At 44.3% G+C, this 541,142-nt stretch overlaps 47 protein-coding genes, 1 long non-coding RNA gene and 2 other non-coding genes across 88 annotated transcripts; 25 read left to right on the top strand and 25 right to left on the bottom strand.

Moving 5' to 3' along the window:
- Positions 1 to 2,192: 2,192 nt before the first annotated feature.
- On the top strand, positions 2,193 to 6,074 carry camk2n1a (calcium/calmodulin-dependent protein kinase II inhibitor 1a). Its single transcript, XM_052088223.1, has 2 exons — positions 2,193 to 2,594; positions 3,254 to 6,074. Exons 1-2 carry the CDS (start codon positions 2,426 to 2,428, stop codon positions 3,322 to 3,324), a joined length of 240 nt encoding a protein of 79 aa, XP_051944183.1. The 5' UTR covers positions 2,193 to 2,425; the 3' UTR covers positions 3,325 to 6,074.
- A 45,898-nt stretch (positions 6,075 to 51,972) lies between these two features.
- crsp7 (cofactor required for Sp1 transcriptional activation, subunit 7) lies at positions 51,973 to 58,203 on the bottom strand. Of its 2 annotated transcripts, XM_052088171.1 has the most exons (4): positions 57,910 to 58,203; positions 57,627 to 57,811; positions 56,622 to 56,696; positions 51,973 to 54,987 (listed from the first exon to the last, which is right to left on the bottom strand). In XM_052088171.1, the coding sequence occupies exons 2-4, from the start codon at positions 57,696 to 57,698 to the stop codon at positions 53,329 to 53,331; spliced, it is 1,806 nt and encodes a 601-aa protein (XP_051944131.1). In that variant the 5' UTR covers positions 57,699 to 57,811; positions 57,910 to 58,203; the 3' UTR covers positions 51,973 to 53,328. The 2 variants fall into 2 exon arrangements, with proteins under 2 accessions (XP_051944131.1, XP_051944130.1); XM_052088170.1 differs by having other exon boundaries at positions 57,627 to 58,203.
- A 906-nt stretch (positions 58,204 to 59,109) lies between these two features.
- On the top strand, positions 59,110 to 66,725 carry cnn2 (calponin 2). Its single transcript, XM_052088871.1, has 8 exons — positions 59,110 to 59,207; positions 59,867 to 60,254; positions 63,080 to 63,201; positions 63,278 to 63,344; positions 63,991 to 64,128; positions 64,235 to 64,351; positions 65,158 to 65,304; positions 65,440 to 66,725. The coding sequence occupies exons 1-8, from the start codon at positions 59,110 to 59,112 to the stop codon at positions 65,737 to 65,739; spliced, it is 1,377 nt and encodes a 458-aa protein (XP_051944831.1). The 3' UTR covers positions 65,740 to 66,725.
- Positions 66,726 to 67,271: 546 nt separating this feature from the next.
- Positions 67,272 to 68,719, top strand: LOC127616558 (myosin regulatory light chain 2, smooth muscle minor isoform-like). The gene is made up of 3 exons (XM_052088220.1): positions 67,272 to 67,648; positions 67,713 to 67,874; positions 68,260 to 68,719. The coding sequence occupies exons 1-3, from the start codon at positions 67,465 to 67,467 to the stop codon at positions 68,430 to 68,432; spliced, it is 519 nt and encodes a 172-aa protein (XP_051944180.1). The 5' UTR covers positions 67,272 to 67,464; the 3' UTR covers positions 68,433 to 68,719.
- bag1 (BCL2 associated athanogene 1) lies at positions 68,038 to 71,674 on the bottom strand. Of its 2 annotated transcripts, none has more exons than XM_052088217.1 (7): positions 71,531 to 71,674; positions 70,877 to 71,005; positions 70,726 to 70,808; positions 70,533 to 70,646; positions 70,131 to 70,238; positions 69,663 to 69,725; positions 68,038 to 69,578 (listed from the first exon to the last, which is right to left on the bottom strand). In XM_052088217.1, exons 1-7 carry the CDS (start codon positions 71,565 to 71,567, stop codon positions 69,474 to 69,476), a joined length of 639 nt encoding a protein of 212 aa, XP_051944177.1. In that variant the 5' UTR covers positions 71,568 to 71,674; the 3' UTR covers positions 68,038 to 69,473. The 2 variants fall into 2 exon arrangements, with proteins under 2 accessions (XP_051944177.1, XP_051944178.1); XM_052088218.1 differs by having other exon boundaries at positions 68,038 to 69,563; positions 71,531 to 71,654.
- Positions 71,675 to 71,881: 207 nt separating this feature from the next.
- On the top strand, positions 71,882 to 71,974 carry trnar-ucu (transfer RNA arginine (anticodon UCU)). The gene is made up of 2 exons: positions 71,882 to 71,918; positions 71,939 to 71,974. It is a non-coding gene; the product is annotated as a tRNA-Arg (tRNA).
- Positions 71,975 to 72,991: 1,017 nt separating this feature from the next.
- On the bottom strand, positions 72,992 to 75,273 carry chmp5a (charged multivesicular body protein 5a). The gene is made up of 8 exons (XM_052088224.1): positions 75,088 to 75,273; positions 74,682 to 74,786; positions 74,549 to 74,595; positions 74,138 to 74,231; positions 73,972 to 74,043; positions 73,772 to 73,880; positions 73,399 to 73,514; positions 72,992 to 73,310 (listed from the first exon to the last, which is right to left on the bottom strand). The coding sequence occupies exons 1-8, from the start codon at positions 75,154 to 75,156 to the stop codon at positions 73,260 to 73,262; spliced, it is 663 nt and encodes a 220-aa protein (XP_051944184.1). The 5' UTR covers positions 75,157 to 75,273; the 3' UTR covers positions 72,992 to 73,259.
- A 2,155-nt stretch (positions 75,274 to 77,428) lies between these two features.
- oprk1 (opioid receptor, kappa 1) lies at positions 77,429 to 80,369 on the bottom strand. The gene is made up of 4 exons (XM_052088204.1): positions 79,780 to 80,369; positions 79,372 to 79,659; positions 78,412 to 78,764; positions 77,429 to 78,211 (listed from the first exon to the last, which is right to left on the bottom strand). Exons 1-4 carry the CDS (start codon positions 79,788 to 79,790, stop codon positions 77,679 to 77,681), a joined length of 1,185 nt encoding a protein of 394 aa, XP_051944164.1. The 5' UTR covers positions 79,791 to 80,369; the 3' UTR covers positions 77,429 to 77,678.
- Positions 80,370 to 84,063: 3,694 nt separating this feature from the next.
- atp6v1h (ATPase H+ transporting V1 subunit H) lies at positions 84,064 to 97,002 on the bottom strand. Of its 2 annotated transcripts, XM_052088177.1 has the most exons (14): positions 96,870 to 97,002; positions 95,981 to 96,141; positions 95,546 to 95,645; positions 95,381 to 95,470; positions 94,767 to 94,880; positions 92,935 to 93,039; positions 92,058 to 92,117; positions 91,065 to 91,162; positions 90,387 to 90,579; positions 87,691 to 87,869; positions 87,390 to 87,515; positions 86,251 to 86,352; positions 86,064 to 86,177; positions 84,064 to 84,335 (listed from the first exon to the last, which is right to left on the bottom strand). In XM_052088177.1, exons 2-14 carry the CDS (start codon positions 96,082 to 96,084, stop codon positions 84,266 to 84,268), a joined length of 1,455 nt encoding a protein of 484 aa, XP_051944137.1. In that variant the 5' UTR covers positions 96,085 to 96,141; positions 96,870 to 97,002; the 3' UTR covers positions 84,064 to 84,265. The 2 variants fall into 2 exon arrangements, with proteins under 2 accessions (XP_051944137.1, XP_051944138.1); XM_052088178.1 differs by lacking the exon at positions 92,058 to 92,117 and having other exon boundaries at positions 96,870 to 97,001.
- Positions 97,003 to 97,150: 148 nt separating this feature from the next.
- On the top strand, positions 97,151 to 106,240 carry rgs20 (regulator of G protein signaling 20). 2 transcript variants are annotated; one of them, XM_052088215.1, is made up of 5 exons: positions 97,151 to 97,515; positions 102,412 to 102,578; positions 102,780 to 102,854; positions 102,924 to 103,158; positions 103,372 to 106,240. In XM_052088215.1, exons 1-5 carry the CDS (start codon positions 97,327 to 97,329, stop codon positions 103,558 to 103,560), a joined length of 855 nt encoding a protein of 284 aa, XP_051944175.1. In that variant the 5' UTR covers positions 97,151 to 97,326; the 3' UTR covers positions 103,561 to 106,240. The 2 variants fall into 2 exon arrangements, with proteins under 2 accessions (XP_051944175.1, XP_051944176.1); XM_052088216.1 differs by lacking the exon at positions 97,151 to 97,515 and adding an exon at positions 100,518 to 100,674.
- A 996-nt stretch (positions 106,241 to 107,236) lies between these two features.
- tcea1 (transcription elongation factor A (SII), 1) lies at positions 107,237 to 111,987 on the bottom strand. Of its 2 annotated transcripts, none has more exons than XM_052088214.1 (10): positions 111,749 to 111,987; positions 111,303 to 111,365; positions 110,522 to 110,627; positions 110,201 to 110,297; positions 109,962 to 110,107; positions 109,463 to 109,519; positions 109,220 to 109,374; positions 108,635 to 108,781; positions 108,464 to 108,535; positions 107,237 to 107,796 (listed from the first exon to the last, which is right to left on the bottom strand). In XM_052088214.1, the coding sequence occupies exons 1-10, from the start codon at positions 111,821 to 111,823 to the stop codon at positions 107,788 to 107,790; spliced, it is 927 nt and encodes a 308-aa protein (XP_051944174.1). In that variant the 5' UTR covers positions 111,824 to 111,987; the 3' UTR covers positions 107,237 to 107,787. The 2 variants fall into 2 exon arrangements, with proteins under 2 accessions (XP_051944174.1, XP_051944173.1); XM_052088213.1 differs by having other exon boundaries at positions 109,962 to 110,110; positions 111,749 to 111,986.
- Positions 111,988 to 112,849: 862 nt separating this feature from the next.
- Positions 112,850 to 123,548, top strand: LOC127616565 (oxygen-regulated protein 1). Its single transcript, XM_052088226.1, has 5 exons — positions 112,850 to 112,955; positions 113,558 to 114,235; positions 114,491 to 114,662; positions 114,839 to 120,158; positions 120,747 to 123,548. The coding sequence occupies exons 2-5, from the start codon at positions 113,567 to 113,569 to the stop codon at positions 120,817 to 120,819; spliced, it is 6,234 nt and encodes a 2,077-aa protein (XP_051944186.1). The 5' UTR covers positions 112,850 to 112,955; positions 113,558 to 113,566; the 3' UTR covers positions 120,820 to 123,548.
- A 1,476-nt stretch (positions 123,549 to 125,024) lies between these two features.
- viml (vimentin like) lies at positions 125,025 to 130,842 on the top strand. Its single transcript, XM_052088180.1, has 9 exons — positions 125,025 to 125,631; positions 126,798 to 126,858; positions 128,189 to 128,284; positions 128,425 to 128,589; positions 129,115 to 129,240; positions 129,312 to 129,532; positions 130,212 to 130,255; positions 130,326 to 130,411; positions 130,485 to 130,842. Exons 1-9 carry the CDS (start codon positions 125,084 to 125,086, stop codon positions 130,524 to 130,526), a joined length of 1,389 nt encoding a protein of 462 aa, XP_051944140.1. The 5' UTR covers positions 125,025 to 125,083; the 3' UTR covers positions 130,527 to 130,842.
- A 1,105-nt stretch (positions 130,843 to 131,947) lies between these two features.
- On the top strand, positions 131,948 to 196,253 carry pde1cb (phosphodiesterase 1C, calmodulin-dependent b). 7 transcript variants are annotated; one of them, XM_052088159.1, is made up of 19 exons: positions 131,948 to 132,206; positions 142,355 to 142,405; positions 143,246 to 143,405; positions 157,039 to 157,065; positions 176,218 to 176,331; positions 177,986 to 178,168; positions 178,838 to 178,904; positions 179,061 to 179,177; positions 179,686 to 179,826; positions 182,261 to 182,361; positions 183,925 to 184,053; positions 185,075 to 185,176; positions 186,469 to 186,589; positions 188,499 to 188,580; positions 188,767 to 188,887; positions 190,332 to 190,507; positions 191,995 to 192,204; positions 192,385 to 192,447; positions 192,724 to 196,253. In XM_052088159.1, the coding sequence occupies exons 1-19, from the start codon at positions 131,963 to 131,965 to the stop codon at positions 192,747 to 192,749; spliced, it is 2,235 nt and encodes a 744-aa protein (XP_051944119.1). In that variant the 5' UTR covers positions 131,948 to 131,962; the 3' UTR covers positions 192,750 to 196,253. The 7 variants fall into 7 exon arrangements, with proteins under 7 accessions (XP_051944119.1, XP_051944120.1, XP_051944118.1 ...); XM_052088160.1 differs by having other exon boundaries at positions 192,730 to 196,253; XM_052088158.1 differs by lacking the exon at positions 192,724 to 196,253 and having other exon boundaries at positions 192,385 to 192,652.
- An 803-nt stretch (positions 196,254 to 197,056) lies between these two features.
- Positions 197,057 to 205,231, top strand: neurod6b (neuronal differentiation 6b). 2 transcript variants are annotated; one of them, XM_052088208.1, is made up of 3 exons: positions 197,057 to 197,900; positions 199,370 to 199,453; positions 202,933 to 205,231. In XM_052088208.1, exon 3 carries the CDS (start codon positions 203,399 to 203,401, stop codon positions 204,422 to 204,424), a length of 1,026 nt encoding a protein of 341 aa, XP_051944168.1. In that variant the 5' UTR covers positions 197,057 to 197,900; positions 199,370 to 199,453; positions 202,933 to 203,398; the 3' UTR covers positions 204,425 to 205,231. The 2 variants fall into 2 exon arrangements, with proteins under 2 accessions (XP_051944168.1, XP_051944169.1); XM_052088209.1 differs by lacking the exon at positions 197,057 to 197,900 and having other exon boundaries at positions 198,595 to 199,453.
- Positions 205,232 to 218,512: 13,281 nt separating this feature from the next.
- On the bottom strand, positions 218,513 to 233,086 carry wls (Wnt ligand secretion mediator). The gene is made up of 12 exons (XM_052088176.1): positions 232,814 to 233,086; positions 229,126 to 229,398; positions 225,002 to 225,126; positions 224,722 to 224,883; positions 224,431 to 224,567; positions 222,668 to 222,836; positions 222,480 to 222,577; positions 222,106 to 222,169; positions 221,261 to 221,404; positions 221,090 to 221,173; positions 220,822 to 220,990; positions 218,513 to 219,305 (listed from the first exon to the last, which is right to left on the bottom strand). The coding sequence occupies exons 1-12, from the start codon at positions 232,917 to 232,919 to the stop codon at positions 219,196 to 219,198; spliced, it is 1,641 nt and encodes a 546-aa protein (XP_051944136.1). The 5' UTR covers positions 232,920 to 233,086; the 3' UTR covers positions 218,513 to 219,195.
- An 844-nt stretch (positions 233,087 to 233,930) lies between these two features.
- scinlb (scinderin like b) lies at positions 233,931 to 247,778 on the bottom strand. The gene is made up of 17 exons (XM_052088165.1): positions 247,639 to 247,778; positions 245,387 to 245,574; positions 242,817 to 242,971; positions 241,114 to 241,275; positions 240,642 to 240,791; positions 239,589 to 239,678; positions 239,376 to 239,508; positions 239,129 to 239,217; positions 238,735 to 238,950; positions 238,274 to 238,395; positions 238,080 to 238,170; positions 237,190 to 237,360; positions 236,934 to 237,108; positions 236,090 to 236,205; positions 235,936 to 236,013; positions 235,776 to 235,836; positions 233,931 to 234,532 (listed from the first exon to the last, which is right to left on the bottom strand). The coding sequence occupies exons 2-17, from the start codon at positions 245,565 to 245,567 to the stop codon at positions 234,372 to 234,374; spliced, it is 2,151 nt and encodes a 716-aa protein (XP_051944125.1). The 5' UTR covers positions 245,568 to 245,574; positions 247,639 to 247,778; the 3' UTR covers positions 233,931 to 234,371.
- ccdc18 (coiled-coil domain containing 18) lies at positions 247,701 to 265,116 on the bottom strand. 5 transcript variants are annotated; one of them, XM_052088147.1, is made up of 24 exons: positions 264,627 to 265,115; positions 264,188 to 264,341; positions 263,739 to 263,848; positions 263,438 to 263,566; positions 262,795 to 262,891; positions 262,200 to 262,321; positions 261,838 to 262,126; positions 261,585 to 261,672; positions 261,133 to 261,350; positions 260,886 to 260,996; positions 259,935 to 260,066; positions 259,550 to 259,663; positions 259,386 to 259,463; positions 258,744 to 258,860; positions 257,913 to 258,080; positions 257,021 to 257,163; positions 256,411 to 256,574; positions 255,516 to 255,729; positions 254,408 to 254,507; positions 254,187 to 254,318; positions 253,822 to 253,935; positions 253,584 to 253,721; positions 251,723 to 252,320; positions 247,701 to 247,856 (listed from the first exon to the last, which is right to left on the bottom strand). In XM_052088147.1, the coding sequence occupies exons 2-23, from the start codon at positions 264,317 to 264,319 to the stop codon at positions 251,736 to 251,738; spliced, it is 3,495 nt and encodes a 1,164-aa protein (XP_051944107.1). In that variant the 5' UTR covers positions 264,320 to 264,341; positions 264,627 to 265,115; the 3' UTR covers positions 247,701 to 247,856; positions 251,723 to 251,735. The 5 variants fall into 5 exon arrangements, 4 of the variants coding, with proteins under 4 accessions (XP_051944107.1, XP_051944108.1, XP_051944109.1 ...); XM_052088149.1 differs by lacking the exon at positions 247,701 to 247,856 and adding an exon at positions 247,880 to 249,279; XR_007967127.1 differs by lacking the exon at positions 247,701 to 247,856 and adding an exon at positions 251,076 to 251,149 and having other exon boundaries at positions 251,526 to 252,320.
- Positions 265,117 to 265,569: 453 nt separating this feature from the next.
- Positions 265,570 to 273,570, bottom strand: mtf2 (metal response element binding transcription factor 2). Of its 2 annotated transcripts, XM_052088173.1 has the most exons (16): positions 273,510 to 273,570; positions 273,344 to 273,427; positions 272,168 to 272,354; positions 271,538 to 271,619; positions 271,219 to 271,329; positions 271,050 to 271,150; positions 270,157 to 270,275; positions 269,953 to 270,048; positions 269,534 to 269,602; positions 268,968 to 269,091; positions 268,485 to 268,552; positions 268,230 to 268,391; positions 267,833 to 267,932; positions 267,627 to 267,685; positions 267,380 to 267,481; positions 265,570 to 267,223 (listed from the first exon to the last, which is right to left on the bottom strand). In XM_052088173.1, the coding sequence occupies exons 2-16, from the start codon at positions 273,346 to 273,348 to the stop codon at positions 266,848 to 266,850; spliced, it is 1,761 nt and encodes a 586-aa protein (XP_051944133.1). In that variant the 5' UTR covers positions 273,349 to 273,427; positions 273,510 to 273,570; the 3' UTR covers positions 265,570 to 266,847. The 2 variants fall into 2 exon arrangements, with proteins under 2 accessions (XP_051944133.1, XP_051944132.1); XM_052088172.1 differs by lacking the exon at positions 273,344 to 273,427 and having other exon boundaries at positions 270,157 to 270,272; positions 272,168 to 272,317; positions 273,510 to 273,542.
- Positions 273,571 to 274,297: 727 nt separating this feature from the next.
- On the top strand, positions 274,298 to 281,130 carry dipk1aa (divergent protein kinase domain 1Aa). Its single transcript, XM_052088181.1, has 6 exons — positions 274,298 to 274,818; positions 277,869 to 278,003; positions 278,311 to 278,418; positions 278,874 to 279,050; positions 279,182 to 279,313; positions 279,496 to 281,130. Exons 1-6 carry the CDS (start codon positions 274,765 to 274,767, stop codon positions 280,174 to 280,176), a joined length of 1,287 nt encoding a protein of 428 aa, XP_051944141.1. The 5' UTR covers positions 274,298 to 274,764; the 3' UTR covers positions 280,177 to 281,130.
- Positions 281,131 to 281,663: 533 nt separating this feature from the next.
- Positions 281,664 to 284,486, bottom strand: rpl5a (ribosomal protein L5a; the record flags this gene model as incomplete). The annotated part of the gene is made up of 7 exons (XM_052088222.1): positions 281,664 to 281,820; positions 282,001 to 282,092; positions 282,369 to 282,546; positions 283,047 to 283,249; positions 283,405 to 283,539; positions 283,613 to 283,728; positions 284,387 to 284,486. Coding segments are annotated over 7 exons (927 nt in total), but the record flags the coding sequence as incomplete, so codon positions are not given.
- A 3,613-nt stretch (positions 284,487 to 288,099) lies between these two features.
- Positions 288,100 to 290,737, bottom strand: LOC127616567 (uncharacterized). Its single transcript, XR_007967131.1, has 3 exons — positions 290,649 to 290,737; positions 290,428 to 290,530; positions 288,100 to 288,588 (listed from the first exon to the last, which is right to left on the bottom strand). It is a non-coding gene; the product is annotated as an uncharacterized LOC127616567 (long non-coding RNA).
- gfi1aa (growth factor independent 1A transcription repressor a) lies at positions 290,343 to 295,305 on the top strand. Of its 2 annotated transcripts, XM_052088199.1 has the most exons (6): positions 290,345 to 290,549; positions 290,654 to 290,830; positions 292,650 to 293,017; positions 293,419 to 293,556; positions 293,672 to 293,837; positions 294,914 to 295,305. In XM_052088199.1, the coding sequence occupies exons 1-6, from the start codon at positions 290,438 to 290,440 to the stop codon at positions 295,090 to 295,092; spliced, it is 1,140 nt and encodes a 379-aa protein (XP_051944159.1). In that variant the 5' UTR covers positions 290,345 to 290,437; the 3' UTR covers positions 295,093 to 295,305. The 2 variants fall into 2 exon arrangements, with proteins under 2 accessions (XP_051944158.1, XP_051944159.1); XM_052088198.1 differs by having other exon boundaries at positions 290,343 to 290,549; positions 293,419 to 293,837.
- On the bottom strand, positions 294,914 to 303,701 carry rpap2 (RNA polymerase II associated protein 2). 4 transcript variants are annotated; one of them, XR_007967129.1, is made up of 13 exons: positions 303,602 to 303,701; positions 303,487 to 303,532; positions 302,958 to 303,072; positions 302,736 to 302,834; positions 302,592 to 302,657; positions 302,403 to 302,491; positions 301,928 to 301,963; positions 300,491 to 301,406; positions 299,863 to 299,960; positions 299,665 to 299,745; positions 298,736 to 298,804; positions 296,410 to 296,623; positions 294,914 to 295,053 (listed from the first exon to the last, which is right to left on the bottom strand). XR_007967129.1 is itself a non-coding variant. In XM_052088166.1 (12 exons), the coding sequence occupies exons 1-12, from the start codon at positions 303,684 to 303,686 to the stop codon at positions 296,479 to 296,481; spliced, it is 1,845 nt and encodes a 614-aa protein (XP_051944126.1). In that variant the 5' UTR covers positions 303,687 to 303,701; the 3' UTR covers positions 296,398 to 296,478. The 4 variants fall into 4 exon arrangements, 3 of the variants coding, with proteins under 3 accessions (XP_051944126.1, XP_051944127.1, XP_051944128.1); XM_052088166.1 differs by lacking the exon at positions 294,914 to 295,053 and having other exon boundaries at positions 296,398 to 296,623; XM_052088167.1 differs by lacking the exon at positions 294,914 to 295,053 and having other exon boundaries at positions 296,398 to 296,623; positions 302,958 to 303,069; positions 303,602 to 303,693.
- glmna (glomulin, FKBP associated protein a) lies at positions 303,689 to 309,371 on the top strand. The gene is made up of 19 exons (XM_052088169.1): positions 303,689 to 303,761; positions 303,984 to 304,066; positions 304,354 to 304,479; positions 304,762 to 304,875; positions 304,944 to 305,052; positions 305,216 to 305,510; positions 305,599 to 305,698; positions 306,073 to 306,254; positions 306,780 to 306,833; positions 307,037 to 307,067; positions 307,218 to 307,307; positions 307,405 to 307,446; positions 307,658 to 307,731; positions 307,974 to 308,058; positions 308,142 to 308,251; positions 308,459 to 308,522; positions 308,822 to 308,957; positions 309,020 to 309,090; positions 309,171 to 309,371. Exons 2-19 carry the CDS (start codon positions 304,028 to 304,030, stop codon positions 309,258 to 309,260), a joined length of 1,812 nt encoding a protein of 603 aa, XP_051944129.1. The 5' UTR covers positions 303,689 to 303,761; positions 303,984 to 304,027; the 3' UTR covers positions 309,261 to 309,371.
- Positions 309,372 to 309,436: 65 nt separating this feature from the next.
- cdc7 (cell division cycle 7 homolog (S. cerevisiae)) lies at positions 309,437 to 314,024 on the bottom strand. 2 transcript variants are annotated; one of them, XM_052088175.1, is made up of 12 exons: positions 313,633 to 314,024; positions 313,480 to 313,558; positions 313,105 to 313,191; positions 312,838 to 312,973; positions 312,633 to 312,726; positions 312,383 to 312,525; positions 312,230 to 312,293; positions 311,398 to 311,496; positions 311,036 to 311,199; positions 310,868 to 310,950; positions 310,244 to 310,393; positions 309,437 to 310,173 (listed from the first exon to the last, which is right to left on the bottom strand). In XM_052088175.1, exons 2-12 carry the CDS (start codon positions 313,556 to 313,558, stop codon positions 309,812 to 309,814), a joined length of 1,461 nt encoding a protein of 486 aa, XP_051944135.1. In that variant the 5' UTR covers positions 313,633 to 314,024; the 3' UTR covers positions 309,437 to 309,811. The 2 variants fall into 2 exon arrangements, with proteins under 2 accessions (XP_051944135.1, XP_051944134.1); XM_052088174.1 differs by having other exon boundaries at positions 311,993 to 312,293.
- Positions 314,025 to 314,163: 139 nt separating this feature from the next.
- On the bottom strand, positions 314,164 to 325,819 carry hfm1 (helicase for meiosis 1). The gene is made up of 40 exons (XM_052088225.1): positions 325,684 to 325,819; positions 325,493 to 325,608; positions 325,095 to 325,329; positions 324,272 to 324,600; positions 323,694 to 323,735; positions 323,298 to 323,368; positions 323,096 to 323,228; positions 322,792 to 322,943; positions 322,629 to 322,706; positions 322,317 to 322,472; positions 322,033 to 322,233; positions 321,853 to 321,941; positions 321,715 to 321,758; positions 321,479 to 321,580; positions 321,192 to 321,337; positions 320,993 to 321,087; positions 320,778 to 320,911; positions 320,632 to 320,679; positions 320,166 to 320,246; positions 319,953 to 320,044; positions 319,731 to 319,837; positions 319,416 to 319,463; positions 319,214 to 319,311; positions 318,995 to 319,129; positions 318,832 to 318,917; positions 317,720 to 317,803; positions 317,433 to 317,590; positions 317,247 to 317,350; positions 316,970 to 317,155; positions 316,829 to 316,894; positions 316,599 to 316,723; positions 316,370 to 316,449; positions 316,189 to 316,286; positions 316,030 to 316,107; positions 315,886 to 315,923; positions 315,636 to 315,819; positions 315,497 to 315,542; positions 315,148 to 315,220; positions 314,623 to 314,750; positions 314,164 to 314,511 (listed from the first exon to the last, which is right to left on the bottom strand). The coding sequence occupies exons 1-40, from the start codon at positions 325,761 to 325,763 to the stop codon at positions 314,457 to 314,459; spliced, it is 4,401 nt and encodes a 1,466-aa protein (XP_051944185.1). The 5' UTR covers positions 325,764 to 325,819; the 3' UTR covers positions 314,164 to 314,456.
- Positions 325,820 to 327,568: 1,749 nt separating this feature from the next.
- On the top strand, positions 327,569 to 336,285 carry znf644a (zinc finger protein 644a). Its single transcript, XM_052088151.1, has 6 exons — positions 327,569 to 327,891; positions 329,679 to 332,094; positions 333,225 to 333,800; positions 334,149 to 334,274; positions 334,709 to 334,811; positions 335,425 to 336,285. Exons 2-6 carry the CDS (start codon positions 329,682 to 329,684, stop codon positions 335,627 to 335,629), a joined length of 3,423 nt encoding a protein of 1,140 aa, XP_051944111.1. The 5' UTR covers positions 327,569 to 327,891; positions 329,679 to 329,681; the 3' UTR covers positions 335,630 to 336,285.
- Positions 335,663 to 341,498, bottom strand: LOC127616537 (DBIRD complex subunit ZNF326-like). The gene is made up of 11 exons (XM_052088179.1): positions 341,312 to 341,498; positions 340,890 to 341,017; positions 340,279 to 340,372; positions 338,994 to 339,474; positions 338,670 to 338,742; positions 338,309 to 338,375; positions 337,786 to 337,933; positions 337,124 to 337,184; positions 336,789 to 336,919; positions 336,607 to 336,696; positions 335,663 to 336,478 (listed from the first exon to the last, which is right to left on the bottom strand). The coding sequence occupies exons 1-11, from the start codon at positions 341,413 to 341,415 to the stop codon at positions 336,458 to 336,460; spliced, it is 1,398 nt and encodes a 465-aa protein (XP_051944139.1). The 5' UTR covers positions 341,416 to 341,498; the 3' UTR covers positions 335,663 to 336,457.
- A 1,577-nt stretch (positions 341,499 to 343,075) lies between these two features.
- lrrc8da (leucine rich repeat containing 8 VRAC subunit Da) lies at positions 343,076 to 347,494 on the bottom strand. Of its 3 annotated transcripts, none has more exons than XM_052088155.1 (2): positions 347,232 to 347,494; positions 343,076 to 346,083 (listed from the first exon to the last, which is right to left on the bottom strand). In XM_052088155.1, exon 2 carries the CDS (start codon positions 346,079 to 346,081, stop codon positions 343,574 to 343,576), a length of 2,508 nt encoding a protein of 835 aa, XP_051944115.1. In that variant the 5' UTR covers positions 346,082 to 346,083; positions 347,232 to 347,494; the 3' UTR covers positions 343,076 to 343,573. The 3 variants fall into 3 exon arrangements, with proteins under 3 accessions (XP_051944115.1, XP_051944116.1, XP_051944117.1); XM_052088156.1 differs by lacking the exon at positions 347,232 to 347,494 and adding an exon at positions 347,055 to 347,212; XM_052088157.1 differs by lacking the exon at positions 347,232 to 347,494 and adding an exon at positions 346,331 to 346,492.
- A 24-nt stretch (positions 347,495 to 347,518) lies between these two features.
- gtf2b (general transcription factor IIB) lies at positions 347,519 to 351,781 on the top strand. 2 transcript variants are annotated; one of them, XM_052088211.1, is made up of 7 exons: positions 347,519 to 347,641; positions 349,197 to 349,309; positions 349,755 to 349,888; positions 350,114 to 350,260; positions 350,405 to 350,534; positions 350,862 to 351,143; positions 351,326 to 351,781. In XM_052088211.1, exons 1-7 carry the CDS (start codon positions 347,592 to 347,594, stop codon positions 351,457 to 351,459), a joined length of 990 nt encoding a protein of 329 aa, XP_051944171.1. In that variant the 5' UTR covers positions 347,519 to 347,591; the 3' UTR covers positions 351,460 to 351,781. The 2 variants fall into 2 exon arrangements, with proteins under 2 accessions (XP_051944171.1, XP_051944172.1); XM_052088212.1 differs by lacking the exon at positions 347,519 to 347,641 and adding an exon at positions 348,256 to 348,380.
- A 1,950-nt stretch (positions 351,782 to 353,731) lies between these two features.
- Positions 353,732 to 373,478, bottom strand: pkn2a (protein kinase N2a). 3 transcript variants are annotated; one of them, XM_052088153.1, is made up of 23 exons: positions 373,101 to 373,478; positions 366,845 to 367,009; positions 366,458 to 366,593; positions 362,718 to 362,872; positions 360,299 to 360,428; positions 360,058 to 360,203; positions 359,662 to 359,875; positions 358,552 to 358,737; positions 358,139 to 358,248; positions 357,911 to 358,054; positions 357,729 to 357,804; positions 357,442 to 357,598; positions 357,217 to 357,346; positions 356,963 to 357,120; positions 356,461 to 356,536; positions 356,229 to 356,320; positions 355,959 to 356,135; positions 355,734 to 355,796; positions 355,543 to 355,619; positions 355,144 to 355,286; positions 354,951 to 355,058; positions 354,526 to 354,606; positions 353,732 to 354,322 (listed from the first exon to the last, which is right to left on the bottom strand). In XM_052088153.1, the coding sequence occupies exons 1-23, from the start codon at positions 373,119 to 373,121 to the stop codon at positions 354,119 to 354,121; spliced, it is 2,949 nt and encodes a 982-aa protein (XP_051944113.1). In that variant the 5' UTR covers positions 373,122 to 373,478; the 3' UTR covers positions 353,732 to 354,118. The 3 variants fall into 3 exon arrangements, with proteins under 3 accessions (XP_051944113.1, XP_051944112.1, XP_051944114.1); XM_052088152.1 differs by lacking the exon at positions 373,101 to 373,478 and adding an exon at positions 368,988 to 369,153; XM_052088154.1 differs by lacking the exons at positions 366,458 to 366,593; positions 366,845 to 367,009; positions 373,101 to 373,478 and adding an exon at positions 364,743 to 364,910.
- Positions 373,479 to 377,100: 3,622 nt separating this feature from the next.
- On the bottom strand, positions 377,101 to 401,023 carry hs2st1a (heparan sulfate 2-O-sulfotransferase 1a). Its single transcript, XM_052088206.1, has 7 exons — positions 400,573 to 401,023; positions 383,788 to 384,041; positions 383,517 to 383,602; positions 382,795 to 382,933; positions 382,615 to 382,712; positions 381,154 to 381,311; positions 377,101 to 379,077 (listed from the first exon to the last, which is right to left on the bottom strand). Exons 1-7 carry the CDS (start codon positions 400,694 to 400,696, stop codon positions 378,854 to 378,856), a joined length of 1,083 nt encoding a protein of 360 aa, XP_051944166.1. The 5' UTR covers positions 400,697 to 401,023; the 3' UTR covers positions 377,101 to 378,853.
- Positions 401,024 to 402,493: 1,470 nt separating this feature from the next.
- selenof (selenoprotein F) lies at positions 402,494 to 407,116 on the top strand. Its single transcript, XM_052088221.1, has 5 exons — positions 402,494 to 402,618; positions 403,352 to 403,519; positions 405,269 to 405,332; positions 406,137 to 406,186; positions 406,366 to 407,116. Exons 1-5 carry the CDS (start codon positions 402,571 to 402,573, stop codon positions 406,495 to 406,497), a joined length of 462 nt encoding a protein of 153 aa, XP_051944181.1. The 5' UTR covers positions 402,494 to 402,570; the 3' UTR covers positions 406,498 to 407,116.
- Positions 407,117 to 407,801: 685 nt separating this feature from the next.
- LOC127616568 (transcription factor Sox-14) lies at positions 407,802 to 409,392 on the bottom strand. The gene has a single exon (XM_052088227.1). The coding sequence runs from the start codon at positions 408,986 to 408,988 to the stop codon at positions 408,320 to 408,322; it is 669 nt and encodes a 222-aa protein (XP_051944187.1). The 5' UTR covers positions 408,989 to 409,392; the 3' UTR covers positions 407,802 to 408,319.
- A 4,619-nt stretch (positions 409,393 to 414,011) lies between these two features.
- On the bottom strand, positions 414,012 to 414,083 carry trnap-ugg (transfer RNA proline (anticodon UGG)). Its single transcript has one exon. It is a non-coding gene; the product is annotated as a tRNA-Pro (tRNA).
- Positions 414,084 to 414,422: 339 nt separating this feature from the next.
- Positions 414,423 to 422,249, top strand: septin2 (septin 2). 2 transcript variants are annotated; one of them, XM_052087097.1, is made up of 13 exons: positions 414,423 to 414,591; positions 415,573 to 415,614; positions 416,324 to 416,438; positions 417,162 to 417,248; positions 417,335 to 417,458; positions 417,679 to 417,813; positions 417,940 to 418,057; positions 418,475 to 418,576; positions 418,692 to 418,837; positions 418,991 to 419,113; positions 421,006 to 421,066; positions 421,269 to 421,355; positions 421,455 to 422,249. In XM_052087097.1, exons 2-12 carry the CDS (start codon positions 415,591 to 415,593, stop codon positions 421,344 to 421,346), a joined length of 1,113 nt encoding a protein of 370 aa, XP_051943057.1. In that variant the 5' UTR covers positions 414,423 to 414,591; positions 415,573 to 415,590; the 3' UTR covers positions 421,347 to 421,355; positions 421,455 to 422,249. The 2 variants fall into 2 exon arrangements, with proteins under 2 accessions (XP_051943057.1, XP_051943058.1); XM_052087098.1 differs by having other exon boundaries at positions 418,991 to 419,074.
- Positions 422,250 to 422,517: 268 nt separating this feature from the next.
- Positions 422,518 to 426,627, bottom strand: stk25b (serine/threonine kinase 25b). 2 transcript variants are annotated; one of them, XM_052087099.1, is made up of 11 exons: positions 426,180 to 426,627; positions 425,423 to 425,656; positions 425,289 to 425,345; positions 425,088 to 425,196; positions 424,697 to 424,854; positions 424,250 to 424,435; positions 423,719 to 423,864; positions 423,421 to 423,526; positions 423,260 to 423,331; positions 422,673 to 422,809; positions 422,518 to 422,599 (listed from the first exon to the last, which is right to left on the bottom strand). In XM_052087099.1, the coding sequence occupies exons 1-11, from the start codon at positions 426,207 to 426,209 to the stop codon at positions 422,560 to 422,562; spliced, it is 1,275 nt and encodes a 424-aa protein (XP_051943059.1). In that variant the 5' UTR covers positions 426,210 to 426,627; the 3' UTR covers positions 422,518 to 422,559. The 2 variants fall into 2 exon arrangements, with proteins under 2 accessions (XP_051943059.1, XP_051943060.1); XM_052087100.1 differs by having other exon boundaries at positions 425,423 to 425,653; positions 426,180 to 426,626.
- A 580-nt stretch (positions 426,628 to 427,207) lies between these two features.
- On the top strand, positions 427,208 to 431,347 carry LOC127615845 (mitochondrial fission factor homolog A-like). The gene is made up of 7 exons (XM_052087168.1): positions 427,208 to 427,375; positions 428,163 to 428,384; positions 428,520 to 428,695; positions 429,107 to 429,192; positions 429,305 to 429,475; positions 429,872 to 429,947; positions 430,159 to 431,347. The coding sequence occupies exons 2-7, from the start codon at positions 428,168 to 428,170 to the stop codon at positions 430,288 to 430,290; spliced, it is 858 nt and encodes a 285-aa protein (XP_051943128.1). The 5' UTR covers positions 427,208 to 427,375; positions 428,163 to 428,167; the 3' UTR covers positions 430,291 to 431,347.
- Positions 431,348 to 431,653: 306 nt separating this feature from the next.
- Positions 431,654 to 435,771, top strand: zgc:110269 (probable flap endonuclease 1 homolog). Its single transcript, XM_052087169.1, has 11 exons — positions 431,654 to 431,804; positions 432,152 to 432,218; positions 432,350 to 432,452; positions 432,714 to 432,768; positions 433,254 to 433,315; positions 433,411 to 433,547; positions 433,824 to 433,884; positions 434,159 to 434,290; positions 434,372 to 434,517; positions 434,601 to 434,745; positions 435,125 to 435,771. The coding sequence occupies exons 1-11, from the start codon at positions 431,723 to 431,725 to the stop codon at positions 435,179 to 435,181; spliced, it is 1,047 nt and encodes a 348-aa protein (XP_051943129.1). The 5' UTR covers positions 431,654 to 431,722; the 3' UTR covers positions 435,182 to 435,771.
- Positions 435,772 to 436,145: 374 nt separating this feature from the next.
- Positions 436,146 to 445,129, top strand: agfg1b (ArfGAP with FG repeats 1b). Of its 4 annotated transcripts, none has more exons than XM_052087144.1 (12): positions 436,146 to 436,452; positions 438,721 to 438,814; positions 439,089 to 439,204; positions 439,844 to 439,982; positions 440,081 to 440,237; positions 440,344 to 440,454; positions 440,835 to 440,973; positions 441,563 to 441,642; positions 442,113 to 442,205; positions 442,716 to 442,877; positions 444,167 to 444,261; positions 444,473 to 445,129. In XM_052087144.1, exons 1-12 carry the CDS (start codon positions 436,286 to 436,288, stop codon positions 444,518 to 444,520), a joined length of 1,401 nt encoding a protein of 466 aa, XP_051943104.1. In that variant the 5' UTR covers positions 436,146 to 436,285; the 3' UTR covers positions 444,521 to 445,129. The 4 variants fall into 4 exon arrangements, with proteins under 4 accessions (XP_051943104.1, XP_051943105.1, XP_051943107.1 ...); XM_052087145.1 differs by having other exon boundaries at positions 440,347 to 440,454; XM_052087147.1 differs by lacking the exon at positions 442,716 to 442,877.
- Positions 445,130 to 445,617: 488 nt separating this feature from the next.
- fbxo36b (F-box protein 36b) lies at positions 445,618 to 447,536 on the top strand. The gene is made up of 4 exons (XM_052087148.1): positions 445,618 to 445,879; positions 446,316 to 446,424; positions 446,675 to 446,847; positions 447,159 to 447,536. Exons 1-4 carry the CDS (start codon positions 445,784 to 445,786, stop codon positions 447,417 to 447,419), a joined length of 639 nt encoding a protein of 212 aa, XP_051943108.1. The 5' UTR covers positions 445,618 to 445,783; the 3' UTR covers positions 447,420 to 447,536.
- Positions 447,537 to 447,703: 167 nt separating this feature from the next.
- grk7a (G protein-coupled receptor kinase 7a) lies at positions 447,704 to 455,214 on the top strand. Its single transcript, XM_052087143.1, has 4 exons — positions 447,704 to 449,784; positions 450,878 to 451,333; positions 452,853 to 453,133; positions 454,794 to 455,214. Exons 1-4 carry the CDS (start codon positions 449,188 to 449,190, stop codon positions 455,131 to 455,133), a joined length of 1,674 nt encoding a protein of 557 aa, XP_051943103.1. The 5' UTR covers positions 447,704 to 449,187; the 3' UTR covers positions 455,134 to 455,214.
- A 3,415-nt stretch (positions 455,215 to 458,629) lies between these two features.
- atp1b3a (ATPase Na+/K+ transporting subunit beta 3a) lies at positions 458,630 to 466,728 on the bottom strand. Its single transcript, XM_052087335.1, has 7 exons — positions 466,167 to 466,728; positions 464,094 to 464,222; positions 463,767 to 463,865; positions 463,292 to 463,482; positions 462,645 to 462,695; positions 462,039 to 462,125; positions 458,630 to 461,394 (listed from the first exon to the last, which is right to left on the bottom strand). Exons 1-7 carry the CDS (start codon positions 466,537 to 466,539, stop codon positions 461,227 to 461,229), a joined length of 1,098 nt encoding a protein of 365 aa, XP_051943295.1. The 5' UTR covers positions 466,540 to 466,728; the 3' UTR covers positions 458,630 to 461,226.
- A 2,351-nt stretch (positions 466,729 to 469,079) lies between these two features.
- Positions 469,080 to 476,209, bottom strand: gk5 (glycerol kinase 5). Of its 4 annotated transcripts, XM_052046152.1 has the most exons (17): positions 476,116 to 476,209; positions 475,554 to 475,843; positions 475,381 to 475,474; positions 475,224 to 475,299; positions 475,036 to 475,129; positions 474,509 to 474,640; positions 474,204 to 474,279; positions 474,003 to 474,064; positions 473,848 to 473,921; positions 473,492 to 473,552; positions 473,233 to 473,359; positions 473,048 to 473,152; positions 472,011 to 472,105; positions 471,519 to 471,622; positions 471,368 to 471,427; positions 471,008 to 471,141; positions 469,080 to 470,596 (listed from the first exon to the last, which is right to left on the bottom strand). In XM_052046152.1, the coding sequence occupies exons 2-17, from the start codon at positions 475,704 to 475,706 to the stop codon at positions 470,439 to 470,441; spliced, it is 1,605 nt and encodes a 534-aa protein (XP_051902112.1). In that variant the 5' UTR covers positions 475,707 to 475,843; positions 476,116 to 476,209; the 3' UTR covers positions 469,080 to 470,438. The 4 variants fall into 4 exon arrangements, 3 of the variants coding, with proteins under 3 accessions (XP_051902112.1, XP_051902113.1, XP_051902111.1); XM_052046153.1 differs by having other exon boundaries at positions 475,036 to 475,126; positions 475,554 to 476,138; XM_052046151.1 differs by having other exon boundaries at positions 475,554 to 476,136.
- On the top strand, positions 474,597 to 479,908 carry LOC127587674 (nucleolin-like). 2 transcript variants are annotated; one of them, XM_052046154.1, is made up of 12 exons: positions 474,597 to 474,652; positions 476,778 to 476,844; positions 477,031 to 477,102; positions 477,177 to 477,300; positions 477,386 to 477,549; positions 477,727 to 477,853; positions 477,963 to 478,120; positions 478,400 to 478,526; positions 478,761 to 478,894; positions 479,138 to 479,264; positions 479,344 to 479,515; positions 479,610 to 479,908. In XM_052046154.1, the coding sequence occupies exons 1-11, from the start codon at positions 474,632 to 474,634 to the stop codon at positions 479,504 to 479,506; spliced, it is 1,284 nt and encodes a 427-aa protein (XP_051902114.1). In that variant the 5' UTR covers positions 474,597 to 474,631; the 3' UTR covers positions 479,507 to 479,515; positions 479,610 to 479,908. The 2 variants fall into 2 exon arrangements, with proteins under 2 accessions (XP_051902114.1, XP_051902115.1); XM_052046155.1 differs by lacking the exon at positions 474,597 to 474,652 and adding an exon at positions 476,141 to 476,232.
- A 1,528-nt stretch (positions 479,909 to 481,436) lies between these two features.
- Positions 481,437 to 500,443, top strand: LOC127587675 (polyamine-transporting ATPase 13A3-like). 2 transcript variants are annotated; one of them, XM_052046156.1, is made up of 32 exons: positions 481,437 to 481,632; positions 482,720 to 482,783; positions 482,935 to 483,108; positions 485,421 to 485,612; positions 485,721 to 485,791; positions 488,906 to 488,989; positions 489,814 to 489,883; positions 489,980 to 490,114; positions 490,197 to 490,269; positions 490,855 to 490,986; positions 491,074 to 491,241; positions 491,702 to 491,859; positions 492,221 to 492,409; positions 492,857 to 492,918; positions 493,175 to 493,313; positions 494,284 to 494,361; positions 494,459 to 494,609; positions 494,695 to 494,815; positions 495,242 to 495,366; positions 495,465 to 495,622; positions 495,764 to 495,877; positions 495,960 to 496,039; positions 496,133 to 496,175; positions 496,290 to 496,399; positions 496,572 to 496,668; positions 497,914 to 497,986; positions 498,106 to 498,277; positions 498,364 to 498,545; positions 498,952 to 499,040; positions 499,394 to 499,474; positions 499,700 to 499,789; positions 500,003 to 500,443. In XM_052046156.1, exons 1-32 carry the CDS (start codon positions 481,529 to 481,531, stop codon positions 500,183 to 500,185), a joined length of 3,762 nt encoding a protein of 1,253 aa, XP_051902116.1. In that variant the 5' UTR covers positions 481,437 to 481,528; the 3' UTR covers positions 500,186 to 500,443. The 2 variants fall into 2 exon arrangements, with proteins under 2 accessions (XP_051902116.1, XP_051902117.1); XM_052046157.1 differs by lacking the exons at positions 481,437 to 481,632; positions 482,720 to 482,783; positions 482,935 to 483,108 and adding an exon at positions 483,966 to 484,015.
- Positions 500,444 to 506,533: 6,090 nt separating this feature from the next.
- On the top strand, positions 506,534 to 508,666 carry LOC127587665 (transcription factor HES-1-like). Its single transcript, XM_052046146.1, has 4 exons — positions 506,534 to 506,819; positions 506,906 to 507,001; positions 507,068 to 507,155; positions 507,862 to 508,666. The coding sequence occupies exons 1-4, from the start codon at positions 506,727 to 506,729 to the stop codon at positions 508,290 to 508,292; spliced, it is 708 nt and encodes a 235-aa protein (XP_051902106.1). The 5' UTR covers positions 506,534 to 506,726; the 3' UTR covers positions 508,293 to 508,666.
- A 7,188-nt stretch (positions 508,667 to 515,854) lies between these two features.
- On the bottom strand, positions 515,855 to 517,733 carry zgc:153913 (carboxypeptidase N subunit 2). Its single transcript, XM_052087162.1, has one exon. The coding sequence runs from the start codon at positions 517,731 to 517,733 to the stop codon at positions 516,162 to 516,164; it is 1,572 nt and encodes a 523-aa protein (XP_051943122.1). The 3' UTR covers positions 515,855 to 516,161.
- Positions 517,734 to 519,308: 1,575 nt separating this feature from the next.
- Positions 519,309 to 522,144, top strand: cldn1 (claudin 1). 2 transcript variants are annotated; one of them, XR_007966969.1, is made up of 5 exons: positions 519,309 to 519,703; positions 520,398 to 520,562; positions 521,113 to 521,197; positions 521,288 to 521,587; positions 521,632 to 522,144. XR_007966969.1 is itself a non-coding variant. In XM_052087163.1 (4 exons), the coding sequence occupies exons 1-4, from the start codon at positions 519,481 to 519,483 to the stop codon at positions 521,448 to 521,450; spliced, it is 636 nt and encodes a 211-aa protein (XP_051943123.1). In that variant the 5' UTR covers positions 519,309 to 519,480; the 3' UTR covers positions 521,451 to 522,144. The 2 variants fall into 2 exon arrangements, 1 of the variants encoding a protein (XP_051943123.1); XM_052087163.1 differs by having other exon boundaries at positions 521,288 to 522,144.
- Positions 522,145 to 541,142: the final 18,998 nt, after the last annotated feature.

The following is a 541,142-nucleotide window of genomic DNA, read 5'->3' on the forward strand; positions in this document are numbered from 1 at the left end:
GGATGTTTGACAGCATCAGCAGACGCTTTGACAGAGTTGCCGCGTGCCTCTAGAGAAAGACAGCGAGAGAGAGAGAAAAGGAGCGAGAGAGAGAGAGGCTTGCCTGCCAGTCTGATGCCAATTGCCGGTGTCAGCCATGTGGTGAGGGCGTGCGATGAGACGTGGGATGAGGTGACCTACTTTAAACACAAAACACTTGTCAACAAACCGAGACGGCATTGGCCTCCCTCTAAGCCTTCACACTGGGCTTCATTTAGAAGAACATTGTAGAATTATTGAAGTGCCTTCTGAACGCAAATGCTCCTGCTGCAAAGGAAATCACAGGCATGACTACAATAGTCAATAGTCAATAGTCCCGCCCCCCCACATCCCAAAACTCCTCCATCATCCAACCCTGCAATGTAAGCCTATATAATGGCACATACTCTCAGGATTGAACTTGGCTCACCCTCTTGGCTTGTTATTGCTGTTTTTTTTTCCTCAGCCTTTAGAACAGAAACGTTCGTGTGTATGTGTGTGTGTGTGTGTGTGTGCGCGCGCTAACAACTCAATAGCATCAATAGAAAGGGGGGGAGACTTGGGTAGTGACTCAGCATGTCGGTGATTCATTTGTAATTGGAGGCAATGATTCGAGAGCACATACACACACACACACACACGCACACACACACGCACACACACACACACATTCTTGTTCCTTGTCAGAGTTGTGCACTGCTGATTGAGTGAGGTGGATCATTACGTGTACTGCTTGCCAGAGTGGAAGCAGAGAAACTGGGGAGTAAATCACAGAGACTCTGACCGAGTCCAATCAAAATGGAACTGACGTAGGTTTTTGTTTTCCACAGCAGCAAAGGTACACAGGTGAGCAAGGATGCCCGTGGCACCAAGCAGGTCAACATCTCCCCTGCTCTCCTATGCACGACACGCGTCTCATATCGATGACATCATCACACCCGTCCCTTGTTTGAACCCGGCATGAATCAAGTGCTGGTTGGCAGCTGGAGGCTGGGGGGGTTTGCTGTCCAAGTGGAGGCAATAGTGGGCCATCTCTGAGAGATATGAAGCAATCCCAAGATGCCGTGCCGTCGGGGGTGGGGGCTATCTGCAGCATTGCCGTATAGGCATGACATCAGGGCTAGCAAACTGGACGGTGTTGAAGTGATATGATCTTCCAGCATCTTATTTCAGAAGCAAGCGGTGTTTGAATTGCCTGAAACTGACACTGAAAACACCGAACCAGTCCAACAAGTACCTGTACTATGGAAAATGAGAAAGGAAGGGTTAGTATATGCTTCTTGACAGATCAGTTATAAGTCCCAAAATGGATTTGGTAAGTTTGTAATTTTGTACAATTCAAGAAGAAAGTCAGACCAAAACGTTCTTCATTATTTTTCAATGATCCGGTTGAATTCCACATAATTGCAGCTCGGCATCCGTCGATTCACCCATTTGCTGATCCCCCCCGCCCCCTATCCATCCATCCATCCATTACCAAGCTGCTTATTTTCACGGCGGTCACGGGCGTGCTGGAACCTATCCCAGCCGTCTTCGGGCAGTAAGTGTTCATTTCCTCATGAAAAGCAGATTACGAGGCTGGAACGGATTAGTGGCATTTCCATTTATTTCAATGGGGAACAAAGATTTGAGATACAAGTCTTTCGGGTTACATGGTCAAGAAACAAATTCAAATGTGTATCTCAGGACACCTGTGATTGGCTGGAAACCGATTCAGGGTGTCCCCCGCCTACTGCCCGGAGACAGCTGGGATAGGCTCCAGCACCCCCCGCGACCCTAGTGAGGATCAAGCGGTTCGGAAGATGAATGAATGAATCCCAGGACACGCCTGTATTTCCCCTGGAGTCTAACTGCAATAGGCTCTGGCCTACGTGCAACCCTAACATGGGCAAGCAGTATAGAAAATGGATGGATGGATGGATGGATGGATGGATGGATGGATGGATGAAATAATGAGCAAAGATGCATTCGCATTGATTTGTTTTGACACAGCAAAGCCTCAACAGAACTGCTTGAAATCCTCCTTCATTTCCTTCTGCAGTTCCATTTCTCGCCTGTTGAAGGCACTGTTGCACCACCACAACCCAGACTCACGCGCACACTCTCGCACGAACACACACAAACCTGGTTGGATGAGTTCACAGCTCCGCCTGGGTTTCCTTTATGATCCCGGGATCTTCCTCCTCTCTCACTAGACATCAGCCAGCAACGGAGGAGAGCGCACGCACGCACTCCACGTCCACGCATCTTCCAACTGCAGCTGCAAACGAACCTCGGGTCTTCCATCAGGACTTCCACCCCAGCCCCAAAACAAACAAACAAAAAAACAATAGATCATCCCTGCCACGACGGGATCTAAGGCTTGCAAAAGAGGACAACGCGAAGCTACTTGTTGCCGCCAGCCAACATGTCCGAAGTGCTGCCATACAACGAGGGGAAAATGAGCGGCTACGGGGCGGACAGCGAGGTCAGCCAAATGTCCTTTAGCTGCGGACTGCAGGACACAAGCGCCTTTTTCGCCGGCTCGCAGGGCAAGAGACCCCCGAAGCTCGGCCAGATCGGCAGAGCCAAGCGAGGTAAACGGGCATCAGGTTGCTTTTTTTTGTCGTCTTATATGCGGTTCACATGCGATCTTGGAAAGCATTATAAATATTTGACCGATTTACTATTTGTCAGATGAATTACAAATACAAAAATGTGTTTACATTTTAAACACAACTGGCCATTCTTTTATTTTTTTGTTACGATCTTTAAATGCGATTTTGTGATGCATTCAGGAACAAACATCATGTGTGGTTTTTTAAAATTATTTTAACGTGGCCATTTGATTATCATACAATACCAGCGACCTCGTATTCGGGAACATGAGACCATCTTTTTTTTTTTTTAATGTTGTCACGTGATTGTTTATCATACTGTTTCCATGCGATCTCGTGATGCATTCAAGTTCCGGGAAATTTTGTCTTTAAATGTCACTTGGGCTGTTTGTCAGATTCCTCACACGTGATCTCGTGATGCATTTAAAGACCAGCCTAGTGGATTTATTGCGTGGCTAATTTTTTTTTTTCATACTTATGCCTGTGATGCAGTCAACATTAAACTGGGGGAGTCCCATTGCAGTTGTTTTTAAGATTCCCTTCCCCATTTTCTTGAAACGTCTTGGAATCAATCATGATAAGAATTAAAAAAATAAAAAGATATAGCAAATAAAATGCAGTTTCTTCCCCCTCCACAGTGGTGATCGAAGACGACCGAATAGACGAGGTCCTCAAGGGGATGACAGACAAGTCGTCACCCGGCGTTTAAAGAACCCACCCTCCCCACCCATTGAGCGATGCCTTGCAGATTCTTTTCATTTTGATCACCCGATTTGAAGCACTTGTCGGCTGTGCATGTTCGAGGATTGCAGATGGAGAAGAAGAAGAACGACGGCGACACAACGCATTGAGGATGACGACGATAGGGATGAAACGCCGCGGAGGAAAAAGCGAGCTCAAGAGGAGGATGGAAGAGGAAGAGAGGAAAGATTCGTCGTGGGATATTGCTGGCAATCCTCCCAAACCGAGTATCGCTTTTTGTTTTCTTTTTCGAGAAGAAGAAAAATCCCCCCCGCCTCCCCTACCCCCACCAACACCGCCGCCCCTCCCCCCGGCAGATACCGAGACGTCTGCTGCGGGGTCTCGACAGGCGCTGACTTTTATTTTGAAAGGTGATGGATGAACTTGTCATTAAAACAAACACCACCACCACCCGTCGCTATGTCCTTGCCAACCCCCCCACCCCCCCGCCCCCCACCCACTCCCCGCGCCAGACGCAAGCAAAAACAAGCGTCGGAATGAAACTCGACGTTGTACAGTAGGCTCAGCTTGCAGATCGATTAGCACCGCCCCCCCCGCCGCCCCCACCCCTCACACTTCCTTGTCGATGGTGCATTCAGGGGAGCTGTCCTTTCAGCACCGCTCCAATGCATTCCTGTTGCTGCTCTAACTGCTTTGGTAGCCCCGCACCTCCTCCCCACTTTTATTTTTCCCCAACAGACCAACAAAACTTTCAAGTCTCCTTCTTATTTAAAGGAGACCAGATTGTATGTAAAAAAAAAAAAAAACATTTATCCGAGGATGGTGCAATTTTTTCTGGAGTGGAACGCCAATTGTTTTTTTTGGGGGGCGGCGGGTTTTCTTTGTGGCTTTAGCCCCCCCAGTGGTTAAAGTGGCAGGTTCATGTAGCTGCACCTGCGCATATCTTTGACGAAAATATAAACGCAACACTTGTTGAGGAAGTTGTTTTTTTTTTCTTTTTTATGCGCTCAATCGAAAGATGTAAGACTTATTCTATGAACGCCAAAAAAAAAAAAAAAAAAAGGCTGATCGCTCTCAAAAATTGTTCGCAAAGATGTTTAAATTTAGTGAGCACTTCTCTTTTAATCCGGTCAAGATTCTAATGAGATGCAGAGTTTTATTCAATTGGATTGGACGATTTAGGCAAAAAAAAAAAAGAAGCGCTTGCTCACAGATTTTGACCATTTGAAAAAAACGCGCCTTTCGTATGTGTAGAAAAAGTCTCGGATGTTTCGGTTCGACTCCTGAAAAATGGAAGCAAAAACGAAATATTGCATTGCTATTTTTTATTTTTTTTCAGCATATTTATGATTGCTAATTATTTGCATTTGATTATGGAACAAACACGAACCAAATTGTAGGGAGAATGAAGTCAATATCTAAAACGATACGCAGAACACGTATTCGTTCGTTACAGTGGTACCTCGAGGAACAAGTGCGGCGTTTTTTACAAATGCTTCACGTTACAAAGCCATCGCTCGGTCTCTCCCCAACGTCTCGCTTTGTCTCACGGCAAAGTGATGAGATGATATCAGCATAAGTGAGGAACAAGGTCTATTTTCATATCCACACACCAAGACAAAAGATTATCTGAGATCATCATTTTTTTTTCCTTTTTCTAACGGACTGTTAATGCCTCCGCATGTGGGCAAGGAGAGCCACTTGAAGGAACTGGGCAGTCAAACACAGAAATGCAAAATGAGCTCCCAAGGACCGGAAAACCTGACGTCAGCTCACAAGGCCCCGCCCCTTAAAAGCACACTTCCAATAATACGACAGTACTTGGTGTAAATGACACTTAACGTTCTCTTGTGTTATTTTCGACATTACGGCGCCCTATTTTGTATCAATGGCATTTTAATTGCATACAGTAGCTGAAAATTAATTTGATAAATGAATAATTTGAGTTACAGGCTTGCTCACTGAACGCATTCTACTTGTAAGTCAAGGTGCCACTGTAACTTTGGATATTTTTTCATTTTGCAATTAATGCTGTTTTACGTCATGCATGAATTCTCACTCCGGTGCCAACGCAGGTGCCACCACGCTTAGCCCCGCCCCCGCAACCCCCACACCACCCCGGCACGCTTGTTTTTAAACAGAAAGGTCATATTTGTATTTTTATATCTAAATATTTGTTATTTAAATGATATGCTCGTATATGGTCTTACAGTTCATCAACAACAACAACAACAACATAAAGTTTCTACTCGAGAGAGGACGCAGGGAACGAGACGCCGTTCATTTTTGCTCGACAGCTCTTATCGGAGCTCGGAGGTTTTTTTAAAGACTAACTGAATGTGTCTGGGTTTTTGCACACATCGATGTTCAACTATTAGTAAGAAATTGTATACTGTGACTTGAGCTACGTTGATGAATTTGTTAGAAAATGGCAGTTTTAGAGTATATTGCACTGTTTACGAGTAGGATCAAATAACGTCGTTATTTGACCCATTTTGAACATTTCCGTTTATTTTGGTGTTTTTGTTCTTTTTTTTTTTAAAGTTGGTTTATTTTGTACTATCATTTTGAAGAAACTGGATATGGTTTGTTGTGCATGAATCCTTCATATTTTCAATATCGGAAAATCATTTTATGAAGCAAAAAATTAAAAAATAAATCTACAAAAATGTCATGACATTCTAAGAATGAGTCATTGTATATTATGATGCCATTTTCACTGTATTTGGTGAACTAATAAATGGTGAAAGAATGAAATAGGATTGCGTCTGCTTGTTTTTCTTCCCGCAATATCAAATCCTATTTCAGTGGCCAGCCAGATGCATTTCGGCAATCGCACGAGAAGGCAGAAGCAGCTACGGTGGAAATAAAAAGTCTACACACCCCTGTGCATTGATACATCTTTTCAAGTAAAATGATCAACGCAGCTAATTGGGTTGCAAAAGTCTGCACACCCACCTATACCTGGGATTTGACTGTTTTCAGACTGAAATGGTTGCAAAAGTCTGCACACCCACCTATACCTGGCATTTGACTGTTTTCAGACTGAGCTGATCACTTCAAATAGCCCACACCAGGCACCATTTAAAGTGGCTCAGATTAACCCAGAATAAAGTTCTGATGTTCTGCTAGGCTTTCCTTGCCATTTTCTTTTTTTTTTTTTAGACTGACTGCTATATGGAACTGTTCATAATTCCCTCCACCTCTTCTATGGGCTCAGTTTCAGATAAGGGAAAACAACCCCAAAGCATGCTTCACTATGAATGTGGTCTTTTGACAGCGTCGGAAAAAATAAGAATGTTTAATTCATGTTTGTCCTACTACAGAAACAAACAAACAAATCAAACAAATTTTGAAAAAGCTCCAGGGAGCCACTCGGGCGGCTAAAAAGCCGCAAGTTGCCAACTGGGCAACTGCCAACCGCTGTCTTATAAAGTGTTGAAATGTGTTTATAGCATGTAGGAGCGGTACAGTTATTTAAAAAAAAAAGAGATGGCCACTTTATGTTGACTTCCACCTATTGTAGGTCTTGGATGTTTGCTGTACACCATTTCAGTGATTCATCAGCCGAGCATTGCCCCTTCTGGAAATGTTAAGCGTCACTGTAGTCCGCGGGGGTCATGCCTCCAATATACACAAAAGCCTTTTCTCAGTTCTTGGCTGGAAGTGAGCGCAAGCTTTGATCTGATTCCACTTTAACCCCCCCCCCCACACACACACACACACACACACACACTGGCCGAGCGGCCTTCCATTAATATTCCTCCGCCCAGTTACATAAGAACGGCATACAGTATATTATGCCATTATGCTGCCCCGAGGGAGAGACGGGGCAGCTATGCGGCAATGTTTTGCTGCCAGTCCCCACAGCATCTAATGGCTTCCCATTTTGCGATCCGCTTCATGTTATCTACTTTCCTCGAGCAACCTACTTCAAGGCCCGTGAGAACATTTGCAAACCTCCAGGGCTGATTCTTGTGTAGTTGTGGGCACATTTAAATAGGATTTAAGTTAACATTGTACAGGTCATTCTCCTGGATCACAGACGGCAAGCTTGTCACTAATAATAGTCTGCTTCTTAGATTTGTCGTTTAAACAAACCATAATAACACCAAAAACATGATAAAAAAAGGGTGGGGGGGGGCAGACACAGTCAGCGAAGGATGAAAACAGAAAATGTATCCAATTCTCTTATTATGTCTAAGTGGCTCCTTATCTGTTGTACCAGAAAAAAAAGAAAAGTTTACATTTAAACCCAGTAAGGAAAGAAATGAACTCACAGATTAAAAAAAAAAAGGGAGCTGGAGCTATCGTCTGATTTTTGGACTGGTCGCCAGCCTGGTTATTATTGTTCATGAAAAGTAGTAAAATAAGTATATGGGTAAATCAAAATGAAAAAATAAACCCCACACATTTGTTCCCGGAGTAAAATAAAAACAAGAGTGATTTAAAAAAAATACTTCAACTACAGTTTTTACACAGTTTAAACGAGACATGTGACAGAGGAGGGTTAAAAACACTTTTGGGTGGAGCGTGCGATGGTTTCGTTTGACTGGTGTGAGTGCTCACACACGCGCACGTTAACGGAGGCACTCAGGCCAATCAATCGGGAGAGAAGAGGGGGGCAGCCGAGTGAGAAGAAGAGCGATGGAGTGAGCGAGGCATCGAGTTTGCGGTAGATTAGTGCTGTCGCTACCGCCCTTGGCCTGCAGAGCATGAAGGACAATTGGCAAAGTGGGGGGGTATTCAGTTTTTTCTTATTATATTCATTTTATATATACTGTACATAGGTCGTGTGGGAGGTCATAATTTCATTCGATTTACTTCTGCAGTCTCATTTTAACCGTGTGCATAATTGTTTGTTTAGTATTTTTAAATTCCTCGTTTTATATTGGTTGAGTCTTTTTTTTCTTTTTCTAAAAAAAAAAACTTAACTCAACTCACGGGTTTTATATTCTTTATCCTCTGCGAGGAGCTGAGACAACTTGAGAGGAACTGGCCATTCATTTGGCGCAAAAGGGTGACAAAAATTCTTTAATTCTTTTTAACTATTATTTAATGAGGTCATTTCCGTCTTGTTTTTTTGTATTATTATATTCTGTTTGCAAAAGTGTCCACACCCTCATGTACTGTAACTGGAATGTGGTTGTGTTTAGAATGAACATTCAAACTCACACTTGCCAGGAGTTAAAGAGCCTCTGATTTATCACAAATAATTTTCAAATGTTCTAGTAGGTTTGTTCTATCTTTATTACAAAAATTTTCATTATGTTGATTTTGACCAAAAAGTTCAATTTCGGGTTCTATCCGAAATCAGCTTTTTTTTTTTTTTTTTTCAGCCTGGTATCGGTCCACAGCCCAGTGGTTGGGGATCACTTCTTAAAATAAAGTGCACAAGGCCTACTCTGCCATTACATAATGCAAGTCCGGTCAAGTTAAACGTCTCTCAACCGCCCTCTGTCATTGCGCATCAGTCCTCCCATCCCATCCCAAAGTTTCAAAACTGTATGTACGGATATGCGGAGGGAACGACGAAATCTAGATGAGGGATAAAAGCAAGAGGAATCGCAGAGCATGTAACACTACAACTGCAGAATAAATATTCACCCCCCCCCCTCCCTCCAGGAGCAGTGACTTACATAATCCCCCCACACCCCCTCCTGGCAGTCCTGCCTGCCTTAATAGAGTCAAGCTGATTTTCAACCTTCAACGGCTTTGTGCCCATTTGTAACCATGGAAACCAGACAGTAGCCAAACTTTTCAGTGAACTCTTTGCAAAAAAAAAAAAATCTTTGAACTTTTTTGCTTGCAAAGGCTTGTTACTGGGGTGCTACCCTTAAATGTCCAGCGTTTGTGTCCTTGAGAACATTTTGGAAAACCTTAGAGCTCGTTTTGTCATCTAGTGGAAGAGAATTTGATTGTTTGCGATAAATAAATTAACACACACTGTTTTGTATGGCTAAATAATTTTGGGGGGTAAAAATAATTAACATTAACACTTCCTGCGGTGTGCCAATGTGTTAGGGTTGAGATTAGTATTAGCATGAAGCTAGCAGACTTACATGCTGAACCATGTGGGTGTTTTGAATACACATGGTGAAATTCTCTTTGTTTGATGTTTACTTTGACAGTAATAATTTGGAAGTTGTTCACCATCTGCCAAACTGCAAAAGCAGTTTTGGTGACAAATAGGCCCTCCCACTGTCATGTCAAACCCAGGGAAGAAAACAATACTTTAAGAGATATGATATGATGGTCCTTTTATTGTTGTGTTCAGTCAATACATATTGGAGCGATTGCACGTTCCTCCACAAACTTCAACAACTGTTCATATCATCTTGAAAGGAGAGGAGAGCCGCATGAAAAATCACAGCCCGGTTTTAAAAATAGCCCGTAATTACATCTCGGTTGGGAATTAAAAATAAATGATTTCTCCTTTATTAATGCGCACCCGAGTCACCACACATCCTGTCCGTCTGTCTGCACTTTGTCTAAATACCGAAGCCGCCCCTGGAGATTTATCTCTCAAGCGCTCACAACTATTCTTGTGTTTGCATGTGTGCACGCGAGCCCGTAGGCTAGCATCAGAGGGGGGGGGGGGGGGGTGACAGGTGTGTCAGCCGCAGCATTCCTCCATATGCAGCGCTTCTCTGGAAGGCTGACAGACCATGGCCGAAGCTCTGACATATTAATAGACTTTTGACAGGGCCTTTACATGCAGGACGACTCTCTGCCTTCATGTACACCGACGAGACATTCTGGTCCGTCTTGCAAATTGCGTAACAGTCATGTTTAAGACAAAGTGCAGCGAAGGGCAAAACGAACAAATGCTGCAAAAGGCAAGGAACGAGAAAAACGTAAATTGCTTGTCAACTCAAAGGACTGGAGAATCCAATGCACAAGAATACAATCATAACACACAACAAGAAAATACTTATATGAAAAATATTGGGAACTAACATGGTGAAAAGCTATGAGGGGGGAAAAAAATGTCAAGAACGTCTAGAAAATGTAAGCACTTGGGAGTCGCGAGCAAGGGTTAAAAATCCGACAGCCAGTTGTCGGTGTGGCGTGGCTTTTTAAGGCAGCTCGGTAACGAGAGGATGGTGAGTGTCAGGTGAGGCTCACGAGGATCATGAAAAGTTTTTGCGACCATGAAAACAAGACAGCACCGCAGAAAATAACGTTTGCAAAGGCGCCGGTGCTTGTACAGCTCATTTCCAGTCACAACATGATAATTCAGCTTTTTCCGATGCATTTAATTTTTCCCCGCAATTGGCAATCGAAAATGAAAAGAAAGAAACACGGATTCGTGTGCGTGGCCTCAGCACTCATCTCATAGGAGCACGCTGGCCCCGCCCCCCTACTCCGTCCTGGCCGGCACCAAGGGAGCAGACGAGCACGTGAATGCTTTCCACTCACATGATTTATCTGCACCGTGATGTAGCCTGAATATGAATTATTTACGCATCACTGTGGCAGGGGGAAAAAAAAGTGCGGGGGGAGGATGTCAAATGAACGATGTCATGCACAAAAAAGGGACAGGGCCAGTTGGAAGGGGGGTGGGGGCATAGCGTTATGTCAACTAGAATTGACTGCACACATTTATTAGCTACATTCCTTGCCAAAAGCGTAAGAACAGTGGCACTACTTCCTTTGTTGGTGTAGACGGGGGGGGGGGGCAAATACTATTTTCAGGTATTTGCATGATCACATTATTTGTAACAAAAGATTTTTTGAAACTAAACTATTGGAACATGTAAAATTACAATAGATTTAGTTTTGAGGGGTGGGATGGGGGGGGGGGGGTTGTTGCTCCCTGAAGTCTCCTGTTTATCAGGCAAAATGTCTTATGTCATCAGCGGCTGGAAGCACGTCGACACCGAAGTACAGCAAACAAACGATTGGAGCGGTTATGACGGTGTGTCAATTGACACACTGACACATGAGCACACCCCTGTTTTGTTCTCACATTCGGCAAGCTAAAAACAACGAAAATGTGCCCGGCGATGAGTACATTGAGTCATATTTTCACGCAACTTTGTTTCTGTGTACTGCCACTTTTCCACCCACACTTGAACAACCTAAGAAAGTGTGTGTGTGTGTGTGTGTGTGTGTGTGTGTGTGTGTGTGTGTTTTTTTTTAACCAAAGATCAAATATATGTGATGCTCTCATTCTGCGGCAAAAATGAGGCACTAAAGAGGGCCCCAAAAAAAAAAATCTCACTAGGACATTATCCACATGAATGAGCCCAATCTACGGGATGGATTTGACACGCACAACTTGCTTTGCCGAGACTGGCACATGCGACATTGTGGCCTTTCGTCAATTATTCAGCAAGGTGGTGGAAGCTTGTGTGCGGGTGTGCTGACCTGTCTTAGTGCACTGCAACGTGGGTAAGATGAGATCCTCATTAAAAATGACCCAGGAGGATTCCTTTGGTCATCCCACTGCCGTGTGACAACATTGAAATAAGGCAATTTGGGGAGTTCAAAATGTGCGGCGACAGGTCACGAGTGTTAATTTCATAAACCGGTGCTTCTCAAAAGTGGATTTAAAAAAATGTAGCAAAGTATAGTTTTTAAGATGAAGATGAAGATATCCTGGGCGGCCCGGTAGTCCAGTGGTTAGCACGTGGGCTTCACAGTGCAGAGGTACCGGGTTCGATTCCAGCTCCGGCCTCCCTGTGTGGAGTTTGCATGTTCTCCCCGGGCCTGCGTGGGTTTTCTCCGGGTGCTCCGGTTTCCTCCCACGTTCCAAAAATGTGTGTGGCAGGCTGATTGAACACTCTAAATTGTCCCGAGGTGTGAGTGTGAGCGTGGATGGTTGTTCGTCTCTGTGTGCCCTGCGATTGGCTGGCAACCGATTCAGGGTGTCCCCCCCGCCTACTGCCCCAAGACAGCTGGGATAGGCTCCGGCACCCCCCGCGACCCTAGTGAGGATCAAGCGGCTCGGACGATGAATGAATGAATGAATGAATGAAGGAATGCATGAATGAATGAATGAATGAATGAATGAATGAATGAAGATATCCTTGATTTGTCCCACAGCAGCAAGATTGTGGGTAGAAAGAAGAAAAAAACAACCAAACACCGTTCAATGAAGTGCAATAAAATACAAAATGGATAAGTCGCAGTGCTATTTACAATTGTTTTTCACATCATTTTATTATTATTATTATTATTATAATTATTTGATTTGATTTGATTTTTATTCAGCAGTCGCTAGTTTTACTGTCAGTACTGCCTTTTTTTTTGGCAACCCAAGCATTCTAAAATGTTGCTCCTCATGACCTTCAAACCTGCAATTTGACCTTGAAATTTCTTCAAACTGGATTTCCAATTGAACCGGGATCTAAAGAACAAAGCGAGACCACTTTACCAGTTTTCAATGTCCCGCTGCTAATCTAACGGCAAATATGGCGTTCTGCTCGGCTCCTGGATTTGTAAATCTGACTCTGCCTCACCGAAAACCTCACCACATATCACGCCTGCGGGTGCACGCTTGTTTATATTTGACTTACTTTCCTCAAACGTGTGACGCAGTGTGACCAGGTGGGGGGGGGGGGGGGGTGAGGACAACAATGGGGGACTATCTCTGGACAGCAGACCCGCACGGCCCACAGCAGACTGCGCTTTCGAGATACCGCGACGCCATAGAAAACACACGCAGTGAGTCGTAAGGCTTTTTGTCTTTGCACTTGAGAGTGCGCGCGGGCACACGCGTGCACAAAAGCGCAGAGGTAGACGCCATCGGAGGAGGTGCAGGTGTTATTTGGGTCAAAGTCTCACACGTCGTATTTCATAAATCTGCCTCCCGTCTTTTTCGGACTTGTTTACTGGTCAAACGTAACACGCCGGCCGCCCACCTCCCCTGAAGGAGCGCGCGCCGGGCATTAGCCGACTCGCTTTCTGTTTCACCTCGCTCGTAGCCCGCGGCCAGGCATGTGCATGGCGGAAACGTGCTGAAGAGGGAGGGGGGGAAGAAAAAAAAAAGGGAGGAGGTGACGGTGGGGGGTGGGGGGGGGGTCTCTGCGAACCAAGCTTATCTCTTCTTCGGCTCTTCCCTTCAGGGCTCGCTCCGGCTCGCTTTGTTTTCTCTTCACTGCAAAACTGCATAGATGAGGCCTCCTCGCCCCCCCCCCCCCCTGCCCCCCCGAAGATGATTTCTTTGGTGCGAGAGCGCACGTGTGAATTTTGTGAGTAAGTGTCTCAGACATGTCCTGAAGTGAAATTGGAATTCATGCGCACAAAGTGTAACAAGCATACATAATCCTGATCACGCTGATCCGCTGGGAGATTTAGACACGTTGACACAGTGATGGATAACTGGGGGGGGTTGAGAGGGGGGGTTGTTGGATTCCCGCTCGCCTTCTCCTGTCACACTTCATCTCGACTGCCCACCCACTGCACGAATCAATTATACATCTAAAACTTTCCCTCCTTTTTTTTTTTTTCTCCTCAACATCACGTCAGCCTTTGCCTTGCCGGCAACGAACGGGCGATGGAGAGCTGATCACAATATAAATACAGTTTACTGCCTATACTTATAAATAAAATGTATTATTATTATTATTATTATACTTTTCTGATCTGACCTCAAGTTATATGACGAAGTCTCTTTTGGCTGAAGATGACAAAGGAAAGCGGCAAAATACTGTCTGCCGATCGAATATACCCCAAAAGAATCCTCATTTTCTTACATTAGCTGGGCCACAACGAGGGCATCGTCATACGTGCGTCTGGCGCACAAAGTTCAAGTCAAGATCGCGTCTTTCTTAACTTTAATCTTAACTAAAGTTTCAAGTGGCGGACCGGTAGTCCAGTGGTTAGCACGTCGGCTTCACAGTGCAGAGGTACCGGGTTCGATTCCAGCTCCGGCCTCCCTGTGTGGAGTTTGCATGTTCTCCCCGGGCCTGCGTGGGTTTTCTCCGGGTGCTCCGGTTTCCTCCCACATTCCAAAAATATGCATGGCAGGCTGATTGGACGCTCTAAATTGTCACTAGGTGTGAGTGTGAGCGTGGATGGTTATTCGTCTATGTGTGCCCTGCGATTGGCTGGCAACCGATTCAGGGTGTCCCCCGCCTACTGCCCGGAGACGGCTGGGATGGGCTCCTGCACCCCCCGCGACCCTAGTGAGGATCAACCGGCTCGGAAGATGAATGAATGAATGAATAAAGTTTCAAGTTGTAAAATCAGCGATTTGAACTAACTGCAGTCCAAGCCATACCCCTCCAGTCCCCCAACTCTGCAAATGCACATGCGGCGAAGACTCTCTGTTCCAACCCAGGCTAAACTTAACTCCTCTCCGATATACAAAGATGTGCTTCTCTCTTTGAAGATGTACCACTTTGATGTATTTGCTCGACACTAACTACTGCATTTTGTGGCCAGGTGCATGGCCAGCACAAAAATTCACAACTAGCGGGAGGGTTTTTCAGTGGACACCGTTGAATAAACTGCACAAAAACCCCCCCATCAGACTTGATCGGGGATTTATTTTCATTGCAGAATCATTAACCATTTGACCAAAATGTTATAGCTTATTTGAAATCGAAGCGACATTGTATATATTTTGTGCCGTGTTGAGCTCCCGATGACAGTTCTGAATATGTAACACACATGCGTCTCGTGATCACGTTGCGCAACGCTAAGACGCTAACCCTCCGCGGCACCAGCGATCGCCCGTGACTTCTCCAGAGTGCAAGTTGTGTGGGCTCGTCGGCAGCACACCGTGGAGGCGCACAACAACATCCAGTCTTTCAAGTTGCCGCATCCCTCTCCCACCACGCGTTTCCATAGAGACAACGCCCCCCCCCCCGACCACCACAACTCCCACACACACACAAAAATACAAGTTTGGCGCCGGTCACGATAATGTATGTAGGTCAGAACAAGGGAGCGCTCCAAACAGTAACCACGGGCAGCAGAAGAGTGGAAGTCTCGCCTTCGTTAGCTCGGAAAGTTTTATTAACAAGCCGAGTTGAAATCTTTACAGTGGGGGAGAAGCGGTGTCAAAAAAAAAAAAAAAAGTGTGCCGTCGCAGCCTAATTGCTGTGTAGGCTTCAGGTGGGTACCGAAGAGGGTAAAGGGGTTTGTGTTTGAGGTCACGAAACGTCGCTCAGAATCGGGGCGAGGCCGTGCTTTTTTTTTCAAGGTAAACAAAACTGAAAGCTTTGCCTGGGTAGGATCCGTCGAAATGAAAAACGGGGAAGGCGTGGCTTCAGGCCATTCTCTCTCTTCCCCCCCCACCCTCAAAATACATCAAAATACCCCCCATTGCTCCGTCACACTCAAGCAGAACGCTTATGGCGATCGGACACGCCAAGATGAAAAGGGTAGAAGGGTTTTTTTCATTTTATCAAAAATAACCGGCTTTTATCTGTGTTCCTTTGGTTATCTCCACCCCCCCCCCCCCCCCTTACCCTCCCCCAAATTGCTGAAGTACTTTTCACACAGAGACACACTTCCAAAACATCCACCCTCTCCCGACTGGCAGGCCGCACATAACCTTCCTCGTCAATTATTGCCGAATCCATTTCAATTCAGAAGCGTTTTCTATTCCCGGATGCCGAAAAGATGATGCGCAACTTGGAAAGGTTGGAGGTGTTTGCAGTGGGGAGTCAGCAAAAGTTGTAATTAATCATCTCATCGGGTGTTTGGAGCCACTGAAGGATCCCCAGCACACAAAAAGTGGAGCGGAATGTGAGCCAAGCTTGGTACAGTGACACGTTTGGCACAGTTTTGCATCAGCATTTTCTGCTCCTCTTTGTGTGTGCGCGTGTGCGACGATATGACCTTCCATTGCCACAAACACTTATTACATATATGTACGTATATGTAATTATCTAATTCGGTCTTAGTGTCGCAAAATGTGGGCGTGATTAGTTTATTAACACATTTCAAATCCAGCCTCAAAACACATCTGTTTCGACAAGCCTATGCATTCATTCATTCATTCATTCATATTCCGAGCCGCTTGATCCTCACTAGGGTCGCGGGGGGTGCTGGAGTCTATCCCAGCTGTCTTCGGGCAATAGGCGGGGGACACCCTGAATCGGTTGCCAGCCAATCGCAGGGCACACAGAAACAAACAACCATTCACGCTCACACTCACACCTAGGGACAATTTAGAGTGTTCAATCAGCCTGCCACGCATGTTTTTGGAATGTGGGAGGAAACCGGAGCACCCGGAGAAAACCCACGCAGGCCCGGGGAGAACATGCAAACTCCACACAGGGAGGCCGGAGCTGGAATCGAACCCGGTACCTCTGCACTGTGAAGCCGACGTGCTAACCACTGGACTACCGGGCCGCCTTATTATTATTATTATTATTATTATTATTATTATTATTGTTGTGATGTCGCGTATGGTGGCCCAGTGGTTAGTGCGTCGACTTCACAGCGCAGGTCTATTGAGCCCACTGTACCGAAAAGAAAAAAAAAATAATAACAATGATAGGATAGCGATGACGGTGGAGCCACTCAAGGAGTAGAGTTTAGAATTGTTCTGCCAAAAAGACACCCGTGATGTTGCAAAAACCTCGCCTGCAGTCAAGCGGTGAGTCACACTCAATCTCAAAGCATCCAAAGATTAACTCCGGCTGTTTGTTTTTTCGAGGCTTCATTTTGGAAACTCAAACAAAGCACACGCGTGTTGCCTAAGACGTCAGCGTCCTTAACAAAGCTCGCTTCATCAAACTCAGCCTTGGGGGACCTCGAAATTGATTGAAATTGCAGGAGGAGGGGGGGGTGTGGGGACACCTTGGTTGCACGAAATCTGAATCAGATTTAGGGTAAAGAGCAGAAATGTTTGGTTCGTACGCGGTGAACGCGGTTTGATGCGACTTTGGCGAATGTACTTTTACGCTTGCGAGAGAGGTCGGCCCGGTAGTCCAGTGGTTAGCACGTGGGCTTCACAGTGCAGAGGTACCGGGTTCGGTTCCAGCTCCAGCCTCCCTGTGTGGAGTTTGCATGTTCTCCCCGGGCCTGCGTGGGTTTTCTCCGGGTGCTCCGGTTTCCTCCCACATTCCAAAAACATGCATGGCAAGCTGATTGGACGCTCTAAATTGTCCCTAGGTGTGAGTGTGGGTGTGGATGGTTGTTCGTCTCTGTGTGCTCTGCGATTGGCTGGCAACTGATTCAGGGTGTCCCCCGCCTACTGCCCGAAGACAGCTGGGATAGGCTCCAGCACCCCCCGCGACCCTAGTGAGGATCAAGCGGTTCGGAAAATGGATGGATGGATGGGCTTGCGAGAGAAGCTGTCGTCGAAACCCTTCTGCAGACTTCTCCAGATCGGTTTCCATAACAACCTGCTAAAAGACATTGAAAAAAAACAACAAATCGCTTATCGAGGTTTAATAGTCCGCTCTGATCTGCGCTCCATTGATAAACATTGACATAACGCACATCTGCAACCTCTTCTAAATACTTGAGCTTTGTCTAAATCGCTTTGCATGCATGTGTGTGTTCCCCGTGCGGCGATGAAAGACGGGAAGAGACCAATTAGTGTCAATCTTTCTGCTGGACAGAACACACTGCAGACATTTAGGCCTGAGTGAAGGTTCGATACAGTCAGGAACCAGCAGTCATGTTGTTTACACCAGAGGTCAAGCAAGGACGTATCCTGGTGAATACGACTTTTTAAAATCAACTGAGCCAACCTCGATTTGTTCATTTGTCTAAATGTTTTTCATCCAGCTTCAAAATAAAGATGTCCTCGGCGCAACTTCGACTAAGAACCGTCGCCTCAATTCCGAAACTGCTCATGCTCCCCCGCCTGCCCCCTCGCCAGACGCTGAAAAATGTCAGAGCTGTACACTCCATGGCTACAAATGAACCACATTCCCCCCCTTTTTTTTCTGACAGCGCAGTGTCTGAGGGGTAGCAGCTGATGTTTACGACACAAGCCTGTGATGCTATATTTTACACCCCCCCCACCCCCACCAAAAAAAAAAAAATGGAGGCATGCAACCCAAGGAGGGAAGGCAGATTGCATTCACTCAGCCTCACTGCTGAGTGAGTGATACGCTGGAGTCTGCCCTTGTCCTTGGCTGCAGTGCAGCAGATGGTGACAGAGCGGGTGAGGAAAGACTCCATGATGGCTTTGTTACAAAAAAAAAAAAAAACGCACTATCATTGTGACTAGTTGGTGGAACCGTCGCACAAAGTAGATCCTCTCTGTTGATAGGGGCCCGAATACTGAAGTTGATTAAGGTCAGGGGTCTCAAGTTCTTTTCGTACCAATCTCATCCAAGCATGCCTTAATGGACCTCGCGTTGCCAACTGGGAATGCACTTTCCGAAATTGCTCCCAAGAGGTTGAGAAAAGGATTTGGCAAAATACAGAATACACGTTCAGAGGGGAGTTGACGAAAATAGATTGCGTTGGGGATGTCTGCCTTTATTTTAATTGCAAGCACAAGTGTTCTCTTTTAACTCATTCGGTAGCAGCCAATTCTGGAGCGAGTCTGAAAAGACGTGTAGAAACGTCTTTGGGAGGGAATGAGTTAAAAGCAGACTGCGATGCCCTTTTTTTTTTTTTAATCGCTGACATCAAACTCCCATGCAAGTCAGACTTCTATGGAGGGAAATGTCTAGCACCTTCAACAGTATTTCTCCAATCTCACAGGGGAACAAAGGCCCATCACACTGCATGAACAATAGAAACAAAAAAAAAAGAAACCAAAAGCACCAGCAGCATCTAAATAAAGAACATGGGAAAACAAAACCTCGCTCGCTCTCTTCTGTTCTTTTTTTTTTTTTTGATATCTGTGGCCCATCCAGTTAAATCACCGTGGTCAACAATCAAAGACCCACTGCTGGGAGCTGCATTGTCCAACCCAGAACTGTCACAAGCAATATAGCAATCACTCAATAAATACGTCACTTGGGTTCAAAAAGAGCCAGATGCTATTTTGGAGTTAGTTTTCCACGATGCCAGTCCTGGGACAAAAGAGACGTGCTGTGCTACAATACAAAGTAAGTCAGCTCACCTCCGTTTCACTCCCCTGTAGTGGGGGGGGAACAAAGTAGAAATACTTTGTTATTGTACTCGAGTAGACATTCGGGTATCTGAAAATAACAACCACCATGTTTTGTCTTAGTGAAGTCAGTTTAGCTGAATGCTAACAATGCCATCGACAGGCTAACAAGTAGCATTGCATGCTACATGCTAGAAAATTCAACTTGTTCTTTTTTTTTCTTTTTTTTTTTTTTGGAATTATTACCATGTTGCAGTGCAGCAGTGTGTTCCAGGTCAAATGGGCGCGCTTAAAGTGTTTGGTTTTTCTCAATATGTGTCCCAGATTTGGATCGACAGAGGAGCATTTAGAGTACTCGAGTTCTAACCGAGCTGAACAAATTGGACTTCCCCCCCTCCCTCAGTCCCTCACGGTGCACGTGAAGAGCTTTGTTATCTTTTCTCCATTCCTAGATTGAAGGCAACAGAAAAAGAACTTTTATCTCCAGCGTGCCGTTATTTCGAGCGAAGAATCCGGCCGGCCCAAGGCAACAGAAAGTTTCAGCTCGTGAGAAAATAAATCGCCATATTAAGAGGGGTGAAAGACTCATTTCCCTCAGAGGACATTTATAACGGTGAAAATCATATACAGTAAATGTACCATGTAATCAGACTTCATCATTAGTTGCTGCTCCAATTAAATATTACAGTGGACAACTTTAGCTTTAGCTTTTAGCTTCTTTTTTGAAGTGTGAAAAGATCCCAAACTTGGGGTATTGTCTTTCTTTTGACGCAATCTTTCCCCCCGGTTTGCACTTACTGCTAATCTGCAAGTCGGCAAAATCTAAACTAAAAATCGGTGATTGTGAACGGGCGAAAAGTGGACTGAGATATGGCGAGCGTAAAGTGCAATTTACGGACAGACTTTCTGCCAAAGTGAAATAAACACGCCAACTGAGCAAAAATAAATATTCATTCATTCATTCATCTTCCGAGCCACTTGATCCTCACTAGGGTCGCGGGGGGTGCTGGAGCCTATCCCAGCTGTCTTGGGGCAGTAGGCGGGGGACACCCTGAATCGGTTGCCAGCCAATCGCAGGGCACACAGAAACGAACAACCATTCGCACACACACTCACACCTAGGGACAATTTAGAGCGTCCAATCAGCCTGCCATGCATGTTTTTGGAATGTGGGAGGAAACCGGAGCACCCGGAGAAAACCCACGCAGGCCCAGGGAGAACATGCAAACTCCACACAGGGAGGCTGGAGCTGGAATCGAACCCGGTACCTCCGCACTGTGAAGCCGACGTGCTAACCACTGGACTACCGGGCCGCCCCCAAAATAAATACATAAATAAATAAATATTTTTTAAAATCATGTAGACAAATTTGCTTTAGTGGACCACCCAAAAATTATGCGCGGGTCGGGTGCCTTATACGATTTGTAGCGTATACGTGTCATCCAATTAATCAATTTAAATGTTCAAAGTCAACCTTAAACTGTTTTACGACAGGTTGACAGCTGAAAGTGGGAAAGCTTGATATTATCATGACTTCGCTCATTAAACGCAAAATAAAATGTGACGTATAATCGAAATCTTCACCTCGGAAAACATAGCGACTCAAAACAGAAAAAAAAAAAAAGAAAAGAAACTTTCCCTCCTTAAACACCTTCCGTCTGCATTAAGGAGACAGGATACTGTCATCCAGTTTCCATGGTTACCGTTGCTATGGAAACAGGGCCTTGGAAGAGACTCGGCGGAGAAGCGCGGCGAGGAGAGCGCGGGGGGGGGCAAGGAAAATGGAAACCACGGAAGCTCGTTCATGCTTAACCCCTCGGTCATATCAAGCGGTAACGCACTTCCTTGTATGACGGGCTGAAGGATACGTTTTGAGACGGATTCTTTGTCGCACGGGCGTCAAAACGAGGAGATGCACGAGCTCCCGAACATTTGAGTGAAGGAGGGAGTCGCCTCATTGGCATGCGTCTCACTCGTCTGGTTTGCCATGTACAGCAAACATTACATAACTGCCACCAAGGCTGTCCCAACAGCAAACATTGAGGATGTCTGCGTGTGTGTGTGTGTGCGTGTGTGTGTTTTCTGCAATATAAAGAGACCACATTATGAAGAGAAAAATTAAACATTTTAAAAATTAAAAAAAAAATTTTTTTTAAGTTGTCACAAAAGCAAATAATATTAGCATCCAAGTCCCGCTTTCCACAAAGCGCTCGTTCGATCCGCTTTTTTGGTCAGAAATGCATCTTTTTTTGGTGAAAGCAAAACAGATGCGCTCCTGCTGACAACTCCAAACTCAATTGGGCTTGAAATTCTAGCGACGAGTTGGAAGTTTTCTTTCACAGAAGAGCGAGGCCATAAATTGACGTCATCTTCCAAAGTAAAAATGTCAGCCCGACATTTGTACAAGGACAGAATCGGAACACAACGCCTCTTTTTAGAGCTCAAGGAAGCGACTTGATGGCACATCATGAGTCCAATTGAACACCTAAGACCAAAGTGATTTTTTTTTTTTTTAATTTAATCGCTAAAGATGCAAAACCTGCTGATGACTGCATATTTGACACCTTTTCTTGGACTCTGTATTTATACCAAGCATATTTTCCCTTATGAGGACCAAAGTGTCTGTGTGTGTGTGTGTGTGTGCGAGAGAAGCGTTCTCCTGCCAACGCCTGCTGCCGACAGCTGCTGGATGCTACGCCGCTGGTAGGTGTCACTTAAATAAACAACGAGCTTGTCAAGAAGTAGTTGTTATGATGCCAAAGCCGCCTGACCAACTGAATCAACAAACCTGTGAACAAATTAACATGATCATTGGAATCGGATTAGTGGTTCGTAACCTGGGTTGGATCAAACCCGAGGGGTTCGGTGAACCAGTGTCAGGGTTTCGACAGAGCCGTGGAGGTTAAGACACATCCGACTCAAGATGTCAATTAGTCATGACGCGCCCGCTTGGCCATCACTGGCTGCGGATGATCACATTACATCGCTTGGAATGTGGGAGGAAACCGGAGTACCCGGAGAAAAGCCGCGCAGGCACGGGGGGAGACATGCAAACTTCACACAGGAAGGTCGGAGCCAGGATTGAACCCATGACCTTTGCCCTGTGAGGTTGACTCACTAACCACTGGACCACCGGGCCGCCGATATTACATCATACAGTTAAAAAAAAAAAAAAAATCCCAATTTTGGCGAGCGGTGACTCCTCAAATGTCAGGCGAGTTTTCACTGCCGGATAAATGACATCACTGTCGACACGTGTGGCGTCGTGACACTCGACGGCACGCGATGACGTGCGTCGTTATCGATTTGATTTGTGTTCTCGTATGCTTGTGAGAAGCACGTTTGCTTCGTTAATGCCCGCCTCGGCAACCGGCGGCCCAGATGTTCCGCGGTGGAATCCCCGCGCAGCTGTCCGCATGCGTTTGCGAGGCGGGATGTGCCACGCGGCGCACTGCCAGGTGGATGAAGATTATTAGAGGAGAGCGGGGCGGTCGACAGAAGGCAGCGGAATATGAAAAGATGACGGATTTACCCCCCCCCCCGGTGAACGAGATGGAATCGAAGAGACGATCGGGGGGGATGTGAGCTAGATGAGGAGAATAAGTGCGGACGGATGCGCGCGCACGCTCCTCGGGATGGTGTGCGGCAGAGAAGGCTTGACGGCAGATTATTGAGCACTTTTTCAAGGAGGTTCATCTAGTCGGGAGACATAAAAACACATCGGCGGCTTTGCCGCTCGGCCTCGATGGAGTGGAGGTGAAGAAGAATACCATCACGTGGCCTCGCGTCCATTAGGATTTGGAATACACGGCGGGAATGGGTTAGCAATGCAAATTCATTCATTCATTTTCCGGGACACCCTGAACCGGTCGCCAGCCAATCGCAGGGCACACACAGACGAACAACCATCCAACGCTCACACTCACACAATTTCGAGCCTTCAATCAGCCTGTCACGCATGTTTTTGGAATGTGGGAGGAAACCGGAATACCCGGAGAAAACCCACGCAGGGAGGCCGGAGCTGGAACCGAACCCGGTGCCTCTAGACTGTGAGGTGGATGGGCTAACCACTGGACCACCCGCAATGCAAATTATGAGACGAATTAAAAGTAATCCAATCAGTTTGCGGTTCATGACGGTCACATGATCCGTTTGTACCCGCGTATCAGGAAACGGGTCTATTTCCGGCGAGAGGGGAGATCCTCCGGGGTCCAAATCAGCGGCCCCCTCCTTGCCCCCTCCACGCCTTCGGGTAGCAAATTGCTGTCAGCGAGGCTGGCTGCCATTAGCTCCAAGCGGGGAAGGTCATTTTGGTCACTTGATATGGATTCGCCTTTGTCTTGTCTGGATCCAAACCAACATTCACCTCAAGCAGTTTGACGTTTTTTGGGTTTTTTTGCTCTCAGACTTCCCTTTCAGATGCAAAGTGTATTTCATTCCAAGCCGCGATCGGAAATGAGAAGTTCACCGAGACTACCTCTGCGTTACCGTTCTAGACTGACTGACTCCACATAATCTTGAAATTGTTGGAATTAAACATAAGCTAAAAATGGCAAAGGCCGCTGTAAAATCCATTCATTCATTCATCTTCCGAGCCGCTTGATCCTCACTAGGGTCGCGGGGGGTGCTGGAGCCTACCCCAGCTGTCTTCGGGCAGTAGGCGGGGGACACTCTGAATCGGTTGCCAGCCAATCGCAGGGCACACAGAAACGAACAACCATCCGCACTCACACTCACACCTAGGGACAATTTAGAGTGTTCAATCAGCCTGCCACGCATGTTTTCGGAATGTGGGAGGAAACCGGAGCACCCGGAGAAAACCCACGCAGGCCCGGGGAGAACATGCAAACTCCACACAGGGAGGCCGGAGCTGGAATCGAACCCGGTACCTCTGCACTGTGAAGCCGACGTGCTAACCACTGGACTACCGGGCCGCCCCGCTGTGAAATCCAAATAAGAAATCCGAATTTACCTCCAAAAAATCATCAGGCAGTCACAATACAAAAGCGAAGAAATAATTCCAGCTCTGTGGTTGCCCGTTATGTCAGAGTGATGTTTTTCATTAAATTGGATAAGGGAGTTTTCCATGCAACCGAATGCTGCCGCCGCACTCGGGAGTAATTATCCCCCCCACCCCCACCCCCCCCACCCCCAAGTCTGGCATTAAAGCCAAAAGAAGACCAACAAAACATGAACAAATAGATGCAAGCGCTACTCGAATGCCAGCCATTTTTTTTCCGACCTCCTTCTATTGAGATGAGGGCTACTGCGATAATATTGTACCGATTATCGAAACTATTAATTTATTCGTCATCTACAGAAAAAAAAACATTAAACACAATTGCATGTATTATTTTTATTCACTCGGGTTACCGGCGTCGCATTCCACTGTAGCGTGTGCGGCATTAATAGGTGGCACATATTCTGGTGAGTGACGTGGGTGTCAGCAAATGCCAATGGCTGTTCAATAAAATGATTAAATATGCATAATATGGTGCGCACGGTACTTGACCACTTGCGGCAGCAACAATACGTTCTCACAATATTAATTATTATATATATTATTATTACTTGTTACAACGAACTTTGAACAAGGCACTTGCACTAGAGAATATGTGAACATTTACCCGCTTTGCCATCCTAATATTTCGCACAGGCAGCAGATTTATGGACAGTGTATTTTCCCCCCCCCCATAATAAAAACAGCTCTTTTGTTTCATATTAAAAAAAATATCAGACCGGCCTGCTGAGTTATTTACTTTACTTCCAAGTTATTGCGGTCGAAAGCTCCTTTGAGCTATAAGCACATATGCCCCGCCCTCCTTGCCCCCACCACACACACACACACACACTAATACACCATCTTACCATATTGTAATCTCTGTAAAAACATTTTGTTGCCTGTGTTGCGAAAAGAAAATCTCCTAGCACTGTTGCTCCCATCACTGGCTGTGGCTGTCCTTGCCAACCTTATTTGTGTGTGTGTGCATGTTTTTAATGATAAGCTTTGTCTTGCAACACAAAGCAAAAAAAAAAAAGAGGAAAAACTGAAACTGAATTGGATCAAGCACCGGTCCGTAACTTGAAAAACTGTTTTCCAAAACCTTCTCCTACAGTATTTGCTTTGCTTCAAAACTGATTAAACACTCCAAATTGTCCCGAAGCGTGAGTGTGAGCGCGGATGTGTGCCCTGCGACTGGCTGTCAACCGGCTCAGGGTGCCCCCCCCCCCCCCACCTATGGCCCAAAGACAGCCGGGATAGGCTCCAGCACACCTTGCGACCCTTGTGAGGATAAAGAAGATCACAATATGGATGGATGGATTTTAATCACATTATAGAAAAAGATCAATCCTGAAAAGACTGAGAACTACCCGGTTCTGAATTGTGGCTGTTTCATGATTCCACTTTCCTGATTTGTTTGGGTGTGGCAAAAAATGGCACCCAGTGACGCGTTATACTGGAGCATCAGTGGCCCCACCGCCACTATGCAAGAACTTGAGCACCTTAGTAGCTAATCAATACAGTTGGTGACTTGGTTATAATTACAGGCCCATTTCTACCATTAGAGCGTGCAGTTAGCGAGAGACGCCTACACCCCCGAAAATGTCCATCATGGTCCTGGACACTCCGAAAATGTCCATCATGGTCCTGGAGTGGATTGTGTCACAGATTCCACTGTCCCCACGAAAAAATGGAATCAATTGAGTTTCTCACTTTTTGCAATGATGACTTCATCGCATCGCATAGTCATCTATAAAATGATTTTAATAAGCGCAATCTTTAGATTTGTTCGAAGCGTGTATGCATTTTTTGGAGCCAGTGTGCAAATCCAAATACATAAAAAAAAAAAAAAATGAAAAAAAAGAAAAAGATGCTGTGCCAGTATGAACATATTGCTCATGCAGTCTTTCATCCCTCCCTTGGATGCGGGCGCATGCGCAGAGACAAGTGCAATAATCCACGCTCTCGCCGGCTCACGTGTGCTCCACTGCTCTACTTTCCCCTTGCTGGAGCTCTGGGAGGGAAAGGCTGCTTGTGCAAAGCTCACACCCACACACACACACACACACACACACACACACACACACACAGACACAAATTATGACACGGTCACGCACTCATACACACTCTCAGAGAGTGCGCACATGTAGGTTGGAGATGCGCAGTGCGTGTATGAGCAGCCACACATGTAGAAAAAAAATAAATAAGTAACGCACGACACGACAAAGGCGCCGATGTAAAAATAGACTTTTGCCGTTAATATTAATTACGCTTTAACCGATTCCCAGACTTCGCCCCAGGGGATTTCTGGGAAAATGCTGCAGCGTTAGCTGTCTTTCTTTTACCTCCCGAATTAGGCCGAATTAGTCAAAATGCATCAACGTTGTGTTTGTAGCAACAAACAACCAAAAGATCTTTAAGCATTATGTACAAAATAGTATGCTATGAAAGCAAATGGAATATTCTGTGTGATTTAAAAAAAAATTCAATTATTATTATTATTATTATTACAAGATATATTTAGAAGACAGCGCGAGGCAAGCAGTGAAAGCAAACGTGTGAAACTCGACTCAAAGAGAATTAAGTGGATTGAGGTAATCCACTTTATCCGAGTACAAAAGGTTCAAACAGCAATGAAACAGGGCCAGCTTGTCTATCCATCCTTGGAAAAATGAAAAAAATATACGAGGTGTGTCAGAAAGGCTCCAGGGCTGGTGTCGTGTCAAACAAATACCAACTCCAATCAAGTCGGAACATTCTAAAAAACCTCAATTAAAAAAAACAAAACAGAATACAATGATCTGCAAATCCTTTTCAAACAGCATTTCAGTGACTAAACGAGCATGAAAAGGTATTTATCGTTCAAATTAATGAATAGCTTCACCCATTTTGATGTGGATGCCTGTAACACGTTCCAAAACTGTGTTACATTACCGCTCCTTTTAACGACACTCAGTATGCGTTTGGGAGCTAAGAACACAAATTGTTGAATTATTTTTGTTTTTCCCATTCTTGCCGGATGACGTCACCTGCTCAATAGAGTCTCCAATTTCCTATATTAATGCGCGACACTTTTTCAACCGGAGACGGGTCTGGACTGCTGGCACTTTGTTAACCGCAGGTATCAGGTCAATAGGGAAGAATCTCGCAAAGGTGACTTCACAAATGAGTTGAAATACTTTCACGAAACATCCTGACATCGTGCGACTGGGTGTGCATGTAATAAAAATGTTCCCGTGGGCCCACGTCCAAGCTTTCAAGGACTGTCCACTGCACAACCCCCACAGACAATCGATCAATGTCAATGAACGCCTTTCTACCCTGTCTCTCTCTCTCTCTCTCTCTCTCTCTATGCATTACACTGGCTGAAGATGATGTCATGACACCATTATGTCTTGTGGGTGACAACACTGTACTTAACAAGACAAAAATTGACCCTTGATGGTGTTTGACAAAAGTATTGGGCCAAAGACATTGGACCTAAGTCGCTGTTCTATTTTATCCCAGAGATGTTTAGGAGCCAGCAAGTATTTTTATTTTTTATTTTTTTCTGTATCCAATCAGAACTCAGTCTCAATGTGTTGCCATGTCAAAATAACATGATCACACTCTTCAGACTCAGTAGTTCTGCAAATTAAATTTTAACTACGGTATCGATGACTGATCTGATTTCAAATTTGTTCTCACTCTCTCAATGGCATCAACATTACATTTGCATTATGTAAATGAATGAGTTCGGGTTTTGTTTTGTTTTTGTCATGTTATTAGAAGGCGGTCCGGTAGTGCAGTGGTTAGGGCGTCGACCTCACAGTGCAGACGTACCGGGTTCGATCCCGGCTCCGGCCTTCCTGTGTGGAGTTTGCATGTTCTCCCCGTGGCTGCGTGGATTTTGTCCGACAGGCTGATTGAACACTCTAAATTGGATGTTTGTCTCTGTGTGCCCTACGATTGGTTGGCAACCTGTTCAGGGTGTCCCTCGCCTACTGCCCGAAGACAGCTGGGATAGGCTCCAGCGCGCCCCCCCCCCCCCCCCCCGCGACCCTTGTGAGGATAAAGTGGATCGGAAAATGACTGAATGAATGTTATTCGAACGAAAGTAAAGATTTTTAACTGCTGCAGTTGATGTACGTGGCGCGCACGTTTGCTATTCTACAATCTTTTGTGGTTTTCAGAATTGCAATCGCAATGGTATTAAGTGTTGAATTCGGGTTGCGTAAATCCACGCAGAAAATGCCACGACTGAACCCAACCACCCGCTGAAATTGTTAAGATGCGGAATGAAATGGCTACGGCCGGCCCTTTGAAAATGACGTTTATAAAGACAAAGTGAATGGCTCAATGCCGACGGGCAATCGGACTGAATGACTCACATTCATTTCATAATGAAGAGGGCTCGTATCCTCGCATGATTCAGCATCCTTGCTCACGTCTGCCATCATCTCACTGTACACTCTGAGCGATGCGAAAGACCAAATTTTGGGCATGCGCCATCAAAGACTCCTTTAAGGGCAATTAAAGTCTCCTCGCAAACTGCCCACATGATCTCAAGGTCTCGTTTTTTTGGGTCCTTTTCAAGCACCGCCCCCCCCCTACCCCCTTCCCAAAAAGAAAAGCAATTAAAAGTGTTGATGATATCCAATGATAGTTTCCATAGCAACAGGAAGAGTGATTCACAGTCAGCCTGTGAGATAAATTTCACACCTCGGCGTGCCAACGCCGCTAACGTGAGCTCCTATTTGCGTGTGCACGTTAGCGACCGAGCTAAAAGCGAGTATGCTTTGTCCTTCACAAGATTTTCAGCTCAGGAAAGGAAATGCGGAATGTTGCTCTTATCTATTCTCGAGCGTGAGATGCAAATCTGCTTTTGGGACCAGAGAGTGCTTCTGTTTGCAAAAAATGTTAAAAGCAGGTTTTAAATTAAAGCGGGCTCCCACTTAACTTCCCTCTCACATTAACGAGCTGCTCGTTAGGCTGCTGTCTCCTTCGTTTTCGCTCCGTTTTTGAGCCGTCACACGTTTTGTTCCTGATGTTGAGACTCCCTCCTTTTTCTTTCTAACTCCCTTCACCACTCAGGGAGATTTTCCTCCCCTGTTGGGTGCCCTCCTCCACTTCCTCCCACTTCTCTCAGATCTGTGTCAGTTCTTTTTATTAAAAATAAATAAATAAATAAATAATGCTTGAACACGGCCTCAGCATTGCCGCAAAAACACACTGGAATCGTGACTGCGGCGCACATAAAGCGAGAGCGCGGCATCTTACCGACATCATCGTGCATCTCATTGACGAGAGCAGGTGAGAGCGGACAAAAGTGGAAATGAGGAGTTCAAAAAGAAGTGTAAAAAAAAAAAGAAGACGGGGAGAAGCGGGTGTCGACGAGAAAGGAGGAAGTTGACTCTCTTGCAAATTGCTCTTCACGTCTTTTGAAAGGGGAGTCAAATCCTCCCCATGTGTCATCCCATTGAAACTCCATGCATGAGTGTTCACGGAAACACGCGATCCGTACAATGACTTTGTGGATCAATAAGCTGCAGCATTAAAATGTTCCAATAATTCTTCTAAAAAAAAATGTTGTATACAAATAAATAGTTGGAGTCAATGCTTATATTTTGTTGAGCTGAATGGAACATTCCCAACATTCAGTCTGGCAGTCATTCTGAAAGTGACTCCTTGCGCCACATCCACAGATCTGCAGACTAATTCAATGTGTGAATGTGAAATGGGAGTGTTGTGAAAAAAAAAATAATAATAATGAAAATATATGACCATATTTTCTTCAAGAAATTAGTCAAATAGGATGTACACAAAACATGCAAATTCCACATAGGAAAGCCAAAGCCGGAATCGAACCCCGCACCTCTGCGTTGCGAGGCAGACGTGCTAACCGATCGCGCGCCGTGCCGCCCCTATGAAAGCGCTTATAAAATATTCAAGCAAAAATGCAGCACCACGCTTTCAGTATAACTGGCAAGAAGGTCATCATCCACTCGATTTATTCACTATGAATAAATATTAGCTGAACTTCTCCCCAGTAGAAGCCTCCAATAAAATGATTCACTCCATTTTGACCTTTTTTTGCACTGTTGCTTTTACTGCAATTACATATTCAGGCACCGTACTTGAATCAGCCGAATGCAAGTGAACTTTCACACTTTCAGTTCAAACTAACACAGCGACGCGGCGGCGAGTCACTCCTGCCCATTCGCAGCACGCGGGTCAACGAGCGCGTTTTGGCCCATGCCGGCGTTCCCCTGTTATTGTGTCAAGGTCAAGCGTGGGGAAACACGGCGTTTGCCGCAGAGATTAGAGGTGCTCGGCGTCACGCGAGTCATCCGAGTGGATGTGAAGGGCCACTAACGGTGATTTTGACGCTGAGAGCCACTCACGCATCAATTTCATCGCTGTGCTGCAGTGAAGTCACAGTGTGGCGCCTCAGGTTTTGGACTGCGTGCATAAACTGCTTTTTTCTGAGTCGTGGAAAGACTTTAGCGGAGCATTTGTAGCATAAGAACACATTTGTCCAATACTGAGGATAGCAAGGGAATTAATTGGGGAAGGAAATAGTGTTTAAATTGGAATATTTTAATCTAAAGTAAATGAACTCATATTAAAAAAAAGTGGACTCGTAACCATGCCAGGGGTCACCGCTCAAAGATCGAAGGCTCTATTTTTGTGACCGGGGGGAAATCCAGCACAGCGTGTGGTAAGATAAGATAAGATAAGATAAGATATCCTTTATTCGTCCCACACTGGGGAAATTTACAGCCTCCAGCAGCAAGAATGTATGTAGAAAAAAAAAACAACAAACATCTTTCAATTAAATACAATATGAACACAAATGGATAAATCGCAGTACTATTTACAATTTTCCGTCACATCATTTAATTATTATTATTATTATGATTGTTATTTTTATTCATCAGCCTGACAGCAGTCGGTAGGAACGAGCGTCGGTATCTCTCCTTCTTGCAGCGCGGGTGTAACAGTCTCTGGCTGAAGGAGCTACCAAGTGCTGTCAGGGCGGGCTGGAGGGGGTGGGAGGGACTGGCCATCATAGCTTTTAGCTTAGTTGGCATCCTTCTGTGTATAACTGCACAGAGGCAGGTTAGACCCGATGCTGGTAATTTCGCAGGTGAGTACAGGGCGGCGGATCTGTGAGAGGAAGGGCTGCGCCAGTGTGGGAGTGGTGACAGTCAAATTCAATCACGGTCAATCAAAGCGGCTCCTTGTATTCTCTTTAAATGTAGCACGTTCCCCTCCACATACTTGTGCCACCTAGTGGAATGATTAAAAAAAAAATTCCATGAGAGCTTGACACCCTCTGTTCACTTCTAGCTATGAATCGCATACGGCGTATTAGACAAGCTGTGGTGCAGATAAAGGCACATAAGGATGATTCAAATGCTGCATATGTTTGTTTTTTTTCCGTGTGACGCATGATTAAAACAGCTCGCAAGCACAACTGCTCCGGTGGACGTGACGGGCGCAAGGGCACTATTTGATCGTGTGTGGTGGGCACAAGCTGCTTGATTGGTGTCATGATATTTGGAGGGACCTTGGCGAGGAGGAAGATGCAGCAAGGCACATTTAAGATTGGATGACTCACAGAAAGCGGAGGAAGGAGAGGTGGAGAGGGAAGAGTAGGAGGAGGAGGAGGAGGAAGAAAAGGCCGACGGGCAAGAGGAGGACGACATATTGTACATGATATTTATGCTATGAATGCTACTGGATATGTTCATCTTCTATCCCGGAATGTTTTGTTTCAAATCTTGATCTCTGACGAGCGCGAGCTTTTGGTGGGACAAAATATACATCACCAGAAAAATACATCAAATTCAATGTCACGCATCAATACTGTTGCTGGAAATCGCACTTCAACGGCCACGGCCCCACAAAATCATTTTTTTGTGGTCTCTCTTTTTTGTCAATTTTTTCCTACTTCAGGTCTAAGAAGAGATCTTTACAATTTTTTTTGGGGGGGGGGGGGGTTTGGGGGAGGCTCTGCCCTTTCCTAATCAGGGTGTCCGTGTTTGTAGACCAGTCCAGTTTGTCGTTGAGAAGAACACCAAGGTACTTGTAGGAGGTCACAAATCCTTTTGATTTCGTTTTCTCCAGTGTACCCTGCAAGTATTTTTGGGGGTGAATATATTTTGTTCAGTCCATTCCGCTCCTCAGCAGGTCCTCAGCCTACCATCATGCAAAACGTGACATCAAAAAAAAAAGTTTTGAATTCAATAAAAAGCTCCAATGAATGAGATCACTTTTTTTGCAACATGTTAGAACTCCGTTCGATGAGCCCATTGAGCCACCCACCCCCCTCCTCCACCCTCCCCCGCCACACAGCAGCTCGATAGCCCATCTATGGTCAGTAGGTGGGTGGGGAACCCCTGCAAGCGAACCAGTCATGTGAAATATCAAAGCTGCTATCTCTCAGGTCAGCCCAAGCCAACCGCAGTGGAAACTCCATGATGTCAGAGGCGCACTGGGTTTTTATGCCTGTCCCAAGATTGCTTTAGGTCCATAGTAGAGGGGAGAGCGAGGAGGGCCGGGGGCTGATGAAAGATGATGTTCACATGCAACGAAGCTGCAAGGTGTGGACTTGCCCTCTGCTAAACTGATGCAACCAGTGCGAATGTCAACAATTACACGATTAAGTTCCTCAGTTTGTATGCATGTTAATTGGTGAAGGTAAAACCGCACCTATCGACGCGGGTAATCAGGTTTTTTTTTTTTTTACAACAAAAACATGGTGTGATTGTCATGGAAGAAGATTGCGTCATAGAGAGAAAACGGGCGACAATAAAGGAGAGTGTAGATAGTTTGAGAGGGTATTGGCAATGATCAATCAGCCCGTTAACAGACTGCGGCCATGCATTTTGCCACCACACCACAAGTATTAGTGAAAAGTATGAATATTTGATGGTGTATTTTTACCAAGGCTGTTTTTTGGCAACACAAGTAAATTGTATTTTTATTCATTTCTATTAGAGAATGGGGCGTGATGAACCACCTAAATGACACATGAGTCAAAGTAGTGTAGTGAAAAGAATAAGCAAATTGAGGATAAAGGGAAAAACAATGTCAAAATAAACAAATTATGGGGGTTTTTTTGTTGTTTTGTTTTTATTTTAATCAAGAAATGGGACAACTGAAAGACACAAAAGAAAGTTGGAGTAAAAAGCAGAGTTGACTGCATTGTGCTTTTAGTGCGGGCGTTTGATCCTCCAACAGCAACCCCCCAAATCTCTCGTTTTAAACTTTTTCAAGGTATTTCAGATGCTCCAGACAGGTTGCGTCAGCGACGAGGTCACATGAAATTCTCTCAAAAGCATCCAAATGGATTTCTGCTCCTTCAAAACGCAACCTCACTTACACAACCAGGTATGCAAGATAATCAGAGACTGAATAATTGAGTGGGCCCTGTGACAGCAACTGCCTGAGTGTGTGTGTGTGTGTGTGTGTGTGCCTTTGAGGGTATATTTGGAAGGACTCCATTGTATGAATCACCCTCAAGATTGCAGACAAGAACATCATCGTGAAGCTTTTTAGGCAAAGTGGGTAAACTGTTGAGAGGTGAGAGTGAGAATGGGAGACAAATGTGTGTGTGCGTGTGTGTGTGTGTGCACGGAATCTGAAATCAACACAGCGCCGATCAATAAGCTTCTGGCAGAGTTGAGGCTCAATACTGGAGTCAAATGCACCGTGTTGGTTTCCAATCCAAAGGAGATTTCGAATGCGCTGACGGGAAGGCCAATCTAAAAATGAAATGTTAGCGTGACATGGTCATTACTACTCTATTACGAGTTAAAATGGAAAAATATATGAAGTTAGTCTCTACTTTGCATAACAGCTTTCACTCTGGGTAGACTGAGGCCACCGCACCACGTCGGCCAGGGACGCGGGGCTGGTCGATCTCGTTTTGGTGGAGTGAAAAATCGAATGGGGTAGATGGCAGCAGGAGGAGACAGTGACAGGGACAGTTGGGGCCTGTAGGGGGAGCCGTGGCCGGGGGACGTGCTGTGAAGTGGTAGAGTAGAGAAAGAAGAAGATGCGGGTGTGTGATTTGTCAAATTCTGCGGAGTGATGAACAGCGCGTTTGATGTTCGCTGCCGAGGTTCTGCTGCCCGGCTTGTTGGGGTGAAAATAGTCCCGCCCTTCGGAGGGATGGATTTCACCAGAATACATTTAAATTGTCGATGAGGCCCAAGCTGTGCATCCTGCAGGGGGTAAGTGGTTTTTAGCCATAGATCATTTCTCACTCATGTACTTTTGACAGGTCCTACTGACAGTTTTATTCATTCATTCATTCATCTTCCTAACCGCTTGATCCTCACTAGGGTCGCGGGGGGTGCTGGAGCCTATCCCAGCTGTCTCCGGGCAGTAGGCGGGGGACACCCTGAATCGGTTGCCAGCCAATCGCAGGGCACACAGAAACGAACAACCATTCGCACTCACACTCACACCTAGGGACAATTTAGAGTGTTCAATCAGCCTGCCACGGGGAGGGAGGAAACCGGAGCACCCGGAGAAAACCCACGCAGGCCTGGGGAGAACATGCAAACTCCACACAGGGAGGCCGGAGCTGGAATCGAACCCGGTACCTCTGCACTGTGAAGCCGACGTGCTAACCACTGGACTACCGGGCTGCCCCTGACAGTTTTAACAAACATGTAAAAAGGACTTAAAAAAATAATAATAATAATTAAAAAAACCTTTCACACTCCACGTTCAATTTCCTCCATAGTCATCGCAGAACTTATGCTCATCCCGATTACCCTTTGAGGTTACACAATGTACACAAGGTACGATGCATACCATTTGCTTACACGGTTGTGTCAACAGCTTCCTCTTTGTCTCGCTGTCCTATTCATGACAAGCACGCGGAGTCTATGACAGAGTTACCCACCGTGTATTTTTCCATCAAACCTTTTCCAACAAAGGCCGCGTGCCGCCGCAGTCTCCGTCTAACTCAGGCTTTTTTTTCCTTTTTTTCTTTTTTTTTTTTTTGAGTGGCAGTGTTTTCATCTAACAGTCAATCAATGAGGCAGCAGCCCGGGAAGGGCATGATTCAGCAAGAAACTGATTGTATCAACGTGTCCTTCATTTAAATCTGTGATTAATTTCGGAATATAGCCTTCTTGCTTCAATGACGGACTATATGAGGCCACGCGTTTGCGCATATGAGGTAACACCGTTGAAATGAGCGAAAGGAAAAGACGCAGGCAAGTAAAACAACTGATCTGCATTTTTTTACTATCGCCGCAATCGATGACCGTCGATCACGGATGACAATGAAGACAAAATTAAGGAGAGAATCTGGAGTCGAAAATTTGATCCAGACGTTGGTTTTGCTTAACGCCCGTCCTGTTTGTCCTTCAGGCTGCCAGCCACTAAAAATGTCACCGGCTTTCCTGTCTGACCTCGGCGTGATCATCCAGTTTAACGGATGTGGGGGGTAGGGGGGTGTTCTCGCTCTGGGAGCTTTCTGGGCGATCAAGCATATTGATCTGTACAAGAGGAAAAGATCTCGACTCTGCGCGGTGACATTGACACGGCCTGAACATCACAGCCAAGCAGCAAACTCATTCATTCATTCATTCATCTTCCGAACCGTTTGATCCTCACTAGGGTCGCGGGGGGGTGCTGGAGCCTATCCCAGCTGTCTTTGGGCAGTAGGCGGGGGACACCCTGAATCGGTTGCCAGCCAATCGCAGGGCACACAGAGACGAACAACCAACCAAGTTCACACTCACACCTCGGGACAATTTAGAGTGTTCAATCAGCCTGCCACGCATGTTTTTGGAATGTGGGGGGAAACCGGAGCACCCGGAGAAAACCCACGCAGGCCCAGGGAGAACATGCAAACTCCACACAGGGAGGCCGGAGCTGGAATCGAACCCGGTACCTCCGCACTGTGAAGCCGACGTGCTAACCACTGGACTACCGGGCCGCCTCGCAGCAAACTAAAAAAAAATATATATATTCACATGCCTTGAACCCGCATATTATTGGACTGCTGTCGTTAGCATAGCAAAAATGTCTGGTAGGTATACGACGCTTCATAATAGCTCGGGGGCACTGCAAATGGCGTGAGCGCGGCGGCATCTTCCCGTAAGGCTTGGCCCTGCTTGCCTTTAAACCGGAAACGCTTGTGGCTCAACGAAGTAACGATAAACCTAAAAAGTCCAACAATTCTAGAGGAGCGTTTTGTTTCATAAGTAGCTTTTTCCTTTAGCAAGACTTTTATAAAAGATCTCGACGAGGCCTCGCCGCTCGCATTATGTAATGCGGTACGAGAGGCCAACAGGCATAACGACTGCGCTCAGGACAAGACTGATTCCGCTGGCATTCAACCTGCACCTCAATTTGAACCAGACGCGGGAGCTGTTTTGCATTACTCAGTAAATTGCCTTTGCAACGACCAGCTCATCAAAATAAACTCGCGGATGACATAACAGTTAAGTGGGTATATGCAGACACGAGGTAAACAGGCGAGGGGCATTCTCTCAAACTGAAAAACCTACCGGTGTTTTCTCACTTGGTTCAAAAGCACTTTTCCACTAAGTACGGTTTGATTCCATTTGAAAAAATATGCTTTTTTTTGTACTATTCCACTTTTCACTAAACTTTCATTGGATCTAGTCTCAGTTTTATATAAGCCATGCTTGAATAGGGCGGAGCTTCACCAACGTTGGCATCCGTCGATTAGTTGGCAGAATTGTCACTTCCGTATTGCAATGAAATCCAACAATAAAATGGAAGTGTACGTTTTTTTAATCATTTATCGCTCAATGCTTTTAGATGTATAATCAAACTACTCGTGTGACTCTGCAGGCACTTGATTTACGTACATAAGCGTGCAATCAGGACGATACACCTGTGACACATCCACAGCTGCCATCACACACACCAAACTTCCGCATTGTGTGCGTTTCCCTACCCATTTGTGTATTAGGACACTCCCTCAGACACAGGTGTCAAACTTAAGGCCCGGGGGCCAGATCTGGCCCTATAATACAATAAAAAGACGCAGACGATATTCGGAGAATATATTGGAATATGTTCGTTCACTCTCCTTGTGCACAAGTTCAAAGACAACTCTGCTTGCCTCGTAGTCTCTCTTGTGTTTTAAAGTTTGTCCGATCGCCCGATAGACTTGACAGGAAGTAAAACAAAAGCTAACCATTTCCAAAATGAACTGAAGAAGATTTAAGGTTTAGTAACTGATGCGAAGTGAACTGAACCGAACCGTGCCCACTTGGTGGGAATGTGGCTTGACAAAAGCCTTTGAGCATGATCTCCCACGTTGGTTCACAAATCCGCACATTAGCCTCGCATTGGCAAAATCGGCGTCAAATCTTGCTACGCGCCTCTTTGTTGCGACGATTTGATACACGAATGGCCATTTTGGAAGTGGCACAAACCGGCAGGTGGTCCAAAACGGTACAGCGAGTCTACGCTGACATGATCCTGTGGTTTTGCAGCCTGCGCCAGTGAGCGGCTAACAGCAGCGGAGCTGCTCGTAAAGAAGTGAGTCAGCCTCTGAGACAGGGTGGCGAGATGAGGACGGTGATTAACGTGGCGTGCTTTTATTTCCCTCCACTGGTCCCGCTTGCAATATCGCCGATGCCTATTTCAAATATTTGATGAACTAGAATGAATGCGCACAACTAAGCCTGACTGACTCACGCGCAGGCATAATATGACAACAATCTTCGTCATAGGACACACGCTAGGTACAACAAACACAGAAGGCGGCAAAACGAGAAATGACAGAAAGGAACTCAAACCTTCTGTTTATGATTGAAGTAATTAGCAGGCGGTTGGAGTTGCTGTTTTAACCTTGCGAAATTTCATGTCATGAAGTAGTGATGTCATGGCATCGTTTCAAAGCACTCACTAGTGCTGTAACTGTTCCAGCGCACAAATACACAATCAGCTGTGGTTGTTCCATTTATCAATATGTCTGTAACTCGGGATTATTAAGTCACTTTATGATCTTTAAAATTTGAGTTGTTGTTTGTTTTTTTTTTTAATCCAATCTTTTTCAGGCGATACCTATCAGCTGAGAATGATCGGATTTTGAGGCAGTTGGATCGGTACAATTTTACCCTACAAAAAAAATAATAATAAGAACTGGTTTCAAGCAGGCGGCCCGGTAGTCCAGTGGTTAGCACGTGGGCTTCACAGTGCAGAGGTACCGGGTTCGATTCCAGCTCCGGCCTCCCTGTGTGGAGTTTGTATGTTCTCCCCGGACCTGCGTGGGTTTTCTCCGGGTGCTCCGGTTTCCTCCCACATTCCAAAAACATGCGTGGCAGGCTGATTGGACGCTCTAAATTGTCCCTAGTTGTGAGTGTGACTGCGAATGGTTGTTCGTTTCTGTGTGCCCTGCGATTGGCTGGCAACCGATTCAGGGTGTACCCCGCCTACTGCCCGGAGACGGCTGGGATGGGCTCCAGCACCCCCCGCGACCCTAGTGAGGATCAAGCGGTACGGAAGATGAATGAATGAATGGTTTCAAGCAATTCTGAAGGTGAGTTAAGAGGACAGTGCGCAAAGCGTGTTCCTGAATGAACTACAGGTGATGCGTGGATAGTGGAATGTTGCCCCTTCTTCGGGGCTGCGAAAGGCCACCGGCCATCTGTAGTTGTCACTCGACTGGGTTACGCAAAAATAATGCCTCAATACTGTCTTGAGGCCATACCGCTGGAGCACAAAATCATTTGGGGACATTCCCAAAACTCATCCCGCCCCTAAACCTATTTAGTTTGAGTAAACTAGTGCTGGGAATGGCATTAGGAATAAGATTAAGACTTTTAATACGGATGGCAGTCTGTGAGGGAGGCGCAGCTCAGAAAAATGAAGAATATAATGCTCAGTGGGGGGGAGGGGGAGTCTGCTGCCAAAAAAAAAAGTGGTTACATCATCACAGGTCAACGAGGCAAAGTGTAATCATGACAGAGATGATCAAGTTGGGGATGTGAGGAAGACTCGGGGGGGGGGTTCCAGATGTCTGCTCCTGAAGATGAGAATGCATTTGGCAGGCTTTTTATGCTTGCACAGAGAGAACGTGAAAGGGGAAAAGGATCTAATTGTACGAATTTAAATATTGCAGGTTGCGATGACAATGAAGTGTTGCATTGTGCCACACGACGACTGTTAGGACAGATGACAAGATAAAGTTTCCTCTTCCCAGCACCATTTACCGCCACTGCACCCTCTCCCTTAGGTACAGTAGATTGCATAACCTGCACCACACTTTTCCGGAAAGGAGGGGCACGACGGATGGAGAGGAAACGACAGGAGGTGGAAAACAGGAAATGCAGTTAAAGAACGTAGAACAGGGCACGGGGTGGGGGGGGGGGGGGAGAAAAGATATTGATATTTGGATGCAATGACCCAATCGGTGGCAGAACGAGCTAGCGGTCGGTGATTTCTGTCACAAAACACAGACAATCTGTAACAGCAGCTTTGCTCTGATTTAAGACGCATACTTTCCGGTCCACCTCAAAGGTGCCAAGCATCTTGTGGCGCGATATGGTACTACACCTGAGATGTTTTAAATTAGGACTTGCTTACTATGCGCTGTAAAAACCTACAACATACAAAATGGCTTCATTGAGGGAGGCACAATGTTGCCGAAAAGTTTTTTTTAAAACATACAAATGCAACAATGCATATTTGAAAAAAAAAAAAAAAAACAGCATGCTCGTCAGCGCCTCATGGCATCAGATAATTATGCAAGCGAGCACCCATCAGCCTTCACGTCGCTTCGTGCAAGAGCAAAACTATTAACAGGAAATGCATTTAGCATCCCAAAACAATGCACAGTAGTCAAATGTTGACCGGGATGCTCTCGAGCCGGGAGCCGCGTCTTGTTAAGAGGAGGGCGTGCGGGGAGCAATTTGTGCGCGAGTGTGGGTTTGTGTGCGTGTAGGATTTAATCTGTATCAGAACACGAGCTTTGGAAAGACTCCCAATAACAGGATTTGTGAAAATCTGTAGTTAAAATGTTTGCTCCCAATCCTTTGGGTTTTTTTCATGCCACCTTTTTGTCCTCACTGGATCTAAACCTGCTAAAATATAGTTGATGAGCTCCAGGGGGACAAAGTGTATTTTACGGGCCATAAGGTGCACTTAAAATCCTTCCATTGTTTCAAAAATTATAATGCGGTGCGCCCTTTTGCTGTGGATGGATGACGACTTTTCTGTTTGTTAGCTTTAGTCAAATCTCTTCCTCTTACGTTTGCGTTGTCATTTGCGGACTATTTCCAGATTTTGTGTCGAAGAATTATGGGAAATGTAGTCCTACTAGTCTCGTGCTGAGCTTTTCTTGGCTGCGCCTTTCCAATCTTAAAATGTGAAATACTGTCATATCATTGCGGTCCGTGGAACCGAGAATGAAACGTTAAAGTTAAATTATGTCCTATTTACTTTCACCTTCATATTTGGGGAAAAAAACGCCCCCCCCCGCAAAAAAAAAACAAAGACTTGCTTAAACTGGATATATATGCCGTGTTTTCTATGCTATTACTAATTTGTTATATTTATTCTACAAAAATATTGCTAATGCTATATTTTATATCAAACTGTGTACAATTCTTTTCTGAAACATTTATTTTGTGCAATGAAACACTTTGGGGGTTTTTTTTGGTCACCACCCCCCCTCAATTTTGCTGCTGTAGACTGCAAATGTCCCCAGTGTGGGACAAATAAAGGTTATCTTATCTTATCTTAACATACAGAGCTTGTCTCTCAATGGAAGTGTATCACTTCGACGTACTAACTTGACATGAATTACTGCGCAGTACTACTAGCGTCCTATTAAGACGGAGCTTTTATTGAGTACTACACATACAGTGTTGAGTGTCTTGCACCAACATGGCATGTCAGTCGTTCCCACTCAACACGGGTACAAGAGCATACTGTTAACAGTAAAATAATCCCTTAAAGCTGTTTTTAAATTAACATTGTCTTGAGAGCGGGTTGTCATGACAACAGGCAGAGGATCAGACTCCGGCAAAGGCAGCTCGGGTTCATCTCTCGGCGCTCTTAAACAACTTCAACGTGATTTAATACTGCAGGAATGCGAAGGAATGTCATAGAAAATGGAGTTGCCAAAAAATCCAGAACTCAAACTCACATACCGCTGCCACCGGTATCACTTTCATTAGGATGAAAGCATTTTTTTTACAGAGGCACACTCACGCTGACGTTTGTACTCTCCAAGATGCCACCATGGCACCACCGGGGGGAGGTTGCTCGGTTTTCGACAGAATTACATTCCTATGATGTGACCAAATCTGAAGATGCGCTAGTTTTTACGCCTCTCTGTGAAAATAGAGCCCATAGAGTCACTTCTCCTCTTTATTAGGCTCACCTCTTAAAAATCTGTGCGCCGACGCATATGTAAGGTGTCGCAATTGAACAGTTTGTGCCCCAGATTTAATCAAGTAGCTTTGTTATTCATTTGCACGCTGTGTAGAAGCGAGGAACGGCCACGCCACCTCCTCCCTCATAATAACCTTGTTATTACCGTAAGGCAATGAGTCAGTGATGGCGTACGTGTATGTGTGTGTGTGTGTGCGTCGGTGTGTTATGTCCCCACAATTCACCTGCGCCAAGCCTCCGAGCAAGGGCATATAGTGTCATTGAGAGACAAACCGCGTGCTAGGAAAACAACAGCCGTACGGCAAACCCAAAACCTCAGAAATACACAAACGTCACCGCAGGTCGGAAGAAGCTTGATAATAATCGTCCCCGAAGAAAGAAACTCCCACTGCGACACCAGACACCCAGTGACACACAAACACACGGGCACTTTCGCGCCGTGCTCTGTTTATCAGGGCCGAGCCCATCCATCATCTGAAGCTGGTTGCCAAGGTAACCCTGTTATTATTCCAAGCACGCAGCTCGCACAGGAAACCAAATGTGTGTGTGTGTGTGTACTTTGCCTGTGAGCCAGTTGGGAATCTCCCCTACCTGACTAACACACACACACACACACACACACACACACACACACATACATACACACAGACACACACACAGCTCTAAAAGGGACAATTCCATTAAGGTGTGGCTGTTCAAATTCTCCGTACCCCTTCAATTTCCCGCCACCCTTCAATGCATTTCATTCACGCCAGAAACCCCCCCCCCCCACCCCGTTATTCCGACAACACCCCATCCGCTCCCTCCCTCCATCTCTTATTTTTCATTCATATCCTGCAGCCCGCATACTCATTCACAAACACCACCACAACTTACAACGGCAAAAAAGCGGCGTGGAAGGAGGTGGCGGGAGGTGTCGCCCCCTCCTGACTGCAACACACCCCGAAAAGCCAAAATATCCAATTGGGAGGCACGGAATCGTTAGGGGAGGAATTGGGGCCTAATTTGAATTGATGATGGGACTCAAATTTGAAGCCCTTTTTGTCTTTACTTCAATCGGACATTCTTTGGGTCATCACCACCGCCGCCATTAATTCAACAAGTTCGGTTTCATATTTACAAAGTGGTTTGGTTTCGGTCAGGAGAGAACCAGAAACTTGGATCGTGTCCATTTAAACAGTAACAAGCCAAGAAAATATAAGATGCGCTTTCTAAATGATGACTTGGATTAAAGTATAAGAAATGACACGACAGCGGCCATCTTTGAATTTAGCATGAAGATCCTTTGCCATATAAACAGTTCCAATAGAAGCGTAACAAAATGCAGACTGAAATCAACTGACCGACAGTATTTGTGGGAAACAAAGTTTAACCATTAGTCCAAGTGTCAGTTTTACCGCCGGATGATCAAACGGAGATGATTACGTGATCTCGAAACATTACAGCCAAGCAGCAGCTGCAGTAAAAAGAGTCGCCCTAAACAATGTCATAAACGCCTCGGCTCCGGTTATTGCCGCTCGACGCTGGCAGCTGTTTCCCCAAGTACACTGCTCCACATTTTTTTTTTAAAGGCGAAGGCGTAATCAGAATAGTGCGACTCAAAAGTCAGTCGCACTTCCGGCATGTCCGCTTAGGAAGCAATAATCATTGCCAATCATTTTCACAAACAACAGGAAAGGAAGGAGATTGCCGTCTTATTTCGACATTCGTGATGGCAGGAGACGGTAGGTGCAGCTTACGTACAGCACAAAGTGAAGAGTGTTGAAGGGATACCAAGGCACAGGAATTGACACCAGACCGATGGGAACAAGCCAAAATCGGGGTCTGGCCACTGTGCAACCACATTGGCATTTGCCAGAGAACACCAGAAGTGGCAGATCGGCGACTGGCGCGTTGTTGTCACAGATGGGAGCCAGAACAAACCGAGGGAATGATTTAGTTTAGATCCCAAGTCGCGGGCACTAAATCGCCTGTTGTTGGGCAACGGGTGTAAAAAAATGGCTGCAAAACTAAACAGTCGATACAAGAGAAGAGGTAACGGGTCGGAATGTTTCTCACAAACATGAGCACGGTTCATTTTTTCCTCCGTTTATGGTGAGTTCACGTGTATATTACTCTTCGGACAAGTCATGAGTTCTCCTGGGATGACCGAAGGCCGTTTTATTAGGGAATTGCAGGCCAAGGCTTGTCGTCACTATGAAACGTAAAACAGCTCATATTTCTTATTTCAAAGAGAGTTTTGAGACATTTGAGAGAGCACTACAAGTGTAAAACAAAGTTTGAAGTGTTTGTGGGCGAGGCAAACAAGCATAACAAAATCCGTCGATTCGATTATTTTTGATATCGCAGGACTCCTTCTTGTGACTTGCTCCAAGTCAGCCCTTCGATCGTTCAGAAGTTCTGAAATTTTAGAAAATCAAGCATCAATAGTCCAAAAAAAATTTTTTTTTTAATCTCATGAACTAATTTCAGCTAATTATTCATTCATTCATTCATCTTCCTAACCGCTTGATCCTCACTAGGGTCGCGGGGGGTGCTGGAGCCTATCCCAGCTGTCTCCGGGCAGTAGGCGGGGGACACCCTGAATCGGTTGCCAGCCAATCGCAGGGCACACAGAAACGAACAACCATTCGGACCCACACTCACACCTAGGGACAATTTAGAGTGTTCAATCAGCCTGCCACGCATGTTTTTGGAATGTGGGAGGAAACCGGAGCACCCGGAGAAAACCCACGCAGGCCCGGGGAGAACATGCAAACTCCACACAGGGAGGCCGGAGCTGGAATCGAACCCGGTACCTCTGCACTGTGAAGCCCACGTGCTAACCACTGGACTACCGGGCCGCCCTTCAGCTAATTATGTTATGCTAATTAATGCTAATTTCAGGTCAGGTCAAAAAGCAGGTTTCAATACAAAGTTCCCACAAAACCAACGAAGAGTGCTGGAGTCAAAACCTCCAGGGAGCTTTTATGCAAGTACACGATGACGAAAGGAGGGAAGAATTTTCCGAGGTGTTAAATTTCTGCTGGTATGTTGTCATGTTCTTCATCAAATGCACGGTAGTCAAGAGACCCACATAGACACGCTTACAACAGATGGCCGTGTGATCTTTGGCGAATAAACGCTGCTTACATCACCCCGTAGGACATGAAGGAACCTAAGAAGAAGCGGCGGGCCAAAGAAGTCAGGGGCTACGCTTAAAACAGGAAGCAAGATATTTACACCATTTGCGCACATGCGCAGGTAAGCCTTCTGCCTGGTAGTGACGCATCTCTGCGCTTTGTACTGATTAGAAAATTAGAATGCAGGGAGGCAGCCTTACGCACATGAAGGAGGACACTGACAAAACAGTGGCGGACGGCAGAGCCATTACGTCGTTAGCCTCGGAGGAGCGAGACTCCAACGCTGACCACTGCGAGACCACGTGCGGTGTGGGGTTCATTACGTCAGATCTTAAAGAAGGAGCTGTGATTGTGTGGCAGGCAGCAACAGGGTTTTTGTGTACGTGTGACACACACACACACACACACACATAGGTCAGGTGGAGGGTCGCAGAAACGTTTGATGTGGCGACACAAACACCCACAGGCTTAGCATGCAGCTGGCCCGGATCGTAATGACCATTGTTACGCAAAAATATGCCGTGTTATTATTATTATTATTATTATTAAAAAGTAGATGATGAACATGTTAGGTACGTTAGGTCAAAACTCACTTGTATTCTTTGGCGTTCGACACTGCATGATTTAGATTTGTTCTTGATTTTACTGTCTGGTGCTTTCTACCGCCTTTATTACCGATTTGTCTTACTGTTTATTGTGAGGGCGGCCCGGTAGTCCAGTGGTTAGCACGTCGGCTTCACAGTGTAGAGGTACCGGGTTCGATTCCAGCTCCGGCCTCCCTGTGTGGAGTTTGCATGTTCTCCCCGGGCCTGCGTGGGTTTTCTCCAGGTGCTCCGGTTTCCTCCCACATTCCAAAAACATGCGTGGCAGGCTTATTGGACGCTCTAAATTGTCCCTAGGTGTGAGTGTGAGTGGTTGTTCGTTTCTGTGTGCCCTGCGATTGGCTGGCAACCGATTCAGGGTGTCCCCCGCCTACTGCCCGAAGACGGCTGGGATAGGCTCCAGCACCCCCCACGACCCTAGTGAGGATTAAGTGGTTCAAAAAATGGATGGATGGATGGATGTTTATTGTGCATGTTAAATCGCTAATTGGCTTGACTTGACTTGACTGTCGTATTTCTATTAAGTCTACACAGAAGTGGCAAAAGTAGTCACGTACTCGGTATTTAAGTAAAAGTACAGATGCTAAAAAAATGAGACTTCAGTAAAAGGAGAATCCTGATTCAAGTGCAGTGCTGAAGCAAAAGTTAGACAGACTTTGAAGTCCTGAAAACTAATTGAATTTTTTAAAAAAATGAAAATCAAAACCCGAACGAAACGCATCAAACTACAGTATTGTAAACCCGGTCAGAACACACCGGACGGACCGTGTCAAAAATTTACGCTAGCATAGCAACAAAGTCGTTGACAAATTCAACTCAACTCAACCGTATTTATAAAACACTTTCCAACAGCCATCGCTGCACACAAAGCGCTGTCTGTACATGGAGCAACTAACAGATACAACAGTAAAGCAACAAATCAGTAACAACGACGGTAGAGAGCACCAAACAGTATAATCAAGATCAGAATTTGGGTCATGCTGAGAAATTCAAGTCAATATTTGTCTGAAAAACATTTTTAGGCTCTAAATGAACAACAGTAAGTGTGGCAATAAACTGACCTCCATTTCAGATGGCAACAAAGATCTGATTGCTTACTTCCCTTCCTAAAAAGTCTTGTGAATGTTTCATCTTTTTTGTTGTTGTTGTTGTTTTATTCAACTCATCATAAACACCCCTGCAATTTGCCCTCCCCTTCCTTCCCCCTGCCAAGTCATATCGTGGTTCCCCTACTCTGGTGACACTAATTCATTGTGTCGTCTTCTTCGACCCAGTGCTCTCTCTCCAGATTTACGGCCTCGACAAGCGAGACTAGCCGTGAAATGCATGCGGGCCGGGCTGGCACTTATCCAACTTAGCGTGATGATATTTGAGTGCAGTTTAAGAGGCTCCTCATGTTAGCGAGACACGTGAGCGCATCTTTACAGTAGGATTCCCCATATAGCTGCTGAGGTGGACGGGCTGGAGAAGGAGCCCGCAAACACGTGCCCCGGTGACAGGAGCGTGTGATTTCACCATTTGCCCTCTGAGAGGAGAGCTCTCAGGAGATGAAAATAAAGGCTCACTCTTTGTTCTAATGAGTGGTGTACCGTGATGTTGCCTGCCGCAGTGCATTGCGGATATATCAGCATCCAAGCCCACTCACGGCTCTGCTGTAGGTGAGTCTCAGATGAACATATCCGAGTTCTCATTTGAATTCAATTCCAATTTGGAAGCACTAAAAAAAAAATTATATATATATATATATATATATATATATATATATATATATATATATATATATATATTTGGCCCTGGCATTTTGGCGGGCTAAGACCACAAACCTTGCCTTTGAAAAGCGGTGTGTAGACTTTTTCAATGTAGAGAGACCTTGAAAAAAATGTTTGCCACATGTTGAACATTATTAACCACACACTTATTAACATATTGTCAGGATATTTTAACACAAAGAACTGCAGGGAGATAAAAGAGATACCGTCTGTTAGTGTGTCTGTGTCTTTAAGAGGCGGGGCCTGGTGAGGTGGCATTGCCAGCGGTCAACAAGATTTCTTATGTGAGTGCGTTCATTGTGTTTGCGTGTTTGACTGATCTCCCGCTATTTGCCTTTGACTAAATTTCCTTGATTGATTCAAATGAGAAATTAATATATGTATATTTTTCTGTACATTTTACTGCAAAGGAAGACACCAATGAAATTTTCTGAACATCCGTTTCTAAAGCAAGTATTGTATTGAGCAGAATGATGTCGGGAGGATTTGCGACATCGCGGAGGTCTGCGTAGCCGTAGCTCAATTTAACTGACATCGTGTTGCCCTTCTTCAGTCAGCAAACATTTGAGATTGAAGCAACAGCGCCTCTCCTGGAGACAGACAAGTAGTGCTCTCAATTTGAACGAAATCGTTTCCAAGGCACTTCAGCAATCAATTCCACTCTTACACATCACAAGATGACCGCAGATGGACTCTATGCAGGTTTGTGAGATAATGTCCGTGCAGGCGTCGCACTCCAACGTGTTTCTGGAAAGGAACCGCTGCACCTGTGCGGCGGAAGAGAACCTGCCGCAAAGTTTCATGGAAATCGGTTGTGTTTTTTGCGTAAACCCACTAAGGCGCTCGTTTACAAACATGTTATATGTCCTACAGACATTTGTGACGGGTGAAGAGCAAGCAAATGCCCCTTTTCATTTCACCACAGCACATGCAGAAACAAAAGTTGCCATTACTAAATACAATCATGGACCATCACAGTCCCCTATGCTTGTGTTGAGGTATGACAGGCAAATAACAAAGGAGTTTTAAATTAATCCATCAACTGTAGAGTATGTCGTTATGTTGAAGCCAACATTTTAGTACGTGAGCTTGAAAACTTTTATCTTTGAATACAATAAAAGTGTGAGAAGCTACGCTTTTCATAATCCACCAACGAACTCGATGGAAGAAAAATGTTTCAAATGTCTTTTGGGAGCTTGTTTTTCAGAGTCGGAAAGTGGCTGGAGTTCTTTTTTAGGGAAACACTGACACCTTGTGGCCAAATGCACAAGACACATGGAATAAGATAAGACAAACCTTTATTCAAACCTTTATTTGTCCCACATTGGGTAAATTTGTCTACAGCAGCAATGGGGGTGGGTAAAGCAAAGTAGAATATTTCAACCAACCGACCTCACGCGATCGACCCGCTACCGTACGTGCACGCATACACATACGCACGCCATGATGAGCAACAGAACATGAAGAAAACGGACAAATAAAAGAGCTTGTGAGTTTGTAAAAAGGAATCAGCGCCTACCTTAATCGAGACCTGACGCAGCGGCATGGGACGCACTTTGGCAGCGTCTTCGGTGCAACAACGTCACTCTCGTAGCTCACGTGTACCGTTTTAAAATGCTTCTCTTGGCGCTCCAAATTCCCATTTTTTTTGCCAGTGCCATCGGTAAACTGTACATCAAAAAACTTTGAATGAGAATAATAAATATAAAAAAGATATGAGGCAACAGTTATGATCGCAAGTTTCAATTGCAGACAGCTGATCGCTAACAACTTCCGGTGATGCAGGTCACGAGTCGCCATAGGTTAAAGGTTACCTGCTTTGTTATATTATTTTAGTTTTTAAACGTTTTTTTTTGTGAACGTGACACTGGGAGGATGCTTAAGGTGCAGTCTGCACTAACACAAAAATATATAATATAGAGAGTGAGTACTTTCGCCACCTTCGAAGGTGTCACATTCCTTTTCTTTATTGACACTTCTATTTCGACACAGAATGTCACCACTTCGGCCACCAATGAAGAAGTAGAATTATATCTTATTTACACAAGTATGTGTACTTGAGTGTTTTTTGCCACCACTGACAGAAGTCAAATCCGCACTTGTACTCCTCTCAATCCGTCGCTCTCCATATCTCTCTAGTTCATACTCTATACTTGTTCTTAAGTGGAATATGAATGCCCCGCCCACTCATTTAATTTGAGTCTCCTTATGCACACACGTATATGTACTTCTACTCAAGTACAGAGTGTGAGTACTTTTTTTTAACCATCTCTGAAGCAGTCGAATCGTCGGCACTTCTACCTACCCGCACTACAAAAGTGTCCTTTTTCTTCACGCAAGTATTTGTACTTCTTCCTATGGACAGAGTGTGAAGGCTTTTTCTACCCGCCCCCATGAAGGGGTTAAAAGAGGTACTTTACTTTTGATTGGAGTCTCTTTTTACACAAGTAGCGGTACTGTACTTCAGAATGTGAGTATGTTGGCGTCGTCGGAAGAGTCGAAGTAGGACTACTACTACTTTCGCTCCCGTCTTTGGCATCGACTTCATATCAATTCACCCGTTTTTCAACTTGTGTGCTATTTTGCTTTGTTTCCCGAACCCTAACCCCAGACGACTAGAGCCTTTTAACTTATTTATTTTTGATCAGCGCGTTGCACAATTGCACATCCGGCTGTCAGTGGTGTTGCGGCCACGGTCACCGATGTAGAGGATTGAGTGGTGCCTCACTAATATTGGCAATGTCAGGATGTTTCTGCACACGCGCAGCCGCTGGTGACGTCATCCAGGTGTGCGTGCGCAGGGCTGACTCAGAGTAAACACCTGACGGGAAAGTCATGAGGGGGTGTCTGCGAGAAGCAGATGTCACCTCATTGACTAATAGAAGAGAGTGACACGCGAGCAACTTTATATTCAGACTGTTGACATTTTGGAGGTGCTGAAAGCAGTTGGTAGACGTCAGCTTTAAAAAAAAAACACTCCTCGTGCCACTGGACTCGACTAGTAGTTGTCCAACTATTGTGCCAGAGTTATCCTACTTGTGTAGAGAAATGCAATACAGTTGTGAAAACAAAAAAACTTTTCTACAAGTGCACCAATGAGCACATGAGCAATACCTAAAAATGACACACCAAAGCATTGGAAAATTCTACTCAATTCAAATTAAAACTCTTCACAAAGAAGTGACATCCGATTCTACTAGTTAACAGAAAGTGGTTCATTTGTAGGACGAGTAGCACACGGTTGTCAACTTCTTCTGTTGTGGTTTCATGGACTTGTTAGAAATGTCAATAGAGGAGTGAACAGGTTTACTAGGTCAAAGGTGGCACTAGTAGTGCTAAAAGACACAATAGTTCCGTTATCCATCGTCCAAATTGATTATCCTCACAAAGCTAGCGCACTGAAGTATGTACACCAAGCGTGTACTGGGACGTAGACCTTTGGTGGCATAAAGGATCAAAGAGCCATATTAGGAGTTTAGCTTTAGGTCACACTCCAAGGCCAACAGCGGCACTAGTAATGGAGGATTAAAAAAAAAAACACTCTCTTCGTGCCATGAACTCTCTTACGAGTGGTGAGCATATTTCATCTGTGCCTTTATGTTACACATACGGCACATTTGGCAATAAGGTTGTACTTGATACTTTGACACAAGCAAATGGAGCTGGATGCCGGCCATCAAATATTGCAACGGTTTTCCATACGTCCAAACGGAGCAAGAGCACCCCCTTGTGGACGAGTTCACAACACATTTCAGAATACTTCCAACATTCAACGTTGCTCCTTCAATCGCATGCCCGTAAATTGGCAGAATCCTACGGACACACAATCAAACGGCCGAGATGAAGAATTAGATCATTTTATTTGTCAAACAATTGAGAGATGTTAAACACTGAACAAAGACGCCCCAGTCAAAACTACAGAAAACATTCTGAACATTATCAATCTGGTGGAGCACTTTTATTGCCAGCTGTGGGTGTGCACTTCTTCTGCCTTCTGCGTTTGCAGCCTCACAAAAAAATCTGTGTAACCGCCCCCCCCCCAAAAAAAATAACCCAAAACGGTGCATATACCAGCTTCACCCTGATCACAGGATTCAGAGCTCTCTTGACAAATAACCCGGCTGCGAGGTCAGGCCTTCGCAAGCGGAAGCAAATGCAGATTTTCAATTGACCAAAGGCACATTTGGTAGGGAAGAGTGAGCAAGTGCACCCGCCAAAGCGACGTGTGCAGGGATGATGGTGAAGGATGAGTGTAAAGGGAACACCAAAGCAAAAATGCTCCGCCTCTGGGCTCTCTCGCCATCGACATTTTGTTTGGCTTGACAATTGACAAAATGCTTCAGGGAGTTGAAGTTACAATCTCAAAATCGGAAGAAACCACCGGTACCCGTTTCGGGATGCATTGATTAAAGCCTATCTGGGGGGCGGGCGGGGGGGAATTTAAAAAAAAAGGTTATGAGCTCCCTATAAATACAGCGGTGCCTTGAGATCCTCCTTCCCTGTTGCAATAAATGGAAATAGTTTTAATCTGTTGCAGGACCACGATAGAGCCCCCCCCCCCCATCATCCAATTTTTTTGAATGTGTATTTTAGTTAAGGGGGAAAAATAGCTCCCTATAAAATTGTACTTAAACATACAATAATGACAAATGTCAAGATTGAATCTGTTTTTGTCACAGCTTCTGCTCGAGTTCTACGGTCATCGTGCTACTTCTTGTTGTGTGAGCCTGGACGCGACATACACACATTTGGCTGCTACGTCAAACGAGTTGTTCTTCATGGGGGGGGGGGGGGGGGGGGGTAAAGACTATGCATCTACGTGCATTGGGTTAACATGTCAGATTTCAAAGGTTAGGCTATGTGGTTGCCTTCAACGCATGTATTTTTTTTTCAATTATGAGAGTAAACTGGTTGAAGACTTTTCTAAAAACAAATGAATAATTCTATCGGCCGAACTGCAGCTGGTTGTGAAGTGAGTCAAGTTCACAGCCACCATGTAGCGCTTGTAACAACTTTGCACTGAAAGCCAAAAAAAAAAAATCTATTTTAAAAAGGGGCATACTCGTCGAAAACCGTGTCACACGCATTTCAAGGCACCACCGTACCTAAACTCGGAGCGATTCCGTAACCCGCAACATACAGTACTAACTTTGTGTCATTTCGGCATTTGTAGGTTCAGTAAAAAATCGGCAGTAGTTTGAACTTACAAACTTGAAAGCAAATTTCCAAAACACACTTATTTTCTGGTGTCGGAGACAACGCAGTAATGTGAAGAAGTATGGAATGTGTCGCCCAAAGAAAGCGATGATCAATTTAGACGCAAATAAGAAAAAAAAAGGAAACAAAAGAAAAGTTCTTGCAACATGGTGGGAGTGACAACACTGCGACAGAAAAACAAACAAACAAAAACAAAAAGGGGGGCACAGGGGGGTATGGAAGAAAAGCAGGATGTTTGGAAACATCACAAAGGAAGTCCTGTAAAATGTACAAGCCGAAATAAATAGATGTGTACATGACAAGAACTCTATAATTTACTCTTTTATAATTCACATAAAGCTCGTGGTAACCGCCAGTACTTGGGACGAGAGACGGGGTTCATATTCTTGAACATAGTAGTAGATCGACGCCGATACGACAGGCCTGAACGGGACAGCTCAACACCAGCCCACCCTCATATTGAACCTTAGATGGCAGAAGTCAAAAAAGGTCAAGGGGAAGAAAAAAAAAAAACAAAAAAAAACAAAAAACAGGAGCAGTAACAACCCTGTGAGCCTCAAATCTCGGTGGCGTTTCCTGCTACTCGGCCTCATTTTGCCCTCTTGTCCGTCTTCTGCGCTCGTAGCCGCAATTTCGGGGGGGCCTCCACCTTTTACTGTGGCTTTCAGCTTGAAAAATAAACACAAAAGCAGCCCTTGGTATCACAAACTCAAACATTCTTTTTAATTTAATTTCTCATCTTTTTTTTTCTTTTTGGTACCAAAATCTCAATCACAGATAGAGGAGGCGGCACGGGAGAGATGAGGGAGCTGAGCAGGTCTGGACTTGGCCAAACAAGATACTACATGATCTCGTCTACGTCGTTGGGAGATGGGCACGGGGGGGGGGACAAAACAAAAAGAAACAAACGAGGCGCTGAAAAAGAGCCCTCAGTCGAGGCAAACGTACGGCAGGATATTCAGCTTGCTTTCGTCCCCGTGAGGGTCCAACGATATGCACTCTGTCCAGTCATACCAGGCGTCGTTGGTGTCCAAACAGCCATTGACCCCGGGCCAGTGCCGGTTGTGTATCCTGTCCAGGTCCTCGGCCTCCACGTCCCGGCCGACGCCCGGCAACTCCGCCGCCGGGCTATCGGCCCGCAAGACGTGCATTTGCCTCGACTCCTTCACTTGCCGCTCTTCCCTTTTCAGATACTGGGCCATGAAAAAGTGGGCGCTCGGGGCCTGCACCCCGGACGAGGTGAGCATGTTGCTCTGAAGGTTCAAGTAGGACTGGATGATTTCGTTTCGGGACAGCTCCTTCCAGTTTGTCTGGTGAAAAGGGTTGGGGGCCTGGGCCGGGGCGGGGGCCGGGGCGGGCCCCGCCGCCATGGCCGCGGCCTGCGGCGCAGCGACCTGAGTTCTGCGCCTGGGCTCGGGAGCGGGGGCTTCCTCCGACTGAGAAGGCTCTTTGTGGATGAGGGGCTTGATCTGACGCGTGACGGGGTCGAACGTCAGCCTGCGTTCTTTTAACCGGACCGGCTTAGTGGGGTCCTCGATTTTCTGGCCGTCCAAGTTGACAGAGTAGTCTCGAGAGCGGTATTTCCTCCTCTTATGCTCCGAGGCCGAAGTCAGCGAGCCGTCCGCGTCCTCCCAGGCGGCTGCGGCTTCGGGCCAGTGGAATTCCGAGTTGTGTTGCGGGCGAGGGGGCGCGGGCGAGAGCGAGGGGGATTCCAGTTTGGCGGCCGAGTCTTGCGGCGGGCAACGGGGGGGCACCTCCGGTGAGCTCGCCCAGTGCGCCGAGGACCTCTGGGAAGAGTGAGCGCCTTGAGCCGAGGGGGACGGGGGCCGGGTCAGAGGCGAGGGCGAATCGCCGGACGAAGGGCTGGGGAGCGACGCGGGCGTTTGTGCGTGTGCCGCGGAGCGCTTGCCGGCGGCGTCCTGCTTTGCGCTCCTCGGACTGGTGGAAAGGCCCCGGGGGCTTCTGGCGGGATAGGGCCCGCCGCCCACCCCGCCGTCGTCCGCCCTGGCCTGCTGCTGCATGACGGCGACCTTGATTAAAGACGAAGTGCTCGGGAGTTTGGCCAAAGCGGGCGAGCTGGGCCGAGGCTTGACGGCATTGACGGGAATCCGACCCATTTTCTCATTGTCGAGGTGCTCTAGCCGAGATCGGTCGGGAGACGGGACGACCTCCTGGTCCGGCGGGGGGTCCGGGCTGCCCGCGATCCCGTTGCTGGGCGGCGGGGACGCGCAGTTGTCGTAGGGAGGCAACTTGGACATTTTCTCCGGCAGGTGCACGCCGCCGTCTCTGGGCTCCGCCCGGCGCTTGCGGCCGCCCGATTTTTCGGCCTTGGGCGAGTACGTGTTGTGAACGTCGTTTCGGACTTTCAACTCGGGGGCTCCCTTCGCCGGCGCAGAGATGTCGGGCGGCGAGGCTTCCGTCCTGCAGGGGTGAGAGCTGCCATTGGTGGAGCCGGGAGCGCAGGCGACGGCGGGCCCGGGTTCGATCAGCTTTTGCCAGTTTCGCAACAGCTTCTTGGCCCGCTTGGCGAGGTCTTCGTCCTTGGTCTTCTTCCGTACATCGTTGATCAGCTTTCCGAGTCTGGTTTCCTATTGCAAATGGGCGTTAGGGAGGCATCTGAACTCGTAATGACCACATTTGCACTACTTTCCTCACTTCGGTTCGGGGCGGCTGATTTTGCGCTTAAGAATCGCGTTGCGTCAGTCGGAACAAGGCAAGCTAACGAGCACTGTAAGAACAGACATCTCATGCATATTAGCCGTTGACTCTTCTCCATTTTTTTTTCTTTCCCTGCCCACCTACGATGCCGCGAGGTGGCACCAAAGCCTGGTCTCGATATGAATCGGCGCCAAAGTAAGCAAGCGCTGGTTTAGCCTGGGTTGTTACGGAGAGTCTCGGCCACGTGTGCTTGCGCAGCCATATTACGCGATTAAGATATCCTTTATTTGTCCCACACTGGGGAAATTTACAGCCTCCAGCAGCAAGAATGTGGGTAGAAAGAAGAAAAAACAAACACCGTTCAATTAATACGTGATAGGAAAACAAGTCATTCGTAATGCGGTGACTTTAAAGGGCTGACATTCTACCATGATTCCAAATATCTACATTTTTGGGATCACGGTTAATGGGATATTTACCGTGAGAGTCTCAGTTTTGAGTGGGCCTTCACTCGTCTCTCGCTTATCTACTCGCAAGTGTGCGGACACTGTCGTCTCCTTCCCCCGCTTTTGCAGTTTGAAGTGTCGCAAACAAACAAGATCGCCGTCCGAGCCAGGCTGGAACGTGTGGCTGAAAACTGTAGCGGGAGCTAAGTGTGTCATAGCAGCCAGTAACCGTCTTCTTTCTTGTTTTTTCACTTTTCCAAATAAGGACCCGGCAAAAAAAAAGGGTCAAATTGGGGCCATTTGATTGGAATATTTCACCTTTAATACACGCCAAAGAAAAAGTGAAAGAAACTGGTCATTCGAAAGATTCAATAAACTCTGTGGCCGATCATAGCGGTGGATAGAGATGATAGATTTGGATTCTTTGTTTTTTTTTTTTTACCCCATCGATTCTGATTTACCCACTGTTCCGCTGGACATGTTTATGTACAAAACGTTCCCTTTCTCTGTTGGTCAAAAAGGGGTGACTTTAAGCCAACCTTTGTTCTTCTCCTGATGACTAAGAAACAGAAAAGGGTAGAAAAAAACATTCTTCCTAGTAGAGTCTCTTCTCTTTTGGTCCTTCAAAAGTGAAAAAAAAAACTCTCACTAAAAAGGCTGATTGGGATTTCTGCTTTGAAAATATCTGGCAGGGAATTTGGTTAATCGAGGCTTTGATCCACAATTGGGGGGGGGGGGTGTTTCAAGCACTCACTGGATTTCAGTGTCCGAAGCACCCACAAATAGCCGGCAGGGGTGACTGCATTACTTCTAAACACCTGGCTGTTGGCCTCGGGTAAGTAGACACATTTTGTTCAGAAGCAACAGGCGGCGAAAGGACGCAAGAGAACATTAGTATGTCCGTTTGTGACATTTCTAGCAGGGTATCAGCAGGACCGGTGAGCAACTACCAGTAGTTGTAAGTGACTATTGATGGAACCGGACCGACTTGGAACGGCATTCGAACCCCGAAGTGCGTGGTCCTACTTGTGGAAAAGTGTTCATCGCATGCCATTACGATTCGGCACTGTGCAGTCGAAAACGAGCATTTGCATTGAAAAAGTGTGCATTTCTCTCACCTCAAGTGCTTCTTTGGTGATAGGATACTTCTCAAGACAGGTAATCACCTCAAGTACAACCACCATGTTGCATATCTGCAATCAAAACAATGAGCATTCGTTACTTTTCAAAAACGGTGTGAATTAGCACACGTGTAGAATCGAATGCCATTTATTTTAGATAGGCGCTAGGTGGACAGACAGGCTGAATTTCGGGGGAAACTAATTTTACGGTAATAGCAGGGTGTGTAACGGGACAAGTTAGCAACGACCAATGGACATTACCTTCAAAGTAATAATAGGGTCGTTGAAAAGTACTCAGCAATGTGTCAACCGAGAGAAGGGGTAAAAAAACTTGACTGAGGCAAACATGAAGGCGAACTAGCGTGTATAGCAAGAGGCAGTTCGTCGTTTGTTAAAACGAAAGGAGACGTCGATGTTTTGAGAAAGCCAAAGCCAACCGGCGTGTGCGAAGATTTACCTGCGTTAACGTTAGCCGAGCGTGCTTAATGCTACCAAGTGGAGTCGGAACAGTCGCTCTTGTCTTGCTAGCGTCCCCGAGCTACGAGTTCGCTAGCCGCAGCCGACGCTTGTTTAACGGGGAAACGCGAGCGTCTTGCGGTCGGCAGCCAAACTTTTGCCAGGTCAATGTTTTGGACGATGTTTCCGAAACGTTTGGGTGCACCGAGGGTGCGTCTATTCGTGTTATTCCGCCGTGACGCTAAAAATGCTACTTCCGAGCTTTGGCGTTAGGGCTAGCATGCTAACGGACTCGGAGGGTCTAAGCAGGCGAGGGGTACAGAGCCAGCCACTGTTGCTAAATTAGCTTCCGAGCTGTCAATTCGTCCCTTCCGTTTCGGACACATTCGCCATTGCCGGTGCCAACCGACGACGGCGAGCCGCGCTGCTTTTCGAGCAAATGGCCACGAACTGCCGACGTGAGAGAGTTGGGAGCGTGTGCCGGATTGGCATGTAAACATGCTAACGTTAGCAGCCTCCTGCGATAGCCGTTTTAGCTCGACTCACATTGCTCTGACTGTCGATGGCCTGCAGCAGCCGGTCCCTCATCTGCTGCGGGGTTGCCGAGACCGTTGTCATTGCCCGGAGGATGGAGGGAGGAATCCTCCAAAATGGCAACCGACAGACAATCGTGACTCAAACGCCGCCGCGGTGACTCAACGGACGTCCGCGCAGCATTTTTTCTCTGTCGCCTGGAAGGTAGACAAGTCAGTCTCCCCCTCGCCGGTTGGGATCATGTATGTGCTGCGCTGTGCTGTGTGGAGCACGGGAGGATTGCTGCCTGCCTTGCCTTTCTCGGCGTGGTGGTGACTGGCGAGACTCGCTACCAGCTGCGGGAGCTCTCGACGGCCTCGCGGTGCATGCTGGGCGCTCGCTTTCTCGCTCGCTCGTTCTCACGCACGCTCTGACGTCCGCGCCGCCGACGCCGAGGAAGCATCCGCACCACGCGTGCCCCCTCGTTCCCCGGGCCTGCCTCCTTTGTGCGCCGCGCTATCCGGCCCCTCTTGCCCCACACCCCCATGTGGCTCAAGTACACGTTAAGCGGACGTCCCGAACAAGAGACGTCCCGTGGCAAGACAACCGAGTTCAAGTCGAAGCACCGATCGGACTCCTCCAGAGGTGGCATTCGTGCTCAACACTGTCCATAATGAGGCACCTTCTGGAATCTAGTGAATGAGCATTTGATTGTGCTGCCTGTCACTCTTTGTGATGCTATATTCCTGGAACCACCTATTAAATCGTTTAGGATGAATCGAATACAATAAATCAATGAACTCTATGTAACTGCAAAATTATGGATACAATTTACACTTATATAGCATTAATCTCGCCCAACACTCAGAACACAAGCAGGAACAAACCCAAGGGATTTTTGTATCGTTGTGCCTTTTAACCATCGTACTGAAAAATGTCTGGCGACGCCGCTGCCCCCGGATACGTTTTTGTAAGGCATACATAACTACCGCCTCCATCACGTCTTTTTTCCAAATTCTGTGTGTGAAGTTATCAAAACAGTCCTTCTACTCTTACTCGTCTTTTTTCTTTCTTCACGCAAGTATGTGCGTCTAGTTTGTAAATTTCCCCAGTGTGGGACGAATGAAGGATATCTTATCTTTATCTTAGTTTATACTTGTACAAAAGTAGAGTGGAAGTGTTTTGCCACCTGTGCTCGTGTCTTGTGAAGAAATATTCATGTCGCCACCTGTACTTTGGGAATTTCGGATGTGGCGCCGACATTACGTCAGCTCGGTAGCTTGATGTGCCTTTATAACAACAGTGAGTCAAGAACATGCGACAAAGTGGGTCTACTGAAGTCCAACTTTCTGGGAAGCTAAGCAGTGAGGCTGCCCAGGGCAACCGAGTCCGACCCTTCAGGAATTCGGGAAGTTTCCTTCCATATATGGACTTTTTCATATCAATCGGCACCGAACGAACGAAAGAAGGGGGAGGAGTTTGGGATCGATTGACGAAGAGTGCGCGCTAAGGCAAGATGCGTACACCTTCTGCACGTGTCTACTTCATCGGCCTATTGTTCGGTGGCAAGTCCACGGAGCAGCAGGCTTTGACCGTTGTCATTATGAAGAAATAGTCCTCTTTCGCTGTCATCAGGCTTCATCGGATTGCGGATTTTCCTACTTCATCGTAGTACTTTGCTTCTTTGTTTATTTTTCTCCCCCGGACAGTTACTCCACAGCAAGTACAAGCAAGGAGGAAAGAGTGTACAAGACGGAGAATGTCCAAAATATGCGATCATTTCACATTTAATCAAAGAAGCGGAAGTCCAAAATGTCTCACACAAAGTATAACTGTCTCAAATTACAAACGGTAACAAAATACAGTCAAAAACCAAACGACATATCTCGATGGCTTACTGATGGCCTCAACTGATGATGTTAACAGCCAGGACCGCCTCTAAACCTACAAACACATTCAACGTCTCAGACACTGCAGTGTAGAACATCAGAATGGTGATGCAAAATAAACAAAAACATGACCTCCACCTCAAATATATTTGGATGTTACTTGCATTACCATCTCTCTCTCTTTATAAAGATAAAGACAGATAGATAGAGCTAAATTTGCTCTTGACCAGTTTGCGCAGCAGCGACTACCATGCACACATTAGCATTGATTTGAATTAAATCAGAGTAAAACAAAAAATAAAAATAAATTTTGCAAGAAAATCCGTTTATTAGTTTAAAAAACTACCAACAGCAATTTTAAATGTTTTTTTGTGCGTGTTTCAGTATCTTGGAGCCAAACAGCCAAATACATGACATAACATCGATTATTAACTATTTTTCTTGTAAACAAAAATCATCAAATCAACGGTCCGGTTTTGTAGAACGGTGGTGCCTTCAGAGTCCTTTAGAAAAGCCACAAAGTGTAAAAGCATGGCGGGAACTCTCTTGTCTCTCCAAGTCTTACTCTTTGGACGAAGCCCTGAGAGCTTTCCAATTGGCGGCCGTCAAAGAGAAAAGGAAGCATTTCGTCCAGCCTCCGGACGCGGCCAAGTTATTTTCCTTACTTTTCAACTCGCCAACGGGTCATTTTCAACCGATTGACTCACAAAATCTCACAATGAGCTTCAACAGAGGTCCTTCTTACGGCTTAACCGCGGAAGTCAGAAACAAGGTACGTGAAGTTGTTGTTTGGCTGTCAAAACGAAATCGATGCAAGTCTCCTGAAAGTTTTTTTTTTTTGCATCTTTTTGCGCTCTTCTGGGGACCCACGGCTGCGCAGCCTCCATTTTGATGCGCCACTTTAGCTGAGGTGGATGGCAAGCTAAAGTCGCCACAGCACCCCAAACTATTGGTAGATTTATAAAAAAACAATAATAAACCAATTAAAAAAAACATCAAGTTACTTGCTAAAATCGATGTATGTATGTTGCAATAATGTTTCGGTGAGTTTGAAAATGCCGCAACCATAAAAACAGTACTCTTAAAAAAATCTAAACAAGTCGCACAAGAGTTTGTACAAAGCAGATTTTGGGCGTTGTCGCTCTCTCACTCTCTCGCGCGCAAAGAAGTGTCCGTGTGGCAGATTTCAAATCACTCTCGAATATTTTCGAGCCTATGCACAAATTTGCACGTCCGCATTGCGACTCACATTATGAGCGCATCATGCGATTCGGCCATTAGACCGATTATAGTTTTCTTGTCATTAAGAGTTCATGGAAAGTTCTACCGTTTAACATTTAAAAGTCCAGCTCTTTACTTTTCTTGAGGAGCATTTTATTGATCATTTTACGACTACTTTATCGTGATTATTAATTTGTTTGCTCGGCGATTGCATTTCAATGAGGACCTAGTGTGGAATGTGTCTCCCAAATGACCTCGCCTGTTGGAAACGTCTGGAGAAAAATAGTGCGTTCATGTGGAGAAAGTGTGCTAAACCCGCCCCCGACCCCCACCCCGAGCATCCGGATCCACTTAAAATACCAAAGTCGATCCCGGAGATAGCCACCCCGTGAGACGTTCTTCTTGAATAGTACCAATAATATGCACTTGCCATTTGAGATCGAGAGATCGAAGCCTAATATACAGTCAGAGGGAGAAAAAAAGGTGCCTAAAGTCATGCGTGTTTGTAACGTACAGTGATTATTGAACACATAAATGCACAAAAAAAACATCGCAAGCATAATCTTGTGTCTATGTTGGATACGCGCCTTTATGAGGCCAGGCCTGGACTGTGTGAGCGTCGGAACCTGAGCTGTGGCTGACAGCAGCTACTGCTTTCGAGAACTCTTTGTGTTGATAAACCCCCAACCCCCGTTCAATAAATTACCCCCGACGCCCCCCCCCCAAAAAGGGCATTGTGGACTCTGGTTCTCCTTTTTCACATTTGCGAGCATCACTGTCAGTAAATACAGTTGTACCTTGATTTAGCAGTGCCCCAACGTATGATTGACCCTGTTCAAAGGCACACCCAACACATGAATGCTGCAGGAGAACATTTCTAAAGCCTCTCTCTCTCTCTCTCTCTCTCTCTGTTTTTATACATTAAAATCACACAAATTCAAATTTTTTTTGGGAGGAGGCGGGTGTAATGGATTAATGGCAATTTCAATCATTTTAACTCTGCTCCTTAAACTGCCAATTAAGTGCTTCTAGTTTGATGCTTGATCCATCCAGAAGAGGAAATCCACTGACAGCCGCCGTTGCGTGCATTGTTGACAGAATGTCGGAGAAAAAATGCATGTTTTGTCCTCCCCAAATATGCACAAAGTGGGAAGACCTTTATAAAGTGTGCTCGCAACCTTGAAGGGAGGAGGCCTGTCGCTGCTGACTTTGGTATTTCCTGCCATCGGTGAGGTGAGCTAGCAGTGGCGCTTGTAAAATGTCAGCACTTTGACTCCTCCTCCTCCTCCCTCTCGGCCCTTCTTTTTGTTCAAGCCACTCTTGACAAGTTTCCAAGAGCATCCGATTGCTCTTAGGAGCCCTGCGTTGGTCGCATTCCTCACATTCCGCATTGGCTCTGGAAATGGCATCGGGATCTGGAGGGGGCCCCTTGACGATACCGTAGCCAATGTTGGGTTTTCTTGTCAGGGCCCCACTCTCTCGTTTCCTTTGGGTCTCCGAGAGAGATCGACAGATTGCGTTATTGTCCTTCGCGTCAGAGGTGGGGATGGGCAGACGAATAGGATGACCGGCTCAGCGTCGCCAATGCTTCCCATGAATGGTTCTCTTGTGTCCTCGCGACAAGTTTCGATTTGACTTTGGGGGGGCGGGGGGGGGGGGGGGGGGGTTTAGCTGTTTTGTAAACAGGATATCCTTTCGTGTGTGTGTTCGGTCAAGGTCACATTTTTTTGCCCTTTTTTTAGGGCCTCACAAGTCAACTTCTCCATGTAGCAGAATGCAGTTTTCAAATTGCAAAGGCTGTCTTTGTCTCAAAGTCTTATCGTAAACTCCTCGTTTGATTTATTTGATCATACGAATAGCCCGTCAACCCCAAACTACTTCTTCTCCTTTCGGCTCGTCTCCTTTTCACGGGTCGCCACGGCGAGTCATTCATTTGCAGCTTTCTCTGTTCTCTTCATCCTCTACTCTGACTCCAACTACCTGCATGTCTTCCCTCACTGCATCCATGAATCTCCTGTCAAAGCCAAATGCTTATGGATAATACATCTGCGATATTTATTTGTGATACGGATTCGTTTATTGATTGTTTGTTTGAAAAAAACATGGGAAGAGGACTATAAGGAAAGAATTGCAGATTAAATCACAATTGGGTCGCAAATTGTGACCGTGAAACACAATCCGCAGTCATAATTTTGAATTTCACAGACATAAACCGGAACTTTTGTGTATCAAATGCATCTTCATGAGCTTGCCCTTGCCTTTGAATCAACACGGTGACAAGAACTATTTGAAATCAAGAGGGGAAGGGGGAGGGGGGGAGGTCACTAGGTAAGGATTTGCAATGGCCTCTTGAACCCGTCCGTCTTTCTTGGACAGATTGCAATGAAATACGACCTCCAGAAGGAGGAGGAGCTAAGGATCTGGATCGAGGATCTGACCGGCGCCTCCATCGGCCCCGACTTCCAGAACGGCCTCAAAAGTGGAGTCATCCTGTGCCAGTAAGCCGAGATGACTAAACCTCCCTTGCCCGCGGTCTTCTGCCACGCTTCTAAATACATTTCTGTTCTCGCTCAGGCTGATTAACAAACTGCGACCCGGGTCTGTGAAAACAATCAACCACTCGTCGCTCAACTGGCACCAGGTGAGTGGCCGCGTGATGAATTTTCGTATTCGTGAGGGTGTGGAGATGTTAACTCATTCGCTCCCAAAGACGTTTTTAAACGTCTTTTTCAGACCTGGTCTAGAATTGGGCTGGTACTCATTCATTCATTCATCTTCCGAGCCGCTTGATCCTCACTAGGGTCGCGGGGGGTGCTGGAGCCTATCCCAGCTGTCTTGGGGCAGTAGGCGGGGGACACCCTGAATCGGTTGCCAGCCAATCGCAGAGCACACAGAAACGAACAACCATTTGCGCTCACACTCACTCCTAGGGACTATTTAGAGTGTTCAATCAGCCTGCCACGCATGTTTTTGGAATGTGGGAGGAAACCGGAGCACCCGGAGAAAACCCACGCAGGCCCGGGGAGAACATGCAAACTCCACACAGGGAGGCCGGAGCTGGAATCGAACCCGGTACCTCTGCACTGTGAAGCCGACGTGCTTGGGCTGGTACTCAATGAGTTAATTGCATTAATGACCTCACTGCATCTTGCGGTGGTGCTGAGATTAAATTTAGGACTGCTTTTGAGGACTCCCCAAAAATGGGCTCCGACGGCCGGCCCATGTTGCCGAGAGAAGCAGATTGCACAGTCGGCGCTCACCTTCATCCTTTCCTTTTGACTCTCCAGCTGGAGAACTTGACCAACTTCATCGCGGCGATCAAAGCCTACGGCATGAAGCCCCACGACACCTTTGAGGCCAACGACCTTTTCGAGAATGGCAACAAGACGCAGTTGCAGACCACGCTGCTGGCGTTGGCCAGCATGGTAAGTGTCGCCGCTTTGCCAGCGGCGAGAATGCCGAGTGATTCCCAACGCGGCTGACGTCATAACCCGCCGAGTGATGCCCTGCGACCTTGTCGTCTTTGTGTAGGCCAAGACCAACGGCGCCCAGTCACGGGTGGACATTGGCGTGAAATATGCAGACAAGCAGAAGCGGACGTTCGACGAGGAGAAGCTGAAGGCTGGGCAGTGTGTTATCGGCCTCCAGGTACGCTTCATTTTGTCTTGGAAGACCCTGACTGGTCGCCTATACTAACTCATTTCATGCCGAAATGTAAAAATACGTTTGCAAAATTTAGTGCAAGAATGTATCAATATGTTGTTGGTGTTTGTTAGGTTTTTTTTTTTTTTCATTCATTCATTTTCCGAGCCGCTTGATCCTCACTAGGGTCGCGGGGGGTGCTGGAGCCAATCCCAGCTGTCTTGGGGCAGTAGGCGGGGGACACCCTGAATCGGTTGCCAGCCAATCGCAGGGCACACAGAGACGAACAACCATTCGCACTCACACTCACACTTAGGGACAATTTAGAGTGTTCAATCAGCCTGCCACGCATGTTTTTGGAATGCGGGAGGAAACCGGAGCACCCGGAGAAAACCCACGCAGGCCCGGGGAGAACATGCAAACTCCACACAGGGAGGCCGGAGCTGGAATCGAACCCGGTACCTCTGCACTGTGAAGCCAACGTGCTAACCACTGGACTACCGGGCTGCCCCGGTTGTTTTTTTAAATTTTTATTAAATAAATAAAAAATGAATAAAGGGCCTCGTGCCGCTCACCAGTCAGTGCGCTTTGTCCTTTCAAGTCGCCGGGACAACCTTTCGCCGAATGCGTTCGTCTGTTTCCCCGATGCCGTCGGGTCATGTTGACGTGTCGCTGAGCGGAGGCATTTCACACTTCGACGCCAGTGGCCTAGATCAAGAAATAAACACGGATGCATTCCTTTGTGGCGAATGAGGATTTAAAAAAAAAAAAAAGTTTTTTGAATTGAGGATTTTGCCGTTTGCTCTTTGTAGATGGGGACCAACAAGTGTGCCAGCCAGGCGGGTATGAACGCGTACGGCACCAGGAGGCATTTGTATGACCCCAAATGTCCAATGCTGCCCCCGAGGGACAACACCACCATCAGTCTGCAAATGGGGACCAACAAGGGGGCAAGCCAGGTATGGGAGGGGAATCATCCCACCACCATCGTAAATGACCGAGAATGTCCACAAGTGTGGCAGAATTTCACACTTGAAGGGAAAAAAAAAGTACTGGTGTGCTTGAGGGGACTTACCACTGCATTTTTCTTTTAGGCCGGGATGACCGCGCCAGGGACGAGGCGCGCCATCTATGACCAGAAACTGGGCACGGACAAGTGTGACAACAGTACCATGTCCCTCCAGATGGGCTACAGCCAGGGAGCCAATCAGAGCGGCCAGAACTTTGGCCTGGGCCGGCAGATCTACGACGCCAAGTACTGTACCAAGGGCGGCGAGGTCGCAGAGGAAACTAATGGCGCCAGCGGAGCCTACATCCCAGACTACCAAGATGAGGGTTATCAGGGTTACCAAGAGGAGGAGCAGGCGTACAGGGAGGATGGGACGGATTACTAGAGGAAGACGCCGGCCGATGAGGTGTGCCCTGCGGAGAGAAAAAGAAGAAAAAAAAACACTTGAGGCAGATGTTTTTAGTTTTATATCCCAAGGATGCTGCGTCTTCCCGGTGTCACCCATGTCCTTATAGTCGAGTTTCTCTTACCCCGTGTATGTTACACATATCAAAAATGAACTGTATTTGTGTGATTTATTATTATTTTTAATCTGGAGAGAGGCTACAAAAGCTTTAGATGCTGTTTTGTATCCCTGGGAGTTATTGTTGTTGGTGTGCCAAATTTCCTTTTCTCCAGTGCTTCATATCACATGTTAAGGACAGCGTATTTTTCTTGGAAATCGGTACCTTCGATTCAAACACCCACACATCCAAATTGAATTGCAGCGAATTTGACAGAGTAGCCGACAAATCATAGCTTTTGCTCACACAGTTTGCCTTTTCTTGTGTTATACGTATTACAGTACAGTCAACCTTCGCATCGACTGCATAACCAGTCCAACTTGTTTGACAGAAGAAGGAGGCGGAGAGTTGACATTAATCAATCCCTGTTTTGAACAGTCCAAGTATGAATACTGGAAATTTTGTATCAAGTGAATCATTCCTTTTACATTGTTTATCGTGTAAACCAATTGCTCAATTCTGTTTTATTTATACAATATTTTGTGATTTTTTTTTTCTTCTTTCCAACAATGACTCGAATTACATTTATAGTACCATGTTTGTTTGATATTTAACTCTGGCGTTTATTGCTGCCGATGGAAAAACAAATTGACCCATAAATTTAACCTGCTAATTTATGAAGTACACCTCGGGGTGGGGCCGGGGAACAGCTAATTGGCTTTTAATGTCTTAGTTAATCTGAGAAAATATGAGCATCGTAGTCTCTGTTGCGGTATTATGCTGCCTTTTAGTTTTGTCTACATGTACAGAATAAAGTAGCAAGTGTAGTTGTTTTTGATGATGTATTGTAATAAATATGTATTCATTATCTGGTGTAGTTGTGTTGCGGTGTCCCTGCAGATACTATGTCGCACTCTTCTATAATGCTCGTCCTTTGTGCAATCTCATGAAACCGATACAGAATGAGGGGAAGTTTGCAGGTTTCTCAGGGGTGACTAGCAAGACATTTTTGGTTCTTCTTTTTGCACCTTACATTTCATGCTGTCCCACTTTTACGACAATCAGATGATTGTTTTCAGTCTTGACCGTTGACGAGATACACCGTTGAAATGTCCACCGTGTGCCAGATGTCATAGATAAGAACTCGGAGCTCTGGAACCAGACTGACATAAACCTCTGACGGCGGAATCTCAATCTGTGTGGACGCTGAGCGTCGACCGCGTCTCGAGAGTTCCCTGCTTTTGGTTGCCCAATGTATTCAAACGAGACAAGTCATTGGTTAAATGCTGCTTTTGTCCCGCCCATTGGACGCTCAACGTATCAGGGAGTCTCTCTCCAGTGGGCGTGCAGAAGCTCAGTTTTTCTTCATTATGATTGGATGATCTCGCTGAGGCTGAATCCTTATTGATTGGCAGCGAATGAGCCAATGATCTTATTATGGTGAAGGCATCCTTTCGGTTTTTTGGAAAAGGAACGGAGAGTAGAACTCACGTATAAATAAACGGACACATCTTATGATGTAGGCCGAAATCGAGCTTCCCCTCCGTGACAGATCGGTGATATTTTGCGTTCCAGGAGGAGGCGGAGGGGACTTTAGAGTCGCCAACATGTCGAGCAAAAGGGCCAAGGGCAAGAACACTAAGAAGCGCCCTCAGCGCGCCACCTCCAATGTGTTTGCAATGTTCGACCAGTCCCAGATCCAGGAGTTCAAGGAGGCCTTCAACATGATTGACCAAAACAGGGACGGCTTCATCGACAAGGAGGACCTGCACGACATGTTGGCCTCACTAGGTAGACCGGCGACACAAAAACAACAGGACTCTCTGACCAGTTACCAGTTGTTGTTTTTCTTCAGGTAAAACCCCCACTGATGACTACCTGGAGGCCATGATGAACGAAGCCCCGGGTCCGATCAACTTCACCATGTTCCTCACCATGTTCGGGGAGAAACTGAACGGCACCGACCCCGAGGACGTCATCCGAAATGCCTTTGCCTGCTTTGACGAGGAAGGCACCGGTGAGTGCCTTTTGAAGCCACGTGTCGAATGCTCTGACCGTGCTGCCCCCCCAAAAAATTGGTACTGGACAGATCTGTTATTTTTTTTTAGTTTCTACTTCTTGGATCTTTGTTTCTCAGTTTATATGTTCGGGCCGCCCACCAGAAATCCCGACAAGGAGAATTAGATGAGACAGCCTTTATTATAGTCCCAATGTACATTAAAATTACCCACTTCATTTGTTCAGGTACAAATCTGATGTTCAGAAAATATCTTTTTGTCAGTGTACAATAAAATGTGAAATGTTGCCAGAATTTTAAGAAGGAAGTACAGTTTATGGACTATTGTACTGCCGTTACAATACATGACCGAGTGTAACAAGTGTGTGTCTTGTGGCGACGGCAGGAATGATCCAGGACGAACAGCTCCGTGAGCTGTTGACCACCATGGGCGACAGGTTCACGGACGAGGAAGTGGATGAGCTCTTCCGGGAGGCGCCCATCGACAAGAAGGGCAACTTCAACTACATGGCGTTCACGCGTATCCTCAAGCACGGCGCCAAGGACAAGGACAATTAGCCCCCGGACCCGCCCCACCGCCGCAGGAGTTGCAAATTATCGTCGTGTGTTTTGTGTAGCCCGCCGTAAGGCTTTCATGTAGCTGCTTCCTGCTCATTTGCACATCACTAAGAACATGTGTTCAAGTATTAAAAACTTGAACTTATGTCATGTATCTGTTAAAGACGGTGCATGCGTTACTGTGACTGATGATCATTACTTCACGATCACCTCTTGATACAGTTGGCATATAGCCAACAGAAGCGGAACATTGCCACATCGAAACAAACCACTGGTTATTTATTACTTTTTTTTGTCTTAAACTGCCAGCATTCCATCTTGACTAAGACAAAAAATTCATTGTTTGGTTCAGGTTTAGACAGTCACCCTCATAAAACGTCAGTTTTCAGTTGCATTTGCATTTTTTCCCCAAACTGCTTCAACATTTGAATTTTATCTTGTTAAAAAACGATATACTCACTTCAACAAGTTAATGACTAATCTAAAAGTAAAAGGACGGACTCATTTTGTTTCAGCAAACTGTTGCCCCTTTCAAACAAATCTGCAGTGAAATGTTTTTAAGTCATTTCAGTTTAAAAAAAAAGTTGAATGCTGCAAAAAAAAAAAAAAAATGCTGTTTTAAGTGACATAACTCAATACAAGAGTAAAATAGGGACAATTTGAACTGAAATGAAGTAAAACTATGAGTGATTCCATGAATTGTCCAGATAGGAAATATTCAAAATATGTTCCATTAAAAAAAAAAAAAAAGGAAAACAGGGAAATGGATCGAATAGAAATAGCAGAATTGTGATTGCATTTTAAGTCTTCAAAATAAAATGCAAAATAAAACTAAAATGACTGAACTCCTTTCTTTTGTTGTCTTTCTGTGAGATTCTTTTAGGCAAGATTCCAACTCATACAAGCGTTAACCATCAATTCAGAGCTTTTAAATGTGTTTTAATCAAAAAACACCACAATAGTAATAAATAGAGATAACGCAGGTGCTTTCTGTACACAGCACAGTAGTTGCTCACAGAGCAATAACAACGGTATGCGTCTTCAATCTGCCAGGGCCAGATTTTTAGACTGGATCTTTGTCAGGTGGTCTGATATGCAAGCCTCCATCTTGTCACACTGGGCCAAGAAGTCCTGATGCGAGGACATCTTGTGAGCAACACCGTTTTTTGGGGGGGGTTTATTTGCCAGAGTTTCATTGAATGGCAGAGGAAATGTGAGTCAAGCACTTACCTGCACCATCTTCACAAGGCCCTTTTTCTTGTGCCGGCAGTCATTGAAGTTGTCCGGGACTTTCTGAGGGCAAAGGCACACATTTTAATCACTTTATTACACAATCTGAAAACCGAGCATCAAACAAGTTATTTTATATTCTTCATCTTGAATAGTACTGTTTTGCAGTTTATGTATTACACTGCCCCCTTGTGGCCAATATGTACGCACCAGAATATGAGCAGCACAGTGAGCATGATGAACAAACTGTCTGATTTAAAAAAAAAAAAACCACAAAAATTGGGTTGTACTTCATGGGGAGCTGTAACAGATTAATGGTATTTATCTTCATTTCACTACGGAAAGAAAATTTGAGATACAAGTGTTTTTAGTTATGACTGTGGCCCGAAATAAACTCTCATACCAAGGCAACACTGTACTACTGTTTTGTTTTGTTTTGTTTTCCATGGATTAAATTAAGGTGATTACCAGAGCATCGATCTGCTCCAGGATCTTCATAAACTGTTCGGCTGCGACTTTCACTCGATGGTCAAGTTTGCCCAGAGCGTCAGCCTGAAGATCTTTGGCCAGGAAGCCCTGTTAAAAAATGTCACAAAGTATTTTATACAATCTTTTAGACGCGAGATCGGATCAACTGAAAATCACGTGACTGACGACACGCACACTACACTACATTTTATGCGAAAAAAAAGTACATTAGAGAAATGAAAGTTAGTTATGAATCCATCGCAAAAACACATTTTTTCCCCTCAGTCGTATTTCAGGGTTTTGTCTTTATTTTGAGCAGAATATTCATACTCCTTGGTGTTTTTATGCTGACTTTGACATGAACAGAGCAAGAGGTATGGAGGAAAAGATAAACTAACGTACATTCTTCAGTCCAGTCAACTCCCCGTCAACCTTCTCCAACTTTTTTGCCATCTGCTCCACTGATTTTTCGATGTCTTTCAGCTTCTTTAGCTCAGCTTCCTCCTCTGGACTGTTCTGTTGGCAGAGTCCGCCTTCATACACGGTAATACACAGACACACACACACACACATATTCAAAGTTTTAAAGCCTCACCCTCTTTCCAATCATCATGAGCTTGCATCCGTCACTTATCCCGTAGCTGGACAGTGTCTGTTCCATGTCTTTCAGCGACTTCCCTGTAATGTCAGCAGAATTGCAATGAGGGAAACAATCGCACCGACAGCCGTCCAAAAACGACTCTTACCCTTGAAGATTAGCTTCTGAGAGGCTTGAGGGACTCCGGTGAGCTGTGTGAGACAATCTGACAGGTCTTTGACAGTGGGACTCTTGCCCTCCTCCTGAGTGGTCACCTTGATATTGTGCTTCGTAGAACCTGGAATTGGGAATTATCAGGAATAACAAACGTCGATCCTTACATCAATTTGTATAGCGTTTGTCCATATTAACACTTATAGCCTTAAAAAAACAATATATTTGGGTAAAAAACACTAGCCACAACTTCAGAACTGTGAGGCAGACGTGACAATCACGAGTCGACCGTGGTGCCAGTGAGCCACACACTTTGCCTAAGCTGAATCCAATGAATGACAAACACAAAGCAGCATGTGATACTTTTTGAAACAAATCACTGTTGAAATGTACGCCCCTGAGTAAGCATACACTGCAATTAACACAGCAAAGCAGCCCACTTGAATATGGTGGTCACTGCTCTAAAACATCGAGTAAAGCAGAATAACATTCACGCTTCGCTACATGGCTTGTTATGCTCTTCTGTTTAACCCCGATAGCAAGCACGCTAGCAAGCCATTTATTTCCGCCGACTGTAATTCACTTACGACATAAAACATAGCAAATGTTATTCGAATATATTCTGATAATTACAAGGTTATAATATTACCGTAAGCGACGAACACGCTGATAGCTTGCGCCGACATGTTTAAATATTGCCGTTTACATTAATCGTGGCATGAATAACTATGCTAAAAGCGAATGGCAAGTTAACTGTTTCCGGGTAAAACCAGAAGCAGTTCATTTGACTGAACTAACGACAGAGTGATTTTATTTGAACAATACTTGAAAATGTATTTCCGAAATGGTGTTCCTATGAACAATCCCATATTACAATAAAAAAATAAAATTGAATTAAATAATTCAATTGCATTCAAAAACACAATCCCAGAGCTAGTTGACCCATGCAAACGTTCTTTTATTTTTAAGCTGATTGAAATTAATTTCATTACGTGATAGTGGCTCTGTGGCGCAATGGATAGCGCATTGGACTTCTAGCAAATTCACGGTGGTAGTGATTCAAAGGTTGTGGGTTCGAGTCCCACCAGAGTCGGTTTTGGTAAACAGTTCCATTGTTAGTTCCCCGAAGGCTTCGGTCGGTTCACTTTTTGTTCAATGGGGAATGTACGTGTAAACTTTATTCATTCATTCATCTTCCGTACCGCTTGATCCTCACTAGGGTCGCGGGGGGTTCTGGAGCCCATCCCAGCCGTCTCCGGGTAGTAGGCGGGGGACACCCTGAATCGGTTGCCAGCCAATCGCAGGGCACACATAGACGAATAACCATCCACGCTCACACTCACACCTAGGGACAATTTAGAGTGTTCAATCAGCCTGCCATGCATATTTTTGGAATGTGGGAGGAAACCGGAGCACCCGGAGAAAACCCACCCAGGCCCGGGGAGAACATGCAAACTCCACACAGGGAGGCCGGAGCTGGAATCGAACCCGGTACCTCTGCACTGTGAAGCCGACGTGCTAACCACTGGACTACCGGGCCGCCACGTGTAAACTTTACTTTGATTAAAACTGATTTTAGATACATTTAAAATGTTATACAGTACTTCGACGAACTATTTTGTAAACTTGTATTATTCATAAATAGAATTAAACAAAACCTAACACAAACACACACACACACACACACACAGAATAACTTTACTAACCAATTTAATAAAAGAAAAACTGCACATTTATAAACAGTACTTACTAACACTGTTTTTATAATAAATATACCGATTACTTAATAAAATACACTTACAATATGGACTATATGTCACTGTATTTCTATTTTATCATTCAACTTCGTACGAACCAGTTGCAGAATCATATTGAGATATATAGAAATGGATACGTGTATTTTAACAAACCACGGATAGAAGGCAATAAATCAGGGATGTCCAAAGTCGGTCCTCAGGGGCCGCCGTCCTGCCTGTTTTCCAGCTCTCCCAGGAGCAACACACCTGATTCAAATCATCAGGATCGTTCTAATGCTGCTTCAGAGCTGGCTGATGAGCTGATTTTGGTAATTTCTCCTCTAACTGAAAGAAGTGACACAGATGAGCTCTAATAACCAACAAATCAACATTTAATTCAAACATTCAATCTGCAGACACTCTCAATGCCCCTCACAAATCACACAAACAATACAGTACTGAAAAATCAACACCTTCAATAACTTCTGAGCTTCCGATGAAATGATGAATGGAATTAAAAACAAGTACCGTATGTTATAGTCGTAGTCACCAATCACATGTACTCCTGTTCATCTACAGTACATTAAAAAATAAGTAATAAATATTGTTATAAGTGGTTTCAGTCAAAGTGCAGCTGACACGTTAAGTGGCGGGAATCTGCGGGAGGCCAAACTCGTCCACCAAAACGCCGTCCTGCAAATGGAAGAAAGATATGAGTATCATTTGACAAAAAAAAACTGAAATAATCTAAAAATGAATAGCAGACATTTGGTGTCCCGACCTTGTCTGTCTTGCTTTCTCCAGGCATGCCCTCAGGGATAGAGGGAGCGGCCGACGCATCGTCCAGGTAAGAAGTGTCTTCGTCTAGCAGGAGCTCATCACCGAGTGCGTCCAGCTCTGACAGCCCGCAAAAGCAACAGAATGTCCTTCACGACTTTCACACCAAATCTCCCGCGTCTACAGTGATTTTCCTCGCATCATCTTCCACGGAAATAACACAAGTATAGATGTTGTTTTTTCTTCACATAAAATAAAAAAAATATCCATTTTGACAAAACACGTCGAGTCATAAATTTACATTCAAAACCTTCAACGTTCGAACGTAAAATGGGTTGTCACACTGCACAAGTTGCTGAGCTGCTGCTTGAGCATACCTGCTTCCAAGTCATCCTCGTCAATATCGGGAGTGCCGTAGCTACGACTCATGGCCTCCTGAACCTCGTTGGCATCCTCCATCAGGTCCTCCAGTTGGTCCTGCAGGTCCTGAAAGATGATGTAGGCAGACATAAGATATGAATATTGGTAAATATGTGGGTAGAAAGAAGAAAGAAGAAAAAAAAACACTTTGACATACATCAATCTGATCCACTTTGACTTCCTTGTAGGCCCTTTTCATTTCCTTGGCGCTAATCTTCATGGCGTCCACCTAGCCAAAGAACAACAAGGGCGATGTCCTCGTTTGCGAGGAAGGAAGAGCAAAGATTGCACAGCACAAATGCACAGAAGGCAGCATATGTTACAGTCGACTTGGTGTCCTTCAGCGTCTGCAGGGTGTAGTTGGCCTGCTCCATGTTGAAAGACTGCTGAGCCAGCTGCTCTCGCTGACCCTCGTACCTGTGTGACAGCAAATAATAAGTACCGCGGTAAAAGTTGGACTGGAAACTCTCCATGCGGCTCGGTCGGTGCTGCCGTTTTGGTTCTCAGTGAGTTGTGAATTGTCAGAATTAAACGAATGGTCTTTCTTTAAAATTGTCTGTCATTGGTGTACTAGAAATGGTAAGTATCAAAAGTAGGAGTGTGATTTGGTATCAGTGAGTACTTACGAGTTGCGTTCTATACTGATATCCTTCTGGTCTCAGGAATTTATTTAAGGGCTATGTTCTCATTTTAAAGTGTCTGAGTGTGAAAGTGTACTTTCTGTGTGTACTCACATCTTCTTCTGTTTCAGCACTCGCATGGCCTTCTGTTTCACCATGTTCTACAAAAACCAAAAAAAATGAAATAACGAAGACCGACCACGTCTGGTGAATTTAGTTCTGATTGATTTCGTTTAGTATTTTTCACCTTGGAGGGCCCATCCTTCAGCTTTTTCATCTGCTCCTTGTACTTAAAAAGCTCTGCGTCCAGCATGCTGATCTTCTTCTCGATAGACTCACCCCTGGCGTCCACCTGGAACGTCATTTAACGTTAATTTACCCCCTCTCGCCCATAATTTTATGGCTAGTGGGACGCCTTGATTTAGACAAAAATGGCTCCCTCACATTGAGCTACTGATTATCTTTGGTCTTAATATAAAGGTGGCCAGAGTATGTTAAAAACAACCCAAACAACACATAAATAACAATGTTTTTCGATGTTGATTACAACCGAATACAATAAACAATTACAAATAGCATGGCGAGTTGTCTCCAGACGAGAAAAATAACGGAAAGTATAACAATAAACAATAAACATGTCTGGTACTACTCACATTGCCGATACACTGTGACAGATCTGGGGCAGGCGCTCTTGGTTTACTTCGCCCGAATAGTCTGTTCATTGTTTTTACGTGGGGGAAGGTTAATTTTACTTCCAAAAGACAATATTGCCCGTTAAACGGGAAAAGGATTTCTCCATTGAAGACACCCGGAAGTGAAAGGCGGGGATGAAAGGTTGCGATTGGTTCGTGTAAGGACAGCCAGCCAATGAGCGTTTAGGTACGTCTTGGTACTGCAGCCTATTGTCCCTTTGCTTCTGTTCCCATTCGCTTTGTTTGACATCATAACAGCTGAAATGACATTCTTCTTTGCTGTTGGTGTATTTTCTTCAGACGAATATCATAAAGTTGCATTTAAAAATATATATTTGTATCTTATTACGTGAAATAATTACTCATGCACACGTGTATTTCATATATTCTAGAGCTGAACTATGCACCAAAGTAAATAACAATTTAGCCGGCTGTTGGAGGAATTATATCTGGTGACAGTGAACCCTGAAGCAGCACGGCAGGGCGATGGCCCTGGCTGTCACCCTCGAGAATTATTCTACCTCCATGCTCATACATCTCAGGGGGGTGCCATTTGGGCCAATAGCGCCCTCTGATGTTGAAATAAATTGACGCGAAATTGCCATCACGGATCACCTATTTTCTGAGTTTGGTAACGTGACGTCCGCAACGCGAGCTCGAGGACAGTTGCTTCACCTGATCTTTTTTTATTCTGAGAACACAATAAATTATGAAAACAAATATTAAAATTTCCCCAAATTCATTTGGAAGGTATTAATTCATTGTGTAATTAATAAAATGTGAATTAAAAATAAAGTACTAATCTTACATTTTGAAAATGTTCTCGGTAAAAAAAAAATGTTTTACTCTGTTTTACAGGCAATGTCAAAGGGGCTTTGGTGAACTTTTGTATTTGGTTTAGGATTAATTAAGCACGTGTCATCATTATCTTCGTCATTGACTGAAGCGCATCCTGACAGTTTCCTCCACAAGGCCAAATGACAGGGAGGGGTGAAAAAGTGTGTGAAAAGTGCTTTTCAGTCTGTAGCGTCGTCATGGAAACGATGCGTCTCTGTCTCTCAGGTGAAGAGCAGCGTTGCTCGGTTATTGACGGTGAACAAGCCGCGCGGTTAAAAGTCCACTTGGCGACCACGAAATGGGTGAAACAGTCACGAGGCGCAAATTTATTGTTGCATATATGGCACAGTCACACATTGATACAGCAAAGAACAAAGAGTTTAATATAATAAAATACACAATCACAATTCATATTTTAATGTCACAATATGCCATATGAAGGATCAATTCTTTTCTTTTACGATACAAATTGATGGGAGCATATTGATCTGGTCCTAGAAGCTCATATACAGCATGCATGAGACCATCCAGCAGTCATTTAAGTGCTTTAATGCAGACTCCTTCCATTTGTTTCATGCCCACCCTAACAATGCTCATAGCTCAAATTCTCTTTGCCCCCCCCCCCCCCTTTTACAAGTAACAGAGTGGTGAATCTGTTGCAAAATTGACATGTATGAATAAAACAATGCCTCATTTTGCTCTTAGCGCCGTTTTCGGAATCACTTCTGTGTTTGACTGATTGTGTTCCTGATTACTCTTTTTTGTTTTGCAACCCTTACCAGTATACTTTTTTTTTAAATCGGCCTTGTACACATGAATTCTGCCCAGCAACAAAGAAAAAATATATTTTGTATTTCCTCAAATTGTGTACTAAAACAAGACATTTACTGAGAGGATGCCCTTATATTTACACACAAAAATAATACTGATACCACAATCTAGCATAAATGTCTTTTTTTTCCAGCCACGTCTGCTTTGCAGGTGCTGTGTATTGCAGGAAAGAAAATCGACTGGGACGCACGATTCTGCCCAGGGTCAGAGTGAAGCTAATTACAGCCACCATGTTATTTTTCACAAGGTGAAATGGGGAGACACAAGTGATTAACTGAGGTGTTAAATCAACGGTGGTCAAAACGGTGTTTTCGTCTATGTTACAACCAAGCCGCCGTGGTGACATCACAATTGGTAGACCACCATGGTTGATCATCACAAACAGACTGCCGGATTACATTACAAGTCGAACACTGCGGTGACATCATCACTATGGTGACCAAGGTGAGATTGAAGTTGCGGACCACCATGGTGGCATGACAAGTGGACCATGACAAGTGAACCATCTTAGTGACATCACAAGTTCACCGATCACCATAGGTGATCACTAGTGTGTCATGTCATCACAGAGGGACCGCTGCGGTGACATCACAATTGGTGATCCACCATGGCCACGCCGCCACCGAGGTGACTTCACAAGTGGACCACTGGTGACATCACCGGTAGTGGACCACCATGGTGACATCACAAGCAGACCACAATGTGCCTACACAGGTTGTGGACCCCCAGGATGAGGTTCAGAAATGTCATTTATGCTGCATGTCGTACGTAAGCATATTTGACAATGAAGATGACCTTGACCTTCAGACAGCGGTGGTGACTTGCGTCAAGCACAATTCGTTGGAGTCCTCGAGTCCCAGCACAGAGGACCTGTCCACGGCTAGTCATACTGGCCTGGGCTGCCTGGGGTCTCCGCGGTTGCCCGGGGGACACGAGTGGTCCCTCAGAGTGCTCCTGACCCGGCTCACCCCCTGGCAATCCCTCCGGGAGCCGGGGCAGCAAAAGTCTCGGAAGCATCTCTTGAAGTTCTCGTCCAGGAATGCGTAGAGGATGGGGTTGAGACTGCTGTTGGTGTAGCCCAGCGCTACGCAGAAGAAGTAAGCGGCCATGACGGGCGTGGTCTCGGGCACGTGTGGCGACAGGGCCTTGACCAGGATGAAAATGTGGATGGGGGTCCAGCACACCACAAAGACAGCCACCACCACCAGAACCAGGCGGGCGATACGCCGCAAGTTGCGGTCCTTCTCGCGTGAGCCGGACAACAGGCGGACGCTCTTGAGGCGTAGGATCATCAGCGTGTAGCACACGCTGATGATGACGACGGGCACCACAAAGGCAAAGATGAACACGCAGATCTTCATCAGCGTGTCCCAGTAAATGTACGGCTCGGGGAACTGGAGAGCGCATTCTGTTGTCCCTGGTGGTCAGAAACAACAATATGAGTAGTTCCACATTTTGGAGATACCGTTCGTGTCCCTGCCCTAACCAGCCGGTCAAATGTGGATCCTCAAACTTAAGCCGATGCATTTCCAAACCAGTGTCGTATCTGCACATTTTCAGAAATACAAGTCCCAGCCCAATTCTCCAGTGAAAACAACAGCAACTTTGCAGACCTACCATTGTTGGTCTTGGTGCCACCCAGAATCATAGCAGGCATGCCGGCGGTGGACGACAGCACCCAGATGAGCACATTGATGACTTTGGCTTTGACAGGTGTGCGGAAGTCGAGGGCCTTGACAGGGTGGCACACGGCCACGTAACGGTCCACGCTCATCATGGTGAGCGTGAAGATGCTGGTGAACATGTTGTAGTAGTCAATTGAGATGAACACCTTGCACGCCACCTCACCAAAAGGCCACGAGCTGAGCAGGAAATCGGTGCTCTGGAAGGGTATGGTGGTGGTCACCAGTGCGTCCGCCACCGCTAGGTTCAGGATGTAGATGTTGGTGGCTGTCTTCATCTTTGTGTACCTGATGCGCACGTAAAGTAAACATACAATACTCGTACCGATTGCACTTTGTTGTTGTCGATCACCCTTTTTTTTCTTGTTAAGTGTGTGTGTGTGGCAATTGTTGCCTTCATAAATTGAAATTGTGCCCCCCCCCCCCCCCCCCGTGACCATTTTGACTCTTAGTATAATAGTTTTGGATTCATGAAATGGGTCATGTTTTGTTTCATTTGACTCTTTGATTAACGTTGTCCTAATAAATCCCATTGAATTCCAATTTATGTTTTTGCTGCTATGAATGAAAAGGACATTTTGTTTTGTATAACACCACAATAACCACACGTGGCCTGACCGACAACGAAAACTGCATGGGCCTTTGATTTATTGTGAAGAATTCTTTGCGAACTTTTGGCGTTTGCACTTGAGCTCATCTGGTCTCCATTCTTAATCTGATAAAACGTTACAAGACTGCCACCCAGCGGTGATGATGAAATGACACCCTATCCACTCGCCTTCTTTTTGGATCTCCGAATTTGATGTCCAGCAATTCAAGTTTTCAAGAAAGCAGCAAGACTTTCATGATAACATTTTCTCATCCATTAAAACGTATAATTCTAAAATGAACTGACCTGATGATGACGTACATGACGAGGCAGTTGCCCACCAGGCCCACCACGAACACTAGCGAGTACACGGCCACGATGACCGGGTGAATGGGCGACATAGGCTCGGTGTCGTCGGCTTCCCCCTCCCACGTCCCGTTTAAGGCGTCCAAGGACAAGGAGGAGGCGGCGGAAGTCGCCCAGGTGCACCCCCCAGCCGCCGGCTCTCCCTCCCCGTCCCAGGGACACATGCCCTCGGGCCCTCCTCCTCGGTGGATGTGCACCACGCTGGTATCCATGCGTTCTTGATCGCTGCTATTAAGACAAACAAACAAACAAACACGCAGCCACCATGGCATTTATCGATGTTTACCACAATAAAAGCATCACAAGCTTAAAAAAAAATTGCAATCGAACATGAGCAAAAATATTCACCTGCAACCCATTTCTATGCGAATTCATTTGGAGGTGTGTCGCGTGTCGTTTATTGCATATTGACAAATTCACGACCTTGATCAGCAGAAAATGATTCGTTTTAAAGACTTTTTTTGACAGTATAGAAAGAAATTGCATGAGTTTTAAAGATGGTGTAAAAATGATCTCCGGTGTAATTTGATCGGACAGAGACCAAAGCCTTTTTCAAGACATGTTTGTGACATACAACATATTTTGAGCGACTAAAAGCAAAAATACCGGGGTATATTGCCATTCCTGCGAATAAAGAAGGGCGTTAAAATGCAAAATACAAGAAATACAACGAATTTGATAAACATTACGATATTAAAGCCGTTATGGTGGAAAATGTGCGCTCAACTGTTCGGCAACAAAAGGTACAAACGCTTATTGGAGACATTTGCGGCAATTCAAACAGCATGGATGTCGTAATTCTGCAATGATATCCGCGTCTAAGAAAATCCTGGAGTGAGACCCCTGATGAGAATCTATGCAACAACAAAAAACGAGCATTTCATCCACTTTGGCGACAAAAAAGCAAAATCTACTGAACAGGCACGACACCACAGTGACACACAGCATCAACACGAGCTTACCTTAATTGTCCCAGCTTCCTAAAAAGTTGATACAAATACCACAAAGCTGACAAAGAGTGATTGAAAACGCAAATGAAACGATTCGCAATAATGTTTGACGCTTATTATTACTGTGGAGAAGGAGAAGAAACAGATGGAGTGAGCGTGGTTCATTGTGCAGCTTGCTTAAGCGCTGACGCTCCGATGACGTCATCGCCGGCTTGACAACCAACCCACCTTTTATTAATATATTCTTACTTTTATAAACTGTTGCATATCAAGCCAGCGTATTACCGCCACATCAGGAAACATCTTATATCACGTTATGAGGTGATAAATGTGAACTTTTAATGCCGTAGGTTTCAATGTTTTCACATGCCAAGTTTCACGTTTTGACGTGGTAAGATTCACGCCGGAACGTGATAAATTTGGCGTCTGCATTCACCTTGACGAAATGAAGCAATTCTTTCCGGCTCGGGTCACTGGTGAGAATCCCTAACTTGTTTTTAACATCTTAAATCTTGTCAAACATTTGGCCTCGCTCTTTCTTTTTTTAACAGTAGACTTTAGAGCAGCGGTGTCCAAAGTCGGTCCTCGCGGGCCGCTGTCCTGCCTGTTTTCCAGCTTTCCCAGGAGCAACACACCCGATTCAAATAATCAGGATTGTTCTAATGCTGCTTCGGAGCTGGCTGATGAGCTGATCATATGAATCAGGTGTGTTGCAGCCCAGAGAGATGGAAAACAGACAGGACAGCGGCCCTCCAGGACCGCTAGACATGCCTACTTTAGAGTGTTATAGTTTTATGTGTCTCACTGTGCTATTTTAGATAGCTGCCTTGGGATTATGGCTGAAAACTGTACCCAATATTGTGCAAAGTGAATTTGCTTCCGACATTTTTTGCCCGCAGGCCACACAAACATAGTAAAGCACAATAAGCAATGAACAAAACCCTGACACGGCCATATAACAAAAGAATGATGTTGAGACTGTTAACTTGGTACAATTTCTGCCACCTTGTAACAGCAGCAATCCTGTAAAGAAGAAAATAGCCAATAAGACTTGTTTTCTTCTTGCCAATGGGATGTTGATAATAAGCATTGATGAAATCAAACCTACCATTATCAGCTGTAGCTGTGTTAATGACACTTGGAAGAAAAAAAACCGTGTGTCGATATTTTGTTTGTTTTCCTTTTAGGGATATGGTTAAAACCAGAACTACATTGCTGTTATGACGAGTTAGCTAGTGGCTAATGTCAGCTATATTTTAGAAGTAGCTCGCATATTGTTCTTTGTTTTTGTTTCATTCACATGGGTAAAAGTAGCAATAGACGCTGCAGCTAAAATGATTAGCAGTAATGCTAGCGGCTTATATCAGTAAACTAATATTCTTATATTCAGCCAAGTGCTATAAAAAGATTCCACTGAGAAATAAAGGAGAGAAATAAAGAGTTTGTTCATCATGTTCACTTGCCGTATGTAGAAAAGCCAGTCGATGCTCGCGGCTGGCATTATCATCTTATCATCGTAGTCCAAGACTGGCAGTGTGCCATTTTGTCACTGAAATGAAAATATAATCAAAAGAACTTTGTCCTCTATTAAAATGTTCACACGCAGAATGTACATTATGAACGCTTGCTGACAAGCACGAGTTGACTAAATAGACCCAAGTGACGATAAATGGCTCAGAAAATGGATAGATGGATATATTATGTAACAGTTTTAGATATTATTTTATTGTATATGTTTAAATAATTATATATATACTATATATATATACACTGTGTATATTACAAGACATTTTTATTCTGATTTTTTTTTCACTTTATGAAATAATTTCTGGAACCTGTGTTCTCCCCCCTCAACCTCACCTTGCATTCACCCAACATAAAGCACACAAAACAAACATCCAAATAAACACTGCCTCGAATGTGTTAGGCTTCCCGAATGCATTATGAACTGTACCGGAGGAAGCGGACAGAGCCGAGACAACGTGGGGACTTTGACTGAAAATAATAAAACATATAACTGCTTTCATGTGACCCTGACCATCGAAGGTTGGTACCATTAGAATAAAGCTACACTGGATGGGCACACCATCTGTTTGAGGGGCCAGAGTTCACCACTGTAAATAGCACTCGAAGAGCAGAGCGGCAGCCAGAATCTATGATTCTCTTGAACAATATTGACACTCTCTCAGTGTGTGCGCGCGTAGGCGCGCCTTTCACACCTCAACGCATCAAGGAAGAGCGCTGGCACAGGGAGCTGCTCGTCATTCTTTTTTTTTGTGTGTGGTTATGATTGTATGATATTAAATTATTGTCAGTTTTATGTGTTGTGTTGTATTACGGTTAATATTTTTATGGGTAGTGTCAAATGCTTTATTACAGCTGCATCTGTTGTGAAAGCGTTATAGAGATGTATTGTATTGGTTAATGCCGAATACTGCTAAGATGGCCAACGCAATGACAGGCATGCACTTGTAAACATGGCCGACGGAAAAAAAAAGCCAATACGCAAATTGACACCATTCAATTTGAATACAGGTTGTACGTGATTTGGAAATCATATTCTGTTTTTATTTATATTTAAAGCAATGTCCTGAACTTCATTAGAATTGGTTTTGTGCATTGGTACCTCAAGATACGACTTTAATTCGTTCCGTGAACACGCTTGTAACTAAAAGCATAATTGTATGAAGTCACACTAATCTGTTTACCTATTTGTATACATGTGTTGTTCCGCCATTTGTGTCCAAATGCCGCTTGCTTTAAGGATTGTAAAACTGCGACTATCGATGAAAAAGGTCAACAACTATCATGTAATTATTGAGAATATAAAGATTGAAGCTTCCAATGTTCTTACCTGCCTGCCGTGAAGTCCCCGTTATTTTTTTCAGAAATGAAACGCGTGAGACTTTGAGACCTCCTCCCTGGTGACCTTCAAAATACAAGCCTATATTTGATTATTATATTGGCTTTCCACATACACTTGGCTCACATCTCGTCATCCTTGTCATTCAACACCAACGCTAACCTTTCCAAAATACATTTCTTTATTTTTCTCTTTTTATTACGACATGAGAAACAACTTTTTTGCATTTGAAGTGACATTTTAAAGTGAGACTTTTAATCAATCCTGGGCAAGAGGAAATGGGCCTCCGTCTTTGGGTGTGCGTAATTAAACTCCTGTTACTTTTCCTCAGCATCACTCTTCTTGACAGTTTTGTGACTTCCCATCCAGAGATGGGCATTGGCATTGATCGGGGTTTGTTTTGATTTCCAATCATGTTAACTGACTATCTGGAGACCCTCATGGCAGTATCCGCAGCACACATTTGTTTCGGTTAGTTTGGATTTGGGACAGATTGACTAGCCACAGAGTTTGGATTTGTTTTTTTCCCCCCGGGACAAAAAGACGATGTGTACAATCGCATCGCTTTACCCAAGCCTGCATTCATGCGGATTAGTTTAGATTTTCACGAAATTCAAAGCGACTTTGGACATATTGCTCAGGTCTTTGCATTATATATCGTAGCGGAAAGAGAACTTCACAACCTCCGTCGTGCTCCACACTCGAAATGCAGTTAAACCTAAGCTGACTGGGAAATTCATTCACCTTAAAAGGTAGCACGTCCTGTCGCCGTAGCAACAGCTCAAGTGCGGACAATGGAAGAGCCGAAGCACACAGAAGCGGCGTCCTTCATGGCCTTTATTGAGGGGGAAAAACAAAAAAATCTGACATCTATAACAGGTAAGACTGAACGTTTTATACATTTAATTACAGATATCGCACAACACGACACAAGAGGCTAATTAGGAATGATGCCTTGCTTCATCTTGTGAGTCATTAAATAGAGAACACACACCCGCACGCACACACACACAAGGACAATTCAGCTTCGAGCCGCCACAGCCGGAGCTTGTTGCTGGTCGCCGGACTGCAGCTGCCTGCCGAGGTACTCCCTGAGAAACAAAGCCATCCAACTAATTAGCAATCAGCATCAGAATTAACGCGGCAACTGAATTTCATTCGCCTCATGTGCCAGCAAGAAAGGGGTAGCTGAGTACGGCACGGTTAATAAGTTGACGAGTTGAGCTCGACATTTAACGCACAGTTCAGCCAAACCAACAAAAATGTTTTTTTTAATGCATATTTCCATTATTTCCCAATGGGAAACATTTTGGACATCATACATTGCCCAACAGTCAATCCTTCAAAGGCCTGCTATTTGAACGTATTCGATTTGATACCCCATCTGCCAGTCACCAGGTGTCGAATTTTATGCAATTTTTTAGAGCCGACTTCCTTTTGCTCTTTTCTTCCCGGCGAGTAACATTTGCATGAGTGGCTCGACGACATTCACCTAGCCGCCACTAGAAATATCAAATGTCTCGAGCGACCCTCAAGAAAGCCGAGGTTGGGGGAATGTCTCTGCTCTGGAAGATCTGGCATTTATCCGCCTCCATCCCACCTCTTGCTATGCTTCTGATACTTCCTGAGACCAAGGGGGAAATGACCGACTTACCCCAGCAAATGACAAGTCCTGTATGCACCTCCACGCTATACGGCTTTTCAATGGCATACAGTGGATATGAAAAATTATTTGAACAATGACCGGTCTATTTTTTTGGCGTACGACTGTTGGTTGATTTTGATAAACCCCAAATAAAGCTCTGATGTTCTAATAGGCTTTTCCTGACTAACTATTTTTTGAATCTCTCGCTAAAATATTTCTTTTTTTTTTTTTGTCTGTGCCATTTTCGATGTAATCTATTTGTCAGGGGTGTGGGGGATTTAAAAAAATGAATTATTCACACCTAGCTTTTTTGTTGGTGTTAACCACATGACAGTTATCTACACACGGGCATAGGGCACCATATTTTTTCTTTGTTTGTATTACAGCATTACTTATTCTTGTACTAACATGAAATAAGTCAAAATATACGTGGACCGAGGCATTTTTTTAAAAAAGTCTTTCGACTCCCTTTTGTAAAGTGTGCTCGACGATGACTGTTGATGTGCTTTCTCTCCTCTTCTGTCCTTGGGGTTTTTTTATGCTTTCTATAATAACACCTTTGACGTTATATTGATACGTTCAATAAGAATTTTTTTTCCAAGACACGTCACCCAGAGAAAGTGGGTCTCTCCGAGACTTTGAAAAGAAGAGCTTCAGGACACAGACAGATTGTCACAATAGACGCTAAAGTCCTGAATCTCAAAACAAACCAAACCTCCAGAAAGAAAAGACAGCTTAAGTCTTAAATCTTAGATATTGGTACGCTTGGCAAGCGGATCGATTTTGCATGGTGTGAGGCGACGCCACTATGTGTCTGATGATAGTAATCCGCAAATAAAGTGAATCGCCCATCCATTGTTTTTTTTTCCCTGTTCAACGATTGGAGGCACTGCTACAATTTTCAATGTAGAATCTCCTGCTCACACCATGGTGGGGTGACAACAATAGTAGCCGGTATTCAATAAAAGGTGTTATGACACCTTTTACTTTTGTAAAAGGTGCAATGCAGCCCAGCCACAAAAATTGAATCGCGACACAGCGAAGGTACGAGCGTTGTGCACTCACACGACACGGGCCAGATTGACCAGTCTTTTGGTGTCAAGAAGGCGTAAATCCGGCATAGATTGCCTGGTGTGAATCTGCCCTGAATGGCTGTCAGTATGTTCGTTCGTACCAGTTATGGACCATGAGCTTCTGCACGGCCAGCAGGGCATTGTAGCGCACAAGCTGGTCCTCGTGGTGCATGTGATTCATCACTAGCTGCTTCCCGCCAAGCTGCTCAATCACCCTGAAAGGCAAGAGGGGAAAAAAAAAAAGGTGAGGACACAGGACGGGAAGGAAGGCTAAAGTCAACGTCTTACCGTTTGCCGCGCGGGTAGTGGCGCACGTACTCGCCCACATCATGGGCCGCCACCGCTATGACTTGAGGATCATCGGACACTTCCAGGAGCCTGGTTAAGATCCTGAAGGGGGAGAACAAGTACTTAACATTTTGCCACTCACCGATACCGGGTATGGATATTTGGAAATCCCACCATGCCTTGCAAACTTGATGAAAAAAATTATTTTGATAAAGTATTGTTCAAAAACCCAATTTTACTGAACGAGGAATACATTTCACTCAACAAGAATAATTAATTTCTTCTTATTTTGAGATTACTGCTGTAACGATTTCTTCTATTTTACGTTTGACGCTCACCCTTTTTTTTGCAGTGCTTTCTTTATTACAGCCGCAGTTGGTTTTTCAAAGTTAAAAATAAAATCAAGTTGAGTAGATGCAGGTAACACACATTTTATTACTGGTATTGTGTGTCCAAGTATCGGGAGTATTTTTACTAGTACGATTACAGTTGTATGATACCGGCGCACTCCTATTCCGACCTTTTTACCCCCCTCCCCGATCTGAGGATGCCAGAGGGAGAGACTAGCCGCAGGTGCTCATTCAGAGAAGGGAAACATTAGGAAGCCAAAACAAGAACAATGCAAATGGATGTTTTTATGACTCATATGAGAGTTTTTCCATACAAATGCAGAAACACATAAAAGAAAAAAGAGTAAAGATGGTTTTAACAGATGAGCACCATGTGTTTTATTTGTTTGGAAAGCAGCACTGGACTGGGTTCAATTTTCTCGCTTGTACCAAGCAAGAGTCCATTAAAATTTGGTCAAAATCTGGATGAAGCCGCGTCGAGTGGTATGAAATCTTCTTCCACTCCATTAAGCAGGAAGTAGCCTGCCAACTAAAAAACAGGTCTCGAACATACACGACATCGAATTTTTTTTAAAAAACACTTTCTTTAGAGCAGGCACGCAAATGTCAGCTGGAATAGGCTCAAGATCATCCGCAACGCCGCTGAGGACATGCACTACAGAAAATGGATGCATGGAAAGACAAAACACTCTTTGGCTAATTGTAGATAAGAGCAGCTATTTGCAGAAATGGGCTACTTGTGTTTCAAACAATCGCAGGTGGAAACAAAACGAAACCCTTTGTCCTTACTTGAGCAGCTCATAATTCTTCTCATTGAGGCGAACGGCATTCTCCCGCCAGAACTTCTCAGACTTGTGCACCGGGCTCCATTCCAGGCGTCCTGATTTGAGTTCGGAGCTGTACTCGTCAAACGAGCTGTTTACATAAAATGGCAGAAGTATAGCAGAAGTGGGAGTTCTCACTTATGTCAGTCAAGTCTGAACCTTCACGTTGCCAAAAAGTCCCAAATTACAGTGGCAAAACTCCAGCAAGTCCCCACTAAATTCTATCCTGACTTGGGTAAAGCAAAGTATAAGTCAAGTTATGATACCTGAGATCCTGCACGCTTTCCCCGAGTCTCTCCAGCAGAAACTTGATGTCCTCCGTGATATCCTCGTCATCGTACTTCTGCTGCTCGAGGTTCTCCAGCTGCTTCAGCACTTTACACTGGATCATAGCCAGCGCGTACTCCTGGCGGGTCTCCCTCTCCGACGACTTCTCCAGGAGATTCTGCCGGTGGACAAAAGCCACGGGAATGAATAGATGCGCAGGCCACTGATGCATTATGGGTGAATTGGTAGCAATCAACACATGGAAACATTCACAAAGTCCGTACGTACATACTTATAACTTACACTAACAACGCACCAGAAAAAAACTAAACAGGTAACTATGTTGCTCATCAAAATGGCAGCGATTAAAGCATGTCAGCGGGCTGTTAGCCATCATTGCAAAAAAATATAATCCTGAAATATTTCACTCTGTGTGGTGAATATATATAACCGTATTTTCCACACTAAAAGGCGCACCGGATTATGAGGTGCACCTTCAATGAATGGCCTATTTTGTCTTTTTTTTCACACGTTGGGTGCACCGTGTTATAAGATGCAATCTACAATGCATCCACTAGATGGAGCGATGCGCAAGGAAACACCAAAAGAACGATCAGATGTTAGTAAAACTTATTTCATCAAACAGCGACACAGTTCACTTAACCAATGACAAGTTATAACATTGACTCGTTAACGTTGAACTCTCTTGCCGCTGCTCTATTTCCGTGTTCAACTGCGTATCGCCTTAAATTTGAACTGTGTTGTCAGCATGTCTCGAGCCAGGAGCCATTTTGGGGTCAAAATATTACCGTAATAGCCATACACAAGGCGCATCGGATTTTAAGGAGTTGTTATAATTGTTGACTCACTGGTGGTATGAAAACTGGCTTCGATAGAGGAACTGGATAGAACGGGATCCTTTCTACTGACTGAATACGATACAATACAGAACTGGAATGAATGCGGTGACCAGACATCAGGACAGTTTTTGCCCGTACATGATGATGGGCCTTGCGGTCTCAGTCGGCTCATCCGCTAATGAGGACATTTGGGAGAATCAGCGATACATGCAGAGGAGCATTTGGATGGGAAGAATTCAGAGAGCCCTGCGGTCTCTCCAACCCCCACACCCCCAAAAAATATATTTTTGTAAGGGAGAGACACAATGAGCCATCCTTCTGTTCACAACACACTGAGAAGAACATCTGCTCGGTCTCCATTTGCCGCCCGCCTTCGCTTTTAATGAGCCGCGGTACGTCAATCATAATGCAAACATCCCTCGGTGTCTCTCTTGCAGATACATCGCTGAAAAGGAATCGAAGGTGTGATGGAAGTGCTGCTGCTTGTGTCATTGAGTGTTCACATCCAGCCATCAAATGCGGTTCGGCTGCAACTCCGTCACGTAATCATGCGCTATTCATACCCGGCTTTTGTGCCCCCGCGACAGGGTCGTCTGGACAAAGCTCGCAAATAAGCACAGCCTTTCCCATTCTGAAAAATTCAAAATGCAAGTCTTTCTTATTTAGCCTGTGATTTGATTTAGCGGGCAGTCAACTTGCAGCATACAGATTTTTGAGCAGCCTTGTGATGCGGTGGACAGGGATTAATGAGAGAAAAAAAATCACATGATTTGGAAGCAAACAACCTGTTGGGAGAATCCTCGGAATGAGGCAGGACTGCCAATGAGGTGAAAGAAGAGAGATGCTATTTTAAAGCAGCCTCGGTGTTGGGGTCCGTTTAGCCCTTAGGCTTTATAACAGCGCTCATCACCAAAAGAAAACCATAACGACATTGAAGCGTGGTGCTTGGCGGCTGCACGCTTTGGGGCTGTTTGACTTCAGCTGCAGCTGGTGGCTTCGACAAGGTGGAAGGAATGAGGAGTCATTATTAATGCAAAACCTTCAGGATTTTGATCGGGGGCTTGGAGTCCGATGTTTTGCTCTTCGCTTTGGGTCATTATCCTGCGGCAAAACCCACTGCTGTGCTGCCGTTTTGATTAGCAACAGAGTTCAAATGCAATCAGCGCTCTAATGTTCATGTGTAGCGGGGTCTACAAACTTAGCTTTTCTGAATGGAAAAATTATATTTTCATTATTGGAAGAAATCGCGTAGGTCATGTGGAATTTCTGCCCCCCCACCCCCCCCAAAATAGGCACTAGGGTTCAAATTAGCCCTACTTGAAATTATTATGTGTAATGAGTTGTTTTTGAGATCCAAGGCCATTGATGGACTTGAGTAATATACACTACAATATATTGCATGTGGAAAGTAAGTGATTATGCATGCCATTGATTTTTTGTGTGTGTGTGTGTGTTGTTTAATGGTTGCATGCTTGGAGGGCAGAGCACAGCGGGTAGTCGAACCATTTGACATGAATATATTTTGTCTTTTGCTAACTTTAGGGTATTTTTGCTCCCCAAAAACGGTTCGTCGTGAAATATTCATGGCCCATATGGAGCAATGACCGCAGGCAGTTGACCGAGCGGCGTGGCCACATAGATCGTATTTATGTATCTTTTATGCACTGGAATTTCTTTTATCGCCTTCCTCTGTTGTTTAATCGAATCATTTCAATCTGCCTCCCCAGAGGCGATAAAGCACGAGACCCAATTACAAGTTAAAAGTGCTGCGTGAGACTTGAGGAATACTTTGTCACACTTTATGGCGATAAAAAGTTGTGGATTGCCACACATACCCTGAAGGCGGCGAGAATGATCCGGGTGACCTTCTCCTTGACAGATTCCTGGAGGATGTCGGAGAGCGCGGGCACCACATTGTAGCGCCGCAGCTGCTCGCACAGCTGCGGGCTAAAGGCCAGGAGCCACACGCAGAAGATCATCTGGTACTGGAGCTGGAAGCCGCACTTGTTGCTCAACACGGCCGTTATACTGGAGAGAGAGAGAGAGAGAGAGAGAGAGAGAGAGGCGGAGGGGGATGAGCAACAAAAACAAATGCTGATGAGCCTTTTCTAATGGCCGAGGTCCGCGGCACTGCGCCCACCATGCTGCCGCGCCCATTACGCCTAATGATGGAGCGGGAACACGTTGTGCAGACAGGCCACATGGATTCGGACGCAAATGCAAATGAAACAGCGGGACAGCTGGCGCTCTTCGCGACAAAACTGAACTGGGATCAAGTGAATTTGCCACAGTAGGACTAAAATAAAGCTGTAGAAACATTTTAAGCAATTTGTAATGTCCATCGTCACCATTCTAGCCGTCACTCATCGAGGAAGTGTTTCTTTTTGCATTTTACGATGGTTAACTTCTTTTTGCACTTGCATAACAGTTAAGAATATCATAGCATCGGAGGAAAAAAAGCTGCCAATACAATCAAATAAAGGTTTTATGATGTCAAAGTGGGCATCGCTCACCAGTTAACCCCGTCGGCCTCCACCCAGGCAAACCTGTACTCGTTGACCCTCAGCATCAGCTGAAGGCAGCCGGCCACGCACTGGACATACTGAGAGCTCTGCAGAGAACAGAACAAACAGCAAACGTTTACCCGGGTTCTACATCAGGTGTCTACTCCGGGTGAATCGAGGAAGAGCTTTTTTTGTTGTTAGAAAGTCAATATAGGTTGAGAGAAGCAAAAGGGGAAAAAAAGAGCACAGCGGAACCTCCACAAGTTAAACATTTGAATGCTCATGAGACTGCATCCCTGGATTCATCCGTTTTTTTTTTTTTTTTTACTCTGCTTATTTTTGAGGTTCCGCTGTACAAAAACTTCCACCACCGGCATCATGCAGTCTGTCAGTGTACTGTACATCCTTAACACATGCATGAACACGCGGCAGAGAGGAAGCATGGACCAAGAGTCCCGTCACACCTGAGCGAGAATCACATCAATAAAGATTAGAAGAGGAAAAGGAAGACGCTCCTGTTAATTGGGTGAATAAAAGCAAAACCAGTCCAGCCAGGAGACGAGGAGGACACAAGGATGGCGGAGTGGACGGCGCCCGGCTGTAAAACATTGGTTAAGAGACACATCCTGCGTGTGTTTCACAGAAGGCACTACTGGGGGGTGGGGGTGAGGTTGGGGGTTGCGGTACAGTCATCGGCAGAAAAAAATCAACTGATGGATGCTGCTGCCGCTGCCACGCTAAGTGCTACTCCAATTCAAAATGTCATGCGCGTTGACGTGACTTTTTACAGCATGCGCCGTTAAAAGCAACCAGCAGCAGCAAACATCATGCAGGCGACATAGAGGACCCCCAGCCGGGTTGCCGTAGACTGAGAGTCAACGCCCCTGCAATCTGGAATCGTTGATGGAGAGAGCGAGACCGTGGGATGGCAAAGAGGTGAAAGTGCCGAGGCGTGAGGAAGGCTGATTTTTTTTTAATTCGATGCACCTCGCTCATACTCACTTCACTGGGGGAAATGGTTCCTGCTCCCGAGATTGTGTCCGGACCTGTACCGTGTAGGTTCTAAGAGATAAACAAAATCAACAAAAAAAGAAGCAATCGGTGGCATGGAGCCGAGTGTGCTGCTGAAAGCAGAAGTGAGAAGTAAATTATAAACGAGCTTAAAAAGGTCAACAGCCAATGCCGAGTAACATCCTGCTTCGTCGGATTGTGAGGGGAAAGTACAATTCCTATGAGGACACACGCTCTGACAGGAACAGATACAGCAGACAGCAATCATGGAAAAGACACAAAATGACTTTATGTGGATCATATGCACCCCCACCCCCAAGTCAAAGTATGTTATAAATTCTGTTAAATACAGCCAACGCTGTGGAGAAGATGACGAAAAAGACATTTTCCAATGCAGCCAATCGCAGCGCACGCCTAGGCGAATAACCATCCAGATATACGATGTGTAATTCTTCTTGTATTATTTTTGATTTGAAAGCCAACTCAACTCTGAGTGGCAATAAACAGTGTGAAGCCTCTTTTTGGAAAAAAAAAAAGTTCACTATTTGCCAAAATGCTCATTGTCCTAATGTGAGATGAGTCCCTGCTAGCCAATACGGTGCTTGTAGCTCATGTCCGTACTCAGATCAAAAGCAAAATTAATTCCAAAATAATTTCATTCATGCAATGCGTATCACTGGACTCGTCACCTGTGCAGATTCCGATCAAATTGTTTGTTTGTTTTTCATTCCGTGATTAAATGAAGTGATATTGACCTCTAACCACGTTAAATTCATTTTGGAAAATGTCACGTTTTAAGCAGACAATATGATGAGCACTTGTACAATACGATGGGATCCAACATTTTTCGTGATTTCAGTTCTCGGACCTGTGAGCTCAGCTGGCTTTTGATCCAGTTGAAATAGTAGTTCAGGTCACTCCCTTCCATCAGGTCCCGGCCCCAAGCGGCCAACTTGGCGATGATCCTCGCTGCCTGGGTGATCAGAGAGAGAAGACAAATGTACACTACATGGAAAAACTACCTACAATCAAGTTTTGTTGGTTGGTTGAGGGGTCCCAATAATTTTGACCACATGTGCAAATTAGCACAACATTGGCCGAATTGGCAATGGTAGATTTGCGGTTGCAGGATACATTGCACTTAACTTAGAACACTCTCTCACAAATTCTTTCCTACTTGGCGTGCTGCATCGCACGCCATTTCTGCAGGGAGTGCCGTGTGCGTGCGGCTGCACTAAAATGAGTCTGTGGGGGGGAAAAAAAAATATCCCCGCCAAGCTTCGAAATAAAGACTGTGCTTGGACCTTTCTCTGTAATCAAATTATTCAAGCCATTCCATTAGATGTTGCAGCGCTAGATCAATACAGAGTTAATGTCATCTACATACAGATTGGCTCAGAACAGACTTGAAACACATTAAATTCGCATCGGCTACAAATCTTAGGTGAAAGCACTTCCGTGACAGAATAGACAATTAAAGAGGGTCTAATTTATTCGACATTTCATCGCGTTCTTAATTATGACGCAAGTGATGCTTTTCTCGGGTTTTGGCAACTAGTGCATGCAAATGGGAACAAAGCATCATCTTCAAGTCGTCAAATGTCTGAGAATAATTTCACATTTTTCAACAAACCTCCCCATGATTATGGTATGTTTTCTTCCCAAAATAGAAGAAACGTGTTTTTGGTTAAAATGCACTGCTCCAAGTCTTGCATCCATTGAACTTGTGATATTTTTTGGGACAGCTTGTGCTTGAATTTCTTTCCAGGATCTCAGAATAGCCTCCAAGAGCTGCTGTTTCACAACCTCATTGATCTTTTGCTACTGCCTCCTACCCTCAAAGCCATTTACTGAAGGATGCTAGAAAGGTTCCTCAGTAGGGTTGATCATCAGGCGGTCATGGGGGGGCCACACACAAGTGCCTCTTCTTGTATGCCCATAGCAGCCCATTGGTGCTTTCCTGCTGCATTGTCATGCGATAGAGTAACTTTGTTTTCCCAGTTCTGTTCTTAAAGGGCCGGTGTCATTTTATTTGAAGCTTTCTGCGGTTAACTCTCGGCGAATGGAACTCGGCCTATTGAGATGTTCAGGTGGTTCAATTGGAATTGCTTTTGATTTCAGCCAATGCCATCTTGTGGTGCGAAAGATTCAACAAATGACTCTTCTCGGTTCTTCACAACCTATAAATCATAATTTGCGATGAGTCGCACTCAAGTCAACCCTGCCCAACTGGACTCCAGGAAGAATTGTGACGGTGTCTGCCAAAACCAATGGAGATAACTAGTCAATGACATGAAATCTGATATGCATCATCTCCTAAAACGTACGTGAAGCAACAGGCTACGGTGTCGGCATTTCATGGGACTCCAGCACATCCAGTTTCAATCATTAAAGCGTGTGCGGGATGGTGTTTCTAATGACTGTATGCCGTGGGCGTCTTATCAGCGCAGGCTGTGATCTCGCGGGGTGGTCCTTGGCCATTTCGAAAGGTTGCCAGGGTAACATCACATTAATGGCCTGTTTTTGACAAGAGGTTGTGTTTAGTGAGGAATTATTAATGGCCGGATGATTAGGAAGGCTCAACGGTTTGATTTGGGGCGGTGGTTAAAGGTTAATTTGCCGCAAATGGCTGATAAAGACGTTTCCGGATGAAAGCTGGCCTAGCAGGCTCTTATTATCGAAGATAAACGACGAACTCACCATGTGGACGGTGAAGAGGTCCTGGCGATTCAGCATGGGGAGAAAATAGGACCAGGCCGTGTTCTTTGTCTTCTTTGCATAGTCGAAGAAGATGCTTACCCTCTGATGATTCTCCTGCGCCACATTCAAGATTTTTATTAGCACCCATTCAATCTAGTCTGTAGTTAATGTTGAGAAGTATTTGGACAAATACGCTACTTCAATTGGATTCATATCACTGATATCGTCCTCAGTTTGATATCTTGAATGCTGATATCGCCACTGAGATACGATAACGATATATCGTCCAGCCATATCTGCCATATGAGTAGAAACAGTGCTTAACGTTTACCACACTTTATGTTCAAATTAAATGTATACAAAAAAGTTTTAAATTATTCACAGAATACCCCATAATAACAATGTAAAAATGTTTTTTTTGTGTAACTTTAAAAATTCCATGTAGCTAAGCATTCATAGTCTTATGTTTTCATGATGAATATTGAGGAAAATAATGAATTTATTCCATTTCAAAATAAGACGGTTGCATAACAGGATGTGGGGGGGAATGAGTCACTATAAATATTTTACGGATGAGATTGTTGAAATATTTTGTCCCTAGGTGCTCACAACACCTGCAGAGTGTCATCAATGAGGGTCAAGATGTACTGGACGGTCTGCTCTTTGGAGATGTGCGCCATCAAGTTCAGAAACGTCTTTGCACACTGTAAGGGAATAAAAAATAAAATTAAAATAACGATACAGCACATGTGTGTCTTAAGTCGAGCAAACCCATATACCTGATGTCCTTCATTGGTCAGGATGACCTGCTTTTCCTCAGAGTTGGCCACCTCAAACTTCTTGATGAACTCACAGTCCTCTGCAGAGATCATTTGACTTCTAAAAAAAAAAGGGAGAAGTTGTCAAACATGGGAAGTTAGACAGACGAAAAGTGCAGCGGAACCTCCAAAGTCTCTGACACTTGAACACAAATGTTTGTCTGGGAAAATAATGCAAATTGACAATTATAGTATAAATGGATAGAGATATAATTGCATTTGACTTCGGATAATCTATTCTATTGTAGGATACGCGACAGACTGAAACTTGTGCCGGGGGCCAATATTCGTGTGGTTGTCCGTCGCAATTCCTATAATAACAGAAAGAGTCTGTGCGCCTCAAGACTGTGACTTTTTTGACCATTTATTGTACCCGTGTCAATGTGTGTGACTTACTGCAGATACGACTGCCAGTTGACCAGATTAGCGCGAACCTCCGCTGCCTTGGCAGCAATGATGTTCGTGGGGACGGCGGCGTCCACGGCTCCGCGGATGTCCATCCTCAGCGGCTGCTAGATGCACTTTTTTGTCGAGACAAAATATGAGGTAGACACCACCTGGATGGAAATGCCAAGGCAACACATATGAAGGCCTTTTTTTAAAAACTATTTTACTCTTCTGTAGGGTAAAACAATGCAGATTCTGAAAACACCAGTATGTAAAAACACACAACTAATTTGGTTGGGGATTCACAAAAGAAAAAGTCTTCCATTTCTCAATGAGCACATATAATCGCTTGGAAAGCCTTACCGTACTTAGAGGTTAGCTACTGTCAAGACTTTTCCCCAATACAGTATAGTTACTATGCCTTTAGTACTACGTTAGAGTAGGGTAGTAAAAGAGTACATGTTCCGACTTACGTACAGTACAGTATCTTTTTCGTCACCGCGTCGTAGGCCGAGTACCACTTGTTCAGTGTCTCGTGTTAATGACCTCCTCATCGTATGTTATCGTTCGATGAGAGCCGCGCAGAAATTCAAATTAGCAAACATAAGAAAGCTAAAATACTAGTGTCAACGTTCGACGTAGTTTGCCTTTACTTATTAAAGAACCAGATAAACGATATTCCATAAAGGAAAAGAACTGTGAAAATGGGTTATTAGCATACCGGCGAGGCAGTTAGCAAAACAAGCGAAGAATGCTAACCCCTAACATTCTCGTGCCAGGCCAGCCTCATTTGCGATACCAACAATAAAGTGAGCACTCGGTGACATAATACAATATAATGATGCAAAATATAATTCGAATCTTATCGGTTAAAAAAAAAGAAAGATGCATCACTTACCCGACGAGCTCCTTTGCTCAGCTGACAGCGGTGACGTCAGATTGAATCACATGACTGGCAACTGCGAGTAGTCACGTGCGCAGCGGCAGAAGGACATACGATGAAAAAACGATTTTGTGTCGTTGTTGTTTTTAATTGCCTTCATAATTGATCTTAAAAATACGTTTTAGTATGAGATAGTTTTTTTATTTGAAGGATAAAACTGAGACTATCGTACCGTGACGTAATCAAGTGTCACGTGAATCTCACTCGTCTTCCTCCTGCGTTAATCTGTCCCTAAGGACATAACATTGTCCTAATCCCCATCTGCGCTCATTTCCCCCACAAACACTTTCCTTCATTCAACCTCTCTTCCATCATCGCTCTGCACAGCAGTAGGCATCACGGCCTCAGACATGCCACGGGCAATGTGGATTTCCTATGATGACAAGAGGCGCGGGGGCCTCGCTCCGGGAGAATGCCGCGCCCTAGAGGGGCCGAGTGTTGGGAGTTCAGGCCCACGTCGGCACTGAGGGAGGTCAGACGTCGCCGCGCCCTCATGTGGCATCGTATACAGAGACTAACCCGGGCGTGCCGTCGAGGCATTGGCTGCGCCGTCACCTACAATGAACACGACCATGATGAGCAGGATATGGTGTGCCTTGAGGTACGCACCCATGACGCGCGACCGGCCTACTCCCTTACCTACCTACCTTCCCCCAACAACCTACAACCAACAACAACCCCAACAAACCCATGCCAACCAACAATATATACCTTGCTCCTTCAATACCCTCTTACCATCAACCCACTCACCTTACCGTCCTATCTGCCTACCTGTCTACATTCCAACTTACCACACCTACCCATCTACCCAACCACCACTTCATTCCTATAATACCTCCCCACCTACAGACAACATACAATACATAATTATCTACCCAACTGCCTATAATAATATACCTATACCTACAATTAATATCCATCAATATCTACCTAACAATTTATCTACCTATACTGTCGGTCCCTAGCTTCATATTTATCTACTCACCCACTTTCAACCAATGTATTGACATTTTTACCCAATTTACCTATGATGTAATTAATTTATAGCTATCTGCGATTGGCTGGCAAACAGTTCAGGTGTCCCTGTTCTGTCAGTACCTTAGCGGTAGCCTGGCTGGCAACTGTGGCTTCCCATCAAATGTCTATTTGTGGCGACTAAAGCACGTCTGACTGGAGGCTTAGGAAGATTAAACGAGAAATGTGTTGTGTCTCCAGATAGCTGATGTCATTTCCACAACATGAGGCACACCTGCGCAATCGAATGGCAACACTGCACTGTATGGGCCATTTCGCTGGTGAATATGGAACACCAAAACATCCAAAGTTCGTGCTGTGATGGCTCCTCACTCATTCATATCACAAATCATATTTCCTCATTGAAACCAATGAATATGCCACTAATCCGTTGCAGCAGTTTAGTTATGAAGGAAGTGTCACATTTACAGTACTGACAAGTTCAATTATATGCAAGTAAAATGGCAACAAGAATTTCACTGCATCATACCCTCTCAAACTGAGCCCTACCATATTGAATCGAATCGTAATCCCACCAAATCATATTGCACCGTGTCGTGAAGATATGTACCAGATCAAGATGCACACTCCAAGTGAGTCATTTGACTTTATTATCATCTCATTCGGCTTTGCAATACAGCGGTAGTCCTCTTTACTCTTGTACACTTCCCATCACTGCCTGATTCAAGCTGCCGTGACCTTCTTCCTGTGACACGCCAGTGCTAATCACTCACTGCCCAACTTCACCATCAAAAAATATATACAGTACATCATTCATTTTCTATAAGCCCCCCTCCCCCCAAACCTGGCAATCCTACTATCATCACACACTCGCCGGTTTTCATTATTCTACACTCGGACCCAAATCCGCTCCAACACACACACACACACACACACATAGGAGTCCAAGAGTATGGTGCACGGTCACGTGGCCAGTTTGTCGTCCGGCGTTGCGTAACACCGTGAAGGGTCAAGTGTTAAATGAAGTGCTTTCGAGCAGGTCACATGTTTACGTTTCTGGGGGCCCAGATGCAACTACTGCATCTTGGCGGAAGGACTTTTGAGTTTTTACAGCAGCAGCAATTTGGTCGACATGCTTCTAACATCATTCCAAACATCATTTCAACTATTCTGTGCATTAAAAAAGGAATTATAGACACAGCAGTTGAGTGCCATCTGGTGCTTATGTACAGCAAAACAACAAGTCCAGCTGCAATTATAAAGTACTGTACTAACCAGTGTTCCAGTCTGTCACAGTGTTGTACAATACAGTAGATTCAGGGAGGGGAGGGGGAAATTTTTTACTATTTCCACACTAAATTCATGTAAATTGATAGATTTTATTGTATTTTATGACCATTGGTGTGTAACAGCTGCTCCGAGACTTGCATAGACACGCTTGTATGATTGTAAATTTTGGGATAAATTATGAAAATTGAATGATATCAAAATAAAGGTATATCTTTGTATTTATGTATGTTTTTATTTTTACGGTAGGGGTACACGTATGTATAAAATACCTTTAATAATTTATTTTAAAAAATATATTCATGAAGTAGATGGTTTATAAATACCAATGTTTATTTAAAATCTAATAATATCTTATAAATATTTGGCACTGCATCAAAAACCCACATGGGCTCAGGAACATTTCAGAAAATGAATAGTTATTTGTGAATAAGAATAACGTTTATCAGTTTGAACATTAAATGTCTTTAGTATATTCAATCGAATGTAGGTTTACATTATTTGCAAATCCTTGTTTTCTATTTTTAGGTTTCCCATCCCGTTCGAGTAAAAATACGCTGGAAAAGGTGTTTTAAGAGAGAACGATATTTAAACAAACAAATCAATAAATAATAGAGATGTACTCCGAACGACTCTAAATGGGAGACATCGTTGCTGTACTTAATGTTACCTCTAGATGTCAGTGTTGCCCCTGCTTCGTCTCGGCTGTCAAAGGGCTTTGAGATTTGTACGTCACAACACGCACGCGCGCCCATTTCCCCCCCGAAGACTAATATAGTCAAATTTTAATATACTACAATTACAAGCAAATTGACAACAATTTCGATTAAATATATTTTTTTCGTATATAATCTTACAATTAAATATACACTGCAATAATATATGTAGAATATTGAAATGATCATGACGTTGACACGTATATAATTTACAACACGGTCATATTTTCATTATTAATATTTTGATATTTTATAAAACATACATTTTGTAACGTATAGAAATATAATAATTGCATGTTTGCATTTAAATTGTAGTTGTTATTTGAATTAATTTGTTTCAGTATGTATTTTATTGCTTTGCTCTATAGAATTAGTTTTTTTTAAGTCTATTAATCTATTATCTGTTAAGTTTTTTTCCTCAAGGGTTTTAACAAAGGAAAAACACGAATAAAGCAAAAAAAATCCCCCAAATGTATATCTATTTATAAGCTGAATAAAAGAGAACACATATAATTGTGCAGGGAGTCAAGTTAAGTTCACCAACGTACGAGCTGACGTCCACTTTCTGAAACAGAGCTTTCGGCTGATCCAAGTCGAGAGAGAATGCGCATGCGCAGTGACTCGCAGCAGCCGGTCCGGGAGGAGGTGGAGGTGGCGAGGAGAGGGGGGCGGGGGGCAAAAGAAGAAGCGCTTTGCCATCGGATGTAATCAAGAGCGGCGTGTCCTTTTCTACATATTATCTGCTTTTTAACCGCTTGTCGCTGTGCATACATGGTGGAATTGTAAGTATGGCCCGTCCCGTGTGTGTGTGTGTGTGTGCGTGCGTGCGTGCACTAAGAATGGAATGGAGGATGCTGGATTGAAGAAGAGTGCGGAGGAGGGGGGGTATTAACCCCCCCCCCCCCCCCCTCCGCTTTTTTTTGCGGGGATTTGCGATTTAGAAAAGAATCATTTGCTTGCAATAATCAAACCAGAGTGCAGTGTGGTGGATACCCCCGCCAACCACCCCCTCCTCTTTTTCCCTCCTCTCCACCATTCAATCGGTTTTGGAGATCTGCACGCATACATTTTTTTCAAACAGAGAAAAGACGAAATCTTGTATCATCAGTTGCGTCAAAATACATACATCTATCTTTTCCGACAATCGATTCAACACCACCCCTCCCCGCCCCCCCCTGTGTCAGGTACGGTGTCTGTGTGTGTGTGTGTTACATAAATGATATGACAGGATTTGTTAGTACTGTCTGACCTGCTGATGACACCTTTTGTTGGTACATTAGGACCTTACACTGCATGCATCTGCTAACACACACACACACACACACACATTAAAAATATTAACATCATTATTGATAAGATACAGTGGCGAGACACGAGTGCTGCAAGGTAGTAGCGAACCCCCTTCATCATAATCAAATATGTAACAATTCATCAAAAAAAAGAGTCTGCCAGCTTGTTGATGCCGCTGCCAGTTGAAGTTTACTGACTCATAAACAAAGAAAAACATACTTTGCATAAACAAACACATAGTCGAGCCTTTCAGGCTGCTTGCTTCATGGCTTCACGCCAACGGTAATTAGCATTTACGTTGAGTGCTATAACAATTCAAGCAACGGATTGAACAGAAACGCTGCGATTGGCTGGCAACCGGTTCACGGTGTCCCCCGCCTACTGCCCGAAGACAGCTGGGTTAGGCTCCGGCACTTCCCGCAACCCTTTTGATGATAAAGTGGATCAGACAATGCACTGAACACAAACGATGCAGTAAAACACGTACAAATGATGTAAAAGTACTTACATTTATTCTTTATCATCTGCGTAGATTGAAAATTATTCGTGCTGTACTGATGAGCTGAGAGAATTTGAAATGTCTCAATGAAGAGTGGTGGCACGGATGTCGACTGGTTAGGAAATCCGTCTCACAGTGTAGAGGTGCGGGGTGCAATTCCGGCCCCGGCCTTCTTGTGTAGAGTTTGCATGTTCTCCCCGTGCCTCCGTGGGTTTTCTCCGGGTACTCCGGTTCCCTCCCACTTTCCCAAAACATGAACTTCAAATACAATATTGGTATTTTTCATTTTTTTCAGTTCATGTACAAAGAAACATGACATGTTTCTGCTTTTGGTTTTCCTCTAGGGAATCGATAAAGTTAAAAAAATATATGTCCGTAAAAATGCAATTTTGTAAATTATTATGCAATACAAACATTTAATAATTTTGATTTCTTACAGGTAAGCTTTTGTTTCCATTTTTCCTGTTGCTGATTTATTGAAATAATGTAATAAATACATATACATACAATTATCTACTTTTACTTGCATGTGATATACTGTACATAACATGCATCAATTTTTATTGATTGATTTACTTTTTTTTAATCGAAAGTGCAAGTGAAAAGCCGTTCAGCTTTTTTTTCAGCTCTTCTGTGTCCTCCACTCTTTTGCGACACGAGCCAAAAGTCAAGACTAAAAATGTCAATAATTGTGCTTCCCATAAAACGTCCTACGGTCCCCTCCCCGCAGCCCATGGGATCAGAGCCGATGGAGATGCGAAAGAGGCAGATGTCGGTGCAGCAGGAGTCGGCAGCGGGGGGGACTGCACCGGCCCACCTGGGCCAGCCGGGCCAGGCCAACCCGCGGGGGTCCAACGCCTGCTGCTTCTGTTGGTGCTGCTGCTGTAGCTGCTCCTGGTAGGCTCCTGACCCCCCCCACCCCCGGTTCCAGCCTCCCTGTGTGGAGTTTGCATGTTATCCCTGTGTGGGTTTTCTCCGGGTACTCCGGTTTCCTCCCACATTCCAAAAACATGCATGGCAGGCTGAGTCTAAATTCTTTTCCATTCGAAAAATGTATGGATGGACGTCACGTCATACTTACATGTCTGTTGTTCTCAGGAACGAGGACAGAGACGAGAGAAACCGGAAAGCATCGTACGACGTCAAGGAAGAGACCGCGGACTGTGAAGATTGGTGGGTGGAAAGTCATCTCGTTGTTTGTCAACCGTGAAAGCGGCATCTTGATTTTGGGTTTTGCTGCAGTCCAAAGCCCACGCTGGAGGAGGTGCACTCTTGGGCCGAGTCCTTTGACAAGCTCATGAGCTGCCCGGCCGGACGCAATTCCTTCCGTCAGTTCCTGCGCACCGAGTTTAGCGAGGAGAACATGCTCTTCTGGCTCGCCTGCCAAGAATTCGCCAAGGAGAGCAACAAGGGCTCCGTGGAGGAGAAGGCCCGCGTCATCTACGAGGACTACATCTCCATCCTCTCCCCGAAAGAGGTCCACCTACCTGCCACACTTTATCGTATGACTGATATCTGCGCAATGTAAAATTATGAACATGAGCAGGTTCCTGACCTTGTTGCTATTAGCGCCATGAAAGACATCATCATCATGACCTCATCATCTCCCACATCTTAATGTCGTATCGATCTAATCATATTGCCACAGCTACGGCACCCTCACAATTAAATGTTTTTTTCTCACACTCAGGTGAGCTTGGACTCCCGGGTGCGTGAATCCATCAACCGGAACATGCAGGAGCCCACCTCGCACACCTTTGATGATGCCCAGCTGCAGATCTACACACTCATGCAAAGAGACTCGTACCCGCGATACATGAACTCCTCGGCATACAAAAACTTGCTCAACGCTCTGTCCGAGCAGTCGCCCGAATCATAAAAAAAAAAAAAAGACCTGTGATCCACTACCCTCTTTTTTTCGATGTGTAACCCCCCCCACCCCCGCCCTCTCTCTTGTGTCCAGTGCAGGATTTACGCCGACCAAGCGGGCAGCCTCAACACTCGGGGACACTCAGGTCTCAGCATCTCGCGAGGGCTCCACAACACAAGTACTGCTCACACTCCAACATAGCGACACAACATTCCAAAGGAACTTCTCTTACTTTGACTCCTTTCTTTTCAAAGAACTAATCTATTTTAGTTGACAATTTTAAAAATGGTTTATGCTCAATGGACAGGAAGGGGTAAATTATTCCTACTTGACAATATATATATCTATATATATATCTATATATAGATATATATACACACATTCTGAAGTATATATTATTTTAATAATCGATCTGTCTGTCAATTATTTTGTGTGTGTGAATATGTAAATAGTACAAATGGAAATATGGGTATTTTCTGTGGAGATATTGAACTGCGTGACAAGAATCAAGTTCAAAGGCAATGGCAACACACGAGCTCCACCTTGCAGGGAACTTCCTCAGTGGGGGCTGGGGGGGGGTGGGGATGGAGTGTGTAGCAGCCTTTGACCTTGGTTTCACCTTGCTTTTTATTTATTTTATTTTTAATAATCTAGTCTAACGCTTGGGTTTGTGTGACTTGGCAACTCCTTTTGTGTGACGTTAGTAATTGTGACTTTTTTTTCCTACTGTGTTTACTCGCCCGAAGTCTTATTTTGGAATACAATTTAGATTAGGTTGAGAATATAAAATATTGATGATTATTTTAGGCAGCTTATTTACGATGAAATATCAAACAGTGTTTTATCAAACAGTGTTATCACTAAATAACATTGAGGACAGTGTTAGTTATGCGAACTAGAAAATGATATGAAGACATTTCTTTAGCATCTCAAAAGTTTTAAATGTACAACTCATCTGACATTGAAGGAGTATTTATTTCATTATCTTCCAATGAATTTGGAGAAACAAGCTTTGTTGTAACTTACAAAATACACTAACAAAAGCAACTATTTCTAGTCAGACGCTATGCTAAGCTAGCATCCCAATTTGGACTGCGAGACAAAAGCATAAAAGCGACCTTTGGCACATCACACTTCACTTTTTGGATTTATATCACATCATAATTGTAATCTAATTTGATGTTGCAGATGTTTCACGATTTTGCGGGTTTTCAGAGTGATTATTTACACACCAAACGTTTCTAGCTAGACGCTATGCTAAGCTAGCATCCCAATTTGGACTGCAAGACAAAAGCATAAAGGCAACCTTTGCCACATCACACTTCACTTTTTGGCTTTATATCACATCATTATAATTTTCGCTGTGATTATTTATCCAAACTATTTCTGCAGAGCAATAAGCGTGAGTCAGGAGGAAAGCGTGTGTAAAACGGAGATGTCCAAAGTTTGGGGAAAATGTCACACTACTAAAAGAAGCTCAAGTGCAACGTGCCGATTGTGACAGTCTTGAGTTCCATAACTGCACGTGTGCGCGAGAGTAAACTTCTTTGGACAATTAGGCAAGAAGTCTCAAATTGTGGTGATATGCGTTTTATTGTAGAGTAAGAATAAAATGTAGATATAAAATCTAAACAAGTTTTTGGGTTAACGATGTTCCTTTTTAGCCAAAATAGGAAGAACCTGTTTTTTCAGATTTTTTTTTTTTGGAGATGCATTTTTGCAGGAGAGTGACAATCTGATCATTTATGCCAAATTACTTGAGTTTCTTAAAACTCCACATAAATTTTGGGGGGAAAAATATAGAGAAAATGTTTTTTCGCATTCAAAAAAAGTCACAAAATGAACATGATTTTTGAGAGTGTACTTTTTCTTAAATGATTTATTATATTTCCAACTGCTTGTGAACAATGTAAGACTGCATTGAACGACTGTTGACCTAATCAGACGGCAGTCGTACAGTGAAGATTTGATACGATTGCTAGTCGTGGGTTGGCATTCACGGCAAGCATCCTTTTGTCGCTACGATCGGAGTTGCCAAGTGTCTGATGCTTTTGTGTGTTCCCTTTTTGACTTTTGTTGCTTTCACGACCGTGTTGCTCGAAAGGATGGGCAGGGGTGGGTTGGGCGGTATGGGAAGTGCCTTGACATTCCGTTTGGGCGACATCTTTCTCGCGGGCAAACTCTCGCCATAAAGGTGCTTTTGTTTTATTTGTTGGACCCAAGCACAACAGCCAGTTGAGCGGAACAATGTCCCCCGCATCGGTCGATCCACGATGTGTTTCCGATGTTTTTTTTGTTTTGTTGTTGTGGCGACTGCCAAACAAGATGTGGGTGTGTGGGTGTGTGTGTGTGTGTGAGGGGGGGGGGGGGGGGTTCCAACCCAGCTGGCTGATCGACGTCTTTGCCGAGTGCAGATCCACCTCAAACGCACCAAATTGCGGTTTTGGCGCGACGCCTATTAATTATAGTTTTTTTTCCTTCTGTTTACGATATATGAAATGTGTTCATTTTTGCGCAGAGTTTACTGAGAGAAAAAGATGACCTTTTTAAATAATTAAAAAAACAAAACAAAAATGTCAACGTTTACAGTGTATGGTTTTAGTTTTCAGGTTTTATGCTATTCTCCAAGAACATGATACCTTGTGGGCATTTTGATTGAGACAAAATAAAGCACAATGATTTTAAAACACTCTCGGAATGTTTCTTTTGTAAAATGTTTTCTTAGTCTGGTGAAAAATCAATTGATCAGTCACACGATATATCTTTCTGACTATTGATTATTTACATTTAGAAACAAATGTGAGTGCAGTGCCTGGTACTGTTTAGTCTCAACTAGTTTGCTGTTTGAAGAGGAGTTACATCTTTTGTTTTTTTTTTTTTTGATCACGTACAAAGAACCAGGAGTTGAGAACATTGACTATCCCATATTTTAAAAACAAAGAAAAGTGATTTATTGGTGCTTTCACTGCCTCGTCGTTTACGTTCGCTATCCTCAGCTGCAACAGTTCGTTTACAAACTGTTAATAGTCCTGCGGCTATGATGATGCCACGACATTGCCGCAAAACCTTTGCTTCGTGATTAGATACCGCTAAGGGCCAGCAGGGGGCATGTTTGCACAGTCTCTGCAGCATCGACTTTCTCATGGAAGATGAACTCAACTCAACTTGATTTCGCGGGACGGAAGGTCAAGATGCTACAGCCACACTCTGACATGACTCTTTTGAGCAGCATTAGAGCCTCGGGGTATGGTTAATAAAAATATAAAATACACTGGGGGATGAATTGATGGTTAATGTACCTCATGATTTATTCAAGTGCGTGCTTCTCACCCCAAATTGAGTTGTTGTGGTGCCTCGACTCGGTTTTCAGAATATTCTGAGCTATATTCTGAGTATTCTTAAAATTAATTCAAAAGAAAACAGCATAAATTCTCCACCCTCATGTATTTATGATACAAGGACGGCATTGCTTCAATGTGGAGGTCAGAACTTTAAGAGTGATCATTTGTGACCGCTTTAAAATCCCCCCCCGCACCCCTCCCCAAAAAAAGACGAAATCTAACCTAGCATCCAAACAATTGAACTACATCCATATACACTCCTTGGTGTTGCTGTTTTGCATTGTTCGAAATAAAAATGATCAGTTCACATTTCATAAAACAAAACTTGTAAATCAAGTCACTCGTATTTTAAGGCACAATTGTATTCATAATTGCTCAATATAATCCGGATTCAGTTTCATGTGATGCACTTGAATTCATCAAAATTGTCATCAAACCATAGGTTGTTTGTTTTATAATCAAATGGACTACACTTTATTGGGAAATTAAATAAACAATGCAGTGTTGTTGTGGAGGGAAAGCATAACAACACTGTCCAGCGTGTTAAATCTACATATATAAAAAAAAATGCTGATAAAAGAACGAGTCAAGCTTGATTGCATACATCTAAGTGGGGAAATGACTATTCACAATAGTAAAAGATTGCCTTTTGACGGTGCTGGGAGGCAGAGAGGGTAGGGCTTACAATTAGCTCAAACTATGAACAGAAGAGTTTAGTCCATTCCAAAGCCAAGTGGCATTCTTTACACAGTGTTTGGTGTACCGTCTGTACACCACATGATAAAAAAAGGAAAAGAAAAAAAAATATTAAACGCTCCAATTTGCGGCCCATTGACATGATCTGGTCCGGGAATTTTGCTACTCAGCCAAGCGCCAAAGGAAGATGCCTGCACACTCAACAGAACTAAGACAAACACATCGAAAAAGTCCATATCAATGCAGCTGAAAATTTTCACGCACAAAATGAAACAAGACATCCAAAAAAAACCTCACATTTGTGTCAACAAATAATTTTTGGCATTATTTAAATAAATAAAAAATATGATAAATAAAGGATTAATTGGCAATACAAATCATACCAATAAATAAGAACAACAAAAATATCCATAAATATGCCAAAAATCATTAAATGTGTTTTTCTATGTATACCAACTTCTTCAGAGATAGGTATGAAATAACAATTATGCGGGGTACTTGTGGACCAAATATTGGGCCTACTTTGTGCATTTTCCCCGTCTTCTGATCAAAGTACCGGTAAGTAAAAACTCGATCAAATATTTTTGACAAATTACCCTTTACGACTATCCTGTGGCGTGGGGGTGCGTTAAGAGTGATTCCCGCCACACGCCTATCTGTTTGGAAACTGATTGGGGGTTGACAATCCGAAATGTGAAACTTGTGCGAGGCCAGCGGGACCTCTGTAGATTGTTGTCGAGTCTGACAGGTGCCGTATGCGTTGTAAGCAAAAGTGGAGCGGCCATGCCACGCTACAGCTAAGCTAATAGCTAACAGCGGGGATTAAAAACAAAAACAATTATCGTGCATCCCTTGTGTCTAATAAAGCAACATACCTTCCATCTATTTCCGCACTGATTGCAGAAGACAAACGTGGTCATGGGCTCATCCGCACTGCGAGTTTGAACCTGCGGAAAATGCAAACGGGAGCAGTTGAACCGTGACCAGACGAAACGAGTCGCAGCGGCAAAAGCGGAGCGAAACCTATCATGCTGATGCCAAGGTACCTGTGTGTAGGTGCAGCATTTGCCTTTGCATTTGCCACAGGTGAAGAGATCCGTCTGCGTGCCCCCCGTGGTGGCCATCTGGTGGTCTCTGACTGCCTCTTTGGTCAAGTTCTTCCTCATTTCTTTCAGCTCGTCACTGGCCATTTCCTGCGCGGAGGAGGAACAACAACATGAATGCATCGAACAGCCGAAGTGAGCTGGAAAATACACAAGGGGAGATGCGGAATCAGCGTAAAAATAAATAAATAAAAATTCAAGAAGTGTGCCTGCATCTGATTAAAACAATTAGCAAAAATGTGTTGAGCAGTGTCATTTATACATGCGGTCGGTGCCTTTAAGTCGAATTTATTTCGGGACCGTGCTTGCAAATCAAAGCATTGAAATCATCTGTCCCCAATGAAATTAATGGAAAGGCCATTAATTGGTTGTGGCCCCCTTTCCAGAAAATAAAAAGTATGACCAAGGAAAAATTGCACTCAGATTGCACAAAGAGTTTAAAATGAGTGGCGCTGTATGACAAATACGGAAAACACTTTCACACACTGATCTGAGAACAATTCGGATCAATTTGGGTGGTGAATGCACCTCTGCGGTCATCTTGGCCATGCGCTCGGGGGTGACGCTTCCGCACAGCACCGTCCTCCTCAAATTGGGATTCTTCATGTCCTTAAGGTTGGAGATTCGGCTGCGCACGCGATTCTTGTACTTCATGTCCGTGTTCTTAAACTCTTGGAATATGCGTGAGGAGCGGCGGTCAAGGAAACACAACTCTGGATTGGCTTACATTTTTTGTTTTAAAGACACTTTTTTTTTCACGGCAAAGGATATATTCCTCAATCTGCGCCCCAAGCTCATCGCAGTCGGCACCGATGGCGATGTAGTCGTCTATAAGGGAAGGCAGAAGTGACAGTTTGAATGGAATCAACAGAGGAATCTCCAACTACGAGTACCACTGCAACTACAACCGCTGCGGGTACGACTACCACTGTTAGAGCTACTAACGGAACTCTGCACGGCAGCTCGTGGCGTATTTCCAGCAGAAAATATGGAGGCGTATGAGCATCCGTTTTTCGTTTTTTCCAAGTGACCGGGGTGCCATCTGGAGCAAAAATAACTCCCTTCTTTAAAATTGTACATAGGTCCATTCTATAGCATGGAGCCGGTGCTGAAATTGTGACTTTTTAAAGACGGAGGAATCCCCCGTCTATGGTGTGCCGGCCATTATGGTCAGCTTTTTATTTACAACACCAATGAGTCAGTACTACAACACGCACACACGCGCCACCACTACTACAAATGGTAATGGCAGTAACACTAATCTTGATACCTCCAGCCTGGAGAGCGTTGGACAGCATTTCTCGGCACTTGATCCGTATGGAGTCAGCGGTGCCGGGAGCACGAGGGAAGGTGTTGATTAACGAATTGCTGGAGACGTCGGCATGCTCGCTCTTGCCGCTGGAGTTACTGCTGGAGCTGCTAACGTAAAGCAACAGAGCAACGTCAATACGAACGCGCGAGGAAAGAAAACAAGCAGATAATAGGACTCAAGAGAGGACAGTTTGTTACCTTTCTTCCTTTGCCTCCGGACTTCCCTGCGAGGGAGATACGGGGCCCGTATCTTTCCTTTTGTCGTCTGAAGACTTGTCTCCACTGGCAGGCTCATCTGCAAATACCAAGACGGACAAATAACTTTACAACAGGTGCGTAATGAAAGATTCCAATAGAAATCAGACAGCCAGAGATTGAATTCAAGGAGGTAAATTCTCACGATGATGCAAAGAAAGGTGCGGATCACTATCGTGGTACTGCAATGACTTCCAAGCAGCCGATCCAGCATAAAAACAGCACGGGCCAAGGAGGTTGTTTTATAAACGGATGTTTACTTACCCAAAAGCTTCTTCCATGATTTAATCAAAGACTTGGCAAGGGATGTCACCTCCTCATCGGTACTCTGCTTTCGGATGGCGTTGACGGACATTCCAATTCTGGTCGACTGTGATGGAAAACCCACAGATTTTATAGATATACAGTATATGAGTTGTTTTTAAGGATACATAATTTGCATTTACAACGGTGCTTTGTGATAGGAGTTTCGTTGTCATGCTCACAACTCAAAAGACTCAGACTTCAAATCATTTTCCCCCCATGGAAATGAGTGCAAATTTCATTATTTGGTTCCAGGTTACCCCAAAAACAACCCCAAATTATTACTTGAGCTGAACTTGTTTACTGCTGATTATTCCAGAAAAAAAGGTAGTCAAAAACGCGTATATAATGAATTAAGGACAGCACGGTGGATGACTGGTTAGCACGTGTTGTTCATCATTTGCGTTCAAATATTTAAGACTTGGAAACTTCTAAATCAGCGATTACCACTTCTAATTGTTGGCACTGCAATGGAGTATTATTATCATCTTTTATATGATTGCATAAATCATAAAAATCTTCAGAGAATGTCGTGTGATTGTTGTAAACACGTACAACAGTGTTTTTGTCTGGTGTTTAGTTTGACAGTAAACTTAAGATGCCTCTTTTGGAAGAATTGTTCACTATTTACCCAACTGGTGCTGAGTACAAGATTTCTGGCGATTTTGAAAAACTCGCAGGTCGGCTCACTCGAATCTCAAGGCACCACCCCCTTGCACTACTTTGCGCTTTTTCAGGTTACCTGAAGTAGTTCCAGGGTCATCGGGACGCTGCGTAGCTCCTTGAGCAGGTCCAGAGCACCAGACTGTGAGGCAAAAACACAAGACAACTATTAAATACCCAGTCACACATGTAGATATGCCACCCAGCTCCATTTGTCAACATTGCACCCCGTTGTGGGGGTTCGGTGACGGTTTGAGCGCCGTTGTTGTTGCTAGCGGCTAACAGCTAGCCTGTAGTTTAGCATTAAAACATAACAGGTACATTAGCTCTACCGAGGCGTCTTTTCGTCATCGTTAGACGCTGAACGTTCAGCGAAAGGGTCCAACAGTGGCGAACAAGTAACCGGCGAGGATCGTTTTGTTGAAAGAGAGCCACTTTTTTTCTTTCAAGCTAACCGTTTCCATCAGCGTCCGTTTAGCCTGGCTGGCATTCATTCACATCCCATTGCATTGCAACGCCGCTCACCCCGTTTTTCTTCTGCGCCATTTTGTCCATTTTCTTGGCGATTCTAATAATCTCCTCCTCCTCCCGCTTGCCCATGGCGACAGGGAAGCCGAAAACGAAGCGCGCTGATAGAAGGCAGTGGAAAGACAAAGAAGGAAAAGGCAATCCCAGATGGGGAGCACGCCACTCCGATGAAAGCAGCGGCGCTCGAGCGGCGAGGCGGCGGATCCCCGAGCCTCCGCTGTGTAGCAGACCTGACTAATCGATGCCCCATGGACGAAGAGGCAGATAATCGAGACGGATAAACAAACCAACGACGGCTTTTCTCAGTTTTGGTATAGTTACTCTTTTTTTTGCGAGAGGTGGGGAGGGGGTAATATTTACAGTTGAGGCGTTTGATTAATGTTGTAGATTATTTGTAATATTTTAAAATCAACTAAATCATGGAAAACAGCACTCCTTATATTTTATAAATACTCTAATGGTTTAGCGGTGTGGCTATCATTATCTATCATTACTTATCCAGCACTTTCACAACAGTTGCAGCTGTAACAAAGCGCTTTAGACAACATTTGACGTTGTTTGAGAACCACTGTGCCATAGTATCAATTAACTATGAAAGAAATTTTACTTATAAATGTCGGTAACCCATTCATCAGGTGGTTTTATCCCATGCTCTGACTTTTTTTCTACCTCTAGCTAGTGCGCAAAATCTTCCAGCTAATCCCTATTAGGCCTGCGAAATCTCTAATCTGATTATGCAGCCTACTTGTCAATGGTAACTGTTCAAGTCACCTCTGCTGTCTCCTGCTCAAGAGAGTGAGTTCCTGAATAGCATTGTTTGAGCTGAGAATAATGTTCACATCGCAAATTGCCCGTATTAACTTTACGATAGCTTTTTGTGGCCAGTGAGTCCAAAGATGAGATTTCTTTAATTTTATCGTGCTACATAATTGGGTCACTAAACCATCCCACCCCTGCCAAAACAAGTATACAGTACATGTCAGACAATTTCTTTTGACATAATGCTATGCTTCGTGTTACCTTATGCTGAGCAAAGATTAAGCAAATTGGTCGCTGTGCTGACAGTCTTAAAATACCCTTCACGCGCGCGCACCCCCCCATACACACACACACACACACACACACACACACACACACGGCTGAGAGGCTTTCTCTGAAGCTCTGACAAGGACTAATATTCACTCTTTCAAATGTGAGAAATAAGGTAAAATCTTTGCATTTATACCCGTGGTCATGTCAGTAGATGTCCTTTAGTACCCGAAGGCCTCTTTTGTACCACTTACCTTTTATTTGGTCTTTATTTGTTTGTTTCTTTTGAGGGTTGTTGAATTGGTCGAGGTAGCGGAGGTGGTTTTCATTTCCAAGTCAGATGGGGTTGGCTTTAAAACACTACAGAGCAGTACTTCTCGCTTTTCACACCAAGTTCCACCTCCAAAAGTGAGAAGTTTCATTCCTAAAAAGTAAATATGAGGTTTCACAGTGCAGAGTTTCCTGAGTACTCCGTTTCCTCGCACATTCCAAAAACATGCTTGGTCGATTGATTGAATGCTCTAAATTGTCCATAGGTGGTATTGTGAGCGCAAATGGTCTATCTATCTATCTATCTATCTATCTATCTATCTATCTATCTATCTATCTATCTATCTATCTATCTATCTATCTATCTATCTATCTATCTATCTATCTATCTATCTATCTATCTATCTATCTATCTATCTATCTATCTATCTATCTATCTATCTATCTATCTATCTATCTATCTATCTTATAATTTAAAATATCCCTTACTTTGTGTCTTCTCCACAGTCACTCACCATGAGCAACACACCCATCCAGGAGAAGCCCATCCAGGCAGGCTCTCCAGCCAGCGGGCCTATGCAATCCTCCCAATCAGTACAGCCGATGTTCGACCCCTCAGTGCCAAAGCGTTTATGCTTCTACAAAAGTGGCGATCATACGTTCGGCGGGCACCGCGTGGTTATCAATGCCCGCACCTTTAAGACCTTTGATGCCCTCCTGGATGCCCTTTCCAAAAAAGTGCCTCTTCCCTTTGGCGTGCGGACTATCACCACACCCCGAGGAACCCACCTGGTGAAGGGATTAGACGATTTACAAGATGGGGGATCCTACCTGTGCTCCGACCAGAAGCGAGTCAAGCCGGTTAATTTGGAGGAGGTAAACCGGCGGCAGGTGCCCTGGAACATGCCCAGAGCCTCCAGTGTGGGCCGGCGCAGGCGCCAGGGACTCCAGTTTGCTTCCCTCGGGAGAGCTGACGATAGCAGCGGCAGGCGAGTGAAAGTGTCGGAACGAGTGGTCGTCAGGACGCCGAGGAGGCTGGTGGTCATCAAGAACAAGGATCCCGACGTGAGACGCACAATTGTGCTGCAGAAAAGGACAGCACCCACGTTTGATGCATTGCTGGACTACCTCTCACAGATTCTGCAATTTCCAGTGCTCAAACTCTACTCTATTGACGGAAGAAGAGTGAGTACTTGACTAATTTAGATCTTGATGTTTGACGGGAGTAATTAAGGCCCGACAACGAGACGGGTCTTTTGAGCTTGAAAACTCACCAATTTTTTAAACTAAATTTGACCTTCTTGATGCGATTGAATGAACACGGTTCAACAGAAAAAGACTCCTACCCTAACTTGTTGATTTTAGTGGAGTCACTATTATTGACTTGTCACAACAGAGGCTGTTGTTGCTCATGTTGTAAAATATCTCCTTGTCTTGCAGATTGGAGGTCTCGCTGCTCTAATCTTGTGCTCTGGATTCCTAGTGGCAGGGGGCAATGAGCCTTTTAGGCTCGACAACCACAGTTTCCAAAGGACAAACCAGACGGTCCAGGCAATGTCCATGGAAACAGGACATCCATCCATGCTGCAGCATCAAACCTGTAAGGGTTCAGGTCGGGCAAGTTGGTCATTAAAAAAATAAAAAAAGAGCTGACATTAAGGCCGCAGCACTGTTGTGCAGTCACAGTTGTCCTCACAACCAAGTCTTACTGTGTATCTTGTTTAGACAAAGTAGAAGTACCTTACTACCTGAGTAATAATGATCTTTCCCATCCTTCTGTCCCTGAAGACAACCACAAATCAGCCTCCAGTGGAAGATGCTCCAGGAATTTTTCGTCGTCATCCGAGCAGTATATCATCAACCAGATTAACAAGTCTCGGACAGGAAGTGCAAACAGTCACACTAGATCGCCTGAATTCAACCCGACTTGCATGGAGACGTGCGGATCCGCCACAGCGGCCGGCCAGCGCAACGCTTGCCTTTTACCTCAGGACGACGACATTGAGAAATCCTTCCGGGTGAACCGAGACGGCAGCATGACCGTCGAGATGAAAGTGCGTCTTACCATCAAAGAGGAGGAAATGCTCCACTGGACCACCACAGTCAGCCGCTCCAGCCTTAGTAGGAGGAGTCTTGGTGCCTCAGTCGCCGAGTCAGGCAAAGGCTCACCTGACTCAAACATCTACGTCGCCAAAGGAACCTCTGACTTATGTAAAGATGTGGCAAAAAAGGCCAACCAGCCTCTAGCAACTGAAGCAAAGCTCAGCTTTAATAACGTGGGAGAAGCAAGAAATAGGTTAAGATGCGCCCAAACCCCAGGCTCTCATCGTGTAATGAAGGAGGCCTCTTTTGAAACAGTGAAGATGCTGACAGAATCTAGGGTCCAAGGGAGCACCCTTGACCACTATTCATATTTGGAGAGGACTACTGAAGGAGACACAATGGAGGGATACTGCAGGATCAGACACAGCAGCAGCAGCAGCAGCCAACCCGTCCCAAAGCCTCGGAAAACTATTCGGAAAGGCAATACCACTTCCCTCCTGAAATCCTCAGGAGTAGCCGAGGTCCTCAAGATCGAAAATGATGGTACGGAAGTTCGGGAGACTGTGATGCGTATTTATGAGAGACAGGGCAGCTCCAACAATTGCCTTGCAAATGATGGCGCAGATGATACACCTTTGCATCGTTCCCCTCCGGAACCACAAAGCCACCAATCCACAGCCTCGGGGCCTTGTTCATCCAGCAATGACATTGATTTTAGCTTGCAGCAGCCTACTGCTGACTCACTCCAAAGACAGAAAGAGGAGATTTTGTCTTTGTCGTCAGAGCCAGTGTCTCCAGCACTCCAGGTGGCAAACAGACCACCTTCAGTGCCTCAGAATGTCGCCAAAATAGATAAAAACTCGCCAACTCCACTCCAGAAAAAGAGAAAGCCAAAAAAAAATTCCCAGTCAAGGTTAATGGATAAAAAGTATCAACAATCATCAGCAGACAAACACAATAGCGACACTCATGCCGGAAAAAAAAGCCTCAGTTCGACAGAAAGTACACACCGAAGGCTGGGTGAAGAAATGCACACGAACACTTCAGCGAGACATGGACGAGAATCAGAAACATTAGTTAGAACCTCAATCAGGGAAAAAAATAGGAATAAAGCAGCTTCTAAATATAACCACAATGTAAATACCCCATCTGTCAGGCCTCCCATGAAGAAGAATGTGTCCGATCTTTTAAAACTCCAACAATATTCAAGAAAAAAGACAAGCAGCAAGCACATAACCATGATTGACAACAAGCTGTCATCCACAGAGTTGGCTCAACAAAGTCTTTCAAAGATTTCCCTCAACCGGTCCCCCGCTGAAATCCAACAATACGTTGAGAACTGGTTGGAGGAGGTCATTCCAGATCCCGTGGTGTACATGGTCACCTCAGATGAACCACAACCACCGACAAAGGTTGTATTTCAGATTGGTTGTGAGTCAGAAACTGAGGAAAAGACTGAAACAAAGGAAATAGTAGATTACTGTCAGACTCCCTCTGATAGTTTGAGGATGACAGCTTCTTGTCTCTCGGTCCCCCTCACGGCCAAAGAAGAGACACCGACAAATGTTTCCATGGCAAAGGTTGAACCCACCCACCAGCAAAGTTGTGTATGGTCAAAAAACTCATCGGAATCAAACAATGAATCAGCTTCATCTCAAATACACATTTTAAGCCCCAAAGCAAAGCTAAAACCGGTCTTGCAGGAAATTTGTTCGTCAATTCACTCAATACAAATGACATCTGACCAATCAAGTAGTCCTCTTGATTTTTCATACCATGTGGCTTCGGTGTTTGGCTCTTCTTGTAAAAGCGTCCTCTCGTTTTTGTCGGTGATGGCTCTGAGAGATAGTCTAACGAGCGACAGCACAGATTCAATGAATGACTCTGAAGCCATGCTCCTCTTGAAGTTCCTGCAGAACATTTCTGCCGTCGAGGACCAGGACGAGCAACGGGCGAGTCTGATTGATTTGCACAGTGGAGCGTCTCCCCAGCTCATGAAGTGCTGGATGGATTTCCAAACCTGGAGGGAAAAGCTGGAGACGGAATCACTCACTCCGAAATTTCAAGGCACCCAAGAATCAATTAGGGTTCAGGGTGTAATTGTTGACCAGCTAATGAAGGAGTTTAATATGCCGTATGACCTCAGAAGGGAGATTTCCTCAGCACTTCAACAGGCTCCTGGAGAAGAGTGCACTGTTCTCGAGCCTGACAAAAACTACTTGGAATCAGCAGATGTGGAGCAGGTTGTGCAGGACCCAGACTTAAAACAATTCTCTGATAATGTTTGCATTCATGAAAGCACAAATGATAATCGCTCATCATGGGCTGGAGGGACGGAAGAAGAACCTCCAAAGGAAACAGGCTGCGAAAGTAAAGAACCAAACGTGTCATTGGTAAACACAGGGGAAATCCAAGTTCGAGAAGAAAAGGAGGAGTCAAAGGAACCTTTGGGTGAAGGGGAGATGAAACAGAAAGGAAGTGAGGAGGGCACGGAGGAAGAAGCAGTGTTGAAAGAAGAGGGGGAAGAAGAGGAACTTGGCAAAGAAGGGACAAAGAACAAGGAAAGTGAGGAAAAAAGCAAAGTAATTGAAGAAGCAGGTCATAAAAAGATAGATGAACGCCAAGAAGCAAGACAAGATGGAGCAGAGGCAGATTTGAGTAAAGGTAATGAGGAAGATGTGGTCGAAGAAGATGAGGACAATGAGATAGAGAAAATCACTACGGAGAAGTCTCATCATGAAGATGTCACGGAGGAAGGAGCAAGAGAACTTGTTGAGAGGAACGAAGAAATTGACAAAGATGGGGAGGAGAATCATATAGAAGAGGAAAAGAAAGACAAAGATGACGCTGATGAAAATGTGGAAAAGGAAGCAACAGAGGTCTTGAGTTTTGACAACAAGGAGGGTAATGCAGACATGCCTGAACTTACTACAGACAAGCAACAAGTAGGTCTTGAAGAACAGTCAGAGAAGCTGGAAGAGAATAAGGAGGGCACTCGAGAAATTAATCCAGAAGAATCTGTAGATCAAGTGGAGATGGTTGGCGGGATAAAGGATGAACCAGAAAGTGATTACAACTTAGGATGTTACCAAAAACCAAATCCAGTGGTAGAAGTTACAGCAAATGAACTCGATGAGGGCCTTAAAGCCTTGGCCAAGGATAAGGAGAGTGAGGATGACTTGGGATGCTCCCTGAGAGCAAATACAGGGGTAGAGGATACAGCAAGTCCCCATGAAGAAGGAAGTGAAGAAATTGAAGAAGTGCACGAAAAGGGGGGTGATAGTGAAGAAAAGGACCAAGATAAAATTGTGGAAAATATGCAAATAGAAGGAACAGACGTCTTGAGCGAAATGAGCAATGAGGAAGGTGTTCATACCATCCCTGAACCTGCTTTGCACACGAAACAAGTAAATCTAACTGACCAGACAGGGAAGCTTGAGGAGGAGGAGGAGGGCACTTATCCGAAGGAACAATCTGGAGAGAAGGTGGAGGAGCCAAAGGAGACACCAACTGAAACAAAGAGTGAAAATGGCTTGGGGTTTCAAGAACCCAAACCAGAGGTTGAGGGTTCATCAAGTGCACCCAGTGAGAGTTTTGAAGAAGTGGTCAACGAGAAAGATGTGGCTGTGGAGGATGAAGATCAGGAAAAGGATGACATTGAGGACAATATGGAAGGGGAAAGTACAGAGGTCTTAAGTGAGGACAACAACGTAAAGGGTTATGGTGATGATGCAGTTGTACCCGAACCTACTGCAGATGCGGAACAAGAAAATCTAACAGAACAGATAGAGAAGCTGGATGAGGAGGACACCTGTCCTGAGAAAGAGTCTGGAGAAGAAGACCTTACAGCCAGTATTCCTGACGAGACCTTAGGTACAAACCCGCAGAAGGAGTCAGATGAGAAAGACAATTTAAACACGAGCCATGGCACCGAATCACCACTGGAGTATTTGTCTGATGAGCGCTTTGAGGAGAACAAGGCTCATGAAAACAAGGCAGAGATCCACCCTCCCGATCGAAGGAACACCCTCAGCCACCCGGTGGAAATATCACAAGAACTCCTGGACTTTGTAAACTCTGCACTCCAGTCTTCCTCGCTTATATTTGCGTATGACGATCACGGCAACATTAGAGTAGAAGCGGATCGTGCTCAAATCACAGAAATTCAGACTACCCTCCACCCAGCGATCCAAAGAGATTGCACATATGGTTCGAAATGCCTCCAGAGCCCGATCACCTCAGACTTATCAGACTACAGACCAGAAAGTTTCGAAAGCGGTCCATATCAAAGCCAAGAATCTGAGGCTATCACTTCAGAGAACAGCGAAGATGCTTCTGAGAGCTTCCCAGAAGGCTTGACTGAAAGAACTAATCCGGAGTCGGCTACCTCCCAAATATCGAAAAGTCATTCCGAAGGTGGGAGTTTCTCTTCAAGTGATTCCCTTACAAAAGGATCAAGAGAGGTTTTATCTTGCTGCAAAAAGGGTGACAATGACCAATCCTCTCCGACAGAACAGAATCCGGAACCCGGTAATGGCATTTTGATTGACCGAGGTCGATGGTTACTCAAGGAAAACCATTTGATAAGGAATTCACCGCCAATCTCTGAGGGCATGTACAACGATTTGGACACTACCTCTGAAGACATGGGGAACTCCAGTGAGGAGTCCCAGACTCACAACATAAGACAGGACACGCTACTTGCAGCTATATCCTCATCTGATCTAGAAGAACTGGCCAAGCCTCAACCTCCAAGGTGCAGCTACTTCACCATGCCACACGGAAGCGACTCGGACCCATTCCTGGATGACACTAGCAACCAAAGTCGGAGCAAAGACACACACTGTGCGAAAGGAAGAGGCTTCAGGGTGTCGCCTGTGACTGACACCTCCAAAACGTTAGCCAACAGAAATTGCAGCCTTTCATCTTTTGCATCGGTGGAGTTTAAAATAACGGACAGAAAAGTGCACCCTGAAGGAGGAGAGTCCACGGCCGGGGTGGAAGCACGAGGGATCCCTGGTGACCGGAACCAGTCACAAGACTCCGCAGATGCAATGAATGTCAGGTGCGGACAGTATTGTGAAATTCTCTAACTGGTATAAGTTAGCGAGGTACACACATACGCATTTTTAACATTGTAGCTGGATTTTAAAATGTAAGGATTTGCGAGTGTAAATTTTTACCGGTCAAACAAACATTTATGTTGGCTAACCCTGAGCATTTTGGGAAGGAATCATTCATTCATAGGATAATGTTCCAGAGCCGTCCGACAAAATTACACCGACATTGATCGCAAGAAGGAAAAAATGTTCTCGAACATCTGTGTGGATCCCGCTTGACCTGTAATTCTTTCTCATCAATGACTAAATGAAAGTACCTCACATTTTATGTTCTTTCAATTGATTTTCTGCCAATACAAGAGGTGTTATAGTTTGCTCATTTCATTTCATGTACTGTACGATACTGCCTTTCCCCCCCGCCCCCCAATGCACAATATCGTGAACAGTGGTTTATCAGACCATTTTCAACCATTTTTAAAGGGACTGAATTGTGACAAAATGCTGCACAAATCTGTAAATAAGTCAATAAAATATTTTTCTAATTGTACAGACTGAAATTTCTCAATTTGAACAGACCATATTTTTTTTCCCAGATCAGAATACAAGATGAGTTATTGTAGAAGTATAGTCTCCAGCAAATCCCGCGACACTGGGGAGGATAAGTAGTTTGAAGAATGGATGGATTGAATGACTACTGCCTTCAGCAACCTTTGAGGACTCATGACTTTCACAAGGTTAGTCGCTAGCGGAGATGTGACTTTTATTTGTCTCTATTCCTCTTCATGAAAAACACTTTGCAGAAAAGTGAAAACATCTCGATGTAGAAGGGAAAATTTATTTCAACATTTTTTTTCCTATATCATCCATTCCGCCATGCTGCCATAATAGAAAACTAGAGCATTGGCCAAAGACAAAAATATTTGAATAATTGGAGAAATATGGAAAAATTCTACCCCAAATGATAAAATTATACACAAAATATTACGCAAAAAACAGTCATTTCCGATGAAAAATACACAAGCATTTACTATGCAGTGTTGAAACTATTGAAAAAAAATACCGGTACACGAATACTGTACTCGAAAAAAATACTGGACAAAAATTCACCGTGAGCCAGAACCTCAAGACAGTGAGCCAACTGAAACCACCACAACCACGCTGCCCTGAAAACATTTATTTGAATTGTCGCAGTATTTAGTGTCTTCACACTTAACTGAAGGGCAGGGTGGGGGTGTCATCTGCAGTTGTCACCGGCTCAGGGTGGATGATGCTCCCTGATGCTGTCAGACACGTGCAATTGACATTTAACATGAGCACCAATTGGGAAGGTTAACCCATTTGCCGCTAGCGCTAATGCTTGCGCCTCCCTCACACACACCCATACTCACAAAAAAAAAGGAGGGGGGGTGGCGTTGATTATAAAGTGACCCTTTTGGATTCTTTCCAAGGTTTTAGTCTGTCACTATGGTGATTTAGAGAAAAGCCCTCATTCATCTTTTGTTGTGGAATGAACACTTGGAGGGAAAAAAACCTTCACTTTCCTGTATAAAGATGAAAAAGAGGAATTTCTTGCCATAATTGTCCGTACATCACAAAAGCAAACCGTGTGGAGTGGCATGGCTCTTGGATTTACACCCTTTTAGATCCTCACTTTTCGATCCCCCCTTCTCTTTCAATGTCCAGTTTCAACAATGTTGAGGGTGATCGCTATGACAACCCGGCAGACGGGTGGGTGCTGATTTCCCGTCATGGGAGATGAAACAAAGAGCGGCTTTTTGCAAGGCCCAAGGACTGCGGTTTTGAAGTCACATCGTGGAAGGGAAGTCCAATGTGACATTTCTTGCACATCTTATCAGGTGGTAACATAGCCGAGCCGAACAATGATGTTAAGTTTAACATTTGACTATCCAATGGGATTTTCAAAAGATACTGACGTCACTGGATTACTTGATCGAGTTATTATGTAAAAGCGCCTTTGCTGGATTCCGTGTGAAAGACAAAGATGCGTTAAAACCGTTCTGTCCGTTTTGCAGGATCTCTGTGTGAAAGATGCCTGCTAAAACGAAAAGGCTATGCTCCAGTGAATGAAAGGAACAAAAGTGGCACTCAATTGAGCACAGACCTCCCAATAGGCTGAGCTACAGCATACGCACTGGCATCAGCTCTGTTTTGACTGAAGTTGTTTTGCAACGTCATGCATTATTCAATGCAAATGAGAGGAAAATGACATAAAGAAAAAAAAATATCCATCCATCCATTCATCCATCCATCATCTACCGCTTATCCGGGGCCGGGTCGCGGGGGCAACAGCTTTAGCAGGGAAGCCCAGACTTCCCTCTCCCTAGCTACTTCTTCCAGCTCTCCCCGGGGGATCCCGAGTCGTTCCCAGGCAAGCTGGGTGACATAGTCTCTCCAGCGTGTCTTGGGTCTTCCTCGGGGTCTCCTCCCGGTGGGACATGACCGGAACACCTCACCGGGGAGGCGCTCAGGGGGCATCCGAATCTGATGCCCAAGCCACCTCATCTGGCTCCTCTCGATGTGGAGGATAAGCGGCTCGACTCTGAGCCCCTCCCGGATGACTGAGCTTCTCACCTTATCTCTAAGGGAGAGCCCGGACACCCTGCGGAGAAAACTCATTTCATTAAAAAAAAAAATATCTTCAGCAAATTCTTATTTTTGGGGAACATAAAACCAATCAAAAACCAAATCCGGGTGTGTAATGGACGAGGTTTTGGAGTGTCAATCACTCCTGTCAAGAACTTGAGTGCAAATGAGAGGACAGCCCACAGAGATAAGTCATTCCAAGGGGTGTGTATATTAATTCTAGAGTGGCCACATGCCTGACAACTAAATCTCCTCAGCAAGTGTCTCAGGAGACCTGCCGGTGAATCAACACGCTGTTGCATTATCATGATGATTTTTTTTTTCAAACAAGCAATACCAAAAACCCAATTCCTGGCACTAGTGGGACAGATTCTTAATTAGGCGATGATTGAACAGTTCACAAAAACAATCTCCTTGGCAGAGGTGAACCCGTGATTCAGTCCCGTGCGGAATGAAAACAATTTGGCCCAAACAGTGACAACGGCAAATATCGGCGGGGGCCCGACAAACAATAATTAGCGCCGACTGTCTGCATTCTGCTCGCTGACAAGTCAGCAATACACAATCCCTGCCTGGCTGCTTCATAAAGAGGCCTGGGAGCAGGAATTTTTACATCAACACCCCCCCCCCCCACCACACACGTCCCCTCACTCCCTCCCTGCTTCCAAGTGGGTTGATCATGTGGATGTCCACTGTCACTTCCAGTGAAGGGGCTCCACTGTTTACTCACTTTGAGGCCCTTAGGCGGCAAATTTTGACTTCAGCGTTGTTATATCCACTCAAATACTAACACCGATGGCGGCCCAGTAGCCCAGTGGTTAGCACGTCGGCTTCACAGTGCAGAGGTACCGGGTTCGATTCCAGCTCCGGCCTCCCTGTGTGGAGTTTGCATGTTCTCCCCGGGCCTGCGTGGGTTTTCTCCGGGTGCTCCGGTTTCCTCCCACATTCCAAAAACATGCGTGGCAGGCTGATTGAACACTCTAAATTGTCCCTAGGTGTGAGTGTGAGTGTGAATGGTTGTTCGTTTCTGTGTGCCCTGCGATTGGCTGGCAACCGATTCAGGGTGTCCCCCGCCTACTGCCCGAAGACAGCTGGGATAGGCTCCAGCACCTCCCGCGACCCTAGTGAGGATCAAGCGGCTCGGAAGATGAATGAATGAAAAAAAAAATAAACATGAATGTGCAGACAAAACGACTTGTACGCCCCAGATCACCTTTGATAACTGCGCATTCCAAAACTCATTCATAACCCCCCCCCCCCACACTTTAATTAATCCGGGAGGCTGTTTTCATGCTTCGGTGCTGCTGTTTGGGTTAGCAACAGCGATAAAATAGCAAACCACATAGGTGAACAATAGCATTTCCAGTAGGAACGGAGGGATCTGTTTTTCCAAAACTAGGTTATTATTCTTAGAACAAAAACTAAAATTGAAAAAAAAACTTTTCGTTCAGGAAATTTTTAAAAACTGCAAGTGCTTTCCAAAAAAACTGGGGTCTGTACTGTGGTCAGAAACAGGTGAACTTGTTTGACAATATGTGTGTGTATGTTGAGCACATTTGGCAAACCATTCATCAGTGCAATCCTTTGCAAAACATTATTTTGGGCAAGACTGTGTTGACATTATTCCTCTTTCCTAATGTCACTATAGGAGAAGTGAATCTTATGAACGAGCAGTTACTTTATTGCGAGACAGTATTCTTCTTTGCACATCGCCAGCAAAAACAACCTTCGTTAGTATAAGAATGGATGAATGAATAAAATATGTCATTATTCCCTCGTTGGTCTTAGCCCCGAGGGTGAACATCTCCAGCGAAGCCGTTTTATGGAATGCAACATCGTTAACGATAACATTAGGCAGGCCGCACTTCCGTCTAACCATTCACAATGATTTGAAGGTGCTTGTGGAACATTTGAGTCATCCAATTGTTCCTTTCTTCCTTTGCACAAATTTAAAGTCCAGTAAGTGAGGGACTCTAGCTCACAGACATTGCCCGAAGGCAAAAAATGTGAAAAGGTTGCTTGAAAAAAGCGTTTGTGCGCCCAACAAACACGATGAAGCTCAACAAAATTCCCCTTTGACTGGGATTAGATTTGTTCGTTTTGAATGCAAGATGAATAATTGAGGGTGGACCTCCATAAAGACCCGGAATGGAAAATGGGGCGGATGGCGGGGGGGTGAGTGCTTGGACCTAAGACCTGATTGGACGCTTCCACTTGTCGCTCCAAACACGCAGCTCATTTGCATAAGGACGAGACTATAATTAAGCAGGCGCGAGTCCGGTGACGTTGTCCGGTCTTGCGAGCGGCACAGATCCCAACTTGCGCCATGTCTAGTTTCAGAGCAGCAACTCCTCAGTCCTCCTATAGGAAGATGTTCGGCGGGGATAGAACCGTGAGAAGCAGCTACTCCACCCGTCAATATTCCGCTCCCATGCGCACCACCCGGGTGTTGTCGTTCGGGGCGCCCGGGGGCGCCGGCGGCGGCGTCGTTTACGCCACCAAGACGCAGCGTCTGCGCAGCAGCAACGCCGCGGCCATGCCCCGGCTCGCCTCGGAGCAGCTGGACTTCTCGCTGTCCGACGCCATCAACAGCGAGTTCATCGCCAACCGCACCAGCGAGAAGGCGCAGATGCAGTCGCTCAACGACCGCTTCGCCAGCTACATCGAGAAGGTGCGCTTCCTGGAGCAACAGAATAAAATCCTGCTGGCCGAGCTGGAGCAGCTCCGCGGCAAGGGCACGTCGCGTGTCGGCGACCTGTACGAGGATCAGATGCGGGAGCTGAGGCGCCAGGTGGACCAGCTGAGCAACGAGAAGGCCCGGGTGGAGGTGCACCGGGACAACCTGGCCGATGACATCGGGAGGCTCAGAGACAAGTAGGCTCACTCGCACGGTCACTTCATTAGGTACACCACCAAAACTCCAGCTGGTGGGGGGTTGGGGGGTGTGCTGCGTGGTTCGGAAACTTTTTAAACCTCAAATACTTTCGTTTGTGTTCTTCGCGCTTCCTTCCAAGTTACCAAAACAAGTATGTAATGGGCATTATAAGACGCTAAATTGTACTTTTGGGTGTGAATTTGAGTGCGAAAAGTTCTTTTGTTGTTTACATGTGCCCTGCAGTTGGTTGGCGACCAGTCCAGGGTGTATAACCTGCTTCTTGCCCAATCAACTGACCCTAGTGAGGGTCAGTGGGACACAAAATGGATAAATGAATGAACATTTTCACAATGAACTATCGGGAAAAAATGGACCTTCATAATGATTCACTTAAGTTATTTAAAAATTGCACATTAACAAATGTTTTAATGTATGGACCTTAGAGTTAAACTTTAACAATTGTATTGCACTCGATTTAAAAACGACTTCAAGAGGACTCTTAACACGATGCAGTTTGAACATTTAAATCATTGCTTCTGCGCGTACCGCTAGAGGGAGCTCGTGTAACATGAGCATTACACATACCATACTTGGACAAGCACTGCCAAAGTCTTAAAAAAAAGACTCAAAAACGCTTCAATCGTTCAAACTTGTGCAACTCAATGAAAATGTATTCGTATTTCGTAGGTCCGAACACAACACCCCAAAACCCTTGCAGTGCCACCCCCTGGAGAGTGACCAAAAAAACTCCAGTTTGATCAGTTTCGCTGATCAACATAACGAGTTGCAAACTCAGTCACAGACCGAACACGTATGTCAAGTTACTACTGTAATCTGAAATATTGATGATCTTGTTACACTGTACTCACACATTTTAAAATACAGTCGCATAGGAGGCCCAAGTGTTCGTCAAAAAAGGAAGCAGAGGATTTTTATTTGCAGATGAAAATGTCTGTGGCATTTTTAGTTTTGCCGGTTATTTTTTTAAGTGAAGTCAAGACATTAAAGAAATCCAAGTTACTGGTATTTTCTCACCGAAGAAGCCAAAACACGTATTTCAACAAAACATTGTGATGGCGTTACATTTTGCAGGTGTTCATAATGAAGTCTCCAGAGGCTTGAACATGTTCAAACTCCTTGCCAAATGTATTGTCTGTCATGTCAGGTTGCAGGATGAGATGTCCCTGAGGGAAGAGGCCGAGGCAAACATGCAGAGCTTCCGACAGGTAATAGTATGACCCCAACCATTGCACTCCTCGTTTTGAGTAAAAATTGATACACAAGTGTAATGTTGAGCCGTTCAACTTTCAAGGTTCCACTGTAAGGTGATTTAAAACCGATGCTGTCATACTAAATGGTCACGAGTCTCCCATTCGTCTCTATGACTGTTCCCTTTCTCCCCAGCGAGACAGGAATGCGCCCCCGTGGTGGCACAACAGCGGATTGTAGCCATGATCCCAAACGGCCGGAGAGCAGGGCCCGCTAGGACAAGACAGGGTTGTATGCTTGGTTGGTTGGCTGGCACTAATGTGCTCAATCAGGCCTGCCAGGAGAGGAGATCTTTTTAAGTCTGACTGGTCACGCTGAATGAGACTTAAACAACAACAGTGTGAGCGCAATGTGGTTATCAGAGCGAGAGGGCAAGCCACCGTGAGATATGTCCGCCGAGCAACGGAATCCGTTACGTGGATGGTGATTAATGTCAAGTCAATGGCATCATGCCGATGAGTCATGCGAGTAGCAGCGACGATATTAGTTAGCAACTGTTTCAAACCAGCTGTGTGTAGACACTGCAGTCTATACACTGTTTTATAAGAATGGCAGGAAGGAACTCGGTGTGTCATGCCAACAATGAGGCATTCGCCGCCTGCTCGCTGGCCCGCTCAGTCAGGCAGACATTCACCATCCTAGCCCCCCCCCCCCCCCCCGACCCCCCCCGGCCCGTTTGGGATACCCGGGCTAAATAGCGCGCTTTGTTTGTAGCATTAGCGCCGAGCAAAGCCGCTTCATTTGCTGATACCTCATTTGACGACCTGCCAAAATGCGGAGGACAAAAGCTTGGCAGTGTGACGTCACCAGGAGAACTACAAAACAAATAATATAATACATATACATACAATATAATACAAATGAATAATTGTTCAAATATGTGCTGTGTTAAAAAAGTTCAAGCCGGTGTAAAATGATGCAGAATTTGAACATTGAATTCAGTGATTCTGTCCTGTACCACAAGAGGGAGCCCGTGCACCACTACTGATAGCGCATTTTGAGAATCATTGGAGAAGAACGTCAGACAAGGCTAAACTGGCACGTTTGCCGTTTGACCTTGACAGCCAAGTTTGATCACTCGCCATCAAAAGCAAAGGAACTCTTACAAAACTCAATTTCGGGAAGTCAGAGCTGGATCAAACATGTGTGTGATGAAAGTTACTACAATTAGGAGGAGGAGCTAAAAGAGGTTGGAAAGCGTCCGGCGGTGTCAGCAAAGATGCAAGATATAATTCATGTTACCTGAAAGCACACTTATGAGGTCAGCTTGTGGGTATCATGGTGCAGGATGTGGACAACGCTGCCCTCGCCAGACTGGACCTAGAGAGGAAGGTGGAATCTCTCCAGGATGAAATTGACTTCCTCAAGAAGCTGCATGATGAGGTAAGCCTCTTTTTTGCGTGGCAACTGAGGATATACTGCCCACGTACTCTCAAGGGATCTCTTTTTTTTATCCGCTGAGCAATACAGGAATAGAAATTATGTGACATGAGCACATACTGGTTCCATGGCTTGCTTGACAGGAAATGCTGGAGCTGCAGAACCAGATCCACATGCAGCAGCACGTGCAGGTTGACATGGAAGTGGCCAAGCCGGACCTGACTGCCGCCCTGAGGGACGTCCGTTTGCAGTATGAGAACCTGGCCTCCAAAAACATCCAGGAGTCTGAGGATTGGTACAAGTCCAAGGTTAGGATTTTAGATCACATGGCTGGAATGCATTCCCGCACAAAAAGCAGCCTCCTCCTCAGTGTTTATTTAATATTTGTTGTCGTTTTTCATTGTTGCACATCTCACACTAAAACAGTCAGAAATGGCGCAATTTTGCAAGAGCAACGTTGTGTACAATGTAGTCCCTCCTTCGCTCTACCATGGTTCACTTTTCATGGCTTCACTTCTTCGCGGCTAGTTTGATCATATTTACATGGCTAATTTGTCGCGATGTCACAGGATTTTCTGCCCAATATTTTTGCACACGGACTCTTACTGCAGAGCAATACGTGGAAGCCAGGAGGAAAATGTGCATACAAGGCAAAGAATGTCCAAAGTTTTGGATCAGGTGGTATCAACTGCAGGTTTTACCCAAAAGTTAGCTTCTACTGCCCCCTTTGGAAACAAGGGAGTACTGCAGTTTAAAGTGCTCTCACTCTCTCACAAAGACCAAAAACCACCTTTCATTGTTTCCTCTCTTTGTCCTGGCTCATTTCCTCTTAGTTTGCCGATCTCACTGAAGCGGCCGCCCGCAACAACGACGCTCTGAGGCTGGCCAAGCAGGAGGCCAACGACTATCGACGCCAGATTCAGGCTCTTACCTGTGAGGTGGATGCCCTCAAGGGAACCGTGAGTAGCCCGTCTGTCGTGATCTTCAAGCTTACGATGGAAGCTCCGACGCTCGCTCGCTTTCTCCCCAGAATGAGTCGCTTGAGCGGCAGATGCGAGAGATGGAGGACAACTTCTCGGCGGAGTCGACGGGCTATCAGGAATCGATGGCGCGGCTGGAGGACGACATTCACAACATGAAGGATGAGATGGCTCGCCACCTGCGGGAGTACCAGGACCTCCTCAACGTCAAAATGGCCCTGGACATCGAGATCGCCACCTACAGGAAGCTACTGGAAGGAGAGGAAAACAGGTGACCATGTTGAATTCACTGTATTGTGTTTTATTTTTTTTTGTTGTAGTTGTGCATATTTCATTTGGTATTTTGGGGCAAATATTTGAGTTTTTTTCTTATATCTCTCATTTAAAATAAAATAAATATTTTTGGCTTTTTTTTCAAATGTTTTGATATTTTTTTCCTCATAGTTTTTGTATATTTTGTAATATTTAAAGTTGCAATTTCCCACCCTTGGATTAAGTAACGAAGGTCGTATGGTGTCGGTGTCATATTTTTGTCTTTGTCTATAAATCTTATTTTCAAAGCATTTGAATAATTTTCATTTTTTTGTTTTGGTTTGTGCATGTTTCTGTACAACGGTATATCATTGCCCCTTTTTCAAATATTTGTGTATTTATTTCAAATAATTTTCCGGTCTTCCAATATCTGAATACATTTCAGCTAGAATGCAGGTATTTTGCGTGTAAAGTTGTATTAGTTTATCACATTTTTAATAATGTTGTTGGATTTCCTGTCAAATCTTTTCAAATTTTCCCCTAAAACTTTGGCAATATTTTAAAAATGTTTCGAGTATTTGTTTTTGTTTGGTCAAACACTTTCATATGGTATTTTTTTTCAAAGATTTTTGTATTTTAGGTTGAATACAGTGGTGCAATCGCTTGTGTATTCATACCGGCGTTTACCTCATTTACAGAATCTCCACCCCAATGCCGAACTTGTCGTCCCTCAACCTGAGAGGTCGGTTTACCCTGACACCTTTTTTCCACCATTCACATCGCTTCGATAATTAACATTGCATTCTTTACAGAAACCATGATCGATTACAAACCTCAAGTGGAAACCACAACCACCAAGAAGGTTCTCATCAAGACCATCGAGACCAGAGACGGTCAGGTACAAAACGCACGTTCTTCGTAATGACGTTGGATTGACGATTTACATGTACTCTTAACGTGTCTCCGTTAAGGTGATCAACGAGTCAACCCAGAACCACGATGACATGGAGTAATAAGGCCACACACAAACGATACGCTGTTCACTGGCTCTGCACTCAATGACACACTTAGCTTTGAAAAGTGCCTTTTATATGTCATGATTTGGTGAGCGAGTTAGTTTGAAACAATTTGTTGAGCTTCCATTTCTCTTCTCTTTTTTTGGGGTCTCCGACACAATAATTAACAATAAAAATAGCATTCCTGGACACACATAGTCATACGAAGCATCTCACTTGTAGTCAACCTTTTGCTAGATTCAGTTTGTACACAACCAAATGCTAAACCCGTCACCGTTGCCTTATATTCAGCAATAAACTAATAAGACTGTGAGCGAGGTGTGATGCTTCGGGGCCCGGGGGTGCACTTTCATTGTCAAATGCTAATAATGAATGAACTCATCATCGAACGCACTCACGTTTTTCCCTAAGCAACTGTTCCTAATGGTTTCCTTCCTCATTAACACCTGTATCGTCCCCACAGTGTCAAGTCAAAATGTGTTAAACCACTAAATGATGAAGACTGCACGAAACATGTGAAAGTCTGCTGAAATGTTAAACGAGCATTATAATGATTTCATGATTGAGGTTGGTTGGTCTTACAGTAGTGATTCCCAACCAGTGTGTCGTGAGAGCTCATTAGTAGTGTTGTGGAAATTATCCAGTGTCACTTATTTGGATGAAAAGAGGAAATACATTGGTGCCTTGAGATACAAGTTAAATCCCAACCAGGCCCACTTGAAAATTGTGTTGTGTATGGGTCATCCAAACGTGCCCAAATTTAGCCCAAAAATAGTCATCGACAACTAGGTTGTGTTCTACCCCATTCAATGTGGAAAAAAAATCAAATTATTTAGCTCCCTGTGATATTTTATTCATACATCTTTATTTATATAGCGCTTTTTGTACTTTTTCAATGATTTTGTCCATTTATAATATGTATTTTTAATCTCGATTTTCTTTCTCGGTATCGGCGAGACTGGTTTTATATCTGCGTGAATACAAATCTCAATTGAAGGCGAGCTAAGTCTCGCGATGTCTTCCCGAAAACGAGACTTGTCCTAATCAATAAACGCCAGTCTCCCACAACCCCACCTGTGGTCAAATAAAGTCGTGTTTAAGAATTGTCGCGTTCATGTAAACAATAACAGTAACCACCGCCGGATTAAAATGGCTCGCTTCCGGAGCGGGGTGCCCCCTTGAGAGCGGGGTTCGTTGACGGGGCAACTTTCTCCGCGAGTGACGCGTATGCGGTGGAAAAGCACACCGAAGGAGGCACCGTCATGACCCGAATGAACTCTCTTGAGCCTTGTTTGAAATAACGCTTCGCCGCCATTGAAGGAAAAACATCCCACGCCGGGGGGTTGAAATAATAATCTCAGGTGAAGACTTGGACCCCAAGTGTTTTAGCTAAAAGCGGGCATTCCCCCTCCCCACCACCTCCCTCCCCGGCGATGGGCTCCGTGACTTCCGCCCTGACGAGGACACGCCACGCGCTGGTCAAAGTGGGCTCGGAGCCGGAGAGTCACGACCCGGAGAGGAGCCACTCGGCGCCTGAGTCTGCCAGGAAAAGGAGTCACAAGTCGCACAGCCAAGTCGCTCGGAACACTTCCCGGCAGTTGCTCGCGGAGGTCCTGAGCCGGCAGGACTCGGACGGAGCCAAGAAGTCAGCCGAGGTCCACCCGAACAAATCGAGCGGTGAGTACTTGGGACCGCGTCCACCTGTTGCCCTCGAAAGCCCGACTCGAGATCCATCGCTCTCGAGCGGAGGAAGGCAAAGTCTTCATACTCATCATAATATTTTTATATGTTAGGCTTAATTCACAATTCATCAATTGCGTCATTGAATTTAAAATTTAGATGCCAGATTACTTTATTCACGTTTTATTTGATACATAATGTTTGATGTACAGTGGTTCCTTGAGATACGAGTTTAATTTGTTACTTGAGCGCGTGCGCACACACACACTGATCTTATTAGTCTTTAAAGTTCTTTTCTTTTCTCTTCTTCCTTCTTTATATCACACCGACAATCAGGTGTTTATTTTGTCCTAATTTGTGTGGTTCAAATTTGGGTAATCTCACACAAAGAATCTGTGCCATATTTTGTTGATTTTGATCACAAAATCTCCTGTTATCATGCGGTCTCCTCAAAATAAAGAAAAGTAGTAACGTATGGGCGCAAGTTACACAAGTGTTTGACTGACTTCTTTGGAATTGGATAGTATGTGAACCCAAATTAAAGGATGAGCCTTCTGGTATATTTCAATTTTAAATTGAATTGAAACATTTGTTTCCAAAGCTTCTAATAATGCTTCAATCAATTCCACACCGTTCAATGATGTGATGGGTAGGAAAAACAATAGTATTTATAAAAGGTTAAGTTCATTGTTTTTTTCTGTCTTTTTAAAAAAGTATATGGAAGAGATCGCAGTGGAGTCCTGGTCGCCTCACAGAGTTTGGATACCGTTCAAGATTTTGTCCTTAGCTCTGTCGGCGAGTGCTTGCTCCTGCAGGGTTCAGTTGGTTTTTCTTTTGTATGTACTGGATAGTATATCATGTAATCAGACTGGTCCTTGACCTGCTTGTTGTGTAAATTAACTTGATATAACATCTGTTGTGGATTGCCATTATGCAAATAAAATGGATTTGACCCATATTTGGAAATCTGATAACCATCCCTTGTGCTGTTCACCTCAAAGGCCGGTATGTAGCCCACGTTATGTGTTTTGGACTGTGCTGAATTGCACAATGACATCATCTTTTCATTTGCAAAGACCGCTGAGATGATTTTAAAAAGGGCCAGCATTCTCTCTCTCTCTCTCTCTCTCTCTCTCTCAAGGAGGAAATAATGCTCGAGTACGCAGCACTTCCATGTTTTTGTTGGCTACTCATCAGTTGAAGGTCATGCAGAGGTTTGTCTTCAAGCGAAAGCATCACAATTACTGAATGCCAAAACTGTTATCATGGAAACAGGAAAAGGAGCCTCGGGGAGGGGGGGGGGGGGAGGGGGTGCAAGGCCAAAGGCTCCTTTGCACTCCAATTGTCACTTAGTGAAAAAGAAAAGACATTCTTTCTATACATTACACATTTTGCAGGGGCATTCTGTTCCTCCAGCACACAGCTGTTGTGTTATTTCCTGGATATCTGGTTGCGTGCTTGCATCTGGGGATGAGAGCGAGTGGTCACATCAGAGGTATTATTTTGCATATTCTCCTTGAAAGTAGCGCTTCACTGGATGAATATCCCGCTCCTTTGAAGGCCAACCTCAATACATTCAACATATCTCCACTTGCGCTCGCCGCAGCTGTGTCCCTGAGACTTATTCAAGTCCAATGCCATTTGTGAAAAATGCTGCCCATTACAGGCGCAGAAAACACAAGCGCATTTTTATTCATTTCAGTAGGAAAAAATTATTTGAGACGCGAGTGTTTTCAGGGTAGGGACTGTCCTCCGAGACAAGTTTCTCCTATGGGAGACCTAATAAAAAGTCCAATCAAATCAAATCAGTGACAAGCATCATTACGGGACACACTCGTCTCTCAAAGCACCGCTGTGTGACAACATGTGTCCGTTCAATTGAAAATGATCTTCTCTTATTGATCCCTTCAACTTCTCCTCCACACTCTTAGGACCACCGCTCCTTGTTTACAACCCACTTGCTCGATTGCCGCTACCTCAAATGCACTTAAGGCCTCGAAGGGAAGACCTTTCCCCCGTATGATTCCAAAAATATAGTCTCTGCAGCGGCGTTTCCATGACTGTGTCAGAACATAGTTTACCCTCCTGACTTTGCCCTCCCCTCAGACCGGTGAGGCTTGCGTGCTGAGGTGTCTTCTTCCTGACTCTGTGTCAGACAGTCCCTGTAGTCTCTTAATCTTAATGGGGAAAGATGATTTGAAATTTATTTCGTAACTAGAGGCAATATTTTCCCATTGAGGCGTTTTGTAACTTGAAAATTTCACAGGAAGAGGCGTTCGCAAGTAGAGGTACTACTGTATGGTAAATCATGTCACAGCCTCATACATTTGTTTTGCTTCCTGAATAAATTATATCTCGGCCTATAGCAGGGAAATGACTTTGATGATGACGTATTGTATTTAGTCTGCAAGGACTTTAAAGATTGATATGGTCAAAGTCAAGTTGACACCGTGCCGAAATTGTGGTGCGGGACTTAATTGGCTCTGTGTGAGCTCAAAACAAATGATTTCAACAGGTATACTGCAGTCTCCTTATGTAGAGTCCCAGGGGTGTTTTGTTGTAAATGAAAAAAAAAAACGCACTTGAATGGTTTGACGGAAAATCGAACATCACTGAGCAAGTCAGGCGTGGTAATAACACAAACAAAATTGTCAATGCGCCACGACATTGGTACCTGTCCAGCTGAAAAACACCCCCCTCCCCCTTCCAGAAGTCTGGAAAAAGCATTTTTGATTTCTGACTGGATTTAAATACTGTCCAATAAGTGGACACTGTGCTCCCAAAATGCCCTCAGAGGGGTAAAAAGCAGTGCAGGAGATGGAAGAAACCCATGGAGCAGCCCGCCCTCTAGTGGCCAGATCCGGTGATAGTTCCTTCAGGGGTTGATCAAGACCAAAAGCAACCATGAATGGTTACAGTAAGAAGTGGCAATCACCTCAAATGAAACGATGAAGCTCCCTTGATTCCGTTATTAAAAAAAATAAATCTTTTGAACACCGTTTTTTGGACGTCGCATTCCTACTGTTGTTGGTTAAAAATATCAAAATGTGCAGTTTGTGGTGGAAGCCTTTCTGGGGAAATGCTTCTGCTCATTAGCCAGACGGTTTTAGTGTCATCCAAACGTGACGGATTAAGTCCGCTGGGAAGGAAATGTGCCATGCTGTGGCAGACTCCCATTTCTAATCCACGTGTTTTATTTTGTGTGTGTGTGTGTGTGTGTTTTGGCCCAACGCTACTGGCCGACTGTGTCTACAGTGTGTCTGACCAACCCCCCTACGCACCCTTAAAATAAATAAATAATCACGAGCCATGCTTGACAATTGCAGTTCCCTTAGGTTCCCAACATTACTTTTTTTTTTTTAAGTACCTCCTTAATGAGCATTTAGCATGGGAAAAGGAAGGTTGACGCTCTCTCTGTGTCTTAATTACCAGACTCTTTCACTGTGATGACAGCGGCTTGTGACCAAAAAGGCCCCGTATCAGTCCACGGTTTTGCAGAAACATCTAATGAGCTTGTTTTTGCTGTTTGATTGTATTTTTGTCCTATTGTAAACACAATCGCTTAAAAAAAAACTACCAGTCAACTTCTGGATGAACTCACATGTTTGTACTTGGGACTCCAATAATGTTTTTTGAGTAACAACAACAATAAACCAGCCTTAGACGTGAGTTAATACATTTTAAAAGAGACAAATAACATTTGTTTGTGTTTTCCGAATGTTATAAAAAAACAAATAACAATAAATAAATGAAATAATCTACACAAACTGCTCACTATGTACTGTCAAGTGCGAGGAAAATACACAAAAACTACCAGCTAGGGGATATATGTCATATTAAAGAAAAATGACCATACATAGCTTTAATAAACAAGATATGGTGTATGAGAGAACAGCACGTGTATAATAACTTGGGATTTATAGCTTTGTCTGATATTGACACTTGGTTGAGCTGAAACGTTAAAGTGGGACTGTAGATATGGTAATAGAGCCACCCCCCCCCCCCAAAAAAAAATCAATTCTCAAATGCTGTTTACATGTAAATTTTACACAGATCAGTTTTGCTGACAGAAATTTCTTTTTAGGATTTTTCTTCACCCCAAAATGACATTTGGTGTTTGTCCTCGTCTCTTAAGATTTTATTTTGGTAAATGGTATTTCACAAAAACTGAAGGGTTTAGAAATTACATAACTTGTTTCATCTATGCCAACAAAAAAAAAAAAAACAGCAGGCAAGAAGAAAAATAAATAAATCAAAAGCTAAAACAGGCAGGTGTGTGTTTGTGTGTTTGCGCTAACAATTTCGATATGGACTGAATGTGTTTTGTCACAGTCGTTCTGCTCATTGCCGCTGATGTCACAGAGGGGACGTATCAACACTGTCTGTTCTGTACAAACACACAGTCTAATAAGTGCCGTGTCCCCCACGAACCCCTTGTCACTGTCCGAGTGTAATACATGAGCTGTGGCTGGAAGGTCCCGCCGTTGCCTAGAAACAGCAACGTTGCCCTCTCCGTAATGACCCTTGCAAAAAAAAAAGATCTTAACAAGGATTCGGCAGATGTACAGCAGCAGGCTCTGAGCAACTTGCGCACAGCATGCTTTTCAAAACCTGGACCGAGGAATTAAAGACAATTAATGGGTCGAACTGCATGGTAGTAGATTAGCTATTATTTGGGTGACCCTTGCATCGATAGAGCATTTTTTTTTCAGATTAACGTACTGTAGAAGTTCTAAAGTTTTATTTCATTGTCGTTGTCAGCGCAATATCGCCCGGATGGGTTTTGCGATTGTGTAAATGTAGGTGAGCTTAACATTCGGTGAACCCGAGAATATTTTCTCACATCTTGGTTGCTAAGGAACTATGTTAAAGTGCGGGGAGGAGCTTTATTTAAAAAAAAAAATCACTTCGCCACACACTGGGGCGTCCAAGCTTTTTCTGGGTGAGCATCAGTGACTTGCAGAGTTTAACATTTCACAATTACAGTTAATTATCATGGGAAACAACAAGGTGTAGTTTATTGTTCCTTATCGGGGAAAGTGAAGCCTTGCTGCTGTATTTGTATGATACATGCCTGCATAGTCACAGTTCAGATTTACTACACATCTTGCAGTTGACTAAAGCATGATGGAAAAATAAAAAAAATAAAAAGAGAGAGAGACACACACACAGTCTCTCAGTTGAGTGCATTATGCAATGCCCTCTGCAACTTCCAAAATGCATTGCATAATGCCAAATGCATAGGATTGGGAATATGCACACTGTCTACAATACACTCGAGCGTAGGCATCATCTTTACTTTACAACTTTATTGTTCCCCTCTGACATGTGTTATTGTTGTTTAATGGTGGCTTATCACTCACACGACAGCACGCACGGCTTCTACGCGGATGCTCCTTTCTCACAGAGAGCCCTGCCAAATTTCCCCTAAAAGAACACCCATCGTTGACGCGGGTTCCTCGGTTTTTCAACAAGGTTCCGTTCTTGTAGAATGCTCGGGATCATTACAGTAGTCAATTCAGGACTGCAGAAAATGGAAAAACAACCAAATGAAAAAGAGGACGAGGTGGGGTGGAAGTCTTGTACAAAGAAATTTTCAATACTACTGTCACGTCCCGTGTTTGCCAGCAGGGGGCGGGCTTGCTGCCCGCCGTTTACACACCTGTCACCCATTTGGGAGTAATTGCTCAGCCTTTATTTGGACGCTCTGGCAGTCTACTCACTGCCGGAGAATTCCACGCCGCGCCAATATTCTCTCGCTCAAATTACTATTTGGATTATTTGTTGCCTCTTAGCCTTGTGGCTGTTATTACGCGCCATTGTTCCTATTACGTACAAAATTTATGTAATCGTCTAATCAGACCTTCCTTGCCATTTGTTTTCCGCAAGCGTTTTCTGTTGTTCCCTTTATTCTATCCCCGATCCTTATTTTGACCAGCGTTTTTTGTTATTCTCCCTGTCGGGTATTTTGTGTTCGTCATTAAAGACTCCTTTTGTTCTCTGACAAAATCTCTTTTGTGTCTGCTATTTCGGGGATCCGCCTTTCAGTTATTTTGTTGTGCACGAAGCAATAATTCCATCGCTTCGGGCACAACGTGACAACTATATTGCGTGGATCACACTTGAAAATAGATTCTTGAAATCAAATAAAAAGGACTTTGGAGAATGACTCTTAAAGGCGTCTTTTCCGCATAACAGATCAATCTTTTTGTTTTTTATTTTTATTCCACACTTTTCTGTTTGCGTGGGAGACCGAGTGCTGTTTTGGTTAGCGACAAATGGACTCGGTGGCTCAGTCTTATCAATCAACGAAAGCTTCTTTGAACGGAGGTCATTATTTCATGACGTTTCTTGATATTTAGGGAGGTGTTTATCTCAAGTGGATGATGCACCGGATGACACCCAACGTATAATTGAGAGACCGCAATGTCATACAAGTTCTCAGTTGAAGCAAATCATTTGCTTTTAGGGCCCATACTAAATGACGACATATATTTGGAACCTTGAAACGTGAATTCCTTAATATGAAGTGACATTAAAGACATATGGCATGACTTATACCTTCTGCTATTAGCATCTCGGCTGAAAGAAAAAGTGCAAAGATGACACGGATTCGGCAGGGAAACGAAAGAGGGCGGGGAAAAAAAATTCTGGAGCTAAATGTCAGACGGCGTTAATAAGGAGAGCATTATATTCTTTGGCGATTCAGTGTGTATGTGTGTGCACGTGTGCGCACTTTATTTAAAGCAAAGCTAGTTCAAACAAACACAAAAAAGGACGAAATTTTCCAGATAGTAGTCGAAAAGTAATAAAGGAAGCGCCGTCCTTGCTCCGATGAGAATTAATTGGGAGGGGGCTGGCCTTTTGTGTACCCTTACAAATACTGTATAACCATTGAAGCGGGAAGACTGTGTATTCCACAAAACGGAGCTTTTGCGCGTGCACGTCTGCTCATAATGGGCTTCGCCTCTCTGTGCCTGGATAAATAAAGCGTCTACAAAATGAAAAGGCAGGTTCCATTGATTCAGTCACTCGCCGGGACTCCGTGCACATAATCAGTCCTGTTCTGTTTGCCATGACATTTAACGTGTGACATCACTTGATACGATCTTTTTAAATTGTGTTTTTTTTTTTTTTTGTGGACATTTTTAGCCAGCAAAACAAGAATATATTTTGACAGAAGTTTGTCATGCCAACTCTGAGCCTACGACACAGATAATTCTCCCCTAGTAGGAAGAGTCATGTGCTTTAAAATATCTCTAGAGATGTCCTACCCCCTCATCCGCCCACTATACACCTACCGTACCTCTTAGGGCGGGAGGAGAGAGAGAGAGAGAGAGATAAGTTGAAATGAGCTTGTTGAGATGTGAGGAAACGTAGAGAGAGAGAGAGGGAGGAAAATAAAGTCAGGGTGGGCTGGTGGAAATGGAGAGGAAGGTCTATGCCTGAAAAGGTGGTCACTGTCAGAGTTCCCGAGTGCAGTCCGCCGACTGTTTTTTTTTCTTTTTTTTTAGTTCGTAGTTTTTTATACTTCATGAACTGAGGGGCGGGGGGAAATACTTAACAACTGAGAGCCGCCTGATGCGATGGAGGCAAACTCCAAGAAGCATCGCTTCCGAAAGGGTCGCAGCGCCACTTTCAGCATCGACGGCTTCAACATCACCATCGGTAAGACTTTACGTGCATGTCACATCCGAGACCGGCCGCTCAACTCGGCGCATTACTCCAGTCGGCTTAAGTCGATGCTTGACGCTGCGCCGCGAGCCCTCCATGGAAACGAGTGAGCTTTCAAACTGCCGCTGACGTCACCTGGGATTCATGCTATTGTCCTGACAACCCCAGTGTGGATGAACTTATGTGCTTGGGGGGGGGGGGGGGGGAGAGAATAGCGGGAAACAAACAAAACTGCTGCGATTAAATATGTTCCAGGACTGGTGTTAGTAAATTATTGTTGTTGGGTTTGTTGTTTTTTTTTTTTACTATGCGTTTTTCCATTCAACCAGAACGTCTACAAAAAGATCCTGTGGCCTTTAAAAATTATTCGGGTAACAAGTACGCCAATTATTCCCATACAGAGTGAGAGGAGGAGGATTGTTATTATTTTTTTTTTCTCAAGAAGCCATAAACACACCGCCGAGCGTTTATGGTCTTGTGAAAATGGACTTTCTGTTGACATTGGAGTAGATCTCAAAATCCGCTCTTGTCACATGTGGCCTGTATTTCAATTCTGCGCTCTCGGAAAAAGCATGGGCAGTTGCCATGGCAACCCAGGAGAATCACAATCGATGGCTTCGCAGAGTCGGGGTTCTCTGTGCACGCGGTTCGCCAATCACCTCCTCTGAAGCGTGACGGCGAAGCACCGCTCGCTCGTTGCCCCTCACGTCCAGTTACGGTGTTAAATGTGGAGTCTCGCCACTGATGTTTGGACTCCCAACTGTGGCGCTTGGTCGCGAGTCGAGCTTGTTAGCGTCCCAGTGCCTCTGTTGATGATACACTGCCATGTAAACACATTTGGCCGTCACCGCTGGCACATCGCTGTAAAGAAAAACAGTTTTTTTTGTTTTGTGTGTTTCTGAGAATCATTTTTAATCTTTTACTTTTATGGGAGGGGGCGGGGCTTAAGACCATGTCACTTTTCTTTTTCACGTCTGAATATAACGAGTAGCGCTGGGTATGTACGTGCCCGTTTTTAACGTGTTCAAGTCCTCGAGAAGAGTTGTGTTAACTTCCCTGCTGAATTTGAACAAAAATACAAATTGCCAAGTACCGTATACAAAATGAGTTTTCCAAATCATGTCCACTCAACTGTCGGCGGTCAATCAAATAGCTCTCCGATGACCTGGAAAAACAAATGCGAAATTTTCTAGCATCTTTATTATACCTCGAGCTATGAAAATTGATCAAATGCAGAGTCACTCGAGATTTGAATCACTGTTAGTAGCAAGAGGGAAGAAGCTGCTGGAATGTCTGCAGGTTTTGGTGCGCATGGTTCGATAGCACTTAACCCGAAGGGAGAAGCTGGAAGAGGTGGTGGGCAGGATGTTGGAGGGTCCAGTAGAATGTTCCATGCCCTTGTCTTGGTTCTTGCGGTGTCTTCTAGTGTGGGTGTTGAGTCTTGAACTGACCTAGCATCGATGTTTTTAAGCACGTGGGAAGGAACCAGTAGTACGCAGAGAACATGAAAATTCTTATTCGAACCCAGATCCTCTCGACTGTGTAGAATATTATGGCTGATTCCACACATACACGTCTTTAAATTTTTATTTTTTATTTTTTAAACTATTTACCTTCAAGGGCGGCCCGGTAGTCCAGTGGTTAGCACGTGGGCTTCACAGTGCAGAGGTACCGGGTTCGATTCCAGCTCCGGCCTCCCTGTGTGGAGTTTGCATGTTCTCCCCGGGCCTGCGTGGGTTTTCTCCGGGTGCTCCGGTTTCCTCCCACATTCCGAAAATATGCTTGGCAGGCTGATTGAACACTCTAAATTGTCCCTAGGTGTGAGTGTGAGTGTGAATGGTTGTTTGTTTCTGTGTGCCCTGCGATTGGCCGGCAACCGATTCAGGGTGTCCCCCGCCTACTGCCCAAAGACAGCTGGGATAGGCTCCAGCACCCCCCGCGACCCTAATGAGGATCAAGCGACTCGGAAGATGTATGAATGAATGAATCATTTCTCTTAGGATCATGACACCCCCCCCCCAAAAAAAAAAAAACACATCCCACTGCCCCCCTTGCCCTCAAAATGTTATACTCCTGTTCCAAAACACGCTGAAATTGCCTGGAGATATGTTGTGATGAACCTGCCACTTCAGGTGCGTGTTGTCTTTGTACAAAGCTTGGCTGGCTCACTTTCCAGCGAGCCACATCACCATGGAAACGTAAGCTTCTGGCTTAAGATGTTCCGCAATGGGTTAAAATGTGGAAGAAAAAAAAAAAGAGAGAACATTGTCGGGTAGCTAATTAGTTTTCCTCAATAACCTTTCGCGATACGATCATTTAAACCAAAGTAAATGACACGGTCACTGCAATATTGCACAACTTTGTCAGTTTTCTGACACATTTCATTATTTTCTTCCTTTTTTTTTTTTTTTTCGTGCTCCCAAATGAGTTCTCGCAATTGGCGTCATCATTTTTGTTTTTCTTCTTTCCAGTGGCAAACGAAGATGGAGAAAGCTCGAGTCGACCGCAGGCCAGTTTTGCACGTAAGTGTATGAACTGAACGCTCATTCATAAGCTGTCCACTACTGGGGGAGGTGAAAACATCAATATGCTCAATCATGTGCAATCGATATACTTGAGCTAACAAGAGTGGAGCACATGTGTGTGCACATACTTTGGAACACACATGTATGTGTGTTCCAAATAGGTCACTTTTTCAGGAAGTTCAGAATAGAAATCAATTAGGCAGCCATTGCCTAATTGATACAACACAAAAGTGTTGTATCTCCCTATTTGTCCATTTTGGTAATAATGTAACCAGCATTAGAAATGTAAAGAGTAATGTTGCACAATGGTGGATATGTCAATCTCCTTTTGACTATGCCAAATTGTTATTTCTGAAATATGGGCTCGCTGCGCCCTTTTTTTTTTTTTTTTTTGCTATGCTCGGTCACATGTTATGTTGGAGATAGGCAAACATTTTCATCATCATGTCGGTATTTTTGTATCGCGGTGTGCCGTGAGATTTGTCTTGCATAAAATTGTGGCCTCGACCCATTCAAGGTTGTGAAACACTGCCACAAACGGGCATTTTCCATTTGAGATTTATGCTTTCAAATGCAGTTAGTATAAAGACACACCATTCAAAATGAACAGATTTCCCATCCAAATTAGTTTTATGTTAAATACATGTCATTGTGGGACAAAATTGATGGAATCTAATGGGGTTTTTCTTTTTGTCACTTTTGGCCGTGATACATCACACACCCACACGATGGCAGCATTAGAATGAGACTCCTATCCCCCTCAATGGACTGAGCTTGGGTGCCACTCACCAGTAAACAAATTAAGCCCACATCATGCATCTGTTGTCGGAATTGCAGGCTCCAAGTCTCAAAGTGCTTTATGGAACGCCATCACAGCAGGAATGGGCATCAAAGAGCAAAAGCCCCCCAAGAATGACCCCCGGACTCCTGAGGAGATTCTGGCAGATGAGCTCCCCCTGACGGACGAGGCGGACGCCACTGAGAAGACTGCAATCAGGTTTGATGCTTCCTGGATCTTTTGAGTGTGAGGCCCGCCATACTGATCAGGGTCTTGACACGCTTATTCCAAGTACACATCCATCAATTTTCCGTTTTGTATGGCACGTGTCCTTATTAATGTTAGGGCAAGAAGCGGGGTACACCTCGGACTCCTCACCAACCAATCAAAAGGGCACATGCTGTATTCATTCACATGTATGGACAATTTGGTGTGTTCAATTAACCTAGCATGACTGTTTTTGGGATGGAAGCTGGAGCCCCCGCGGAAAACCCTCGCAAGCTAGGCTAAACATACAAAGCCAACATACGCTACCAGGAGACTTTTAAGATAACAAGAAAAATGTATTCATTCAGTGGGCCGGCCCTTCATCGTCCTTTTGTGCTGTCGGCTGCAGAGCGCACTCCACTCCAATTTCCGAATGTAGCTGTTTACTCTGCACTCCCTGGGCTGGGCTCTGTTTTTCGAAGCACTTATGAATAACTCGACATCGCATTTGAACAATGCTCTGAGTTTCCAAACAGCTCTGAGTGAACCCCCGGAAGAAAAATGGCGAGAAAATCTGCAAAATAGCAAGGTTATAGATGAAAATCTCCGATGGGATGAAGCCGTGTTAACTGAACCGCAAATAACAAGGGAGCGCCTTACATTGACATATCAGTTGAATACAAAGATCGGATTCTGGCAAAATCGGATTGATTTTTAAAATCCCTGCCTGAACAGTTTATGAGAGTCAGTTACGTAATTCACTTGAGCAAACTTCCGATGGGAAATCGACTCTGAAGGGTTCCACTGTGTATTTTTTTTAGCAGTGCGCTGCTCCCTTATGTCAGTCATGTGACACTTGAGCACATTCACCCGAGTGATAATAGATACAGGAGAAGCGTACTTAGCGACTGTTTGGCTCTCATTTGCATCGGGTCAATGCACCGTGGTCACCGTGTGCGCATTCGGTAAGTTTTCAATGCTGCTTGGCATTCTGTGCTCATTTTGTGTCTTTATTTTTTTGAATTGATGTGCCACCATTTGCAGAAGAACTTTGCTCGCTATATAAAGATAAGCAATCTGACATTTAATCCTTGCTGCACACTCGCGCACGTACCCGCTCACGCGACTGTGCTAATTGCTATGTATGGACGCTGACCTCGAGGGATGCGTCCGAGATTGATTCCACCTTGATAACAAGGACTTCAAGCGACCATTAACATAATGCCTTGTCACTTTTGCTATATTGAACTTCTTTTATCTGTCTGATTCCAATTAACCTTGATGGCTCCGGAGACGAAATTGCCGCAGGTGGCGCCACGCGGGTGTTTCCAGGCGCACGCTCGAAATGCATTTTGATGATTGTATGCGACATTTGAATTGGAGATGAGGTCATTTTGTCTCTTACCCTTTCCGGTGCCTCTGTTTGTGTTTGCTCTCTCAAAATACAGAGGCCAATAATCGATGTCTCTGTGACACAAATACTCATTTCACTGAAAAAATATATATATATTTTTTTTATTATTTTGTTTCTGAGACTGAGAATTGCTCTTGTCTGATTTTAACTCCCCGTACCTCCAAAACTTGTGAACATGGCCTCTTCTATCTCAAGGCTCCAGTGGAGTAGGGAGTGATTAAATAAGCACAGTATTTTTATTTTTTTTCAGTAATCCAGACATGTCCAAAGTCCGGCCCGCGGGCCGGGCCCTCGGCCCCCGTCATAAAATCAGTGCCGTCTGGCCCGCAGGTTGGGCGCAATGGAACATGTGTTGCATTGACTGAGGTCTTGTAGACTGGTGAGTGAGGTTTCATAGAGTACTGCTTCCCTCTAGTGGCTAAATGAGTAATAGCATTCACTAAATGAGTAATAGCATTTAGACACTAGAGGACATCACTCACGAGTTAACAAGACATCACTCCGTGTTTATATTGACTGATATGTCATATTTCAAATTCCTGTTTCAAATGAACCAAAATAAATTCTTAAGATTGTTGAAATTAAAATAAAAATGGAAATGTGAAACGGACTGGCTTACTAAAATTTGTTGAACAATATTGTTGTTCAATGTAAAGAATGTCAGCCAAGGTCGGCCCCCCGACATTTTACCACATAAAATCTGGCCCCCTTGGCAAAAAGTTCGGACACCCCTGCAGTAATCCATAAAGCGAAGTCACTGCCGTGTCACCTCCGAGGCCCGACTTGTTTGTTTTCCTCTGGGTGCGACGAGAATGAGTTTTTATGCAAGGCGGGAGTGTTGGCATAAACCGCAGCTGTCAGGACAGAAGTATTAGCCTTTGACTTCCCCTTGAATTGAACAAAGTTCAAGGAGGGCTCGGAGGTGCGTATTGCACATATGAAAAACTGCTCACGTTGCGCGAACGGCTGAAAATGAGTTCGTTCGTCCTCGCCGCATGTTCAAGTGCATCAATGACCTGATGCATATTGTCACCGTGAACAATATGGAGCCATTGGTGTCTTCGTACTGGCTGACTCATCTGCCCAACAGGTGTCATTGCTCCTCTTGCCTTTTTATCTTTTTAAGAGCAGGGCAATGACTCAGTGGCCTTTTGCCGCCGATGGTGAAAACGGCAGCGTTTGTCAATGGCGTTGGCGTATGTACTGTACCGCGAGTGACCCGCAGTTTTGCACACGGTATCATTCCTCAGCTTGTAACGACTGTGGGAGGCATTTAAAATGTCGCTGTTGGATTCCGAAATGATAGCTTTGCTGCGTTGTCATTGGGTGGGTAAAAGGCAACCCTACATGAATAAGCATTTTATAAAATGAGTTTGTAGTTGAGTGCCCGCCTACTTGCACTTCGGCACCTGCAGATTTGTTTTTTCCTTATTTTTTTTTCCAACTCAATATTTTAAAAATAGTTTTATATTGATTTTTTTCCCCCCGACACACACATTTTTTCCATAGTACAGTATGACTTGTATATATTTAAGTTAGAGCTCCCGTTTCCTCATGTTGACGGCAACAGAGAAGTTCTACTTGGATTCCTTATTTCCACTTCTACTGACTGACAAGTTTTTCTTACTTTCTTTCAACTTTGTAGTTTAAAACGACTTCCCTTAACTAGAATCCTGCATCCCTTTGTGGCCTCTTGGCTTGTTATGGAGAAAAATGGCAACATGTACTTATGCACTTTACATTTGGACATATGATGGTAGTGCAGTGTTATTCATCTTCCGTACCGCTTGATCCTCACCAGGGTCGCGGGGGGTGCTGGAGCCCATCCCAGCCGTCTCCGGGCAGTAGGCGGGGGACACCCTGAATCGGTTGCCAGCCAATCGCAGGGCACACAGAGACGAACAACCATCCACGCTCACACTCACACCTCGGGACAATTTAGAGTGTTCAATCAGCCTGCCACGCATATTTTTGGAATGTGGGAGGAAACCGGAGCACCCGGAGAAAACCCACGCAGGCCCGGGGAGAACATGCAAACTCCACACAGGGAGGCCGGAGCTGGAATCGAACCCGGTACCTCTGCACTGTGAAGCCGACTTGCTAACCACTGGACTACCGGGCCGCCTTAGTGCAGTGTTATTGTATTTTTATTTTTTTTTGTGGTTATGAAAAAGAAAAGCATTTCTACGCCTGCCATTTTGGTCTTTCTCACAGTGAACCAAATCATGAGCTTAACACTGAGATACATAATCAAGCTCTCGCCGTGCCGTGACATTCATTTTTCACCATCCTGGCCAACTTCATTCCATTCATGACCTCGTCCATCCTAGTTTCAGTTCATGTTTAGCTAGCTTTATACACACAGAAAGGTTTGCAACGTCTCGTTCCAATTTGATTTCGACAACATCCAGTCTAGGGAGCAGACATCAGATTGAGTCAATTTGACATCATCATCAACATCCAATTCAAAGCATCGCGCCGTTGCAGACTTGAAATTCACACGGCCGCGCGTTTGACTTTCAAAGCCTCGCATGGCTTCTGCGGTCAGTGCTGTGATTTATCCGCCTGCTAATTGGACCCCGCTCAGCGCAGTTGATTAAAGCGGCCACCTCTGTGGCGCCCTCCCCTCCCCCCCCCGTTTCGTGGAACGGCCCCTCCTCTGTCTACCGCCGCTTTCATCGCAAGCCCATACGAAGCGGCTAATGAGCCTCCGCTGATGTGCGTGAGCGAGAGTGACCCGAGAGTGCTCGGACATCGACCGAACGCGGCGTCGCCTCGCAGTCGTGACGTTGTAACTGCTCGCCTGAGGCCGCATCATTTTGGCTTTGGCTTTTAATACATTTGCGCCGCATTAACGGGGCCGCGTCGCCGTGCCGAGGTTGCCGAAACGCCACGCTTGCTATTGTGTTGCGCGTATTACATAAATGTCATCAATGTTATTGGAAAAAGGCTTTTAACCTTTGCTTAAATCAATATGTTTGTCCCTTTTCAAGTAGCCCCTAAAGCCCTGCTAATTACATTTTGCTAACAGATTGAAAGTACACGGCAGTCGAGCCTTTTTAAATGTTTTTTTTCCCCAGACACCTCAGTTGGTAAACACGCCGTACGCAAACACATTGGTTAGACGTCGACGGTAGTCTGTACGATAATTTTACTTTTGGATTTGTTCTCAAATGTAAAGGAAGCGTAAATCGCGTGAGAAACTGAGAATCCAATGATAAGTTTGTGGATTTGATTTACTTTCTTGTCCCAAGTCCCAACTTTTGTTTTTGCTCCTGTCAACGGCACTCGGGCAGCCAACATCCCTGGAAAGGAGGAGGCACGACAGGTGAAGGTGTAATCCCGCCGGGAGCTTTGTCACTTTTACATGTTTGAGTTACACGCCAGCCCGCCGCTTGCCAAAGTCTTGACCCTGAAGTGAACTCCGGGAAACAGAAAATGGCCACGCGTCACCGCACCAGGGACAGCGTTAAGTGTTGACGACAGATAGATACGCCAGGAGGGGGGGGGGGGGGGGGGGGGTCCTGGCTCAAAACCGACTACAATCTTGGCAAATATCAACTGTTGCCGTTTACAGGTACAGCGATAGAGAAAATCACACGACCTCCATTTAACCTTTAAAAAATGTTTCAAATGAAGTCACATATCCGTTTGTCCTCATGGGGGGGGGGCAAACTTGATTCAAAACGGACAGATTTGTGCAGTAAACGTTTTGTTATTCTATTTGTTATTATTATTTTGTATATACATCACAGGCAATTTGTTTCTCGCCTGAAGTGTGATTTGCTTGCATTGTTGCGACTGTAATTTGTCAATAGGAATGAAATCTGCAGGGGATCACGGTACTTGTTCGGACCCTCTCGCAATCGATGTTTCGTCTTCTGACGAATGAATGCCAGCTTTTTGCCAGTTGAACGTTGCTTTGAGACACGAGAGATTCGACGCAGGTCGTTTTCAAGACGAGAGCCGTCATCCGGCTAATTGTTTTTGCTATCGCGAGCGTGAACTTGGAGTATACTCCTCTTGCAGGAGTCGGCAATTTGCGTTGCATTTTTATGGATGGAAAAGCCTGATAATCGTGAAGTTTTATTGGCTTGGACTGAAAAGGTCTCAAGGAACATTGAACAGGAACTTGTCCGTTTGTTATGGCCCGCTGGCGGTTTTAGTTTTCACGATCATTTCGCAAATAAATTCTTTTGAATGCGTTCTTTTGAAATGGATCATACAGTAGCTCGATGCTCATACAACCTTGGACTCCCCCCCCCCCCACATCCAATGCATAAAGAGAAGTGCCGCCTTGATGGGAAATGACGTTTTATGATGGATCGCGATACCAAAGTGTGACTATTACTGGCGCCCGCGATTGCTATTTCGATGCGTAGATATCCTTATCGACTTGCTTGGAAATCTTAATGAGATCTGAATTTTTTATGTACCTCCAAATGGCCGCCGTTGTTAATGACGTGATTGCGTTACGAAAGCTCGAAGGCGCCCGGTCGTGCTGCGACCAGAATAGCTTTAGCCCGAGAGTGCAGTGGTCACGATGACGAGCAAATCTTAGCCCGGTAGGCATTTTCAGCCTTTTGTCGTTGTCTTTTGAGCATTTAATTTTCGGACATCTTGATTGTTGAGTCTTTTTTTTTGTAACCGGTTACTGTGAAAGTTATTTAACTCTGAAGGTGAAAACAAATCGTGTGATAATAACTCACTTGGATATTATGCCACATGGCGTCCTTCAAGGCCAGAGTTTGATTTATCTGGCAATGTGAGTGCTTCACGTATACTTTAGTTCAGTTCAGTCTCCCTGTGACAGTCTCATTTTTAACGTTAAGTTCCTTGAGAATATTTAATGTTATGGTCGAAGCCACAGGCAGAAATGTAACAACAAAAACAACTTGTTAGCAAGGTTTGAATGTAGCCTCATTTCACCCTCTTGCCCAAGCAAACGGCGCCATGTTAAAACTGTTTAACTCCCCATTGTGGCCGAACCGGGAAGTCTATTTATTAAGTAATTATTATTACCAAACATTTGTGAATGTTGCTGTTTTTCGAAAAGAAGAACATTCTACACTTGCTCATGTTTACTTGTCATGGTTATAGTGCATTTAAAAAAAAAAAAAAAAGCTCGATATCCCAACCTTTTCGTGAGTAGTGTATTTGTGGAAATCCGTTTTATCAGATGCCAACGTCAGTGCGCTATGTGACGCAAACAGTTGGAAGTCGCACTTCTGCCATCACAGCTCGCCCTCAATTCAGAGAGCTGACCTTCCGGGACCTTCCGAGCTTTTTTTTCGACATACCCGTTGTCATATTTACATATCCCCGTGACCTTGCGATCCAGTTCCCGGGTGTGCAGACTCGCAAACGGCAGACGGTGAAATGGACGCTTTCCCCTCTCTCTGACCCGCAGTCTCCCGCCGGCTGCTGCGGGTCCCCCGGCAGGACGTCATAGTTTCGCAAAAAGCCCCGATGAAGAGTGCATTTAGGCAAGAGAAAAAAAATAAAATAAGACGGCAGAGCAGACACCGGCGCACCTTTTGAAGAGAACATCGGCAGGCTTCTTGATGCCCGACTGAACCTCTTGCACCAGAGCCATCACCGCAGATGAAAGGAAAGAGACGCGTTTGAGGTGGGGCTCCGGCTTTATCCAGGCATCGTGCATCAAGTAATTGAAAGGCCGCAGAGTGTGGCGGGGGCTGAGGAAGCGCTTGAGTCATTCTTGCAAGTTTCGGAAAAAAGGAACGGAGCTTTTTCTGTACTTCTCATCTGGTTTGTTGACAGAGACAAGAAGAAAATATACTCGTCTCGTCTTTTTTTTTTTTCCTCGCATCGGAAATATTCATTCATTCATTCATCTTCCGAGCCGCTTGATCCTCACTAGGGTCGCGGGGGGTGCTGGAGCCTATCCCAGCTGTCTTCGGGCAGTAGGCGGGGGACACCCTGAATCGGTTGCCAGCCAATCACAGGGCACACAGAAACGAACAACCCCGCTCACACTCACACCTAGGGACAATTTAGAGCGTTCAATCAGCCTGCCACGCATGTTTTTGGAATGTGGGAGGAAACCGGAGCACCCGGAGAAAACCCACGCAGTCCCGGGGAGAACATGCAAACTCCACACAGGGGGGCCGAAGCTGGAATCGAACCCGGTACCTCTGCACTGTGAAGCCGTCGTGCTAACCACTGGACTACCGGGCCGCCCGAAATCTCATTTAATTGTAAAAATATTTGCCTCATGTTACGTGTCAAACGACTGCGTTGGGGGGGGGGGGGTTGCCCATGTGGCCGTGCGGAGATGCTCTCATTGCATCAGCGTAATCTCGGTCAATTCGGTGTCAACGGCGCTGTCCGAATGCTATTTAATCCGGCTCGGCTCTTCGTTTCATATTCAACGTTGCAAATGTGTTACTCAAAAGATGTTTTTGTTTGTTTGGTTGTTTTTTTGGTACATTTTGTATAGTTCCAATATCTGTGCGGCCGAAGGACTGAAATGTTTTCATATCTTCCTTTGACTGTGAGTTGTTGTTGTTATCATCCTGTGAACATTTTCATCGTAATCCCGCTCATTCGTACCGTCATCCGCTCTTCTCTCATCCCCCCCCCTCCCCCTCCCTCCTCGCTTGCCAGCGGATGAAACGCGCAACACGGTTTCTCATCCTCAGCCTTGACTCCTCCCTCTTTGACTGCCGCCGTTCCTCCTCTCCCTCCCCCCGGTTATGTGTGTGAAGAGCTCGTCAGTAAGTGTGCATTAATCCCGGATTGCGCTGCCCTGCCGTCTGCGTCCCGTCGTTGCTGAGCGAGCATGGCACGGCTCCAGGACCCCCGCGCTCAGGCGGGAGACCGCGACTGAGCCTCCCCCAGACAGTTGGGGAAAGGCGCGCGACTGCCACGGCTTTTAGAACTCTCTCACAGAATTGAGCAAGAGGTGACGGAAGAGATTAAAAAAAGGGGGTGGGGGGGTCGGTGGAGGGGGGGGGGGGACGGAACCATGCCGGCCGCCGGCGCATCACGGCTGAGGGCGCCAGTGTGAAAGAAGAAAGAGGCGACCTCGGGTCACACTTTGCTCATCTCGCTCGTCTCTCGCGCGTGAGGGATTAAAGTTTTTTTTCTTCTTCTCCGTTTATCTACCGTCGGCACGGGTGTCGTCACTCGTGCGTGCGTGCATGTGTGTGTCATGGAGTCTCCTACCAAAGAGATTGAGGAGTTTGAAAGCACGGCCCTTCAGTACCTGCAGCCGGAACAAATTGAGAAGATTTGGCTCCGGCTCAGAGGATTGTAAGTACAACCACTTTTTACTCTTGTCAACAAGTGTGCGTGTGCGTGTGTGTGTATGTCTGTTACGTTTGAATAATACCAGACGGAGCTCACGAGTCATAGCAAACAATTGTGATGAATAATGGTGTGTGTTTAGGGTGACGCGCCATAGGTAGGTTGGGGAGCACGTCGGGATTTTGGAAAAAGCTCGGAGGCGTTGACGTTGTGTTTTTATCGCTGGTCTGCGACGCTTAAACCTGCAGGAGGTTGAGCGATCCGCAGATCTCGGCTAGTCTCCTAAACCCTGAATCGCAATAAAAAATCCTCCGTTCCATTGCACGCACTCATCATTCTACCTCTGAAGCCAGGCAATTCGTGGCATACCCTCTGAAAAAAAGGAAGAAAAATGGTTGACGCCTTATTGACATAGCGGCCAAGTATCGGGAATTCCCCGCCATCAAGCTAGGCTTTTTTTACGCAACCACCCCGCGTTGAGGCTTCCCGCAAACATATACCGTCTTTTCACCACCATACGGCGCACCGTATTAAAAAGCGTAGTGTCCGTTACGGGTGCGATTTCAAGATGTAACGCGTACACGAGACGCGTTGTATAGTTGGGGGGCGGGCATAGTAAAACGTATGCTAGTTGAAAAAAAAAAACGTAGCAAAACGCTAGCATATGGTTTTTACAAAGGCAGCGGAGGCCATGTAAATTAGATGCGTGATAAGCGTCAATATGTAAATTAGATGCGTGATATGCGTCAATTTCTGCTGTTGTACTTTGTTGAAGTATTTAGTCATGAAAATATGTAAATTAGTTGCGTGATAAGCGTCAATATGTAAATTAGATGCGTGATAAGCGGCAATTTCTGCTGTTATACTTTGTTGAAGTATTTAGTCATGAAAATATGTAAATTAGATGCGTGATAAGCGTCAATTTCTGCTGTTGTACTTTGTTGAAGTATTTAGTCATGAAAATATGTAAATTAGATGCGTGATAAGCGTCAATATGTAAATTAGATGCGTGATAAGCGTCAATTTCTGCTGTTGTACTTTGTTGAAGTATTTAGTCATGAAAATATGTAAATTAGATGCGTGATAAGCGTCAATTTCTGCTGAGCCGAAACTCGAGACGGTTGTTCTGGCATTGCGGAATGCGCCATCTCTGTTAGGACTGCCAGACTGCTTCTGAATGAGATAAAGGCCAAAGGGCACACGTAGCGAGCGTCGGATGTTCAGCTTGAAATCTTTAAATTTCTGCAATTCCCTCACGGACAATTGTCATCCAAACTTGGGAGCCGCAAAATCTTTCCTTTGTTTGTTTGTTTGTTTATTGAACATAAAACATATACAGTAATAATTTGACAGAAAATAAGGTAGATAAAAAAGTAAAAAGAAAGAAATCAGTCTTCATTCAACACAGTTATGGATGAAGTAAAAAACTTATCTAGTCCCACCCCGTTATGTGTTTATATCTACTAAATCATTTTTATATCAGAAAAGAAAAAGTAAGAAGAAGTCTCCATTAAGGCTCATACTTTACCCTTAATCGTGATATTTTTACAACTTTTGGTTGTTCCATCTTGGTGCCTTTGCCACAAAATGGCAACAAAGACAAAATCCGGTTTTAAGAGGCAGGGTGACATGGCGCTCATGGCGGTCCGCTTTCCTGTTGAGCAGAATCGGGATCGTCAGCCGCTCTTCTCCTGTTGCGCAATGGTGACGCAGGAAGTATGAGTGACTGCCTGCTGGCTTTGCCCTCCTCTCCTTTCTGTGCCATTTTCTCCTTTGATGACACATAAAAGCAGAGACCTCAGAGCGTTGACGTTTTTACAAGATATTTTAAAACCCATCCCCGTTTGCCAACCAATCGACACCTTTCCCGGCTCCCGGAACTCGCCGGCGTTCTCTACCGCCCAAGATGAAGTGGCAATTAGCTTTTAATGCGCGCGAGTTCTCGTCATTGTGACCCACAAACGGGGAATGTTACGCTTTTGTCATGCTACCGTGGCCTTGTCCTCAAGAGTTATCACGCTATCATTAAGGTTGCTTGCTTTTGCTCTTTTATTGCCATTCTGTGGTCAATTCCTTATTTCCTTTCAGCGACCTCTTCCGGCCGCTAGCACGTTGAGTTTTCTTGGCCGACTTCCGTTTCGTCGCCGTCCTAAATTTTGCCATTACGGCTTTCGGGCCTGTCCAGATGTTTGACGCTGGATGGTCGGCCCCGATGATGATCCGCCAGACATCACGATAGTCGATTGTCTGACGTAAGGGCGCTCCAGATGGTGACGAGGCGTTATTGTTGAAACCACATAAACCAAGACAAGAGTCTAGAAGAAGACCAGCGCCGAGAGGCACAGCCTGACAATTTGCTATTTTTGGTTACGGCTGATCTTAATATAGTTTCCCCAATGTTTGAGTCTGACACAAGTACGACTTCAATGATAATTGATTCAGAGCCCAAAGTGGTCTTAAAGGAGACATATTGTCCCCTAAGTATCCCTATAAGTAGCTTTTTGTCAAAATATGGCACACTATATATATATATTCATTCATTCATTCATCTTCCAAGCCGCTTGATCCTCACTAGGGTCGCGGGGGGTGCTGGAGCCTATCCCAGCTGTCTTCGGGCAGTAGGCGGGGGACACCCTGAATCGGTTGCCAGCCAATCACAGGGCACACAGAAACGAACAACCATTCGCACTCACACTCACACCTAGGGACAATTTAGAGCGTCCAATCAGCCTGCCACGCATGTTTTTGGAATGTGGGAGGAAACCGGAGCACCCGGAGAAAACCCACGCAGGCCCGGGGAGAACATGCAAACTCCACACAGGGAGGCCGGAGCTGGAATCGAACCCGGTACCTCTCCACTGTGAAGCCGACGTGCTAACCACTGGACTACCGGGCTATATATATATTTTTTTTTTACTCTGGCACTCAACTGAGCTGTTTTGAGTTGTCCGTCCTATCTCAACGCTTTTAAAATTCTCTCATAGTGTTCTATCATACGCTGGCCCCTCAACTACGGGGGGGCCAGTGCCAAGTATAGCTTTCACGACAAGGACGACCAAGGGCAGAGCCTACGGGGTTACGACAATTTATTACTCGAACGCAATTGCGTTGTCAGCTGTGTAGGAACTGCTTGATCACCAAGCTGCCGTATTACCGGTACATTCCGTCCGTGCCTGGGGCGAATGCAGCCAACACATTCCCAAATACATGAAATTGAATCGAACAAGATTCTCACACGGGCGCCGCTTTTGGCCATAAATCACCGTCGGACACTCGTACGCTGACTCGCTGACGTCACTCACTATCCCACTAAGCTCCGCCTCCTAAAGGCACATGTACACTTACACTAAAGTACTGAGAGTACTTTTTATAAGGTTGGAATTGTTTTCTTTCTTTCTTCAAATACGTTGACATTGTGTTTAACAAGTGTGTCTTAAGTTAAAATGTAAATTGAAAAGAAGTTGCACACCAATGGCATGAGGGTATCCTCCACAAGAAACGCACTGTTCAACTGCGCCAGCAATCCAAAGGTCAACGTGACTCCTTTAAATCCAAGGCTCATGTCAACAATTGTGGTCGTGTGGCTGTTTTGTCATGTCTCCATGGCGACGCAATGACATTTACTGTATGCACCGTAAGCTGCCATACAATAACGTGATTGGTACGCCTGTCATGACACCGACTGTCCCAGAGGGCGCTCCAATCACCCGTAGCAGGTTGGCTTCCGCCATTTTTTTTCTCCACAGTCAATTACAGCGTCCCAAGAGAGCACGTTGCGCTTTACTACTCGTCTACACCCCCCCGCCCCCCACCCCGATCGACAAATAGCTCCTTTATGCTTCTGCATTGGTTCCAATGGATTTCATCCATCAATAAATTAATTTCGACGTCTGCCACGGATCGACCTCGCAGTCGCCTCCCCTGAATTAAAGAAAATGAACGGGTTATTTAATCACTTCATCAAGAGTTCATCGCGAAGATAGAGGCGACTTTTGCTCTCGGTGGAAGCGGATGACGGCGTCAAATAATATATGACCAAAACATACTCATGACTTAAGATGAAATGTGCAAGTCCAGTCATTGGTGGGATTTCAACCCACATTTTGAAACCCGATGAGAAGGTCAAAGGCCGGGATGGTCATTTTTATTTCTTCCCGCTTACCCGTCGTCTTCCCCTTCTTTGAGTATCATTTAACCTCTGTCACAACTCAAACAGGCTTTGCCACCATAAACACGACACGGACCTGCGGTTTTAATCGCTGGACGCAGGCCAGATAAGAGACCTTTTTTTTTTTTTTCCCTGTGGAGTTCCTCAGCTCCAGAATGAAGCGCTACCTTGAAGGATTGAGAAACAAATCACACTAAGTGCCGTCAATTGTGCCCGAGCAGCATTTCGATTCAAGCCCACGTTTTTTTTTTTGGACTGAAGTGGGGACCCCAACCCCCCACCCCCCACCCTCCCCTCCACCCCTGCACTCGCCGATGACAAGTGCCTTAAGTGTGTGTTCAGCTTTTAGAGGCACCGCTGTAGGCACCTGGCGAAGGCGTGGGTGTTTGTTTTCGGGGCCAAATGTTAGCGTGAGTGATAGTAGGTGTGTGTGGGCTCCCCGTTGTATAAAAGTAGGCAAGATGTCAGAGGGTAGGAATGGATGTGCGTACGCGTTTGTGTGAGCGAATGCTCATGTTTTATTCATGCCATTCTCCTAATTTATCTGCCTAAGTAATTGCACTGTCGTTGAGTTTACTGCGTCTGCTTGACAAGCTTGATGCTATTTCGGTGATATCGATAAATTACTCTCAATAAATGTCACGCGGAATTGCTTTTTGTATTCTTAGCGTTAACCCCCATTTGAAGTCTGTTGATTATTGCATTGTCATATCAATATTTTTTGAATATACTTGAATAGTTAGAAGTACGTCTCGGTCAATCCAAATCTAATTTGTTGTTTATATCTCTGGCAGGCGCAAGTACAAGAAGACGTCCCAGAGGTAAGACTCGACGACGGAGCATTGGAATATCCCATCATCGCATTCCAGATGATTTGCCCTCCAACACTTTGTTACCAAGGAATGTCGGGGACCACCAAGGAAAATAGCAGAAAATATACGACTATAGATGCAACGTTACAGGCATCAAGTCATTATTTTAGATTTGAATAAAATTGTGGGCGGCCCGGTAGTCCAGTGGTTAGCACGTGGGCTTCACAGTGCAGAGGTACCGGGTTCGATTCCAGCTCCGGCCTCCCTGTGTGGAGTTTGCATGTTCTCCCCGGGCCTGCGTGGGTTTTATCCGGGTGCTCCGGTTTCCTCCCACATTCCAAAAATATGCGTGGCAGGCTGATTGGACGCTCTAAATTGTCCCCAAGTGTGAGTGTGAGTGTAAATAGTTGTTCGTTTCTGTGTGCCCTGCGATTGGCTGGCAACCGATTCAGGGTGTCCCCCGCCTACTGCCCGAAGACAGCTGGGATAGGCTCCAGCACCCCCCGCGACCCTAGTGAGGATCAAGCGGCTCGGAAGATGAATGAATGAATGAATAAAATTGTAGTGTCGGCCCGAAGAATAAAAAACCTTGTCATCCGCCCTATTTTCTTTCGCTTAATGGGAGTTGAGTGACGGGGGCAGCAGCTTCAGCAGGGAAGGCCACACTTCCCTCTCTCGTATTTCTGGCGGATCCCGAAACGTTCCCAGGCCGGCCCGAAAAGGCTCTCCGGCCCTGTCCCTGGGGTAGCCCCAGGGCCTCCCTATTGGTGGATGTGCCCCGAACACACCACCAGGGAGCATCTTAAACAGACAATCGAGCCACCTCATCTGGGTCCTGTGTAACTGAGGGAAAGAAATGTGTGGGGGGGGGGGGTGTCCCTATTCCATAGCACTCTATGATTGCAACAACAAGTGCAGTTCGAATAAAAAAGGGCCACGACATTTTAACCTGCTTACTGCGTGGCGGATGCTCTCTCCACAGATTGAGTATTCGCGCCGGGCTGTTTACCCGAATCAAATATATACGATCACACTTGTATGAATGCCGAATCGCTTTGTCTTAACCTACCCCCTTGTCTCCATTCAACACCCCCCTCGTGATGGATGGCTCCTCGTCGGGCAGACATTCAAGAGAGACCGTATTTATCGAACAACCTCACCCATCCGTGACAAATAACTCTCATGCCACATTATCGACACCGGGATGAAACCATCATTTATTTGCCCCCCCTGTTGGACATGCCCGGGGGACGGGGGGGGGAATCGGGGCCCTCTATTAACTTGACTTAAAATGCATTGTGTTACAAGCACAATTGTGAAGGCTTTAATGAATGAGCGGATAATGATATGTAAGTGTTATTTATCAGGGCTGTCTTTTTTTATTGATGACCAACGTGCCATCGGTGGCCATCTTTCTTTTATTTTCGCTCGGGAACACAACTTCAAAGCATACACGCAGTTGTTGGGAAATTCGGAGGTTTCGGCATTACGCTTAAAAGCGTTTTTCCACTCATTTCAGTGGAGAACGATGATTCCAAATACGAATGTTTGCCATCGCATGTGGAGTTACCAACGTTTATTGTACGTCGCATAACCATCCGACTGATATTCCGTTGTTGTTTTGCTCCCGTTCCAAATTGAATCTGCTGCCGGCTGCCGTCTGTGGAGTGCGTTGGCACAAAACGCATTAAGCGAGTAAAACGGGGACATCGCAAGCAAGCCCATAAAGCTGAGCTGCAAACAAACCGAGGTTTGCGAGGCAGGGCAACGCTCGGATTTCGAGGCGAGCCGCGGGATCGCTGGCGCCGTTAAGAGTAATTGAGCGACGCGGCACTGTTCGGCACGGTCGTGCGGTCTCACTCTCTCTCTTGGTGGCGGCGGGGGGGGGGGGGGGGGTCGAGTTCCTGTGTGGAGGAGCGGCGTGATTGACAGCTCCGCATGTGTCCGTGTAATTACGGCCGGGCTAATTGGCGGAGAGGAACACTGGGAGCTTTGTCATTACTGACACACCAGGAAAGCCTCTCATGCAGACGTAGAAAGAGAAAGAGAGAAGGAGAAGAGAGCACTTCTCGCAGCGATGGAAAGAAAGAGATGATGATTTGTGCGGGGTTCTATGTGGGTTGGGCGTTGGTGGAACAGAAATTGTTTATCGGTTGCTATTTTGGATCGCATTTGATCTCATGGTCACCGTTATTGTCATACGGGTTTGTGATTTAACGGTTTTCAAAGCCTACGGTAATTTGGGCAATGCAGACCATGGCAGTCGAGTACAGTACATTGTTCATTCGTTCATTCATTCATTCATCTTCCGAGCCGCTTGATCCTCACTAGGGTCGCGGGGGGTGCTGGAGCCTATCCCAGCTGTCTCCGGGCAGTAGGCGGGGGACACCCTGAATCGGTTGCCAGCCAATCGCAGGGCACACCGAAATGAACAACCATTCGCACTCACACTCACACCTAGGGACAATTTAGAGCGTCCAATCAGCCTGCCATGCATGTTTTTGGAATGCGGGAGGAAACCGGAGCACCCGGAGAAAACCCACGCAGACCTGGGGAGAACATGCAAACTCCACACAGGGAGGCCGGAGCTGGAATTGAACCCGGTACCTCTGCACTGTGAAGCAGACGTGCTAACCACTGGACTACCGGGCCGCCTTATTATTATTATTATTTTTATTTATGTTTTTGCCCTTTATGAATCTCGACGAGGCTATTGAGACTGTCAGATCTACAGTAGGTCCCGCTTTCTCATTGAGGCCGCTTTTATCCGGTCTGAAGGAAATCAAGACTTAATGGCACAAAATGTCTTGACCTCTCGCTCAACGTAGGGCAAGCCCCCTGGCTGCCCATCTTTAAAACTCATCCGATAACTCATTTTTATTCTTTGGCTTTTGACAGTGCATGAGACTTGATTTTTTTTTTTTATGTTCATGGGGCTGAATAGAAGCGGCCTTTCTATCGACTCTTTACGGAAACGCTTCGCCGTTAACCGGTGTTGATCGTTAAAAAGTTTCTGCAGTAAAAGAAACAAAAGGGATAAAACAAATACAACCCCAAAAGTACTTTAAAATGCAGTCTGTCTTTACGTGATCGAAGACGTCCATGAACAAGCTGAAACGGGTCGTCAAATCGAACAAATGACTGATGGTTAAAAGGTTTTATTTTATTTTATTTTATTTTTTTTAATTGCCCTTTCAGATTTTATATTGGTGATAGTCTGGAGGAAAAATGTTGCTCTCTATTCACCAGTTTGCCAGAGTTAACCTTTTTCAAGATATTTCCCCACCGGTCGACTTTGTGAATGGTTTTCTTTGAATGCTGCACACCGAATGACACGCTCGGTATGCTTTCAATAAAAGTGTTTTGACAGTACAGCCATGTTAGCTTGCAACTTGTGAGAGGGGTTTTGTATCTGCTCAGCCAGCCTCCACTGGGCTGCCAATGTCATTTCACAGTGGTGACAACATTTTTATTATTTTTTTTTTAAACAGAGGCAGTCGTGACTCTGCTCTCTGGCATTTCCAGTCAGCCTCACTCCATCTTTGTAATTATGACTACGCGGGCAGCGATCTATTGAGACGTGGAGGTGTGCGTTTCAGGGGTCTGATTTTGTCTTTGACATTTGAGCCGACGCAATTGCGTCCGTGTCAAGTGGCGTCGTAACAAATGAAGTCAAGCGCCTTTCAAACAAAGTCAGATTGCAAGCCATGTTTTCATTTTGATAGATTTATATACATTTATATAATGTAGTCTGATTCCCAACCTCGATTGAGCCACGGCAAAATATTTTCCATTGGAAACAATCTCATAACAAATCACACATGAAAGTTTAAATTGGCCATTGCAATGTGTTATTACCAATCCAAAAAATACTCACACCCACTTTCTCTCTCTCGCCGTGGCAAATGTTTACACTGGATGACTAACATTTGTTTACTTATAATTAAAGACCACATGATTATTTTTAGAGAGAGAAAGCGATTGTGTCATCAGCTACGAGTATTAATTGTAATTTTCCCGATGTATTTGTGATACCGTTAAGGTAGATAAGAAAAGATTTCGGATCCAACACTGATCCTTGGAGGACACCGCATTTTTTTTGGTCAATTATTGGCAGTACCTAGACGCCGGCTTCGAAATGGTTGCCTGTTCTGCACAATGTGAAGAAAAACCTTTAAAAAAAAGGAACTTTTATTTCACCATGGAGCATTTCGCTTTTCAGCATGCGATTAGTATATAAATAGCAACAAGAGGCCACAATGAATAAATCAAGACGTTGACAGAGACGAGTGACGGGAGAGCAGGAAAGCAAGTCACTGGGGAGAATTGAACTCTGGCTTAATGTCAGTAATCAGGCAGAAAATCTTGCAGGCATTGGCTGCCTTCAAGAGCAGCCCATTAGATGCTATTACCCAATGGCTCTTGTGTCTCCTCGCCATTCGTCAGTCACCGCAGCTCCAGAGGCTATTTACTGGAGAGCATTCATGAACACTGCCATGCTGTCTTGATTTCATTCTCTCGTTGGAATTAGCTGGCAGCACCGGCCGATGCGGCAATTGTCGTAAAGCAAATAAGCGCTTGCCGTCAATTACTTGTGTTATAGACGATGTTACGCGCTATTAACTAATGAGAGAATTCACATGATGCGTATGTTTTTTTTTTAATTGAAATATATTCCGCCTCTGCCCAACGGCTGGATGATGTACCTTGCGTTACGTTTAATTTCTTCCGTGATCATGCTCATAACTGCAAATACTCGTATCCCAAATCATGTTTTCCCATTGAAGCGATGGTAATATCCCTAATCCGTTCCAGCATTAACCTAAAAACACCAAAATTTGTTGTAATGTGTCTTTTAGTGAAGAGAAATGGCACCCCAGCATATTGTACTTTCTGAAATACACAAACTAATGCAATAATTACATGTTTAAATTGAATATTTCAAAATAAACCAAACCAATCTTTGTCATGCCTACATCAGTTGGATGGCCATTACCCGGATTCGATCTGGTGTTCCCATAGACTGTTTTTTAATAGCTGCCATTTTAATTTAGATTTTTGAAAGCAAGGTCCCCCAATCAGGACAAGTTAGCAACTGCATCCTTGGAAAATGTGATACTGTGATGCCACGTTTTAGGCCATTGGAAATTATTATAAAATATTAAAGACACCAGTGTGTCATTTATTCTCTTGTTCTATAAATTGCATGTGAGGCGCAAAGGAAACCCAGTTAAGGAAGACCTCAAGACCTCAATTTCAGCCATGAGTGACATTGTCCTTTCTGCAATTGTGCTAATAAATAATGGAAGTGTTTGGGTCTTGCACTGAGTCCACATTATTTTTCTATTTTATTTTTAGCCCACGCGTAATAGTCTTACTGCGGTAAAGGCTTTGATCCTTTTTTTTTCCCCGTTTGGACTCCTGAATGCTTTTTTGCGGCGAAAAAAACGTGTTTTCCCATGGCTCACAGGACTGATTAGAACTCCTGGCTGTTGTTTCTTTTGTCACCTTTGTCTTTCTCCATTTATTTCTTCCTCCTGTTACCACGTCCCCGATCCTCTCCCCTACCACCTGATGATTACTGGGGTAATTGCCCTGTTCACACCAATCTCGGAGCTCCTGCTAATTATGTCGTTCCCCCTCCCTTAGTCCCCATTTATCCTCCTCCCCTTCATTTTATTTTCCTGTATTTTCACACTGCATACTAGGTAGGTGAAAAAAGTGGCTGTGCCACAGAAAGCAAGGATTCTGGCTGGGAGTCAGTTGTGATATGTGACCTATCAGAATCAGAATCATCTTTATTGGCCAAGTATGTAGAACACACAAGGAATTTGTCTGCGGTATAACACGCTGCACTAGTATCATCGTAAACAACAAAATCATTGAACCATTTTAGAGTAACCGGTAGTTTTGTAGTACCATTTTGTGGTGCAAGAAGAGTGACTACGTCAGTGACTGTTTAAGGAGTTAATGGCTAGAGGGAAGAAGCTGTTTAAGTGTCTGCTGGATTTGGTGCGCATGGATCTGTAGCGTCTGCCTGAGGGGAGTGGCTGAAAAAGGTGGTGGGCAGGGTGCGGGGGATCCAGGAGGATTTTCCGTGCCCTAGTCTTGATTCTTGCAGTGTGCAAGTCCTCAAGAGTGGGTAGGGCGGTGCCAACGATTTTTTCTGCCGTCCTAACTGTCCGTTGAAGTCGGATTTTGTCCTTTTTTGTGGCGGCCCCAAACCAAACCGTGATGGAAGAACACAGGATTGATTCGATGACTGCCGTGTAGAACTGTCGTAGCACCTCCTGTGGCAGGCCATGCTTCCTCAGCAGCCTCAGGAAGTACATCCGCTGCCGGGCCCTTTTCGGGATGGAGATGGTGTTGACTTCCCACTTCATGTCCTGGGAGACTGTGATTCCCAGGAACTTGAAGGTCTCGACGGTTCCTGGGAATCACAGTCAGGAGGTCTTGCCATCACTCATAATCTCATTTTTCATTCCAATATAATGATACGATGCATCGCAATATCAATATGTCCTACCTCTGACATGGATGTTGAACCGCAACACTATTGATACTTGATGTTGGTGTATCAATACTGTTCCGGTAAGAGATAACAAATTAATACATTTTCATATCAATGTTTTGTCCCACCCCAACTCGGCGAGATGGTGTGAAATGACATCACACGTTGAAATAAAGATATTTTGTTTCAGAGGTCATTTGGACAGCAACAGAGTGGATACCGAACGTATCATAGCGATACTGTGCCATTAGCGATAATGATACCATTCATATATTCGCGGCTGGTGTCGCAATTTAGCACCCAAAGAGTGCACCGTCTTCCCACGCTCCAGTGCGTCTCCAAGTATGCACAAGTATTTGCAATCCCTCCCGCTGCTGATTGCTTGCACGCTGATCATTTTCCCCTCTTTAGCCAGCCTCAGAAAGCATTATCAAGCCTAATGTATGCCGCCGTTCCCGTGATTGATTCTGAGGCTTTCATGTGTTCATCCCCGAGTTTAAGCTATGCCCGGCGATAATAAAACATCACAGGCCCGTGCTTGGTGCCGGTCCAGCTCTCTGAGCTTCCCCTTCCTGTCGCCCGCAGCAGATAATATTGCAGATTTATAGTGGAGATTGTCTCCTTAATCTGGTTGTTTATATCCGCCAACCCCTGCTTCTCCATCCCTTTACCACTGCAGGTCCCCGCTAGCTCTTTGTCCACAGTTGATTACCCCTGGAACACATGCAGATAGATGCAGGTGAAGGAATTAGGGTCAGAAGGATGAGTTTTTATTTGAGCAAAACCAAGAAATACCCGTTACAGATATAGTATTGGGGTGCTTGCAGTTGTGTGTGTGAGTGAGATGCCCGGCGGCCATCTGCTTGCATGTGTGTTTCCATTCAGCTATTTGTCAGCTCACCTCATTCATCTCCAGCTTGCCCAGTGCTTTCAGTCCTAGTCGGAGTCGCAGCTCCACATACAGTGTATTCAAATAGCTCGGCTTCTGTGCCTTCAAAATTGGATGAATGCATGCAAGAAGAACGCAGGAGGACTCTCTGATGCATTTTCAAGTGACGGGGGGGAAAAAAAGGAAACTCACAGTCAGAAGACTTAGAATGGCTGCTTTATTCCTTGGTTTTATGTTCATCAAAAGCAAATAAGTGACACTCTTATTTATACATTTGCTGGGCTTCCTTACAAAAAAATGACCTCTCATTTCATCGATTTTTAAGTGTCAAGGTTATTTTTTTGGCAAGTGGAGGTCATGTTCTTTATTCCCTGACAAGACACTGTGCCCACCACCCCAACAAACCCTAATTTCACTCCCAACCATAATCTCATCCTAATTTAACACCTCACATTGTAACCCAAACCCATAAAATCCTATTGGACCATCTACCTTCACCCTCACCTTAAACCTAAAAACACAACCATATGCCCCAGATACTCCATCCATCCATCCATTTTCTGGACCGCTTAATCCTCACTAGGGTTGCGGGGGGTGCTGGAGCCTATCCCAGCCGTCTTCGGGCAGTAGGCGGGGGACACCCTGGATCAGTTGCCAGCCAATCGCAGGGCACACAGAGACGAACAACCATCCACGCTCACATTCACACCTAGGGACAATTTAGAGCGTCCCATCAGCCTACCTTGCATGTTTTTTGGAATGTGGGAGGAAACCGTAGCCTCCGGAGAAAACCCACGCAGGCCCGGGGAGAACATGCAAACTCCACACAGGGAGGCCGGAGCTGGAATCGAACCCGGTACCTCTGCACTGTGAAGCCGACGTGCTAACCACTGGACTACCGGGCCGCCGCCCCAGAAAAAAAAGCCACTAACCCATTGAGGGGCCAACAATTGCGACTGATGCGCATATATTCTTTATCCTCTATGAAGAATGACGAACATTAGCCAAGTCCTGAGGACAGTATATCTATATGGTATTGCCCTGAGTGGCCAAAGCCCGCAGACCAGAATGAGCAGCCCAATGAGCATTGTAGGAGAAAGTTTTATGGTTCCATTCATGGTGGCAGGCTGCCTTTTTGAGCGAGTTGTTCTGGCCATGTAGCACAATAGCTTTGGTCAACTCTCCCGCCAACGCTTCACCTCTCCCAATCGCACGACGACGTTAAGTTGGAGAGGACGTCGTCAGCGTTCTCAACGGCGCTCTCGTCCCTTGTGCACGTTCCTGAAGAGCGTAATGAAGCGGTACGGGGACATACATGCAACATTTACTTTGGAGAACTCTCTCGGGATCACCCCGTTATGAGTTTGCCTATCTAGCTCGTGTTGTGAGGAACGTTCCTCTACTTTGCAACGAAGCAATCGTATTCAGTAGGATGGAAATATCTTGGCGGAGAACGTGACAAATGGGGGCCCACTTGGCTCCGGCTCATTAGCTGAGTTTAATTTAGTGGCAATTTTGCAATTTCTGCAGTTAATTTATCTTTCTTTCCCCCCCCCGAATATGTGAAGCGCCGAACAATAGCTCTTCTTCGCGCTCTAACTAACGCTCATTTTCATTAGCAGCATTAACTGAATTGTTGATGATAATGAAAAATGATTGCAGATTATTCTTCCAACCACGAGATACTCCTGTACGATAAAGTACAGACTAACTGCAGCAGTAACAAAAATAAGTTGGATGCGTCGTAACACGTTAGGTTTTCTCAATTTGATTGAAGTAACTTTTTGGATGAATTGCACTTGTTTTTAGGCAGCATTTTTTTTTTATCCATCCATCCATCCATCCATCCATCATCTACCGCTTATCCGGGGCCTGGTCGCGGGGGCAACAGCTTTAGCAGGGAAGCCCAGACTTCCCTCTCCCTAGCTACTTCTTCCAGCTCTCCCCGGGGGATCCCGAGTCGTTCCCAGGCAAGCTGGGTGACATAGTCTCTCCAGCGTGTCCTGGGTCTTCCTCGGGGTCTCCTCCCGGTGGGACATGACCGGAACACCTCACCGGGGAGGCGCTCAGGAGGCATCCGAATCAGATGCCCAAGCCACCTCATCTGGCTCCTCTCGATTTTTTTTTTTTTTTTTTTATATGATTTTTTTTTCAGAGCAAACACTGCTTTTACTCTATAACTGTCGGCTCCATTCCGCTCACTGTATTTATTATAATTCATCTAGTTTATAATTGTTTGCCAATCTGTTGTTTTTGATTTGACAGACTCGTGCACTGTGACATGAACGTTTAAAGACAGCAGCACGCCTCTTTTCAGCTTTTATTGATTTATCGGTGTGCACGTGCGTGTTCATGCATGCGGCAGCTGCGTTTTGGCTCTTTTGCGTCTCACTCCGTTGGTTTTGCCACCTGAATCATCTTCATCACCCGAATCATGTCCTTTCGAATGGCTACAATCTGCTATCGCTGTTGCTCAGCCTAAGAGGATCGGCTTCAACTGTATACATGCTCGTGTGCTGATGCAGCTGCTGTCTTATCATTGGCCGTTCTCCACTACCTGGATCGCTGTTGTGGTTATCCGGTCGACTCACAAAACGCTGATCTTTTATTGCATCTCCAGGATCAGTATCGACGCGGTAATCTCATCGATTCCGCCGGTTTTATCTCACCGGTCCACAAATGTGGTTATCTTTAAGTAGCCGTTCAGTTTAGGCGGTCATTTGTTCCCTAACCTTGGCATATCAGGAGGTTTCCAGGCCTGTCTATAGAGACATGTCGCGACTTAGCGGCTCCAGTTACAACATAGATGATGTTTGATTGACATCTATGGACAATTTCGAGTGTTCAGTCTTTCCTGCCATGCATGTTTTTTGGAATGTGGGAGGAAACCGCAGTACCCGGAGAAAACCCACGCAGGTACGGGGAGAACATACAAATTCCGCACCGGACGCACCTCTGCACTGTGAAGTCAACGTGCTAACCAGTTGACTAGCGTGCCGCCCCTAATGGTATAAGTAGTAAGAAAAAAAAAAAAATCTCTCGGCTGCCATTGTTTTTGATCTCGCTCATCTCATTGAATCACAACGTCCTTTACTGTCGTTAGGATTTTCAAGTGCGCCATCATTTTACTCAGTGGGGTTTTTTTTTTTAGCTTTGCCACAGTTGGAGCTTGACATGCCCTAATTTGCCTGACAGATTGTGATGGCAGGGAGAGAGAGGGGGGAAGAAAAAAAAAACGTTGAAATCATTATTACAGCATCAGAGTTTGGCAGTGACGACACCTGTTGTTGGCACCCAGTGCGACGCTTGCAAATCAAACGTCCTGGAGCTACAAATGACATGGCCTTATGAAACGATATTTGGAATGGACTAAATGATCTTATCAAAATCATTACCGTTTGTCTTGTTCCACTTGGACCACGTTTGCGACCACGCTGCATTTTTGACTGGAGGAGCATCCGTTTTCAAGCTAATAAAGTGGCTTGTCCTCAACTACAAGTGACCTGACGAGTTCTTTGATACACAAGCTGCCAATTATCAGCTTTGTGTTTGAACCACTGCGATATACCACCGGGTGACATTTTGGTTTTGTCAGCGCTCACATCATGACACCTCTTTGACTTTGGACAACTGCCTGCCTCCTCGCCCCCCGTTCCACCTGCCCTTCTTGGACTTGATTCACAAAATCATTCATTCATTCATTCATCTTCCGAGCCGCTTGATAAGATAAGATAAGATATCCTTTATGATCCTCACTAGGGTCGCGGGGGGTGCTGAAGCCTATCCCAGCTGTCTGCGGGCAGTAGGCGGGGGACACCCTGAATTGGTTGCCAGCCAATCACAGGGCACACAGAGACGAACAACCATTCGCACTCACACTCACACCTCGGGACAATTTAGAGCGTCCAATCAGCCTGCCATGCATGTTTTTGGAATGTGGGAGGAAACCGCAGCACCCGGAGAAAACCCACGCAGGCCCGGGGGAGAACATGCAAACTCCACACAGGGAGGCCGGAACTGGAATCGAACCCGGTACCTCTGCACTGTGAAGCCGATGTGCTAACCACTGGACTACCGGGCCGCCTTCACAAAATCATTTCACCTGTTATTCCCAAGGCTCTGCTCATTGTGGACTGCTGATTTTGAGAGTCTCAGGCCTTGAACCTCCTGAGAAGTCGGAGGTCACTTGTGAGTTGCAGCTGGATGATTGGGTTCATCTCATTACACCAGAAGAATGTGGGGAGGGCTTGGGTCTAGACTAACGATCCTTTAACGGGAGCGCCGTAATGGTGAATTGGTAGTTAGCGATTTGTTTTTTGGCAGTACGAAGGCTAAATGTTGGCGCCTTCATCAGTGGAGCGTGAAAAAGTCTCGCAAATGAAATCCGAGACATTTCTCAGGGCACATGCTCGACTTTGTTTGCGTTGAATTCCGATCACTGAGGACCAATGAGAGTTATCATACTCGCATTGCACTCAAATGATTTGCGTGAGGTTAATCGTGAGGCTTTTTTTTTTGCAAATGAGAAACCAATTTCTACACTCTCATATGCCAAAAACATTGTTGGAATTTTTTACTATTTTTTTCTTCTTCTTTTTAAAGCGCTGTCAATCCTTCCCACTGAAACAGCGACACATGATTGATCTATTTGTCAACATCCTGTCCAAAAAAATTCCCTTTGCCACACCACCCCCCACCCCCACTCCTTCCCCTTGCTTTCATGTTTTATTCTGTGAGATTACATAATTTGCAGACCGATGCGCATCGAGGTTCTACTTTCAAGCGTGGACACAGATTGTAGTGGAATGCTGTTTGACAGGACAGCTCACGCCGTCGGTAATGCCCGCTGGACGCAAAGCAAAAGGCGGGATTTGTGAGATTATGGATGATGTTTGATTTTGTTTTGCGGCTCTTTACGGATTCAAATGAGCCCTTGCAAGCATCCGTTTCATGTGCCGCTGTGCTGACCTTAAAGGACTAGACATCTTATGGGCAGTGACGGGTTGACGTGCCGGAGATGATATTTTGAAACGCTATAAATAAGGGGGCACGTGTATTACCTGATCTGTTCATCTTGTCCCCGTTTGAACAGTTGAAGGGACAGAAAGTGTGTTGCTAGGTCAATTAGTGCAGTCGGTTTGTTTTCTGTCAGGCCACTGAACTGGACTGATTACACACTGAGCTATTCTCTCAATTCGCCTATTTATCATTTCCCATAATTTGACAGTCTGTTGCATTTGAATGGACCCCAGTTTCCCTCCGCTTGCTTTGCTAACGCGGTAAAAATGCCATTGAAAAAGAAAAAATGTTTTTGGGATCACTGGAACTACAGAAAAGGTTTTTGGGATCACTGGAACTGTGAAATGTCATAATAATATTGGCCACGTATGTAGAAGAAGCTTCCTCAGCAGCACCAGGAAGTACAGTACATCCTCTGCCGGGCCTTTTTTCAGGATGGAGTGAATCTTGGCCTCCCACTTGATGTCCTGAGAGACTGTGTCTCTTCTTGTACAAGTCGTGGTCACAGATTCTTTTGGCACCGATACGAAGGTGGCATCAACACTCGTTAAACACGATACCTTTGAGAGACTTTCTGCTTCACAGAATTTCTGTCTTATGCTTGCTTCAAATGCTAGCTTGCTACATCTTAGCATGACGACCCTGATTTGAATTTTTAAGGTTAAATTTTACTGTTCTGTTTGATTGCGCTAGATTTCAAATGAATTAATCCTACTATATTATACAATATTATTGAATAACTAAATTGCATAACGGGCGGCCCGGTAGTCCAGTGGTTAGCACGTGGGCTTCACAGTGCAGAGGTACCGGGTTCGATTCCAGCTCCGGCCTCCCTGTGTGGAGTTTGCATGTTCTCCCCGGGCCTGCGTGGGTTTTCTCCGGGTGCTCCGGTTTCCTCCCACATTCCGAAAATATGCTTGGCAGGCTGATTGAACACTCTAAATTGTCCCTAGGTGTGAGTGTGAGCGTGGATGGTTGCTCGTCTGTGTGTGCCCTGTGATTGGCTGGCAACCGATTCAGGGTGTCCCCCGCCTATTGCCCGGAGACGGCTGGGATGGGCTCCGGCACCCCCCGCGACCCTAATGAGGATCAAGCGGTACGGAAGATGAATGAATGAATGAATTGCATAACTTTTAGCTGTTTTAATGGTAACACATACTTGGAAACACTGGAGTGGTTAATGAATAACATCAGATTTTCAAACACAAATGTTGGGGCAACACTTGTAGAATGTTAATTGAACAATATTTACAGGCGTACATTCTTTATCCTCGACAAAGACCGACTAATATTATGATCGCTTAGTGAGGAGCCGGGACCAGCTACATGTACAGTATATCCTGATATCGGCATTATAATCTTCCCCAAGGTGGTCAAGGGGTGCCAATCTCTTAGTTGCCATCATCAACGTTTTCCTGACGTCAGTGCGCCTGCCGCAATTGTTACTGCGCCGGATCATGACGCGCTCCGACTGTGCACCGTTAAGCTCTCTGCTGCAAAACAAATGACTTTTCCCCCTGAAATGTCAAATTGCTCACTCGGATTAATACAAAAAAACAAAACAAAAAAACAAGAGCCAAAGCTATGAAAGACGCTTGCAAATAAAACATTGGCCGAATACCCTTCACTGTCAACTTTGTGGCCCGATGGCACTTTCATCCTTTTCAAGCTCTCTGGATATTAAACCCACACATAGTCAGGGTGTCGTCACAATTTATGGGGCCTTTCTTTCACATGGAAATGGCTGCAGAGCTTATCATGACGGTAAAAGCTCCATCGGCCAAATGAACGTTTGGCCCTTTAAGAATGATGACTCAGCTGCTGCAAAATCAAACACCGAAGCGGTCCATTGCGTTGATCAAATCAAATTTCACCAAAGTCAATTTTCTTACAGCTTTGAAGCTTCACTCAGCAGATGTTTGTCGCAATGCTCGAGGTGTTCATCACCAGATTTTTTTTTTCTCTGAGCCCTCTGAATATTTTCCAAAAATTATTGTCTTGTCAAATAATTCCTGTTTCTACAAATGAAACTGATTCATCCATTTCGGTTCATTCCAACGAGAAAAGATACTCGTGTTTTGAGTTATGAGCATGGTTGCAGACACAAATTGAATTTGTATCTCAAGGCATCACTCTAATGAGCAATCTTGTAAGTACAGGATTTGAATTTGCCGGGCCTGTTTGCAACAATTTAGATGAAATTGCATTTTAGAGAGACTTTAACAGGGCATGACGCAAACACATATTCATTTGGCTTTTTTTTTTTTTAAATAATATTTAAAGTGCCTTCATCCTTGAATTCCTAAAGGTGTGTTTGATTGCGACATTGACATGAGTGGGCCGCGTTCAGCCGAGTACTGATCTTTTTTAAGGATTCTTCTATCGCCCGCTGCTCTCGTCATGTCTGTCACGCGCCGCCTCCCACGGGAAAGGCTTTGTTTAGAAACGCGTATCGGAAATTTTCCAAGGAGTTGCAGCCATTGTTCAATGAAGCACACACACACACACACAAAAATCATTCAATGAGAGCGGTGGAAGCGTTTTAGTCCACACAACAGCTGGTTCCCTCCCAAACTCAATTGTGGGTGCTACTTTATCAACTTGATTTACGTAACACAACTTGGGATGAGTTCCGTGTTTCCATTTGGCCGACTAGCATTTTTCTGCTGATCGCACAGCAACTCGAGATCAAATTACTGGTACATCCCTGCCGGTTCTCCACATCCGTCTATAGCCTCAAATCACGACGCAGGCGCAGGACCTCAGACATCATGTTTTCACAGTCCTCGTGCCGCTTATCTTATCACAAAACCGCGCTGCGTGTTCCCACGCTAATCTTCGCGGGTGATTATATTGACCCCGGGGCATTGATTACACACCGTTGAGCCAGGAATCTCATCGGAAAATGTAAGCTGCGATGCCGACATTCTGATTTCCTCGCCTCCTCTTCTTTCCGCTCTGCTGAAAATGCTCTTGGAAAGGCTGAAAATGGCTTATTATCATGGTTATGGGATGATTTGGGATCAATACAGCACATCACATATTTTATAATATAATCATGTATATATAATATAATAGTAGGTATGAATTTGCCCAAAGGTGAACATTTAGACCCTCCCCCAGCCAATGTTTATGAAGTCTTTGTGTCTCCCACCGTGGTGATGGTTCAGGGTGACAAATGTCCGCGTGAAATAAAATGTTTGCTACATCCACTTTATTTGTTCTGTTAATAAAAAAAAAAGAGCAATTGATGTTGACATTTGGATTGATTTTTATCATAAAAACAGCCTCTTGCAGGGCCGTTAAACGTCATGGACTGTCCAGATTCTGTTCAGTCAAATTCCTAATAAAGAACGCTGAATGCTAAATCTTAAGGTCAAGATTATTTGGAAATTGGCCTTCTTACCACATCGATGAGTCATCGGTCGAAGAACCGCTGTATAAACAGTTTGATTCGTCAAATAACAGTTTCACAGTGCGCTGCGCTGAGGTCTTGTGAGATTTGTGAAACAATGCACACACGGAAGTGTGTTTGTAAGCATCTGGCGTGCGACGCGTGATTAAAGCGCATCTTCAGAGGGTCAAGCGCTTCCGGGCCGCCGTGTCTGACCTCAGCTGTCAGAGCTAAATTGAGCAAAAACACACACTCGCACATTTCAACGCGCGCGCAGGCTACGCTAATGCGCACGCAGGCTACGCTAATGCGCACGCTCACGCGCCCACATGCGCGCAGGGAATATTTTTTCCAATATTGACATACGGTGGATATAATTTCCGACCTATCGCGTGACTTTTTAACTTTTTCTGATAGTTTATAGAGTGACTGTGGTTTTTCCGTGACGCCGATATGAGCAGGGGAGCTGTGCGGCACACAGCTGCTCCTAATAACCGTCATTAGCTAGCCAAAACCGCACGTGCTGATGGCGCTCCCTACATCCCAATCACTTCCTCTTAAAATAGCCGCGCGGCGCAACGCGGGAAGGCAGCTGTGAACAGCCATGAGATATGTAACTAAGCAGTAATAAAATATATTTTTTTAAATATAAGAATCTAAGACTAGCATCCGGATTAAAGGAATGCTAATGTAGCCGAATGATTTTGAATAGTTTCATTGTTATTGAAATGCAGCAAAGATGTGGATGCGGTGGCATTAAAATGCGAGGCGCTTAGATCGCACGTGATAGAGCCAAGGTGATTTTGTTGGCGAGCAAAAAGAACGGAATAAAGTGCTCCACGTGCGGGGATGAATAGGCGTCGGGGTATGGTTGTTATTAGTTGGCATGTCTATTACGACAAGACACACAAAAACTTTCAAGTAGCCGTGCTCGAAAACACTCGCCACTCGGGAAAGCTGACATGTTGTTGTGAGGCGGTCCTTCTATGCAACTTTTGGATCACTTTCAGGCACCCTTTGCAGACGTCTTGGAAACTTTGTCAGGTAGCTCCCAAATTTCAATCACGTATACCGGAGAGAAGGGAGACGCTTTCTTTTGAAGGGTTTTAGAGATTTCATCATTGTTGAGAGCAGTTTCATGGCTCTGCACTAACCTGAATCCTGATCCTCCGATTTCCTTCAAACTCTCCAGATTCTTCTCACGCATAATTCCATCGCTTGGATCCTGGTGAAAATAAATCCACTGTGGGTGTCCCATCCCACCCAAAACACAATTAGGCTGCTCCCAGAGAATTTGAGAAGATTAATAGCCATAAACGGTGCATTCAAAATTGGGCACATGTTCCAACATGTATTTAAAAAAAGAAATAAAATCAAATTTAGCTGTGAAACACACGAGCAGCAGCCATTTGGAGCATTTCCCGCGGTTGCCATTGCGACCATCTTGAAGTGTCCTTGAGGAAGATACTGAACCCCCAGTTGCTCCTGATGCTGCGTCATCGGTTGGTGAATGAGATAACCGAGTGAAGCGTTTTGAGTCGCTGAGGTAGAAAAGCGTTTAAAGCAGGCATGTCCAAAGTCCGGCCCGCGGTCGAATTTCATCCGGCCCTTGGCCCCCGTCATAAAATCAGTACCGTCTGGCCCGCAGGTTGGGCGTAATGGAACACGTGTTGCATTGACTGAGGTCTCGTAGACTGGTGAGTGATGTTTCATAGAGTACTGCTTCCCTCTAGTGGCTAAATGAGTAATAGCATTCACTAAATGAGTAATAGCATTTAGACACTAGAGGGCATCACTCACGAGTTATCAAGACATCACTCCGTGTTTATATTGACTGATATGTCATATTTCAAATTCCTGTTTCAAATGAACCAAAAGAAATTCTTAAGATTGTTGAAATTAAAATAAAAATGGAAATGTGAAACAGACTGGCTTACTAAAATTAGTTGAACAATATTGTTGTTCAATGTTAAGAATGTCAGCCAAGGTCGGCCCCCCGACATTTTACCACATAAAATCTGGCCCCGTTGGCAAAAAGTTTGGACACCCCTGGTTTAAAGGGTGGTCACCAAATCGACCGTGTTTGGTGGCAATCGTAAATCATTCACCACAAAGGGGGGGGGGGGGACTCTCACAAGTGGACTACACAAGCGCCAGCTCTCTGACCTAAAGTGCGGCAGGGGGTCGGTCCGTACATCAAACGACACATCGAAACCACAACTCTGTGTCTTCAAAGGATGCTTTCTTAGTCGCTCTGTTTTCTCTGACCTTCACGTATTTCAGCCTGCAATCTGCTTTTTTCAAGGTTAATTTCTTCACCCGCTCGTGCCGGGTGAAACGATAAACGGATTAAGAATCCGCCGGTGGTATCGGGTAAATATAAAGTGCTCTGACATCTCGGTCATGGATGCAGCATTCAACATATGTGTGTGAATCTGGTGACCGATTGTTTAAATTCTTTAGGCGGCCGAATTGGGTTTAATTAGGAGGCAAAAATACGGCCGCTGTCACATTACCTGTAATCAATGAGAGCATCTGAAACCTTTCCGCTGAATAATTCAACAACACGCGTCTCCCGCAAGGCCTTTCACTATGAGCGATCACATGACCAGCAAAGCGTCGGCAGTAGCCGGCCTGCCGCAGGAAGTCAAGTGTATTGTGCCTGTATTTGACCCCGATGACCTTTGGCGGTAAATTAATTTGCAGCCATGTAAAATGACATTGGTTTATTCAAGGCGCATTCATTCCATTCCAAAAGTATTTCACAGTGACCGCCCGACTGTCTTATCTAAACTTTGGTATTCGAACTCCACTCCTCGCACTTCAACGGTCACTGCTGACAGCTGTGGAAGGACAAGCACATTTTAAAGAGGTTAACGACGACCACGCCCATGAACTGATTGTCCGAGTCATCTAGCTGGATCTGACACTTGCAGATGGAAGGCAGCTATATTTAATGCTGTTAATTACCCCGCGTTTGACCCGTCACCGCGTCGATGGCACTTGCACGTGCGGAACGGAGCGCGCCCGCTCCGCACCGCGGGCTTCTATACAAGTCCGTCCTCCACGGGCACTCGTCCTCACTGCCGCTATTTGTCTTCTCTTCCGGGTTCTCACCCGCCAGTGTGCACGGCATGCTGGTCGCTGTGATTTTATCTTTTTTTTTCGGCAGTGTGTCTACTTAATTCTAACTACTGTGTCTCGGGCTTGTATTATAGGTCATTGCTGCAAGGAAAAACAAGCGGCCGAGGCAAACCAGATGATAATATTAGCCGGTGAATGGATCATGTCAACATGGCAGAGGAGTTAATCCACTTTGCGAACTGGTTTGTCCAATGTCTGTTTTAGATTAAGATGTCTGGTCAAACAGCTGGAGAGAGGGGAGGCTTCCCTCACCGACCTCAAGAAGAACCTCGAGTATGCGGCGTCCGTGCTGGAGTCGGTCTACATCGAGGAGACGAGGTGAGCTTTCAAATCCGTGGCTGCATCGCCATGCTTTTTTGTTTTTATGCGCAGGCGGAGATGAACTGGTATGAACATTTCATAACCTGTGAGCAAAGTGGTAACGATGACCGGCATTTTCACCGTATTCCAAAAAGAGTTGAAGGCGGTCGTCATAAACGTTGCTATGTGGACAGTTTGATAAGAGCTGAAGCAATCATGCTCATATTACCAAGAAAAAAAAAAAATATATATATATATATATATATATATAGGCGGCCCGGTAGTCCAGTGGTTAGCACATCGGCTTCACAGTGCAGAGGTACCGGGTTCGATTCCAGCTCCGGCCTCCCTGTGTGGAGTTTGCATGTTCAGCCTGCGTGGGTTTTCTCCGGGTGCTCCGGTTTCCTCCATCATTCCAAAAACATGCATGGCAGGCTGATTGAACACTCTAAATTGTCCCTAGGTGTGAGTGTGAGTGCGAATGGTTGTTTGTCTCTGTGTGCCCTGCGATTGGCTGGCAACCAATTCAGGGTGTCCCCCGCCTACTGCCCGAAGACAGCTGGGATAGGCTCCAACACCCCCCGCGACCCTAGTGAGGATCAAGCGGCTCGGAAGATGAATGAATGAATATATATATATATATATATATATATATATATATATATATATATATATAAACAAATAGAAGAGAGAATGAATCTTAAAATGCTTGAGAAATATGACACAATATTGGACAAAAACCATGTTGAGTAGTAGAAAAATACAAAAATATTCAGGGGGAAAAAAATAGCCGCATCAATCAGAAAGTAGCAAACATTAGAAAAAAAAATATAAGAAAAATGTTGTAAAATAAAACAAATATATGACACAAACAAGCACTAAGTTAAAAAAAAATACCAAAAAAAATCTAGCCAAATAAATACAGGAAAATATTAGGAATGTCATGAGTATATTGGAGGAAAAAAATATCAAGATGGAACATGTAAAAAAAAAAAAAAAAAGCAAAATGATACGTGTTTACATATGAAAATTAATGTAAAATAGTGGAATGGAAACTAGAACCATCACCGTGCGTAGGATTGTCAAAGACCCGTGAAATGCTGTCGGCATACAAGAGTCAATACTGAATATTTCATGACATTTTATTTTTTTTTAATCATTTTTTCATTTCTTTATTTTTACTTATTTCGTGGAAAATGGTTTCCTCCCCAATTTGAGTCAAGCCTAAGTGATAAGAATGATGTGTGGCCTGCGGGTCCAGAGTATGAGATATGTCCAGGATTATGAAATTATGTAAAGCTCTCCGTCATGTGGATCCAAGCAGATTAGGGCCGGCGATAGCGCGACCACCCGAGCCAGGATGGCGGATGATGAACCCAAAAAGAGCGCAGGAAAACTGCGCTGAGCACCTGTGATGTGATGCGTTGCTGCGGCCTTGCCGTCACAAATTGCGCTCGGTTCGGAGGCTTTGACGGTACACGTCAAGCGAAACGCGATCGAGCCAATGCTGTCACACAATTGGATTTGAGCGGGGGGGCATCATGGCATTTTAAGAAGCAACGTTACGTAAGATGTGATGAAATTTGATGGGCATCGTGAGGATTTGGCCTTGATCCCCTTGTCAGACTGCCGCCAGCTGAATTTCCCCCCCCCCCCCCTTTTCTCCTTTCAGGCGTTTGGTGGACACGGAGGATGAGCTCAGCGACATCCAGTCCGAGTCGGTACCGTCGGAGGTGCGTGACTGGCTGGCCTCCACCTTCACGCGACAGATGGGCTTGATGCTGCGACGTAATGAGGAGAAACCTCGTTTCCGAAGCATCGTCCATGCCGTCCAGGCGGGAATATTTGTGGAGAGGTAAAACTAAGTACGGTGTTCCCCAGCGTATACGTAATTCACTACGTGTAGATTCATATATTTGTTTTTGGGTTTTTTTTTAAATGAACCTACTTTCCATTATTGGTGGAAAATCACCTACCCCAACTGTGTCTAATTTCAAAATATTGCCGTTTCGTGACACCTTGGTGCTAAGGGAACAACAGTGGCGCCACGTGATACGAGCGACCCATCAACTGCGAGTCACGTATTGAAAACAACCAGTTGAATTTCAACATTTCCGCTTCGTTCAATGCTAACAAACAACGATTACCGGTACCTCACGATTAGCATCGGTAGTTGTCGTCTTCAAAGCGACAGAGAAGTTGAACAACAAAAGATGGTATTGTCGTGTTATACTGCCACACTGTGGCCTGGGTAGGCACAGCAGAAGGAGCGGTACAATCAGTTTCGATTGCAGCATTAAAATGTTATTGAACTGAATGTTATTGAAATTGGATGGCGACAAGAAAAACTGTAATCATCTGGTGATCTTTCTTTGGAATTTTTGCAACCTTTCACCAACCCTGACGCCCCAAAAAAAAAACATGAATGAACATTTGCTAACTCTCGCGCGGCAAAGGCGTGCGAGTGTTAGTTTGGGACCACTTGTGTTGACACACAGCGGTGTGTTTTATCTCATCCAAACAGAATGTACCGACGCACCTCCAATTTGGTGGGACTCAGCTACCCGCCTTCCGTTATATCTGTGCTGAAGGTATGAACACGTGCCCTCCAAAGTCAAGCACAAGGGAAAACACCTTTTGCACACAGTACTACATGGCTGGAAATAAGTAAATAAGTAGAATTCATGTTGTTGCTGAAATTTATGACCAAAAGAGTACGTCTTATTTTTTCTTCTTCTCTCACACAGAATGTTGACAAATGGTCATTTGACGTGTTCGCTCTGAACGAAGCCAGTGGCGATCACGCACTTAAATTCATTTTCTACGAGTTGCTCACCAGATACGACCTCATCAGCCGTTTCAAGGTAAAGAGTCCAACCTGTTTGTGAGCATATTAAAAAAACTAAAAGAAAAGAAGACCCCAAAAATGGAACAATGCGACAATACTAAAATGTATATATTTTTGAAATCAAGAAACATTACATGGAGAAAACATGAAAGTTACGAAACCTTGACAAGTACTTGTTAAAACAAAGCGCTTGGCCTGAATGTCGGTGATAAACGTACACCTGAATTCACGCTCGGTGCTCACCCGATAAGACCTAACTACCTTTTCCTCACAATAATAATTACAAAAGTGACAGCCCATTTACCAAACCACCAGGTGCACTTTGTGCCATGTTTAACTGCTCTAATGGCATTTAGAGGCTTCAACGTGGGTGTAGAAAAAGACAACAACAACAAAAAAACACCATTAAAAAGCTTTGGAAACCTCCATTCAGTCATCACAAGTAACCCCACCCTACCCCCCCCCCACCCCCCTTTCATTGCTGCTCACAGTTTTTCATAATCGTTGTTTTCTTTGCTCTCCAGATCCCAATTTCTGCAGTTGTGTCATTTGTTGAGGCCTTGGAAGTCGGATACAACAAGCATAAAAACCCCTACCACAACTTGATACATGCTGCCGACGTTACACAGACTGTTCATTACTTATTACTCAAGACCGGCATGGTGGTGAGTACGTCTGAATTGATTCATTTATTGTGGCCTGTGACACCACGGGCCAATGAATAACCCGTAAAGCATAAACACGCATCGAACATATACACCAGGGGTGCCCATTAGGTAGATCCTGATCTACCGGTAGATCTAAGACAGGTCCCAAGTAGATCCAAGGAGTGTCGATAAGAAAAAAAAACCAACCATTTTTGTGTCTTTGTACATCTCAGTACTATATTTTTGTGTTAATATACACTGCACACTAATAATCTTAACAGTCTCATTTTCACAAAAAAATATTTAAAAAATTAAATAAAGCAGGTAAACCTTCAATTTACAGTGGCGCGTGATTACATCACCGGAAGTTGTTAGCGCTCAGCAGTTTGCAATTGCAGCTTGTGATCAGAGCTGTTGCGCTCTATCGTTTATCGTCATGATTCTCATTCAAGGGCGGCCCGGTAGTCCAGTGGGTAGCACGTGGGCTTCACAGTGCAGAGGTACCGGGTTCGATTCCAGCTCCGGCCTCCCTGTGTGGAGTTTGCATGTTCTCCCCGGGCCTGCGTGGGTTTTCTCCGGGTGCTCCGGTTTCCTCCCGCATTCCAAAAACATGCGTGGCAGGCTGATTGAACACTCTAAATTGGCCCTAGGTGTGAGTGTGAGTGCGAATGGTTGTTCGTTTCTGTGTGCCTTGCGATTGGCTGGCAACCGATTCAGGGTGTCCCCCGCCTACTGCCCGAAGACAGCTGGGATAGGCTCCAGCACCCCCCGCGACCCTAGTGAGGATCAAGCGGCTCGGAAGATGAATGAATGAATGAATGAGTTTGGGCACCCCTGCCGTAAAGCATAAACACGCATCGAACGTATACGCAGTCAAGTGTTGTATAAATGACTGCGCTCAGTAGTTAAATTATTCAAGTCAGACAAACCACCTTCACATGAGGCTCATCAATAGCTCACACAAATCTAGAACATCGTATGTGGGTAAGCAAATTAAAAAAAAAAAAAAGTCCCTGGATATTTGTAATGCAAATGAAGTAGCATCATTTTGTGTGAGTGAGTTCATCTTAAAGTCTTCCATCACGGTCCTCTGAGGAGTAAAAGCAACACCGCTGGATTAACCTTATTTACTTTTTCCCCAGCGCAAGAAAAACAGCGCTTGCCTCTTTTCATTCCCAATTTCTATCCAGCCACCCCTCGCTTGCACAGTGTTTTTCTTTCACCACCCTAATAAGACGGCCGTGACAGTCGCCGACACGCCGGCTTTTTCTGCGCGCCGCGCCAGGCGCAGGAAAACAACATTACCGCTCTGACCGCGGGGGGCTCCCGGGAGAGCCGCGCAAGAGCATTTGTCATTCCGCGCGCCCTCCAGACTCCATGAAATCAACAATCAACAGGTCATTCATAAAGCGGGCCCATGAGCAAATACGCTAAGGGGACGACGCGTTGGCCGTCTTGCTCCCTCTTGTTCCTTTCGGCCACCAAAATGCTCACTCGTGGGTGTGTGTTTGTGTGTAACGCCAACATCCACATGAACGCTTCATGAAAGCTGACGCGTGCACGGTAAGACGACATGGAGCAGATGAAGGATATTCAAAAGGGATTCGATGTGCTATTTAGTATGAGAACAAAAGAATCTTTTCGGAAAAGGACACCGGGGGCGGATATGAAATATGCAGGGCTCCGCCGTAGAGGTGCGGTTAATTTAAAATGTTGAAAAAAAGTACTTAATGACTCAATTAATATTTATTGAGCATTGTGCCGAAATTTTAAATTTTTTTTTGCGTGCCATAAATGAGAGACTGCGTACCACAAGTGGTGCTGGTACCACACTTTGAGGATTTAGCTGACGGACGGTCACAAAAACTTTATTTGTTGACATTGGTCCACGGCATAGTGGGTGGAGCCAGCCATGGCTCATTTGCATAAGGCTGTGCTGTGCTGTCATTTTTTTTTTATGTTTGGGATTTTTTGTGTTCAAAACGTGTTTGGGGCTAGTGTTTTTAAATTGCGGGGGGGGGGGGGTGAATAAGCATGTCTCCTTGTAAAATATGATAAGCTGATTTTTCGTTTTTTTTTTTAAGGGCAACTTTACTTTAAGGAGCCAGTCACTCAACTTGACGTTAAAATGACACTTTTCGTATTGACCTTGTCTTCTCTAAACTTTTCTTTTTGCTCCTCTGACCTTCCCCCACATCTTCCCCCCCCCATCGCCCGTTTGTTTCCATTCATCCCAAACCGTAATGTATTCCCTCCTACACATCTCCATCACGCAACCTTCCTCGCTTTTCCATTCACCGCCTTCCCATTTCGCATCACTTTAATTCCCGTCCATTATTCCCTCCCCCCTTGCGCATTCTTTCTCATTGACGGCTGCCCTTTCCATTGCGCCGTCACCCCCCCTCCCCCCCTCCGTCGCCTTCTTGTCTCCGCCCCTCGCCCCATCCACCAGCATTGGTTAACTGAGTTGGAGATCTTTGCCATGATCTTCGCAGCGGCCGTGCACGACTACGAGCACACGGGGACTACAAACAACTTCCACATTCAGACGAGGTAATGCATCATCGAATCAAAAGCGCTCGGCTCTCCACTCCGAGATCGATGCCCTCATTTAACCGAGGCGAGAGGGGCCTTTATGCAACGCGGCCGTGCTGCCGTGGCAATAACATGAGAGGACAAGAGACCAAATAGAGCTCCGTAGCTTGTAAAATAAAGACTTGTTTCACTGTGTAAGGGAGCCTGGAAAGACTTTAAGATTTTTATTTTTTTGGATGGAGTCAAATGGAGATAACCACAAACTCCATAAGAACAAAACTGTGACTCTAAAGCAGGGGTGTCCAAACTTTTTGCCAAGGGGGCCAGATTTTATGTGGTAAAATGTCGGGGGGGGCGACCTTGGCTGACATTCTTTACATTGAACAACAATATTGTTCAGCAAATTTTAGTAAGCCAGTCTGTTTCACATTTCCATTTTTATTTTAATTTCCACAATCTTAAGAATGTATTTTGGTTCATTTGAAACAGGTATATCACATGCAACTGCTTATTCACTTGACTTTTTCTTAAACAGAAGTCTCCTGAGTGCAAATTGATTGATTTGAAACATAAAATGTATCACCATGACTTTTCAATAGTCACAAAACCTTTGACTCGAACAACAGGGAAATGAACAAGCAATACACGTATCCACAACTGCAAGGATCATTTGAAATATGACATATCAGTCAATATAAACACGGAGTGATGTCTCGTTAACTCGTGAGTGATGCCCTCTAGTGTCTAAATGCTATTACTCATTTAGTGAATGCTATTACTCATTTAGCCACTAGAGGGAAGCAGTACTCTATGAAACATCACTCACCAGTCTACGAGACCTCAGTCAATGCAACACGTGTTCCATTGCGCCCAACCTGCGGGCCAGACGGCACTGATTTTATGACAGGGGCCGAGGGCCGGATGAAATTCGACCGCGGGCCGGATTTGGCCCCCGGGCCGGACTTTGGACTTGCCTGCTCTAAAGTGACACAAATGCAGTGTTGTACCATGAAGTCATGTAAACGTGTGAAGAGAAAATTGCTCCTCCCGCCAGATATTCTTGCACAATAGAAATCAAGAAATCGAATCAAAACAAGCCGTACTTGTGGAGAAGTTACAGTTCCTCCCGCCGCGTCGTCATACACGAAGCAGCAAAAGAAATAGCCGACGATACAACTCGGCATCACTGTAACGTCCCTCAAAGGAGGCCTGCTACGCACCCCCCTCGCACTACGAAATGAACCGATGGACTTTGAGATGAGCCGCAAAGTCCGGGACATTACAGTAATTCACCGTGGGTGTGCCAAGGGCTTTCTATTTCGGCAGCAAAGTAGTTTGGCCTGAATTGAAATCCATTACGCTTTCAGGCAATTTAATCTCATTGATATGAACATTAGACTGATCTAATTCCAGCATGGGCGATAAAATCCCCCTCATCACCAAAAATTGAAAAATCCCCAGCTAAATATCATCAAGGCCATCTCCCTAATTATGCCGAAAGAAAACGAGAAGCGATGACATGAGTTGGTCGCCGGCGGTCATGAAACGGCGTAATGGAGTCCTTGCTTGGCCTCCTCCCAGGTCCGACACGGCAATTCTGTACAACGACCGCTCAGTGTTGGAGAGCCACCACGTGAGCGCGGCCTACCGCCTGCTGCAGGAAGACGATGAGATGAACATCCTGTACAACCTCTCCAAGGATGACTGGAGGTCAGAGCAAAGGAGAGGGGAGGGGGGGGGGGGGGGGCTGAGTGACGCCAATGGGGAAATCAAATACAGTCCCGTCTTGACTTAAGAGTGTCGCAATTTATACATTTTTTGACTGAAAACTACATTCATTCATCTTCCGAGCCGCTTGATCCTCACTAGGGTCGCGGGGGGGTGCCGGTGCCTATCCCAGCTGTCTTCGGGCAGTAGGCGGGGGACACCCTGAATCGGTTGCCGGCCAATCGCAGGGCACACAGAAACGAACGACCATTCGCACTCACACTCACACCTAGGGACAATTTAGAGTGTTCAATCAGCCTGCCACGCATGTTTTTGGAATGTGGGAGGAAACCGGAGCACCCGGAGAAAACCCACGCAGGCTCGGGGAGAACATGCAAACTCCACACAGGGAGGCCGGAGCTGGAATCGAACCCGGTACCTCTGCACTGTGAAGCCCACGTGCTAACCACTGGACTACCGGGCCGCCTCTGAAAACTACAGTAACCCTTATTTTTTTTATTTTTTTTTGTCGTAGGAAAAAAAAATTTGGGAGGTCGCTTGGAACGGAATAATCTCATTTCAATTATCGCCACCGGGGAATATTCAATTTGAAATGAGGGTAAAGTGGCCACACGAGGCATTCAACTCGCAATTCAAGTTCCCGCTGCACCAAAAATAATACGAAGAAGCGATAGAAAAGTTCAGGCCGGTGACCCTCCATGTGCACATTATGCATTCATGGTGAACCTGCTTTTCGTTCTGTGGGAAATGACAAAAGCGCTTTCAAGGTCCAACAGTTCTGCACACGGCCAAACTCGGATAATATATGAAAGCAGACAGCATCAATCCAATTTTCCTAGCATGAGTCCGGACCTGTCAAAGCAAGACATTTATAAATAGCTCTCAAAGTCTGTGCCGGCTGCCTGCTTTTTTTGTTCCGGCGAGCTTTGGATTCTCCCCCCCCCCCCCCCCCCAGTCCCCTCCTAGGTGTGAGAGTTCATTTCGTCTTGTATTTGTCTCCCAGAGAGCTGCGCGCTCTGGTCGTGGAGATGGTCCTGGCTACCGACATGTCATGTCACTTCCAGCAGGTGAAGGCTATGAAGAACTTCCTGCAACAGCCCGAGGGGTCAGTCGACGTTTTTCCTTCAATTTCCGTCATACGCCGCAGTCTCCACTTGGCCGCGGCGCCCGGGTATTTGCTAAAGACCTTTTATATGTGCACTTTGCGGGGAATTTTGAGTTCAATACGATCACGTACTTTTGACTTCTCTTCTTTTTATCTCTTGGCTGGAGTCAAGCCAGGTAATCATTTGAGACAGCGAGACATCCCTCCTGCTTGTGTAGCAGGTGTGACGATAAGGGAAAGTCGAGGGGTGCGGAGGCGTAGGGGTGACCTGTTGACCTTTTGTGATGCCTTTTCCAAAAGTGCCCTTAATGCACCGATAGCAGATAGTTGACGGCTTTAGATTTGTGCGTGCGTGCGAGACCCCCCCCCCCCCGTCCATGTTTAACCTTCCGTATGTGTTTTTGTTCGTCGGCTCTCCATTTCGGTATCCGTGGGAATCCGTTTGTCAAGCGTGACTTGGTTTTAATGTGATGCCCGATAATGTGAAATCATCTTCACAGCGTATTGCAGGGAAACAGGCAATTAATCTTAAGCGGGTAATCACGTTAAATGGAAAATAATTTGGGATTTGTGGTCGGACACATGGCGGATGGAAGAAATGTTGTCGGATTTCCAGGTCCGGACAATATTTTGGTGTTGCTTTAAAAAACGGATGGCGCGGGTGGTGGGTTTTCCGGCATTTTACGCATTTGTCTCCACAATTTCCCCAGAGGCTCACCTCATGTTTTCTCACCCCCCCCCCGTCTCATATTGCCTTTATTCATCGAATCCTCAGTTTGCCCGCCTGCCCGTCCACGTGATGTGAGGTGAAATGCCTAAAATCTGAATCCGTACCATGCCCATAAGAAAGAATAAACCCAGTGTGGGACGAATAAAGGATATCTTATCTTATCTTATCTTAAACAGCCAATTTGCTTTCACTATTTAATACGGATCCATGTCCGTGCGCATCATTTCCAGGGTCATTGTAAAAAAATAAAAATAAAAAAACACACACAACAGGGAAATTAAGTGACACGCACCAAACCTGGTGGGATCCTGCAAGCAATTAGCATTACAAAACACTCTCACTCGAATATTGGTCCTCTCGTTCCCACTCTGATACACGGTGTTCCGTTTTCATCTCTTAAGGGCCATTATCTTTCCAATCCCCGATTGGCTGTCTTGTCTTTTCAGGTTTCTGCTTGTGTACTTTCTCTGGATTTTTTTTTTTAAACCACCGAATCTATTAGCTTGTATTAGTGCTTTGCTTTAGTATATGGCCATGACACTCCATTTATTGTTGTCTGTAGCATCGATAAGCCGAAAGCCCTGTCCTTACTGCTGCACACTGCCGACATCAGCCACCCAGCCAAAAGTTGGGACCTGCACCACCGTTGGACCACCTCTCTGCTGGAGGAGTTCTTCAGACAGGTGAGCATCGGCTGATCAGCAACACATTTTTTTTGACAGTTTAGGTGCAGTGTTCATTCTTTCGGGGTAGGTGTTGCAATTTAAAAAAAAAAAAAAAAGTCAAAGTACAAGCAAAACACAGGCACAATTATTCATTCATTCATTCATTCATCTTCCGTACCGCTTGATCCTCACTAGAGTCGCGGGGGGTGCTGGATCCCATCCCAGCCGTCTCCGGGCAGTAGGCGCGGGACACCCTGAATCGGTTGCCAGCCAATCGCAGGGCACACATAGACGAACAACCATTCGCACTCACACTCACACCCAGGGACAATTTAGAGTGTTCAATCAGCCTGCCACGCATGTTTTTGGAATGTGGGAGGAAACCGGAGCACCCGGAGAAAACCCACGCAGGCCCGGGGAGAACATGCAAACTCCACACAGGGAGGCCGGAGCTGGAATCGAACCCGGTACCTCTGCACTGTGAAGCCCACGTGCTAACCACTGGACTACCGGGCCGCCCCAGGCACAATTAGTCCTTTGATACTTGCCGAGCTGGTTTCATGATGGTTCAAACCGGAGATGAAAGGCATGAAAATGTTTGTTTTCGGTGGGCCACCACCATTTTCTTTGTCACAAAAAAAAAAAAGCAGCTGTAGAGGTCAAATGCGGTGTGCGAAACCATTAACTGTGATCAGTCACGCCCTTTTTTTCCCCATTATCAAGCACTGTTTTTGTCAGCATGGCCCCTTTTGTTATTGGGGTCGATAATGAGGCTTTTTTTTTTTTTTTTTTTTGCCTCGTGAGGGCACCTTGTCAATAAACAGCTTCCGTGCGGCACCTCCTACCTCTCTATCTTCAGTGTTCAAGACGGGAAAATGAAATGCGTTTGTTCCCCAAAGGGCCGAACATCCCTACATGGGTGAAAGAGAGGAAATGTGCGCGGCTGCAGCCAATCAAAAGTCCACCTTTTCCTTCGAACTTTGTTTTGCAAGATGACGTCACAGAACCTGCCAATGAATTCGAGAAAGTACGGCGATTCATCCAACAAACCCGTTGAATCATTTGAACAAGTAGCACGCAGGTGGAAAGCATGAAAATGCCAGCAGAGTTTACACATCTTGCGTTTCGCCGCAAATAATTCGCCGGATGAAAGAATTGTACCGTCTTTTGATCGGTCACATTCGCAGGTAGCAATGATGCTAATGCCGTAGCTACGATTTTAAATGATTTCGATTTTCGGGCGTATCCATTCTTCCCGAGGAGTACGTTTTTAGTTGGTCACTGGGTTATCCTTTATCGTTTTTCGATATTGATAAAATGGTTAAATACTCATTATCTCTCTCTTTAATGTCCCTACCAATGCTTTAAAACTGGCCATTTGAAAGCAACGCTAACATCGCTTTTCATCGCGCTGCCCCATAATAGCAACGGCTGAAATCATGAGTCTTTTTTATTATGATGATGATGCGACGGCATACTGTCGCCAAATCCCTCCTGGATTGCCCCCTTTCACGCAGTAAGTCACTCTGTTTAAATTGCCTCTGCTAAAGGGAGCTTTTCAAAAAAAAAAAAAAATGAACGATCGAGACTTCCCTCCACTCATCAATGACACAAGAGTCCCTAAGTGGCTCGGCGACCGTAGCGATCAATTATGACATTGCGCAGCATTTGTCATGCAAGGACATAATTGATGACTTTGCGTGTAAAAAAAAAAAATTAGATGCTGAAGTGTTGCTCACTAAAAGGCGTACTTGCATGTTCACATTAGATGTGTTCATTTATTTCAGGTTTGAAGTGATGTTCATTCAATAAGTATTTTGGAGGGCCTCCAAATGAAATTTTGCCCGGGTGGCAAATTGGTCAGGGGGGGGGGGGCGGCCCTGAGCGAGAGCGTGCTTTCCACTAAGCGACTCTTGTGTTTCCCCAGGGGGACAAAGAAGCCGAGCTCGGCCTTTCCTTCTCGCCGCTCTGCGACCGAAAGTCAACAATGGTGGCACAGTCCCAGATCGGTGAGTCGCAAGAGCGCCGACGTTAACAGAACACAGCAAACGTGCATCGGTTTTGTCGTGCAACCGACGGTGAGGGGAAAGAATACAAAAGTGGCCTTTGTTGTATTGACGCCATGCCCGGAATTAATCCCAAGGTGTGTCATCCACGTCAACAAATGAAAATCCTAGCGCTAATAAATTCCGCAGGTTTCATCGACTTCATCGTGGTGCCCACCTTCACCGTCCTGAGCGACATGATGGAGCGCATCGTCACGCCGCTCATCGACGAGGCCTCGCACTCGGGCCTTGCGGGCTTCCGGCGCTCCAGGTGGGTTTTGCGCCAAAAGAGAGATGGCATTTCGGGGGGAGGGGGGGGGGGGGGTCCGTGCATCGGCGCTGGATCTGATACAAAGAAAGAGAACTGGAATCCGTTTCTGTCGTGTGGGATTGTCGTCGCCTTTCGTTCAGCACAACCGCATACCATGAAAAATATTTTCGGAAGAATTCAATTGGCTGTTTGGGCGGGCTCATAGCTTTATACCGAGCTTGCATTAAAATTGATTTTTGGCCCTTTTGGAAATGGGGCTGGCTACATGGCCTCAACCAGAACCAAAAAAACGAAAACAAAAAACTGTCGAACAAAAGGGCTAATGAGAAAAGGTTTATCTGTGTAAAAGTGAAGCCTCCCTTCAGCTTTCACATCAATACCAGCCTGCTTATCAGTGCGCTCAGCACCCGCCATTAGAATCACTCAGCCAGGGGGGGGGGGGGTGATTGCAACTTTGGCGGGCCCTCATATTGGAGCTAACCGAGCATAAATGTCACGCAGCCGTGGCGATTTCTGCTCACCTGATGGGCTGGAAGCGCCTCAGACCTCCCATCACGCCTCTTATTGCCGCTTTCACTTGTCTGTAACCATCTGGCCATTATCGCTCGCCTCACATCGCTCAGATGGGCGCGTCAAGTCCAAAGTGAATCATCTCAACAAACGCCGGATTGGATCGCTTTGCCTCGCGCATCTTCACACGTTCCCCTTTCCCCGAAGGATGAATGCTGCCGACTTCAGTGACGTCCCCCCGTCTCCTCTAATCCCATCACAGAGCTGTCACATGATGGGACGCTGCTTTTAACTCCTCTAATCTATTCTATCGATGTTGGAGGGGAGGCAAGGCACCGAAATCGATTTAAGTTTAAAGTTGATAGGAAATGAGCTAAGTTCACACACTAGTCTTGTCCCAATACAGAAATAGCAACACTTTGAGCCCAATATTATATCTGCACTATATGGACCATTGGTTGTAATTAAGTAAAATAACAAAGTGATTTCAGCCTATAGTGATTTCATACTATAAGTGATTTCATACTATATCATACTATAGCCCAACTCGTTTTTCTTGATATGTTAGGTTTTATAGATTGATAGTAAGTAATTTGTAGTTCTTCACATTGACTGCATTGATGGACGTTTGAAATTTCCGACTGCATTTGAATGCACCGCACATCTCGCGCAGAACGCAAGTTATGTCATGTTTACACCCGGCGTGATGCCATCTGTTTGAACCACAAAAGCTCGGTGTATTACAAACGAAAAGACAAATGCTCAATAACGAGCATCTGCCGGTTACACGGTACCAGTGATCAAAGAGTGATCGGCCTGCTTTTGCCTCGCACACAAAATAAATACATTGATATTTATTTTGTTGTTTTACAACATTACCTAACAGTATTTATTTCTGCTGCTCTGAGCTCTTCTCCTTTGTCGTTGCGTGTAGTCTGAACAGTATTAGCTCGGAGGAGGCCAAGAGACACTGCGTGAAGAGCATGGCCTCCGACAGCTGCTCGTCAGGCCACAGCCCCCTGCTGGCCGTGGACATGAAAAATTTCAAGGCGCTATGGAACGAGGAGGTCCACCAGAACAGGGAGCGCTGGAAAGCGCATGCCACCAAAGGTAAAATAAAAAAAATTAAAATCTTCACAACTGCAGCACTTTGGCAAATGAACAGCTCTTCAAAAAAAAAGGCTTGAAGCTCCAGTTTGAGGTTTATTGCCAAACTAAACATGAAACACAGAGAATTACACTTTGTGTATTTGAAATGACCATGTAGTTGAGCCTTTCGGAGCACTAGCTAAATGCTAACCTTAAATAGCATCTGCCAAGCCAAATCCCTTGAAGCAACGAATTCAACACAAATGGTGCAACAACATGTAACATACTCAGCCATCTCTTCTTTATCCTCTGCAAAGAATGACTAATATTAACGCTGTACTGATGAACTGAGATGAGCTGAAGCATCGCAGTGATCAGTATATTTGGCTATGTTATAAAGGCGCCAGACAAAGCACAATAGCAATTCAATTGATGCAGTGTAACTTTTTTTTGTTTAGTGTCAATTCTGAACAAACTCAACTCCCATCTAAAGGCCCTACTGTACAAAACTTTCAGTGCACCTTGAAGAATTCAATTTATTTTTGGGGGTTTCCTGTCTTGCATGTTTAGTGTTTACATGTGTAGCATCTGTGCACACCTACCCTATGCACGCACTCATTTTTTAAACTTGTTGCAGCTCCGAGGTTGTCATGAATACAAATTGTAAGCCTTATCTCAATTCATTTCTGTCTACTTCCCACTCATTAAAAAGCAACCTGACATTTATTGGTTCCACCGCCGGCTGTTTGGTCTTCAACAATCTAATAAGACTTTGTCATTTGGATCAATAACAGATTCAAGATGAAAATAAATTATCCATCCATCCATTATCCGAACCGCTTCGTCCTTATGATTGTCGCAGGCGTGATGTAGCCTTTCCTAGCTCTTTTTGGGGAAGGAGGCGGGGACACCCTGAACCGGTTGCCAATCGATCGCAGGGCACACAGAGACAAATAAGCATCCGCGCTCACCCTCACACCAAGGGACAATTTGGAGTGCTCGGTCAACCAGCCAGGCATGTTTTTGGAATGTGGAATGAAATCGGAGCACCCAGAGAAAACCTACGCAGGCACGGGGAAAACATGCAAACTCCACACAGGAGGGCCAACAAATTGTAATTTTACTTTCGGGTCATGCGACGTGTGGCAGATGACATTATCCAAAGTACATGGAACGTCCTAATGCCCCATTATGCCCCCCCCCCCCCCCCCCCGGCCCCCAATTTTCCATTTGTGGACGAAATCCGAATTCAGAAAAAGAGGAAACCGGAGCACCCGGAGAAAACCCACACAGGCCCGGGGAGAACATGCAAACTCCACACAGGGAGGCCAGAGCTGGAATCGAACCCGGCACCTCTGCACTGTGAAGCCGACGTGCTAACCACTGGATTGATAAAGCAAATCACGTTTTGTTTTCTTCTTCCAGTTTTGCTTTGAAAAACAAACAGCGAATGAAACATGGATTCAACACGCTCCCTAACCTTCCGCTATGTCGTGTCCCAACTTCAGAGGCGGAGGAGCGAGCCAAAAGGGAGGCGGAGGAGCGAGCCCAGCAGGAAGACGCCATGGAGCCTCAGGAAGACGACGCCGACTCGACCGAGCCCAAAGACAGCCAACAGGAAGCGGAAGACCAGGAGGCAGAGTCAAAGCCTTACGCTGATGATGCGGCCCCGCCGCCGCCTGGGAGCGTCGCACATATGAGTCCCTCGCTGCAGAACGGTACGTTTGTCTTTTAGACTGGGTGAAGCAGCATGTGGCTTATTTCCCAAGTTTGTCATCGCCATTTTGAGTACAAGAACTGTCAAAGGCATTTCGTCAGTTCCTTTCCCGCATCTAATCATCTTGGGTCTTCATCCAAATAAGAGGACATTTAATAAGATGGATCTTTTGATGTTTTAGGAGAGTTGCTCGAAGGCGCAGACTCTCCGGGAAGTGGAGAGACCAAAAACATGGCGATCGATGGTGAGTTGACGTCAACAACCACAAACCACGATTTTAAATGTTGAAGTATGCCAGAACCTCCAAACATCCCTAAAGTGTGACAATTTGCTGTTGCGCTGAAATTCCTCTTGTTTCTGGTATCCACGGTATAAAAAAAAAAAACGAAATCCAAACTCGGAATAGATTGTGTTGAATGTGCAAAGCTGCTGTTTATTTTTAGTATCTAATTTATTTGCTGAGCTTTATAATTCACGGATGCGACATCTATTGCTCTTTATATTTTGCATTTTGTCTTAGACACAGCCGAGGTGTCTATGGAATGAGGGGGGGGCGGGGCTTGGAACGCCAGAGAGGGAGGAATCCAATCAGTCGGACTTTGTCGCCCCCTGCTGGAATCTAACAAACTGACTGACATCTTTACTTTAAGCGTTTTCCTTTTGACTTTTTCTTTCGACTGTACATATTCCACCACGCTCCTGGTTTTGTCCCCTCTTAAGTTGGATAGCAAAACAGCTTTTCATTTCTAGTTCTCTATTGTTTCAGGCTCTGTGAAATGTATATTCAATCTGCAATGGGGGAGAAATGTTTTCATTGAAATGGCTCTTATTGCTAATACAACCCATCATGTAAAACGTTTTTTGTTTTTGTTTTTAAAACAATGTGGCTCACGTTTTTTAGCGTTTTTTCTTCTTCTCGATGCCTTCTCGTGTTTTGAGCCGTTGCAAAGCGTCTCCTTTAGCTGTCCTGCCCCCCACCCCCACCCCGATCTGTGACTATAGGATGCAAATATTGCTGATTGTGCATATGTAAAATAACGAAACCTGCGCTTTAGCTCTTACTGTACATGTATACTTGCAGTTAAGCACCAGACAAATGGTAGTATTTGCATTCCCTCATTAAAATACAATAGTGCACTTGTGCAATATTATTTGGGTAATAGTGCCAAGATGTTGGCATGTAATGTGCTTCTTAAAAAAATAGATACAAAAAGGGAGAAATCTAGAATAAAAAAAGAAACATCTAGTAATGAGCAAGAACTTTATGGATTATATTCTTTTTTTAAAACCTTTTTAACCTCTTCTGTTCGACATGTATTTATTTTTTTTAATAATAGGGCAACGTCACGTGCTGTGAAAAGTTACTTTTCTCTCAATCTGCCTGTGTGCCTCTTACTGTACATGTTACTGCACCTGTAGGAACCAGATGTCATTGTTCCTGCAACCTGTTAATGTTTTGTGTGTGCTTTTTGTGCTGGAACAGTTCTCGTCCTCTTTGCCTTCATTTCCATTGGCCAGTGGTTTGGACTTTTATTTTCATTTATTTAGTGGCTCGTCTATTTTTATTTGCAAAATGTATTGTTTTCCTCTTTCCTATTTTATGAAAACTTTTTTTCCACATTAAAAAAAAAGTATTATTTTTTTCATATTTAAAAAGTCATTTCACTTTGTTACATTTATTGTAAGTGTTTTCTGGGGGGAGGGGGGTTCACATTTTCCAAATTGTTTATTCAACAATAATAATGTCGTGGTTTGCTTTGTGAATTGATGTATTTGTTCTTTTTCCTTTTTTGTTCAATATATTTATGAATGTAAAGGCTCCAGACTGCTCTGAAACTTTGACATGGTGCCCCTAAAATTTGAAGTTCATTTTTCATCTACTCACAAATGTACAACCAGTGCATTTGCGTGTTTTCATTTATTTTTTTTGGGAATGACAAACTTTTGCTCCATACTTTTGCCCCTTTATCGGTAATATAGTGAAAATGAATGGAAAGGTGTATATTTACTTGGCAACAACAATGTGTGTCCCTAAATTTTCCACTTGCACCCATAAAACGTCAAGTTTCGGCGCTATTGTGTTCCAGGTTTAAATAATAAGAATAATAATTATTATTATAATTTTTAAAAAACGGGTAGTCTGGAGCTCTGATTACAAATGATTAGTAGTTTTATATAATTGGTTGTTTTATAAGTCTATCCCCATTTTTCTATGATTTTCCTTTTTTTATCCCATATTCAGTTAATTTAATTTATTCAATATTAGAATGAAAGGTCACTATTTTCCGTGTTTAATTTTTTTTTTTGCTTTTTACAATTATTCATTTCATTCATTTCTTAAAATGTGTTCCTTTTTCTCCTCCCCCCAATTTTTTTCTGATGTTTATGCTTTTTTTTAATACCACATTCAGTTAATTTTTAATTTTGTCCAGTCACTTTCCCATTTTATTATTGTTTTGCCTTGTTGTATCTGTTTATTGATATATGTTTCACTTTTTTTACACAATCATCCAATTTCCCCCATGTTTCACCTTTTTTTTCTCTTTTGTCACATTTTCTTCCACATTTTGTCCAAGATATATTCCCCTATATTTTTTCATTCTCTTAAAACACGTGGGGGAATTTTTTTTGTCATGTTCCCGTGACCTGTTTGGAAACTTTCTCGTGCTGTAACAATGTCTTTTTTCATTTCTTTTTTTTATTTTAGTTTTTGTAGCTTTTGCGTGAGTGTGTTGTATCATTTCCTCCATGTGTTTAGAACAAACGCTTGTGGCATCGTCAGGTAGCCTGTTTGCTGCTTTTACATGCTCTTGCTGTATGGCATATTTAGCAGGCGTCGTCAGCGTCCTAGTCGGATTTCTTCTCCACGTGGTGTTTTTGTAACAATTTGTCCCCCACCTCCGCCCCTTAGACGACTGATATCAAACATCTCGAGGTCAGATGGATGTAAAAAAAAAAGGGGGGCGCGAGGTTTAAAAAGAAAAAAGAAAACAAACACAACAATGCCGGAAAATACTTAATGTGTATTTCTGATCTCCTCACTGTGACCTGCTCTGATTGCAACTGCGTGTGAATGAGTGTGTGCATTGGGGCGTGCTTGCCTTTAGAGAGATATGGTGGACTGTTGAACTTTTCAGATATTTCTAACCTTTCTAAGGCCAAATAGGGATATTTTGTGCCATTCCTTTGGTTTTTTTTTTTATTATTTGCAAATCATATTCATTGTTAAATACAGGTTGGATATTCATTTGCAACATCATTGTCAATGGCAACATAACATTAAACATGCAACGGTGCCGAAGAGTGCCCCGGTTTATAAGCTTTTCGAAACAAGCTGTCACTTAGACAATTGTTTTTCTTTGACGTGCGAGCGTAATCTTGAAATGCGAGTACTGTATGTTATGGTGGCAGGGAACACTCCAATTGAACTTAAAACAAAGAAAAATCCACTTTGTGCATTTTAAGTAGCCACTTTGCTCTCACAAGGTCTTAACAATGCTAACATCCTGTCATGCGAATTGCCATTAACGGGCTCGCGTCGATATTTGCAGATGGCTAATCTAATCAGACTCGAGGCACATATATTTTTTTCTCTCTGAAAAATGACGATGGATCTGAGGAGTTGTGAAACGATTTTGTCTTTATTTGTGTTTGTATGATTGTATCCAAAGTCGTGGCAAACAAATCACTTGGTATCTTGGAGATTCGTGCCACTCGTATCTCGAGGCACCACTGTTTCAATTTACATTACATGCGACAGAGAAAAAAAATGTAATGCAACGTCTAACTATTTTTTGAAGTTGTAGTATCCAGGGCTTCTCGAGGCGGAAACTATTTATGGCAGTGATGTTGGATTGTTTATTGATTTCAAAATCACAAGATGGATGGCAAACAGTCCACCAAATCCTCGATGGAATGACCGAGAGTGTGTGTGTGTGACAATGTATGCGTGCAGGTGTGCGTGTGTCACTGTTTCACCGCGGCCGCGTGTGTGTGCGCCACCATGCTATGTGACTGCACAGCTGTATCAATAAAGTGGACTCAAAGGGCTCAGATCCTGTCAGCATGTCTTCATTCATGACGTTGCGGTCTTGCTCAGGGGGACGTGAGAGGACTCCGCTGCTCCGGCAGGTAAGATATGCCCTCAGTCGAAAAGGTAATTTCATCCGATATCATAATCTCTTTGAGCGTTTTTTCGATGTAACTTGGAAACTTGCAGCGCCCACCCAGATGTCACCGTTGTATTTAAAAAGTCGTTTCAGTCATAAATCTGGTCAGCCACGCGGCCCCCTTCCATCGGTGAAGTTGCCCATATCCGATTCTGAAGCGTACTTGGGCAGTTATGATTTTTGCAGGCCACTAGAGGGAGCCAAAGTATCACCGGTGGTACGCGGACCGCACCTCGCCAATCCCGAACCGTCGCGAGGTAAGACGCGCTCCACAACACTCCGTCGTGGTCGGCATGCGGATGTGCGGAGATGGCGGAGGGCGACAAGCAGAAGGCCAATGTTAATTCAATTACACGCCAGCTGTTCCCCTAAAAGCCCGTGTTTGCACTGGAGCGCACGTCTTCTATTCGGCCAGGAGCCCCTCGCAGCAGTCGAAGGCTGCCAGGATGCCACCACTTCTTCTTCTTCTCTCTTCCTCCTCTTTTTCTTCTTTGGGCTTGCGGCTGATTTACGGAGTCTTTGTTTTGCACCATTACTCTATTTAATAGTCAATCTGCTCGCAAGTGAGATGTGCAAATGAGCTTGTACGCTTCTTTCCAGACGTGCCTGCGCGCGTTGTGTTTGTGTACGTGTGTGTATGTGTGTGTGTGTGTGTGTGTGAGAGAGAGAAAATAAAGGCGCGCGCGCATACGAACACACACACACACTTCTGTTATATGGATGTGAGTTCACTAGCTTTATCTATTGCACGCTTAATAAAGCAAACACATATTTCACACTTGGCGTTGCTGTTTTACATGTGCAATTGCGCTGCGACCACCCAGCTGTGTGTGTGTGTGTGTGTGTGTCTGTGTGTTTGTGTGTCTGTGTGTGTGTGCTCCACCCCACCTCCTGTCCCGACTCGGCTCGCATGCATCTCCCGTTTTCTGGAGGATGGCGAGGTGTCCTCGGCCTGTCTGTCCTTCTGTTGCTCTTTTGTATGTGTGTGTATGTGTTCTGGTTTTTCTATCAAGTTGTGTGACCGGCCTTGCCAATAAATCCCCAGTTTCATTTGTTCTTGTAGCAACAATTTGGATCAAAAATAAAAAGGTAGTTCCACGTATTCCCGCTTTCTTGGTTTTCAGGCCGAATCGTCGTTTTCTTGCGCAACATATGGTCTTCACTCGTCTACTTTCAAGACGATTGAAGTCCATATGTCTGAAATAGGCGTCACGTGTGTAATAATTAAATTTGCAGTAAGTGATGGAGGCTGTGTGTGTGTGCCTGAGCGCGTCATTGAGACTTGGCTCCGGTGTTAAAGAGGCGAGCTCATGTCGACCAAGTGGGGGTGGGGGGGGGGGGGGGCGAGGAAGTGCTTCTGTGGCCAGACGAGCATTTACTTCCTGGAAGCTTTTCAGGATGGAGACTGGGTTTGCCTGCCAAATCTCCTCCACTTCCACCCCCACCCCCCCCCCCATACACCCCAAAATCAACTTGGTACCATGCAGACGTCGTGTTGGACGACGGCAGATGTCTCCTGTCGATCCATGTAAGATCTCACTTCTTGTTTCCCGTTTGATGGAGTGCACAATTCCCTGTGATCACATTGATTGATTGATCCTTAAGCTTTGCTCACTTCTCCTGTCCTTGGAAGGACATTCGTCTCCTTTTTTCAGCCAATCTTATGTCTTAGAACTATCTTATAAATATATAACTATCTTCTCTACCGCAGTCTTCCTGTCACTGGGTTCTGGAACAATAGTATTATTAGATTGAGTTGATATTGCTAGGGGGACAGCTTTGGGTGTGGAAACAGGAAGTGACGTATTCTCCGATGTAACCAGACTAAGTAACGTACCTTTACTTTTCAAGAGTTATGCCAATAAAAGTTAAGTAAGCTAGATTCTTTAACCGTCCACTCTGTATGGTCAGTGAGAACGGAACAGAGTGAAAACAGTTTCAAGCCAGCTGCTCATGAGTGTATTGAATGGTTGTTTTCGGACAAACATCAGGTTTTATTTTTATGTTGTTTAAAAAAAACGTGATCTGATTTTTGTCATAAAAACAAGTTTTGTTTGTTTTCCGCAGGAAAATAAGAGCAAAAGGAATTATGTTAGCAAAAAAAAAACCGTTGAGCTTTTTTGTTCGCTGTTTCTGTGCCAAAGCAATAAAAGTGTCACTTTGCCGCCATCTTGAGGCATCTTAGTGCTAAGGAACTACATTATAATGAAGTGAGTTGAGGATCTTCATCTATAAAGTATCGCTCAACTGGAATCTTATGATATCTTGATACCAAGAAAATACGTTCAAGTGAGTGATACGAAGCTTCATTTCGACAGCCGTAGCGCCGCCACCAGCACAAACCTTTTAGGAGGTTTGCGGATTTTTTTTTTCTCGATATGCTCCCCAAATATTTTCCAAAAAGACATCGACCAGGATCATGATTATGACTATAACCAATGTTACGGATTGGTGAAAGCGCCCTTTTGTCATATGACGTGTCCTCACTCTTTGGCCGTTTTGCTTAATTGCGATCAATGTGGAGCTGTTCGAACCTTGCGGGCACCACGTCGCTGGTGTTGGCTAAATGTGTCTAAAGGCAGATGGCACGATGTCACGTGGAGAAATTTCAAACCAGGCCACACTGCGGAATTCTTAATAGATGCTAAATTTGATGCAGACCTTCTTCAACTTGATATTTTCAGCGTGTTGATGAGAGCATGGTTATACTGTCGATTACATTTTCGATTAATTGATGATTGATTTCAAAAGGAAAAAACAGAGGTCATCTTCACATTATTTCCTCACATTTATGTTTCCAGTCAGTTCTTTTTTTTTTCTCGTAAAAATGGATGAATACAATAACGTTCATCTCAGTCAATAAATCAATTGATCGTCAAATGGAACATTGACTGTAAGCAGTGTTGCGCCAAATCTGTTGCACAGGTTGCAAGGCTGTGTGACGTGACTTCATTAGTGGCCTCCCGTTAAAAGCTCACTCGATGTCACATTTTGTAGCCGGAAAAGAGGAAGAGAAGAAAGACGGGGACACTTGATGAGAAGAAGAAGGGGATCGTCACAACAACCGAGAGTGTCGATGAGGTGAGAAAACGCCTGTCAATCATCTCTGCGTCAGGTCTTGAGAAAAAAAAATGCCATAAAAAAAAAAAGTTAAGTTAAAGTAATTCCTGGGGCCCTTGAAAATGTGATTGAGGGTGTTGTTTTATTGATTTGCTTTAGTCCCAGCAAATATTACAGTTCTACTTCGACCGCCAATATGGCAACTTCAAGTAACCATTCAACATGTGAAAGAGCGATTCCATAGAAGCTACTTCACTCTTATTTGGTGGAGTCTCAGCACATTTCAATACTTTGTACATGCCGAAACAATATAACAACACAAAACAAAACGATGCAGGTTACAATAATTTCTATTGTTTACGGGCTGGATTGGATTAATGGCATTTCCATTCATTTCAGTGGCAAACGACGATTTGAGATACAAGCGAGATCAACGAATGACTTCCACTCACATCTCAGTGCGCCACTGTTTTTGTACACTAACTATTAAAAAATCCAATTTTCCAGAGTATGTCTCCTCTCAGCTCTGCACATGTTTATTACACATTTATGTTGTCGTGGCTGCAATTCCTCATCAACTTTATGGAATCTGTACATAAAGCTAATTACCAAAAACTCACTTAAATATGAGAAGCTGACACCTTTGAGCAAAAGGAAAAAAAACGTATTTATCTTGTCGCTCGGCAAAGCGACAGATTGAGTGCGTGCGAACAGATTGCTTTCGCTTTGGGGGGAGGGAAGAAAAAGAGGATGGCGCACCCCCGGCAACATCTCACACGTCTTGTGACAAACATCTTTACATTCTACATTTTCAACAACACATCCATTATTCATGACGCCAGCCTGCAAACACCCACGGAAATACCTGACCGCCATCTCCTCCATTGTCATATAGAAATTGTGTGTGTGTGCGCGCGCGCGCGCGCGTTTGTGAGTGGGAGGTGTGGCCAGCCCGAGTGCCGCAGCATATGGCGCTTCTAATTGGCTAGAACAGCACAGCTGGACGACACCGGTGCAGTGCAAGCCGTGACCCTCTGCTAATCATTCCCGCAAGACTCGATGCTCCTCCCCCTCGCCACAGCCGCCACCGTGCCAGTCGGTGGCTCGGTGTTAGTCAGGGTGTAGTAAGGCAGCCCCCGCTAAAAAAACGAGTCCAGTACTTCACAAAATGGAATTGTTGACGTTTTTTCCCCTCTTTCTTTCATTGAGGAGAAATGAAGGCTGTTGTACGACTGCCTTGCTATGTTAGCATTGACATCGATGCTAAGTTAGCATTGACGTCGATGCTAAGTTAGCATAGACGTCGATGCTAACTTAGCATAGACGTCGATGCTAACGACACGGTCTTGAGTTTTCTGAGGTGCCCCCTTTGAAATTTAGCCACACACTAAAAATAACATGTAAAATGTGGAATGTTATTCATTCAGTTGATGGTATTTGATGGCTGTCAGACTGTATTGTTCCACTGTTAATCCAAAGATAGACATTTGAACTGACTCTTACATTTCGATCGCATTCCAAACACTGATCGGAGTTTTCTATGACATCGTGCGCAAACCACTGCTCAAGTGTCAGCTTTAATGATAGGGAACCCCCCCCCCCCAAAAAAAAACATTCCCTATTTTTTTTTCTCTCTTGGCGTTTTTCGCTGAGTTGATCGCTCCGCCGCGCCGCCTCCCTTCGGCGCTGACATCCATTGAGTAAACCGCGGCGTAAAAGCTGATAATGTGATAATTAAAAGCGCTGACAGGCGGGAAGGCGTCATCGACAAGCGCCACCCCCTCCCCAAGTGTGACACCTCCTAAAAGCGACGCCGTCACTTTTGCAGAGATTGACGGCCGTCGACCTGGCACCCGAGAACACGGTCCGTCGGCCAAAAAAAAAAAAGATCAGTCTCTCACGCTCTCTTCCCCCCCTCTTCTTGAACACACCGTGATTTATTACCTGAGCAGACAAGAGAACTAATTAGCGGAGTAATTAATTAATATGGATTTGCATATTTGCATTTGCAATTAGTGCAGTCGACTGATTAGTCCGAGACGGGGAGTCGGACTCATCGGATGCTCCTGAAACACACACACACACACACACACACACACACACATTGTATTTGTATGAAGGTATGTCTTTTGTGCTCATGTCTTGTAATGTCCAATACAGCAAGATTGATATTGGGCTTTAATTGATTCTCCTTGTAACAAGGTCATTGGCTGGCATACGCGTGCATGTGTGTGTGTGTGTGTGTACGTGTGTATGTGTGTTCCGCATAACTGAGGAGCGCATGCAGCCATATCAAGTGCCAGCTGTGCCCCCGGTGTGGCGTTGGCAGCCTGCCATCGGCCCTTTGTTTTTTTCTTGCATATATTTCTATCCTCGGGGTGCACTTACTGTTTGGAGCCCCGGTAGCAAACACGCCCCTTCATCATCATCATCTTACCGCATGCTGAAATCGACTCTCTAATGTGACTCGCGTCAGGATCTTAGCTGAAAATCGTACCGAAAAGGTGAAGCACGGTCGAAGGGGCTTGTTTATGTCCTGCCGGGAGACATACTAGTGGTGCCTTGAGATTGGGGTGACCCAACTAGTGAGTTTTTCCGGATAAAAAGCCATCGTTCGACTGTTTTGTTTTTATGACTGAGCCTTTCACCTGCTAGCTGCTAATGCGTGCAAAACGCTCACGTAAGCCTTTAAGCAACTAGTATTTGAACACAACACATTTAGACACACATTCGATATACTTTCCAATAGTATACTCACAGTCATACATTCTTTATCCTCGGCAAGGAGCTGAAACATGAATATTGCAAAGATGATACTGATACTGATACTGCTCCCTGGTGACCAAGGCTGTGTGACAAATCGCACACACACGGGTCATTTCTATACGATACACATTATAAGTCAATTTGATAGACTCAACCAATACAACAATTTTATTCCATCTACTTCTTCCGTTTCCACAATGACGTGAAACTGAATGCATTCATTGTTTCTGAAATCGTTGTCTTGGCAGACTCCTCAACGATCCTCAGCTTAACGCAAATATGTTTATGCGATGATGTTTATGCGTTGGAATTTTATGACTCCCAGTTAGCGTCACTCAAAAGTCAATGCAGCTCCGCTTACCTTTAAGCATATGGGACAGCTGAACCCAAAAATTCTGCCTCGATAGCTTACAACACACACATTGTAAGTTTTCAAGGTGTGCTTTTGTGGTGCAATGTGCACCTTGCTCGGGGGTAGAGTGTACAAGATCTATACAAGAGTTAACAGAATCCCTAAAGTTATTCTAATGACGGATGTGCGGTGACATCTAAAAAACGATTTGCATTTCTTTTCTGCTCTGACTTCCAAGTGCAAACTGAGATGGGGTATAGTGTAAAAGTTGCTTTTTCACATGAACATGTACCTGCGTACCTGCATACCTGTTGACAATGCACACGCACATGAAATTTATTCATGCCTCTTGCTTGTGATCTTCTCTCTCTCGCTCTTGCAGTGCAGGAGGGTCCCCGGGGACCCGCCGAGCACGTGGTCCGCACTGCCATGAGACGTCAGCGGCAGATGGCACCATCGCCGCCATGCATACCGGCTGCTGGCACCAGTGGCAGACAGTCCTGCAAGAAGACGACGACGAGGAGGGAGGAGGAGGAGCAGAGGAGGGAGTGTGGAGGACTCGGTGTGCTCTTGTCATTATTGTTGTCATCTTTTTAGGGGGTGCGGGAGCGAGAGGTTTGGGAGCATGCAGGCTACGCGTTGACCCCCCCCCCCCCCCCTTCCCTGCATGGTGAGTTGCATTTTGTGTTCAACTTGTGCTTTTTGTCATCCATAAAAAAAAAAGTTGGAATGCCTTTAGGGGTGCAACTGTGGCTGCCAATAAGTTTTGTCGAGGGTGGAATTACGGGACAATTAAGTAAAAACTTTTTATTTTTTTAATGTAATGTTTTACTGTTTCAGCGGGAACTATGTTGACTCTGCCATTCGACGACGCGCACGCGATGTGTGAGCCCCGCTTCGGCGCCGGTTACCCGCGCGGAGGTGCCTCCGAGGACCGAGCCTCCCCTCGCCCTCCCCGCCACCTCCACGACGACGACGACGAAGACGACGACGAGCCGTGCAGGTCCGCCGGGGACGACGCCGCCTCCTCGGACCGGGACTACGAGCAGGACGACGGTGGCCTCTTGCCGCACAAGAAGCGCGGGCCCCGGAAGAAGAAGGCCACGAAGGAGCCGCACGACCGCTCCAGGATGCGACGGCAGGAGGCCAACGCCCGGGAGAGGAGCCGCATGCACGGCCTCAACGCCGCCTTGGAGAGCCTCCGCAAAGTGGTGCCCTGCTACTCCAAAACGCAAAAGCTCTCCAAAATCGAGACCCTGCGCCTGGCCAAGAACTACATCTGGGCTTTGTCCGAGACCCTCAGCGCCGGCAAGAGACCCGACCTGCTGGCCTTTGTGCAGACCCTCTGCAAAGGATTATCGCAGCCCACCACCAACCTGGTGGCGGGCTGCCTGCAGCTCAACGCCCGGAACTTCCTCACCGACCACAACGGGGAGGTGGTGTTCTCCGGGCGGCCCGCATACGACCCGCTGTACTCGTCGTCCGCCTATCCGGGCTCCGAAGCGAGCGCCCCCGCCGGGCACGGCGGCTGCGGCCCGTCGGACCCGGCCAAGCCGTTCCGTCACTACGGCTATTCGGGCGCCTACGAGCCGTCCTACGCGTCCCCGGAGGCCGGCAGCCCGCACTTTGAGAGCCAGCTGAGTCCGCCCGTCAACCTCAACGGCATTTTCGCCTTCAAGCAAGACGAGCCGCCGGACTACGGCAGGGGGGGGCACCACTACGGGGTGCGCTACTGCGGCGCGAGCGGACGCGCGGCCCTGGCGCACGGCTCCATGTATCGGGTGGCCCCGGAGGGCCGCTACCCGTACGACCTGCACGTCCGCGGCCAGTCCTTCCAAGCGCAGGGGGATCTCAACGCCTCCTACCACAATTAACACGCACAAACTCTCAGTTTTACACCCGCAAACAAAAAAATGCTTCTTCTAATTCCCCTCAGATCAACTGAAACAAAAGTCTGCACTTGGATGCCGAAGCGCAACAAACTCCAAGTCAGTTTAACAAAAAAAAAAAAAACGTCCCAAACCAGACCGTCATTCGGCGACGAGGCTTATTTGTATGGATTTAAATGTCATTTCATCGGATTTTGATGAATTTGGATTGAGCAATAAAATGGCAAAGAAGCTATGCAACGCAATCGGTCAAAATGACATCACAACGGTCAAAGCATTTCATCGAATTTGTTCCCGTGGGAGGAGACAAAACAATTCAAAATACGAGTGTGGAGTAAATTGTCTTTTAATCGGGTGAATGTAAATTATTATTATTGATTTGAACATATTTATTGACAGCCATGGATAAGAGGGTCTATGAAAGAATTATTGTACATTTCAAAACCGCGTTATGTGAAAGATTTTGTTCTGTTGTCATTTATTGGCTTGAGAGGGGGCGGGGTTATTGTTATTATTATTGTCATGTGTCACATGCCTTAAAAAGGGACCACCATTAATATGCAATGCACATGGTTTATTTTAATTTTTTGCAGGGGGGGGGGTTGAAATTTGTACGCACAATGTCAGAAACATTTTTTTTCGGGGAGGGGGCTAAATTGTGCCAACTCGTTATGGATCGAAATCTTTGTCATGTTCGTGTTCTGTGATGAGCTTGTGTCATTGATCACAGTTGAATTAATAAATGAATTATAGGAGGGAAATCAAATGTGACTTATTTGGAGAGGGGTCCAAACATTTCTGGGGGGGGGGGGGGATTGTGCACTTCTAGACAGGCTCAATCCCTGCCCTTGGATGAGTTGGCGTTGTTGGATCGGGACCAGACTGTGCAGTCCAGTATTCCCAGTTTGAAGTTGGCATCACACCAAAAGGTAATCATTGTTTTGTCACATTTTCAATCTTGAATGCGCATTTGTCGTGTGTAAATACAAAACTTCAAAGAAAGAATTCGCTGGACGTCTTTTTTTTTTTTGCAGACGAACAGGCGTGATCTTGATTTTTTAAATAATCAACAAACACCACATAAGAAGTCTTCATAAAGTACTACTCGTGGTTTTGGGTTTAAAAATCTGAAATGATAATTTTACTGTACATATTTCGTCGATGCTTTTGACGAGAATTGACCTGACATCTGCCACCTGTTATATTTGATGTTAATATTTTTAATCAATATTGAATTCAAATGTAACATGACACCCATTTTCATTCGTCTTATTTTCATTTTTTTTGCTTTGTTTCAGCCGTCATTCAAAACTAAAATCGAATGCATGCACCTTCTGAAATCACAAAGATATTGACAATATCGAATATTTATGATTATTTTGACAAGACGCTAAAAACACACCCACACAATTACGTTATGCATGAGGCCATATTGATGCTAAGTGACCATCTTTGGAATTTTAAACACGATGTCATCGCCCTATATCGTATTATTATGATTGTGACTAAACGATATCTGAAATATTTTCCCGCAGAAGTTTTATCGAGCAACAATTAGCAACTAAGCTGTCATCATTGGCACCGCACTCATTTCGGGGCAGGCGCATTATGTGTCATGTTTTATTTATTGATTTTGCTATTTAGAGAAATCTGTAAATCAAATACACATGAAAAAGGGTTCAAAGTAGCCTAGCTTATAAAACAACAACAACAACGAATCAATAAAAGTGACTCATTTCATACAATGGACGATTTGGATGAGAAAACTTGTTTTTCCCCTCCCTTACGCTCATTTCCGCTTCTGTCATCATTAAAAGCGGTGATCCCTCGGGGGTCCTGAGCACCATTTTAGCCACCCCCCCCCCCCCCCCAATTCCTACTCCCCACGCACATTCGTCCCATTCTTGTGCCACCCCGTCTGGTTTGTTATTATGTGTTTGGACAAGGGGAAGTGCAGCTTTGAGTCCTTCGGGGGTGTTCGACGCGCCCACGTGGTCCGTGAGCAAGCCAGCGACAGTTTAACACGGGGTCAAACGTGTACCGGTACACCCCCCCCCTTCCTTTCCCTCCTCCCACCCATACGTTCACATGCTCATTATACACGCGGCATCTGGCCCACTCGTGTCGCCGCACGACGACAAACACACTCCATATATTGTTTGTGTGCATTAATACCAGAGGGAAAAGAATAGTCGAACGCTTCAAATTGATCAAATTGCGGCAAAGATGAAAGTGAAATAATAAGCCAAAGAGGATGGAGAGGGGAATCTTGAATGGGATGAGAGGAAAAAAAGAGTGGATAGCATAAAGGAAAGATGGAGGGGAAGAAGGAAGCGATGAAGAGGATGGAAGGAAAGAAGAAAAGGTGGTCGGAGTTGAGGAAGAAAGGAGAGAGGAATGAAAGAAATGCTGGAAGTCATGGCGGAAAGATGTAAAAGAAAGGATTGGAGGAAGGGAGGAGTGATGGATGGAAGGAAGAGACCCAAGAACGATGCATGGAAGGATGGAAACAAAGATGAAAAGAAAGGAAGGAAGGAAGGAAGAAAGGAAGAAAGGAAGAAAGGAAGGAAGGAAGGAAGTAAGGAAGTAAGGAAGTAAGGAAGGAGGTAAGGAAGTAAGGAAGTAAGGAAGGAAGGAAGGAAGGAAGGAAGGAAGGAAGGAAGGAAGGAAGGAAGGAAGGAAGGAAGGAAGGAAGGAAGGAAGGAAGGAAGGGAGATTTTTATGAACTCCACCAGGCCAACACACACGCACAACCAAACCTGGATTTCAACTCAGATCCATTTTGATGGGTTGGCAGAGCGGTGCGCTCCAAATTAGGGTTTGCAACCATAACGACAAAACCTAACCTAGACTAGGGACCCTAACCCTGGTTTGAAACTCTTATTTTGAAATCCTTATCGATGAATTTATTACATTAAAGAAGTAAGTGTGTAATGTTTAGATGTGCATTCTGTTTGATGAGGGCAGGCTGACTGGATTGATTGACGTCGCCAGAGTCAATCTATCATTCGTCAAGAGTGTTTATTGTTTCACGGTGATCAGTGGTTAACTTCTTTTTACATTTAAAACATACGCACTGTTACTTGGGGAAAAAAATAGGCTTGTTTTACCCTAGAACACGATATTTTCCTTTTTCATTATTTCCTAAGGCAACGAAATACATCGATAGAATTAATTAGTAGTTCAAAAATTGTATTTTATTTTTTAAATTTTGAGTTGCTTTAAAATTCTTGATGATATCCCTTTTTGTATCTAAATTACACCCTTTGGGATTACATTTAAAAAAAAAACTTGAAGATTTTTGTTTTGTAATCCAATTAAGGCCACAGAGAACAGCTTCTCATTTGCAATGCCAATCTGGCTGCAGATGGCGGAAAATAACAAAGCAGAAATAAAATAAAATACAAAAACAGTTTCAGCAAACAGTAAAATCGACATGCGCACACACACACACACACACATCGGAATGACCAGAATCAGGTGTCGTAATCACTTGGCCTGGCCACAGGTGTATAAAAGCAAGCAGCCTGTTTTGACACACGTTTTTGAGAGAAAGGCTCATCCTCAAGGGCAGGTGTGCTAGTTCCAATCTCAGCTGGCTTTGAGTGAGAGGTCGGTCGGATACACTCTGGACTGGTCGCCAGCCATTTGTAGGGCGCATAAGGTTAAAAAAACAAAAACTGTTCACTTTCACATTTACGCTTGGGGACATCTTAGAGTCTGAAATTAACTGTTGTCAGATTGTGGGAGGAAGTTGGAGTACTGTACTTGGATCAAAGCCGCAAAGCGCAGGTAAGGGGGAAGATCATGCAAACGTCGCACGGAAAGTGAGGCGGCTGCGCTCGCTAGTCAGCCACCGTGAATGCTGGCACTCGGCAAAAGTTCAGAATTCTTCTGTTCTCTTCTGAAGAATGCAATTAAATGAAGTAGGTCAAAGTTTTTGAGGTGACAGTTTGACACTCGCACATTTCATTTCTATTACAAATTTCATGTGGCCTTTTCCTGAAACAAACATGGAATCCCAAGCTTTAACGAGCAAGGCCAAATAATTTTGTTGTTGTTGTGGCATTCTCAGGCCTTCATAGCCTCAAACGTTGTTCCTTGTCAACAAGGGTCCTCAAAATTCCGTCTTTCCCCAAGCCCCAGATGGCCATGGTGGCAGGACGGGGACACATTTCCCCCATTAAATTCCTAATAATCATTTGGAATCGTGGATGGGAGGGGGAAGTGTGTATGTGTGTGTGCGCGTGCGCGTGTGTGTGTGTGTGGTAGATGGCATAGAAGTGAGGATGGGGCTGGTGGGTGAGTGGAGTAGAGGGATTTGGTGGTTTAATTAGACAGATTTAAGGAGATGAACCCCCCCATGCCACCAGGCCTTTCCTCTTCCTCCTCCAAATGTGTGGATGCATGTGTGAAAAAAATGAAACATATGAGTGTGTGCGTGTGTGTACGTGCGTGTCAGGTCATTGCGGCGCAGTGTAAAGGCGCTTCGACGCCAGGCCGGGATCTCATTAAGGTGTCAGATTGGTGGATGAGCCTTTCTGGCATCCGAGCCCAACGCCAGTCAGCAAGCACCTTGTGTGGCTTTGGCGACGCCGGCGTGGGACTGCTTGGATGGTGGCGAGCGTTGATGATCATATTTGGTCAGATTAGATGATAATGAGGCTGAAAGGATGGTGCTTGGACAGGGGAGTGGAAGGTGAAGCGATGTGTGGATTAGTGCCCTGCGCGCTTTGTTTACAGATGTTGCATGACTCCTGGACTCAGAGGCATTCTTAGGTAATTTTTGGGGGGGAATGCTCAAGTATGCCCAAACTCAATTCCAGCACCCATAAAATTTGAGTGTTTACGCCCCCCCCCCTTTTTTTTTTTTTTACTGCATCCCATTTTTAAACAAGTTATAACCACCCAATGCTGTATTTGTGTTGCTAAAATAGTCAGTTTCAAGTCACTGACTATTTTAGCAACAAAATAAGATAAGATATCCTTTATTCGTCCCACACTGGGGAAATTTACAGCCTTCAGCAGCAAGAATGTATGTAGAAAGAAGAAAGAAAGAGAAAAAACAACAAACATCTTTCAATTAAATGCAATATGAACACAAAATGGATAAATCGCAGTACTATTTACAATTTTCCCTCACATCATTTAATTATTATTATTATTATGATTGTTATTTTTTATTCATCAAAAATACAGCATTCCTTTCGCATTCCAGTAGACTCTGCCATGTGTTGCCCCCCCCCCCGCCCCGCCCCATTTCTAATGATACTGAAGGCATTGCATATCCATCGAAGGCCGTAAATCTCGCCTTCCCGATTGCCGATTCGTCTTTCCACACGTTCCATGAAGATAAGTTTTCACGTCGTTGAGTCGTGAGATCAAAAGATAGGAAGGGGAGTGAGACAAACTGTAAAAAATGAAAATTTAAAAAAAAAAACGGTGGCGCAAGTGAGAAAAAAAAAGTGGAGTGTCACGGAGCCGCACATCCATTTCGATTTTGGAAATGAGAAATGAGCCGACATTAAACATGTAAGAACAAGTATAGGAACTTTCCTGGACTAATCACACAGGAGTCATTAGCTCCATAATTAACTCCATATTAGCGCAGAGAAAGAATCCATTCGTAACATCCACTCTTCTTTTGTGCGCCGATGACGTATCGTTCCCTAATCACGCCACCCTCGGATGAAGAAGATTCTCCTTCGCCCGTTCAATATATCAATTGCATATTTATCACATAGCCGGCATGTCAGCGTTCTTAGTACAGGACAGTAGCGGCGGTTTGCCTGGAGCATAACGCAGAGCAACAAACGTCCCGCGTACAAGATGTCTCCACCGTCGTCTCTCCCTTTAGTATTCATCTCCTCTGTGCGCCACCGCCAATCTGTCCCATACTGCCTTTCAATCATTTCCTGCGGGACTCATGCTGTGTTCACCCACGCACGCACACGAAGCGCAGAGGGAAAGTGAGCTGTCTGCCGAGGGTTGGATTGTTGGTGCCGGTCCAAAAATGTGTCACGGGGGACACGCGTGGCCTGCTGGAGGCTGGGATTCTGTCACTAATGGGCCCCACAGCCGTCGGCACCACCTGGGGATACATGCATGCAAGACGCCATGCGTGGATGGAGGGATGGATGGAGGGCGGAGGGGGGGTTGAGGAGGGAGAGAAAGACACAACAAACTGGAATAACAAATGGTGAGATGAGATTCGGCAATCGATAGCTACCTAGTTAGCTATCTTGCTATCAAGCTAGGTATCCAGATGGAGGGGGGGGGGGGTGAGGAGGGAGAGAAAGACACAACAAACTGGAATAACAAATGGTGAGATGAGATTCGGGAATCGATAGCTACCTAGCTAGCTATCTTGCTATCAAGCTAGGTATCCATCTAGCTAGCGATCTATCTAGCTAGCTAGCAAGGCATCCATCTAGCGACCTATCTAGCCATCCAACTAGCTAGCTAGCGATCCATCTAGCTAGTTAGATAGATCTACTATCCATCTACTGTATCTGCCAATTTGTCAGTGTTTGTCTTTCATTTGTCACTTGTCCATCCCACCATCAATAGCATTGATGGAGGGAGGGGGGGGGTTGAGGAGGGAGAGAAAGACACAACAAACTGGAATAACAAATGGTGAGATGAGATTCGGCAATCGATAGCTACCAAGCTAGCTATCTTGCTATCAAGCTAGGTATCCATTTAGCTAGCGATCTATCTAGCTAGCTAGCGAGGCATCCATCTAGCGACCTATCTAGCCATCCAACTAGCTAGCTAGCGATCCATCTAGCTACTACTACTACTATCCATCTACTGTATCTGCCCATTTGTCAGTGTTTGTCTTTCATTTGTCACTTGTCCATCCCACCATCAATAGCATGAATCCATCTGTCATCGTCGATCCATCCAATCGTTCTTCAGGATCAGTAGTGGTGATCCAGCTGTCCATTCATCTTTTTGTCAATCGTATCGATCAGTCAGTCCGTCCGTCAGTTCGACATATCTGCCTGTCGAGCCTTCATCATCCGCCCATCAATCAGTGAATAGTATGTCTCTATCCCGCCATCTGTACATAAATTCATCCAGCCAGCAACCTGTCCATCGATCCACCTTCCTTCCATCCCACCAGTCAGAGTATTATCTGTCCATCCCTCTGTCCATTCTTCCATCTCTATGACCATCGTATCTTGCATCTAGAGCACTTGTGAACGTAATAGTCTCAATATGCAAATGAGGATCCATCTCAAGGCAGACTTTGCAAAAGTCCATTCGACATCAAAGGAGTTGTTTGCATGCAATATGTTGTTTGAACTTGTGGAACTAATGCGTTTAGCAGAAAAAGTCAATGTTGCTTCCTGGCTGCCATGAAAGGCGGCTTATAAAAACATGAAAAAAGAAGAAGAAGAAGAAGAAGAGAAGGCATAAACAGGCTGGGCAGGTGTTGACGATGCAAATGAAACGCATGACAGATGGCGAGCCTCGCGATTGCTCACTGTGCAGATAATGGATGGAGGTAATCAAATTCCTCCGAGGCTTTGGGACTTTTCTTTGCAACTTGCCCGTCAACTGCGCCATCAAATGCTGCCGTCGTCAAATGAAGTCCCCCCACCTCAAAAGATGTCCGACAAAGAACTTACAAGATGTTTTCTTATCAGCGAGAATTTCGCTGGTAAAATCTACAAATTCTGAACATCACTGCACCTCTGAGGAGTGTGCACCCCACAAATGTGCCAGAACAGCACTTGTGTCAAAACAGAGGAACAAATATACTACATAATTCGTAGATAATCGGAATTACACCGTGTGTGTTTAAAACAAACACATTTCACAAATCAGACTGCTATTTTAATGTTAACTCCAACTCGCATTTCGTAAGGTGTTTTAAGCTGAAAAAAACGACCATGTATAGTAAGGCGTTTTTAGCCCAAAAAACGACCATGTATAGTAAGGCGTTTTTAGCCCAAAAAAACGAGCATGTATAGTAAGGCGTTTTTAGCTGAAAAAAAACGACCAGGTATAGTAAGGCGTTTTTAGCCGAAAAAAACGACCATGTATAGTAAGGCGTTTTTAGCTGAAAAAAACCGACCAGGTATAGTAAGGCGTTTTTAGCCGAAAAAAACGACCATGTATAGTCAGGCGTTTTTAGCCGAAAAAAACGACCGAAAAAAAACGACCATGTAAGGCGTGCACTTACTATACATGGTCGTTTTTTGGGGCTAAAAACGCCTTACCATACATGGTCGTTTTTTTCGGCTAAAAACGCCTTACTATACATGGTCGCTTTTTTTATCTAAAAACGCCCTTCTATACATGGTCGGGTTTTTTTGGCTAAAAACGCCTTACTATACATGGTCGGGTTTTTTTCGGTCGTTTTTTTCGGCTAAAAACGCCTTACTATACATGCTCGTTTTTTGGGCTAAAAACGCCTTACTATACATGCTCGTTTTTTGGGCTAAAAACGCCTTACTATACATGGTCGTTTTTTTCAGTTAAAAACGCCTTACTATACATGGTCGGTTTTTCCACCTAAAAACACCTTACTATACATGGTCGTTTTTTTGGCTAAAAACGCCTTACTGTACATGGTAGTTTTTTTGGGCTAAAAACGCCTTACTATACATGGTCGTTTTTTTTTGGCTAAAAACGCCTTACTATACATGGTCGTTTTTTTTGGCTAAAAACACCTTACTATACATGGTCGTTTTTTTTCGGTTAAAAACGCCTTACTATACATGGTCGTTTTTTTCACCTAAAAACGCCTTACTATACATGGTCGGGTTTTTTCGGTTAAAAACGCCTTACTATACATGGTCGTTTTTTTTCGGTTAAAAACGCCTTACTATACATGGTCGTTTTTTTCACCTAAAAACGCCTTACTATACATGGTCGTTTTTTTTGGCTAAAAACGCCTTACTATACATGGGCGTTTGTTTCGGCTAAAAACGCCTTACTATACATGCTCGTTTTTTTGGGCTAAAAACGCCTTACTATACATGGTCGTTTTTTTCAGTTAAAAACGCCTTACTATACATGGTCGGTTTTTCCACCTAAAAACACCTTACTATACATGGTCGTTTTTTTGGCTAAAAACGCCTTACTGTACATGGTAGTTTTTTTGGGCTAAAAACGCCTTACTATACATGGTCGTTTTTTTTTGGCTAAAAACGCCTTACTATACATGGTCGTTTTTTTTGGCTAAAAACACCTTACTATACATGGTCGTTTTTTTCGGTCATTTTTTTCGGCAAAAGCGCCTTACTATACATGGTCGGTTTTTTTTTTGGTTAAAAACGCCTTACTATACATGGTCGTTTTTTTCAGTTAAAAACGCCTTACTATACATGGTCGTTTTTTTTCAGTTAAAAACGCCTTACTATACATGGTCGGTTTTTCCACCTAAAAACGCCTTACTATACATGGTTGTTTTTTTGGCTAAAAACGCCTTACTGTACATGGTAGTTTTTTTGGGCTAAAAACGCCTTACTATACATGGTCGTTTTTTTTTGGCTAAAAACGCCTTACTATACATGGTTGTTTTTTTTTGGTTAAAAACACCTTACTATACATGGTCGTTTTTTTCGGTCATTTTTTTCGGCAAAAACGCCTTACTATACATGGTCGTTGTTTTCGGCTAAAAATGCCTTACTATACATGGTCGCTTTTTTTGGCTAAAAACACCTTACTATACATGGTCGTTTTTTTCGGTCATTTTTTTTCGGCAAAAACGCCTTACTATACATGGTCGTTTTTTCGGCTAAAAACGCCTGACTATACATGGTCGGGGTTTTTTGGGCTAAATATGCCTTACTCTACATGGCCCGTTTTTTTGGGCTAAAAAACCCTTACTGTCCATGGTCTGAGCGTTCTGTTGAGTCTTCCGCCGCCGGCCTCGACATCAGTGACGTGACAGCCGCTTGACATCCAGGTGAAATCTGAAGGTCAGTTTAATGGCCCGCTTGAGCGTTTCCGCTCGTCTCGCTTCGCCAAAAGCCTCCAAATAAACGAGTCACAGACGACGCCATAAATGAGTCAAACACATCATTAAAAAAAAAAAAAAACAAAAAAAAACTTCCACCGAGCGTGAAATCTGGGACGTTCCGCGGCCATCTCGGGCGCAACGGACCGTATTCACACTTTTTTTTGCAGCCGTGCTCACAGTTTCCAGCGCGGCGTCACGCCGACTATCGCAGGGGCAAAGTGAGGAAAGAAAAGTTGTCAGGTGATGCTATTTTCCTCTGAAATATGTCTACATATTGCGTGTATGAACGTGTTAATTGCAAGTGCCAAATCTCAGGACGGCCGTGCACCATATTGCTCTTGTTGAAGGTGCAAAGAAAAAAAAAAAAAGAGTGCCGCGTTCCTTTTTGTTTTGAGTTCCTCGAGGAAGGCGTTCACGGAGCACTGGCGGCTCGTTGGCAGTGAGGCTTTGCCAAGCATCTGCGTAGTCATCACACGCACACTCGCCTCCAAAAAAAAAGCATCCACGATGACCGTCACAAACATCTTTTCAGAACCTTCTGCCTTACACCTCGAATCAACGCCTCACTCCAATAGACGCCGCGAGAGGCGTTTCGAGCCCGTCTTGGTGCTGCTCGAGCGCCATAAAATGAAATCGAAGCAGAGCTGAAGTTGGAGATCTTTTTCAGCGCTTGAAAAGACTTAACTGGCCCGTCTGCAATACGCCGCCTTCCCGCGTGGTTTAAAACGCGAGCTTAAGCCGAGTTATGCGGAACATTTCTTCACTCAATATTTGAAAGTCTAGCTCTGGTTTGAAACCGTCATTCTGGAACGAGACCCCAATTTCAACCACAACCCTCTCTTGAAACCCAAATTTGTCATTGTATTATTTTGTCTTTTTTTTGTGTGAACTTTTCTTTTGATGGCGGCGTGGACACCCGCAGCGGCTCCTTTTGTCTTGTTTTGTGTTGAGAGGGAAGAAATTTCATCTGTGCTGTATGTTTCACATAAGGTACATTTGACAATAAAGTCAATCCAATCCAATACCTCAATTTAGAAGACGAAATCCAGGCAATCCTTAATGTGCAAGCTTAACCCTTTAGAAAAGATCATTCATTCATTCATCTTCCGAACCGCTTGATCCTCACTAGGGTCGCGGGGGGTGCTGGAGCCTATCCCAGATGTCTCCGGGCAGTAGGCGGGGGACACCCTGAATCGGTTGCCAGCCAATCGCAGGGCACACAGAGACGAAGAACCATCCACACCCACACTCACACCTAGGGACAATTTAGAGTGTTCAATCAGCCTGCCACGCATGTTTTTGGAATGTGGGAGGAAACCGGAGCACCCGGAGAAAACCCACGCAGGCCCGGGGAGAACATGCAAACTCCACACAGGGAGGCCGGAGCTGGAATCGAACCCGGTACCTCTGCACTGTGAAGCCGACGTGCTAACCACTGGACTACCGGGCCGCCCAGAAAAGATCCCGTACTGCAAATAAGACAAAGCCCAATGTCGCAGTCGGAGGCCTGCGCTAGCCAGTTATCGTGTGGAAAAAAGTCTCCCCGCAAACTCCTCCTGATCAAAACAAAAGCCCTGCGCCGCGTGGCATCGACGAGACACGAGAAAGGCGCACAGGGGCCGAGCGCGGTGGCCCCTCGCGGTGGTGCCCTCTCACGGCTGACGGAGCGCCACTGTCCTTGGGCGGCGGCTGCCAGGCTGCCAGTCTGTTCCGTCACACCTTGCCGCCTTTAAAGATTGCCCCGCAGAGCCACAGAGAAGGAGAGGAGTATGTGTGTGTGTGTGTGTTGTTGCCCCACGGGGTGGGAGGGGCTGGTGGGGGTGTGGTGGGTGCTCGGGTTTTTAACAAGCTGGCAGCCCGGGAGAGTTTACGAGGCAGGATGGGTTGCCAAGAAGGACGTAGCGGCGGGCGACGCGGGGGTCAGCCTGTGTCACTTTGAGCTTCGTGGGCATGAATATGTAGGGAGTGTGTGTGGGGGGGGGGGGGCAAAGAGGTGTAGGGGAGGCAGCTGGGCCTCCGATCGGGGTGCGCGTCCAACAAACGGTCACGTCAAATCAATTCATCCGGCTCACGCGTTAAGTCAACGAGCGGCGCATGCACGCCGTTACGCGCCGCGCGTGCGCGCCCCTCCCTCAGTAATGCGCGCAAATGGCGCTGGATGGCAGAATGTAAATGAGCTGGTTATTACACAGCAACGTTCATCAAGCTGAGCTGAAAAGACTTCAATGGCCCTGATGAATATGCATGCAAATTTGTTAATTAAGTTAATTATTCTGCTGAAAATTCATTTGTCTTCCCAAGGACGTTTCCCGCCATGATTTTTTAACACGTTGCCATTAGTTATGCACGCCGCCGTGGAAAAAAAAAAATCACTCGGCGGCTCACCTTTCACAAAGTTACGCCCCCCCCCCCCCGCCTAAAAAAAAGGACCGACGAAGGAGGAAGAAGAAGGCAGGTAAGGAAAGGACGCCATGTCAGGCCGCTTGAAAAGCGGTCATGAGTAAGACAGCAGCTGGTGTAGCCCGAGGACAAGGAGGGCTTCGCCAAAAAAAAGGCCCAGTCCGCAGAATAGCTCCGTGTACGCGGGGGGGGGGGGGGGGGGGGGGGGCAATGCCAGGAAAATGTTTGTACACACATTAACACATTATTGCGCACAAAGAACAGTAAAGCTCAAAAAGCAGCACAAACGCATCTGGGGTTGTTGTGCGCGCGACGCGCCTTTACGCCATGGCGGGCCTGTGTTATGATGAGCCCCGTAGAAATGTTCGAAATGATATGATGGGATATTTTACATTTTGCTATGTAATGCCGGATTGCACATTACATGTTTTGTGCTGCGTTTATTGCGCTTCACGTTAATGTTAGCCTAATTGCCTGTCATTTGTAACTTTCTTTCAAAATAGCGACAGAAGACAACGATACCACAAGCATTATTTTGGTGCAACGCCCCTGGTTGGAAAGAGGTTTGGCAAGGAATAGTTCAAAGTGAGGAACATTGCATGTCTGGAAAAAAAACAAAAAAAAATACATTAACGGTGAGGGGAAAAAGAAAAACAATAGCCAGATGGGGACATTTTCTATGCAGGATGCTGCGTTTGATCCATCACAAAAGCAATCTTACAAGAGATGCCTAAGCCTACCGGCCATGTCCAGATGTTTGATTCGTTAATTAAGTGTCCATGGTAGTTAATCGCTGCAGTTAGTTTTTTTTTTTTTTTTTGGTGGATTACAGAAGGGAGGTGGGCGAGGACGACCCTGAAATAAAGAGGCTTTTTTGTGCGTGCATGTTTGATGCAAATTACATCTATAGGCTGGGCCAAATGTTGCCCCAAAGTAGGAATTTGAGCGTAGCTCACATGCAACTTTTTCTGTCAATCAACTCATCGCCACATCAAGGCTTCCTTCATAAGACAGGTTTCCCTCTAGCGGTGAAATGTGCAACTGCACCGTCAATATAATTTTGCTTTAATAATAATTTGCAGTCTGCTGTTGCGATGGTTTGATCGTATTTGTCATTAAATCACGCCTTTAAAGTATTCCTTTATGCCTTTTATCACTCACTTGAAAAAGTTACAATATAATTCCCCAAATTAGAGGCGGGGTGTGCTGGCGAAACCAAATAGAGCTGTCTACTCTAAAAAGTGGGCCGCTGTTTTTAAGAGTAGATTTAGTTCATGTATTACGTTCATTACACGGGTCGTTAAGTCATTCGCGTGTTATTTATTCAATGGATCATTTTTTTGTCATTTGAGTATGTTCGAGATTCTGTGGGTTCCAGCTTCCTGTTGCACAAACCAACTTGACAGACGGCAACAAATTAAAAACAGTTCAGCTGTGGGACTCGGGGTGGCGCTATGTGCTCATAAATGTAAATTCATGGACCCGAATCCCAAACATTTCGGCAATTTTATAAGTCGCTAATCATTGTATTGGGGCGAGTACATGTACTTTTTAAATTCTACACACACTTTAAACTTGGAGGCACATCAGAATTAGTGATGAGATTCCAGATTTAAAATTATCAGTTGGAAATGGGTCCAGCTAACCTTGTAATGTAGTTAAATGCAGTCGAAAATGGATGCATACACTAAAGGTTAAGTAAAATTACTTTTATTTAAATTACAATAGAGAGCAAAAAACAAAAAAAAATAGGACATTTAATAAGACTACTGGCAACTTCTAAACTCTTAACGTGGTAGAGCATGATACATGTTTTTGCAATTGGGAAAAAAAAACCACTATAAAAATAGATTTGTGGTCTGTACATTTTCCCCCCAAATAATATTTTAAAAAATACTTTTATAACGACGTGTGTCACATGATGTACTTTCCAAGGAAGAGATTAGTGACAGGTTAGATGGCCTTCACCGTGAACATTACAGGCGGGAGTGACAGCATTGCGTCCAGAAAAAAAAAAAAGAAATGATGCAGTCCATTCCCATCCAATTTTAGGCCTCGACTTTAAAACCGCAGCGCAAACCAGACTAAATGTAACATTTTGAGCAAATACATTGATCTACGAAGCAGCTTTCAAGTACCCGACTTGGTGTCAAAAGTGTTGTGCGACATTTTAAAAACACAATAGTATCAGCAAGTATGAAATGTATCCCCCATGAAATGAAAAGGACTTGTTGAAAGTTCGTGCAAGGTGGACTGTTGCGTCAGGGGTCATGGGTATAAAAGAGAAGAAAAAAAACCAAAACGTGTAACTTATGTACAGTACGTCCTTGGGGAAGGGGGCCGTTGGAACAGTAGGTAACGTCAATGCGGGCGGGGTCTACTCTTGGGCTTCTTTTCCAGTCATCTTGTAGATCTCGGTGGGACCGTCAACGTGAGTGATGGTCGTCGTCAGCTGGATGTCTTCACCGCTGTTTGCAGCGGCATCTCCTGCAAAAAAAAAAAAAAAGGACACGGCCTCCGTTATGGCATGGCTTCCGCAAACTTTTTGAGTCCGTGGATCAGCTACTCACGAGATTTTTCCAAGATCGTCCTCGTAATCCTAATGGCAATTAAAAGTAACTATTCCGTGTGCTCGTACATGTCACTGAAATCACAACGTTGCCCGTTTTACGGCGGGGGTGGGTCATAAAGTTAGGATCGTGATTTCTAAAGGAAAAGGGTTTTTAATTAGGGATGGTCCAGTGCCGATACTTTATGCAAAAATAAATCAGTACAAATACAACATCGAGTTTGTTCACCTCAGCAGAAGTTGGCGCTAAACATCCCGACAACGTATAAACTAGGAGCATGTTTCACACCGAGCATTTTTTTTTCCGGGTTGTGTATCCGGATTTCTCATTCGCCTATTTCAAGACGAGACCCGCCCACCTCGACATCTGATTGGCTAATGGCTGTTGAATTTGGCTGATACTATTGGTGGATGTATAACTTTTGATGAGCTGCGGCGTGGAGACACTTAAAGCAGGACATGCGCATTTTTTGGACAAGACCCACCGCAACATCTTATGCCGGGAATCTGGCACAGCGCCGGACGATGTTAAGTCATGCAATTAAGGCCTTGGTGTTTGATTTGTGGACTCGATGCCTTTTAATCTGTTTTATGGATCTGCAGGAACCTTGTTACAAGGACATTGAAGATGTTTATCTCCATTTAAGTTTTCTAAGGGTTTTTTTTTCCTCCTCATGGAGGTTTGTCAGATGTATTTCTTGATAGATTGACAAAACACATCAGAGCTTTGTCATACGTGATGACACAACCGTGTTGCGAACCGTTTTGAGGATCAGCTTTTTGTATCTCGCTGCCGGTGACTCGACAGAACTGAAGGCGAGTTTGAATTAAATCAATGCGGCAGTTGAGACTCGATGCCTTTTTGGGAAAGCCTCCAAAACTGTCAAACAATCCAACTTGTCTCCGACACAGAATCCTGAGAGATGAATGGTTTTCATTACGTCCGAAAACCATTTTTTTCCACCCGTTGCCTTTCCGGCTGGAAGGAAGGCCACTCCAATCCGACTTTCCAGCCAAAAAAAGTCTCAGGGAATTCCCCACCAAATAATTCATCTTGCTAACGGTGGCCGTTTTAAAGACCCCAGACAAATGTAGAGAGCGTTTTCGGCTTTGAATTTACTCGTTGTCAAATGAATCAACAGTGTCCAGTCCACTGCGCAGTCCAACTTCCTGTTTATGCTTGCTAAAACCTCCACAAAGCTTCTGATGAAATGAAAACAGCTTCATGGGGCTTATGTTCCAGAAACGTCCACAAGCTTGCATGTTATAAGTATAATGTAGGAGCATTATTGAACATCTGCCTGCGAAACAACTATAATGAAAATTCCCCCCAAAAAACGATAACTCCGCCCACCCACCAAATCCGTTACAAAACAACAAGGGGACGAGGACGTAAGCTTGCGGAGCTCCGATTCGTCAAGAAATGTACATGACCTGTGATACACTGTCCACTTGACTGGTCGTCTCCGTATCGCTTGTGAGAGGGGGCGTACAAGAACATGATGGCGAATACGTAGAGGTTCCACATGCCGTAGATGCCCGTGAAGAAGGCGCTGTTCACCTCCACGGTGTGTTCCCCCCAGTGCCAGTGACCCTCATTCACCTGGGTAAGCACAAAAGAGTACGTTCCTTTCAACTGCTCCAAAAACGGAGAAAAGAAACTACTTGCAAATAAAATAAAATAAAAAAATGTGCCACCCACCTGACTGATGATGAAGAAGATGACAGTCATGGCGGCACAAGCCAACGTGACCAACATGAGGAATTTGAACCTAAAAATCAAACCCTGGAAGACACACGGTCACATTAAAAATTCCGATTGAATAGCTCATGACTTGCGAATGAAGAGACGCATGACACCACGAATACACACTTCATAGTGCAGGCGTCTCGCCTTGGACATGGCGGGCAGTGACGTCCTCTTCCCGCTGATGTTGCGAAAGACTTGGAAAACCATGAAGCAGAGGAAGAGGAAGTAGAGGCAAGCGCAGATCCCGGCCACGATGATGAAAGCCATCTGAGCGAGCGGCAGTCGAGGAAATAACATCTCTAGTACAAATGTTATCATCCAATAGACAGATTGGGGGAGTAACAGAATACATGTACCGGCGTTAAGTAGTCAAAATACACCCACTCAAAAAAGTAGCTATTTCGCTGAGGACAGAGGACGAAAAGTTTTTTTTTTTTTTTTTAAATGACGGACTAAGCAAGGTTCTTACCGGCTTATGTACCGTCAACCCATTTCACTAATGACAAATAGAAACACACCCAGACTGTCTTAATGCGTGTAATCCGCCAGTCCACGACTTCAGATCGAATGCAACGTGCCGCATGCCTCAAGCAGACAAGTTTTTTTTTTTTATCCATCGAAAGATTAGAGATCGACAAAAGACTAGAAAGGAGTGATGTACTAGTGCTATTTTTTTAATGTTAATTCTCTGCCTGGCAAGCTCTGAAATAAACAAACCGGGAAAAAAATTACAACATATGGCATTACTGAATTATTCCTCCTCTTATTAGTCAAGGGAACCAACAAGAAGCCATGAAAAATGTAGTGTACCTTCAAAAAGCAAAATTGGGTCCTTTTATGATGTACATATTCTTAAGATGTAGGTGACAGACTGTATTTCCAAGCCCAAATATGGCTTGGGAGTCACTATGAAGCCAAAACGGGACTTGATGTTGGCCACAGATGGCGCGCAAAAAAAAAAAGGATACGGCCAGCTCAGTGCCAACATCCGATGCCCAGATGCTGTAGAAGGGGTTGGTCAACTGGACGCCTCTGGTGGCACAAAACAAAGCGGTGCATTTATTTATGAACACAACACAAAGCACATAGTAGGGAAGAAATTTCATTTGCGCTGTATTTTGTTGTTCTACTTCTTACTTTCATAATTTTGCTGCTGTGAATTGGGAATTTCTCCATTGTGAGACTAATAAAGGTTTTTCTTATCATATCTTATCTTATGTTACACATACAGTACATTTGACAATAAAGTTTATCCAATCCAATAGTAAATGTTCATCCTTGGGTATATATAAATACATAAATAAATAATTGCAATTCGTACAGAAACAAAAACACTTCTCACCTCTCGCACATGTCAAAGATAAAGAGACAGAAAGACCCAAACACGATAGGCCCGACTTGCTTCCAATACACTGAGAAACGATTCCTCTCAGTCTGGTCCTGAGAAAAGGGAGCAAAATAGATCTGTTGAAGTTGACAGGTCAGCAAACAAGGAAAAAAAAAAAAATTAACAGGTGCCCAGCACAATACCATGAGGTGCTCCCCGCAGAAGATGATCCAGAAAGAAAGCAGCATGGAGTAGAAGATGCCTTGTCGAATGTCTCCAAAAAGCAACATCCAGGTCCAGTTGAAACCAATAGAGAACCACTCCACTGGGATGTTGATGAACGTCATGGAGATACCCAGAGCAAAGATCACCCTGCAAGAGCAAAATTAATAAAAAAAAAAAAAAAAAAGCCAAATTAAATGATAAATATGCTGATTTTTCATCGTTCGTTCAAGGTCACAAAGACGCTCGCCAACACTTTCAATGGTCACAAACAGTTTTTCTTAACCCCTAAAAATTTGGAATATGACGTTGTTCCCCCGCTCGGTGGAATACGACCTTTAGACTCGCCGTGAAATCCTAAAAAGGCAAGACTGAGACCGAATAGAAGTTGTTTTTTTCCCCAATTGGGCCCAGCAGGTCCCTGCATGCCAGCAGCAGATGAAAGGTTGCAAAATAAAGAAGCGAGCAAAGCAGAGTCATCGCAGCATTTGAATTCCATTGTGAATAGACGAGTATCTATGAAGCCACCTCAATCCGCTCTCAGAAATCTTTACATGATAGGAAGCAACACACACACACACATGAAACACTCTCACACTACCACAGGACAGGACTGGAAATACTTTCAGAAATATTGAAATAAGCACCGGGACATTCAAAGGTCGGCTGTTTTGGCTAAAATAAAAGCTGGAAACTCCAAGTACAATAGTAGAAAAGTATGAAAAGTTTCTAAAATCGTTCACCTCCAGACTCAACTGTGCAGTTCAGCTTTTATGACGTGAACAAGTGAAACCTCACTCGGGTGGTATGCAAGGAATGTGCCCTGCGCAAAGCCAACAGAGTGAAGAGCATTCATTGTGTGTGTGTGTGTGTGTTACCATCAAGGTTAAAAGAGTGTTTTGGACACATGAAGGGAAGGAGAGGAAAATCCCCATGGAAAGAAATGGCGAACAAAAAAAAGTGCACTTTCCAAACAGAATGTTAAATTAAATTCACGTACTATCAAAAAAAAAAAAAAAGTGTACAAGTGCTCCTTCCTAAGAGCCTTCTCCTCACGTGGGGGGGAAAAAAAAGGACCTCTGCGCCGCAGAGGGAGATTTGAATGTGTCGCTTTTACGAGCAGATTTTGTAACGCGTTTCACGCTTGGCGAGGCTCTCCCTGTAGCATAGCATGCTGCCGCTTAGCAATGTCTTCCCAGCACAGCAGGGGTTCCACCAGCACCAGATCCACTATCTGTCTATTGGTGCCCTTTTTTTTTTCTTTTTTTGCATTACGTTTGTTGTGAGGAAACATTTTTAACAATACCGGTGGTAAATAAGTGCCGTTTCTTCAGGTTTATCAATTCATATCAAATAAAATAAGATAAGATAAGATATCCTTTATTTGTCCCACAATGGGGAAATTTACATGTTGCACAATGGGCAAAAAAGGAGGCGACTATCTCTCTCAATAAGTCAACCATCATCTTGCGTCACGTATGAGCGACCCTTTGTCTGCTCAACACCTCGCTAACGCAGTTGAGCGATACGAACACCCCTCGGATGCGTCTTATCTTGCCGACCTCGAGTGTGCAGTTTCTCATGACCCACTTGCAAATTTCATTCATAGTTAATATCCACCCTAATGCAGCGCCACAACGATTCGTTCGTACACTCCGGCTGCAGTAGTGCGCCCCCCCCCCCCCCCAACCCCCCGCCGTGCCTTCTTCGTCTTGTCAGGCTTATTTAAGCAAAGCGGGCTTACTTCTCCAGCAGCACGGGGGGTCTCGTCATGAGCGTGATGCGCCTCCAGTACCAGATCATGATGATGAGGATGCTGGGCGTCAGGAACGTCTTCATGGCAAACCAAACCTTTGTGAAGCCTCCATTTTGGTGGATTCCCTTGGAACAGAAAACAGGATGCGCTAAAAAGCTCACACGTTGTCCAAACAATCCTTTTGGCATAACAATCGGACACCATCACACAAGAACAACGGGAGCGCTACGACAAACGTTGAGGACGCTCGCATTTCGGCGAGCTGAGAGGTCGACTTACAACCAGGCGAACGTCCTTAATTTCGCCGATGCCCACGTTGATCTTCTTGCGCTCATTGACAGGCAGGCGAATGTTGAGGAGGTAGTACTTATGGGCCACGCTGCCAACCTCCATGAAGGGCAGAAGGTCACACTCATAGTAGCGGCCTTCGTTTTCAAACGTCTGTCGGGTGCAAACAATGTGTGGTTAAAACGCACGTTTGAGAGCCGAGTTCATGTCTAAGCAGGGCCGCGACCTGTCATTTAAAAAAAAAAAAATTGAATCATCAGTGTTTCCACACCTTGGAAGTGGTGAAATTGCAGTTGAGCTTCCGTTGTTCAAAAGAGTGAGCCATCTCAGTCCACTCACTAATGGTATCGTCTCTGTAGGCCAGGCCCACGTCAACGGTGACCATCGCTCCATCCTCTGGAGAACAAGAAGAAGAGAGCATTTTCACCAAAGAAGGTCATTTGGAAAACATTCATTCATTCATTCATTCATCTTCTGATCCGCTTGATCCTCACTAGGGTCGCGGGGGGTGCTGGAGCCTATCCCAGCTGTCTTCGGGCAGTAGGCGGGGGGACACCCTGAATCGGTTGCCAGCCAATCGCAGGGCACACAGAAACGAACAACCATACGCACTCACACTCACACCTAGGGACAATTTGGAGTGTTCAATCAGCCTGCCACGCATGTTTTTGGAATGTGGGAGGAAACCGGAGCACCCGGAGAAAACCCACGCAGGCCCGGGGAGAACATGCAAACTCCACACAGGGAGGCCGGAGCTGGAATCGAACCCGGTACCTCTGCACTGTGAAGCCGACGTGCTAACCACTGGACTACCGGGCCGCCCCATTTGGAAAACAGTTCACCGAATTAAAAAATAAAAATAAAAAAAAATTTAAAAAAGAAAGAAAGAAGAAATGCATTCATCGCTGTGCGAGTACTCTTTGAATTCCTGATTTAACTTTTCAGTCCTGAGTGTGATGAGGTCACGGTGACAGACGGCTGTGGCCTTTTTTTTTTTTTCCACCGACGGGGAGAAAAATGTGCCCAGAATGTTTCTTTTCAGCTCATACATAATGGCATACAAATGTATTCAGAGAGGCAGAACTAGCAAGGACCACCATGTGCGTTTCACCTTAAATCATGAACATTCGGCGCTTTTGGGCACGGACACATTTCTCAAATCTGGATCCAGAAAGCTTAAATCTTCAATTTGCGTGGTTTTTGTAAAATGAAAAAATATATATATATATATATATATACTAGCTGGTTCGACGCCCTCCGGGCGGCTCATCAGCTAGTTCCTGCGGAAGGCTGGTAAAGTGAGCCTTCGGCCCACAAAAGTGTTGTTGCTTGGTTCAACTTTTTGTTCATCTTCATTGCTTATCGCGAAAATAAAGAGATGTTTAGCTCTACTAAATAACTAACAATTTCATTGCAATGCTTGTGGGTAGACAACATTTTTTCGCTAAGATGCCCGCGCGATCGTAGTGAGCCACTGCCTGAGCGGCGCAGTGGCGGCGCGCAGTGGCGCGGTGAAGTAGGTACGTTTTGAAAAGGGACAGACGTAAGGACAGACCGCGTGCGGGACGACGCGCAATATATATATTTATATATATAATTCACCCCCCCCCCCCAAAAAAGGACTGTATTAGATATTTTGAATGCATAGTACATCCATCAGCAATAGCGTGCTGGCCCAAATTGAAGGTTACTTCTCAAGTGATACAACAACACATTGAAATAATACAATACAATACAATACAATACAGGCTGATTTATATAGCGCTTTCACAACAGCAACCTCCAAGAACTCAGAATCCAAGCTATGAAAACCGCACGCATCTTTGGGCCCGATGACGAATCCAAGTGGTCTCTCCTCCACCCTGCACGAGAGCCTCTTGTGCCGTTATGAAACGAGGTGAAATAGAGTGAGAGGGAGAAAAACCCCAGTAACCCTTGCTTAAAGCGAAAATACACGAAGGGAAGCGGGAGAGTCGGATAAGAGCCCGGCGGCAGCAGACGTCTCCGTAATGCTCGACACAGCCATTAGTCTGCCACTCCGCCTCGGATGCGAGCTCACTTCACGCGGCATTCCGCTCCGATCCGGTGGCCATCGCCACGGAAACTAAGCCTCCTCAACAGCTGTGTTATTGCTGGAGCTCGGCCAAGGGGGCGCCGCAGGTGGGTGGAACTCTTAATGAGGGGAAAGCTGCTCTTTGCTACAAAACACAGCGAGCCAGAGATGCTCGGCGACCAAGGGATGGGCTGCCCAACCGCAACCTTCATCATCTTGGCCAAAGTGAAATATTTATTATTATTTAGAGAAGACCGCATATGGCCCACCATATAGTGATCGGGTGTATCTGGTTTTGAGGTTCCACTCTCAGTATATTGGAATGTATTGCTGCCAGAAAGCCATAAAAACATAGCGTGGTTGTCAAGGAAGAAGCAAGCAGGTTTTCTTGTTCTTAAACAATTATTTAAAATGACAAGCCGTGAAAATTTCTGGGGGGGATGGAAAAACGGTGCCATTTTTTTTTTTAATGTGATGTTTTCGGGCGCGGTGAAATGGGTTCATGTCATTTCATTTCATTTGATTTGAAAAGGGAACAAATATGAACTTGGAAGTCAAGGCACTGTCGATTTAGCTTCCCCAATCGTTCATATTTCAAAGTCAAGGTTCCTATTTTTTCTGATAATTATTTCTTTAAGTCCTGGAAAGGCACCATCTCTTTCCAGGCTGACCTCACTCCATAAACTTTTCATATTGTGGCGCAGAATCATCCAAAAGGCTCTTCGGAGTGCATTCCAGAAACATCCGTCTGAGCTGCAGTTGAATGACAGACGGTAAACAAACCCCACTTTGCTTACAGACATCCGCCAAGGCAGAGAATGTCGGCACATTAATTGTGCCGAGGAGCCGCCCGTTAGTCTGACAAGACTATTTAGACAAGCAAGGCCAGAGAGGATGGCTCGTAAATTATTACAACACAAGCATTTAAACTTTTTTTTCTCCTCCACAAAGCCGTCGCTCTACGACTATTTTATCGCTCAGCAATCGTCGCAATGATCGACATCAAAAGATGCTTGTTTTTTTTTGTGCACATTTTCAACACCCGCCACTGCATTGGTCAGGGTTTTGTGTACAGCTGTGAGCTAATGGCATTTTTTTAAGAGCAGCATACAAATATATGGGTTTCCACAAATCAGCGCAGAGCATAAATAAAAAACTGAGTTATTACTCATTTAGTACCAGCCAATTCTAGACCAAGTCTGAAAAGACGTTTAAAAACGTCTTTGGGAGTGAATGAGTTAAAAAGCAGCATGCCCAGTTGTTACAAAGCGACAGCGTCGCGGCACCCGCTGAACTCCATCACAAAGAGGAGTGACATCAAGTTTACACTAAACAGCGGGAAGACCGGAGAGAAAGAAAAATATGGCAACTGTCAACAATCTGATCGCGTACGCCAGTGTGCTCAAATCCAAATGACCGCAACAATTTCGACTCATAAAAGCGACAAATCTAACACGTTGCGTGCAAAGGTCTCGGTGGCAGGCGGTGTGTTAGGATGCTTTTCATTGCTCAAAAGGCAAGAAGCTGGAAAACCGATTCAGTCCATTTGGTTCCCTTCATGTTTGTCAGTCGGCTGTCAAGCCCCTGCTAACCCTCGCCCCTCCCCCGCCCTTGCCACTATTCCTACCTTCCAGTGTAAAAGGAATGGAATCATATAGAGCAAGCATGTCCATAGTCCGGCCCGGGGGCCAAATCCGGCCCGCGGTCGAATTTCATCCGGCCCTCGGCCCCCGTCATAAAATCAGTGCCGTCTGGCCCGCAGGTTGGGCGCAATGGAACACGTGTTGCATTGACTGAGGTCTCGTAGACTGGTGAGTGATGTTTCATAGAGTACTGCTTCCCTCTAGTGGCTAAATGAGTAATAGCATTCACTAAATGAGTAATAGCATTTAGACACTAGAGGGCATCACTCACGAGTTAACAAGACATCACTCCGTGTTTATATTGACTGATATGTCATATTTCAAATTCCTGTTTCAAATGAACCAAAAGAAATTCTTAAGATTGTTGAAATTAAAATAAAAATGGAAATGTGAAACAGACTGGCTTACTAAAATTTGTTGAACAATATTGTTGTTCAATGTAAAGAATGTCAGCCAAGGTCGGCCCTCCGACATTTTACCACATAAAATCTGGCCCCCTTGGCAAAAAGTTTGGACACCCCTGATCTAGAGAAAAAAAAATTGATTTGAGTCAGTTCCTGAACACTCAACCACAACAGACTCAGCAGAGACGGTTGATTCCGGCAGTCGCACGGCCGCGCTCTTGAATTCATTATGCAAAGCGGCGAGGGATGTGAATAGTCCACGGATCATAAAATCATCCGGGATGGCGTTTCTCACCGATCTGATTGTACATTTTGAAGGCGATGTCAAACTGCAAGATGACCAGCATGAACTGGAACCAGGGGCTCATCTCCTTGTCCGGCAGAGGAATGTGGACAGCAAACACAATGTTGTTGGCCTCGATCATCTTGGCCGGAGCCTCGTCAAAGGAGCGGATCTTGTCGCATTGATTGGGACCCCAAGGCATGAACCACTTTGCTTCCTGCCGGTGCTTGACGGTGTCCACGCATTTGGTGGCCAGGTAGTGTACTGCCGTGGTGGGCCGGGGAGCTGGTGAGACACGGAAAAAGGAGACGCGTAGGATTTTTAAGGCGAGATGCACTTCCGACATTACATGGACGGGGGGGTGAGATCACGACAGCAACCCTGAGGGACAGTCAAAAAGTTACGTTTGAGTCCAAATGCTTCATTTCCTTCTCCCACAGCACCAGCTCTCACTTCCAGACGCAATGTGAAACATTCCCCGTTACTCCCATTCGATTTCCCACACAGTGAGACGCAGGCGCTTTGCGTTTATTGCTCTGAACGGCACTTGGGAAATGCCCGTTCTTTGTCACGAGAACACACAGTAACATGAAACAAACAAAAGAATCAACCGTTATGTTGTAGCTTCAAGGCAAAAAGCAAAACATTGCATCACTCCGGCGATTGCACTTTAAAGGTCCGCGAACGACAGGCATGTGGAAGGGCAACATTTGTTGAACATATTTCTGGTGCACTCTCACTTCTAATTTTAGGTCCAGTGAACCCCGATTACCGGGGGAGGGGGGGGGGGTCCTATTTGAAAGGTACAATGCACATAAAAGAACACTGGCCGATACCTGAATATAGGTGGCAACGTTAGCATACAGCTAATTACTGCCTTCCTTTGTGGTATGATACGGCAAATACGATGCCTCGGAGCCCTTTTCATTGTATTTGTTTTTATTTTCGCTGTGTGGGCAGAGCCTTCATACCATCGTCAGAATCTTCTGGGCATGGGATTGTGATGCAAAAGAAGACACAAGAATCCAACTGACCACAGATGACCAAATGCACATTTTCGAGAGCACAACACCATGAAGGCAGTTGCCCCCGTCAGGCCGTTTTCAAATTTGCAGAAGTGATCTAATCACCGATACTACTTCACCAGTGTGACGTAAATTCTGGGCAGGTAGAGCAACCGTTTACTACATGGTATGGTCTGAAGAATTGACAGTTAAAAGTCTTCTAGATGCTAACTAGAGACCAAATGTCATGTTATTCAGAGAATGCCAAATCGAATTCCAGGCTAATACGGAACAGCTACAGATGCGGGCACCGCTATTTTCAAAGACAAACGCCACAACAATGACACCAAACTAAATCAAATCCAGTTATCTGAATCCCCTTGGACTTCAATTGTGTAGTGACCCCCCCCGAGGCCAGCGGCTGCTTCGGAGTGCACGACACTGTGTCCAGAATAATGGCCATCCCCGCAGCCCGCCAACCCCATGCCACGCTCTCTGCATTTGTTGGAAAACAGGGCCGTGGGTTGGGGGGGGAGCTTAATTGTCCCCGGTGCCCCCGGGCCACCAAGCACACACAAAGGAATCCGGCTTCATTAAAACCATCTTAGCCAGCCGAGAACCAAACGAGCTAATTTGTCAGCGAGAGGGACGTTTCCAGATGAAACTTGTACAGGAAAGCCCTTCTTCGCTTCAACTTTGGTGCGCGTGCGTGGGCAGATTTGAAGAAATTTGACGGCGAACCTAACGCAGCCCCCCCCCAGGAAGACGGGATCTAACGTTGACAGCTGTGTGCCCGTCCCTGTGCCTCGGCGCAGCTCAAAGTAGAGGGAAAACACAAATGCGCTGCCTGCGAGGCCACTGGGATTTTGGGAGAGTGAGGATCTACACAAGGGGGAGGGGAGGAGGGGGGGGGGGTAGCGGAAGGTAGAGATGCTGCCCGCGGCCTGCACAGCAGACAGACGTGACATGATGGAGGAGGGGTGAAGAGAAGAGGGGGAATTTGGATCAAAGAATAGAAAAGCAAGAAACAGCTGGCTGTAATTCCGTAGCGGTTTATTGTAGCAATCGAGTGGCAATAATTTATATTGTCAAATTGTCATGTTTTAATGTGTGATGTTTTTGAAACTCATGGATATGATAGTCATGGGTGTGGTAGGAGTTTTTTTTTGGGGGGGGGGGGTTTGACTTCTTGAGCCAGCCAGGAATCACAACAAATGTGCCAACATTGTGAACAGATTCAAAGGCCATATTGGCTCACGATAGCCTGAAAAAAATACTCGCGTTACAACGATTAATCGACAATTAATCTATTATCAAAATGAATCAATTTTCAATAATTGATTAATCGTTTGCACACAATTGTTCAATTCACAATTCACAAATTGTTCAAAAAGAAATTCTTGCTTTTCATCAAGACGTGAAAAATGGCAAATGGCAACATGCAAGTATTGCAACTCATACATGAGACAATCAGAACAATTATGCCATCAAAGTCCATCAGTTATAACGATAGCCACAAAGACAAGTAAGATACGCGACTTTCACAGGTGAGCTCAACAACAGCTGGTCAAACATGAATTGAGCATCATGGAGACAAGACGAGATGGATACTGGTTTGTGATCGATCATTAACCAAACCATGTTATTCTGTGTTTGCGTCCAAAGTGGCTACTAGGTGAAGATTTCGAAAAGTTGTGACTCAACAAGATTGTTTGACTTGAGTTACAACTTGCTCAGCCCAAGTAAGTGTGAAGCGACTTGCTTGAAATCCACGGAGAACTCGACCTGACTTGCTTGATTTTTGACAGAGTAATTTGAGACTTAACTTAAAATATGAGGGTTAAGACTTGACACTTCCACCATTCATTATATCACAAAGAATGAACCACCACAACCCAGTGCAAATACTGAAACGTCGCTCCAAGATGAAAGTACAAGCAAATGTTTTATTTTGATTAAACGCAAAGACAATTAAACGGCTTTCATGGATTACAAAAAAACACATGTATTGGTGGGAAACTTAACTTTTGAGCATTTGAACAATTGTGTGCAAACGATTAATCAATTATTGAAAATGGATTCATTTTGATGATAGATTAATTGTCGATTAATCGTTGTACCGCAAGTATTTTTTTCAGGCTATCGTGAGCTAATATGGCCTTTGAATCTGTTCACAATGTTGGCACAGCGATGTGAACAAGTTATGATCACAAAATTTGATCTTACGACATTTCAGAGTCTGTGGTTTTTCACGCTTTCTTTCGTACAACAGTTGATGATGTCAGTATTTTTACTTTTACCATTCTCTTTTTACTCAAGTATCGGTATATGTACTTCTACAAGTGCAGAGTGAATACCTTTACCACCTCTACCCTGTGAATTCATTTTTTTAAAAGTATTGAACTAATTCGTGGCGTGGAAGAGAAAAATCACCGCGATGCATTGCGGCGATTTTAGCTCAAAGTTCCGTGTAATGTTTCAAGGCCAGGCTGAAGAAGGTGAACATAGAGCGCGTACAATCCTTTCTTTGTCACAAAAAAAGATTCGTGTTAACACCAACGTGGAAGCACGTTGACAACTTACTAACTTTTCGGTTTTGTCGTTCAGCATTCGACACTGAAAAAGGTTCGAGATCGCGAAACAAACAGATAAAAGTGAGCGATAAGGAGGTAGGAGGAGGGGACGGAAAAACTTACCAATTAACCCACCGACCATGAAAGCGAACGCCTGGAACAAAAGCAGTATAACTCCCACTATCACCAACTTTTTGGTACTCATGTTCTCGATAATTGCCCCCGCCATCGTGATGGAGTCAAAAAATGGACAATGTGGCTCCTCAAAAGACACAAAATCGTTGCATCCGCGACCAGTGTGGGAAGGCAAGAAAGTGGTGGCTCCCTTCTGCCGCGCAGGCTCCAGCCTTTCAACTTCGACGGAAGAAAAAGAGGAGCGAAAAAAAAAAAAAATGGGATCACATGACCGAACGGCGCTCGGCTTTAGTTTACCCCCCCCCCCCCCCCTCCCCAGTAAGCAGCAGAGGTGCCGGGGAGCTCCGCCGCATTACTTTATGCAGGTTAGCATGCCACTGGATGCCTTTCATAGCGCCCCTGTTGTGTCGCTCCTATTTAAAGAAGCTTGTTCATGTATTTTTTTTGTACTTGATGACCCGCTCCACATCCCATTGACGACCTTCAACAACAACTTTCCTGTTCATCACCATAAATTATTATTTTTTTGGTGGTTTATGGTCTGTGGAACCCGTCCTAAAATGTTCACTGAAAAACGGCTCTATTTACATTTTGTGTTCTCCTGTTGCAACGCTCAAAGATGACACAAGATGGCACCAAACTCCTGTCTAAAAGGAACATAGATTTGCGCCCCGCCCACTTAAAACAGTTTGGAATTGCCAATAGCATGGATGGGCAATTGGCAGCCCGCGGTCCACACTGTGAATGCCCGTTGATTAATTAATAAAAACATTTTTAAGGATCTCCTGACTCAGCACCCGCCAATGCGCTTATTCACTTTTTTTTAATATTTAAAAAAATATTTCTTTGGTTTTTTTTCTGGAGGGGGTAGGCTAAATTTTTCCTTGCAAATGTGGCATTTAGCATCATGTATTAGCATCTAGTAAACTAGAAAAAAAAATAATGATTACATTGATTAATCAACTTCGACAACAGCAAAAAATGGCGATGGCCATTCAGACTAGTGGATGACATGAGCACATTCCATCTTCCTTGGATTAATGAGGTGAGGGATTCTTCTCTTTGACTGGCCACGTTCCGATTCGTTCTATACACGTACAATGTGTTTTAACTCAAAAGAGTTTTTTTATTTCAAAGCTTTCCACGAGAGCATTTCATGGACACAGTGCTAAATTGTGGCATGTGTGCATGCATATACTTAGACACGTTTCACAGCAGGATAAAAATGCGGCATGCAACTTCTAGGAAGGGCAACACTCCAGTACTAACAAAAACCACAACAGTGTGGTCATGGATTAAACGGTGTGTATGGAGATAAAAAGCATGTTGATATTAAGTAGGTGCACACAGCTGTCTTAAATGTCTCGCATATTGAGCTTTTTTTTAATGATAGAAGGTGGCAAAATGAGGACGGCGTGGATGCTATCACCCTTAAAATCTGATTACTGCTTTGCTTTTGGCACTTATGGATTAGAAGTCAAACAAGCAAAATGGCAACTGGCGCTAAATAGGTGCAAAGTTGGCGAAAGACTTTGGAGTTTGGTATTCAGAAGTGAGTGCGGATTCTGTCCAAAGGATCCGTCTCCCACATCTTGGGGTCCCAGGCGTGGAACCAGCCGGTGAAAGTTGGCGGTTCCGCTCCTTGTTTGATGGTGGTTGTGGGCAGCCCCTTGCGGCCGGACGGGTCTGAATCCAAATAGTCCCGTGCTGGAGGAGTTGGGTTGGAAAATGGGAATGCCATTAAAAATAAACTAACATTGCGACAAACATCTTTCTCAACATTTCTGTTTATGGCTGCCTCTGCAGCAGCGCATCTTGTTGCGTCCCCGTTGTGGGACAAATAAAGTCTTAATCTTAAAGTATACCCAACTGCAAAGACAAAGAACGAATGATACGCGGATTTCTAATATTCTTCTGCTTGGCAAATGGGTGGATGAGAGCAAGAAAGGGAATCGACATAACATTTACGTCACAAGCGATGTCTCTCCACCTACGGGGCAAGACTGAAAAACAACATTTGAAGGCCTTTTCAGTCCCTGAGGGAGCACTCCAGTAATAAGCAAACATCTCTGAAAGGAGAAGCCCTGCTTGGACTCTGGAAGGAAAAAAAAATAAAGTGCGACTCTCCAACCTACTGTGCTACAATCCAAGATCTGGATGAAAAAAAAAACGGATTTACAAAGATAATAACATTATATTTTGAATAACACTGTCAAAGAGATAATTCAGTTTTTTTCTTATTGTGGCAGTAGTTTGCAATGGTGTACAATTGATATAGGAGTTTCTCGTATGTAATTAATCAAAAATAGATGGTCTTTAATAATATGTATTAAAGACACCTGCTAATATGACACAACATTGCATCTGAAGCGCTCTCGTGACCCCATTTTTGTTTTCATAACACATACAAAAAAACTTGTAAGTTGGGGCACTTGTATGTCACTGTGTAATCTCTAACAGAGTGTCTGCAAGCGACAAGAAGCCACACTCAGTGTCATCCAGTGACACATTGCTGACGTCTCTGGAAAAGTGCGCTCATAAGCATCGCTGCCCTTGAGCTAAAGAGAGTAAAAGGGCCATCCGCATTGTTACCGCTCAAAAGGCCATCGTGTGATTGTGTGAAAAGTGCCAATGGCGCATTCCTTGCACCATTCAAGCTCAAAGGTTTTAAGAATCATTAGGCACAATCCTTGTTCATTTTTAAATGATGATTTGTGTAGGTGTATGCAGCCCAATGTTGACATAGTCAACATAATATGGACAAACGGGATGGAATACAAAGTTAATAATAAAAGGAATTTTCAGGAAAAAATTATTAGGATCACAGAAAACCACATCTGTATCTCTAAGAGGCGGTAGGCCAAAAATAACGTACGCGCTCAAACACGTGCACTCTATTGTATGTATGATGCTCTCGGTTACTAATCCTTCCACTCTTTGTGCAACTAACCTAATTTGGGAGCTCCCGTCTTTTCCTGTGCATTAGCTTCATTGCCGATCCAAAGGAAGAGCTGCGTGGAACACAGAAACACAGTATGTCACCAAGACCATTTGTAAAATCTATACTAATAAGGATACAAGTGGGAACGCTCAAATAATGGACATCTTACTTGAGCCCATGTATCCAGAATCATAACATCATCCGTGGCCAAGTCAGACTGTGTAAAATCTCCGGGCACTTCTTCAACCTGAGAAAAAAAATACAGCAAGGCGTAGACTGAAGTATGTGCGCTATTCTCGCAACCGTTTCATGAGTTCACGTACAATGAGTCTTCCAGTTTTGTTGGAGCAACCAAACAGACGCGGCGGCTTGATCACATTCTTCAGAGTCTTGGATGTCTGGTATCCCTTTTTGCCACCCAGAGAGGACCAGAAGACGTCTGCGAGGAAGAACAGTTTGCACTCAACACAATCGCACACTCAGTCCTTCAATATGTTGGTAATAATGTTTAGCAGTTTTATTCTTCTCATTTACTTAGCACTGATATACAGTCATGGCCTACTTCTCATTAGAAGAATACAATCTATAGAATCTATAGAGTCTATATATCTATATAAAGAATACAATCTATACAATCTATAGAACTAGCTAGCTAGCTACCTGTTTGGCTAGCTAGCTATCTCCTGTATTTATTCATCCACAGTATTCAGCAGAACCGGTATTTTAATTTTAAATAATATATCACCGACTTATCATCTCTCTCTTTCTCTGTCTATTGAGTCAAAACGTCTGACTTTGGACATTATTACCGTAGATTGTGCAAGTGTACTGCGTGCAGTGACTACTGCGGAATATAATGAAACGTCACCATACTATTAGAAACTTTGTAACCGGTATTTGCAAAATTCAGGAACTCTTTGAACTTTTTATGGAAACACTATCCTCCATTAGTCACTTAAAAATACAACATGTGTAAAAATATTGCTCTTAGGCATCTTGGGCCAAGCAACTACGATGAAATGAGGTGAGGTGCTTTATTTAGCCAGAGAAAAAATTATGCTTTGCTTCCCTCTTGTGGTATCCGTAGGGAATTCTAAAACATGGATGACGTCAATTCTCTGTGGATTTTTTTAGTATCTTGTCGATTGATAAACAGAGGAAACCCACCTGGCTCTTTTCCCTCAGAAACATGACTGGCGCTTCCTCCAAAGAAGCCCACCACGTGCTTGGCGGCCTCCATCTCGTTGTCGCTGGCGCCTGCGCCTCGCCACACAAACAGAGCGCTCGGGGACTTCAGCACAAACACGTCGTTGCTGTTCAGGTTAGAAGCCGAAACATCAACCTGAGGGAACAAATGAAGACCCGTGACGGGTGGGAATCTTTTTTCATTGGGTTGAATCACTCAAATAAAAGCCATCTTCACCTCCACAGCCCGGGTAGCGTGGGAGGTGCTCTGGCGGATGTGGAAGAGGCGAGCGCTGCCAGTTTGGGTCTGTCCACCTTTACGTGACGTTCCCCCGTTGTGGATGATCATGGGTTTGCCCTTGAACAGGCTCATCAGGTGGGGGGGCTCCTGGCCCTGAGTCACTCTCACCTGTCCATCACAAGAACTTGTTTGCACCAGAATTCAATTATTGGAAGCTACTGAAACATTTTGCACAGTTAAAAAAAACTATCCTTAAGTGGTGGAAATGTAATCCACCGAATTCACTCAAAATGGAGGTAAAATGATTGTTTCAAAAGCGACAGTTCGAAAGGATTAAATGCAAATGTGTGTTTCAAAGTTAAACACAACTGAATTGTAGTGTACCACATTAAAAAAAAGTATTTTAAAAACAAAACAAAACACTATCATGATGCAAAGTTTGAGCGTTTAATTCGGGGAGCCCACGTACCATTCTGAGAATCACTGGAGAATCTCATGATTATTATTTGATTCATTTATGGATACTTTCCTTTCAGTATATATACCGTAATCAGTTTTCTATTGATCCGAAATGTGTGCAATGAATGATTCAAAATAATCATGGTACGAAGACTTGCAGTTTCAGGGCAGAGGTTAGAATTGGTTGAATGGCGCCCTCTGTCGACCATTTGAAGGTGTTGAATAATTTTATGAAAGAAATTGTAGTTGAGAGAAGTCACGTGCAGTTCTATCTCTCACCTTTACATATAATTTTGATTTCTCAGTCAACCTTGGCTCCAATTTCTACTCTCCACTCCTCATATCATCATGCCGATTGTCAGGACCGTACACAGATTGATCAGTACAAACGAGCTAAAGATACACGCTATGCGTCGACAAGCTTGAACCTGAACCGGTGATCCTCCCAGTGAGTCATCCAGCTTCACGGTGAGGAACGCTGAAGCAGCCAGTTCGTCCTGCGTAGCCTTTAGCCCCTGCCTGACAAAGTCACACAGATATCACCGGAATACATTTTTGTAGTTTAGCCAAAAGTCAAACAACAAAAAACAAGTCAAGAACTCGCAGCTCCATATACACATACCATGTGTATATGACTTGTCCTGTCTTGTAGGTGTAGAGGATAAGGTAACAGTCTCCACCATAGAAGTGACCGTAGGATGCGGCATCCACAGGAACCATTTCACCGTTCTCTACACGCCAAATCTAAAAACCACACCAGATTTGGGAGGGAGAAGAGTTGGATTTGCCCAACAGATAAACGTGGTAGCACTGAAAAATATATTTGCTGAAGATACTGCTGACGGAAATAATAAGAGGAGGGGCCCCAGAGAGGACCCCTGGGGCACACCGGCAATGCTGACTGTTGGCTGACACTCTCATTGAATATGTTGCACTCGTGTGAATTCAGTTGTCGATGATGATGATGATGATGATGGTTTTTGATTCAGCTTTTAGATTAGCTCTCATTATACAGTACTGCAGTGCGCAGGTGCACAGGTGTACTCGCGGTTGTTGTATGACAATGCAACACGCCCGTTTTACCTGGAATTTGCCCTTGCCATCGTCTACCATGCCGTGCTGAGCTGCCATGGCCCTATTGGAGTGCAGGCTGGATGCATCGAAGGGCACCTGGTCCACTTTAGCAATGCGGCCAATCGAGTAGGCCTGACTCGGCCCGGTGGTCTCATCTTTGTCCTTCCAGTCACTGAAGAACTGCTTAAAAAGGATGGTCTCGGATCCCGCGGGAAGTACTTGGAGCTGCGCGTAGAAACAAGAAAAGTATGACCCCTTTTGTGGGCTAGATGTGCGGCTCAACTACAGACGGTACACCTTGTACCCTAGTTTACGAGTCAAGGCACCACTGAACAGGTAGATATATTGTCATAGAAGAGCGCTAACATCATGTGACAGAATATAATGAATCTCTGACATGTACCTGACACCTGCTGCTGTATCCTTTGTCTTTAATAAACTTTTGGCCTGCAGACATGGCCGCTTTACGCTCTGACATGTTGGCTTTTGGACCTGATTGAAGGCAACGACGATGAGACAAACACATATCCACTTCATGAGATACACTGGCGCAATTTAATCAGATCCGATCAAAAGCACACACTCGGAAACTCCAACTTGCATTCGTAAACTTGTAATATTAGTTCCGTGAAATGAGATGACTTGATTACCTTTCCAAACAAATATGTTCTTGTCCGCTCCATTATCCAGAATGTAACACTCCTCGGGTGACAGCATAGACTGCTTGAAGGGGCTGGACGGCGCCACGACAGTCAACTTCATGGAACCTGAGGCATCAGAGATCTGAAAAGCAAAGGGACATTCAGATCCAATCGCTGCCATCATAATTTGAAAAAATAAGAATTAAAAAAAAAGGTTCTCACCATGTAGAGAGAGCCCTTCGTCCTGTTGCTGGCGTCCACTTTCTCGTCATCAGGACTGCTTGGTGCAATAGCAGTTTTGGGTCCCAACACCTACCGGAACAAGAGGAGTGTATAAAAACAATTTGTGTGTTTTTACAATGAGATACAATGTAGTGTGCACTGTCAGAATTAATATTGCAATTGGAATTTACAACAAAGGAACAAAGCACTCAAATGAGTCAAATATCGGGTAATAAATAAATAAATAAACAAATAAATAAATAATAACATCATGAATTGTTGAATTAAAATGTTTTGGGGCATAAATGTAATAATTGGAGCCGAACTCAATAAATGTTTCGCAACAAATACTTCTTAAAATTTAAATGTAAATGAATTGAATTGAAAAGTGAAATACTACTGAGCTGTACTTAACCAGTGATTCTTTGACTGACCACTTGAGGGAGCTGGTGACCCACGGGCCACCGCTTACCACACTTTGAGAATCACTAAGTGAAATAATGTGCTCACAAGGCTACCGCATTTTGAAAATAACCTTTTAGCGAGCTCTGCGAGAAGTTATAACGCATGGTAAAATCGGCGTGGTGCAAGCATTTTTTATTTTTATTTTATTTTTTTTTTAAAGGGAATATCTACCAAAAAAAAAAAATCCAGTCAAAACATTTTTGAAATCAGCGTCAAAAATTATTTTCGGCAAACATAAAGCCACCTTGGAATAAAATTTGCTGTTGACCGGCGACGCTGTCACAATTTTTAGCTGCCTTGTATATTTTCTAAACTATAAGGGGGGGGGGGGGGGTATCCGCCCAATTTGTATCCTCTCATTAGTCTTCTACGGACTTGACCGTCCTCCCTTCAAGTGTTTACAAGGCCGAGAGTTGGCCCCAGTTTAGCCCACCAGCAGCTCATTACAAACGCCGGCATTGTTTGCGTTTGTTCCCACGCTGGCTCTCTCGCCGGACGTGACACGCATCGCGACAACGGACAAGCTTCTGCTCGCGGGACAACGATCATTTTTGGGGCTCAAGTGCGTTGCTGAGAAAATGAAATCACCTCCGTGAACGCCTGCGGCTCTTGGCCCTCGTCTTCCATGTGCAGCTTGGCCCGCCCGTTCCTCTCGTTGTCTCGGATGTGGATGGCCACGTGGGAGGCCTTCAGCCTCTCGTAGCGGTTACACTCGCTGCCGCACCACTGGTAGATGTCCTGCCGACGCCACACGAATGACATTAAAACTAATTTTGGGTTGCATTAATTTTGCAATTCCCCTCGGAATTGGTGACATATAAATGGTTTAGTAAAAAAATGAATGAATGTTGTGAATGAGTGGTTATCGCGTCGGCCTCACAGTGTGGAGGCACAGGGTTCGATTCCAGCTCCGACCTTCCTGTATGGAGTTTGCATATTCTCCCCATGCTTGCGTGGGTTTTTTCCGGGTATGTCTATGGTCGTCTGTCTATGTGTGCCTCTGCAGATGTTTTACAACTCGTGCCGTGCCCAAGCGTACGAACGTCAACGAAGGCCTCACCTTTCCCAGGTCCAGAATGAAGCAGTCCCCCTTGTTGAAGCTGGCCCAGGCCAGCTCCACCTCCGTGGCTCTGATGGCCCTGCGGCCCTTGACGTGAAGCAGCCGTTTCACGTTGGAGTCGTTGGTCACCACGTGTTGAAAACCCGACGCCACGCCACCTTTCTGTGGGGACGCCATTAGATTGTTAGCCATCTGACATCCAGTCGCCGATTCGACCGAAGCGTGTTGGAGGTTTGTTGAGTCGGAAGATTTCACGAAACAAACAACTGAGACGGACATGAATGTTACACAACACGGTGAAACACCGATGGCCAAACAGCTGTCAGACAAAAAAGACAGTGCCTGCAAAGCTGCCAAAGGAGGGGGGGGCAAGGGGGGGGGGGCCTGTGTTGTACCTTGCAAGTGGAACTGTCTCGCAAAGTGCCGTCCTTTGAGAAGCCGTGAAGCAAAAATGTGCATGTTTACAAGTCATGCAAAACGGAATCGCAACAAACCAACAGCGGCGTGGGGGGGGGGGGGGGGCCTTCGAGTTCATGAGAGGACAAACAACATTTTTTCTGGTGGAGGAACAGAGTGACTGTTTGTCTCCGAGGTCTCGCCGCAATCTGGAGGAGTGACTCGAAAATGAAAACCACATTCAGGCCGCTCGCCCGCTTCTCAAGAGCCGCGCCGTAAAATGTTCCATGGCAACAATATGGCTCCGTGTTTGGTCTGATTGTTTCCCGAAAGACGCGCCAAAACTGTGAGCGGAATGGAACTACATCGTCCTCTACCGATGAAAATAGACCATTTTTGGTCTTTAAAAAAAAAAAAGTAAAAAAAAATAGCCTAGCAAATAATATATATTTAAAAAAAAATCTCAAAATGATTGTAGATGTACAATTATTATTAAGAGAGTGGGCGTGACCACATTTCTCACATTTTAAGTCACCATAAGGCTTTATGTAAATTAGCCTAGAAGGATTTGCATGCCTGCTCTCGTGTTCAACCAACAACAAATGTCTTTATTTATTTTTATCAATCTTACAACATCATTTGCTATTTTGGCCGACGTTCTTGCAGAGAGAACGAGCATTTGCTGGGATAATCACAGCCAGTCAAAGTTAGAGGAGGAAGTTTGGGGTTTTGAGGCAACAACTCAAAACAGATGGGCAGCGGAGAAGTGCCCTGCCAACATGTTAGCAGCCTCGAGGACACGCCCTGGCATGGAAATACCGACGGGAGAACGTTGCCGTCGTGAACTTCAGACTCATCAGCGAACGCTCGACGCGACAAAGTGCGTTACGGGCTGACAATCATTAAACCGCGGGCATCGCTTTCCGTGACGGGGTTATTTACGCGCAGCTATTTCCATTCAAGTTACCCATTACAAAGTGCCATACCCGTTTTAATCCGCCCACCTCTCATCTTGCTAGGAGATTTTTTTTTAATACAAACATTATCCTCAACTCTTTATCTGATGACTTTTTATGACTTGACCTGTGCAGAAAAGAATTTCTAACCAGCCATGAGGTCAACCCTCTGTTAAGGAAAAAAAAATCTCACAGTGGTCACAGAAAAACAACTTGATTGAAAATAATTTGAGCATGGTGACACGTTCAACCGAGATGCGGCCTCTCGTGAGCATCACGGGTGTTTTAAAACTTGGAAACAGTCAGTTGGCCTGCGTCGTCTTGGGACATGACAAAGAAATGTTTACTCACCTTGTACGTGATGCCCGACTTGAAGTAACCCAGGAAGGTGTTGGATTCGCTGCTCTGCAACTCCCGGAATTGCACCGGCTTCCCACCCAGGAAGTCGTCCAGCTGAGTGGCGAAGATGGCCGCCGCGCCGCTCTCGTCCTGCGAGCACTCGTTACCTTGGAAAGAAGTCACAGTGGTAGAATGGCAAACATCGAGAAGTCATCGATGAAAGGTTTGTAATTGCCTAGCTCTGCCACAAGATGGCAGCAAAGCACATTTTTGCTATCAGACAAGGCTATGACCTGACTAAATTGAGCTCCTCCGCTCCCTTTGACATAGTTCCTTGGCCAAAGCCTTTTTTTTAATTTGTTTTAGACATGGCTTTGGTCTGGGGGAAAAAAAATCTGTTGATTCACAAATGTAATTAAACGTTTCTCTTTGAAATTAATTGAAATGCCATCAATACAATACATTACGCTAACTCTTTTTGTAGTATTCATGTGTCTGAGGTGTGCCTTGAAGGGGTGTGGCCTTATGTTTGACATCATGACTAAATGAATCCGCGTGCGAGCATCCGGACGCGAGTTATGGTCGACAGCAGTTCGGTGCGAGCGTTTGGGTTGTTGAGTAAAGTGCTGATAATGCGTCTGTGACTTGGGGCTCCCCTTGCCTCCATGCCCTTGGCATCGCGGTACACGATTGCTCCGTTTTATTTCCCTCATTCATATTCCTTCGCGTCGCTGCTCCGAGATTGACTCGAGTGATGTTGTGAGCATGCAGCGGCGTCCTTATGGCAGCTCTGAGTCAGGCACGGAAAGGCTGACTCACTTCAACCACAGCTGCTTGATACATCGCGAAGCAAATCCAATTTTCCCCTCAAATCCACAACATTCCAAATCACTAAAAAGACGCAGCGATTTATTTTGGAATCGTGTAATATCGCCTGCGGTGGCAAACAAGAATAAATACTTCATTACTCTATTTTTTTTTCTTTTCTTTGGTACTTAATGCTCTAGTTTTTACTGTGTTTTGTCATAACAAGTGTATTACCGTTTTCGGCCCCAGTCACTAATCTCCGCCTTCATGGTCGCAAATAAGCTAAGCTTTCAGGTCAAAGTATATTCATCCTTTCATGCGCCAATAATGATAACCTGATTATATGATAACTTGTTCACTGTAGTAACGGATGTCCCTGAAAGGGTTTAAAAATGCTATTTACTTTTGTACTTTACTACATCTCAAAGTCTGCACTTTTTTTTTATAGTCGTTCAATCACAGCTTTTTATTTATTTGTTTATTTTAACCCAAGCACGCATATATCTACTTGTACTTGACAGCGCAAGTACTTTTGCCAACTCGGATTCTTGCAACTGCAACATGTTGGTTGCATAGGCCAGACAAACAAGTATCAACTGGTTCTCGTCTCCCGTGGCTCATTGGAGTATTCCCGATGCGCCTCGGCCTGATTTTACCGACATCACAAAGGGGCATGAGAAAAGATCATGTTGATGGCAGATGTCAGGTCGGTTTGAATATGAAGAGAACTGAGACTGAGTTAAAAAAATAAAAAAAAAAGAAGATGGAAGTGCGGATTGTCACGAACAGCTGTGACTTTCCGAGTTCTCCAACTGAGGTACTTGTGGTACATATTTCACCAGTGACAGTGTCCGCCTGATCTGTTTTGCAAGCGCAGAGGAACCGCGCGTGTTATGTAATGTTCACGTTGCACATGAAGCCTCACAGTACTGCCGCGCTGCAAGTATGAAGCAGGACTGCACGGAAATTGAAAGAAAAACAAAAACTTTTGTCCTCAGCTCCTGCAATTCCTTTTAAAGTCCATGATCTTATATTACTTTCATTTTAGGATTAATAGGCACCAATATGTGCTACGAGGACAAAGTAGCACTGCACTGAAATGAAAAAGATTGCTTTTTAAATAAACACGCATACGAGAAAGTGGCACAAAAACCCAGGAGATGAATGACAAAATAAAAATCCTTCATCCGCGTGTTTATGTGGGAGATAAGACAAGCTTGAACAGTGGGAGAAAATGTTACAGTTGGAAAACGGATGTGCAAGACTTTAGGGCCACAAAAAATGTTTGAATAATTATTTTTGGAAGGAATCTCCTTTTCTACTTGTGTTATGGTTACTTTTTTTTTTTTAAATAGAATACAAATAACATTTGAAAAAAAATACATAAAGACCAAGTAAATGGCTAAATAAAACTACCAAAGTCAAATAAAAATGAGAAACGTGTGCAGTGTCTGCTAACTGAGTTACTGTTCTGAGAAAAAACAAGAAAAAAAAAACACCACAAGATTTCACAGCGCAGCAGGAAGTTTCTCTGTGGTAACAGAACAAGCAATATGTCAGCAAACAAATTCAAATGAGATCACATTTTTTAATCAGGCCCATTGAGCATTTGCGTGATCAGGAGTCTTGTTTCCTGCCACTTTTTTTTTCTTCCTAACACGGGTTAAATACCGACCTATGTGTTGACTTTAAAAATCAAATATTGCACGAACATTTCCTGCTGTAGATGAAAGCGTGTGTGTTCTGTTGCGTGTTGCGGTGCATCCCAATCTTACCGAGCCACATGTGTATGTTGTATGAAGGCGCAGAGGTGGCGAAGAGCAGCAAGTAGGCATCGCCGCTGTAGAAGTTTCCGTGCAGAGCCTTCGGAACGGGCTTCAGATCCAAGTTCTCGATGCGCCACACCTGCAGGCCTGGCTGCTTCCCTGCGTTTGTGAACTCCTTATGGGACACCATGATGACTCTAACAGGGGGGAGGGGGGGGGAGAGACGAGGCAAAGCAGGATGTTCAGTGAAAAATTTTGCATTGCAAAGTAGCACTGTGGCAACTCCCTTGCCAGGCACATTCAAGCACAAAGGAGTGACTGTAATAAACTCTGGCGAGAACCCATGAAAAGCAGAGTGGGCTTTAGTGTTGTGGAAAAACTTCATGGTCACATCCACAAACTTGTGAAACAAAGTTACTTGGATGTGCTGCATTACCATAATAGCACCTCAAACAATTCCTCGGCTCCCAAGCACCACCGCAGTAGTAGACCAGATGTGAGAGTTCATCAAAAACAAGGCAGAGGGTTTATTTCTCAAAATAAATGCGTTCCAGTCCAGTAGAGAAACGGGGATCTGTCCTGCCACCAGTGATGCAAATTGATGCAGATTATTTGCTGCCCAAACCCGCCCGGATTACACAAAATCCAGATTACAAATGATTTGGAGGCCGGAGGATTATTACTGAAGTTTTTTTTTTTTTTTAAACATCATCACATACAAACTCCTGCCTGTCCCCTTTTTGAGAAAATTCAAACTCTTGCATTTTGAAAGAACATCTCAAACAGCAGTTTGATTGCACAGCTCGGGTTACAGATACAGGAAAACGTTTGGTAGAGTAGCTGGAACAGGGCTGATCGATACGCTCTGAAGCGAGCACTCAGCTTGGTTTTTCTGGAGGACTGCATTAAGAGTTCATTATCAATATGAGTCCGCCACGTCATCATATCGAGCTGCATTAAGATCACTTTGGATCACGGCCCAAAGACGGCTGGGGTAGGCTTCAACACGCAAGCCTCATGTTGAAAAAGCGCTTCAGTTAATGGATGCATGGACTATCACCACAAAGAAGTGAGAATGTCCTGGTTTACCAAACTATTCAAGACTAACATTAATGTTAGGAGTTATTTGTATTTTGTATGCACATTATACTTACTTCAAGGCCAAAATTTGCATCTTGCGCACACGCTACCTCTAATTTGTGACCACAAATGAGTATTTTGTGACCACTAAATGCTCATTTGTGGCTACAAAATAGGTATAATGTACACATGAAATATTAATTTGGGGGTTTACAGTGATTATCATAAACAACTCGGGATGTCTTGGGAAACAAATGGAGCGGACCTTGGCTGTAAACGGCAAGCCAAGTCTCTTCATATTCCCTTTCTAAGTAAGGTGCGCTTCATTTTATTACGCAACTATACAGGAATTAAAAGATTCATTTGCACTTTTTGTGTGCGTTAGACCTACTTCTAGATCACAAATTGGGATTTCATGTATGTGCACGTTATACCTAATTCGTGGCCTCAATTTTTTTATTTGGCGGATATTTAATACAAATTCGTAAGCAAGAAAAAAATGAGTATAATGTGTAAACATAATACTTATTGGTGGGTTTAATGTTATTCTAGTGAATTTGGCACATCCACAAAAAGTTTTGTTTATTACTATTTAATTTGTGTACATGATATACCTTATACATGGGCACAAATTAATGTTTTGTGGTAAAGTTAAATGCTAATTTGTGGTCTCGAGAAAATTATAATGTGGGCACGATTCCAAGGTGTGCCAAAACTCAAGGTCAACAAATGGAGCGCGCCTTCAAAGGTCACTCCAATACGGCGGAGTGTTATCCTGTGTAGACTGTGCGCTTCATTTGTGTACCCAAATGTCCAGAAACTACACTAAATCATTCCTCGTAAAACGGCACAGAAGGCAACAGCGACATCATTGTTGGTGCTTTGATTTCCATCAGGAATCTCACAGTGACTTACGAGACCAATCATAAATCTGCAGCGAGCCGCTTTTATTACTACGGACCGATTGCTCCTATGTTAGGCAACGTCGCTCTTTGGATTTACGCCCCCTTCTTGTTTTTTTTCCCATCTAGTCAATGGTTTAAAAGTAAAAAGGAGCAAACAAAATTAGTACTTGTAAGAACAGACTTTCATGTGGAAAGACAAAACCAATATTTGCAATGGCCGACAAGAGAAAAAGACCACAATAAATATACAAATAAAGTTACAAATGAAGGACTTACATTCGGACAGGATGGAACGAAGAACAGCAGCGTTGCCGGGAGGCTGCAGATGTGGGAGTGAACGGGATTCAGACGCCCAAGTGTCTGTGTTGTGCGTGTGTGTGTGTGTGCGTGTGTGTATGTGCGTGTGTCTGTGTGTCTGTGTGTCAAGGAGGGGGAATAGTGAGCAGCCGCAGTGGAGGTTGTCCGTCTGGAAACTCGACGCTCTGATTGGTTGACTGCAGCAAGACAAAACAAACATCCAGATGCTGTTTTATTGAAACACACACGAGGCCTGCGTTTAATAAAGCGAATGATGGCAACTTCCTGCTCTTTTTCCCGGATATAAAATGTGTTCAAACAGGGAGGGTACAAAGTTCACTTTAAACACAGAGTAGCAAGGTTAGCACGGCGGCTATTTGCCTCTGAGCTCAAAGAGGTCGTGTGAGTGCCTTAAGGTAGCAATATGCGCGACAATACTTTATTATCTTTACAAAAGTAATTCTAATAAAACACTGTTCGCTTTCCACTTTATGGACCACACTTAATTGTATCCCCTAAACTTGGACTTCCAACCAGTGTGTCCCACGTATCTAACTTCACTGAAATAGTTCCCAAAAATAATTATTAAATACAATCATATAATAGTATTTTGTACTATATAAAAATATACAGTAATGACAGTATTGAACAGAATATTTTTGCCACTTGTTACTTCACTTTGACTTTGCTACCTAGGGGCAGCATATTATAATAGAGACATTTGGAAGCACATGAACCCGGTAAAAAAAAAAAAAAAAAAAAAACTAGCCAAGAAGCTGCAGTAATATTAGTGATTCTTTGCAGTTGATCAGGAGTGTTGTTTTATTATCTGTCTACATGGGTTTCCACCATTAGAGTTCAAATATCTTTTGCGTAACAAGTTATAACATGTAAATAGCATATTGTAGATGCTATGTGTTAGCCCATCTATGGCGTTTTGCAGTATGTTAGCATGAAGCAAAACTGTCTTATCTGCAATTCAAAACAGTTCCAAGGCGTTTGCCAAAATATCCCTAGGCCAAGCATTAGATAACTTGCGACAACCTAATTCTTGTCTTGCTGAAATGAGCCAGAGCCAGCAAAATGCCAAATGGAAAGCAAAAGCCACTGATGCCGGTCTAAACGTTTATTGTCCAGTTCGGCACTCAGGCTCAGCTTTGAGCACACAAATGCTCATTGAGACCCGTGTGTGGGGTTCGTATACATTGTTGACACAAGCGGTGTGTTTACATTGGACAGAAACAAAGCCATATAGGGAGGAACAATAAAAGAAGCCCAAATTCATGTGGGTGTGTGCACAAAACCAACAGGCTGCAGCTGGAAAACAAAAATAACCGCCCCCCCAAAAAAAAAGAGTTTTACTCACAACAGGTCACATTAATAGAGATTTTAAAATGATGGTGAGTCTTGGTAGCTCTTTTTTTCACACAAAAAAAGGCATTTGAACATGTACTGAGGTTATTTGTTGATGTCAGAATGCCTAACTGGCGCTAAAGTGGCAGCGTGGCAAATGCTCTCATTGAACAGGAAGTGACAGCAGGCCCCACTGGCAGGCCGGAGATAGCTGATGGTGCACATCCTCGGCCACAATGGATTACAATCTTATCGTGTCAGGCTAGTCTGGGACACAAATGAGAAAAGGGACATCGGGGAGAATTGGTGGAGCTAACAACAGCTTAGCATTTTAAGGTTTTTTTTTTTTTGGTTGGATTAAATGGAATTTTCTTTCAATTTCCTCCTCTAGATTTTGTTTGCACTCTTGTCGGTTATACCGTATTATGATTACAAGTGCGTAGTTATCTTTTTGAGAAAGGGTCTTTGGACCATGGAATAGTGCACACAACAAGCTCCATAAAAAGGCACGGCGAGTTTATCCGTTCTTCAAAGTCATCACGGTAACCACTTCCGCCTTTTATGCATGGCACTCGATTTGAGTCAAAAGGGAAGAAGGGTAGCAGTGACCTTTCAACAAAGCTACCTCTGAGGTTGCTCATCCAGTGTATCCAAGCATCCACTGATATAAGATTTGAATATTACTTAAAGTTTTTTTTAAAAAACCTGTTTAAACATTAGTCAATGTATGCAAAACAAGCTGCGGGGAGTGTGTTTACTCTGATAACATTTGCACAGCAACTTGGTGATAATTTACTCTGTGAAAGCGGAAATGGAACTGTCAAGTATGGCACGGAGGGCAAAAAAACCCCCAAATTCTGCCTGTAAAACATTCAAACAGAACAGATCGCCTTTTGCATGGAGAAATTACATCAGTGGTGCAGTCGTAAACAGCAGTTAAAAAAAAACAGTGGTGGGAATTAGTAACCAAGTACAAATGTTTCATGACGACACTTCAATAGATTCTTCAGATATATGTAGAGTATTGCGCCGCAGCTATTGCATACCCTTAAAATCGAGTATTTTGAGCCCATTGAGTATTTTATTAAAAACTGATTGTGAATTCATAAACACGCTCATGGGCATGTGAGATGCAGGTATTATTTTTGTCCATCCGGATTCCACAGAACCAACTCTGACTTTTGGTGTATATGGCTTTAAACAACGGAGCGTCTTGTGAGTGACGTGGGCGCCATGAATGGGCGCATAGACTTGGCTGGTGGCGCGCGCAATGGAAAACTATGTTCAATCAGCTAACATTAGCTTGTTTAAACGATTGTAGATGTGCTGCTCAGGGACATGAAATCCTTAAGATAAATAAGATATCCTTTATTTGTCCCATTTAGAGTGTACAAATAATACTAAGATGTGACCACAAGCCTCATGTTTTATGAAAGTATATCAATGCTGGAAATGATCCGGCTGAGTCGAGCTTTGCTCGTCGACGACAGCACTTTCATCCGCCCTCAACCAATCCATGCACAGCTGCAGTTCCAGCGTGGCAACTTTGACAGTCAGACTGTTCTCCAAACATGCCCAGCAGTGACACTCGTCCATCTGGTTTGTCCAGTCTTGGAGAGAAAGAAAGATGAGACTACGAGGGGGACCGTTTGCAAAACCTTTCAAGTGTGAAAAAAAAAAACAACAAAACAAAAAATTATACACCGAGAGGTATCATGAGGTAGACCTGCCTCAATCATCTGCACATACCAAAGCTAAATATATACAAGGATTCATTGTCCGGATACATTGGGCATCTGCTGAAGAGCCAAAATAAATAAAAGCCATGTGCTCGCAAAATGGAGACGAATACTCAAAGTCGAATACGAAACGGGCAACACAGTGTTAAAAAAAAAAAAAAAGGAAATTGAACTGAGGAACTAGAGCATCGAGTGACGGCATTGAAGCAAGACACGCAATCAACCACATCCTCAGTCTACAAGGCTCTTAACATGCTAAAAAAGCCAAGAGACAAACTCCATCCATCCATTTTCTAATCTGCTTGTCCTCACAAGAGTCACGTGCACGCTGCAGCCCATTTTTAGTGAGATTTCATCCATTATTTGACCAGTGGCACAGCTAGTGAATGGATGGTGCCCTTCATTCATTCATTCATTCATTCATTCATTCATCTTCCAAACCGCTTGATCCTCACTAGGGTCGCGGGGGGTGCTGGAGCCTATCCCAGCTGTCTCCGGGCAGTAAACGGGGGACACCCTGAACCGGTTGCCAGCCAATCGCAGGGCACACAGAAACGAACAACCATTCGCACTCACACTCACACCTCGGGACAATTTAGAGCGTTCAATCAGCCTGCCACGCATGATTTTTGGAATGTGGGAGGAAACCGGAGCACCCGGAGAAAACCCACCCAGGCCCGGGGAGAACATGCAAACTCCACACAGGGAGGCCGCAGCTGGAATTGAACCCGGTACCTCTGCACTGTGAAGCCGACGTGCTAACCACTGGACTACTGGGCCGCCCTAGGATGGTGTTTGTAATGTGCATTAATAGGCGAAATGCAAACTGTAAATGTAACTGATAAAAACATAATTTGTTATTTGGATATTAAATAACAGTGTTAGACCACAGTTTTTGCATCAACTCATAGGATTCCCTATGGTGCCCTTAAATGGTTCTTCTTGAGTTTCTATCAGAACGGCGCGGTTACCTGGAGGCTACGTTCACTCCGCAACGACCCCGGGTAGCTCCGAAAGGACGGACGGATCCTCCTGATTGGCTAAAGTCTGATTGACGAATCGCAACATTCCCTTCAACGAGCTCATGTGCTCATCCGGGGTGTCCGCCCCGACCCGCTCGTCGTCTCCCTCCTCCGTGATGGTCCACTCTGAACTGGCGCTGGTGTCTCCCTGCATGTAGGCGAAGGGGTCAAAGGAGAGGTCACAGCTCGATGGCGGCTCGGTGCTGCTGAGCGCCTGCCAGCTGCGGTCCACCGAGCCCGAGTCGGACGACTCCCACGGCTGCTGACTCAGCGCTTCCTTCAGAGTAGCCTTGAGGCTCGGGGGGAGATCGAGGGACAGGTCGTTGCTACGGCGTTGCGCGCTCTGACTCTGCTCTAACTGAGTTTGGAGATGAGCGGCTTGGGCCTTGGCGCGGTCCAACTCCATCTTAGTCTGCTCCAGCTGGCTTTTGGCCTGGTCCAGCTGGATCTCCTGCTGCCGGAGCTTCGAGGTGAGCTTCTCCTGCGAGGATGACATGTGCGAGGACGCTTTGAGGAGTTGACCTCGGGTCTGTTGCAGGGACTCCAGCTGACCGGGAAAAAACAAAAAGACATATTAGCTTGGAGTGCAATTGAGAACGCTCTTGGCTTCCCGACTAAACACTTCCTACACACACAAAAAAAATGTTCGGCTAAGTGATCGTCAAAGCGTGGTACAGGTTACCAGTGGTGGGACTCTAGTGGTCTGCAAAAGAATCTCAAAGTAAGAAAAAACCAAAGTAGTGTACAGGTGTATTTAAGTTTTCATCACAGTACATTTGCATTTCGTCTTTAGTATCTGTTTATACGTTACATGACATGAAAAATCCACCTACAGACAATCTGTCGCTGAGAAAAAAAAAAAACACTTGTGGCAGCCTAATGTAGTCAAATGAGAGGGGAAAGGAGAAATGCAACAAACAAAAAAGGAACATGCGTCGAAAAAAAGGAAACAAAAGCAGACAGAAATGTTCAATATTACAGAATGAGGAGGAATTAAGAACGATCAGAGGTATTTACTTTTTAAATAACTGCCTCTTGTAATAGTTTAACGCATAAATGTTTGACAAACTCCCCAAAATATTTAACATCATTCCAAACTCGGGCGGCCCGGTCGTCCAGTGGTTAGCACGTCGGCTTCACAGTGCAGAGGTACCGGGTTCGATTCCAGCTCCGGCCTCCCTGTGTGGAGTTTGCATGTTCTCCCCGGGCCTGCGTGGGTTTTCTCCGGGTGCTCCGGTTTCCTCCCACATTCCAAAAAACATGCGTGGCAGGCTGATTGAACACGCTAAATTGTCCCGAGGTGTGAGTGCGAGTGCGAATGGTTGTTTGTTTCTGTGTGCCCTGCGATTGGCTGGCAACCGATTCAGGGTGTCCCCCGCCTACTGCCCGAAGACAGCTGGCATAGGCTCCAGCACCCCCCGCGACCCTAGTGAGGATCAAGCGGTTCGGAAGATGAATGAATGAATGAATGAATTCCAAACTCATCTCGCATTAACCTTAAAAATAAACGGCTTATGTATTGTTTGATGTACATGCTTGATTCTTAAGCGTCGTATTGTACCGCGAGTGTGGCACAGGTTCCCCCTAGTGGTACAGGGCAGTCATTGCATTGGTCATTAGTTGGGGAGTGAATCATTTTCTTAAGTAAAAATTGGGTGTGAAAAGTTTGAGAACCGCTGGTTTAAACAACAACAACAAAAAAAAAACACCAATGTGAAAAGTGAAGCGTAAGCAAAGGTGTCAAATTGTTTACACTTGTCGCTAATAGATCCAAAACAATACAAACACATGTGCAGATTTTAGCGTGTACCTCCTTGTCGTGTTGATTCCGCTCCCGATCCAGCTCCTGCTCCAAAGAAGCGACCGCATTCTGCAATTTGGCCTCCGATTGCCGCCAGCGCATCTCCTTCAAAGCCAGCTCCTCCTCTGCATGCCGCAGCCTCCCATCCTGCACACGTAGACGCACGTCAGGAACCGCAACGAGCAACCCCGTGCCGCGCGAAAAGCCGCCACACGCAAACATAGGACGGGTCCGAGTGGCGTTTTACCAACTCGTTCTCTTGCAGCTTGATGGAGTCCAGTTGTGTCGTGAGAGCTTTGGCGTGACGCTGAGCTTTTTCAAGTTCCCGCAGTAACGTCTCCAGTTGCTGCTGATGGGATTCCTGAAACACGCCGGCATTCGGATTTGAAAGCTCAGGAATGTTCACCTCAAAATACGTCAGGATTTGGGCCTTCCTTTGGATTTTCAGGCTGAACCTAAAATGACCTTTCGACTTCTGAATGCACACGTCCAATGGGCGAAACAAAACTCGCTGATCTCCGACAAGGAGCTGAATGTCGGAATTCCTAACCAAAAGCTAACAATCCACCCTGGAAGCGGAACTCTTTGTGCCATCTAACCCTACGGGCTGACCTTAGTTTCCCCGAGCTCCCTCTGAACATCTCTTTGCTCTTCCTCTCTGGCCTCCAGACTTTGCTGCAGTGCCTTCACCTTGATCTCCATCTCCTGCTTGTGCTCCCGGATGGCCACATCCAGCTGACCCAGCTGAAGAAAATGTAAAAAATAAAATAAAATAAATAAAAGTGTAGTCTGCAAAATACGCCTTAAGGGGCACACGGAGGTTGATTTTGTACCAGAGTTGCTCTTTGCTGGAGCTCCCCCTGTCTTTCCTTTAGTGCACAGTCCATGTCTAAAACCTCATGAGTCCTCTCTTCTAACTCCCTCTGGGTCTCACTGTGAACACACACACACACACACACACACACACACAGACCGGTTTATGTGATTTGTGGGGACCACTTTTTAGTTCATCACTTTCGGGGACCACCCTTTCCAAATGACATACAGCTCTGCAAAAAATCAGTGATACACAAGGTGGTGGTGTTAGCCTATAAACACCTTTAAATATCAGAATTTATGAAGTCACCTTTTTGGACCGTGACATATGGGGACTTCAGAAAAGTCCAGTTTACATGAGTTATGGGGACTTAATTTAAATATATTTAAATATATTTACATCATTCACACAGTATCCACACCAAGTACATGTGATTATTGGGGACCTCACACAAAGTGCATTACCTTATCATTAAGGTCATCATAATGTGTAATTATGAACATTAGTAAAGGTTACTAATCAAACATTTTACCGTTGTTCAATTGTTATGCGTGTTGTACACAGCTAGCAAGAATGAAAATGCGAAAGCAGATTCGAGATTTTGGTGGCATTTTTTTTTAAGGAACAAGGGTTGTTGATGTCGATTTTTATTTTTTTATTGATCTACTTGTGTTCCCACAGTAAACCTTCAGGGCGTGAACGCCAATGAGCGGAAGTCTTGGTGGTCATACAGTAAACTCTTTATCTTATTAGAGGCGTGTTGTGTTCCCTTTGGGTGCTTGGTGTACAGTAGCTGCAGGCAGTGGGGTTACAAAACAGTTTTATCTGTGGAACAGTGCGTACCATCTGGAAACGGCAAATGATTACATCACCAGAGGAATGCATAATCCATGCAATTGGCACATTTGTCATTTCTCAATCACAGGATTTGTTTCACCTCAAAGATTCACGGATGACACGCACGTCGTTTCAGCACAGTCGGTACACTCTCGGTATAAAAGTAAAAAAAAAATAATTCTCATTCGGTCAAAGAACAAAGGCTTCAAGCGCAGATGAGACCAAGACCGATCTCAGCGTGACTCCGTCACGTCCGTAGAGGAGTTCATGAGTGAGCGCAGCCTCACCTAAGACGTATGCTCAGTTTTTCCACCTCCACTTGCCGCTCTTCGGCAACCGTTTGGGTCCTCTGCAGGACGTCTTGAAGCAAGCGCAGCTGCGCCAGAGTCTCGGCCAGCTCCTCCCGCACCGCGTGCAGCTGGCCCTCGAGATGCTGAACCTTCTGGACGCAGTTGTGTTTGTCTGCCTCGCAGCGATGGAGCTTCTCCTCCAGGTCCACCACTAAAGACGGGAGACAGAAACTGTGAACGGGCTGAAGCGGAATAGGACGGGGGGTGCGGGGGGGGGGGGGGGGGGGGGAACCAATCCATACTATATCTGGCAAATCGGCGGATGACGCTGATTATTTTTATGGTTTTAACAGTACAACTCACTGGTACCTTGATTTTATTATTATTATTTATATATATATATATATATATTATTTTATTATTTGAAGTTATTTTGTGAGCAAGCCTAATTTGATCCTGTCAAATAAATTTTCCTGATTTCAATGCAGTGAAATGACACTTAGCCACCATAGTGCCACTTTTTTTGTAGCTTGTAAAATATTGATGTGTAAAACATAAAAGAAAAAAAGTTTTACAGGTGTAACTGAGCCAAAAATCACACACACACACTGTAGTATTCGTGTGTAGATGCGTGCCTTTAAGAGGCGTGGTCACGCGACAGACATAAGAAGCTGTTACTCCAACTTGCATTGGCCGTTTACTCCGGTTAATTTTAGCGCCTGCGCCATGCAAATGTCTTCATTTGTGACTGTTTGTCGTATTTTAAGGAACAGCTGAGGGTGCATTTGGGACCCGAGGTTCTCCTTACTCGCACGTGAGGACCACGATGGCATAAGTGAAGCTTCTTCACAAGACAAATTTTTGTCTTCAGTCTTTTTTTTTTTGGGCTTACCCAAGTCATTCTTGTTTTCAAGCAGGCTCCTCGTTTGCCGCAGGTTCTTGTCCATGACGCTGATCTGAGTCGTCTTGACGGCGACGTCCTTCCGCAGACTCTGCAACTCCGACTCCTTCGACTTGAGCTCCACTTGGTAGTTTTTCACATCCGTGGTCACTTGGCTTTGAGAATATGACAAACGGACAAACTTTGTGTCATTCGTGATTTCGTTTCACAGTTATGTGCAATATTTGACAATTGAATAAAAAAATTTTTTTTTTTAAATCACTCAACAGACACTGGATAAAATGCAAGTCTTGTTCACCTCACCTCAGCATGAGCGCACCACCCATTTCTGATACAGAGAACGGCTGCAATTGCGAGCAATCACGTGAAAGATTAAAAAAAATAGCCAAAGAGCTTTTCCTCCGAGTCATTCAAGTAGGAAGAAAGAAATGGCTTTCAAACGAGGCGCTTATGTCTCTTATATGCGCACACGTCGATGGATGTGAAAGGCAGAGCGAGAGGCTTGTGTCACGCCTCCTGCTGGTTGTGGCGTAATCATAAGACGCCGAGATGATGAAAAGGAACATCATGTGACGTCGTGTTCCGGCGCTGCTGTCCTTACTTGAGCGTCTCCGCCAGCTTCGTGTTCTTTTCCTTCACGTCATGCAGGTCTTTGTTTTTCTCCACGTCATCTTCCCACCTGGTCCTCACTTCGTCCTGCAGAGCGGCACGAGCTCGCTCCAGCTGATGTTCCAAAGTGGACACCTACATTTTTTTTTTTTAAAGAACGAAGTATAGATAAATGAATTCCATCACCATCACCGATGCCTTTCCGATTGTTTGATGCGGTGTTTCCGCTCGCCACTCAATCTCCGCTTGTTCTCGTGTCCCCGCAAAGCTTAGCGCACTGAATGGACAACACTGTTCTCCATTTGTTGACAGCAAAGTTGCAAACCAAAAAAAAAAAATCTTCTCTGCTATTTATGGAATCACAAGATTCAACTGCGCAAGGTCCACATGCTACATTAGCGCCGAGATCGTCGATTTAGCAAATGAGACCGCAATCACCGCGGGTCATCGTTTTATGAGTTACTCTTATGTCATCAAATATTTGGCACAAATCACTGCGCATGAGGTGCCTCGGCCTTTGTAGACATAAGTATACGCCGTCTTTTCAAAATCGTTTCTCCACAAAATCAATCGGGTATCAAGTTGTGGGTGAAACATGGAAAATGGCGTGACGGGCCAGAAAAATCCATCATACAGATCAAACTGGCGAAAAAATTCCTGTGCCACTTTTCCTCACTTGGGTTCGGGCCCAAGTGAGCCCACAAGAACTGCGGCTCTCCTTTCCTATATGCGAAGGCATTCGAATACTAAGTATACTGTAAAAACCCAAAAGAAACGATCACACATATGCAAAGTGTCGGGCGTGAGCAAAACTGGTGCGAGCAAAGTTTGGCAACTAAGTTTGCATTCGACGGTTTGTAAGCAAGCAACCTCCTTGCGCACACCTGTTGCTGCAGCTGACTCTGGCTCTCCTCCAGTTCGGCGATGCGGGCCGTGCTCTCAGTCAGCATCGTCTGCTGCTGTTGCAGAGAAAGCTGAAGCTGCAGGTTTTGCTCACTGGAAGTCTGAGCCACTTGAGTAGCGTCGTGAAGTTTTTCCTGCTGCGAACGCACCTGAGGAGGGGGAGAATAAACAGCGGGAATGAGTGACTAAAAAAGAGCAAAGCATCAGAGATTCGGAAGTGAGCTTTCTTCGTGAACACTAACCTGGAAGGAGAAAAACAAGAGGATGAGAAGAAAAAAAATTTATAATTGACTTTACCAGCTCATTTCTTTACAACATCATTTTACAACCTTTATTATATATTCATTCATTTCATTCATCTTCCTAACCGCTTGATCCTCACTAGGGTCGCGGGGGTGCTGGAGCCTATCCCAGCTGTCTTCGGGCAGTAGGCGGGGGACACCCTGAATCGGTTGCCAGCCAATCGCAGGGCACACAGAAACAACCATTCGCACTCACACTCACACCTAGGGACAATTTAGAGTGTTCAATCAGCCTGCCATGCATGTTTTTTGGAATGTGGGAGGAAACCGGAGCACCCGGAGAAAACCCACGCAGGCCCGGGGAGAACATGCAAACTCCACACAGGGAGGCCGGAGCTGGAATCGACCCCGGTACCTCTGCACTGTGAAGCCCACGTGCTAACCACTGGACTACCGGGCCGCACCATATCTATCTATATAATATCATAATCGCAACGTTGATTGTCAGAGAAAAAAAAAATCAATTCGATCATTTTTGAAAATCATTCACGCCGAGCGGCGATCTTGAACCTGGTCTTTGGATCTCTGCAACTCAGACTCGTAGCTCTTGCGCATCTCCTCCATCTGCTGAAGATGCCGCGTCAGCTCCTCTCGGCAGCCTGACAGGGACAACTGGAGCGCACTTATCTAAAACACACACACACACAGAAAAAGTCCAACTCACCACTTGCATAATTAGCTAATTTTAGAAAGAGGCATCTGATGGGAAAATTGTCTTTTCAATTGCCTGTACAGAAATAGTGTCGACCCATGAAGTGTGAAATTAAACAACCAAGTCAGTCTCGGGACTCGGGAGGGATGAACATCTCGTGCCCTGGAGGGAGGCTCGCAGTCTCCAGATGTTTTTCAGCAACTCACCACAAAAAGTCTTTGTTGCTTTTCTTTTTTAATAGTCACTTAAAGAGGTTTGAAAAGTTGCTAAATATAATAACAAAGTCATTGGTAATAAATAGCTTCTTGATGAGTGCCATAACTACGCCCCGGTCGTTCTGGTGATAAAAACTGTCCTTGGCATTTATATTGTGTACAACCACAAGTGATCTGCCACGATTAGTATAAAAGCAAAAGTGGCAGTTGTGCAGTGTCCACCTTGAAACCACTTCACGCACTTCAGTATCAGGGTCACGCGTTGCAGAATGTTCGTCCACTGACCTTGGTGGCAGACTCAGCTGCCTGCTCCTTTAAACTCTGGAGCAGCTCCTCGTTGTGTCTCGCTTCAATTTGCTTCTCCTGGAGCCAAAAGCAAACGGGTGCCCTCATTCACAACTTATTCAAATTTAAGTTCAATACAGTTTACTCGACGGGGGGGTCCTGACCTGCGTCAGCTCTTCAACGGAAGCTTGCGCCCCATCGCGTTCTTTCTGGAGAGAAGTCAGCTCCTGTTTCGCCTCGAACAGCCGAGAATGAGCTTCGTCCACGGACAGCTGCAGCTGCAAACGTGAGAAGACAGCCACTTGACAATTATTTTAGTTTTGCTTATATGACATGGTTATAATGTGATTAAAAAATATTGCATTTGTCCTTTTCCCCCTTGGCTTATGGTCACTGACACCCAAGTGAAAAATACAAAAATGAACACTATTCATTCGATCATGATTCAAATCTGCAATGAGTGTACATACAATGACTCCAGGATACAATATTTGATGTTAAAGAATATTAATAACTAAATAAATAAGCATCGACGTAAATTCAAGTCACCACGTCAATTCTGTGCTTCTGCTCGGTGCATTGCTGACTATGTGATTGTTTAGTCTTCTCCAAAGATTGTTGGTACTCTCTCTGCTTTTTGCTCATCAGAGTTTGGTAGTGTTGAAGAGCGCTGGTCTTCTCCTGTATTAAATACAAGAAGAAGAAAAAAAACATATAACAAGGAATAAAAAATATATATATTTACACCTTTGGATGGTAAAAATCAAAATACGGCTCCCCACTAGCTTAATGCTAACACTGAATGGAAATCCCCAAAGATGGGAGAATGATTAGCATCGATGAACGTGGTGCAACATTCTGGACAACGGCTATTCAAACACAAATGGTGAAGCAACACATGTAGACAGACATCACCAACTGGAAAAACAACTCATTCATTCATTCATTCATTCATTCATTCATCTTCCGAGCCGCTTGATCCTCACTAGGGTGGCGGGGGGTGCTGGAGCCCATCCCAGCTGTCTTCGGGCAGTAGGCGGGGGACACCCTGAATCGGTTGCCAGCCAATCGCAGGGCACACCGAGACGAACAACCATTCGCACTCGCACTCACAACTAGGGACAATTTAGAGCGTCCAATCAGCCTGCCATGCATATTTTTGGAATGTGGGAGGAAACCGGAGCACCCGGAGAAAACCCACGCAGGCCCGGGGAGAACATGCAAACTCCACACAGGGAGGCCGGAGCTGGAATCGAACCCGGTACCTCTGCACTGTGAAGCCGACGTGCTAACCACCGGACTACCGGGCCGCCTGGAAAAACAACTCATATTACTTAATCTTATTGAGTCAATAAGATGAGTTGAGACTCTTCGTTGTTTGTATGCATGGCTTTGAATTCAGTTGTTTTGAGTTACAAGCATGGTGAAGGGAACAAATCAAACTTTCATCTCAAAGCACCGCTGCACTGTGTAGGCATGGGAGCCGGGTTGGTTTTGTACCTGAAGCTGGTTATCCAGTTCTGTATTCTTCAACGCAGCCTGAGCGTAGGCGGACGTTTTCTGCTCTAACTGTTTTTCCAGCGCCGCAACTCGAGCACTCTTCCTCTTCAGCTGAGTTGAAATCAAGAACAATGCAAAAATCTTTGACAAGCTCGAGACTCAAACAGTGAAAGCACTTGTAAGGTCGGAAACGGAAGCGTCAGAATGTCCGGTGTCAAATTAGAATGAGAAAAAATGTGTTTGCTACCTCTTTCTCTGAGGCCGCGGCTTGGTTGGCTTTGTCCATCAGATCCCTCTGGAGGTTCTGGCAGTGAGAAGCACTTTGGGCCAAGGAGTTCTGCAGGGACAAAATCTCCTCCTGGACTCGGCTGAGGCGGTCCTGAAGCCTCTCGACCAGGCTGCGTTGTTTCATCCGCTCGGCCTCCTTCACCTGAAGAACTTGTAACAGATGCTGGTAGCCTTCACCTGAGGAGAAAAAAAATAAAAATAAACTACAAATCACTAGAAAGGCTGCTGCTGATTATACGAAGGTCACATTGATGGTTTATTTCGTTGAGCTGAGATTTTTTTTTTTAAACTGTGTCCTTCATCGGATTTTCTAATGGATCATGAGTCTGCTTAAAAAAAAAAGGATGATTGATTGATTAGGGTCGAGATTTCTCAAGTGTATTCTTCTCGTACAAATCAGATGTACTGTACCGGGTTTCAGGTTCAGCGTTTGTGCAGTTGTTGAATAGTCCAGTGGGGGCAAAATGCAGGGCCTGGCACACAATGGTCCAAGAGCATCCTGGTATAAATAAAGAAATCACATGACGTCGTCTGAGGCAGAAAAGATTACTTTGGCGTTATGAAGCATATTCAACAAATGAGTTATGGTGTTGTCATTCAACAAATGAGTTATTAACCACTGATAAAGAAAATCGGGTGAGACCGAAAGCAACGATCTCCCGACCTCTCTGAGATGCAGCAGAGATAAAATGGCCTCCAGGCTGGTGGCCTCTGCTTGGCTCTGCTGGGTTGCTCTGCGGCTCTGGGCCAGGCACAGCTCCTGGTTCTTCGTCACGACGCGCAGGTCTTCCACTTCCTCGCGCAGAGAACCCAGCTCCCTGCACTCAGCGCTGCGCTCCGTCAGCTGCCTGCGGAGGTCTGAGCTCCGCCGCTCGGCATCCTCCAGCTGGGCCTGGAGGTCCGAATACTCAGCGGCGGAAGCCTTTGCCCGCCTCGCGTCCTCCTTTAGCTGGCTGCAAGGCCCGGCAGTTATGACGAGTTAGCAAAAGTCATGATAGGAACAAAGAGAGCGGCGTTCGTGCAAACCTGATTGTATGACTTTGATCGCCTTTTTCTCTCTCCAGCGCCATGCACTTTTGTTCCAACTCTTCTTTTTCACGATTGCGCTCGATCAGACTGTCTTTTAATTTGATTTCATTCTCGGTCCCCTAGAAAGCGCACGGAAGAACGTTTTTTGTTGCTCTGCGCAAGGGATAGCCAAACTTTTATTTTTCTACTGAGGGCAACAAACAGAACGATGGAAAGATAAGATAAGATAAGATATCCTTTATTCGTCCCACACTGGGGAAATTTACAGCCTCCAGCAGCAAGAATGTATGTAGAAAGAAGAAAGAAGAAAGAGAAAAAAACAACAAACATCTTTCAATTAAATGCAATATGAACACAAAATGGATAAATCGCAGTACTATTTACAATTCACATCATTTAATTATTATTATTATTATGATTGTTATTTTTAAAGAAGGGTCAACGTCACCTTGAGTTAATGAAACATGCAAAAAAATAAATACTAAAATAAAAATAAAAAATCACTTTACTGCCAAGCAGTGAAACATTTAATTTAAAAAGTATCTAAATCTGAGTTTGGTGTTATCGCGTATCTGACTAAAGTATAAATTACCTTTTGAAGTTTACTGGCAGTGGTGGCCTTGTATTCTTTGAAAGCTTCTTTGAGCTTCTCTGCATTTTCGAGGGCTTGGTTTCTTTGTTGTTCCGCCCTGTTAAAAATTGGACAAAATGCATCAAATACTTGACAAATCTCTTTCGTCTCCATTGTGTTTTGAATCACATAAACTATCCATCCATCAATCCATTTTCCGAACCGCTTGATCCTCACTAGGGTCGCGGGGGGCGCTGGAACCTATCCCAGCTGTCTTTGGGCAATAGGCGGGGGACACCCTGAATCGGTTGCCAGCCAATCGCAGGGCACACAGAGACGAACAACCATCCACGCTCACATTCACACCTAGGGACAATTTAGAGCGTTCAATCAGCCTGCCATGCATGTTTTTGGAATGTGGGAGTAAACCGGAGTACCCGGAGAAAACCCACGCAGGCCCCCAGAACATGTAAACTCCACACAGGGAGGCCGGAGTTGGAATTGAACCCGGCACCTCTGCACTGTGAATCCGAAATGCTAACCACTGGACTACCGGGCCGCCTCACATAAACTAATAACTGCATTTTCGGCACAATTACATTCAAACCCGTGAAATACAATCACATGACTATTAAATCCAAGGTCTTGCAAAAGGCCCCATTACCTTTTGGTCAGAGCCGTCTTGGTTGCCAGCTCTTCTCTCAGAGCGCTTAGTTTCTCCGTCAGAGTTGTTATCATGATGTCACTGTGTGCTGCTTCCTCCTGACAACGCTCGGCCCTCAGCTCTGCCGCCCTAAGAAACACAAAGACGGACTTTTAGGCTTTTAGTATAGTAAAGGGGATGCGTGACAAGAAATCATGATTTACTTTTACTGAGCCGTCCAATATGCTTTCATAATTCCATGCAACACATCAACACTCCACAAATGTCAATTCACATTATCAGCTCATCCGTCACGACTTACTTTAGTGCTTTGGCTTTGGTCTCGACCGCTGTTTCAAGATGCAACATTTGCTCATTCATCATGACCGATACGTTGTTAACAGACCACCCATTTGAGCATCGCAGGTGGTCCTGGAAAAGAAAATGTCCAGTATTATGTATTAAATTGTTTGGCATAACAATATACATCATGGATATGATATAAAACATTTGTCGTTAGAGATAAGATAATATTGGTTAAATAGTGTTTTTGTTTTATGACAAAAAATATATATTTGTATTCATATCACTGCTAATTACACATATGCATCCGCATTCATTTTGTAATTAATCATCAATATCCACTGAATGCATTACATGCAAACAGCTGGATTCGTTTCGCTTCCAACAGAAACTGTATGTACAAAACAGATACTAGATTTGCAAATTAAATGCTGTCTTTTAAACGCCCCTGTTTTAAGGCTGTATTACCCGAGAGCTGGAGGATAGGAGTTCATACGGTGTAGCATCCAGGTCAGTGATGAGTTGAACATCCTGCATGGCAAGACGGGCATTCTCTTGGCGTGCGTATCCCATTTTTCGCTTCACAGAAACAGACTCCATCTCGTGGACGGCACGAAGCGGACTGGATAAGAAGAGACATAAATAGAGACTCAATAAAGATTAGGAAACATTTGTGCAAAGGATCAAGAACGAGATTTTCTAGTTTCCAAATGGTTAGATAGTGGTTTGAAAAGGACGACTTTAGACAGACACAAAATCTTATATGGAATAAAAACAACGTGATCAAATCCAGCATTTTACAAACAAAATTGAAGTGGTGAACAATGGCATTTATAGGTACGAAGTTCGTGCAACTTAATACAACAATAGAGCGATAAATTGCTGGCTGGCGATATCGTGAACTCACCCAGTTGCTGCCCTTCAAGTCTCGGCAAGATTCATCAAAAGAGTTCAGTCTGCTCAATCTTCGTCATTAACATTCTGCACCATAATTGGTTCAATGCAACCAGATATGTGAACAACGACTTTTACGGTGGTAAACGATCGGATTTACTGTTATTTGTTGGACACATTTATGAATAAACGATACATGTCAACGAATTGGTAGCCTGTTAGTAGGCTAAATGTAAACAACGATGGTTGCTAATCAACAGGTCGCTAGCCGAGAGATATAACGTCGCTGCAGTCTCTTAAAAGTAAAGCCAACCATTCAACCACCTTGGCCATGTGCATAAATTGTACAATAGCTTGGTGTTTGTTGTTTTCATAACTTTTTAAAAAACGGTCTCATTTGAATTCATCTATTAATTCCTTATAAATCGATGTCTTAGCATTAGCCAAATAGCCACCAAAAACTTGAACGAATTGTCTCCGCCCATGTTTTTGAAAAACGGTTCCGGATTGGTTGGAAGCTAACGACAATGATTGGTGGAAGCGTTTCATTAAATAGCCAATCGTATTCGCGGTCACTGATCGTAAGGATTTGGTATGAGCAGCCTGCCAATTAAGTGAGAAAAAAAGAAAACGTTTTTATACGTATTCCTCAAATCATCTGTACCCCCCCCCCCACACACACACTCACTCACAAACAATCAGTTCTATGGCGCCGTTATTGTTGCAAAAGCAGTTTAGAAATGTGTACGTATTTCAATCCACAAATGCATAGAAGGAATCCGGAGCGTAACGTGAATCTACAAATGCGTGACTGATCACAAATGTGTTCCCTGTAAAAATATTTACACGCTCCAGTCGACTACACTCAATTTTTCTACCGTAATATGGATTATCCTAAGAGTGGAAATGAATGTTTAAGATAGGCTAACCTATTAACAGCAAAAAATAGTCCTGTATAAAAATCACTGATGCAGCACTTTTATTTGTTTTATTATCAAACAAGGAAAAACTCAATAGGTCCTTTAAGATTTAAATCACACCACTTAACATTTGTATTTAGCCGTCAAAAAGCTTGGGGGGAGTCTAAAATTAAGCACAATGTGTATGTATACGTATTTTTTAGAATGGTCTTGCATACAAAGAGTCTACCGAACAAATTGTGTTGCCTTTTTTTAAAGAATAGAAGTATAGAGGAACGTTATAACTCTGCAAACACTGTACAAAAATAAATGTTATCCAAGTGGACACAATGGTTCACGGTGCAACATCAGTGGCAAAACAAAACTTCCCCTTATTCTCTCCCAGATTGGCAACAAGCTACATTCCACGGGAGAAAAAAATGTAGTTTTATAATCAGCTGGTTTGAAATTGACAAGCATATTATCTGAACTTTAAAATAAAACACCATATCTTTGAAAGCCTACAGGCGCAGTGCATTGAACAGTTTTATGCATAACTGAGGGCTTGTTGTAAACATTCCAAGCAATAACAACAACAACAAAAAAAAAGCTAAAGAGCAAAGAGATACAAATATGCCAAAGCCTCATATATACCAACAACAACCGGTAAGATATGTTTGCATGTTTTATATTCACAGTGAACAGCACTGAACCAGTAGGCTTTACAGAAAGCTTCATAACACTCCGGTCTAAACTGAAAAGGTACATATTACGTGAACCGAATAGCATAATTGCCAGAGTCATTTCTAAAGAATAAAATAATTCCAATATGCTTGCAAAAAAATAGTTTTACATATAAAAGTAAATTCTTAATGTCTGTGTACATTCTCCGTCATCCAGGTCATTGAAGCAATTGGGGGGACTCTTCATGTTTGTTGAATTTTTGTTGTTGTTGTCATTTTTCCATCTTTACTGAAAAATGACTTCTGACAATTATGCTGTAGGGATAACGGCAATTAATGCTGTGATTACAGGCCGGGTGTGCAGTCAAGACACCTCTACGGAGGGCCAAGAATGCCAAAATTAAATACCCCAATGAAATAGATGTGTCATGAAATACAGTATTTCGGTATTTATCCATTTCAATATGTATTTTAGATATCACTTCAATATTTCAAAATTAAAAATGGTCAATTAGATGTTGAAATAAATGTGTATGGACAAAATAAGATTTGAAATACTGGTACCAAAAACAAATACTGAAATAAGTATTTCATAGCACGTATTTGATGATTTAATTTGTGCACTCTTGGTCCTCCACACACCACATCCAGTCTAGGAGGCAGTGACGCCTTCCCACTGAATAAGGTACTGCACCTTGCCGTCCAAGGTAACCCTTCGGGCAAGGACTTTGTATTTCTCCCCGCAAGCCAGCCTTCCCGCCGCTCCGAAATAGGTGCTGATTGAGCTCTTGAGGTGAGACAGCTGGCTGTTGGGGTCCATGCCGTGAACTATGTCTACAGAGTGCAGTCCCGGGAGCGGTGTCACAACATCGGCGCCGGAAGGGTTCGGATCTGCTGGGCTTGGGGGAAGGATTTCAGGGTTGGGTGGCGGCAAGAGCCGCCGAGGCCGCCCGCGCTTTCTTTTTAAAGGTGGAGAGGAAAGAGGCATGGTGGAAGTAGTTGATTGGGTCTTGCTGGAGCTGCACAGGCTGCGGAGTTGTTGGATACGAATACTGAATGGTTAGTTTGAATTGGTGTTTCCCAAGCCTTTTATGAATCCATGGCACGCATTTTAAAATTCTCGCATTCTATCACCGGTCTTGTTCTGCCCATCCCCGAGACTACAGGTTACATAACTTGCCTACCTGGACGGCCTTGAGAGGCTAGTTGAGGTAGTTTCTGTGGTGCTAAGGGCACCGATAGACTCCACATCTGAGGTTCGAGATGACAGTAAAGAGGGCTCACTCCTGGATCATCAAGCAAAAGAGACGAGAAACTCAGACAGAAATGCAACATTTGGACAAAAGAGTCACTCGAGTATTCGTCATCAAACGTATTGCGCGACTGCTTCCGACAGCACATTTATTGTAATTATGCAGGATATTCCCTTACTTGAGAGAAGAAAAGCGATCCAGTGAGTGGGATTCTAGTGGTGCGGGCTTTCTTAGTTCCTGTCAAACAATAAAAAAAAGAGTCATTTCTAGTATTCAAAATTTTCACTCCAGGAGGCACCGACACCGGCACAATAAATATTTACCTCTCTTTGTAAAACTGTGCACACCCAGTTCCCGCCCGCTAAAACATACAAATGTACACACCTGGGACAGGAGTTCACTGGTACATCTGCGTTTCGCCTGGCGCTCCAGTGAACGTGTTGCTTGCTTCGTCTTTTTGGACTTCTTCGGTGTCCTGTAGGTACTGCAAGTAATGTAGCAGTTCAGTTCACCACTCAGGGAGTTGCTGACAGACCGACGCAGGAAGCTGCCCAAGTTTCAATGCAAGATGAAGTACCGATTTGTTCTCGAATGCTGCTCAGCTACTCTTGACGTTAAAGGTATAGTGCGTGATATTTAGTGCCGCCTTGTGGTGAAAAAATAGAATACAACGACCTGAGCTCGAACAATGCGGTGCTTCAAGAGAAACCACACGTCGCGAGTCGACAATCAATTTCTTCACAAAGATGGTGAAAATCTTAATTTGAAATTAGCATCTTGCCTCATGCTGGGTGATGTTTTGTTTGAGTTGACAGTGATCCCATTCGAGGGGTGCTCCATCAGTCTTCTAGTTGGATGGTCTCCAATGGGAGGAGTGGGAGGGAATCGAACCCTCAGCCCAAACAAGTGCTTCTTCTTCTTGACCTCTTTTCCTGACATGAACCTAGCAGTGACAAAAAAAAAGTAATAACTAACTTTTCGGCCTTTGAAATGTAGGCCGTAGCAAACATATTTATGACACATCTTTAGAACCTACTTGGTTGTGTTGCTGTTTAAGGCCTCAAGAACACACGCAAATCGCATTGATCTTGGCGTACCGCCAAGCTGTTGACCAAAGACAATCAAGATTTAAAAAGTTGTGGCACACACCACGCACATTCTAAAGGTCAATGGACACTTGATGACGTGTGGACACCATTTATTTATTAATGATGATAAAAATATGGAAGTGGCATGAGAACAAAAGTTTTTTTAATTATTAAGCAGCGACCTGTGATTTCATGTCGCAATTTTTGCACTTTTGAAAAGTCTAACTTGAGTGCCCTGAAAGACGCAGACAAATTAAATTAATATTAATTATAGTACTCAAAAAAATCACTGTAGGGGGATAAAATATTTGGAAAAACCAACAGCTGTGAGCCACTTTTCTCCCTTTAAATTTCTCAGACACACACATACACACACATCAGAAAAAAAGGTTAACTTGCTATTTAATCAGATGGTCAATCATTTTAAATACCTCCCCAAGCTGCAGCAGGTCCCAATTGTTGTTGATGTAAGTCATCAGGTCCATCTCAGAATCAAAGTACTTCTTCTTGTGGATCATTGTCAGGTTGTAGAGGCTCAGGTGTGTCACATCCTCCCTGCAGCATTTTGTTAGTTAGGTGGCGCTCGATCATATGCGTGACAGAGGAAACCCCAGCGTGTGCAATTATTTACCCACTGAGGTATAACATTTCATATAACATATCAGAACGGATGACCACATATGCACGCTTATTGAGAGAGGGAGAGAAAAAAAAAACTAGAATGGCACCCGTGGGTTTAAAAAATAAATAAAATAAATAAAAATCATGCTTGAAAACGGGAGTGGCTATTATAATCCTGTAAGGTGAGGCAGGAAACAGACGTTTGCATTAGGTACAGCTACAGCTGTTGTGAAACTGCTATCTGAATACAAATGTATTGACGCACATGATTATAAATTCCATGTTGGGGGTCGCATTTGAAGCTATTCCTTTTCCAACCAGTAGATGGCAATAAAGCAACAGGATTTGTTTGTACGACCGTGAAGCAGGAGCTTACCATCCAAGAGGCAGTCGGCTCAGATACTCCGGTCCACCGTTGCAAACGGAGCAGATGAAAAGATAAAATCTGAAAAGAGAAAGGAAAAGCAAACGCTGTGTTAGACATACCGCAAAACGTATCCGGGTAAAAGTTTTTCATATTGTTGACAAGAATCTATTTTTGCACGGCGTTGAACGTAACGACACAACACAAGCCGGTGTATCGGTTTATCACTCAAAACCAGTTCGACAAGGTTCACAAGGTGGTGGTTTGTTAGCCAGAAGCAATATCCAAAAGCATTGAAGAATTGGGACAAACGTGCGGCTCTGCAATTTCCTTGCAAGTCAACCACACCGCGACATTTCCATGCGTTCTCAACTACAATTATTGTGCAGGGCCAGTCAATTTCTAATTGACCGTTCAGAAAATCTGCTCACCTGTCTCCATAGAGCATTGGCATGGGTAAGCAATTGAGGCAGGCTTCATGGAACCACTGCTCACAACTGTTGCACTGCAGCATTTTCAGGTACCAGCTATATAAGCACGAGAACACAATAAAGAGAAGCTGATTGGTTGGGGACCCTGCGATGACAAATGATTGGGGGTTTGGGGGGGTTCCCCCATCTTGTTAGATCACTCACTTTCCTGGCCCTCCACAGTAGCAGTAGCACTGTTGCATGTTGGTCCGGTGGTCTTCATCCCACACCAGTTCTTCCGGGGCGTATGGGAAGGACAGCTCCATGGGTTGTGTCTCCTCCTGCTTTTAAAAAGAAAAAAAAAATTGAAATTATTCTTCACGTGGCTTCCGTGATTTTGTCATTTCTTGTAGCGTACTTGAAAAGTGACTGAATGCATTACGCCAAGGTATGACAGTGTTCCACTGCCATGTTGCAGTTCATCCTTAGAAAACATCACTGAAACGCAAATTTAAGCTTAATTTTTTTTTAAAGTTTCAAACGTATACAGTACACATGGGCAAGTCTGAATTTGGAGTGAAGGCACCTTCAGTGCGGTCGCACGCTGTGCTATAATATGCCTCACAGCAATGATCTCTACTGGAGAGATGCAGCGTAATAAGAGCAAGAAGAGGCAGAGAAGGTCCTCAAGCGAGCTTGAGTAATCATCAATCGCACAGAGGTAGTGAGTATTGCAAGTCCATACTGTGGTCTGACGTTTGTACGCGTTGCTGCTCCGTCCGTGTGTTAAAATAACACTAGTTTGAAGGTTTATAATTACTAAAGGCTTTATTCAAACTTCCATTAATCCATCGATGGAGTTACATGTTAGCATTAAAAAGGCTGACGAGCTTGAGATGAGATTGTGAGGTTTAGTAATATAATCAAACAACATTTTAACGGGTCTCTCGATGTTGCGGATTTTCAACTACGGCGAGGAGTGTGAAAAGCATCCCCAATGATAAACATGGTTCACTGTCCTGAACCCTGTCATGCACCCTGCGACCCCGACAACATGATAAGCCGTCCACTGTAGTGACCGCTGTCCCCGAAGGGGTTCAATTAAAAACAAGCCGCACCTTTGGGAAAGAAGTGATCTGACATTCAGAGCAAAGCCATTTGTCGTCTGAGTCAATAACAGCAGCATCAATGATGGGCGAGTGGCACAGCTGGTGGTAGCCTGAGTGACGACAAGCACATTAGCGGGATCGGTTAACACCAACCGGGTCGTTCCGATGTAAGGCATACCTTGGCCACACTTGTCACAAATGACAATCTCGTTGGGCTCCTCCGACGTTTCATCCTGACATATGGAGCATGCGATATCGTCACACTCGTCATCTTCCTCATCTTCGTCCCCTAAAATGGACAAAAAGACCACAGATGATTCCCAACTTAGCTTAGCATGGCGAGCTCCATCACGCAGCAGTGTGAGGGAAAAAAAAAAGCGACGCCATTATGGTTTGAAACAAAAAGTAAATAAAGAGCAAGCGAGCGCGACAGGTGCAGATGCATCATTACCCGTGTTGTCCATCTCAAAACACAAAACTCATTTTCTCCCGCTCACCTGTCTGAATATCTTTCCAGAGAACCCAAGATTTGGATCGATCCTCAAACACCACAAAGCATCGCTGCTTGTCACGATCGATCTGCAAGAGTCAAGAAAAATGATTCCATCAATTGAGTCTTGAGGGGAAAATTTTTACCAAAACGCTTTGGAAAGAATTGCACTGAAAGATATTGAAATTTGTCAGCAGATGTGTAAAAACTGGGACCCCACACGCGACGAGAAAAAATGTAATAAAATAAATCACGGGTATAAGAGTTTTGAACACACAGCGGGTGGTGTGCAGCCACATGACAAAGCCAACACATCACACATGAACTGATTTCACTCGTGAATATACAGCAGCTCCTCGCTTGTCTTCTCATTTTTATTTGGGTGTTTAACTGTCTCATTCGATAAACAACTGAAAGGGCATTGCCAAATGTGGCTCCCCTTGCCCACATGCCAGGGCATGCAGTAACTCCATTGCTACATTTTGCTTTTCCCTTCAGTTAAGCAGAGTCTAATCTGAATTTCAAATGTTAGCTTGCAACATAGAAAAAATATAAATAGATGTCGCTTAGCTCGGAGAAATTCAGGAGTTGGGACACGAGTAAGTCAAGGCGCCGCTGCCCTTCCTTGCACACTGACCTTAGCGATGGTCCCCAAGTAGATCAAGCCATCCGACCACCGGGCCAAGACGTCCTGTCCCTCGGTGAACCTGCCCTGTTCTCCATAGGCCACTCTCTCTTGGCTCGTGGGGGACAAGGGAACAGCCTGCTGCCGTGAGGAGTGGGATCGCTGATGCACGGACAGTTGACTCAGAACACCCGAGTCTCTGGGGGTGGGGTGGGACGTGACATGTGGGGTGGGGGTGGGGGGTGTCACGAGGATTTGCAGAAACATTAGCAATAGGAACATTGGGGATGTTTGAGGAGGTTATAAGCAGTTTAATTTCGTAAAATATAAAGGTACGGGCAGTTACGAATGTCTCTTTAATACAATAATATACACTATTCTGCACTAAAATACATCGATTTTTCAGTTATCAGTACTTGAGTAATTATTTTTTGCATTACTTTTACTCCTTGCTTTTGAACACATATCTGTAGTTTTCTTCCTGGTCAAAATATGTTTGGTACTTTTTCTACCTCAGCGGATGATGACAAAATCCCAGATGTTATGATATTGATTGACAGATTAAAATCTTGGTGACTTCAAGAAAAAAAATGCAGTGAAATGGAGGAATGTGAACCAGGGAATATTTCCACAGGTTTTCCTTGTCTGTTCATAACATATAATAACATAATTATCGCGTGACATCACAGCCATTTGGTAGTGGTTCATATATTTTAAACAATTGGCTTTGGGCTTCAAGGAAATCTCAAACGGAAACGCGTTTTGTGTTGAGAGTTAAAGAGTTCATATTAGGTTCAATAGCAAGTAGCATTTTAGGGGGATTCACTGAGGAAGTAAAAAAGGAGTCGAATCAGTACTTGTACTTTAGCCTGAGGTTTTTGACTGCTAATCAAGCACAGACTGTGCGTACTTTTGTTGAGAAGCGTTTATAAAGATTCGTTTCTTCTGTCGGTGCCCTTCCGGGACAGTCCCTTTGTTTGGTGGCTATGCTCAACCACATGTTAAATATGATAACTAGCCAGCTAGAGGTGACATGGAGGAAGCAAAATGAGAAGACTCAAAATGTTTTCGTAATAAATCCACGAAGCGAAGACTTTTAGCCAGGCCGCCAGACCACCAGATCAGTGACTCGGATCCCCCCCCCCCCTCCGGCCCTCCCCCCATCACAGCAAAACATGACAACAATACCTCATTCGGGCACCTCCGCTTCTACAGCTCACGAGAGTAAACAAAGTCGGTGTTCGCGTGTGGCTCTCGTGCTTCTCGGGTCGCCTGGGATTTTTATAACAAACAAGAGTGGCTAAAACGTGTCGACTTTGCGCCGTTCTCAGAAGATAACAAACGGTTCATTTACCCCGAGCATGTTCGCCATTTTGGTTTCCCGCTGACGGCTCGGCAAGTGCATTGTGGGAAGAGAAGGGGTTTAACGGCCACTCGCTCCCTTATCCGTTTTCTTTTTTCTTTGGGGACATAGAAAACGACTTTAGCTTTTTGGCGGTTGGCATAAACTGGCATATTTATGATAATTAAATGTATTGTGGAGTATTCATTTAGTTATGTCTTTAATATTGATTTATTTCTTTAGATAGTACACAATACATCTGTATTCATATAGCGCTTTAACAAAATCTGCAGCTGTTAACAAAGTCCTTTACCGGACGGCTAACATTAAATAATAAAATACGGTAATGTAACAACTTAACATAAGGCATGGACAATCGTGTAATCGCTGGTCCTGCATTCGCCTTGTCGTTTGAAGCAGTTCTAGATGAAAGAAGCGAGACTCAAATGTCCTTTCCTTTGTGATGCTTATTATTTTGATATTTTCCCTTCTCGTCCCACACGGTCAGGGGCGTGTAGAGGGCATGTAATACAGTATGTTTTAAATATAAAGGAATATTTCTTTGCAATGCTGTGTTTTATGTTTGGGCTTTATGTACAGCACCTTGTTAGATTTGCAGTTGTTTTGTGCTCTAGGAATAAAGATGAGTATCCTGCTGCTTTGTTTTTGACCCAATAACTGGAGTTTAATCTATGTACGTTCTCAATTTGAGCCCATTAGACAGTTGTACTTTGGGGAGAAAAAAATACCAGCTTTGAATTTTAACATTACCTTTAGCGGAAGTGCTGTCGAGAAGTTTTGCTTTTATTTTGAAAGACAGCGGAAAATAATTCACGCACGTAAACAGCTTCAAACTGACACGACACTCAATTTTATGACAGTTTTTTCGCATACTGGGCACTGGAAAATGCACTATGGCGTACACGTTTTGAATCGATTTCAGGTAGACTACAAACTGCCTTTTGTTTAAAAATTGCTCTGTAAACACCGCGCTTGCGCACCGACCCGAGTCGGTGCTGCTGTTTTCTGCTTTTGGGTCGAGCGGGTGGGAAACTTGGGTTTCCTTGCAAAAAACAGCTGCTGTAGCCAAGCTGCCAACGTGCAGACAGACGTCGCATCGCACCGCGCACGGTGACTCAAGCAACATTATTCATATAAAAACCCGTTCATTCATTTCTAGTCGTTGTGCATGCGAGGCGAGACGCTCGATCCTGCGGTGGCTGATCTTGACTGATGTTCTCCAGTTTTGAGATGATCTATTTTTGTGATGGCAAAGGGGCTGTTTCCACGGGCCTGGGTGAAGAAGTCATTCTATTTCCAGGTAAGACGGCATGCTGTATATTTGGATTGTGTGTGTGCGTGTGTATGTGCTTTGAAGGAGAAGCAGAAGCGTGTGTCATAAATCACACAAGGCTGACAGCTGGCGGTAAAAGAGCTTTTCCTCGGTTTTATAAGACCTGAGGAATGCCGATGAAAAACTGTCCCCTTGACCCAAAAAGCTTCAACGATCACATGCGAGATTGTTTGTTTAACCACAGCGTCGTCAGTGCAGGGACTGAGGCACGCCAGTATTCTGATTTTATCAAAACAAATTCCAGCGAGGGTTGGAAGCTTCATTGTAAGCATTTTTTTTACAGCAAAAGGTAAACGAGCTGTGTCACCAAACTTCAGAAAAGACATTTCAAACCCAAATCACATGCTATGTTTTCCCCGTCAGTGTAAAGACGATCAACCGGCGCGTTTGCTTCGTTCAGTGCACGAGAAGAGGTGAGAGTTGTGGCAGGACAACTTGGCGCCTGCTCACTACGCATCTGACAGTTCCCGGCCCGAGAACAACATAGTCTTGCTAGAGCAACACCACACCCCCGACCCCCCCCCCCCCCCCCTACACGGAACCCATTTTGAAAACATGGACGACATCAAGATGGCGACGGGGTTGCGGAGGAGCCTGTATGTATGAATGCTTCCAGGAGGGCCAGAGAATGCCGATAAAGTGTTCGTGTCTTTAGCCCTTTTCACGTTGCATTTAGCAGGGTTGCAAACGCGCCTCCGTCAAACTCATTCATTGTGGAAGAGCCAGGGAACACGGAGTGAAGCGTTGCTGTGCGGTACCCCAAATTGAAAAATGTTGTACACGAGAGCAGTGGCGTGACGTCAGACAAGCACCTCCAACTGGAGAGATGCTGCCAGAGGGATATATTGGTGGACTCATGCTCCATTTTCCATTGAGCAGTCAGGGTGTTATTTAAAAAACATTTTTTTTTTGCAACAGTGAAAGATGCATAGGCGGCCCGGTAGTCCAGTAGTTAGCACGTCGGCATCACAGTACAGAGGTACCGGGTTCGATTCCAGCTCCGGCCTCCCTGTGTGGAGTTTGCATGTTCTCCCCGAGCCTGCGTGGGTTTTCTCCGGGTGCTCCGGTTTCCTCCCACATTCCAAAAACATGCGTGGCAGGCTGATTGAACACTCTAAATTGTCCCCAGGTGTGAGTGTGAGTGCGAATGGTTGTTCGTTTCTGTGTGCCCTGCGATTGGCTGGCAACCGATTCAGGGTGTCCCCCGCCTACTGCCCAAAGACAGCTGGGATAGGCTCCAGCACCCCCCGCGACCCTAGTGAGGATCAAGCGGCTCGGAAGATGAATGAATGAATGAATGAATGAAAGATGCATCTGTGCGGTCTAACCAGTAGACAAAATCCACATTTTTACTACCTGCTATGCTGCTATCTCAGAACCTCCAAATACGGGCAACTGCTTTGCCCTCATCATAATCCAGTGCAACTCGTTTTGTGACACCCCCCCCCCCTGGAACATTTCAGACACCTCTCGTATGTTAGTCTTAAGGCAGATGTTATCGAAATTTAGGTTCCAGGGACTAGTTGCCTAGGAGATCCATTCCCCCCCCCCATCATATTGCCGACGGCAATTAAACACAACTCACATCGGCATCAACAAACGATGCAGCAATTTTTTTTAAAAATGCCTATTTTCAAGCAAAATTGAAAACAAATCCATCTTTGGGAGAGAATGGCGAACGTTCAGTTGTACGTTTGGAACCTGCACGGGTGAACAAGCAAAAGGTTGCCTGGCAACATCTGAACATACTGCCGATGGCCTCTTGCCTTTGCTGCAGTCCGGCGCAGAACACTCATGAGGATTAACATGGCTAGTTCCTAAATACCGAATGATTTGTGATGTGGTTTTGCATATTTGCTTGAGGGGCTTTTTTCTTAGAGGGCAGCACGGAGGCCGAGTGCTTAGCGCATTTGCCTCATCGTTTTGAGGTTCTAAAATGTCCATCCAGAATGTTTCCAGTAAATTTACACTCCGGATGGGTTTGTCAAAAGTGCGCTTACGTCATTTTATGATTGCCTTTTTGGTATTCCTGCATTTTATTGGTTTTGTTCCCAAAATTCTTATTTTTTTGATTTTAGTTTACTGTCTCCAGTGCTCGGGGGGGTGTGAGGAACATTTTTTGTGTGTTTGTTTTCATATCCGGGTCCATCAGATAGAATGGCAAATCTACTCACTGTCTGAACCAAAGTAGGTCAAAGTGTGGTTACACTGTGATGTTATCTTCTCCGGTGATACCGTCACTCCCCTCGGGCCAACCGTTTCTTTATGACACGCTCATCTTTTTAAGAGTTGTGTTTCAAGTCGCCAGCCGTAAATGTTCTTCGGGAGCTATGTGGGTCAAATGGATGAAAGGCGAGGAAGGAAATCTCCTGTCGCTCGATCTTCTTTTCATGAATGTTGCTGCCCTCATGACACTTTTGACAACAGGTCATGTGCTTTGTAATCCATAACCAAATGGATTAGAAGGACCCAGACTTGAGTTGTTAATACAGTTAACGTTTCCCAACCCCTTTTAATTTTTCTATTTATTTATTATTGCGGAGCGGCCCGGTAGTCCAGTGGTTAGCACGTCGGCTTCACAGTGCAGAGGTACCGGGTTCGATTCCAGCTCTGGCCTCCCTGTGTGGAGTTTGCATGTTCTCCCCGGGCCTGCGTGGGTTTTCTCCGGGTGCTCCGGTTTCCTCCCACATTCCAAAAACATGCGTGGCAAGCTGATTGAACACTCTAAATTGTCCCTAGGTGTGAGTGTGAGTGCGAATGGTTGTTCGTGTCTGTGTGCCCTGCGATTGGCTGGCAACCGATTCAGGGTGTCCCCCGCCTATTGCCCGAAGACAGCTGGGATAGGCTCCAGCACCCCCCGCGACCCTAGTGAGGATCAAGCGGCTCGGAAGATGAATGAATGAATGAATGAATTTATTATTGCCTTGACTTAAGAGTGACTTGGCTTATGAATTTTCCAGATTCGAGTTGCGAGCAAAATTTGTAGTTACGCAATTGCTCTCGTCTTCTCTCCGCAGGCTCGTATTTACTTTGTGAGGGTGAAGTACTTGTTCCTCACCTGGCTGACGGTGTTGGTGGGGAGCTGGGTACTCTACGTGCAATATTCGGCCTACACGGAGCTGTGCCGAGGACACCAATGCAAAAATGCCATTGTGAGTTATCGATCAGCTCTGATCAGCCTATAGAACGGTAAATGCAGTTTAACGCATGTATTCATTTTGGAGCTGCTCGTGAGAAATCCCCATCGTAACTTTATCGTAACTTTTAACTGGCCCAAAGCTCAGATAGGAAAGCGGTAAATCAATAAACTGCCTTCATCCAAACGTTGGTTGACGCTAGCAGGTGCCGAGTTCTTTCAAGCTTCCGACAAACGCAATTTGATGCCAGTCGACGACCTCTTTGCGACCTGTCAGTGACTGAACGTTGATATCCGACTCGTGAATTGTCTTTGCCTTCAAGTGTGACAAATACAGGCGAGGAATCATCGACGGCTCGGCCTGCAGTAGCCTGTGTGATAAAGACACATTCTACATGAGCAGATGTCTGTCAACACTGCCAAACAACCAGGTAGGAAACCATCTGCAGCGTTTTCCTTTCTCGGGCCGCAAGTAGGGACTTGCGTTTACAATTCAAATTCTTATATTTGTTCCAAGAAATTGTATTCATTCGTGTCCGCACAGCTGATTCGCTTCATTTCATCGAATTTCTCTCGGCTGCACTGCTCCCGATATGTGGATATTACGATTTCTTCGTCCAAATCAGATTTTAGCTTCTATCTGTTGCCGCGTTAATCTAATCTGTCAAAGGCTTTCAGAATCCGAAATGCCAACCCAAGTGAATTAAACTATATTAGATTTGGACTGTTTCTTTAACCAATCAGATTTCACATTCCTCCCATACAGTCACGCCAGCATTTTTTTTTTTTTTGCATCATATGTTTGGTTAGTCAGAGCAAAGCTTTATCGGCACAGCACCGGCACCCCATTCGCCATTAAAATCGTCAATCTCGCTCTTTTTGCCAGGTGTACACGGGAAGTTGGGGAGATCACGAAGGAATCGTTCGCTGCCATTTGGGGGAAGTGACGCACTACGAGATGGGCGAGGAGCCGGAGCCGCACAGGGAGGCGGCTGTTTTCGAGACCCCCACCAAAGGGACATCGGTGGAGAAGTTCAGAGAGATGGTTTTTCATCATGTCAAGGTAAACAAATGAATCAAACGCATATGCAACGCTCTATATGTACAGCCAGTAAATTCTCTCACTTGACACCCTGCCTGTGTGTGTGTGTGTGTGTGTGTGTGTGTGTGTGTGTGTGTGTGTAACCTTTCTAGTCCAAGCTCGGAGATCAGGCTAACCTCGGCGGTCTGGTGAACGTGATCCTGTCGGTGGCGGACGGCAACAAAGACGGAAAAGTGTCGCTTCCAGAAGCTCGCTCCACGTGGGCCCTCCTGCAGATTGACGAGGTCAAATATTTCAATATTTCCCGGGTGGCGCGGAGCAGCCGGTGGCGAGTGGCAAACCGCAAATACTTTGTTACTGTACAGAATAAAATTAGAATAGTTTGGCCACCTCTGTCCTGAAGTTGGCGCTTGAATGATTTTTGCGAGTCTCGACATTGCGCGTTTAGCCGGTGCTCTTCTCTCAGGTGCTTTTGGGCCTGCTGCTTCAGGAGCGCGGCCACACCCCTCGCCTCCTGGGCTACTGCGGCGACCTCTACATGACGGAAAGGGTCCCCCACGGGCCCCTGTACGGTTTCTCCATACCTTGGCCGCTGGCGTCCTGGGTCCCCGGCGGCCTACGGCGCACCGTGGACCAGTGGTTCGCTCCGTCGTGGCCTCGCAAAGCCAAGATCTCCATGGGCCTCCTGGAGCTGGTGGAGGACGTCTTCCACGGCACGTACGGCAGTTTCCTCATCTGCGACCTGGCGGCGGCTCGCTTCGGCTACACCGACGGCCACGAGCTGCGCCTCACCGACACCCGGGCCGTGGTGCCGGAAAGCCAGTTCCGGCGGGGCATGCGGGCGCTGCGCTGCGAGACGGACGCCGAATGCGTGTACGGGGCCGACTGCCGGACGTCGTGCGACGCCGCCGAGAAGCGATGCAGGGAGGAGCCCGTCCGGCCCAATTTGGCCAAGGCGTGCAGTACGCTGAAGGACTACCTGCTGCACGGGGCGCCGTCTGCTCTGCGGGAGGAGCTGGAGAGGCAGCTGTACGCCTGCATGGCCCTGAAGGGCGACGCCGGCCAGCTGAACATGGAGCACTCGCTGCTGCTCAACAACTTGAAGGCTCTGCTGTGGAGACAGATCTCGCACACCAAGGATTCGTGAGCCGGGTCGCGGGGTCTGGTCTGACAACGCTGTGATACGACATGTCGACAAGAGCGCATTTCACGTGACGCTAATCACACAAAAACAATCGGGACATCGGTCCTTGAATTTACGTTTCAGGTGAACTGAAAATTCACTCTAACTTGTTATCGTGGAACTTCATTTGAACTCTCCACTTTTGAGCGCGTGCATGTCAATCGCAAAGAGCTGAACAGAGGAATTCACGACACATCGGCTTGGGTGAGATGGGATTTTTTGGGGGGGGGGGGGTTGTCTTTTGTGCTTTGCTTCCTTTTGTAGTTACTCAAATTACTTGATGAATAATTTCAACACCAAATTTTGTTTCAACACTTTGAACAGAGGTTAAGGAGCTGAAGAGGAAAATTCATAACTGGGGGTGGGACTATGACTTTTCATCTTAATTTGTTCCCATCATTTTTGCACAACTTTGTTTTTTCTGATAAGGCGCCAAACAGAAAACCTCACAACACATAAAACATGGTCATGTTTTCTGCATGGAATTTTTTTCTGCATACGTTTGCATGGATTAGTTGTGAACCTTCGCCCCCCCTCCCCTTCCCTGTTACATTGTCAAAACCCTTAATTGGTCCCATGATGGGTTTTGTTCCAAATTTGGAAGCCCACCCGATGCCTCTTCATTGTCACATTCTCAACGGATTTCAGTGCCCAGAGTGGGACATTTTGGGCATTGCTAAGCAACTGACTTGTCAATCTACGATCAATAAGCACAATCGTTCACTCGTGGGACAAGAAGGCGTTTTCCTCTCGAGCCATTTTTGTGTTACACATGAACTCAAATATTAATGAACTGAGCTGTATAGTTCTTCTTTTTTTTCTTCTAGAAAAAGAATGACGGATTATTTTTCTAGAAACACATGCTGAAATAGTCTGATGAATGTTTGAAGCGAAGCTCTTTTTCGCACTCTACAAAAATTTTTTTTAAAAAGCACACTGTCTCTTGCCGATGAATTTTTGAAAACTTGTCGTGACCTCTAGAGAAAAGCTGAAGGAGCGCTCAATGCTGCTGTGCGGACCGAGATGTTACGGCAGAAAAACGCACCCATGATTTTGCACAACTGAGAAAACAGTGCGCACACTTTTGTTGTCTTTCACCACATGCCTCATTTCCTTTTATTTTTTGGAGTCACCGAAGTGGGACACGGAAAAGGGGTGAAATCTGAGGTTGAAGCATGAATAAAAAGCACAACTGAAATACAATGACGGTGCTCGCTTTCTTACCAGAGAACTGTTGTGAATTTTGCCGTCCAAGTCGTGTGAAGACAAAAACTGAAAAGCCGAGCATTTGGGCAAGTGCACTTTCAAAAGTATCTCATTTGGTTCACAAAGGTTATTGTGAATTTTTTTTTTACCTAAGAGTCAACTATCCCGAACATTTTGTGAGCCGTGTACGTGTCACACGAGCAAACGTGCCATCGATATTGCACAAAGTCTCGGGCGACAAAGACTGAAGTTGCTTTTGGAATATATTTTATTTGTCTGGGATGCGCCGGACTGGGCGGCTAACCGTCCGCGGCCTCTCGCTCTTGCGCTCGTAAGAAGCTGGCCTTTTTCTGGGCGACGCGGTCCTTCCTTTGTGCCAGGGACATTTTGGCCCGGTTCCATCTGCCCAAGAGAGGAGCAGAGTTGGCACCGTGAACATTTGACGGAAGGATGACCGACGAAAAATATCGATGGACTGATTCATACATTCGATACAATGTCACAAGCCCAAGTTTTGTGCGAGACGTGCAAATTTTCTCACTTGATTTGAAGGGGAAATAATACTTATACAAACAACCGCACCTCTTCTTGTTGAGGACTTCTTTCTTGGGTTTCTTTTCGTGAACAGGGTTCACTCTGATGGCGGCGTGTCCTTTTTTGTACATTTCCTCTACCTGAAAAGTGAGGGGGGAAAAAAAATAAAATAAAAATACTCTTCATGTCATGACATTGTGTGCCAGAAGTACGGACGAGCATCGTGCTTCTCTCAGCCCCGTCTTGAAAGGACAGTAAACATCAGCCGCCGCAAACGAAGGACCAACTACGTTTTGCTCAGCGCGTTTTGGATCATCACCGAGAAGCATGAGAACCGCCGTTATATCATAAGAAGCTGGCCTATGTGCGGTTTGAGTGGACGGCGCAAAAGAGTAAAACTTCGTCCGCGGTCGTACCGTGTCCGGCGTGACGCCGCTCTTAATGAAGCGCGAAAACTGCCTCTTGTAGGCGTCCTCGTCCTCCTCCAACAGGTAAGACATGTAGTCGGCCACGTTCATGCCCATGATGTGCTTCCGATGCATCTCGGCGTTAAACTCTTTGCTCTCCGCGTCGTACCCGGGGAAGCGTTTCAGGCTGCGGACGACAAAGAGAGAGCATTTGTGGTTCATGTTTTTAGACCAAATGAGCGATAGCGGATGATTGGTGATTCATAAGCAGATTTCAAACAAAGTATCCTTGTTTATGTGACCGCACAGCAGGTCAGTAACATTTTGTGATGCTCGGATTCGATATGACAACGATATTTTCTTTCCACCCGTTCAAAATCACATTTCACCTTTTGTGTTGTGTGGAATTTGATTTTTCAAAGGTCAAACACGTGCCTTGGCCCAATAAAGCCCGTAAAACAATGACTTCATTGATCACATCAGGCGGGCTGGTTCTGCTGCTTCTCTCAGCCCCGTCTTGAAAGGACAATAAACATCAGCCGACGCAAACGAAGGACCAACTACGTTTTGCTCAGAGTGCTTGGGATCATCATCGAGACGCAGAGAACCACCTCACACAAACTGGACCGAGCAAAAGTTAAGAATCTTTCAGTTGGAAAGATGTCCCGAAAGACGTGTACCACCGACCTGTGAGGAATGGCCAGCCCTCCGTCAAGCGCGCCTTTCAGCGCTCCGAAAACTTTGTTCCCCGTGGTGGTTCTGGCCAGCCCCGCATCCAGGTAGCAAGTGAAGGCGCCTGGCTGACCGTCCACGCTCTCCACGTTGAACTCGTCGCCCGTCACCTCCACCTGACCCTCATACACCTGATCCATGCCGAACTTGTGCAACAGCTGAGGCAAAGAAAACACCCCTCAGAACGGTTCTTCTCAGAATGGGCTCCTACTCCATTGTAATAAACGACGTCATATTTATTGAGTTTTAGGAGTTCTGTAAAATAAGCGCCAATGATAAAACAAGAGTAAGGAACATGTGCTTTAGCTCTTACCCGGCGGGCAAGCAGCAGTCCAGTGCAGTAGGCGGCGGCATAGTTTGTGAGACCTACAGCGATGCCATATTTGGGCAGCTCGTGGGAGTATGCGGCGCACACAATGTGGTCTCCCTCAATCTTTGCATAGGCAATCTGTTATGAAATATAATCAATTAAATGAGCCATCAGAGTACACGTGACCTACTCAGATCTTCCCGCAGCTGACCTGGCAGCAGATATCCCTGTTGGACAAGCGGACGATCAGACGGTACTTGGGTGTGTTGTACTTATTCTTGTCCTGGACAACCAGTCGTTTGCGAGCATAGTAGTCCGTTTTGCCCTCTGGAACACAGAATAGTTACTTTGACAAAATACAAATACAATTGGAGTGCATTAGTGGACATGTCATATGTAATGGCTATCTTATCTTACATTGTCAAGTTTAGTTTTGAATTCTTTTTTTCTTTAAATAGCAAAGTATTTAGTATCTGCAGCCAATTTAGATGGGATCCTCATTATTTCACTATACATATTAATAATTGAGATACCGGGTGAGATGGTACTATTGCTTCTCTTAGCCCTAGTCTTGAAAGGACAATACACATCAGCCAATGCGCAAAAAAAATTAATTCTATACTTCATTTGAGGTATTTTACCCCCCAATAACTTTTTACTTTTCCTCCATACATCTGCAATTTCTACTCCTCACTTTGTCAAGAGGATTTTAGATGCCGTTTTGATTTAGCAAACTACTATTTGTGTTTAAGTAAATTTTATGAGGATATTGTTTGTTCTTCAACTACAGATAATTTTGCCTGCCAATACCATAACCTGTATTGCATATGAACTATATTCTTATAATTTTGTATTAAGAACATGTCAGGGTCTGTATTTTTTTATTCTATATATATGTTTTCTTTTGCTTGAGTAAAAGGGTTGAATCATTTATTTAGCTGCTATTTTTTAACATAAGTATCAACACTCCTACATAAATGTTTACCTCTCCTTCGCCTGAATTTGACTTCATATCTCTTGAAATAAGCCTTATTCTTCACCACTTTCACGAAACCCTGAAAAGACACGACGCGTTCAAATGTCTGTTAGGAAGCCCCAAAATGCCACGTCATGTTTACATGATTTTGTAATGATTATATTTGGTCAGCTTGAGGTTCGTCGGCGACGAAAATCGCCACGCTAGAACTAAACGCCGCGGCATTTATCAGACGCCATCCGACCGTCAAAACACTGCAAACGGTCCTCTAACAGGAATAAACGACACGTATACATACACAACGGATGAAAACATTCAAAATTATGAAGGTTTACTCACCATTATAGAGTTTTTTTCCACTTTTCTCCGCCGATTCAATAACAGTATTTGGGACTCTTTAACTGAAATTATCGAGTTCTTTCGAACAGCATCGGCACGTAAGCGCCCCCTAGAGCATTGGAGGCATGATGACAAACCAATAGAGGGCAGCACCATACAAACATAGTCACTATTTGTGTTCAGATTTGTTTTTAATCCTCCCTGCAGAAAAGGAAAAAAAATCGACGAAAAAAATGAATAAATTGCCACCCAAAAATGAACCAGACACGATTTGTAAAAAGACAAATAAAACTCACAACAACTACAGGATACAAATATTCAGGTGCACCAAAATAGTCGTAAGAATGTTCGTATTTATACAAAAAACAAAGGTGTACCAATGTCTGGGGACTGTATTGTGTAGCGTTAATCCTCCATATGACAAGTACTGTAGTGATTATAGTTCATAAATAATTTAACTAGTTTACTAGCAGATCAATTTGTAAATTACATTTTCCTAGTATGGCCTGCGTAGTATTGGCTATTATGTTTAAAGAAAGGTCCTAACTAATACCATTTTGCATTAATGTAGATACATTGATTGATGACAAGCAGCACTACAAAACAAGTGTATTTCTCTACAACTGCAATAAAAGCAACATTGAAATCCTCAAATCTCTGTACACATTTAGAACTGTCTGACTCGTCGGGTGATTAGATTCTGCCAGTGTGACTCACACAAGAGGAGTAAGTGAGGAGCTAAAGTTTAGCAAGGGTGGTTTAAATCGAACAACATGAGCAACAGAAAGAGGAAATATTACATGTCTCACACCATGGACCCACCTCTTCCTAGACATCAGACACTCAAACACCCATCTAAGTCATGGTTGCGAGGGACCCGTGTTAATGTTATTGCACAAATGCCACACTTCCTTTTGAATGGGAAAGTCATGTGATTTTTACAGTATACAAACTTACTGTAACTGGAAAAAGTGTTTTCAACATACTTTTCTTTTTAATATAAAGTTTCAAATGGAATGGCCTGCACTTTCTCCAGACCCGAATCCTTTTGAAAACATGTGGGCCGTGTAGAGGGCTCCAAACTCTGCATGCACCCCAGAATCTCAATGACCGAAGGGCTGCCTTTCAAGAAAAGTGGGATGCCAGGCCATAGCACACAATAAGTCGACTTGTAAACATGAAATGTCATCGTCAAGCTGTAATTGATGCTTAAGGGCACATGACAAGTTACTGAGACGTTGCCATTTTTGTTTGTGGTGTACCTTTGTTGTTAACACTTGTTTCAATGAATTGTTTGAGATGATGAAATCACCAGTGCAACCTTCTACTTAAATGTCCTACTTTCATGATATATGTTTCCATAAAAACAACCAGCAAAATCTGAAATGAAATCTAAACTAGACGGACAGCCAGCAAAGGGAAACCAGAAGAGGATTTATGTGCTCCCTCTAATGTGTTCCAGTTAAGAGACCAGCAGCAACAGTTTGAACCAAATTGATATGTTTGCAGGGTGACTCCAGAGTAAAGTGTATCAACAAGTGCAACTAACAGATATGTCAAGCCAACCTCTGCGTTGCACAAAAATCTTTTCTTAATCTAAATGATGAACTCTGAAGGGTGAGTTGACAAAAAAAAAAACTACAACCAAAAAGCAGAAGCAAAATCTTCTGCTTTACAGTTCCAGTCAGATAAAATATCTCAGTGTCACTCTCTGGTGTTCTCAGAGAGCGATAAGAAAAGTCAAAAGTCACTCTTCACAAAACGTTCAAGCTTGCTTTCTGCACAACTGATTTCACAACGAGGAGAAAGCAAATGTCCAGTCATCTGAGTGCCATACATTTCAGCGGTTACACAGTAAACGGCGTGATGTGATGCTAAGTCGATGTCTCGGTCAGCACTCCCAATAGACATATTGGGAGCATTTGTGTGTGTGTGTGAATATGTGAAAGTAGTCCGCTAATTAACATAAGAACAGACAGATATGAATCATCTGATCATAAAATGTCAAATATTTTCTTCACTTTTGTTTGAGGAATTTAAAAAAATGAGCTTTAACTGTTTCGGTCACACTGAAATTAATTAAATTAAAAAAATTGAACACTGATGTTATTTGTGGTTATGGTTTGTATTTGGCAGCGTTTGCTAATTCGAGTGAGTACCACGGTTGAACTTTTTGGCCACTCTTCCAAAATGTTATGTTTTGCAAACGCAACACTGCCTAACGGCAAAAGAAGTAATGGGGCCCTCGATTGACGTGGAAGGAATTCAGAACATTTCCAAAGAGCAGTCAGTGTTCGCGGAAAAAAAAAAAAAAAAAAAACGTTAAGCTTGTTAGAAAGCAAAAAAAAAAGTCAGGAAAAGTCTATTAGAACATCTGAACTTATGCTAATAAGTGAAATTGTCTCATAGGCAGATGAAATAACAGCAGGTGTACGCTGGCATCCATGGAAAAACGTTCAAATATAAATTATTGACATCTATGGCAACAATATCAGTTAGCGGAACAAAGATCCTGGCCTTAACGCTTGCTTTTCTTACATGTCGAATACAGAAAAGAAACACCTGTACAAACATATGAATGAGCCCCAGGCATGAACTCTGACCTTCCAAAAGACACGCACAGAGACACACAATGACCAGGAAGTCATGCGCAGCTTTCTTCACATCCACACTCCAACGTTCCCTGGATGAAGTCCGAAGCGGGGGTGGATTTACAACCAGAAACGGGCTGCCTGCAAACAAGGGGGGGGGGGGGACGTGCTGATCACAGTGATGGATGACTGGGGCTGATTTGTGGACTGTTTAAATCATAAATCCCAGTATCCAGTTTGGTGTGGAGTGTTTCTTCCGTTGTTCACACTTTCAAGGGTATGACCTGAGTTTCAGCATCGCTGTGTTATATAATCCAAGAGCAGAGGCTGCAAGAGTACTCACGCGGTGTACTTAAGTCAAAGTACTGGTACTTGTGTAAAACAAATGATTTATTTAAGTGAAAGTGAAAAGGCATAGTCCCTGAAATGCACTTAAATGGCAAAATATACCAATCAATTGTTAATTAGATACATTCACTTGTTTGTTTTTGATTTTTACATGCAGGCTTCCTGTTCTGTCTGCCTCCCTTGGTCGTTGTTTTGTTTATGTGCCTCAGGACGGGTTGTAACTGGGAAAGTAAATTTCTGGTGTGTTCTACATACTTGGCCAACAAATTGGATTCTGAGACACAATCATGTTTTTTTTCTGCTTTATAACTCATAACCTATGCTCACAGTCATTTATTCTTTATCCTCTGCCAAGAACAACTCATATTACTCAGTATAGTAAATCTGTATGTCTGTCCTATTTTGACCCCGGGTGGGGCGAAGAATTGGTATTTTGTTCCCCCCCCCCCCCCACACACACACACACACACAACTGTCCAAGACCCAATTCCGTCAAATCAGTAACAAAAAGCAAAGAAATGACATGCGGTACGATTTGGTGTGAGAGCAGGCGAAAAAATGAACAAGGTGTCAGACCAGCTCCTGTGTGAAAGAAGAACAAGAGTCTTGTGGTGTAGCGGCATCCAGAAAATCATATTCACTGCGTTCACACTCTGCTCCTATCTGCGGGTTGCACTCGAGCCCCCTCCAAGGTGAAGTTGGTTAAAAATGGTGGCACGTGAAATTGTATTCGTTCATTCTCAACAGACGATTGGCTTCATTTTGGAGCATTTCTTTTACCTGCATTGCTATCCAGCGAGTTATATTTTGTGTCAACAATTTCTGTTCAGACTCAAATCAGAATGGAGCGGTCATGTAGAGATGGTTTACGAGGGGCCGGGTGGGGGTGGGGGGGTTGTCACTCTGCGGTTAGGCTGCAGGAGTCAAAGGAACCTGTGAGGGGATGAGATAGCGATTTGTGGTTTACACCGAGAAGCAGGACAAACGGACTCAACAAAGCCTTCGACCAAGGAGAATCAGTTTGACAGTTCAGGCTTTGGGGTCGTAAATCCATCCGTATGTTTATGAAAAATCAATTTATTTAGTCGGATTGCGCGGCTTGAAATTTATTGCCTTGAAATTTTGAGTTCACACTTTTTTTTAACAGTATATATGCTTTAGTCATTTACAAAACAGTCTAGTGTTATTTTATTTAAAAAGAGAAAAAACATTTTTTGGGGGGTGCAAGCGTATTGTGAGGAACCGATTGATTGCATTTGCATCCATTTTAATGGTGAAAACTGATTTGTGATATTTTGAGTTACAAGCGGGGTCACGTAATGAATTCAACTCATAAATGAAGGCGGCACTGCAAAACTTTTTTTCCTGAGATGGACGAATTAGTTTGAGAAATGGCACTGTGCCAAGTTGCCTCGAATGACATCATCAAAAGATGGCAATGTCATTCAGCAACTTTTTAGGAACAAATCCATGTTTTGTACACAGATGAGGGCGGCTGGTGTGTGTGTGTGTGTATGTGTGCGTGTGTTTGTGTGTGTGCGCTTGTCGGCTGCAGTATCAGCGACACTGTGAGTATGGGGCCATGTGCTCTAAAGTGTGATGCCTATATCACACTCGCTTCAGCTGCATCAAACAACCTCCGTTCCCACACGGAACACAAATCCACACCACTTTGACCTTGGCTTTTTGGCCCAAATCTTTGATAGGATTTGAAACTGACAGATTTCCTAGCAGATGTCGTGATGCGGTTTCGTATTTATGTCCCATTTACAATCGGCAAGGTACACCAATGCACTCCCCAAGCCCCCCCCGCGCCCCCCATGTCATCACGGGCAGACTAATTGAGTGCATGCAGGTAGGGGGTTTTCATGCTGTAAAACAATCAGGCTGAAGTCAGTGGTAAGCTGAAGCAGAGCAACTGTAAAGTTACACCTGAAGTCTCCACCAGCAGGCTGTCGTGGAAGGCCGCTGGCCGGCCGGCCGGCCGGCTCATTAACGGGATCGGCTTACAAGCAGCTGAACAAAAAGGCCCCTGTATGTATCAACCTGCCTCGGTCAACCACGATACACACGCAAGCTCATTTTAGGTCTGATTGTATTCACGTCAGTTACTCTCTATTTGTCTTAGCCTCGTCTTATCTTTCATTTCTGCCAAGAGGGCCGAAGAAATGTCAACGTACTGGCAAAAGTAAAATGACATTACAAGTAAAGTCAACTTGGTAGGTCTTGCAGTGTAAGTGTACAACAGTGGAAATAAAGACACCCCGAAGTGATCCCCAAATTTTGACTGTAGTTTACACACAAATAAAAACACATTGGTTGTGAGTGATCTCATTGTGCAGGTGTACCTAATGGAGTGACCACTATGTGCATTTCACAACAGGGCGGTTTGCAAATCAAACACTAAAAAAAGTCAACCCTTTGGCATATGGTGGCAGTAATAGTACAGCACGACAAATACATGACATCATGTACATACTGAGGATTAATAGCTGTGTAAATACTGTTCCTAATGTAATGGCTCTGAGTATATATCGCTGTTGATTTTGATTTAGTCAATCATGAGTAAATGTATCTGTGCGTATTTTCTTACTTTTTTTGGGGGGAGGGGTCAACTTGCTCCGCAACACCTGGCAAGCACTGCGTCTTGCTGCGCATGCGTAATGGTTCAAAGTGGGGGGGGGGGGGCATCCTAACCCCACGTGGCTGGAGAGCGAAGAAGCGCTCGAGTCAAGTGAGAGGCAGTGACAAGTACACAGAGAGTTGACTCACTTTAAGCACCATGCCGAGGTCTTTCCTGGTGAAGAGTAAGCGGGCCCACAGCTACCACCAGCCCCGATACGTGGATGACATCTCCATCGGCGTGGATACGCTTCTGGCTCACATAAGCGCAGGTTGGTCATGCGTAAATACGCACACAATCACGCACCGAATGAAGGAGATTTTTGAAAAACAAAACACATTTTTTAAAAACAGTTTCTTCTGTTACAAACCTAAGAGACAAAATGTCAAGTGGACTCGAGTTTGGAGGCCGTGACCACGGAAAGGCTGTCCCCGGGGCCCCAGGTCCTCTCCCCGGGTTCTCTGCCGTCCAGTTCCCCGCGGAGTTGCGGAGCGAGCGACCGAGCCTCGGACTGTGATTTGTGGCGTCCTCCGTCCCCGTCCTCCTCTCCAGGTTTATTTTCAAAATTTCTTGAGGTTACCGTAACGTACAGTCCGACGCAATTGCAATATTTACTGTACTGTTTTCATAGTACAGCTGTTAAAAGTTAAAAGTATGAAAACAACTGTTAAAAGTTTGCATTTTCCATTTAAAAAATACAGTTTAAAACACAAAAATAACAGAGAATTTCACATTAAAAAGGGGAAAAAATAATTCAATCAGCCAAATTAATTGTCATTTTACAAAGACATCCAAAAAGAACCACTTTACGTCCGTTTTGATCTCATTTCGACTTTCACGTTTATCATGTTCGTATTGTGACCCGCCAAAATTAACTATCACGAAATATTTTTGGGGGTTTGGACTAATGTTGTTTTTGTGTCACTGAAAGTCGTAAAATAAAAGTATTATTTTCGTTAATTTTACTCATCGGATTTGTGTCTGCTATATACGTCAATAAGAACTTAAATAAGTAAATAATATATATAATAGGCTGTACAATATATCGGGGTTACACTAATGTTTTCTTTTATGCCATTAAGTTATATTTAATGTAATGGGTTTCTTTTTTTCATTTAACTCACAAGACTATTATCCATCTAAATTAAAATAAAATGTATGGAATGGCCAGTTGAAGACTGTGTATTTTTTTTTATATGATATAAACATTATGGATGAAAAGGAGATTTATAGACGCCTTCATAAAATCACAATCCTTTTAAGATATCTTTTATTTGTTCCACACTGGGGAAATTTAGTTAATTGTATTTTTTAAAAAAACATCAAACGCACATTGTTTCACATTCAGATACATATCCGTGTAATGTATTGCATTCTTAGAACATGCAAACAGCCAACATTGAATAATTTCACTTCCATATCAAAAGTTTGTACAAGCTGATTTGGTGTCACTATATGCATCATTCCAGAATTGGAGAATTTAGACTACATGTTTGATATATTAAGATTTTCTTGAAAATATGAGCAACACAGTTGCATAAGTTTGAGTCACACACTCCCTTACTGCTAAAAAATGGGGGAAAAAAATAGAAAATAGAAGAGATGACTTGCGTTAGTCTACGGGGTCAGTGCAATTAACTTGATCACGTAATATCTGCTGAGTCATGTAGCTCTTTTTTTTTTCTCTTCCTCAAGATGGCTAAAAAGGTTTTCGTAACAGTCGCGTGTATGTTGACAGGCACAACTCCGGAGTATAATCTGTGATAAAAATATATACAGTGCCTGACATTTTTTGTCATATTCAGGAGGTGAAGGGACCTTTCCTCAAGTATATGCCCCTTCGAGTCCCTGCAGGATGCCCCTTCCACATACACACTAAGCTCTTATTGATCCACCGATCCATGCGCAACAGCGGGTGTTGTTCAACATTTTGAATATCATGATTAATTGCGGCTCCTTCTTGTATGCGCAACTTGACCACGGGAGAGCAATATGTCACAGCCACAAATACAAGTTTCACAATTACAGTGAGACGTGCAGTAATGTACGTCTTTTTTTGCAGAGGATAAATAATATATGCCAATAAGTATTGTTATATTATCCGTTGACATGTTGCTGATTGGTTGTGTTTAAATATCCGGCGTTTAAATGAAGGGTTATAACACTGCTACGTAGTTATGCTATACATTTGCCCATCTATGGCATTTCCCACTATATGTTAGCATTGAACTAGCGAGTAAACATAATTGCTGCCATGTGGCTCTTGTGTCTCACATTTCCACAAAAAAATAATCTGAATGACTGCTTGTACCTCGACAAACTTGTAAGTAGGCTCACTTGCATTTCAAGGCACCATTTGATCGCATTCCAGATTCGGAAGAATGCTCCACACCGACTGCGGAGGACGCCCGACACTTCAACATGTCCCTCTTCCCCGCTTACCCCTGGTGGTCCTACACCTCGTCTGACCTGAGGCACGCTGGCCCGGCTCCGTACCACCAACGCCTAGACCAGCTGGACCTGCAGCAGGGCCTTACCGAGCCTCGGACCAAAGGATGCTATCAGGACTGCTCAGCTCCGATCCAAATCCAACAAATGTGCGGGAGGAGGAACTCTGACATGTTTGGGGACTTCCAGGAGAAGCCACGTGGGTCTGAAATGATCAAGAGTGAAGAGGAGTTTATGTGCGTCAACCAGCTGGACCCTGGTGAAGCCTATAAGTGCATCAAGTGTTACAAGGTAATGTTACACTACCTGCCATGATAGCTAGCTACCTAGTTAGAGAGAGAGAGATAAGCAAGCTAAGTCGCGAGCTAGCTAGCGAGATAGATGGGATTGAACGGATTTGTTGACTAGTCGACTTTACTACTCTGCATCAACCTTTAATCAACGATGCCATCGATCAATGGATTTTCAGCACATAACGTTGAATAGAAAATAAATCTGAAGTCATATATATATATACAGTATATATATCTATACACACACAGTGTACATATACACATACATATGGAGCGAGATTTAATATAAAATATTAAATATGTACTGTATATATTTTTAATACAGAAATGAAATTAATGACCCGTGGACAATCTTGACGCCACAATGTGAAAAAAGTAGTCAATCATTTGTGCCAAAAGGTGTTCTCCACACCCCACGGCCTGGAGGTCCATGTCAGGCGGTCACACAGCGGAACGCGTCCTTTCGAGTGCGGGATTTGCGGCAAAACCTTCGGCCACGCGGTCAGCCTGGACCAACACAGGGCGATACACTCGCAGGTATGTGCGATATACGTCTCGATCATAGCGCAAAGATTGGGGGACCCCGATAGCCGTCACTTTGCGTTTAAAGCGACGCTAGCACGTAAAAATCTAAACATGCTTGTGTGTACAGGAGAGGAGCTTCAGCTGCAAAATCTGCGGGAAAAGCTTCAAGCGCTCGTCCACGCTGTCCACGCACCTTCTCATCCACTCGGACACGCGGCCCTATCCGTGTCAATACTGCGGGAAGAGGTTCCATCAGAAGTCAGACATGAAAAAGCATACTTTCATCCACACAGGTGAGAGACGGACATGAAGGAAATCAATTGAGCATTTATCCCATGTGCTTGAAATCCACCTTAAGGTTCTCGTGCTAGTACACGCTTTGCTCTAGCTAGCAGGACAACTTTGACATGCTAGTATACAACCACGTTTACTAGCAAAACTCTGAAATACAGTAATTGACATCGGTGTGCTACCAGGGAGCCGCAATTCTGCACACTAGTAAAATTCATCCATCCATCCATCCATCTTCTACCGCTTATCCGGGGCCGGGTCGCGGGGGCAACAGCTTTAGCAGGGAAGCCCAGACTTCCCTCTCCCTAGCTACTTCTTCCAGCTCTCCACGGGGGATCCCGAGGCGTTCCCAGGCCAGCTGGGTGACATAGTCTCTCCAGCGTGTCCTGGGTCTTCCTCGGGCTCTCCTCCCGGTGGGACATGCCCGGAACACCTCACCAGGGAGGCGTTCTGATCCGAATCAGATGCCCAAGCCACCTCATCTGGCTCCTCTCGATGTGGAGGAGAAGCGGCTCGACTCGGAGCCCCTCCCGGATGACCGAGCTTCTCACCTTATCTCTAAGGGAGAGCCCGGACACCCTGCGGAGAAAACTCATTTCGGCCGCTTGTATCTGGGATCTCATTCTTTCGGTCACGACCCATAGCTCGTGACCATAGATGAGGGTTGGAACATAGATCGACCGGTAAAATCGACCGGACTAGTAAAATTAAAAGTACAATTGTTTTCCAATGACTAGTGCCTTTTTTGACCGACTATTTCACAATTAAATCCCACTAGTAGTAACACTACTTGGACCGAGCAGCGTGCATCTATCACGCACTAGTAGACTTGTGGACACTACTAGTAGAACCGCGATGCCTGCTTGTACGTAGTTTAGGATCACACGTAACATGTAGTCGCGCTATTGGTATGCCAAAGTTGTTCCACTAGTGTTCAGAAATGAGAAATGTCACAGTCGTGAAAAAAAAGGTGACGAGTAAAACACAGTCATTCTGCAGAACCGTGTTACCAGTGAGTACAAAACCTACGAGTACCCCAGCAAGATGTTTGAGTGATGCGTTTGCCTTTTCGGCGCAGGCGAGAAACCGCACAAGTGCCAAGTGTGCGGCAAGGCCTTCAGCCAGAGCTCCAACCTGATCACGCACAGCCGGAAACACACGGGATTCAAGCCTTTCGCTTGCGACCTCTGCGGCAAAGGTTTCCAGAGAAAAGTGGACCTGAGGAGGCATAAGGAGACCCAACATGGACTCAAATAATCCTTTCCCTTTCCGAGCCTTAATTGCACTTTTTTTCTACGTTATTGTTTTTGCTAGATGGCCGCATAAAAACACAATTGTGCTGTTGACTATTTATTCTTATTTAGCCTGGCAAGACTGCACTGGGTTCTGTTATTTCCATGATGTACATGTATTTGTCATGCTATATTATGCTTGTATCCTTGAAATAAATTATTTCTTCAAGATTTCAAATTAATGGATTATGTTTTTTTGGGGGGGGGGGTTGCCTTCTTAGATTGGAATGCATCTTGCTTCGCTAACCCTTTATTGAGCAAGTACACAAACCATCAACTTGCCAAACAGTTCAACATGGTTGCTTTGCGCGCAATGAGACACTCAAAAGAGGCTACGCCAGTGCCAAGGCCCAGTCCAAGATTTCAATTGTGGATAAAGAGAGCTAATAATAATAATAATAATAATAATAAACTGTAACTGGCCTAGTGAAGTCATTGCATTATTAAAAAAGAGGCAGCGATGTGTTAAGCTATGTGAGCCATCAATCATATCACCAAACTCCCTAACTAAGTCATATCACTTTTACCAAACAGAAGAAAAAAAAAACACGTATTGGTGTGAGTGCCATCTGGTCAAAATCAAATACCAGACCCATATAACAAATGCAATTAGAGTGCCATAAAGGAGCCTGTAAAGGAAGTCTGCTGGCCTAGCGTCACTTTTATGACCGATATGAAATATGCTCCACTTGTCCACATCACTGCGTTTTTACTGGGAAATCTTGGGTGTGATTTGTTTGGACACGCATGCAAGATTCCACGTTCCAAAAGTTTCAAGGTTGTGATTTGCGCACGTCCCACCTGTGATTTTTGTCGCAAATGCTGCTGACCTTTCATGTACGTTCAATAACTTTAAAAACAATTGTTTAAATGATGTAATCAATCACATGTGCAAAAGTCATATGCATCATATTCGTCAGAGAGACCGATTATTAAATGTAATAACTTGTGCAGACGGCTAAAGATAAGCTTTGCTTGTCGAAGCTGACTGGAACAAGTTCGGCTCATACCAACCGACCCGTGGAAACATTTTGACGCCATTGAGGGCCAGCGCTGTGGCCCTGCGGGGATGAATTTTAAATCCGATTGGTTAATGAAATATTCCTGATGCAAACAGTTTACATGGACCAGCACCGGCGATTCTCAAGGCCCTTGGCAGAGTCCAATAACATGGCGACCCAAAGGCCGAAATTGGATCGGATCAAAAATCTGAACATACAAGTACTGTAATAGAAGAAAAAACACAAAATAATACTTGAATAAACAAAAATATAATCAATACCTTTATTTGGTTCAATTACAGAACCCATGATTACAGTAAGTGGCCATTCCCTGAATTGGAATGAGTCCGTCAGTGCGGTGGGGGTTTAAATGCCTGGAGCAGGTTCAAGAGGTCTTGCTGCTGTAGGCCCAGTTCCTCCATCAGGGTGTTTACGTACGAGATTGACGACGGCGTCTTCAAGGCTTCGGCAACCACTGGAGACACATACGACAACCTGGATGGGGGGGAGAAGAATATTTAATTCTTTAAGAATTGTCTTGAATTAAATGTAGCAATATTTTAGGCATCAGTCTGAAACCACAACTATCATGCAAACGACCAAAAATATTTTTTAAAAAAATATATATATTCTCACAGTGACAATAAAAACTGAGCGTTATTTTTATTTTTTAGACCGCTTTATATTGAATCATAACGTGGCTAATGTGGGTAAAGGATGACAATGATTCAGCGTCGATCAACTCTAATTGGACACTTGCCCCCCCACACGCCCCCACCACCACCATCCCCAGTTGTCTACATATGTGCGTGGAGTTCATTTTATCTGTGGTTCTCCTCAGGTTCCCGTGTTGCAACGGTGGTGGTGGTGGTGGTGGGGGGGGGGGGGGGCGCATCTATTATTCAACCGACTTGGAACAAAAGAGGCCAGACGAGCTCCACAGCTGCTGGGCAGCAGATAGACAAGCGCACCACGCCAAATTATTCATGGCGGAGAAATAGTAGCTTGGATTTGAATGGCGACTGATGAAATCATGCGCTGCCACTGGCACCGGTTCCGATACAGTCAATCGAAATGGAGATGCCTCCAAAGGATATCGAGAAAGGATGACCAGTGAGCCGTACCCGCCAGAAGTCGTGCAGTACAACTGCCATTGGAGGGCTGAAAAGAAAACTTGGAAGTGTTCTGTCAGAGAACGCGCCATCTCGCCGGCAGCCAATCAGAGCCCACGAAGATGAATCAGAATCAAATGAAGCTGCTTAAAGGTTCATTATTTTATACAGCAGGACCGAGCCCAGCTGTCAAGTGGAAACGAATAAGTGACGTCCTTAAAAAAAACATTAAAATTGTCAGATGTCAGGCAAAGCACTCCTCTTATCTAAACAAAGCTCCTCAATTCACTTCTATAGTTCCTTGTGCAACAAAATGCTCCTAGGTTTTTGCAAAGCACTACTTTTGTTTCAATGTTCACAACTGTATTTCGAGTTCACAAAAACACAAATATTTTGTCCACGACTGAAATAACTAGGATGTTGTTATGCGGGTGAGCTCGGAAGCATAAATCAGAGCCGGTTGAAATCAGGGGAACCTTTTCCTAAGTGCCAGTTTAACGTGAATGTGTGTGTGTGTTCTAACACGAGAGGTGAACAGGGCTGCTTGTGCGCTTTCCGTCCTCCTTCACGGATCTGGAGTGGTACAATCTGGGTGAGATAAGGCCACAAAGCGCCAGTGTGTACTCAGATGGGAGGAGCACGGAACTGTCCGTGAACTGCCGTCGCCACGATCGCACGCGCGTTCACCCCCCCGCACGCCATATGGTGCGGTCGAGAAAATATCACATGCACGGTGATGCCAAGGCGCAGCGCAGGAGATTGATGACTTGCTTGCTTTTGTTTGTATGCAAAGCCGCGCACAAAAAGTACACGATGGCAACATTTGCTACCGTGCCCATGCTCTATGGCACTTTGTCATTCTTTTTCTAGTTTGTCCCACTGGGCTTCCTTCACACCAAAGTCATTTTATGCCTTTCATCATGAGCCTTTCGTTGTGTACTGGGAAGTAAAAAGAGCATTCCCCAAAGTGTTCCCACAAAGTTGGAAACATAAATTTGTCTGAAAATTCATGACAAGAAAAAGGAAGGTCTGTAAATACGGTGTGTCCCAATACTTTTGGGAACGTACCATTTTATCGAAACCAGGTGAGGCCGCATATATGGAATAATTTTAGACTTGAATCGATTATTGGAAAAAAGATACATTTTCACTGGCGTATCCGCAACTGTTGAGTGTGTATGGCTTTAAAAGGCGGGGCCCGGCTTGGTGAGTGATGTGGGTGTCAGCGAATGAGAATGTGGAGTTAGCTGGCTGTTAAGTGGTACATCAATTAGCCACTTTTTGGGCTGAGTTGCAGCCATCTGCATTTCGTGAAGGAAAATGCTTACGACGTATTTGTCTCTTATTGTTTGCTCACTGAAGTTCCCAAACTGGACGTTCCCCGTCTTTCATGGACTGTATTTTTGTATGATCGCAAATTATTTCGCCAACACCCACACTACAGCAAGGGGAGCACAGTTTCGGTGCCGCTGATTTAAGTCGACATCGCACTTACAGATGGAGAAGCGCTACGGCGATGAGGGTCCACTCTGGAGGTTTGTGGATGATGTTGGTGTTGGTAAACCTGTGATATTCGACAAAACAAAACAAAAAACAGGCAAAGTCAGTTCCCCAATTTGACACCTTGCTGTCTTTGCAACGGCAAAAGCCCACATTCAGGCTTGTCGTGGATATAACTCTCACGGATAAATAGAGGAAGTGGCACAAACACGGCTTTGCTGTACAAGGTGGCATGATGTATGTTTGTCTGGCAGCAACGCATATCCTTTGGGTTTTTTTGTTCAAGTGTGTCCGCGGGGCCTCTCAGCAGAAAACAAAAAGAATTCCTGGAAGCCGAACTTCTCTTAAATCACCGACACGGTGATTTAATAGCAAACCTGTTGAAAACGACTTTGACGGCCAACGGGAACAAAGTATGGATTTGTTTGTAACATTCATTCCTTTATTTCCCAACCGGTGATCCGATCAAGATGTGCTTCCATTTTCCACGGCACGTTATTAGCCGATCCGAGCCGGACAACTGAGAATCTTCGTTAAACCAGAACCTCAGACTGTTTTTAAAATTGCCCCTCCCTTCGACTCTCCTCCTTTCTACGAATTAGGCATCACTTCCTTGTTTTTGACCATTGCCGTTGCTTTGAGTCAGCCGGGCGATTCGGCAATGTTGCCCAATTTGATGATCAGATTTATTCCTTCTTTTTTGCCTTGCGTACACAACTTAAAATGCTATTTCATTCATGTATGTGACAAGAATATGAGCGTTATTATTATTTTTTTCATCTCAATGAGCCGAGTTGTATTGCTTGCAATTTAGCAGAGCATCCCGTAAGATGAGGAACGAGGTGGCATCGGTTGCTGCCGTGAAACCTGAATCCGTCCCAATGGAAGTGTGTGTGCTCGTCTCTGTGAGTGTGCTGCGCTGACCTGAATGTCCTGACCAGGTTGTTGAGGTCACTGGTGATGTCACTCAGGGTGAGCCTCAGCGGACCCACAATGTTTCTAAGACTGCATATAAAAAAGGACAGAAATGACAACGCATCGAGTGAATCCACAAATCCAAGCCCTTTTTTTTTTCTCACCACAAATACGTGCAGACTAAAAGTCTGAGGATTGTGGACACACCAGCTGGCGAGCTTCTCCACTGCGATTCGCTTCTGGATGAGGTGCTGAGCTTTGGAGTCAACCAGTGGCAGAGCCGGAGAGTCACTTGTGCTCTGGTCCTGGAAGTGAGACAAAAACGTGAAACTTTTTTTTTTTTAATCATAATGTCGTAAAATGTTTTGCGGATGTAAGTGTTTTTTAATTTTATTTTTAATCAGTGTTTTAAAATGTGTCGTTGATGAAAATAGTTGGGAGCATAATAAGACAAATAGGCAAAGTTGGGGGACTGAGTTGAGAGGAGTTACATTTAAGTCACAAATTTTGGGACTTGCTCGGCTTGAAGTCAGGAAATCCTCGACTTTGGTTTGGTATTTTTGAGACCGACTTTGACTTGAACTAATTGACATTACAATGCTTGCCTGTTTTCATTTGAAAATCAGCATTTTCAATATAGTGGACTCATTTCTCCCAAAGTAAGTTGGGACTTGCTTGAAACTTGGAGGTTAAGACTCGAGACCAAGCTCGAAAAATCGCTGAAACGTCAGTGGCCCTACTTGCCTCTCTCACAAGCCTTAAGTGCTACCAATTGGTTTCTTTAGCGCTCCCTTGTGGCGACTAACTTTCATTCATCTTTCTCCGCATCACTCACCTCGTTTCCATTCACCTTTTGTGGTTCCTCAGGCATAATCCAGGTGCCTTTGTAAAACTCTCTGACTTTCAGCACCATCTGCTGGGTTTCCCTTTTGAGAGCCTCATAGTCTGGAACCGCCGCTGTGGCTCTCCGCTCTGCTCCTCCACTGCCCTCGGTCACATCATCCTCAAGGTCATCTTCATCCAGTTCTTCGTCTTCCTCCTCCTCTTCGTTTAGGTATGTAGAGGGAGAGCCAAGCGTACGGTCAGCGCCGTGCAGGAATTTAAGGCTCTCATCTGTGAACCATTCATTCAGAGTCGCTCTCACGGATTCAAGGAGACTGTGTCCAATCGGGTTGTGTTTTGCTTCGGGGGTGTGGTTCTTGAGAAGACCCCGTAATCCCGTCACCCCTCGCTTGCTCACCCCCACCTGGATGATGTTGAGGCTCGGCCGACTGTCTGAGCTTAACTCGGAAGGAGAGCGACCCTGCGGTGACCCGGTTTCTCTCGAGTGAGTTGATTCAGTCATGGGAGAGTCTGGAATTGGCGATGCCGTGTGGAGGCTGCATGATATCAGTTGGCCCATCACCTCTTCCACTTTGGCTTCCTCGCGCGATTCTTCACGGTTGGTCTCAAAAGACTCATCCCGTCTCATTGTGTCTTCCTTTACTGCTCTCCGCTTTTGTTCACACCTTGCCTCCCTCCGTCCAACTCTCTCACCCCAGTGCACCCTGGATCTGCGTTCCCGGGAGACCACGCTGGAAATGAAGTCCTGCTCCCGTTCGTCATCGCTGCTGTAGTCGTCGTCGTCGTCTTCGCAGCCGGCTGTGAAGCAACGCTCCTGACGGTCCTCACGCTGAATGCTCAGCGGTTGTTCAATATCCTCCTCCTGGAGGCACTTGGCTGTCAGACATACCTCCTCACCAGAACTTCCGCTGGACACAAGAGTTTGTACATTTGATGCTGATTTAGATTATTTCACAATAGTGCGTGCATCCCTCACATTGTAAATATTTATTTTCTTGGGACTACGCTTAATAAATGACATTTTGATCCACTGTTAAGTAGTGAGTATTACAGTCTAATAAGCTTTACTGCTTAGACAGACCTGCTACTTATTTACAACGGAGTCCTCTGACACTAATGGATCACATGACCCCAGCAGGGAAAATGATTGGCCCAATTAGGGCATTTTCAATGAGGGGTGTGCGCATTTTTGTTGTCAGCAGTGAATGGCTGTGCTGAGTTATTTTGAGTTGACTGGAAATGTCCACTATGACACAAGCTGTAATGTATACACCAACTACTTAACATTTCTTCAATGTTGTCCCATGAAGTTTTTTTTTTTCAAGTACAAAATGTGAGGGCTGTGCACACTTTTATGAGATACTGAAAAGAAAAGGAAAAAAAACAAAACAATACGACGGAATGTTATCACTGAAGCCAAAATACATACATGTCTACTTTCTTCCTCAGCTTGATTTCTGGGCGTCTGCAAGAAGATTAAATGATTTTCACTTCATCATTCTGCACATTTACTTTATCATGCTGCACTTTTACTCTCTACTTGGGAATATTACTGCCAAGAACAAAATGATACAATCAAGAGAATAACGTGGAACTTGAGGACAAAATGCTTATTTATGGCCACAGTGTAGGCATAATGTGCACAGGAAATACTAATTTGTAGTTTTAATATCATTCGGACATACCGGTAACTAAATGAAGTGATCTTTTGAAGTGTTTCTCAGAAATATTTTCAAATAATAGAAGCAGAAACTAAGATTGCTGGTCTGGTATGTCTACATTTGTGATGAAACAATGACATTAATTTGATTTTTTCTCCATTGTAGTAATGTTTTTTTTTAATGTGGCCCCAATATAAATGTCAAGTCACAGTTGTGTTTCAAATTGGAGTTAGCCACACATACCGCTCATCCTGCCTGAGCCAAAGTGGTGCCTTTGATATCTGCAGCTCAAATTCTTTGGATGCTTTATAGCAAAAGTTACTGCAAAAACACTACATGGAGAGAAAAGCACATAAAAAAATCATGTTCAGATGCAACATGTACTATATAGCTCCTACATTATTCTATTCTGCCATATGTAGCAGCAGTCACCTTGCGCTCTGTGATGTCATACACCCTATTAGTCTTCGTCGAGATTTTGTACTGTTGCTTTGGGATCTGTACGATAAACACATTCAAGTATGACACCTATACAGTCCATTTGGTAATAAACATATGATCAACGGATGCAGATACCTTTCCCAGTTTATTGGAACATAAAGGATAACCACACAATTTGGTGATGAATCTTTCCTCCACAGCATCTCTGTAATAAGCACTGGTGATAAACTTGGCCTGTATGTAGAAAACAATAACGTATTAAGAAATATGAATTTGAAATACAGTACTCCAGTAAAGTATAAACACCTTGGAACCATTGAATAGGTAGTCGTGACTTTAAAGTCGGAGGTAACTCACACAGTCAATCAAGAAGTCCTCACACACGCTGTCCTCGAGCAGACGCTCCACCACTTGCAAGGCTTTCTTCTCCAATTCCTGTCTTTCCCTCAACGTCTCCCGGATCGCTTCTCTCCTGAGAAACACGCATACAAGCATTACATTACAGTAACAAAGGTAAACGAATGATAAAACAACACACCAGCTTATGAATTTTATTCGTTTCATAAATCCTGTCTGAGCTGAAAAAACACAAATGTGTTAACTGCCTTTTTTGCACTCTGCAAGAGAAAAAAAAACATTTTGTTCGTTGTGCCAATTAATCAAGAGGCATTGCGCGCAACCGACAGGTATTTTAAAAATAAATAAATTGGGAGTCAGAGCGCGAGTACTTTAGCCCCAAGTTACCAACAACGGACTTCCCTTAACTTCCACAATCGCAACCACATACATTTTGAGTTTTATAATGTCTTTATAACCCTGGTTGGCTCAAAAAGGGCTTAACAATACTGCCACTCCAACACACAAATGAAAAGACTTTATGAAAAACCTCCTTGCTTCTTCTTCTTCACACAGCAGCTTGGCGTATTTTCCCCCTGCCACGACAAACAAACATCACGGTGAACGAAGGCTAAATAATTTGACAAAACAAACTCTTTAAGTACCTTTTTTAGTCGCGTTCGAGACAATTCTTTCTTCCGACTCCATGTTGTTCCTGTTTGTGACGATTTCAACTACGACCTGTGACATCACATAAATACGGCAAGTCGGTTGAGCCAAATATTCATTCCAGACCCCGCGTGGTCTCTCTTTTGGTACTATATTTTCAGTTTTGTTTCTTTTGATCGTAAAATTTTAACTACGCAATTGCTTGTATGTATATATGTCAATATAAGATGAAAAAAATGTGTGGTTTTGTGAGATTAATTGCTAAGCTAATGATGTGTCAAAGCTAGCACTGACTCGTCTGTTTACAGTTTACCAGTTAACTACAGTAGAGTGTTATTGTCATTACTTATGATTCACACAAGTATTGTTCCAACGTTGTTCAGCATTTAGTGTTTTAGGAGTGCCGTGTGAGGACAAAAGGAATGGCTCTCGAACAGTTCTGTGATGTGGTGCAAAGATGCGTGAGTCCAAACTGTTTTATTTTCTTCTTCAACAAAAATTCCACATTCTCATTCAATTCTAATGAGTTTATCCGTTCCATAATCCCGTGCAATGTTTTGCAATTTATGAATCATGGCACACTACATCACCAAACAGAAATGTCACAAATACTGTATGTCGACTGGCATAGAAAGAAACAAATATACATTATTTGTAGGAAATAAATACAAATTTTCTGTCCAATTAATTGAAACGATTAAAGTTCAATATGATATGCTTTTCAACCATTTCTGTTTCTCCCATCTAGCAAGCGCTCCAAGCTGACAGCTACGCCACCGAAGATCACGATGTCTTTATGATCGCTGGTCGGTCATGCATCGAGGAGGGACACAGTGCTCAAATGCTCAGTATTGTCCTGGATGACACAAATCAGGTACCTCAACACCTTTGCGGGAAGAACCAACTATTACTAGCGCTTAGATGGGGACCTTCTCTGCCTGTTCCATCTTCTATTACGTTGCATGTCTTCGAGTAGACGTCAGAGCCGGCTGGTGTTTAACGGCTTATGTGGTTGCCGCGCTGAAAGATGTAACTTCAAATTCAGATGTAGACTGTAAAAAAATAAAACAAAAAGAGATCTAGCGGTACTCTGTTGGGCAGCACCTTTATTCTTTTTATCCTGAATGTTATCATGAAAATGTCTCCTTCTGTGTAGGAACTAGTGAGATGCATGGGGTGGAACCTGCTGCCTCCTCTGGTTCAGGTTCTGCTGAAGAAGGACGACAATAATCTTCCTCACTGTTTGGCCATTTTCAATCACCTACTTGAGGTTAAACTATATTCAATTGCGCCTTTTGTGTTTGAACGGATGTTAATTTATTAGTTGTTCAATTTCAGACGTGCAGACCTAAAGAGCTGCTGATTGGTTTATTGGAGCAGTTGGAGCAGGAGGAACCTGTCGCCATAGCGGAGAGCCTCCATCTGCTGTTGAAGCCTTTGCAGAGAGGTTAGGGGTGTCATCAGCTGCTGCACTGTCGGTTTCAATTTTTTCCTGACCTTTATTGCGCCAAAGCACATATTTCCCACCAGAAAAATCTCTCAACACCCCATCAAACAAATGTCGCAGAAATTGGAAACTGCATCATAACATTGTGTCTCGATCCCGTCAGTGCTGCTGCGTCTGGGCAGCCGTAAGGCGTCGTCTTTGGGCATGGCTTTGTCCTGCGCCCTGGAGCAGGTTGCCAAACTGCCCAAGCCTCATACCAAAGAGCAGGAGGAAGACGACATCTTTCTGCTTGGTCGCTGCTGCTCTGACCTGACTGCCTTTGTCAAGCCCTTCGTCCAAGAGGCTGAACGGGAGCTCCGTAAAGGCGACAGCAAAGCGAGTGCGATCTCCGAAAAGTCAGCCAAACTTGACGGGATGTCACTGGATCAAGAGGAGCTGAGGACAGAGCTTCTGAAGTTGTGAGTGATGAGGTTGAGGTTTCCCATTTCTTAACCGCGCGTTGACCCCTTCATCTCAGATTGAGTAGCCTTTCTGTCCGTCTTGCAGCTGTATGAGTACTTTGAGTCGTCCGCTTCTGGAGGTGCAACTCAATGATCCTGACGCTCTGGCTTTGTCTCCTCTGAGGGATTTGGCCACTGAGATTTTGGTATGACAGTCTCCGGCCTCATTTGAATGTTCATCCATCCATTTTCCACTATCATTCGGGTCATGCATTCGATGGAGTATATCCGAGTCTATTTTGTGCAAGAAGCGAGGTAAAATAGATGAAACTGTAGAGGCTTCCATGCCACTAACGTGCATGCCCACTCCAGCTATCCCACTTGAATAAACTATTCCTAAAATTCTGGAAAAATATATTCAGGTGTAAATATTGAATAAAATATTAAATATATTTACTATTTGCAACACAAAAAGACAGCTCTGATGGGCTCCAGATAATTAAAGGAAAAAAAATTCACGATGAAAGATGACTGGGTGAACTTTCCATCTGAGGGTTGTTTTTGTGTGCGTGTCTTACAGAACAACCTCAATGCTATCGGAGAGTCGACGCCGAGCCTCGTGTATCAGCCTCTCTCCAAGAGAAAAGAGGCGGCGGGCTTTTTAGAGGAGGAAGTGCGCTATCCTAAAGAGTCGCTAGCCAGCCTGGCTCACCTGGTGTTCGTTCATCACCTTGCTGCAGACACCTTCCCCTGTGTCTTCGAGTAAGACCCTCAAGTCTTCAGATAGGACTCAAATTGACTATTTACCCGTACCAAGTAACCGATAGCAACGCACTAATAATGCGCTCATCAGAGGCTGCGGTAGGTTAGGTTGAGGTTCAAACAAGAATAACGTACTGTTGGCCATGCATGCCGTTTACTTGCCGTTAGTAAAATGGCCATCAGATCGTGCCTAAAGTATTAACGGATGATACCAGAGCCAACTAACTATCCCTAACATTTGAAACTAATGATACTGATATTTGTTGAAATGTATATTGACAAGTTGCAATGCTTATGGGACAATGATGGGGCAATTTTGTGTACAAAGAAGAGCACTGTACCGCCTCGGAAACAAACAGCAGGCTCAGTCATGAACTGGGGCTGCTTTGCTAAACCCGACACAGCGTGTCTTGAACCCGCAAGGTATTTATCATAGGAATGTTTAAAATAATCAGATTTTGGTGATGCTGACCATCTGTGGAATGATAAATGATGCCCTTACTTAGACGCTGTTCTATCTTGCAGTCCTGTGTTCTGTCTTCGGTGCAATATGGATCACGTCAGCCTCCTGCTATCCAGGTGAATGCATTCCACCACTCCTTAAATAGTCCTGGACCATCTTCAAATCTGTCATCTGTGCAAAACACATCTTTTAACATCTGGTGTTAGAAACGCACTTCATGAGAAGCATTTGAACTTAATAAACCCACCTGATTCACAGCAGCGGTTGGTCTGGATTATCTTCAAATTTCTCCTCATGTTGATGTTTTTTTTTTTTTAAGAAGCGCAGACTTGAAGATTCAGAAAGGACTGGTAAGTGATTTCCTTTATTGCTTTCTGAAACCCAATGTGGCGTTTACACGAATAGTATATATTTAAAAAAGTACATAGCCATATGTTCAATCCGCGCAAATAAAACTAATTGTAGCCGGTTGATGTAATTATGTGTATGCTGTGCCATAGGAGCTTTATGAAAAGTGTCTTGTGCGCGTGGAGGATCACAGTTTGCCCTCGGAACTGCTGGAAATCAAGACATTCCTCACTGTGCCTCAGGTCACCTAAAAAAACCCAAAACGATTAAAAAAAAAATTTGCACCTCTGATTTTTGCCGGTACATGCCATGAATTTTTTTAATATGCTTTGTTTGTAGAACTTAACCAAGGTCATGACCTTATGTCCAAGACACGATTTGGTGAGTGGATCATTTTCCAATTGCATCATTCAGCCATTTTATGAGCTACACTTTCAGTCATAGTGAGAAGCCACGACAGGAGCTGTCACAAATCTTTGGAAAGGGAGCCAGTCTGTTTCAGTAAACGCACAGCCCCCCCCTGTAGCTCTTTTGAATACTGAACGTTGTGGCTTCTGTGCGTTAACATCAATCCCACGCTGTTCAATCACAGAGACGCAAAGGCTTGAAAGTGTTCCAGCTAAGCATCGACAAGTTCAGTCTTGAAGCCAAGTACAATTTTTTCAGGTAGGTTGCACCTCCATGCCTGAAAAGTCACATCATGATGTCGATACCGTGCACCCATAAAGTATTCCGAGTGCTTCACTTTCCCCACATTTTAAGTAGCAGCTCTTTTCCAAAATGGGTTAAATGGACCCCCGCCCCCAATCAGAATTCACAACACCTCATAATAGTGAAGCACTGTGAATAATTTCCAGTTGCACTGTGTATCAGACTACAACCTTTTAACCTAGTCAGCTCATTTTCAGGTTCATGCTGAAAACGAGTCATCACTCCGGGGTCGAAGGCTACATCATCAAAAACATCCGAAGTCAAGTCGATTTGGCCTTGCGGGTGAGGCGGCTCTTTTGACGTCACCGCGGGCGTCATTTGGTTTTCTTTCTCTCATCGCGTTTATCTTTTGCACTGGTATGCAGCCCGGAAACGCTAACATCTGGTTTGAGGGATTTCGCTTGCCCCCTCTGCTGCAATTGGTCTTCACTCTCCCTGACGGCCCCGAAACCGACCTGCTGCAGTATTTGGACAGGTGAGGTCCACGTACCAGTGCGCTCATTCGCCTCACTCGGAAGACGTTTAGTGCATGAGTAGAACAGCGAGGGCAGACTAAGAGAATGTCTTACAAGCAGTGTTTTTTTTCTCCTCTAGTCAATTTAATGTCAAGGTCTCTTTTTGAGACTAGTTGAACTTTTTCGACCGTGTCTCCCCCCCCCCCCCCCCCCCCCCCCCCCCCCAGAATCATGGAGGCTCTGAATTTGCTGCGTTACCTCATCATCAGAGACAAAGTGACAGAGAACAAGGTGAGCTTCGGTATTACAACATTTTGCGACTTTTACCGTCACATTAGCGCTTTACTTGGGCTTTTTACACCAAATGCTGACTCTCCAAATTCCACCATCATGACCAACATTCATAAACAATAGTGAAGGTGTTGATGGCAAAACTACTACGCACAGTTGAAACATTAAACTTTCCTTAAATGCAAGAAGAGGTGAAAAAAAACCCCCAGGAACTCCCATTTTCATACGAATACAAAATTTTTTGGGTGCCGATTTTACATTCTCATGAATGCGTCTCATATGATGTATCAATGTCACAGACAGGGATCTGGACAGCGCTGTATAAAATAGAAGATGTGTTCTTGAAGCCCCTACGTTTTGGAATTAACATGTCGAGAGCCCACTACGAGAGGGAGCTCAGCACCACCACCACAGAGAACAAGAATAATGTCAAAGGTCAGTCCAACACACCTACTTGCCATTAAGTTATTGTAATTCGACTGTACCTTCCTCTCCAGAAACATCTGTCATTTCCGTGTCCGTCGGTGACGAGAAGCTGCCGAGCATGACGTCAGAGTCTCAGATTCAGGTGGGCGGCTAATGTTCTGGGTTGAATTGTACTCTGAAGAGCTTTGTGATGACGTCGGCATAATTCATGTTCCCCACCAGGCCCTCCATTCAGCCCTGCACACCTTTGACATGATGGAGAGCGTACTGGTACGAACAGAGGAGCTCACAGAAGTGAAGGGCTCCATTTAAACTTTTGCATGTCTTTCATTTCACTCTTGGAAATGAAAATTTTCTGTACAATGCAGTGATGTTAGTACTCAGATATTTTGTAAATAATTAAATCATGGCCATTTGGAACAATTTTGAAAGTATTAGTTTGTAAATGTGTCTCGTCACTGTGCACGCAGGACAATACATAGCACCAATATTGTTTTTTTCCTCTTGTTTTATTAGAGAAGTCCACTAAAAGCCTGATTCTTCTACACCATAGCTGCCACCAAAATTAGAAATCTCCACCTCTCTGACTTTCTGTAACGCTTCCAGTCTCTGCTGAAACCTGCGGATGACACTGTAAACTCAGTGGCTGCTTTCATCTGAGAAAATGTTCAGAATTTATACATTCAGATGGGTTTATCAACAGCAGTACTGGAAGAGTCACAGAAAGGCATTAAGGTTTAGACATGGTCTCGTGAAATTTACCTGAAAACGGTATCCTCCTGAAATGTGACCCCAAAGCCCAATAGCTTGAACGTTTTGTGAATAGTACTAGAACTTGAACGACGGGGCAGGGGCGGGGGGGTTTACAAGTTTTTAAAGAGCGGGTGCTCCAGGGCTTGTGCTGCTGTAACTCTGCTGGCCGGGTTGAGATCCAATAAGTGGTCTAGTAGGTCGTAGGCCTCATCGGGAACTGCGTCCCACCCCCGTTCATCTTGGACCAGGCAGTCGTGACGAGGGGAGGCATTCGGGGTTTGGTCCTGGCTTTTCGGGAGCATTGGAGGAGTCTCACAAGCTCGGTTTTGAGGTTGGTGATCTGGAGCTTTACAATCAAATCTAGTTTTACTGATCGGCTTGACGACTTCATCCGCCCTGCGTCCTCTGAGCATCTCGCAGAGGACTCTGAGGTCCATTCGGGGAAGCTCCCGACTGCACAGCACCGTCTTGCCTGGACAGAGCGGGTGATGATTAACGATGATGGTGGCTCAAGCCGCAATTATAATGGTGTCGAAACGCACCGAACGCCTTGGCTGCTCGTACGGTCTCTCTGGAGCCCCGTATCGTCATGATCTGAGCGAGAGCCACCATGTCGTCGCTGGCTTTGAAGAACGGGTAGCGTCCGCTGAGCAGGGAGAGGAATATCACTCCGGCTGACCACACATCAATGGCTGAGTGCAGGAGGAAACACATTTGTTTAAAATATGCTGGAACCTACCGCTACCATACGGTGGGGGAAATCATCATTTGCGCCACTGACGAAATTTTGCTTGGTTTGTGTCTGTACATCCCCCCCCCCGATACTTATCTTAATGTACCAAATATTTGACATTTTGTTGAAAAATAAAATAAATGGTCTTGAAAAAGTAAAATAATTAGTTTTTAGTTACAAAATACATTTTGGAGCTGCAATTTTAATACACATGCCCAACCTCTGTGTGCCCTGCGATTGGCAACCAGTTCAGGGTGTCCCTCGCCTACTGCCCTAAAACAACTGTAAGAGGCTACAGCACGCCCCGCAACCCTTGTAAGGATAAGCAGCTCAGCTAACGGACAGACGGACGGATGGATGGATGGATGGATACTTGCTTCAACAGGGCTTTGTTCCTATGACTCAATTTCTAATTCCTGTTCAAGAGACCTACCCGTCCCTTGATCCGGGCACTTGGTGAGAACCTCTGGTGCACGGAAACCTGGCGTTCCTGCCCTGGGAGCCACCTGCTGCTTCCTTTGGAGGCACAAGAGGAGCAGGTCACGTGTACTGTATTTGAAAATAAAAAGCACCGTAAAACCGCAAACATTCAGCCCTTTACCTTGACAGGCAAACATTGCAGACGCGGTCCGTCTGGAAGCAGTTACAAGTGAGAGGTTGATGACCGCCTCTCTGAGCTTTCTGACTCCTGACCATGGCTGGTCCCCCTCGGGCCGAAGGGAACCTTGAACTGGAGAGCTCCCCTCTTTTCATGGGTTTTATCAGCTGAAGAAAAGAGTTAAACATGAATATCGCAATGCATGTCGGATTTCGGTTTTAGTTTACAGTGATGTGGAACTTATGCAAAAGTTTCCTTGTTTTTCTTGATTTAAAGATTGACACAATTTTTCCTAATAAGGAAAAAAAATAGCAAAATGATTGAAAATGGATGGATGCTGAAAACGGAGTTAGCAAAAGGCTTACGTGTGTCTTCGTTTCGTGTTCGGTGGCGGCTGAATCGCAGCTGTTCAGGTTCTTCTCGCTAAACACGGGCCTTGGTGCTTTGCGTGAACCGGCTAAATCCTGGAGACAACAAACACTGATGAGATTAGGGGGGGGGGGAATCACTTCAGAAAAACAGGACAATAAATAATCAGAGGGGGGGGGTTTTGGAATCATTCACTCATTCCGTACATTCCCTACGCACTATATGGTAATTAAAAAGGAGGATTAGCTCACTTAGAACAAGGTAAATTTTTAATGTGCTAATATAACAACAGTTGTGTGCTTCACCGTATTTTGTCTGAATATTTTGTTCGTTTCTAGTCAGTTTTCAAGGAGTTGGATGACTGCAGTGTATGATGGTACCAATTTAGAAATCAAGTGAAGCACCTGTGTCAAAATGTCTCAGCAGTTCCTTCAGCCGACAGACAGCTACATTGCGTTTCTAGTGACCATCATTTGTTCACTTCTCTTCAAACATTGTGATACACTGAAGGCACCAAAATAGTGGAAAGGGAGAAAAGACAGCCAGCCCTGCAATCACCAGGAAGGAAAGTGCTCATTTCGGCGCAGACACCTTTGTGTGCTTTGTGTGAGAGGTAGAGGCCTCCGCTGTGCTCGTGACAGATCGTGTTTTTTGGATCCCCGCTTTCCGAGCAGCCGAAGCGGTGGTGGAGGAAGGTAGGTGAGCTGTGGATGGTGGTGGAGGCAGTGACATGGGGGCTGTGTTGGTGGTCTGTGGTCTACGTAGCGCTTTGTCTCGTCTTTCTTTAAAGCCTCCGGCTTTCTGTGCTGACAATTTGTGTCTGACCACCTTGAGCAGCTCAATTTGAGTGTCGGCCGTTCCCTGAGCCAGGCCAAAGTCCACCAGGGCAAAACTGCGCACAGAGATTGTTTAAATGTATTGCAATGAGGCCTTGAGATACAGGTTTACAAGATACGAGTGTTTTGTGTTGTTTCTACTCACGTCTTGGCCTTCCTGTTGTAGAGGAAGTTGTTTGGTTTGATATCTCGATGGATTATACCAAATTGATGGATGTGTCTGAGTGCCTTCAACAGGTGATAGATGTAAAGACGGACCTCTTCAAAGCTCAATGAGCCGATGATGTCCTGGTTGTAACATTTTAATGTCAACGATTTGAAAAGAAACTGTGCTTTTCTGTGAAAAATAAGGGGATTTCAGTGACACCAAACTTTTGAAAGGTATTGTTTCTTACCACGATTGCTTGATGTTCCATATAAGGCATGACAATCACGACTTGATCCTCCTTCCTGAAGCAGTATTCCACACCGATCACATTCTCTCTGCCCCTGCAAAAATAAAGGGGGGTCAAGTCTGTTTTCAAGCAACGGGTAATTAAAACGAATAAAATAAAACGACATGTCAGTGAAAACAGAATCTTCAAATTGAAATAAACAAACCCAGCAACAGTGAGACATTGGAGCTCGGCGGCGATGCGAGTTGGATGGCTGGTTGGGATGAGGTGCTTGAGGGCAAATACCTCTCTGCGACCATCCAGCATCCGAGCCTCACCAAGGTAGACGGAGCTGAATGTCCCTGGTGTACAAGTTATAAAGACACATCAGCAACAGGCCAAATAAAAGTGATAATAGCATTAAAGCAAATTATAAATGTTAATGTACAGTATAAGAAGATACATGACACAAATGATCCAATAAACGGGGCACCTTCTCCGATTTTCTCTATGATACGAAAAGTCTTGGCAAGCTGAGGAACCGCCTTGTAGAGCGCTCCAATGTCCGAATCCACATCCCCTGGAGGAAAACACCAAACATAATTTGTAGGGTTGTGGCAAAAGATTCTTCAGTGAACATTAACGTGCATGTTAATCATGTGTGAGAAAGCCAGAGCACCCGAGGAAAACCCAAACCGGACGTACAAACTCCACACATATCGGAACACATATAAAGGCTAAATTTGTGATTCTAAATTGGTGGGCCAGGGAGCTAGAACCGGGAGCGAGTTAACGTGGAAGCCAGTGGAAGCATATTTCATGGGAGCCTACACCTCCATTGGGTTAAACCTACAACACTTCAGCTCACTTGAGATCTTTTTCTTGTTTCCAGACTTGAGACAGCCGTCCGTTGCAAACGTTTCCGTGCACACGACCGACGAATCCATCTAAGAGTCAGGTAGAGAAAAGTGAGACTCGACATAAGACGACGAACGTAAAATTCAGTAAAAAATAAACTCACCTCATGAGTTCGACGTAAAATGCGGCGTTTTCCAGAGTATACACAAATGTATTATAAACTTTCGAAAGTCTGGAGCGACTAAGTTGACTTATAAAATGTAAGCATAACGCGTGTGAATACAGGAAATATAAAAGTTTCATACGTACGACGGGGGCGACTGCCTTTTCCGCCAACAAAATACCCGCTAAAATGACGTCAAACCAAGGATATCTCGCGATAGACATGACATACCGTGGGAACAGCGGGAGTACGTCATGGCTACGCTCACGCATAAATTAACGAAATTCAGTCCGGGACATTAAAATCATGCTTACTTGGTTCAACATAAAAACGATAAACAGTATAAACAACATTCTAAATTGTTCCACGGTGTGACTGGACGTTCGTCTATGTGTGCCCTTATGAGGATAAGAAGATCAGATAATGGATGATGAGCTTGCCCAGTGAACCCACGATGATTCTGTGGGTTCTGTGGGTGATTTAAAAGTCACTGAAACAAATAATAATACTGTCACAACGTCGTGTCTCTATAAATAAATAGCTTTAATGAAGAAATACATGTTCTCTTCTTCAGGAGCAGACATAAGCGCAAACTTCAATTCAGACCTTAACATTCTTAGCCCTTAGCCTCCTATCAATTTAAACATTCAATCATACCACCCTTTTATTTATATATTAAGTCTGTACTGTCTACCATCACCCGAGGAAACAAATGAACAATGACATATAACACACAAAATTGTATCTGGGGAATCAACAACAACATCCCACAACATCCATCAATGGGAAGGAAATTTTTTTTCCCATTTTCTCATCCAGAAGTTCTAAAATATACCGTCAAATATTCCAAGAAAAGCTTCCTCTTCTTTGCTGTCGGTCCTGAAACATAAGGCAGGCATTCGGCAAAAATCAAATTACCTGGAAATCGTGTTCTAAAATTTGCAAGAAAAACAACTGAAGCTGAAGCGTTGTTATGAAATGAATCTTTACATGCTGTTGTCGCTCGCAATGGTGTCACGCGAGAAGAAATTGAATCTTTGAGTTGGTGGGGCCACACTGCTTGAATTTGTTCTTTCTGGTGATTTTGTTGCAATCCCTGTACCAAACACGCTTGCATCCTGCACATGAAGAAAACGATGAATCGAGTCCACAACATGCCAATTCTGTTTATAGCGAGCAGAATGAAGATGTCATTGAAACGCATACAAATGGTCTTCTTATATTTACAACTGCTTGTAAGTAGATAACAGTACTTCCTGAGTGCCGGAGGTAGCACTGCTCAGATAAAACAATGTTGACATAAAGTGCAATGACCAAATGAAAACTAATAGAATGAACAAAACCAATATGTATGTACAAAATTAGAACAAACAGCTACTGATACTACTGAACTGCATGCGGTATTATTGTTCATCTACACGTGATTCAACGTTAAACAAAATTGAGTGCCCCCTATTCAGTCATCAATATGTCAGAGGCCGTAGTTAGTCTCTCCGCATGTTAACCATCGCATACCTTTGTTTGGCTCGTCTGTCTGGCTGTAAAAGGAGAGGGTTCAGGACTGTTGAGAATATTTTGGGAAATTGACCTGCGGGAAAAAAAACGTGAAAAATAAAAAGTCAACAAAAGTAAAATAAAATAAAAAAAACAAACAAATATAACAAATACACACACACACACACACAATGAATTTTTAACTAAAGTTTCCCCATGAACTGAGCTCTAATTCGATATGGATAATACAATTTGTGACAACATAGATGCAGCTGCACTAAGCCTTGTTAATAGTTTGAATATTTGCCGGTAAAAACAAAACGTAAAGTTACGCATTTGCCGTGCATGTAAGTGATGTTCTTGACCCTACCTCAGTGCCATGGGTGTGGGGTGACATGGCGATTTGGCCACATAACCTGCATATACAAACAGGAATGTCATTCAACTAAGTTTATTAAAAACAAAACAGGAACATCATATGACGGAAACTCACACGTGAAAGAGATTACCTGTTTTGGTGCATTTAGCTGACTGCCTTTGAGTCAGTGATGTGTCACTGGCATGAACCGGTGTCTCCTCATCAAAGTCGCTCCAGTCATCCCAATCGTTTCCGAGGTCAAAGCTAACACTTGGTATTTGGGACAATGCCTCATCGTTGTCGCGTGTGCTCTGATTTGACACTCGCCAGGGTCTCTGTGGGGAAATCCGTGCTTGATGGAGTCATGCTGAGTTCATGTGCGCTTTGGGGATTTTACTCACAGCAGCATGTGATCCGCCATTTCTCCACCCGACAGAAGCTGAATATGAATTAAAACAAATGACAGGCAGAATTAATTTCTCTGTTGGCCTGAAATGTGGAAATGGCCATTTATGAGCTAGAACTTAGTGTTGGGATGGGATGACCTTGGTTGGTAGGAGGAGCAACATTAGCTTGGATTGGCTCCTCCACTGCTGTGTGCATGTCCATAAATAGGACATCATCTAAAGAGGGTGTACATCATATACAAAAAAAAAAAAAAAGGATCGTCACCGAACAAAGACTTTAAGGCGGAGAATTGGTACCGTTGTCAAAGTCATCCATATGGTACGGATACTGCGAAGAACCTTCTGCGGTTTGATCCATCATCACAACGGAAGCGTTGTGGTGGTATGCGTCATCGCTTCAAACAAGAGAGGTGTAACCAGTGAAATTAAACATGGTTTTTAGATTTCATTATTGTTGATTGCTGCACCACGGGATTACCTGGACAAGGTGTGTAATTTCTTAGCTTTGTAGGAAAACTGCTGCATGTTGACATCCACAGAGTGCTCCGTCATTTTCATCTAACGAGTAGATAAACACAAATATTCAAGCGGGACTCAAATCTTAACACCCCCAAATAATCATACATTCTCTGATCAGTATCAATTGCTGTATCCGCTTATGAGCCAGCAAAAATAAGGGATCCTCTGCCATGTTCCTATAATCTCACCTTGAGTCGTTTGACCGGAGTGGGTGCAAGTGTGTCGCACCTGCTCCTCAGGTCGCTCAAATAGGAAGAAAAACATGCAGCTTTGCTTGCCGGCCTCTTGCGGGCCACAGTTACACCAGTTTTACCTTGGAAGCAGATGAGAGATACTCAGTAGAAATTGGAAGACCAAATAATGTTTGTGTCTGTGTGCACAAAGACGGTCTTGTCAAAAGATGACTGATTATATTTACAACAGTCATGGCCGCACTGGTCCTTATTCTTGCAGAGGTGGTTACACTGTCTTTTCTGTCCTCCAACTAATCACATTGAAGTCAATGAAACAGGGGTTACTTTTTGATATTTTCACCAATCCCGACGCTTGGAGTTCGTACCTTGCTCTGTGGAAGATGTTGTGTTCTCCTGAAGAGGTGCAGCTTTGATAGCAGAGTGAGGTTTTGCTCCTGACTGCTGCGGCGTCTCTCCAGCAGAATCACGAGACATGCTGCCCGGGTTATCCGTCTCAAACGAGCGTGCTCCTGCGTAGTATACATTGAATTTCTGCTGGATGTCGAGGCCAACTGTCCAAGAGGGAAAATAGAAAAAAAAAACAATCCGGTCGTTGATTGCACATACTTTGGAACATGATCTTGAAATGAAACATCATTTTACCATATTCCGAGCTGATGAGATTAACACTGATCTCATCTCCCTTCGAGGCCTTCACCACTTCAATCTTCTTTGACCAGCTATTGCTCTTCAGCAGCATCAGGTCACTGGGCAAAAAAAGATCAAGGTTGTTTTATTTTATTTTATTATTATTACACAATCAATATCGGTTTGTCAAACATCCCCTACGTGATTTTTTGCTGGAAGACACAATTGTTGTCGGCGTCTCCGATGACCAGAGAAACGTAGTGATTGCCTGGGGCTGTTCTCTTGGTCAGCAGGAGTTCTCGGTTTTGGAGGTTCACCTTCACCACAATCTCAGCGATATCACAGCCGTACCTCGGCAGCTGCGAAATACAGTCACGACATGAAAGAAAATTGTGAATGATAGACGACTGTAACTCCAAAGAAAACTTGCATTGGATTTTTTCATCGTGCTAAAACTCTTCACAGACCACTCTACCAAAGCCGTTTACCTGTTCCAAGGTGATTGCATACTTTGGGAGGTGCACGACAAATTCCTTGATTTGGTTTCCAAATGGTGGATGTCTGTTGAGAATCTGCAGAAAACATATGTTGTGATATCATTTACGTCACAGTATCAAATATGTATGACTGTGCCAGCCAAATGTCTTGGCTGATGACTAGCTTTGTTTTTTTTCTGACCCTCTTTGACTGCAGTCAATATTACTTGTAAAATGTTAACTACTACCAAAGGACACAGAACTAAATGCAAAACTCTGTGAGTTTGTTTTCACTTTAATTCATACTTCAGGCTTGCTGGAGGTCTGTGTTCTAATTAGTGGTCGACTAGCAATATGCAGTACAGTACAGATCATTACGGCATTGCTAAAAACAAATCTAAGGTTTTTGCAGATAAAAAATATATTCGCCTGCAACTTCGTTAGATATCTTATCAAAAATATTTTTAACAAATTAGCAGAGGATGGTTTCGATCCATCGACCTCTGGGTTATGGGCCCAGCACGCTTCCGCTGCGCCACTCTGCTTTCCGGAAAACGGACGTCAGTCGCCGTCAATTTCTATGATATACGTTACGTGAGCCCAGCGATAAACCTTGCTGAATCAAATGCCCGAAGTTTCTACCCGGGTTCTGCTGTGTACACAAGGAACGTTGGCAGACTCCCATCAGGGGTCGCTATAGTGAATCGCTCGCCTTATTTATTTAATTATTTTTACGCCGGATTTAATTGTTTTTTTTTTACGCCGGATGGACTTCCTGCCGCACAATATTATCCGGAGTTAAGTCCCACATCGTTTTTCTCAATTGTCTGCGTTGTCGCAACATCTGACTAGGAAACGAACTCGAACCCGATTGTCAGTGTCGTGAGATAGGATGTAATGCCAAATGAACAACAAACTATAGTCATCGCACTGTGCTGTGCAGTAAAACAAATTTCTCAAGCAGTAAAAAAAAAAAAAAAATGTCATGGGACCCCACTAAACGGAACAGACCAATTCAGTGAAATTGGACATTGTACTCCACTTACGTTTGCCTGAGTCTGTGAATTTAATAAAACTATCTTGTACCAAAAACAAAACGTGTGTTCTTTAAGAAGAAGACTGACCAGCTCAATCTCCCTCGGGTGGGTTTGCTCTATCTTGCTGAATGTAGTAAGTCCAGCATTCACCATAGCAGTTGACAGAGTTTGGCCTGAAACACGGTATTCAACATTTCACATGGACTGTTTGGCGCAAGTACAATGCGATTTGTTTTTGCGGCAGTCTCACCTATCTTGTCAATCTGTTTAGAGACATACGCAGAGTTCTCCCAGAGTTTTGCTCTGAAACATTTGGCCAAGATCAGGGAGTTGAGCAGAGTACTGAAGCCCATTTTGGAATGCTGATTCAGGTATTCAGAAAGGCCTGGTTGGAGTCAAAACACATTTAAAATTGAAGTCTGTTTTGAAAGCCCAAACACATTTGTCATCTCTGCTTTTGCTGACGTACACTTGCTGATGCGCATGCCGTTCCTGAATATTTTTGCTGTATCCTGTGTGAGGCCAAAATCTTGAAGTGAGATGGACCCCAAATGAGCTTGAATCAAGCTGTAAGGCAATAAAACCACAAGCATGGAAAACAATTCAAAGTAGGTACTCCATTTCCTCTTTATCAGACACAAGTTTGCCAAAGGGAAAATAAAATCACCCACCAGTTCACTTTCATATCATTGCTTTTGATTTTTCCATCCATCGGAAACCTGAGAAATATATGCAAGTTCATCAGACCTAAATTTGAACCTACGTCCCAAAACAAATATCGTCACTATCAGGTGCAAAAAATTATGTCTAAATATGGTCGATTTCATACAGTTAAAAAAATCAATACTATTTGTCTGGCGCCGGGTCATCTGTTATTTCTACAAGTTATTAACCAAAACAAACAAAAAACTGAAAGCGACTATACTGAAATGACGACGCATTAATCAACAGATAACACGATGAATAGTAATTGTGGATGACGAGACCTAATGGTTGTTCTGTTCTTGTCCCGGTTTAAGGTATTCAAGGGCCTCTTCTCGGTCACTCTCAGCTGAATGTCACTGAACTCTTGGCTCTTTGACACCAGCTCAATCTGTTCAATGAGACGTATCAGATTGAGAGCTGAAACAACGGGAATTCAATCCAAGTCAAAATACCCGGCGTGCATTTGGACTGTAACCTCTCGTTAGCTTGCTCGCGTCACCTACTAGGTCAGACAGATTCTCTGTGCCGGATACGTTGCTGAACTGCAGCATGGTGTTGAAGGCAATACAGTACCTTGCCATTAACCGGCCAGCCTCTGAAAACATAACAAAACATTTGGGGCATCCTGAGTAAATTGAAGCCGGAACATCTCAGACAAACACAAATTCATGAAAGAGAAACTCATGTAACAACCTCACCAAAAGGTGCTTTGCTACCTGTGGGTTTAATATTGATGTCCTCATCCATCGTGATCGCATTGATAGAGGACAGAGAGTTGAGGTTCTTCAGACAGAGTTCTAAGATAGCAGAGGAGTCACAAATTTTTACATTAAGATTGGGAGCTCCACCAACTTAACAAAGAATAAAAGATGAGGATTCTGTGAATCTGTTTGAATGTTCTACAGCTATCCAAGCAATGGAGAATTCATCCATCTTTCACCCATTGTCAAAAGTGCCAGTGAGTTGAACCGACGGGCTCGCTGGAGTCCACGTAGAAGATCGAAGCGTGCAAAGTACTGCAAGCAGATCTCCCCACTCGTAAAGTCGGCCCGGGTCAATCACAGATCACAAATGTGAAGTGGGAAATTGGAGACCGCCTTTCGACACGATCGTTTGTGTCCGTGTGTGATGGGGAGGATGTCTCATACCCAAGTGGACATTAAAAATGAAGGAAAAGCCTACCTTGGAGTTTTGACTCAATTCCACATTTGCCGATGGCAGCAGAGAAGCCTGAAAGGGTGATTCACAAATGGCTTTGCATGGGTATTGAAATTAGAACCGCGAGGACCACACTCTCCTCATGGTGAGGCTTTCTAAATCGAGCTAACCATAGTGTTCTGGGTTCTTCAGCGCTCGGATGTACAGGAAGGTGGAGCGTATCCAGTCCAGAGCCATGTTGACATCGCTGATGGTTTGGAGAACTATCTCGGCATTCAGGTGCTCCACCAGGTGACTGTGCAAACTGTCCGAAACATATTTAGTTCTCCGTGCTGTATCAGATTTTCCCTGCCCTGTTTTGACACACTCTGAGAAAATCCAATACCTGCTCTCGATAATCTCATTCCCATTCATGAGTTTCATATGCTTGTCTTTGGTTTGCATCTTGGTCATGATCACTGCAGTGGCAGATGTGTCAAACTAAGACAAGAATATTAAATCATTAGCGAGCAGAATTTTATTTCATGACATTTAAAAAAAAAAAAATCTTACTAGTAAATTTGAGTAACTAATTCTGACATTACCTGTGGTCTTCCAGCCCGGCCAATCATCTGCAGCAGGTCCACCTCACTGTACTCTTCACAGGAGCCTGCGACATACTGCATGGTGGACTTGATCACCACCAGGTGAGCAGGCAGGTTCACTCCCATGGCCAGAGTGCGTGTGGTAACTACGCGTATAAAACACAGATAGACAGACAGACAACCACACAGTACACAAGTATCACCAAAAGTAATGCTACACGGAGCAATTGTCTGAAAATGTGTCCGAAAGATGCACAGGATCATGTGTCACACACAGCCAGTCTTACACAGGACAGGCAGGTCCCCGAGAGTGAAGGCCTTTTCTATCACTTTTCTGTCAGAGGCATCCACTCCGGCGTGGTGGTAACCAACTCCCAGCATCACCAGATCTACACAGCAAATAAAACACCGTTATCAACGTCAATCTGTTCCGCCAGCTTCCCACTGAATTACATTACCACATATTAGCTGAAGCCCACATAATTGTATATGACCCCCCACCCCCCAAAAAAAAAAACCTCACCTTTCAATTTGGAATCCAGAAGAGACTGCGCATAGTTCATCAACCTGCAAGAAGATGAAGAGATGATAGATTCCCAAAGCTTTTTATCTTGAATCTGTTCCATGCAAGAGTTTTTCATTCACGCTGTTGCGTAGACACCTTTGCTTGTGCTCAGGGACCATAACAAAGCGCGCTTCCTTCGCTAAAACGGCAGCTGACTGCTGGGTTCCTTTTCTGGTGGAGCAAAACTTTGGAAGAAGATGATTGTTGGCGCGGGGGTTAGCAAGAACAATACGATTTCAACAAGACTACATGACTTTAGTTTTAGAGTGGACGCACCACTAAAGCGGGCTTGTGGTCAGAGTAAGTCTGTATGATATTGGCCATCTTGTAATTGAGCGATAAGTCGAACTTGAACTCGGTTTGGTTTGGGTTACAGGGGAATCCTAACACCACTTTCCTCAACTTCACTGGGCGGTGGCTCTCATCCAATGCCATATACGAGGCAGGACCCTTCTCATTGGACAGCCAGTCTGCTACCTAAACACAGCGACACAATACAGGGACTAGTAATCAAACTCCGACTTCAGCTACAAATGAGAATCCAATCCCAGTGTCCGTACATCGGAAATATTGGGTATGGTGGCTGACACAGCCACAAATCTCATCGAGATGTCATTGTCTTGATTCTGGATTGTCCTGTAGGCATGTACGGCCTTCATCCTGCTGACCACAACTTCGAGAGTGGCACCACGGGTTGCATCCTTCACGACATGAACCTGGAAGAAAAAAAAAAAAAGATCCTCTTTATCGATTCGATGGAAACATTTGCTTCCTGGGATGCTGGCATTCAGACACTAAAAATGAATATTGTGTGTACCAAAAAGGACGTTTGTGTCACACACTGGGGCTTAATATTTAATAATCGCACTGACCTCATCTATAAGGAAGAGTCTGACCAATTGCAGCAGACAGTTGTCCTTCCACCTCCTGGTCAAGCTGTCCCATTTTTCCTGGAGAAGGAATCGATCGTTATAAGATGGACTCAGAGAAGGACGCCTTTTGCACCATACCCCACCACCCTTTCACTGCACACACCGGAGTGGTCAAGATGATGTGCGAGTCCTGAATTTCAAACAAGTCGTCGATCTCGGTGTCGCCCGTCAACTCCTTGCAGTTCAGCCCCAGAGGAACAAACTTCTTTGTCCAGTTCTCAAAGCACTGACTACAGAGAGCTTTGATGGGGGCCACTGGCAAGCAAAAACAATCAAACATGAAACAGAAACACTGATTGAAATAAATGATCTCTTGAAGCCAATACCGACTGTTTTCTTTCCCCCTCACAATTTGTGTGAATTCTGTTTGACGTGTAAACTTGAAACGGGATCTACCGAAAACTCACTATATACAACTTTGACGCCTCTCCAGGGCTCGGAGGTCTCCATCAACAGGTGAATGATGGCTAATTCAAACAGGACAGTTTTACCAGATCCGGTAGGAGCACATGCCACAAAGTTCTTGTCTGTGTAAAGAATCTGAGATGAACAAATTATAAAAGTTAGTCCTCTCAAACTCGAAAAGGACTCCGTTTAAAGATTGCTTACGTCGTCTAGAGCTTTAGACTGGATGTAGTTGAAAAAGGGGAACTCGCTGAAGACTTGTCGGAACTTAGCTGCTGTTCGCATTGGATCAGGAACTGAAAATGTATTTGTGAAAACCAAGGCATAAAACATTTCATTTTAAAGGCCCTTCAAGGTGATTTCGGAGATTTGTTTCAAAAATACATTCCAGCTTGATGAAGAAAGACTGAGAGTTATGTCGTACTCAGTTGTGGAAATAAAGTGTTAAACTGTTTTTCAACCATTCAGTTTTTGGTCATGGCTAAAATAGCATCACATAACGCATTTTGGAGTTCGGCGTGAGTGTGTCAAATTTAGAAAACATTGATTTCCACTTTACATGGTCTTTTATAATTGTGGTTTACTATAAAAAAAGGATACGGATTTCCGAGACTGGTCGCAAAACGTCAGCTCCTGAAGTCCCTACAAAGCACACAATCCAGCCATTAAAATGTTCTGTACCTTTTCAGTACTTTATTGTATACACTGTATATATTGTGAAATTTTTGTTTGGTGGTGTGTAATGAGATTTTTTGGAAAGTAAATTTATATAAGGTGGGATAGGCTCCGGCACCCCCCGCGAGCATTGTGAGAATAAAGCGGATCAGAAATGGATGGATGGATGGGTATATGTGACAATAAAGTTGTATTTGATACTTGATACTTGATTTGAGGGCTCAATCAAGGTTGGGACACACTGGTAAAAATATTTTCTCCTTCTGCCCGCTGTTCCTTTCTACCACCTGGTGGTTAGCACGGTCACCTACAGCTAGACAGTCAATGGAGGAGCTCACCCCAGTTCACCTCATTGCAACCCAAGCACATTGTGCTAGCTGCTGCCATGGCTGCACATTTGCATGGTGGTTAGCCGCAACCTTATTTTGAGGCTACATAGTGATCAGTCGGAGTGTTCTTCTGAGGTGCGTTTTTTTTTAAAGTGTGTCATTGCAGTGCAGCACCTTGGATGTGGAGCGGCTGGGGCGCGGCGGGTGGAAGCAAGGCTCTCATTGTGCCCTTGTCCTGCCTTTCTACACGGGCCGCCTGCTGGGGGGGATTGACGCTCATTGCAGATGAGACCAGAGGAGGGGGGAGGAGTGAGGCTGGAAGGATTGGGGAAGGAGGAGCGGCTTGGCCAAATGTCACCCTCGGTGGCTGAAAAGGAGGAGGTGCTGTTGCCATGCCAACCGGACTGAGAAAAGGTTGCGGTCCGGATGCTGCGTGACTACGACAGAGGTCGTTTGCGTTTGACGAGTCACCTCCGCACTTCGACACGGGAACCTTGAACAAGCTGTTGGAGGCGGGACCACAGCAGAGCAAAAAAGATGAAGACTTCGCTGCAGTCCAGTGTGGAGGTTATTTTAAAAGTAGGCTTCCAGTAATATTAGTAAGCTGAAGATTGAGCCGCTTCAGGAAATGCACCAATGAAAACACCAAAACACAGTTACAGAATGTAATTAAATTGGTCCAAAAATGATTATTTATTGACTATATATTGTTTAACTATCTCTTCCAGCGACATACGTATAGTGACAGGAGGAACGAATAAAGGCTCTTCCGCCACCATCCTACCACCCCACATCAGCGTTGTTTCAGTTATACGGTGATACCTTGAGATACGATGAGTGACCCAACTAATACGAGATGCCGTTTGGCACATTTTTTTTACTTGAGTAAAACATCGAGTTGTGAGCATTGTATGGCGGCAGGGAGCTCAACTCACTGTGCAACAAAAAGCAGTTTGGCATAGTGAAAAATCCTGAAACAAAGAGGCTTCAGACTTGCCTTCTCTGCAGAGGTGGTCCTTTACGGTCATCCACAGATAAATACTTCATGCAGATGGTTCCTCGATCAGTATCATGCCCACCTTCATCAATGCTAGTCTGACTGGGACCCTGAGAGAGGTCCCTAAGACCTTCACCTCCCCAAAGGCCTTTGGGTCTACAGATGCTGTGGGCGCTGTCATGGATCTCTTCATTTTCCCTCTCAATGAGATTGTTTGACAGTCTTTGTTGGAGACCTGTGAATTTAGAGCTGTTAGAAGAACTGAATTGTACTGCAGTTATTATGTGAATGCTTCTTACAACGGTTTTCATCGCAATCTGTTTTCAAGGCAAAGAGAGAGGGGTTCTTTCTGAGAGTCAAGTGAAAAAGAATACACCCTAATCCAGAAGAGAACATACTGTACAGGGTAGTGAGCGACTCTGCCTCTTCCTGCAAAACCTGAGTGGAGGGAATCTGGGAAAGAGATGGCGGTGCTTCCACTTGCCATGGACTGACCACTCGTTTCAATGGCTTTCTGTTGATTACAAACAAAAATTAAATGAAATAAAAGGTACGAGAGCGAGTTGCAGGGCTTTCTGGTTGTACTCACACTTTGTGGACGATAGGTTTCTCAAAAAAGAGATTGTCCAAGGACAAGGTGCAGTCATCCGAGTCCAGCATCTTATTCATTAGTGCAGTACTTTTCAACCATTGAGCCAAAACGGATTTGATATGAGAAAAATCTCACAGTACACCAAGAGAAATGTCACCAAAATATATATACTGAACACTGAAATAATGATGCTCTTGTCTCAATTTACTGAAAATCTGAGACTGTTTAGTTGAACACAATAGCTATTAGTGTTGTAATGATGAACAGGTGCATCCATAGCTTAACTCAGGGGGCTCCAAGTCTGACCAGCCTGTTTTATGTGTTTCCCTACTCCAACATAACTGATTTAAATGTTCAGCTCCTCTGCAAGATTTACACAAGCCTGTTAAGGATTGCTAATTTGAATGAGGCATGTTGGAGCTAGTCAATCATTTAAAACAGGCTGGATGGCGGCTCCAGGGGACCGGATTTGGAGACCCCTGGGTTAATTGTAGCTTCAGCCATCTAGCATAGTGTAATTATAAGTGCAATTGTCAGAAAGAAAATAATTTACAGGTATATTGATATGCTAAAATTATTGTTTATCTACAGTAAATATTTACACAATGCAAATATTGCGTGTGATTTACTCTGGTGGTGATCTGGGGCTTGTGTTGAGTATGAGGACCCGATTACATTCAACAATATTTGTGTAAATTTGACAGTAAAACGGTCCCTTTTTAAGTTACAATATTTAAATGTTTAAAAATAGCCTCATAATTAGCAGAACTACATAGTTTCATTTTATTTAATCGTAATTTGACATCTGAATCTGTGTGAACAGGTGCTACTTAAATTAGGCGTTACTCTCGCGCCTGTCTTTTCGCACAATGTATTATTCATAAATTAACAACTGTCACTATTTATTTGAATGAGACGTTACACATTTGTAAAATATATTACACAAAGATATACCTGTATATCCTTGCTAAAAAAAATGAAATGCTTCATGTTTTTTATGAGACACTAAACGTTCTTTATTACTGGCGCGATAATTTTCAGAGCAGACTGAAAAGGAGCTGTTAGCGTTGCTAATTGCGAGCAATAATATACGCCAAGTAGTGTAGTGCGGAACGTCAATAGTTAGCATATTATTTAAAAATTAGACGTATTAGGAACAAACTATTTAATTCTTAAGTACAAAACATTTCCCTCCTCAAATGTCATTTTCTGATTACTCTACCTCTGTTCAATGGTTTCCTTCGATGGTATAATTATCGGAATGTGACCGAGAGATTTTAGTAGTCGCCAGTCTTGCCAGTCTGAACAGGACGAACTTCAAATCCCTGTCCAACTCATTAATTGTCACCTTCATATTTTTAATGAGCAGGTAGTGGAATTTTATTTACTATATTATTGGCATAATTTGGGAAATTGGTTAAATAATTGGAAGCAGGGTTTTTTTCTGATGGCGTAAATCAGGCACTTTTAGGACTGCAATTGAAAGGCCTAAATGTAAATTAAAATGACAAAATAATGGGATTCGTTTAAGTTCCACTAATTAAACGTGACTAAAAGAGAGAGAGACACACACGCACACGCACACGCACACGCGCGCACACACGCACACACGCGCACACACGCACACACACGCTCAACACGGGTACACTGACAACCATCAATGCAGCACAGCAACAAAGACCATCCTATGCTCATAAACTATGACAGAACAAAATTTATATACACAATCAAATGATTTTATTTTGTTTTACGAGGAAAAACACAGCTACAAACCGAGATTCACGCCAATTAAACCAATGTGTATTTATGAGTCATCAAGCTACTGTACCAAAATTTCACCAAAGGGAAAGGCTCATTAACTCCTTTTTATGCCTCCTATTTGGAACAAACCATTCGTACGTCTCGCAGGGGTGCACGCACTGACTCGTAGTATTCCGTGACTAAATTAAACGCGACGGTAATTCCACTCACTTTTATTCAGATTTTCTAAAGTCGTTTCCCACTGTTGTAAACGCCAAGAATGGTGAATGTTTTGGCTTTATTGCTTGGCAGACAGACATATTCTACCCAATTTTCAAAAAATGATCTGTGCCACACCAGACCACCACGGAAAATGGCGACTGTGAAGTAGATGGAAGACGAAAGTCAGAAATTATCAAATGCACGATATTCCTCGTCTCCGATCTCCATCCACACCGTTGAGGGGTAATGTGTGCCTGTTTTTTTGTCTCCCAACATTCCCGCGTTACCCGTGTCGAATATGGCGAGTGGTATTTTGTCATTAGCTCGAGTTTAGCCTAGGTAATGAGGTTTTGGGGGGGTTGGGAGGGGGTATGGAGCAGCCTTGTTGGAAATGGTCTGCAGCTCATTGCCAAGCAGCATCCAACAATACATACGAATATTACAGCTAAAGATGACGTGTCTTCTAAAAAACAAAACAATGCGAATCAGCCAAGCTGTTCTGGAGACGTATCTCATCTACATTATAAGCCGGTATACATCTATAAACTACTGTGACGCAAGTTTCAATTTTACACACAATGCACGGGCTTTTAGCGAAATAAATTGATGATGTAATTTAGCCCTTCACAATTTTGCCTGCAACCTTTCAGCGTTTTGTGCGTGTGTGTGTGTGTGTGTGTGTGTGTGTGTGTGTGTGTGTGTGTGTCACTTAGTTGTTATGACACATTTATTGCCCCTCAATTCCCATACCTCTCTGGCTCCGACCTGGTGTTCTTAAGAAAATGGTTACAATTAAATATTCACGCCATGGTCATTTATGCTGTATTAAGCTTGTATGCTGCTTTTCAAAACATTAAAACAGCTGATGTTGGACCAGTAACTCTTGAATAACCTGATTTCATTTCTGCCCAGAGACATCAGTACTGTACTTGGTTAAAAAAAATGGTTGTAAAAAAACATGTTCATTTAAATTGGTGTTTGCCAACCTTTATTGAGCAAAGACTATGGAAAACAAAAACAAACATCAGAAACAAAAATGTCATAAAGGCTACATTGACATTGCAAATTATGATGCTCAAATGGGATTTTCTTTTGTTAAATTAAAATCTTCATTCGTTGTTCACATTACAGATACAAATGCTATTTTTAATCCATGAAAATGATGCATGCGCACAAATCACAATATCGAGTCACGCCTGCATGCAAACACAGCATCACTCGGCACAGTGCCTCGCAAGTCTCAGTCTGACCCATTTGTGGCAATTTCAAGGAGTTTGTGCTTGAAGGGATGTTTTACTCACCTTAAAGGCAAATGTTTTTTTTTTATTTTATTTTTTATTAAACACAAAATTCTGCTTTCATGAAGGATTACAGAAATCAGAGAATAATTACTGCTGAGAGGCTGAAATCTATATATATATTGCGCGTCGTCCCGCATGCGGTCTGTCCTTCCGTCTGTCCCTTTTCAAAACGTACATACTTCACCGCGCCCCTGCGCGCCGCCACTGCGCCGCTCAGGCAGTGGCTCACTACGATCGCGCGGGCATCTTAGCGAAAAAATGTTGTCTACCCACAAGCATTGCAATGAAATTGTTAGTTATTTAGTAGAGCTAAACATCTCTTTATTTTCGCGGTAAGCAATGAAGATGAACAAAAAGTTGAACCAAGCAACAACACTTTTGTGGGCCGAAAGCCCACCTTACCAGCCTTCCGCAGGAACCAGCTGATGAGCCGCCCGGAGGGCGGCGAACCAGCTAGTAAATTATAAAACATTTATGCAATAATTAAAACATTTGTAGATTACATTGATAATTGAGTAGTTGTTGATTATTCAATTAATTTTAACGCATCTAACTCATGACATACAGGTTTTAAAATCGCGCTAAAGCGTCAAACCATTAATCGGCCAAGGACCGACGGGCTTACGGGCAATTTGAAAGACATCTGTCTGGAATTATTCATGGAATAGCATCGATGTTGTCACGATTCAAACAATTCTGAATTTATTTGACGTATTTTACTTCCTTTAGGTCATGGCAACTGAAATGTCATGTCTGTCTGGTGTCGATGGAGATGACAAAGATGCAGATCCTGACATCGCTTCCCTCATCCTTCTGCAAGACTCTGTGAAAATGACAGAAGACTCAACCGCTTGCAATGAATCTTTTTACACACCTTCCTGCAAGCAATCCGGTGTCCTGGATGTTCTGTCCAACGCTGAGATGTTGTCTCCAGTCGGCTTGGGAAACGGACTGTCTTTCCATGAGGCGATTCAGGACGATGAACTCCACAGCATGACCATGGAGAAAGAGGAGGAAAAAAGCATCACCCAGTTAAAAACCGTGCATGAAATTGACACTGCTGGAATTTGGGGCTTCGATCGAGAATCACCTGAGGAATCATCCGTTGACTTGAGTAGTAGCAGTGAGCTCAAGTGGGACCCTCGTCGAGAGTTTGTGCACTTTATGTGGGAAAATCACGACCATGATTCCTCTGGTGACAAGCCGAAAAAGGAAGTGCATCCTCTAAATAGCCAGAGTAGAAGAAAACGGAAAATGGACATGGTTACCATGACGGATCCCTCGGAGGATGTCTGCCCTGGTTTCACTCACAAGTTATCCGAGAATTTTTCCGACAAAGGCCACTTGGACTCCATTTCTCTGAACGTCCGCCAGTCGAGGACTTTCTCCAAGCTGCACGCATCCCAGGCGGAGAATGTTCCCAGTTATCCCAACGGAGCCGTGAAAGCTATCAAGCAAGTTCGCTGCGGCGCAACCGGGAGACATTCCCAAGAGGACAACCGGAGTCGTGACCTTTCGACCCCGCTCACGCTAAATTCCCATTCTGAAGAGAAAGCGTCTTGTTATTCCTGCTCCAAATGTCAGCTCACTTTCCAGAGGCGCTCTCATTTGCAACGCCATCTGAAAAGTCACGACGACCCGACAAATCATTTGCCAAAGACGTTTATCTGCCGAGAATGCGGAGAGTCCTTCAGTCAAAGTACCGTACTCATCGAGCACGTCAACATGCACCATGAAAAACGATCGGCGCTACCCGACAACCTGAAAGAATGGACGGAGGACGATGCAAAGCTTTTCTGCCCGCAGTGCTCGTTCAGAACAAGCTGCCCCAACGCGTTTGTTCAGCACGCAAAAACCCACGCGAAAGAAAAGAAAAACTTTCAATGTGACAAATGCAACTTCAGGGCGGTGAGTTGGCACGATCTTCGGGGACACATCATCCTGCACTCGCAGCAAGCGGTTCGAAAGCAAACGCGGTCCAATCAATACGATATCTTCTCTTGTAACATTTGTCCTTACAAAGCTTTGAGCAAAACCATTTTTAAAAATCACCTCTGGCGCCGCCACCAGCTGGATTTGAAAGAATACGACATCGAGCAGTTTGGAAACGTAAGCGAGCGAGCGGCCGGAGAGCGTCGCCTTCCTCCTTACGCCGCCGTGGAAGACGCGGAATTGACGTCGGAAATCATGATCAAAGGACAGGTTTCGTCCAAACGAGCTTCTCCCGCACGGTCGAATGACATTTCAGATTTATTCCAAAGTCATGAGATCAAGAGAGGCTTCAAGTCCCAACTCACTCAATCCAAATTGGACAAATCCATTAACGTTTTGCTCTCTCGGCAAAAGGGCGTTCAGAATAGCGCCGAACACAGGAAGTCTGCTCACGATACAACCAATGGGAAGAAAGATTACAAACGGGTAACACCCGATCGGGAAGACGCGATTTTACCTCCAAACGGTTTCTCGGGGTCCTCCTACGAGGCCGACGGAGTTCCGAACAGAGGCGGTTTGCCCAAGCGCACCCCATATCAATCGCCCGTTAAGAAGTCTCCATCCAAAAGAAAGATGTCCACACCGTACCGCAAAACCTCTGACCAAGAGTCACGCTTCGTCTCGCCGAAACCTTTGCCGAGCCCGACGGGGCTAAACCAAGGAGACCCGCAAGAAGACAAAAAAGACATTCCCCATGTTAAAGAAGAAGGCGATCTTGAAAAGGGTGTCCGTCAAGAAGATCACAACGTCATCTATACGTACAGCAGACGAATGTCAATACGTGGCGCCCTGCAGGCATCGAAGCGACTCTTTGAGAAAGTGAAGAATGAGGAGCGGCACGCGAGCGAGCCGACGATAAAAGAGGAATGCGTCGAAAGCGAAGTGTTCCAAGAAAGCTTTGATTCGCACCCGATGCCGTCAGTTGAGTCCTGCGCGGCTGAAATGCCAAAGTTGGAATCGGACTGCAAGAACTGTCCGTACTGCCCGGCCGTCTTCCAGTCGGGGGTGGGCTTGTCCAATCACGTGAGAGGACATCTCCATCGAGTCGGACTGACCTACACGGCGCGCCACGTTCTGACTCCCGAGAAAGTGGCTTGCGAAGACAGGCCAAAAATTCGACGGAAGATTACGGCGTTCCGGAAAATGAAAAAAGGTATTCCCCGATTGTATTCCGTCGGGTTGATTCAATGACAAAATGTAATGATTAAAAACCAAATTTTGTGACGTCGCCCCTTTTGCCGGCGGCTTGCGATTGTGGCGTGGCTGTCGGCGACAAGAATGTACACACTGTTTCACGCGGCAGCAGCACAAGACCAATCAAGACACACGCAGCATGGCGAAATCGAAATTAATTCATTCATTCATTCATCTTCCGAGCCGCTTGATCCTCACTAGGGTCGCGGGGGGTGCTGGAGCCTATCCCAGCTGTCTTGGGGCAGTAGGCGGGGGACACCCTGAATCGGTTGCCAGCCAATCGCAGCGAAATCGCAATCTCGGGACAATGTCATTGCGGTCTAGAGGCGCACAACACGGCCAGCTTCCAATCGCGAGCAGGATCGAGCCAACAAGTAGCAAGCTTCGAGAATGGGGGGCCAGATAGTTGGCGCATCTGGAGAGTGTATCGACTTGTTTACAGCTGACAAAGTGTCAGTCAGGGCGGCCCGGTAGTCCAGTGGTTAGCACGTCGGCTTCACAGTACAGAGGTACCGGGTTCGATTCCAGCTCCGGCCTCCCTGTGTGGAGTTTGCATGTTCTCCCCGGGCCTGCGTGGGTTTTCTCCGGGTGCTCCGGTTTCCTCCCACATTCCAAAACTATGCATGGCAGGCTGATTGAACACTCTAAATCGTCCCTAGGTGTGAGTGTGAGTGCGAATGGTTGTCCGTCTCTGTGTGCCCTGCGATTGGCTGGCAACCGATTCAGGGTGTCCCCCGCCTACTGCCCGGAGACAGCTGGGATAGGCTTCAGCACCCCCCGCGACCCTAGTGAGGATCAAGCGGCTCGGAAGATGAATGAATGAATGAAAGTGTCAGTCAAAATAGCATTTAGCAGCCTATTTTTTTTTCGTCATCGGAGGAGGAGCCCATCCTCCTGCGTTAAGCAACCCTCCATGTAGTTTCCCCGCGAACAAAAGCACGCGGAGCAAGCATTGTGCATGGTAACGCTACATCGCCAAAACTGTCCTCAATCTATGCACGTGTTCATAAATGATGTATCGAGTGTTTAGGAACACATATTTATAGTGTTGGGTCTTTTAACGGTTGCCATTTGTCGTCTTGTTTGCAGTGTTGCAGTTGCCGCCCGATTCGGAGGAGACCGAGACCGATATCCACTCCTGTCCGTTATGTGGGGACATATTTGATAATAGGAAAGGACAGTCCAACCACATACGCGGTCACCTCAAAAAGATCGGCCGAGCTCATTTGTCAAAGAACAAATCCCCATTAATTGTACTCAAGGAATTGATGCGCAACAAGAAGGAGTACTCGAGGGCCGTCGACATTCTAGGAAAGAGACGGAATCATTTCCATTACGGAGCGAATCATTTCACGCCATCCGCTTTTGGATTCCCCCAAGATGACTCCGACTCGAGCGCGTGCGCCGACGTCAAACCGCTCATGCCTCCATTTTCAGTTTGGGAAACGGACTCTGACAAAAAGCAACCACTGACAAAGGTCGAGGAAGAGGATATACTCACAGACACGAGCGCATTAATAGGAATTCTGAAGAAGAGAAAGTGCCAGGAAGACAGCAAACCCAAGTCAGCGGTGCCCATATCAAGGTACTCGGTTGCCGTCTCCTCCGATGCTGAACAAAGTTCAGGACCGAGAGTCGCGTCTTCGCTGCCGATCGCGATATCAGGCAAGTAAACGCCACAATGAAAATCCTCATTGCCTCCATTTTCAGGCATGCGTGCAACAGCTCGACTTTTCACATCACATCAAGGTTTTTCCTGCAGTGTGGAAAAAAAAATATATAGCGAGCCCATTAAGGAGATATGTTTTCAAAAGGAATAGAAAAGTCAAGTCAGAAAACAAGGTCCAATACAGATCCCTGAAAAATTGAAGTGAATGAAGTCTTTGTCATGTGTGACATTCCACTCTTGCCAAATATGACTCATCACCAAATAAAATGGAGCCTTTCTATTTTGCAAAAAGTGAATTGTCGCGGTTTAGCTGCGTCGTTGATCCGCGCCTGTGCCTTTTACAGAAAAAGGGGAATTTAACCGCAAGGTGTGCGTCCACTGCAAAGCAACTTTCCACAGTGGCGTCAGCCTGTCGAACCACCTGCGGGCGTGCGTCAAGCGGAAAAGAATCGCCTTGCTCGAGGGAAGCGGTAAGCACTAATTGATGGACCGTCGGTCAAAATTTATCTTCAACGTCGACACGTGTCAAATAAATATCGACGATAAAACAGGAAGGGGACTATGGTTGCATTGAATTCATGCCAGGAAGAATCGGACAACGGCAAAATGAATTGAATTGATTGATTTTAGATTCAGCCAAACGCTATTAAATAAGATTAAGAAATACAATAAAAGAAGTACTCACCCTTAGATGAAGTCTCACCAGATTCCTGAAGTCAAGTTACATCGAGCAGAATGACGCTTTGAGGTCCAAGTTTTGAGGCATGATTTTTTTTTTCCGGATCATTCTGGAGTGAGTTGCTTTAAAAAGGCACTTTCAAATCAATCCAAAATACGCGAGCCTCCCTATTCTCGTCCTTTTTTTTTTTTTTTTAATGTCTTCACATTAAATGGTTTCTTTCAGATTTTGACTGTAAAACGAGGAGGCAGCGTTTAAGGCCAAGCTCAAAGAAGAAGGTGCTTCCGTTCACGCAAACTCCGGAGGAAGCCTACCGACTCACATGCAGGTAAATGTATTTGCTCGTAAAGATACTTTTTTGTGTCTTCGTGGGGGCCAGGACAGGGTTTTCTGTTCAAGGACCACATTTGATTCAGAGGGGCCAGGTCATTCGTAGGTGAGGTATATTTTTTTTATCATCATTAAAATGTGGATGGAAAAATGTACTGAGGTTGACTTTTCAGTTTGTCGTCTTCAATTTAAATTCATTCCTATTTACCTTGAGCAATCTAATCGCTTAGCAGGCGTCCATGTTGTTGTCATACCGGAACGAGAAGTACTTCCTACTTCCATGTCTGAGAATAATGGGAAATGTAGTCCTACTCGCCTCATGCTCCAGTGAGGCCCAGTGCAAGATGAGTGTTTGTTGGCTCCTTTCTTAGGTTTGAATGTGGGTGGGACTGCCACGTAAATAACTCAGCCAGCTTCCAATAGATGCCTGGGACGGTGCAAAAAGCGTTGGATGATAACATTGACTTGTTTACAGCTGTTGGAACTGTCAACCAAGATAGCATTTAGCATTAGCCAAAGTAATAGCACAACCACCAGAGTGACTGTAAATGCTGCGATTTTAAAATGGAGCTGTTGATGTTTTTTTTTTTTTTTTTTTTTTATGGTTGCAGGTTCTGCGACCTGGTCTTCCAGGGTCCCCTGTCTGTCCAAGAGGACTGGGTCAAGCATTTACAGAGACACATAATGAACACCGGTGTTCCCCACACTGGGCTGGCCATGGTGGAGGTCACTTCGCTACCCGCCGCCGACTTAGCGTCATGCGTCAAGACAGACCCGGAGAGCTCGCACCAGATCGTCGCACATGATGCCTCCTAAAGACAACAGGCACCTTTTTTTTTGGTATGGGGGGGGGGGGGGCTAGATTTTCACTAGACTGTATGTGTATGTAAATTTTTCACTTTTTTTAGTCAAACACAAGTACTTGCCAAAAGTACACTTGTCTTTAAGAACGTCACTTAACGCCAATTATTTTGGATCTTGCCCTTTTTCTGTTTTCTCTTCAACCATTTTGGAGTACACTTCCAAAACAGGACAGTTTTGTTTCATGCAGTGCGTGTCTTTTCAAGACAACTTTTACCTCAATATTTTTTCTACATCTGAGAGCACCTCTACTGTATCAATTTATAAAATATGAAGAGAAAAAAAGCGATGTTTTCTACTCCAACCTTAAAAATCCTGTGTCACTTTTATGGAACAGAATTTGAGTATTTCAACAATCTGGAAATTCTAAAGTGACAGAAAGAAAATGCTTTATTATTATTTTTTTTAAAGTACTTAAGTTCCTGTTTCTAATTGAACCATGTTAAAATTTCTTAAGGAACATCCAGTTGTTGTGCACACACGACACATCGTTGACGATATTTAGTGATGAAACAGAGTTTTTAAATTTGATTTTCAAATGTACTATATCACAAATACAAGGTTTAAAACAGTTGTGTTCTAAATAAAAAAAAATGCACAAGTGGACTTTACCTCGTTGATAGTATTTTTTTTTCTCATCGAGGTTGGCTCAGGCAGATGAAAAGCAATCTGTGATTTAATTCTACAGCTCTAGACGTGTGTTGTTATGGTGAAAGGGAAGTGAGTTTGTTGTTAACTTTTGGCGAATAGCACCAGGTGTAGTTTATCTTTCAAGGGCCGTTTTCATTCGAATTGGCTGAAACCCTGAGAAAAAAGAAACAAACACCAAAAAAAACATGAGTTACGTTGGTAAGAAAATTGCAGTGATGAAACATGAATGAGTGCACATCAATGATTTGGATAATGTGATTAATTAATATTAAAAAAAATACCTTCACAAAATTTTCAAACTGAGGCTGCAACTCTTTCATGATGGTATCCGCTGTGGCAAGTGAAGTGCGTCGCTGTTGCGCTTCAAATTCCTTCAAGAAATCAACAAAATAGGCAGCATTTGATGAGCAAAAGGTCACATTCAGCAATCGGGTCCCAAGATGAAGACGGATTGTTTAGTTACTTTGTTGTTGGAGAGGTGTTCCGGAGAGGTGATGTGATTCTGTACAGCCACCGCCGCCGTGGATACCAGCACCTGGCACGCCGCGCAGTGGAACAATGACACCTTTGTCATGTGGTCGTCCTCCTGCAGAGCTAATCAGGGAAAACAAAACAAAAAAAACTATTGGAAGAATGTGGGAAATTATCCATCATCAATTCTTTGATCTGGAAATCATGTATTTACGACTAATAACATATCTTTGTTCATCGATCTATGACTGTGATGTTTGTTACTTTGTGGTTGAGTGCCGTGTCGTTTGAAAGTAGGGTATTTAATCCTGCCAAGTTCATTCATACCTTGAAGAGTGCTGTAATCAATGGCTCGGCTGCACTTGATGCTTTTATACAGCATAACGTCCTGCAAATATATATTCGGGAAAAAAAAAAGATGGAAAATGAAATACAGACACTAAATGGTGAGAACACTGACAGGTAACAGCGTGACTAACTTGCATCTATATACCGTATTTTCCACATAAAAAGGCGCACCGGATTATGAGGCACACCTTCAATGAATGTCCTGTTTTGTCATTTTTTTCATACATTGGGCACACGGCATTATAAGACGCAATCTACAATGCATCCACTAGATGGAGCGACGCTCAAGGAAACACCACCTGAACGATCAGATGTCAGTAAAACTTATTTAATAAAGCAGCGACACAGCTCACTTAACCAAAAGAAATTTATAACATTGACTGGCTAACGTTGAACTCTCTTGCCGCTGCTCTATTTCCGTGTTCAACTGCATAACCGATCGCCTTAAATTTGAACTCTGTGTTGACAGCATGTCTCGAGCAAGGAGCCATTTTGGGGTCGAAATATTAACGTAATGACCATACATACACAAGGCGCATCAGATTTTAAGGCGCGCTGTGAGCTTTTAAGAAAATGGAAGGCTTTTGGGTGTGCCTTTTAGTGCGTAAAATACGGTAATGACAGTTAACAACGCAAATGACCTGCAGGAAGGCGATGGTCATATCGTCATAGTTATTCTGCTCCTGGATGTGCTCCATGGTGTCCCAGTGAATTTTGCTTTGCAAATGTTTCTCCAGCTCCTGCCCATTGCTGACTTCAACATCACATAGGTCACAGTTGATGGTGATCCTGCAAAAGACAATACGTATTGTAAAGCAAAATATTACAAGGCGTTTGTGAAACCGCCTTGTCCTGTTGGGAGACATTTTCCATTAAAAATAAATAAATAAATAGAGGGAAATAGATGAGGCCGGGAGTAGTGTGAGATGTTCTCCTTGTAGTTTTTGCTGACATGAGCGGAGCAGACCTAAATACTGATCCAAATGCATCAAGGACTCTGATTAACACTTCAAAACGTAGTCCATCAAATATTTCACGACCAGTCACAATGGTTTTGGTGTGTCAGAACGAAGCACAGAATAGACGAGAACGCGCAATTGAGAACATCGACAAGCAAGCCACATCTTTGGCTTCACACAATGGAGAAATGTTGGTGTTACTCACTGGTCCATTTGTACAGATCTTCGCATTTGTCTTCTTGTTCTTGGCATCCCTGTATTGTGCTCTGGTTCTGCAATTGAGAAAAAAATGGACACAATGTTTGGGACACCAATGGTGCAGTGCATGTATAGCTTTACACGAGTCTCTAATAAAAAAAATTTTGATCAAGAAAATGTCTGCTCTATGTTCACAGATGCAAAAATGAAGCCGAGCAAGAAGAGAACACGGTCCCTACTATGAAACATGGAGGAGGCTCTGTTAGGTTCTGGGGCTGCTATGCTACATCAGGCACAGGGTGTATTGAATGTGTGCAGATGATATTATGTATGGCATGCTTTTTTTGAAAGATAAAACTGGTATTCACCTGCTTCTGAGGGACCCTCAATTTCATCGTCCTGCTGCAACGGGGGTGAGGATAATCTAACACGAGGGATCATCTGCGGAGGTGAAAACAAGGCATTTGGTTTGGATCCAGCTGAATCTGCCCCAATGCAAAACGAGTACAACGATCAAGTGCTTCAAGATCCTAGCTAGCCCAATGGCTAGCTAGGATCTTGAAGTCACCCTCCTTTTTTTTTTTAAAAATAGTTACTTGGTTGATTTTGGTGCGCAACGGTTAATGACAGCAATAAATGTGAAATACCAACTTAAATGATTTTGACTAATTGGCGGGATTTCTTTCCCATACCGGGCTTCTGTACTCAGGCATGCTCATCTCTTCTCCGTTGGTCCTCTTTCCTCCGTAAGGCGGAGCGTATCGTAGGCTAGATGAGCCGTTACTACGGCTGTCGGGACTAAAAGATCTTCGACTACGTCCGTATTGCAGGAATTCCGTCGATTTCATGTCCGGGCTGGAGGACCGTCGCTCAGACAGCCGACAACGACCCAGATTGCTCTCAGGGCCGAAGTCATGTACGTCCAAGGATCGGTCCGACATCCACATGGGGGAATCACGGCCGCTTCTGTCCGGAGACATGCGTTGCCACTCGAGGTCGCCGTTCTGCTCGCGTGGGGAGCTTTGCCAGTCAAGGTTGTTGTCCTGCTCGGGGAGGGAGCGTTGCCACTCGGGGTTGTCATCCTGCTTGGGCGGGGAGTCACAGCTTATCCCGCAGAAGTTGACTTTGGGAAAGTCTTCCATAGGAGGATCGACGGGGTCGTAAATATCAGTCCTGAAGGTGACAAAGGAAGGATGTTTTGCTTTGAATTGTGAGCAAAATTTTGAAATGCGAGCACAGTATGTAGTGAATTCAACTCACTTCACAACGAGCTGCTGTTTGGCAGACAGTGAATACATCTTTTAAAAAAAAAGGCATCAGGATGCGTCTTGCCCCTCCCAGTTAAAATTTCGAAACTATGATGTAAATGTTGTGCATTGAAAACAGCAACATAGTTTTAGCTTAATAAAGTGTAATTAGCGTCATGCTAACCAACAATGCAAAACAAACAGGTTAAGAAATTGCTTCAGTGTTGCAGCGCGACAACAGATGTATGAACACCTCCGGTGGCGCAACACATGTAGACAGACAATATAACTATGCTCCGACGCATATACTCTTTATCCCTTGCGAAAAATGACTTTTTTTTTTGTTTTTTGTTACAGCATCTTACTGAGTCCATTGTGAAATGTTGGGCGCATTTGATGACCCCCCTGCCCCCCAGGTGACCAAGTAGGCACAGCACAAAGTCCTTCATATACACGTTAGCACCCCGCGTGTGTGTGTTTTGCTGCATTAAAAAAAACCACATCATTTCTTTAGTTACATGTTAAATATCACAACAACATTGATATCACGATATTCAAAACCCATATCTAATACTGCATATGTGTATATATATGCACCAGGAATATTTTTCCTGAATATTTTCGTCAAATTTCCATTTTCTATGATTAAAAAGCCAATTGACTTTGGCGGTTCTGTTGTATTTGGTGTAAGCAGTCGTTTATATTGGTCTAATGAACACGTGGATCTGACCTTTCATCACTGCTCTGCCTCTGTGATGCCTCTTCAGGATTTTCTGGCTCGATGAGTTTGAAAGAAGACTTCCATTTACCGGCAGTTGCTTGCACTACAAGTCAAATTAAACGAGAAAGTATGATCTTGACTCAGTGACATTAATTGTGCTAACTGCAATCTGTGATTGCAGACACTACGGTAAACAACAACTCATGGTCACTTTTATGGCATCATTTTAAGAATAGTCAACATCCATCCATTATCCGAGCCGCTGATCCTCATGAGGGTCACGGGCATGCTGGAACCTATCCCAAAAGTCTTCGGGGAGTCGGAGGGTTACACTCTGAACTGGTTGCCAGCCAATTACAGGGCACACAGAGACAAACAACCACTCACACTCACAATCACATCGAGGGACAATTTAGAATGTTCCATTAAGCCACCATGCATGTTTTTGGAATGCGGGAGGAAACTGGAGTACCTGGAAATGAATCTCATAGTGTGCTTTATTAATTTACCTTGAGCAGTTTCTGTGTGGCTGCGAACTCTGCACTTCAACATTTTGAACTTGTTGAGACTTTCTCATGTGCTGGCCTGACACCACAACAAAAGTCATTTTGAATGTTTACCTGGCTGAGTCTTCAGCTGAGCAGCCCTTGCCCCTGTCACCACAGCAGATGACGCGATTGTGCTCTTGGGCTCGGCTTTGTCTCTTGTTGGAATATGCATCATGCTTGCTCTTAAGTCCTCGGGCACTCTGACAAGTCGTACGGTTAAAACAATAAGTGACATACCACAATAATGGGATAAATGTACGAAGCTCAGCACGGCTTGTCGTTTTGTCAACGCTAAGTACAACTCGTATCAAGCTAGCAGCAAAGCTTGTTGGCTTTAGCCACACAACTCCAGGCATGAACGCAAACCCCCTTCACTTTGCTTTCATCATGTCAGGTTAAACAATAAATGAACATACTAGTGGGTACGGCATGTTTTTGCCCAGAACAAAACACAGGCTAGCCCACTGCTAAATGTTACTCGAGTACAAAATTACCTGCTCCTCCGTTGTTGTTCACTGAACCAGCCAACTCGTTTCCGAGTCCCCGTAGCTGCTAACTGTGAAGTGTTGCTATAACTAACGTTTTTGTCGGGGTTCATTGTTTGATTTGGGGTTTTTTTACAACAGAATACAAATGAGCGAGTGTGGACCGAAGTGGCCAACCCCTCAAGTTTCCCCTAATCAACCGGTAGGTGGTGCTACAGTACGTTTGACTCGTAATAACGGGCAGTCGTTCCTCGGGTTACGACGGAGTACCGTTTTTGCGGCGTATACTGTAATAACTGTCAGTATATATAGTGTAATATCTGTTTCGTGTATTTTGTGTCGCTTTCCCCCTCATTTTTTAGTTAACATTACATGGTTTGTTTTAACCTAAAACAATGATTTCTGACCAAACGTGGATCAAATGGACTTTTAGTGAAACATATCAAGTAGAACGGTGACGTTCACAGTCAAAACTGTGACGGAGGAGTATTTGATGGCAAAATTCATATTCAAGTAATCCACTTTAAACCATGCTGGAGTACGCCAGCTCGAGCTGAACTAGTTTCTTTGTGACACGATGTTTCTATTTCACTCCACGAAGTGTCCATCTTGTCTCGTTATCACGATACTTAGACGGTGATATTATTTATGTACTATCAATAAAATTCTTCACGATCAAGACTTCAAATGATGACCTACAACACGAATTTATCCTTTCATTGTTTTTTATTGAGCCATAAAAGCTGTGAACATTCGAGCACAGGACACCGAGGTGATACAGCAACTCCGGATGAATACATTCATCGAGAGTATAGCAGAGAAAATACATTTGGGGGGGAAGCAATCAGCGTTGATGTCAATGTAGAATAAGAAGTCAAAGTAGATGTGTACATGATGACATTTCAAAGCATGGTGAAAACGTGTTTTGTCTGTCTCGGAAAACAGATTCTGAGAACATTCATGGATTTCTTTAGGCAAGTGAACTGTGTACTGTGTATTTAAAATGTAGTGGATCAAGGTAAAATCTAGTGATTTACTTAGTTGTGTAATTGCTACTTTCTTGATGGCATTCATCAAATAAACACCACTAACAACGTTAGTCATGAAAGGAGCAGAAACTATTCAAGTAGTGAGCACAACAAACAAGGGACAAGGTGTGTTTTTTTCTGGTGGGGTATAGCTGTGAAGAATAAAGTAAAAGCACTTGGAGAGAGAAAAAAAACATTCCCTGACGCAAATGTTCCTGAGGGGCTAAAATACATAAGGTCTACATAAAATTTTTTAAAAAAAAAGGAAAACAGGTCTGGAATAATCAGAAATTGAAAATGGTTGTTGCAAAACAAAGATTTGATTAAATGACAGGTGTACACATTCATTCTGTTTAACAATGAGCAATTAAGATAAACCATGAACATCATCATGAAATAAAGCATTCATTGCCCAGCCCTTGGGTGCTTGGTGATTTAAACATAGTCAAACTGGGTCGCGAGCCAGTTTAGGTGTCCGCAAAATAATTTGCATCATTTACCCTCACCCCCTCCCCACCCCCCAAAACCACCCGAATAACACCTGAATCAAAGGTTTATGGAAGGAGTTAAGTCCCATTTTCTTCCAAGAAAGTTATATTTTTGACATTCACTTGGTAAAATATCTTTTTGTTCCGTCTTAAACTGGAAAAATCGCCATATAAAAATCCATATTATGTGTTTGTAATCAGCCAGTTTGTAAATTTCCCCAGTGTGGGACGAATAAAGGATATCTTATCTTAGCACTCATACCAATGCTATAATTACTTAGGATTTCCGTACAGTAGACTACATAGTACTCATCAGTCAAGCAATATTTTTATCGCTTAGGCCTAAATGCACGCGCACAAAATCTGCGCGTTAATGCACAAATATGCGGGAGTTCTTGAGACTAATTCCGAACACTGCTTATAACTTTTGATTCCGAAAATTTCATCTTTATTCTTTTAAAGTGTCAGACATTCTTTTCTTGAGGGGTAACATGTCCTTCAAAGCCATGTCTTATTTAAATAAAATAAAAATAAAAAATAAATCTATATAGCTTTGGCGCCATCTTGTGTCATTCATCGGCAATTACAAGCCAGTCGGATCGGCGTCAGTTACTCTGATTTTCGCAATCGTGTATCGGAAGTTCACTGTCGGTGAAGTGGTAATGTTTACTTGGTGTTAGGAGTTTGAAAGGTTTTTTGGGGGGATAGGGGGGGGGATTTCTGCCTGTACCTCAAAGGTTTGTGAACCCCTCCGACTATAAGACACTCGTACTGGCGATGGTGCTGTCTCGGCTGATGCTCTCCCTGATTTCCACTGGCAGAGTCATATAGAGGTGATCCTCCACCAAGAACTCACTTCTGAGCAGCCGGCGGCAGTTGCCGAGCTGCGCGGGCAGCTTTTCCAGACTGTTGCCTTTCAGCTCCAGATGACTGAGCAGAACCAGCTCGCCCACGGCCTCCGACAGTTCCCGAAGGTCGTTGTGGCCCAAGCAAAGCACCCTCAGCTTGGTGCACTTGAACAGATTCTTGGGCAAGGTCTCCAGCTTGTTGGACGTGACGTCCAGGTGCAGCAGATCCAGCAGGAGACCGACATCTGGCGGCAGCGCCTGGATATAGTTGTGGGCCAAATCCAAGTATTGCAGTTTGGGGAGCTTGAACAATGCCGACGGCAGGGCCTGCAGCTTATTGTGCGAGAGGTGGAGAGCCTCCAGAGACTTGCCCTGGACGATGGAGGACGGGATCGCTGCAATTTTGTTGTGCCACAATTTGAGACAGGTCAGCCTCTTGAGGTGCTGGAGACTGACGATCTCCTCGATGGTGCGGATGTTGTTGGACTTCAGATCGAGCTCCTGCAGGTTGAGCAAGCTGAAAATCGCGTGGGGAATCTTCTCCAGCTCACAACTGTGCAATTCCAGGTCAATGAGGTTGGTCATTTTTTTCAGAGTATTCAGTCCGAAGAGTTTTGTGCCGTCGTTGTGCACCATTAATTTCACCAGGTGCTGTGACACATCGGTGAGGTTGGCGGGCAATTTCGGGAGGTTGCTCTTCAGGCACAATGTCTTCAAATGCCTCAAATCCCGCATGGATTCCAGGCCGACCATCCTGTTATTTTCGGAGCTCAGGTTGCCGATGATGTATAGCTGTCGCAAATTCCTCAGCAGGAACACCCACGTGGGGATCTCGGCGACGTCGGTGAAACTGATGTGAAGGCTGTGAAGATGATCGCGGAGGAACGCAAAGCCGGTCTGCTCCACTTTGGCGGGGCACTCGTAAAGGTGCAGTTCCCTCAGACTGGTCATCTGAGAGACGTTAGCCGTGAATCTGACTTCGGGAATCTTCTCCAGCTTGAGCACCTCCAAGTCGGTGAGGTCAAAGACCACGTTTGGAAGGCCAAAGAGATTCTTAAGGTGCAGCTCCTGCTGATCTTGCGCGTTCCGGGTCACGCACTTCCTGGCTTTCTTGAAGTTCCACTCGTGATTGAGGCTGATCTCCCGCAGCTTGTTCTCGCTCACCTCAGAGAGGAAGACGCCGAAGCGCTTGGAGTACAGCTGGTCGTATTGGTCCACCATGTGTAGGAGGAACGCAAAGTCATTCTTGACATCAGGAATGTCACTGAAGCTGCTCTCTTCCCTGACTTTCTCAAAGGAATACTCTTTCAGAGGTCCCCGAAAGACCCAAAAGATGGAGTACAGACACACCATGCCGTACATTATCATGAGAGCGATGTAACAAATGAGCACTTTGTCCAACATGAACGCCATGTTGTGCGTACAGAAGAACTTTCCGTACCCGACCAGCGCTTTGACGTCGGTCTCGCAGATGTGTATGAAATGAATTTTCACCAAAAAGCTGGACGTGTAGGACAGCATGGAAATGAACGTGACCGTTTTGAAAATAGTCTGAGCTGCGTAAAACCTGTAGATGAAATCGTTGTCCTCCACGTGGGCCCGGAACTTGCGCACTTTCTCGAAAAGGGCTTTGGCCTGCTCCCCATCCTTTTTATCCAAGATGGGCATCGTGGCCGTCGGAGCTTTGGCAATGGGATTATCTGCGGAGACCACACCTTCGAGCATCGGGGAGGTCGAGATGGAACTTGAACCTTGCTCGTTGTCCTCTAAAGACGAATTCTGCTGCGCTAAGGAGGTGCCGCTCAACCTCTGGTTGTTCTTCTCGGACTCTTGGCAGGCCGTTTCAGACACGGCCTTAGTGGTCCAGGGAGATTCGAAGCAGCGACACAGAATCGAGACAAAGTGTTCTATTTTTGAGCTCGTCTTGGGAAATTTGAACCAGAAGTTGCTGCTGACCATAAGGATGATAGTGTTGATCAGGATGAGGTAGGGGAAGAATTTGGAATACCAGGGCAAGACAAGGTGGTAACACATTTGGTTGATGAACACATACTGCTGGAAATCCAAATTGGTGATGATTCCCAGGGGTTGAGGGTGATTAAGGCATTTCTCTCTGCCCCTATCGGCACTTTGGTAGAGGGTCTGGGCACTGGCAACGGCTTTCTCGGACATGTCTTTGGCATTCATCGCGGCTGCTACTTGCTGTGCGCTCTCATTTCTGGAGTCCTCCTGTGAGTCCTCTATGAAAGGAAGGCAAGCGAGCTGGTCCTTGGTGATCTGCATGGTCATGGCAAAGAGGGCCAACATGAGCATGACCAGGCTCAGGTAGTCCATGAAGACATCCCACCATGGCTTCAAGATGCGGTACGTTGGATGGACATCATTTAAGGACGCAAACTCTGTCACTGTGAACATTACTGCAACAAGAGGGAGGAGAATCAATGAATCGCATACTCGTTATGACAAGGCATCATTATTGAAGAAACTATATACTGTGTGATTTAGTCGTTGCAGGCTGTGCACGAAATCAATGGTGACTCAGCGTGAGATGTGAACTGGCCATTAAAAATGAATGCAAGATCAGAATTTGGGGGATTTGAGTGACAATAAATCACAGCATTGTCTCGTGTGTACGAGTGACACGGGAAGTCTGAATTACGGTACCTAGGAGGCCATCAAACACAACACAGACTAGTACATCGTCTATCAACAGTGATTATTGAGGTTAGTTAATTTAACCATGTTAACGTTAACCAAAATCTGCCAAATTGGTACGATATCTATCTGGAACGTGTTAAATAGAAACCAAAGACAAATACCCCCATTAGTTCCTTCCGTGGTAACAGTGGTTGCTGGTTGTTGCAAACAAGAGCGTTAAATGTGACGTCACGACACACTTTACGTAATGACGTACGCACACGTACCGGTAATTTGTTCAGCGTATTTGGGACGGAGATGCGGGGTGTTTTTTGTATGTCGTCACGTTATGAGCGCGTCACGTCTTATATCTCACTTCTTTGTGTGTGTGTGCGCGTGTGGTCTTGGGGGGAAGGGGGGCAGTGGAAAAACGACACATTAAGTCTTCTTCTCAGACTTGGATTCCAGACTTTTTTTGTGACGTCGATCGTTTTTAGCAGTAAAGGATCGTAATTGGTACCAAGAGATTATTTTTTTCTGGTACTGAGATAACTTAAAACGGAAGGTGCCTTCAAATAAAACCAACGTTTGCGTGCACAAACCCATTCGCTGATGACAACACTTACGTATACAGTCCCTTGTGACATAGTACATCCATGAGTTTATATTATTAAATAAGTAGAGGAACAATCTGTGTAAAGAACAGAATAGCTAGGGTTTTTTTTCTTGTGATCAGGGAAGACTTCCCCACCTTTTTAGGATGAACTAGCTGACTTTTCCCTCTTGCGCTTAGACGCAAATGATGCCTGCAGTCAGGTTACTTGTTTACTTTGTTCTATAATGTCGTGTGCGCAGCAAAAAAATGCATACTTATTAACGAACAAGTACTCATGATTAAAAATAGACTTAGACTGTATACATCACTTACTGTTGCCGCGGCTTTAAAGGACCAGGGTTATTCCTTACTCAACTTGCGTTCGCGTTCCCCATTTCGCCACTTTTGCGGTTCACACGACATTTGTGTGTGGAGAATACATTCATCAAGTGTTCGTTCCCCGGTGAGCAGAGCGCCGTAGAAGCCTGTTGGTCCCGGACAATGTGTGCAGACAAACAAAAGAAGAGGATTGGGGCAGGTGAATGAGAAACAAGAGAGGCTGATCCAACATGGAAGCGCTGTTGTGCTTTGCTCTCCCTGTGATTGGACGATGAAAAGGAAGCTACTTCCTGAAGACGCCGCTTGACCGCTAACTTTACCTCATGCGGCGTTTACGTCAAAACGGGAAAAACAATGTCACACAGACACCGGCTAACAGTTCGAATACCAGCGGTTCTCTGTGAGTAAGTACCAAAGGTCCACTCAACATTTAATCACATTTTCGAAAAGTTCAGTACAAATACCATCTTTGGAAAAAAATCACAGAATTAAATGTTCAGACTGTGAATACTGTGAGAGTGGCTCGGAGTAACAACATTTCGTATAGTAACTCCTTAAATTGGGATTTAAATTGGATTGGCAAATTCGAGGGATTTCTACCCACACTGCATGGAGTGTAATTAATTTAGTCCAGTTATATGTATTCTTTAATTGCCATTTATTTAATTCTATTTTTTTTCTTTCTTTCGTTTTTTCTGTTTTACTACTTGTTGTCTACATATTTTCCGTTTTGCTATGCTTTTTATTCAATAGCATGCAAAAGGAACCCTGGTCTGTATAAAGTGGCCCAAGTTGAAAAATTTTAGTTCGAAAATAGTATTTATTACACTATTACAGTATTATATTTTCCACTGATTAATCATTGCATGAGTAAATTAAGATACTTATTTGGGCATGTATACTTTCAGTAAAAAGGAAAATGAAATATAATTTCCTTAATTAACGTAAAATGTATTATTGGCTCAAGAATTTGGATAACCTATATCGACAGTCATTTCCTTTGGGTTCATTTGCGGTCATTTGTGCTCGTAGCTTGCCGTACCAAAAACATCACGTGATCTAAAATCTATAAATACCAGTACCTCCACACCAAGCGGTTTGTTTCTTTGGCACATATGCTTCCGCTATGGCGTCGACAAGCCGGTGAGTATGGCGCTCACTATTTGTCACAAATAGCTTGACGACATTATTACCTTCGTTTGTGACATGCGGGCTATTTAAAGCTACAGAATACAAAGACACGACCCAAGCGCATTTTAATCACCTTTCGCGCCCCTCGATGAGGTAGCATCTTGTTAGTTAGCATTGCGTGCTAGCTCGCCGGTCACAATGCCCAAATGCTGTTTTTTCATTAGCATTCAGTTTGTAATCTAAAGCAAATTACTGACTATAATTTGTCACTAATGTTACATTATAACCCATCCCCCCATACTATATAATGTAGGCTCGCTAGCTGCGTGGCTAACCCAGCATCTGCCCTCTTTCCCACTGACCGGCTTTCGCGGTGTCATCATATTCATTGAAACATTGTTTTGTATTTAGGGTACGGGTGTCAAACTTTTTTTCCGAAGGCACTCCACATTGTACTTATCTATAATAAAACATACGGGCAGGCCTAAAATGACGGATCGCTACGTACCTCGTTCAGTTACAGTAAGCGAACAAAACTGCCAACGTGTTATCGATATTTGTATCTCGATGTAGGGTTCACATTTGTAACACCAGTCGAAGTGGCTGGTGACTAAATTTACCAAAATGCTACAAAACAATAAACGCGAAGATTTACAGTAAATATACAATAAATCGAATCGGTGATCGAGTAATGTTTTTTTTTCGAACCTTCTAAATGACACGGCGTATTTGCGGCGTCTTTCAGTGAATGGGGCCTTTTGTTAAGTATGACCAAGTTCATTGAGTCATATTTTTGCATCTTTCTATTCATTCCTTTTACTTTCACAGTGGAGATGGATCGACCCTTCCCAGAGTTCAGTGTCCCAACCACCCCGATGCCATCCTGGTGGAGGACTACAGAGCAGGGGATATGATTTGCCCCGAGTGCGGCCTGGTCGTAGGTAAGCATAACCGCACACGTTCATTTTGCAAGAGCCAAGCCAACATGTTAACTTCATAGTCACTAATGTACAGTGGTCGCAAATCACTGGCATTTTTCCACACGATAGTATTTGTCCCAGTCCGTGCAGATGTTACTCAAGCAAGATTGAATTGCAACACCGTAAAGCTCACAATAAACTGCAATCTAAAGGTGACTTATTGCCACAAGCCATTTGTGACACACACAACGCAGTCTGTGATGCAACCTGCAAGTTAGAGCTGGAGCAACAGGCAGCTCTCTTTAATGAGCCTCCTGAGCACACGGACCTTAACCAAGAGGGAGACGATGATGATGCAAGGGACTATGTGTGTGTATGTATTTGTGTGTGTGCGTTATCCAACAGGATACCCCTTCAGAGTTTCCGCCCTAGTTGTAAGTGTCGTCTTTTTTTTACCCTATCTCAGGCGATCGTGTGATTGACGTTGGCTCAGAGTGGAGGACGTTTTCCAACGAGAAGGCTCTCAAAGATCCATCCAGAGTGGGAGATGCCCAGAACCCGCTGCTGAATGGAGGAGACCTCACCACCATGATCAGCAAGGTCAACTTGAAAATGATCACTTTTGACCCTGACAAAATATGTCTTTGATATTACTATTACGCTTTTTTTTTTTTCAACACATGGTAGTTAGGTGTAATTGATGTTTGGACTGGCAGGGGATAAATTTCCCTGGAAGGTGTCCCTACACCACAATTCTCTTTGGTTGTGGAAGCGATGCACGCTGTAGCAACATCGAAAGTCGAAATGCTTTCTTCTCACCAACAGGGAACGGGCGCCGCGAGTTTTGACGAGTTTGGCAACTCCAAGTACCAGAACCGCCGCACCATGAGCAGCTCGGACCGCGCCATGCTCAACGCCTTCAAAGAGATCACCACCATGGCGGATCGAATCAACCTGCCAAGAAACATTATCGTAAGTGGACCGCGACAAAGATTTACACTCTAAAGCTATTGTGGTACAGTTTGGGAGAACTCACTGTTCTACTCTCGCAGCTCCCAAAATTGTTTTGTGCGATGGATCGCTTTTCTTATATCTTCCATGCGTTTTCGCCCGCAGGATAGAACCAACAACCTATTCAAACAAGTTTATGAACAGAAGAGCCTGAAGGGCCGAGCGAACGACGCCATCGCATCGGCCTGCCTCTACATCGCCTGCAGACAAGAAGGTGTCCCCAGAACATTTAAAGGTCAGACCACAAGCGGTGCTATTTACGACTTGCTTCGAATTGAGGATCCAAGTATGAGCCACTCAAAGATTCTCGGGCAGGCGTGGGCAACTTAAACCATGGCGTGGGCTGTGATTTGTTTGGAACTGAAGTATCACAGTACGAAGATCCAGTCTTCGTAAACAGTTTTATAACAATAATAAAGGCATAGTGTGAGCCCCCGTGTAAGGTCATAACCAGCAAACCAGCATAAAGTGCAAGAACTCATTTTGTGCATTTTTTTTTCACAAAAATCAATTATTCAGGTACTTTACTACATATTTCTACGATATATTTTTGTACCTCCAGAGATCTGCGCCGTGTCCCGCATCTCCAAGAAGGAGATTGGCCGCTGTTTCAAACTAATCCTGAAGGCCCTGGAAACCAGCGTGGACCTCATCACCACCGGAGACTTCATGTCCCGCTTCTGCTCCAACCTGGGCCTGCCCAAGCAGGTGCAGATGGCCGCCACCTACATAGCCATGAAGGCCGTCGAGCTGGACCTGGTGCCCGGCAGGAGTCCCATCTCCGTGGCCGCCGCCGCCATCTACATGGCCTCGCAGGCCTCTGCCGAGAAGAAGACACAGAAAGGTGACGCGCCGCTCGTGGCATCGTACCAGCCGTTCACAATTAGTGACGGGCAGAACAATGACATGCTCTTCCACTAGATGGCAGAATTCTCAATTGTTTTGACATTTTTGTTTGGTGGTGTGCAGAGATTTTTCCGATGTGCAATCTGACGGCCCACCGCTTATTTTCACGCGCCATTACAGAAATCGGGGACATCGCCGGTGTTGCGGACGTGACCATCCGACAGTCGTATCGGCTCATCTACCCTCGTGCCGCAGAACTGTTCCCTCCGGACTTCAAATTCGACACACCTGTCGACAAGCTGCCCCAACTGTGAAAAAAAATCTCCTTCACCCCCACCCCAGCAGCGACACTACCGCGTCTGCTGCTTCCACCATTGTTCTTCTTTTGTCGTTGGTTTTGTCTCGAAGATTTCAAGCCCTTGTGAAGGCACCCTCACAGCAGAAAGATGGACACACATTCCAATGATCACCAGAGAAGAACTCTCCTGACCGGATGGACATGTTCAAGTGGGGGAAATGCTTGCCATTTTAGGCTGCTTTCATACTGTACACAAACATTTTTGTAGGAAAATGATCTGCTTATATTTTGTTAGTTTGTTTGAACTGTAATTTAAAAAATAAAAACTTTTCATTGGAGATGAGATTTGGTAAAGTCACTTTTCACACAATGTCGGTTACTTCACCAAATCCCGGAAATAATCCCAACGAAACGGATTGCATCTTTGTTCAACCATCCATGCCAACAACATATAACAGCCGGAACAATTCAATGCGTTTCCACTAGGTGGCAGAAGGTGCGATTAACCTGTGCCGTTCATACAACAAAATAAGGCTGCACTTCTCATTTTTTCGAATTAAAATATTCTGAGTATACCATTGAGTAATCAGACAAAATTTGCTTTTGTATCGTTAACCAGAAGGTTCAATTGTCATCGAATCATCAGCTAGGAATTGTTTTTGTGCGTAAATTTAGAACAGGATTTTTCAATGGCAAAATGTGCCTTTTCTCAAAGGTTGGGCAACAAGAAAAACACGTTCAAGAGTGATGAGATGTAATATACATATAAATCCACTATTAGGTTTAATTTGTGCATTCATGATAGACACAATGACTGGAAAAAAACACCAGGGTGAAGAGCATCAGTCGTGACCTGAATATAATATATATATACTGTATATATATACAGTATGTATATATATTGCTGTACCATCCATCAAGTTTGTCTATTCTGCTAGCATACACAGCTGAGTAAAAAAAAAACTGTACAATTTTTTATTTCCATTGATAAATTTAGTGTTTTCATCTTAGTGCTTTTCAGCTTCATTGTGTATGTGTGCAACAGGTTTCTAATTGATAGGTCTTCAGGATTTATGTACAATATAGTGTATTAAAAAAAAACAAACTTTCATGAAGAGCTGACACTTCAACACTAATTTGGTGGCATAGCTGCAAGTCACAGTAACTGAGGCAACAAGAAATATGTCAGACTGATCTCAGCTAACCCAGTATTACAAAATCAACCTCGTTTGGATCGGATGTGGCTGAAAGCAGGGATTCTCAAACTTTTTGGGCCAGGGAGAATTGTGTGCCCCCCCCCCCCCGACCCCGCTCATATTGCTGACACCAATTAAATCCCAAACTACCACACCCCTGAAAACCATAGGGAGTTGCCCGTTTGTGAGGACAAAAAAAGCCATGGAGTATTTGTTCCAATCTTTTTCGAAAGGGGGGTGACATCATGATAATAAAGTAGCATATTTGTGGTGACAAAAGTCGCAATCTTTACAATAAGACAATGTTGGCCTAATAGCAAAATCAACTAAGTCATTTTAAATGTACCATCACAATCCAAATAAATCATCAATGGACTTGCGAAATACAATTTTCTTTGTGTCAATCTACAAAAGGTTGAACCATAGCAATGGGACTTTTTTCTCCCATCAGAATTTTCCCAAAACATTCATAAATGACTGTCAGGAATGCTATTAGGCTAACAACATTTTGTGGGGATTAAAAATTGTGATCTTGTGAGAATACTACCGGTATATAGCCATATTTTCCTGATATAAAATTGTAACGTGCTATTAAACAAACGTTTAACAAGAATGGCATATTTAAGCATTTTAATTTAAAAAGCATTCATATTACATCAGGGTTTTTTTATTCCCGAAGACATCTTTATTCTGTCAAATATAGGACTATATTCTCTAAAAATAGGCCTTTTTTTCTTTAAAAAATTGACTATTCCTAGAATCATGTTATGTCAGATTTCTGTGAAAATACAGCAATTACATCAGAGCTTTTAACTGGTCCAAAGCTTAAGGTAGGGAGGAGTAATTTGTTCATTAGTTTGTATGTACTTTTTTTGATGCAACAATTTATTGCAATTTATTTTGCAGACCCACAGTGTGAGAACCACCGGCCCATAGGCTTCTAATGCTTTCATTTCAAATATTTTAATTCCAAAACTGTTTTTTTATAGTATGTGTCATAACACTGGATGGACAGGTGCTGAATTCAGATGTGAGTCTGTATGAAAATGACAAAAAAAAGTTCAACTGGACAAAAAAATAGTAGTCAAGATGTGTTGATCGGCTTCAGTGATATTTTTAGCATTTTTTAAAAAATGACTGAATGCCAGTTTCAAGAGAGATCATAATTCTTGAGCATGAAAACGAGGCAATAAAATATTTGACTGAAGAAACTGTACATATTCAAAACAAAAAAACACGAATGAGTGTCAGTGAATGATCGGGACTGCCGTCTCGTCTCGGAGTTCGTATGAAAAACATTCTCAGTGGTCAGACAGCATGCTCCATCCTCCTTTAGTTTCTCAAAGTTTTTTTCTCGCTTAAAAAAAAAATTCTTCATGATTTTTTTTTTTTCAAAGTGGGATTCCTCAGGGAAGCGTCTTGGATCCCTCAAACCTTTTTTGTAGAGAAAAGTTATGAGCGGCGTTGTCACTTGTGGCGCTAACACCAGTCGGCGATGTAATCAAAGTCGGAGAACATGTTCTGCTCGTCCGAGTTGAGCACCCGCGGCTCCCTGGGTGGGGTCAGGATGGGCGCCTCTGAGGTGAATTCATCGTCAAAGTTGCTGACGTCGTTTGCGCCCTGGATGGTCGGCACAAATGGGGGCTTCACTTTCTTGGACAGGAGGCCGTTCCAGTCCATGTTCTGTACGCACACATGGAGAACGAGACAGGGCAGTCAGATTTGTATATCTTGGTCCAAGATCATTCCACAAAGTCCATAACAGATCCCTAAAGAGCGATTAGGGAGCAACGTGTGATTGATTCCAGACAGACAGAGTTTTCGTGGACTTTTTGAGGGCACTTAATTCAAAGGAGACATTGGTGTATTTTAATTGAGCTCCTCACCCTGAAGAATAAGTGTTTCTTGACTTCCTCAGCGTCCCTTTCTCCTGCTCCAAGACGACGCTCGGGGCTTCTTCTTAAAAGCTGAACACACACGTCAATAGATAATAGGAAATATGAAGAAAAATGTCCAAAAAGGTATCGCATATTAGGGCTCTACGAGCAATTGCGTTCGCAACATGACAAAACATGATTTGAGTTGCAAAAGCTGCAATTTGAGCAGAGGCAGAGTTGTCAACGCTGTAATTTATGTTGTTAGTTTTCAGTCTCACGAAGCAAATAACTCCTTTTTTGTCTCATGAGATAATAATTAAAAAAAAAAAACTTGGGTCCACTACTTGAGGCAGTGACCAATGAAAACAAATCCATGCGGACACTCCGATTTTGTCTACTGGAGGTGCTGTCCACCAATTGGTTGACCAACGTACCCTCCTCATGATGGAGATGGCTTCCGTGGAAAGGAATCTTGGGTAGCGGACTTCGTCGTTGACGATGCTGTCAAATACCTCCTCCTCGTCATCGCCGGGGAACGGCGACTGAAGGAGAGAACATCGAGATGCCTTGAGGAGGGCGCCGAGATCAAGTGAAGCATGGTGGGGGACCAAACGGACACACACTCACCTCCCCCACCAGCATCTCAAAAATGAGCACTCCCAGCCCCCACCAGTCCACGGCACGGGTGTACGACGTTTCAGTCAAGACCTCGGGGGCCAAAAACTCGGGTGTTCCGCAGAAAGTGCTGGTTCTGTCCCTGAAGCCCATTCCTGATGAAAACGAGTACCGTTGTAACATAGTATAGAAACAAATGGACTTTTGACACCAATTACTCCTTTCCTATTTAGCCGTGGCTTTGGTGCCATCCTGTGGCATGTTAGAGCATTACAGAAAGAACAGCTTTTTTGAAAATACATTTTTTTGTCATTGTTGCAGCTCGTGTATTGTATTCTAGTTGAATTGAATCGCATCCCAAACTTCAAACTTCGGCCCCTTAGCACACGCTTCCATTTCGGTTCCTTTCACCTTCTTTGCAAAGGCCAAAATCGGCAATCTTCACATAACCTTCAGTGTCCAGGAGCAGGTTGTCCAGCTTTAGGTCTCTGCCAAACAACAAACAAGTATTCATGGTCATCTTTTTAACAAAACACCCAGTGCAGGACAACTACATTTAGGAAATAAGTCACCCCCCCCACCTCCACCCCCAAAGGGCTCACCTGTACACAATTTTGTGGTCATGTAAATACTGTAATCCCAACACGACACAGGCCGCATAAAATCTGGAAAAAACACAAAGTCTCCTTCAGTTAAATTCACTACGTTGGCGACAAAAGGTACCATAAAATGTACTTTTAATAGCTTGTGTACACATGGGTGTGTCTACGACCGAGCACCATTCATTCATTCATTGACAGTTTGACAACGATTTCACGTCAGCTTACATGGCCCGCGGTTCGGAGAAGACGTCGGCGTGGATGTGCATCATCAAATCGCCTCCCGCCGCGTACTCCATGACAAAGCACACATGCTCCTGCGTCTGGAAGCACGCAAACAAGTTGACCAGGAACGGGTGGCGCACGCTGTTGACCGTCTCAAAGATCCGCTTCTCGCACATCAGACTGGAAGAGGAAGACGACGACGACAAGGTTAGCGATGTGCGTGATGCGCTAACTTTTAGCGTGGCGTGGCTTTTGTCGTTTGTCGGCCGTTACCTGTCGACTTCGTCGCGTGCCACAATGTCGCCTTTCTTCAGAGCTTTGATGGCGAACATTTCACCTGTACTTTTATACTCGGCTAACAATACCTGCAAAATACAGGGAGGCTTCAGACAAGCTGTCGAAGATGCCGTTAAACTACATCACACATTCAGTAGGGACAGGCACAAAACTCTGTACCACCATATTATCGTTTACAGTTCTTTAATGGATATGACATGAAACTCACTTTTCCAAAGTGGCCGCGTCCAAGGACTGCAACACATTTGAAGTCTTTGAGACTGAAGTGAAACTGCTCCTCTTCCCTGTAAAACACATGTGAGCCAGCGTTACGACAGCGGTGACCGCCAGGGGGTGCTGTTTATACACTAGTGTGAAATATGAGTCGCGCGGATGATAAAAATCGAGAGAATTTCAATCCATCCATTCTTTTGGAGCTTTTCCCAGCTGACTTCGGGGTGTGAGGCGGGGTACGTGCTGGACGGGTTGCCAGCCAATCAAACGGCACATGCAGACAACCATTCACATTGACAACTATTGATGTCAGAATTGAGATTTTTCAATTGAACTTCGAGACAGACACGGTTAAACCGTCCCCAGCTGTTACATTCAACAGAATAGTTTTATTCACACATCCTTTGAAATTCAAACTCCATCAGGAGTCATATGTTGGTAGCCATCTTGAATTAAACCCCGGATTATTTTCCCCCGGATAGAAACTCCAGGTCTACCTTATTTCTGCATCTTTTGGGTAGGCCGTGAGCTCCAGGTCCGGATGCTGAAGCTCCGTCTCCGCCACCAGGTCCAGATCAGGCTTCACCGTCACGCTGTTCCTCTTGTTCAGGAAGTCGAATGAGGCGAGCGCGTCTTGGAGGGACGAACCGAAAGGCTGAACGTGAAGTGAAATTAAGTCAGTGATTCTAACAGCTTCAAGTCTAAAATGTAAATCATTCACCGCCGCGCAAGAAAACTCCTGATTCAATACCTGCACTTCCTCCTTGTCAGGCAGCATGTCGTGGGGCTCCGGTGGTTGTCGTATGCTGTCGGGCGCGGGGTAGAACTTGGGTCCCGGGGTCGGCTCCCTGTCAAAGTCCAGCTTGGTCACTAGTGGATCGCTGCAGAAAGAATCCAGGTCAGAAGTGTTCAGAGTCAAGCCCGAAGAAGCAGGTCATGTCTCGTTCACGTGGCAGGAAACGGTGCTTTCACTTGCCTGCTGGGTGTGGGTGAACCCGGGATGCTGCTGGACCCGGTCTCAGCCGCCTGCGGACTGAAGGAGTTGGTGCTCACAGTCGGAATGGCTCTTCTCACCAGCCGGCCCCACGTAGCGATGTTGATGTTCATTTGGGGGGCTCGCAGAAAAGTCTTACCTGAATACATGGGGGGGAATTCATCGTTTGATCAGCAAAATGGGGGGGGGGGGGGGGGGGGCAATGCTAGGGGAAAGAAATGAGCCATCAAATCCTTTCCAAAAAGCAAAGTGAAACTTGGCCCGCTCACCTTGCTGCTTCGAGAAAATCTTCTTTTGTCTTTGCAACTTTGGTCGTCGCTCGATGACGGGATTAAAAAATGTTACCTAAGTAAAGACACATGCTCATGAAGAGCAGTCATGGTTGAGCAAGCATACCAATGTACATTTTTTTTTTAGATTTGAAAGTGAATTGGAGCACGCGTGCACAAACCTCAGCAAAGAGCATGCCCTGCGGCTCCAGGTACAAACACATGCCGTGCCGCTGGTTGTCCAGGAAGTCCTCAAGACGCAGGAACTTGACTGCGCAAAGTGAGCGCCAGTCCCGCCAGTATACCGAGATCTCCAGCTCGCGGGACTACAAAGGCACGGCAATTGGTCAGCAAAACGTTTGGACCACGTATGCCCACATAATCATCCAAAAGCAGTGATGAAATGTTACCCGGTCCAGCTCCAATGTAAACTTGTGGTCCCAGGCCTGGTTGCTGACCGGCCTCCAGCTGGTTTGACCGACAACCGTGTTGTCCAACTTCAAAACTGCACTAATCTCATCTGAGGAAACACACCCGCTACTTAACAAGCGCTGGCCTTGCTTGACGTCATCAATTACAGTGGTATCTTGACTTATGAGTTGACTTTATCCGTTGCACAGTAGTGTTTAAAAAAAAATACAACTTCCTCACAAGAGAGTCCGTGTGACTTTGAGTGTCCACAGATTTAAAAGGTGCGGTGAGTGATGTGGGTGTCAACGAGACTGCTTGCTGTCAACTGGCTATCCCATGAAAAGTCATACGTTGTGGCACTCATAAGTCAAAATATCACTGTGTAATTGTCTACCCGATTGAACGGACTTACTCGAGAGCTCCTCGCTTTTCGTCATGTTCCGCGAACTGAGGCTGCGGTTTCGGTTGGCTCTGCTTATGAAGGACGAACGCGTTTCACTCGGGCTCCAGCCAGGCAGCGGGACAGATGCGGCTTTGGAGCGGCCGGGAACGTTTTCCAGCAGGTCTTGACAGCCCATGAGCCTGACATCTAAGGTGCCTGGTAGTGCGGGGCGACGACAACAACACACAATCTCTGTCATAAGGTGTTGCGCAATCCAGTTACAAGTGGGTTTAGATTTAGACTATTGCTGAAAGCACACAGGAATTTATTTTTTTCGCTCAAACGTTAATTAAGTGCGTTTTATGTGCTACGACGCGGCATGTACGGTACTCACAAAAAGGTTTTGGTCTTGGGGCTTTCATGTGAAATTTGAGGATGGCCCGAAAATGTGCTAATTTGACCATAGCCATCTGTTTTAGCACAAGTATCAGTTGTATTTAACTTTGAAGCACAAATATTATACATATATATATATTATATATAAATAAATATTATATATAATATTAAATATAGGGCGGCCCGGTAGTCCAGTGGTTAGCACGTCGGCTTCACAGTGCAGAGGTACCGGGTTCGATTCCAGCTCCGGCCTCCCTGTGTGGAGTTTGCATGTTCTCCCCGGGCCTGCGTGGGTTTTCTCCGGGTGCTCCGGTTTCCTCCCACATTCCAAAAACATGCGTGGCAGGCTGATTGGACGCTCTAAATTGTCCCTAGGTGTGAGTGTGAGTGTGAGTGCGAATGGTTGTTTCTGTGTGCCCTGCGATTGGCTGGCAACCGATTCAGGGTGTCCCCCGCCTACTGCCCGAAGACAGCTGGGATAGGCTCCAGCACCCCCCGCGACCCTAGTGAGGATCAAGCGGCTCGGAAGATGAATGAATGAATATTAAATATATATAATATTTGCATCTCATGTGCTACTATTTTTTGGAGGCGATTTCTTTTTTAGAACGACTTGTAATAGATGATATTTGGCATCAGTTTCGGCAGAGGTCTGAGTTTCCATCAGCATGTATTGTATTGTATTGTATTGTATTGTATTGTAACCCAAAAGACATTTGAATTTAAATCATGTCCCGGCGGTACCTGTGAGCGCGGCGGGCTTGGTCACCGTGCTGTACTGGTTCTGCGTGGAGATGATGCTGGATCGCGGGCTGAGGACCGGCGTGGATAGGAGCGACAGCTCTTCCACGATGCTGATGTTGCGCGGATGGTTCTTCGGCAGCTCGCTGAGGCGCTGCTCTAAGGAGTAGCGGAGGAGGTCGAGCTTCTGGCTGGATTCGTTAAAGCGAGCCTGGGCCTTAAATTGGGGGAGAAAAGGACACCATCTGGAGATTCATCAGATAAGACGGAAATATCCCATGAACAGCAGGGGTTTTCGGGTACCGTTTTGAAACCACGAGGAACGAAAAGCAGATTGTTTATCTTTGCCATCCATAATGTACTTTGAATGATTGACGATCTGGAAATATAGTGTTGTACCTCTAAATGTGCTCTCTTTTCTGTGACTTTTCCTGTGCCAAGAAGTTTCATAACGTTCTTGGCTCCCTCCGCCACGGCAGACTCTATCCTGGCATGGTGACACAACTCCTCCACCCGAAGGTCCAAAGGGCTGATGATGGCCTTGTCTTGTGGACAATGAAGAACTTGGCTCTCTTACAAAGTTTTTTTTTTTTATTTTATTGTTATGACTAAGATCATTTCGCACAAAGTACATCTTTACCAATCACGTCGTTGTTCTCAAAGCTCAACTCGTTGGCCTGGCTTGCCTTGAGGATCTGCATTCTGATGAACTCGATCTTCATCTTGCTGTCCTGAAGCAACTGCTGCGCCGTTGCCAGCAGCTTGCGATCCTAAGAGCAAAAACAGACCGTTCATGTCCGTTAGGAAGGACCTGCTCACGACAACGGCAAAACGCCACTCAAATATTGCGAGCCTAATTGATCAGACTATGCTAGGGGGGGAGGAAAAAAAAGGAATCTGTTTGACTGTCATGCGTGCGGAACAAATTATTACGAATCTGTGATCGCAGGTAAATGTCGATTTGCCAAAACAACAGGGGTGTCACTGTGTGCGTAATCGCTGGCCTTTCTTAAAAACACACAGACACACTTGAGAATTCCTCAGAACTCCAGGTCACTGATGGCGGCGCCCGGAGGAAAAGGACTCTCTCCAACAGGAATTTCCTCTCTGACATCATGACAGGACTATTTCCAAGTGGGAAGCCGGATCTGTGCTTCTGTCTGTCTGTCAGTCTGATGACAAAACTGTGTGACCTTGCAAAGTCGCAGACGGCAGAGTAGCGGTGGGTAAAAATAACCATTTATCAATGATTTGGAATACTTCACCAATTCAGCAACTTCCCCCAACCCAACAATGTCGATTCAGAAAAAAATCACGGAATCGATTGACCTCCTGGCCAGTGAGGGGCGCTTTGACTGTGTTTCACGTTGTGTAGAGAGAAACAATGTTCAACCTCAACAACAACAAGCTGCGGCTGAAGCAAGTAGCAGTAGCGTGAAGCTTCTATTAATTCTGACACATGCGGCCATTTTTAATTTCTCTAAAAATCCGGAACACAGCAAATCAAGAGCAATGAGGTCTCTTGGCAGGCAGAATTTTTTAAAAAATTCAATCACACAACAAACTAGTGCAACCACAAAGTAGATGCAACTCAAAAAAAAAAAAAAAAAAAAGATTGGCCGGCATACTGTCGCCAAGCTCGGACACATTACGCAAAACCGACATGAAAACAAGTCCAAAGTTGCCATCCCAAAGCTGTTCGTATATATGAAGACAGCAATTGTGGAGTCATTGATGTCAGCAAAGAAATTGTTTTTTACATTTGATGCTTGGACTTCCAGAGCCCGTGGTGGAAAAAAAAAACTCCCTTTAAAATTCAAGATTTGTTTCCAAGGTGATCATCCTTCCATAAATTCTCCACATACTCAACTAACTCGAACCACTGACTCTTCATTCACACAAATTTACACAAAAAAAATTGCTTTCTCTACTTCACAATCCATATCAAGAGCAACGAGGCCTTGGCTTTGTAACGAGCGGGTGGCTTGACGCGCCTCTGGTGAATCAAATCCACACCAGCTAATTTATAGCTTCTTGTGTCGCTTTGAGCATGACGACAGAAGCAACAATGCCCGTCAAGGCTTCGTGAACAACAGCTGTGAACATGACACACCATGTTTGTCAGTCCGTTTCCTCCTGCCGCAGGGAAACACTCAAAGCAAAACCACTGTCATTCCGCCATCTGCAAAGTGCAAGTCTGTGTGTTGTTTGAAACAATCAGCTTTCACGGCACTCGGCGTGTTTCGTGATTGACGAGTCCATGCTGATTACGTGGTGACATTAACGTAGAGCTTGCTGCCATGAAACTGAAATAAATTCACTTACGATACCAAGCTTTCATTCATTCACTCTGAGACTGACCCTTGTTTTTGTACATTCATTTTTGAAAATCAATCATTCAATTAGGTTCAGTAAAAATGGGGATTTTATTGAATAAAACCATTATATTATTTTGTTTTTTTTATTTCTATAACTTTTAACATCTTTTTATTTGCCCTCTTTAGTCCACGTTCTCTCTCAGTAGTGTTTTTTGCCTGGCGTTCTGTAAAGAACCGATCCGAGGACGTTTGCTTTTGTCCGCTTTTAACAATCCTTCGAAAATGTCTGAGGCAAACATCAGCATAGTGGGCCATTGCCCGACTGGCGAACACTTTTTCTGGATGATTCTCATTTATCGGAACTCCTCATGGCCCGAGGGGCAAATGAAGAGGCCCGCTGCATAGACACATAAGCATCGATCTATGATGATGATGATGGCAGAGCAGTTATAAGTTGCGTTCAGGAAACTCGGAGCTGCGAGTAGCAGGCCTTTCGTATCTTGAAATGTCTTTCATAACAAGAGGCAATATTTTCCTGTTGAGACGTTTCGTAACTTTCAAAGTCGAGGTGCCGCCGTATTTGAAATTTACAGATCTAAAAATAAGCAAACGTTGTTAACCAACAATATGAGGTGTTAACAATGTGGTTTGAGTCCGAGAGGGAGCGGTTCTCATATTTTCTGTGAGGCGGCTACAACTCTTGTACAGTTTTATGTAGCTTTAGGTATCGACGAAGCCTACCTTCGATGGCCCATTGGAGTACATCTGAATCATGTTCTCCGCGCCCTGTTTGACCTTGAGCTCGATGTCGTTTTGTCTTTTCAAGGCGGCCAGGCGGCTGCTGCTCGCGCACATTCGGCTCTCGCTGTTTGGGGTATCTGGGGTCAGGGGGCATTCTGAGGGGAAAGAGACAAAAGCAAGAGTCAGGGCATTTGGCGGACAAGCACTGCTACAGGATACGATTGCTGCTGGAGTTTGTTACAAATAGACTTGAAACTGAACTCTGTCTGTATCTTCTATTTTTGGAACGCAGCCATGTTGAGGTTAGCTAAACAATCCTGCAGCCCGGCACAATTACTTATAAGGTTGCTTACAGAAAACCTGTCAGGTAGCAGCTTCAGGAAGGTCAACGGAGTATAATTAGTTATGACAGGACTTCATTTGTTCAAGGAACAAAGACAACACTGCTGCAATAACATTGGGATTTATACCAGAAGGAAGGCAAATTTCAAATTTCAAAATGTGCCAAAAACAATAACGTCAGAGGGTGAAATGTTTGTTTGAATCACGACCGGAACTTTGAACAGACCAATTCCTAAGTGCAATGATACATCGGGTGCAAACGTTTCTCGAAATCTGGGAACAATAGAAAAATATGTTTTCAGTGGTGCATTCGAAAAAGGCATGAACCCCCCCCCCACACACACACACACTTATAGACAAACCAACCTGACTTCTCCAGACATGAATTGCAAGTTCAGGTTCTGTGTCCATTGCATCATAGTACAATTCCTCCATAAAAGGACCCCCCCTCCCCCTTCTTCAAAACTGCTATTTAGCTGGTTTTCTCTGTAAAAAACACCAAGTCATAATACTGGACATGTTTTTAACAGAAATGATCGTTAAGTGGTTTGAGTACCTCAAAGGAACCCATTTGGTCCTTAAAACTGAAGATCCAAACCGATTAACAGATGACCCTGAATAAACAAAGAGTCCTTAACGTTACTCGGGGAAAACTTTGCCTTGAGTTCAGAAAATTTCAAGTGTACGCTCTGTTTTTGTCAGTGACTTCACCTTCGTATCACACAGGGCCTTTTGATGTATTACCTCCCTCATTCCGTTTGATTTCCTGGCATCCGGTAAAGTCAGCCAACACTAAATCGGTGTGATGTGAACCTTGAAGACAAATGCCAAAAACCTGACAAGCACGTGCAGAAGTGATGGCCGAGCCGTGTTGCCTAAGCTTGGGTGTTTCTCTCTCTCTCTCTCTCGCTCTTTCTGGGAGTGGAGGTGGGGTGGATTTGGTCAAGGCTAAATCAAGTTGAGAATATCCTCCCCCTGGTTCAGCCCCCGCTGGTCGGGAGGACAACACACTGAGCTCCTGAATAGCTGCGGGGATGATCTCACCGCTGGAAAGCTGACAAGGGCAACCCTCCCCTCACTTTCCGATGGGAATGCAAAGAGAAAGTGGGAAGGAATGATACCTCAACAATGACATCACAGCAAGAACTCCTCCGCGAATGATGGCAGCTACGTTAACATATGAAATCATAGCGCCCTCCGTAATAATTCGCACACCTGGTTGAGATGTGTCAAAAGCCTTCAAATAAATGCAGAAGCATGCGATCATCCTGGAAATTGTAGAAATGGCTGACAAGACACAGAATCAAGCTCCTGCCGTGGCCATCTCTGGTCCCAGACCTAAACGGCGTTGAAGAGTGAGATAAAGAGCAGGCAGGTAAAGGAGCCAGCTCATTGGATGATTTACACAGATTGATGAATGCTGGGAGATTAGTCTTTTCTGTCTTGTCCCATCTTCCGAAACATTACAGGAGAAGATTAGGCGCCGTTTCGGTTAGCAAAATTCATCGTTTTGATTTACAAGTTATGAATTCGACTCCCGACTCAAGGCTCAAGTGTCGTGGAAAAAGGTCTGATGTGTGCCGTGAATGACGGTGACCCGGTTTGTGACCTAAACCCAGCAGGGAAGATAAGCGTACGTACGCCCCTCCCCACTCGCAAGCCTTGCCAGGCAACAAAACGCACCCGTTTCTGCATTCTTGTAGAGTCACAGGCACCGTTTCTGATTCATTTGGGAAACAAGCGTTGACCGCATATCATCCCATGACTGCGGAGTCGAGACGCATTCAATTCCCAGCTCTCCCATCATTGCGCCGCGGTCAGCGACATTCCGGGTGGTGACGTGTCGCACCGAAAGAAAGAAAGACCTTGTTCATCAGACACAGGTTCACAGAGTCGTGTTCCCACTCAAGACAACGCTGCTTCCCTCCCCCAAAACACCCAGCCCCCCTTCATTTACTTCCTAACGTCAACTCAACCGGGGGAGATTGTCAACATCATCGAGCAGACAAACAGCATTCCTTCACTTCCTTTCAAGCGATCACTCGCCTCCGGTCTATAGTCTCACGGGTCTGCCGGCGTAAAGCGGTGGCGCTGAACGAATGCCGCTTGCCGTCCGCGGTGGGCTCGTTGGGAGTTTCGCCGTTGTTGACAAGAGGCACGGGAGGCAGCTTTCGACAGCTTTGGAGGTGAACAAATCGTCATCTCATTGTGACTGTCGGTGGAATGTGGAATGCAACAATGTCAAGTCTCTCGAGAGTGAGTCACCTCCGAAGGCTGACTGGGGCTGTGCGTGCATGTGTATGTGCTGAGGTGGACGCCGCCGTGCTCTGACACAACGCTGCCAGAATGACTTATTATGTGATACTTGGCGTCCAAGTACCCAGTAATAAGGGACACTCTGTTGCGAATGAAATAACAGACTAGCTACACTCTTAAGCAACAAGATAAGTCGAAGCACAACATTGTGTAAACGACAAAAACCAACGAGAGCGGTGCCTGGAGATATAAGCTTCATTCGTTATGCAACCATGTTCGTATCTCAAAACATCTTTACTATTGAAATGAATGGAAACGCCATTGATCCGTTCCAGCCCACCCCCATGTGTTTTTTTTAATAAGGAAAATCACACTCTGTAATATTTATGAAAATATGTTTTCATGTATAAAGAAATAAGTAATAAAAGAATTCAACTGTGCATCATGATTAATTCATTCATTCATTCATTCATCTTCCGAGCCGCTTGATCCTCACTAGGGTCGCGGGGGGTGCTGGAGCCTATCCCAGCTGTCTTCGGGCAGTAGGCGGGGGACAACCTGAATTGGTTGCCAGCCAATCGCAGGGCACACAGAGACGAACAACCATCCACGCTCACACTCACACCTAGGGACAATTTAGAGTGTTCAATCAGCCTGCCACGCATGTTTTTGGAATGTGGGAGGAAACCGGAGCACCCGGAGAAAACCCACGCAGGCCCGGGGAGAACATGCAAACTCCACACAGGGAGGCCGGAGCTGGAATCGAACCCGGTACCTCTGCACTGTGAAGCCCACGTTCTAACCACTGGACTACCGGGCCGCCCTTGATTAATTCATTAATTTGTTATTTTACAGACATGCATATAGAATGGCTACGAATACACGTGAGCTATTGGAGAGATATTTGAGCAGGGGTTGCGCGCGTGCGTGCACACACTCACTCACACACACACACATACACACACACTAAAAAAAATCCTCCCCCCAGTTGCTCAGGGGCACCTTGGATGAACTCAAGAAGCTACAATAACAAGGCCAATTTGACGTATTTTGCGCAGGTTTTAAGCTGATCAGCTCCTAAATAGTGATTGTGTAAAAGTCTGGTAATTATTTGCACAGAGAGGGAACACTACTTTGTTTACCTTGCAGTTCTTCAGGGTCTTTCACCACAATGTGGGCGTTGAGCTCCTGCAGCTCCTGGTGAAGCTCCTCGACCTTCTTGTTCGATTTTTTCAGCATATTGTCGACATAAGCAAGGCTCTTCTTGTCTGTTGTGACCTGAGGAGAATTAGCAAGGGTCCAGTCGTGACAAAGTCGACAGGTTATCATTCGCACCACACTTGATATCTACAGTCACAGAAAGTTCCTGATCTTTGAAATTTAAGGATAACCTTTATCTGTGAATTTATTTTGACCCTAAACTCTTCAATCGGCATGCCCACCTGTTGACTCACGTTTTGGGAGTAGTTCATATTTTTAGTTGTGTTATACATCTATGCAGAGCTTGTCGGCAGTGACGGGAAGAGTACCTTGCGCAGGTTCTCTGCCCCTTCTTTGATCTTAAGCTCCTTTCGGATCTCACGCCGAATCTGCTCCTTGATCTCTTCCAGTTTCTGTTGGACCATGGTGTCTGACAGGTCCAGATTGTTGCCAAGGCCCAGCCGCTCTGACACCAGGTGGCCCCTGGCATCCCCCTACAAGAGGAGCGAGGAGAAGAACGTGAGTGGCAATAAATAGATCAATTCATTGGTCTGGGTCCCTAGTTTTGCAATTCAAAATAGTCGCAGAGGAAAGTGAGCAAAACAAGACCACAGCGAGCGCATCAATTGAACTGAGAGATGTTGACACACAAGAATAACAAAGACAAAAACAGCTACGTCTCTTGTATTTACATCTCAGCATGCTGCTATTGGCACCCATATGGTATTGGCTCCACAACAATGTAATGTCTGTCGGCTGAGAAAGTAGTTCAGTGAACCCCCTTTTATCATGGGGGGGGGGGGGGGGGGGGGGGGGGGATACGTTCCATCCAGACCCACCTGTACTAGGTCAACATATGCAAAATAAGGCCAGACCATAGAAAAAAGACATTTCCGAAGGTTTTTTCCCTCTCCCTCATGCTAAAAAATAAGTGGTCAAGTCAAAGCTGAACAAATTGCCATTTATTCAAGCAGGCTTGTTATAGCATTGCCGTGCTAGCCAGCTCACGGGTGTAAATTTAACAATGAGATGCGGGGATTAGCTGAAGTACTCGGCACAGGGCTCTTTGCCAGTCTGTGACGTACAAGCGAAGCACCTTCATGTGGGGGGAGTGCACACCATACGAGTTGCCTTGCCCCCCCCACCCCCTGCGCACTACAACCAGTTCTACCCGCCGCGACGCTAACATACAAGTAGCTTGTTCCAAACACTTGCTGAATACCTTGAGATAAGCCGTTGTGACGAAGGAGAAAGGATTGTGGAAAAGACCGACAAGCATGTATCAGATCAAACTTGAGGGTCACACCCCCATAACTGTCAACATGATGTCAATATTGTGCTGTCAAACAAGCGTTTTCAGTCACTGGTGACTATTCTAGACGCCTCCACATCGGTGAGAGAAGGATTAGGAGGCACTTCCTATCCAGTGTCAGAGGTCATCATGAAAACAGCGGTGACGTGCTACGAGCCGATCCCATTATACCGAGGCTGCAAACAAGGCTTATTTTCACTCATGACTGATTTGAGAATTAGGCCTTTCATAGCTAATCAAAGTAGTGCTTTAAATATTGGAAGACTAAACACAGTTGAACCACAAATACTTTTCCGAAATTTGGCTGCTTACCGGGACCCACATTTCCTTAAATACCGTATGTCATGAAATGCAACCACAAAAACGTGTTATGACCAAATGTAAAAACGACAGTTGATTAATTAACCAGACGGAAAGAAAAGTCTGCAACATTTCCAAGCATAATTTACTCAATTTAAAATGAATACTTCATTTAAAGTGGTGCATTGAGATGCGAGCCTTTGACTTGCAAGCAAAAATTCGAGAGACAAGAGCTGTATGGTGGCAGTGAGCTCAACTCACTTCAAATAGTCAAAAAAGAACAACAAAAAAAGAGTTCTTCATGTTATTTAAAGCCACTTCGAGTTGAGGTTTACTTTCAAAATAAACAAAAATAATAATAATGCCGGTAATAATTAAAATTGTGTGTTTTAAATAACATCATCGCTTTTCCTTATGGTGCAGATAAAACCTTATCTCAAGGCAGCACCGTGTCATTTTATTATTTTGAAAAAGTCACAAAGTTTCAATCGCTCCGACTTCAGATCAAACATTTTTGTTTGGTAACATTACTCGGGGAAGAAAAAAATTAATGCGCACATTTCGTCATCGTTTCATCAGCTGAACCCGAGTTTATACTAAGAAAAAAAAAGCATACAGTCTCACATTGACCGTCACAAAATCTTATAGAGGTGCAGTGAAGAACAAATACAACAAACAAATATATATGAGAAGAATTTGAGGAACACTTTTTTTCTTCATGTATTGCGCAAGAATCGCATCGGGATTCAAAGCACTCAGATTTGGAGTCGGGCGATTAAAAAAAAAAAAAAAAAAAAAGCATGATCGGGGACATCGCTAGCTTGTACAAATGCACATTTGTCAAAATGTTGTACCCTTACCAGAATATCATCAGCTTCAGCCAATTCCATCTCATGATCTGCTGACCAAACCATCCCTTGCAGGTTTGGACAAGTTAACCGGTCGTCAAAAGAGCCCCACTGAAGTTCTGCCATTGCAAAGCGCGAAGAGGAGGTTGGCTAAAAAGCGGAGAACCCCGCAGGCAGAGGCTCCATTCAAAGCCACTCTCATTCATTCACTCCATCAGATTTTCTACTCTCGTCTCATTTTGGCTCTCTCACACGCGCCGGTGACATAAACTGGAGAAGATAAACCGTCTGAGCGGAGACGGCCAAATCCCTATTAGCTTCTCGTTCGGTGAGGTCAGAGCTAGCCCCGGAATGGGACCTAATCTCACTCCGGTGGCTAAAATTAACCCGAGTTAAAAACATAACATTGGCCATCCGCCATGCCCTCCAGCAGAGGAACAAACATTATAAACAACTATTTAAACAACACCCAGATGATAACAATTCACTCTGGTGATAAGAGCGCCCCGTTCAAAGCGCAACACAAATGAAATTGCTTTTTCAAAACAAGTAAGAATGAGCAATGGCTCATTCGCCACATGTTCACATCTTACGTTTCACAAATTCATCCATTGAAAACTTTTCTCGATGAAACTTATCTTCAGCTATTTGCAGACAAACTAACGTAGTCACGTTTATGCTTTGACTGAAACGCTCCAAGTCGACGTACGTGCACTGTGCCTGGATGGCGTTTTGAGGATCCACATGCACTACGTTACATTGTATAACATTTTATTAATCCACAAACAAGATAGTGACAGTCAAAGAAGACGCTGTTGGGTCTGGCGGGCGCATTACGCAGCGGAGGGAAAAGTATAAACCGGGCAGCAGAGCCGAGCTACGACTAAGCTAATGGCTAGCCACTCAAATATATAATAAAATATTGTATTGTATTGTGAATGTAATAGCCGGGATTATATCAGTTGTTTTTGCAGATATAGAATACTGCATATGACTGACTAGTGTGATAGTTTACATGTGTTGCGACACCGCTTGAGTTCAGATATCTGTTGCTTAAAGGGGGAAATTTTGTAGGTTGACTTCCCTTTTAAAATTACCCTAAGTTAATTTATTTCTGAGACTAGATCTGCAATAGGACACCATGTTAATTCTTATTTTTATTTATAATCACGTAATTACGACCATCCTGTCATTGATGTTAGTTTTGTTCATGCATTTATGTACCACAACTGCGCATTGAAATGAACAGCCACGACAACTCGTATATTGGAAAACTCGTAAATCAAGGCACCACACTATTATGTATGACAATGTTGATCAAATATGTATTGGTATGCAGGTATAATATTCCTAAATGTTTGGCAAAAGTGGCAAACCAAACAAATTCAAACATTTCTGGAAATTATTCACATCCAGAGAAATGAAGGTTTTAAAATACCCACATATATATCTTTCATTGTATTTAATGCATGTTTAGGGGTACGATATACACACAGCAAATCACAAAGCGTTACTGTCGGAGTCTATCAGCACACGCACACGGTGAAAACAATACCAGCCACATGCAGTCGCAGCTGTTGAAAATAAACCGCAATAACTGACCCGAGGCAGCCACCAAGGGTAAACCGAACGATTGCGCTCTTACAAAAGGTCAACAACTGTTACATGCACGTGTCCAACTTCGACAGATCTTTTAAAGCACATGAGAGGAGACTGGTAGGCTTAGGGCAATATTAGGTCCGAGACCAAGTTCTTCATAAAATCTGTAAATCTCAACGTCCTACAACAAGCGCTTCATTCAAACAATAGTACAATGGAAAGGTTGAGGCCATTATCCTGCTCCTACTCCCCGCACCTTCCCTTCTGCATGATCCCTATCTGAGTCGCCTTTCAGCCCACGGTCAGCTCTCGTATGTTCACAAAACACAGAGAGATACATATAGCTAGTCACCTATAGGTCATGAACCATATTAATGGTCAGCCATGTGTTAAATTTGGACAAGGGTTTAATATGAAGACAGAGAGCAGGAGCAGCCTTGTCACTTTGATAAATTCAACGGTCCAGTCAAAGAACTTATCTATGTATAACATTGTATCTAGTTTATGAGGTGATCCGAGGATGGGAAACCGCTGTTCGGTGTGATGAAGTGTAATGTAAACTGCAATCAAAAGTATGAACATACGCTTAAATAAAAAGCTCTCTCAGTGTCACAACCGAGCATTATATTTCCTCTTATTTTTGTGCTTAATTAAAAATACGGTGCTTCAAGTGTTCAGATGGAGATGTCACATAACTGCCTTGTGTTACAGGCTACAATAAAGTCAAATGTGTGGTAAGACTGAAAAACATGCAGTTATGTGTTAAAATGACACTCGTGACAAGTCGTTGTTAAATTGGAATGAAACTTGGGCCATGTTCAAGAAACATGTTTTTTTTAAACAAATGATCAAAATCGATATTGTGTATCGTGTAATTGACAGTAAAAAAAAAATTATTGTTGCTTTGTAGAGTCTTTAGTTGTTTACTTTAGCTAAGTAAAGTCTAAACCAGAGGCAGGTTAACACCCAGAATATGTTACAGTCACACTAACCCATCATCACCACCTGTTGGCCCAGTTTCTGCAACAGTAGCCTTAAAGGGGAAGTCCACCCAAACATTTTCCTGACAATAATATGTTTTACAAGCCCCCACTAATCTAAACACTTAATATTATGTTTGTGGAATATGAGTGAAGGAGCAAAAATCCACCCGTCTATGTTTATCTAAGGGGCAGCCATTTTGCCTCTTGCTGCTGACCGAAAATGACATCACAGTTGCTTGGAGCTCAGGTAAACTCCACAAACAGAACATTAATCAGAATATCGCGCTTAGACTCATGGGGCTGCATTGCACATATTATTGTTTAGAAAATTTGGGGGTGCAACTTCCCTTTTGAGTTCTATGAAACAGTCATAGCAACAACCTAGTGGTCTCCGAACACCTTAGGTCAAGTCAATATAGAAGAGTCTCAACGGGCTTTCACGTGCCCATATCTGACAAATATTAACGAGATCCCCTGATTTTATGAACCGCACAAGAAAAAAAATTGCAGCCGGAGTATCCTCAGAATTTGATACATCATCCTTTATTGGTATGCGACAGCTGCAGTTTATTATTCTGGGAAAGTCACCTCGAGAGTGACGTCACTCAAGTGAAACCACATTCAGTCGTGACTCATGGCTTTTTGGTTTACGAAATAATACAATAGAGGGAGGGAATACCTATGAAACACACTGCTACGCGGCGTAAAAGAGGCAACATCGTGCAATTTTCCATGTGCAGTCGGTGTGTTGCTGTCACACCTTGATGATACATGTCCATGTGGCGTGTACGATTGACATTGCAAAGAAAAGACAAGTGCACACGATATTGCCAGCTATATTAAATCTAGAAAACACAGAAAGTAAAACTTGTCTTGAGGTTGGTAAAATCATGTAAGCCAAGGTTTATTCCCCACCGTTGGAGGGGAGTAGTGACCTTTCGACAAGTGACATGTATATGTGTTGTGTACTATTTGGTGGGAAATATAAGACAAGTTCAGGATATTGTCACCAATGTAACCATAGCAAATATAAAGACAGGAAAACACGACTCGGTGTTGGAAATATTCTTATAAGTGAATGATTAACCACACTGGAGGGAACTAATGACTCTCTTGTAAGTGACACGTCCATGTGTTGTGTACAATTTGCGTGGCAAAGACAAGTTGACGATATTGTCAATAATGCTATATATAGCAAATAGGGAAACATTAAGTTTAGCAAGATCCCTGCACGTTGACGTTTAACCACCACTCGAGTGGAAGTAGTTAACCTCGTGGCTATGATCGGAATGTAACGTCACCAGTTAGAAAACGTGGGACATTTGATGGATTAGTAGTAAAGTTTGGATAATTGTTTCCCAGGCCTCAAATCCTAGGATCATTGCCCACCACCAGACAAACATTTGTGGGCGCACCTCACGTTCATACTTCTCGGCTTCGTCGACAAATCCCCAGTGAAGTCAAACTTTGCCCTCCACTTTCTGTCCCAATTCCCGAGTAACTTATTTTCACTTTTTCGTCAACAGTTGTCAACTTTTCCTACCTGCAAGGAGTCGGCGGCCATCTTGCTTGTCGCCTTTGAATCAAATCCTACGGGGAGAGAGGAGGGGAGGTGGAACTCCGAAAACAAGTTTCTTTTTTGGACGTTTCCAGGCACAAACGTCGATTTTCGGTCATCTCGTATAAGATAAACTCCCCATGGTTGTCTTGTTTCGCGCCCGCCCGCGCCGCTGTGCTCGCTACTTGCAAAAAAAATTAAGTGAAGACTAAAGGCTATCCCAGTGTAGTTGGAGAAAGAGGCGGTGGTTAAGGGTGGAAGCGTCCGCCCAGAGAAGCCGAGTCACCGCCAACAAGTACCGACCACCTCCAAACTCATCTCACTCAATCACTCACGTTCCCAAAAAGTAAGAATTATACACAGGAGCCCCCATGCTAATCACGTCCACACATTCGAAACTTAACACGAACATCGGGGACGAGGAGGGCCCTGTTGGACCAACATTTTTTGCTTGAATTTAGTACACAATGCAGTGATTCCCAACCACTGTGCACATGGGTGCAGACATTCAAATTCACTTATCGGATCCAAATATGATCAATTTATTTTCACTGTTGCAATTAGTCTTTCAACTTCCACCAGAACAATTAAATCCATTTATCCACTGCATGGCGTAAACTGCATCAAACGCAGTGTTTCCCAACTTCTCCTGCGCCAAGGAACATACATTAAGAAGTCACGACACAGTACAAAAAAAAAAGTCCCAAACCGTATATGAAGCGATGCCTTGAGATACAAGTTCAACTCGTTCCGCGGCCGCGCTCGAACCACAAAAACCCATGTATCTCAGATCATCTTCGCCCATTGAAATGAATGGAAATTCCATTAATCCATTACCAAAAAAGGTGTTTTTTTTCCTGGGAAAAAAAAAGTTTTTTTCCATATTTTCTCATCCATCAGATTTTTTCTGTAAATATTTCACATTTTCCCCTCTGCTTCTTGGAAAAAGTAAATTGACTGTTCAACGTATTTTGATTTATATAGCGCTTTCACAACAGCGGCAGCTGTAACAAAGCGCTTAACAAAACAGTTAACATAAGTAAAATAATAAACACAACACATAACATAAAACACGGACATATAACATACTGTATCTTTAAGAACATTTTTGACTCGACTTCCCATTGAAACTATTTGCCTTGTTTCAATATTGTTATACTGCCGATAAAAATGTGCCCCCCCCATACCCCCCGCCACCAACAGCTATCTTACTCAGTTTAGTTCCTAGCAATGTTGCCATTCACACTGTTAAATGAATAGATTATTTGTTCGCAACTCATGATTATTCCAAATAGATAACAATGGCGTCGTAAAAAAGACAAACGCAGTGCTGTCTCGTGTAGCAGTGGTGAGTAAATAAGTATAAATTGACTGCATGGTTTGCATATTTCATTATCCCTCCTAGAATTAGTTTGGAACGCTAAAAGAATGGGGGTTCATTGTTCTTTTTCTTTGTTAAATCGATTGGCATTCACTCAACATTTGCTTTATTCGTACTGGAAATCCAAAATTTTTATACCAAGGATATCAGCATTTAAAAAAAAATCAATATTCTTGAATGTACTTCATAAAATATGTAGTTGAAATAATTACCGGTATAATATATCACTTACACTGCACGTCCCTTAGTTTGCAAAAGAATACTTTTTCAACCTTGCCTTGTAAAATATCACACCTGGATTGTGTCCACTTTGTGAGCATGATATTGACGAACGTCTGTTACATCATAACGATGACATGATTCATGGTGCATCCTGTCCGGAGCACCTGTCCCCCCCCCATCAGCCTCTGATGATGGTCACCGTGGATACATGACAACACAGCACACTTGATCATAGGCTTGAATGGATGCACAAGGTAAATACATTTCACCCGACAAGACCCCGCTGTTTTTTTTTCCTTCTAATTTTCATTAAAAGGGCAATGTTCAGTTTATGAGACCACAATGATGTTGTTGTTCGCATCATTACAAAAGAGCTTCCAGTCAGGTCATGTGAGGTCTGTTTCGTAGCGAATTAGAGGAGAGCGCAGTTAGTCTTCTCGTCGAGGTGTGACATGTCACGCAGCAGCCCCAGAGGACACGACTCAAAACTCTTGTTCTTTGGTTTCGTCATAGCAACTCCTTCTGATCCAGCTGGCTTGGCAACTCCAAAGTAAACTCTCTTGTTTGGCGCAACTGTCACACTGCAGACGTCAGCGGGTTCAACAGCATCTGCATTACCGTACAATCCATTCAACTGTTTTTCACCAACGATGAATTTGGGTGTCTGGTATGAGTCCTTATAGCCTTTCATTGCATCTGTGAGCTACTCAGTTGCAGTATGATTTCCTTGTCTTGCTCCTGCAGGGCTGGCTGTGAATGTTTGGTGACGGCCAGAGGGGCTGTGGATGCGCACTGGCAACCATGCTTGCGTCTGTCTGCCTGCTCCTGAACAGATGTGGCTATATCACAGTGTGGGGACGTGCGAGTGTGTGAATAAGGTATCCATTCTGAAGCGCTTCGAGTGTGTCCTGAATAACGCGATATAAATCTGATTTATTATTACGAAGACATTTTTGACTTGACTTCCCCTTTAATGTACATTTATTGATAACATGTCACATGCAGGCGGCCCGGTAGTCCAGTGGTTAGCACGTCGGCTTCACAGTGCAGAGGTACCGGGTTCGATTCCAGCTCCGGCCTCCCTGTGTGGAGTTTGCATGTTCTCCCCGGGTCTGCGTGGGTTTTGTCCGGGTGCTCCAATTTCCTCCCACATTCCAAAAACATGCGTGGCAGGCTGATTGAACACTCTAAATTGTCCCTAGGTGTGAGTGTGAGCGTGAATGGTTGTTCGTCTCTGTGTGCCCTGCGATTGGCTGGCAACCGATTCAGGGTGCCCCCCCGCCTACTGCCCGGAGACGGCTGGGATAGGCTCCAGCACCCCCCGCGACCCTAGTGAGGATCAAGCGGCTCGGAAGATGAATGAATGAATGAATATCACATGCAGTTTAGGAGCAAGCTAGTGTCGAAGGAACAGGATAAGCAATATGCATGTCATTTATGACTAAGATTAAGGTTGTGCGAAACAGTTACGTGAGGGATTTAAGTCTACAAGCAACGAGTGCTATCATGTTCACCACTGCCACTTTGGTCCGTGGATGTTTGCCTCCAATAAAATGGATTATTGCTTGGGATAAGAGTAATATAATGATTGGTTAGTTTCATGGAGCCGGCAGGGAACTGCTGTTGCTCCAGCAGAGTAATGAATGCTCCAGGTCTTAAGCTGAAAATGTGCGGTTTTCCAGGCGGCTTCAGGCAGCTTTTGGAATCCTCCCCGTGACATTGTGGCGACCCGGGTTTTTTTCAGGAATTTCAATTACTCCAATGCCGCCAAACACGTTCTGTAAAGGTGTAAATTCCCACCGTATTTCAAAGAGGTTGACATGGCATGCCGAGTACGCAAAGGACGCAAATGTATAACATCATATAATCAAAAGATGTTTGAAGGTGAAATGTTGTTTCATGGCGACCGCATATGTGACAGTTTTGGAGGAAATTGGAATTTCAGCCTCAAACATCCTGGATGCAAATTCTCATTTCACTTTCTCAAAACAACGCGGCGTGCAAATTTGGGCGAAAAGCTTTACCCATGATGGAAAACAGATGAGAGTGACGGATGGACATTACAGCATTTGTGTGTCATAAGGCCAAAACCGGGAAGCTCTTACGGGACTACAGTATGAGATTAAGGGGGATGAGTCCAACTATTGATGACTGGCCAGGGATTATATGAGCTCAGATAAGTGAAGGGCTTTGGCCTTGTAAACTTTCGCTCATATCGGTTTACTCTTCTCATCCTCAAACTTTTTGTATGTGATTGTGTGTGTGTGTGGGGGGGGATGGGGGGGTTCTGTCTGTCTCCTTCTGCGTCTTATACTAGTTATTTTTCCCCTCTACTGCTGCCACCATTGGCACTCCTCGTACGACTTTACACTGGACATCAAATAAGTGTTCAAACGACTTTCTTTAATATCTTTGATACCCAGCCTGTGTTCCGCAGACTAAGGCACAAAATAACCAAAAGCTTTAAAAAAAAAAAACCAATACAGCCATGTTGTTTTATTTTTGTATCGGACATAGCTGCAGCATTGTTTTTGGGCGGAATGAAGCACACACACAGGCACACACACACACACACTCGCACACAAACCTTCATCATCTATTTGTAGTCAAATTATTCAATGAGTCGTGATTACAGCTCCCAAAAAGGTGGCAGGTCGTCCTTAGGCCATTGGCATTGCAGCATAACAAACAAATCAAATCAGTTATATACATAAGGACAACTTACTGAATAATTACAAAAACACCGACTTGTTTTAATTAAATATATATATATATATATGTAAACCAAGCTAATTTCAAACAGGAAGCAGTGACATAGCGAAAATCTCCTATTTACAGCAAGCAGCATCTTCATTGCGTTCCTTCATACGCGCTGTAATTTTAAAAAAAGCACATGGAAAGAAGCGGCGAGGCTAGAAAGATGCACTTGCCAGCGCGAACCAGAACACACAGTATAAAACATACACACCTATTATTTTATATATTTTTTTTACATTTCATAAAAACCTCAAACATCTTTGTTCAAGTCCAAATACTACAGCTGGATCAATTTTTCACTGGAGGTCTGATCAAAGCAGGGTACACGTCGTCCCCAAAAGACAATATAGTGAAGCTCCACCTAGTCGTGGTTTGCTAATCACCAACTCAACTCTTTGTGTTTTTATTTTCTGTGGAACCTGTTCTCTGTTATTTGCTGGAAAAATCATCCATTCATGTTTTTTTTTTAAACGTTGCAAGATGCCACAAGATGCCGCCAAAGCGCTGGCTAATAGGATGGTGTTAGCATGATTTATAAGAACCTCAACTTGCAAGTTTGAGTTACACCCCCACCACCCCCCGCCCAAAAAACAAAAACAGAACAATGAAGGTAATATTCAGCAACTCACTTTTAGCAGGTGCACAAATTCAAAATGAGAACACCCGCAAGAAGCTGCTGTATGCCACAACTCACGCCCATACGATCACACACAGACTAACCAGCCAACCTTACTCACTAGGCCACGCACTTTCAAGGCACACATTCAACACACGAATACTACAGTACAGTAGTTACACTCCATAAAAGTAGTTTATTCCTGCCCATTCTCTTTCATCGTGTTTGATGACCTGTTTTTTTTTAAATATGACCCAGTGCTAATTTTTTTGTTCACGCAAACAACTGCAACTTGTGTGCCAAGCGACCGCTGTAACCAATTTAAAGTTCAGCATTCACCAAATTATTCATTGAGAAACTGAGAGCGCAACTAGTCTGTTTTTGTGTTTAGGCCATTTGCCGCCATCTTGTGGCATCTTGGTGCCAAGGAACTATGTTGAAGTGGCATTAAGAGTTTCGTTTAGACAAAAATAGTCCTTTGTTGCCAACTTGGGGCAACTTTAGCCGGCCCTCTGAAATGGAAGTGAAAGGAAGCCGCTGACCTGCTGGGATGGGGGCGGAACACGAGCTCGCCCCCCCCCCCCAGCCCCCCTCCCATTTGTGAGCAACACCAACTGTTTGCAGTTTGACGGCATATGCCATCACAAGTAGTCAACTCGTTTTAACTCCCATCGCATTTCCGCCAGGGGATATCCGGGTGTCTCGCCCTTGTGTCATCCTCATCTCTCCCCCAAACTGCTCCGAGGATACGTCCCACCCTTCTTAGTTTTTGGGGTAGATCTTCTCATAGAAGAAATTTTGCGCCAACATGTAGAGTTCGCCATCCTTTTCCCGCACCGCATGGGCCCTGACAAACTGGAACTGCTCCAGGGCAAACTCGTAGAACTCGTTCTCCATCTTCCAGATGGCCGACTGCTGCAGTTTGGCCGTGGACTCCCTGGTGGGTGGCTTCTTCTCGCTGGTCTTCCTCAAGTGGGATTTCTTTCCTGTCATCACAAGAGGGAGGGACGGAGAATCAAGGCTCGCCATGAGATATAAAATATAATTACACTAAATAGCACGGAAACAGTACAAAATTCTCCATTATAAAAACAATAACGCAGCCAATCACAGGGCACACAGAGACGAACAACCATCCATGCTCACACTCACACCTAGGGACAATTTAGAGTGTTTAATCAGCCTGCCATGCATGTTTTTGGAATGTGGGAGGAAACCGGAGCACCCGGAGAAAACCCACGCAGGCCCAGGGAGAACATGCAAACTCCACACAGGGAGGCCGGAGCAGGAATCGAACCCGGTACCTCTGCACTGTGAAGCCGACGTGCTAACCACTGGACTACCATGTAATTCATTCCACCTTATTTAAAGTCCCAGTTCCAGCTGAAGAAATCTTCCCAAAAGCATAATGCTGTCACAAGCGAGCTTGATTTTTGGTATAGTGTTCTTTTGATGATAAGTGCTGTTGTGTTGAGTAAGGGAATTACCATCAGTTCCAATCAGCAGTTATAATGTTTGCACACAATCGAGCTTCTGCTACAAAGCAAAAAAAATAGAATAAAACATCAAGAAAGGCCGACGCAAACTGTTGAAATTTATTTCGGGTTCCTCAGGTGGTGGCAAGTGTGTGCCTTGTTAAGTCTGAAACCGCAAGACAGTTCTCAGGAGATGTGCAATCACATCGAAGTTGACTCATTTCCATGGCTTCTGAAGTCTGAGCATATATGCGTGCGTCCTAAAAATAGAAGAATGCTGATCGGTCGTGGTGAAGTGAGGCTTAGCAAGTGCATAGGGAAAACGCCAGGTTTCACTGAGTGATTGGTAATTGCTGGGATCTGCTCAGACACTAATTAAGCGTGATTAAACATGGAGGCAGGAATAAGGTCGAGCGCATAAAGCAGACTTTTGCCATTTATTTTTTTTTGCCTTTTAATCTCGCTTCACTCTATTCTCTGATGTAATTCCTCTTCGGTGATTACAGGAAGGGAGAAAAGGTTTCTATTTGGATGCTGCTTAAAATTTAGTGGAGCCGAGGTGATGTGAGGCTGAAGCGCTCCCGGTGATCGCATCCATCACAAGACTCACGTGAGAGCACTGGAGAATAGAAGGTTATATTACCAGATGTTAAAAAAAACGACCTTCATAATTAGCCACGTTATTAACGAGACTTCACACCCTGACAAGGGAATATATTTTTTGAGGTGTACACAACAGCCTCTGGTACCTCATCAATATGGCTACATGAAGAGGGAGTGGGTGGGGGGGGGGCTGTTCAGTGGTGCCTTGACTCACAAGCTAAATTCCTTCTCTGATCAAGCTTGTAACTCGCTGTAAACATGCATGAATATTTTTGAGATACATTTTTAATAATTTTTTGTAAAAAGCTTAGAAAACATATTTCAGAATGTGGCAGCCCGGTGGACCAGTGGTTAGCGTGTCGACCTCACAGTGCAGAGGTCCTGGATTCGATAACCCGGCTCCAGCCTTCCTATGTGGAGTTTGCATGTTCTCCCCATACCTACGTGGGTTTTCTCCGGGTATTCCAGCTTCCCCCCACATTCCAAAAACATGCCTGGCTGATTGAACACTCCAAATTGTCCCTATGTGTGAGTGTGAGCGTGTTCGTTTCTGTGTGCACTGCGATTGGCTGGCAACCGGTTCAGGGTGTCCCCCCCCCCCCGCCTCCTTCCCGAAGACAGCTGGGGTAGGTTCATTTTGTATTTGTGTGTTTGACTGAGGAAGTGTATCGATAAGCTTCAGAGATAGTCAGAAAATGCTATAATAAAGCCAATGATGATATTACCTCGCCGCTCTTTCATCATTTTCCAAAAGTCAATCCTCAATTTGCCATTTGGCAGCTGCAAAATGCTGTTGACAATGCTGCTTTGTTGAGAGTGTTCAATATGTGAGCGGGATTTAATTTTAGCAGGGCTCGCCATCATTCATCCTGGCTGCAGTCTTTGAAACGAATCAGTACATACGTTGGCGTGACGCGCGAGTGGACGTGGAGTAATCAATTTCATTGGGCCAACAAAAGGACGGTTAGCCAGTTTGACGCGCACCTGTTTTGTACAGATCGGTGGCCCCTTTGAAGAAGCGTGGCAGAGCGGCCTCCAGCATCATGACAAAGTCCTCCAGCTCTTCCGTCACGCCGACCAACATGTACTCGTTCACCAGGTTGTATTTCGCCTGCTCCAGAGCCCAATGGCTACCCACGTTCCTGCCAAAGACAAGCGTTGGCATTTTTAATCCCACGTGGACACGGGAAATGCTCACAGGACAAGATAAGGGGAATGGAGGACAGATAACGCAAGGAAGGATTAGGACAAAAAAGGAAGGATAAAGACCGAAATATTCTGTGGAGGTGTAATTTTTTTTTGTTTAAAAAAAAGAGCTTATGAAACAAAAAAATGGGAGCCGTTTGATCTCTGTGATGGAAATAGTGGGCTAAATTCACTCCACACAAAGGCTGACACGATGAAAAATCAACTCTAATCCACATTAAATAGCTCAACTCAATGCAATTTCTTCTGACCAGATTTTTTTTTGGTCTTAGAGCATGTCGTTAGCCGACAGGCATGCAAACTTTATAATTGCTGAATGAATTTTTGAACGTTTTTGTCAAAACAAGAATTGCACAACACATTTAACGAGAGTCCACTTGCCTTGATTCAATCTTTGCAGATTACCGTTACCTGGATAATGATCGCAATTGATTTGATGAGTTATCAGCGTATGGCTAGATTATGTAAATATTGAGTTTTATGCACAATTTATTTTAGTTTATCTGTTCCAATCATAGGCGGCCCGGTAGTCCAGTGGTTAGCACGTTGGCTTCACAGTGCGGAGGTACCGGGTTCGATTCCAGCTCCGGCCTCCCTGTGTGGAGTTTGCATGTTCTCCCCGGGCCTGCGTGGGTTTTCTCCGGGTGCTCCAGTTTCCTCCCACATTCCAAAAATATGCATGGCAGGCTGATTGAACACTCAAAATTGTCCCTAGGTGTGAGTGTGAGTGCGAATGGTTGTTCGTTTCTGTGTGCCCTGCGATTGGCTGGCAACCGATTCAGGGTGTCCCCCACCTACTGCCCGAAGACAGCTGGGATAGGCTCCAGCACCCCCCGCGACCCTAGTGAGGATCAAGCGGCTCGGAAGATGAATGAATGAATGTTCCAATCATTTTACTCACCCTAAAAATGTGTTGTTTTGTCACAAATAATCAAGATTAAAAAAAAGATGAAATCTTGATTTGACTCATCTTTCGATGTCAGATCCAAATATTTTTAGTTGACAGAAAAGAAGGAAAAAAAAAGGAATTGGCCTCTGCTCTTTTCAATTCTTTTTGGCGCGGAGTCTGTGTGGTCAAATAGAACTCGCCGATACAAAAATGTCTCATTAGGATTCCCTTCCCTTTAAAATGGAATGCAGACAAAATTTGGCAGTAGTTGTCCTTTTAGTTTTCATGTCGCGAACCAACGGTCACTTTGTTTGGTCTTGCCTTTATGGGGTGTCATTGGTATCACTCACCAGCATTCAGAGTAGTGGCCGCAGAAAAAGGGAATCTGGAGCCAAAGCTTCTCCGGGGCGCAGTCGGAGCCGCCGGCTGATACACATTCATCAAATGTCTGAAACGGGGCAAAAAGATGAAATTAATACATTCATTCGTCGGTCTCGTGAATATGTGCAGGTGTGTCTTTGGACTGAGACCTTTTTGTCTCCTTGTTTCCTGCGCCTCAAGCCGGGTCGGTAGTCATCTCCGAAACGCAAAAAGTAGTAATAGGAAACCAGCCTTTCGATGGGGTCTCTGATCACGTTTATGTAGATCGGCTTGATCTTCACCCCGAACCTGAAAAAGTGACTCTCTTGGGTTAAAAATTGATTTTGAAAAAAGGAACACACGGTGGCGGTGTATTCTGGGCTTATTAATAAAAAAAATACATTCAATCTAAATAGTGATCAACCATTTTAAATACTTTACATGGATTTACTTTAATTCGTGTTCATTTATTTCACTGACTAATTGGTTCATTTATTTATGATCATATAAAATAATACATTACAAAAATATCAGTGAATGACTATTTACTAAAATAATTGCACAATTCATCACAATTTTTTTCTACATTATACAAACCAAAATTCCATCAAATACACGATGTTATATTACGTGATTAAAATTATTTTACATCGTTAACACACCCATTTAAAAACTATAATAAGGAACATATTGACTTATTCACACCATTTATTTTGCCTGCTATAAAACCTGAATTTGTGCGGCTCGGTAGAGGATATCTTATGTTGCCTTGCTTATCTTCCAGTTGAAAAAAAAAATCCACTTGTGCCCTTGAGCACTAAAGTTTCCCTCCCCTGTGCAGTTACAGAGCGCTCGATCACCACAAGGAGGAGTCAAGTGCACACGTTCTTACTTGGTGAAGTCCAGGAAGGAGATGTGGCCATGGTAGAAAGCTGGCTTCATCTCTCTCCATTCTGTCACATTTTTCACAAACCGCACCTGAACCAAGAAAAATGCAACTATCAGTTGAGAAACCTTCTTTTTCCTGTTTTTATTTTATTTATTTATTTGTTTAGTTTTATTCTTTTTTTTTTTAATCGCACACAACATCCCAAGGACCTCGGAATTTGGCTTTGTGCTTAAATGCAGAGTGTGAGTACTTAGAAAAGGCAATAGATGATGACCTGGTCCTGTATGGACATGACGGGATTGTTCTTGGTGGTGTTGATGTGCAGGACGTGGTAGTGGTTCTTCCCACATAGGTCGTAGGCGATGTTGGTGAATGAAGTGCTCGCCGTTTTGGGAACGCGGTTGTAGATGATGACCACGTCGTCGTCGCTCTCGGACACAGACGCCCACGAAGAGTCCCGCTCCCGCAAGCCGTCTTGGGTGTGTCGCTGCTCGATCTCCCGTACCTCATGCCGAGCAATGGCCCGCTCTGGAAGGATGACACACATACACAAAAAAAGTCACAAAAAGATAGACATTAGTAAGTGCCTTTGGAATGATGTAGATTTCCCATGTTTATTATTTTACTTTATGTTAACTGTTTTGTTAAGCGCTTTGTTACAGCTGCCGCTGTTGTGAAAGCGCTATATAAATCAGCATGTATTGTATTGTATTGTATGTGTAACTTGGCGACCTGCTAAAAGGTTGATAATTGCCTCTGGATGCCACAAGATGGCGCCGAGTTTGCAGTGGCCTCAAGATGGCGCCGAGTTTGCACTACTCCTTTTTGTACAAGGCAGACCGCGGCTGAGTTTGTCGCAAATCACGGAAGTGAAAACAGGCAATGGATAAAAATACATGACAGTATTTTTAGTACTTTGTAAACAAATAATGACAATTCAATCGAAATTGGATATTTCTGTACTTTTAGTACTTTGTAAACAAATAATGACAATTCAATCGAAATTAGATCATTTAAAAAAAATATATTTAACATGAAACAAATTAGTTTCATTTTCAAATGTAACTTTACAGGGTTCCATTCCTCACTTGAGTAAAACCTGGTGTTTTAACGTGGCCGAGTTAACTTCTATAGCAACTGAATCATTTCCTTTTCTTTCCCCTCGTCAAACCAGATGCGGTTCGTTCTGATTTTAGTTTGAATATCTCATTCGAACAGTGTAGGTTAGTTTGCCTTGATTTACTCCGCCGGGATTTATCTACCGGGGTTGGGAAGAAATTATAAAAAGCTGCAAGACGAGAGCCGGAGGTGACAGGCCGAGGGTGAGAGGTTGGCAGTTTGACTGGAAGGTGACAGTTATTTGAAAGCTGGCGGACGTAGGACGGCACATCAATTCACTACAAATGAGCAGGGTGGAAGGTTGGTGTGTGTGTAAACTGGAGTAGTGTGAAAAGATGGCACACAAAAGCGGGCTCTTGCCTTTGTTGCCTGCAGGCTTCTCTTCATCTGAATTCATGGCAGACTGACTGCTGTTGACAATGCTCAGAGAAGCTTGCAGGAAGGACGACTGAGAGGATTGTGCGTGCGCGCGCGTGTGTGTGAGAGAGAGAAAGAGAGAGCGAGAGATCGAGAGAGAAGAGGCAGCACATTACGGGAGCCCCTAATAGCTCATAGCTGTCACAGCCGTGCCACCTTGATATCAGAGGTCCTCAAACTTCTTGGGTCCTTGAATTTCTGACAGGCAAGAGATTTTTTTTCAATTTAAAAAAGATGCAACTTTCTTTTAAAAAAAAATTTCCACAATATTGAAGTTTTTTCGGTACTTCCTCGTATATTTGCCGTTCATCTCTGAAACACCCGAAGATGCCACAAAAACCCCGGCTAAAAAGCAAAGTCGTAATTGGTGTAAAGGAATTGCAATTGAAGTGATACTGTGTCTGTTTTCAAATGAAGGCAGTAAAGGTCTTTTGACACGGCATTTTGCTTTTTGCGGCATAATACATCATGAGATAGGATGCAGGATGGCGTAGGACAACAGTAGCCCAGTGCGAGCTTGCCCATATTTGCCACTGCTTGCTAAGCAACTGAACAGGAAGTGGCCCGGTTCCTTTTGATGCTGTTTTGGAGATAAAGCCGGTTGCAGTTGACAATATGTATTTGTCACTGTTACAACAGAAAGGCTTTAACAACACGGGGGATGAGGAGACGTGGCATCAGTGAAGCGTGTTTGTCTATGCTATATTTTATTTTAAGCTATATATTTTTTTTATTGTTAAACATGTTAAAATCAAGGGGGCGGCCCGGTAGTCCAGTGGTTAGCACGTGGGCTTCACAGTGCAGAGGTACCGGGTTCGATTCCAGCTCCGGCCTCCCTGTGTGGAGTTTGCATGTTCTCCCCGGGCCTGCGTGGGTTTTCTCCGGGTGCTCCGGTTTCCTCCCACATTCCAAAAACATGCGTGGCATTGATTGATTGAACACTCTAAATTGTCCCTAGGTGTGAGTGTGAGCGTGGATGGTTGTTCGTTTCTGTGTGCCCTGCGATTGGCTGGCAACCGATTCAGGGTGTCCCCCGCCTACTGCCCGAAGACAGCTGGGATAGGCTCCAGCACCCCCGCGACCCTAGTGAGGATCAAGCGGCTCGGAAGATGAATGAATGAATTGTTAAACATGTTAAAAATCAAACCTTTCAACCACTTTCCAGCAATCTGATACATTCCGTCAATGTGCCTTACGTCAGTTGTCTTGTGACCTAAAGCTCAGGACACCGGGATGCCGCATGTATTACTCCTCCATTTTCTCAGCAAATAATGGAAGATAAGTGCCCACCACCTCAGAGAAAAATTCAAGTCTTAGGTGAATTTGGAAATGCCCAACTATGACGTTGTGGGCGTTCACTGTACTCAATTGAAGAACAGAAAAATTAATTGCTGTAAAAATATATATATATATATATATATATATATATATATATATATATATATATATATGCCCGAAGACAGCTGGGATAGGCTCCAGCACCCCCCGCGACCCTAGTGAGGATCAAGCGGCTTGGAAGATGAATGAATGAATGAATATATATATATATATATATATATATACTCTATTTTTTTTTAATCCATATTTGTACCTAGCCTACTTCCTACGACTGAACAAATATCTCCCTTTCCTTGTCTTCCACCTGCCTGTGCAGCTAAATATGCTGCCCCAGATCAAAGTTGTATTTAGTTACAGATGGAGCCGCATTGCTCCCGTGTCTGGCGCACGCGTGGAATCGCGGCAGGTGGCCACAAAATGGTGTCTGGCAGAAGGGAACAATTGTAATGGACTCGCTCATTCACACGGCAGCCAACATCGGTAGCAGTGACAACAAACACTTGCGATGATTGAACTTTTACGACCTGGGGCTCACATGTCCTTTCTAGGATTCTTTTTTATGAGCGGGGTGCTAGGATAACTGGCTGTGATATTCAAAAGAATGGCGGTGAGTCAAAGCTGCGACAATGCGGGCCATAAATATTAGATGGCAGTCGAGCACCAGGCATCTCAAGGCTTTTAAGTGGAATAACATTAAAACGCTTTGATAGCGTGTTGGCTTCACATTCATCATCATGTGAAGCCTGTGGAGAAGTCTTAGCATTTTATTTTCCCGATGGGCAACAAAAAGGGAAACCCTGCACTGCAAAATCTAATTAAGATCAAATATCTCAAATCAAGGCAAACTCTGCTTGTAAGCGATTTGGTTTTTGAAGAAGAGCATTTCACTTGCTTCAAGCACTTAGTTCTTTCAATTTTTTTAAGAAGCTATTTAGACTTTTATGGAGATGTTATTAGTTATGAATATGCTTAGGTTAAGATAACACAAACCACAATTCTATCGCTTTGGATTTCAGATCAGCACAGCTTTTGAGTAGAAGATTAGGATGTGATTCATAGGTTGTAACATTCATTATGAGGGTGATAGCCAATAAATGCCAACAAACTGCTGCAACTATGTGTTCAGAAATGTCTGGCATCGTATGAATCGACGCAAAAATGTTGCTTAAAATTTTTACAATGATATAAATCCATGTGCTGGACAAATTTGTATTCAGCCTCATTGTATTGTATCAGGAGGGGAATGTTCACATTCATTACATGCATAATGAATTGGATTTTGTTTCATTCTGACTGCTGGTCTTGATTGACAAACAGGTGACCATGCATATTAACACTAACTTAGCCTTTTGGAAGGCTCAGGGGTGCTTAGGGGGCCTCCAGACTTTTCTGAAGAACAATTACAAAAGCTCAGGGGTGGAGGGGGGGGGCAATCGTGTCCCTACCAACAACGTCCAAACTATGCTAATAGGCCCACGAAAGCTCTCGCTAAAGACACCGTGTGTTTTTTTTGCCAAATTTCCAAACAGTCCACGGGAACAAAGTCTGCCTCCTCATGCTTTGTAGAAGACGCCCCATTCATTACTCGACGACTTGGCACAAACCTCCATATCAGGGGGTTGCACACATACACACAAAAACGAGCTTAGCGCTCCCATCTGAGGTCATTTAATTAGAGGACAAAAGCCCGAATTACTATGGCCACACAGCGGGCCCTCCTTTCATGGCCCTTTTCTGCCACTTCCTCCCCTCGAGCCGTCTCTGTGCATTAAAAGCCAATTATGAAGCGTGAATCCAACACGGGTCTTAAACACTGTGACAAGTACAAGCCTATTACCCTGCCGGTTTTCATTCTCACCCGCCGACAGCAGCGAGACAGAGTACTTGTGGTCGAACATATTTACTGAGGCAATTTCGCAGCCGATTAGAGACAACCATTTGGAGTCATCATTCATATTTTGCCACCGGATGTGAGAAAAAAAAAAGGGGATAGCCCGTCATGTACTACTGCTGTTGCGTCACTCGTGATGGGATACTAAAAGTGAGGGAGACGGGGATGATGCTTGAACTAAGCAGATCATAAATCCATCATGGCCGCCTCTTTGCCTCAACCCAGGGGAGGGTTAGTCACTTGAACCGAGGCCTTGGGTTAGGTGGGTAATAGAGATTGGCTATCAGCGCCCTGACTGAGGTGCACAGCTTTTGCCGTTCTGCTCGGGTGCCGCTGGATTGCAAAATCAATGACGGATGACGGAGAGAAGTCCCGGCCGGCCGTCTGGTGGCTTTATCCCCCCCCAAAAATGCAGTTCATCGACTGCTGCTGCTGTTGCTCCTGCTGCCGGTGCTGTGGATCCCTCCGCATAAGCTTGAACGGTTATACGACAAACAAGATAAAAAATTGGGATAAACGTTTATTGTTTAAGTTACTGTCATGAGGGGTTTGGTCATAAGAAAATTCTTACAGTATCACTCTTATTTATGACAAATGAGAATTTGAAAATTTGGTCGCGATTTTAGCAAGCATCATGATAGTTGCCATGTTTGGTTTGCTTTTGCGGGCCATGTAAAATAATGAGGTGGGCCAGATCTGGCCCCCGGGCCTTAGGTTTGATACCTGCGGGGTTAGATGAACCACTATATAGTGAGAGAGCACTTTCCTATGCAAAAATCGACTGGCTGACTTCATCAAAAAAATGACTTTTTCCTGTTGACAGAGGATGATGCGGCAAGCTACGGCCGAGGCCGTTTTGGTGGAGAACGCATTCCTCCATCTTCGGTAATAGCAGAGACAAAGCTAGTCCTGTCAGAACCGACAGACAACATCCTTTGAGTGTTCAAGTGGTTGCCGGTTCGGGGCTGTTACTCATTTGAGGGTCATGGAGGACAAAGATGCTACTGTGCACATTTTTGTAATGGGCTGTTTTTCGTGAGAAGACTCCAAAGATGGATGGTTGAGCTAAGTTGCTGTGTACAGTTCATGAACTACAGCGCCACAAAATGCTGCATTGATTAATTTGCGAATGCTAAACTATGAATATATAATGGAGAACCGTGGCCACAATGCGCTCGCAGCTGTTTATTGAATGGGACAAAATAAGAACACTCTAGGCCACGCCCCTTAAAGGCACACATTTAATATTTCAAGTCATTTAAATGTGGAAAATCGATTTGACAGAGGAGTGAAGTGAGTTACGATCTTGGTGGTAGTACCATTCAACTCCCAAATCGAGGTACTGTATTCAGGATGAACCACGAGCGGTTGCACCAAAGGGCACGCTAAGCACGAGCCGGGCACATGCGGACCATTAATAATCGCTGGTGCAAATGCAAGACATGCTTCTTTACTCATGATAAGAATCCCGGTGAGGCGGCGGCGATGATAATCATCGCGGTTACAACTGCCACACTCGCCTTGAATACATCTTATGTGCCATTCAAGCCAGCACTGCTGTCTGAAAAGGTGTTGGGAAAATAGAAAGAGTGTGTGCTTGCGTGTATGTGTGTGTCCTCAAGTTCCAGGCCGCAAGTTGACGTGACTTGAAGAGAAGAAGGCCACATTGAGCCTTGCGCTCATGAGAAACAAGATGAGATTATGAAGCAATTTACACAGATGGCAGATTCTATCGCTCCCCGGGCTCGCTAAGTAAAGGTGGGCGCGACAGGTTGCGAGGCAGGACGGGCTCAATGCAACGCTGCCAGAGACTCGCCGTGACTAAGCGGCAGAATTTAGCCAGCACTTTCGGGAGACATTTGCGCTTCAAAGGATGGGGAAACGATCAGGCTAACTCCCGTTGAGTGATGAGCTATTAGATGGAGGCGGAAGCGACGGTATTGTCACAGCCTGGAGCATCCTCACACTTGAAGAGGAAGAACCAAAGAAAACATTGAGGGGAGTTGGGGGCGGGGGGGGGGGGGGGGTTGCTACTTTGTAATTTAGTAGGGACTTCATCTGCCTTTTAATACTACTAACTATCACATCATAGTGATGTTGGAACTATCAACATTGTAGAAAAACACAAATAGGAGAGGCAAACAAAAGAACATAAGCCGAAGTTGAGCTGGTGGAAGTAAAACGTTAGACAAAACCTACCCTACAGGTTGCAACCTGCCAGTTTTAAAAAAAACGAACAACTAAAAAATGTAACTCCCATCGATATTTCATTTTAAAAGACACTCAGCTAAAATATGGGGATGGACAACAACATTCATTTACGAACACGACACAATGTTCTTACCCTGTTAGCATGTCATGCCTATGTAATTATTGAACGTTTTCGTCAACAAGAAAAATGATCACTAATGTATTATAGCTGGCGGCCCGGTAGTCCAGTGGTTAGCACGTCGGCTTCACAGTGCAGAGGTGCCGGGTTCGATTCCAGCTCCGGCCTCCCTGTGTGGAGTTTGCATGTTCTCCCCGGGCCTGCGTGGGTGTTCTCCGGGTGCTCCGGTTTCCTCCCACATTCCAAAAAACATGCGTGGCAGGCTGATTGAACACTCTAAATTGTCCCTAGGTGTGAGTGTGAGTGCGAATGGTTGTTTGTTTCTGTGTGCCCTGCGATTGGCTGGCAACCGATTCAGGGTGTACCCCGCCTACTGCCCGGAGACAGCTGGGATGGGCTCCAGCACCCCCCGCGACCCTAGTGAGGATCAAGCGGCTCGGAAGATGAATTAATGTATTATAGCTATGGGATCATTTCTTTACTTCTCTTTTTGAAGAAAGATCGTTCCGAGTTGTTGCAATGAAATAACATCAGAGACTTGTAACTGAGACAATAAACCCTACATACCCCCCCCCCCACCCCTCTAGCTTCTTAATTGATACTAACGTCAACAAAAATTGGGCTGTCTGCTTTCGTCTTTGAACTTTCCAAATAGCATTTAGCTTGTAAATGTAGGTCAGCACTTCTGACAGTGTTGAGGACAGCAAGAGAAGACAAATGAAACGCGCTGTAAAGCAGTTGTCATCTTTCATCGCGGCTCCGCTTTCCTCTAAACATTATTTGCAGAATAACTCAGATGCGGTAGTAAGGTACACCCCTCCACTTACCTCCTGCCGTACTGTATGTGATGTTCCCCCTTCATTGGCTGCCTCTCGGCCCAGTAAGACATGATTAATAATGCATCCACAGGAGTCAGGGGGAAAACACGGCACTCTTTTAGAACGAGCAGACACCGGCTATTCATTGAGTTAATGATGAGCGGGAGAAACGGGCTACCGCGCCGGAGAATGGACACGCGGCAGAATGAGAATCCACTTGTAGAGAACACGGTCACAACAATAGCACTTCACCGGTGATCATGGCCTCATCTCTTGCCGTCTCGCTTTTGGCCTCTTTTCAGATTGAACATCGCCGGTGTAGCCTTCTCATAAAGGTGCTGCAAAGTGTGTTTAGCCCGTAGCGCTAATACAGGATCAATTTGCACTCCCAAGGCGCTAATTGGCTGAACCGAGGCCTCCTTTTCCATTAACTCAAACCGATGTGGGGTCATTGTGGGTATTATTATAACCGTACTGTTCATAACAATTATAATCATTCATCAATCGTTCGTCTTTTTGTTTTCAAGTTTGATCTAATAAAAGCCTGCGCAATACGGGTTTTACCACGCCTTGTCATTTATAGCTAGGATGTTTCACCCCAAAATTTTAGCTGTCTGTCTAGCTAGCTAGCTAGCTAGCTAGTTAGTTATCTAAGAACAATTTGGAGAAAAGCGTTCTTCTGTCTGAGCTGTTTTCCTGATAGAACAGTAGTTAAGTGTCCCAATACTTTTTGCCAGAGAGCATATTTTTCATATTCAAGACTTGAGAGGATCAGTCTTGCCAATTCCTAAGCAAGATTATTCTACGCATAGACCGCCAAATGGAGATTGTCGTAATATTGATCCAGGGACAGAGCCAATATAATCCGAATTAGTTTATGGAAGAAAAAAAAAACAGCTCTAGCTACGAGGGGCTTCAGTGGTGGAACAGAAATCGATGGAAGGCAGAAAAAAAAATTGTAATACAAACAAGTGGGTGGGGGCGGGGCAAAGGGCCACCTCAATCATGAGAGTGGAGGGGACAAAGCATTGCCATCGAGGATCTGGAGTAGAAGTGTTACAGAAAACAGCTTTCAGGCAATTATTGGACAAACATGGGTAAAGTGGAACATTTCGATCTTTCTGGTGAAATCGCTCAAGGGAAAAAAAAGCTTTAGGCCTGCTTTCATGATTTCATCTCGTGTGAGAGTTTGTTATTTTCTCTTGTAGTGTCCTGAAAAGGTGTCTGCATGTGTGGCTGTGACAATTCAAATTGTCTCTTTCGTGTCCATCCCAACAACTCCTTTCTCCAGTCGCAACTCCTTTGGGAGTATGCATCTTATTTTGGAATCCCGTAGACAGGATGTTTTTACATACCATTGAGCTGAGTCGAACACAAGAATTTCAACATGTTACGAGTCTTGAGCCGTCGCTTGGTCCATTTCTGGCTTTGGACGTCAATTCCCGTCAACAGCGTACTGTACTGTATTACAAACCAAGATGTTGACAACTACTGATCCCACGGGAGCACCGTGAGAGCGTTGTCATTTGGGGAAGTTGATATCAGACGCGGCTTTATCTCCATGAGAAGCCGATTGAGGTGGGAGAGGGGAGGAGAAAAAGCAAACTCGGCAGGGAGGAAATGTGGGAACAGACACCTGCTGTCGCGTGTTTACAACAGCGAGCCTCATCATCTGTCAAAAAGCCGCAGGCTTAGACGGCACGGTGTGAGTTTCACCGAGTTCAAAATTGATCCTGTAGCTTTGGCCTTCATTAAAAACGGACTGTGGAGAATCAGCATGTGTTTTCGAAAAAAGCTAGTAAAAACAGGAACGTTTTCATAAACAAACTGAAAACACAGGAGAGTGACCCCCCGGTCCATTCCCGGGTTGCTATTCACCAATTCACTGACCATCCGAGTCCGATCGATGTTTTATTTTAAATATTAGGCAACCAAAACAAAAAGTCATGAAGTTGGCTGAACTAACATAAAGTTCATTCGAAATGTCAGCGTTTCCCTGACCACAGGATAGAACTGAACCTTGGCTAACAAGTTCAATTCAGTCCGTGACAAATGCTTGTTATTTATTTCTCAAATAAACTTTTCCCACTCAATTGAATGAAACTGCCATTAATGTGTGCCAGCGTCCCTCAAATAATAAAATTTATTTGAAAGAAAGCACTCAAGCACAGTATTGTACTGTAAAAAAAAAACACTCAATTTAATACGTTTTTCACAAATCGACACCATTGGTCACTCCACATGCGAGTGTGTCGTTAATTATTGGCCAAAGGGTTGATGATGACTTGCACGTTTTGATGATGCAATCCTAATGGATGAACAAACGCTTTTTATTGGGTTTCCTGAAAAATGCCCAAGTCCGCGAAGTCAGAATATTCATTCATTCATTCATTCATTCATCTTCCGTACCGCGTGATCCTCACTAGGGTCGCGGGGGGTGCTGGAGCCTATCCCAGCTGTCTCCGGGCAGTAGGCGGGGGACACCCTGAATCGGTTGCCAGCCAATCGCAGGGCACACATAGACGAACAACCATCCACGCTCACACTCACACCTAGGGACAATTTAGAGTGTTCAAACAGCCTGCCATGCATATTTTTGGAATGTGGGAGGAAACCGGAGCACCCGGAGAAAACCCACGCAGGCCCGGGGAGAACATGCAAACTCCACACAGGGAGGCCGGCGCTGGAATCGAACCCGGTACCTCTGCACTGTGAAGCCCACGTGCTAACCACTGGACTACCGGGCTGCCGAAGTCAGAATAGACATCATTAAAAAAAAAAAGCGATCACTTGTCAGTAAAATTTTTGCTCGCAATATAGAGAAAAACTATGAATCTTGAAACAATTTCATCATGTCAAAAACTAAAATATTCAAAAACACTGTCAGCCGAAAAAAAAAGAGGAAGGGAAAAATTCACTTCAGCACTGAAGATCCAGTCTCACCCCCTGGCATCTTTTTCTCACGTTCTACGACAACTATATATTTTTTCAACTATCAGCTGTCACTCTAGCTTTCCGCCATGTGCGTGCCGTAAATGTAGGCCTGTGGGATTTTGGTGCAAGGTGAGAGGAGTCCAATGTTGTAGAGGACGGTTAGCTTAGTGAGCTGCCACTTCGGGCCAAAAGTGACATCAGCAAGATGATGGAAGGAGAAGTTGATGGTGGCGGGGAGGAAAGTGGGCGTGCGTCGGGTTGGGGCGATGCCAGCTAAGAGCAGTGACGGCTACTATTAGAGAGAGGGTGTCGCAGAAGGGTGGGGGAGGCAAGCTGTCCGTAACACTCTGATTAGCCTGTCCGTCATCCTGCTGTAGGAGCCGGCGAATGCAGCAGGAGTGCACTTGCTGCATTGTGCACCACATTGCACAAAAGCACATGCCCCGCTAGACAAAGAGCGGTCCGGTGACCGTAAATCATCCGTGTCAAACTTGTTTTCATCGCGAGCCACAGCATAGGTAAGGATACCCTCAGGGGGGGCAGTTACAGCAGTGAAGTCAAATACAGTGTTCCCCTGCTATATTGCGGTCCATTTTTTAAGATAAGATATCCTTTATTTGTCCCACAATGGGGAAATTTACAGCCAGAATTTACAGAAGAATTTACGCGCATGTGATCGTTTTTAATGTGTTTTTTTTAAACAATGTACTGTACTTGCTTTTCAGCTGTTTATTGAACACCAGGAGAACATCAAAACACATGAAACCAATATAGGCAGGAGCTGCTGTTAGCCACAGCTCACAACCAGACACTCACACACAGATTTGCCAATGTCACATGCCACCCAACTGGACCCCGCCTCTTCTAGGCACACACAGACACTACGATACAGTTCATATAGTATTTTCTTATTATCTTTTTCATTTCTTTTTGTGTATTCAAATATGTTCACAGTGACAGTGTGTTCAATATAAAAATCTGTGTATAACTGATGCGGTTAGGGTGGCATTTCACATTGGGTAGAGTAAGGAAAAAAAAAACGAAAATGTAACTGCTCTTAAAATTAAAACCAAATTTAAAAATGAAATATTTTCTTTTTAGAAAAAAAGTCAACGTCCGTATTTTTGTGAGATATTTTTAAAGACATTAACAGACCAGTGCAACAGTTAAAGTCTGACCAATCTAAATTATTATGCTATAAAAACATTATTAATGTCTTTTTTTTATGCTTTATCTTGGTCTGAACAGCCATGGAGAGACTCTTTAAATGCCTCTGGAAGTTACATTCACACCGGACTATTTAGTTGTTAATTTTTTTAATTTAACATGTGGCTAGCTGTAGCGTCTGCTAGCCAGTAGCTTAGCTGCATGGTAGTTGTTCACAGAGGTGGGAACCCCTCTTAACCTAATATCTTCTACATGGGAACCATAATAATCATCCCATCATGTTCCACAACTGCCCCTGCATTTGGTTATGAATTTTATGTCTAGTTTTAACCCTAACAGAAGTCAAGTAAAAATGGAGGTTGATTTTGGAATACACATAAAACGCAAAGGATGGCCGGTGGGTCGCGAGTTTGACACCTGCGCCGTAACTCCTCAGCTCGCCGAATCAAAGCCGGCTTCTAACAAAAACTTCAGGAGCCAAACGTGACCATTAACACGCCGCCGTGTCGCAGATCCGTCGGCGTCAGCGACGCCCATCGCCACGGTGGGCTCCCCTCCATTAGCAGCTCCACTGGTATGTTTCAGAAGAGTGACAGAGCTAATCTGGGCGACTGGCTGCTTAAAGTAGCAAATGTCAACATGCAGAGAGGAAGCAAATGACTCGTGCCGGCTTTACAGCCCTCGTGGAAGACGTGAGGTGTCACGCAGAGGTCAAAGCAAACTGAAGCAATGGAGTCCTGCGATATTAGCGTCTAGAGAAAGCTGAAAGTGCAGCTGCAGAAAGTGAGGGTGAAACAGTTGGAAGTGGTTGAGATACTTGGAATGAGGGGGTTAATTTATAATCTCCCTTCAATTTTGGAATTGATTTGCCGAAACGTAGGAATTGTGTTCAAAAGTTGTGTCATGAATGAGCTGAACAGTTGGAAGTTGGAATGCTCCTCATTGGTTGTGAAATGTGGAAGGAGCCAATGAAGATTTAAAATAGCCCTTCCATTTGGGAATGTTATTGTGCAAATGTGGCAATTTGGGGAATGTGATCGTTTCATATATGTCTTGAATGAACTCAATCAAGTTTCAAGTTGGCATGGTTCGAATCAGATGATAAAAGTGGAAATATGTCAAACTGATTTCGTAAATTGACCGTGGGGCTCTTCTTTCTTAAATGCAAGTGCATATACCCTGTATAGGATGTCTTGTAGTATACGTTGATGCTTGGTGACATTTTTTTTTTGTTTGATGGTGTGTCATCACATTTTTCTAATGTAAAATGTGCCTTGGCTCAATAACGGTTGGGGGGGGAACACTTTTTTGTTGTTTTTTTTTTTTTTAATCACAGGCCTCACTGGAGGCAGCAATGCCGGACCAATTTTCTTTTCCAGAAAATTTCTGCCTCAGGTCTGATGGCGTGACGACGGTAGCCAGCATAACGAAGTCCAATTCCAACCCAAGCCCTTGCCCAGCGGACTGTGACCCAAAAAAAAAAAAAAAAGCTTTCTCGTCTTGTGTTGCCTCTACGGACGGTCACTGCACTGAATTTACACACAACTCATTGGAAGGAGGACAGAAGATGCGCAGTTCCACGCAAGAGAATGGAAATTGTTTTTCATTGTGGCAGAAGAGTGAAAGGAGTTTAAAAAGCGCCCATGGCGAGGACGAAAGCCACAAGAGTTTTGACGAAGCCACGCGGGGGCAAGAGTCATCTGTTCTCATTACAAATTTAGAAAGGTCAGAGGGTGATGGCTTCATAAGCAATGACTCATTTCCCACAACTCCCGAAATATCAAGAATATACAAACGGGGGGGGGGGGGGGGGGGGAGAATCAACGAAAATGGAAGTTGAGACTGGTATCAAGCTGCTGTCGGCCACAACTCACACCTTCAAACTCACGCACAGACAAAATTGTTCTGATGTCACTCACAAGGCCACGCCCCTTAAAGGCACACGTCGAAGACAAATGCTGCAGTAGGTACAGTAATTATTACAGTATTATTTAAAAAAAAATACATTTTACTTTATTAGAAATAATGCCATCTCAGTTCATTTCTATGAACTTGAAGTCCAGATGACAGGTTATGCCCCAAAACTTTTGTGTCCCCTTCTTAGCTACTGCACTGCAGCACTGACTTGTGTGAATCTTTTCTCAAAGTAAGCTTCAAAACAAAGTGCCTGACCCCGAGTTAGTATTAAAGCAAGCGCAGGACCCGCAGAAAGTGGCCACCGAGCATGCTGTTCGTCGCCGCAAAGTCAGTCTGTGTTGGCGACGAGGTAGCTGAGAAGCAGCCGCAGAGGACTACTGTCAGAATAATGGATGACGCCCACAGCAGGAGGCACAACTGCATGGCGGCGTCATTGTAATGCAGGAGACTCCTCGGCCAAACCTCGGGAGCGTGATTAGCTCGGAAGCAAATCGCTGCTTGTCTGCCCTGCGGAGAAGGCTATAATGGGTGGAAATGGCGCAACCTGCGTGGCCGCCAACCGGACCGCATGCTGGGAACAGCGAAAACATGGGGCGTTGCAATCCGGGCGGAATTTTTTTATCCTGAATTGATGCCGATAGCCATTATACTCAATTGCGATATTTGTTGATATCTAAATCTAACAATACCCACAGGCGATTTTTTATCCTCTGCAAAGAGCAAAAAACATGTTTTTTTTAATCTTGAGGGGAAGTTGGGACGGATTTATTGCATTTCCATTCATTACAATGGAGAAATATGATTTGAGATATGAGTGTCAAGGAACAAATACAGCCAGTATCTCAAGGCAACACTGTATTAGCAATGGGACAGTTTCTTGAAACTAGACACATTTCAATTTGCTGGAGCCAACATCAACAAGCAAAATGTGGCTGTTGTGATCGGCACAAATCAATGCATTTATTTATCAGCATGTCTGATAAGGATAGTGGAGGGGGGGGTGGAGGGGTGGGGTTGTTGCTATTTGACAACTACTGACTCTAAACTTTGCACTGCACTTTTATACGATGGGCAGTCAGTGGGAAGGCCGTTCCCGTGCCATGTTTGTGTGCTTTGGGCATTGCAAGTTGTGCAATAGTAAACAAACTACCTTGTTCTAAGTCTGCATCCAAAAAGAAGAAAAAAAAGAGAAAGGAATTCGCAATTACCATGTGACCTGTTTGGTCAACGGTTCAATGTTTAAATGATAAAAAGAGCACACCTGTGCCATGACCTGCGACGACCTTGCCCCTCGGGCAAGCTTATGGAATAATTGAAAAGCTGGCAAAAGGTACCCTGAACTGGCAGCCAAAGCTTTGGGGTGTCTGCTGTTCCTTCAAATCCGCCACAGTGGAGGCATCAGAGAGATAATCCTGCAGTGTCCCAGATCTTTATTGGGACTGACTGGACCCCTAATGGGAGGTGGGAAGGAGATTTCAACGCAGTGTCTTCTCCCTTTCAATTGGGTGTGCGTGAAATGATGACATTGATAGCGTCAATACAAAAATAATAATATCAGCTGTTGTGCCTGACCGAAAGAGTCTCCAAACAGATTCTCCAAAAGCAGACCTCTTAGGGGCGGCACTTCTGCCGTCTTCTCTCCCTTCCACTCTGATCTGATCTGTGATCTTGAAAAGAGATACATGTACACCTTTTCTCTTACGCAACATACAGAAACACATACCCCCCCTTCCCACACACACACACACTTTAAACCTAACACAGTAAGCAAGTGTCATTTGCCAACATAGGATACTTTACATTAGCATAGCATAGCATTAGCAACATCAAGATGGGGCAAAGTCTGAAAACGGGGATCGAGCGCCGTGCTTTCCAACTGACAGTCACGTATATCCCCCGCTGTATCTTTCTGAGATATGTTTTCATATAACCCGTGTCATCTCTGCCACAGCAGGGGAGTCATCATCTGCTTTGCGGCATGCTGTTCCGAGTCATACTTTTCGATGGCACAAGAAGTGACAAAGTGGGGCCGTTTTCTTCCCATAGAACAGCGGAAGCAGTTTTGAGTGGACTTGGAATTCCCCACTCCATCTTCAACAAGAGCAATGTAACTGCAATCCAAAGTGTCGAGATTTCTGTAAAACTGCCGGTGTTCCGGGCTCATCAGAGCTGCAGATACAGCAGCTGACTGCTCTAGATTGCGGGCCGGCATGTCCAAAGAGCTGTTCCGTCGCGTGACAACACACATAACAAAAAAAAAAGTAAAACTCTAAATTGTCCATCGGTGTGATTGAGGTTGTGACTCATTGTCATTTGTCAGGGTGTACCCCGCCTACTGCCCAAAGTCAGATAATCTCCAGCACGTGCGCGACCCTCTGTGAAACAAAGCGGTTCGGAAAATGGATTGATGGATGGATAGCCATCAAACGTACTTTGTAGATTTCATTAAAATTAATTTTGACTCCTCCTCAATGCTTCAGAACAATTGTAATATTTCCAAGTGTTCTGTATATGTATACATTTTGCTGATGGGACAATTTAATTCATCGCATGGGATCAATAAAGATCTATCCATCTAGAGTTGATATACAAAGTATACACACCACTTTTTTTGACACAATAGTTGAAAAAAAAAATATTTTGGAGAGGGAAAGTAAAAAGAAACACCCAGGATAATAGAAGGATAAATGTGTGTGCGCAGCCACTCTTATATCTCAGCTTAGAATTAACAAATCACATTCAAACTCATGTTAAATGTAAGTCAGCACATTTGTGCCACGATTTAAAGTGCCTCTGAATAACACAAAATTAAGTTTAGTTGTTCTAGTAGGCTTTTGCTGATATTTCTGTATTCACTTCTTAGAGACAAAGCCATAGCCTGTGGAGAGCATCCTCAGAATCAGAGGAGTGCCCCTATATCTAAGTGTTTTTTTCCCTATTGATATGAAATTAATGCTGGATAAAATTAAGTGATCTGTGTATCGATCGAGCGATCGCAAAAATTAAAAAAAATAAAGACTAGTGCTTTCTTGAGCTGCTGCGCAAATTGCGCGCCCTTACAACCTCGTATGATAGGCGCATCTTGGTGGTACAGAACAGCACCTCGTTTTTTTTTTGTCGGGTACTTACCGAGTTTTCCTCGTGACTCCTCCAGTTTCTGAATCTGGTTCTCCAGGAAGAACATGGCCACGGCGAACGCCAGCAAAGCCAGCATCTGCAACTTAGGCGGCATCATGACTCTGAGCAGCCCCATCAAATGATCCGGAGAAGGAGTCGGTCAGTCCATGCCCAGTGAGGGGAGACAAGAGGGGGTGGGTAAGAGGAGACACCGAAGACGCGCACAGACAACCGGTGAGCAAGAAGCGCCAGCGCGCGTGGATACTTAAATCTGTATTTGATGCAAAAGGCCCAGTCTTTGTTATTCCATTATTAGCATGGCAAGGTTTGAGGCTTGTGAAAGGTTTTCACGCAGCGTCTATACGTCGTCTGTACTAGAGCTCCCGGGTGTCCTGTCTTTACTTGCACGGTTCCACGGTTCACATTGTCAGTAGCACACAGACCATTGGACAGTAACAAGAAGACCCCCATAGACGTCAAACTAAACCGATAGAACTGCTCATGTCGGAGACGTACAGAGTATAGTGCCGACATGTTGGATGTGGCAAAGAGGTGCGATGGACCGGTGAAATTGCTTCATTCATTTGCCTCATTTATTCAAGTGCTGCTTGAATATGTGGCGATAGTTTGAAATTCAAATACAGTAAATCCATTTCATACTGATTACAGGAATGTTTCATGCAGCACTTTTCTCAGAAAGGACTCATAAAATCATTTCAAAGACCGATCTCATGGGATTGAGTGTGAACAATGACTTTTGGTGGCATTTCTTGCATTATTTTGCTGATAACTGACTTTCTGGCTCCTACTATAAGTCCAGTGCATAAACAGTGCTGTGTTTATGCGCTAAACAAGCAAGTCTTTCCTATTCAACGAAATTGTCCTGAAGTGAGTTTGCTTATTTGTCAAATGTTCTCATTTTGTGGTTTTGTGAAGATAGAGTGCCGATATAGCAGTGGTAAACAATCTGAAAGAAAGGCTTTTCTGCTATAACCTCTCCAGTGATGACCATTCTTATATTTTTATTAAGATAACATAAAATCACTGACTCGTGACTTAACAGTGCATCAGAATCAGCGGTTAGGACCTGGTCACTGTAGATCAGGCATGTCCAGCTCTGGTCCTGGAGGGCCACTGTCCTGCCTGTTTTTCATCTCTCTGGTTCTGATTCAGATGATCAGCTCATCAGCCAGCTCTGAAGCAGCATTAGAACAATTCTGATTATTTGAATCAGGTGTGTTGCTCCTGGGAGAGCTGGAAAACAGGCAGGACAGCGGCCCTTGAGGACCGACTTTGGACACTCCTGCTGTAGATAGATTCAAAATGTAATATCATTTTATTAGTTATCGTCACATTGTCACATAGTAAACACTTGTGAAAACGTTTGAAAAAATACATATAAACATCAGATTAAGAAACGCTCATGCTATTTTTCCTAAATAGTTTAGTGTGTGCGTGAATGAGAAGCATTAGTGAGTCGTTTTTGCAGTTTGCTGCGCGATCGAGACATCCATGATGGTGGGTGCGCTGACGTATTGCAGCAACGGGCGATATAACTGAAGGCGGTGTCGAGGTTTATTAAATTTCTGTGCAGTTCACGGCGAAGCAGTCTTTCTATTCGTCAGCTACAGTTGTCTGTACACACCGGATTGGACAAATGTAACAACGAGTGTAAATGCCGACCCATAGGAGTGCTGTTTTCTTTCCGAGCCTCTTAAACCACACGGGTAAATTATGAGCGAAGAAAAAATAAGAAGACTGCCCCTCTCTGCGCCTAATCCACGACTAGATTCCATATTACCGGTAAATAAAAATAACAAAATCACAAAAAAATCCTTTACATTGTTCACATTATTATATGTACGAATTACTTAAGTGGTGTTTTTTTCCCGTGAAACTATATTAATCAAAACTAATTCAATGAATTATTTTTTATCAGGCATAACATGGAATACTGTTTAGTTTAACTGAGGGCTGCGTCATTGTAGTTTTTTTCCGGCACTCTCCAAAATGTCGGGAGAAGTGTATCTCCTGTGGCTGCTTTCGCTTTTAAAAACGGTGAGTTGAACGCGGTAATATGAAAGATGATGTTATATCGTTGTTCTTAATTGCTAAATGCGTTCGGTGTTGGTGGATTGCCCAGTTTAGTGTTACATTGATCGTTTTATTTCGCATCCTTTGGTTGCCGGGGCGCATAAATGACGTGGCTTGTCGACTCAAAATCTCGAAAACTCTTGTTGGTAATTAGGTGAATCTGTGCAAATCTTGTGATTTAGTACGAGAAAGATGTCCATTCCTTTCAGATCGAGTTATTTAACCAAGAAACGTCAAACTTAGGTCTTCAAGACAATTAAAGTGTTTGTCAAATTGTGTTGGAAACATCGTTTGGCAATGAGGAAGCGAGCACAAATTACCGTAGTTTAAAGGACTTCAAATTTAAATAACAAAGAATAACGAACCGACACCGGCGTGGTGACAGATTAATGCTATAACTAGATTGTTTAGAAGCAAATCTGCAAATTGGGAATTTCTCCATTGTGAGACAATTCTTATCTTCATATTCTCAGTATATAAATCAAATTTCCTATTGAAAATAATGACATCACCATTAATCCGTTTCAGCACCCCGCAAAACACCACCTTTTTTAGAAGAATAGAAGTACGTTGTCTAAATAAGTTACACAATCGATTTAGAAAGAAATAAACTTTTTTTTAATAAAGTTTAATTATGGTGCATAATGATGTATTCCTTTTAAAATATTCCGTTTCATCTTGTGCTTCCTTCTTCCAGCTGTCTGTGTATGGCTCCGAGTTGACTTCGGAGGCTTGCAGGGATGTGGGCTTCTCCAGTAACCTGCTGTGCAGTTCCTGTGACCTGCTCGGGGAGTTCGGCCTCACCAAGCTGCAGCCAGACTGCAGGCACTGCTGCCAGCAGGAAGCCCAGTTGGAATCGCGGAAGGTGACTATGCTACAATTCCTTCAACTAACAAACAAACAGAAAATGGCAACTCAGGGCAAATTTGAATTTTACATCCTTTATAATTTTAAGGAAGAAGTACATTTCGATCAACAAATCAGCTCACATATCAGTTTTTATTGCGTGTGTATATAAAATGAAGCCCATATATAGTTTCCTGTGCTTTTTTTCCCTCCTCCTGTTCACGGCACGGGTTGGTCCGTATTAGCAGTTAAATTTCAGTTAAATGGACAACATATATGCAAACATTATTTTCATATCTGTGAAAAATATATCATTTTCTATTATTTCTTTGGAAGTTGATGCACATTCATGCTCGGGGTGGTGAAACGTGCTGGATGAAAAAAAAAACGCTTCAAAGCTTGTTTGGTATCGGGAGAAATGAAACAAATCCCAGAAGGGGTAGAGAAAAAAAGCTCAACTTGTTTTGAATAATTGATTTTTCTTCAAGCCAAAGATCTTGGGAATCTTTTGAGATTTGATTTGAAGGCCTGTATCGCCCAGGCCGAAGACTGCGCTGCTGTGTTATCTAAAGTCGGTCTAATTTCTGCAAGCACACCTTCCAGATGTAGGGCAAAACATATGGTCCCTATTAAGATAATTAACGAGTTGCACACTCTTCAACAGACCCGAGGAAAAGATTGAACATCACTAGGCTGCCTTGGATGTATGTTTTTGTCCCTGGCTGCAAGGCTCGAGGCGTACCTTTTTAATGGCTGCATGGAGGTTCTACTTGGCTGCTTTTAATGAGGAAGTTATACTCTTAATGTGTTTAACTATTCAAAGCGTAGAGGCACAGGCTGTGTAACGAGTCATCTTTTGAAATGGGGACAAGTCTTGAATACCCAAATGGTGTGTTCTTAGCGCTAATCTTTCTCTCTGTATCGCTTCCATGGATTGTGGCTTGAAAGGCGTGAACGTTTGGATTTGAACAATTTCACAGAAATGCTTGCGCAAGAAAACATCTTTTGCGCCACTCACAAAAACGGAGGCTTTAAGTGTTTTCGGGTGAAATTGCAGCTTGAGCCCAAAACGCACTGGACTGAACACCCGTTTTTTACGCGAGATCTGTTACAGATGTAAAAAATCTGCAATTAAAAAAAATGCTTTTTCAACATCATTCTACCTCCTTTCTGCGTTTTTCAAAAACAATTAAAAATGCCATGTTGTATCAGATGAGCTTTCACCCTAAAAATTAAATTTACCGGGTATAAAGTATAAAGATTCACCCAGCCAAGCTGTACCAATGAAGTTTGTATTGTTCATGAATGTATTTTCTAATAATACCTAACTATGTTTATAAGGTCATAATGTACTAAATAGTGTAGCGTGCGGTTGCTTATCCCCAAATGCAATGTGAGGTTTCACAACAAAAATTACGTCTCCGGGTGTAAAACAAGGTCCAGTCTGCCCTTTTGGGAGTCATGTCATTTGCCATATGTAGAAAAACATCAAGTTTGTCCTCTGCAAAGAGGCAGCTGTGAGTCTCCCAATTTCCTCCCAACTTTCTTCACATTGCCACCGGAGGTTTGATGACAAAGCGACCATCTGTTGACTCGGTTGCATGTTCAGCCGCTCAGCTTAATGACTGCAAGCAGTCGCCAGGAGACGCTCGCAGGCCAGCCATGCTGCCACCGGCAGGGCACTCTTATCTCGGTGTGTGGGCAGTGCTGTGTTTGCGCGCTTCTCCTCATAAACCACCAGCTCATGTTGTATTTTCTTGACCGACAGCTCTACGCTGGGGCCATCCTGGAGGTGTGCGGATGAAAATTGGGGAGGTTCCCCCAAGTCCAAGGTGAGTTCTCTTTTGAAACGTTTCAGTGTCATACACACAGTGCAGTGAAAAACAATTTGCCCCCTTCCTGATTTCTGTGTAAATTAAATTGCCATTTGGAAACTGCATTTTTTCCCCCTTGGGTCGTCTCTGTGTGCTATTAAAATTGGTTTGATGAACTGAAGCCTTTGTGTGAGATAAATATACAAAGAACGCAGAAATCGGGAAGGAGGCCAATAGTTTTTCACGGCGCTGTAGTCGAATGTGAAGATTTGATGAAAAGCAGAGGAAGATGTCTTAGCTCAGATGCAGTATCAATCATTTGTTGCTGAGGATAAAGAATATATCCCTGTGAGTTTTGTTGTAGGCTCCCTGCATTTTTTCACGACGACCACTTATATTCAGATGCACGTTTTAAAAATGTTTATAATAAACGTGATGTTGACACTATTTGCGTTAGCCCGGTGCGTATTTTGTGTTAGCATCAAGCTAGGTGGTCTTGAATACCTCTTGTTTGCTTTTCAACCCCCAACTTGGAAGGTATTTGTCGAGGACCACCCACAGTCGACTCAATAACATTGTTATTGATCGTCAACTGCATCTGATTCCAAGACGGAACAGCTCGTGTCTCTTTGTGGGCCATTTGGCCACCGTTTGTTGACTTCGGCTGGAGCCGTCCTGTGTGCTCAACTGTCTCTTTGAGATGCGACCTTTTCAGGGGGCTTCGCTGCTGTCAACAATGAAATTCCTCGGTCCTAAATTAGAATGCCGAATAGATACGTGTTCGACCCGACCCTTATCGATATTTTTTTTAAATCTCTGCAGCTTTTGTCAAGGGTGACAAGCCGAAAATGTTCAAGGGTCTTCAGATCAAGGTGAGTGTTGATGACAAACTGTCACTTTTCACACTAAAATAGTCATGCCCCCATAGTAGGCGAGGAACACTGAAATCCTTTGGTAGAAACCAAGTTCCTGAGACTATTCTATGCATCTTTATTTTTGGATTGCTGACACTTGTTTTTTTTTTTTCCCCTCACCACCTACACTCTCTCAGTACGTGCGAGGCTCCGATCCTGTACTCAAGCTTTTGGACGATAACGGGAACATCACCGAGGAACTCAGCATCCTCAAGTGGAACACGGACAGCGTGGAAGAGTTTTTGAGTGAAAAATTAGAGCGGATATAAACACGGGTTCCAAATTCTTTTTTACAGTTAGAGGGACTGTTTAAAAACGTACACTCAAACCTTGATGGTTTACATCACTCATTTTGCCATATGGTTTTTTTGAGAATTCTGCCAGCCTTTTTTTCTCCCCCTAAGTGAAAACAGTTGGATTTGAAAACTAAAAGTAGTGGCATGAATTCAGATGAGATTTAAAAAAGAATGTGTGAAATGTAAATTTTTAGTTATGTGGATTGAATGTAGCATTCTTACATTGCTGCTAAATTATGTTTAGTCACAGATCCATGAACAAAACTGAAAGCATCACCGTGTGTTCTTTAGCTTTTCCTGTTTCTGATTTTCTTGTACACTTATTTTTATAATGCTTGAATTGCAGGTAGCTAGACAAGAGTTGTCGAAAGAAGGGATGGTTCCTAATTTCTGTCTACAGTAGAGGGTGTAGTCACGGGGCACGTTTATGAAGAGCTCACCGTAAACCAGTTTTGGGAAGTGCGCTCTGATGGGTTTTGTGTTCCTCAGCTTCATCAAACTCTCAGTGGAAATTGGAATTGTTATGGATGGTCGTCTTTTGAAACGCACGATTGAAGAGTTGAATAAGCAACAATAAAACAAAAGTCTTTCAGTTGTGTGTCTTTTGGACTCGTGTAGATCAGACCAGTGATCGTCAAAGTGCAAAACTGCCACTACCGGTCTGCAGGCTCCCTCTGGTGGTACAAAAAAAGACAATTGAATTTTCACGCGTGAATGAATGAATGAATGAATGGAACATTTTCATGATATACAATCGTACATTTTTTTTATTCAGTTACGTCATAATAGTCGCCGTGGCGTAATGACCTCAATTAGGAAAAGATATCCAAAATTCAAAGGATATGAAGATACAAGGACTCGTTTTTGTCCGACCAACAAACATTTCCAAGTGACATGGCATTTCATTCTTCGCCTGTGCATTTGTATTGCGGCTACGCCATCACTGGTTCAAACTTACAAATTTCCGCAGATGGATTTATTGAGACCAGTTTCAGATTCTGAATAAGGATCATGTCAATTGAATGAACAAATTGACATTATTATTCAAATAATTAAAAGGACCAAGCAGAGACACCAAACAACAGTCATTTAAAGAAAGGTTATGCCTCTCTCGCTTTAAAGCATACTCATGTACAGTATACTGTATTGTATGTATTTGGCAGTGATGGGAAGTAACAAAGTACAAACGTGTGTGATTTTCTGTCACCTGCCTTGTGCACTTCAACCGTCAAAAAAACGTATCACGTGTGATATTGACAAATAAATTGATTTTTTTAAATTTACATTTTATTTTGTCAAGTGGTTTCACGAAATGAAATTATCTGAATCCAGATACATTTTTAGTAGATATTACACCTTATTAAAATAATCGAGGATTTTATTTTTTGCAACCACTTGCCGAATTAAAATCGAGTAAATTCGTCACATTTTCCCGCACGTCTTTTTCAGTGTTCAGACGGATCAATAAAGGGTTCATTTTAATTATCTGCAAATTATGCAATGTCTCAGGCTTTGCGGAGTTTCATGTTAAGTTCGTGGAACTGTCGACACAAATATTCAGACGTCAATCGTTCATTTTTCAGAAACAAAAGATTTGTAATTCGTGTTAATGGATGGATGTTTAATGTTGCGCCACTGTGTCAACCAAATTCGGCCTGTGGCGACCCCTGATGGGACGAGCTGAACGTCACATCGACAGCAAATATTTCCCACGCGGTCCTAAAATGCATTGATGAACCATCCCTTGTGTTCACCGAGTATTTTCATCTCAGTTCGTGCTGTCCCTGCAGTCCATTTACGCACTGGCTCCGGGTGCTGCGTACGCGTCCAAGCCGCTCTTGCTCATCCCTCCCGGGAGTAGAATGTAAGCCACCTGGGTCTGCACACCGGTCGCCGACCACGCTCCACAGTTGCACGGCACCACGTAGGGGCTACCGTGCGACGGGTGGGTGTGCTGTCCAAGGCAAGCCAAACGCCCGACCACAGCTCCGGAGTGGTACCCGAAGGCGGGCGAGCTATAGCCGCGCAAAGGGGGCTGGAACTCGGCCATCCGATGTAGATGCCTCACGGGGGACGGCGCCATCAGAGTGGGGGGTTTATCCCCGTGGATGAGAAGGGGCGAGTCCACGGAGAATCCCTTCAAGGGCTCCACATGTGGGAAAGCGAGGCGCTCCGCCTGGAGGGGGATTTTGGGTTTGCGCCGGGGTCTGTACTTGTAGTCCGGGTGTTCTCGCATGTGTTGAGCCCGAAGCCTTTTGGCCTCGTCAATGTAAGGACGCTTCTCGGAATCGCTGAGTTTTTTCCATTCGGCGCCCAGCCTCTTGCTTATTTCCGAGTTGTGCATCTTTGGGTTGTCCTGAGCCATCTTGCGCCTCTGGCCCCTGGACCACACCATAAACGCGTTCATCGGTCTCTTGATGTGGTCTAGTGGTTTGGGCATTTCCAAATCCGACCACACATTCATTTAAAACAATTCAGGTCAACTTTTCCACAACCAAAAAAAAGGGAGAGAGAAGAGGAAAACACGTCATGGGCTTCTTTTAGGGCGTAATAAATCCGCAGTAAATATTTTCTGTGAGCCTGGATTGTTTGAATGACAAGTGTCGAGCCTCGTTGCAAGTTGGAAGCTTGTTATGGAAGAGACCAAGCATGTCAAGCTCTCATCTGTACTCCACTGTCACGGTGGGCCAAGCCAATGAGAAGAAGAGAGCACAGTAATCCCCCCACCCGCCACCCCCTCAAAAATGAATACAACATTTCTAAGACACCCCTCTTTCCCCCTCCCTTTTGACACTTTTAAAGCCTAACAAAATCTCTGATGAGACACATCCACTGGGAAAAAAAAATCATACAATGAATGACCACTCGACAGGGGCCAAAATATTTCGTAGGCCGACATTGTGATGCCATTTATGACAAGAGCTTTTACAAATATGCCTCTAGAAAAGTATTTCACATGTAATAGCGTGTTCTACATTTAAATACGGCGCTGCATTGAGATGCGAGTTTATTTTGTTCAGTGACCATACTGGCATCTCCAGACAAAATCTCTTTCACCGTCGAAATGAATGGAAATTCCATTCATCCGTTTCAGCCTGCCAAAGCAAATAAAGAAAATAGTACTCTATATTGTACTTGGAAAGGAACAACAAATTTACATAAAATATAACCGTTTGTGCATCACGAATACTGAAATTCATTGGAGCTCCTTCTGGTGTGCACAACCTCACCACCAGGAGGCAGTCTAATACAGTTATACAGACGCAACGGATGGCAATGTTTTTCGCATGGATAAAGAATACACGTCTGTGAGTGTTGTTATATTGCCTGTCTACATGTGTTGCTGCACTGTTTAAGGTGTCCACTGCCATCCATCCATGATCCGATCAGCTTATCTTCACAAGGGCCGCAGATGTGCTAAAGACCATCACATCCGTCCCAGGGCAGTTAGGTGGGATACACCCTGAACTGATTGCCAGCCAATCGCAAGGCACACATTGACATATTAATGTTCCATTAATCTACCATGCATGTTTTTGGAATGCGGGAGGAAACCAGAGTACCTGGAGAAAACCCACACAGGCACGGGTAGAACATGTAAACTACACACAGAAAGGGCAGAGCCCGGAATCGAACACTGGCCCTCCGGACCCTGAGGCGGACATCCTAACCAGTCGAGCACGTGCCACCCAGTGTGCATTGCATCGGTGCTATTTGTTAGCCCATCTAGGGCATTTCTCATGAGTTGGTTTTAAGCCTTTGAAAACTTCTGGAAATCAATTTAAAGTCTTTCCCACCATGCATTGCAGGTTCCGTGTATTCTACTAGGCAACAACTCTGAGAAGCATAACCCCCGCCACCCCCCTCCACCTCAACTCCTGCTAAATCAATATTAATCACAGCCATCATTTACTGGTCCCGAGAGTCTATATTGATTTATTTGATCCATTTTCATAATTATGATACCTTATCTGATCAAATATAAGCTTTAACCTCCTTGTATGTTATTGAAATGACATTGATGGAGCAATGTTTGAATTAGCAATGAAGTCAAACTGTCAGAAATTCAGCACACTACCTTGACGTTGGGGTGGAATTTGCCAAAAACATTCTAAAAATTGTTGATGATCACCAAAGGTACTCTGGCATCTTGTTTGCTGTCATGCGATATTTTCTATGTCAAATACAGTGCCTTGGCTCAATAAAGGTCAGGAAACATCGCAGTAGGACATCTTTCTTTCACTTTCTCCCCTAAATCAAAAGCCAGTGTTTCGGAAAGATCCAGCGGTGCAGCTTCACAGCAGAAGCAGTTGTGATAAGACCTTTTCAGCAGAAGGGCGGCGGGGATAAAGTGATGGACAGCGGGGGTCACCCAACTGATCAGTTTCCTCATTGCCAGGCTCTTGTCTACTGAAGCTGGAGGTTCCAAATCGCATCATCAGCGCATCTAAACACTGTCCATTCTCACACTGTTTTTAGACACCCGCTGAGATGAAACAAATGTAAAGAAAATCTATATATTTTTCTAAGTGGTATTTATCATTAAAACCATCACTACGATGCAAAAAACACAATAAAACAGCACACGACTGTGCCAATTCTCCATGTGGAGCACAAAAACGATAAACATGTAAATAGAGCACATCATCGCACACCAGAGCCGCGGATTATTGAGTAACCGGTGCAATTCATACAACAGGTATTTGAACGCCAACGTAGCAACACATATAGACGAGCAATGTAGCAATACTCAGGGGCATATATTCTTTATCCTTTGCAAAAATCAATACCGATACTGCAGCTTGCTGAGTCATTTACAGTAGTTGCAAAGCTCTTCTTTTTATTGAGTCTGTATATGCGTATTATCTTTCTGTCCCCGACGGCCAAGTCGTGTACACTTGTTGTTGCCAAATTAGATTCACATGGCAACACGCAGATGCTGAAATCTGATTGGACGCAGAAAAAAAACTCTCATCCACACACGAACTAGAAGCAGCCAAAAGTAATGCTACAAAATGAATCAGACTATAATGAATACAGTTTCATGGAACAAATATAAGAATTTAGGTTTGAAATGTTAAATGCCAATGCTTCTAATAGTGTTTAAGCCAGCAGCTCGAACTATAAATTGGACTATGTGCTACTGTGTATTTGGTCTGACTTCTAAGAAAGGGCAGCAGGGAAGGGCGGCATCGGGGGTGTTGTAGCTTGAAATGGGTAATAAGAAAAAGTGCCAGCCGCACAAAATGTCGGTAGTAATCCGGTTATCCGCAGGCTCTCAAGATACTGGCCCATCTCCTTGGGAAGTCTGTCTTTTCTTCTTATGTCAAAACTGTCATCCATGCACTCAGGTGGATTATGGAGTTACGGTGGAGAAAGAAACGGACAGGTAAACGGGCTTTGAATTTGTTGTGATTTTTTTTTTTGCTTTCTGAAAACTGTTAATGAACCAAGGCAAAACTTTCTAGATAACTGAAAAGTTCCATCATAGTTGCTCGTAATTCTTTTGGTGTTCCCGCTCCTCAAATAATCAAATCTAATCCCCAGAAATGCATTCATGGCTAACAAGGCTTTTTTTGACACTCCTGAGTCGTCCATTAGGCAATATTTTAGGAGGAAAATCCCCAAATATCTACAGTGCTCTTAGGGAGGGATTTCACTAAACCATGTACTTATTCTCGTGATACTTAAGAAAAGTCAAGCTTTTTTTTAATAGCTTTCCTCCTGACACTTTGACAGTGGAATATGCTTTGGTTGACCCTGTGGCGGTAGACAGAGATGGGGGGAGGGGGGGAGTGGAAAATAGATCTTTAGCCAACAAATCATTTCATAAGACCTCCAAATTAATACGCTTCCTCCAGGGCTGGGAGGATAAACCTGAGCGCCATGTTACCGTGCTGGTCCCTATCAGCTTGTTTGCAACACTAGCAAAGTCAGCAGTGAATGATGTACATTTACAAGCGACTTTTGTGCCAACACAGCAGCAGATTAAAAATATATTATAGCGTAAATCAAGTGCTGTTTGGAAAGTGGACAGTATTGGCTACGATAGATGGGAAGGTTGTGTAAATAGACCTCTCTCACCCCCCCAAAATTTTTTTTAAAAAATAACTCTCTCACACGTCAAAGAACTATTTATGAATCTCATGCCCCAAAAAGAGTCACACATGCACCGAGAAAACACTCTTGCAGACCAAAAGGCTCTCACACACAACCGAAACCCTCTCACATTGGAAAATCTCTTACACCCCAAAAGGCCCCTACCCCGCACCCCCCCGAAAAAAATTTAATCCCCATGGGGGTCGCCGTTAATGTTGAATCCTGCCTTTGCACACAACCTACAGCAAAAAAATGTACGCACACCACAAACCAGAAACCCAGAGACAACACCAGAAACAAAACAACAGTCACAGATCACCCCCCAAAAAATCTCATGCATACCGAAAAACAATTCTAACCTGGCAACAAAAAAGTCACTGAGAATAAAAACTTTCAAACACAGGAAAAACTCTCACACCCATCAGAAAAACTCACTCACACAAAAAAACTCTCTTACAAACACATCAAGTCAGTTCATATTCACCAAACTCTCACACCCATCAGAAAAACTCACTCACACAAAAAAACTCTCTTACAAACACATCAAGTCAGTTCATATTCACCAAAATCTCCTCGCATTATACGGCACCTCATAATTATCAGTTATCAACATGTGTGCTACATAATTCAAGAATAGGACCCCTTTGCCCCTGTTATAAGTGGCTGGCCTTAAGACATTCTAGAAATGTAAAATCACATCTGAAGTCATCACACGAAGCCACCATACAAATGACAGAGCCCAGAGCAACTAAGAAGCTTATGGAAATAACGTTATTCCCCCGTGTGCTCAAGATATGCTTGCTGCAACAGCAAAGGGAATAGACTGCTATTTACCAACTTATCTCATGGCTCTTATGGAGGCCAGAGGGAGAAAAACACAGATAGACAGCCAGAAAGGCTTTACACAACATATTTGCCATTCGACTGAGCCCCAGAGCTGGAATTAAGTATTAGTGCTGCTGATAGAAGAACTAGGTGGTCTAACTACCATTCGGTCCTCCAAACTGTTCTACTCTGACGTGTCAAACCACATTTAATCAACTGAATGTTGAAATGTAAATAGCACTGTAAAAACATCACAGCATACAGTAGTCTTGTGTAAGAGATGCTCCGGTACAGCCTGGAGTGGTGGCCAGACAGTCACAGGAAACATACAGGAGACAACTATCCACAGCCGCATTTTGAGTCATCAAATCAAACTAACATGCATCTTTTGGAATGTGGGAGGAAACTGGAGTACCTACAGGAAAAAAACACAAGCTCGGGGAACACAACACAAGCTCGGGGAACACATGCAAACTCCACGTTGGAACGCCAGCATGCTTCTTCGAATTCAGAACTGTTAAGCGAGCTGTGAATTATTCGTGCAAAATTAAAGAAATAACTATGGGCTCGTCCGGGATTTGAACCCGGGACCTCTCGCACCCAAAGCGAGAATCATACCCCTAGACCAACGAGCCACATTAACATGATAAAATATTTTAGTTATTAATTATAAACATTATGGCGTAAATGCTCTCGAAGTAAAAAAACGCTGGCCGAAATAGACTTCTGACAGTTAAAAAATCATTCACTTTTTTTTATCATGACAGTCTTTATCATGATTGTTGTTATTGTTATGGTCGTTGGCTGCTAAATAAAATCAGTGCCAGAAATGGACCTCTGACAGTAAAAAAAAAGATATGATTCTTTGTTTCTTTTTTATGGGCAGGAATGGGCTTCAATAAATAAGCCCCCCTTGACTTTTCCACATTTGATATGGCGGTGACGTCGACGTACGTATCCAATGCTTTCTCCGCCTCGGTCGCGCGGTGCATTGTGGTCCGTCGGTATGTTTGCTTGAAGGAAGCCGTGTGCACCGGAATCTGAAGAATTTGAGGTGTCCGCCAAGCTAAACCGTTCTTCTCCATCGTTGCTTCTTGCTCCTCTCTAATTTTTCCGTAATCAATTTCCTAGTGGACGCTTAAGGTAATGTTTAATCTTTAAATAAGCTCATCACATTTTAGAAAATTATTCACATAAAACTTGACTCGGCTCGCTGTAGCTAGTTGGCTAAAATTAGCATCGTGAGTTAAACACACGAGTAGCTAATCAGCTATTTAATGAGAAATTTATCCATAATGCTACGAATGCTAAGTTAACCGCATTGATTTTCAGCTCTCCATCAGCTTTTGGGGATGAGACCAGGATTCAAATGTTTTATTTTTTCGCGGCCGTCACCCATCAGCCACGTTCCACACCCACTTGAGCATTTACCGTTATAAAGTTAGCGTCTACGGTATTCGACGCTATCATTACAAATGGTGCAAATTTCCGCACTTGAAAACGATTGTTAAATTACGTGTACCCTATGTACTGTTAAATGCAGTTGTTGAAGTCTGGAGCTATCAATTGTTTGGTCTAATAATGACTTTGCTGGCTTTCCTGTATGACTTTTAAGATCTCCTTTATCCTTTATTTGTCCCTTAATAAGCTTTGAAGTACAGTCGAAAAACAGTCAGCGTTTGGTGCGGGAGTCACCGTCTAGAGTACAACCTTAAGAGTAGAAACATTGTTTTCTTGTCATACTATTCCATCGAGTTTACCAACACCAAACGTGTCGCCTTTACATGTATTGAATGCCAGAAGAGTTATTCGTCAATGTTTAGACCGAAACTGCGAAATTCGACGTGAAACTACTTTGACAGCGCGTAATAATAGCCGACAAAGCATAACACAAGCTGTAATGTAGCTCACACAGGAAACGAAGCAGATCATGTTTTTTTTGTGTCGGGTGACATTTGAGCTCTCACACAAAGCAAACCAGACTTCCTGTCTCTCACGCTACCAAGGGTTGGAAGCATTCAGGCATGAGAATTTAGCACTACAATTGCCATTACAAAAAGGATTTGCAAAGGCATTGAAGTTTTTTGGGGGGGAGGCGATGAAACGTGTTGTCTGTCCTTCCAGGAGCAGTGAGGAAAAATCATGTCGCACGGTGACAAAATTAAGGTAAGTCACAAGACATACTTCACACCTTTATGTGCATTCATTTTGTGATTGCTTATAATGCCGAGGTTTGAGGAAGTCCATAAGTCTCAAATCTTACCTTCAAGTTTCAAGCAAGTCCCAAATTACTGTGGCAAAAGTCAAAACTCAGCTAAATTTCAAGCAAGTCACAAGTCAAGCGTGTGTATTTGCGTGTGTGTTTCCGTTGTCAACTTTGACTTGCAGTCTCTTAAGCATTCACGATGACAACTTGACAAAATTCTACCAAAGTCAGGTTGCAACAATAATGTTAACAGGTCTATCAATATCTTAATCACTTCGAATTGTCTGTGGGGGGGGGGCATGAACTGCACTTCTTTAGCACTGAACTTTTCGAGATGCAATATAAATGAATGGATAAAATATGCACGTCTAGAAAAAAATATATAGCCTATTGACTGACCGAAATGAAGATGGTTGAAGTTGTTTGGCATAGTTGTCGCTTATCTTTTGTTAGTTTTAGTCAAGCAAGTCCTAGATGAATGACATCAATATTTAGTGTTGTGACGACTTTTTGGGCAAAGCGCTGAAACGAGGTCTTGTGGTAGTAGTGTGCAAGCATTCATCTTTTGCCACTCATTAACAGAGATTTAGCCAGTAACAACTACCTCATATCTCAAAAATCACCAATTAAGCTTCTTTGTTGCTTGTATATTGGTTTTTCTTTCTACAGCAAGGCCAGTTCACTAACCCTGAGACACCAGGGTATGTGGGATTCGCCAACCTGCCCAATCAGGTTCATCGCAAGTCCGTCAAAAAGGGCTTTGAGTTCACGCTTATGGTTGTCGGTAGGTTTCTGACCCTGTCTTCATAATGTTCAGATTTTGCGCTCAATTGTATTTACTTTCATTCATTTGACATGGGATTATTTTATTTCTGGAAAAAAATACTTCACCGCAAAACGCTGCTGTGTTGAGCTTTTCTTAATGCATAAGTGTAACGTGTGCGCATTGGACGTGGCATATCAGTGTAGTTGTTCAGCTGCAGTCTGCAACAGTGTAAACTCCTGATGGGAGGGCTGTGACTTACCCCCACCTTCTCTTGAGAAAGGGGGAGGGTGGAAGCTCTCGGCACACTGCTCATCCTTTTTTTTCCCCCTTTAAAATAAACCCGGAGTGGAATGTGGCTTGTGTGCCTGCAGCGATTGTGACAGACAGTGAACAAAGCCAATGGCACCAATTTAGTGCAATCGCTCATATAAGCTTCCACATCGAATGAGGGCGCCCTTTGTTAGCGTGCACTTGATTTATTCAATGCTAAACAATACATTGCTGTCATTATTGCTAGTCCTTTATTTCCCTCAAACTGATTCGTATAGCAGCTTCAAGTATAGCGGGATTAATCATCCGATAGCGCACGCAAAGAAACGGTGAAGTCAATTTTGGCATCATGTCAATAGGTGTCCTCAAATGTATTTTTTGTTGTTGTTACTATCTGCACAACTGGTTTGCACCAAGTCCAGGGATGACTTAGCTGTTTGTGTGGGTATTTAATTTTGTTTGTGGCAAAAGGTGAATCTGGACTTGGGAAATCCACCCTGATCAACAGTCTGTTCCTGACTGACCTCTATCCCGAGAGGATCATCCCGGGGGCAGCAGGTAGAACGCCAGCACGGACACACACACACACACTTTGTCATGTTGCTGAGCTTCATGCGGTCGCCTTCCCGTCCTTCTCTAAACAGAGAAAATCGAGAGGACGGTTCAGATCGAGGCATCCACTGTGGAAATCGAGGAGCGGGGCGTAAAGTTGCGTCTCACTGTGGTCGACACTCCGGGATATGGAGACGCCATCAATAGCCAGGACTGGTATGAAATTCGGCTTGCACAACTTCAGGGCGGTCGCACCCGAAATGTCACAAATTGTGATTTTTTTGAGAAGAATGAACAGTTGGACATGAGATGAAAGATGAAACGAAGTGAACTTGTCAAGGCTGTCGTGCATTTTGAGTTCATCCTACACTTCAGGAATTCACAGGCAGCTACTACGGGAGCAGGAAATGTAACTTTTTTTTTTTTCTTGGACCAGTTTCAGCACCATCATCAGCTACATTGACGATCAATTCGAACGCTACCTCCACGATGAGAGCGGTCTAAATCGCCGCCACATCGTCGACAACAGAGTTCACTGCTGCTTCTATTTCATCTCTCCGCTCGGCCACGGGTGAGTCCGGCCGGCAACCCCCCCATCCCCCCCCCCCCCCCCATTTTGCTTAACAGAACAGCGTTCATCGCTATATATTCTGTACTCTTTTTACTGACACGCCCGCTTGTTTCCTGCTCCTCCCAGCTTGAAACCCCTGGACGTTCAGTTCATGAAGGCCATCCACAATAAGGTCAATGTGGTTCCTGTCATCGCCAAGGCGGACACGCTCACCCTCAGAGAGAGAGAGAGGCTCAAGCGCAGAGTGAGTTCCGCACTATTCATCGTTACGCTTGCCCGTTCCCACGATCATGTGCTTGAGTCTTCGGGCATCTCACCCGATCATTTTGTTCATCTCTGCAGTTGCCTTCCTCACCGCAGCCCATGATTCAGATTTTGGGACAGATTCCCGACCAAAATGAAAGTAGAAAATCGTTTTATTGACAAACGTATTTGCTTTAGTGGGCCACATAAAATGTTGTGGTATTGCGGGTCCGTGATGGGTGTACTCGGTTGTAGCGGAGAATTACTCGACTTCTGTAAGTTTGTCTCGGTGCCAACTCAAATCGGCGCAATTTTCAGAAAAGCCACTTTATTGAACCTGAGGACCAGGAACTGCACCCGTCCTCAAATGCTGCGACAAATCGCTCAATCCTCATCTTTTATGCATGACTTTGATCAGATCCTTGATGAAATTGATGAACACGGCATCAAGATTTACCACCTGCCCGACGCCGAGTCGGATGAGGATGAAGACTTTAAAGAGCAAACCAGGATCCTCAAGGTAAGCCGGGGTTTCGGCGATGATCCCGATGAACGTGTGTGTCATAAACAAAAGCATCGGGGAGTGTGTTCTTTAGCCGCCACGTGCCCTGATACGAGTGGGCGCTCTTTCCCAGGCTAGCATCCCTTTTGCGGTGGTGGGCTCCAACCAGCAGATTGAGGCCAAGGGGAAGAAGGTGCGGGGCCGCCTGTACCCCTGGGGAGTGGTGGAGGTGGAGAACCCCGAGCACAACGACTTCCTCAAGCTGCGCACGATGCTGATGTGAGCGCGGCCGCCTCTCACAAATCCTCTTTAAAACGTGCCCGATTGCGAGAACAAAAGCGGGGACGCTCAAAAGGCTGTCCCAAATGTTTTTCAATCCGTCCTAATTAGTTGAGATGTGCCCGTATGTCAGCATTTTCCCCAACTCTGCAGAACCCACATGCAGGATCTACAGGAAGTGACCCAGGACCTGCACTACGAGAACTTCCGCTCGGATCGCCTGAAGCGCAGCGGCAGGTTGTCCTCCCATGGTTACGTTCTGCCTCTTTCCCCTGCGTACGTACGACCTGTCTGTCCGCTTGCTTCACTGCACCCCCCAAAACCCCCCACCCTCCAGCTTCAGAAAAAAACAAACAAAACACTGTTATATTTGCATTGCGATATCATAAAACACACCCACGAAATTGACATTTGGCTCCACACATAGACACAAATTTTGAAGAACTGTCGGTTTCTATTTATGTATAAAATACTTCTTAACCTTCCTGGTATTTCCTGTAGTGTCAGTTGTAGTTCTAACTCGTCGTTTTACATGTCGGCCGCGTTGGCAAGGAGGAAGTCCAACAGCTGACCCATTGAGAGTGGGCGTCACGCGACATCTGGGCTGGGCTTTTACTCAACAGTATTTTATCTTCTTCAATTGATTGTAAATAAGGAGGAAATGTTAACAAAATTAAGCATTTAGCAAATAGGTTTCACATTTTAAAATTAATTGACATTTGACGTGGTGAAATTGCTGTTTTTGGGGTTTACAAATATTTGGGTAATTTATTACAATTAAAATGAAATGTATGTCAAATTTTAAAAAATGAATTGCTTTTAAATATATAAATGAGCAATTCTACATAAAATACAAAATAAATATTATTTTCCAGTTAGTTTTTGACACAATTGTCTAATTTAAATCAATAAAAATCAGAATGGATTCTTTTATGACAATTTCTAAACATTTTACCAAAAAATAAAAATGGTAGATTAATCCATTTAAAATTGTATTCAGATATAGATGGCTAGTTTGGGACAATTTTTTGGGGGCCATCCTTGGTGTCTGTGGTTAGTTGCTGCTTTGTCAAAAGCGCACGGATTTGTGCAGGATTGCCACGGTGTTCTTTTTAACAAATCCTCCTCCTCAAAATAGCCCCCAAAAGTTGTTTTCAGTTGTCCGCTCGAAAGCCAATCCAGGATGACGGACTGATTTTATTGGCCTTCGCCATCTGCGCTATGGCGGCCTTCTGCTCTTGATTTGTCCAATGCCGTGAGTCGAATATTGGAGGTACTGTTTTTGTCCAGTTTATCTTCCAAGTGGGGGTGGTCTTGCTGTTCCCCCACCACCCCTCTGACTTTCACACCTCCCCACTGCCTTTCTTCCAACCTCACTGCTTTCATCTTTTTTGTAGATAGACGCTCACTTTCCTATCGCAGACAACTTGACTAACCCCCTTTTTCCAATTTTCTCAATGTGGCTTTTCTCATGTTTGCCTCGTAAATCGCTGCACTCCTGCCATATAAATCTCACACAGAATCAAATTTCCTAACCAATGCACATCACTTCCACTAAAAACTTGACACTATTGGATTATAACCCCCCCCCTTTTTGGGGGGGTTTATTCACATGATCACAAAATGAAGAAGAAAGGCTTTTGGATGAAATTTCAGAATGAAGGAATGTCCACTTGTATGTCTCTCAGTTGCTCCACCCATGTCTGACAGTCGAAGATCAGTCGCCGCTGCTGTCACAGTGGACAGAAGTCTACCCCTCCCCCCTAACCCCCGTTCAAGTGCCAGGTTTTCGCAATATTGAAAAATAGACTAAGATAAATCATTTCAAAACTTTTTCGATCATGACTGGGAGTTGTAACCTGCACAGCCTGGTTGAAAAATCGTTTTTGACTGTGGAAGTTAAATTATAGCCCCCCCCCCTCTCTAGCTTCCGCCCAGGGTTTGAACAGGGCATGTAGACTCTCGACTGAAATACTGAAATGTTGAAGATTTTAGACCCGCAAGAGAAGTTTAGCAAAGTTAAAAAATATCAAAGTTCGATTTGAGGTTCTTCCTGAGATTTCACCCAGAAGCCGAGTAACGCTATCGATTTGTGAGTAGTTACACAATAGAAGAAAAGAAACCAAGTAACATTTCAGTAATGATGTCCTGCTGTGTGACTGCTGCAGAAAGGGTCCCGAACCGGAGGAAATGGACAAGGATATGATTTTGCAAGAGAAGGAGGCGGAGGTGGGTGGTGCCAACTCAAACTGTGTATTGGTCAATCTCAGACATGTTCAATTTTCAGTTGTTGGTTTTCATACTTAAAGTCTCCATGGGTTTAGATAGCATAAAATTAGCAAATCCGTAGTTGGCCATCAGCTTAAAACCACGTGATCGGACGTGAATTCCAATATCCTTGTTTGTCTGTATAATGTTGCATGTCTTCCAGTTGAGACGAATGCAGGAGATGATCGCCAAGATGCAGGCCCAGATGCAGAAGCAGGGTGATGGAGAGGGAGACGTTTGAAAAGATGAAGTGAGTGAGATCACAGTTAAATTCCCCTCGCCCATGTCATGGTTGGGACTCCGTACAGAAGTGTTGATTTTTGGGTGGTTTTTCAATTTTGTATTGAAGGTTACTTGTGGCATCAATTTGACTTTGATGGGAGACAAAGGAGGACAGCTTGAGGACAGCAGCCATGTGCTTCTTGTTCATTCATTCCCACTTGGGATCAGGTTTGCTGATAAATATAGTAAAATATATTCAGTGTTAAAATGAATAAGTATATATCCTCAGTTTTATCCATACACTCTTAACCCTTCACATTTGCCAGTCATCATCAAACGACCCTTGAATTTTAAGTGGCATCTACAGTTTCACAAAAACCATCTCTTACCCGTTCATTTTTTTTCCATTGACAAATTTGACATAGGGTGGCTAAATTCTTCCAGTGTGTTTGTACCTAAATGTTAAGATCCTGCTCATATTTTCTCTTTGAAAGAGCTTCAGAGCCAGAAACACATGTAATTGTCTGAATATTTTTTTGTGAGGGTGAAGAAGTACCGGTACTTTGTTTACCCCAAGTTAAAAAAAAAGTGTGCCATGAACTGTTACTGATGTTGTTACCCTCATCCATGCTATGTTACCTCCATACATTTGAAGTTGTCTTTTCTGTGAAGTTGGCATGGAAGGAGTGGCCGAAGTCATTTTGAGTTGGACAAACGGTTACAAGTTTAGAAATGAAGGACATTGTTCAAATTCAAGGCGAAAACTTTTCACGTTCAAGGTGATCTGTCATTCATGCCCATTCTTCCCTCACCAGCCAAACTGTGATCTCCAACATTCCTCTTTGAGCTGTTTTTAGCCACTATTAATGCACCAAATATGGTTCTTGATGTACAATGTTGTAATAAAAGTTTTATTCTCAAATGTGTTTGGGATTTCGTGTTCCTGTTGGAAAAGAAGAAGTCATTTGTTTTCATTCAATTTATTACGTTTCAGTCTAACAGGTATACCCAACGTGCTAACTTCCATGGCTTTTTTTTGTCTTAAATACTCTTCGCTCTCAAAGAAAAAACTGTAAAAATATTTATTAACTACGTAAAAGAGCTCTGTGGAGGGAGGGGATGAGGACTGGGCAGGTTGTAAAAGCAGAAGAGAGGTGGGTTGGGTAGGGGCTGCTGAGGTCCTTGTCTGATTTGTTGGGTTGGGGGGAGGGTTAAACATTCATGTTGTGTTTTCATCGCGAAGATGGTGTGGTGTTTCCGTTTAAAGAAAATCTGAGGGAAGACAGCGCAGGCATGTTAGAACACAAGAGGTTCTTATGAGATCCCGCATGTTGACGCTCTCTACCTGCACACTCTCTCCATCATATGTGTGACGAGGCGGTCGGAGATGCCTGGACAGGATTCTTCTGCCAGGTTGAAGGCATTCTCCAGCTCCTCTATGGCGCCGACTCCGCCGCCGCTCGCTCGCCGCTTCTCCTTCAGCTGAGGGCGGAGTGAGTGGATGGGATCGGGAAAGAAAGAGTCGACATCTCAGGTGCAGTGAAGCCTTCAACCGAGGTTACAATCCAATCTCAACTCTATTGTATGTCAAATCATTGATATAAATTGAAGAGTACTATCCATTTTAGCGTCACAAAAATACTATCATTTTGTTGATCATGGTCAGTTCTATAACACGATTAGAGATCAGCCCATGTAATGATTGCCCAATCAGAGCAAAGGAGTCATCCCAATTTCATTTTTAAAATTTGGATATAAAAGTCCATATTTCACTCATTGTGCTTCAGTCTCTCCCGGGAGATGCTCACCAATTTGATCTTCTGCCCGTGAGACTAAATTCATGGTGATCAGACCAGCGCAGACTTGAAATTCACTTGTTAAAATTCTCCCCGATACGGGTCCCACAAAGTCGTGAACTCTGCGATGACGTACCTCTCTGAAAATAGGCGTGACCAAGGCTGACAAGCACTGCGACTTGGGTTGCCTTTTCACAGAATCTCCTGACTGGAAAGAGATGAATGTCAATCAAGAAAAAAAATATTTCTCAACACAGATTTGTGTGTTCATTTAATTGGTGTGTGTGCATCTCTTGCCTCTGAGTCAGTATGTGCGTAGCCCTTCTGTAACTTATTCAAAGAGTTTGGTCTGACTGTGGGGAAGGTCCACATGGGGCACGAATCCACATCACCATCAGCGTCCCTGCAGAAACAAATGAAAATGACCTCAATTTACTGCAAACTAAAAAAAAAAAACGCAACACACACAAAATGCCCCTATTAACTGATTTTGTTAAGAACTCTGTCCACAGCCTCAGGCTGACGCGGGCTAATTATTGTGTCTCCAATCAGTGGGTTAAGTTAGAGTGCACCGTAGCGCACGGCAAAGACTCACATATCAGAGTCGTCCGAGCTGGACTCCTCCCCGTGACCTTCGGACCTCCAGCGGCGGTAGCGGTCGATCAGTTCAGTCAGGTAGGCCGTCTTCTTGGTGTACCGTGTGATGAACTTGTGCTTCAGCAGCTCTTTGGCTGTCGGCCGCTAAGGCAGACACAAGGCCAAGAAACAGACGAGTCTAAAAATAAAGAAACCTACGGCGAGCTAACCGTGTGGAACTGAGCTCTTATCTGCTCGCTACTTTCTATTATTGCTTGCACAATATTTCTGTATTCGTTTGTCAGAGCGAATCGATCGCGTCACATTTTTGGCTTCTCTACTCACCACTGAAAACGACACCGAAGCCACCACAAATGGAAACCGACCACTGAGAACTCTCGACGTGACTTCAAATTTTGTAATGAATCATAATGAACACGGGCGGAGCCTGTGCAAGGATCTGAACCAACCAACCATATGGAATTTGGCCCTACGTTGGTTAGAAAAAAAAATGCAAGTGCATCAATTAAAAAAAAAAATTGTTACTCACAAAACGGGGGTCTTTATTGAGACAAGCCTCCACAAACTCTTTAAAGGGCTTGCTGTAGGCGCCTTCCAAGGTGGGGGGAGTGTTTTTGGGAATAAGGAAGAGGACCCTCATGGGGTGTAAATCCGAGTTGGGTGGTTCGCCTTTAGCCAGTTCAATGGCTGTGATTCCAAGTGACCAAATGTCAGCCTGACAAAAACGCAAAGGCACAAAGGAATCAGTTAGTGATGCAGAAGGATTAAAGACACGCGCTGCAGATATAAAACGTTAGGTGCGACCTGCTCGTTGAAAAGAAATGAGCACAGGACTCAGACTAATAACTACAGCTGAGATTTTCACGACTTTCCTCTCTATGCTGTTTCCATTTGTGCTCTCGGTGAAACCGATCCGATGGTGAAAAAAAACCCCAAACAGTGTTCACATGTCCATCCGTCGCAGCGGCAGCCTGACCTTGAAGTCGTACGCCGACTGCTTGATGACCTCAGGCGCCATCCAGAAAGGTGTGCCCACAAACGTGTTCCTCTTAATCTGAGTGTCAGTCAACTGTCCCGCCACTCCGAAATCGGCCAGCTTCACTTCGCCCTGCTCAGACAGCAGCACGTTGGCAGCTGGAGAAAGTACAGAGAGAAATAGTTCCAAGCAGATCGAGGCACCACTGTACATTTTTCTGTCTTCAAATGCAACGCGTTCAGTCATTGTGTCTCAATACATTTTATTGTGTTTCAACACAGTTAGGGGGGGATGAAAGTGTTTGAAAATCGGATTTTCACGCATAGAAAGTGTGGGGATTTCGTATCCCTGCGATAAATGGGCCTTCAAAGTATGACATTTTTTTCCTAACCTTTAATGTCTCTGTGAATTTTCCTTTCAGAGTGCAAATACTCCAGCCCCTTGAGGATTTCCCGCAATATCGTGGCAATGTATGTCTCTTCAAGAGGTCCTGGACGCAGCTGTTTAGGAGCAAAACAGGTTTGCTCATAGGTAAGATTTTTTTTTTCTTCTGCATTTGTGAAAGGTGTGCGACAATCGGACGTGACATTACCAGATCCAGGGCAGATCCTCCACCTAAATACTCCATGATAATCCACAGCTTGGTTCCCTGGTTGGGCAAAACAAAGACAAGACGTGTCAAAGCATTCGCGTGGGGGGAGACACGGTTTTGAATGATCATCTCACCTTGAGGTACGAGCCATAATACTTGGTCACAAAGGGACTATCACACTGGCTCAGTACTGTGATTTCCTGCTGAATGTCTTCAATCTCGTCCTCCGCCTCCTCTAAGTCGATGATTTTAATGGCCACCACCTCCTTAGTGCGGTCGTTGATGCCTTTGTAGACCTCCCCAAAGGATCCCTTGCCAATGCGCTCTTGCTTGGTGAAGTACTCCTCAGGATCCAACCGGGAATTCTGCTCCAGTGACATCATACAAATTACATTTTACATGTCCGTTTAACCCGTATGTGTGCGCAAGGTTAATCGTATAGGTCGAATACCGTGGCAACTATGTTAATAAAAGTCACTATGGGCGTCGCTTGGTGAGAAGCATTAACACAAATCTAAAGAGGTCTGATTTACATCATCTGTGCAGCAGCATTTTAAAAAATGGTCTGAATATTATAATTTATATAGGACAAATAACACACTTTGTTCATCTATCTCTGCCAGCGATTTATCGAGACAGACAGAACAATAAAATGCTCTTCCACTAGGTGGCAGAAGATACAATTGACCTGTGTATCCACTTTTTGTGATATTTGTTTTGGGTGGTGTGCAGTGAGATATTTTCGAGTGTAAAATGTGTGCATTTGCTCAACAGGAAACAATGGAATAATACTGGACATGTTTCGTCATCCCGCGACCACCCACCTAATAATGAAAACCTCGTCTTGCAGTGTTTGAATATACTACGGTATATAAATGTTGCTTTAAGTACCTGGTTTTGCATGTCTCGTAGGTGTGCCATCTCTTCTCCAGGTTGAATGTCACTCTTTCCGGGGTTGTCAATGTGTCCTTTTCAGATGGTGCGCTTTTTCCTCCCTTTGTACTTTGTTCTTTTCCTCGACTCCCCTTGGCGCTGTCTAGGAAGCTAGCTTAGGTGGCTAGCCAACAAGATAAAGAGGAGGCAGCCTTCTGCTTCTTTTAACAGGGCTGTCACTCCGAGCACCGTCTTCGGGGCCTCCGAGCCCACCCGGAGAGCCAACAGCCCTGCGACACGCCGAGTTAACGACAGAGACACTCCATTAATATCCGTGGCGGTGGGCGAACAGAAAATTAGCCCTCCCGCGTTTGGTATTTTTAATTCATTTCACGAAGTCCCGTTGTTCAACAGCTTGAGGACAAAATAATGGCCCTGACGCATGGACGCATGCGCGTTTGTGGCGAAAGTCGGGGTAATTGTGGGAATTGTAGGCGATTGTAATGTAAATTCGATATGACAAGGAACCCCCAGTTGACTCAGTTTACCCCTTTCTCCCTACAAAGGGGAGCTTTATCCAATAACTGCTTCATAATTAAATAATTTAAAATAACTACCAGGTATACCCTTAAATGCCAGGGTAATTAAAAACACCCAATTTCAATTACATTTAAAATGATACAATAACAAATTCCCCCCCTTTCAGACAAAAATCCCTTGTCATTTTCTCATAATGTTTTTTTTTTAATAAAAACGGCCGATTTTTTTCCAAGAAAAAAAAGATTCACTTTGGCGTGGTAAAAAGTCATGATTTTGTGAGAATAATATTGCATTGATACTTTACACATACACATGGTAAAAAGGCAAAAGAGCGAGGGCAGAGGGAAAAAAAAGGTGTCAAGTTCCGGGTGAACATAAAAAATGACATGCAATCAGTGCTGCCTAAGAAAATGAATATCAGACACTGTTTCGTGTTTTACTATCATTTTTTATCGTAAATAATAGGGTAGTGAATTTGATTCCTGCCACTGGGTCCGCCCCGCCGCGCAGCGCGTGCTTCGAAAACAAGCACAACCGCACGACCATTTAAAAAGGGCGTTCGTTTCAGTTGCTTTCTATTCCGGGTTACGCTTATACGCTTCTTAGCTTTTCGAAACGAGCCGCTTTACATTTCGGCCAATGAGTATTTAAAACTCCCGCATCACCTACAAAAGGTACGTCGTCGTTGTGCTTTTAAGTCGAGTCAAGAGGCTCATAAAGCCAACGTTTTGCATCCGCCGCCACAGCAAGTCCCCCAAAAAACGGTCGTTATACGTACCGCTTGCCTTAACTTGACGTATGGGGAAACATAACCTCATTTTCTGTGTGTGCGTGTGCGTGAACAGCCAACAGTCACAACTAACCTTCATATGTACAATTTTGATTGGTTGACGTTTAAATCCGTTCTCAGACGTCGAGGTCATTGTGTCAGCATCTTATCCTCCGTTTTAGTGTTATGAAAAACGCGAATGATCTTTAAATCGTCCCTCATGCTTAATATCTATGATCTTAACATTTGGTTGATTGGGCTGAGCTCTAGTGCTCATGATATTGTTTGTATCTCTGTTGTTAATCTGTAAAAATAGTAACGAATGAATCTGGCTCATCATATCTGCAGAATGAGACTCAGCCCAAATAATATGAATTTATTCAGACGTGCACCAATCCAATTGGACACTTTGGCCAACCTTACACAAGCAGTAATTCGCCAGATGATTTCTTTGATTGTTCTACCGTTACACTGACACTTCTAGAGCTCAATTTTCTTTTTGGGAGGGAGGAAAGGTTGGGGACAACAAGCATGTTCAAGAAAAAACACTAGCCGAGCATGAAGTTATCTTTGAGATCGCCGTTGACCCCACTCACTTTCTTTGTGTGATACACAGCACCCCCCATTCCGTGTGTCTTAATTTGTGTACGTACAATATAAGTACAAATGTGTATTTCCATTTTCCTCCGCAGGCTGCATGAGTGAGCCATCGTTCACCTCACCTCCTGCCGAGGTGGCGGAGATGAACCGTATGCACTATGAGTTGGAGTACACGGAGGGCATCAGCCAGCGCATGCGAATCCCGGAGACCCTCAAGGTGACCTCGGAAAACCAAACAGGTTCTCTGCCACCGCAGGAAATCCTGCACACTCATTCAGCTCTGATGCAGGTTCCTGAAAGAATTGTCGTAACAGGTGAGGTGGCACCGGATTTACATGATAGCTTTCGGTGACTATCAGTATCTCTGTTGCATCCTGCCGGCAACACTGTAAACTGAGTGACTCCTCATTTACGGATCCCCCCCCTTTTTTTTGTGATCTTCTGCACAGCCGGTGATGGGGATTCACAGTTCTCTTGTCCCAGAGACTTAGACCTGATTCAGTCCATCCCTGCCATGGAGCTCCTGGACATGAAGGCACCACCGCGTGTCCTCACGCTGTCAGAACAGCCGCTGGACTCACTGGAAACTCAGCAAATGAGCAAGAGCAACCCCAGCAGTCACTTGGTAAGTCAAATCTAAATATTAAATGGGCTGCCACTTGCACAGCGCATTTCTACCTTTGATACTGAAAGCTTTTTTTTTTTTTTTAAATACTACATTTAGTCCATAGGTGTCAAACTGAAGGCCCAAGGGCCACATCCAGACACGTCTCCTTTTTCCTCTTTGATTTATTGTTTGGACAGTACACAATTATCCTTTGTAGGAAATTAAAATTATGCTTAGTATTGTTCAATATACACCTACGTCGTACTACATACTGCCATTTTGAAAAGGATAAACAGGATATGCTGGTATCGTAGTCATTTTGACACCCAGCTCCTTTTTTTGTTTTTATTACACAATGCAACCCTAACCTCGTTTTCGTTCCTTGCCTCCCTAAAAGTTGGGAAACACATGATTGTGTATCATTGACAGGCTCATTCACGATCACGAAGGGAACGCAGTTCCAGTGAATTCATATCTGGTCGCCATAGCAGTCAGATTATCAGAGGTGATGTAAGGTGAGGACATTGTTTTTGACACTGCTTCTGCCGTTTTCTGTTTCTTATTCTCTTAATGACGTCGAAATTCTCTGCGCCTCTTTATTGTTTCTCTCCACTTACTCTCTGGCAGTGTAACACCCTCGCCTTCTGCCCCGGCAGTCTGCATGTGCCCTCCTCTATGTTCACCCGAGGATGCAAACATCAACTTGTTCACAGCGGCCGGCTTCATGACTTACATCCAGTCCACCACACGCCGGGCCTACCAACAGGTCCTTGAATTCCTGGATGACAGCCACCGCCGGTGACTTTTTGTTGTTGTTGTTGTTTGTTTCTTACCATTTGCCCTTCGATTCCTTCCTAAAAATGTATTCCTATACTGCATCTATCCATTTTTTTTATCCTTGTTGTCCTCAGAAGAGTCAGGTAAGCTGGAGTCTCCCAGTACACTATCTGATCCTGTTCTTTTGCTGCCCTATATGTAGTCGCATTGGCGGATATCTGTTCGAGTGGTTCCTTGAGACATGAGTTGAATTCATTCTGAGATCATGCTTGTCACTTAAAACACTCATGTCAAAACGGCTTTCTTTAGTGAAATAAATGAAGCAGCAGCCCCCGCCCCATAAAAAAAATTGTAACGTGTTTTTACTCAATGGATATTTTGCTGCTCCTTCTTTTGTGTCTTGTCGTCATCGCGCAGGACACACCTCGACCTTGCCTTGGAAATGAATCCAGACGAGTCCGGTTTGGTGGACGCCTCCTCGTTACGCCGACAGGTATGTTCAATTTTCCTCCTGCCGTACATGTCATGTCCCGCATACACGCAATTCACAAAAAGTTCATCAGATTAAGTTTGTGAATTTTCAGGATGAATTGAAAATACACTGGAAGCTTGACAGGGGGAACAAAAACAATTTCCCAGGATCCAAGCCTTTTGTAAGTGCATCGCAGTCATAAAGCCAATTTCCATTTGTGTGATCTTTTCAGATTGTGAAACTTAACCGCCGTCTGCAAATGCTGGAGGAAGAAAATAAGGAACGCTCAAAGCGAGAGGTGCTCCTGTATTCTGCGACCGTCGCGTTCTGGCTTATCAACACCTGGGTTTGGTTCCGCCGCTAAATTAAAATGAGAGGACCCCCCCCCCCCCAAAACACACAGAGCCAAAGCATTGTCTTGTTACTGACAACATTGGGGTTCGCTTTTAAAATCCAAAGGCAACCATTGGAATCAACTGAATTCCCTCCCACGCTTCTATGGGAAATGATTGAAATTCAGATTTCAAAATGTACATACTGCATCCTGTACAAACACCTGTGCTGCTTTTCCTTTGGGTTTTCTAGTTAATATTGTTTTTCAAGGGTGGAAAGAGTGGTTATGTTGCATATACCCAAGTAGAAATATTTGGATCTCTTTTGCCCAGCGATACCTATTAGCAGTAGAATTATTGTACATGAGATATTTTTTCTTTGCGAGTCGTTTACACTGTTCAGTCAAATACTGGATTTCACGGCTGTCTATTTCTTTTTAATCTAATCATGACCATAAATTGTAAACAAAATGAGATTTTACTTTGGCAAGAAATGCTTTGGGAACCCGGTCCAGGGGTGGAGCTACAATAAATAAATAAATACTCGCAAGTGTCAAAATGTAAAGGGGAAAAAATAATAAAATAAGGATGCCATAAGAGTCATGCTGAATGTTCGTTGTGTTTTAACAATAACAAACATCTATGTACATTGTACAGTAAAGAAATAGTGTGTTGTTAAAGTACTGCTGGTGTTTTTTTTTCCTCTTATTTTTTTCCCTTTTAACTTTTTGGTAATTACATGACTTGTTCGTGGGTGTGATGTTAAATATTCTCTTCAGAGGTTTGAGACACCTTGAATTGTTGGAACTTGCTTTCCAAACATTGACCTTGTATTTTCCCCATTTTTTTTCTCTTTACAGTCGTCATAGAGCTGTAGCTTCTGGAAGAGTGATCTAGAGATGTTTTTGTAAAGTGTGGATGTAAAATATTTAAGCCTATATTTATTGTTGCAGATCCATTAATATAGATTGCGTATATATATAAAATGATGTCCTCAAACTATATGTCCAACATGTTTATTTTTGTAAAATCCCAATACATTTGTTGTTGGTAAATAGTTGTCGCTTTGATAAATGGCTGTAATTACCATTTAGGTGTATTCTTGTTGCTATTAAATGTTCTGTAAAGCGCTTTGTTGCAACTGTTGTGAAAGCGCAACACAAGTCACGATTTATTAGATTCTATTAAATTCTTCATGACTTGTTTTTGTGCAATGTTGCTCTCTACTGTTCGAAATGAGCATTACAGGGAGGAGAGTCCTGAACTTCCTGGGTAGCGGGCAAAATCCTCACTTTATCATGGCAGCATTTCAAGATTATGCACAACACGAATACAAATATCATTCTTCTAATATATATAGCATAAATAAAATGATGTACTACATTAAAAAAAAAATCTTGGCATTACCAGAAGTGACGTCACATCGCAAATTGGTTGGTTAGGGTGCGGCGGGATGGTGCCAAAATGGGGATCATTAAACTGGCAGATTTGATTCGATTGGAAGCTCCCGGTGCGATTTCCCACAAATGTATCAGTGACTATACAGGTAAACACTCACGGCCCACTTTTGATCGCTCCGCGTCGTTTTTTCCCGGTATTCTTTCGTCATTGCTGTTAGCCACCAGCTAACTTGGAAACTCCCTCGCTGAGTTAAGGTTGCAGAGTTGTGATTTGCGAAAAGTACTTCAAACGTGAACAGCTGGACATCCAAAAGTTTAGAAAAGGGCATGCTACAGTTAATACTGTATTTTAGAAATACTGTATGTCCAATTTCATCAATGTGATTGTGTGCTCATTAGTGGTCAATATCTGCACTCCAAAATAGTTCCCTATATAGTAGCAGTATGAGTTCAGTAATCAATTAATTCAGTTTCGTTTCTGCTTCCTCCACAGGCAAGGTAATTGCATTGGATACATCAATTGTGATGAACCAGTTCCGTACAGCAGCACCAACACTCAAGTACGTTCCTTGAAGACGGAATATCTTACACACTGTGGAAGAACAATCTGATAGAATGTGCTCTCGATGCAGTTTTATATAAAGCAATACAGTACATGGCAAAGCGTGCTTTATGTCTGTTCTCTCTGCAGTCCACTGACCGGTCTGTTCTTTCGCACGCTGACCTTCCTAGAACACGAGATAAAACCTGTGTTTGTGTTTGATGGAAGGCCTCCAGGAGAAAAGCTGGCTATTGTAAGTTATGCAGCTGTGTGTTGTCATTCAAGTTACTGCTCAACAATTATTGGGACGTTAATTGTGATTTCAAATTTTCTTGTAACAATTATAACATAAAAATCAAACAAAAACATTTTACGTGCCGAAGAGACACGGTGTGTATGCAAGGTCCTACAGTGTAAAGAAAAGCACCACAAATGCCCCCACCACCACCACCACCACCGAGTTTCTCAAGGCAAGCATGTGACATATGCAAATCTGTTGTTTTTTTTCCTGCAGCTTCAGAAACGAGCCGAGGCAGCCGGTTGGCGCTCCCCCAACCATTTGGGCACAGGTACAAAAACACAACTTTCCCAGTACCTGAGTACCGAGTACCACTTGACCTACAGTTCCAACCTAAATTCTAATATTTGTTCCATGGAATTGTATTGATTAATTCCCAATGCTCTGTTGTCTTTATTTCTTAGCGTTGCTCTTTGCTTCACTGCTTCCAGTACGTGCATGTGGATGTTCCATGTTTTTCATCCAATCAGATTTCAGCGTCTATGTGTTGCCATATCAAACTAATCTACCTTGCCCAAGGGCCTCGAGAATCTGTAGTATAGGCTCATGAAATTTGATCGACATTAGCAAAGGGGGTGTTTCGTTCAACAATCAAATTACAGATGACGTCAGCATTGACATTGGTCACAATAATGATCTCAAGGATAGGTTCTCACTGAAGGCCGGGGTACCAAATGCATGGCCCGCCACTGGGATATGCTCTAACCTGATTATATATTTTTATCTTCTCAAGCGACATGTTTGTCCTCTATCCAGCATCACTCCAGACAAAAGACTGTGTCCATCTCCTGAAGCTTCTGGGTGTGCCTGTGATCCAAGTACGAACATCGTCATTCCGCTTTACTTTTTTTAATTTTTTCTCTTGACTCTGTCACGTAAAGCATCTTGTCCCTTACTCGTTGGCTCGTTGCAGGCTCCGGGAGATGCTGAGGCCTTTTGCGCTTGGCTGGTGCGACGGGGAGCTGCGGAATCTGTGGCATCGGAGGACATGGACACATTGCCGTTTGGAGCGCATGTTCTGATTCGTCAACTGAATGCGAAGAAAGACAGGTACAGAGGGGACAGACGGGCTGCTTTTTAAAGGAAGATTCCATTTGCTGTTAGCAAAGCTCTCTGCAGTTTTCATGAAAGTCACGGACATTTTTGGACTAAAGCTAAAAAAGATATTCTCAGCTCTTTGTTGTGTCACTTACACAAAATTGAGCAGTGTGTCTGGCTACCGTACTTTTGTCCCTGTAGGGATCACAATAAAATCAAGTGGAAACAGTAACGACACAATGGCTTGCATATCATAAAGTGTACTTAAAATCTTTTTTTTTTTTACAGTGATATTGTGGAATATTCTTTACCTAAATTGTTGGAGAAGCTCCAACTAACTCACAAAGAGGTAAGGGATTACACTGGTACTTTTACTAGTGCGCGCCCCATTTGAGGAGTTTTTCAAATGAAAAGTGGACGCTTTATAAATATTAGAAATGATGATGATTGTTATTTTGCTTGATGTTGCGTACAAAAACGTGAGTGCTTCTGATATGCCACCGATTGAATGACGTGAAAAGAAATGGTGCAATTCAAGTCACCTCATGCTTTTACATGTTGGCAAGGAAAACCGCAGCGTTCCGTGCCCTGCTTATGATTCCTCGCTTCTTTTGCTTTCCTAGTTTGTTGACCTGTGCATCTTGCTGGGATGCGACTACTGTGACAAAATATCTGGTTTAGGTCCAAAGAGAGCTCTGAGACTCATCCAAAAGTACCGCACTATTGAAAATGTCGTTTTGCACATCAACAGAAAGGTGCGACCTCGTCAACCCCCCCTCCGCCCGCCCGTCACCGGTGAGTTATTTCTAACATTTTGATCCCGCAATGCACCACAGACCCATCCGATACCAGATAATTGGAAATTCGAAGACGCACGAAAGTTATTTGTGGAAACGCCACACGCAGAAGTACCCGAGTTGATTTGGACGGAGCCGGACGAAGAAGCCTTGGTTGGGTTTTTCTGCAAGTGCGGTCATGTCAAGTATGTACCTGCCATGGTATTTTACACACAGTTTTCTCCCCTTTTCAAGAATTGTCACTCGATGGCCGCGTTTGTGTTCTTAGAGAAGAACGAGTCCGTCGGCGCATGGAGAGATTCCGACAGATGCGCGAGAGTACGAGAAAGCAGAGGGAGGAAGCGATGGCAGCGGGACAAAGGAGGCAAACTCGGATGGATGAATTTTTCAGAGTTCTTCGAAAGAGGAAGCAGGTGAACTTCCAGATCACTTTATCGCTTATTTAAATGTATCATTGAATGAATAACAAAAAGCTATGTTTCAGGAATCTGAGAGCAGGGAAAATATAGGATTGAAGAGACCATTCATACCAGTTTTACTTAAAAAACATTTTTAGATTGGAAAGTCCGTTGGAAATGTATACAGTCAACTTACTAAAAACTGTTGTGCTCAGGCCAAAGCGATTTCCAGTATTGTATAAAGCGATTCTTTCCGTGAATAGAGTAGATCTAAATGACAAAAAAGTAGTGCAACTTCTACCATAGATTAGAAGTAGAGAGCAATGTAGTTGAAATTGAACAATTGTGTATAAATATGTCTGCCCCTACAATTCTTCGCTCTTTCCTCCTCCAGCCTGTGGAAGCTGCGGAAAGTGGAAACAGCAAGCGAAAGAAACCAAAACTCAAATGAAGCCATCCAATGTGGATCGGAGTTGTTTGGACGTCTGTCTGCCTTTACAGAACTCTCACAATCATGTGAAACCCATTTTTGTTGTTGTTGTTTTTTATCACGACAAAGGGTTGTGCCTCATTTGAAAGTCACATTTTCCAACAAATTATTATTATTATTATTGTGCCTTTCAAGGCAGCCATTACATTTATATTTTTCTTGCCTGAGTGGTAAAATGCCTCAGAGTGTACATTTTAAAGTCCAGCATCATCTCGCCATCAAGAAGGGAAGAGCAAGTAGTGGCTCACTATGAAAGAGGCCAGTGTGATTGCTGTCAGAGTTGCCAAGGCCAAAAGAAACAGGGGACGTTTCATCTCAAGGTATTCAACTTGCACCTGTTGTCTAATGTGTGCCAAGGCGCAGACCACAGACTTGAATTATGTTGGGGGATTTATTTTATTTTTGTTTTATTTTATTTTATTCCCCCCCAAAAAGAGTTCAATGAAGCTGTTGTAATCTGTGTCAACAAAAATGTTTTTTCAAAATACTCATCGAGTTGGCCTATACATTGTTTAACGACTCGCAGGCAAATTAAAACTGTGTTCAAGCAATTTCTTCGTTGGTGTTGGTATATGCGTTAGAGTAACGTGGTTCGCAATCACTCATGTACCGTGAAATAAATAATTACATGTACTGCGGGAAATGATCCAATTTCACTGAATTTACTTTTTTAAAATACAAATACAAACCCAATTTCAATGACGTTGGTACTACAACTTAGTGTTTACTATTTAATAAAGAAAAAGTTGTACTAAAAAAGATCGCAGTATGTCTGTATATTTATCTGTTTGTGTAGTCAAAAAAATGCACGTTCAAGCGTCCCATCGTTGTTCTTTTCGAACCTGACATTGTGATATAATTCTGCCCTGCGGGTGGCGCTTTAACTGGCGAAGCCGGTCGCCTAGTGAATTTATTTTCCCGCAGAAGAAGAATTTTGTCAGTCGCCCTTCTTAGCTCTCAGTAAGGCGCCTGCTTGCAGCCTGCCCGTCTCTCTCCCTTCCTCCCCACCCGATTGCCTGTCTGCCCGGCCGCTGCCGTCCAACGCGGCCACCTGTATATTCCACCATGGCGACCAGCGCAAAGCGAAAGCAAGAGGAGACTCATTTAAAGATGCTCCGGGAAATGACTAGTCTTCCCGCGAATAGGAAATGCTTCGACTGTGATCAGCGCGGCCCGACCTATGTCAACATGACAGTGGGCTCCTTCGTCTGCACCACCTGCTCCGGCATCTTGTAAGTCCGATTCTCATTTTTGTCGTCCACCCGGTGAGGACGAGGCGTTTGCCGGGAGGAGAAGGGGAAAGCCGGGGAGCACAGCTGGTGGCTGACTTGGCGGTTCCGTTAGCACGTATGCTAACGTTCCAGTCAAGTCGAGACGCGTTCAGTCCCAGGCCGTGGTCGTGTGGCCGGCTCCGTAAAAATTGAAATAAAGCTTGGACTGGAGTGTTTAAAGGGACATTTAATCTGAAAAAAATGTCGAAGTGGATTAGTGGAACATGATCTCGTGGGTGTTGTTTGTGTGTGTCCCGGTAAGGGACGAATCGTTGACAGAGGTGGCGAAAGCACTCCGACTCCGTACTTAGCACCAATTCCATTTTTGTCTTAAAGTAAAACAGCGCAGACACTCAAATGTACACAAGTGAAAACAATTTCGACTGTCGTTTATGTACTATAAAAAGTAGAAGTACTGATTCAACTGCTTTTCGTGAATTTAAAAAAAAATGCCGAGAGTCTGAAGCGTACTCTAGTGAAAAACATTTTTTATTGTCCATCACATATAGGTGGCCAACACACTGAAGCTGTCTTTAGTCGAAGTTCTGTATCGATATTTTTGTAGAAAACGGTCAAAATATAAATACTGATTGAACTCTTGTAGTCAAAGAAAAGTATAGACAAAAAATATATTTGCATACAAATGTATAAATGAGTTTCTTTTCTTCACTGTGAGTTATTTTGATTTGAAAAGTACACATATTTGTTTTCAAAAGTTTGGAATACAAGTGAAAAATTGTTGAAAGTGGGCCACTTCTCACACACACCCTAAAGAGCCCCCAAACATTTGGGGAAATAACCCTCGTTCTGTCATAGATGGCAGACTACCTTACATAAATGTTTTTACAAATCCTTTTCCTCATTCAATGAGGCGAAAAGGGAACTGCAAAGTTGCGTTTACCAGCATTCTCACATCCTTCCACACTTTTTGCTCAGCGTGGATTCCGGCCTCACCTCTATAGTACAGTACCACCAGTGTTGTTTTTAAATCCCTTCCCAAAGACTTTTTTTTTCCTACCAGGACTTTACTACTCCTCCACCAGACTACTGGGAACTGTCCGTAGCCTCAAGTCTCCCCAACAGCTTTTTAGCAAGCTTTGTGTGGGAGAGAGGGTTTACGGTATTCGTTTTCTTTCAGCAATTCCTTCAGCAATCCATCCAGCATTGCCAAAAAATACCCTCTCTTCCTCTGCCGCATGCTTTCTGGTCTCTTTCACACGCATACACATATTCAACGTTAGCTGTTAAAAATTCCACGGGGAGCTTTGTCAGTAAATAAAACGCATGGCTTAGCTTTCGAGTTGTAGGCGTTGAACGCGAGATGCCGGGAAATATATGCTTCCCGTCACACCGCAGAACGCGTCCATGTTTTGATACGCCCCGTTACATACTGTCGGCTGTAGCCGTGCGCACCGCGTTTTACAACGGCGGCTGAGATTACACCTCCACAGTGTAACTGGCAAATATTTTTACAGTGTAGAAATCTCGCAAGGCATCCACGGCAGTCGTGGCCTCTCACTTTTCTTCTTAAGCTCTCCCTGCTAACGGTGGATTTCATTGGAGAAGAACTTAATTCATTGGTGGCAGATGCCGTTGAGTGCAGTGCGGTCAGTGGATGACCCTTTCCCAACAATAAAAATTCTGCTGACTCGTCTGAGTCCTCTGTTGGAATTTTCTTTACATCCTGTCTTTGTTTGGTATATACGCTACTCTATGCTTGCTTGTACACGACACTTGTGAGAAAATTGACCCACTGGTCACCCCAGGTAGTTTCAAATGAATGTCACCATCTTCACCATCGTGTCTCTTGCGGTAGTCAGGTGACTTGTCCAAGTCTTCAAAATGCAAATCTTGGAGTGTAATTCTGTGTTGTTTGGTAAGGTTTATTTTTCTGGTTTATCTGTTAAATGATCGACGTATCAGTGTCACATTCTAGTCATGATAATGGCTTGTGCGTTTTAACCCGAGCATGAGGACAAAGAACATTTCAAACTTGGTTTTATGGAGACTCCACACATGAAGCTTTCCGAGTGATTTACTCGTGATCATTCAGCTTTGGTTTGAATTCAAGGACTGCCGTCAATGCACGCCGCTGTTTTTTATTTTTCGTCTTTGCTGCTGTCACGCGGGCTCACACACAGGCACACACCAATACACACACACACACCCTTGGGTTGCATCTGGCCTCTCATATATTTTAGCTAACCAACCCCCCCCCCCTCTCCACAGGCGAGGGCTGAACCCCCCACACAGAGTGAAGTCGATTTCTATGACTACTTTCACGCAGCAAGAAATTGACTTCCTACAGAAACACAGCAATGAGGTAACACGCACACTTGCGCAACATTGTCAAGCATCTTTGAATAGTCATGACGCTCTGGCTTTAATTATGAAGTCACGTTTTGGCATTTTTTAAAAATCTGTTTTGTCAACTTTATTGGAATTCCTTCTCTTGACTCCCCCCCTCCATTCCTCCCATTTTTTTGTCATCCCCTCCCCTTCCCTACTACTTTGTCTCACCTCTCTCTCTGTCACCCCCACCGAACACCCTCTCCCTCCCTCATCATTCCTCTAAATCCCCCTCCACCCCGCTATAGGTTTGTAAACACATCTGGTTGGGCCTCTATGATGACAGGACGTCAGTTGTTCCAGATTTCCGGGAGCCACAGAAAGTGAAAGAGTTCCTCCAGGAAAAATATGAAAAGAAAAGATGGTATCCCGAATTTATTGTTAGCAGTTTTTTTTTTACATATTCTCACATGAAACTGTGATTTGGTTGTTTGCGGCCACTATTATACTGTTATATTGACGCCATTAAGTAGAAATAATGCACCTTTGTTCTTCATTTCTGCATCGAGTACCTAGGCCTTCAGTGAGGTTTTATTCGGCTTCATCCATCTCTTAAATTTGCTGCGGTGATAGAAAGACTACAGCGCTATTCACGGGAGAGAGCAACCAGCAACAAGTCCCATTGCTCAAGTAGTTGAAATTACATCAGCCAGCTCAACCGATTCCGAAGGTCTTGGGGAAATGATATCGACTTGGCAACTCATAGTCTGAAATCTGATTGGGACAAAAAAAATTAATAAATAACATCCACATCCTGGAAGCAGTGCGGCCCAGATAAACGCTCCAAAATGAAGAGAGTCTGTTAGAAATTAATGATGACAATTTCAAACAACAATTTTCAGAATTCAGATTGTAAATGTAGCACAGTGTTGAGGTCAGCAGAGAAGCCCGCTGCTCGAATCCAAAGATTTTTTTGGGCATTTAAACTCCAGTGTTCGCCTTCACTCATGAGAATGAAACTTCTAAGTCTTATTTTTATTCTTAAATCTCCCTGAATTTGAAGGTATGTGCCTCCAGACCAGGCAAGGTCAGTCATAAGTGTCCAGGCGTCTGTGTCTGGCTCCTCCGCCAGCAGCACTGGCAGCACCCCGGAAGTGCAGCCTCTCAAGACTTTACAGCTCAACAAGACACCCCTTCGTCAAGTAAGCAAATGCGCACTGAAACCCGCCCTTCAAGCTTTTTCGAAATATAATTTTGGAGGGGGAAAATGTACTTTTAACCGATTATACCTTCTGCCCAGTCCCCGGGGTTGGGGCGCTCCCAGGCTCACATCACAGCCCAAGAGAAAAAGTTTGACCTGCTGTCCGACTTGGGTGGTGACATCTTTGCCGCCCCGCCTGCCCAAGCGGTCCCCACCACCAACTTTGCCAACTTTGCACATTTTCCAAGCCAATCAGGTAAACAAAACAAACACCAAAGAGAAAAAAAACAACGTACACCCTGTCATCATTCCATCCCATGACTCTTTCATTCCTCATCCCATTTCACGTTTGTGGTTGGCAGCAGCAACTCAAGGTAACCCAGACAGCAACTTTGCCAACTTCGATGCATTCGGGAACACCGCAATTCCTTCCCATCTGAGCACGTCACCCCCCTCAAAGTCCTTTCCCACAGGTACCCTAACCCCCACCATTTCCACCAGTTTGTCCACATTTACTCATCTCACACTTTCATTTTTTTAAAATTATATTTATATTGGGGTCTATATACTGTACATGGGTATCAAGTTGCACTCCAGTTTACTCGGACCAACTGGTTTCGTATCCACACGGTGATAGCGGTGGCAAAGTTCTTGTGGTGCATCCGCGACAGTCGTGGTCTGCCACGTTTGCCCACCCCTGTCATCGATAGCCTAAAACGGGGGCAGCCGTGGCCGCTGGCAACGGCGTAAACGCAGCCCAGACAATGTGAAAGCTTCGACCTAACTCACTGTGTAAATATAGAGCATGTCTGAAAAATGTCCATAATGCGTCTTTAAAACACGATTTAAACAGGAGGAGGCGTGCCAATTCCGTCCAGGTCAAGTGCTCTCCCCATCCAGTCCCAAAGTGGGAGCTGCACAGAGGATCGCTACGCCGCTCTGGCCGAGTTAGACAACAAGCTAAGCTCCTCGATAGGCAACAATGTGCAAGGGTGAGACATGAGTGGACATCTATTTTCGCATACATTTTTTTTTTCCTCTTTATGGGATCAACTCTCGTGTTCCAAATACTTGGTCTTTGTCCTTCATTAATTTTATGATTGCAGCACGTTCAAACAAAGCTGGGACTTTGCAAAAAAAAAAAGAAAAAAAGCTACATACAGGTTTTGGAGAAACATATGCTGCTATTCCTCTTTTTCATCGACGTTGCGTTAAGAACCGTGAAGCACGGCAGCCGAGACCTTGTGGCTCAAAAAAAGGGTGATGTAATACAGTGACAAGCATGACCCTGTCCCAGCTTTTTTTTTTAATGTGTTGCAGCCATAAAATTATTGTTTTAAAAAGTGAATGATTTGCTAAAAATCAAGTTTGTCTATTTGGTGATGAACTATCTTGTCTTTGTAGTGTCTACACATAAATCTAGGTTGAACACGATTTGCAAAGGACCGTATTCTGTTTTTATTGATGTTTAACACAACATCCCAACTTCATTGGAATTGGGTTTGTATTAGTGAAAACAAAAGATGGACATGTGGGAATTTTGAATGGCAAGAATGTAATAACGCAGGCTTGTCGTGACAGGAATTTATTTGGTCCAGTACTTGGCTCATCTCCAGCCCAGAATGCCCCTGTTCTACCCAGCATGCAACCCGGCTTTGGAGGTAACCGCTTTCAGAGTGATGCTTTTTGGTGTGCGAATAATTGTTTCAGTCTCGTAATATGTGAGCCAGTCTGGCGAAAAGAGTCTGCAGGTCGCAAGGATTAGTTATGAGGAGATGACAAAAATAGTAGGACTGACATGTCTTCAAAAATCCTCTCCTTGATATTCATTTCCCAAACATTAGAATTGTGGTTGAAGTGAATGAAGGTAAGCGATTAGTCGACAATGTGCATCATTTTTACACCGAGGGTCGCGGGGGTGCTGGAGCCTCTCCCAGCTCTCTTCGGGCAGTAGGCGGGGGACACCCTGAACTGGTTGCCAGCCAATGGCAGGGCACACAGAGACGAACAACCAATATACTGTATATCTCAAGCTTCAGTTTCAAATCGATCTTCAGATTTAGCATTTAGTCAAAGCCGCTCACACACGTGTTTCAAGATTGGCTTTTTTAAGACGGAGCCTTCCATTTAGGTGTTCCTTCCACAAATCCCTTCGTTGCCGCGGCTGTTGCCTCAGAGATGGCCACCAATCCCTTCCAGGCCAATGGCAGAGCTCCAGCTTCAGGTGTGTGCATGTTTTTGTCCTTGTTTTTTTTTTTTTCTCTCCTTTAAACCACACGTCACATTTTTTCCTTGGGTTGGGGTTCGGTGAGGCCAAGTATGTAACGCATACGGCCCATTTCTGTATGTGTGTGTCTATATTTCAAATTAATTTCACCCACTTAAAATTGGTTAATGAAATTGCTTTTTTAAATTCATGAAATAATGATTAGCAAATTTATTCATGGTAAATTGTAGGATGAAAAATCTCTCAACGCATTCTTAAAGTGTCCCGATTAAACCACAGTGTGTCGTTGACAGACACACTTCAACTTTTTCTTTGTTTTTTTTTTTTTAAATCCCTCATTTCTGAGTGACCTGGCCCATCTGTCCATTTTCAAAATTCAACCGTGGCCCTCGAGCGCAAAAGTTTGCCCATCCCTCAGTCGATGTTCAAGCAAGCTTTAATTATTGCCCGTGTTCTCAGAACTGTTTCCTCCCTGTGGTGTGTCTTTGTTGCGTATGTGTGTTGTAGCCGCCTCATTTGGTACTGGCTCTATGAGCATGCCGGCTGGCTTTGGGAATTCGTCTTCATACTGCCTCCCGACCAGTTTCAGCGGAAACTTCCAGCAGCAATTCCCTGGCCAGGCTCCCATCCCTTACTCTCAGCCGGGGGCCTACCACCCTCAGTCCAATGGTTAGTGGCCTCCCGCATCCCCGTGTCCTTTTGTGTACCCGCTTTTTCTACCCATGCAGCATCTGCCGTTTATTTCCGCTGCATGCCTTTCTCAGGCAGTTTATAATTTTTTTTCCTTTCAGAGCATGATGGCTATTCGCCTTGCAAATTGTCGCTTCTGCATGCAGGGAACGAAAAGTCACAGATTGTCACGGGCAGCTGCTGTGCTGTGATTTGAAGTTGCAGATCGGTTGTCAGTTCACTGAGGGATTGTTATTGATATCAAGGGTTCTTTTGAAACTTTTTGAGCCAAGGGGGCCCCAAAATATTCACGACCTGGTGGACCAGAAAGTAATCAGCCAAATTCAATGTTATTCAATATTTTTTAAGACTGCAACAGTGTGTTTCTGAAAAGATGAGAAAGATGGATCAGGTACAGCGCAAGAGTCGGACCCGCTTTAAGTTCCTTTTTTTAAAGTGTGTATTATTATATAGGTCATAAAGTTGCACCCCAGTATTCTTGTTGTGGGACCTTTTTGTACCTATATTGTTGTATTGGAGTCGTGAAATTTTGTTGCACGAATGTGTAATGACAATCCAATCCAATCCAATAATATGGTGCAGATCTTAATAAAGTCTTGGATATACGGAGTTTCAACCATAATCTACGTATAAATAAGAATGATTACGATAATGAGGATGAAAACTGTGAAACAAGGAAACCATGTAAAATCCGAAAAAGAATTGGAAAAAGTTATTGTCTTTAAAATAAAAGAAATAATAATGAAGGGCTGTCAGATTCATTGTTTTATTTTTTTTTTTTGATGTGCTGTCAATAATGCGCGTTTTTAAAATGATGCAACATTAATGGGAGACGGTATTTTGCGGAGCTCCAAGACACGTCTTACGGTGTACCCCCGGTGACGTTTTCTTATTAACAATAAGAAGTTCTATGTGGCCCTTCTAGGCGCAACAAAGCGTTTAATTGGTCATTATGTGAGCCCTTGGCGCTGTGATGTCATTTGCAGTCAACAGCAAAGTGGCCGCCCCATGAGATGGATTAAAAAAAAATGGCTGCATTTTGCTGCTTAATCCGCATTATTCATCATAATATTGTAGTAGGGCCACAAAACATACGTCCGACAATATTTTGAACTTGACTTCTCTTTAAATCCACTCCCGAATACAATTTGGCATGTTGGGGTTTGTTCCGCTCTCACTTCTTCTGTACTGTTTCACTCGCTCCTTATCGAACAATTATTTGTGAAGTGTTCTAAAGTTGAAGGATTGTGTTTGTCTTTCTCCCCGAGGCCCTGCATTCCCAGTCTACGGTCCAACCAAGCCCTCCGTAACGCCGTTCGGTCACCCCATGGCTGGTCCTGGAGCATCTGGTAACCCCTTCATGGTGAGCGTGCAGTCTTAAGTTACCGTTATGCCCCTTGTGACAGAAACTGGACCATCATTCTCACATCACCTCCACAAATACTTTTTTTGTCACTGCTTCCGCAAATGACGACGAAATTGAGGTTGTGTCAAGTGCGGTTGACATCTTGGGACAGCTTTTTTTCCAAACCAGGAGAGCAGTAAAACACCTGTGAACCTTCTTGTCATTGCAGGCGGGAGCCCCCACCGGGCCATCCAGCTCAACAAACCCGTTCCTGTAGCACAACTCCCAGTCCTCACCACTAGAGGGCAGCATGCAGCACATTAGTCGACACACCGTTCCGTCACGCTATTTTAGTGGCACTACATTTCTTTCCACACAAAAAGAAAACGTTTACACTTTGAAGGAGAACAAAGGACTTTATTTCAGACAAAGGGACTGTTAGCTTGAAAATGTTGGGACTATATACAGCACATTATTTTCTATTCTTGTTATTTGTTTATGCCTGTATGCTGTGTGCATATCATCATTTGTAATCATATTGACGTCTGATGTATAACGAGGATCATGTTGGCAGAGGTGAGTAGTCACACCTTGTGTAAAACCCACTACACACTATTTTCAGGGGAAGGTTTACAATGTCTCATCCGTCACCTGGGTTTGACCCGACCGTAGACATGCAAGTACAGTATTTCATTTCAATAAGGGATTTGTTTTTATTATTCTAGCATGAATGCAACTAAACTGGCACTTAGGCCCAAATTGTCCATGAATAGCCTTCGCAACCAGAGATACACTTGCCTATAAACAAAAGAAGCTTGCATAAACTCTATAAACCCACACAGGTTGGTTGGCCTGATGTGTTGCCGATAGCAAAAAAATAAATAAAGTGCAGCCAAAGGTCTTTAGTTGGAAATCAAAGCTAGATCTTATGTGTAATCCAACCTTGGCAAGTGGAGATGAGCACAAATGCAGTAAAGCATCACAAACATTTGGAGCAAGTGTGCAAAATGTTCCAATTCACCGCTCATCGTTGGAGCATTTCTGATGAACAGGCCTCCACAATGTTCACGATGTGTGAACCATGTTCATGTGAGCTTCCTCAGTGTGGGTCCCACTGCATTCAGCTCTGAGTTTGCGCTCAATTTAGGCCTTGCTTTGTTCTAGGTTTACTTGGACTCCAGACATGTCTTGGGGTCGCAATTGTGCCGCGCGTGACTAATAAATAAATTTCCTGTTTTTCTTGTCTTTACAAGAATAGCTCAGTCATTGTGTACATATATAAATATATGTATAAATAAATTAAAAGATTTTTAAATACTGCATATCCGGATGGTTATTTCAACGAGAATCAACGGTACAGGGAGCTGTCAAGATGCATATCGTGCATGTGGGGGCGACCAATGAGCCAATAAAAGAAACAAATGAGTCCGCACAGAGGGAATAGTCACGTGGTGTGAGTGTTGCGTACAGAGTACACAGTGCGTTACGTGCCAGAAGTCATTGAGCGCGGTTACTATGGAAACGGATTAAAAAAACTGTCATGGCGTCCCTGTTGACAGATCCGCTGTTTGAAATCTCAGGACGGGGTCCCTCAACAAATAAAAACTACTATAATTGTGTCGTTACTAAGGACGACGTAAGTACACGAAGTTAAATGGCCATTGTCGAAAGTTTTCTGACTTTTGACATGCTTTTCGGTCAGCGAGCGCCGAGTGCAATTGACCACTTAGCCGTTACGGGCAGCCATTCTCGCTGACCAGCTCCCGTTCTCGTATCTATAAAATTGATAATTGTATTCTTTAAATTCACCCCTCGGAGCGGGACAGTATTAATTTGATAGTTTTCTGAAGTCGACAAAATCATTTAGTCTGGCGATTTACATAAAATGCATCCGTAGTCATCGAGAGAATCGTGCAACAAAATAAAAATGCCACAAAAACTATATACAGGACTGAAATAATGATGACCTCCTTTCAATTTACTCCCAAATGTACCCGTGTGAAATCTGGCATCGGTTGGGAATTGCTGTACTGTGTCGTCCCTTAACTGTAAAATCCTTGTAATACACACAGGTAATTTGGAGATGGTGGATGATATCTCCCCGAGCTGTATACAGGCTTTCAAAGCCTGGTCAATTGATCATGTCACACGAGGACTTCCTGGATGACAACAAACTACAAAGTAAGGACTTTGTACAATATAAGAAATTAACCATTTGTATTGAGTTAATTGCCCTCATATGGAACTCTCCGACATAAATTGTTAGATTCAAGATCCGCCTCTATAAGCATAAGTGGTGTAACGTAATGTATCAGGGAATACGTACTATTATAAGTATAGCGTACATAATTTATAGCACGTGTAGACATGGTCTAAGTGCCTTTAATGTCCGCCTAATTTGTCTTGACAAAAATATCTTGCTCCATTGAAGATGACATCCGCACGATCTTTGGCTATGGTGCCTTGCAGTACACCAAGGCTCTATGCCAAGGCCAGTTTGATTACCTGGCACGTCTCCCTGACTCTTTACTTCTGCAAATCGTCAACCATCTGGAGATAGAAGATGTGGGTCAACTTGGGCGAACTTCGCGCAGGTTCAGACAGGTGAGTATTCCCATTGCACAAAAATAAAAATGCGCCTCAGTGTTCACTAAAAGCAGATTTTGTTTTTTACCTGTCCACTGGAATTTAATAAATACGGTGAAAACTAGAAATAGAAAAACGGGTGATCTCGCCTTTTTCGCACTCCCCGTGTAATGCAGATTTTTTTTCTGTGAAATGTCATTTTTTAATGTTGTGAAATATTTTTACAGCGTGTTGAAAAAGTGTGTTTAAATAAGTTTGAAAGTGTGCAGTGAAGGAAATCTTTGGCCTTTTGAATTTACAGTGTTGTACTTCTCAACTCTGTTTGTTAGTTATGTGGCTCAGAGGAGTTCTGGGAGCAGGCAGTTCGCCGTTGCTGCAAAACAGTTTCCCCCGAGGTTCCCGCGCTGGCGCAAGAAGTGGGTTGGCGTCGAATCTTTTTCACCAACAAATTGCAGCTGCAGAAACTCATCAGCCGCCGCCGGCTGAGGGCCGAGGAGGAGATGACCGAGCTGACTCCAGAGAAAAGGTCAGAGACATCTCGTTCCGCCCTAAAACCAGTCGCCGAGGTGGAACACACAATGGAAGGATGAGAGCACAAAAAATAAAAAATTTAACAATTCCATATTTTGCCTCCTGTTGTATTATTTTGATTCGCCACTTATATAACTTGCTTCCATTATTTCTTTTGAGTATTCCCATTCTTTGGTTGTATTATTCAAATCGTTTGTTGAGCCCTTGCTAAGAGATAATTATCCAACTGAATATTACCACCCAAAATAAATTTGAACAAATACAGCAACAGAAGGCCAACAATATCACCGACTTCTCCCCCAAATTAGTGTTGCCTCTGCCGTCAAAATGGCCATGTAGGATGTTTCCAATCAAAATTTTCAATATTTACATTTTTTTTCCAGAAATAAAAAAAAATAGGCTGATTTAATGTTGATTCATTGATTTACTCATCCTCAAATTGTGTTTGTCGCTGGCGACCACTCCCCAGCTCCTTGAGTGGACAGATTAAAAGGATAGACCATGTAACGACCATGTAACGACCATGTACTCTAGATACTCGAGAGGCTCTGACCCTCTTAACCTTTACTTGCTCGTCAATCCACGCTAATCCCTCCAAGGTTAAAAGGCTCATGCCTCTCGCGCATCAAACATCTCATAGCAAGTGGTGAAAATAGCGCCAGACGCTTCTGGGTTGTCGTCGTTGTCTGAACCTCAGCTCAGTCTCCCGCTCAATCGCCGACATGTTTGCCCACATATGACTCGCGCCTGCGGCATAATCCATTAATTGGCGATGGAGCACCAATGACAATTCGTGGCTCAGCAGAGATTCTCTCATCACGGTTCCTAGTGGGACCTCGTACACTGACTTGTGAGCGTGAAGATTAACCCTCTGACCCCTTGGTAGTGCTGGAAGCCTTGCCCCTGTTTCATCCACTCAGGGGTCTTAAACCCTTACTGAGTCTGTGATCCATTTACAACATGACATTTGACATGTTTGATATTTATGGCACATTGAATCTTCTGTTAAATGGGAGTCGGCACACAGCTGCCACCATTTAAAAGTTCTAGTAGGCTTTTTTTTTAGGGAGGAGGTGGCTTAAGGTTTGGTGCGAACAGACTGCTATTTTGAACGGTTCATAATTCCCTCCGCCTCGTCTCAGGTTACAGGTGAAGAAAAGAGCCCCAAGGCTTGATGCTGTCACCACCGCGCTTCAATAAAGGCCTCATGTTCTTGAGTGATGAGCAGTGTGGTGATTTCACCTCGTCGAAATTATGGCCAACCAACGTGCGTCGGGGAGTCTTTGTAATGGTCAAAACAACAGATCGAAACCGGAGTTCAGACCATTCAGAGATTCCCTCAACCATTTGGCACAATTTGATCGACCGGAAACCGGTTGTTCAAATTTCCTATCAGTCAGGTAAGGAAATAGTTGACCAGAAAAGAAATACTCGCAATGGAACGAGCGAGTGCCCCGTCAAGGATCCTTGCGAGTGACCGCCGAACATCAAGAACAGATCTAGAGGGCTGCAAAGCTTCTTAGGGCATAGCCCGCTTACGATTCCCTTTCTGTGCACAGCATCCTCAAATAGACCACACAAAGATACTTAAGCCAAAATCCCTCCCTGGTATTTAATTCTAAATGAGTAATTACTGGGTGTGTCAGTGTGTTTTACGTTTGCAGGTAGGCTGGGTGAAGGAGCTCATTCGTTCCCTGGCTTTTGAGAGTCCCGCAACCCCGCAAAGTCCTCCGACACGCCGCACCGCAAGAGGGTTTTTCCCTTGGGAGTTGTTGAAGAAGCCAGCCGCGTAAGGGGGGGCGGGGGCGACCACCTACAGCTGCCAAGATGTGTGACATGGGGGGACTGGATAACCTGGTGGCCAACACGGCCTACCTCAAAGCCCAGGGTGGCGATGACAAGGAGATGAAAAAACGCCGCCGGAGCTTGTCTCTGCCCAAGCCGGACCAATGCGCTGCGGCGCGATCCTCCATCGATAAGGACTTCACATCCATCTGTGAATGGCAGCCTATCGGCAAAAAGTTTTTCCGTCAGTTCCTGGCAACCAATGCCCAGTATAAGCTCGCAGGCGATTTCTTAGACGAGCTCTACGACTGGGATCTGGCCGAAGGCGCGGTCAAAGACAAGACGCGTCAGAACATCATCAACAAGTTTTGCAAAGCCGACTCCAAGAACTTCTTGTCCTTTCTCACCGGGGAGGCGGCTGACAAATGCAAAGCGGTGACAGATTCCAACTTCAGTGAGGTGATGAAAGGCAAAGTCCAGGAAGGCGTGAGAGAGTATTTGAAGGGAAACCCCTTTACAGATTACCAGACCAGTCCATTATTTGATAAATTTCTCCAGTGGAAGGAGTATGAGAAGCAGCCCATCAGCGACAAGTACTTCTATGAGTTCAGGACTCTGGGAAAAGGGGGCTTCGGTGAGGTAAGAATAGATCTTTGTGACATATTGTCTGTATGTTTGATGAAATGATCTCTTCAAATTGACCCCTCACATTATGTTGACATGAAAGATGTTACTGGGAGTAGAAATATGAAGACCCCTCACATCGCTGATGTGATATTAACACCTAGCAACTTGTTTTCATCGTCGTGAGGCGCTCGCAAACCTCATGGTTCTATCTTAGAAACCTACTTTTCAGTATATATGGCACAACATAGTTTTCGCTGTAAATGGCAGATGATCAAGTAGTGTGTCTTGGGGAATCCCTTACTGGCGACTGAACGTTATTTATAAAATAGTGATGGAGAAAGTAGAAAGGGCATGTATTAATTAATCATCATACTCAAAAACCCATCTCCCATTGAGAGCAGTACATATTTCTATTGTTTTTTTTAATGGATAATAACGTTTGTTAAATGTGTCCTCATGAGCTCAAGTGACAAAAGCTTGTTTATGATAAGCTGTGATTGAAAATCTTAATTTTGGATTAAAACGACACATTGTTAGGTGCTGATGATGGCTAATCGTAAATTTGAAGCGACGGTGTTATTTATTCTGCAGTCTGAATGACACATGACCGAGGACAGATCCTTGGGGAACTCCTTTATTCAGTATCATGCTCAGTGGACCTCTTGGCAGTAAATCTTGCTGTGCAATATTGTTTTGATTGCAAGGCTCTGGCTGTCGAAAACGTTTCACCGATCAATAACTTAAATGAGAGAAGTTGTGTGGATTAGCACTCTGGCTGAACCCATTCTCAACACTAAAAGTGCGCCGTTGTTTTCATTTCAAAGGACACCGATGTTGAACATTTCTGAAAATGTCTGCCACCTGGCTTCAAGGCTTGTAAACGAGCAGGTTGACTTATTGAATTGATACAATTCCCACTGCACCCTGAAGTGTAGTTTTAGACTAAATGTAAGCTAACGGCTGTTAGCTCAAACATGGACTTTTTGCATCATAGAGCAACGATACATTTTGGGAAATTCCAAAAGCCAACGGTTCAATGCAGGTGGAGTTGAAGGTTGCTTCTGTGGAAGCTTGAATCCATTTTTATTTTTATTTCTTTTTGCAGGTATGCGCTGTCCAGGTGAAAAACACAGGCCAGATGTACGCCTGCAAGAAGTTGTGTAAAAAGCGTCTGAAGAAAAAGGGTGGCGAGAAGATGGCCCTTTTGGAGAAAAAGATCTTGGAGAAGGTCAACAGTCTTTTCCTGGTCAACTTGGCCTATGCTTACGACACCAAGACCCACCTGTGCCTTGTCATGACCTTGATGAACGGAGGAGACCTCAAGTACCACATCTACAATATAGGCTATGACGGCAAGGGTGTGGACAAGGGCATCGAGATGAAGCGCATTGTTCACTACACGGCCCAGATCACCACCGGTATTCTTCACCTGCATGCCATGAATATCATTTATCGTGACATGAAGCCCGAGAACGTGTTGCTGGACAGCGTTGGCCAGTGTCGACTTTCAGATTTGGGTCTGGCCATCGAGATTGCCCCTGGCAAAACCGTCACCCAGATGGTGAGTAGTGCTCATCCTTGACACAAATCCAGCCTTGTTCCCAAAATCGCGAGAGACCGAGAGCAGAGCGAAGGCACGGCAACCCTCGTGAAGTGATTCCTCACATTCGCCATCGAGCTTCCGGTGCTCAGCTCTCATTAGGTTAAGGAGAGGTGTCATTAGCTCATCGCTAAAACGGAACCCTGGTTCTTGGGCAGGTTGTCAATCTGGGTGGGTTTTGTTACTGTAAATCCGGACGGGGATTACAGGACCGCTTAAATACTTGCGCTCTGTATTCATGATGTAACTCATCCTTTTGCGATCAGATTAGAGCAAAGGCGTTTTCGGGGCATCTTGGAATATCTTTGAGTCCGTACGTAACCCGTTCGTCGCTGTGTTGCAAACCTCCACGTCCTTACCCATACATAACCCGTGAAAATCTACTTTCACCACTAGCTAGCTTTCTTTAGGAAAAACAACAACCCTTTTTTTTTAACAATTTGGGAAGAGAATCAATATTTCGGATGTTGGGTGGGAGTGAGTTCCAGAGTTTGGGGGCAGAGCGGCTGAAAACTCTGCACCCCATCGTGCTGAGACGGGCAGAGGGTACCAAGAGGTGGAGGGAGGAGGAAGACTTGAGGGAACGAGAGGGAATGGAAATTTGAAGAAGGTCAGACAGATGGGGCTGGGGGGGCAAGGTTATGGATGGCTTTAAATGTTTTCTTATATATTTCTTATATTTTAGTAAAGAATTAGTCCTATTTTTGCTTGACCAACTCCAAAAGTCCCGAAAGATGAGCAATTGTGAAACCGGGTATCTTTAGCCCTTGTACTTGCCGTAGCAAAGAGTAATCCCTCGACTCTTTTGAACGTCCAGTAATCTCATTATCCAGTTCTGTGATGCTCCTCAGCCAGCTAAAGTGACTGCACTAACCTCGTATGGCAAGGCTGACTTTGCCCCCCCCCCCCCCCCGAATCCTCTTAACAGGCATTATACAGTCTGTCCCTGATCAGATTGACAGAAAAGTAAGAGTAGAAGTTTTCAGGCAAGGTGACTTGAAATTTATAGCCAGTGAGTTGAAACATCTCTTGTCTTCTACACTCGGGTTTTGGCATTTAGTATCTTGCCAGCCTAGAGTCGGACAGCTTTCGACCGATTTCGTGTCATGATCTCCGCGTCGCCTTTTTACGTGTCCCACCTCACAGTTCCCCCAGCGGCCCAGAAATAGTTGGAAGGTATATAAGAGGCCGGCGAGCTATCTCAGCGTGTAGACGCACATGACTCTTGACAGGTAGTAGGCTTAGCATTAGGATTAAGATCCTGGCTCGAGACTGCAGGTCAAGTCGTGCAGGATGAGGGGAGGAGGGGCCCTCGGTGGGATGACACCAGGGCTAAGCTAAAAACTAAGCTAAAGTTGAAAGTGAACATGGCCGTAGAACTCTTTGAAGGCCCACACATCCCAATTGAATCGTTTATTTGTGAAGACCCAAGCCCATCCGTCATGTTCCTTCTTCCCTTTCCCCTGTTGTCCTTCCACAGGCTGGTACCGGAGCGTACATGGCCCCGGAAATTTTGAGCAAAACTCCATACAGGACGTCAGTGGACTGGTGGGCGCTGGGCTGCAGCATCTACGAGATGGTGGCCGGCTACACGCCTTTCAAAGGAGCCGAGAGTAAAAAGGAGAAGGTGGAGAAGGAGGAGGTGCAGCGTCGTATTCTTAACGAGGAACCCAAGTGGGAGCACAAGTGCTTCGATGCCACCACAAAAGACATCATCCAGCTGTTCCTCAAGAAGAAAATGGACGAGCGTCTCGGCATGAAGTGAGACTTACTCGTCGTTCGCGACCGCACTATACAGAGAGCATTAAAAAAAAAGACTTTTTTTGTATAGCATAAGAATAAAAATACCCATCAAACATGCTTTAAACCACCCAAGGCTCATATTTTACATTATGAAAAAAAATGGATATTCTCATTAATTATTTACCTCTATTAGTTAAAAAGAAAAAGATACATTCTTTGAAGTCAGGAAATCATTTTCGGACCAATTGAACGAAATGCGATCATTTCCTCCAGCACATTGGTTGGGAATCAATTCTTTAAATGCATTTAAATTGATTGAAACATCCATTTCTGAACCGCTTAATCCTCACTAGGGTCGCGGGGGGTGCTGGAGCCTATCCCAGCTGTCTTCGGGCAGTAGGCGGGGGACACCCTGAATCGGTTGCCAGCCAATCGCAGGGCACACAGAGACGAACAACCATCCACGCTCACACTCACACCCAGGGACAATTTAGAGTGTTCAATCAGCCTGCCACGCATGTTTTTGGAATGTGGGAGGAAACCGGAGCACCCGGAGAAAACCCACGCAAGCCCGGGGAGAACATGCAAACTCCACACAGGGAGGCCGCAGCTGGAATTGAACCCGGTACCTCTGCACTGTGAAGCCGACGTGCTAACCACTGGACTACCGGGCCGCCCTGATTGAAACATACTTTTTTTAAAACATACTGTACATTATAAATGTATTTGAGCACAGAACAAAAATTAATAAATAAAAACTGAGAAAAAAAACAAAAAAGCAGAGCTCCCCTTAGACTCAACATTAAATTAGTTACTAGGCCTGTATTAATCAGAAATTAGTTTTGATCCCTATAGAGGACATAGCTTGCACCCGTCCAGGTCCTCGCATCTGCAAAAAACAGAATTATTCATCAAAACACACATGAAGACAAGGCTGCGGATTTGAAATTGTGTCACCATAGAAACCAGCCCTTTTTAACACTATGGATTGATCGATAATTCTGAAAAGAAGTATCAGAGCCACATTAGGACTGACCAAAAGTATGATTTGTGAAGAAAAAAAAATGGAAATGGAGCAAATGTGGAGATTTCACAAAAGGTGCCACTGCAACAGTTGTGCATAAATATCGGAACAACAAACCCAAAACTGTACTTATAATTAATTAAATGATATTGCACATACACACTGTATAAAAGCAATTACCTGAATCCCCCCCCCCCCACACACACACACACAATTTTTATATATTTTTTTTAACGGTACGTTTCTTTCGTTGGCACCGCCCTACCCACTCTTGAGGACTTGCACACTGCAAGAATCAAGACAAGGGCACGGAAAATCCTCCTGGATCCCCCGCACCCTGCCCACCACCTTTTTCAGCCACTCCCCTCAGGCAGACGCTACAGATCCATGCGCACCAAATCCAGTAGACACTTAAACAGCTTCTTCCCTCTAGCCATTAACTCTTTAAACAGTCACTGACATAGTCACTCTTCTTGCACCACAAAATGGTACTACAAAACTACTGGTTACTCTAAAATGGTTCAATGATTTTGTTGTTTACGATGATACTAGCGCAGTGTGTTATACCGGAGACAAATTCCTTGTGTGTTCTACATACTTGGCCAATAAAGATAATTCTGATTCTGATTCTGATTCTGATTTCCTTTTGTTTAGGGACAACATGGAGGATCCCAGGAAGCATCCGTGGTTCAAGAGCATAAACTTTGCCCGTCTGGAGGCCGGCCTGGTGCCGCCCCCGTGGACGCCCAAGCCCAATGTGGTCTACGCCAAGGACACAGACGACATCGCCGAGTTCTCCGAAATCAAAGGCATCGAGTTTGACGCCAAAGATGACAAATTCTTCAAGGAGTTCAGCACGGGCGCCGTGTCAATCCAGTGGCAGCAGGAGATGATCGAAACGGGACTGTTCGACGAGCTCAACGATCCCAATCGGAAAGAGGGCGGCGGAAATGTGGATGATGAAAAGAAGTCCGGCACTTGTATTTTGCTGTAAGAAGACTCCTCCTTCATTTTTCACATCGCGTGCATACTTTTAACATGTCCAAATATAGATCATTTTTCAGTGGGGGGGGGGGGGGGGATGTGGGGGGGGGGGACAAATGTATATGTTAGTCTTCAAGATCTCAGGATGAGATCTACTGGCCCTGACATTATGAAATGACGAATTCAAAAAAAGCAAAGTAAGGACGCCAAAGCAATCTACTTAAGTACAGAATTAACTACAAACCCAACGCCAATGAAGTTGGAATGTTGTGCTTTCTTATTTTTATTTATTTATTTCTACTATTACAAGAACGCCATCTTGGAACCCCACCCAACCCATAAAAACAGAAATCATGCGCAGCCTAAATTTAATTGAATACACTATAAAGACAAAATATTTAACGTTCAAACTGATAAACATTATTGTTTGGATGTGATGATTGGGTAAAAAAAAAATCACATCGTTTTTTTCGGACAGTCCAGACTTGGAAATATGTGGCGCGTTACGAAGCGTTGATAAAATACGACAATGGAGGCTGAAGCTTTTTTGGAAGCGCGTGCCAGCCATAACATTCTAAATGAAAGATTATTTGCCAAAAACAAACAAATTAATCCGTTTGAATGTAAAATTTTTGTCTTGCATTCCACTTAACATGATTTGCAACTGATTGTATTCTGTTTTTATTTTATGTCGGAAACAACGTTAACGCAACATCATTGGAATTAGGTTTGTAAGGATTTGTACGTTTTTGCTCCACCACTAAAACCGACACGTCATTCCGGATGGTCTGGTAGACGTCAAAGTTGAAGCCTTCCCTGGCAGGCCGTCATCATTCTGCCATCGTAAGGACATACACACACACACACACACACACAATGAAAAGTGCTTTTTTTTAATGACTGTAGTCGGTGTGCAGTTCAGTCTCAAACCTCTGACCTCTTTCTTGAAACTTCTATGAAAGCAAAAAAAAATAAGAAGCGTAAATATTGTACATAGGGTACATCGATATATCTCTATATCTTGAGTGAGGAGCAGTGTAAGTGGTTTAGTACCTCCTATTTTGGTGCTATGAGGCAAATCCACGAAATAATAGTAATGTATGGATATTATTATACCCGAGAATGGGAAGGACGGGTGGAGAGGGACATTTTTGAGGAATTGGGTAATGAATTCTGGAATGTTCTGTTCTTTGCAAATAACTTAAACCAGATGCGGAGAAGATATCCATTCACAGCATCGTCCACAGTCTTTTTGTGTTAGCAAAAATGCCACAAAATGGATAATTAGACTTAAAAAGATACACTAAAATGCTACCAAGTTCTCCAGAGAACAGACGGTGGTATTTCAAGGGAGTATGAATGTTTCTGAGGGTCCTTATTTTGCTGAAGACTTTTGACATTCCTCAATTTTGAGCTTGCGTTTTTACCATTCATGTTGAAAGGCTAAATGTACGTAATTGTAAATATAACACCAGAGAAGTTTTAACAGGATATGTAGAAGACAGATGTAAGGTTGAAATTTCATGAAATAAAGTGCAAAATGTCTTTTGAAATGTGTGTTGTCTGTTTTCATCGCCCAGAGTGGTCCAATTAAAAAATAATAATAATAATAATAATAATGAAGAAAAACGGACGTAAGAGTGGAACCCACTTATCTTGTGCTTATGAAATATGCGAAAAATCACTTTGGTATTCTAGAGGTCAACATATGCTTAGCAGTTAAACGTCATTAACGACATAGTATAGTCGCCTGATTCATTTTAAACTGTTGAAACATAAATGTTTAAAAAGTACAGTACTTGCTCATTTTTTTCCCCTTGTTTTCCAAAAAAAATTCAAATTGGACTTTTGCTATATAGGCTCATGACATACTACAAATACTTAGTGATTCACAACAAAACAAAACAAAAAAAAGATTAATATTTAACTCTGAATTACTACAGTATTTTAAAATTAAAGTCTGTGCCATCCATTGAATGTATTTATGTGTTTTTAAAATGTTGCCATTTCCTCCCTTAGTTGAAGTAGAGCAAATAGTACAACCTGATCATAACGAGCTGGCTGCATCTGTGCTTCAGGCCTGCCCTGGTTGACAAGTTCAACTCTTAGCTGGTAACTGGATAACCGCTGTTATCCTTTTGCCTTCTTTGTATAAATCATCCTCAAATCCTTTAAAGTTCTAAAGCGTCCGTGCAACTGCCAGGAGGCCCATGGGCTCAGAAAGTGGATTCAGTAAAAAGAAGTACAGTCTAGCCTGATCTGTAATATTTGTTATCAATGACTTACGAAGTACAATGCCATCTAAATCGGGGGTTTAAGCAAAAAAAAATTATACAGTATATAAAAATTTGAAAATAAAATATTGCCGTCTAGTGGTGAACTAGTAGAATGCAACGAAGCGAACTGGAAGCATGTTCATGTAGCGGGGCCAGCAAACAAAAACTTACTGTACTGTCCTAGAATTACACAAAATTTGTGAAATGATAAATACCTGACGTGTTATTTTACTACATCCTCCATTATCTAAAGGTGGAACAAAAAAATTCAGTGTTCCCTAACTTCAATAATTAATGTGGCACAGCCTCTTTTAACAACTCGCGCCTTTGACTCTCCCCTCTTTCGCTTGATGTCCATAGGGAGGTAAACATATTTAGAGCTGCGAAAAAATGGTTTTCATTTCCAAGTACACGTATTTTAGTACATTACTGTGCCATATAATTTGTGTAGGGGCAAGCTGTATCACTCTAATTGACGCGAGGACATTGTTCATCCGCTACTTTGGTCAGGTAAGTTGTGTTAAGTGTCAGCCCTTTTTCTCATGATGTCCATGGGGAGGGGCAGGCTGTACCACTGTAATTGACGGGAGGCCATTGTTTTCTGCTATGTCCGTCAGGCTTTGTGATTGACACGATTAAACGCAGCCGATACAAGAAAATCTTAAAACAACGCAGTCGGACACTACCGGTTACATGTATTTTGAAGCACGCGCACTACGGTGTCTCAAAGAGGCCATACTTTGCAAGCTTCTTACCGGCGAACTACAACTTTTTTTCAGTTGAAGTTACAGCAAAATGGCGCACTCTAGGAAATATAATCAGCGAGTGCTTAATTTAACTGTCACTATTCTGGAGATAGTGACAGTGGGTCAATGTGATAATACTGTAGTTTTACTCATTAAGAGAGCGTGCCTGGGAGGAAATCGATTTTGACTCTAGCGGCCTCATGTGGCAGTAATGGCTAATCGTTTAAGGGTTCTTGTGCAATGGGTGCAACGGTTTCCCGAATGATTCAAATTCCGTAAAAAAGAAAAAAAAGGTTACATTCCTTCTTTGCTCCGTCAAGAATGTCACTGATGGTGTAATAATTCACTCGCCCGAATTCCGTGCAGCCAGCATGGGTTTATGTGGGTGTGAATGGCTGTCTGTCTCTATATATACCCCATCCCTTGCCCAAAGAGATAGTTACTTAACAAAAAAACTCCCAAAAAACAAGATATGCCAATGTGCTCTTTTTTTTCTTCAAAATCACTTTTATTCCACAATTTATTTCATCAGGTCTTAAGGCACCCCGAGAAGATGTTACAAGTTGTTCTTTCAAATGTGGGCTCCTTTAAAGACTGTGTAAACATAGCTTGGAATAAGATCATTTCCTGTAAATCTTTGCTTAAATTATTTCTTTACAGTCCACAGACATTGTGTTTTGTGCCAAAAATACAGTGTGTGAATTCAGTAAATATGGTCGATAGTGTTTACAGTATACTATATACATTGAGCAAGAGTAATAGACAATCAGATCAACGGGCTGAAGAAGCGAGAAAACTAACAAACAATCTTTGAGACCCGGAGAGATATACAGATCACGTAGAGATATACAGTACAGTACAGTGAAAGCTGAACTTTTTTTTTTCCCCTCCATTCTCCTCTCTGACTTCCAAGCAATTTACGGTGTACTTAGTGTGCGTGCGTTTTGTCTCCTCAGCTTGCATCTGTGGGAAGCCGTTTGAGCATTGATTCCATATCCCTCACATCCAACCTAACGTCCACGTAGCAATCCACACTTCGCCTTCACCGGTAAGACAACTTGACACACTTACTCGTGATTTTGATATCCGCTACCGGTGCCACTTTCTGTCCTACTACGGCACCATCAAACCTTACTGTTAAGCTATTAGAGCCAACTGGTCAGCACGAGCAACCGCCTATGCCCTGTTAGTAGCACAAAAATGTCCTATGGCTGTTTTGACTGATGATGTAACTCATTGTGCGTATTTTTGTTGCTCGTCTCAGCAAAATGCCCCGTTGTTCTGTGTTGTGGTTGCCACAAAATAATTCACACTCGTGAGACTTCTATACGAGTGTGAATTGCTTCAGTGACTCTTTGATGATGATGTCTAACTAGCTGCTTGGCCTTACCGTTTTTTTATTACGTCAGGTTTTGCAGACTTTGTGGTATCTTTTGGAAAGCAAAATGTCCCCCGCAAAACACTCAGTGTCTCCTTTTCCTGAACGGGCTGAGAATTAGCGCATACGCGTCTTGCGGTGTCTCGTGCACATGCGCGTCATGGAGTTGTCTTACGACTTGAGGCCAAAGAGCGCGCTGGTACGTGGACCTTAAACGGGTTATCGAGGACATCAAGGGGAATCGGTCAAATGGCTTTTCATGGCATCAATATGCAGCGTCTAACCCGCTCTCCCTTTTGTGAGGAGGAGAAGGAGGAGAGACAGAGCGAGACAATTGATCTCATCCTGAAGGGCTCACCCACATGTCGGCTATTGCAATGGCGACATGACCGCACAGGAAGACAGACAGACAAACAGACAGACAGACAGACATGCAGACAGACGGCACAAGACTAGGTTGCGGCAACGCGGGCCACAACACAAAGATCTATATATCTATTTTTTTTTTCCTAAATAAGGTTCACTATGTATTTATATGCAGAAAGGGAATTTTGTCCATATACATAGGAATACAGTGGCTATATTAGATTGATTATCAGCATATGGAGTCTTTGTGGTGTGATCTGTGACACTTCTGGTCAAAAAAAAAAATCTATACTGGAAATGAGTTGCTGGGCTTCCACGCCATCTCACAAGATTAAGGATCCTCCAATCATCTCGGAGGATCCAGGTTTGATGCTGTTGTTTGTGTACCGTCCAGCTATGGGGACGTGAAAACAAACAACACGGCTCTCTTCCCAGTATGAAGGAAGGTCGACGGTCCAGAGATGTCAAACTCAAAGTTGGTCTACTTCATTTTTTCATGCTAAATGAATTTGTATGATTTTTGCAGAAAATCTGGACCAAAGTTGCAATTTTTTCTTCCATTTTGGGAAATGGGGCTTTTGGGTGAAATTTCAGGATGAACCTAAAATGCTCTCGAACCTTTTTTAGCTGACCTGCAGTATATGGGTCCGGTCAAGTGGGGCTTTGGAACACTGAATTTTATACATTCCTACATGAAAATTAAGATCACTTGCAAAGGTTGTGACACGTTTTAGATCCATCCAGCAATTTCGCCCAAAAGCAGAATATCACTTTTTTTTTTAATGTGTTGTGTCTATACAGTACAGTAAAAATACCAACAGAATGATTAGCTTTTCATAGATAGCCATGCTGTTTCTTCAAGTTTAAACCCAAATTGAGTTTGACACCGCTGATTCTACACAATATGAAAAAGTTGCATCAGCAATAACACGGCGGCTCCAAATGGCTTACTCGCATTGGCTATTAAGTCAGCTAATCACATCGAAATGAAACCATAACAGGGGGAAGGGGGAGGGATGACGTGTGCGACAGGTGGCAGGGGATGGTTCAGGAGCCTGTGTCTTGTTCTCTAGGGATCTTTTGCAGCGGTCGGTAAGAAATCTCGAAGGAAAGAGGGGTCATTAACATCATCAACGCAACATTTGCAACTGGCTCTCCGACGATGGGCCGGACTAATTTCAGCCCGAATGCTGTCTTGAGAGGGATTTGACACTTCCTTCCTTAGCGAATGTGTGCAGCCTCTGCACCAGGGGGTGGGAGGCTGCTGTTGGACGTGGGGTGGGGTGGGGGTGGTGGTTGGGGAGGGGTTCCCTTTTGACCGTCCATTTTCCTCCTTTTTACTCCACCACCTTGACCCTGAAAGTGACGCGACCCAGGAACTTATCCCTCTCGTCGTTATTGCGCAGGTTGGAGCCCTCTACCCGGCATTCCACCGTCAGCTCCTTGTTGTAGTCCTCCTTGTTGAGCAGCAACTTGACAGCAACCAGAGGCTGAACATAATTCACCTGCAACGCACGAGAGACACAGTCAACTGTGGCTCCGCGGTTGGGAAAAATTACCAAGTACATTACAAATACGTCCTTTCGCTGCTACCTTGACTCACAAGTTGACTCAATTTACTCATACAGTGGTACCTTGACGTATCAGGGCCTGCCGTTTGTTCAAAAATTTGATGACTCTACTTTTGTAACCACGTTTGAAAAGCTACATTAACACCACGATCCCGATTGCAGTCTGATTTCAGGCCACAGTGGACGAAACGGGACGGTTGAAGGATGCCTGACGTTTTTTAAGCATTTATTGAGTGGTAGTATGTCGCCCCCGCGCAGACGCCGACTCGGCAACGGAGCATCATTCAACTCTGCTCCAAAGCTTCCGACTGTCCACGTTTAGAGCCAGGATAGACTGTGACAAAAGTGAAATACGGTTCAAGGAAGTTGGTTCAAAGCCCGGAGTGAGTAATCTGTATCTTCTGCAGATTATCCCGGTGGGCGGGGCTACTAAATCTATATGCCACTCGGAGTCATTACTCCAGCTCGCACATTAATTTCCTCTGGCCCACCAATCCATTTTGAAATCAGCAAATACAGCGTCAGCGCATCCACGATACCGCAAATCCAAATATCACCGTCTCGTGAGACACACTCACATGTGCTTTCTTGCCATAGTAGGGGAAGTACATCTTGTCAATGCGTCCCTTCCGGGGGAAGTACTGCATCTGAACTGGGTTGTCTTTCTGCAAGAGGAGAATCCACGTTAGCGACGCATGCCTTCTAGAAAGTTCCATCCGACAAGAACACGAAGCCATGACCCACTTTTGTTAGTGTGGAGTTTGTCATGAAGTGGAAAAGCATGGTGTGCTGTGTTGTCATTTGCTATTTGCGGCGCACGTTATGCGGATTGCACTAAAAATGGCTTGAAAATGGCACGGAGGGGGGGGGGTGAGTTTGGGCGTCGTTGTGACTTGACTGCGCAGTCATTCTTATTCTTAATACCAATACTGGCCTAACATTCCCGATACGTGACATACCATCTTACCCTAAATTCGCCACTGACAGCATGCAGAAGAAAGTCAATAAGAAACAAAACAGACAGACAGAAAGGAAGGGGGGGAGGGATGAAATCAAGATCAACAAAACTACGTCTTGCCGCTGTTCTGTTCATCACAGCTTTTTGTTTTTTTTTTTAATAAAAGAAATGAAAAAGACGAAAAATACACATACAAGTATGTCTATTTGGGAGGGGGAAAGTTTACTTTGACGGTGCAGTTGACGTAGGGGTCCCCGAGAGGCTTCAGGCCAATGATCTAGAAGGTGAGCAGAGAAACCTTATCAAACGAAAGCAGACATGAATCTGGCCTATGCACGATCACAACATTTATAACCTAAATGCTAATATTTGGTCCATGAAATTGTATCAATTGATTTGCAAAAATCAATCCTTTTCATTTTGTCTCTATGCTGCACTGCTTCTGGTACATGTATTGATTGTGGATTTTTTAAATGATTTTTTTTTTGGTCCAATCAGATTTCAGCGTCTACATGTTGCTATGGCAATCTAATTTGCCCAGAACCTTCAAAATCAATAGTGCTGGCCCATGAAATGACATTTATATTAGCAAACAGACCGATTTCAAATTTGTCCTCACTGGGGCATCTATCTGGCCCGCAACATCTGATCGATTGGTTGGTCAGAGCCAAACGGCTCGACAAACAAAACAAATCTGTGGCGAACTGCACAAATTAATTCATTCGTCCTCTCTGGTGAGTAAATGTGATTATTTATGTTTTTATCACGTTATTAGATAGCTAGTTATTGATTCTGAACTGAAGCGGTGCAAGGCCCGCCACTCAATGATTCATGATGTTTATAGAAGGGGAAAAGAATTGTGGTTTTGGTCACCCTGTTGAGTTTCAGGAGCACGCACGGCCTTCCCTCAGAGTAGCCAAAGTTAATGTCGGACAGGCCGGAGCAGAGACTCAGGTAGCCGCGCCTGAAGCGACAGACTTTCTTTTCCGGTTCATCGTCCTGCAGGAAATACTCCCCTTCGGGGCAGTCCAGAAACTTCTCCTGTTCGGTGTCATTGTAACCCTCTGAAAGGGAGGAGAGGTGGACGCAGGTCAGAGGTCAATAATGGTAATGATCTTCCTGCACTTAACACGCTACCAAGGTGTATTAACCTGCCAAACATGGCAGGTTAAGAGAAAACGGTCCCACAGCGTGATTGTGAGAGCGGATGGTTGTCGGTCTATGTGTGCCCTGCGATTGGCTGGCGACCAGTTCAGGGCGTATGCACCCACCGCGACAAGTGTGAGAAATAAGTGAATTATAAAATGAATGGTTGGATAGATAGACAGGAATCCATCACGGCTCTCACTTTGCAGGAAGTTCTCCAGGTTTTCCACGTATGGCGCATAATTCAGGGGATCGGATTTGCTGAAAGTGATGTCCAGAGAGTTGGGAAGAACGACCAATCCTGGAACGAAGGAGGAAGCGAGTTGGGAAGAGAGCAGGGAGGTGAAGGAATCAGCTGCCAATCAGGTCGATGTGTATAATACTGTAAAGCCAAATCTGCATTGTAGTCCATTTACTACGATGGTATCCCATGACGTGACGAATCAAGTATGAATAATGAATGGAGGTCCCTTGGCGATTAGCTTGAAAGATTTACCGTAGTGCACATCAGGACGGAGGAGACACTAACCTGGGAAGGGAACGCGGTCTCTGTACCTGGGTATGTTCTCATCCAGAGTGAGCAGCATCACCCACATGGTCAGGGCGAACATACCAGCCAGGAAGCAGTAGAACACCAAGTAGAACAACAAGATGAGGGCTAAAAGGGGGCCCAAGTGGAAACCAAAACACACACAAAAAAGGTGATGGAGCAATTAATACCTGCCACAAAAACACAAAAGTACATTTTCCTTGTCATCTCTCCTTTGAAGACTCAATCCCTGTAAGGGAAAGCGTTTCTGATCGAAAGAGGGGAAATGCTGGCTACTGTTCGTGAATATGGGAGCCGGCTTTCATCTTTCAGCAGGAGACTGCAGCACTCGGCATAGAATGTTCTCCGCTGCGGGTGAACAAAAAAAAAGCCACACGGCAAAAAAAGGAAAGAAATGTAATGCAAGTCGTGAAATTGGCAGCATACCTTGGTGCTTTGAGATATGTTCGTAATTCAAAACACGGTCTCAAATCATATTTCTCCAGTTAAATGATTTGAAACGCTCTCAATAAAGGCCGTTCCAGCCTCCCCCCCCCCCCCCCCCAAAAAAAGCTTGAGCTATAAGTGACTTCATTTACGGGTTTTTCGAGAAACGAGTTGCTTTGACTTGCAAATACGGATTGAAGATAACCAGCGCCGTATTGTGGCAATGGACTCGATAAGCTTTACAAAAAGCAGTTGTTCGGCCAATTGTGGAAAAATTCATCAAAAAAGAGCCTTCAAGCTGTTTATTGCCAGTCCCACTTCAAATATCTTGTCAAACCAAACGTGAAACAAACAGAGTTGTATTTCAAGCATCCACATGGCTAGCTTTTCAGTCTACTAATTTAACGCTAATGCTAAATAGCTTCTGTGTGGCCGCGCAAAAACCCCTTGAAGCAATAGACTGAACACACACAGGCAGACTGACCGTATAACAGTACTCACGGGCGTATATTCTTTATCCTCTGCGTGGAACGTTTCATATTAGTGCCGCAGTGATGAGCAGAGAGAGAGAGGGAGACCATCTCCCTGTACATTATTTCTGTCTTACAATGCCCCCAGGTGGCGAAAGCGTTCACACCGCAAGGAAGCACCGCAATAGCCATGAAATTGACACAAATGGTGACGACTGACTTCATTATTTGATGACTGTGTCTTCTTCTGAAGTACAACGTTACGGAATGCGACAATTATTGGGGGTAGGCGGGCGTAGGCCGGGAAGGCCTTTGCGATGCAAGTCTTTTGATTGTGGTCATGGAATGAATTCAAGTGGTATTTCAAGGCACCGCTGTATTGGGCTGAACTTATTCATAACCAGTTCAAGAGTCTAAATGACAGGTCATAATAAAAATACTGGGTGGGGAGAAGAAATATCTCTACACTGCAATAATAGGGAATCCAAAGTAAGGGGGGGGGGGGAAGTAATTCAATTCTAAATATATTACTTATTTTAAACAAAAATCCAACGGTGCCGGCCTCATGCTTCTACCCCCCCACCCGGTTTTCCATCATCCCCCCCCCCCAGCCATATCCCACAATGCTTAGTGCACGAAGCGGGTTGGTGGGGATGGAAGAAGCGAGGAACAAGAAGAGAGGGAATCCCATTTGACCTTGACAGGCATGCTAATGTGGGCGGCCATGCAACTGCAATGGAGCATCCCACTGCACAGCAGCACAAGGGGGGGGGGGGGCTGCATGACGGCCCCCGCTCTGCATCCAATAGGAGCTGGATGCTGTGTTACTACCTCTACCCCTGACCATCATTACATAAAAGCATCTTCGAGTTGCATACTGAGGACCAACACTCCTCACATCATATTCTCATTCATGCACACGAAGGGAAAAGATTAGAATTGAAATCCCGATTTATGCGGTCATGACTCATTCCTGCATCCTTGCATGTATAGATATGCACCTCATCATGGTGCAGGCTTCTTTTTGATGCCTTCATAGGCCTATGATGGTCCTTCACATCCCCAATCACCATTTTTTTTTTCAGAGGCTCATGCCTTTTAATGCGGCATAAGCACATGTCGAATTCAGAAAGAAATGCAATAGGGTTATCCTTACCCCAGCTCCCGGCCGTGCGCCCCAGAACCTCTCCGGTCCTCGGGTTATAGAAGGAGTCCTTCCAGCTGGATGCCTCCGTCTTGTTAGCCGGTTTATCCTCCGTGCTCGCCATGGTGGGATTCTCTTCAAAGAGGTCGCGAGAGGGGTTAGAAGAAAAATCCCCAAAATATTGGGGGGTTGTCGGTCCCCCAAAAAATAAAATAAATAAATAAATAAATGCACAAAAGCGCACAGCGGGTGATGTAATGAGGCGACGAAGCCGGCGAGTGGTCGTATCAATGGTTGAGAAGGTGTGGGCGGTGTAGAAAGAGGGGGAGCGGGCAGGCTCAAGGAAGGAAGGAAGGAAGGACGGAAGGCTCGGGTACTGGAACATTAAAAAAAAAAAAAAAAAAAAACGTCCAGTGACGTCGGCAAATGCCCCTCGGTGCCAGCTGATGTGGAGGAAGGATGCACATTGGTTGCCGGAGCATGAGACGCGCACCAATTACAAATTTAGGACGCGCTACATTGCTTTCTTATTATCGCTTTCTGCTCCATCCGCGATTTGTGGCCGTGCATCTGCTTCCCACAGTTAATATTGCACAATGTGTTGAAAGGAACGGTTGTGGTTTTGTGTGTCACCCCCCCCCCCCCACCACCAATCCCCCACCCTTTCCCTTTCTCTCCCACACGATTGTGCGCTATGGCTCGCAAGCGCACATTCCGGCATACAGGCAACGCTCAGCCGGCATGTTTCTTGTTGGATGCTATTCGTGTATGAATGAGCATATACTGTAGAGATATTTGGGGCATTTGCCAAACCTTGTTGCCATAGCAATAAGCATGCTTAAAAGCCACAGAGAGGAAGAAAGAGGGACAGGGACATAAATAGGCCTGATTGTTTTTTTTTTCTTTTTCTTGAATTAACTGTAAAATAGCAAACAGTGTGATTCTGTATTTGGTGAAAAGCTGTGCACAATTTGGTGCCTTTAAGCTCCAGCGATAAGTTGTCATTTCCAAAAAGCAGAGAGAAAATATGCCATTGATCATTGTTGTGTGCTGTGTTTGTATGTGTTGCTGCTCCATGTTGGAGGTAACCCGCATTGGCAGTGTGAATGCGAGTGTGAAAGGTTGTCTGTCTGACCAACAGTCCAGGGTGTCGTCTACCTGGGATCGGCTCCAGCTTCCTGCAGCCTTGAAACGGGGCACGCCGTATTGTAAATGGATGGACGGATCTATGCTAATTTGGGCTAGCCTGTCTATGGTGTCTCACATTATATGTTAGCATGAAGCTATCAGACATTTGTTAGATCCTATAATTATATGATTTGAGAGAACATTTTGGTGATTAAATAAACTAAGTTTTCTCCTCTTTTGTTTTAAATGTCGGTTTTACAGTCAACTTCAACTGGGGGTGACAAACAACTTGAAGCTAGCTCGCCGTGCTTCTTTTTGGAGAACAATGCACGCCAGCGAGTTAGAACGGTTGCTTTATTAATTTTAAATGTGTTTAAAGTATTTTGCAGGGACAAAACGATACATAGGAATGTATTGTATGGTAGCTGAACTGGTGAACTTCCAGCCCTATGCGACGCTCCTTTATCAAGCAGCGCGTCAGGCAAAGACAAGGGGATTGTCGTGGGGGTGGGAGCGGGGCAAGGGTTATATAATACCCCATGATGCAGGATACAGTTCATATTCGGGAGATGGCAGGGGGGGGAGGCGGTGTTGGGTGGTGGGTCAGGCTCGTGGTGGTGGTGCATCCAGTTTGCGTTGTCAGATTGAATTTGTTGCAAGGAAGGGTCCTCCCCTCCACAACTCAGACAATGCGGCACGGCGATCATTAGTGTGAGAGCAGGCAGCACTGATTCATGGGCTCGTTGTTGCCTGCCTCGCTTGCACGTTTGGCTCGCTGTATGCTGCGCTCAGTGAGAAGCATGAGATTGACAGCCGGGTGAGAGGAAGGAGTGGGGTGCTAGCTGATAAGATTTGGAGGAATAGGGAGCTCAGGGCAGCTACACTGGAGAAATTTGTGTGATGTACACTGTGCTCTCTCTCTCACACAAACCTCCCATTGTTAAGGACCCCCCTCCCCTTCCCCCTTTTTATTCCAGTGCACTCAATTAGCGCCCCCTTCACCATACCAGCACCATGAGCAAGAACACACACCCCCATTTGTTCTCACTCTCTCCATCCGCAAGCTGCCATAGCAACCCTCACAGTGAGCGTGCTGACATCAATGGCAAGCGCTCTCTACACTCATCTACAGCCGGTATGTCTTGTAATCCCCCCCCCCCCGCCCCCTGTGCCCCCCCCCCCCAATCTCTATCTTGCTTACCCATAATCACACAACTGCATCAACTTGGAATCTTTTTCAAGTGAAATCAGTGAGTCAGCGCGTGGTCATCCACCTTGTCATCGCGGGTAGAACAAATACTCACACCTCACACTGTCATACAAATAAAAAGACCCGGGTGAAATTGGAATTAAAGTGAACCCCTGTATATTCACATTTTGGGGGTGTCAGGGGGGTAACTTGCGTTATTCACTGAAAAACACCTCTTTTTGCACTCGGGCCAATACCATGTTGAATATAAAATGATTGTTTTGGCGCCATCTTGTGGCCAAGCAACCGAATAAGGGGGAGCTTCATTTAATCAGGCCATATGAGATTTTGTGTGTGAGGTCCTTTGGTGATTGAGGTGATTTTTTTGGCGAATGGAAGATCTGTGTTCGATACATTTTTTTGTTGAGCGTTTCAGTGTTGTTTTCTTTTTTTAATTGATCTGTTGTGTTTTTAGTCAGGGGTGTAATTGTGCTTTTATTTGAGCCTTTTTTTCACTGAATGTGAGCTTTTGTTATCAATTTGTGATTTTGAGAGGTAAACATTTTTAGCCAAGACGGCACCTCATACGGTTATAGTGCACCATAAAATTTTGATTTAAAAATCTTTTATTTAGCGTGAAACAAAAATACATTTTTTTTTTAGTCACAGTTCTATTTAAAAAGCAACAACATTAGACAGGCGAACGAGTGTGTCTGCAAGGGCGTGCGAGGTCAGCGCCAGGCTGGCTTGTTGCGTTTGAAAGCACAATAACGCAGACACGCTCAAGCGGCCAGCTCCCAGCAGCCCTTAAACTCCGTCAAAGCGCACATACATTGAGTCACATTCTGCTTTTAAATTATTAACAGATGGCAGGAAATGGCTTCCAAAGGCTCCATCAGGCACGTTACCTAATTCGCTTGCAGGTTTGGGTCCAAATATTAAAAATTACTTGTGCTGGTATATGGCAAGCTGTTTGAGTATTTCTTTGATATCCTTAATATCCATCTGAAAGTGTACTAGTATGCTCATTGATCTCTGTAAGGCAATTCAGTGCACTAGTAACTTTTTTCATGACTCGTGTCACTTTTGGACTAATGCCAACGAATGCAGTTTGGCCTCACTGATAACATGTTGTTGCACGAGTGGTAGTCGGTCGAGGGTGAAAAAAAAAACGTGACCTTAAGATGGATATCAAATAAATGCTCAAACTGGCCTCACTTCCAGCCAACCCAGGTTGTATAGACACTCACAGACAAAAGGCACAGAAAGAAATCACTATTAGATTCGAGCAAAAATGAAACACCACATATAGAAAACAAGATTTTGTTTTTCTTTCCGTTGTAACAAACCTGGGGGGGTTTCTGCATTCCTGTCATTGGTCACAAGTGGAAATGTATTTTGCCTCGGGTGGACGGCACTGACGGGAGGGGTGACTTTCTAATTTATGTAATGATGCTTTGATGTGAGGTTCCTGGCTACAAAAAAAAAAAGATCTATCAAGCGACTGATGAAAATTGAGGTGAACAGAGTGTATGGTAATATCTCTGCTACAGGAAGTTAGGTCAGAAAATCAAGCGCACCTTGATTACAATTTAGTGTTTTGCTGCCACAAATTTGTATTTTGTGCGCACATTCTAACTATATTGTGGGCATGTTTTTTTTTCCTCCTATGGCACGTTTGGGGCTCCCTAAGGTTAAAACAGATAAGTGCCTCATGTTAGCACCCCCGTTTGGGGGAAAAAAGGCAAGTCTGAGTTCATTTCGATTAAATACTATAACCTGAGGTGTCATTTGTGTGATGTGATAATCACATCTTTGTGAGCTTAAGAGTTATTGTGTGGTCGCCAAATGGGCCCTCTCGCGCTTTCAAGTATTTCCGGACATAATGGCAGAGCACAATCAGACTTCCTCAAAGAGCGGCTCAGGTTTCAGCGTCTTTCGTCCAGTGAGAGGATTCCGTGTCACGGTTAGTTGTACCAATGCATGGAGCGTCGGAGAGCTCGTTCCCATCTCTGGAGATTGGGCCCGTACACTGAGCCGGCACAGTCACCGGACGCTCCTTTGGGGCAAAAGATGTCACCTGCACTGTGCAGCTTTGTCAGCTCCTCACAAGTTTGCCAGTAGCCTGCAAGGGACAGGAGATGGAAAAAAGACACAATTATACCAGGGCCGATATTTATCTAGAACAAAGTGACAGTGAGGACTTGGCAGTCCGTCCAAGCATTCTTTTGTTCTAGCCATTACAGAATGCCAGTTTGTCTGCGTTGGCCCCCGCCTCTTTCTTATCCACTGAGATATGTTGTACTTAGTCCTAATGAGGACAACTGCTATGGAAATTGACCTTGAAGTGCAACTCTCTCTCATTCCATCTGCACTCTCTTTGCTGCACTGATGAAAAATTAAAGTGCCACTCAAAGCACTTTACATTCACGTAGCCTATTAAATGTGAATTCATACTACGGGTATTTCAGATGGTCTAATGTTAGTTGTTTGTCCCCCCCCGCCCCCCATTACGATTCCAACCTCACAAACTTACCCACACCAAGACCGGCTACAAAGGCAGCCCCCAAGCAGGACATTTCATGGTGCCGGCATCGTTCTAGCTTTCTACCCAACAGGTCTGCGGTGAGCTGCATGATGAAATGATTTGAGGAAACCCCGCCGTCCACCCTGGGAGGAAAAGAGAAAGGGAAAATGCAGTCAGCCACAATGCGGTTTACTGAGCTGTAATCAGAGAAACGCAGCCATCGTTCATTGCCAGTAATATGGAATGTGTGCATTCGCAGAACCCCAATTGTCTGGCACACCCCGTTTTCTGGAGCTACTCCAAATCTGTTGACGGGATATCGGCTCGGTGAGATGGAATAAGCAGAAGGCGGCCCTAAATGAACTCTACCTGATCTTTGTGATGCGAATGTCGGTCTCTCTGAGCACGGTCTCATAAAGCTGCTTGTTTCTGTCAGAAACGCACACAAGAGAAGAATGTTAGCTCTGTTCAGCACAAAACAATGTGACCCCTCAAAAAAAATGAAAAAAAAAAAAATCACCTGAAGGCAATGGACTCCAAAATGGCACGGACCAGGTGACATTTAGTGGTGGAAGGTTTGAGGCCCATGAAGGAAGCGCAAGCTTTCGGGTCGTTCAGAGGAGCCTTTGAGCATGTACAGTAATGTTACATTTCAATAGGAGGCGATAAACGAGTAACGTTAATCTACTGGTATGCGGTTTCTTTTCACAATGGCAGTGTACAGAATTACTCTTGAGGGAGCTTTGAATGAGTCAACAATTCCGCACATAGCCAATGCAATACTTTTATCCGCTAACACCATACAGTACTTTGGATATTAATATACATGATGCACACTTACAAAAGGCCCCTTCAGAAAGGTAGCAGAGAAAAACAAAAAGATCGCCAAATATGTTACAAGGGTAAATGGATTGGAAAAGCTGGAGACGAGAATCCATTATCAGACACGCCCGAACATCTCGCGCAAGGTAAAAAGGTCCGGCAAACGTTCACATTTAAACTGTGCTCGTACCTGCAGGCCACTGAAAGATGGGACGAAACACACACCATTTGAGTCACTCACGCTGTACGCCATTGGGCTGGTATGCTCCACTTTGGAGAAGAGATCTGCAACAGCAAAAAAACACACAAAAAAAAATAACGTTTGCCGTATGCAATGGTGGATTTCTCAACTGGGGGCTGTTGTACTTATTTGAACTTTGTTGTTGTGATTTCCCTCAAGGGACTGGTTCGAATGGTGAAAAGGCGTACGAGTATAATCGACAATACGCCAAAAGTCACTGTTTGGAACATCACTTTGAGTCCTGTTTGCTACGTTAAGGTAACAAAATCATCCAAAATGATATTTACTTTTGAACACAAGCCGGGGGAAAACTATGGTAAGCGTACAGGCCGGTGGGCGTTGAGTTTGTTGTGCTTAAGACAGTTTGATGTTGAGGAATGCCAAAAGTTGTTTGTCAGGAATGTCTGCATAATTGATTTGGGACCACGCCTTACCACGAGGGTGGTTTAATGGCATTCAGATGCGATGACAACTGCACTACGCTTGGCCCCGCCTACAGGTTAGAGCAGAGTTGCCGGGAGACATAACACATGCGACAACGTAACCCAAAGTCGTACTCCATCGCTAACCCGCAATGATGCGGTAGTAAAGTGAAAATTACAGGAAATAATCTGTATTAAAAAAAACTTCCAGGGCCATAAATATAAAACAACCAAGTTATGTTTGTAACCTCTAAAGTTAATACACCGGGTCAGTCATTAACAGAGGACGTATTTTATTATAAGCCAAAGTGTTTGAATATGTGACTTGACCATTACACCAACAGGAAGTGAATATAGAGGGAAAAAGTCTGGTCTCCCCGATTTTGCATTTATGGGATCTTCCATTTATAAGAATGTGCCTGTGGGAATAACGAAGCTTTATCAATGCATCAGCACGCGTAACTGCACATTCACTACAGTAGGGGGCAGTGGCACTGTCACTGTACTGAGAAGGAGATTTGAAGTGCAGCGATGACTACAATTTCCAATTTTCTCCTCACTCACCAAGGGCCTGTGCCCATTTGATGGCGGTGCCGGTATCTGCTGCGTTACCCTCAGCCAGATACACCACTTCCGGGCCAAGTTTCCATCCCACCAGTGGATAGAGACCTACAGGGAAGACCCATATATGTTTGTCACAGACCTGGCATGACGATGCAGCGCATTGACCCCCCTCCCTTTTACTTTACCATTTACGGACGTGTGAGGTGTGCTGCCGGTGTTGATGTCCATGAAGGTACCTGTTCCCATGGTGATCTTCACATCACCCACATTGTAGCAGCACTCTCCAAACATGGCGGCCTGTTGGTCCGCCATCTACAGTGTGAAGGATTTCATAATAATGCGTGGATCATTGGCAAGCTAACACAACGAGGACATTAAAGATACAAGTCATATCGTATTGACATAAAGATGAAAGAAATGGCGACGGGTCTGATGCCAACTCACCAATGACATTATAGGAATGGGTACTCCAAAGATGGACGGGTCAGTGGAACCAAATGCATATCTGGTGAGAGACAGAGAGAGACATTATGTGCGTCTGTGTGAAGAAGCTACTGAAAGGCAAAAATAAGCATCTTAATTTGCGTTTGATTTGAGCAAAGGCAACAAGTGCAATAATACAGCCAACGCTGGAGTCTGACCCCAGTCTAAGATCATCAATGAGGAATTATAATCTAGATCATATCCCATTTAATAATGTGGAAAGCCACAGTTGATAGTCTGAAGCGGCTAATGTATGTACATGGCTAAATTGAGCTCTTGCGGCTTTTAAGCGGTTTTGTAGACCGGAAAATACGCACCCTGTATTTTCTACTTTGGGGAAAATGGAGATCGGCAGGGAGACCAGAGAGCAGAGCATCTGACTCCAACACATCTGTGAAGAGAGAACCGTCTCATGAATACCAAACAACTTCATCCCAAAATGAAATTAAACACTTGTCATTGTGCATCAGACCTGATAGGAATCAAAAATTCCCGTTGAACTTGCATTCGAGTAGTCTGTGGCATGAATCAGTCCTGGAAGAGATCAGGTGACACCAAGAGTCGATTGTTGCTTTTTGGTTTCAGGCTGTGATCGTTTGATACATTTGTTAAGAAACGAGCGATTGGATTTTGCATTTGTTTAGATTTCACAAGGGGAGTGGGACAAACGTACCTTTTGTGAGTTTGAACAAGAGCCAGGTGTCGATTGTCCCAAAACAGCAGTTGCCTTCGGCCACAGCTTGAGTAACCTAAAAAAAAGGGGGGGGGCAACAGGTGAATACATTTACGTAAATGCCATTTCATGTGCCATTTACGGTAACGTGCCATTTCAAGGTAACAATTTTCAATATCAACTGATACAAAATACTTACATCGGTACACATTTTTCAGCCATGTCGCTCAGCCCTAAGCACATGTGTGGCATTGTGTTTTCTATGTAGTCTGTCATTCTTTTAACTCTCTCACACACAAACTCACCTGTTTGTTGTGTTTCAGGACCCAAACAAGGCGGAAGGTGACATGTTGAGTGGAGAAGACAATCAGACTTGCCGCAAGTGACCGCTTATGCCTGGTCACGAAGTGCAGCACTTTCATCACGCCATGGATCGCCTGAAGGCAGAGGTAGCTAAATACTCACACGGTGTACTATACTAGTACTGGGGAAAAAAAAGGCTTTGCTAAAAGTAGAAATGCAAATTTAGTACTTATTTTCAGTAAGGAAAAGTAAAAAAGTACAGCCTCTTTAACGTACTTAATTACAAAAGTAAGAAGACATTGATTTTGTCAATTATACAAAGTACCTATTTTGATAACTTGGCACAGCAACATAAGAACAGCAGACAAAATACAGTAATTTCCCATTTACTAACTTGCAAAATAGTGACCATACAGAGAAGACAACCCCCCACCAAACACTGGACTTGTATTATAAGATTTTGGACTCTCTAGTTATTAATAATACAATAAAATACAGATTGAAAACCCCAATCCAGAATGACACTCACTTTCAAGGTGCATGATCGGTTCCAGGATGTGACCAAGTCTGCTGCTCTCCGGTCCTGCCAACTGATGAAATTATGGAAAGGAATGCCAGTTCTTCTGTGAAAGGGAAATGAGGAATGTTAAACAAACCCAGTAGAAAAGTAAACAGAGTGAGACCGCAAGTCTTGTACAAATTCTCAGTTCATATCACCTGTCCCACGTTGTGAAGGTAGCTCGCTGGGTAGAGATGCCCAAAGCTTCCATTTGATACATTTGTACTCCGGCATCTATATTTTGTAAAACAGGATTGCAGTATGATTATGACCTATTTTCTCTATTTGACTGGGGATGCAAAAGACCAAGAGTACCTTTGACGGCCCCCTTCACCACAAACATGAAGCTTTTCCACAGTGCCTCTGGGTCAAGTTCCACATACCCTTCCTCTGGATATAACGGTACCACCTAAATAAAGAAAACAGTATTGCCAGGAGTGCATGAAATGTCAAGCTTGACTGTAGCAGGAGGAAAGTGGATACTGTACCTCTTGACGGCACGAGCCACGTATTTCTGCCTTCTTGTCGTATACGTGGCACCGGATCGAAGTCGTGCCCACGTCCACAGACAAAATAAATCGTTCCTTTTTTAAACCATTCCTCGGAGTCCCCATCGTAGGTAACTGGGTATCCCTTTTCATATGTCACATTGGGGGTCGTTTACAGCAAGACTCCATCGCGCGGGTGCGAATAAACGCCGAATTGTATTGGGTCGCTGAGGCAGTGACACAACCTTCGGACTTTGGTCATCCTGTCCCACTTCCAAACATACACGCAGCTTCGCAAACGATACAAAACGACATTTTAGCGGCTAGACAAGAATACACACCATGTTGCAATACTATGAGCCCCGTCCTTCGGGCACATGAATCTCTTTCTAACGCAAACTATCAGTCTAAAACTCACACCATGAATAAATACCGCATTTGCTAATCTAGTAAAACACTCACAAATTAAAACGGTAGTATGTAGTGCTACTTAATGCTGGTGTTAAAGAATTGTAGAAGGCAAAAGCGTGTTTGAATCGCGAAAAAAAAATCCAAAACAAACCTCTCCCGCCCTTGAGGGCACCCGTAGTTAGTAATCACCTCACGATCTTGCGCATGCGCATCAGGAAAAGTTAGCTTGCGCACACGTGTGTCAGCGTCCACTACAAAAATGGCGAAGGTAAATAATAGACTCGCTTTCTCACCAAAAATGAATAAATCACGATGATCAGTCCCAAAAAAACCCGAGTCTGCTGTTGCGTGTTTCCTGTATTTGCACGGAGACATTATTTCCGTTCTGTTTTTCCATCAACTACTGTATGTGTATGCAAAATAGACTGCTAATGTATTCATTCGCTTGCTTGTATTTTGAAAACACCCGAGTGTTTTGTGGTTCTAAAGTCATAAGTGTGTACTCTAGCACCTTTTAGATCAAGAATATCTCAAGACACCACCAAACAAATATATCATAAAAAAGTGGATAAGCTCGTCTATTTTGTACCTTCTGTTACGTAACGAAAGAGCATCTAATCGTTCTGCCTGCCAGACGTTGCTGACATAGGTGCTGAAAAAGCTGCATTAGTAATATTTAAGACCAACTCAGTGAAGTTGAACAATTTCCTGTGGGACACCTGAAGATTTGTCACGGCACAGTCACACTGGTTGTTTGGAAATCATCGGCATAACGCATATACTCCTGTCATACTTTTGGTGTCTGTTATGCAGGGCACAACAACTCAAGAGATACCAAGTAAGGTTCTTGAGAATAACGTTGACGACACCAGTGCCACAAGTGAGTAAAGAAGTCTAAGGACGGAATAAGAAGTTTTTTAGATGAAGTTTAAGAACAGAAAGTCATTTCAAACTATTGATTACTGCTGGCTTTTAAGCAACTTGTGTGAGCTCACAGGATACTACACAGTCATCTAACACATCATCTATCTCAACTTTGAGCAAATGTCACGTTGATCCATTTCAGGAAAACGGAGACGCATAGCAGAATCTATTGGTCAAACGTCACCTCCCAAGAAAACGAAACTCATCAACGACGGTATGGACTTTTGACAGAGACACTTTTATTTTTTTCCGGAACCTTTCTCTGAATTGTTTTGTGTGTTTTTATAGGTCATTGTGTTTTTGTTGGCAACTTAAACAACTCCAAAACCTTTGAAGAAGTCACTCAGTCATTGGAAAAATACTTCATGACACAGAGTCTTTTGGTACAACACATCAGATTAGCTAAATCCAGGTCAGTATATCTTTTTACGTGACATAACATGACCATAAAGTTTAGTTGCTGCAGGATTGCTTTATGATGATGTGGTTGTTTTCAGGAAACATGCATTTTTGGATTTGGCCTCTAACATTGATGTGACTAAAGCTTTATCACTGGATGGAGAAATGCTTCTCGGTCAGCCGCTGACTATCGCTAAAGCAAATGTCAAAACTGTGGACAGTTTGAAAAAGAAGGCGAAGCGTCCAAAGCCTGGCAAGAAAGGTAAGAAAGGCTTCGTACTGTTGCGCTTCTCTGCCCAAAGCCTTAGAGGGTGCTGTTGGTTAATTTGAAAACAAAACATACCGGGATTCCCCTTTTCTCCTTTTAAAATTTGATTTGATGAAAAAGAGTCTCTGAACCTAAGTCCAGAAACATTCACTTTTTGTTTTTACTCATCAGCTCAGGATGGAAGATGTTTGTTTTTGAAGAATGTCCCTTATAATGCAACAAGAAGAGACATCCGGGAGATTTTTCCAAAAGCAATTCAAATCAGGTTTCCTGATCAGGCTGACCATCCAAGCAGAGGGTGAGGGTTTTTTTTTTCAACCCTTCAAATAATAATAATAATAAGAAGAATTACAGTCAAAGTTTCAAGCTTCTTGTTCTCAATACAAAGTGAACTTTGTCTTCAACAGCATCGCATTTTTAGAGTTTAAAAATGAAGCTGTTGCAAATAAAATAAGGAAGCGCAAACAAGGAGCCAAGATCCAAGATCGGCTACTCATCATTGATACTGTCGGAGTTGCCCGCAAAAGTGACAACAAAAATGTCGACACCAAACCTACCAACAAAGGTAATTCCTGTGGAGTCCCTGAAATGTCTTTTTAAATTTTATTTTATTTTTTAAAAAGTTTTGCATCAAGCTAACGACTCTTTTTTTTCTCTGTATCGCTGATGCAACCTACTGATGACACTGTAAACTCAGCGGCCACTTGGTTGCAACAGAGATGCAGAGAGACTGCAAGAGTCACAGAAAGATGAATAAATAAATGGACTTCAACCGTAGTTTGTGTGTATGATGTATTTTTATCACCCCAAAAATTGTGTGTGTGTGTGTCCTTTTTTATTTTAGTTGAAGTTTCTCCAACCACACTTTTTGTCAGCAACCTGCCTTCCAACGTGAAGGAAACGAATGTAAAAAATGTCTTTAAGAAATCCGTCACTATCACGCTACCAAACAAGGGTGGCAAAGCAAGAGGGTAAGTGTGCACTATTGCGCCCTCGCTCTCTCTCGCCGTCTCATCCATATTTATCTCTCTCATCTGTCTGTATCTCTTTTGAAAATTAATGGTGGCATCTGATATCACATTTATGGTTCAATTATCTTGTTGTTTACGATGATACTAGTGCAGCGTGTTATACCGGAGACAAATTCCTTGTGTGTTCTACATACTTGGCCAATAAAGATGATTCTGATTCTGATTTACCCACAGTTACGCATTTGTGGAGTTTGCCAACGGGGAAGATGCTCAAAAAGCCTTGGCCGACGCCAAAAACGCGACTGTCCGAAAAAGGCCCATAAGAGTCCAGTTCTGTGAAATGAAAGAAAAGCAAGAAATTGGAAAAGGTATTTGGTGTTACAGAGATGACATGTAGGCTTTTATTGACAATTTTTTTCCCCCCTGCCATGTGGACCTATTCAGATATGGGTACAAAACTGTATTTATGTTCATGTTTGTGACATTGAATACATGTCTCTCCAAACAAAAAAGTAAACAATGACACATCTGTAGATATGCCACACACATTAGAGGTGCATAGGACATTAAGGAAAAAGTGAACACGACAGTTCTGTTCCTTTCTCTCTCAGAGGAGTCGACAAAACTAATCGTAAGGGGACTTAGCAGTGAGACAACCGCGGAGATTCTCAAAGGTGCTTTCGAGGGCTGTCTCAGTGCAAGAGTTGCAACAGATAAAGTGACAGGAAAGTCCAGAAGGTAGGTTGCATCGACTACAGCGTGTGACATGTCCGAGTCTGTGCGTCGTTTATTTATGTATATTTTAAATTTTGGTCAGGTTTGGGTTTGTGGAGTATCCAAGTAAAGAAATGTGTACAGCCGCCAAAGAGGCAATGGTGAACAGCGAGATTAACGGAAGCAAAGTCAACGTGTGTTATGCAAGGTCCAACTCGAAAAGAGGCAAGCGCCCCCCCCCCCCCCCCCCGGCAGACTGGGAGTAAACAAAAGAGGTAAACAGACACAGGCATGCATTGTTTCTCGTCTGTATTTGTCACGGATGAAATTCTCAAACGGATTCATAAAGCTCTGTTGAATATCTTTCAGGACAATGACGTGGAGCTGCCGAGATGCTCTGTGCCGTTAAAAAAGTGGCAAAGGAAGCTGATCTGATAACTGGGCTGGAAAAGCAAAAGCAAAGGAAATGTTTCTGCATCAGATATTTTTCCTCCTAAATAACTATCAATGAATAATTTGTACTTTGTATGACCTTGTGGTGTAATTTTTTTAATATTCTTTTTTTTCGCCAACTGTCACAGCTTTTTTGGAACGTGTCGCAATTCATAAAATTCAAACTGAACGATTGTTTGCTAAAAACAATAAAGTTTATCAGCTTGAACGTGAAATATCGTGCCTTTGTAGTGTATTCACTTCAACATAAAGTAGGTTGAACATGATTTTCAAAATCATTGCATTCTGTTTTTATTTATGTTCCCTACAATGTCCCAATTTGACATTGAAGTGGCCCAGCTCAGGTTCCTGGTAATATTTCAGGACTCCACTTAATTTTTTCAACTGGTTTGTTTGGCTGTTTAGCAAGTTTGTATCCTCCGTGGATGTAACTGGAGACGAAGAACCTGTCTGATGTGCCCGTCTTAGTTTCGTCTCGGATCCTCAACAGCCTGCTCGTCCAGCTTTTTTGCATTAGTCTCAGAACAGCAACAAAGTGGGGATGATTCGTCTGAAATCTCCATTTGTATTTTTTTAACCCTTCACTTTGCAAAATGCCCAATGCATAGGCTGTAAAACAAGCTCAAAAATGACATTTTGATATATTCTCAAGTACAGCCCGTATTTCCTATATTTTTAATAGTACTCATTTCCCCGAGTATTTTCCTCAGCAATTGCAGTGAGAAGAAGCTCTTTGAATGTCTACTGGTTTTGGTGTGCATGGTTCAATTGGAAACTGGAAGAGGTGGTGGGCAGGGTGTGGGGGGTCCTGTAGGATTTTCCGTGCCTTTATCTCGGTTCTTGCAACGTGCAAGTCCTCGAGAGTGAGTAGGGTGCTACCAATGATTTTTTTACAGCAGTCCTAACTGTCCGTTGCAGTTGGATTTTGTCTTTTTTTTGTGTGTCTAAGCCCCGAACCAGACTGAGATGAAGGAACTTTGATTCGACGACTGATGTGTAGAACTGTCTCAGCAGGCCGTGCTTCCTCAGCAGCCTCGGGAAGTACAGTACATCCTCTGTTGGGCCTTTTTCAGGATGCATCTTCTGGAGGTATTGTTGGATTCCCACTTCATGTCCTTAGAGATTGCGATCTAAAGGCCTTTGATCCTCCAGTGGCATAAGAAGAAGGAGACTCACCTTTATCAACAGGAGAAGGCATGCGAGTGACTTGGATTGGATTCTAGTCAAGGTAAGTCAATTTGAACTCTAATTAAAACTTTTTGGGGCCTTTAGGAGTTAAAAGAACAACAGGTAGCCAGCTGCGTTCTCCCGTTGTACTCAACAGTTCAATCGATTGGCACATAGGTGCACGTGAGTCTAAATACTGGATGTGTGAGATGCCTTATGATGTAGATTCACTGATAATGTTGCACTCCATTTAACGTTTTAATCAAATTGGATTTTTCATCTGTTGGACAATGACGTGGTTTTCTTTGGGGGGGGGCATCGATGAGTAATAGCGCATTTGTTTGACTATAGTGTATGTATTTTCATGTTTGTTTTAGTTGTGGTGGTGGAAGTAGTTGTAGTAGTATTTGAGGTCAGCAATCAGTAACATCAAAACTTCATTGACTTTGAAAATCAGTGAGTTTAATTACCAGATACCGATCAGATTTTTATCTGAGATTCGGACGAGGCTTATTCGATATCTGTTTGGATGCTTTGTTTTCTCTCTTCTCAACCGTGACGCGAATTGTGGCACCACATGAGAGAGAGAGAGAGAAAAATCCGGATTTGTGTCTCTTGAAGCATGCAGTGTAAATCCAACCTTAGAGGTGTGTCCTGCTCATTAAGAAATGCGAATAACCGCAGACGTTTGCCAGAAGAGAAATGTAGAGCAACAGGTACGCTCATTCAATTCTGCGTATGGAAAAAGGAGTCCTCCCTGGCCAAATAACCGGTATGTAAATGTTTAGTGATGACAACGTATGTATTTTTTGTTGACCACCCGTATCTCGTATTCGTAGCCACTCGATGTTGACGTTTGTGAAGTCGTTTTACGCACGGTTCTGCTCGATTGCACATGCCGGGCGTTTCACGTGTTCACCGAGTGGATACGCTTTGCTTGAAATTGAAATAAATCAGGCAGCAGAACTGCAAGTGAGTGCGTGAATCTAGTCGAGAGAAGCACCTCGTTGCTAACAAAGTGCTAATTGATAATAATGACCAAGTGTCAACAGGAGAGGTAGATAGACACGAAATGTACTCAAGTAAGAGTACTGTTCCTTTTTTGTGACTCCATAAAAGTAGCGCAAGTCATTACTCGACAAATAATAATAATTTAAAAAAAAAACATAAATGGCAAAGACTTTTTTTAAAGCGTTAGGAAAAAAATATTCAAGCACCGAGTGCCACGTGAATCACTTAATTCGGATTTTTTAAAATCAGGGCATGAACCTTTATTAGACGAAAAAGAAATCTAAATTGGCCATCATTATCACTTCAACTAAAGCAACGATACATTAAATATTGATAACATCACATTGATTAGGGGAAAATCAGCCACAAGGAATTGTCCCTGGTAAATAAGCAATAATAGATTATAATGAAAGTAGAGAGCAGACTGTAGCTGTTTCTTTTTTTCTTCTTTTTTTAATATTATGCTCCTGGGATAATGTTGGTGATTAGTTTGAATGCATTATTAGTTATTGATTTTATATAATTTTATTTTTCGGTATCATATGGTTTGACATGGTCAGTCAAAAAATATTTATTGTTAAATTAAGGATTTAATGTTATTTTTGAATTTCAGAGACGCTTTAAATCTTTTATGTTCCAGTTACTAAAGCTATTTTTTGTTGTAAGTTGGTCCATATTTCTTTCTTTTTTATTCTCATAGATAATACTATTTATAGTCGTGCGGGAGGGGTCGGGGGCGAGATGTTTTCCTCTTCCTTGGGAATTCCTAGGGATTCAAATGAAGAAAAAAAAACTTGCATGTTGCTTGAAATCCTGTCGTTATATAGCAGCTCGTCTTTTCGTTACAGCTCTTTTGTCAGCATGGAGACCAGAGAAACGACGTTAATAAATCAAGGCCTGGAAGATGAAATGGTAATTATCCCCATCTATTTATCCATAGGGACCGAAAACACTAGGGCTGAAATAAGGGTGCCTGGGATGTCTCTGAGAGAATCTCCTTGGAAGTAACTTGATGTCATAGCTCGTAGTTAAATGTGTAAAATGTCTTCATTTGGCCACACAGGAGGTGTGGGGTTACCGGCCCTGCCTGTGGAAAATGATCCTGGTGGGCGTTGGTGCCGTTTGCTCTGGCGGTCTCCTGCTGCTGCTGCTCTACTGGTTGCCCGAGTGGGGGGTCAAAGCCACCTGCACGCTCAGCTCACTGAGGGAAGCGCACACTTTGCTACTCCGGACGACGGTACGCTTGGACAAAACTTTGAACGCTTTCCGTGCATCGCCTGTGCAGATGTCGTTGCCCAAGCTCGCTGTCACACTTTCCTCCACATCTTACCGCTTCTACAAAGCACATCAGAGCGCGATAGGCACAAGCAAGGTCAAAACGTAGGCCGGTCAGTGTGCGGTACATCAGTATGCTCAAATGTGTCCGTGTGAGCATGCCGGCTTCAAGTCCAGACAAGCTCATTTGAAGTGCGATGCCACAGGGACTTGCAGTGAAGTCCAGAAGTATTTGTACCTGAACCTGCTTCAAATGCACACGATGCCAATATTTCATGTTACTATGATGAGCGCATGGGGTGCGGTTGTCGACAGCTTATACTGTGCCATGAGATGACATCATATGAAAGAAACCTTTAAGTGACCCAGGCAGCTTAAGAAGCCACTTAGACTTCTTATATGCTTGTCCTACTCCGCCGTAATAATCCCAAAGCCAATTTAATATTCCTACTATGCGGCCCCATACGTGCCACGAAAATTATTTTATGTTGGAATCGTTTCAAATTGAAATCATCTGATTTCCTCAGTTTAGCCGGTTTGGGTTGAGCACCACTTGATGGCTTTGAATCTTTCATTCATTCTCAACTCAACTCGACTGTATTTATAGAGCACTTTCAAACAGCCATGGCCGCATACAAAGTGCTGTACATGGAGCAATTTAACATATACAATAAACAGTAAAACAAATCGGGAATAACGACGGTAGAAAGCACCAAACGGTTAAACCAAGAACATCGTTCATTGATGGTAGCTGAAAATTTCTGCGGGCCAAGTGAGTCATAGGTAAAGTATGCAAGGATGACCGATTTACCTGAGGCCTCGCAATCATATCGGAGCTTCTAATTTTCCTCAAGGTAGAGAGGAGTTAGGTAAGTGTTGTGTCTGTCTGCTTTATTGGCATACCTCCCCTCTTACGTAGGTATTCGGTTAAATGGAAAAGTCAAGTAAAAAAAAAAACAAAATAGGAATATGTTCAATGCGTTCCGCTGGTCTAAACGTGCTATTCTGAATAATATTACCCTTGTGGTCGGTCCGGAGGAATCATCGAAATTTTAATATAATTTTGGCTTCTCTTGCTCTTTAAAATGTTATAATCGAAGGGAAAAAAAAGTTCCCGACGGTGTGAAAGTACCCTGAATGCACCACGTTGCTCATCCGCAAGTGTGAATCGCGGATGAGCGCGCTTTAAGCGATTAAATGACGCCCAGTTGGAATTTTACAGTAAAAGTAAACGCGCAACATTTCTTCAAGTAATAAATATTCCCGCACAAATTGTGTGGAAATACATACACAAAGGTAAGATCATAGCAACTCTTTAGCAATGGACTTTTTCTCAGCTTCACATCCATCTTTCATTCATTTTCTGTCATGCTCGGCCTCATGATAATCACGGGAGAGCTATGGTAACGCACAGTTTGATGTCCACGCCTACACACACACACTCAAGCAGTTTTACAATTAAACTCTTCAGTTCATTTTTTGACATGCCGTCACATGCGTTTCAGGACTGCCCTTAATCGCATCATTAACAGCTGACGCACGCACACACACACACACACACAACCGGGATCAATCATACAGGCAGTAGATGCAAGGCATGCAGGTCAGGGCAGGGCCGAAAAAATGTTCAGCAAACCAGTTTGTAAGAGGCGAGAAAAAAAAAACGTGCGCACATCCGAAACAAGCCATGTGCATAGGGTGCCGTTTGGCTTCAACGTTGGGAGAAAAAAAAAAAGTTGTTTTGAGGAGTCGCTTGGTTTCAACATTTGCAAGAATACAAAACTAGCGAATCTAAATCTAAATGTTAAATTTGATTAATCATTTAGATTTAACATAAGGATTCTTCTTCTTATTATTCTTAGGTGTATATTTGATTAGGTGTAATATTTAATATATATCAAAGCTTGCCACTATGTACACATGTAAGTAAGTGTCTCAAATTAAAATAGTTTTCCCCAAGTTAATGTCACAAAATTATGAAAACAAACACTTGGTTTCTGGGGAAGCTACTGACGTTTTTTTCAGGGTGGGGCGGAGATCCTGTTCATATAATTCATATTACAGTATTTAATGTTTTACTGTGTAAAAAAAAAATGTACCCAACGCTACATACAATTTGTTGTTCTGATCCTATTATGATGTTGATACTGAAATTAGTGTAATCAAAGGGGCTACTAAGTGTCACTATTGACAGCACTTTGGTACACCATCTGCTGGATAAAATAACATTTGAGCCAAAAATGGGAAGCAAATTCATTTTCATTGCTTTCGCAGGATGATTTCCGGCAGTGGGCTCGTGCCAAAGTACATGTGATGTTGGCTCCAGGGAAGACCCCCTTTGATAGTGCGGAGCATCGGCCCACAGCTCACTTACTGAACGAGGATGACCACCGCTACCACCAAAGCCTCATTGCTGAACAGAAGGAACCAAATGGGAAATTCTACCATGGACAGTCTGCTAACATTGTGAGAACTGTACAAATTTTTTTTTAAACAAAATGGTGTTTGTGCCTCTTATCAATAGTTTTTGATATAATGACCCCTATTTCCCCTTTCCCTCTGTCCACTTCATAGGTCCACTACTTTACTTTCCACAGCATCAGATACTACTGGAATGAAGGCACGCAGGACTTTGAAATATTTAAGTATGAGTCCCGTAAAACACCGTATTATCGCATGCTGCTGTGAAATCTGGCGCTCCTAGTTGTAAACGCCGAATTTTTAACCCTCGCACTGCTAGTCGTTTCTCTGATGCCTTTAATAACCTTTGCGTACCCTCGTCTAACACAGAGGAACTCACCTCTTGGTTCGACTCGTCATGCCGGGCCATCCTGGATTTGGTGGCTCCTTCAAGAATTGTGCTGCCAAAGCCTAAACCCGAGCCATGGTTTAACGACATTACCCGCGCAGCTAGGCAGGAGTGTCGCAAAGCTGAACGCAAGTGGAAAAGAGACAAATTGCATGTCTCTTCTCAAATTTGGAAAGACAGCTGGCGTATCTACCAGCTCACAGTAAAAGAGGCCAAAAGAAAATATCTGTCGGACCTTATTCTAGCCAACCGTCACAACCCTCGTGCACTATTTAAAACGATAGATTCTGTACTCAAAACCGATTCAAACTCAAAACAGATTCCTTCAGTTCTTTATTGATAAGGTCTCTACAGCTAGGATTCCGGTCCCAAATACCGCATCTGACCCCTCTGTCCATGTTCCATGTTCAGCTGTCCTAAATTCTTTTGATACTGTGTCCTTGGCGCTTTTGGAGGATGTAGTTTGCCAGACGAAGCCATCTGGCTCCCCTTGCGACTCTCTTCCCCCACGCTTCTTTCAGGAGGTTCTCCCGAGTGTTGGTGCATCGGTCTTGGATATCATCAACAGCAGCCTTTCTTCTGGTGTAGTTCCCCAACAGTTTAAACATGCTGTGGTCCAACCCTTGATCAAGAAACCTGGTCTTGATCCAGATGAGCTGTCAAGTTACAGACCCATTTCCAAACTGCCTTTCATTTCCAAAATTCTGGAAAAAGTGGTGCACATGCAGTTGAAACTTTTCTTGGATGAACATAACATCTTGGAGGTCTTCCAGTCAGGTTTCAAGACGATGCATAGCACGGAGTCAGCCCTGTTACGCGTTTCTAATGACATCCTCCTGGCAAATGACTCTGGAGACCACGTGTGTCTGGTTTTATTGGACTTAACTGCAGCATTTGATACAGTGGATCACAGTATTCTGCTGACTCGTTTGCAGCACTTGGTGGGCATTGGCGGGAGTGTTCTTGATTGGTTTAGGTCCTATCTAGCTGACAGGACCTTTTGTGTCAGCCTTGGCTGCTCTGAATCACGCACTGCTCCCCTGTCATGTGGTGTTCCACAGGGCTCAATTCTGGGGCCTCTGCTGTTCTCGCTGTATCTGCTCCCATTGGGTTCCATCTTAAGGAAACATGGTATTCCTTTCCACTGCTATGCAGATGACTGCCAGATCTATGTCCCACTGAGCAAGAAAGACACCTTCTCATTAAGGCCACTCCTATCCTGTCTGGAAGAAATCAAAACCTGGATGGCACAAAATTTCTTGAAGTTCAACGAAAAGAAGACAGAGGTGATATTGTTTGGCCCCAGTGGACCTTGTACATTCCATCCTGTAGACTTGGGCCCCCTATCTCCTTATCTGAAATCAACGGTCTCAAACTTGGGACTTAAACTGGACAGTGATTTCAAACTCGATCGGCAAATTGGTGCCGTTGTTAAATCCAGCTTCTTTCACCTTAGACAGTTGGCCAAAATAAAACCTTTCCTCTCACATGAACACTTTGAGACAGTAATTCATGCCTTTGTCACATCCCGGCTCGATTACTGCAACGCCCTGTACTTTGGAGTCAGCCAGTCCTCCATCAAGCGCCTTCAGCTGGTACAGAATGCCGCTGCTCGCCTCTTGACTGGTACTCGTAAGAGGGAGCATATAACTCCTACTTTGGCATCCCTTCACTGGCTCCCCATTCATTTTAGAATTATTTTTAAGATCCTCCTCTTTGTTTTCAAATCTCTGAATAATCTCGCGCCACCTTACCTCTCTGAGCTCATACGCCCCTACACCCCTGCCCGGCGCCTCAGGTCTGTGGACCAGTCTTTGCTAGACGTACCAAGAACTAAACTGAGGCTCAGAGGGGATCGAGCCTTTTCTGTTGCTGGTCCATCTCTCTGGAATGACCTCCCACTGAACATTCGGCAAGCCTCCTCGCTGCCCATCTTTAAATCCCTCCTCAAAACTCACTTGTATTCTTTGGCGTTTGACTCAGCATGACTTAGATTTGCTATTGTTTTTACTGCTTGGTGCTTTCTACCGCCTTATTACTTATTACTTATTACTGATTCGTCTTACTGTTTATTGTATATGTTAAATCGCTCCATGTACAGCACTTTGTATGCAGCGATGGCTGTTTGAAAGTGCTCTATAAATACTGTTGACTTGACTTGACTTGACCGTCCCATTACTGGTCCTATTTGACAAAAAATCTGAAAAATTGAAATGGTTAAAAAAAAAAAGTTTAATGTCACAGCTCTGCAAATCAGTGCTGCAAGGGGTTTTCAGCAATTGCCTTCAAATGTGTATCCACGAAAAAAACCCCCTCTGAATTCACTTTACGGTGTCCATCCATCCATCCATCCATCCATCATCTACCGCTTATCCGGGGCCGGGTCGCGGGGGCAACAGCTTTAGCAGGGAAGCCCAGACTTCCCTCTCCCTAGCTACTTCTTCCAGCTCTCCCCGGGGGATCCCGAGTCGTTCCCAGGCAAGCTGGGTGACATAGTCTCTCCAGCGTGTCCTGGGACTTCCTCGGGGTCTCCTCCCGGTGGGACATGACCGGAACACCTCACCGGGGAGGCGCTCAGGAGGCATCCGAATCAGATGCCCAAGCCACCTCATCTGGCTCCTCTCGATGTGGAGGAGAAGCGGCTCGACTCGGAGCCCCTCCCGGATGACCGAGCTTCTCACCTTATCTCTAAGGGAGAGCCCGGACACCCTGCGGAGAAAACTCATTTCGGCCGCTTGTATCCGGGATCTCGTTCTTTCGGTCACGACCCATAGCTCGTGACCATAGGTGAGGGTTGAGACTTTACGGTGTCTTTAAAACTAAATCCAACTCTACTGGACTCACAGCACTCATGTGATTTTTCGCACCACTCGGGGGGGGGGGGGGGGGGACACTGAGAATCACCGATCCATTCAATGGGTGCAAAAATAACATTCAAGTGACTTTTTAGGGGCTTGGAGGACACCAAGGTGAGCTGCGCCGACATTCACAGAGACCACAGCTATGGACTCACCGCCGCAATACGAGACCACAGGTACCCGCATTTGACATTTAGATTTTCTTTGGACTATTATTTTTAAAGGGCGGCCCGGTAGTCCAGTGGTTAGCACGTCGGCTTCACAGTGCAGAGGTACCGGGTTCGATTCCAGCTGCGGCCTCCCTGTGTGGAGTTTGCATGTTCTCCCCGGGCCTGCGTGGGTTTTCTCCGGGTGCTCCGGTTTCCTCCCACATTCCAAAAACATGCGTGGCAGGCTGATTGAACACTCTAAATTGTCCCTGGGTGTGAGTGTGAGTGCGGATGGTTGTTCGTCTCTGTGTGCCCTGTGATTGGCTGGCAACCGATTCAGGGTGTCCCCCGCCTACTGCCCGAAGACAGCTGGGATAGGCTCCAGCACCCCCCGCGACCCTAGTGAGGATCAAGCGGCTCGGAAGATGAATGAATGAATATTATTTTTAATAATAACAATAAAAAGAGGGGAGTGTGCCTGAGGTGTTGAGAGAGAGAGTTCAGAGGGAATCGGCGGTGGGGGGGGTGGCGATAGAGAAGGCTCTGTCTCCCCAGGTGCGGTTCTTGGTGCGAATGGGAGGGGTGAGGCACGGGCAGATCAAATTAGTTTCCGCCCACAAAAAGAATGCCGTATTCTCCCTTCGCATTCCATCGATTACTCAGACATGTAAATGTGTCACGATGGAGGGACTTTACATTGTAGAATATTTCAAATATCTTTGTCACCACGATGGCGTTGTTGAAATTTAAGACGGCTTTGTCGAAGTTGTTTTTATTCCCTTGAGAGCCTTTCTCGTAAGAAATCCTTCCAACATGTTGTTGAATCAGCTCCGCTGCTTGTTTGTCAACAGGGCTTTGTTTTTCGGCAAGAACGAGATTGACGTACAAGTGCCATCTTTATTCAGACTCTTTATAAAAGAGGTACGTTTCTGAGATGAGAAAATAACATTTGTTTCCATTTTTTTTGTTGCTTCTTTTGTTCTTTAACAGTCATTTATTTTGTCTTCTTCCCTCAAGGTCTTGAACCCATTTTACATCTTCCAGCTCTTCGCTATTGTTCTGTGGGCTGTTCAGGGCTATTTCCATTATTCCCTCAGCGTGTTATTCTTTTCGTTCATTTTAATAGCTGCCTCTTTGTACAGCATAAGAAAGGTGAGCAAAATCGAACCATACACTTTCCCTCTTACATTCATCGTTGCATCCTTCAATCTCTTCCCCACCACTCTCATTCCAGCAATATGCGATACTGCATAACTTGGTGGTCGCACACAGCATGATGCGAGTTTCAGTCTGCAGAAGAAGCAAAGGCACGTGTTCCGTTTCATGACCTCATGAAAGTGTTTTTTTCAAATACGTTGGTAGCTTGACTTAGGAGCGTCCCGAGTTTTTGGAGTTATCAGCTGGAGCTGAGTCGATTTATTATATATATTTTTGGGCCAAAATTTGAGTTTTTGAGTAAGCTCCGGATACCCCACCGCTTGAGTGAAGGAAAAAAAAAAAAGTAAATCGCAAAAACACAAAATGCAAACACTTCCAAGAAGCTGCTGTCATCCATCACTCACGGCCAAACGCTCACGCGCGGATTAACCGAGTCCCGTTCTAGATGCCACTCACTAGACCACGCCCCTTAAAGGCACACATGCAACATGCGAATACTACACAGCAAAGTTTTTATAAACCCAATTTATTTTGATTTTTTTCTCTTTTTTTAAATTATATGGCTGGAAATGGGTTAGTGGCATTTCAATTCATTTCAAAAAGTTTTTCATATCACGGAGCGAATCAAGTCAAGGTACCAATGTCGTAGTAACGTTCCTTTTAATAGGCTCTGCAGTCTGATGATTATCATTAATGATCAGTGTCCCTTTTTTTTTTTCCAAACTTAATCCCAGATGTTGAACAGGTCATGTCGACCGAGCTGGTGCCCGGTGATGTCATCACGATTCCAGCCAATGGGATGATCATGCCATGTGACGCCGTGCTTATCCGCGGCACCTGCATTGTGAACGAGAGCATGTTGACAGGTTGACCTTTCGCGTTCGCAATTCCTCTTTGTCCATTCAGGGGTTGGAAATCCCGCAGAAAAAAATGAATCCTGTTTGGTTCGCTAGGAGAGAGCGTACCTGTTACCAAGACCAGTTTGCCGAGTTCGGGCGATGACGCAGAGAGGATCTACTCCACCGAGGAACACAAGCGACACACCCTCTTCTGCGGCTCGCATGTCATCCAGAGCCGTTACTATGGCGGCAAGCTGGTGAAGGTGGTCGTGGTCAGAACAGGTGAGGACGGCGGTTCACACGGGCGGAAAGTTTCTGGAACTTTTCCATGAAGCATGCCTGGGAATTCTGGACGTATCCCTATTTGGGAAAAGTTTGAATGCCGAGAAGGTGAATTCATTGGGCCTTCATTTGATGGGAAATTGAGGAATTTAGTCAAATGTGACACATATGAGGACATTAGTGTTCCCCAAATGGCGTGTGTGCGGTGTTAAAACTGCTAGCAGGATTTGAATAAAGCCTCACCTCACTATTTTTTTTCTTTTTTTTCACTATTCTGATGGGCCCTTGAGTACCGTAGGCCCCCGGGTAGAGCCCAGGTAGGCCCGTTGGTCAAGGCAGGACTGCTAATGATGAATGACCTTTAGGCTAAGATGTGACCAAAAATTTTTTTTTAAGTTGTTTGTTCAACTGTTTTGCCTTGCTAATGCTAATACATTCGTCGTCTTCCATCATCCAACAGGCTTTTGTACAGAAAAGGGCCAGCTGGTGCGCTCCATCCTCTACCCTAAGCCCACCAACTTCAAACTGCACCGCGACGCCACACAGTTCCTCATGTGCATGGTGGTGTTGGCAGTGCTCGGTTTCTTCTACGCCATCGTTGTCGACGTCATATTGGGGGTATCGCTTCTCAAATTGATCAGTTACACACTCGGCACTGGGACGAGACGTGTTATTTCGGGTGGCGGAAGACTTGGCGTTCGACAAAGCCTTCTTGTCACCTCGGCCGAAGTTGAACCTCGTCATCCGCTGATTCATTTTGATATTTTGAAGGAAATCGGGGGGGGGGGGGGGGGGAAATAAATCCTAAGCCTTTTGTGGTGTACAGTATCTGGTGGTGGGCGGTTACTTTTGTGCCACCCGGAACCAACTTGGCGCCTGCCGTTTAAAAACACGACGAAAGCATCCGTGCAGTTAAGAGTCCATTAAATGATGGCCGTAATGTTACTAATTAGTTTTTTTTTTTTTGCATCCTACGTAGGTTTCCGCCGAGGCCGTCATCTACGACGCTCTGAACATCACTCTTATTGCCGTGCCCCCAATCATACCGGTGGCGCTGACTGCCGGGCTGATGCACGCCCAACGTCGCATGAAGCGACTCGGCATCTTTTGCATCAGTCCGCAGAGGATCAACATCTCCGGGCAGCTCAACTTGGTCTGCTTTGACAAGGTGGGTCGAATCCACAGCTTGCATTTCCTTTGCGTTCACTTTTATGGGCGCTACAAAATGGAGAAATGAAGAAGCCCTTTAACCAAGAAGTCCAGTTTTATCGATTCAACTCGAGCAACCCTGACGAAATCCGTGGCAGAATTTGTCAAGGTAGCGGCATGTAACCCGCATGTCCCCGCACTTCACACTTTGTTATTTTGGAGTGTGAACTGCTTTACCTACAAGTGCTTTTAGGCAAGGCAAGGCCGTTTTATTTAAATCGCATGAAAAATACACAAGTCAACTCAATGTGCTTGACAGAAGCGCTCATTAAATCATGTCAATAAACCTTTGATGTTTTCTTCTGTTAATGGAACTCGGATGTGGCATTTTGATCTTTTTTTTTTTTAAATGTCTAACGAATGGGTATCAACCTAATTTGAATTCCTTACTCTCTACTTTTATCAGACGGGCACTCTCACGGAAGACTGTTTGGACCTGTGGGGTGTTCAGAGGGCTGAAGATGGCATGTGAGTATCTTTCACTATGCCGCTAGCTACAAAATGGTCGCTAGCGGGCCTTTGGGGTTTTGACATTGAAACGCATGCGCAATATTTATGTGCAGCCAGAATCATTTTCTGAAAACATCAGTGACACAATGCCATTAGTAACCACCAACACCGGACCCGCTTCGATAAAAAGCATCTTGGGTTTGATCGTTTTATTCTTTACAAGTTTGAACAAACGGTCTGAATGATGAGAAATTTTGTCTTCCTTGTCCGGCAGTTTTTTAGCGCCGGACACTCGGATATCGACGGAGACTTCTTTTGCCGCCTGCATGGCAACTTGCCACTCCTTGATCACCATAGAAGGCAAACTCTGTGGGGACCCCTTAGACGTCAAGGTGTTCGGCGCCACCGGCTCGGTAAGGGGCGCCGAGCGTGTTTCTCTTCACCAGGAGTCTGCTTTCACGGTGGTTACATGATACTTTGTGCGATAGGCTACATGTTTTAGAGGCCAAGTCAAGTCCAAATTTGTCTTTACAAGAACGGCCCGGTAGTCCAGTGGTTAGCACGTCGGCTTCACAGTGCAGAGGTGCTGGGTTCGATTCCAGCTGCTGCCTCCCTGTGTGGCGTTTGCATGTTCTCCCCGGGCCTGCGTGGGTTTTCTCCGGGTGCTCCGGTTTCCTCCCACATTCCAAAAACATGCGTGGCAGGCTGATTGAACACTCTAAATTGTCCCTAGGTGTGAGTGTGAGGGTGAATGGTTGTTCGTCTCCGTGTGCCCTGCGATTGGCCGGCAACCGATTCAGGGTGTCCCCCGCCTACTGCCCGGAGACAGCTGGGATAGGCTCCAGCACCCCCCGCGACCCTAGTGAGGATCAAGCGGCTTGGAAGATGAATGAATGAATGAATTATATATTTATTGAAATACCTTTTGTCTTCTACTTTCTCCCTTTCATAATTTTGCTGCTGTAAATTGGGAATTTCTGCGTTGTGAGACAAACCCAAGTTTTCTTGTTCTATCATTTTTAAGCTAGTGGGGGGGGGGTGTCAAGAATACGTTTGACTTGACTTTGAAATAGAATTTCCCATTTTTGCTGGTGGAAACATTTTCAGAAGTGTCGTAGCTCGCTTCATAGTTTTTGGCGTAAGATAAGATAAGATATCCTTTATTCGTCCCCCTAAGATAAGATAAGATATCCTTTATTCGTCCCACACTGGGGAAATTTACCGCCTCCAACAGCAAGAATGTAGGTAGAAAGAAGAGAAAAAAACAAAAAACGACAAACATCTTTCAATTAAATGCAATATGAACACAAAATGGATAAATCGCAGCCCTATTTACAATTTTCCTTCATCATTTAATTAATATTATTAATTTTGTTTCTTCAGATTCTTGAGGAGGCAACTGAATACCAGGCTGCGCTTTACAATGCCAGAATTTCCACTGTTGTTCAATTTCCAGATCGGGTAATCCTTCAACTCCATGACTTTACCAAGTGACCGAGCGTCCAAGCCGAGCCGTTGGAGAAACGTACGACTCCTCACAGACTTTCTTTCCTTTCAGTCGTGTGAGTTTGGCATTGTGCGCCAGTTCCCCTTCTCCTCGGCGCTGCAGAGGATGAGCGTGGTGGTCAGGCAGCTGGGACAAAACCACTTTGACGCCTACTTGAAAGGAGCGCCGGAGACGGTGTCCAATCTCTGCAAACGGCACACAGGTAAGACACGTTGAAAGGAACCCGTAAATGTACGGCGCTCACAAATGACAAGACAAGCCCGCTGTGCTAACGTTTGTCTCCGCAGTCCCGCAGAATTTCAAAGAGACACTCGAGACTTACACGCGGCAGGGCTTCAGGGTTATCGCTCTGGCACATCACCGACTGGACTCTGAACTCCCATGGCTACAAATCCAGAGCCTCAGCCGGTACGCGTTCATCTTCTACTTAAAGTCGATCACTATTCTAGCCCAGTTCAACGTAGCAAAGATAAAAAAAAGATGGCTGAATTTGTTTTTCAGGGGGCAGGCAATGTACCGGTATTGCGTTTTCGCTCATCATTGACGTACGCGACCGTTCAAAAGTTTGGAAGCACTTTGAAATGTCCCTCCTTTTGATAGAAATGTTGATATTGTTTTTCCAATTATGCTAACATTTGGAATGCAGTCAGAATATTATGAATGTGCTAAAAATAGCGTCTTTAAAAAAAAAAAAAAAGAACATTTCGAAGTGAGCCCCAAGCTTTTGGATGACATTGTATATTTACAAAAGTGTGTTTTGGGACCCCGCCGACTTTTGAATGGTCGCGGATGTATTTTGAGTATTTTGTGTGTGTGTGTGATTGGCCTTAACAGGGAGCAGATCGAGACCAACATGGACTTCCTTGGTTTAATCGTCATGCAGAACAAAATCAAAGAACAGACCGCCGGCGTTTTGCTGGATTTGCGACAAGCCAACATTCGAACTTTAATGGTTACAGGTAAGCGCACTTTCGAGGCCTTCCCACGGCGGATACGTTTTCCAAGTGCAGCTAATTAAGCTCCTTTTTTGCTTGCCGTGGCGTTTGTGTGCCGTTAGGTGACAACATGTTGACGGCAATATCGGTGGCTCGAGACTGCGGAATGATTCGAGGCCATGAGAAAGTCATTATTGCCGATGCCGTGCCTCCTAATGATCGAAACCCCGCCGCCATAACGTGGCGCTACTCCGAGAACCCGCTTCTGAAAAGCAATCAGGTCAGACAGAAAGAATGTTCGATAAACAAAAAAAATAATAATCTATATTTACTGATGGGTGTTGTTTTTTGAGTCTCCAACGAATTACATCTCCCGTTTTTATTTTTGTGTGTGCTTCGTTCCCTCTTTGCTCCCATCCAGACCACCAAGATCAATTTTGGATTGCACAGTGAGAAAGACCCTGGCTATCACTTCGCTGTGAGCGGCCAAGCCTTCAATGTCATCACTGAGCACTTTTCACACCTCGTCCCAAAGGTAAGAAAACATTCGCTGTTGTGTCTTGCCGAGGACAACGACCGGATGTCATTCTCTGTCTTTCCTCTGCGGGGCGCCAAAGTTCCTCCTGAGAGCCACCGTGTTTGCCCGCATGACTCCAGACCAGAAGACTCAGCTGGTGCAAGCCCTGCAGAGCATCGAGTCAGATTATTTACTATATGATTATTTACGATATTATTACCGATTATTTATTATATGATTTTATTGTATTGTTTTTTGTTTTTTTTTGCGCAGTTACACTGTCGGGATGTGTGGAGATGGCGCGAATGACTGTGGGGTAAGTCACTCGCGCATAACTCAAGTGTGCTTAAAATCATTTGGGTGAAAATGTTTCATGCTGATGCGAGTTGCTGAGTTCCTTCTGTTGAGCTTTTGTGTCTGTCTCTTCCAGGCATTGAAGAAAGCTCACAGCGGGGTGTCTCTTTCTGATCTGGAGGCCTCTGTGGCTTCCCCCTTCACCTCTTCCATCCCAAACATCTCCTGCATTACCAACCTCATCAGGTAGCGTGAAGTCGGAAAAGAGGCAGTTGATTTTCGTCGGTGTCGTGCGGGGAATTGGGACGTTTTGAGTTTTGTTTTCAGTTGCGTCGAATCTCGCTGATTGTCGTGCACGCCGGCGAGAGTGGAAGTTTTTGGATTTTCAAGATTCCGACGGTTCCCTCACTGTCCGCAGGCAAGGCCGCGCTGCTCTTGTCACCACTTTCTGCGTGTTCAAATTCATGTCGCTCTTCAGCCTCATCCTCTTCTGCGGAGTCATTCTGCTTTACACGGTAACTACTCTGAAATCTTTCGATTTGCCAATTTTCTTTTTGACTGTTTTCAATTCTAGTCACGTAAAAGACTCTTTACAAGGCATGGCGATGATGTGTGTGGGGAAACAAGCAAATGTATGAGCAGGATAATTTTTTTTTAGCTTGGTTATTGACCCTTTTTATTTTTATTTTGCATGAATTAGGGCAGGGATGTCCAAACTTTTTGCCAAGGGGGCCAGATTTTATGTGGTAAAATGTCGGGGGACCGACCTTGGCTGACATTCTTTACATTGAACAACAATATTGTTCAGCAAATTTTAGTAAGCCAGTCTGTTTCACATTTCCATTTTTATTTTAATTTCAACAATCTTAAGAATTTCTTTTGGTTCATTTGAAACGGGTATATCACATGCAACTGCTTATTCACTTGACTTTTTCTTAAACAGAAGTCTCCTGAGTGCAAATTGATTGATTTGAAACATAAAATGTATCACCATGACTTTTCAATAGTCACAAAACCTTTGACTCGAACAACAGGGAAATGAACAAGCAATACACATATCCACAACTGCAAGGATCATTTGAAATATGACATATCAGTCAATATAAACACGGAGTGATGTCTTGTTAACTCATGAGTGATGCCCTCTAGTGTCTAAATGCTATTACTCATTTAGTGAATGCTATTACTCATTTAGCCACTAGAGGGAAGCAGTACTCTATGAAACATCACTCACCAGTCTACGAGACCTCAGTCAATGCAACACGTGTTCCATTGCGCCCAACCTACGGGCCAGACGGCACTGATTTTATGACAGTGGCCGAGGCCCGGATGAAATTCGACCACGGGCCGGATTTGGCCCGCGGGCCGGACTTTGGACAAGCATGAATTAGGGGCTTTATAAGTATATAAAGGCTTTATATGTGTCCCACGAACGAAATTGAGTTTCACGCTTAAAGTCATTTCTCCTGAGAATTCCACGAGATGGAAATTCGAGTCACATTCGACTTGACGCAATCACGTTGCTTTGGTGGTTGCGCGCTCATTTCCAAAGTTCGCCTGGTGGGTGTGTCGGAAGCCGAGCCTCCATAGTGTGTAACGAAGGCGCGTAAGGAATTTAGCGGTACTTAAACGCAAATGGGAGTATGATGCTCTTATGTGCAGCCGCGCTGGGTGGCGTCCAAGCACGTGGCGCCACTGGGAGGGCAGATCCCGAGTTATGTTTTGCCTGCCTGATGCTTACTCTGTTGCCTCCTCTTTAGGTTGTCAGCAATTTTGGAGACTGGCAGTACCTTTTAACTGACACTGTCATGCTTTCTCTAATCATCTTTACCAGTAAGTCGTCGTCGACAAAGATCCGCCAGCCCAATACGCATTTGCATTTTGCTTTGATGTCGGGTCAAATGATACAACGAAGGTTCCTGATTTCTCCGCCGCTTTGTTTTGCTCGACAGTGAGTCTGAACCCAGCGTGGAAAAAGTTGTCGCGACGCACCCCCCCAACCAGTCTGATGTCCATCCCGGTGCTCTGCTCAATTCTATTTCAGATGCTCAACTGCCTACTCTTTCAGATTTTTACTTTCTTCTTAGTGCAGCAACAGAGTTGGTATCGGACTCCTCAGGAAATGTGAGTAGCACTGCCTTGTACCCTATTCAAGCTTTATTTTTCCCTGCGATGTTATTAAGATATACAAACTTTCTCCTCCGTCGCAGTCACTGCAACGACTCCAGATTCAGTGACACCTGCGGCTTCAACAAAACCGAAGCCGGAGTCCTCTATATCATCACCAATTATGAAAACACCTCCCTCTTCTACGTTTCTGCTTTCCAGTACTTGATTGTCGCCATTGTCTTTGCGAAAGGAAAACCCTTCAGACAGCCGAGCTATAAAAACTGTAAGACTGTGTGCAAGGAATAGAGATTGTTGTCGACATTCAACATGCTGCTTTCGTTTGTCACTCGATGTCTCCCCGCATCATTTTTCATGTTTGTACAAATCACAGCGAGTCTGTTTCAAGAGCAGCATTTCCCCAATTTTTGTTGAGCTTCTACACGTGCACATTAGAACAATTAGCCGGCATGCTAATTAATTCACACGTAAAGTAGCCTATGAATACTAAAATAAGGATCTCAAGTCTATTTCCTCAGAAATGGACTTGGCGTCAAATATTTTTTGTTGAACACAAAGCTCTTATTCTGTATTGTGAATGGCAACAGGTGGATGCACGTATTGATTGTACCTTCTGCTATCGAGTGGAACTGTTGCGTCAGACTAATTTGTTCTGTTTTGGGAAATTTCAGGGTCATTCGTGTTAACCTGCACTGTTCTGTATGGTTTTATCCTGTTCATCATGCTGAATCCCATCCCTGCTGTTGATGAGCTGATGGAGGTGAACTTTGTTTATTTATTGAGAAACCGACTCTACCCACCCGGATACATGTCTAACTATCGGTGGTGCTACATGCGTTTGTTACCTTGACCTTCAGTGGGGACTCACTTTGACTCAGTGTGCCTCTTATATCACCGCTATCACATAGCAACGGGTCTATGAACTGTGGGGCTCCACAGGGGTCAATCCTGGGACCCTTATTCAACACAATGTATAGCTTTTCTGGCAAACTAAAATTTCTGGCTAAACAAAATTAATATTTCTGCCCATCACGATAACCGTATGATGCTGTATAAATGTCATTGACTAGCAGAAATTCTAAGTGCTCATCCTGTTACTCTTCCTTCGCTCAGATTGCGACCGTTCCCTACGACTGGCGCATCACACTCCTCATCATTATTTTAGCGCATGCTGTTCTGTCTTTCATCCTGGAGGTATGCTCACACTCTCACATCTCCCTCAGGATGACTTAGTTATTCCAATTTTTTTTTGGGGGGGGGGGGACTACCAAATTGCATTCCGTTTGCACAGTGCTTGTTCCTTGAGTATTTTGCACTTTCTAAACAATTGAGTCCTACGTTCAAATATTCCTGATTGTGCATTCCTGGGTTTGCGATTCGATAAGGTGGAGTCCTCTGACAGCCTCAAATGTTTCCTAGAATCTGATCCTCGACGCTCTATGGAAGTTTTTTCCAACCAAGCCGAGTGTAAAGTGGACCAGCAACCGACACGCTGCTAATACAACACAGGTTGGCAGGATTTTGATTTGATCTATAATGCTCTTGCCGACTCTTACAGTCACTCATTGTTCCGTTGGTATTATTTGTACACATATACTCACCGGCCATTGCATCAGATGCACTCGCCCCTTTGAAATGACGATGTACTTTCACATCTTGACACCTCTTTGACAGTGTCCTCTTGCCTTTTGTCTTCCGCCGTCATGTTGAACCTCATCTCAGTTGGCGAAGGAATTTTGGGGCCTGGCCTTCCTCTCCAGGATGTTCTCTCACAAAAACCGGCCCCCGAAGACGAAATACAAATATCTGGCTCTGAAGCTCCAGGAGGAGGTTGACTGGCCTCCCGCACCCTCCACCATCACCTATGCCGGCACAACTCAGTACCACATATCGATGCCATTTTGACACCAACGCTGACAAGAATATCCTCCAACAAGTGGCCTTCCTTCCACTAGATGCCGTGCCTCACTTGGTGCTTTAGATTGCTTCTGTTTTTTTTTTTTTACTTGGAGATGGATAGACAGTAGAAAGGGAAAAAAAAGTACATCGAACTGAACATTGAAGGACTTTGGAAGCCGTTTTTGGAGTACATCTGTGATTTCAGACTCACCCAGAAGCCGAGACTTGATTTAGACTTTTTACGTTAAAGAACATTTGTAACAATTTCTGAGGAGATTGCACTTGTTTTGTGAAGAAAACTGGTTGTAGAAGGCAACAGCAGGAAGGATAGACTTTGTTTTGAGAGCAAATTAATGTCGACCACTGGACTACAGGGCGGCCCGGTAGTCCAGTGGTTAGCACGTCGGCTTCACAGTGCAGAGGTACCGGGTTCGATTCCAGCTCCGGCCTCCCTGTGTGGAGTTTGCATGTTCTCCCCGGGCCTGCGTGGGTTTTCTCCGGGTGCTCCGGTTTCCTCCCACATTCCAAAAAAATATGCATGGCAGGCTGATTGAACACTCTAAATTGTCCCTAAGTGTGAGTGTGAATGGTTGTTCGTTTCTGTGTGCCCTGCGATTGGCTGGCAACCGATTCAAGGTGTCCCCCGCCTACTGCCCGAAGACAGCTGGGATAGGCTCCAGCACCCCCCGCGACCCTCGTGAGGATCAAGCGGTTAGGAAGATGAATGAATGAAAATGAATGAATGATTGTCGATGAATGCAAACAAACTGTGATGAAGGTAGCAAAAGTCAACACGCTGTATGTGTTAAAAAAAAAAAGACAGCTACATATAGGCGGCCCGGTGGTTAGCGCGTTGAACTCACAGTGCAGAGGTACTGGGTTCAATTCCAACTCCACATGAAGTCACTCTTCTTGGGGGGCTGACCTGAGTGACACATTTTTCAGCCATCGCCGACTGATCGTTTATGGACTTTCCCAGCCTCCTCGGAGGCTGGCATATGGGCGCTAAAGGGCGGCAGCGAGGAGGAGACGGAGGGCTATCATTTCATGTGGAGATCAGGGCCAATGTATGCAGTGAATGGGTGGATTTAGGGGGGGATGAAAGGGGGGAGGGGGTATTCAGTTGTACCAAAAAGAAAAGATTCTCCCACAGATCAGGGGAAGAGCCTTTTGGGAATATTCATGATGAGGATGCATCACGAATTGCGATGTGTCTTGCGTGGATCATCTTTTCGGTAAACACCGACGTGTACAAAGTGGCGATATGTTTGCCGTGTCGTTTGGAGGATAGTGTTGCCTCTTCACAAAGCAAGTGTTTTTCGGGAGGGTTTTTTTGTGTGCCCTCCGCAGTATTCCTTTTGTATCTGGAGAGCAACAGATGGAGGCCAGTGGAAAGATATAAAGAAGCCAAAACACACAGCCTTTCTTTCACACAGCAAGCCACCCCCTGGAAAAGATTTTCTCAAGCTTGTGCTATTTCAAACATTTTGAACTTCATCTTTCTTCTCTTTGGCCCACGCGGGTTTTTTTTTTTTGGTCTGAAAGCTGTGCACTTTCAAGATTTGAGACAATGCCCACAGTCTTTATTTACAGCACCTCCGGCAGTGCTTTCAGGGCTTTTTTTCATGCTTTTTTCTTACTTGCTCGTGCACGTCTTTTCGACTTCAGGCCGACGTCAGTCTGGGTGGGTGCTCATAAGGTGCTCGTCCAGATTAATAGTCGGCACACAAGGCCAACTCGACGTTCACTTACGCTCGTCTTCATTTTACAGAAGACACAAAGGCGAGCTCGTCCGCTGAAAGGTCCGTGACCCACCAGAAGGCCGCGAAACCCTTGAGCATGCGTTCCTTTTCCGCGGACCTTCTCGCATCCCCTTTCTTTATCGGTGCCTGAATGGGCTCTGTGGTTGGTCGATAAATTCAGTGATTCAGGGGGTGGACAGTTGCAGCCGTGTTAACATTTGTTCACAGTCTTGTCGAAGGGACACGCCCCGCCCCTTGGCTCTTTGTCTCTTCTGGTCCCGCAACAGGTTAGAAGTCAATGGAGGGCCTTGTGCGGAGGTGGCAGGGGCACGGATGGAGCCGCCTCTCACATGGCGTTCACACAGGGGGTGTACCGGCTCACATCACTGTCACGCTTGTTACTGTGGGGGCCACACACTATTCCGAGCTCGCCTCCGTGGCTCTCCCCCGGGGGGCCCCGTACGATGTTTTAAACAAACGGTTTATCGTTGGGGTAAGGTGATCCGGAAAGAAGTTTGGCGGACTGTGTCTCACGATCTCGGTTTACTTATCGGGCTCGCAATAAAATAAGGCCACATAATGCCTACACTTGGACGTGAACTTTAGTGTAGCATTGATGTGCCATTGTCCGCTAGCTTAAAATGTGAAATGCGCTAAATGGGCTAACATCCTGCGCAGACAGACAGACAGACAGAAGCTTAAACCAGTTCGGATTCGCAGCAGGTGTACCGTGTGTGTTTACAATGTGTCTGTCGTGGGGACACGCACACACACACACACACACACTCGCTTGGTATAGAAAATACTATGTAGATGCTAATGCTAGTTGTTTGTGTGCATTTGAGTTGACCCACCGTTTCGTTGTTCGATTCAAAATGCCAACGATTCCGGGATACTCTTAATATTAGTCGTACTTCCACTAAAAATGTCGAGACTTGAAGCAGATCCGACCGACACTGTTGCCTCATGCATCACTGGCCAAAATCAATGTGCCTTTGTCACCGTAAAATGTTGGGAAACACGGATTTTACAGATTTGACTGCCGCGGATAGAACAAAATAAGCAACGCAAACAGAGGCTACGAACAGAAATAGACAAACAAAACCTCGAGAGGGATTTAGAGCCATGAGGTCCGACTGTCATGAGAAGATGAGCGTTACCATGGCCACCCAAGAGCCACCCAGGAAGCATGCGAGCTCTGGAGCCGGGGACCCGGGGCCCGGCGCTTGTGGATCACATGCGCTAACCAGGGATTATGTGCATAAGTGATGAGCGCTAAGCCGGCAGGTGAAGAAGGGAAAGAGGGCGCCGCCACTGTGGGCTGCTCGCCGTTGAGTGCACAGGGACTTTTTCCCAAGTGAGTCTGATCTCCCGTGTGAAGGGGACTCGGCCAGAGGTCCTCCAGTGCTGAAAGGGCATCCCCCTGGGCCACATTCAATGCCTAAGTGGCCAAAACGCCGGTCTTGTGAGCCATCTTGACGGCCATGAATGAGCCATCTTCACTTTCATAAATCCTAACGCAAACACTCTTGTGGCTCGCGGCCAAGGATAAGCACCGCGTGCCGGTTAGCTGCGGATCCTCTCTCTCGAGAGCGGGTTACTCATGCCGAAATAGAAGAGGCAATTCCATGCGGATGCATTGAAAAGAGAAAAAAATACAGCAGACGCAATCGGTTGAGCTTTCTAATGAATTGTTGGCCATCAAATCAAATTTGCTTGTTGAAATTCATTTTAAAATAAACTGAGGCTTCTCTTTTTTTCAACTCTAAATCTGATCATAAGCAATATGTGAGCCATCTCGGGAAACCTGACTTTTCTCTACCATCGTTTTATGTCGACTGTATCTCCTCATTCAAGTCACACAAGGTGAAAATAACGACGACGGGAAAGTCTCCAGTCTTCAAGGTCGTCTAAACTTACAATTTGACTTCATAAATAACCAATCACATCAATCTGTGGGACGTTTCAGTTAAAAAAAATATTTTTTCCTGTTCATTTTCTCATGTGTTGATACAATTTATTTTAAGGAGATGCGTCATTATTATGATTTTTATCCTACAAAAAAAAAGCCAAATAAAAAATTTCAGGCCAGACCAGTGTCTAATCCGCCAAAAAAATCTGAGTTGCTCCCCTCCAAACCGTCGGGAGTTCTAATGCTGCAGCGTATTTGCAATCAACATCCTGTATTAAACATGAGGCATATCAGGTTCATAGGTTACTCTATTGCAGTGACTCTCCGTGGGCGTACTGGAATGCGTTTGAACCTCGTCGGAACAAAAGCCCTTCATTCCCATGCAGCAAAGACAGAAAAGCACATTTAATCAACCTCTACCCGGCACCTTTTCAAGACGATCGTATCCCTGAACATATTAACATGTAAATACACTTTACTGAAATGCAAATAATCGACATGGTAACTAGTCCTTTAAACCTCTGAATGCGGTGGAGGAACACTTTCATGTCGGGGTTTTTTAAAAATTAAACGCGAGGCTTCTCTTTAAACTCTGAGGCGATGACTTGAGCTCCTTTCAAACGGCTTCACTAAGACTGCTCTCCGAGCCGATGATCTTAATACTGACCGGCAAATTGGCAGATGGGCTGCAACCGAGAAAAGAAATTTATTCTGTGCGCTGCTTTTGCATTCCCTGTGAGGGACTGGACCGACTGGGAATACGCTGACTTGATGTTGACAAACAAGAGCACGGATGAGTCTCCTCATCAAGTGGCCCCTTATGCACCTTATTTTACTGCAGTCTAAACGGGCCCACCAAAAACTGCACCTCAGACTTCTCTTATCTCCTGCATGGTTTAATCTAACACCACTGCGCCCATTTTTAAAAAAATATATTATTTTTTTTTTTATACATCCCTACTGGCAGCTAAATTCGACCATATTTCAGATTCAACCGGTTGCCATGACAGTCAGTTATTTCCCATCCCTGATCCCTCGCTGACGGCTCCATTGATATGGGGCTCCCCACCCACCCACCCCCTTTCCCTGCTCCTTTTTATTTTTTTCTCAAATAAAACAAAGCGCAAAGTGAATGCGCTCTGAGGTAGGTAAATGTATTCAGTGACATCAGCCGGGATGATTCCATTCCGCCGGATTCCTGTACCACTTGTTTCCAGTCTTGTCTGGGGGCTGGACACTCTGTTGGGCTCATTGTCCCCGGTGTATTCCATACAGAACCGCAATTAATGGAGGCCTTGTCTAAGACTTGTGGAGCAGAAACTGCTGCTCGGGAGGGGGACAAAAGGCGGGTAGAGCCAGCTCTGAGAGTTGCTACGGGGTGGGCCCCCCTCGCCTATTTAAAGGGAATTCAAAGGGGGAGGGGGGGGGGGAGTGGCGCGCTGGATGAGTTGTTTAAGTGATCCCGCTGTCTGTAGCCTCCCCTCCTGTCCGGGGATGTTTTCATGCCGGTAGTTAAAAGGGGGGGTCCCTCGTCGCATTTGATGATGAGCGTGATCATTTGCCTGCCAACAAGCTTGTGTCTGGGCAGAGGTGATAGCGGAGCGTGTCCTTTGCAGACCAGGTGAATGGCGAAGAGACACCGTACGCTGACTGGCAAGAGGCTCGTACGTGACGACAATTTTGGAGAAACACATTCTGCACGTGTTACAACAGCGTGGCTTCTTTGTTAAAGAATGTGGGTACTAGTCTGGCTAGCCAGCAGTCCAGACCTGTCTCCCGTTGAAAATATGACAATGTAGACCACGGTCTGTTGAACTATTGAAGCTGCACATCAAGCAAGAATGTGAAAGAATCCACCTAGAAAGCTTCAACAATTAGTGCCCCCCCCCCCCAGTTCCCAAATGTTTATTGAATTTTGATCAAAGACAAAGTGATGTAACACATTGATGAATATGACCTTGTCCCATCTTTTCGGGAACATGTTGCACCCTTATAATTTGAAAATTTTCAAATCAATCAAGTGTGCCTCTCACCACCTTCTCACTTCTCCTACGTCTACACGTCGACTTTACTCGGGGTAAATGAGTGTACAGTCGTACGTACTGTGGTGCTTGTTCACTTACAGCAATTCCTCCGTGGAAGCGATCACTGAGAGGTGTGATTGGGAGAGGGCAGTTTTGAATGCCTGACTTCCCGTTTTTGGTGAATTAATGTTCATTTTTCGGCACGCCTATTGTATCGATGCTAAATTGGCCGGGGCCAAATTGTCATTTGTGCCAGTTTCCCCTCATTGAATATACCTTCTATTTGTTTGGCACTAGCATCGAACTTTTTGTCGCCCCGTTTGCTCTGTCAATGGGCTCTCAACAAAGCTGTTGTGAAGTTGTCGTTAAAAAGTCGTTATCGTTGTCACAGATTTTTTTTGGTGTTTTTTTTTTTGTCGTCAGATTACGTTTTGCATTGTATTGTCACACAAGTCGTGTATTGATGCCTCGATTACCTTTACTGCTACGGAATATCAGTCGTAACTTTGTTAAAATAGGTCTTGAAGCATGACATTTTTAAAAAACGTAGAAAAAAATAAAAGGATCTTTTCGTTAATCGAATTTGATGAGAACTGGCGGTTTAAAGTGTAGTGCAAGGAAACGGAGTGTGGTCTGAAAAGCTCTCATTGGTCCTCTTGAGTGAGCCGCCGCACGAGCCGCTCGCGTGCGGCCCCTCCGCTTCTATAAATAGACCCGCAGGCTCTGTTGATGTAGTGGCACTTTGGCCGGCAACGGACGTTTGTCACCGTCAAACCGCTCGGAGCTTTGCCAGGGGGAAGGCGGGACCTGTTTTCGACTCGTTTTCTTTCTCTCTCCTGGAGTGGAAAGGGAAAGAACACGTGTGAAAGATGCCGGCCGGTACTTTGGAGCGAACGACTTCATCCGGGTCCTGTGAGAGCTCCGCTGTGGAAAGTGCGCGGAGTCAGACGACGGGCAGAAAGGTCAGGCAGCTCAATACGACTATTCTTTAAACTTTCGGTGACCGATTTCATGATTTGAAAATATGTATCTATGTGTCGCTTTCAAGTCTTCCAAACCTATTATGGAAAAGCGGAGGCGGGCGCGAATCAACGAGAGTCTGGGTCACCTCAAGACGCTCATCTTGGACGCACTCAAGAAAGATGTAAGACCACGCACGCCGTTATGACGCAATGATTACGCTCAAAAACTAATAACAAAATGGCTTTAGAGCTCCAGACACTCCAAACTGGAGAAGGCGGATATCCTTGAGATGACCGTGAAGCATCTCAGGAACCTGCAACGATTCCAGATGACGGGTAAATGATTTCTTTTTGTGAAATCTTATCGTTTTATGCACCCATCAAGTTTTGAGTAGTTAAATAGCTGATCTGTCTCTTGTTGCCTACTGAGACATTTTGTGTGTGTTGCTATTCGGAAAAAAAAAAACGCCACTTACCATGAGTGAGCTGCATCTAACTTGTTGCTATTGATTTTTTTTAATCACACCTGCATTGTTGTATATTTGGAAATGACAATTTTTCAACAGTAAATAAATAGGAGAGCAAAAAGTCAGTATTGAAGCACATGACCAATGATTTTCACTTCTGATACCGCTGAGTCAATTCGTCATCTCTTGCATGATTCGTGCCGACAAGAGCTCGGAAAAAGAATTTGGGATGCTGATGTAACCACAGCGCGGGTGTGAGCACGAACAGTGACGCTGACCACTGGCGCTGGCGACGCGTGTCATTTTAATGAATGACAGCGCACTAATTACCTTTTTTTTAAGCATATGAACCCGTTTGGGGACGACGGTCAGAACAGTGGACGGGTAATCATGTTATCGGGTTACAGGTCATCATTATTGGTGCATGAAAGGGTTAAATTAGCGATTTTTTTTTTTATATGACTCCTGGGCGGAGTTGTGTTGAAGTGAGCACGCAAGCGTATATGCTAGCAACATAAAGTGGAATACACTCAAACATGACGGCAACGATGTGATCTTGGTGCTTTCCTCCACAGCCGCAGCGACCGCCGACCCGTCCGTCCTGGGGAAATACCGTGCCGGTTTCAGCGAGTGCGTGGGCGAGGTCACCCGTTACCTGTCCACGTGTGACGAGGTCAACTCTGAGGCCAGGACGCGCCTGCTCAGCCACCTGGCGGCCCGCGTCTCCCAAATGTACGCGGTCAACTTCTACACGCCTCACTCGGGCCCGCTCGGACAATCTGCCGTCAACGCCCCTCGGGTTCCCTGCAAAAACGTCGCGCAGATACGACCGCCGGCAGACACGCTGAATCTCCATGCCAGCTGTAAAGTGGTCCCGACTCCCGATGGACATTTTGCATTTCTGGTTCCCAGTGCGGCTCTCGCACCTTTGGGCGCACACGGCGGCTATCACGTGCCCCCCGGTGCGCCTCCGCTCACTTCAGACTCTGTGTGGAGACCCTGGTAGAGTGACAAGGCAAAAAACTGGACTATTGCATCATTTGACTTACTTTTGATCCTTTTTGTACGTGTACTGGAGAGAATAACGTTGACATTTTTGTTTGTTTTTTTCCACCTGAGAGAAAGTTGACTGACTTGATGTCATCAGAGCCGTTTCAATGTTTCCCCAACTTTCTTGAGCCGAGGCACATCACGAAACGAAAACGTAAAAAAAAAAGTGTCTGTCTCGCTGCAGAAATAATGTTACAATCCACACACAAATTGACTTGGTGACAAATCCAAGTGTGGTTGAGCACAAAGCTATGATCGTGTTGCGGGAATGGCAACAGGCGGCTCTGTACATTCCACCATGAGGTCATTTTTTTCAGCTAAAAGTTTTGGCGAAAATGCCTTACTATCCATGGTAATTTTTTTCAAATAAAAACGCCTGACATGCGTCATGGTCATTTTTTTAATACTAAAAAACACCTTACGTTACACGGCCGTTTTTTTTGGGCTAAAAACACCTTACTATTCATGGTCGTTTTTTTTGGCTAAAAACGCCTTACTATACATGGTCGTTTTTTTCTGTAAAAAATTTCGGCTAAAAACGCCTTAGTATACATGCTCGTTTTTTTCAGCTAAAAACGCCTTACTATACATGGTCGTTTTTTTCGTCCAAAAGGCCTGACTATACATGGTCCTTTTTTTCGGCTAAAAGCGCCTTACTATACATGATCGTTTTGTTCTCCGAAAAACGCCTTACTACACATGGTCGTTTTTTTCGGCGAAAAACGCCTTATTATACATGGTCGTTTTTTTTCAGCTAAAAATGCCTTACTATACATGGTCGTTTTTTTCGGCTAAAAAAATTTCGTCCAAAAATGCCTTACTATACGTGGTCGTTTTTTTCATCCAAAAAGGCCTTACTATACATGGTCATTTTTTTCGGCTAAATATTTCGTCCAAAAATGCCTTACTATACATGGTCGTTTTTTCCGCTAAAAATGCCTTACTATAGATGGTCGTTTTTTTCATCCAAAAAGGCCTTACTATACATGGTCGTTTTTTTCGTCCAAAAGGCCTGACTCTACATGGTCCTTTTTTTCGGCTAAAAACGCCTGACCATACATGGTCGTTTTTTTCGGCGAAAAACGCCTTAAAATACATGGTTGTTTTTTTTCGGCGAAAAACGCCTTATGGTTGTTTTTTTTCATCTAAAAACGCCTTACTATACATGGTCGTTTTTTTGGGCTAAAAACACCTTACTATACATGGTCGTTTTTTTCGGCAAAAAAGCCTTACTATACATGGTTGTTTTTTTCGGCTAAAAATTTCATCCAAAAACGCCTTACTATACATGGTCGTTTTTTTTCGGCAAAAAACGCCTTATGGTTGTTTTTTTTTCCCAGCTAAAAATGCCTTACTATACATGGTCATTTTTTTGGGCTAAAAACGCCTTACTATACATGGTTGTTTTTTTCGGCTAAAAATTTCGTCCAAAAACGCCTTACTATACATGGTCGTTTTTTTCGGCTAAAAACGCCTTATGGTTGTTTTTTTTTCAGCTAAAAATGCCTTACTATACATGGTCGTAAAGTGACTAACCTCAGAAAATGCACACACCTTTGCAAGTCATTGAAAGATCATTTGCCATTTTGTTTTATTTATTTATTTTTCGCGTGCGTGTCGTTTGCGCAAACCTGGCGACCCGCCCACAAGTGACATTGAGGGAGCTGCCAAGAGGATGAAATCATTTCTTGTTTTCCGAACGATGATGCTGTGAGGCTAACGAGACGCGACTGAGCGCCACCTCGGCAACGTTCGCACAGCGGGCGACTCTGCTGAGGGCCAATTCACCATATCCAGAAGCGGCAGCTTCACCAGCACGTCGCCTCAAATCTGACAATCCATCGAGCAGGACGGACGTAGGGCCTCCAAAAGCCGCACCGCCACCACACTTACTCAGTTGTTTCTTTTTTTTCACATTCATACAATTTAAGAGTCTGTGTTTAAAAAAAAGGGAAGATTCAGACCAACAAGGTGCAAAATATTTCAGACGACATTGCTCCATTTCGGAATCTGCACGGCCCGTTCGAACTTCAACTCTGCCTGCTAATGTGCACTCTGTGACAAAACAAGTTCCCCCTGAGCCTTTGAGAAGACCCCCAAAGTACAAAAACAAAGGTGGGCCCCTCAGAGGCCGAATGGCTCCTCCTCCCGTGACCCTCTCCATCTTCATAATGGGCCTTCCCCTTGTTTGCCCAGGAAGAGGTTTGATCGGCGGAGAGGAATGAGGCTGAGCATGCTGTCACTTTCACTCCCGAGTGATATTGTCGGCAGCTCCCCGAGGTTCCGCTTTGAAAGATTTCGTCGGCGCCTCCGCGGCAGGCTCTGCTCTTCAGATCGGAGAAGCTGTGAGGTCGCGACAGGTTGCCTCCATCATCAGAGAACCCGCCGTGGCGTCGCATGGGGCATCGTCAACAGATGATGGCCACTCTTGGGAATGTTTGCAGGGTCGGACCCCCCCTGCTGTCTTTTGTCTTATTGTGTCTTATCCTTTCTCGCTACCCCCCCCCCCCCCCCCCAAACCCCTCGGGTGCACCATTTTCCCAAATGTTGCAAAGAGAAGAGGTGTAAACATTTGTCGCTGGGCTGGTCTGGTCCCTTTTGCCGTCCGCAGTGATTGATGGCTCACCAACAAAGTGACAACGGTCACACACACCGGAAACTCCTCTGCGATGAATTGGCGCGGTATTGTCTGAAGGGGTTGTTATGGCGCTCGATAGGGGGTCGACGTCGCGAGTCGTGCCTGAGGCGAAGGAATGAATCGGGCTCTCGATATCAATGGTGAATGCCCTTTGTCCCTTTTTGATTTAGCAAGTTGTTTTGGAAAACACTCACAACATTCCAGTGGAAGTGGCGCTTCCACATGCATGAATCAAGGATCAGCCTGACACCAGAACATTGGGAGACAAAAATTGATCACTCTGGACTCATACCGAGGGCATAATGGCCAGCGCATTAAAAGTGAGTCACACTGGCGATTCGTCACAAGTCAGCTCGTCTTCAAAGGGAAGGCCGGATCTCAGCAAGCTCTTGTTTGCACTTCTTGGCCGGATACCCACCAAAGCCGATGAGAACAAGTGGAGAGACATCCCATCAAACTTGAATTTCAGCTTTGCTGTTTGAAACACTGGCAATCCAGGTGTGGCCTGCCATTGGCTGGCAACCGGTTCAGGGTGTCCCCGAAGACGGCTGGGAGAGGCTCTAGCACGCCCCTGACCCTCGTGAGAAAAAAGCAGATTAGAAAATGGAAGGATACATCACCACAATTCAATCTGACATAGTTGTCAGTCATTGCACATAATCTTTAACTGCCATCACAGATCATGTATTTAGAAACAAATCTCAAAATTCACTTTCAACTCAGTTGATTGCAAAGACTGTGAAAAGCATCCACCACGAACAGAAGGAGGCTTGTGATTTCCTCATGTTAGGGCACTTGTTGAGTGTCATTGAGCCAACTGAGCACATCACCTGAACACTAACGCTAATGCTAACTCCTAACCCTAACCCCAAACCCCAGACCCGAAACCCTAACCCCTAAACCTAACCCCAACACCCAACCCAAACTCGTAAATCAAACCCTTAGCCCTAAACCCTAACCTCTAACCCCTAACCCTAACCTCTAACCCTAACCCTAATGCTAACCCTATGCCTACTCCTAACCCTAACCCTAATCCCCAGACCCCAAACCCTAAACCTAACCCCAACCCCAACCCTAACTCATAAATCTAACCCTTAGCCCTGAACCCTAAACCCTAAACCCTAACCACTAACCACTAACCCTAACCTCTAACCCTAATGCTAACCCTAACCCTATGCCTACTTCTAACCCTAACCCCAAACCCTAACCCCTAAACCCAACCTCAGTCCTAACCCGTAAATCTAACCCTTACCCCGAAACCCTAACCCTAATGCTAACCCTAACCCTTGCCTACTCCTAACCCTAACCCCGAACCCCAGACCCCAAACCCTAACCCCTAAACCTAACCCCAACACCCAACCCAAACTCATAAATCTAACCCTTAGCCCGAGACCCTAACCTCTAACCCCTAACCCTAACCCTATGCCTACTCCTAACACTAACCCTAACCCTAACCCTAACCCTAACCCTAACCCAAACCCCAGACCCTAAACCCTAAACCTAACCCCAAGCCCAATCCTAACCCGTAAATCTAACCCTTACCCCTAAACCCTAACCTCCAACCCCTAACCCTAACCCCAACACCCAACCCTAACTCATAAATCTAACCCTTGGCCCTGAACCCTAAACCCTAACCTCTAACCTCTAACCCCTAACCCTAACCCGAACCCGAACCCGAACCCTAACCCTAACCTCTAACCCTAACCCTAATGCTAACCCTAACCCCAAACCCTAAACCTAACCCCAACCCCAATCCTAACCCGTAAATCTAACCCTTACCCCTAAACCCTAACACCTCTAACCCCTAACCTAAACCCTAATGCTAACCGTAACCCTATGCCTACTCCTAAACCTAACCCCAAACCCTAACCCTAACCCCAACCTCAATCCTAACCCGTAAATCTAACCCTTAGCCCTGAACCCTAAACCCTAACCCCTAACCCTAACCCTAACCTCTAACCCCAACCCTAATGCTAACCCTAACCCTAACCCTATGCCTACTCCTAACCCTAACCCCAAACCCTAAACCTAACCTCAACCCCAATCCTAACCCGTAAATCTAACCCTTAACCCTAAACCCTAACCTCTAACCCCGAACCCTAACGCTAACCCTAATGCTAACCGTAACCCTATGCCTACTCCTAACCCCTAAACCTAACCCCAACCTCAATCCTAACCCGTAAATCTAACCCTTAACCCTAAACCCTAACCTCTAACCCCGAACCCTAACGCTAACCCTAATGCTAACCGTAACCCTATGCCTACTCCTAACCCCTAAACCTAACCCCAACCTCAATCCTAACCCGTAAATCTAACCCTTACCCCGAAACCCTAAACCCTAACCCCTAACCCTAATGCTAACACTAACCCTATGCCTACTCTTAACCCTAACCCCGAACCCCAGACCCCAAACCCTAAAACCTAATCCTAAACCTAACCCTAAACCCAAACCCTAACCCTTATCCCTAAACACTAACCCTAACCCTCAGGCCTCTCTCTCAAATTCACTCCTAATTGGAGAATAACCACTAAAATGCACCGAAGGACTTGCATGAATGATAAAATCCATCTGGGAAGCTGGATTAGAGTGGGTCTTGAGAGAGGCCTTGCGTATCATCGCACCCAATTCATCCGTGATAATTGTAATGTGACGATAAGGAGCTTATAGCCTCTTGTTATCCTCAAGACAAAGGGCGATGTGCCAGAATGCCATTCTGATGACAACTCTGCATCCACTTAACACCCACATCAGGTCAGCTGTTGTTAATTTAGTCACTAACGCCAATGCAGCTACCCCCCCCCCCCCCGAACTCGGGGGTCAGCGTGCATTGAAGGCTAAATGTTGACCCCTTGTTTGTAAGCAAGGCTCACATTGAAAGTGCCAAAAAATAGCCGTTTGTTTTCTTGAGAAGTTTGGGTCACGTTATCACGGAGGCGGCATGTCACCCTCAAGAGGATCTAATTGTCACCTGTTGGCATCTTAACAGCTGGTGTTGGTTGTCATTTCACAAGTGACTGAACATGTTTCAGCAAAAGTATGATATCACAAGAGTGTAATTTCTTTGATTAAAAATACATTGTTGTTTTTTATGGAATTACATTTTTTTAACTTTTGGCACATAAGAACACAAGTTGAATCAATACTTTTATTTTGGTGGACTAGAGTACAGAGTCTGAGCACTTTTGCCAGCTTTGCCTTTTTCGCATTCAGATTTCTTTTTCTCTGTCCAGAATGCACTTTCATTCATGTAAAACTGTCTAAAATTATGATTGATGTTACCAATTATGGTTCCTTGACACATAAAGGCTTGGGTATACATTGAGAACCTCAGCTAAATTTCACTCAAAATCTACAAGGGCTGGCAGTATGCTTGCCTTGGGCACTGAGGCTCGTATGACCTCTTTGTGGCCTTGTCACCTCTCTCCCCACTGGACGCCCTAAACTCTGTGGGAACCTCCTCCTTCGACTCCTCGATGCTTTGTGTTCCTTTGGACATTGTTTGTCCCACCAGATAAAGTGTCCTTCCCTCTTTTCTTTCCCCTTCCCTTCGAAAGGGCAGTTGTGCGGTGCACTAACTGCTCACTGAGCAGGTTCTGACCAGGAGGTAAACGCTTGCTTTTCATTCGACATCACAGGACACCTCATGGGACCTGCTGCCGCAGGTCATTTGGTGACAACCGTTGATGGATGCTGACAGGTCATATGGCGCTAACGATAACTCTATTGACCTCTGAATTCATCCACACACACATACATATACACACATATTATATATATATATATATATATATATATATATATATATATATATATATATATATATATATATATATATATATATATATATATATATATATATATATATATACACACACATATATATATATATATATATATATATATATATATATATATATATATATACACTGTACATGTTTTTTTATATTTTATTTTTTATATTTTTATATTTATATTTTTAAAAACATATATATATTTTTTTTTAATTTTTTTTCTCGATTAAATATTTGGGATAAAATCGGTATGGAATATTTTCAACATAAAATTTAATCAATTTATGTGACCAAAAACACACATTTAAATAGAAATAAAGGAAATTCGTTACTTTAATTAATTACAATTAATTAATAGTATTTTAAACACATTTGGTTGTTTATTGTATTTTTTTATGAATGATTAAAAAAAAATAAAATGTGGACATAAAATCCTCTATTTTAATCCCAGTTTATTTTCATTGAAATGAATGTCTAAAAAGATTGAATGTCGAGTGTCCTCTTGAGCTCCGCATCTCTGGTCAAGTGAGGATTACGTCCTCTCGAGGTCAAGCCTTCACACTTTGGAAGTCAGACAGCCAACCGCTTTTTGTCATGGGAATTGGGATGTCATTTCGCCGGACCGAGGACCCAATCAACCCGCTGACCTTTGGCCCTTATTAACCACTGGGTTAGCATGCGGTATTGAAGGTGTGGCCATCTGTGTGCCTTGTTGTGTCCAGGCTTGTCTCCTACTCCCTGCGCCTTTCTATCCCCTCTCTGCATTTTGAAGCACCGGGCTGCGGCGGGGAGTTTCATGGAATGATGAGTGGCCAATTGGATCATCTTTTGAAAAGACTTCACTCATTTTTTTTTTGTTTCCCCTCCTCAAAAATGTAAGAACATTCAAGCTGAAGGGAATTTTCTAACACAGGAAATTATCCAGTTTTACTTAACACATTTGAAAATGCTTTCTTTCCTCCAAATAGAGTAGAAATGTGTTCAACTCTATAGTGAGAGATGGACAATGACGTGCTCTTCCACTAGATGGCAGAAGGTACATATTTATTCTCTATGTACTTTTTGGGGAGGGGGTTGGGGGATGGTAAAAAAGGTAAAAAAATGTGCCTTAGCTGAATAAAGGTTGGGAAACACTGTTCTAGTGTACATGGGACTGTACATGTTGATGGATGATTAACGTTTTCCTTTCGATGATGACATCATCACAGCGAGACAGCGAATGCTGAACCTTTGAACCGTCCAAACAAAACAAAACCAAAAAAAAAAGGAAAAAAGGTTCATCCAACCCTACATGCTGGTAATCATCTGCTTAGTTTATTTGCAGAATTGATCGACGGTCCGAACGCATCTGACAACCCCTCACAAATGTTTGTCCGAAAAGAAATCAATTGCGATCTATGGCATCGCAGCCTTGGATATCGTCACATCGCTGCACTGCGAATGGACGCTTTTCCAAACGTGCTCCTGAGTACTGCCGTTGCGCTCCAAAAACTCAACTTTTACAGTCAACGGGGAAGAGCATTTCTCCACTTTGCACTTGATGACCAGTGAGTCGCTCGACTTGCGAAGAGTGCAGCCGCTCAGGTCGGTCATCTCCTCTTCGGGCAAACGACACAGAAGCTCGTCCCTGCCGATGGACGCCAGCGGTCGCCTCCGCAGGAAGTCGGGACTCTCGCACAACATCCTGTCCGGCGCCTCGACGCCCTGGTTGTTGTTCAGCACGAAATCATGCAAATACCACATGTGGCAGTCACATCGCCAAGGGTTCCCGTGGAGTCGTAACATGTGCGGGAGTGCAAAGTGGTCCAGGAGACCCAGCGGGAGATTTTTCAGTTGGTTATCAGACAGGTAGAGTTGCTGAATGAACTCCTGGTCCTGAAACAATTTGGACTCCAACCTACTCAGCCGGTTTTTGTGGAGGTGGATCATTTTGACGCGTTTGAGCTCGGCGAAGATCCTCTCCGGCAACGATGCGAGTTTGTTTTCCGAGAGATCCACGTTCTCGAGCGAGGTGACGTTTCGAAAAATGTCTTCGGGGAGCCCTGAAAGCTGATTGGATGACAAGAAAAGGTCAGTCAGGGATGTCAGCGTACTGAGAGAGGACACTTGTGTCAGCCTGTTTCCTCTCAGGTCCAAATGTGTCAGATTCGAAGCCTCCCGTGCAAATACGTCGTCGCTAAAAGTGACCAGGCGGTTCCCACGGAGGTTGAGCACCTTCAGTTTGGGCAACGCAGAAAAGATCTCGTCAGCGAGTTCTGATATTGTATTCCCTTCCAAGTGGAGCTCCGTCAGGTGAGCCACGTGACGGAACGTGTCCGATGAAATATTGCGAATGTGGTTGTTGTTTATTTTGAGAACCTCCAGCGCGGTCAAACCAGAAAAAGTCTCTCCTTCCACTTTCTGGATTTTATTTAGAGATAAATCCAAGGTGCGCAGATTGCGAAGGTTCCGAAACAATAACGCGGGTAAATCGGAGATGATGTTGGCCTTGATCTCCAAGGTCTCTAGGTTTCGAAGAGCATTAAACATGCCGGGAAGAACAGTGTGGAACTTGTTGTAGTTGAGCTGCAGCTTGGTCAGGTTTTCCTGCTCGGAAAAAGTCCCCAGAAACAAATGTTCCAGCCAAGGGTTCCCGCTGATCTCCAGTTCTTGAAGCGCCGACAGGTTTTGAAAAGCCCGAGAATGAATACTTTTCAGTGCATTGTTCAAGAAGATCAGCTTGCGGAGTTGGGGACTCTCCTCAAAGGCAGCGGAGAACAAGTACTGCACGGCTGATGTCATGATGATGACTTCCTCGGCTTCCCGGGATATGTTCTTGGGCACCGATGTCATGTGTTCATCAGCACACAGGACTTGGGCTGGCGTAAAACATTGGCATCTGAACGGACAGTTGAAGTGGGACAAGATGGCGCCTTTGGGACACAGAAGCAGCAGCATGAACACGGTTGGCCGCAGTCCTCTGTCCATTTTTCGCTGTTGAGACAAAACAGAAGAGCTGTAAAATGGTGGCAAAAGTAACCACACTCGATATTGAAGTACAAGTACGGATATTTGTGTAAAATAACACAATGGTTGTAGTAGATATAGTGGTTTTAATTTTCATTGAGGTAGGCACTGAATTAAATGTTCAATTTCTACTACTACAGATTGTGTCGCAGTGTCTTCAATTCTTTTAATTAAATTGGTGCATTTCCATCACATTTAACTTCTAAAGCCCTTTAGATGGGAGATCTGTTAAAGTGTGAAGGTTTTTGACGACCCTCGTGACAATAAACCGATTAGAAAATGGATGGATGGATGTTTACTCTTTCTTTCGGTGATCCCCAAAATGTGGAATGAGTAACATGAGTGGTGTGTGGCTCCCTCTTGTGGTACGGTGCGGTACAATTGCTAAGTGCAGTTCACTTGTATTTTAACTTTTAAGCACAATACATTTCAATGTATCATTTGGGGTGGCGGGGGTAGTTTATTTTGAAAGAGTAAGAAGTAGAAAGTAAAATACATTTAGTCGTACTTGAGTACCTGTACTGTACTAGCATCTGTTTTCAAGGGGAGTATCAGTTCACAAAGTCATCGAAAAATGAAATATTCAAGCTGACTACAGAAAAATATACTTCCTGTAATTGCAAAGAAAGAAACCATTTGTATTTTATTTCTTCCCAACACTTTGTAACACGTTTGTAAAAGTGATGTCGTTGTTCAACTCACCGTTGCCGCTGAAATGGAGCGTAGAAATGGATTCAGCAGCGTTGCTGACCGAAAGGCAAATAGCTCAACAAGCCGGAATTAGGCAAGAGTAAACCTTTGGTCGATGGCCACTTTGTCTGTCACTTTCTTTTGCTCTCAACAAGAAACCCCTTTGAGTGATTTATTGCCTCGATAACTTAATCAAACAAAAAAGTAATTCGGCGAGTTCTTGTTTGCAGACTTGAAGTACTTCTATGTAACATCTTCTAAAGTATGACGGTGTTATGTCATTTCTACTACTACAAAAAAATATGAAGAAAATAGCCACGTTCAATTTACGAAAAACGTCAAATGAAAAGTATTGTAATGTCTGTTTTTTAAAAATAATTTTAGTTTTAAGAAAGTGATATATTTTATTGGAAATTGCATTTCTGTTGTAATTGCCTTTGCCTTTTTTAATCAACGTGTAGATTTTGAATTTGATGTATGTCTTTCAACATTTTAACTTGTTCTAAAAATAGGATGAAAAAATTATGGCTATATTTTGAGAAAAAAAACATGCTCACCATCCATCCTTGTTTTAAATTGCTGCGATGTAGCATTGTACCACCCCATTGAATAAAACATGTCATTTAGAAGTGCGAGTGAGCATAGAAAGACAGTAACAGAGGATGGTTTCAATCAATCGACCACTGGGTTATGGGCCCAGCACGCTTCCACTCTGCTTTGTAATTTCAAATGTCATTATCATGTTATGACGTTCGGGAATACGCATGCAGTACACAACTTTATCCATTAGGGGCGGACATACACCAATAACCTGTCCTATATCTGACAGTGAGTCGATCCTCCCTTTTCTCCAGGTCACTCCCAGTGATACATTGATTAAAAAAAAATTGTGTGTGTCAAAGAAACAGCCTCAGCACCAACACATCGGTCTCATTGGGGTTTTTTTCTCCACTTGGAGTTTCATACTTGGATTTGATTAGATTTTCCTCCTGAAATATTTTTGCTCTTGATTTGAAACATGGCCAATGCTGGAATACAACTTCTTGGCTTCACACTGGCCTTCGTGGGTTTCATTGGCTCTATCGCATCCACTATCATGGTGGAGTGGAAGGCTTCATCCTACGCAGGAGACAACATCATTACAGCTCAGGCACTTTATGAAGGCCTCTGGAAAACCTGTGCATCGCAGAGCACGGGCCAAGTTCAGTGTAAAGTATATGATTCAATTCTCCAACTACCAGGTAATGTTCCATTGAATTAAGTGCATTTCCACTCATGTCGTTTATTTCATTTTCCTTAAACAAATGTGATCCAATTACACCATCTCACAAGAGCAGAGCATGACAAGCTGTGTCAAGTCTAAATGACCATTTTGTTTGGGGATCGGTACATGTTCTATTAAAGGCTCTATGCTCATTCAAACCTTCCTTGAGGCGTTATAAAAGGGAAGCGTGGATGCATGCAGGGACATGTCAGTCAAATACCAACCGATGCCAAACAGCCCGAAAAGTGCGTGGAGAAGAGAAACAGAGGGAATATTACAGGCTTGAATTTGGAAACGTGAGACCATTAAAATAATAATAATAATAGTAATAATTTGGAATCACATTAAACACATTTAAATGAATTGCCTACTCTCACTCTTGCTGTCAAGAATTTGGGAGACTGTCATATGGCAAGACTTTGAGGAAATGAAAAGAAGACTCTTGCTAGTATATTTTTCCAAATAAGAAGCCAAGCGTGCTTGCTTCAAGCTGCTTGTTTGTTACCCCAAAGTGAAAGAGCATTTCATTGTTTGTTGATGAGATTCAAGGTGAACAGTATCATCGAGTCATCTTGTTTTTCGATATAGAAATTACAGTATGACCACCAAGCTATTCATGGTGTCTGTGAGACAAGCCAATGCCCACTTGTACTGTGTGTTTGTCTCCCCAGCCATTGTTTTGGGCACACGAGGACTGATGCTGGCGGCCATCTTTCTCTGCTTGATTGCCCTCTTGGTGGCAATGGTGGGCATGAAGTGCACCAAGTGTTTGGCAGAACAGCCGGAGCAGAAAGCCAAAGTGGCTTTAACAAGCGGAATCGTCTTGATTATTGCGGGTGATTTGGTTGAAACACGTGTTTTCGGTGCTGGGTGGGAAGCAACTAATTAGAAAAGATTTTGTGACTTTACAGTCTTTTTTTACCGTTGCACTTTAAAATGACATTTTATTTACCATGGTGTTTATTAGTTGTTAATTTTCTATACAATTTATGGTTGATTTTTAAGATGATTATTATCGTTTCATTTAGAAAGGTGACTAAAAATAGAAGCATGTATGATATTCTTATTTTGATGTGCATATGACGTTTTGATAAAGTGCTGTCAGTGTTACCGACATTTGAAATATGTTGTATGTAAATTGCAAATCTAATGTTATTAGGCATACTGGTGCGATGTTACCAAGTACAAATACTTAGTTGATGTACTTTATTTTATTTTTCAGGTACCTTTGGTATTTATTTTTCTGACGGTTTTTACTTCCCTTGTCAAAATAGGCTTGTTACTTTTTTTTTAACCTCCGGTAAAGTTCCCATGGTTGAGCTCTTAATATCCATGTTTGTATTTATTATCATTATCATTCTTATCCTTATTATTATGCTTTTCCAGGCCTCCTTGCCCTGGTGGGAACGTCTTGGTACGGCCACAGAATAGCTCAAGACTTTTACAACCCCTTCACACCAACCAACTCAAGGTGAGGTGACTGGAATTTACAGTGCTGTGTTTTTATGCTGATTAGTCTATTTCATGTTGCTGATGTTAAATGTACGTGACATAATGGCAGGTACGAATTTGGAAGTGCCCTCTATGTGGGATGGGGCGCTGCGATCCTCATCATTATCGGAGGAGGCTTCTTGTGCTGCAACTGCCCCAAACAGGACTCAGGGAAAGCTGCACGCTACCCACGAACCAACGCGGCCAGTAACTCGGGCAAAGACTACGTGTAGGCTGTCTTTCTCACCAGAAATAAACTTGCCATTAGAGGTTGTTATGTACAATTTTTTTGTGCAAAATGTACAGGATATTGGTTTTGTTAAATGTTGCTTTGTCATACTATTATATCTTTAACTATCAATCTATCTATGTATCTAGTTTGCTAGCTAGGTATCTAGCTAGCAAACTAGATAGCTAGCTTTAGCTCTCTCTCTCTCTCTCTCTCTTTCTCGCTATCTATATTAGGGCTGGGCAATTAAACAAAATCTAATCGTGATTTTGCTTTTTCTCAATCTTTAAAACGTTATAATTAAAGAAAAATGATTGTGTTGAACGGTGCGTTTACAAGTTCCCGATGTTATCAAAGTACCCCCGAATGCACGATATTTGTGTAGCAACCATAGCGTGTCGTCTATGTGATTCTGCCGTCCGTGAGCATGCTTTAAGCTGTTGAATGACACCCCAGTCGCAGTGGACTGTAAAACACATTGTAGATTTAAACACAAAATATGCTACTGCTAATCCTCAAGTCAGTGTAAAATCCCACTGACATGCTAATGGGAAATTAGCATCAACTTCAAGGGTGATATTCCTTCAAAATAGCATCCAAAAGTTGTGAGAATACATAAACACTACTCAAATGCACACATTCTTCCCATCTGTGAAAAACAAGTTGGATTAATAAAGCTCAATCACAAATTTCTTATTTCACATTGTGTGTACTTCATAGATGCACGGCACCACACGACCCCATACGAGGACAACACGATGAGAAATGTGTTATTAATGTCCATCCATGCATCATCAGCCCATTTTCAAAACTAATTATGCTAATTGGGGTTGCAGTTGAGCTGAAGCCTATTCCAACTGACTTTGGTATCGTTCAGTCACGCTTACAAGGTCGGTCATTTCTACGCTATTCTAATTGTGACTTTATACAACGATTTTTTCCCCCTTCTACCTTTACGGTTCTACCCACAGACGGCTTGACTGGATGAAATATGAGTGAACACTTCTTCTCCTGACTCCCTTAAAATGGGAGCCTCACAGTGAGCTTTTTCGTGTTTCCATGGATTCAAATGCACCAGTTGCTACTGCAGTAAAGTGGAGCCTCCGGGGCAGTGGAAAAAAAGGAGAGGGGGAAGGGCACCTGACAAGCATTCCTCAGTTCATTCATTCCTGTCGACGCACGCCCGTTCACAGTAAGATTCAACTATCTGTGACAGAGGGCACCTGGTCCCACCTTTAAAAAAAACTCAATCCCCCCCTCACCCCATCCTTAACCACCAGAAGTGGTCGAAAACCTGCTGTTTTCGTTGTCCTAACGAGCACAAAAAACGTTCACATTAGAGAGGAAAACGTACAAAATGTTGCAGTTTCAGAAGGTTCATTGGTTGAATACGTCGCAGATAGCGCCCCCCTCTGGTCAGACTTCGACTGACTGGACACAGGTAGTAACATGGATTTATGAATCTGTACTACTGTATATGTATATGAACTGCAAACTGGAGGACTGTGGAAAACGAAATTTGTTTCAGAAATTCATTTAAATAATGTATATTTTTGTGCATTATATTTTTACTAGTGTGTTGATAGATTCGCGATGTACACCGATCACATTTTAAAATTAAAATCTTCATAATTATCGCTAATGAAAAAAGTATTAATTAACGATATGATCAATATCCGAACAAATAAAAAAGCACAATTTGTTTGATTAAACAATCACATTAAAGTGCAATTCCCGTCGAATGGTACCATTACAGATTACAAAATAATATCATGTGAATATTTTTTCTTTTCTTTGTGGCTCTGATACTCCTTCACGGTACTGTTCATTTTGGAACTGAATATTATCATTTGGCTATTAAAATAAAGTTGCAGAAAACACAATATGATCATGTTATCAAATGCCCCATTTTGAATATGAATTAACGTCAGTCTACTTTCACTCGCATTCTGGAAATGGTAATGACTAGACATTTCCTCTAGAGGGCAACAGAGTACACATTTTGAATGATTGATTTCAGAGGAGGCTTTGGATCTCAAACTTTTTGGGTCCAGGAACACTTTACAGGAGAGAAATTTTCCTTACCCGTTTATAATCCTACTGCCAATTAACATAACATATACCACATGTACACGTCAATCATACTTCAATAAAGGAGTTTTCTAGTTTTGGGCTGGGGTCAGAATGTCATGATAATGTTTCTTTCCAGCAACAAAAAAAAAGAAATGTTATGAGAATAATAATAAGACATATTTTCCACCTGTACAGGAATAAAGTTGTATTTTTACGAGAAATGCAAATTACTCTTTAGTAACAATGTTAATACTATTTCATTATTCTTATTCTTATTATTCTTATTCTTATTGTTTGTTGTACTGCCCATTTCCCATTGGTGGGACTAAATAAAGACATATTATGATATTGAAGTCAAAGTTTATTGAGGGCAAAATGAAGTGAATATTATTTAACAAATATATTTTGAAATATAACATTATTCTCTGAGTACTGTATTACACTTTTTATACAAGAAATACTTATGATTCATTAACTAATATATAACAGATGTAGAGATAGTGGTGCTGCTATAAAGACGCATTTTAACTGGATTATTCCTCAAGTGAAAGGTCACTTAACATTCTTAAAGAGGGATGACTGGATTATTGAGACAAATCTCCGCACAGCAATGTCAAAGTATGTCACCGTGAGACTAGACGGGTGTATCTCACTAATTTTGAAGATTGTAGAAAAGTTTGTTCATTTCGATTAATCCCCCCCCCAAAAAAAGTGAAACTCATATTATATAGCATGATGAAAAATTCCTCCTTAATTACTTTATTAAAAATAAGTTTGATGTTTTTTTTGTGTACAATCGAATTCCTCAAGATATTATCATCAATCTTAGAAAAATAAATAAAATCATTAAATAGTTCCCTTTGTGGTGAATCTGAATAATATGCAAATTGTATTCCCTGATTTCAACCGCAAACAATTTATTGAGGTACGCTTGTAGCAGGGGAAAAATTTAAAAGCGCTTTCATTCGACTTTCCACTCTGCATCATTATTATGATCAAACATTTTCTTGTCTTTTTTTTTAAGATGACACTTTCATTTCAACCCTACTGAGCAGTTAACTCAGTTTCCTCCCTAATTGAATTGGGATCCTTGCATAACCGGCTGCATGTGCACCAAAAATATCTGCAGGCTCCCTGTTCCTGAGGTGATTGGCCTGTGTCATGTTCCGAGACTGATCCAAAAGAAGCATAATCTCTGAGGTCAAATCAACCCGATTGGTTAATCCCTGCTGGAACTGCGGCAACACACACTCCGACGTGCATCGCGAGTACGAGGTGTAAAACGGTTCACAAAATCCACCATGCGGGTCCTATCGCAGTTGTGACATGCCAGTTTTCACTTTGGCAAACATTGATTGCGAGGAAAATCCATTTTGCCTTGTACAGTCAAAACATCTTTCAAAAACTCAAAGAACGAGGCAGTCTGACATTCGACATGTACTCGTGCCGGTCTGAGGTGAGATTCTGGCTGCAAATACACTCGATGAGACACAGCATATGGGGGATGGCGTAAGAGAAGAATCATGGAAGCTGACCCACATGATTTGATTTCGTGGGCCACGTAAAATGACGTGGCGGGCCAGATCTGGCCCACGGGCCTTGAGTATGACACCTATAATGTAAAACAACAAGTCATAGTCAAACCATATTTTGACAACAAATATTTTTTTTTGCCTTAAACATCCCCTCATGATGCTGGCTCCCCTGCTCAAATCAGCTACAGACGATGAAATTAATAATATAATATAATATAATATAATATAATATAATATAATATAATATAATATAATATAATGAGTAATTTGGTTCCGTTTTTCGTTTCTGTCAATTTGGTACCTGTGCCTTAAATGATAGATACTGTACCATCAATTCATTCATTCATTCATTCATTCATCATAACAACCCACAGGTTTGCCACGTATAGCACATCACACAAAGCAGTTCAGAATCAATAATTATCTGATAACTGGAAAAAAAAACATAAGAAAATCGTTCAAATGCATCATATTCACTTGAGGTGGCGATTACTAAATGGATGAATATGTGCAAATCATAGCCCTTGTGTCTTGCTAGTCTAAAACCTTTGCTCTGAACGACACATCAGAGGACAGAAAAATGTTAACCAAGTTAGAAAATGAATTTGAATTGCGATTGGTTGAAGAAATTAATCGCATTTGCTCAGATAGTTTCAGAAGTAGTGTTTCTAACGGCCCTGGGCAGATTAAATTGACGTGGCAACACGTAGAGGCCGACATTTGATTGGACAAAAGTGCAGCCAGGAACAAAAAAAAAAACTACAAAATTGAGAGAATAAACTTGATAGCCGACCTGTCTGCATTAAAACAAGCAAAGAATGAAGTCTTTGGGGATTTTTACCCGCTCCACTCAATCACTTGTTTTTGTCCATATTTGATCGCAATGTCAGAAAACGGTACATTGAGTCCTCAAAGTTAAGTGCTTTGTGCTCTACCACGTACACTTCCGGCGATTTCACGTGTCATTACGCAAACGCGGCGATGCCGTAGCAGACGCACGAGGCTTCTTCCGAGATGACAAAGTTCAACGTCTCACCACTATAATCTTTTTCGATTAAATAACCCAATTGTGCCACATGCGGTCCGAGCGGATGAATTGGAATCAGTTGAAAAGCGAGGAGGAAATGGCGGCGTCTCTTCCTGACGCTAAACGTGCGTTGCAATTGCAACGTCAAAAAGCAGTTGCTGGAAATTGCCATGTCCTTGGGTGTCTTGAAAGGCGCTTATAAATAAAATGTATTATTATTATTATTATTATTATTATTATTATTATTATTATTATTCCCTGCAATTTATTAAATGGTACACTACACGCGCGTTGCCACGGTGACATCGGTGCTCTTTAATCACGATCCGCTACCTCGGACACGTTTGCGCAGCGGTTACGCAAACTTCCGGACGAAAATACGTGATGTTTATTTCCGGACGCTTTGTGCAATGGTTGGATTGTTTTCGTTTGCTTCAGACAAATTAAACGCTGTGATCTAAAAAAAAAACCCACACTACTCGTGAAGTACAGTGAGATCACGGTGTCTTATGGCACCGCGTGGGCACAACGTGCCCCCCCCCCCTCCACCCCATGTGATTCAATTAACAAGAATCATGTGAGTTTCACTCCAATGAGACAGGAACGACGTGAATGTTTTATCAACCCTTAACGATTCAATTTCGGATTTGTGAGCATGCCGCCCCCCCCCATTTTAAATTGGCCTGAATGAGAAGCAGCTGATGGCGTATAAAATGAGCTACAATAAGTGTATAATGTGGCCACCCGTTGGTGCTTAGAGGCGCTTATAAAGCACAAGACCTGTCAAGCCGCCTTTTGTTGCCTTGAGGTGAAAATAAGCCGCTGCCTCTGGACTTTATTGACACCCCGGTAACGGAACGTGGTAACAAGCCAAATAGGTGCGGAGGCGCGGTTAAATTCTAATTTATTCGTGCTCTGGCCTAATCGCTCGCTAACAATGCCCGTTTTCAATTTGTCAGATCTGTATGTTCCAGTTGAAGAGATTCAAACATGAGAAAGGAGAAGACGTGTGATGAAATACTTCTTAAACGGCGAGAGGTCGGCTTGAGAAGGTCTGCAAAGGCTTTCCGTATAGTTATGCAACAATCGCCCGGGTGGGATGTGCATAATCACATTGTCCAGGGCTACTTTGGGACCAGGAATGTAGCGTTGCACATACAAAACGGGAGGAGCAGTTACGGGAGGGGTCGAAGGGAATTATCTGTCGTTGCTCCTCACAAATCATAATTTGTGAAATGTGGAATTCCAGATGTGATGACCTCAGATAATATTCCCGTGTTCGTGTCAGCGCAGTTTTTGGACACGAAGATGGCTTATAGCCACATGCATCATTTCTATGGCCAAACATTTTCTTTGATCTGCAGAAAACACACACACACACGCGACTCCCCAAAAAATGAGCCATAGCAAGCTTTCCGACTGCACGTCCACCGTTCCGCTACTTTTGCACAGCTTGAGACTCTCTCGCACAAAATTCCCAACAGGTGTTTGATCCCTGAACATTTTCCAACCGTGTTCAGTTTCACAACTCTCTCTTTGTCTTTGATATATTTCCCCCGATGACGCTCTCAAGTGCGGCGGCCAACCTCCGACGAGGGGACATGCTATCCCGAAGCCGCGCAATGAGGAGGCTTCGGACAGAATATCCTCGGAGGAAAGCGGACCTGCGGCAAGTTTACGCAGTGACCGCGAGCATCCGAACAGTAGAGAGACTGAAAGAGTCACAGAAAAGTAAAACGGGAAATGTGTCCTTGGAAACGAAACCCTTGTTGGGATTTTTGCTGTCCGGCTACCAGTTAGAGAACAGGAAGTTGTGGGCCCGTAAAAAAAAAAAAATAGTGAAACGTTGAACTGTTGGGCAAGAATTCAAAAGCTGAGATAAGAAAAAAAAATTAAGAAATTTAGATTTAGATTTAGATTTTGTTTTATGCAACGCGTCAGGGAATAACACTGAGCAAATTCAAGACATCGTTTTTTTTTTTGGGGGGGTGGTTCGGTGCATGGAAAAAAAAAAAATCTAACACTTTGTTTTGTCATCAAGTGCCGACACATGGCAAGCACATTGGCTGGCAAAGATTGTTGTTGTTGCTATTTGGTTGTTTTCTTTGTGTCTGCGTCGCCACGTCAACGCAATGCGCACCCGCCCCGGGGGCCCCTCGAAAATCAGTCGTCGCCGCAAACGGGTTCTTTGCGACATTGGCCTACCTGGTTGAATAAAAAGTTAAGAAGGAACGAGTTCCAAATTTGCCCTTGGGACGCAATGACATCACCGGTTTTCTGTCCTCTGATTGGCTGCTCAGAGGACACAGGTGGACTATCAAAGCACATTTGGTGTTGGATTTTAATTGCTTTTCCGTTTTGTTTTTTTTTGGTCTTGTAATTAGATCAATGGTGATTCTGAACTGCTCGAGTTGATGTACAGGAAGTGGCAGACTTGCATGCTATTATGGTCTGTTTGTTGTTGTTTTTTGTTCAGTATTGACAGCTTCGAAAATGATGATCACGGCCTCGTATCGAGATGTGGATGAAATCGAGTGAATCACCGGAAGCAATGACAAACGAATGAGATGAAATGAAATTGCGGTGGGAATGCCAGCGCTACCCCCCCCCCCCCCCCCACCACCCGCACGCGCATTTGTCTCACGTTCCAAACCGGAAAGTGTGTCTACGGTCTGTGTTTTGTCCCTTAGGGGAAAAACTGATCCAGGGCGCCGACACTTGCTCGCCCTGGAAGTCTGTCACCTGCGGGTGTCGAGGCCGTGTCAGCGGCCCCCGTCAGCTTGCGACCAAAGAACCGATGATCTCACCACCCGGGCCGCTTCTGCGCGAGAGACTTATTTACCTCAAGCTCGGGTTTCAAGCGTGGGCCTCGACAGGTCTTGTGAAACCAAAGGAACGAGCTGGAATTCTATCCCGTGACCTAAACGTGAAACGGTACTCCTGCGCCATGGCGTCCGGTAACGCTTTTCAAAATTCCGATTTCTTTTCCAACAGCAGTTGTCGAGCAAAACACGTCCTTGTAAGTCGGACCCGGTGTCGCGTACAGGCCGAGGAATGTACAATGGCATATCTTTCCAGCCGAATTCCATTTCATCTCCACGGCGTCATCTGACGCAGGCGGCATGAAAAGAAAAATTCCTACGGTAACATCTGGTTTCGTAACATGCCACTTGCTGACTTGAAGTGACACCGATGAGGCCACGGATTCCAAAGCACTATGCGATGAGAGATTAGCAAACATTATTTTGATGATGATGTTATTACTATTCAGCAAATAATGTCTCTTTTCTTTTTTTTTTTCCCCAACTATCCATGCCGGTGATGTATACTCATAGGTCGAACAATTAAAAGTTCTTCTTCCACATGGAAGAAGGCACATGACTAATCTTAACCCTTAGCCAGATCCCGAGCTTTGAAAAAGCGAGGCAGCGAAGCAAAATGCAGCATTAACCCTTGGGGCCTTCAAATGAAAAAAACCCCCCTAAGTTACGCATTTTACAATTTTTGTAATGATGTATTTTGTGTTATACAAACATTCTTTTTTTTTTTTTTCAAACACTCAAAATGTTCAGAGGCATCTGTGCTATCCATACATATATAGTTTTTATTAGTTCTTTGGGATATTTTATTCTTTATTTTTTGCAAAAGGAAAAAAAAATGTGTCTGGAGGTCCCAACCAAGCCCTGCTAACAATCCCGACCGGACGTGTTCATGTAAAATGCGTCGGTTTGAAGCCTCCTGCAAAAAGGCAAACTCATTTGCGATCCTCTGGCGCCACCTAAAAGTTGCACAATTAGAATGACCTCAACCCAACAATGTGGCATGCATACGTCTGTCCAAGCGAAAACAAAGCGATTGACGTAAAAATCGCGTGAAATGCATGTTTACACATTAGGTTTACGATGCATTCAAAAATATGAATTATAATGGGTCTCTAGGTTGCAAAATATGTAAATTGTGAAGATTACGGAATCAAAACCTTTTTTATTATTGCTGCAATGCCTGAGAATTATCAGCCGGTGACGTCATGAAATTTAGGCCATTTTAGAACCCCCCCCATACGTTTCAGCTCTCTCGTGTTTTTCCGAATGCCTTTGCCTTTGATTCAAAGACATAATTTTACATTTATCGTAAGCGGTGGACTACGAGGGTTAAGCACTTTGACATCAACGTTCTGCTAACTGGCTAGCGAATGATTTTATCAAAAGGCGGCGCCTTAAAATGACTTTGTTGAAAATCTCCAAAATGATAACATGGGAGCCGCGTACACCCAACGAGCCTCCCCACCATGGCACCCGACGTCATGCGCGACTTCTCCATGATTGACGACCATCTTTGGGCATTGGAATGTTGCGCCCCACCTCGGCCCGATCTATTGCAGTGAAGAGGAGCTTCTGCGCAAGTACGACTGAACGTCAGTCAATACATCGACTTGTTGTGCCACCAGACCTGGAAGTGTGTCCGATTTTTCCTGCTGATCTAAAAATAAATACGTTGTAGGATTTTATTTGAGGGGCGGCCCGGTAGTCCAGTGGTTAGCACGTCGGCTTCACAGTGCAGAGGTACCGGGTTCGATTCCAGCTCCGGCCTCCCTGTGTGGAGTTTGCATGTTCTCCCCGGGCCTGCGTGGGTTTTCTCCGGGTGCTCTGGTTTCCTCCCACATTCCAAAAACATGCGTGGCAGGCTGATTAAACACTCTAAATTGTCCCTAGGTGTGAGTGTGAGTGCGAATGGTTGTTCGTTTCTGTGTGCCCTGCGATTGGCTGGCAACCGGTTCAGGGTGTCCCCCGTTTACTGCCCGGAGACAGCTGGGATAGGCTCCAGCACCCCCCGCGACCCTAGTGAGGATCAAGCGGTTAGGAAGATGAATGAATGAATTATTTTATTTGAATATTTCGTGAATTGTACCAGTTCTTGCGTGGGCATTCCTCCCACATTCCAAAAACCTGCAGGTAGGTCAGTGGTCTAACGGTTTTTAAAACTAAGTGTAAACGGTTGTTCGTCGACCCTGCGATTGGCTGGAGACGGCTGGGCTAAGCCACAGCTCAGCCGTGAAGGTAGAAACAGGATGCAGACGGTATATTTTATAAATCTAGAGCAAATTCGGACACATTTAACCCAACCTGCCCTCAAACCAAAACAAATTGTGTCAAAACAACAAGCATAAAAATAACAACAGATTTTTAAAATCCAGAGCAAATTCTGACACGTGCCCGAAAAACAATTTGGGGACGAAAACATCATGCTGGAAAAAAACTGTGTCGGTGCCTCAAGCGTCACGAGAAAAAGACAACGCTTCATGTCAATTGAACAGTGGAATCGGGGTCACAGGAAGTGTCATGTGGACCAATGGAAGAGATTTTATCAGAGATCAAGCAAAAAAAAAAAGTCACATTCAGAGAAAAAAAATAATATTTTTTGCAATATGTACCGTCATTTCCCACACTCACTAGATCATGTATCTACCGTATCATTTTGCATCGTCATAAATTAACCAGCGCTCTGAGCCACATGGCCACACACCGCATCGGATTTCAAGTCCCAACTCGCAGACGAGATTTGCCACAATTTATAGCCCGACCTAGAATCGTGGAGAATGCGAGCGGGCAGTTGATGCGGTTACAAAGGGACAACGTGCGCGCGATTGGCCACTCGGGGAAAGCTCGGTGGCAACTACCTTGTGAAGCTCGTTTACGACTGTGTAATAAACGGCTTGTTGCGCGGAAAGTTGAATTGCGACGACCTTCCTGGTTATTTCGCGAACGCGAGAATGGCACGCTAATGAAAATACGTTGTGAAGCTCGTTTACGACTGTGTAATAAACGGCTTGTTGCGCGGAAAGTTGAATTGCGACGACCTTCCTGGTTATTTCGCGAACGCGAGAATGGTATGCTAATGAAAATACGTTTTGCCAAGCTCGAGGCCTTTGAGTGTTATTTCGCCTCTGAACTATTTCACATCTAGGCGACGATTGTGCGAAACCTCTCAAAAGGCAGCAGCTGCCCTCAACGGGCTCGAGTCTTTTCAAATTCCGTTGAAATCAGCAAGAACTTTCTTGCGACGGGCCGCAGGATTGAGGCCGGTTGTGCTCACTGACGTTTTCCCCTTCTGGAATCCTTCTGCTCAAAAGTGTTTCGTTTGTAACCGTAGCTACATCCTGCGCTCACATTTTCCTGGATGGTCAGGGGCCTTTCGAGGTAAAAATCGAAAACCGCAAAGCTTTTAGGAAAAAAAATAAAATATCATGCAACTCAAACACCCGTGTGGAAATACTTGCCAGACTGGGAGAACATGAAATACTTTGGAATCGACAAGCTCATAGGGGAATAACTGTTGCGTAATTCTGGGAGAGGTTGAGGTTTGGGACAGATGTTTTTCGAATTCCACAATGACACGAGACGCTTGTGAGACCAAACGCAAAAACGGAAACTACCGCCGATGGATTGCTTTGCCGTTTTCTCCAGCATTCTCTCACATTTGGAAAAAAAAAAAAAACATGCCTTTCGGGTGAAATGAACATTCGAAAATGTTTGTTCGAGTGGCGTCAGAAATGTCCCAGGACTGGTGTCACAAAGGATCGCCTTCAAAGCCAAACGACGACCTTGAGGGCCGGACGATCACACATCTCGTCCACAAAGACAACCAGTGTTTGCTTTGTTCAGCGAGGCAAGTTGTGGTAGGACAACTCGTGGCGGCCTCTCCAACCATGACAAAGTGCCCGCAATGCCCCGAGCATCCCGCAGTTCCTGGCCAAGAAAAATCTGGTTTTCTGGTTTCGCAGGTGGAACATGGAAAATTCATACCGGCATGGGATTCGAACCCGCGATCTATGCGCCGTGAGGTGGACGTGCTCAGCAAGTGTAAAACGTTCAGTATATTACTCCCATGAAATTGGAGCCGAGTTAGCAAATTATGGGCTGGAAAACGTTTTTCTGTCCCCGACTGCAATTCAGGTTTGGACTCTTCCACTGCTTAGCTACAATTTACTTGATTGATGGCGAGTTTCTCAAAAACAGGAGCTGGGCGTGACAAACCGCGGGGGGCGCAAGGCCTGCTATACTACCACCGGGCGTGAAAGCGGGCGAGAGCGGGGCGAGAGGCCCTCCGCTCAGCCAAAAACTCGATTCCGCGGAGGTTCGGAGTCCTAAACTTTGAGCCGTGCCGACTTTGGGGTTGCTCAAAGGCTTCAAGCGGAGGATTATGATGCTCAACAACCTGAAGTCAAAGTTGAACTTTGTTGTTACATGGAGGATTAAAGCCAAAGCCGTGCGCTTGGCGGTCCTCACTCCCCTGCTTTTCCATTTTTTCATGTTGCGCCAGCATTCCTGGGCCTCGTAGCGCATATATTTTAGCTGTCAAGCACGCCACGTGAATCACCCGCACCATCTCGCCGAGGGCGGCACGAATCCACATTTGCCGAGCAATGTCCATGCACGGATTTAAATGGACATCGTTTACAGATAAGCTAAGCTAAGCTAAGCTAAGCTAAGCTAAGCTAAGCTAAGCTAAGCTAAGCTAAGAGAAGATAAGATATCCTTTATTCGTCCCACACTGGGATGAACGGGATTGTCTGATCCCCCCCCCCCCACTCACGACAGTAGCACGCTTTTTACAGCAAGATGTGAATCTTCGTCACCGTGTGATAATAACCATGTTATAAACAATTCGCTAAGGTGCCTTTTCAATGACGAATGGCGTTTGCCAACATGGAACGAAGAGCGGAGGCCGTTTATATCCGCTAGAAAAAGGACGCCGCATTTGCATTGGCAGAGGAACCGTGCCCTGTCGTTGACCACCCTTTTTTAAATACGGAGCTCGGGTTGCATAGTGATATATAATATTTGGCAGAACGATGAGGCAGCTCGCACCCTGGTAGTACACTGTGATATTTATCTCGCGCCGGCCTGCCTATGTTGTAAGCCCTCGCTTGAGGTCAAGGGTGAATCTGCGGCATGAACGTGCAAGGAAGGGAGCGGAACCCGAAGACATTTCAATATGAGCAAGTCGATTCGGCGTTTGCTTCTTAACTCATTCAGGACCGGCCAGTTTGAAAAAAAAAATGACCCCCCCCCCACCACTCCCCTGCAATTTGTTTTTTTGACCATAAAATGAAAAATGGGCAGCCCGGTAGTCCAGTGGTTAGCACGTGGGCTTCACAGTGCAGAGGTACCGGGTTCGATTCCAGCTCCGGCCTCCCTGTGTGGAGTTTGCATGTTCTCCCCGGGCCTGCGTGGGTTTTCTCCGGGTGCTCCGGTTTCCTCCCACATTCCAAAAACATGCGTGGCAGGCCGATTGAACACTCTAAATTGTCCCTATGTGTGAGTGTGAATGGTTGTTCGTCTATGTGTGCCCTGCGATTGGCTGGCAACCAATTCATGGTGTCCCCCGCCTGCTGCCCGGTGACAGGTGGGATGGGCTCCAGCACCCCCCGCGACCCTAGTGAGGATCAAGCGGTACGGAAGATGAATGAATGAATGAATGAATGAAAAATGATGGCACCGTAATACCTCACCACCCAGAGACAAACGGCCATTCGCGCTCACAATCACACCTCGGGACAATTCCGAGTGCCCAATCAACGTGCCGTGGATGTTTTTGGAATGTGGGAGGAAACCGGAGGACCCGCAGAAAACCCACGCAGGAGACCCTGCAACTTTGCACTATGTTTCTAGGCCCAGGAATTAGACCCTCTGACTCATTGTGTTATTATTTGCTGAATGATCCCATTGGGCGTCACAGCAAAACGGAGGTGTGGGCCATACGAACAATCGGGGCCGTGGGGGGGGGGTGGTCTCCGAGTGCCCACTTCACATCACAGATATACTTTCGCCATGTACAGACTTTATTGTACCGTGTAATTAGTGTAAAGCGTTTGAAGGGCATGAAAGGAGTTGCTTGAATTGACCATTATTGAAGTTGGCTGTGACCACTCCCACAACAGCGCAGATTTCCCTTCTCAGATCCACCAGCCTCTTCTGGACCACAAGCTAGCTTTCTCTCTCTCGCTGTCCTCTTTTCTTCTATATATAAATAAACGGTATATATACAGCCATCCCCTCAAGTGTTACTAACAACCTTGTAAAATTTGAACGTTTATATTGCCAAGTATAGAGAATGAGGCTTTAAAATTCAGGAAATTCAAGCTGTTTTCAGTGCGCATTGAAAAACGGCCGCTTCTTTGGCTAGCATCTTGATTAAGCCGACAAAAACAACACGTTTGAAGTGCGAAAATATATCCACATCCAGCGGCTGGAATGCATCCCACTGGGTTGTTGTCACGAGGCTTTTTTTTTTTCCATGCGGCGACAATGAGGCGCTCCTAAGCGACCATGCCGTGTGAAGCCTCCGACCACACACTGGCTGTGGAGTCAAGACTTATCATTTTTTATTTTTTATTTTCAATGTTCCCCATCTTCTTGCTTCTGCAATACTTTCGCACTCTCACAACGAGGCGTTCTAATGCAGCCGCGCCAACAGGTGATCGGATGAGAAGACGCAAAGCTAGATGCTAAGCGCGCATCACAATTACGTCGGGTTAACCGCAGAGGCCGGCACGCAAGTTATTATAAAGCGGGGGAAGGGCGACTCACACCAGACTCCAAAATGTTCGTACTTTGTTGACAGTTTTGGCCGCTTCTTCGTTGTCGTTACCACTTCCTTCCTCGGTGTGACATCATGACCAATCTTAGCATGCGTTTTCAGCAATGAACGGATGTATTTAGAAATAAACTCACTTCACCGGCTCTTGTGTCCTGCCATTTTTGACGTATGAAAACCAGCGAGAGAATATTTTTCAACGCCCACACCTCAGAACTGCGCGGCAGGAAAACGTGCTAACCACTCTCACCCCGCGCTGCCCTTAATATTCGTACACATCTGTTTTCACACGCACACACCCATCCGCGCCGCCGCGTCCAAATTGAAGCTACAACGGCATGCGTCGTTTTCAAGAACTTCACTTGCAAAATGTTCGTCTTCTCTCCCCTAGTGAAATCCACAGCCACCTATTTGAAGTGTTTCGCCCCCCCCCCCCCTATCCGCAGTCCCGTTTGGCCTTTCTCTTGCATCGTTGAGTAAACACGCGGCCAACGCGACAGCCGGCTACCTTCCAGCACCTTCTGCAGCCACTGTTTACATTTCAGTGACATTAAACAACAGAGAAGCTCACTTTGTGTGGAGTTTCTACAGAGTATCTGGGAAGGGGATGGGGGGGGGGGGCAGAGAAAGCAGCCTCACTCCGCGGCAATGACTCTGGAGGCCACGGCAAAAGATAACAGAGGTGGGTCAATAGCGCGTCGGAGCGTCTTTGGGATTTTGGGTCACAATAACTCGGTCTGTAGTTGGAACACACCCTCCGTCCCCCTTTTTAAAAAGAGGGACGGCTTGGGCAGATGAGGTGGCTTGGGCATCTGATTCGGATGCCTCCTGAACGCCTCCCTGGTGAGGTGTTCCGGGCATGTCCCACCGGGAGGAGACCCCGAGGAAGACCCAGGACACGCTGGAGAGACTATGTCACACAGCTGGCCTGGGAACGCCTCGGGATCCCCCGGGGAGAGCTGGAAGAAGTAGCTAGGGAGAGGGAAGTCTGGGCTTCCCTGCTAAAGCTGTTGCCCCCGCGACCCGGCCCCGGATAAGCGGTAGAAGATGGATGGATGGAATAACTCGGTCATCATGAAAATGGAACGGAAGAAGGAAAACTTCTGGTCTCGTTATAAACGGACAAACGTACAATGAGAAGTCCGCCGTGTGTTTCCTTCATTCTATTCAGACATTTTTTTTGTCGACTTCGTATTTCCAGAGATTTGCTCCTACTGAAAAGTTTATCCCGGTGGAGCATTATGGGGGGATATCAATGCCTTCTTTCATTTCAATTGACGAATCCGAGAATTTGTGAATCGGCGACGTCCTCCGTGTTGCCGAACGAGCTTGTCGAGGCAAAAATACGGCGCATCAATGATTGACTCCCCCCCCCCCCCCCTGCAGAAATGTTCCCAGCTCCTCCGTTACCACACTACCCGTCCAAACCTCGGCGACTGGAGAGGTGCCCAGGAAAACATCAATAACATTCCTGTGCCGCTTACATGCGTGAACACATACACGCATGCACACGCACACTCAAACACCCCCCCCCCCCCCCCCTGTTGGATGTGCGGGCAACTCCGACCAATCATCGGGCTTTGCTGTAAAACAACAGGGGAATCTGCCTTGTCGACATGGTGTGCCCTGGTACTTTTCCACAGTGAAAGGTGGAAGGAGGGGCCGGGGGGGCGGGGGGGGGGGGGGCGTCGGGGTTGTTGTAATGTGTTTTTGGTTTGTTTTGTGCATTTATTGCTGAACATTCCATATAGGCAAGGTACACTATGATCAATTCCTGAGATTGAAAATGTCTTTAATCAAGCGTGCAGTGACTGGGGCGGCTCGGCAGCTGATCTGTTTGAGAGCCAGAGCATTTACTCATGATACTGAGAAAAAAAAAAACAATAACTTTTGCAAAAAGGTATATAAACCCCCCCCCCCCCAAAAAAAAGTGTGACTCGTGTCTCTCTTCCGTCCAATCTCATATCACTCATCGTGCGGATCTTCTGACTAAAGCTTTCCACTCCAAACTTAATCCATTTAGCCAGCGACGATTGAGCATGCATTCTTGACTGGAGCACAACAAGGCCGCCTTTCTTGTGAGCACCCCCGCGGACGCTAATACTTAGGACATGGCTGAATTTTAGTAGATAGGAAGAAAAAAAAAAAAGGCGTGTACAATCCTTTAGTTTGGTCCGATTTCATTAGCAGAAATAATCGTTGTACTTTGTAAAGGGGGAGAATACGACAATCGCGGTTCATTTATTTGATGATTTGTTCTTATTTTATTTTTTTTCCACGTAACATTTCTCTCTTTCCGTAGTTATTTTAGTGTTCGCGATTCATGTATTTGTTTATTTAGGCACACTTTATCCAATACTCTTTATTTCATTCTAAATTGAAATGGCTCTTTTTGAGGGGGATTGTAAGTCTAATTTTGTTTTATTTTAAGTGCGTAGTTTTAATTAAAAGTAGTATTTGATATATTTGTATGTTTTATTTATGTCATTTTCCCTTATTTTTATGATTTGTACTATTTAATTTTAAATGTAATGGTTAATTGTGATAGTTATCGTTTGAACAAGTGCGACAAAAATTCACATTTTTATTCAATTGTATTTAATTTCTAATTCATGCTTGGTTTGATTTCAAATTGAGTTTGTATGTACTCAGTAATTGCATTTTTCCTTTCTTTCCTTTTTTTTTTTTTTTTATTTGACTCTACTCGTGACCATCAATTGTATATTTACGATTGGAAATCTCAGACGGGGAAATCCACCTCACGTGGAGCATATTTCGCTGAAGCGGTTCCAAAGAGTATATTTTCAAGACGCTGCCAATGAAAAATAAAACACAAAAGTTGGAAATTTGGAACAAAAGACAAGAATCCAAAATCGCTTTCATTTTGATTTGTTTTTTTTTAATAATAAATGTTTTTTAAAAGTCAGTTTGAAGGCAACAACAGTAGCACTTAGTTGATGCACGAGGGTCATGGGAATAATGATGCAAAGGCTGCATAGCGCCTGCAAGTCAACTCCCTTGTAAGCCTCGGACATACGTAATTAAAGCGGCTCAAAGTTCAAAACGTCCACGCTCGCATGGACTTTCCATACTCGTTGGAGTGTTCCGACCCAGTGAACAACATACACCTTGGCAACAGCTACGAAAAAAGACACTGGGTCACTATGCTATAAATAAGAAAGGCAAGTATTTGTCGGACTTGTTCATTCAAATCACGTCGCGTCGTTTTTGTTTTTTTTTTGCCCCCTTTTAACTGCCGTTTGGCAATGAGGTGACCGAATCAGAAAATCTTGCAAACAGATAAAGTCATGTGGCGGCATTTGTTGTTGTTGTTGTTTTTTTTTTCTCAGGGATCTCGTTGCTGTAATTCAGGCAGGTCTAAAGTACAAGGTTGCCTCGAAGAGGAATAAATACCTGCCCCTGCCTCGCTCCTCAGGCTATATGTGTGTGTGAAGACCAAACTAGTTTCAGAGTCATATTTTACTGACGTGACCTTTGATCCCTGTCAGGCAACCATGTGCCTGGGTCATGTTTTGGGACAGGCACGTTGATAAGCGTCCGCGTCTAAGGCCCTGGGTCAGTCGAGTTCATTCGAGGGGGTTGGGTGTGCTTGTTAGCACAGAAAAATCACCCTGATTTCCCCCACTCCCCCCCACCCCCCCAAAAACACACACACACATGCATATATATTTTTTTTGCACCAATATATACATAAAGCAGCGCCTCTATCAGAATTTTGCGTGATTTCATTCCCATCAACGATATACATTTAGCTAATACATCAAAAATACATCTTCCTAATTATCATCTGGGCCATTTTAGAGCGCCTCATTGTCAGCCTTGAGTGTGTGCATTTGACGGGGGAAAAGGCAGATGAGTGAGGAGGAGGATTTTTATTTTTATTTTTTAATAGATATGCTCGACATGAGTTGATAGCAATTGTGTGGCTTCATGCTGGCATTTTTTTATGTCCAACTATACAGCCAGCTTGGCAACCGGGCCTTTGCACCGGCATGGTCACTTCAAATGTTGTGACATCAGTAAAGGAGGCATCAAATGTGCTATTTACTGAAAAATGTAGACATATAGTGAAGGTAATTAGCCTAATTTTGTCTTTGAAATGAAGGGGGCTGGTAGGGAGGGGGGGGGGGGTGAACATTCAGGTTTCTGAATATAACTGCAGGGTAAAAGCATCAACAGTGAAAAACGTCATCAAGACCGAGACTTTTAGTTGCCACGGTGACATGAACAGCGGCAGTTTAAACTTGTTGATCTGCTCTGAGCATTTTGTGTAGGAAATTGGAGCGGGTTTATTTACGTCATAATTGTTTGCAATGTAGACCAGTTTTCAAAAAATAAATATCATAAAAACTGGAACTCAGACTTGCACCGAAGATCCACATTTTCTCTTCTTATTGATATTAGCCACCGAATGAACAAATTCATTCGAGTGGGTGACTTCATTTGCTTTTGACGAAAAACACGTCAAAGTCCAAAAAAAAGAAGAGTTCAAAATGGGAAAAGGTAAATGGAGTGCATTTATAATATAGAGAGCCTTATCTTGTCCCTACTCTGTGTTTACAAAGCCATATTTACTTATCTCATTCAAACGTATCAGAGAGTGTCGCCGATGCCAGTGCGTCAACACTCGGAAAGGTGAACCTTTTTCATTTAAAATAAGTTGCGTCAACCTTTACAATCCTGCTTTGTCAATTGTTTGTTAGCATTAGCCTAGCAGTCTTGTTTTTATAAAGATTCGTTCACTATCTGACAAACTTGCTGTTTGTCATGAAATTAGCCAAGTTCACTGCCACAATACCATGCTCAAATTTGCGCTTTCAAGTCAAAGCAAAAAAAAAAAAAAAAACATAAAATCACCCAAATGACAACACATTTGACAATAAAGTTGTACTTGATTTGACTTGACTTGACATATCTTGAACAACTCGAGATCACTTGCATCTCAAGGCACCACTGCACACACGTCATATGATGAAAATTACTCAAATGAACTGTAAACATTTCATTATGACTATCCACTCTTTCAGCCTCCTTTGAAACACATTTTAAAGAAACATCATATTGTACAATGAAACCTCACAGTGTCATTGTGTTACTACATGTTCATGATGACCGAGTGATTCTGACCAGGACACCATATGCCCTTTATACAGTCGGGATATTGACCCACTAGCCTCTCCGACTGTATCAATAAGCATGCGCGGCACTATAGCGGCTAGTGAGTGCATCTGAAAAGTTGAAGTGCATCACAATCAGTCCTTAATGACAAGCAGAGGAAGTGGGATTTCCCTGACGCACTTGATGATGAGTCTACAGCTACCAATTCCATATCCTATCATGATGCTATTTTTCAATTGAACGTCTTTGAGGTGATATGAAGAGAAGTTGAGTGGCCTTTCGAGGTCATTCGGTCCGAGTGTTTTCGAACACGTGTATTGCGAAA

Source organism: Hippocampus zosterae, chromosome 15 (assembly GCF_025434085.1).
Source record: "Hippocampus zosterae strain Florida chromosome 15, ASM2543408v3, whole genome shotgun sequence".
In the NCBI taxonomy this organism is placed as follows: domain Eukaryota; kingdom Metazoa; phylum Chordata; class Actinopteri; order Syngnathiformes; family Syngnathidae; genus Hippocampus; species Hippocampus zosterae.

Coding starts and splice junctions, on each gene's coding strand:
- camk2n1a (XM_052088223.1), top strand. CDS start 2,426: ATGTCCGAAGTGCTGCCATACAACGAGGGGAAAATGAGCGGCTACGGG. Junction 2,595..3,253: donor GATCGGCAGAGCCAAGCGAG/GTAAACGGGCAT, acceptor CCCCCTCCACAG/TGGTGATCGAAGACGACCGA.
- crsp7 (XM_052088171.1), bottom strand. CDS start 57,698: ATGACAACGGTCTCGGCAACCCCGCAGCAGATGAGGGACCGGCTGCTG. Junction 56,697..57,626: donor CCATCGACAGTCAGAGCAAT/GTGAGTCGAGCT, acceptor TTTTGATTGCAG/ATATGCAACATGGTGGTTGT. Junction 54,988..56,621: donor TCACCAAAGAAGCACTTGAG/GTGAGAGAAATG, acceptor CATTTGCAATAG/GAAACCAGACTCGGAAAGCT.
- cnn2 (XM_052088871.1), top strand. CDS start 59,110: ATGCGTACACCTTCTGCACGTGTCTACTTCATCGGCCTATTGTTCGGT. Junction 60,255..63,079: donor CCGCGGAAGTCAGAAACAAG/GTACGTGAAGTT, acceptor TTTCTTGGACAG/ATTGCAATGAAATACGACCT. Junction 63,345..63,990: donor CGTCGCTCAACTGGCACCAG/GTGAGTGGCCGC, acceptor TTGACTCTCCAG/CTGGAGAACTTGACCAACTT.
- LOC127616558 (XM_052088220.1), top strand. CDS start 67,465: ATGTCGAGCAAAAGGGCCAAGGGCAAGAACACTAAGAAGCGCCCTCAG. Junction 67,649..67,712: donor CGACATGTTGGCCTCACTAG/GTAGACCGGCGA, acceptor GTTTTTCTTCAG/GTAAAACCCCCACTGATGAC. Junction 67,875..68,259: donor CTTTGACGAGGAAGGCACCG/GTGAGTGCCTTT, acceptor TGGCGACGGCAG/GAATGATCCAGGACGAACAG.
- bag1 (XM_052088217.1), bottom strand. CDS start 71,567: ATGTCGGCGCAAGCTATCAGCGTGTTCGTCGCTTACG. Junction 71,006..71,530: donor CAGCGTGTTCGTCGCTTACG/GTAATATTATAA, acceptor TCCCAATTCCAG/GTTCTACGAAGCACAATATC. Junction 70,647..70,725: donor TCATGATGATTGGAAAGAGG/GTGAGGCTTTAA, acceptor CTCTGCCAACAG/AACAGTCCAGAGGAGGAAGC.
- chmp5a (XM_052088224.1), bottom strand. CDS start 75,156: ATGAACAGACTATTCGGGCGAAGTAAACCAAGAGCGCCTGCCCCAGAT. Junction 74,044..74,137: donor TGAAGGACACCAAGTCGACT/GTAACATATGCT, acceptor TTCTTTGGCTAG/GTGGACGCCATGAAGATTAG. Junction 73,311..73,398: donor GAGAAAGCAAGACAGACAAG/GTCGGGACACCA, acceptor TTCCATTTGCAG/GACGGCGTTTTGGTGGACGA.
- oprk1 (XM_052088204.1), bottom strand. Junction 78,765..79,371: donor GTCATGTACGTCATCATCAG/GTCAGTTCATTT, acceptor CGTGCGCATCAG/GTACACAAAGATGAAGACAG. Junction 78,212..78,411: donor TGGCACCAAGACCAACAATG/GTAGGTCTGCAA, acceptor TCTGACCACCAG/GGACAACAGAATGCGCTCTC.
- atp6v1h (XM_052088177.1), bottom strand. CDS start 96,084: ATGGACATCCGCGGAGCCGTGGACGCCGCCGTCCCCACGAACATCATT. Junction 95,646..95,980: donor AACTGGCAGTCGTATCTGCA/GTAAGTCACACA, acceptor TTTTTTTTTTAG/AAGTCAAATGATCTCTGCAG. Junction 92,118..92,934: donor AAAGCCAGCTGAGCTCACAG/GTCCGAGAACTG, acceptor TTTATCTCTTAG/AACCTACACGGTACAGGTCC.
- rgs20 (XM_052088215.1), top strand. CDS start 97,327: ATGCCGCGCCCTAGAGGGGCCGAGTGTTGGGAGTTCAGGCCCACGTCG. Junction 97,516..102,411: donor AGGATATGGTGTGCCTTGAG/GTACGCACCCAT, acceptor CCCTCCCCGCAG/CCCATGGGATCAGAGCCGAT. Junction 102,579..102,779: donor TGCTGCTGTAGCTGCTCCTG/GTAGGCTCCTGA, acceptor TGTTGTTCTCAG/GAACGAGGACAGAGACGAGA.
- tcea1 (XM_052088213.1), bottom strand. CDS start 111,823: ATGGGCAAGCGGGAGGAGGAGGAGATTATTAGAATCGCCAAGAAAATG. Junction 110,628..111,302: donor TGACCCTGGAACTACTTCAG/GTAACCTGAAAA, acceptor TTTCCATCACAG/TCGACCAGAATTGGAATGTC. Junction 108,782..109,219: donor TGGCCAAGATGACCGCAGAG/GTGCATTCACCA, acceptor TCCTCCGCGCAG/GAAATGGCCAGTGACGAGCT.
- LOC127616565 (XM_052088226.1), top strand. CDS start 113,567: ATGAGCAACACACCCATCCAGGAGAAGCCCATCCAGGCAGGCTCTCCA. Junction 114,236..114,490: donor ACTCTATTGACGGAAGAAGA/GTGAGTACTTGA, acceptor CTTGTCTTGCAG/ATTGGAGGTCTCGCTGCTCT. Junction 114,663..114,838: donor TCAAACCTGTAAGGGTTCAG/GTCGGGCAAGTT, acceptor CTGTCCCTGAAG/ACAACCACAAATCAGCCTCC.
- viml (XM_052088180.1), top strand. CDS start 125,084: ATGTCTAGTTTCAGAGCAGCAACTCCTCAGTCCTCCTATAGGAAGATG. Junction 128,285..128,424: donor TCAAGAAGCTGCATGATGAG/GTAAGCCTCTTT, acceptor CTTGCTTGACAG/GAAATGCTGGAGCTGCAGAA. Junction 130,256..130,325: donor GTCGTCCCTCAACCTGAGAG/GTCGGTTTACCC, acceptor CATTCTTTACAG/AAACCATGATCGATTACAAA.
- pde1cb (XM_052088158.1), top strand. CDS start 131,963: ATGGGCTCCGTGACTTCCGCCCTGACGAGGACACGCCACGCGCTGGTC. Junction 176,332..177,985: donor GTCTACATCGAGGAGACGAG/GTGAGCTTTCAA, acceptor TTCTCCTTTCAG/GCGTTTGGTGGACACGGAGG. Junction 184,054..185,074: donor CTCTCCAAGGATGACTGGAG/GTCAGAGCAAAG, acceptor TTTGTCTCCCAG/AGAGCTGCGCGCTCTGGTCG.
- neurod6b (XM_052088208.1), top strand. CDS start 203,399: ATGTTGACTCTGCCATTCGACGACGCGCACGCGATGTGTGAGCCCCGC.
- wls (XM_052088176.1), bottom strand. CDS start 232,919: ATGGCGGGGGCAATTATCGAGAACATGAGTACCAAAAAGTTGGTGATA. Junction 222,170..222,479: donor ATCTTTGACATGTGCGAGAG/GTGAGAAGTGTT, acceptor TTGTGCCACCAG/AGGCGTCCAGTTGACCAACC. Junction 221,174..221,260: donor CGAGACGCCTGCACTATGAA/GTGTGTATTCGT, acceptor TGTGTCTTCCAG/GGTTTGATTTTTAGGTTCAA.
- scinlb (XM_052088165.1), bottom strand. CDS start 245,567: ATGGTGTCCCATAAGGAGTTCACAAACGCAGGGAAGCAGCCAGGCCTG. Junction 238,171..238,273: donor GGACAAGTCATATACACATG/GTATGTGTATAT, acceptor TGACTTTGTCAG/GCAGGGGCTAAAGGCTACGC. Junction 236,206..236,933: donor TTCTGAGGGAAAAGAGCCAG/GTGGGTTTCCTC, acceptor TCTTCCTCGCAG/ACGTCTTCTGGTCCTCTCTG.
- ccdc18 (XM_052088147.1), bottom strand. CDS start 264,319: ATGGAGTCTGTTTCTGTGAAGCGAAAAATGGGATACGCACGCCAAGAG. Junction 254,319..254,407: donor TCCAGCAAAGAGCAACTCTG/GTACAAAATCAA, acceptor CATTTTCTTCAG/CTGGGTCAGCTGGATGTGGC. Junction 253,722..253,821: donor AGCTGCAAGAGAACGAGTTG/GTAAAACGCCAC, acceptor CTACGTGTGCAG/GATGGGAGGCTGCGGCATGC.
- mtf2 (XM_052088173.1), bottom strand. Junction 271,151..271,218: donor TTGTGACAAGTGTGGCCAAG/GTATGCCTTACA, acceptor GTCGTCACTCAG/GCTACCACCAGCTGTGCCAC. Junction 268,392..268,484: donor TTAAACAGCAACACAACCAA/GTAGGTTCTAAA, acceptor TGTCACTGCTAG/GTTCATGTCAGGAAAAGAGG.
- dipk1aa (XM_052088181.1), top strand. CDS start 274,765: ATGGCAAAGGGGCTGTTTCCACGGGCCTGGGTGAAGAAGTCATTCTAT. Junction 274,819..277,868: donor AGAAGTCATTCTATTTCCAG/GTAAGACGGCAT, acceptor TTCTCTCCGCAG/GCTCGTATTTACTTTGTGAG. Junction 279,051..279,181: donor TGGTTTTTCATCATGTCAAG/GTAAACAAATGA, acceptor TAACCTTTCTAG/TCCAAGCTCGGAGATCAGGC.
- gfi1aa (XM_052088198.1), top strand. CDS start 290,438: ATGCCGAGGTCTTTCCTGGTGAAGAGTAAGCGGGCCCACAGCTACCAC. Junction 290,550..290,653: donor TCTGGCTCACATAAGCGCAG/GTTGGTCATGCG, acceptor TACAAACCTAAG/AGACAAAATGTCAAGTGGAC. Junction 290,831..292,649: donor GTCCCCGTCCTCCTCTCCAG/GTTTATTTTCAA, acceptor ATCGCATTCCAG/ATTCGGAAGAATGCTCCACA.
- rpap2 (XM_052088166.1), bottom strand. CDS start 303,686: ATGTCACAGGTCGTAGTTGAAATCGTCACAAACAGGAACAACATGGAG. Junction 303,533..303,601: donor CTCGAACGCGACTAAAAAAG/GTACTTAAAGAG, acceptor TTGTCGTGGCAG/GGGGAAAATACGCCAAGCTG. Junction 301,407..301,927: donor CTGAGGAAGAAAGTAGACAT/GTATGTATTTTG, acceptor TCTTGTGTCCAG/CGGAAGTTCTGGTGAGGAGG.
- glmna (XM_052088169.1), top strand. CDS start 304,028: ATGGCTCTCGAACAGTTCTGTGATGTGGTGCAAAGATGC. Junction 307,308..307,404: donor CATTCCTCACTGTGCCTCAG/GTCACCTAAAAA, acceptor CTTTGTTTGTAG/AACTTAACCAAGGTCATGAC. Junction 307,447..307,657: donor TATGTCCAAGACACGATTTG/GTGAGTGGATCA, acceptor GTTCAATCACAG/AGACGCAAAGGCTTGAAAGT.
- cdc7 (XM_052088174.1), bottom strand. CDS start 313,558: ATGGATTCGTCGGTCGTGTGCACGGAAACGTTTGCAACGGACGGCTGT. Junction 311,497..311,992: donor CTCACACAAAGCACACAAAG/GTGTCTGCGCCG, acceptor TGTTGTCTCCAG/GATTTAGCCGGTTCACGCAA. Junction 310,951..311,035: donor TGCAATGTTTGCCTGTCAAG/GTAAAGGGCTGA, acceptor GTGCCTCCAAAG/GAAGCAGCAGGTGGCTCCCA.
- hfm1 (XM_052088225.1), bottom strand. CDS start 325,763: ATGAATAAGATGCTGGACTCGGATGACTGCACCTTGTCCTTGGACAAT. Junction 322,944..323,095: donor AGGCGTCAAAGTTGTATATA/GTGAGTTTTCGG, acceptor TTTGCTTGCCAG/TGGCCCCCATCAAAGCTCTC. Junction 316,450..316,598: donor CTCCGGTCAAACGACTCAAG/GTGAGATTATAG, acceptor TCTACTCGTTAG/ATGAAAATGACGGAGCACTC.
- znf644a (XM_052088151.1), top strand. CDS start 329,682: ATGGCAACTGAAATGTCATGTCTGTCTGGTGTCGATGGAGATGACAAA. Junction 332,095..333,224: donor GTTCCGGAAAATGAAAAAAG/GTATTCCCCGAT, acceptor TCTTGTTTGCAG/TGTTGCAGTTGCCGCCCGAT. Junction 334,275..334,708: donor CGCCTTGCTCGAGGGAAGCG/GTAAGCACTAAT, acceptor GGTTTCTTTCAG/ATTTTGACTGTAAAACGAGG.
- LOC127616537 (XM_052088179.1), bottom strand. CDS start 341,415: ATGAACCCCGACAAAAACGTTAGTTATAGCAACACTTCACAGTTAGCA. Junction 338,743..338,993: donor TGCCTGAGTACAGAAGCCCG/GTATGGGAAAGA, acceptor TCACCTCCGCAG/ATGATCCCTCGTGTTAGATT. Junction 337,185..337,785: donor TGACCATCGCCTTCCTGCAG/GTCATTTGCGTT, acceptor ATATATTTGCAG/GACGTTATGCTGTATAAAAG.
- lrrc8da (XM_052088155.1), bottom strand. CDS start 346,081: ATGTTCACAGTGACAGAGTTTGCGTCCTTAAATGATGTCCATCCAACG.
- gtf2b (XM_052088211.1), top strand. CDS start 347,592: ATGTCACACAGACACCGGCTAACAGTTCGAATACCAGCGGTTCTCTGT. Junction 349,310..349,754: donor CGAGTGCGGCCTGGTCGTAG/GTAAGCATAACC, acceptor ACCCTATCTCAG/GCGATCGTGTGATTGACGTT. Junction 350,261..350,404: donor ACCTGCCAAGAAACATTATC/GTAAGTGGACCG, acceptor TTTCGCCCGCAG/GATAGAACCAACAACCTATT.
- pkn2a (XM_052088152.1), bottom strand. CDS start 369,101: ATGGCAGAACTTCAGTGGGGCTCTTTTGACGACCGGTTAACTTGTCCA. Junction 362,873..366,457: donor AGACCCTGAAGAACTGCAAG/GTAAACAAAGTA, acceptor CTTTCCCCTCAG/AATGCCCCCTGACCCCAGAT. Junction 359,876..360,057: donor AAAAGAGAGCACATTTAGAG/GTACAACACTAT, acceptor CCCCAATTTAAG/GCCCAGGCTCGCTTTAACGA.
- hs2st1a (XM_052088206.1), bottom strand. CDS start 400,696: ATGGGGCTGCTCAGAGTCATGATGCCGCCTAAGTTGCAGATGCTGGCT. Junction 383,603..383,787: donor TCATGTCCATACAGGACCAG/GTCATCATCTAT, acceptor TTCTTGGTTCAG/GTGCGGTTTGTGAAAAATGT. Junction 381,312..382,614: donor GGCCACTACTCTGAATGCTG/GTGAGTGATACC, acceptor TGTCTTTGGCAG/GAACGTGGGTAGCCATTGGG.
- LOC127616568 (XM_052088227.1), bottom strand. CDS start 408,988: ATGAATGTGTGGTCGGATTTGGAAATGCCCAAACCACTAGACCACATC.
- septin2 (XM_052087097.1), top strand. CDS start 415,591: ATGTCGCACGGTGACAAAATTAAG. Junction 417,249..417,334: donor GATCATCCCGGGGGCAGCAG/GTAGAACGCCAG, acceptor TTCTCTAAACAG/AGAAAATCGAGAGGACGGTT. Junction 417,459..417,678: donor GCCATCAATAGCCAGGACTG/GTATGAAATTCG, acceptor TTCTTGGACCAG/TTTCAGCACCATCATCAGCT.
- stk25b (XM_052087099.1), bottom strand. CDS start 426,209: ATGGCACACCTACGAGACATGCAAAACCAG. Junction 425,346..425,422: donor ATTATGGCTCGTACCTCAAG/GTGAGATGATCA, acceptor TTGCCCAACCAG/GGAACCAAGCTGTGGATTAT. Junction 422,810..423,259: donor TCACGCCTATTTTCAGAGAG/GTACGTCATCGC, acceptor CTCCGCCCTCAG/CTGAAGGAGAAGCGGCGAGC.
- LOC127615845 (XM_052087168.1), top strand. CDS start 428,168: ATGAGTGAGCCATCGTTCACCTCACCTCCTGCCGAGGTGGCGGAGATG. Junction 429,193..429,304: donor ATTATCAGAGGTGATGTAAG/GTGAGGACATTG, acceptor ACTCTCTGGCAG/TGTAACACCCTCGCCTTCTG. Junction 429,476..429,871: donor CTGGATGACAGCCACCGCCG/GTGACTTTTTGT, acceptor GTCATCGCGCAG/GACACACCTCGACCTTGCCT.
- zgc:110269 (XM_052087169.1), top strand. CDS start 431,723: ATGGGGATCATTAAACTGGCAGATTTGATTCGATTGGAAGCTCCCGGT. Junction 431,805..432,151: donor ATGTATCAGTGACTATACAG/GTAAACACTCAC, acceptor CTTCCTCCACAG/GCAAGGTAATTGCATTGGAT. Junction 433,548..433,823: donor CTGAATGCGAAGAAAGACAG/GTACAGAGGGGA, acceptor TTTTTTTTACAG/TGATATTGTGGAATATTCTT.
- agfg1b (XM_052087144.1), top strand. CDS start 436,286: ATGGCGACCAGCGCAAAGCGAAAGCAAGAGGAGACTCATTTAAAGATG. Junction 440,974..441,562: donor ATAGGCAACAATGTGCAAGG/GTGAGACATGAG, acceptor TTGTCGTGACAG/GAATTTATTTGGTCCAGTAC. Junction 442,878..444,166: donor CTACCACCCTCAGTCCAATG/GTTAGTGGCCTC, acceptor TTTCTCCCCGAG/GCCCTGCATTCCCAGTCTAC.
- fbxo36b (XM_052087148.1), top strand. CDS start 445,784: ATGGCGTCCCTGTTGACAGATCCGCTGTTTGAAATCTCAGGACGGGGT. Junction 445,880..446,315: donor GTGTCGTTACTAAGGACGAC/GTAAGTACACGA, acceptor TAATACACACAG/GTAATTTGGAGATGGTGGAT. Junction 446,848..447,158: donor CTTCGCGCAGGTTCAGACAG/GTGAGTATTCCC, acceptor TCTGTTTGTTAG/TTATGTGGCTCAGAGGAGTT.
- grk7a (XM_052087143.1), top strand. CDS start 449,188: ATGTGTGACATGGGGGGACTGGATAACCTGGTGGCCAACACGGCCTAC. Junction 451,334..452,852: donor GCAAAACCGTCACCCAGATG/GTGAGTAGTGCT, acceptor GTCCTTCCACAG/GCTGGTACCGGAGCGTACAT. Junction 453,134..454,793: donor GACGAGCGTCTCGGCATGAA/GTGAGACTTACT, acceptor CCTTTTGTTTAG/GGACAACATGGAGGATCCCA.
- atp1b3a (XM_052087335.1), bottom strand. CDS start 466,539: ATGTTCCAGTACCCGAGCCTTCCGTCCTTCCTTCCTTCCTTCCTTGAG. Junction 464,223..466,166: donor GCGCACGGCCGGGAGCTGGG/GTAAGGATAACC, acceptor GCCCCCTTTTAG/CCCTCATCTTGTTGTTCTAC. Junction 461,395..462,038: donor ACTATGGCAAGAAAGCACAT/GTGAGTGTGTCT, acceptor CGTGCGTTGCAG/GTGAATTATGTTCAGCCTCT.
- LOC127587674 (XM_052046154.1), top strand. CDS start 474,632: ATGGATCGCCTGAAGGCAGAG. Junction 477,854..477,962: donor GCTGACCATCCAAGCAGAGG/GTGAGGGTTTTT, acceptor TGTCTTCAACAG/CATCGCATTTTTAGAGTTTA. Junction 479,265..479,343: donor GTGACAGGAAAGTCCAGAAG/GTAGGTTGCATC, acceptor AATTTTGGTCAG/GTTTGGGTTTGTGGAGTATC.
- gk5 (XM_052046152.1), bottom strand. CDS start 475,706: ATGAAAAGGGATACCCAGTTACCTACGATGGGGACTCCGAGGAATGGT. Junction 474,641..475,035: donor ACCGATCATGCACCTTGAAA/GTGAGTGTCATT, acceptor CTCTGCCTTCAG/GCGATCCATGGCGTGATGAA. Junction 474,065..474,203: donor CTTGTTCAAACTCACAAAAG/GTACGTTTGTCC, acceptor GATCTCTTCCAG/GACTGATTCATGCCACAGAC.
- LOC127587675 (XM_052046156.1), top strand. CDS start 481,529: ATGCGAATAACCGCAGACGTTTGCCAGAAGAGAAATGTAGAGCAACAG. Junction 494,816..495,241: donor CAAATCCAGAGCCTCAGCCG/GTACGCGTTCAT, acceptor TGGCCTTAACAG/GGAGCAGATCGAGACCAACA. Junction 496,400..496,571: donor TGCATTACCAACCTCATCAG/GTAGCGTGAAGT, acceptor CACTGTCCGCAG/GCAAGGCCGCGCTGCTCTTG.
- LOC127587665 (XM_052046146.1), top strand. CDS start 506,727: ATGCCGGCCGGTACTTTGGAGCGAACGACTTCATCCGGGTCCTGTGAG. Junction 506,820..506,905: donor GTCAGACGACGGGCAGAAAG/GTCAGGCAGCTC, acceptor GTCGCTTTCAAG/TCTTCCAAACCTATTATGGA. Junction 507,156..507,861: donor GCAACGATTCCAGATGACGG/GTAAATGATTTC, acceptor TTTCCTCCACAG/CCGCAGCGACCGCCGACCCG.
- zgc:153913 (XM_052087162.1), bottom strand. CDS start 517,733: ATGGACAGAGGACTGCGGCCAACCGTGTTCATGCTGCTGCTTCTGTGT.
- cldn1 (XM_052087163.1), top strand. CDS start 519,481: ATGGCCAATGCTGGAATACAACTTCTTGGCTTCACACTGGCCTTCGTG. Junction 519,704..520,397: donor TTCAATTCTCCAACTACCAG/GTAATGTTCCAT, acceptor TTGTCTCCCCAG/CCATTGTTTTGGGCACACGA. Junction 520,563..521,112: donor AATCGTCTTGATTATTGCGG/GTGATTTGGTTG, acceptor ATGCTTTTCCAG/GCCTCCTTGCCCTGGTGGGA.